General features: G+C 46.7%; 8 protein-coding genes and 3 non-coding genes across 30 annotated transcripts; 8 read left to right on the top strand and 3 right to left on the bottom strand.

Moving 5' to 3' along the window:
* The first annotated feature begins 4401 nt into the window (after positions 1-4401).
* CETP (cholesteryl ester transfer protein) lies at positions 4402-22293 on the top strand. The gene is made up of 16 exons (XM_073307455.1): positions 4402-4618; positions 6354-6468; positions 8074-8208; positions 9129-9199; positions 11161-11248; positions 11381-11450; positions 12012-12072; positions 14947-15038; positions 15895-16074; positions 17369-17419; positions 18020-18187; positions 18888-18955; positions 19084-19126; positions 19223-19292; positions 21258-21343; positions 21441-22293. Exons 1-16 carry the CDS (start codon positions 4495-4497, stop codon positions 21513-21515), a joined length of 1497 nt encoding a protein of 498 aa, XP_073163556.1. The 5' UTR covers positions 4402-4494; the 3' UTR covers positions 21516-22293.
* A 4359-nt stretch (positions 22294-26652) lies between these two features.
* NLRC5 (NLR family CARD domain containing 5) lies at positions 26653-118907 on the top strand. 4 transcript variants are annotated; one of them, XM_073307451.1, is made up of 48 exons: positions 26653-26740; positions 35704-35841; positions 36487-36781; positions 39452-39517; positions 48120-48188; positions 51750-53505; positions 54463-54546; positions 60227-60310; positions 60404-60487; positions 63002-63091; positions 64722-64772; positions 66644-66712; positions 70777-70860; positions 72476-72559; positions 73103-73192; positions 73973-74038; positions 75359-75430; positions 76934-77017; positions 79540-79623; positions 80289-80378; positions 80514-80561; positions 81037-81108; positions 82433-82516; positions 83618-83701; positions 85376-85465; positions 85601-85663; positions 86490-86573; positions 89908-89991; positions 91204-91293; positions 91999-92064; positions 93949-94032; positions 94144-94227; positions 95160-95246; positions 96410-96490; positions 96968-97051; positions 98026-98109; positions 99621-99704; positions 102098-102181; positions 103470-103553; positions 104157-104240; positions 105366-105449; positions 106523-106606; positions 107731-107814; positions 109007-109090; positions 109713-109796; positions 112671-112754; positions 113887-113970; positions 115380-118907. In XM_073307451.1, exons 2-48 carry the CDS (start codon positions 35734-35736, stop codon positions 115459-115461), a joined length of 5685 nt encoding a protein of 1894 aa, XP_073163552.1. In that variant the 5' UTR covers positions 26653-26740; positions 35704-35733; the 3' UTR covers positions 115462-118907. The 4 variants fall into 4 exon arrangements, with proteins under 4 accessions (XP_073163552.1, XP_073163553.1, XP_073163554.1 ...); XM_073307453.1 differs by lacking the exon at positions 26653-26740 and adding an exon at positions 26778-29581 and having other exon boundaries at positions 35704-35880; positions 75317-75430; XM_073307452.1 differs by lacking the exon at positions 39452-39517 and having other exon boundaries at positions 75317-75430.
* Positions 118908-145849: 26942 nt separating this feature from the next.
* Positions 145850-347811, top strand: CPNE2 (copine 2). 12 transcript variants are annotated; one of them, XM_073307443.1, is made up of 16 exons: positions 145850-145964; positions 184947-185143; positions 209220-209399; positions 213298-213372; positions 225855-225926; positions 228214-228297; positions 232149-232238; positions 235128-235226; positions 241302-241388; positions 242305-242364; positions 247373-247506; positions 249201-249255; positions 261114-261165; positions 266239-266372; positions 296395-296631; positions 297660-298216. In XM_073307443.1, the coding sequence occupies exons 2-16, from the start codon at positions 184976-184978 to the stop codon at positions 297765-297767; spliced, it is 1635 nt and encodes a 544-aa protein (XP_073163544.1). In that variant the 5' UTR covers positions 145850-145964; positions 184947-184975; the 3' UTR covers positions 297768-298216. The 12 variants fall into 12 exon arrangements, with proteins under 12 accessions (XP_073163544.1, XP_073163541.1, XP_073163534.1 ...); XM_073307440.1 differs by lacking the exon at positions 145850-145964 and adding an exon at positions 146029-146484; XM_073307433.1 differs by lacking the exon at positions 145850-145964 and adding an exon at positions 178098-178152.
* Positions 284427-284569, top strand: LOC140896570 (small nucleolar RNA SNORA57). The gene has a single exon (XR_012154580.1). It is a non-coding gene; the product is annotated as a small nucleolar RNA SNORA57 (small nucleolar RNA).
* PSME3IP1 (proteasome activator subunit 3 interacting protein 1) lies at positions 308854-325928 on the bottom strand. Its single transcript, XM_073307450.1, has 6 exons — positions 325788-325928; positions 325476-325574; positions 320705-320826; positions 315208-315341; positions 311988-312049; positions 308854-309625 (listed from the first exon to the last, which is right to left on the bottom strand). The coding sequence occupies exons 1-6, from the start codon at positions 325915-325917 to the stop codon at positions 309408-309410; spliced, it is 765 nt and encodes a 254-aa protein (XP_073163551.1). The 5' UTR covers positions 325918-325928; the 3' UTR covers positions 308854-309407.
* On the top strand, positions 336523-390962 carry RSPRY1 (ring finger and SPRY domain containing 1). Of its 5 annotated transcripts, XM_073307445.1 has the most exons (16): positions 336525-336612; positions 337406-337576; positions 351314-351808; positions 356422-356474; positions 358311-358423; positions 361836-361962; positions 363674-363732; positions 373421-373487; positions 374182-374313; positions 376003-376118; positions 377143-377286; positions 384362-384473; positions 385644-385746; positions 386634-386786; positions 389545-389649; positions 390664-390962. In XM_073307445.1, the coding sequence occupies exons 3-16, from the start codon at positions 351462-351464 to the stop codon at positions 390758-390760; spliced, it is 1728 nt and encodes a 575-aa protein (XP_073163546.1). In that variant the 5' UTR covers positions 336525-336612; positions 337406-337576; positions 351314-351461; the 3' UTR covers positions 390761-390962. The 5 variants fall into 5 exon arrangements, with proteins under 5 accessions (XP_073163545.1, XP_073163547.1, XP_073163549.1 ...); XM_073307444.1 differs by lacking the exon at positions 337406-337576 and having other exon boundaries at positions 336523-336612; XM_073307446.1 differs by lacking the exons at positions 337406-337576; positions 374182-374313 and having other exon boundaries at positions 336523-336612.
* Positions 390963-398349: 7387 nt separating this feature from the next.
* Positions 398350-412779, top strand: ARL2BP (ARF like GTPase 2 binding protein). Of its 2 annotated transcripts, XM_073307428.1 has the most exons (8): positions 398350-398457; positions 400199-400250; positions 403923-403984; positions 405563-405669; positions 406799-406884; positions 408161-408257; positions 408707-408778; positions 409062-412779. In XM_073307428.1, the coding sequence occupies exons 2-8, from the start codon at positions 400210-400212 to the stop codon at positions 409158-409160; spliced, it is 564 nt and encodes a 187-aa protein (XP_073163529.1). In that variant the 5' UTR covers positions 398350-398457; positions 400199-400209; the 3' UTR covers positions 409161-412779. The 2 variants fall into 2 exon arrangements, with proteins under 2 accessions (XP_073163529.1, XP_073163530.1); XM_073307429.1 differs by lacking the exon at positions 408707-408778.
* Positions 412780-413696: 917 nt separating this feature from the next.
* PLLP (plasmolipin) lies at positions 413697-440367 on the bottom strand. The gene is made up of 4 exons (XM_073307430.1): positions 439965-440367; positions 421173-421346; positions 417486-417605; positions 413697-414723 (listed from the first exon to the last, which is right to left on the bottom strand). The coding sequence occupies exons 1-4, from the start codon at positions 440115-440117 to the stop codon at positions 414616-414618; spliced, it is 555 nt and encodes a 184-aa protein (XP_073163531.1). The 5' UTR covers positions 440118-440367; the 3' UTR covers positions 413697-414615.
* A 14784-nt stretch (positions 440368-455151) lies between these two features.
* On the top strand, positions 455152-455234 carry TRNAL-CAG (transfer RNA leucine (anticodon CAG)). Its single transcript has one exon. It is a non-coding gene; the product is annotated as a tRNA-Leu (tRNA).
* A 200-nt stretch (positions 455235-455434) lies between these two features.
* On the bottom strand, positions 455435-455517 carry TRNAL-CAG (transfer RNA leucine (anticodon CAG)). The gene has a single exon. It is a non-coding gene; the product is annotated as a tRNA-Leu (tRNA).
* A 39408-nt stretch (positions 455518-494925) lies between these two features.
* LOC140896156 (uncharacterized) lies at positions 494926-509879 on the top strand. Its single transcript, XM_073307426.1, has 3 exons — positions 494926-495183; positions 503243-503366; positions 505218-509879. Exons 1-3 carry the CDS (start codon positions 495108-495110, stop codon positions 506563-506565), a joined length of 1548 nt encoding a protein of 515 aa, XP_073163527.1. The 5' UTR covers positions 494926-495107; the 3' UTR covers positions 506566-509879.
* The last annotated feature ends 12513 nt before the right edge of the window (positions 509880-522392 follow it).

The following is a 522392-nucleotide window of genomic DNA, read 5'->3' as shown; positions in this document are numbered from 1 at the left end:
GGGTTCATGAGTTAACTAGCAAGGACAGCTCGACTAGGGCCTCGGAATCAGGAGCCAGATATCTTGTGCCCATTGGGGTATTTGGAGCTCCAAACCCCCTCGCTGATAACCCTGTTCTTCTGGCCCATAGCTGGGGTGGATTATGCAAACTCCCACCCACACTAGTATAAGGGTCAAAGCCAGGCATAGGATGCAGGGCAGCATAGATGCTGCTTTGCAAACATTCGCATTCCATGCGGGATGCAGGGGAGATCTCTGCAGCTCGCACTTGAGGGGAGGAAATGGGGCCACGGCCAATGGGGTCGGCACATGTGGGGAACTGTACCTTTAAGGGGCTCTGGCAAGAGTCAGTTGGAAGTGAATATTGTGAGCTTCCCTAGAACATTAAGCAATGCTGGCTGTTTAGGACGCAGAGCCTGACCGAAGTGGAGCGCTTTCCTCTCCCGTGGCTCAGAGCGATCACTGAACACCGCAGCACTCGCTGATCTGCTTTTCCTCGGAGGAGGGAGCAGACCCAGCAGTGGTGGGATGCGTCCAGCTGCCTCAGACGCTGCTCGCGGGTGAGTATTCTGATCGCCCAGCTCCCTTGTGCCTTCCATAAGCAAAACTTGTCTATTCTGGCTTTGCTGGCGGGCTCAGCCATCCTCCACCTTCCCAGCCCCGCAGCAGTGACGAAAGGAGCACTGAGGTGGGGAATGGAGGGTCAGAGAAACCGGAGGTCGGAGAGAGCAGTGGATCATGGAGTCCCTAGTGCTGCCAGCCCCCAGAGCTGAAGACCATCTCAGGAAACAGATGCAGGGTAGCAATGAGAGGATCGCTGTGTTGTACAGAATTTAGATCAATGGAGCCAGCATGGTAGCCAAACCGTCCATGTGTCCATCCATACCGCTGGCTGGCAGGTGACCAAGGCCCAGGCAATGAAGTGTGCATTCACATGCGAATGTCTTTCAGATGAGTCCGTACAAAGCCAATGCTCACCTGCGCCTTTTGCCGTCCCTCTCAACACACTATGGAGACACTCAATGCATTAGCCTCCCCTTCCCCCTCGGAGGAGTGTGATTATCCCTATTTTACAGTCAGGGAAACTGGCACAGGGGGTCACTGACATGCCCAGAGCCAAAATGCAGATGGGTGACAGAGTCCGGGTCAGCATCCCATTCCTAGGCCCTTACACTCACTGGTGAGCAACACGCTTTCGTTGGCTCAGGCGGCATGTAAAAGGGGAAGCATGATCTTGTGGTTAAAGCCCTGGACTGGGACTTGAGAACTAGCTTCAATTCTTGACTCTGCGGCAGTATCCCTGGGTGACCTTGGGCAGTCACTTAGTCTCTCTGTGCCTCAGTTTCCCTTCTGTGAACGGGGATGATATTTCTCTTCTCCCACTTGTCTGTTTAGTTTACAAGACAGTCCCTACCCCCTAGCAGGATGTCTTGTACTATGTGTTTGTACAGCACCTAACACAAGGGAGCCCTGATCTTGGTTAGGACTTCTAAGTTCTACTGTCATATAAACCCCTGCCAGCTGCAGGCTTGCCTATGTCACGATCCCATACCGCCCGCTTGCCCTCTCGTGCCAGTGGCACAGCGAATAAATGCCAGCAAGGCTGGAGGGGCCAAATGCTGCTTTTCATTTCGCTTGTCCGGCCCCACTGGAGCAAAGGCAGTTGGGCGTAGCTGAGAACAGCCCAGGGCCTGGATACGGAGCTCCCATTGTGCGATCTGGCAATGGCCATAGAGCGTGTGCTCGGGCTTATTGCTTGGGGGCAGGGAGAGACGTGTTGTGCAAGCTGAAGCCCTGTGTTCCAGTCTCCTTTTGTTATTGCATTCGGAAAATCTCTGGCCTCCCAGTTCCTGCAGGAGGTCAACGCCTGCGAGTAACCCTGTAGCTGTACAATGTGGTTCCTGAGGCCGCTCACGTTGTCCGCTCAGGATGGCTGTTCGAAAAATCGTCCAAGGGCTAATGCACTAAAGCAGATTTAAAAAGTCAGCAAGGAACAGGCCAAGGCAGCAAGATGTGCACAGACTACTGAGCATTGGCCTGCTAAACCCAGGGTTGTGAGTTCAATCCTTGAGGGGGCCATTTAGGGATCTGGGGCAAAAATTGGGGATTGGTCCATATTCTATGATAGGCAGGTGACTACTCTCTCAAGTCTCGGGCTGGTGCCTTAACCAGCGGATGGTCCTTCCTCTCGAACAATGGCTCCTGACCTTGCTCTTTGAGCTGGGGGATTGGAGACGAGGACGCCATAAAGACCAAGAGTCTGAAATCTGAGCCATTGAAAGGGGTTGTATGAGACGTTTACATTTGTTTTTATTAAAGTCAAGTCAAATCCCCCAGAACGCTGGGGAGAATGATCAGTGTTAAAGATTCAACCCCTTTGTCCTTCTGTGGAAGAGCTGAGAAAGTTCCCTGAGTCTTCCAGAAACTGCTTCAGCAAAACTAGAGTCTTGCTATTCCTGGCATTGCTGAGGTCTGAAACCAGCAGAAGACCTGCCCTTGGCACATACTGAGTTCACACCTGGGCACAAGTCCAGAACAACGTTGCAGTTCCCCTCTCCCCCGCCCAGGCCCGCTGTGCCCTCAGGAAGGGTCAATGACCCTGGGACACAAGACTCAAAAACTGGTGCTGCTCAATGTATTCATTGCAGATGAAATCCACCCCCAGTGTCGAGGGCATGCAGCCTCTGTCTTTCTGGATCTGTGTTTTTTATACCAGGCTTTTGTAATGCTGTGCCCCTGGGTGGGTTGTTGGCAGCAGGGATTAAACCTGGAACTTCTGGTTCTTGCAGCATGAGCCTCTACTACCTGAGCTAAAAGACCCAGCTCTGTTCCAAGGCTTGCCGACCTCTGTAGGTGTCCCAGACGCCCCTAGAGGAGTGGGTGGGGGGTATGGGCTCCCCTCCTCACCCTGGTGCCTCTGCCCTTCCAGCGTCTCACCGCACAGCTCCAGTGGGATGGCTTCACACAACGGTCTGCACATCGCTTCGCTCTGCAGAGGGAGAGTTCTGACTAGCACGCCAGTCATGAGAGCAAGTACAATGCAACCCCATCGTTAGTAAGAATGTGAGCTCCTAGCTAGCCGGTCATTCCAGGAACCCTGCACGACTTTCCTTTTCATTGAATGTTTGCAGTCTTCTCTGACCTTCGTTTCCCTTTGCAGGTCAATGACCGCTAATACCTCCATACCAGAGGCTAGTCACTTTTCCAGCTCAGGATATCTTTACAGAAAAACAATCAGACTAGATTCCCTGCACCACCTTTGACATCAGAACAAAGGAATTCCCCAAAGGAAGTTCTGTCCTATTTACGAACTGCAGCAAGAAAATCCTGACTGATCAAACGGCTCAGGATTCAAAAGGTTAGCACCAGAAGCGTGAGAGCTCTGCCTTTTGGGAAGAGACGTGAAACTGACCCCCTCGTCTCACCAGTAGGCATACTAAATTCTAACCGGGGTAATGACATTGACTCCTGCAGTGTGTCTGGGACACAGCGTCCTTCACTTCACTGCGTGCTACACTGTTGTATGCCAAGTGAAGTTCTATGTGTGTGTGTGTGTGTGTGTTAGACATATGCCATATGGACTTAGATCGCTGGCTTTTGGCACCCAAATCCGAAAACTTTTGGCCTCTGTAACTTGCCCCGAGTCACTGTCCCAGCCAGTTGAATAGAGCTCAGGAGTGCTTGGCTCCCGGACCTGTGCTCAGACCTGTAGATCACCCCTCTGTGTTATTGCTGTGGTTAATCAGAGCTGTTGTGTGAATCCTCCCAACACCGGTCACCGATTATCATCCGCGCTTTACAGATGGGAACACGGAGGCACAAAGAGACGTGCCCAAACCACGCAGCGAGTCGTCGACAGAGCTGGAGTTCGAATTCAGTATCTTATGATGCTCAGATTCAAGGGTTTCGTTCAATCGTCCAGAGAAGGCTGTCTCTATGATGAGTATAAACAAACCGCTTTCCAGAATTAGTGCAACATCTGATGATGAGGGACAGGGGGCACCGGTGGAGGGGAGGCCTTTTGAATCCTGATGGTACCTTTTGAAAAGCGCTTTGGATGGAAGGTGCTACCGGAGGACAAAGCCAGCTCATAACTGTAAAATAAGGATTCTCTCTCTTCTAAGGGCAAACTGTAAAGGGGTGATGGGTAAACCTCTACACTGTCCCCCCTGAATGCTTGTCCATGGGGCTGATCCAGGTCTCAGACCAGCATAAGTCCATTGGCTGCAGTGGTGTTATTCCGGATTTACAGCAATCTTGGGGAAAGAATCAGACCTGTCTAAACCTACTGCCTACTTCGGGCTGAAGGCAGAACAGTGGCTCTGCAAGGGTTAAGGAAGCCATAGGAAGATTAGGAAATGTGTGATGACTTGGATAAGTAAGGGAAGTGGCTCATGTCCTGTCTAGAAAGAGCTCTGTTTGGAATGGGAAAGCAGCTGGTGCTGCAGCAGGGACTTGGTCAGCCAGTCCTTGTGATCTTCCACCTAGAGAACGATGGCCAGGCTCTTCGTGATCTCGCTAGCGCTTATCAGCACGTCAGTGGCTTGTACGTTTGAAGAGTCATCCTTGAACCTCACTGGGATCGTCTGCAGAATGACCAAGCCAGCAGCATTCGTGCGTAAGTCTCTGCTTTATTGGGCTATATTCCCTTCGGGGAAGGCAGGCGGCGGGCAGAGCGGACAGCTACGAGTACATCAGTCCTTCTCCGTCCCTATGTCCCCAGCTAGTTGCATTTATAGTTAAGTCTTTGCAGTCAGCCTGTGGGACCATACTGTTAAGTATCCCATTGAAAGGAGGCGTGCTATGCTGTATCAGACTGCTGGGCCAATGAGGCAGCAGTAGCCTCCCGTGTTAGCCAATGACTGAGGCTTCAGAGTCAATTGTCCAATGCCGTACTTCGGGAGCAAATTCCTTCCTGACCGCTTGGATGACCAATTCATGCCCTGAAGCAACAGATTTACTTGTCATTTTATATCTATACTCACACCATTTAATGACCATTATAAACTTCGCTTTCATAGCTCCAGCTGTTGTTGGGGGTCATGAAATTATCCAGACCCTTTTAAAAAAACCACATCAGCGACAGTCATTGATGTGGGGATGCATGGTCTAGTGGTTAAAGCAGCGGCATGAGAGTCAGGCGACCTGTGTTTGATTCCCAGCTCTGCCACGCACCAAAGGCAAATCACCTAATGGCTCTGTGCTTCGGTTTCTCAGGGGGGGAAACAATGTTTCTCTGCTGCATTAGGGGCTTTTCTAAAGGGGTTTGAGATCCTCCTATGAAAGGTGCTAGTACTTAATTTTAAATACTCCAGCCTTAGTAATGAACGGCGGGGAGGGATAGCTCAGTGGTTTGAGCATTGGCCTGCTAAACCCAGAGTTGTGAGCTCAATCCTTGAGGGGGCCATTTGGGATCTGGGGCAAAAATTGGGGATTGGTCCTGCTTTGAGCAGGGGGTTGGACTAGATGACCTCCTGAGGTCTCTTCCAACCCTGATATTCTGTGATTCTGCAAAGGGGAGAGTGAAAAACTATCAGTCTATTCTTGTTCCCCTGTTCCATAATACAAGCATAAGAAGACAGATGATGAACTTGATGGCTGGTATATTTAGAAGGAAATGATGCTTTATGCCACTTATATTCTGCCTGAGAGACACCATGTGGCTAGAATCTGAAAGGGGATGGATAATGTTATGGCTGTTAATAACATTTTGTAGCTGTGCAGGCCATGATCATGACCCTAGTAATTTCATCTCATTCTCCATGGTATACTGAAATCAACTGCAAGAGTCAAGAGCGATTGTTTATCCTCATGTGCAGAGCTACACACCTGGCTAGGTGCATTAGGCTCTTTGGTTACCTGCCACTGAGGCAGGATCGGATGATCTTGGCCATGCTGTCATGATGGACCAATGGTCTCATCCATTGTGGAAACTCTTCTGCCCTTTTGAGTTGTCTCTGGTGTTTGGGAACGGCCTTAGATCAAAACACTGGAACTCAGTGGTGAGATCTATCGCTCTGAGCTCGGTTGAGCAGACTTGCGCTGTATGAGGATGATCACAGCTCTCGCGAAACTCCCTGCATGATCTGGTCTCATTGTGAAATCTGGGCTGGACGCCCTGTTCCAAAGAACGGATCAGCCATCGGGAGGTGCTGCCCCCTATGACCTTCCCCTGTGCAACACCCTTAAGTCCGTGTTTTACCACGAAGCTAATGGGAGCTTCTCCCTGCTCGGATGGATGCCAGGTGCCAAGCACAAACGTACAGCTTTTAATTCTATTAGCAAGAGGTGCTCATCTGATTTTGAAATGCAACTGCATTGCGTTTTGTCTTGTCCCTTTGTTCCACTTCCAGTGAACCAGCAAACAGCTCAGGTCATTCAAGCAGCATTCAGACATGCAACCTACCCTGATATCAGTGGGGAAAAGTCCTTGGCGTTTCTTGGCAAAGTGACCTATGGGTTAACGAAGTAAGTACGACCGTGCGCTTTCTAAACTCCCTTTTGTACCATGAAATGCAGCAGGCCTATGAATAAGGTCCTGGATGTGCCTGGGAAGAAGGGTTGAAGGGAGATTCAAATTCGCTCAGTCTGAAATCATGGATGGGAGAATGAGGCCCTTTCTGCTCCTTTCCACATGCAAGTATTTCCTGATTAAAATAGAGGCCAGCATAATGTGGCCTCTGCCACTGGATAAGTCACTCACAGCTAGAGATCTAACAACCTACCAAGACTATTTGTGAGCCGCTTCACTTACATTATTGGAAGAGAGTGAAGTGAATGGGGGAAGGTGTCCAAAGGTTCAGGTGACTGAAGTCTCGGGAGGGTGACTGAATTCGTTAGTGATTTACATGCGGCACTGTTTAAACAGCTGTCCAACCCCCACGCAGCGTCCCCTGCCTGCAGAGCTGCATGTAGCAGTTCAGTGTCTGCACCAGGGACTTTGAGAACAGATGGGTTTCGGAGCACTGCCCACATCCCCAGACTCTGAGTCATGCAGTTCACATGAGAATCTGAACTTTCCCAAAGTACGTTGGGCCAGGGCTTCTGATCTGGGCCCATCTCTAGTAGTTAACGGTTGCCCACCTAAATGTCCTCTGCTGTTTGAATTGGTGCAGTATTTTTTGCTACGCGATGGTGCGGTGTTTCTGTGCGCTCTGTCAAACAGCTGCTGCAGAGGGAGCTCCTTTCGTAGCGCTGCGTCCTTGGGTGGGTTGCAGGCGGGGGGATTGCCCCTGCCACCTCTGTGTCTTAAAGCATGGGCCTTTAAAGGTACAGCTACACAGCAAGCAAGCATCAAAAAACAAACAAAACCCACCCACAGCAGCAAGTCTCAGAGTGTGGGTCAACCGATTCGGGCTCACGCTGCAGGGCTGAAAAATAACTGTGTAGACATTCAGGCTTGGGCTGGAGCCAGGGCTCTGAAACCTGGCAGGGATCTCAGGTTCAGGCCCTCGCTTGAACATCTACACTGCTGTTTTCAGCCCCAAGCTGGAGGCAGTTGACCTGGGCTCTGAGATGCATGGCTGCGGCAGGGTGTGTGTGTGTGTGTGTGTGTGTTTTTTTGCTGCGTAGGGCTGGCTGACTGAGCTAAATGAGTCAGCTGGATCAGCCAACAGTGTTTCAGGCTTATCAATCTCTAAATGTGACCCACCAGCCACCGCCAGAGGGTGCCAGAGGGCCACCCATGGGCACCGGTGACGCATTTCAGGGGTGGATAAAGCAACTTCTACTTATAGTGAGGTGTTGAGTGTGTAACCACTCTGGCATGAAAGATGCTGTATTCTATGCTATTCTTATTATTATTGATCATTTATACAATCCAGCAAAAGCAACTGTAAGAATACAAGACTATATTATTATTTATTACTCACACAACCAAGAAGAAATGCAATGCTACAAAACAACTTTATATCGTGTCTCTCCTAGAAATTGTCCCAGAGAATGTACGGAGTTAAGTACAATTACAAGGTTAGCAAGAAACAATAACCGAGAGAGGGCCAATGGAGAAAAGAGATGCATTCAGGTCACGCCGGGCATTCTGAATGTATCCACCCTTTTCATTTTCTTCTTTAGCATACAGATCAACGACTTGTCCATAGAAAACAGTGAGGTAGATTTTAAGGAAGATGATGCCATAGACATTGCAATTCAGAACGTGACAGCATCCTTCAAAGGGACCCTGAGTTATGGCTACACCGGTGCTTGGTTGTAAGTATGTAGGAACACAGGAACTGCCAGATTGGATCAAACCCAGGTCCATTTAATTCAGTAGCATGTCTCTGCCAGAAGTAAGAAACCCACAATGGACAGATGTGGGGTAATCTGCCCCCACATGCTGGTCTCTCATAGTTAGTGATTGTGCTTCAGAATTTAATATCTCTTCCAACATTATTATTATTTATCATTTTTCATTGTAACTGGATATTCTTGACATCCAGATAAATCTCCAATCCCTTTTGGAATTGTGCTAAATTTTAGCCCCCAAAAGTTTCCTGTGGCAGTGAGTTCCACCATCTAATTATGTGTAATGTGCAAAAGTATTTCCTTCTGCTAGTTTTGAATGTCCCCTTGATCTTGTGTTATGAGACAAGAAGAACAAAAATCCCGAATCTACTTTTTCTGTCCCACTCATTATTGTATAGACATGTGCCCTGTCCCCTTTGTCTCCTCTCTAAGGTAAACAATCCCAGACTTTTCCTAAAGGATTCTCAAAACAATCTGTATCCATTTAATCCTGCTTGGCAATGAGATCAAGCAGGTGGAGGGAGGGTGGGGGAGGTGAGAGAGCTTCACAGACAAGGAGGGGCCCGGTCTGAGCTCTGAATAGTGCATCAGTGACCACATCTATTCTTGATGTGACATCAGCTAGCAACTCACAGTGCAAAGGAACCCAGGGAGTGAATACAAGGGAAGGATGCACATTCTGGGTTATGGGTTTTTTTAAACAATTTCTTGCCCTCTTTATTAAGGGGGAAATGGCTAATGAACACAGAAATGGGGCTAGTCATACATAATCCATCTAATGTCTTCAAGGTGTTTAGAAGGCACCTATTGCCATTGGGGTCTATGTGCCAGACTTCTATTTCTAGGACTGATACGGCTGCTGAGTGTTTTCCATTCTCTTACAGTGTGAAACTCACCCACTCCATTGATTTTGAAATTGAATCCTCAATTGATCTCCAGATCAACGCTAAACTGAGTAAGTAGCCTGGAATACAGCATCCTTAGCAACAGCTGGATTAACTTCACTGAGCCCAGGGCACCGTGCGTAACCTCTCCTGCCATGCAGTACGAGGAGGTTTTGCGGTGAGACGCTTATAATGGCCCTTTTGTTGCTTATCTCTGTTAGAATAGCAGCGAGTGGCCCCACCCGAGATCGAGGCCCCATTGCATTGGGTGCTTTACAGACACGCGGCGAGAGGCTGACAATCTAACTAGGCAAGTCAGGCACAACGTAGGAGAAAGGAACCCCGTTTTACAGAGGGGGAACTGAGGTCCAGAGAGATTAAAGGGACAGGTTCTCCGCTGGTGTAAATTGTTGCGATGGAGCGACATGGATTTACATTGGTGGACAGCTGAGAATAGCGCTGGATCTCTTGAGGCCATGCCCGGTGCTCTAGCCACAGACCAGCCCTCTTCTCTATTTTGCAGTTTAGGATAACAAAAAACCCACAAACCCATGCATGCATCCGATGAAGTGGGTTTTAGCTCACGAAAGCTTATGCCCAAATAAATGTGTTAGTCTCGAAGGTGCCACAAGGACTCCTCGTTGTTTTTGCTGATCCAGACTAGCACGGGGGCTGCTGCTTGGAAACAAACCCATGGGTGAGTTGCACAAAGTTGCGTCAGCTGGGGTTTTTGATCCGGGGAAGCGAAACTTCACAAGAGCCACCTTCATTTTCAGTTAGCTCCTGTTCTGTAGCCAGTTTCTGAGTGCCGTGTAATAAATCAAGTGACTTACTTTATGGAAAATGAGTCAATGGCTTATCCCAGGCTGGGCGTTAGATTCCTTGCTGGCTTCCACATTCTCTCACCATTAGGCCATACTGAACCACCTGGAGGGGGTTGGGTTATTTCTTTGGTTTAAGACACCACTTCGCTGCTCCAAAGAGCCTCGGGTGCAATAACAGCGTGAGGCACGTGACAACAGTGTGTCATATTTGCAGAGCCCTGCACAAATGTTAAGCCGATTATCCCTTGCAACACGTCATTTATGAACAGGAAAAGCAAGGCAGAGCGAGGCGAAGGGAACTTGACCAAGGTATTGCAGCTAGTCCGTGCAGAACTAGAACCCAGAAGTTCGTGGTGAAACTTCCTACCAGTCGTCTGTCTCATCAGATGAATGACAGGGGCTTTTTGCATGCAGTTGTTTGCAAGCTACCTGCAATGTAGCCAGCGTTGCTGAGTGCACGGAATGATTTGCAGACCTTTTCCCCACAGTTCAGTGGTTTGGACTGGGAGGCTGCGGGAAGAAGTGTGTTTAAAAATCGCTTTCTGTGAAGAAAACGTCTGGTGGAGGAAACACCTCTTTTGGTTGTGGTGGGGGTCACCATAATATGGGAGTCGCTTTAAAGTCAAAGATGAGCGAGATCCTGGCAGGAAGGGCCAGAGTAGTTGATATTTGCTAGTCCTCTTGGAGAGGAAGCCAGGCGCTCCTGCTCTCAAAACGCTGCCTGGCAATGGGCAAGCGTTCACCCCACAGTACAGAGGGGCAAACAGAGGCCCAGAGAAATGAAGTGACTTTGCCCGCATCACAGAACGAGTTAGTGGGCAGAGTTGAGACACGGGTAACATTTTCAAAAGCATCCAAGTGACTTAGGAGCCTAAGTCCCGTTGACTGTTAATAACACTTCGGGGATCTCTGCTGTGTGAGGCCTACGGCAGTGTAGCCACTTGCTCTGGTGATGGGAGGGGTTCTCCTGCTGTTAATCCACCTGCTGGAGAAGCAGTAGCTTGGCTGACAGAAGAATTCTTCTGCGGATCTCTCAGCGTCTACGCCAGGGCTTCGATCGGCTTAACTACGTCTCTCAGGGGCGTGGACTTTTCACACACTTGAGCAACGTAGCGAGGTCAACCCACGTTTTAGGTGTAGAGCAGACCTCAGACTCCTAAGTGCCTTTGTTCCCTTTCCGATCCATGTTTGGTTTTTGTGTTCTGCAGTGTGTGCAAAGGGCCGGGTGGCGGCCGATACCTCGGATTGCTACCTGACGTTCTATAAACTGACGCTCCATCTCCAGGGAGACAAACAGTGAGTTCCCTCTTCAAGCAATGCATCGTTGTGCACATGGCAGCTTGCACGGCCCATCGCGACCGTCCCCACGGGCTTTCGATCCCATTGGGCACCCCCCCACATTTCTGTAACGATATTTCTTCTCCGCAGGCCAGGGTGGCTAAAACAGCTCTTCACAGACTTCATCTCCTTTACCTTGAAGCTTGTTCTAAAAGGCCAGGTAAGAAACACAAACGACTAGATGACAGAAAAGCAAAGGCTGTGTCTTATGTCCACAAAGTGCCATATAAGCCTCTAACATTGGTACATAATAATAATGAAGGGCCTGATCCTGCAAAGATGTAGCCACCTACTTAACTTTATGCACCATGAGGAGTCCCAGTGATACTTAGAGGCTGGTCTAGTGGCTAAGTGGAATACTCTGGACCGGCGCTGCCAGGAATAGGTTTGATTCCCAATTCTAGACCCTGGTATCCCGGGACAGCAGGGTTTTGGCAACAAGCTGACAGGCATGGAGCATCCTGCCTTGCTTAGCAGCAACCTCTTTGTGCTGGTATCCAAAGAGAGGGTAACGTCAGACACTTGAGGGTCACATTTAAAAAGCAGGAGGCTGATTTTAGTCTCCCAGCAGTGTAAATCAGAAGTGACTCCAGTGCAAAACTGGCATGAGTGAGATCACACCGAGGCCTCGGGGGCTGCAAGACTTGGATTTAGACACATGGCAACACCAGGGGGAGTTTTTTTGGCCCACACCGATACATTCAATATTTTCCCCTTGTAGGTGTGTAAAGAAATTAACCTCCTGGCTCAGCTGCTGGCAGATTTTATACAGGACAGAGCAGGTAAGTGTTCTGCCCATTTTCTCTTCTCTGTCTTCCTCCTTTCTTAGACACAATCTGCTAAGGCTGAGCTAGACCCGACGGAGACAATGACCCTGTCCCTGCGAAACGGGGATCGAGACATGGCCGTGGGAGGGGAAGCAGCACCAAAACGGCACTAATTGGAATTCCTCCCCTGTGTGGTGGGGGGCTTGGGGAAAGAAACGACGCAGGCTGGAGACGGAGGGTCCATGTACCCTGCAGTTATGGGGTGGGACTTCCACTCGTGTGGGGTGGATCTTCTCAAGTGAGCTTTTATCTAGCTAGGGCTCCAGTGTGGGTTGTGCAAGCCAGCCCTGGCCCCTGGGTAACTCCTCAGGGCTAGTCTACACTTGGAATGCTACAGAGGTGCTGTGGCATTTAGGTTTAGACACTTACTACAAGGACAGGAGAGCTTCTCCCCTCGCTGTACTTAATCCACCTCCCTGAGAGCTGGTAGCTGAGTCGATGGAGGAATGATCCCCCCGACCTGGCGTTGTGTATGTCACGGCTTAACTGTGTTGCTCGGGGGGTGTGTGGATTTTTCACCCCCCCGAGCGATGTAGCTGAGTTGACCTCGCGTCTGAGTGTAGACCTGGCCTCGGGCAGGTAGTACCCGAGTTTGCTAGATCAAAGCGAACTTGGGCACGTCTATATGGGCTGCAGTCACACCCGGTGGTTTCAGAGTCGACCTGCTCTGAGTTAAAACAGGAGGAGAGAGTGATTGTTGTGCAGGTTCCAAAGAGACGCTCAAGTCCATCGGGTACGTAAGATTGCATTAGAAGTGCCTGTGTAACACCAACAGACCTCGGTTGTCAGCAGGCAGGATCGAACCGAGGACCTCAGGAGCTGAGTGCGTGAGCCTCTACCCCATGAGCTGAAAGCCAGCTGGCTGTTAGCTAAGGCTGTAGAGCAGACTCATTTGATCTCTCTCTTTAAGTGGTCTCAGTACCACTAGATGGGGCAGAACGCCACACCCAGGAGGTGTGTGAGTTACACCTGCGTGAGACTTGAGGCTGGATTTTTCTAAAGCCTGTAAATGACTTCAGAGCACAAACCCCAGTGGAAGTCAGTAAGGCTCGTTAACCTACGTCACTTACCCAGAAGTGACCTCTCAGACTGCCGGCAGAAGGGCAAACTGCTCCAGGCTGTCTGGTGCTTGGAGATCCCATGAACCTGGGCCCAGCAGGAGCCTCTCTTCCGTTGTCCCTGTTTCCACACGACGGGCCTCAGGCCAACGACACGGTTCTTTAAGAACCAGGATTTGCCCAGCAGACCTTGCTCCTCTTTTCACCAGGGCCGTTTTGCATGAGAAAAGACAGGTTCTCACATGGGTGAATAGGACAGTGGGTCACGTGTGGAGACAAACAGGACTGGTGCCTCTGAAACAAACTCCAGCTTTTGACGGGGTGGGAAACCTGTCTGGAAACACACCAGAGCGTGATTTTTGTGCGTGGGGGGTCAAATGAAAGAAGTCAGGGCGTCGTGAATCAATGATTCGCTGAATGTGAGGTGCCAATGTTTGGTGCCAATGTTGTCAATAGTGTGATTCTTTTCACTCCGTTCTACTAGCCAGTCCTATTACGGGGCCACTTTCGTGCTGCCTCAGATACTGGACCAGGTCCTGCCCCATGGACTTGCTACGTTTTCTTTCAACTGCCAACGTTGCCGTTAAACGCTGGCATTTACGCCATGAGAGCAGCTCTGGAACGGCATCAGCAAAGCCATTAGGACCAGCGAACAGCTGTCTGTACACTGAACTGATGGCGTGTGCGTAGGCATCCCCATCAGAACGTTCCCCCGAGGCCGCCCTTGCTTGAAATCCCTTCTGGGGTTCTGGCACCTGAAAGCACCTTAGACATTTGTCCTTCTGAGAACCAAACAGAAATTGACAAACGAAATGTTCATTGCAGCCATTGAAAACCACATCCCAGTTTGCCGAGGGCTTCTCCCTTAAGATTCATAGATTCATAGATTCATAGATATTTAGGTCAGAAGGGACCATTATGATCATCTAGTCTGACCTCCTGCACAATGCAGGCCACAGAATTTCACCCACCACTCCTAAAAAAGACCTCACACCTATATCTGTGCTATTGAAGTCCTCAAATTGTAGTTTGAAGACCTCAAGGAGCAGAGAATCCTCCAGCAAGTGACCCGTGCCCCATGCTACAGAGGAAGGCGAAAAACCTCCAGGGCCTTCCAATCTGCCCTGGAGGAAAATTCCTTCCCGACCCCAAATATGGCGATCAGCTAAACCCTGAGCATATGGGCAAGATTCATCAGCCAGATACTACAGAAAATTCTTTCCCGGGTAATGAAATATTGACCCCAGTTCTGTGCAGGTTTAAAAGCTTTAGGTGCCATCCTGTAGGAAAATATTTGCCAACGGGGAAAAAATACTTGATAGAACTTGTGCTCCTAAGTCATGTAAAATGTGCTTGAAAATCCCACCCTTCCTGGTTGGCCTACGTGCTCAGACACCACAGGGATGGATAAATAATATTTATTAGATTAGTTAGATAGCAAGTGATCTTAAACTAATGCATGAGGCCTGAGAGACTGAAGCCATTCATGTCCATCTAGCTAAGGTTTTTCTATGGCACCCATCACTTTGGAATGCAAGGATTGAGAATTATTAGCTCTGTTTTAGAGGTGGGGAAACTGAGGCACAGAAGGACCATGGCAGAGATAGTAATAGAATCCAGGTGTCCTGACTCCTAGTACTGTGCTATGTTATCTTCCGATAGTCTGCAGGAGTCAACCTGTTAGTCTTAAAAATGGACTTCATAAATTCTGGCCTCAATCATGTGAAATTGCACAGTTGGTAAAATGAGTGGTTTTTATTTTTTTCTGCAGCAAATTTCCTCCAGGATGGGGCTATAGGAGTAGATATTTCACTGGCATCGTTTCCAGTAATAAAGGCAAACTACATGGAATCGCATCATAAGGTAAAGTAATTTGTGGGGGAGGGGGGCAAATGAGGGACGGGGCATTTCAGACTAATTTCTTCCCAGTTCTCTTCTCTGTCCCACTCCTGGAGTGGAGATGGCTAGAAGGCAGAGATGTCTAACAGTTAGAGCAAGGGCTAAGGAAGGAAGACTCCAGAGTTCTCCTGCTGGTTCTGCTTCTGATTCATTATATAATTGAAGTCACTTAATGACTCTTTGCCTCAGTTTCCCTACCTATGAAATAGGGATAATAAATCCCTACTTCCCAGGGTGCAGTGAGTTGTAAGGCACCCAGATTAAAGGTGTTCTAGAAGGGCAGAGTATTCGTTTTTCTGGGACTAGTCTTCCGGGCCCCCCAGCCAGCACCACCTTAATTGATCTCTTGACGACTCCCCCAGTGTGCAGGTGAATCTATCCCGCCTCCCACATAGGATGGCTAGCTTGTCACAAGGGGGTGTGGCTGAAGCATTACTGGGCTCTCGCCGTCCCTACCTGGCATAACAGTCCCTTGTGGCTTCAACCAGCTGCTGTGATTTAGAATGGTCCTTGAGCTGCTCTCATCTATGCTGGGGATGGGGCCAGCATAGACTCATCCCTAAAATCAGGAAGCTGCAACTGGCTTCTTTGCTCCACCATTCCTCTTTGGGATTAGATATCCATGCTGGCTACACCCTGCACATATTGGGGGTAGCTGATTATTTTGCCCAGGCTGTATAGTGCCCCATCTTCCATCTGTGTCTGCTTAGCTTATCCTGTCAGGCTTTAATAAACACAACTAGCCCTTTGTATGACGTGTCCAGGTGAGGACAGCTGGTTAATTGGTGGTCACCAGCAATGCATTCTCTTTCCTTTTAAGGGTCTGCTTTTGTACAAGAACTATTCAGTCGTCTTCAGTGATTCCATGTTTGCTCCATCTCTGCTCTCCGAGTCCAGGATGCTATATTTCTGGTTTTCAGACCAGGTCCTGAACTCTCTGGCCTTGGCAGCTTTCCTGGATGAACGTCTGGTGTTAACGATCACAGGGGAAGAGTTAAGGGTAACTATTACAGGGTTATTTTAACTTTTTCTCTCACTCAAATAGTATTTTGCAGCCCTTTCCCCCCACCTTACTTTGGGGAGAAGGTAAAAATTCTCAGAGCATTCATTTGCTGTGCAATCTGGTTCCAAAAGAAGAAGGGAACCTACAGTGAGATACAGCCTACAGTGCGATCATAGTCAGAAAAGTGGTACCTTCTTAGACGTCCATACCTGCTCCCTGTGTGTTGGTTGATGAGTCCTATCTACTAATCCCCTGCAGACCCCAAAGAGCTATGGGAAAGCAAAATGGATTCTATTTTGTTTCATGGTAACAATACACTCCTCTTATTTTCTGGATTGCGGAATCTTTGCCATGAGTCCAGCTGGATTTTCAGATCCTGGGGTTAAGTCTATAGTGCAGTTATAACACTGGTCCTATGGGAGGGTTGTCAGCAGTGGGGATTGAAAGTGAGAACTCAGGATCTGAACTCCTGAGCTAAAAGTCTCAGCTGTTAAGCAAGGCTGTATCAGCAGCATCTGCCACTGGCTGTGTGCGACAGAGTGGGTTACGCTGGCAGATAGAAAATTAATCTTTCGACTTGTAAACTAAGCAAAATGTGCGGTGGGATCATTGGGAGAAAAGGAAATCTGCAACCTCACAGTGTCTTACACGGAGTCACTTTACTGGCTATAACCACATCTTAAGACAGAAAAAAGAAATCCTCAGAAAACAAAACGCTGTGGGTCTTGTTTTCCCAGCATAGTGCAGAAGAGAAGGTGTTACAAGACCCGAAATACCAGCTTGCACCACGCTTAGTTCTGAGTAGACAAGAGCACTTGGTTTATTGCAGCTTAGACTTGGTACTGGGTTTGGGCTCTGCTTAGGGGAATGACTGTGATGAAGAGGGAAAATCCAGTGGGTGAAACCTGCAGCGGCCGGAGTGAAAAAGCACAGACAAAGAGACAGGGGTAGGAGAAGAAGCTGACGGAACAATTTGCTGATGTGGGGAACAATGTATTGTAATTTATCCTACTTTTAATGAGAGCAAAACCAGAGCCTGGTTCAGTGGTAGCAAAGATCTCCAGCCACACATTGTTCCTGTGATTGGTTGGTTCAAGATAGACCATTGCCCTGTGGTCTCCAGGGGCTGCCCTTCCTGTTACATATTAATTCAGCCGCATTTTAGAATTCCTTGGGAGTTGCCTTCAACCTACGGGTATTCTTTGGTCCCCCCGCCCCCAGTTCTGGTGACACGTTGGGAACACATTGTGCTCAAGCCAACTCATAATTTCATTGTTGTTGTTCCTTGAAGGAGATGTTTGAAATGGAAGACACGGAGGCTCACCAAGGGATTGTGCAAGAGGTAACCATGGAGCTGGTTCAGAGCTAACTTTATGGACCATGGCACTGTTGTTTATTCACTTTACTGTTTTATATTCCATTAAAAGAAAAACATAAGGAACGCCCTTCCTGAGCTGGAAGGCGATGACCCAGCTGAAGGTCAACGTCTGCCCTGTCCAATTGGACTCAAAAAGTCTAGTACAGAACACAGAGGTCCTGATTCTCCCTTGCCACACGGAACCACTGGGAGGGGAGGGGGGAACAGGCTGGAACAGGTTGGGGCTGGGTGATTTGCTACTATGCAGCATCTTGGTTTCTTCCCCCTCCCCACCATCTCTGGGATGCTGGGGGAAAGGGATGCAGAGGCTACTTCGCCCCTTGGGCTGGAAGAGCAGCTGTAGAGCTGGTAGGGAGGGAGTGGATTTCTCCAACCCCCATCCCTGCGTCGTTCCTCCAGGGTCCCAACTGAATTACTGGGGGTGGGGGTAGCACTGAGAAGAACCTGGGGCTATAAGGGTTACAGTGTGTTGCATGTTTCGCATAACTTAAGAAATCAAGTACCATGTCCCGAAGAAAAGCCTTGAGCACTTAGTCCGTATCCTGTCCCCCTTGTGCCCTGCAGATTTTTCAAGGCACTTCTTATAATGACTCGCTGGCTAAGGTCTGGAGTCTCACCCCTCCCCAGATCACCCTCCAGCCTGAAGGGACCATTGTGAGGTCATCGGTTGCCGTGGAACTCACCCTTTTCTCCCAAGGAGCAGAGCCCACAGTGGTGTTCTATTCTGAGAAGGTCAGTTTCTTATTCAGTTAATCGAGGTTGCAAACTCCTTGGGGCAGGGACCATGTCTCACTCTAGGCTCTGTATTGCATCACAAATACTCTTAGTGCTCCACCAATCAAACCGATAATAGCTTTAACGTTCGGTCATTACGTTGACATTGTTTGGAAAGGAAATGCGTGCTGGGGGGTGCAGACAAATAGCAATCTGAAGTTGTTAGTTTCTCCCCCCCATTCTCTCTGAGGCTTGGGGTTTGTCCTCACCAGCCAGTATAGCTTGGGTGTTCCTTGACCCCCATCCACACATGTAAACCTGGACCATGACATTATTTCTAGAGAGTCCTGTGGGAAAAGTGTTCAGTAGTGCGTTATATTAATGCTGACTCTGTGGGCCGTACACATCTCTGGTCTGGAATTCCATTGGCTTTATCAGAGCTACAGTAGAGCCCAGTGCATGTGCGGATGGGACTGTAAGGGTTTGGTCAGTGCTGTGTGCCTACCCATAAGTACAGGCGGAATAAATAACGCTTGTTAGACACGTACCTCACTGATCAAATCACAGAGTTTCCATTCCCAGAGCTCCTCGTAACGAGGGACTCAACAGGATTTTACCATGCTGAACTGGCAAAAGGGAATGATCTTGATTTTCTTCCTCCAAATGAATCTGGTGATGAAGCCAGACAGACCATGTGACTGTCTCTTTCTCTTCACAGGAAGTCACTGTCACAATCCAGTCTGCGTATGTAGAAAAGAAACTGGTTTTGCATCTCGCTGACTCTGTGTAGGTACTGGTGTCTCTTGTGCATTGCCACCGGTCTCTTACCTCGCCTGTGCTAGCTGCAAGGAAAAAAGGCCTTTTCAGATGCTTCTCACTGACTTTATCTTTTCTTGGTTAATATTTTCCTACAGGATAGAGCCTAAAGTTTTTAAATGTGCTTTGGAGAGAGCTGGGGTAAGTAGAGCATTTAATCTCCAGGGAAGACGACTTGCTAACTCAGGGGTCATTATAGATCTCTGCAGTTGCCCCTGTTTTCTGTTTGATTTTCAGGATGACAAATCTCTAAGCCACTTCCTGCAGAGAATCATCTCCGTTGCGGGAATCCCAGAAGTGATTTCAAGTGAGTTTATGCTCTGGAGAAAATTCTGGCAGAACGTGCGCTGTCAGTTCTGTTCTCGAACAGCCGTTTGAAGTGGCTGCATGTTGTTTCTAATTGTTCCATGGTTGCTGTTCAGAACTGAGTTGTTTTCCATGGAAAATTTTGACTTTTTGGTGAAAAATCAAAATTTGAAATACTTTGATTTGGAAGTGCAGTGTGGGAGTTGTCGTTTGGGTGCTTCCTCTATAGATCAGGCTCCCTGGTTGGATTACACTGACCATGCTGCGCCCTTTCTCTTCTTGGTGCGGAGAAGTGGTGCACCATGGGAGCCCCTGGCTGTAGTGCATCATGGGAGATGCTCTCAACCCTCTTAAAAAGAAAAGGAGGACTTGTGGCACCTTAGAGACTAACCAATTGATTTGAGCATAAGCTTTCGTGAGCTACAGCTCACTTCATTGGATACATTCAGTGGAAAATACAGTGGGGAGATTTATATACACACAGAACATGAAAGAATGGGTTTCAGAATAACAGCCGTGTTAGTCTGTATTCGCAAAAAGAAAAGGAGGACTTGTGGCACCTTAGAGACTAACCAATTGATTTGAGCATAAGCTTTCGTGAGCTACAGCTCACTTCATCGGATGCATACATGCATAATTCCAATTCAGCAGTCTCTCATTGGAGTCTGTTTTTGAAGTCTTTTTGTTCTAATATTGCGATCTTTAGGTCTGATATCGAGTGACCAGAGAGATTGAAGTGTTCTCCGATGTAATATAACATTCATAAACCAGTCGGAGAACACTTCAATCTCTCTGGTCACTCGATTTCAGACCTAAAGGTCACAATATTAGAACAAAAAGACTTCAAAAACAGACTCCAACGAGAGACTGCTGAATTGGAATTAATTTGCAAACTGGATACAATTAACTCAGGCTTGAATAGAGACTGGGAGTGGATGGATCATTACACAAAGTAAAACTATTTCCCCATGTTTATTTCCCCCACCCCCCACTGCTTCTCGGACATTCCTGTTAACTGCTGGAAATGGCCCACCTTGATTATCACTACACAAGGTTTTCTTCCCCCCCACTCTCCTGCTGGTAATAGCTCATCTTAAGTGATCACTCTCGTTGCAGTGTGTATGATAACACCTATTTTTTCATGTTCTGTCTGTATATAAATCTCCCCACTGTATTGTCCACTGAATGCATCCGATGAAGTGAGCTGTAGCTCACGAAAGCTTATGCTCAAATAAATTGGTTAGTCTCTAAGGTGCCACAAGTACTCCTTTTCTTTTTGCGAATACAGACTAACACGGCTGCTACTCTGAAACCTAAACCCCGTTAGTCTCTTTGGAAAATCTTCCATCTAATCACAGTGTACCAAGTACATGGGGCAGTACCTGGTACAGTATCTGAGGCAGCACTAACGTGGTTAAATAATAATAAAGTGGCCAGTAAAGTGGTGTGAAAAAAGTCTCATCATTGGCAAACTTGGCACAAAACTGAGTTTCCCTTAGATTCAGTGTATCACTGATTGATTTATGATGTACTTTTATCAGACTCATGAAAAAAATCACACTCTGGTGTGTTTCATTTGTTCATGTTTTCCAGCATGTTAAAAGCTCCTTGGTGTGTGTGTGTGTTTCGAAGGCACAAACTAATGTTCATCCCCATGTGGGATCCACATTCCTATTCATCAAGATGAAAAACTGTCTTCCCTGTGCAAAGTGACCCTTGTGAAAAGAGGATCAAGGCCTAGTGCACAAATGTTGGCGCTTAAAAGCAATGGCATTGTGGAAACGGGCCCATTGTGTGAAAATAGGGACAACTGAAGTTCACGTGATCTCAGAGGTATCACACCCAGCCTGGGAAGTTTGCCCTTCTACTATGCAGTCAAACCGTCTCACTAAATGTGTTTATTGTCGAGGGAATAGCAAACCACCGTTAATGGACTTATAACGGGATGGTTTTATTGCTTTCGTAGGGATTGAGCCAGCTTTAACTTCTCTGATGAACAGCAAAGGACTCAATCTATTTGAAATTAAAAATCCTGAGATCATCACAAAGGAGGTAAGTAAATTTACATCCACTTCTATGTACAGAGCACGGCAAGCTTTTTGTAAGTGTGGTGTGAGCTAGTATAACTGGTCTCTCTCTTTCTTTATAGGGATACCTAATTATACAGCTGGACTTTGGCTTCCCACATCATTTGCTTGTAGATTTTCTTAAGAAAACATTATAGAAGGAATCCATTCAGAAAGGAGTGCTGGAATTGACTGTACAAATAGAAAGAATGCATGTGACCCAATAAAATTATGTCCTTTTTTGGGGTCAACTTCCCTATAACCCAGCCATTAAAAGTGATATTGTTGCTTTAAAAGTCTTAGGTGATTTTCTGTGCATATGAAAGTGAACAGCTAAGTCAGTGGGTTTGGATCAGGCCCTACTACCTAGTGCCGGGCCCAGTGAAGGATTTAACTGGTCCATTTTCATCCCTGTTGATGTATCTTAGACATGCAGCGTTTTATTGTGCTAGTCCCAGGCTTCTTCTAGCCACCAGTCATATCAAAGGGTGTAGTGTGGTGATATTGACAAACCTGAGAGATGAGACCACCAGACTTGCTTAACTTCCCGGAGAGTAACGTCAGAAGCAGTAATGCCGAAATGTCTAGGCATGGTATTTGTACCAGTAAGTTGGATATGACTTTGAAGTGTAATATGGCAGTCTCAATGACTGATGCTTATATAGAGGCATCACATTCTGGGACATGAGATGATGGGTATAGTCCCTTGCTACACCGTTTGCAACTGGTACAGTGTGTTCAGTTATAGCCATCTCAGTAACAGAGGGATGGTGATGCCAGTGGTGCAAGTTTACAAGCAGCAAAAAGAAGAGACTAGAAAGAGCACAAGGAAAGAGCACAAGATACGAATAGATGGACCCCCCAGAACCATGCATTCTTTTGTATGCTCCTGCAGTGCAATGACATTTTGGTGCCGTTCAATCTCTTTTTTATTTTCTTTTGTACCAATTATATCTTCTTTCCAGCTATTGTGTTTCTATGAAGCTTTCAATATGGGGGAAAAAAGCTCAAAAGCAAAACAGGAGGAACAAATACTAAAATGCAATGCCAAGAATCACAGGGTTATCACAATAATAAAAATAGGAGATTGGAACTCTCTCCTATTGCACGAAATCATATTAAAATCAGGGTTTCTCCAAGAAGTTTGAGACCCCTTCCCTCCCCCCACTAGGGGTCATGAAATGTGAGGTTCCATTTCTGCTTCTGGTGGTATGCTTTCATATTTATGTGGCAAACCCATGTGGAGAGGCCATGTGGTCTAGTGGCTAGCGCAAGAGACTGGGCACTGGCTGGCCTGGGTTCTGCACCCAGTTCAGCTATGGGCTTGTTTGAGTGTGAGCAAGTCACGTCATAGCTCTGTGCCTCAGTTTCCCCATTTGTTGAATCGGGGATTTCTTGAACTCACAGGAGGGGGTTTGAAACTTCACTATCTGCTGCTGAGATGGTCCAAGGAAAGGTGCTATTGAGATAACTCAGCAAGTTCAGAGACGCCAGGTGGTTTTAGTCAGACAATCGCTGGGACTCCTCTTTAGTCACCGCAACGGGGGATTGGGTGAGCTTCTTCCCAGGCAGCCATGTGGACAGGAAATAGCCCTCTCTGAGGCCTTGCTCGTGCTGAGAGAATCCTGCTAGTTCTCACTGGGGTGTTTGTATATTTGAAATAGCTCCTGTAGCACAGACCCAAAGTCATCCCTTTCGCAGCCAGCAGCAAACACTGTGGACATGAAATAACGCCCCCCCCCCCCCCCCCCCCGTGGTTGTGGCTGGGATCCCAGGACTCTCTTTCTCTTTCTCTCTCACCTTGACACAAAAACTGCAAGGCAGTGCCAGGGACTTCCCAGCATGGTCAGAAACAATGTTCATGGTACCAGCCTAAACAGCAGTGGGCTGGTTTCAACCTCCGATTACCTCCCCCTCCCTGCGGCTGGCCACCCCCACTCTGCAAGCACACCACGCTCTGCCACTTCCTGCTGCTCGGGGGCGGGCTCGCCCCGCTGATGGGCCAGGCGATAGGGGCACTGCTGGGTTTGGCTGGGCTAGCTCAAGCAAAGGTAACGAGGCTGTGCCTACATAAACCGCATTCACATTGCTTGCGTTGCAGTGTAGACATAACCTTAGGTGGAGCAGGGTGTAGTTCCCAGCTGGAGGAGACCTCCCTGCACTAGGCCGGATCCAACTAGAGGGTGGAAGTGGGAGGGGCGAGCCCCCCGGCAGGATCCCCTCCCAGACATTAGGTGCCTATAGGTTCGACCACGGCTCAGACTGCCACCCTACGTCCCGTCGCTCGCCTGCTAGCTCCGGCAGAGTGGCGCAGGTCTGTGTGTCCTGGAGCTGGGGATCCTGCTCCAAGCGTAGCTGGGCCCTTTGTTACCAGATTTGCCCGTTACTTGGGGGTACGCTCATTATTGGGGTACGCTTTGGGGTGGTATGTTTCTGTAATTCTATCAATGTACTTCTTGTGTCACGTGTGTTTTCATATGGAGCTCCACTTCTCCCTTCTGCAAGTTCCCTCCCAATGGAGCTATCCTGCAGGACCTAGCTTCCCCAGGGCCGGGTTCCTCCAGCCCCTGAATCAGAGGAACACACACACACATTAACAGAGCGAGTCTGAGCAGACCGGGACAATCAGCACTTCCAAGCTGTCACCCTCATATGCCCCAGGTTCAGCATGTCCCGATCCCCAATTTCACGTTACAATTGTTCTGGTCATAACCCACTTGATGAGCAAACCCCACAGGATTTTTGGGCGCTACAGGGATCTTTAGCTTAGGTAAGAGGAGCGTTGCGGCAGAGCGAATGAGGAAACCAAAATCACAAGAGAGAGTGAGAGAGGGAGGGAAGGAAGCAATCAGCTTAAGCATTCAAGTTATTTATTGCCAGGTAATAACCATTGGGAAACCAACCGGCACTGGGCCCGGCACTAGGTAGTAGGGCCTGATCCAAACCCACTGACTTAAATTTGATTACCAAAGTATAACTGATCGCACAAGTCAGGGTTAGAAAGTGATACCTAGAGTAGGAAAAAAAACAGAGAGAGAGAGAGAGAGAGACAGTTGGGTTCTCACCGCTCCGTGAAGCTTGAACCGGGTGGGGTCCCTGGTGGTGGGGGTAGCTGAGGGTCTGGAGTGCTGGAGACAGGCAGAGCCCCCAGCATGGTCAGTCAGGAGAAGATGAAGTCCCAATGGAGCTGATGCAGATTTTGGATCCAGGCATCAGAACACTTACTGGAGCGTGGGTAGGGGTTTTTGTAGGGAAACAACAATGGTTCAAGGGAGACATTAGATTTGTTTATGGATAAGCTGATGGCTCAAGGGAGGAAAGCAACATTGTTTTGTTCAGGCTAGACAATAGGAGCTGATCATTCCTGGCTATGGGCGGTGTTCCTTGGAGGGAGCTCACAATGCAATTAGGCAGCTTCAGTCTTTTGGATACCAATTTCTTTATTACTAGAACTGGTCTGGTAAGGACTGAGCTGGGTGTGTGCAGGTGTGGGGTCATTAACATCTGGAGCAGAGATCCCCCATCACGCAGGGCTTCCCGGCTTTTCTGGTGCCAGAGTTCAGTGCGGTTCTTGCCTTGGAATCTCTGTTCTCCATTCTGTATGCTTTTTGTAAGTCTTTCTTCTGATCGGTTTTGGTTCAAGAAGAGGCTGGGGGAGGAGGGGGTGCCCTTCCTGAGTCAGACAGGATGGATACTGCAGCTTGGTTCCCCAAGAACACAGAGCTGACAGGTGACACCTTAGAAACCTACTTTGCAGAGCAGGGTCCCCAACAGCTGGTGTTTCTAAGTGTTCCTGCAGATCACGCCCCCTTTCCCCCTTACGATATCTTCTGAACACCCTGCTGAGTGCTGCTCACCATCAATATACTCCGGAGGGGACCCAGGAGCCATGCCCACAGCCAGCCCAGCGAGGTTTCGGATTCGCTTTTAATGGATAAACAAATAAGAGGGGTGTGTGCAGGCGAGAGGGAGAGACGTGCTCTCTCCCCTGGGCATACAGGGTTTCACAAACACTGGCTTTGCCCTCCGCTGCCCAGCATGTAGGATGAGTTTCAGGGCCCGCAGATGAAGAACCACCTGATAAGCCCTCAGAGGGCAGGGTGCATGGCTCCCTGCACTTTTGGTTTCTCTGCTGCTGATCACTGAGGGGATAATCGGTTTGGCCTCGCACCTGGGGCTCTCACAGGCCTTTCCAACCCTACTGAATTAAACCAGCCAGCCCCTGGAGGCAGGATCTTCCAGGGAACACAGGGGGGTGAAAGGACTGGGTCAGAGTATCTGTGTTTCTCTTTGAGCATGACCAGACAGCAAGTGTGAAAAATTGGGACGGGGGGGGGCGGGTAATAAGAGCCTATATAAGAAAAAAACCACAAAATCAGGATTGTCCCTATAAAATCCTGGTACATCTGGTCACCCTATTCCCTCTCCTGTGTCAGCCCTGTGCTGGACACACCACTTCAGGGGCACTGGCTTCTGCAAAAAGAGCGGATTGACAATTTTTCACTGGAATATTTGTTTGACAAACGGCTTTCTTTGACTAAATGGAATTTTTTGCGGGGGGGGAAATCAATTTTGGTCTAAAACATTTGGGGCTCGCCCCCACATCCCGGGCACCCGGGAGAGCCCCTCTGGCTGCTCACACTACCCCTGCTCCGGTCCATCTGTGCAGGGCTGTGTGTCCTGGAGCTGGGGATCCTGCTCCCAGCCTAGCTGGACCCTGACAGACACCTACACTGCAGAGAGCAGCGTCTCCACAGACAAGCAAGCCTACGCCGCAAACCAAAACCCAACCGCAGCCCCACGATTTCCAGCCTCTGACACCTGCAAAACGCCCGTTCCGGCAGCTTTTGGACAACTGGCCGGGGGGGGGGGGGGTTTGCTTTCCAGGGGTCCCAGACCAAATGCCTCTCGTAGCTGGGCACCTTAAGAGTTTGGCCCAGGTCTCCGCCGGGTTGCCTGGGAGGCTGCATGCAGGGTTTCCAACCCCTTTGAGCGCTTGGCATTTACACCTGCGGAGGGAGTATCAGAATTCGGATTAAGCGAGGGTCCCGGGCGGGCCGGAGCCCGGGCCCCGCGCAGCCCTGTCTTTAGCCGCCCTGGCTCGTCCCCTCGACGGGGCGGAGCGCGGCCGCGGGGAGCCCCCGGTTCTCCCCCGGGCTCGCCTGCCCGGGCTGCGGCCCGCGGGCAGAGGGGGATGCCCGGCGTCCCTGGGCAGCGGGCGGCGGCCGGATCACATGGTTTCTCGGAAGCGGCTCCCGCTACAGCACCCGGGCAGTTGTTTTCACTTTCGAAGGGGGCGGCGGCTCCAGGGTGGGGTGGCGGGGCGGCGGCGCCATGAGCACGGAGCGGGGAGCCCGGCGGAAGGGGCGCCCCACGGAGCGGGGTGAGTGTCTCCCCCGAGCCGGTGCCGAGTCTGGTGCAGGTCTGGGCACGAGCGGGCCCGGGGCCGCCTTTGCTGCCACCCGTCCCACCCTGCTCCGGGCTGGGACCCCTTCCCCGCCGCCCTGCAACCCAAGGGGGCCCCTGCCCCGGGGGATGGAGCTGAGGCTAGCCAGTGGGTGCAATACACCCCATCGGGGACTTTCTCCGCCCCCGCTCCGTCTCTGGGGGGCCGCCGGAGCCCCCTGGCACAGAGGGTGCCTTCGAGGCGCCCTTCTCCGCATCAGCACACGGAGCTGGGCCGGCTCCTCGCGGGTGGGGCATGAAATCTGCCCGCAGACGGATGCTGAAGAGCGATTCCTTGCAGGGAGGGGCTCCCCTCTCCAGAATACAGCCTTTAGTTCAGAGCCTGGTTTATGGGATTTCTGAGGTTGGATGGTCCTAGGGTAGGACAGTGGGCGAGGGCTACTGTCACAGGGTGCTTAGCCCATACAGAGCCTTTCCTTGAAACAGCTGGGTGAAAATCGTGCCAGGCTAATTTTCTGTTCTCTGAAGCTTTCAGTGGCTAAATCGGTCAGTGTTGCAGCCAGCAAAATACTCCTCCTGTTGTCCCTGTTATTTTTTCCAGCCGCTCTTTCAAGCTCTCTTCCCCTAGATCTTACTGTATTTTAAATTTAAACATTTACCCTGACTGGATAAAAGTGAATGGTTGAAATAGTCGAGGACCGTTGATTTGAAATGCCTGTCGCTTATCAACCTGGAGAAGTTTTTACATCGAGCCCGGATGTCTTTCTAAAAGATTCAGCCACAAGTTACTGGGCTGAGTATTGTTCATTTGCATAGTAGAAAAGAATAAGTCCTTCCACCGAATAACTTGAAATTCTGTGTTCTGCAGGAGACCACACTAAATGATCAAAATAGCCCTCTCTGGCCTTAACGTCTGTGAATGTACTTAATAAACTGGAACCTGATTAGCTTTCAGATCTGACTTTTTTCTCTCTCTTATGGCTCCATTTGTTTGATAAAAGGAGCATTTGCAAATTTATCAGACCACCCAAATATAATTCAGAGAGATTGGGGGTTTAGTGTTCCTGTCCCATGATTATAGAACCGGCTCCCTCTAGATAGTCAGAAAGGTAGACTTTTTCCCCTTTAGATTTGTATTTATTTATTTTATTGTCAGTATAGAAGCATAAAGACAACTGCCCCAGACTCTGTGCGGCCAACGGAGGTAACACCAGGAGCAAAGCCGTGGCCTTTTTTCTGCGCAGAATCAGCCAGTCAACAAAAGACCCCAAAACTCAGCTACCACCCACATTCAAACCCTGTATCTGTCAGGTCTGCCCAGATAGGTGGGGTGTGCTTGAAAGGTCAGAAAACAAGGGCGATTTCTGGTGGGGTGAGGGCAGAGGTGAGGGAGGGGGGAGAATTTATTTTGAAGTATAGGGGGCTCTCACAGGGACTGCGGCTATGAACAAGTGAGCTCCAGCTCACTACCAGTTCACACTACCCTGGGGGCAGAGTCTGCATTGACCATATTAGAGAATTCTCTCACTGGTTTCCCCACCATGCCCTCTAATCCTGCTCTGAGAGGGTCTGGACAACTCTGGGGTAAAAACACGAGCACCGTGTCTACACCAGTGCTCCCAGTTTTTGCTAACCCCAGAGAAGCTGCTAGCACAATGGTGAGAGATTTGCTCCCCAGATTCCCGCAGACAAGACACAGGCATAAGTATTTCTTCCTGAAACACGAGGATCAGCAGCTCTTGTCCTTTTATCCCAGCTTGGAGTTGTAGCTGCTGAACCTAATTATTATCTGATTATGTTATGTGGTTTCCACCATGTGTGAGTGTGGCCAAGTCGATAAAGCACCAGTGTGGGAACCAGGAGACCTGGTTCTATTCTCAGCAGGGCCACTGGCCTGCTGGGTGACCTTAGGCAAGTCACTGCCCTGCTCCATGTCTCAGTTTCCCCATCTGTAAAATACAGATAATGATACTGGCCTTTGAGATCTACTGGGGAAAATCCTAGGTATTATTAATACATATTGGGCTGGATCTTCGTTCGGTATCAGTCAGCATAGCTTCATTGGATTCAATCAGCACCAGAGGATCTGGCCTGCCATATCTGTGTGTTGGTGAAAGAATAGTAATATCTGATATCCTTTTGGACCTTTACCAAGCTGTTTGTCTGCAGTCATTCTGTGGCTAACTGTTACAGAATAACCTCAGGACCCTCCTATCGACGCATGCAAGCTTCTTTGCATTCCTAGAACATTTCACAAATCGCCCGAGTCTCCAAGGCGCTCGCCTAATCTCATGCCGTATCCAAAGCGAGAACCCTGAGCTCTTAGAACCTTCCCTTTCAATTCCTTCAGGCTGTGTCCATGCTGGGGAATTTTAGGGGGAGATTCCCATCAATGCTTTTAGAGCCACGTGTACATTGAGACTTCCACCAGCATAACCTTCAATTATGGCTGAGCTGGGGTTAGCACCAGTGGAGACTGGCTGGCTGGCTGATTTCCTTGGGGTGAATTCTTTAGGGAGGGATGCCTTTTTTACCTAGTCTCCCATCTGTATGTTTGGAAGGAATTCCTAATGTTTTTAACACAGGAAAGGGCCGTTGCAAAGGGGAATTTCTTATCGTTTTTACTTTCAGTTTTACTTAGGCTTTGTGCCTTACCAGAGCCGGTAAGGGAGGTGTGGGGGTGTAAGTGTGTAGTAGTTTGCAAGTAGTTACCAGGACGTGCAGAGGTCAGAGCTAAAGAGGACACAATTTTGGGACTCGCTTACTTCGGAGTCCTCTGTCCATTTCTGTGGTGGTTTGTGTCTCTTTCTCTCCCTCGGTAAGTATACGTTCTCCGGTGTCTGTGCAGCGTTTAGGCTCATGGTGGCCAGCTTCACGTTTTGGTTTTATGTTTCATGCTGGGGGTGGCAAGCAGCATGAATGCTGGCTTTTTCAACTGATGTTTTGATCGGTTTGCTGCTCAAGCGTTACAAAGGCTGTGATAGAAATCAAAATGTTTCCATTTGGCTGAAAAGGTCCCTCTGCCTAGTTTGGAGCCAGGACGTAGATCTTTGGCCCTCACTACCCGTTGGGTTGCGTTGGGCATTTATTTTGCAGTGGTGTATATGGAGAAGAGGATTAAAATATCTTGTGTACTTTAAGCTGTAGTCACACATTGTTCCCTTCTTCGTGTACAATTTTCCTCCTATTTACAAGAGTTGACATTCTGGACTAATGACCTTCCATTAGTACCCGCACCATGTTCTGTGGTATTATGGTCCAATCCTGCAAGCTCTTATCTGCATGAATAGTCCTTGCTTATGTAAGTAGTCCCTGTATATCAAAGGTGAGGAAAGGTCACTCACTTATATTGTAAAATTAATTTAATTGCTCAGCAGTAGAAAACTTAAATAATTGTGTCCCAAAGATTGATAAGGAGAGCCGGCCAAAACTTAAAATTTCCGTTCCATGGGAATTCATTCCAAATCGGAACTTAAATAAAAATATCAAAGTTTCCTCAAAAATGAAATTTAAAAAAATCATTTGGGTCAATCAAAACATTTTCCTTGTTGATAGCATTAAAATAGTTTGGTCTGATATTTTGTTCCGATGTCTTTTAAAATTGTATGTTACCTCATGATTTATAACATAAAATAAATTCCATAATGAAAAGTAATCTTGAAATGAAACATCAAAGCGTTCCATTCTGATAAGGTCAAAACGTTTTTGATGCTTAGTTTCAAAGTGTTGTTGTTGAAATTGACACATTCCCATGGAAAGGTTCAATTTAGACAAAAAGACATTGGCTGATGGGAAACAATTCCATCGGAAAATTTTTGAGACGCTCTATTGCTAAGGACTATTGGAGAGGCATTGGTGGGTTTATATTTATTTACTCTTTGGCCAGCATGTTTTCATGACACATTTGATGATTCCCTGTTCTGTTCATTCCCTCTGGGGCACTTGGTATTGTTCCACTGTTGGAAGACAGGATACTGGGCTAGATGGACCTTTGGTCTGACCCACTGTGGTCGTTCCTATGTTCTTATTTCAACACAGAACAAAGGTTCATTTCCAAGTTATACACCCTAAAAACTGGATTTAGAATGGGAATGCTGATAGACTCTTAACTACAGCAGCCCTGTGAATGCTGGCATAATGAGTGTGCATAGAAGGTAAGGACTGTTATTAAGAGTTTGCCTACTAAAGTATCCAAAGCAGTTAAGAAAGTTGCGAGAGTTTGGGAGGAATGAAAAAGTTCGGTACAGTTGGGAGGACAAATTAACCAATTAAGCTGTTGCATCAAGATGAATTGTGATGGCGAACCCCACTTGGCCTGGTAACAAGACCTTCAGAGATCAGTCAATTTATCTTGAGATTCAAAGTCTTTACAAATAAATGAATGTTACCGATCAATCCTGTTCCCATCAGTGTACCGGGAAGGGAGGGGTGGAGATTTTGTTCTAAGAGACATTGTGGAGAGGGTGGCAACAAAGGCGACCCCATGCTTGCCGATGGGGAGGGGGGCCGAGTGAGGGCATCCAGCTTCAGCAGTATTATTGAGCATGCTCAGTCCATGTGAGCATGCTCAGTACCAGCCAAGCAGCAAATCGTGTGTGTGTGTGTGTGTGTGTCCGGATTGACCCTCTCGGGGGCAATCTGCAGTGGGGAAGGTTTGTGCCTCTCTGGCTTTAGCTTGACAACAGATTTCCTCAGCTATTTTTCCTCTGGATTCCTGAGGATGGGGCTGCTTCCTTTCTCCCCATATTTGGTGTTGTGGGGTACGCTTTTAATCATAGAGAGAGGGGAAGGGGGAGTGGTCCTTTCCAAGCCAGAGAATTTGGCCTGCAGTAGTAAGCAATGCTCAGCCACCCAGGTTGCCCTGTAGGGTCAGCAAGGGTCCCTCTCAGCCTGCCCAGCCATCAGCCTTCTTTCACTTTTGAGTTTCTGGTTTGGGTTGTTCCCCCAGATCCATGTCAAACCCCGGCCTTCGTCCGTGGCTCGCATGGGAACTGGAGGGCAGCAAACAGGGGGACAAGTTGCTGGGTCTTAGGCTACTCAGCTGGGGTCTAATGGAAACTCAGGAACGAGGGTATAGCCGGTCAGTAATGGCCGGATTGGAAGGTGGTTTTTGCAGAACAGTACCCCCTCTTGCTCTGTCAGATTATTGTTACTGCAGTTGTTTTTTTGTTATAAAAGCACTTCTGATAGTGGGGACAGAGGCTGGGGGGGGAAAGGCTACAAATGCCTGATACTGGCTAGAAGAAGACGACTATTTGAGATCAAGAAAGCAAAAAACGACTCCGAGAAATGGATCCTGTCACCTGACCGTGTCTCACACTATTGGTAGTTCATGGCAACCTAAAATTGACAGATGCTACTTTGCTGTTTTGGTTCATTTCTACACACAAACACGCACTCACATATGCAGAGTCAAATACATCCGTGCTGGAACTCCCTTGATTTCAGGGTCAGTTTGGCTTGTTTTGTTTTGTGTGCGGGGGAGTTAAGGTCTGTGTATTTTCACTTTCGTTTTACTCCAAACTACATCAACAACTCTCATCTGGAGCTTAACACTCCTGACACTTGTACACCTCTAAACTCTGTATCAGTGAGTTAATAGGTTTCAGAGGAGCAGCCGTGTTAGTCTGTATTCGCAAAAAGAAAAGGAGGACTTGTGGCACCTTAGAGACTAACCAATTTATTTGAGCATGAGCTGTCGTGAGCTACAGCTCACTTCATCGGATGCATGCCGTGGAAACTGCAGCAGACTTTATATATACACAGAGAATATGAAAAAATACCTCCTCCCACCCCACTGTCCTGCTGGTAATAGCTTATCTAAAGTGATCATCAGGTGGGCCATTTCCAGCACAAATCCAGGTTTTCTCACCCTCCACCCCCCCACACAAATTCACTCTCCTGCTGGTGATAGCCCATCCAAAGTGACAACTCTTTACACAATGTGCATGATAATAAAGTTGGGCCATTTCCTGCACAAATCCAGGTTCTCTCACCCCCTCACCCCCCTCCCAAAAACCACACACACAAACTCACTATCCTGCTGGTAATAGCTCATCCAAAGTGACCATTCTCCCTACAATGTGCATAATTAAGGTGGGCCATTTCCAGCACAAATCCAGGTTTTCTCACATCCCCCCCCACCCCCATACACACACAAACTCACTCTCCTGCTGGTAATAGCTCATCCAAACTGACCACTCTCCAAGTTTAAATCCAAGTTAAACCAGAACATCTCGGGGGTGGGGGGTAGGAAAAAACAAGAGGAAATAGGCTACCTTGCATAATGACTTAGCCACTCCCAGTCTCTATTTAAGCCTAAATTAATAGTATCCAATTTGCAAATGAATTCCAATTCAGCAGTTTCTCGCTGGAGTCTGGATTTGAAGTTTTTTTGTTTTAAGATAGCGACCTTCATGTCTGTGATTGCGTGACCAGAGAGATTGAAGTGTTCTCCGACTGGTTTATGAATGTTATGATTCTTGACATCTGATTTGTGTCCATTTATTCTTTTACGTAGAGACTGTCCAGTTTGACCAATGTACATGGCAGAGGGGCATTGCTGGCACATGATGGCATATATCACATTGGTGGATGTGCAGGTATACGAGCCTCTGATAGTGTGGCTGATGTTATTAGGCCCTGTGATGGTGTCCCCTGAATAGATATGTGGGCACAATTGGCAACGGGCTTTGTTGCAAGGATAAGTTCCTGGGTTAGTGGTTCTGTAGTGTGGTATGTGGTTGTTGGTGAGTATTTGCTTCAGGTTGCGGGGCTGTCTGTAGGCAAAGACTGGCCTGTCTCCCAAGATTTGTGAGAGTGTTGGGTCATCCTTTAGGATAGGTTGTAGATCCTTAATAATGCGTTGGAGGGGTTTTAGTTGGGGGCTGAAGGTGACGGCTAGTGGCGTTCTGTTATTTTCTTTGTTAGGCCTGTCCTGTAGTAGGTAACTTCTGGGAACTCTTCTGGCTCTATCAATCTGTTTCTTTACTTCAGCAGGTGGGTATTGTAGTTGTAAGAAAGCTTGACAGAGATCTTGTAGGTGTTTGTCTCTGTCTGAGGGGTTGGAGCAAATGCGGTTGTATCGCAGAGCTTGGCTGTAGACGATGGATCGTGTGGTGTGGTCAGGGTGAAAGCTGGAGGCATGCAGGTAGGAATAGCGGTCAGTAGGTTTCCGGTATAGGGTGGTGTTTATGTGACCATTGTTTATTAGCACTGTAGTGTCCAGGAAGTGGATCTCTTGTGTGGACTGGACCAGGCTGAGGTTGGTGGTGGGATGGAAATTGTTGAAATCATGGTGGAATTCCTCAAGGGCTTCTTTTCCATGGGTCCAGATGATGAAGATGTCATCAATATAGCGCAAGTGGAGTAGGGGCTTTAGGGGACGAGAGCTGAGGAAGCGTTGTTCTAAATCAGCCATAAAAATGTTGGCATACTGTGGGGCCATGCGGGTACCCATAGCAGTGCCGCTGATCTGAAGGTATACATTGTCCCCAAATGTGAAATAGTTATGGGTAAGCACAAAGTCACAAAGTTCAGCCACCAGGTTAGCCGTGACATTATCGGGGATAGTGTTCCTGACGGCTTGTAGTCCATCTTTGTGTGGAATGTTGGTGTAGAGGGCTTCTACATCCATAGTGGCCAGGATGGTGTTATCAGGAAGATCACCGATGGATTGAAGTTTCCTTAGGAAGTCAGTGGTGTCTCGAAGGTAGCTGGGAGTGCTGGTAGCGTAGGGCCTGAGGTGCCACAAGTACTCCTTTTCTTTTAGTGAGTTAATAGTAATGCTTTACCCTGCATTTCCACCTGTTGAGATCTGAATCTGATTGTGCCAAAAAATGCACATCATCTGTGAAATAGAGGCAGTGTTGTAAGGCTGATCCCTAAGCCCCCTGATGTTGAGGGGTGTCGTTCCATTGATTTCAATGAGCTTTGGATCAGGCGCTTAGTCTATACCATGATCCACAAACTCACTCACGTCTTCTCCCATCATCTTTATGCTCCCAGAATTGCACAGAACAAATTCTGCAATGGAATATTCCCTGGCTTGCACAAAATGCACACTCAGGCTGTTGCTGGGACTCATCCAGTCTCATCTTTTTAGTTGGCAAGTGAAATGACCGATGGTGAAAGATGTTAGATGAGTAGCCTAGGAGACCAATCCAAAGTATAGGGAGCCTACCTGGGGAAGTCTCAGATCCGACAGAGATGGGGGCCAATATTAAGCCCTAAAATAGATTAAATAATGTTAGTGAAGGGTATCAGAGTAACAGTACAAGTTTCCTCAGTCTGAGCCACCATCAGTATGTTTCAGCCCTGGGCTTGGAGGGACGCCCCCACCCCCAACAGGGGATAGAAGGTAATTCAGTCTCCATGGCCTCTTCCTTTCTTAGCCTCCCTGCCAAAATAACCCACAAGCCAGTTGTGGTGGGCTGGTGGCTTTACTAGAGCTTCGCAGTTCTGTAGCACTGCGCCTCTGAAAGCACCATCCAGGCGTGAACTAGGCCTCAGAGCACCTCGGCTGCTGTGATCTCCACGTGGGAACGGAGGTACAAAAAGACAAAGCGTCTTGCGGAAGGTCACACAGTGACAGAGCTGAAAATAGAATCCAGTGCTGCCCTCTTCTAATCTCGAGATAAAACTGTCTCACGCACACGGACATGAAACCCGATGTGTAAGGAGCTAGACTGAGTCTACCAACTCATTTCTCCCAGCCCAGTCCTCACAGGGCAAAACACTTTGGTCACCACTCACGTGGGCAGGATTTGAACTGTTCACCTGGAGATGAAAGGCCCTGTAGCCCAGTACTAGTCCCAGTCCCCTGCTGCTCTCCTAGACAGAGCTCCTAAATCGAAACGCTGGTAATTGCATATGTCATTTTGTATTTGTTCATGCGTATTTATATCCTGCTCTGTTAACAGTCCGCTTCTTTCTCCGTAGGAGGCTGCACAGGACAAATCATCCACTTACATGCTCAAAACATGCATCCAAGAACCGATGTCTATTGAAAGTGTGATGTCTACGGGGGCCGGTAATTCTACAGGAAATGGAGGAGAATCCACAGTTACATTTGAAAATGTAAATGTCTAGAAAGAAAGTGACCATCTCAGGATGCAGGTAGGAGATCTTCAGTTGGGTAGGGCAGAAAAGATTGTGAGAGTAGAACATGGACATGGCAGGTTTTGTGTTGCCAAATGGGCCATGAACGTGTCACAATTCCCACTGACGTCAATGGCGCGTGACTAAAAGTGGCTGCATCAGTCCCCCAAATAGGCAAATATAACCCCACTCCTGGAGTCCAGAGCCTCCCAGCCGCTCTGTTTTATGACACTGTGTGAACTATGACCCAACTTGCCCTATCAGTGAAGTTATTGATGATGAAGTTGTACATAACTCTGCTTCTGTTATTTATTTCTAGCGCAGAAGCCCCCGAGCCCCCCAAAACGAGGATTGGCTTGCCATTGTGCTAGGCATTGTACAAACACACACTCCAAAAAGCGTCCCTGCCCCAAAGAGCTCCTAGTCTAGGGTTCTGACAATAACAGCAGGTGAATGAAACAGACAATTGGCTGGGGATGGATGGGCAAGGGAACAATAGAGATGGGGTTTTGTATAAGCAGCCTAACCAAACAGTAGGCAGTAGTGATTTGGAAGTCTTAGGGTGAAAGCAGGTTTCCATTATTCCCAATTCCACTGCTAACCAATCCAGTTTCTTCCCTCCAGCCCAAGATGGAGGATATGGATCTCCAGAGGGCCATAGCAAATGCTCAGCCACAGCTGGTGGAGTCCCTGAGTCATACCCCTGAGTGGCTGCTTATGAAAGCCAAACGTTTCCTCCCTCACATGGACCTGAGCCACGTGGATGGAATCACTGACCGCAAAAAAAAGGTCTTGTTGCTCCTTGACACACTTGAGAATGCAGGGCCGATCATTTGGAAGCAGTTTATCCAGTGCGTCTGCATGGAAGGCAACCTCCCCATGGACCTGGAGATACAACTCATGAGTGCCTCAGGAGAAGGTAAAGGAGAAAGAGCTGGGGGGTTGATCAGTAGCAATTCACACTGAAACACAGTCCCCACTGGCTCCTTCCCAAACAAGAAGCCAGAACCTTGATCCCTAGCATCACCACTCCTAGTAGTACAGCTGATGGGTGAACTTTGTCCCTGGTGCAGCCCAGTGGCTTCGACAGGAGTGAATTTTGCATTATGGGAGTGGATGTTTTAGGATGGAAATACAGTAAATGGATCAGTTTGGACCGTGTCCACTTTGCTCGTTCTGGCCCTGATCCTGCAAGATACTGAGCGCTCTCAATTCCTGTTGACCTAACTGGGAGTTGAGGGTGTTCAATACCTTCCAGGATCAGGGCCTGTCTCTGAATGATCAGAACATCCAGTTCCCAAACTGGAAATGTGCACAGAGGCAAAATCGCTTTGGAAGGACTCAGGGCATTGACTAGTCCAAATTGGGACTCTGGTATGACAATGTGTTCTGCCCCATACGGATCCTGAGAGCTTTGGTGAGAGGACAAAGAGTGATTATAATATATACATCAGTCATTTTATTTCACATGCATAATTATATTGATATTGTTGTTTAAATCATTATAATTGAATGTCCCACCCGCTAGAACAATTTATCCCACAATCTTTATGACTTTATAGCCCTCCAAAGGTCTTGAGGTGGTTTTCTCCCTTTGCAAACATCAAAAGAAATGTCTTCCCAGTCTGATACATACAGTGGAATACGGGAGGTGGCTTTCCTCCACGTACGCTGTTGTCATTGACAATGAATTCCACCGCACAGAGTGTTACAGACACCAAACTCTTATTTAATAGTTCCTGACACATTGGGTAAAATCTTGAGCCCCATCGACTTCAGTAGATCGAGGATTTCACCGAGGGTATCTTCTCTATTTAGCAGTTGGATATCCTCAGCCCTCAGCTTCCTGCTTAGCAGGAGGTTATGCAAATAACTGACAGCTTATCTAAGCAGGCTGGTCATGCAGGCAGTCTTGTTATTGCACATTAACCCTGTTTGCCTCCATGAATAGCCAAGTGCACCAGGAGCAACCCACACAGAAAAGGAAAGGGGAACAAGGTTAAATCCAGCCACAAGCTAAAAAGAACTGTCCTGTACTTTCTTTGATCCAGAGTTCAAGCTAAAACAAGGTTTAGCCTCAGAGTTTAGTGGGGGTGTTTTTTTAAAGTTTCTTAGGTTGTAAAATCTCTAGATCAGGAGTTGTGTCTTCATGTGTTTATTTCACATAGGGTGGCCAGATGTCCCGATTTTATAGGGACAGTCCCGATATTCAGGGGTTTGTCTTATATAGGCACCTATGACCTGCCATCCTCTGTCCCCATTTTTCACACTTGCTGTCTGGTCACCCTAATTTCACAGTGTCTAATACAATTATTGTGATGGGCGCCTCTGAGTGCTACTGTAATACAAATATTAAGTAATCATTTAAAATAGTCATTGTTCATGGTTTTTGGTACCAGGCAAGTACAACGCAGGGACTTTCTACATGCATCTCTCTGCTTCCTGCTTTCAGCTGGGCCCTGGAAATGGAAATACCATAATACTGAACTGATCTCATTGTACTTCCAGCTTGAGCAGAAATAACAAATGCTGGAAATGACAGGAGAAAGAGTCTGTTCTTGGGAGTTTAATGTTTTTTAGACCAAAGATTCTCTGATAAATGCTGAGCTTTATTCAGACCAAAGCTCCAGACCATTGGAGGTTCACTTATCACTAATGATACAGTGATCAACATTTACCCTGAACTGGGTCTGTGATTCTGCAGAAGTTTCCCCAGCTCCTTTCCTTGCCACAGAACTTTGCTCCAGAGTCTTTTTCATTTCAAAAGGAAAATGTTTTGTTGTTCTGATTGTGAAGAGAAACTGCCAAATGGAAGCCATGTACAAACCAGTGTAGTGACGTCTGTCTGAATCTGCAGGCAGGCAGCCTAAAGCAACAGCTGTGAAATAAAACACCTGTTTATTTCTTTGGGGTGTTTACTCTGGTACCTAATAAGTTCTGTATTGTTAACTATTTAGCTTAGCAGTTGTGCTTATCTCACAAGCCAAAAACATTTCCCACACATTCCTGGATAACAAAAACCTGAACTATTCTCCACCAGCTGCTGAAACGTCTGCCTTTTCCTTGACAGCTATGATGCATTAATCATTAATGTATCATCAATACAAAAATCCATGGCAAACTGAAAATTTAACATCAGCCCAGAATCTCCAGGCTTCCACTCTGGAGTGATGCAGAAACCAGGTGATGCAGGAGTAATCAGGTTACCTAACAAATGAGAGTGTGGGTCAAATTTAGGCTGAGGCAGGTTTAGTACTGCAAATATTGTGAGTCCCATCAGAGCAAACTGCATTGTGTAAAAGTTGAAGCTTCACACCTCTCTGGGAGCAAAAGATTAACTGTGAGTCAGGGCACATATGAGGAGGGACACAGTGCCCCATGCCTGTTTGCAACACAGCAGACTATTAGACACTAGTCAGACATTGTACCGGGGTTTCCTTTGCAGCACTGTGTGTGTGTGTTTGCATGTTGCATACCTTTGGTTTTGTCAGGCTGGTAATGCCACAAACAGGTGAGCCTAACCCATTTGGAGCACGTTATAGGAAGGCACTGGCAATATCCTAATTTTATTTTAAATTAATAATTGTAGGTAATTTAAACCAGGAACAAGAAGCCTTTGCAGGAGCAAGTACTCAGTCTCCTTCTCAACCTGGAGGTAAGCCTGGTATCTATGGCATGAATGCAAGGGGATAACGTTCTAGGAGCTTCCCAGCTCTCTGAGAGGTAGCTGTCTTGGGGGTAGGGTTGCCAATTTTGGTAGGACGTATTCCTGGAGGTTTCATCACATGACATAATCTTTAATTCCTGGAGACTCCAGGACAACCCTGGAGGGTGGGAACCCCTACTTGGGGGTGGAGCCAAAGACCAGGACATTGCAATAGTCGGAACCACCATAGAGTAGGCCACAAACTGAGCCCAGACAGAAACGCACTGTGAGGGAACCCGCTTGTACCGTGTTCTCTCATTCTCTACACGTTGCAGCTATTTGCCAAGGTTTTGATTTCCCTCTTCGTGTTTCAGAAAAACCCAATAAGCCCTGAATTCACCAGTGGTCTACTGATTTGTTTTTCCAGTCTAGAGAAGCTCCTAGCCCCAGAGCATTATAACATGACCCTCTTTGGCTAATTCACTGCATTTGAATGACTGGCCTCACTGAGGGTTAGTTTGAGGAAACTCATTTGGGTTTTATGCTGATTTAGTGATGCTTAATGCTTGGCTGCCTGGTTTCCTGACTACGGATTGTGGTCCAAAGGTCAGTGCGAGGCCTTTAATCCAACGTATCAGGAAAGGCTCAGACTCCTCCACACACCCCAGTTACACATGACCCCCACCATGCGGTTCGTGGAAGCCATGTAACGGCCATCCGCGTGCCAAGCCTTGTGTATTATTAGATGGCTGTTACACCGCTAAAGAATCTCAGTGGGTGCCTCTCATTCGAATGGTGTTTGGTTTCTAAAAATCAAACCACTGGCACACCTCCCCGCCCACCCGCCTGAAGAGAATTACAGCAGATGGAGAAAGGCTGTGGTAAATATTGCCACAGCACGATCACTTCCTGAGCTGGGAGGCAACTGTCCCACAAGCCAGCAGCGACAGAAGAAGCTTGCTGGGTGTTGGTTAGCTTTTATATAGAAAGCTCTCACCTTACTGCTGCATCCGCCTCAAAGGTGTAGGTAACTAGAAATAAAAACGCTGAAACGAACCCTTTGTATTCTGTGCTCTGCAACGTGAAAAAATCTGCAGACAGAGCACGTATAGCTGAATTTTTGAAACCTGGGGTGTCAATGAGTGTCTGAGAACAGTGCAAGTTGATTGCTGTGTAGGGCTCCGTGCTTGGACAGGGACAGGCTGAAAGTCAGTGGCCAAGTGTGATTTTGCATGGTAGAGAAATAATTGAGCAGAAGGCCGCTGTGCTCTCCAATTGCCTACGAAGTTCCCATTAGTGTTGTTAAGTGCTGAGGAGAGTGGTGAGGGCTGCTAACTTGTTACAGCTACTCCGTGCTCCTGTGCTCGGCACTCCGATGCCAGCTGCACTGGCAGTTAATGCCGCTTACCCCTTCGGGAGACCTCAGTGTTATTTGTCAAGAAAGACCACTGGCTGTGTTCGGTGGCGAAGGCACTTGGCCAGGTTTATTGTCAGCAAAGCACAGGCCTAGTGCCTTGGCTCAATGGTTACATGTACACTCACACATGTGTGCCCACAACAATGGCACCGGGCTAATTGGCACACCAGGATGCTGTCCCCTAGGCAGGACAGCAATGCCCCCCGTAGGACTTCTTTTATACATGGATACAAACAAGTTACGTATTACACTCCGGATGTTAGTTACCGCCCTTGTACCTGCTAGTTAGAACATCCTCATCCATTATCCTGTCATCCCCTCCTTATCTTACGAGGGGTCGATGTGTTCTTGTACCATCCCTTAAGAATGTGTTTACACAGTTACCTGAGAGATCCGTGTGTTTTTGCCCAGTCAGGGATGCGCTGACTTGGTTCGCTGACACCTGGCGCATTGCTGTTCTGCGAAAGCCAGGCCTACTCCCGGTTCAGAGCCTTTGGTTCATACAGTGACTCCTGCTTTGGGCTCCAGCCAGGCGTACGTCGGTCTGTGAATTTAGAGACTGGCTAAGGTACTTAAAAGTTAGGCTGACACAGCTGCATTGGCCGTGCGTGTGAAAAAACCCACACCACTGAGTAGCACAGTTTTGCCGATCTATTCCCCAGTCCAGATGCAGCTACACTGGGGAAGTGGTGTTCCTACACGGATGGGAAAAACCCTTCCATCAACATAGGCTGCATCTGCACTCTGGACTACACTACATTACGCAGCTGTGCTGGGAGAGGCACTGTAGTGGAGACATACCCTAAGGCCTGGAAAATTAGGTCAACCCAGCGACGTAGCTCAGGGGTGTGAACAATTCACATGGAAGAAGTTTTCTGTCGACTTAGCAACCACTTCTCGGAGAGGTGGGTTTACTACAGCGCCGGAAGAGCCCCAGCAACTGTGCCGCTGCAGTGTTTCTAGTGTAGACGTAACCTGAGGTTCAAATTCGTAGGAACACGTAGCTCCTGCAGGGTGCCAGGCAGCATGTGGCTCTGAGTCACTATTGCCAGTGGCCCTGATGTCTTGTCATTTGTGCATGTGCAACGCACACCTATGTTTTGCACTTGAGGGTTTACACACACACAGCTAGATAGCCATGCAGTCCTCGTATCCCCAGAACTGTGCGTGCACGCGGAGCAAGCACCTGCATAAAATTGGCCTGCGTTTGTGTGTGCGCAAACATGACTGCAAATTGGGACCAAGATGCCTAAATTACAGTGTGGTTATGGAAAGGTTAAGGACATTGTGGGCTGTTTTCTGTGGTACAGTGTGCAGCGTTTGGATCTATTACTGCAGTCTTGAATCCGCAAGACTCGCTCTCTTCTACATATTCAAAACCACATCCTACACAACTTACCTCTGACTACTTCCTTATATAATGTACAGTTGAGAGGAATTTTTAAGACTACAATACCTATACCTCTGAATCCACTTCTCCCTACAAAATCTCAGTATGGCAAAGTCCTGGCCCTTTAAAATTTTGTCTGCCCAGCTCAGGTCTCTTTAGACTGTAAGCTGTTGGGGGCAGGGACTGCCTCTTACTATGTATGTGTGCACCACCTTGCATCATGGGGGGCCCTGATCCCAATTGGGGCTCCTATAATATAAATAACTAATAGCAATGAGAGATATCCTTTATCAGTAATGTTAGGAGCTAGGTGAAACCTTGTTATGGAGTGAGTTAAAACCTCATTGAGATTGATAGGTGTGAACACATCTTTCAATTAACATAACTGTAAAGGATAAACCCCAACCTAAACCACCAGGAGTATGTGAACCCACCCAGGAGCGTTTGCTGAGTATTGTTTTGAGTAGGCGTGTGCAGGAACGGAAGGGAGGGAAGGCAGAACACAGAGAAACTGAAAACAGACAAAAATGGTGAGAGAGACAGACAGTTGGAAGAAGCAGCTGGAAGTGCAGAGTCTGACCCTGGAAGAAATCTAAGGAAAGGCTTTTGGGGCGGGGTGCAGATTGAGAGAGAGCTGTAACCATGTTCCATTGTAACAGGCCAGATTTCATAAATTCCGCTACCCGATTCTGTCAGGGACTGGGGAATTGCGCACACACATCCATCACAAGAGGCCAGGCGACATCCCCAGCTGGTGGGTGGACTCATTCTGCCTGATTTTAGACACCCATGAATGTCATCGGTTGGGATGTTTGGCTCAGTCTTCATTAGGTTTCTGTCTTGCTTAGGAAAGAGGGTTTAAAAAAAAAAAGAGCCGGAGGGAGGAAAATTCAGATGCAAAACTGAATCCGGCCCCTGCTGTGCCTGGCCGTACTATGGTGATGGACACTTGAAAACGCTACTGTAACTAGACGGCTCATAAGGGGGACTCCTCTCTCCCTGATCCAGAGCAAGTCTGCCTGTTAAAGGTGAATGGCCTTTGTGGGGAGACTGGAATATGCACTTAGATTGCATGAAAATAATTGCTACCTCTAATGAGCCCAAGAAAGAGCTTAGGAGGCTTTCAAGACCTCCCACTGAATGAGGCTCCCCCATTCCCCATTCCAAGCCACGGCATCCTTGGAACTCTGGTGGGGTACCGATTCATGGCTCCGTGTTACCTGTGCAGTGAGTTCTCCTCTGCCAATGCTCCCATGCTTAGGTAGAAATCCATTCGCATGCCACTGTGTGCGGCAAACTGTCTCTGTCACTCTACTCCAAATTGGACCAGTGTAAGATGATCAAACCCCAGTTAGCCGGGCATCCCTCCAGTTTTTAACCTGGATATAAATTACAGTTAGGAATTTTGAGGCGCTTTAACCAAGCAAATGGTTTTGTTAAGCAGCTGGTGCACTCTGGGTGCTGCTTATGATGCTGACTGGTATTGTCTTCAGTCTAGCTGGCAATGAGAAAATAAGATCCAATGACTGGCAATGGAAGCTAGACAAATTCAGACAGACAATCAATAAGGAACAATGAGGACTATTGGCCATCGCAACACTTGGATTCTCGATCACTGGCAATTCTGAAATCAAGATTGGATGTTTTTCTAAAAGACCTGCTGTAGTGCAAAGAGGAATTAATTCAGGGAAGTTCCTACTACCTGTGTTGTACAGGGGGCCAGACTAGATGCTCACAATGGACCCTTCTGGCCTTGGAGTCTAAGAATGTATATTGGCAGTCTCCGTGCACTTCGTAACAGTCCCTCAGAGAATGGTCTGGTTAATGTGTTGGTGATCAAAGGGTCTTAGCACCGTGCGTCTTAACAAATGGTGAAAGGATCCGTCGAAATCATCAGACAACCCGTTTTCTAAGTCTGAACACTTTTTTTTTATAAATACCCCTTTTAATTTAAAGTGTTGCCAGTGAAGATATTTCAAACCCACAAACAGCCTCTAATGTTACACTGAAATTTTTATGCATCCAGTCAACTGTGGGATCAAAGTGACAGAATTTACACCCTCTCCCTGATACATGAAGCACAAATGAGTGTTACCCCCACAAATCAGGTGATGTTGACGTTCTATTATCCATCCCCATATAGGCATGCTTTTACCTCATGGATGTACCTTTGGGATTTTACCTTTGGGATGTATGGCCATTGGGAGGCATTCATGGATAGAGGACAGTTCTCTCGGGATGGACTTCATCTGAGTAGGGAAGGAAATAGACTTCTAGGATGGAGGCTGGCACAACTGATTAAGAGAGCTTTAAACTAGGAATTTGGGGGAGATGGTTGGGAGATGTCCAGGTAATCTCCACGCCAGAATTTAGCATAGAGTGGAAAGAAAATGAAGTAAGAGTGGATACAGCTGTAGGTAGGAGGAAGGGCAGTGTAGATACAAGTCTAATAGGTTATACTGGTAGTAAAATAACCGTGCCTAATAGGGTACAGAATGTGAGTGAGGCCAAACAGCAAAAATTAAGATGTTTGTACACTAATGCAAGGAGCCTAGGTAACAAAATGGAGGAACTAGAGTTACTGGTGCAGGAAGTGAAACCAGATATTATAGGTATAACAGAGACCTGGTGGAATAGTAGTCATGACTGGGCTACAGGTATTGAAGGGTATGTGCTGTTTAGGAAAGACCGAAATAAAGGTAAAGGTGGTGGAGTAGCACTGTATATCAATGATGAGATAGAATGTAAAGAAATAAGAAGCGATGAAATGGATATGACTGAGTCTGTCTGGGCAATAATTAAATTGGGGAAGAAAACTATTAGAGCCTCCCCTAGGATAGTGCTTGGGGTGTGCTATAGACCACCGGGATCTAATTTGGATATGGATAGAGCCCTTTTTAATGTTTTTAATAAAGTAAATACTAATGGAAACTGTGTGATCATGGGAGACTTTAACTTCCCAGATATAGACTGGAGGATGAGTGCTAGTAATAATAATAGGGCTCAGATTTTCCTAGATGCGATAGCTGATGGATTCCTTCAACAAGTAGTTGCTGAACCGACTAGAGGGGATGCCATTTTAGATCTGGTCTTGGCGAGTAATGAGGATCTCATAGAGGAAATGGTTGTAGGGGATAATCTTGGCTCAAGTGATCATGAGCTAATTCAGTTCAAACTGAATGGAAGGATTAACAAAAATAAATCTGCAACTAGGGTTTTTGATTTCAAAAGGGCTGACTTTCAAAAATTAAGGAAATTAGTTAGGGAAGTGGATTGGAATGAAGAATTTATGGGTTTAAAGGTAGAGGAGGCCTGGGATTATTTTAAATTAAAGCTGCAGAAGCTATCGGAAGCCTGCATCCCAAGAAAGGGGAAAAAATTCATAGGCAGGAGTTGTAGACCAAGCTGGATGAGCAAGCATCTTAGAGAGGTAATTAAGAAAAAGCAGAAAGCATATAGGGAGTGGAAGAAGGGAGGGATCAGTAAGGAAAGCTACCTTATTGAGGTCAGAATATGTAGGGATAAAGTGAGACAGGCTAAAAGTCAAGTAGAGTTGGACCTTGCAAAGGGAATTAAAACCAATAGTAAAAGGTTCTATAGTCATATAAATAGGAAAAAAACAAAGAAAGAAGAAGTGGGACCGCTAAAAACTGAGGATGGAGTGGAGGTCAAGGATAATCTAGGCATGGCCCAATATCTAAACAAATACTTTGCCTCAGTCTTTAATAAGACTAAAGAGGATCTTAGGGATAATGGTAGCATGATAAATGGGAATGAGGATATGGAGGTAGACATCACCATATCTGAGGTAGAAGCGAAACTCAAACAGCTTAATGGGGCTAAATCGGGGGGCCCAGATAATCTTCATCCAAGAATATTAAAAGAATTGGCACACGAAATTGCAAGCCCATTAGCAAGAATTTTTAATGAATCTGTAAATTCAGGGGTTGTACCATATGATTGGAGAATTGCTAACATAGTTCCTATTTTTAAGAAAGGGAAAAAAAGTGATCCAAGTAATTATAGGCCTGTTAGTTTGACATCTGTAGTATGCAAGGTCTTGGAAAAAATTTTGAAGGAGAAGGTAGTTAAGGACATTGAAGTCAATGGTAAATGGGACAAAATACAACATGGTTTTACAAAAGGTAGATCGTGCCAAACCAACCTGATTTCCTTCTTTGAGAGAGTAACAGATTTTTTAGATAAAGGAAACGCAGTGGATCTAATTTATTTAGATTTTAGTAAGGCGTTTGATACTGTGCCACATGGGGAATTATTAGTTAAATTGGATAAGATGGGCATCAATAGGAAAATTGAAAGGTGGATAGGGAATTGGTTAAAGGGGAGACTACAACGGGTCCTACTGAAAGGTGAACTGTCAAGTTGGAGGGAGGTTACCAGTGGAGTTCCTCAAGGATCAGTTTTGGGACCAATCTTATTTAATCTTTTTATTACTGACCTGGGCACAAAAAGTGGGAGTGTGCTAATAAAGTTTGCAGATGATACAAAGCTGGGAGGTATTGCTAATTTAGAGAAGGACAGGGATACCCTACAGGAGGATCTGGATGACCTTGTAAACTGGAGTAATAGGAATAGGATGAAATTTAATAGTGAGAAGTGTAAGGTCATGCATTTAGGGATTAATAACAAGAATTTTAGTTATAAGCTAGGGACGCATCAACTAGAAGTAACGGAGGAGGAAAAGGACCTTGGAGTATTGGTTGATCATAGGTTGACTATGAGCTGCCAGTGTGATATGGCTGTGAAAAAAGCTAATGTCGTCTTGGGATGCATCAGGAGAGGTATTTCCAGTAGGGATAAGGAGGTTTTAGTACCGTTATATAAGGCACTGGTGAGACCTCACCTGGAATACTGTGTGCAGTTCTGGTCTCCCATGTTTAAGAAAGATGAATTCAAACTGGAACAGGTACAGAGAAGGGCTACTAGGATGATCCGAGGAATGGAAAACTTGTCTTATGAAAGGAGACTCAGGGAGCTTGGCTTGTTTAGCCTAACTAAAAGAAGGTTGAGGGGAGATATGATTGCTCTCTATAAATATATCAGAGGGATAAATACCAGAGAGGGAGAGGAATTATTTAAACTCAATACCAATGTGGACACAAGAACAAATGGATATAAACTGGCCACTAGGAAATTTAGATTAGAAATTAGACGAAGGTTTCTAACCATCAGAGGAGTGAAGTTTTGGAATAGCCTTCCGAGGGAAGTAGTGGGGGCAAAAGATCTATCTTGCTTTAAGATTAAACTCGATAAGTTTATGGAGGAGATGGTATGATGGGATAACATGGTTTTGGTAATTAAATATTCATGGTAAATAGGCCCAATGGCCTGTGATGGGTTTTTAGATGGGGTAAGATCCAAGTTACCCGGGAAAGAATTTTCTGTAGTATCTGGCTGATGAATCTTGCCCATATGCTCAGGGTTTAGCTGATCGCCATATTTGGGGTCGGGAAGGAATTTTCCTCCAGGGCAGATTGGAAGGCCCTGGAGGTTTTTCGCCTTCCTCTGTAGCATGGGGCACGGGTCACTTGCTGGAGGATTCTCTGCTCCTTGAGGTCTTCAAACTACAATTTGAGGACTTCAATAGCACAGATATAGGTGTGAGGTCTTTTTTAGGAGTGGTGGGTGAAATTCTGTGGCCTGCATTGTGCAGGAGGTCAGACTAGATGATCATAATGGTCCCTTCTGACCTAAATATCTATGAATCTATGAATCTATGATGTACCATGTGATCTCAAACTCACAATGCTGCATTAAGATGTTTGCTGCTTTTCAACTTTCAGGACTTGAAAGACGTCGTCATGGAAGCAATTCTCATCCCAATGGTAAAGAGTCTAAACAGCAACGATTAGGTAGGTGGATTTCTCAAACAATGCAGGAGCATGTTTGTATTGGTGTATAGTGGTGAGCGTAGCTGCCTTACAAGCAGTTGACCTGGGTTCGATTCCCAGCCAATGCAATAATGGATTTTCTCCTTTGTGGGGAGGGAAAGCTCAGTGGTTTGAGCATTAGCCTGCTAAACCCACGGTTGGGAGTTCAATCCTTGAAGGGGCCATTTAGGGATCTGGGACAAAAATCGGGGATTGGTCCTGCTTTGAGCAGGGAGTGGGACTAGATGACCTCCTGAGGTCCCTTCCAAGCCTGAGATTCTATGCTCATCTGGGGGGAAATGCCAAGTTATTGACTTTGTATGAGTCACATACAGTACTGACCCAAGGGTCCGTTATTTTTCTTGCATGCCAGTAAATAAATCAAAAGCACCACTAAATCATCCTTATGGGAAGCCTGTGTTGAGAAGCTGCATTATCTCATATGCAACTGATCTTAAAAAGAACAAAGACGTTTGCAAAAAACTGGCTCAGAGGTGCAATAAAAACCCTTCTGGAAAAAAATGGATTAAAATAATCTAGAATAAAAACCTTCTGACGGAATTACGTGCCCAGAAGGTATCTCACAACTTGTTATGCATGAAAGATTTTTTTATATTTTTTTAGACTGGGGAACCAGTTCAGGAAATATGCACATTTAATACAAAACTCCAATATGCCTTCAGAGCTAGTGTGGCACATTTGAAAATGCCCTTGTAGGATTTCATAACCCAGAGAAATAGAGGAGGAAATAAATTTCCACAAACTGTAGGTGAGACAGAATAACACCAACATTGTCCATATGGCCTGAGCCAATACCCACAAAACATTAATGGACAAATTATAGCTGACTTACATTGGTGCACAATAGGAAGCAACAAAGGGGCTGGAGAGAGCAGGGGTTGTAGGGAGCTAGCTAGCATTTCCAGTAGGTACTAGTGTGTTCTCAGAGGGGGCATGTCTTAGGAGGTCAAGAACAAGGCCTTGATCCCACCACATTGTGAACTCGGAGAGTTGTGTGGAAACCGAAATGGGTGCAAAGCAAAATGTTGGATTTAGGCAACTCTCAGCTTGGAGGGGGCTGGACTCTGATCCCAGATCAGGATCCAAATTCATGACTGTAATTAAAGACTGTATCATAATGCACATGCACAAGGTGGGTATGAGTTAAGGTTGCACAGGCAACCCTAATTCTGGCATTGCCTAACTTTTGGGTGCTTGACTTTGCAACCTTCATATTCTTTTAACTTAGTTTTTTTTAAATGTAATTTCTAGGGATTTTTAAAAACTTAAAAATTGAAAAAATAAAACCCAGCAAAATTCTATCTTGTGGAACCATACCGATCCTCTATCTTGGTCAGCAGCCTGGCTGGGATATTTAGATCCACAGCACAGTCCTCTACCATTCAAACTAATGGAGTAGCTGGTAGCAGTAGAAGACTTATCTTTTATGTGGACCTTCCCCTAGAGGGGAATGGAGACACACATTTTACCTGTATGTTTCACACCTATTTGCTAGACAGCAAGGCAATGTTGAGACTCAGAACTCATGGATTCAATTCCTCAATTACTGGAGGCAAGTAAACTCTAGTTATGGACTCTTCTGCCCCTTCTCCCTCCCTCCCATTTCTCCCTGTCTCCTTCTGCTCCCTCTCCAGCCCCTCCGCCAACCTGGCTATCAACACCCCAGCTCCTGCCCCCAACTCCTTCCTCTGCCCCCTGCTCCTGCACCTGTTGTCCCACCCCTGCAGCTATCCTGACCCCTCCACAGCTCCTACTCCTACTTCATCTTCTGCCTCTTTCTACTCCTGCCTCTTTCCTCCCCTTCTGGCTCTAGCTCATATCCTTCCCCAACCCCCATTCCTCACCTCTCTGCATTTGAGCCAGGTTGTGTCTTCCTTTTCCTCCATGCTACCTGGGCACGAGCAAGGGTAGCTCTGAGAACACAGGAGAGGCAGAGTCTCCCTGCTCTCAATTCCAGCGCCTGCCGCTACATCAGCTACCAGGAGGAGCAATGTCACAGGAAGTCCAGCTCATCCCTTGCAGCCTTGGCTGGAGCATGCTCAGTTGCTCTGTGCGGATGGCGCATGTGCAGGCTGATCACAGATAGGAGCTGTGAGGGGATGGAGCATCTCAGTGCAGATGTAACTTTCAGAGAATTTAGCTGCCAAACGCTAACAAAGTCCTACTAAGCATGTGGGAACTGAGATTTTTTCAGAGGCTAATAACTTGGCCACATTTGGGCAAATTTTCCACAGGCACAGCAAAAGGCCACCTAAAAGTCAAATGTCAAGTCCCCCTGCTTCAAAGCATGGCTATACTACAGCTGCTCAGTGATGTGGTTATAAGGATTTTTTTAAAACAGAAATGGTTGAGCCATTTTAGCTGACATTTTTTCAAAAGATTCATCCTGAGGCAGACACCCAGCATGGGAAATTTCAGCCTAAAGTTTGGCAAAGTTAGAAGAAACTGAAAATAGGGTCTTATAATGGGAAATGTCAGGCAACCTTAACTATTGGCATCACTACATACAATATCTATAATAAAAAAGAGAAATACATGCAGATGCCATCTGTAAGGGACTCTGCTCTCCTGAGGGAGTGAACACCTATTAGGTTGTAGTCATTGCCCTTTATCTCCTGCGTTCTTGGCAGCCTAACAAAACACCCTAGGATCTTGTTTGAAATAAAAATAGTCTAGTGTCTCTGGGAGGGATCTCAACAGAGAACACCTTTCCTCAGAGTTCATCAGTGTGTTACTGGGCTGAGTTCCATACAGAGAATTGATGAGATTGCTCAGAAGACGACAAGGCTATTTTGTGTATTTCTGAAACAGCCACTGGGGTCCTAATGGGGACATTTTCTAACCCTTGGCTAATTTTATAGATCCATAGATTTTAAGGCCAGATGGAACCTTTATGATCATCTAGTCTGACCTCCTGCACAACACAGGGCAGAGAGCCTCATCCAGTAATTTCTGCATCAAGCCCATAACTTCTGTTTGAGCTGTGAGCTTGTCTTACTCCCCATACTGGGTGAGGGAGAAGTGTGAATCCATAAAACCAGGTCCATGAGGCAGAGGATAGAAGACACGCTACTTTGGCAAATAACGCTATGTAATTGTGCATGCCTGTGGTTTGTTATTGCAAGGTCGCACAAAAGTGCTGCTTTGTTTACTAATTACTTGGTGTACGGTTGCTGGGCTGGATATACTGCTTTGCGATTGCAGGGCTGCTGGTATGGATTTATTGTTTTAAATGCAAGTTTAAGCATGGAGTTTTTTAAAAAATTACATAGGTAAAGAATCACATGGACTTTGCAAATAGATCTGCCGGGCGGGGGGAGAAGTACTTGATACCATGAACCTCCCAATGCAAATCAGGATCTATTTCAGTGGTTAAGCAACAGGTCAGATCCTATATGAACAAGCACAGCTCCACGGTCTCACTGTGTTTAGTACGGTGAAGATCACTTTTCATGAAGCTGATATAGCTGTTTCCCATTACCACTCTCACACACACTCTCTCTGTCATTCTGTGTCTCTCAGATTCAGCTGAAAGGTACCGGCATCTCATCATTACTTCAATGTGCCAAAGGTATGGAAATGAGAGAGCAGCAGGAGCAGCTGTCCTGGGACAAGTACAGACACCAGCTTTCAGCCAAGCCTTCGTCAACGTAGTCATCCGGCAGAGTAAAGCTTCCCGACTAAAGGAGAGAGCAGATAAACCCAGAGAGGACTTGGCAGGCATGCAGGAAGCAGAGGAATGTGTGGACACGGCTGTGAAAGTCTCAGACCTGTTTGAAAGTGTCGTTAGCTTGGGTACCACCAAGGTTATCCTTTTGTTTGGGAAACCGGGGATGGGAAAGACCATGCTGATGCATAGGCTTTGCCAGAAGTGGGCAGAAGGAGCCTTGCATCAATTTCTGTTTACTTTTCTCTTTGAGTTTAGGCAGCTGAATCTGATCAGCAGAAAGCTGACTTTAAAGGAGCTTTTGTTTGACTTGCTCCTTCAGCCAGAAGATTGCCCTGATGCAGTATTTCAGCACCTCCTGGAGAACGCCCAGCGCGTGTTGTTCATCTTCGATGGGCTGGATGAATTTGTGGGGAACATAAGCCAGCCATCCTCACCTTGTTTAAGCCCTGCCCTCCACAGGCCTATGTCCATATCAGAGCTGTTTGCCAATTTCTGCTTTGGAAAACTTCTCCCTGGGTGCACAGTGCTGGTCACCAGTCGGCCTAAGAAATTACCTGACTTTCTGTTAAACAGAGCAGATCTGCTGGCAGAAATTTGGGGATTTGACCGCGAGAAGGTTGAAGAGTATGTCAGCCACTACTTCCACCAACATTCCTTCAAAGAGCAGGCCATTGCTCACCTGAAAAACAACAGCAAGCTTCTGAGCATGTGCTTGATCCCTGCCTTGTGCTGCATCGTCTGCGTCTGTTTGGAATATTTGCTGAGGAAGCGTTTGTCAAAGGTGGAGCTTCCTCAGACCATGACCCAATTTTATATCAAAATGCTCCTCATCTTTATAAGTAAGCAGCAGACAGAGAGCACTGTGAGTGAAGACACGCAGCTGAATAACCACAGGACAGCCATTTTGGGCCTGTGTGACCTTGCACTGAAAGGCCTGGAAGAGAAGAAGCTTGTGTTTTATGTCGATGATATCCCAGAGCATGTTAAAGAGTTTGCTTCCCTACATGGGTTGCTGACTGTCTTTGAGGTCAAGAGGAGTGACAGCCTCCCAGAGGCCGGCCATGCCTTTGTGCACTTGAGTCTTCAAGAATTCTTTGCCGCTCTGAACCTGATGATAAATAACGCAGTTGACGGAAACTACCTGAAGAAAAAGTTCTCTCTGAAGTCAAAGTGGACTTTAAAAAATGAAGCCAGGACCGAATTCATGGAGAATTTTCACACCTTTCTCTCAGGCCTCTCGTCGAAAGAGTGTAGGACGTTCCTTACCCTGCTGGCTGAACGAAATCAGGCGTGGGTGCGGGACAAGCAAGCCGCTATCTTACAGTCATTGAAGAAGCTGGCAGCTACCCATCTAACGGGGCCTAAGATAATTGAGCTGTGCCATTGCGCCTATGAAACACAAGACCTTGAATTAGCCAAGCATGTCGGGAGCCAGTTAAATTTCAAATATGAATTTAGAAACTTTAGATTGACACCTCTAGATGTTTCAGCTTTGGTTTTCATCATTAACTGTGGCCGGGATTTGACTCACTTGGATTTTGCAGGCTGCCCCATGGAATTAGATTGTTTGGAGGTTCTAGCCAGCTGTAAAAATATAGAGCACCTGAGGTAAGTAATGCATGAAAGACATGTGCATTTAGATTGAGATTTTTGAAGGGATTTCTATGCCCATTTACCATTAAAATTAATGGGAAATGGGTATCTAAATTACCTAGCATCGAAGGGCTCAGATATCTAGCCATGAAGTCCCAAGCATTTCACCTCTGGGTTGCTGGGTCACAGCCAGCCAGCACTGATAGCTACTCAAATTTGCTGCCCATCTGATTGCCATTAGATATTGTAGACGAAATGAATCTATTATCTCAGTCCAGTTTCTACTGGACAGGTGCCCCATTGCAGTGGGCCGGTTCAGCGGAGAGCTCAAAGATTAAGAGTGAACTACCATCACATCTCTAAAGCTGGTACTTGACAGCCTCCAGGTCGGGAGCTAGGGGGGCAAAGTAGGCACTTCAATCTCCAGAGCCATCAATTTGATACCTTTTATGAGTGCTCAGTTCACTTTGAAGATTGCGTGCATTCCAGGTCACTGTGTGCTACTAATTTACCATAGTGTAAAGGTATGTTTCTCCAATAACCGCTTTAAAGCATTCAGACAAAATTCATCCCTGGTCTAACTCCATTGACTTCAATAGCTTTACACACAGGAACCATTAGTTGTTTCCAGTTCTTAAGAGTCAGATTTTCACTGCTCACTGATATAACCGTGAGCTGAAAATGTCCTTAAATAAGGAATTACTTATCTTTATCATAGGGCTAGCAGAATGCTCAGTCATACTGTCTCCACAGTTTAGTAACAGCTACTGCATGAAGTGTCTTAGTAAGCAAGTCAATAAAGTCTTTCCCCCTTTGTACATTTGATTATGTTGAAATTGTATTTAAAGAACTAATATGTTTAGAAATAAAAATGATGCAATAAGGTGACTGGATCATAGATAATGTTAGAACAAAACAGAACTCTTTATTTTTTTTCTATCATGTTTTAGCCCACTTTTTTTATTGTTTTAGCTTTAGGAGCAGGAAATATGGTGATGAATTTGCAGCTGCTCTTTCCAAAAGCTTACCGAAGATCAAGAGTCTGAAGAAACTAGAGTAAGCATTTAATATTAGGGTCAACCCATCTTACTTTGCTCTAGTGCTGAATAGGAATAGGGAATGGGTTCCCCTTTGGGTTTTGTACCACCATCTTATGTCATATGTATTTTAAATCTTTTGCTCTGGTTGATGTGGTCTAAAATATAATCTGTTGCATTTTATAGTGCTGCACAAAAATAGAAATCCATGAAAAATGTGATTGTATAGGATACCTTCTGTGCATTGCTATCAAATGCCAGGAGATAGCTTTTTGGTTTTCAGGTTTTCCAAAAAAAAAATCAATTTTTTTGAGGAAAGCAGAGACACTTTCTGCAAAAAAATGAGTTAAGTTGAAAATCCAATTATTTGTCCAACCCCCCCTCCCAACCCCCTCCCTAAAACCATGCTTCTATGGAAAATTTTTGACCAACCCTAATATCTGTACAGCATAGGAAGGATGGTCAATGGAGGTAGGTGTGGTGATCCGTGGGTTACTTGTCTAGGGTTGTCTGTCGGGTTCCACTGTTGAAGCTGACTGTGGTGTCCAAGAGGTTGATGCTAATGTGAGCGTGTTCCAGAGAGTGTTTAATGGATGGGTAGCAGTTGTTGGAGTTGTGGTGGAAATCTATATGACAGTTTAAGCCGTCTGTCCAGAGGACAAAAATATGATCAATATATCTCACGTGTATCACTGATTACATGGTGCATTGTCTCCATGGACCTGTAGTAGTCAAATCCTTGTTACCTATTTATCAATGAATTATTTTAGCCCCAAGATCTGCCTAACACTCCTAACTACCTAAAATAAACCCCTACATTTTTGATAGACTGAGTCCAGTACAAGAAGTTTGCACACTTAGGTCTACACCTAAAATTTAGGTTGACATAGCTACATCACTCAGAAGTGTGAAAAATTCACACCCCCAAGAGACATAGTCAAGCTGACCTTAGCCTCAGTGTAGACTCTGTTAGGTTGACAAAAGAATTCTTCCATCAACTTAGCTACCTTCTCTCAAGGGGATGGATTTATTATGTGATGGAAAACCCCCTTCCATTGTCATACCAAGCGTCTATGCAACAGAGGTCAACCCTGATCTCATTTTATGTCTGTATACACCTAGAACTTCAAAGGCAGTCTACCATTAACTATGGTATATGGTAGACGTGCAGTTCTGAAATCTTTGTTAACAACAGTAACTTGTTCAGTTTTAAAGCTACATTACAACAGTCTTGGTTGGAACCTGGTCCAAAACAAAGACACATGCTGTAATTCTGTGACAACACACACACAAGCATGTATACTTCCTTACTAATTAGGTACTCAATTTCAGGAAGCGACCAATTGACTGATTTGGGTTGTCTCATGTAACAGGGCGGGACTCACCACTATGGTGCCTCCTGCTGGTTGTTCTGGGAATTAGCTCTGTCTTTTTGCAGGGCACCTTCCTCTGGTGGTGTCTCGCCACCGTGACTTCTGCTCCAGACCCGCAGCACCCCAAGGACTGTGGCGTCCTCTTCAGGACACAGGCCTCCAGCCAAGCCCCATTCTATTCTCTTTTCCTTCCTGGGGGGCAGCAGTCCTCTGTCCAGCCACTCACCTCTGTGGCCGACTGCAGCCCAAGCTTCTAGCCACTTGCCCCAGTGGCAAACTGCAGCCCTTCACTGGCCACTTCCCTCAGTGGCAAGCGGGGGCGAGGAAGACCTGGACCCACCCTCTACTCCAGGTCCCAACCCAGGGACCCTCTAGGCGACAGCCACACATTGCGTCTCCTTCAACCCCTGCCATCCCTTTCTGTGGGCCACTTCCCCTAGCCCTAGCCCCTTCTCTGCCCCTCTATCAGGGCTTCAGTCTTCCAGCCAGTCAGGCTGGAGCTCCCTGTCCAGCATTGCTCTGTCCAGGGTGCTGGCAGTTTCCTCAGCTTTTCAGGGACCCAGTCCTTTCTTCCTGGGCTCCCAAGAGGGAACTGCTCCACTACCCTTCAGCTCTCCTTATATATGGGCCTGCTCTGCCCTGGTTGGCTGCTCATTGCAGCCCCTCTCTGGTTGGTTGTCTGCTGCACAGCCTCCCCAAGACTGTTTTTAAACCTTTCTCCACCATTGTGGGGCAGACGCCCCATCACATCTCCCAAAGAAAGTCTCTGTGTTACTTATCACTAGGTCTTTGCTCAGAAAACAGCTTTCAGCTCAGTAATTGTCCACAGCAGGACTTGACATGCAAACACAGATTGAGTAAAGGATAGATACAGCTATAGTCTTTTCCCAGTGTGCTAACAGGCAACCTGAACTGCTGGAAAATAGAAAGAGACGTTAAAGTGGTCTGTCTGAGATAGGTCTTTGGTATCACCAGGAGGACTCCAAGATTGCTGGCCCAGGAACTGTCTTCTCTCTTCCAGGTGTCTTCAGCTTTTGAGAAATTATGTGCTGAAGGACACCAGTCGTTTTATCCTATTTCTCCTGGCTGGTCCAACTTGGTTCCTCTTTTTGGAGGTTCTGGCATGTTGACTTCTTCTGAAGATTCAAAATATCCAACCAAAAGGAGAGTCATCCTCTCTTACCATCCCATCAGGGAACAAGGCATCAGCTTTTGAGTTCTTGCAACTGAGACTGGGATTTTCCTGTAATACATCTTGTCACACCAGCTAGTGTAAGACACGTTAGGCCATAACTATTGGTACACCCATCTTGGGACACACCTTGAACACTGGCTGGCCTGCTCTGTCAGCAGCTTATCTCCACAAGACCCTTTCTGTGGACCCCTTTATGGTGCGTCCGTTGGCCAAGTGTGCAATTAATGCTTGTTTAATTTGCAGTTTCTCCATCAACATCAAGCTAGCTGCTGAAATGTCCAGTCTAAAGTTAATATAATTTATATAAAGTCTCTTTGTAATCTTTGGTGCTCTTTAAACATGTTTTAACAGTCCATTATACAATGCAAAGTCCCTTCAAGAACCGTTGTTCTCCAGAAGGCCGGAACAGCTGTATAAATATTCCATGCCTCTTCTCCTTGTTTTAACAACCACAGTAGGACCTTGGTGTGCATGACTGAGCTGAACAGTTGTGATTATTCCACTCTGTGGCCAAGTGTCCTTATGCACACACTGTGTGGTTTCAGTGCCTCTTCAGCACTAACTTGACCGCATAAGCATGCTTAATTGCAAACATTAGCCTTACTCCTTCACTTGATCACATACAGTAAAAGAAATCAGTGTGAATGCAACCTCGTTCTTTCCTGACAGGATTGCACAACGGGCAAACCCGGGCACTAAAGTTTACAATAAGTAATACAGTTGACTTCCCTTTTACACGTTTTAATTATTCCATCAAGTTCCCCATTTTTTACGACTGGGCTCTCAGCAACATCTCCAGCAGCTTCTTCCGCAGTCACTTGCTTCAGGAATCCTTCTCGGAACTCTGTCATTCTTTCCCTTAGCTCCCTGAGCTGAGGTCTGGGCTACCATCTGAATCAGAGGGGAGAAACTACATGCTAGGCAGATTTTATTTCAAGTTTATTTAGACTTAATAAAGTAGAACCCCAGCAAAGGAATTTGGTTTTTACCTTTTGAATTGTGTGAAGTTCTTGAGGGGCCCTGTGAGAAGGGAAACTGAGGCAAGGCGCTGCAGAGCCATGCTTTGCCTGCAAGGAGTGCTACATTTGCATTCTGGTAGCACCTGGATCAGGGCTAGGCACTGTACAAATACAGAACAAAGAGCTAGCCCTTGCCCCAAAGAGTGTATGTGAGATGACGAGGGCCTGGACGAGAGTTTTAGCTGAGTGGATGGAGAGGAAGGATGGGATCTTAGAGATGTCATGCAGGAAGAAGTGGTGAGATTTAGGCTATGTCTGCACTACCGCTTATGTCACCACAACTTACGTTGCTCAGGGGTGTGACTATTCCACCCCCCCCCCCAAGCGACTTAAGTCACGCTGACATAAGCGTAGTGTGCATAGTGTTGGCGGGAGAACTTCTCCCGCCAATGTAGCTTCTGCCGCTCGCGGGGCTGGTTTTTCTAACTCGATGGAGCTTTCTCCCATCGGCACAGAGCGTCTTCACCACACGCGCTGCAGCGGTGCAGGGGAACCAGCATCGGCGGTGCATGACTCCTCCATGTGGGGAGGCTGTGAGCCCCCGGACGGTGGCCCCGCCCTGAGGCCCGCCCTTGCTCAGCCTCCTCCCCTGAAAGCTCCGCCCAGGCTCCGTCCCCGGCCCTGCGAGGCCCCCCCCCAGCCATTTGTGCCTCTTCGCCCCATCCGCGAGGACCCCCTGCCTGCCGCTTGTGCTAATTTGCTGCCTCCCTCAGGCCCCCACAACCCACCTGCCGGTCAGCCAGCTGAGCCAGCTGGCCGGCCACTCACCCGCCCGTCGGCCAGCCAGCTGCTCGCACATGCCTCTTCACCTCCACCCATGCAGGCGGAGTGGGGACAGGACGAGGCAGGGCCTGGAAGAAAGAGGACGAGTGGGACCAGGGCCTCGGGGCAGAGCACGGGTGGGGCCACAGCCAGGGCGCCCACCCTTTCGGCGGCAGCATGCGCCGAAGGTGGCAGGCAGGCTGATTGGGGCAACTTAGCCTCCCCTGGCCTCTTATACCCGCCGCCTGTGTGTACCCGAGCGCTGTAAGTGTAGACAGGCCCTTCGAGATGGCTGGGCCTGAAGGCCGAGGGAGAGGGCCAAGTAGAAGACCCCATGCGTGCGTTACAGGGAAGGCTGTGATTCTCCCACAGATTCCGTGGCTTTCCACAACCTCCGTGGCTTCCACCGCGGCTGGTGTGGCTGACTGCACAGGCACCCCGTGGCCAGCCGCACCGGCTGCTGTTGGCGCAATCCGGGGCCAGCTGCTCGGCCGGTCCCTAGGGCCAGCCACACTGGCCACTCCTCGGGAGGCCCCGGGCAGCTGGCTCTGGGGATTGCGTGAGCAGCCGCCGGTGCGGCTGGCTCCAGGGAGTGTTCAAGCAGCGGTCCTGGGGCGCCCTGGGGACCGCCCAAGCAACAGCGGTCCCGAGGTGGCCGGAGCAGCATCCCCAGAGGTGCCTGGAAGCTGTCTGGAGAGTGATTCCCCAGGGAACAGCAGCCGGGGGCAGTCAACCCTCAGCACTGAAGGGGGGCCACCCGGAGCAGCAGCTCCCCAGAAATAGAGATTTAATCAGGGGTATTTTTGGTAAAAGTCATGGATAGGTCACAGGCCATGAATCTTTATTTATTGCCAGTGACCTGTCCATGACTTTTACCAAAAATACCTGTGACTAAATCTTAGCCTTAGTTATGGGGCTGAGTGACACTCAGGCTGCTGTCCATGGTGCTGGAGAAAGAAGGGAGTGGACAGGGTTTAGGGTGGGAAAGATGAAGAGCTCCATTTTGGCTCTGTGGAGCTTTTGTTTGGAAGCAGTTTGGGATGTATTTTCCTCTCTACTTCCTGCAGCTTTCCCCTGCATGCTAAGAGCCTGAAAAGCAGGGAAATTGAATGTCAGGGACTCAAATTCCTGCAAGCTGCGATGGATGCGTAGCAAAGTGATGGTGCTGGAGTTGTCCCCAGGGGCATAACTTCCATTGCCTGAGAGCAGAATCAGGCCACACGCCCCTGCATCTTCCTCCTGGTCACCTGTTGGATGTGGAACCCAGGGACATCCCAGACACTGTTTCTGCCACGAGTCCGGCAGATTTGTATTGATCCGACATTTTCGATCTGCTTTGTGTTTTTTCAGGTTAACTGGTGGTAGTATGACTGCCCTGGGGCTAACTGGCCTGGCACAAGTCTTTCCAAACTGCCTTCAGCTGGAAGAAATAGAGTAAGTGACCCGCGTTATTGGGGGCGAGCGATGCTTTTAAAATCAGCTGAGAATTATTCATGGGGGATATTAACCAGGCAAACTGATTTGCAGCTTGCAAGACAATCGACTGAAGGACCAAGACATGGGGAAGATGATTGAAATGCTTTCCAGAGTGGAAAAGTTAAAGATGATTGAGTAAGTAAGAGATTTAATGATGTAAGCCCATTGCAAATATCATCTCTGAAGAAGCAAATCATCCCGTCAAAGGGTCAAGTAGTTTAGGGTCAACATGAGGTCAGGAAGTAATGCTGGCAGTCCCTGGGGTCAGTCAGGGGCACAAATTTTTCACAGGGAGGTGGGCAGTCCAACTTGCAGCCCTTGGGATGATTTTGTCCAGCCCCCAACTGTGTCTGCCCTCACTTGTAGCAGACCTGCTCTGCAAAATGGTGTTCTCTGCACAGTGGGACTTTACCATTACAATACGTTCGAGGTCACACCACATGGAGCACGCCATTTTGTAGAGCACATATTCCTGGGTGTGGCCTGCGGAAGTGCCTCAAACCAGCCTCTGGCCCACATCACTGAAAAGATTGGACCACAGATCTTCAAATTCCACCCAAATACCCCTACATCAAGGAGCCCAATGACTTCAATTAAAGCAAAGCATTTTAGTTCTCAGGAGACTAAACTGTTGTGTGCCACTGGGGAACAGGAAAGGCCGAGACACAGTCAATGCCTGAGGCCCCTTCCATTAACCATTAGAACAAGCTACCAAAGGAAACAGTGAATTCAAGAGGAGTTTTGAAGTCTCTAGATCAAAACTGGTTGCCTTCCAAGAAGATCTGCTTTAGTCAAACACAAGCTACTGGGCTCAGAATGGGAGTAACAGGATGAAATTTGATGGGAATAATCTGATAGTCCCTCCTGGTTTTAATATCTAGGAAGCTATGTACAATTAGATTTCATTAAAAAAGAAAATAATCCCCAGCCTCAAGATTTTACTAAACCTAATATGAATAAAAATGTTTTCTTGGGATGTACTTGTGTATGCAAACATGGTGAGGGGGAAGAAGGATCGGAGTCAAACATGCCTCTGCCAGTCTGGAAAGTGGAAACCCTGATACAACAGCATTGGCCTCATAATGCACAAGTGCCTTCAGTGAAACAAGTTTTCAACTGAAAAAAGAAGAGAGTGAAAATTATCAAATAGACCAAGCTAATTTTAGGGCCTGTTCCTTCAAACTCTTACACGTGTGCATAACTTTACTCATGAGCAATTCCACTGATGTCAGTTGGAGTCATTTTATGCCCATGCAAAAGTGTTTGCAAGATCAGGGTCTTATGTTCTAAGTTGAGTGAAGTCCAAAACTTAAATAAGCAGCATAAATAAAGTAAATGATATTTTAAAAAAATCCTTTGAGTTTTACTAGTTAGGTTTACTAGTTACAGGTTAGATTTTTTTAAGCATAAGATTTTTATCTTGACTGTATTACTTTAAAGTGCTGTACTTACATCTGTTATTTTGCTGCAGCAGACTATGAAAAATGTACTGTATGTATTAAATATTTTATCATAAATTCCTATGATATTGCAGCTGTATCACCTACATTATTAATAAGTGTTTTGTTTAGCAGAAAATGGTGCATAACTATTTTACTATCCTATAGATCTATCAAGTGTCCCTGATTCTGAACTAAGGGGCAGCAGTTGCATTTGAAAGAGTCCATAAAATAGAATTGAATTGCTGTCACGGTGCCTTCCCCATTCTGAACTCTAGGGTACAGATGTGGGGACCTGCATGAAAAACCCCCTAAGCTTATTTTTACCAGCTTAGGTTAAAACTTCCCCAAGGTACAAACTATTTTACCTTTTGCCCTTGGACTTTATTGCTGCCACCACCAAGCGTCTAACAAATATATAACAGGGAAAGAGCCCGCTTGGAAACGTCTTTCCCCCAAAAAATCCTCTCAAACCCTACACCCCCTTTCCTGGGGAAGGCTTGATAAAAATCCTTACCAATTTGCATAGGTGAACACAGACCCAAACCCTTGGATCTTAAGAACAATGAAAAAGCAATCAGGTTCTTAAAAGAAGAATTTTAATTGAAGAAAAAGTAAAAGAATCACCTCTGTAAAATCAGGAGGGTAATCAGATTCAGGGTAATCAGATTCAAAACATAGAGAATCCCTCTCGGCAAAACCTTAAGTTACAAAAAGACACAAAAACAGGAATGTACATTCCATTCAGCACAGCTTATCTAACGAGATTGCTTATTAACCCTTTACAGGAGTTCTGACCTGCATTCCTGCTCTGGTCCTGGCAAAGGCAACACACAGACAGAGAGAGCCTTTGTTTCTCTCCTCCCCTCCAGCTTTGAAAGTCTCTTGTCTCCTCATTGGTCATTTTGGTCAGGTGCCAGTGAGGTTATCCTAGGTTCTTAACCCTTTACAGGTGAAAGGGGTTTTCCTCTGGCCAGGAGGGATTTAAAGGTGTTTACCCTTCCCTTTATATTTATGACAATTGCAAACAGACAGAAATGTCTGTTGGCTGAAAACAAACAGTATAGTTTAAATGGTCAACAAATCCATTAGATGTGCGTGTGTGCATGTGTGTGTGTGTTTGTGTTGAGAAGCAGTGATTGTGTATTAAATAAAAGAGACTTACTATCAAATACAAGCAGCTGATATTGTGATGCTCTATTATCCACAGTTTAAGCCATAATGATATTTCGGTGAAGTCTGTTCTTACTTTGGCGAAGGAAGCCACTACTTGTCCAAATGTTACTGAACTACATATAAGGTATTGGTAATATATGCTATGGAAATATACACTTTATTTCTCTAACTGTTGACTTTAAAAATTGACTTCTCTTTTCAGTAGAATTGCTCCTTAATAAAGATTGGTGCAAATTGAGTTCCAGTCTCTCGTCTTATTGACAAGTTGAAACATGGAGTTTGATTCAGTTACATTATACAATATGGAATTATTAAGGCATTGATTTTTACATGTTCATTTCACACATTGATTTTTCAATGTAAAATGTATATGTAACTGTTGCGGTTTAAATACAAGACAGGACAAGCTTTAAGCAAGCAAGCAGGCTGGTCTGCCGACGGGCTGGTCCGCCTGTCAGCTTTTCCACCCTCTCCTTTATTTCTCTCTCTCCTCCCGCGCATTACATATTTTAATAGATAAAAGGAATATATTGGCTTTGTATAATATTTTTATTTACTAATTTTTATTTATTGTATTTTTTGTTTTTGGGCCTTGAGCCCAGTTTTGGGAGGCTTTTTATGGTTTATGCTATTTGGGCGAGATTTTAAGGTTCATGCCCTTAGGAGGAGCCGTGTGTGCACTGCTCCTACACAACACTCCAGGTGTGCCCTGGATGTTGCCAAGTGCATGAACTTTGCATGAATGCTACATGTAACATAATTTAAACTCTGTTTTTAAAACATGCAATATCTACACGGTGAGATGCCTTGTCTGTGCAAATGAGTTATAAACCAGCGAAAAGCAACTGGAAAAGCAACACTTTGCATTGCTGTGCACTTGATATGTCTTTGAACAATGGTTTTGATATTATCATATGTCCAAGATATTGGGTAAAGTGGAGACTTAAATTACAGATCTTACAACTAGTTCACATCCACGTGTAAACTCCAGGAGCCAGATTAATCCCTAGTATAGCTCTAATGAAGTCATGTTGGACGCAGTTTGCTTTTTTCCAAGTTTCTCCACGCAATACACGTGAGACTGAATCACTGCTGACCCTTCTTATAACATGTCTTGCAGAAAACATTTGTAAAAAGTAAAGGAGTACTTGTGGCACCTTAGAGACTAACCAATTTATTTGAGCATGAGCTTTCGTGAGCTACAGCTCACTTCATCGGATGCATACTGTTCCGATGAAGTGAGCTGTAGCTCACGAAAGCTTATGCTCAAATAAATTGGTTAGTCTCTAAGGTGCCACAAGTACTCCTTTTCTTTTTGCGAATACAGACTAACACGGCTGTTACTCTGAAAACATTTGTGTTATTTTGCTCCATGCCACGGCTGGACAAAGGGCCAAATTGCTGCCGTAAATTGTGGCATTTTGGATCAATCAGTGGAATGATCTCCTATTTTCATGAGAGATGTATCTAGAGAAGGGGAACCCCAAGAAGCAGTCTGCCTAAGCTTCCGGCCAGCTTTGCTGAGACCAGTGATTCTTTTGATTAACATCCACTGCAATATTCCCTTTTGCTTCACAAGCTTAAGAGCTCTGAGAGCAGCACGTTTCTAAGGCTTGATTCAGCCCCACTGAATTGAATGGGAGCTTTGCCGTCCATTTCAAGGAGAGCAGACCCAGGCCCCTATTGAGCATTGCTGCATAAGAAGTTTAATCTTTTAGCATTTAACCTAATAGTGTGTTGTATTTTGCTTGCAGGAAGGACACTATCATGATATATTTTTCTGGCCAGTCCAGAAAAGTCCCAAGGTGAGAAATTGATCTTGGAGTTGTGAGTATTTAAGGGAATTCTGATTCAAATAATAGTCATTTCTACCATGGACACTGGTGACTGCTGGCTCCAGAAATGGCAGGAGCGGATTTACCATTAAACAAACCGTGCGGTGGCACGGGGCCCCCAGTGACAGGGGGGCCCCAAAATGCAGAACAAATATCATAGAATCATAGAATATCAGGGTTGGAAGGGACCTCAGGAGGTCATCTAGTCCAACCCCCTGCTCAAAGCAGGACCAATCCCCAACGAATATCTGACAACCTGCCCCCGAGTCCTGGCCAGCAGTGCAGCAGGGCTTAGGCAGGCAGGCTGCCTGCATGCCGTGGCCGGTGGCCCCACACCGCTCCCAGAAGTGGCTGGCTGCTGGCACGTCTCTGCACGCCCCTGGTGGGGGAGACCCGCTGTTCCCTTCCCCTCAAGGGACATGCAGAGACATGCCAGCAGCAGGGCTAAGGCGGCTCCCTGCCCTCTCTGCCTCCCTCCCTCCCTCTGCACCACTTCGCTCCCAGAAGTGGCCAGCATGTTCCTGTGGCCCCTGGGGGGAGTGTCTCCACACGCTGCCCCCACCCCGAGCACCGACTCTGCAGCTCCCATTGGCCGGAAACTGTGCTTTGGGAGCTGTCCCGCCCAAGGTAAGCGCCACCCCCCTTACCCCTCTCCCGCATCCCAACCCCCTGCCCCAGCCCAGAGCCTGCACCCCACACCCAAACTTCATCCCAGAGCCCACCCCCCGAACCCCTCCTGCACCCCAACCATCTGCCCCAATCAAGGTGCCTCACTTTATTTTCATTTTCTTCCCATTACTTATAATATAGGAGGAGGATGAAGAAAAAAAGAATGAAAAATGGGGGAGAGATCAGAGAGAATGTTCTTTTTCTTGGCTGGGTCCCGAGGGGGGGGACTGAAAATGAAGTTGTGCACAGGGCCACACTACCTCTAAATCCACCACTGAGAAATGGGACATAATTCCCCTGCACCCCGTGCAGTCATTTACACCTGTGAAAAGGGAATGTAAAACTGTTAATCCAGAATGGTAGCATTTTGCATGGGAGTAAATGACAGTAGAGGTTGCAAGGCAATTCTGAATCCTGGCCATGTTGATTTTTTCTTTAGGGGGTGGGGGCATAAATAGGGTGCAACACGTCTTGCACCTTGCTTGGTTGCCTCTTTTCATGCCTCTGTGTATGCGTGGGGACAGCATGGATTTAGCCCTAGGTCAGTAAATACCAAGCGAAATATGAGTCCTTGTTTTTCTCTTAGAGATCAGTCTGAAAATGCCCCAGCTGGAAAGCAACCTTTCATCACATGCTGCGCTCTGTAGTTGAACGTTTTCATTTGCAACGAGCAATCCTTAGCCTCCTAACTCCCATGCAGCCGCACTACGGCAACGCTGGGCCAGAGAACTGAATCCTGGAAAGAGACTCAAGCTACATCTACACTGCAGCTGGGGTAGACATACGTGCATTAGCTTTGATCGCGCTAGCATCCTAAAAATAGCAATGTAGCCACGATGGTGTGGGTGGTGGGAGGCATGGGCTAAGTATAAGCCTATCTGTGACTCTAGGTATGCACTCAGAACGGCTAACCCGTCCTGCTGCCCATGCCACTGCAGCCATACTGCTGTTAGTACATTAACTCGATCAACGCTAGCACAAGTTCGCCTACCCAAGCTGGGAATTACACCCCCCGCTGCAGTGTAAATGTACCCTCAGTGACTTCTTCCAACAAAGCTTTATTCCTTCCCTGTGCATACTGTATCCCACAGTGCAGCTGGAAAATATTCTCAACAGCGCAAATGTCTCATGATGGAGTTTCAAAGGCCGGTAAATATTTTGTTTCTTTGCAGATCACCAAATCTGAGGAGAAGGGAACATAAAAAGGAAAATGCTACTCAAATAAGAACTATGAAGTTACGGTAAAAGAAATATACTTAAAAAGTCTATGGGTGAATAGAGATCTTCCTGTGAGAGGTTGCACAGATGGGCAAAGTAACAGCCACCTTAGTCCTTAAAGGCAGAGGATATTACTATTGAAAAATGGTTTGAAATAGGGCTGGATAAATGGTTAGGAATTAAAAGTATCCCAGCCTGTCCAAATGAGGGCCCCAGCAGACATGGTTTGACAATGTTCCATTGTGACATCACATGTTGTTGTGGGAAAGTTTGCGTCACAATGTCACCGTGCCGTGACACCAGCCCAGCAGAGCCTGCACTTGTGGCAGGAAAGGGCTGTGCGCACTGGGAAGCCACCGACTTTCTTCCCCTCGCCTCCACGTGATGATGGGAGATGGACTCTCAGAGCACTGTGGTCATCATGGCTGGCATAAAAAGATAAAGAGGAGAATGGATGGCATGTGTAAAGAAGGTAGCCTGGGGATTATATCTGCCCTTTCTCACAATACAAGAACTAGGGGACGGACGTTCCATGAAATTGAATGGCAGCAAATTTTAACCTGATGAAAAGAAAGACTCTTTAACACAGCATACAATTAGCCTGTGGAATTCCCTGCCACTATCTATAACTGAGGGGACAAGAGCTTAGTAGGAGTAAAAATGGATTGGATAGTTATAAGGATAATGAGAGCATCCATATTTACAACAGTAAGGATTTTTTTAAACAAGCTTTGCGCAGGGGAGAAAAACCCTCCTGCATCAGAGCAAAAGCCACCTTCTAACTGCAGGGGTTATGAAGAAAATTTCCCTAGGAGTTGGCTATTGCATAAAGACCTACTTCACAGTTTCTTGCTACTTTCTCTGTAGGAGCTGGTGCTGGCCACTATCAGAGACAGGGTACCACATTAGGTGGACCATGGGTCTGACCTGCCATGTTCATTCCTATTAATCCAGCATGTTTCACCAGCACTAAATTCAGGGGGCAGCAGTGTTACAAAAATGACACTGATTGGCCAGCAGATGGCAAGCTCGACCTGGATCAGGAAGCCAAAACTGGAGTCCATGGCAGTAACAGACAGCACTTTATTCCAAGTGTCTTTGCTGGTTCCCTAGCCCAGTTGTGTCCTAGCACCACCCTGCTGTAAGTTAGACGGCTGGAAGTGAGTGTGTCTGTGAATCTGGACTCCTGGGTTCTATATCACCTGCTTGGCAATTAACTCCCTGAGTGACTTTGGCAAAATCATTTACTTCCCTGTGCCTCTTTTTCCCCATTTGTAAACTGGGGATGATAAATCATAGCGGTGGGTGTGAGACAACGATATAATAACATTTTCTCTCCTGTAGCACTTTGCCTTTAAAGATTCCCGAGTACTTTACAGAAGGATTATGACCACTTTATAGGGAGAAAAACAACTGATCTTCTTTCTCCCAGTCCTGTACCCCATCCACTGAGCCCCTCTGCCTGACTACACTATTCCAAATGTGAATTGCCTCTGGGTCGAGAGAGGGCTAATTCCTAGAAGGGCCCATGAAGGGAGTTGAAATCAGTTCCCAGTTCAGTCTGCTATTCTTGTCATTTAATCCAATCTTTCTGTTCTTAGAAATGTATTTAAATGTCCACGGGTTGACTGAGGCCCTCAGCTGAAAGATTGCACACAAGTCATATTAATGATGATGAGTCTGACCTCCTTTGTAAAACACTTTGAGATCTATGGATGAAAAGTGCTTGGTATTCTAATTGTTATTAAACATTAAATGCAGGGGGATTTATTGTTTTATTATTCTTTAAGAACAATTGGAGATAGAGCTGGGTAAGTGGTTCAAATACAAAAATCCCAGCCTGCCTAAACCAATGACCCCAAGTCATTGTGAGCGAGCTCAGCAGACATGGGTTTACGGTGTTCTGTTGTGATGTCACGTTGTCGTGGGGAAGTTTGTATCACGATGTCATCATGCCATGACACTAGCTCAGCAGAGCTGCACTTGTGGCAGGAGAGGGCTAGGCGCGCACTGGGAAGCAGCCAGCCTGCTTCCCCTCACCTCCATATGGCGACGTGAGATGGAGTCGCAGAGCATTAGGGTCAGTGTGGCTGGTGTCGGATGATAAAGGTACACAGAATAATAGACGGCATAGAGAACATAGCTCAGGCACTTATGTTCACCCTCTCGTATTACAAGGACAAGGGGATAGTCAGTGAAGTTGAAAGAGAGAAAATTTAAAACTGATGAAAGGAAGTACTTTTTCTCAAAACTTACACATAGCCTTCTGCTCTGTGCCTCAGTTTCTCCATTTGTAAAATGGGAAGGATAATGATTACCCACATCACAGGGGGAATTGTGTGACTTTGTTATATAATAGTAGTTTGAACTCACGTAGCATTTTTCCTATGAGGATCTCAAAGACTTGTACAAAAGTATTCTCATTATGTAGAGGAACTGAGGCACAGAGAGGTCAAGTGACTTGCCCATGCTCACATAACTGTCAGAGGCAGAGCTAAGAATAAAACTCAACTCTCCTGACTCACAAGCCGGTAGCCGATCCCTCTGCCTGTTTATATTCATTCAAAAGGGGGAATTCTCGATGGATCTAGAGAGGGATGGATGCTAGAAGTGCCTGTTGACAGTTGATATCAGCCCCTTGTTCTGTCTCTGCTCAGCTCATTTAATCTCATCTTCCTGTTCATAGAACTATGTCTGAGTTTCCATGGGTTAATTGAGATCCTCAGAGAACAGGTTCCACACAAAGGCAAAGCAGCCATCGTATTAATCATTACATTCAGAGGGATTGTTTGTTGTTTTATTATTCTTTAAGACCGATTAGAAATGGAGGTGGGTGACTGATTAAAATATAAAAATCCCAGGCTGTCCAAACCCGTCGCCCCCAGTTACTGTGAGCTGGGCTCACCTGATGTGGTTTTACAATGGTCCATTGTGCTGTCATGTTGTCACGGGGAAGTTTGTATCACAATGTTGTCGTGCCATGCACTTGCCCAGCAGACCCTTCACTTGTGGCAGGAGAGGGCTGTGAGCACTGGGAAGCAGCCAGCCTGCTTCCCCTCACCTCCATGGGATGGTGGGCGTTGGAATCACAGAATCGGCTGGTATCAGGTGATAAAGATACACAGGGTAATGAACAGTACAGAGAAGACATATCGGGGCACTTTGTCTATTCAATCCTATCTAGGGTCCTATCACTCATCACCGTAATATCTGAGTGTTGCTATCAGTCACTCTTTCTCATCATCGGTATTATTATAATTAAGTATTTATATTCTGGTAGCCCCCCAAAGCCCCAGTTAGGATCAGGGCCCCATGTGCTGGGCACCATAAACCTCCCTAGAAGAGACTATCCCTGCCAAGAAGGAATCACAGTCTAGAGGCCTAAACTGCTGCTGTGTCTGCTGAAAACAAAGATTATGTTCCAAAAACCATTTTGTTTTGATCAAAGAATCTAATTTGAGTTTTTCTACTGCTCCCTCCCTCTCAACGTGGCTTTTAAAGTAAACAGCTACCTCCTCTTTCCAAGGCCTCCTGCCTAGGATTCAGAAAGAGAAGTCACTTTTCTCCTAATATGGGAACACAGGCACGGAAAATGAAGTTGAAATGAAGCAAATTTAAACCGCATAAAAGCGAAGGCTTTTTCTCACAACCTACAGTTAGTGTTGCTCTGTGCCTCAGTTTCCCCCACTCGTAAAATGGGAATGATAATGCTTCCCTTCGTTGTAGGGAGGATGGTGAAACTTTGCTATGCAATAAAATTTTGCACTCTCATAGCACTTGTAAACAAAGGCTCTCAGAGCTCCTTACAGTCTTATCCTCATTTTACAACTAGAGAAACTGAGGCACAAGAGGAGTGAAGTGGCTTGCCCGAGGTCACCCAGACCCATCACTGGCAGAGCCGGGAACAGAATCCAGATCTGATGACTCCCAGTCTGCTCCCCCATCCACTGGCCCTCTCTGCATTTATCCCAGATGTGAATTCTCCCTAAATCTCGAGAGGGATGCGAGAACTGTCAGCACTCTGATATCAGCCTCCTGCTCTGTCTGTCTCTTCGCCGCTCATTTACTCTAATCTTCCTCTCCGTAGATTACAGAACTGCAGCCTCAATTCACAACATGCAGTGGAGATTGCTGCTCTTCTCAGGGACTGCGCCCACTTCTTGGAAGTGGAGTAAGTACATCAGGAAAGATCCTGTTTCTTTCTAAGGGTCCCTTCTCATGTTGATCTTGCAGCAGGTGGGATGGGAGAGGGAGAAATCATGTCAAATCACCAACCTAGTCTGTGTTCCTCACCCCAGGGGGGGAAGGCTCACCATGTTGAGCTGAGTTTAGGCATGCTGGGATTTTCGAAGAGATTCGGTGGGAGTTGGGTGCCTAAACCCCAGCTTCTGGCTCTGCGGGAATGTAACCAGAGACACCTATTTTAAAATAGCATTGTTGGCCACGCTCTGCTGGGGAGGCAAATGCATGTGCCAGGGCCCCCGGGGAACAGCGCTGCTCTGGAGTAGCTCTGGAAGGCATTTATAGAGTCAGAGAAGGATCCATTGTGATGGTCTGCTCTGACCACCTGTATAACGTAGGCCATAGGATGTCCCTGCCTTAATTCCTGTTTGAACTAGAGCACGTCTGTTAGATGCTTGAGGAGACGCATGTCCCGGGACTCTTGGGCACAGAGGGCAGATATGCCTGTTGCACTGCCCTTATGCCCCTCCAAGGCCATCCACCTCTGCTATATGGTCTGGACAGGTAGGGCCATGGCCGCACTCTTTGCCCTCCCCCATTGCGGGGACTAGCAGCTACTGCCCCCCTCCCCCCTTTTTTTTGCACAGGCAGGGTCTGACTGTACAGATTTCATTGTAACCTGCTTGCAATAGGAAACTCAGGGAAATCTAATGTCTCTGGCAAGGTGATTCTCCAGCCCAGCTCAGCACCACAGATTTAGATTCGCCCCCAACCCCAGCTCTCCCATTGCCTGGCTGGGATTAGGGTTAGAGGGTCTTTCTTACCCTGTGTTTTCCCCCTCCCATCAGGACTGCAGTCACCCGTTGACGTGGTTCTTCTGTGGCTCGCATTCCCTCCCCAAATGCTTTAATGTAGGATTCTTGTTGGGGCTGGAGGACACACGGAAGCAATGTGGAGCAGAGAGTGGACTCACTGAGGGGAGAGCTTCCCCCGTGAGGTCGCTTCATGTAGGAACTAGAGCAAGGAGAACGTTTTTGTCCGAAACAATTTTTTTTGGGGGGGGGGGGGAGGAGGGGGAATGCAGGTTCGGAAACAGTGGGATATTTTGAGAATTCATGTGGTTTTTGCCAAATTGTTTTGGTTAAAAAAACAAACCTACAATTAAAAAAAAATCAAAACATTTTGTTTCAAAGTTTTCAAAACAAAACATTTTGAGTTCTAGGTTTGAAATGACTTGGTGTTTCAAAATGTCCTTTACTTTTATTTTAAAAGAAAACAGTCAAAATGGTTGAAATGAAATGTTTCCTTGAACCCAACCAGAACCGTTTTTTGAACTTTTCAATTTTCTGAAAATTAAAAAAAAAAAAAAGTTTTGGTTCGACCTGAAACCATTTTGTTTTAGGTTTTTGTTTTCGGAATTGCCAGTAAACTGAAAGATCCATTTGCCCAGTTCTACTGGGGCCAAGCAGGGGAGTTAGGTGCAGGAGAGGAAAGAAGGCCAAGAAAGAAAAGCAACAAGAGGAGGAGCGTGGAGTAGGAGGATGAGATTCTGGTGTCATTTACATTGTTCAAAATGAACCTCTTTAATGGGAAAAATCCCTCAGTTTATCAGGTAACCAACTCGGTGATGAAGGCTGCAGAGAGCTGGTGGAGAGTCTCCCCAAAGTACATATTTCCGAACGGTTGAAGTAAGTATTGCCTTACACCCCCCGAATTACCCTGTGATGAAGTTGATGGCTGTTGTACATAGAAGCTGACACCCACATAGGAGTATGGGTGGAATACTGAGTCAGGAGGAAGCCAATCAAGCCTCTCTTGGGGCTTGTCTACCCTTGCAAGTTTTGGTGACAAAACTTGCAAGAGATGTACCCCCAAAACTTGTGAGACGTACCCCCATACAGAGGAGCAGCCAAAGGCCCAGGAACCTCTGAAATCTTAGGTAGCTCACATGCTTCTAACATTGCATTCGGAAGTGGAGTCTCATCCTTTCGGAATACAGAAGTTCAGCATCAAATGCCTTGTCCCCAAGAATACTGGGTCCAGCTGTTTTCATCCCGACCATTTAAAAAAATTAAATGTTAGAATGTGCATGGTGTCCCCCCCCCGTCCCCCTCCCCAGCAGTGAGAGCAATGTTCATCATGTCCCTCTAATGACTTCCTTCGTGGTCTGTTATTGCACACACGCTTTTCAGTCAGTAATCATTTGCTTGTCTGGTTGTTTTCTTTCTCAGTGTCAGTAACAACCAGATATCTGTGGACGGTGTTTGCTGTCTGTTGAATGCCGTGAACACCTGCTTGAATGTGGTGGAGTTTGAAGCCAGGTATGCAAAGTCAGATCAGGAAATTGTGCTCAGCTGATCTATCTCATCTGTCTAACCTGTCTCATCTAAAGGCACTTGTATAGCCCCCTTTAGCCTATCTAGTTTATCTAGCGGTACTTATATGACCCTTGTGAGCACAGTATCTGAGTGCTTCACAATCTGTATTTATCCTTACAAGCACTGAAAATATGTGGCAGGGAATATTCTTGTATTGGCAGGACATGGACTAAATGACCATCCACTTCGAATTTCTGTAGTGCTGTGTATTCCTTCATATCTAAAAGCGGTACCATTTAGCAGGAATAACCCTGCAGAATCAACAGCGGTTTTCAGGGTAAACTCCCATAACCCTTAGCAGAGAATCAGATACAGTAATCAGATTTCAGAGAGTCCGCATAAAACCCCTTTTTTGCCTCTTATACTATCAGTACCAGGGGATTTTAGACTAAACCCTGACTAAAATTCCCTACTGTAGACAAGACTCTGTGTTGTTAAGTGAGGTAACTTCAACAGGACCGTTTCCTTGATAGTGTTCCTGAACTACTCAATTGATATTGCATAATTAGACTCAAGTATAGTCATGTGAGATAGCTGGTTGTCTTGGGTAATATTTGAATTGACCTTGGAACTGCTGTCTTGGGTAATGTTTTAATTGACCTTTGAAGTGATGACTAAGTGATTTTGAGAAAACCCACAATATTATCAAGAGTAAATACAATATAACTTAGTGACAGTCAGTGAACTGGGTGTGACATTGTTTGTCATCTCTTTCTTCCACAGCCTTCATCGTCAGACTGCAATCCTGAAGTTTATAGCAGATAAAGAATTTCCTTCTACCCTTTCCAGGTACATCACATGGAAACAGACCCTTTGTTCTGTGTATCAGTCCGTGCTGATCACAAGTCAGAGCATGGCTGAAATGTTAATCCCCCCCTATCTGTTCCTTAAATGGTCCTGTTATTTACATGTTGGAATGAATCCAAACATATGATTTAGTTGATCATAAGGGTGCACTGTGTACCCTCACAGTGTCTCCCCTCTGCTGCCCAACTCACTGTAAATCTTGGTGCTTTCTCTTAGCATCCTACCCAGTTTACTTGCTCTCGCTCTCTTTCCCCACACCCTGATTATAATGTCTTACATCTCGACAACACTTTTCATCCCACAGGACCCCAAGCATAGCAGACTATGCTAAGATAAAAAGTCATCAATGTAGCAATTGTTTAACACCACACAGCTGTGCTACACAACAGAAGGGCAGGTCGAATAGTTACAAAACCAGATTCCCAGCTCTGTTCACATAGAATGGCACCAAGTTCAGCTTACTGTAAATTCTGGGGTCATCATATGCATAACTCACAAGTCAAGCTGGTCAGAAAATGAGGTGTTTGGTCTCAGAAAGTTTGGGCAAAAAAAAAATTCAAAATATTTTGATTCTGAAATGCTGCCATTTGCCTCATGAGCGTTGTAGTTCGGGTGCCTTATGCTCCTGTTCGCTATAAGTTGGGCTTCCTGGTTGGACTACATCTCCCATGATGCACCAGGGTCTCCCCTTTTTAGTGAGGGGAGACAAGTGCATCATGGCAGTTGCCCATGTTGCATCATGGGAGATACAGTCCAACTGGAGAGCCCAGCTCCTAGAGAAAAATGGGAACAAAAGATACCTGAACTGCAACTCCCATGATGCACCACAGTGGCATTTTAGAATCAAAATATTTCAGTTTTGGGGTGTTCTGTTTTTGACCAAAAAAATGGAAATTTCTCCATGCAAGACCGACATTTTTCACAAAAATCTTTGTTCAATCAAAACCCATATTTCTGCCCAAAACCAGTTTGGATGGAAAAATTTCAAACAGCCCTTCTCACAAGTATTTGGTTAACCACTGGAAGGAAGAATAGGCTAGTGCTAGACAAGTGCAGGGAAATGAGCTGGTCAGAGACAAGCTCTTTGAGGTAGATCATGGTGGCAAATCCGTGGTGGCGTTACAAACAAGGGAAAGGAATGTATATTTCCCATAATTTGTCCTGCTTTTTGCGCTGGCTTCTTGTGGAGGTGAGTGCTCCCCGTGGACTGGTTACCTATGTACGACTCCTGGAGTTCTTCTCTTCGCCTTGTCTTTTCAGAGAACAGTTCACGTTCAGATCTGATCATGTGTATTGTTACAGGGATACCTCTCGTAGTGGGGACCAGTCAGGTGGAGGTGAGAACCAGAAGTCTGTGGTCTCAAGGAAAATAAGGTAGCTTGATGCTTTTCATGGGCGTTCAGAAACCTTTGGTGTCTGCAGCTGAGAAAACTATTTCTGATGCAAGTTCAAATGGTGAATAGCATTGACAAGGCTGTTGAAAGGAAAAGTCACGTCTCATCATTTATCGTTATTATCTTGGTGTGGGGGTAAAGTCTAGGATGCACTGCAGTGGCGGCTCTGTGGTCAGTTCTTGTGCAGTCCTGCCAGAGCCCACTTTGATGTCTAGTTATGAGATCTCATTCACCAAACCAGCCTGTGGTTAGTATTTCAACCAGTGGGTCAGAGGTGGGAACTTGCTTTGCTGAGCTGGTCAGTTACTCTTGTTCTGGGACATGCATTGCAAGAAGATCCTGGACTCAAACCCAAGTCTGGATTTAATTCAGACTATATAAACCTGTATACGTCAGTGTGTGTTCGTATCTCTTGCAGGATGTCAAAAGGAAGGATGAGCATCTGGATATAGGTCTCAAGTAGCACTCATGATAGCTGGGTTCAAATCCCTGCCCTGCCACAGACTCCCTGTGTGACCTTGGACAAGTCACTTAATTTTTCTGTGCCTTGGTTCCTGAGGGGGCCATTTAGGGATCTGGGGCAAAAATTGGGGATTGGTCCTGCTTTGAGCAGGGGGTTGGACTAGATGACCTCCTAAGGTCCCTTCCAACCCTGATATTATATGATCTGTAAGAGGAGGCTAATCATCCTTTATTTATCCCACCCTTTATCTGTTTAAACGTAAAGCTCCTTGGGACAGTGAGGATCTCTTACCATGTGTATGCACTGGAATGTGAACAATGGGGTTCACAGGGGCAGTTTCAGTGAGGACCTCCACGTGCTATTGTAATACAAATAAATAATGATAAAGAAGAGCCAGCCTCATCTCTTAGCAAATGATAACGCTCAGTGTCCATATAGCGCTTTTACCCATAACTTTCATACATGTATTATCCCCATTTTACAGATGGAGAAATGGAGGCACAAAACTGTGGTGTGACTTGGTCAAGGTCACACAGCTCAGAATAGCACCTTAGTCACCTGGCCCCCTGCCATATCCACTGGTCAGTGCTGGGCTGCTATGCAGGGTTGTATTCAGAGGGCTGAGTTGGAATTCAGTGTGGCTCTTGCTGATTTACCTTAATGTTTCCCAAGCAGAGCTCATTTTAAATCTGATTATGAAAGTCTCTTGTAGAACAACTCGCTCTTTCAGTCAGATGCAGTTTAACCCTCTGGGTTATGGCAACATTGCCAACTCTTATGATTTCATCATTAGTTTCATGGGTTTCTTTAAAACCCCCAGCTCCCGGATGTATGAAAAAGTACATTTCTAATCCTCATATTTGCAGAGAAAAGCTGGAAAATGTGACTGAGTATAAACAAAAGGCTCAAACACCAGAAGGCAATGAAAAGAACCTAAAAATTATTATTTTTTAAAATCTCATGATTTTTAAGCCTATCTCATGATTTGGGGTGTGGCGGGGGGGTTGCTTTCTTTCTTAGGCTGACAGACAGTGGTTTCCTGCCCAGCGATCTGGACAAGTTGTGCACTGTGTTGAAGAAATGTAGCAGCATATCAGAGCTCGAGTGAGTCTTCTTATTTTTAGTGCTAAATTGTATTTTTGCGATTTATTGTTTATAATAAATATTTTTAAACGTTGGGCCTTATTTATAGGCCCAGGGTAGTTGTTCAGAGATTCATAATTTTAAGGCCAGAAGAGTGGTGGTCTGCTCTAACCTCCTGCACAACACAGGGGCAGAGAACTTTGCCCAGTAAGCTCTGCATCAAGCCCATTCACGTGTGTTTGAGCTGGAACGTTTCTATTAGAAAGACATCCAGTCTTGATTGAAACATGTGGAGTGATGGAGAATCCACCACATGCCTGGAGCACATTGTTCCGTTGGTTCATTTGCATGCCGGCAAAATGTGCCTCTCTTTTGCACATTCACGATAGGGTGTGGTGCTCACGTATAGATCGTCAACACGGCTTACCTAGGATTTTCAGCATGAAAACACAGATCTCTACCTTGTGAACAAAAGGGGTCATTCCATTTGCTAGCAGCGGGAGGTGGTTCTTGTTTTTGTGGTTGTAGACTTGCACAGATGTAGGATTTCAGAGATTCCTAGAGTTTACAGCCAGAAAGCACCGTTCTGATAATTTAACATGACCTCCTGTATAACACAGGTGAGAGATTTCACCCAGCGGCTCTTGCATTGAACCCAACAATGGGTGGTCAGACTATCTGTTAGTGACCACTTTCCGGAAGCATTCAAGCAATCAAGTTGCTTGGTCAAAAGCATGTACAAAGCCAGTTTGAATCCGGTGTGCTTCCATGCTGATCTTGGAAGTGGAGCGTTTTATCTGATATGGGGCAGTGCTTGATGCAACGTTCCCCAGGCCTCTTGCCAGAGCCCCGAGGAATGAGTCAAGTGAGCATTGGTATGAAGCCTGCATATTTCCAGGGAAATGGCTGTCTGTACCACAGAGACTCCTTTAATTATGTCGCCTGAGGGACAGTGCCTGCATCAGAGGCAGTACATTGTAATGGAGATTTCAACCCCCTCTGCTAGGCCAAATTCAGCATAGCAACAAATTTAAACGGCTTTCCTGGTAGGAGAGAAGATGGGAACTGATGCCTTGCTACTGTTTAATGAAATACATATTTCCATGGGTGGCCTGGAGACTGAAGTCTTCTGTGTACTCACAGAACAGGTATAACGTTAATGGAAGCAGTGCAACCTTCCCAGCTAACTGCCCTGCCAGTGTGCCTCCTGCCTGGCCCAGGAAAGGGGCAAGGGGGGGGGAGGGGTTATTCTCCAGTAGTGTGGCAAAACTTTTTTTTTTTCCTCCAAAAAGTCATTTTGTCAACCCTGAAATGCTTTGTGGAAATGCATCTGTTTGGAGGGAAATTCAGGCCCAGGATGGAGTTGTTTTCTGGTGGCAGGGGGAAGAGAACAAGAGAGATCTAGACTAGCTTGCTGGTTAGGGCACTTGGCTGGGACATGGGAGAGCCAGGTTTGCAAGCCTGTTCCAACATGGGCCTTCCATACCCTAGGCAAGTGCCTTAACTGCCAAGCTGTTCTGGGATGAGTCTCGCTCGCTCTTTTTTTTTTTTGGTCAACATTTCAAAAGGTCTCATTGTTCTTCAGCATCGTAATGAAAACTGATTTTGAAACCTCAACATATGTTTTGCAAAACAGAAAAGTTGCATTGTCTGGGACTCATTCATGGACTCATGCATTGTCTGGGATTCATGCACTGTCTGGGACTCATTCATGGACTCATGCAGTGTCTGGGATTCATGCATTGTCTGGGACTCATTCATGGACTCATGCATTGTCTGGGATTCATGCATTGTCTGGGACTCATTCATGGACTCATGCAGTGTCTAGGATTCATGCATTGTCTGGGATTCATTCATGGACTCATGCAGTGTCTGGGATTAATGCATTGTCTGGGACTCATTCATGGACTCATGCATTGTCTGGGACCTTGGTTCCTCTGCTGAACCTGGTAACACGAGGGCCAGTTTGAGATCCTCCTGATGGATGTGGCTGTCTGACCTCTGGGGATGAGAAGCACCAGCTCATTCCAGAGGCTACTGAACAGGCATCAGACGATGAGGCAGTTCTGAGTACGATTCTCCTCTCGCTCACCCAGGCGTAACTCGGTTGACTTCAGTGGACTTACTCCAGTCAGTGGGAGGAAACTTGACTGGGATTCGAGTTAAAGTTGCAATGCTCCGGATCCCGTCAGTGGCCTTGCGCCCCCCACCCCAGGTTTTAGGCCTGAGGCCTGGGCTATGCTACAAAGTAGGGCTGACTTAAGTCACTGTGCGTCAACTTATTTGACAAAAAAGGCAAGGAGGAGACTGGATGAGCTAGCTGCTGCTTTGATTTGCATCCGAGGACGCCAGTGTTCTGCCCTTTGGGGACTGATATTAAGGGAACAGACCATTAATATTATAAAATCAGAGAATCACAGGACTGGAGGGGAGCTTGAGAGATCATCTAGCTCAGTCCGCTGCACTCATGGCAGGACTAAGTATTATCTAGACCATATTATTTTCTTCTTAATGAAAAAGAAATATCTTCCTTTAAATCCTAGTTTGTCAAATAACTCTCTGGGAGACCAGGGAGTCGGGAAGCTAGTTGGACTCCTTCCGGAGCTGAAGGCAGTGAGTTTCCTAAAGTAAGCGATCACTCGTCATTATGTAGTTTTTTGAAATATTTGGCCTAATTCCCATCCTTGACTTACCCTGTGGATAGTTGTTTAAATCTGTGCAAAATAGGTGTAAAATGCCACCAAACCGGAATTTTCCACTCACACACAAGGGGAGAGGCATGTTTGACACCTAATTTGTGTAACACTCGCTTGGACTGAGTCACATTTGTACAAATGGAAATGTGGACAGGCGGCACGAAGTGGCAGAGCATCAGGCCCTTAGGGTATGCCTACACTGCAGCTGCGAGTGTGTTTTTTTAGCTCACCTAGACACACACACGCTAGCTTGAATGTGCTAAAAATAGCAATGCAGCCAGGGGTAGCGTGGGTGATGGCTTGTGGTAGCCGTCCGAGTATATAGCCAGTGGTCCAGCTGGGCTTGTATTCAAGTGGCTAGCCTGAGCTGCCTCCTGTGTGCTATCCCTGGCTACAGGTCGGTTTTTCTTGTCTGTCTAGCAAGGGTCTGTCTTTGCAAGCTGGGAAGCACGCTCCCAGCTGCAGTGAGTCTGCAAGTTCCTCAGATCAAGGACCATTTCTGTTGTATCTTATGGCACTGTATAAATCATTAATGATAATGAGGATGGGGATTTAATCCTTTGAAAATAATGGTTTTATTCCATCTCTTCCTCTAGGCTGAGTGGCAATCAGATATCCTTGAGTGCTGTGTTTGGCTTAGCTCAGTGCTTATCGGCACTGGAACACATTAAATCAATAGACATCAGGTACGTTCGGGGCTCTTGTTGCTGTGTTTTCCCATCAGTGATGTTGCTTGAGACACGTGACCTTGGTTTGCAGTGCATGAAACGTGAGCACGTCTCTCCCGACTGCGTGTTCATGGTGTTCTCTTTTGGTTACAGCCTGGGAAACGCTCAGTCAGTTCATTTAATCTTCTGGGAAAGTGTCAGGTAAAGATCCTGTCCTCCTGTCTGTCTAAGCATATCCTGTGTGCCATCCCCATAGTATCTAGATGTCCACGTTGCAATAGGGTGGTTTCCACGCGGTGTCAAAATCAGGGGTCCTTTTGGCTCTGAATGCTGGCAGGGAATAGTGGAGGCAGGGAGCAGCTGGGTGGTGTGGATGGGGGTGGGCAGCCAGGAGTGTGCGGGGTGGGGTGGCAGGGTCCGCAGTGGGTGATAGGGATGGGAGTTCACTTTCTCCTGGGCAGCCACCTGACCAAAGGCTAACGGTGCTGGATGGATGTAAGCCATCCTAAAGGTCGGAGGAGTGGGGTGGCATGAGTCTTCGCTCCTGTGCACAATGGGCATGGGGAGGCTGGTGCGTGAGGCCACTGCACTGAGGCACGGACCATCAGCTACCCATAAACAACACAGCATTTCGCACTCGGTGCAGTTGACATGGTATCAAAACCTCTGTCCCCAGGAACAGCCGTACCAGATCTGCAGGAAAGTTCCCGGCTCATCCACAACAGTTAGAGAACGACCATTGCTTTCGGTATGGCATCTTTCCATTCTGGCTCCTTTTCCCATTTAGAAATGTCAGAAGAGCCATGCGTGGGTCACGATCATTTGGGGAGTCCTTCATCTCCAAGTGTTTTTCCTCAGCGGGTCTCTCCGTGCACTGCCTTGTTCTCATCCTAAAGAGAGATAGGGTGCCAGATTCTGCTTCCCATTGAAAGGGCTGCCTTGTACCCCTCTGATTGGCCAGTCACAGCTCTCAGAGCATGGGCAGAGGTGGATAGAAAGGGTGGGGACCTAGCGGGCCCACAGCTGTTCCAAAACTAAGAGCATTCTTGGGGAGATCTTTCTAAATGATTTGCTTTAGGGGCCTCACCTTCCCAGCTCCTCCACCACTGGAATGAAGAGAGATCTGGGTGCCTGAAATACTTGTCTATAGAGCCACATCCTCAGCTGGTGTAAATTGACATGGCTCCACTGAAGTCAATGACAATTAATACCAACTGAGGATCTGGCCCATAGGGTATTATGCTATTCCTCCCCTGTACACACACACACAGAATCATAATTCAAATGGACTAGTCTGCTAAGAAAACAGTATCACGTGTTGTATAGAAAGTGTTTTGGCTTGATTGGAGCTGTTTCCCATGATCATTGAGATATACAGGGCCTGATTCCCCACTGCTTTGCTCTCATGGAGTGATTTATACCTGCCAAAGTGAGAATCAGAATTCTCTACTCACACTAGTGTTCTACCCACACTTTGTACAGGTGTAAATGACTGTTGAGTGTGAGGCAGCAGGGGATAAGGCCAGCTAAGGAGAAGGCCTTGGAAAGGCCCATCTATAGGGAAAAGCAGATACTTTCTCACAACACCATTCCCTCATTATGTAACCCTAACTCTCATTAAGGGAGCCCTGTGCAGCGAGAGAGCAATATACTCAGCCCTATTTCGAGGGAACCGAGAAGGCGTTTGACATTGGGAAAACAAGTTCTGATTCCCAAAGGAATTTTTATTGCCAAGTAGGCAGCTCCATTAAGTCTCTTCACAAAGTGGTATGATCACATGGGGCCAGATGCTCAGCTGTTGTGAATCAGCAGAGCTCCGCCAAAGTCAATTGAGCGACCCGCATTTACACCACCTGGGGATCTGGCCCAGAAGGTTTAGAACAGCAAAACCGTCACTCTGAATGCACTTGTGAAGTGAGCAAGGCAGTAGGTAGAAGGGCTGAGATTGGCTTTGAACCCCAGCCTAGCAGCTCGGCCTGAAACGTGAAGCTTTAAGGTCTAGATGGAGTTTCCCATGTCATTCCTGCTGTATAAGGTAAATCTGAGGATCCTGAGTATGCTGTTTGCTTCAGTCTTAGGGAATGCACCGTGAGTCCCAACGACATGGACAGGCTCTGCCAGATCCTTGAAAAATGCACAGGACTAACAGAACTTGAGTAAGTGCCGAGCATTGTGTAAGTGTGTCTATATGTCAGGCTGTCCTGTGCTCCTAGAAAATGAAATCCCCCAGTATAAAACCAACGGACCAGATCTCCAGCTGGTGTGAATCAGCGTCACTCTATTTGCTTCATTGGAGCTATACCCATTTACAGCAGTTGATGTTCTGGCCCGGAGTAACTAGGCTTTGTGCAGATGGAGCACCTGGGGTGATGAAATCCATCCTCCCAACCCAGGGTCACCGAGCAGGACTGTGGAATGCCCTCCTCCTGCCAGAACTGCTCTTCCAGCCTATGGGCTGGAGTATCGCCTTCAGCCCTCAGTGCTAGTTGTGTGGAGTGTTTGGGGCCTCTGTCTCCATGTAAATGCAAATCTTATGACTCATCCCCATTGCAGCCTTCAGCATGGAATCCCCTCCTAAGGCAGAAAAGAATTGTCTGACTCTCCATCTGTGGTTCTTCCCCCCACCCTCACACACATGATCTCAGTGCCGTGTTAGGTCTTCAACTGGCTCTCTGTACCACAAGTGAATTTCATGCATATATTAATATACAAGTATCTACCCTCTGATATCCTGTACATGACCTCAGTGGAGTTACTCTGGTTTTACCCCAGTATATCTGAGAACAGAATTTGGCTTCCTGGAACTCTATGATTTGTGTGTAAATTCCCCAGGACATATGCAGTGCAGGCATACCCTTCTGTTCCCCTACCTATCCTAGATTCAGAGATGGTTACAGTCATTTAGAACTATTCTGATCTAGTTCTAGATAGTCTGGCCTCCTGTGTAGCACAGGCCAGAGACCCAGTGATCACTGCATCAAACCCATAAAGATATTTGTAAAACTAATGATCTAGCTAGTGGTCTCTTATAACTTGTCCAGCCATTTTCATTTCTAAACAGTTTCCTTTGTTGTTCTTTTCTTGATTGGAAGGGGTAACTCCCATATTCCAGTAAATGAAACTTAAACCTTTGAAGTCAAGGATTTCTGAGCCTAGTGTATATTTTTCAACAGGAATATAATGTTTTAATATCCTCTAACTGTGAAACTTGCAAATCATTTCTAACCTTGCAATGTGTTTTCTCCCTTGCTTTGCAGATTATCTAGAAATGCGCTGAGTGATCAAAGCATTGAAAGGCTGCTAATGTCCCTACCAAGTTTGCACGGTCTGAAGCTACTGAGGTAAAATTTGGGGCGGTTGTTTTGATGGATGTCATGAAATATTCATTTTGAAAGCTGTAATGCTGCGGTATATCCTACCAGCATTAATAAATCATTTACTCATTCTACATTAACATAGGAAGAAGCAAACCATGTCCAGAAATAGTCAGAAACTCACTCACCCCAATTCCTCTCCTATTTCCACACCCAAACACAAACTAAACCTCTTTTAAGATACTGAGATGATTGCCACTCTTGGTTCTGGCTGCCACCAGATCCCCAAATCCCGAAATGCTTCAAGAAAGTTTGTTCTCATGTATTTACATCAGGAAGCAAAAGTGCTGGAGGTTCCACACTTCTTTTTTTCATGATTTCCAGCCCCATTATTGCAGACTCAGGCCATGTTTACACTAAGCCTTGGCTGATATAGCTATGCTGGCAGAGCCCCCTAGTGCAGGGGTTCTCAGAACAACTTTTTTGGTGGCCTAAGAGTGTGGCCACCAACCCTCGCTTGTGGCCGCTCTGAAAATTTTTCCAAACCCAAGCCCCGCCGCCCTGGGCTGAAGCCCAGAGGTGGAGCCCAGGGCCTAAAGCCCAAAGCCTGCTGAGCACACACACTGGCCCCATGTGTCTGCCGAGGTGCTGTCCAGAACCCCCAGGAGGCTGTGTGGTGCAGGCTGCTGATCGCCTGCGGTCGGTGCCAGCAAACACCAAGGCAGCCAGGAGCAACAGCTGGGTGCTGCAGGGAGGGACCACTGCTTCCCCGCCCCAATCTCCACCCAGGAAGCTGTTGTGGACGCAGAAAAATCCCCTGGTGGCCACATGCAGCCAAAATGGCCGCATTTGAGAAACGCTGCCCCAGTGCAGACACAATGAAAGCTGTCAGAAGAAGTTCTTCCCCCAGCATAAGTACACCACCTCCCCGAATGATATTAGGTAAGCTGACAGAAACACTCTTGTGTCGGCAGACTTGTGTTGGGGTTTTGTCGGGATAGCTATGACAGTTTGGGGAGTGCGGGGTATTTTTTTTCACGCTCCAGCAAAACTGTGTAGTGTAGACCGGACCTCATAAGTTTTGGCTTATTTGATAAGCTTTGGGGCTTGATCCAAAACCCATTGAGGTCGCTGGGAGTCTTTCCATTGGCTTTGGAGCAGGCCCCTGGTGCTTATGCAAAAAGAACACAAACTTTGAACCTTTTAGGGTTAGCCTACCACAAAACGTCTAAGAGAAGAAACAAGGGCTATGAACTCCTGAATTCTGACCCAAACTTGGACACTGACTTGTGGTGTAGCATTGGAGATCAGTCACTTAGAAGTCACTTTCCAAGCGTATAGGTCGGCGTATCTGCAACCCATTTGCGCACAGAGCTGCTGCAGTTGTGTAGGTGTAAATGGCCACTCATCCATCTAAGGGATTTGCAAGTGCAATAAAAAAAAATCACACATGCAAACTAGGGAGCTGATTCACCACTGTGTTACTCTAGCTTTTACATCAGTGAAGTTACAGCAGTATAAAACTGGAGCTGACGCAGTGGAGAATCTAGTTGTTCAAAGGCAAGCACAGTTTCATGCCTACAGCTTTGGAAACCAGGCCCTCTTGTGTCTGTGTGTGTTTGTGGAAGTGACCGTCAAGTCCTACATGTATGGAACCAACCTTCCTTGAAGATGAAGACTGATTTATTTTTGTCCTTCCAGTATTAGGAATAACAAGTTTTCACCAAATTGCACTCTCTTACTGGCCAACTCCCTCAACCTGTGTGAGCGAATCAGAGAAGTAGAAGTCAGGTAAGGAACTGAGACCTCCTCTCTCCCAAACAAATCAGCCATCATTGAATTCCAACTAGTGGAATTGAGAGCCTTGTTCTTTTTGAAGAATGTGGCTGTGGATGCAATGACTGGTTTTGCTTGTGTTTGCTACAGGTCAAGCGAAAATGCTTTTGTGCATTTAGCGGGGAGGATAGAAAGCCAAGAAACATCCTGCAGGTCGGGCCTTACATTATTTATTTATAAGTTTGCTTCTTTTGCATGCATTTAAAATGTTAGCATTTGTTGAAATCATGTTGAGTGAATCCACATTTGACTAAATAACAGCATGGATAAAATTTGCACCAGGTATTGTGTAATCCTTACTTATATTTTTAACATCGGGAATAAGAATTATTCTCACTCCTCGCATGGGCAGCACCACGTATCTGTGCATGTTGTGCAAAAGTCCAGGATCCAGTCTCATGAGAAGAAGGGGGTGTTTCTGGAACACCTTGTAATCTATCAGTTGGAGCAGGAGGCTAGTAGTCAGGACTCCTGGGTTCTCTCTGCAGCTCTGCAAGTGACTCATATGACCTTGGACAAGTCATTAGTAGTCAATTTTTCAAAAGTGGCCTCTCATTCTGGGTGCTCAGCTTGAAGAACCCTTGTGTGTGATGTTCAAAAGTGCCCGTAACTCCTGGTGAAATAATTGGAGCAGGAGGTACTTAGTACCTCTGAAAGCCAGGCTCAGGGTGTCTCAGAATGGACACCCAACAACCAGTGACCACTTTTGAAAATGTGGGTCTTCCCCTCGCTGTTTCCTTGCCTGAAAGATGGGGCTAATCATTACAGAGGTCTTGAGGCTTTATGGACATTGCAAAGATCTTTACAATCAATGGCAGGGCAACACAGTCTCGTTAATTAATGCAGGCATTGCCCATAGACTGCTGTACAGGCAAGCGACTGGGAATTTGTAGCTTTCAGTGCGGAGGCTAAGTCAGTGCAAGGCAGTTTCTCGGGATCTATTTCAAATGCTGTTTCTCACACGTCTGTCTTCAAACAGGCTAACTGACTGCAGCATCGGTCAGAACGAGGTTGAGGAACTCTGCCGAATCCTTGAACAATGTGGCCGTCTTGCAGAACTGGAGTAAGTGGGCTTTGAATTTCCACTGTGGCCTTAAAAGGAAGGTGAACAGAGCCAGTGAGAGAAAGCTGGATGGATAGAGATAGGTGTCTCCATACACTCATGAGCCCTGTAGGCTCACTCTGTGTGTATATCCAGTATCTAACAGCATATAAACAAAGAGAGAAGTAAAAGGAACCCATAATGCTTACTGGGGGGAGTTGATCTGTTAGAGAAGAGGTGCCTCCCCCGGTAAGAGTCCATTATGTAACAGAGTCACGGTGGGTCACAACTAAACTGCATGTGTGTGTGGCCGCCAGCAGAAGCTGGCCATTTGGGTTCTAGGTCTGTTGTTCGCATTACAAGAGGCGGGTAAGTGTAAAGAACTAGTAAACGGTCAGCAGCCAGTGTGGGATGTGATGTCCTAAAAACGACACTTTGCGTGAGGATTTTTTTCCCAAAGCGACTGCTGGAGTCTGCCGTGTGTGGAAACGTAGGAGAGTGCGCCCGAGTTCATTGCTGGTGAAAGGTGCTGGGGCAGTCAGCCAGGAGACAGAACTCCTCAATATATTCTCAGAACGGGAATGGCACAGGCAGGAGCCATGCAAGCTTTCCCTGCACTGCCTTCTCAGCGTGGCCTAACCCAGACCCAGAGGGCCCACTTACCTGGTCCAACCCATACTCCCTCCATCTGTGGGGATCTGTGGAGATCCCTGGTACACAGAATCCCCAGGAGACAGCTTGATCCCACCCAGTGGTCCACAACCTTTCTGTGGGAATAGCACATGCACTATAAGGTGGGTAGAAAGTTGGCTAGATTGTCGGGCTCAACGGGGAGTGATCAATGGCTCCATGTCTAGTTGGCAGCCAGTGTCAAGTGGAGTGCCCCAGGGGTCGGTCCTGGGGCCGGTTTTGTTCAATATCTTCATAAATGATCTGGAGGATGGTGTGGATTGCACTCTCAGCAAATTTGCGGATGATACTAAACTAGGAGGAGTGGTAGATACGCTGGAGGGCAGGGATAGGATACAGAGGGACCTAGACAAATTGGAGGATTGGGCCAAAAGAAATCTGATGAGGTTCAATAAGGATAAGTGCAGGGTCCTGCACTTAGGACGGAAGAACCCAATGCACAGCTACAGACTAGGGACCGAATGGCTAGGCAGCAGTTCTGCGGAAAAGGACCTAGGGGTGACAGTGGACGAGAAGCTGGATATGAGTCAGCAGTGTGCCCTTGTTGCCAAGAAGGCCAATGGCATTTTGGGATGTATAAGTAGGGGCATAACGAGCAGATCGAGGGACGTGATCGTTCCCCTCTATTCGACATTGGTGAGGCCTCATCTGGAGTACTGTGTCCAGTTTTGGGCCCCACACTACAAGAAGGATGTGGATAAATTGGAGAGAGTCCAGCGAAGGGCAACAAAAATTATTAGGGGTCTGGAACACATGAGTTATGAGGAGAGGCTGAGGGAACTGGGATTGTTTAGTCTGCAGAAGAGAAGAATGAGGGGGGATTTGATAGCTGCTTTCAACTACCTGAGAGGTGGTTCCAGAGAGGATGGTTCTAGACTATTCTCAGTGGTAGAAGAGGACAGGACAAGGAGCAATGGTCTCAAGTTGCAGTGGGGGAGGTTTAGGTTGGATATTAGGAAAAACTTTTTCACTAGGAGGGTGGTGAAACACTGGAATGCGTTGCCTAGGGAGGTGATGGAATCTCCTTCCTTAGAAGTTTTTAAGGTCAGGCTTGACAAAGCCCTGGCTGGGATGATTTAATTGGGGATTGGTCCTGCTTTGAGCAGGGCGTTGGACTAGATGACCTCCTGAGGTCCCTTCCAACCCTGATATTCTATGATTCTATCCCAGAAGACTGTGGCGGGCGCCAGACACCCCACCGCCGAAATGCAGCCGAGAAATGGCAACGCTTCTCAGCGGCATTTCGGCGGGCAGTTCTCCGGCGGCTGCGTTTGGCAGCGGCATTTCGGCAGCGCGGTGTCCTGTGGGTGCACACAACTGCCCCAGCGGGCACCATTGCCCCAGCAGGCACCGTGCTGGGAACTCCTGATCCCACCAAGGCTTCTGCTCTGGGCTAATATACATCACTGTCTGAGAGCCTGACCCACTGCTCATTGAAGTCACTGGGCGTCCTGCCATTGACTTCACTGGGCTTTGGATCCGGCCCTTACGGCCCAATCCTGCAAGGTGCTGAGCACCCTAAACTCCTACCGAAATCAGTGGGTCTGAGTTAATGGATCAGACCCCAACTGGTAAAAGGACTTGAATAGTTTTGTTATCTCAGGGTTCTCACTGTGAAGCTAAGTTTGTGAGGTAGTTTTCTATGACAGTATCGTGTGTATAAAATCCCTTTGCTTTCCAATGCTCCAGTTGCCCAGAAGAACTGTAAACAAACTCAGCTTTTATTTGTTCAGCTGCACATGGCTAGCCAATGGCTACAGCTCTTGGTCCCTTCAATCGAGAATATACCATGAAATGCCCATTGTAATGAGGGAGAGGAAAGAAGGTGCAGTGTGGGACTTGGGATACCTTCTCAGGGCTGGGTTGTAGGCAGCCAGGCCTAGTGATTAGTGGGGGTTGGGGAAGGGAAGGAGGGTCCCCACACTAGCCAGGGTTCAGAACCAGAAGATCAGGAACCAAGATCTTGACCCACAAGTCAGAGACCAGGAATCAGGCCGAATGAGGAAACCAGGTGTTCGGGATCAGGAGACACAAGCAGGTAGCACTGGATGAGGAGCAAAAGCAGGATGGAGCCCAGCTGTAGGGACAAATTCCAACCCTGTTCCTCCTGCCTTAAATAGAGGAAGCAACCAATCAGGATCTCTGGTGTTGCACCCATCAGGGCCCAGGGTGGAGTCTCCTATGTGAGCTGGGCTTCAAGAAGTCCCAGTCACCAGTGGGTGGAGGGTTGGAGCAAGATGACTCCAAGGAACTCTGCGAACCTAGGTTAAAAACTAGGTATTATTATTGTTTCTAAATCGGCAGCCTGTTTTACGCATTGTAAGAAATGTTTTCCGCCATGTGAGCCTTTAGATTAATACACTGAACAAACTCCTTGTGCTTGCATTGAAGACAATCTGTGTAATGTGTCAAGAGGGTGCCAGATTATTCTGCTCCATTAGCCAGAGACCTGGGTGACAGGACAGGAACTTCCTAGTAGATAATCTAAGTAATGTATTTTGTGGAACACCGACGTTCTAGTTTCCACCATGTGCTGCTGGGCAGGGTGTTGGCCCACGATGTTTGGCTGTGAAGTACCTGGGTACCCCGGCAAGGGAGTGCGCTAGCCTGAATTTCACATGTGAATTTGGTTGGTTGATTTTTACCTTGTTCTCTTCCCTTGCAGTCTCTCTGGGAATCAGCTCGGCAACGAGGGGCTGAGACGCCTCTTGGATCACTTGCTCCAAATGCACGTTTCCCGCTTGCTGAAGTAAGAAAGCGCCCTGGGAACTTGGGGACTCAGAGCACTGGTGCGCCTGCTCTCAAGCTTGTCACCAAAAGCAGCAGAAGACAGGAGGGGCCGAGTGGAGAGACATTCGCCTCCTAAAAAATAGCACCATGTGGTGGGACTAGTGGCCACCCTTGTCCTGTCTCATTGGAGAGGCCAAGGATTCAATGGGCTGTGGGGATTGGACTGCCCCCTGGGACTGTTCCTGGCTGTCCCTCCAGGTCAGGAGTGAGTCATGTAGAATCTGATCAAAAACCCAATGAAGTCTCTCCACTGGTTTCAATGGGAGTCAGTGTCTCTTCCCATCACTTTCACTCCACACTTGTCCCGCTTACCCTCTTTTCTCCTGCCTTCTTCCGCTCACCCTCCTTCCCAGTTCCCTTCCCTTTTCTGTCTATTGGGGTTGGAGCAAACAGCCAGTCAGCACTGGGCAGAGAAAGTCCACAAGACAGGAGGAAGTTCTGTGAATGTCCAGAGATCGCAGCTTTGGCTGCATCTGCCCCTGCGGGCTGGAGTCTCTGGCTGGCGGTTGAGCTGTGCCTGTTCCACAGATAAACAGAGAACTCCAGTCTCCCCCGATTCATTCAGCAGCTTTCTGCAGTGGGTGGAGCTGCTATTTTAGTGGCACTTCCTAGCAGGAAGTTCCATCTCCTAATACAGCTTGAGGTGGCGGGGATGCCGCTCAACCCATGAATGCATGGAAAAGGCAGGAGACTGTCACATAAGTGCAGCTATGCCCAGGCAGTGAAGGAGAGACTTTGCCACAATATGTTAGGCATAAAGGGAGGTACATACAAGCATTAAAGGGGATACAGACCCTTTAGTCTCTCACAGGTTTGAAAACTCTGAGTGTCCCCTTTGCAAATGTTCATTCTCCTCAAATGTCAGCACAAGACTCTTTGGCTATGTCTACACAGCAAAGAAAAACCATAACCGGTCCATGCCAGCTGACTCGGGCTTCGGGGCTGTTTCACTGCTGCATACGGCTTGGGCTAGGACCCTGCGAGGGGGGAGGCTCCCAGAGCTCGGGCTCCAGCTCGTGAGCCCCAGTTGGCTGGCACAGGGCAGCCGCGGGTGTCTATTTGCTGTATAGACACAGCCTTACGCTGACAGCACCAAATTGCATCAAAATATAACAGTAGCTGTAACTGAGATTTCTAATACTATATGAATCATCATGTCCTATTGTTGTAGCCTCAGCCATAACAAAATATCTCAGGATGGAGTTCTGCATCTAATCAACACCTTTTCCACGTGCAGAAATGTAACAGAAGTTCAAGTAAGGTATGGTTTCTCGTCATTAATTCTTGTTTCTCACCTAATTATCCTAAAGTTTATATATTGACTACCAGGGCCACATTTTCACCCAACTTAACTTTTTGTGTGCATGCACCCATTCCTACAAAATGTAAATGTGTGTATGCAAATGAACGTTTGCATATGCAAATGACAGAGTTAACTGTGCAATTACCTTTTTCTGTAGGTGCAAGTCCTTTTTTATGTATGCAAATCTGGGCATTGTGTGTGTGCAAATATAGATGCATGTACATTTTCTGATGGGCACTAGCCCGCCTCCGCTATCTGAAAATCCGAATTTTCATTTTAGAACTCCCTAATTTCTGTGTGACACTGCCAAAAATTATCCTTGATTTACTGAATTTGGGTTTGTTTTTTTCTCTTTTCCATGCCTGACAAAAGTATAGTCCACGGGCAATACTGATTCTGCTCAATGTTAAAATCTGCTAAGCAGGTTCTTGCTTTAGTTCTTTATTGTTCAGTTGCTGTTTAGTTTTCATTTTGGAGGCTTTGAATGCAATGAATCCCTCGGACAGTGGCATGCAAACACAGGCTAAATGCAAACACATATCAGGTACACAGTTGCAGGCATATTTTGCACAGACAGTTGTGCACCTAAACTAAAAGTCTGGCCCCTTGGAGACTTGTCCAAAGCGCAGAGTATCCTAAACTTGTGTGGTCTTGTCTGTGCAGTTTGTGCTCCAAGGCAACGTCACTCATCAAGTTCACAAGAGAAGATGAACCAAGGAAGATTTTGGGGTAATTGTATGAGTATTTTGTGTGTGTTTCAATCTCCTTTAAAAAGCTAGAGTCTTCCCCTCTTTAGAGAGAAGAATGAAAAGCATGTCTTTGCCCTCTAGATCCTAAGGAATTGCATGATATAATATCTGTAACAAATGGCATATTCATTAATTCCAAGGCTAGAAGGAACCATTATGGTAATCTAGTCTGACTTCCTGTATAAAACAAGCCATGGAACGTCCCCCATATAATTCTTAGAACAGAGCTTTTAGAATAACATGCAATCTAGTTTGAAAAATTGTCAGTGATGGAGAATCCACCATGACCCTTGGTAAATTGTTCCAATGGTTCATTACTCTCATCATTAAAAATGTATGCCTTATTTCCAGCCTGAATTTGTATAGTTTCAACTTCCAGCCATTGGATCGTGTTACACCTTTCTCTGCTAGACTGAAGAGCCCGTTATTAAATATTTGTTCCCCATGTAGAAACTTATAGACTGTAATCAAGTCACCCCTTAAACCTTCTCTTTGATAAGCTAAATAGATTGTGCTCTTTGGGTCTATCAATATATGGCATGTTTTCTAATCCTTTTCTCATTCTCATGGCTCTTCTCTGAGCCCTCTCCAATTTATGAACATTCTTCTTGAACTGTGGCCCCCAGAATTGGACACCGTATTCCCACAGTGGTCACATCAGTGCCAAATAAACTCACTACTCCTACTCAAGATTTCCTTGTTTATGCATCCCAGAATTGCATTAGCTCTTGAGCATCCAGTGTGATGATGTGGCCAATGTTCAGCTACTTAGCCACCAGGACACCCAAATCTTCTTCAGTCACTGCTTCCCAGAATGGAGTCCCCCATCCTGTAAGTGTTGCCTACATTCTTTTTTCCCAGATGTATACATTTACATTTAGCCATTTTAGGATGCAGATTGTTTGCTTGTGCATAGTTTACCAAGTGATCCAAGTCTCTCTGAATCCTCTTTGTTTCACTCTCCCAATTTTTGTGTCATCTGCAAACTTTATCAGTGATGATTTTATGGTTTCTTCTAAGTCCTCACTGGAAACACACTCACTCAATGACGATTCCCCATTTACAGTTTCATTTTGAGAACTATCAGTTAGCCAGTTTTTAATCCATTTAATTTGTGCCATGTTAATTTTATACTGTTCTAGTTTTTTAATTAAAATGTCATTCAGTACCAATTCAAACACCTTACAGAAGTCTATATTATGTCAACACTATTACCTTTATCAACCAAACTTGTAATCTCATCAAAAAAAGATATCAAGTTAGTTTGACAGGATCTATTTTCCATAAACCCCATGTTGATTTGCATTAATTACATTTCCGTCTTTTAATTCTTTATTAATCGAGTCCCATATCAGCTGCTCCATTATCTTGCCTGGGATTGATGTCAGGCCTATAATTACCTAGGTCATCCCATTTACCCTTTTTAAAAATTGGTCCATCAGGTATTTCCTCCTGGTTTCCTTGCAATAATAGTCCCTTCATATGAGAGAGAGAGAAAAATCTGCACACACTCGCTCTGTAGCTCTGATCTCTTGTAATTCTTTATCCCACCAGTCTCTGCTAAATGTATCTGGATCCCTTGTTCATCTCTTAACTCTTAATCGTCAGTAGTTATCCATCCCTGTGCTTCAATTACAGAGGAGTATTTTGTGGAAGGTAGAGGGAAAGAACCCTCATAATAGGCTGCATCATAGCATATCAAAGAACTCTTTTAAGATTTTACCAAAAATCTTTTTCACAGAGTTTTAGCACTCAGATGTCCCTCCTCTTTTCTCAGAAGATGCCCTCAATACCTGCGATTTCTGGATCAAAGGGACTAATGACTGAGAAGGAACTAATACAGTTTTCTCCCCCATTCTTTCAGACTAACGGAGTGCAACTTTCAACCAGAACACCTGCCAAAGCTGTTCTCTCTACTGCAAAAGTGCACCAACCTGACGGCGTACATGTGAGTTAGACACTGCTGAGAAATCTGGCATAGACGGAACTTTGCCTAACAATATTTTGTTTGTGTTTTAAATGTTTTGAAACCTTTCTTTGCAATGATCTATGATTCTAGATCAACAAACAACAACATGACAACCAAGGCGGTGGAAGATCTCTTGCGGGCACTGAGGAAAAGTCTGGGAACGCTGCGAATAAGGTACAGAATGGTTCTATTGCTCAGTGTGGCAAACCCACTTTGGTTCTGATAAGCTAAGATCCAATTCTGCTGAAAATAACATCTGGGTATGGAAGGCAGAGGGGCTGGGATTTAGTTGCCATCTGAGTCAGCAGGGATTTAACGTTTGTCTGCGCACGGAAGATATTGTGAAATAAGCGGGGCTGTGAATTTAGAGCACAATAGCTGTTCTACTGTGGAATCGTTATTCTGGGCTATTTCCCACTGTTGACAAACACTTTGTGTCCAGCATGGCGTAAGGGGGCGCTCTGCTGCTGGCAGTACCCAGGATATTAGAGAGACAAGATGGGGGAGGTGATACCTTTTATTGCACCAGCTTCTGTTGGTGAAAGAGACAAACTTCGGAGCTTACACAGAGCTCTTCTTCAGGTCTGGGAACGGTACTCAGGGTGTCACAGGTCAACATAAGGTGGAACTATTTTGCTTAGCATAAATAGTTAACGCATGTCTCAAGGGACCATTCAAGGTGAAGTGACCTGTTAAACACTTCTCCTGACATAGGGGGAAAGGGAAAAAGAACCTGTCCCTGCAACATTTCATTTGAATAATTAATTCTTTACTTCCTGTCCCAAACTGTTTTGCATTGCTACTGTTGCCATCTTCTACCCTGTGGTGGAGAGTAAGCTCTTACAGCATATCCTGTCTTTTCATTACAGCTGGTGGGGAAAAAAGGAGAAATATTGGGGGTAAAAAGAGAAAAAATTGAGGTTAACGTCCCCTTGTTTCCAGTTTGTACTGTGCTTCCTCCCCCGAGGTAGCCCCTCTGTGTATTATGGTGAGCTGAGAACCAAGGGCTGTACAGACACATACGGGACATAGCATCGAGATGGGAGTAGTTTAGATAAACGATGCTTATGAAATAATGCAAAGCTGCCTGTGTTTTGAAATTGCAGCATTGAAGAGCCATGGGTGCGGAATGAAAGTGTGGCTAGCCTTCTGCAGATGGCCGTCCAACCCCACGGGAATGTTACAGAGATCACGTAAGTGGAGCCTGAACAGAGGCTTGTCACAGATCCAGGGCCTGTAATTCCCCCTCAACAGTCTAGGAAAGACACCTGCTCTCAGGCTTCTGGCTCCCCAGCTGTCACCTCGCTTGGGTGGAGACATCTCTCCCTTCTACCCAGGCTCCACAGCTCCCTGGTCATGCTGTGAATTCACCAGCAAAGGCAGGCAGCCGAAGCAGGCCTGCTTGCTTTCTCTTCAGAAACTAATAGCAACACTATAATGGCCTTAGAATCATAGAATATCAGGGTTGGAAGGGACCTCAGGAGGTCATCTAGTCCAACGCCCTTAGCCTTCAGTTAAGCTACAGTTCTTCCTATGGAGGGATAGCTCAGTGGTTTGAGCATTGGTCTGCTAAACCCAGGGTTCTGAGTTCAATCCTTGAGGGGGCCATTTAGGGATCTGGGGCAAAAATTGGGGATTGGTCCTGCTTTGAGCAGGGGTTTGGACTAGAGGACCTTCTGAGGTCCCTTCCAACCATGATATTCTATGATTCTATGCAAGTTAATGTATTCTTAGGGTAAAAGCATGACAAAGAAAATATTAAAACAATAAAAGAGCCTACGTGCATGCTAATAAGCTTAACCGAGATCACCCCAACTCCAACATGGGCTCTGGCAAACCCGACCCAGATGTCTCTTCCATGGTCATAAATTCATAACAGCCTTAGCTCAGACCTAGCACACTCAGGACAAATTTAGTCTATCCACGGGTCTCTGAAGTTCCTAACATTTCCATTAGTCACATCTCTAGAAAAGTTGCATACAAGCCTACAGAACACATAAACAATTGCATTTTTATACAATGGACCCCAAAAACTCAATTCAGTAAGATTTAACTTAATTCAATAAGGTTTCTCTGGGATCTTGCAGGAAATTACCATCTGTCACACTGCTGTTTTCAATCCCTTTTCTAAAAATAAAAGCCTGTATTTGGAAACCAGCCTTGGACGAATGCTGTCAAGTCCTTAGGCATAGATGGTTTCCAGTCATTCAACAAGTAAACTCCGATTGCCTGCGCTCTTCTGCTCTCTCCCATCTTGTGGAAAGTAACCTTTGCTACAGGGCGTTTGAAACAATTTGTATCATGTACCCAGCAAGGTCTGGGCCTGTGATGTATTGTCATCTCCATCTTCTCCTAGGATATCAAAAGACAAAGGTCTCCTTCAAGTGGGCGTGGGGTTCCCCTGTCGAACGGAGAAGATGGAGTCTGTGGTTAGCAGGTGAGGAGGTGCATCTGGTTGTGCTTTTCATTGCAGGTTGCTCCCTCTGACTGATCATCCAATAAAGGAACTCACTAGCTTTCCTATTGTACCCTGAATAAGTAGAAGCCTTGAATACATTAAGACCCAAGCCAGCTTGACACTTCCTTTTGCAAGGGTGTGCATGGAAGGGATAGCACAAGGATCTTTCATGCTCTGGCCAGAGAAATCAGTCCTTGTGCCTGGGAGAATGCAGGGACTTCTAACTATGGGCACCCAGAGGTGGGGAAGGGCCATGTTCTCTTGACTCTACACCAAACTTTGGAATGGGCACGGCACATCAAGGAGGAGCTTGGGTTTGTGCAGCTCTGCTCTCAAGCCCAGCCATATAGCATGGAAAAACCATTGCTGCAGGCTGCAAGGCCCTGTGTAAGCGTGAGCTGGGTTGATTGTCATTGACGTTGATCGATCACATTTGTGTGTATCTGCACCCTGCAGGTTGAACCAGTGCAGGCTGGAAGCAAAGCACATTCACTTTCTCCAGAGGGTTACTGAGAAATGCACGCAGCTTCAGGAACTGAGGTGAGTTCTCAAAGCGGTGTAGCAATTTATCTCAGGAAGGAAATAGTTTCTCTTGTCCTGGTGCACAGAAAGAGTGGATGCATCTCTGAAATTGGGACTGGGGAGTTGGAAAATCATGTAAAGAAGCAACGGTAGTCAATAGTCAATTCTCCTCTGACATATGCACCCTGTCGAACCTCACTGAAGCCAACGGGAGCCCCAGAAGGGTGAACTTCTGAGCAGAATTTAGCCCTAAGTGACCCCAGTGAAGGAGATGGCTAGACACAGCAATACACGTACCATCTAACATGCAGCGCTTGCATGTGGCTTGACCACAGCTCGTTGCTACAGCTCACTCAGACACGCATGCCCTACGGCGAGTGAGCCCCGAGGGCGTGGGAATGTTAGCAAGACGAGCTTGGTTCGGCGCATATGCTGTGCACTTCGTGATACGTGCTCTGCTGGCATTGTAGAGCGTATGAGAATTCCAAACGGCACCCCGGGGACGCAACAGAAGGCCTGTCTCTCCCTGCCAGCCATTTCCCGGTTGGCTGAGCGGACTCATGCAAGAAAACCTGGGGTGGTCAAACCTAGAGAGACTCAGGTTACAGTTGCGCTATTTGACGAACCCAAGCTCCTCCACCTATGTGTGCTACAGGGAGGCCAGACTAGATGATCCGATGGTGCCCTCTGGCTTTAAAATTCCATGAACTGTGAAAGCTTGGAGAACAGAGCCTGGGAATGCAGGGGTCATTTGGCTTGGCATCACAATGCGATGGTGTTGCTCTAACAACAAGGGGGCAAATGTGGCTTATTCCGTATACCTTGAAGTGCTTCTTAATGGACTGTTGACCTGGATGGGGGTCAGCAGCCAGGCTGCCCTTGATCAGTTAACTCACGCAGAACAATTGCAAGCATCATACCACGCCAAGGCAGCTGTGGGCTGTTCAGAGCTTTGTGTGCCGCTGAGAGGATGTGCTTTTTCGTCCTTGCAGCTGGTCTCATATTGATCTCAACGTTGCTGAAGAAGCAATGCTAGCCAGCGCGCTTCTGACTTTTCCAACGCTGAGGAAGTTTGAGTAAGTAATTATCTAAAAAGCTCGTTACTGTTGAATGTTCTACTTCATGAACTATGGCTCATTCTAAGCAGATACCCCTACTGCCCGCACTTGCCCTTTCCCCAGCCCATTACCCCCATGAAACTCTCTCCTTCCCATGCAATCTGTGCAGCTGGCTAAATCCAGACATGTATTTTCATAAAAAGAACAGGAGGACTTGTGGCACCTTAGAGACTAACCCATTTATTTGAGCATGAGCTTTCGTGAGCTACAGCTCACTCACGAAAGCTCATGCTCAAATAAATCGGTTAGTCTCTAAGGTGCCACAAGTCCTCCTGCTCTTTTTGCGAATACAGACTAACACGGCTGCTACTCTGAAACATGTATTTTCATGATTTCTCTGATCTTTGGGTTCTTGGGAGCAGCCTGGATCAAAGCTCTTTTCTGAAGTGCAGAAAAGTTCAGACCTGAATCAGCATCAGAACTCCATAGCTGGCCTAGGACTTTGTAACAGACCAAACCGCAGCCCCATTGGGTGGGAAAATTGGAATTCAGACATGAACGTTGCAACTTTCACACATCTGCGTGTTAACATGTCATATGTTCTAGAATGTTCTTCTGTGAATTGTTGAAAGGGGCACTTGAGCATTTAGTCGTGGTGCAAGATTTCAGAGAAATTATCACTTCCTGCCCCCTTCCTTTAAGTAAAAACATATAAAGACAGAGGGCCTGATTTTCATGTACACTGTGGCCATTTTATCCTGCTCCTGTCATGTAAAAGGGGCTTAAGGGTATAAATATAATCTATTCTCACTTTAAGGCCCCTTTATACTCCCAGAGAGGTGTAAAGTGGCCTTAGCTAAATGAGAATCAGGCCCATAGACTGTATCTTTGCACAATACAATCTTTTGGGACTCATTCTCTGTTGCTGTTGGCAGAACCTGCAGAGAGTCCGAGTCAGTACAGATCAGCACCCAACATTTTGGACTATCCAGTTCTCTTGGGTCTGTAAAACGGAGCTGGAAATCACAAAAACGTACTCTTCTCATGTGTTTTGGCTCCTCACGTTCCAAAAACTTTGCCCTGAGGGGTCCTTACTTTTATGCAGACCCCCAATTCTGAAAAGATTCAAGATTAATGGGGAGAAACTAATGCAGAGCTGTAATGTTTGGGTATAAAGCCAAGATCCCATGTCCATGTATGGTTTCTAAAGACCCTTTGGGATTTTTTGCAAGAGTATGAGTACCAGCCCTAGGACCCTGGCCAAATACTAATTACATTCTGGTGATCTAATTTCCCCTCTACGATTTTATTTGGAAATATCAGGCTCTTAGCGTTTTAGTATGTGGGTACCAATTGGTGTTAACACTTCCCAACTTCCCGGTTGTGTTTTATGCTGATAAAAAGCTTCTGCATTCCACCCCAGAAGCAGCTGCACGTCAATGGTGAGGGAAGTGATTCCTATATCTCTTATCTTGTTGGATTGCCTGAATGTAAGTCATTCTCATTCGGTGCTGTTACTGGTTTTTCAGGCTGATGTCCAGCAGTGTTACGCCAAGCGGAATGGGACACCTGGTTGCAGGGTTGCAGCAATGCCATGCTATTGAAGAGCTTAAGTAAGTTTACTGTCCTGATGCTATCTAGACCCTGTTAGGCCAGTCTATATTTTATGATTAAACTGCAGTTACTTACAAGCTGTGTGTCCTGGAGGAGTGTAACCACACAGATGGCTGGGAGACATCAGCTGGGGGAGAAGTATGAATTCCTTAGTATTTGCAACTAAGGATGGGCAGAACAGGATTAGTAATGTGTGATTAGGGCAGGGAGAGCAGAGTTCTTTGTACAAGCCAAGTGCTTTGGTGTCCTCAGTACCTCTGCAGTGTGTGTGCACACCCATGTCCCACTGCAGAAAGGCAGTAATCTCAGGAACCACACTGCAGTGTTAGAAGATACACCGCATCCAGGAAGGTAGCACCTTCTAGTGGCAGCAGATGGCATTTACAGAAGCACTTTTGCGCGTTGCTGTACAACCTACCCATGATACAGCTTTGATTCCTCCTGTTTTGGAGGGCCAGCCATAGGAAGGCACCCAGACCAAGATCTCGCACTAGACCAAGACACAATGGTCCTGAGAAATGCCAAGAGAAGAACTGAGTTTTTGGTTCTGTGACTGAACTGAAAAATCCAGAAAAAATTGTTTCTGGTCAAACAAAACATCTTTGACCTGAAACTAATTTGTCAAGTTTGTTTTTTTTAATTTTGTTTTTGGGTGTATTTATCCTTTTTTGGTTTTGTTTTTTTAAATAAATCTAGCTAAATTTCTAAATGAAACATGTTTTGAAACGAAAAGTCAGAATGTTTCCTTTTGAAAAAGTAGAAATGAAAAGTTTTGACTTTTTCTGGCTAAAACTCTTTGCCGAATTTGACCCAAAATCATAAATGGTTCAGTTGACCCCAAACTACATTTTTTGAGGAATAAACTATTGCAAAGAATTTTGTTCAGCTCTAGTCACGAGTGTTGCAACCTAAAGATCGGAAAGTAAATTATTTTATCATTCATATCACTGTAGAAGCATCACCCTTAGAAAACAGCATCCTTGCCCCAAAGATCTTACAGGCTAAATGTTGCAGAATTGTTAGTGTCTTGAACCTGCCTGTTTTACCTGGTTCTTGTAAAGAACATTGAAAAATCAACTCCTTTTATAATGAGAGCAGGTAAAAGAAAATTAAAAGAATTTCTAAAACATTTTACTTCCCATGGTTTTTAAAAGGACTGACTTATTTTATTTTCCTAATTTTCCACAGATTTTTCTTTTCTTTTTGATAATTCACTGTTGCTTGTATTCATTTTTCTACACTTAATACATGGATTTTCTAACATCCATGTCACACAATCAGACATAAACCCTAGTGTTGTGACCATCAATGAAATAACAGGATGTGCAATTTAAAAGATGTTCTAGCAATTATTGGAAATCTCACTGGGTTTTTTAAAATTTTATTCTTATTGACATACATTAACTTTCCATACAAGTATTAATAAATCTTATTTATAATCTGGATTTGTTACCTGCAAAAGAGACCTAGTTGTGATTGGGCAACCTTTAATCATTATCAGTGTATTTATTTAGTTCAAATTCCCAAAATAGTAACCACCTGTTACAAAAGCTATGTGATCCCTGATATAAGGAGCTCTGTTATTTTTCCATTATCAAATTTTTATTTGGTTTAAAAACTGGTGATATCCTAAAATGAACATTTTCATTTTGGGCTGGGGGAGGGAGGGGAGGTGGGATCCCAGCATGTGACTAAGCTGTCCAGTCAAAATTGGGAATGCAAAAAACAACCAACCAAACAAAACAACCTATTGAAGAGCAATATACTTTCTCATCATAAATTTCCATTGAGAAGTGAATGTATTGGCAGGTGGGGGAATCTCAAAATGCTTTCATGGTATCTTTGGTTTTGAAGCAAAAGTGAAGAATTCTTACGTCTGAAACATTTCTACCTGTCTCTGTTAATAATGACCCTGCAATTCTCAGCCTTTGTAATTGCTTGAGGTCTCAGAGAGGCAGCTCTTCTTCTCTCCATGTCTCCTGGGGTCAGTTTCAGCTGAAAGGAAATGAAGAATTTGCCTCTCATGTTGTGTATGTGTTTTATGCACCTTTGGCCTCATCCCACGCCCATTGAAGTCAATGGCAAAACTCCCATTGACTTCAGGGGGCAGGGTCTTTGTAACTCCAGAAAAGAGTACTTCCCATTGCAGTCTCCTCAGCAGCCCCACGCTGTGCAGGATACAGAGCTGCAAAACGTTTACACGACAGTTAAGAGGCTTCCCTTTCCTAACCATGCGGGATCAACATAACGACACGGCTTCCATAGAGAGCTAACGCTAGCCTCCGTCAGCCTCCCATTGCTTTGACAGCTCCTGCCTAGCAGACTGGTCACAGTGTATGAACTATTCATTTAGATCTGTGCACACTCATTCCTGTGTCCATTTGCCTCTTAGCCTCAGCTCCCTGGGACTTGATGACACGGCCATTCGCATGCTGGTGCCAGGACTTCACAAAATGCCTTTACTGAAAAGACTCCTGTAAGTATGTCTGTGCAGGCCTTCATGTCCTGTAGTGTTAGCTGGGCCATACACACACTAGTGAGAGAAGGAACTTTTGTGATTCATTCCCTGAGCTTCCCACAGAGATGCCCAGCTTAGCTACTGCGTAGTCTCTGGAGAGCAGATTTAGCCCTCAGGAATCTGCATATGTTCTGTGCACTGTGCTAGAATCAAGAAGGAAAGTTTCCATTGTGAGTATGTCTGACCTCCTTGTAGACAGGCCTGCTATCAAAGCAGCATGATGGAGGTTCATTTTTCCAGTTCCGCCACACACCCTGTGTGACCTTGAGCAGGTCTGTGCCTCAGTTTCACCTCTATGCAATAGGGGTAATAATCCCGTCCCTACTTCACAGGTTTGTTCTGAGGATAAGTTTGTTAATGCCTGAGTCACTCGGGTCCTGCAGTCTAAATCCTTCCCATGATGCCAAACATTGCTTTGGGCCTAACAAGACTCTGCCACCAGTCTATCCTGGGATAATGCAGTGAGGGGGTCAGATAAATACTAACATAAAGAGATAACTATCTTACCAAACAGGTGCTGGACTGTTCTACAATTCTGCAGGGATGCTAGCAGAAGCTGCAGTATTTGCCCCCTTACTCTGCTATTTTTGGTAGTCCCTACTTTTACTGACTAAGTCATGAGAAAGCAGCATTTTTAAAAATATTTAAAATTTTAAAAAGTGTCCACCCTCCTCCTCACAGCAAATACACTGAGAAGAGGAAATATTCAGGGGCAGATATGCAAAGCTGAGCAAAACAGATGCACCCAGAAAAATTCACATGCACCCAGTGAGCCCACAAGAACTCCCCATGTAGGTCCAGCTCATAGACAAACATGTGGCCAAGATGATAATTTCCTGCTTTGCGGGAGCACAGAGGGGTCTTTCACTTGCACAGCCATCAGAATCTCCAGTCGCGATAGCATTACAGTTACGTTCCAGGAGACCACGGAGTTGATCATTTCGCTGTTAAGTATACTGTTCAGTGGTTACTGTGGATACATGCAGCTGTTTCAGAGACGGATGACAGCATATTTGTTTCAAGCAGGGCGATGCAGTGCACAGATTTCTTTTTTCTTTTTGAATTCCAACACCAATGCACCACTTGCATTCCATTTATATCCCTGTCCTGAAGACTTAAGTGGGACTCAGATGGCCCATAGACCTTGCACTGCCCCTCTGCACAGAGGTGAATTTCATCCTCTATCTATAAAGCCATGAACTAAATAACAGCCTAATGTGTGGTATTTTATTAATATTCTCTCCAGCTTGAACAATAACAGTATTGGTAATGAAGGCTGCTCCCGCCTGGCAGAAGCTCTGAAGAATGCTCCTCATATGGAAGAAATCAAGTGGGTTCCTCCTTTCTTGTAATGTCTCTGCTAGTGATGGGGATGGATTATAGAGCTCAAGCCAGGGGGTGTTTTTAGGTGCGGTTATATGAAAGCAGCAAGTTTTACGGAGGCTGCTAATGCTCAAGTGTCTGGGCTGCTTGAATTAGAGATGGGATCAAACCAAAACTTCAGGTGCAAAATCTGAGCAAGTTTTGGTCTGATCTGAGCCGAGCAGCTGGCACGTGTAATGGCATATAATGGGTTCAACCGAAACTCCAAGTTTGAACAGCCTCTGTCAAAATTTGGATCAGGAGCTGTGTATTGTAGCGGTCTCTGAGAACTGGTCCCAGCACTCCCAAGATCTAGAAAAGTTTGAATCTAGATCCAGTCTGCGGCCCTTGTTTTTGGTTAGTTTTCTTCATTGCAACCAAACTCAGTCTCTTTTCTAACACAAGACGCAGTAAGAACAAACACCTTTTTGACTTTTGAAGTTCATTCAGCTGTGAATAGTGAAATGATTTTGGCTCCCTCCAACAGATCAGAGCGATTAAACAAGACATTGCACTCAGTGGGCAACTCGGCATTTTCTTTCATAATGTGGCTTTTTTTTTCCCTTTAAAGTTTAAGCCATAACAAGATTGAACATGTTGGTCTGGAAAAAATAGCCACGCTCCTGCCGGAAATGCAAAATCTAAAGAAAGTCAAGTGAGTCGCTTTATATTTCAGGTTGAATAATGGGATTAATTAGAGTTAGAGCCAAGGTTGGGGGGAATGTTCGTGTCTGATTTTATTTGACCTGCATAAACGTTACTGGGAAGGCTCCCACATCGACTGCAATTGGCTTTGGATCAGGCTCTTTGTGACTGAAACTTGCTGCCATGTCCTGGCCATGCAGTAATCTCAGTACAGTTTTTAGCGGACAAGTGTCCGCGTCGCAAAAAGCAGCACAAGTCTCTCCCGTTATTGGAGACCTAGAGGCCAACGGTTGAATATGCCACAGGGAGTGGATGCCCTGGTGTGTTGGCCTGATGGGATGGTTGTACACTTCCCTACCCCGTGCATTACCTGTTCTGTAGCTACATGGAGGGTTTCAGCCTCTAGGGCTTTCAAAGCACCACATCCCATCGCCACTACATTGATTTCCTAACAAAAGTTGGGGGGGGGAATGGAGAAATTTCTTTCTGGCCAGTTTCAGCTGGTAAGGAAATTCGCCCCAAATCTTAGGCCACGAAGGGGACACCAGCTAAGAGAAAAAGCAGCCATAGGCTCCCCATGCCAGTGCTCGCCAGCCATCAGGAGTGCAATATAATAAGTGGGACTGGAGAAGGAGGGGTCGGGTACTCAGAAGGCTCTAGTTCAGTATGACACCAGGGGCTTGGCAAGATAAGCTGGGGCCAGGTTGCTTGCATATAACTTGTAGCGCCTTGGCCTGTAACACTGCCCACTCAGAATGCTTAATAAAGATCTCTCTCCTACAACTCGGCCTGCCACATCACTTATTGCCATGTGAAGCAAGTGTGGTCCTCGGGGTCAGTCATGGCAAGGTAACATCCTCTCTGATGGTCTAACCTAATGCATTAGAAAGCCTTTCTTTTCCAAGCTATTTGATGGAGAGACCTGTGTGTCTCTTGCCAAGCTTTGGATTGGCATCTCTGGGCCTGCTTCAGTGGTAGCTTGTTATTACGATGCTCTGTGCTCTCTGTCATGCCACTCAGCCACGAAACAATCTGCAGCGAAAGCGCCATTCGTGCCACGGCTTAATTTGTATCTGGTATATCCTGGCTCCTTTCAGCCATTGACAGACTCTGCCTATTTCCATGTGTATTTTAGCCTGTCATCGAACAGTATTGGCCCAGCTGGAGGGGAGACGCTCGCGGAGGCTCTGGCTCACTGCAGGCATGTCGAGGAGTTACTGTGAGTCCCACATTCACACTGGCTGGTACAAAGTTCTGAGGCTTCACGTCTGGTCTTCCCAGGGGAATCAATGGGCTGTACAGACTTTGTTAATGGAGTGGAGCCCGAGCCTTACACAGAATAATAGCTAATATTTCAGAAACACAGGGCCTAGAGTGTGCCACACATCTGCCTGATGTGTTACCTACGAAATAAATATGAAAGCTATCTAATTATTACTATATTAAAAATGGGGGTTGGGGCTGATTTGAGACTTTGTTAGCCGAGGACCATCGCTGAATTTATTACTGTTCATCTAACCCCCTGTTCGTTTGCAGAAGAGAGGTTTCAATATCCTATGAAATAATAAAAATCTTTAACCAGAGTGGGGAAAATTATTTCTGTTGCAGTTAAGATGCATAACCCACCCAGTTAGCCTCCAGACTGCAGGATATTGGACTAGGCTCATGCATCAAAAAATATAATTACAGCATAAGGCCCCAGTCGTACAGTGCCGTCAGCTCACTGCGTATGCGAGTCAGTTGAGTCAACAGGACGCCACATGGGTGCTGGTGGCATAACACACCAGTGTCGCATCCCCATTGAGTGGCTATTGCACATAGAGGAAAGCAGCCTACTACTACTGGGAGCTGATGGCGTTTCTCCTTTAGCTCAAGTAGCAGAGGGCTGTTCTGTCTTGCTGAAGACCCTGACTGAGATTCTACTCTGCAGTCTGGACTGAAGGAATGGGGCCTAATCTCTATGTCGATAAAGGGGAAATAACAAGGATTTGAATTATTTAATTAACCTACTGGTTGAATGAGTTAGTGGTAATCGCAGCGGTATCAGGAAGTATAACCACAGGGTAATTACACCGTGCTTTAACTGACTGTTTAATGCCTGGATTATGAAGCATAACTATTACTCCTGTGTCTAAGTATATTCAGTCTCCAAAGGGGTAAGTAAGGAGATTTATGTTCTACCCTCAGCATGTGCAGCTCCTCTGAATATTAACAGGAGACACACGGACATGGGTGGGAGTGAGGAATTAGGCCTGTTAGTTCATCATAAATAATGTTTCATATTGTTTTCAGATTAGCTAGGAACCATGTGGGAGACAAGACGGCAGCGAGACTCTCCCTCTCTCTGCCGAGCATGGGCCACTTGCAGATCCTTCAGTAAGTGCTTGCTTCCCCTTCTGTACTCACATTCCAAGAGGCAGGGCACCCCGGAAATACTGGGACTGATAAAAAAGAGACTGAACATGGAAGCAGGAGAACAATGAATCGGTGACATGGTTAAACAAATCTAAAATGCATGAAGTGGACAAAGATTTGCCAAGACCAGGTTTCATTACCTACCTGCTTCCTAACATAGTTTGATTACTATTTATTGCCATATGTCTTGACAGTATTGTCATTCCATCATAAAATCTTTTCCTCATTCCCACTAAGCTCTGGGCTTCGGTAATATCTTGTGGCAATCAGTTCCACAGATTAATTAGGAAATGTATAAAAGACAATCTTTAATCAGTTCTGAATATGCTACATGTTAATGCTAATGGGTGTCCTCTTGTTCTCATATGATGAGAGGGTAAATAGGCGCATCCATCTGGCCCTTCATTAATTTGTCACCTCTTATTTGTCTCTGAGTAGTGCTAAGTTTTTAACCCTCACGTGGAAGTCTTGCCAAACCTCTAATTAATAGAACATTGCCCTGCTCTGCCACAGTAGCAAAACAGTTAAACGACCCTAATTTCTCTCTCTACTATCTTAGACCAAACTCCCCCATGCCATGGGTATAGGTCAAATAGGCTGTGCCATGTGGCTTTTAATTTCCTGGGGTCATTGCTTCTTATGGTGACTGGGAGGATCTTGGTCCATCATTTATTCATGCAGAGGTAAATCTCTCTGTTTAACTACAGCGGCTTTGTGAATGAGCATCACATGTGAAAAGCAAGGGGAGGTTACGTGTGAAATTCTAGCCCTGTTAAAGTCAACTGGGAGTTTTGTCCTGACTTTAGTGGGGTCAAGATTTCACGCTCCAGATGCACGAAGGTGAACGAGGGTACATTGGGGTGGCTAGTTAGAGTACAAATTGCTAGCCACATTCCGATCACTGGTTTGTCGCTGTTCTCAAGGTCTCATAAAGAAGGGTGCAAATGTCAAAGATAGTGATTCCGTTTGAATCCTGGGTGTCAGTTCCAGAAAAGCAGCTGTTTCTTTGACAGGAAGTCGCATATCAAAGGAGTTGTTATAGTTTTCTTCTGAAAAGTTTGTGTCTGAATTTCTTCTCTCACCAGTCTGCAGTCAAATAACATTGGTTCACTTGGAGGAACACCGCTGGCCAAAGGCCTGGTTGAATGCCAGCAGCTAGAAGAGATAAAGTAGGTGCAGTTGGGAGTTAATAGGGATGTTTTAAGAAACAGGACTTGGTGTACCTCTGCCTGTCTCTCTGGATTATATATTGGCTTCCATGTAAAACTAAGTGTACAAACAATAGTATGCAGTTACGTGTAGAATTTGTAGAATTTACAACTATGTAGGATGAAACCCTGGCCCCACTGAAATCAATGGCAAAACTCCACTTGCTTTCACTGAGGCCTGGAGTTTAAAGCCCCTGTGCAAATGCACAGAGCCTTTAGGTCTATCCTGCTTCATGAACTGAGTTACAGAGAGTGTCCAGGGAGACCTTCCCTGCATATTCCCTCTTTGCGACACTAGTATCAGGATATTCCTCCCTTAGCATCACCATCTGCCAGCCAGCCTAGGCCCAAATGTGGGATGCCGTGTGTGACAGGAGGTAACACCCAAAATAATCAGACAGCAAATGGAAAATGCTTTGGGATGCCTTTCAATATAAAGGACTCCTTCTGTAACTCTAGATCATGACTCTTTACATCTGAAGTAAATAATTTTCCAAAATAGAACTGACGGGGACATCAAATTAAATTGTCCTGATGCCCTTCACTTGCTTATTTCGTCAGCAGCCTCTTTAAGTTAAATGACAGCAGGGTGCCATCTGCTGGTAAGTGTGAGAATGCACTTGCCTTCTGCCCCAGGATACACTTCAAGCTGTCAGCGATGTCTTCACACTTCCAAAGAGTTGAGCTAACCTTTGGTTCAGCCCCGGAGAGACCAGTTAAAGACGGTCCTTTGACTTATTCTCTCCCACGGCAAACAAGTGGGTAGAGTGAACCGTTGATCCAGGGTGTGTTTTACAAAGCAATGTCTCTCTCTCTTAGGGACTGACATGGCCCATCTCTCAGTCTTTAATGCATTTACCCATACAGCACTCTGTGAGGCAGGGAAGTGCTGTTGTCCCCATTGTACAGATGGGGAACTGAGGCATAGGGAGGTTAAGTGATTTGCCCAAGGTCACACAGGAAGTCTGTGGCAGAGCCAGGACTTGAACCTGGGGTTCCCGAGCCCCAAGCTAGCCACTGACCATCCTTCCTCTCCTCAGCACTGCTGTTTGTTAAGGAATGGGGTTGCTTTTTGCCAGTGTTAGCAGCCCAGTGTCTCTTCTCTGATCACAGCTTCTTACAATCACTCAGTGCATTCTGACTGTCCTTGCAGTTTGTCAGAGAACAGCTTTGGGGAAGGCACCCTCCGCACCCTGTCAGAGGGGCTTCCACGGTTCACCCGGCTCAGGAAGATTGAGTAAGTTGAATTGCGTTAGGCACAGTAGAGCTGTGGTTCTCAGAACAAGATTGTAGTGGTGACCCAGCCGGGGGGGCTTGATTCTCTGCTGGTGTTGACTTCAGTGTACCTATGCCCATTGACGCCAGCTCAGGACCTGGCCCGGGGGTCTGGTCTGCGGCTGCTCCAGTTTACACAGGGCAGGGAGAATTGGCCTCAGGCAGGGCCATGGATTGATGGGGGAGCACATCCAGGCACTTCCCCTGCCTCGATCAGACCCAAAGAGTGGGGCCTTTACGGGTATGTCTCAGAGCCCAGGTCTGCAGACTCGGGCTCGCGCTATGGCACTGAACACAGCTGTGTCGACACTCAGTTGGGCTGGAGTTCGGGCTCCGAAGCCTAGGGGTGGGGTGGGTTTCAAAGCCCTCACCACAGTGTCTACACAGCTGTTCGCAGCAGGAGCCGGAGTCTGTAGAGCCGGGATGTGAGACGCGCTGCCGTGGGTTGTAAAACGCGGCGTGGACGTTCCCAGGGGGATTGCAGACGCGCGAATGGAGTCCCCGAAATTCCCTGGGATAAACTGCCTGCCGGCCGTGGGGGCCAGCGATTCCATTTGTTATTTCCAAATCCTGCTTCCCTTTAGACTGAAATTCTGTGGAATCAGCGATGGCGTTTCCAAACACCTTGCCCTCGGCTTCAGTCGTTGTCCCGTCATTGAAGAGATCATGTGAGTCCAGGGAGTGGGTATATATATCGCCTCGGGGGCCGAATATCCATTTCACACTCTTTAGCAGCTGCCTGTCTTTTGGTTACTGTGCACATTCACTCCTGCCTTGCTATCACGGTCATGGGCGGCGAGTTCTATGGGCCCGTGGTGCCCGGGCACCAGGAATATTCCTGTCCCAGGGGCCCGGCTCCAGCAAAGTTTCCCACCTGCCGTCCCCAGGCGACTTAAAACAGCCCAGGGGCTCCCGCCATCACCCGCAGCGCAGCGGGGCTGAGCGGCTTCCCGCGCGCTCGTTCCACGTGGCTGCCGGCGGGTTCTTGCAGCCCGTGGGAGGGGGCTGTGCACTGCTCCTGCCCCAAACACCCTTGTGGCCAATGGGAAGCTGCAGGGGCGGTGCCTGGAGACAGCAGCGTGAGGAGACCCCCCCCCCCGCCTGCCCCGCCTAGGAGCTGCTGCCGGAGGGGGTGCCCCAGGTAAACATCGAACCCCCCCATCCACTTCCAGAGCCTGCACCCACACCCCCTCCGCAAACACCCCCTTCGGCCCCCAAATCTCCTCCTGCACCCCCACCCCCTCTCGCCCCCAAACTCTCCCAGAGCCTGCACCCCTCACCCCCTCCTGCACCCCCATCCTGCACCCCTCCCCCCTCTCCCCCAACTCCCTCTTGCACTCCCACCCCTCCCCTGCACCTACTTTTGTCCCCAAACTCCCTCCCAGAGCCTGCACACCGACTCCCTCCTGCACCCCTGCCCCCTGCCCAGAGCCTGCACCCAGCACCCAAACTCGTTCCCAGTGCCTGCTGCACCCAAATTCCCTTCCAGAGCCTACAATCCCCTGCCCCAGCCCAGAGCCTGCACCCCAGACCCCGTCCCCCACCAAACTCCCTCCCAGAGCCTGACCTCTCACCCCTTCTGCACCCAAACTCCCTCTCAGAGCCGGCATCCCCACCCCCTTGTGCACCCCAATTGCCTGAACCCCAAACTCCCTCCCAGAGCCTTAGGCAGGTGTGTGTGGGGAGTTTGCAGGCGGGGGAGTCCTGGGGGTTCTGGGCACCACCAAAATTTCTACAGTCCTGCTGCCCCTGATCATGGTATCTTATTGAAATCTGAATGGAAATTGCAGGTCAGTGGAAATGAAACCCAAACCTTCCCCTTTAACGTACGCCCCTTACTGTCAGCATCAGGGCATCTTGTTTGGGAGCGAGAGGAGCAAGTTACTGGTCCTGATTCTCTGCTGCCCTGTCCCATTGTAAAGTGGGTATGAAAAGCGACCAGATCAGAACGGGAGCGTTTTACATCTACTTTGCACAGTGAACATTATGGCAACTTCCAATTTCCTAGCAGTCTAGCAGGGGCTTACAGCTGACTTTCTACATTCACAGTCACTCAGGTTATATGTATTGAACTGGTTAGCGTGTGTGCCTGTCACTGCCTTCCACTGGTTGGAATCAGAACTGCTCAGCTATGTGTCTCAGCTCCTATACTGCTAGTGGGTAAGGAAGAGTCTCCTTTAGCTACGGTGTTATCGGTTTCTGGTTTTGGAGCAGGCAGTCCTGAGTTCTAATCCTTCTGTCACTGGGAAGCTTTGTGGATGGGGTGCAACAGAGTGACACTTGTGAGTTCCCTAAATGGCCAGGAAATTGTTACAATATAAGGCCCCGGTCCTGCAAAATGTCCCTGTTTTATAATACATGGTGTAATCACACCAAAGCCACAGCTCTGCCCCACAGCCAGCCCTGCTTCCTCCCACCCCAGGAGGGAATTGCCATTGCAACCCGGAGCAGGCAGGGGCACTCAGACTGGGCACCCCTGCCCCAGAGGCAGCCGTGGCATACCCAGCCCCTCTCTGCCCCCGCAAGCGCTGCAGCTCCCTGCCACGCCGAGCTGCCGTTGGCTCATTTCAGCACTGCCAGCCCTTGGATGCTGCTGCGGGAGGCAGGAGCCAGCCTCTCTGCAGCAGGCTCCCTGCGCTGCTGCTCCCTGCCACCAAGGTGAACCGCCTGGCTAGAAGCGATGGCTCTGCATTGCGGCAAGGTGCACGGAGCCAGTTGCAGGAGAGCTAGTCTGTGCCGCGGATGGCAGCATCCGAGGGCTGGCGGTGCGGAAACCTGCAGCAATTCTGAAAGGCTGTGATGTCGACTAACAGTTGCGGTTACTGCAACAAACCCGCAGCCCCCCATTTCATGGAGCCTCACCACTGCGCCATTTGGAACGTCCCCCTGCTCAGCAGGTGCGGACAGCTGGAGTCCGAGCCTCTCCCCTTCCAGTCAGGACAAAAACTCACTCGGTAACAAACCAGAAAGCAAAACCTCTCCTCCTCTGAAAGGTCAAATGAAATCCTGTTATACAGGGCTCAGATTAAAGGGCAGGCAGGAAAATTTAACGGGTGCTGTCATGGGCCCCATTAGCTGCAACCTGCTGTGACAGTTTCACACCATGAACAGAGCAAGGAGCTGCCTCGCTGTAATGTTCTGAGCTGATGTACAGGAGACCCGAGTCTTGATTTCTTTGTCTCTCACGCCCTGGGTCAGCAAGCCCACAGAATGAGCAGAATCCCACTCCGTTCTGTGGAGTCCTGTCGTGCGTAGAAAGATATTGCGGCCGTGAGATAGTCCCTCAAGGGGAAGAGTAGAAAGGAAGGGGAAAATAAAGCTTCCTTATGCTGCGACAGGGGCAAGTTTCCCCACATGGTGAGAGCAAAATAAACTCTTTCCCTTGCTAAAATCTCCTGGTTCACTGTATAACTTTGGGTCTCCAAAATCATTGTGCTCGTATGTGATGGAGACTGGACCAAAGCACTGCTGCTGTATCTCGGGGGCTTACGCTTTCCTTTGCTTCAGGTGACCAACTGGCTGATGTTTCTGGTTTTATTTAGATTGTCGTGGAACAGCCTTGGTGATGAAGGTGCCCTGGAGCTGGCCACTGTTCTCCCAAGAATGGCAAGGCTGAGGATGCTAGAGTGAGTGTGATGTGGCAATATCAAGTATTTCCCCGGGGGAATTTCCATATATGGCATCACAGACCTTCTTAAATAGGAGACATTTGTTAAAGGAAATAGCTATGAACTTTAGACACAAGAAAACAGGCTTCCACACAGCTTGAGTGCTTGCTTAGTCTGCTTTGTTTACCAGGGACTGAACCATGCCTGGAACTCTACACAGTGCAGAGAGACCTCTAATAGCTCAATAATGCACTGCAAGTAAACATGCAATTATATTCACTAACGAAATATCAGCTGACTACTAGGTGAGACTCAAAGTTACGATGAAAGGTGAGAGACAGAGAGGATTTGGCTCAATAAGGAATTTTCTTGAGGTTTTTCACCATAAAATGGATGTAGTTAAACTTACTTTTCATTATTAAATGTTTGTTTTATTTTCCCACGTCATTCATTTGGGGCCAAGGAAGCTAGATGTGTCAGTTTCTAAGGCTGTTACATGCTTAGTTTCACTGGCTGTGACTCAGGGGTTGTCTTCACAGCACAGTTAACTTGAGTTATAGCTTGAGTGTAACCCCGAACTCAACTCCCATCCACACACAAAAATCTCTAGCCTGAGTCAAGGGGCGCTTTAAGCTAGCAATGCAACAGCATCAGCTATCAGCAGCTAATCCATTCACTGGGTGCTGGTAATCCAGTCGCTCTGTGTAATTCCCAATGTTTTGATAGGTGGTCACTACCACTCAGGATAGACTAGTTCGAGTCCAGTAACTCCAGCGAGAGCCACCGCACTTCAAAACAGAGTGTACTTCACTCGAGCCAACTGCTGCAGTGGAGACAAGCCCGCAGGCACTAGCAAGAATGCCGTGTTTGCAACAAGGGGGTTCATTCCTGACAGTCCTTGGCACTGATCCTGGAGTGGGATCCACTGAGGTTCTGCTTAAATGCAGGGGTCCATGCTAGCAAATCTGAGGCCATGGTGAACAGCTGCAGTGCACTTTGCTTTTGCAAACAGGGAAAGGAGGAAGGAGAACTTCTGAACCTGACCTGTGTTGCGGAGCATTGCAGGCTGCGGTACATAGCAGAAGCTTAGCCGGTCTTTTCCTAGCCTGTTCTGAAAACCATTTGCACATTCTTTTCCCATTTCTCAAAGTCTGGACAAAAACCGCATTGCAGCCCGGGGTGCCAAAAAGCTAGCGGAGGAGCTCGCCAAGTGCTGTGGAATTCAAGTCATCCGGTGAGCTCGCATCTCTGGTGGTGCCAGGGGTTTGGGGCAGTACCACTTTTGTAAGGGTGATGGCGCCCCACTGACCAATCAGCACTGGGTTCGGTGGAGCGGATTAGGACACTAAATTGGGCCCAGACCTAAAAACGCTGGGGGCTTCCCAGACAGACTCTTCCCCGCAGAGGAGCTCGCCCTTCTCAGAAACAGTCATAGCAAGAAGTGATGGAAAGACTTTGTAGTTCCCATCTACAGAGACATGGTGGGTGAGGTAATATCTTCTGTTGCACCAACTTCTGCTGGGCCAGACCTGAAGAAGAGCTCTGTGTGGCTCAAAAGCTTGTCTCTCTCACCAACAGAAGTCGGTTCAGTAAAAGATATTACCTCACCCACCTTATCTCTAATATCCTGGGACCGAGACAGCTACAACACCACCACATAGGTCCCATCTAGCCCACCCTTTTGCCCAGTGTGAGATTGCTCCTTATTGTGCATTTTCTATTGCTCTGGTTTTCCATGGGACTCCCACCACTCCTTTTGGGAAGCTATTAGACAGCTTCATACATCTCACTGTCAGCAAGCTTATCCTGGTATTGCATTTCCCCTTCCATTTTTCTACATCTTGTTACACCTGGTTGTACTCCCTTGTGTTCTCCCACAAACGATCCATCTTCGCTCTTGGTGACTACATCTTTCCCATGCTTGGAGACTCCTTTGTTTCTCCCAACTTGAGTCATTGCTTAGCCAAGCTCTAGGTATTGAACTCCATTTAACATCTTTCCTAGTCCCTCCAGCCCTGTGATCATTCTTGTGGCTGTTCTTGGAACTCCCTCCAATTTGACAATATCCCCCGGTAACGGGGCCCCCAGAACAGTATTCCAAGTGCAGTCACAGCAGAGCTGGAGAGAGAGAGATGGCCCCCTCCCTGTCTTTGTCTTTGCACAAGCTGGTCCAAACGACATTGGTCTATTTTGCTGCTGTATCATGCTGAGCACTCCTGCATCACTTGCTGTTCCCTGCTACACCGAGGAATGACTGCATCCCACATTTCTCCCTCTCATTACATTTTGGAATATTTTTCTGTGGGTTTATTAGGTCAGCTCTTCCTCCCACTTCTGATACCACAATGAACCCTTGTCTTTTGAATCCGAAATCTCTCCCCCAAGATAGACAACTCATCCCACCCCAGCTAGCAGGTCACAAGCCTCTGTGCTCCCCAACCCCAGCTGCAGCTCTGCCTCTAAAGCCGTGCTACACCCAGGCCCCTCTCACCACTGCGCGTGTGTGCCAGTGGTCCAGACCTCCCTCTCCAATCAGGCCCTGTGGATTAGGGGCAGACAGTTATGAACTGCACCCCAGCAGGAAGGAGGAAGGTTATCTGGGGATATTTCTAACCACGGATAACCATTGCAATGTCGTTTTAGGCTTTGGAGCAATCCAGTACCCAAGAACATGGAAGAAAGTCTTACGAAGCAAGATGCAAGATTGCATTTCTCATTCTTTTGATAAAGGAAGAACAGCAAATGAGTAAGAACTGATTTGGTAGGGCAGGTTACTGTTACCCTGGGGAATTGCACTGAAGAGGAGCCGAGAGAAACTGAAAAAGCAGAGTTCTAAAAATAAACACTGCAAGCATGTAGCGTTCTTGCCCTGCTCTCAGAACACACAGGTTTTCTTTATCTGTAACTCGAATAACTATTATATAAACCGCAAACTCAGCTTCCTCTAAGGAATTCTAAGGTTACTCCCTGCAAGCCCTCTCTGTTCCTCGCCTTAGTTCCCTTCTACCTCAAAGAGAGATTTAATTGTTTATACTCCTGGGTTGAAGCCAATAAGATCCACTGGGTCTGTCAATCGGGGTGAGTCAGATTGGAAGGCCCTGGAGGTTTTTCGCCTTCCTCTGTAGCATGGGGCACGGGTCACTTGCTGGAGGATTCTCTGCTCCTTGAGGTCTTCAAACTACAATTTGAGGACTTCAATAGCACAGATATAGGTGTGAGGTCTTTTTTAGGAGTGGTGGGTGAAATTCTGTGGCCTGCATTGTGCAGGAGGTCAGACTAGATGATCATAATGGTCCCTTCTGGCCTAAATATCTATGAATCTATGAATCTATAAGGATAGCTCTGTATCTTTATACAGGACCATGACACCTGGTACCAGGGTGAGTCAGAAGGACTGTGCATCTCAGTGTAGGGAGCTAGAACCTGACACCCTATTGCAAATATTCTCCCATGTGTTGTTTGAATATGGTGTATGTTTCCCTCAGACCGGTATCACTTCTAAGGCTGGGCAAAATAGTCACAACAAACTGGGGACCGCTTGGGATTTTGTTTTGATTCTGCACACTCCCTGAAAAAGCACAAGAACAAATCCACACAGACACACCCCTGGAACCCCGACCTGGGATATTCTATCTGCTACCCAAGATCCACAAACCTGGAAATCCAGGATGCCCCATCATCTCAGGCATTGGCACCCTGACAGCAGGATTGTCTGGCTATGTAGACTCCCCTCTCAGACCCTACGCTACCAGCACTCCCAGCTATCTTTGAGACACCACTGACTTCCTGAGGAAACTACAATCCATCGGTGATCTTCCTGAAAACACCATCCTAGGCACTATGGATGTAGAAGCCCTCTACACCAACATTCCACACAAAGATGGACTACAAGCCATCAGGAACAGTATCCCCGATAATGTCACAGCAAGCCTGGTAGCTGAACTTTGTGACTTTGTCCTCACCCATAACTATTTCACATTTGGGGACAATGTATACCTTCAAATCAGCGGCACTGCTATGGGTACCCGCATGGCCCCACACTATGCCAACATTTTTATGACTGACTTAGAACAACGGTTCCTCAGCTCTCATCCCCTAATGCCCCTACTCTACTTGCGCTATATTGATGACATCTTCATCATCTGGACACATGGCAAAGAAGCCCTTGAGGAATTCCACCATGATTTCAACAATTTCCTTCCCACAATCAACCTCAGCCTGGACCAGTCCACACAAGAGATCCACTTCCTGGACACTACCGTGCTAATAAGCAATGGTCAAATAAACACCACCCTATACTGGAAACCTACTGACTGCTATGCCTACTTACATGCCTCCAGCTTTCATCCAGACCACACCACACGATCCATTGTTTACAGCCAACCTCTACGATACACCCACATTTGCTCCAACCCCACAGACAGAGACAAACACCTACAAGATCTCTATCAAGCATTCTTACAACGATACCCAGCTGCTGAAGAGAAGAAACAGATTGACAAAGCCAGATTTTCCACTGAATGCATCCAATGAAGTGAGCTGTAGCTCACGAAAGCTTATGCTCAAATAAATTGGTTAGTCTCTAAGGTGGCACAAGTCCTCCTTTTCTTTTTGCGAATACAGACTAACACAGCTGCTACTCTGAAACCTGTCGTTACTGTGTGGACATCAGCCTGCTGTCAAGCAAACAAAGATCAATCTTCACATTTTGATCACGTAAAGATCATGGCTCAATGAGAAAATAGCCCTTTCAGAATGAGCAAAGTCTGGAGGCTGCAAAATGGCGTAAAACAAAATGGTGAATACTGTGTGTGAGGTATTTCAGGGTGGGGCCAGGAGAAAGACGTTCCCTATTTTCATCCTGCTTTCATTGTTTTGTTGGGCTTGGAATGCTACATGGGGCCCTATATTTGAAGTTGCACTAACCTGCTTGACGTGTGGTCTTCGATGCAATGCTGCAGTCGCTCCATGGGCCCAAGCCTGCGATCTGATCTGTGTGAACATGTAGTCAAAGGGTCCAATTGCAGGATTGGAGCCATGCGGAGGACCTTATTTATACCCATTCATTGCAATGTGGGTGACTTGTATGTTTGGTACTGTAAATATTTAACCTCTGAAATGGATTTATTTATCGACTTGTTTACAGCAGTGGTTTGGATTGGGCGCTGCATTCTGTTCTGTTAAAAGAGGCCCTGTTAGCAATAACGAGTGCTGATAAGTGAAGAGCACATGTCCTGCTGGGTCCCACTGTTCTATGAAGTCTGAGCAGTGATTGTTTTTATTGAAAGATCAGTGTTAAGTTTCCCAAGGTGCATATTTGGTTTTAATTTATATGACTCTTTTGGTTGCAAAGTGGTTATGCTCTGAAAAGGGATAGGGCGGGAAGCCCAAAATCACCACTGAGCTTCCATATTTAGGTCCAAATTTAGTAACGTACTTGAGCTTGTGTGATTTGAGCATGCGCTCAAAGTTAAGCACGTACTTTGGTGGATCTGGGTTGTATTTCTTTTCCATATTTCCAGATGTAATTTGCATAGTTTACAAGTGAAAATAGGATTTTTTTAACTGCCAGCCCAGCAAACTGCAAATGGATGGCTCCTGGTGATCTGCTGTGGTCACTGAACCCAAGAAGCATCTGTGAGTTTGAGTTCTGCCCTTAGCAGGTTGCTGAGAACATGTGTGGGACACATTAATTATTCTCTGCCTACACGGTCTCTCCCAGAAGTTTAGGCGATCAGATTAGCTGATTCTAATGGTCCCTTCTGGCCTGAAAATCTATGACACTCGGGCTGGGAACCTAAACGTCAAGTTGGTTTCTTCCTGCATTTTAAACCAGCATTGGCTGCTTTGTGCACTGAATTGTGATCATAGTTTTGTCACCTTCAAAAACAGCTATTGCAGAAGTTCTCTGCTTTTATCACCCACTCAGTAAAACAAAAATTCTAAAAACAAATTATAGCACTTGTAAAAGCAGATTTCTTTGCCTCTTTTATCATCTTATTGATAACACTGTAACTTCTACATTTGGACAGTGGGTCAGATTCTACTCCAGTTTATTTTCCTCTTTCATTGGTTGGAAACATTCACTGTTGCACAAATTTTTATGCCTTTTAATGAGAGCATATGTGTGATTATTGAATAAATAAAAGCACCTGGGATTTTGAAACAGTTTGACTTACTTTCGTGTTCTGTTTCTAGTCAGTTTCACTTTCTGGTGCTTAGGCATTAATGCACAACAGCTGCATAGGGGTCAAAACATTGTAAAGGTAAATGTTGTTATTAATCATGTTTATTATGATAGTGCCTAGAACAGTGGTTCCCAAACTGGGGTTCGCGAACCCCTGGGGGTTCGCAGAACGTTACAGGGGGTTTGCCAGAAACATTTCACTAATGGCAGCCAGAAGACCCCAGGCACTGGAGGCAGCAGAAGGGGGCCCGGTTGCAGGGCAAACAGCCCGAGCCCCAGGGAGAGCGGGCCAGGCAATTGGGGCTGGCACCCCGAGCCCTGCCCCCATCAGCAGGGGAGCCAGCTGCCCGAACCCCAGCGCTCTGCATGGGGCTGGCAGCCCGAGCCCCAGGGAGAGCAGGGCAGGGCAATTGGGGCTGGCAGCCCGAACCCTAGCGGTCAGCGGGACCTGCAGCCCAAGCTCAGTGGAGCGCAGTTGACCGGGGCGGTCAACGGGGTCCAGCAGCAGGAACCCCACGGAGTGCGGAGGAAATTTAAACTTAAATCCCTGGAAATACTCATTTTTAGGAGGGGGTTCACGAGATTTCACAATTTAGCGAAAGGGGTTCGCGGGCTGTTAAAGTTTGGGAACCACTGGGCTAGAGATAAACCACGAATTGGGGTCCCATTGTGCTAGGCTAGTGCTGTACAAACACGGTGCACAGTGAGCAGTCCCTAAAAACACACTGTAAACAGTCTCTGCCCCAGAGAACTTACAATCTAATTAAGCAAATGCGGTATTGCCATATAAGTCATGAGTCAGGTCCACAAACACCAAGAGATTAGCTCAAAAATCATGAGTTTTTTTTAAAATAATGTTGAGGTTTTTATTTACCTTCTGATTTTTAACTTTTAGGGAGCGCTTGGGTCACAGTTTCAATCTTTTTTTCCCCAACAGTGAAAGCGAGAAACAGACAATTTTTTTGTAAACAAAAGCTGAGATTCTCATATATTCACATGATTCCAGGAGCTGGGTTTCTAAGAAACACACCAAATATTGTGAGACTCAGGCTAAACTTGTGAGAGTTGGCAACACTGCCAACGTTTAAAAATTTAAAACAATCAGAGAGTTCGTGGGGAAAAAAATCTGTTCGTGTTAGGGATTATCCTGCTTCCCTCTCTTAAATCTAACTGTGAGATTTAACTAAGCTGAAGAAGAGCTCTGTGTCCGTTCGAAAGCTTGTCTCTCTCACCAACAGAGTCCAATAAACCCATCGTGTCTCGCTAACATCCTGGGACCTACATGGCTACAACAACACTGCATGCTACTTATAGAATCCTTTTCAGAATTGAAGACCAACTTCCAGACACATGCCCATCACGGCCCTTCTTCATACACAAGGTCATTCTAGCAGCAAAAGAAAAAATATCATATGTACACAAAAGCAAATCATATATACATCATGTATACACACAGAGCAGAAACCAAACCCCATTCCTTCCAAACCATGAGGTGTCAGTATAACCTAAGAGATGGGGAAAAATCTGTTCCTATTCTAGAAACCTAGTACAGTATATACAATAGGGCTAGACACTGTACTTTGAACACACACAGTCCGACCTCACCTAAAGTCAAGGCGTGGGTACTCTGCAGTGGGCTGGACCAAGTTGCTGCTCAAGACCTCTCCAGTCTGTGGAGCTCTTGATATTTTCCATGGCAGCATCATCTGAATTTTGAACAGTCAGGTTTGCATTGAATTAAATACGAAAAAAAAACCAATCCAATCAGTCCCTGCTTATTTTTCATATCAAGTTCCATTTATTTTGTGCTGCTCCCCATGTAAATAGGAATTTACACATGGAGAAGATCTCTGGGCTTTTGCATTTGGTTTTTTTTCTTCCAGTTTTACATACCAAGAGTCAATGGCTGGAAGCTGCAGTTCAACAAATTCAGCCTGGAAATACGAGGCGGTTCCCTAGCACTGAGGGTGGTTAAACAGTAGATCAGCTTCCCAGGGGGTGGCCTCGCCATTGCTTGGCGTCTTTAAAATGGGGTTGGGCGTCTTTCTAAAAGAGACGCTTTACTCCAGCTTCTGGGAATTGTTTTACAGCATGTGTGTTGGAGGGGGAGGGGTTGGATGGTTGTGAAGGTCCTTTCTGGCCTCGGACGCTGTGAATCCATGAGTTCCCCCTATTCATTCCCATCCTGTCCCCATGGGAGGACAGGATTGCCTGCATTGCCCTCAATATGCTTATAACCCTGGCAGCTCTGCATTAAAACAATGGCTGTAATCAAATCTCAGGCTTCAGGGCTTCTGCCCATCAGGTGCAGGGGTCAGGAAAGGGTTTCTCTCCCAGTGCACAGTTGATCAGATACATTCTTCTTTTTGGGAGGTTGGGGGGCGGGGGTTTGGTTGGGTTTTTTGTTAGTTTGTGTGGCTTTGAAGCAGCAGAGCTTAGCCACAGCTGGAGACGGGTACAGAGAATTCTCTCTTAGGGCTTGTCTACTCTGGTCCCGGACTACGGGAGGAGGTGAATTGCATCCATCTCAGTGGGGTGCTGTAACTGCCCTGTGTAGACGCTGCAGGTGCGAGCTAAATGTCCTGTTTGAAACAGGACTGCATTAGTGCTTTGATTTCATAGTTCAAATTGCAGGGCCATGTAGATAAGCCCTTAGATGCTTGGCTGGTGAGTCTCACTCACATGCTCAGCTTCATACTGATCACCAGATTTGGGGTCAGGAAAGAACTTTCCCTGAGGTCAGCTTGGCAGGAGGCCTGTGGGCGGGGGTGGTTGCCTTGCTTTGTAGCACGGATCATCGGCGAGGATCATTTGAGCACGTCTCACCAAATCAATTCCCTGCCATCACAGGGAGCCTCCAGCACTGTGGGTGAAATGTAGTGGCCTATGAGATGCCAGCCTATGTCATCCATCTGACAACATGTTGCCACGTCATAGAAGTCTTCAGGGGAAGCTGGAGTTTTGGAAGCTGGCGAGGAGGCCGTTTAGGTCTGTGGCGCTCAGGAAGACATGGGAGGTGGTTTCGGATTGCGGGAGGAGCATGCTAGCTGGATGCGTCTGCTCAAATGTTCAGCAGTGAAATAGTTCACGGGGGTTGCCATTTAGATTGTCACCATTCGTTTTCAGTGTTTTCGCCCCATTGAGAGGGATGTGGGCAGTCCGCTCATCTCAGAGCTATTGTTTCAGGAGTTCTGCCTCTCAGGAAGACAGCACAGAACTTGGTTCACAGTAGGAGGTGTTTTTTCCTGAGATTGGAACATTTAAGAATAAATAACCAGAAGCTGAGAGTGTGGAACACAGCCACATAGCCCTGTGGCAAGGACCAGCATCTGTGGGAAATGCCTTCTCTCTGAAATCAGGAGTGAAAGTAATTTAAAGGACTTACCGGTAGGCCGGAGTCCTGAGCAGGGGTGTGGCCTCAACCAGAAGAGGTGGGGCCTTTAAATACCCAGGGCCCTTTAAATCAAGATTTAAAGGCCCCGGGGATTGGGCTGCGGTAGCGGTGGCTGGGAGCTCCGGGCCCTTTAAATCACTCCCGCAGCTACTAGCTGCAGAGGCGGCTAGGAGCCCTGGGGCTTGGGTGGCGATTGAAAGGGCCCAGGCCTCCAGCCGTTGCCGGGAGCCCTGGGCCCTTTCAGTCACACCGGAGCCCTGCCGCCTCTACCCGAGGGCTCCGTCAGCGGGGCTTGGGCAGTGCTTTAAAGGGCCCAGGGCTCCCCGCGGTGGCGAGAGCCCCTGGCCCTTTAAATCACCGCCAGAGCCCTGCCACCACTACCCCGGGGCTCTGGCAGCTGGGCTCGGGCGGCGATTTAAAGGGCCCAGGGCTCCGGCCACTGCAGGGAGCCCCGGGCCCTTTAAATCACCAGCCAGTCCAGTCCAGCAAACCGGACTGGACCGGACTGGCTTACTTTCACCTCTGTCTGAAATGCACAGAGCCATGACTAGCCAACCTCTTTCATGTGATGGACACAAGGACAGCCACAAGGATCTCTGGGACAAGAATCAGGACAAGGCAAGTACATGGGTGTCAGGACTTTTGTTACTGACCTTTGAGACCTGAATACTCAGGAAAGGGCAAAACATTTGGTTAGGGAAATAGAGGGTTTCAGCTCCCTGGGAAGCAGCGCTGCACTGGAAGCTAGAGGGAACACAGCTGGGATTTTCAAATGGGGTGTGTCACGGGGTGATTGGCTCTGTATGTGGGAAGAGGCCAGTGCACCTGTGACTCCCAACTGGATTAAGAGAAGATACCTGGGCCATAGATGAGGGGAGGCAGGGCAGAAGGAGCAATACGGAGTTGCCCTGGGGGGGAATCAGCTATAGGAGAACTGAAGGAAAGCAGTAAGTGGGAGCTGCTGGTGATGAGCTCCAAGGAAAGTTGTTTGGAGGACTGGCCAGAGCTGGGGAACCCTGTTGAGTCACAGGAGAGCTTGGGCAGAAGCCCCTGGGCAAAGGACAAGACCTAGCTTGGTTGGAGCAAGCCAGGCCCAGAAGCAAGAGGCAGACTCTGAAGGTGGATGCCAGGAACAGAGGTAGGACTCGCAGGCGAGGAAGCCTGAGGAGTGGAACGCTGCAGGGAGCCCTCTGGCAGAGGGCCTGAGGCCAGTGGGGGAGCACAAGAATAAGGGGTTGGTCCTGGAGGGAGGTTCCCTGAACAGGGATAGGACACAAGGATGAGGAGGGCTGGAGAGTGGAATGCTGTGGGGACCCTTGTGGCCCTGGGAGACCTGGTTTGGGGCTACAGGGGAAAGCTTGTGAGACAGAAGCTCCTAGAAATCACAGGCCTGGAGAGTGGGGCCCTGGGACAGGGGTAAGGGAGTGGGACAGGAGTTAATGACTCTCAGGCGGCTGCCCTGGGAACAGTGACTTTACAAGGGGATTGAAGAGCTGCTCTGTTGTAACCTTGTGGGATGTGGGGAGACTGGTTGTGTCCTGTGGTTCTGTGGATTACTGCGCGGGGACAGGAATAAACCATGCCCAGTGCTGGGCCTTGGAACCGGACACTGAGGCCTGGCATTTTAAAGGTGTTTAGATATTGCTGCTCTCAGCATTGCAATGCCTAACTGATTTAGGAGCCTAAGTCTCACTTGCAAGAGGGATTTAGGTATCTCGGATCCTGGTGGTGGGATTTTGGTGCCCAAGCAGGGCTTGAGTTGTGCCAGAATGTCCTGGATTGCCGCTACGGGCAGCCTGCAGGATGTTCTGGTCCTGTCCCTTATGAGCGAGAGCTGTGGACGTGCGTTCAGGGCACTGTTTTCAGGACTCGCACACTGCTTTTATGTGCTTAAATCCTCTTGAAAATGGGATTTAGGATCCTAAATCGGGGGTTGCAATGCTGAGAGCAGCATTACCCTTTTTAAAAAAGTGAGCCAGAGAGACTTTATATGCGACTCCGTGCCTCTGCAGGGGTGAATGACGGGGAAACTGAGACAGGCATGCGGGCTGTGCGGCCGTTTGCCACAAGGGGGTGCTCAAGGCCGAGGCTGCACAGCGACAGGCTCCCACTGAGCCTTCCAGTGCCTTTGACAATCCCAGCCCCCCAGCACGGTTCTGCCCGTCAGCGGCAGGAGTATCCGGCTAGTGGAAGATACAGCGCTGGCTTTTGCCGAGGCAGCAGGAGCTTTGAGACGAGAGAGCGTGTCTGCATTGCAATTCAAACCCGGGCTGGCCTTTGCCAGCTAACTTGGGCTCTGGCTAAGGGGCTGTTTAGTTGTGGTGGAGCCGTTGGGGCTCGGGTTGCGGCCTGGGTTCTAGGACCCTGCAGGGATGGAGGGCCTCGGCGCTTGGGCTGCAGTCACAGCCACAACTAAACAGACCCTTAGTCCAAGCCCCGCAAGCCTGGGTCAGCTGGCAGGGGCCGGCCACGGGCGTCTAATTGCAGTGTAGACATACCTGGAGATTGCCACATTCATTCTGTGCCGTGTCTCCTGGCGCTTCGAGGGTTGGGTCAACGTTTGAAAAGTTTCACTGGACCAATGCGCTGATCCTTTATCAGCAGGGTCAACGCCTGCCAACGGGGTGGTGGGCTTCAGGGCGGAAGGGACCTAAAGAGGGGGGAGGGATAGCTCAGTGGTTTGAGCATTGGGCTGCTAAACCCAGGGTTGTGAGTTCAATCCCTGAGGGGGCCATTTAGGGATCTGGGGCAAAAATTGGGGATTGGTCCTGCTCTGAGCAGGGGGTTGGACTAGATGACTTCCTGAGGTCCCTTCCAACCCTGAGATTCTATGATTCTATTCTAGGAAAGAGGTCATCTAATCCATCCCTCCCCAGGCTGAGGCAGGACCAAGTACACCTAGACGATCTGATGGGTGTTTTGTCCAATCTTTTGTAAACAACTTCTGATGCTGGGGATTCCATGACTCCTAGGTAACCTGTTACAGGTGCTCTTATGCCAAAAGCTCTCATTTATGAAGAGTAGATATTTTCCCATTAAGTATGGCATGTTACTAGAATACCAGATATTTCACGTGTACATGTATTGTGTTTGAATAACTTTAAGGACCCGACACAAACTAACCTGCATTTTGCTGCTTGTGGCATTAACCACCAGCATTAAGGGAACTACTGATGTCTGCTTATCCCCTCTAGGCCACTCACTCAGACAAGATTAGCATCTGCTAACACGGTGATTTAAGAAGCAATCGCTTTCTGCCTCTGTCACATCTGTCCCCCTTATCTCTCGCCACATGTCAAGAATCTTCTCAGGGGATTGTAGTCTTCCGCTGATCACAACCTTGTTAGTCTCAATGGTATCTAAATAGGGTGTGCCACCAGGAGTTTAGACAGGATGGTCTGGTGGTTAAAGCACTAGACTGGGGTGCAGGAAAACTGGGCTCACTTCTCAGCATTGCCACCGACTTCCGGTGTGACCATGGGCAAATCACTAAATCCCATAATTAGAACTGTAAACGCTTTGGGGCGGGGACAGTCCATTGTACAGCACTTGGGACTACAGGGCCCTGGCCGTTTGCTGAGATCTCTACGTTCTGCTGTATCGCATGCAATAATAATTCACACCTTTCACTTGTAGTGTTTCCCCCACCCTCTTCTCTTTGCCGTCCCTTTTGTCACCTACCATCCCCAACCCTGTGCCAATGGGACCTTCGTCACCGACTGCAATACAGCCAGGATTTCAACTTCTGTTTGTTACCCGTAGTGTAGCTGCTTGTACCTGGAGAGTGTAAGCCCCTCGTAATAATGGGGAGGGTGAAATAACATCCCCAGTAGGACCCTAATTGTTGGTTCAGAAATACCCAAAATATCCTTGACTTTCCTGGAATCTTCTGAGCAGTCTCGTCTATTCTCTGTGTACAACTCAGCCTGGAAACCTACTGATTAACTCTGAGGATAGAAGCTCATTGTTGAGATGCCTCCCAGAGACTGTAGAAATGTAGGACTGGCTGTGACCTTGATAGGTCATCTAGGCTATGGCCCTGCACTGAGACTGGACTACGTGTTATCTAGACCTGGGGTCGGCAACCTTTCAGAAGTGGTGTGCCAAGTCTTCGTTTATTCACTCTAATTTAAGGTTTCACATGCCAGTAATACATTTTAATGTTTTTAGATGGTCTCTCTCTGTAATATATAACTAAATTATTGTTGTATGTAAAGTAAATAAGGGTTTTAAAATGTTTAAGAAGCGTCATTTAAAATTAAATTAAAATGCAGATCTTATCAGTTTAGTGTGATCCTTGCCCTTGCTTTTCCTTGCTGAGTTTTCCAATGTCTGGCACGTATTGGGATACTTTAAGCTGCAAACAGACTTCTGAGTGATCAGTTGTTAACCGGCTCCGAGAGGACAGATGTCATGTGTGAAAATACCTGTTCACATAGGTATGTGGATCCAAATGCTGAAAGCATTACAAATGCAATTTTCTTCAAACAGTTAAATTTCACTGGCAGGTCAGAATAGAGGCCCCATGATCTCTCTCAGTAGCTTTAAGTGCCCACAGTTCTGAGCTTTTTAACTCAATGAGCTGCATTTCAAAATCTTCAGCACCCATCCACTGAAATACAGACAAATCCCAGTCGCTGTCATTGAACTTTTCAGAAAGAAAGCATTGGGCCAAATTGCTGAAAATCTTGAAATCTGTCAGAAAATTCTGATTCCAGTTCTTGCATGTACATTCCAATCTCATCGACGCTGACAATGCAACGTGTCGATAGCTCTTTTATGTGTTGGAAGTAGCGGAAAGTCGAAGTTCGAATATCCCCAGAAAAAACCTGCTGGTTTTACAATCAATGCCTTCCAGATTTCATAAAGCTCCAGAACCATTTGCCCTGTACCCTGGAGGCGGAGGTTGAGTTCATTTAGGTGAGCGGTGATGTCAGTTAGAAACATGAGCTTACACAGCCATTTGTCATCATCCAGTTTGGGGTAGTTTTGTCCCTTTTCGGACAAAAAGGCCTGGATTGCATCAAAAGAGTTTACAAAGCGCACCAAAACCTTGCCACGACTTAGCCTCCAACTGTTGCTGTGAAGTGGAATGTCATTATAAGCACTGTCCGTGTCGTCTAGCAGTGCTTGAAACTGTCCATGAGTCAAAGCACATCAAGCAACAAGGACATTCACAATTTGCACCACAGTATCCATCACATTATTTAGCTCTGAATTAGAAATTTTGGCACACAGGTTTTCTTGATGGATGACACAGTGAAATTTGACTGTCGGGCTGCCAATTTGATTTTCAAGTAACTTTACCAATCCCTTCTGTTTTCCGACCATGGCAGAAGCACCATCTGTTGTCACACAAAATATTTTTGTGATGTCAACTCCTCGTTCTTCAAAACGGTTTACAAAAGTTTCCACTATATCTTCCCCCTTTGTTGTGCTATGCAGGCAACAAAGTTCCTCTTGGATTTCATCGGAAGCACAATAACTTGCAACAACTGCCAAACGGGGAACGTCATTTATAGCCACGCTCTCATCGACTGCAACACTTAACACTGCTGTGTCTTTTAACGCAATCGTCTGCTTTTCTTTAATGTTTTCTGCCCTTTCACTTCCGTGTCTCTCAACTGTTCTGGCAGAGACAGGCAGTTCTCTTATTCTAGATACGCAGCTTTATTTGGCAAATCATTGACCAGAACTCTGAAATGCTGAGAAAAACTTCTTTTATATATTCCCCATCTGTAAACAGCTTTCTGTTTTTTGCAATGCACTGTGACTGTGCAATCTTGTAACTTCCTTCTGTAGCTTGATTTTTACTTACACGTAAGCATTTAAAAACACTGCTTTGCTTCTCATATCCTGCTACTGCCTTTTTGATCGGTTCAGTCTTGTCGGCTTCATCAAGAAAGGTTTTTCTCGTGCTTTGTTTGAAAATGTCGTCGAACACTTGATGTGCGACAAACAACACTTTCACAACAGAAAGCACAAACAGCACGGTCCTTTTTTTGAATAAATCCAAATGTGTCTGTCCAAGAAGGCTGAAATGAATGGACATCTAACCTTGCTCTCTTAGGAGCTGACATTTTGTCAAATGTACCCCTCAACTTACAGTGGGGGGGGGGAAATTGCGACAGACGGCCCGCACAATGTCAAACACAATGCGCTGTTCCACGTGATGTGATAGTGATGGAAGCAGCAAATCAGGACTCAAAAATATTCCAGTACAGCAGCCCTGGAACAATCTTTAAGGCGGGAGTGCTGAGCTGCACCCCGTCTTGCTCCTGTCTGTACCCCTCACTGCCCTAAGTTGGGGCCAGTGGGCCACAGCTGGGGGCGGCTGCACAGGCCTGGGCCTAGGCCAGGAGCAGAGCCCCGGGCTGGTGCCCGGGACCCCAGGATGGCAACAGAGCCCCTGGGACCGGTGGCCAGGACCTGGGGCCGGCAGCAGGCTGAGTGGGGCCAGCGGATGGGACCCCAGGTGCCGGGGACTGGCAGTAGGACCCCAGGCCAGCATGCAGAGCCCCCAGGACCGGTGGCCAGGACCCGGGAAGTGTGAGTGCCACTCAAAAGCATCTTGCATGCCGCCTATGGCATGCATGCCATAGGGTGCTGACCCCTGATCTAGACCATCCCTGAGAGGTGTTTGTCCAACCTGCTCTTAAAAATCTCCAATGTAGAGATGCTATAACCTCCCAGGGCAATTTATTCCAGTGCTTAACCACCCTGGCAGGAACTTTCTCATAATGTCCAACCTAAACTGCCCTTACTGCAATTGAAACTCATTACTTCTTATCCTGTCCTCAGTGGTTAAGGAGAACGGTTTACCACGCTCCGCTTTACAACAGCCTTTTACATATGTAACCCTTCTGCCAGGTGGAGCTGGCAGCAAGCAGGGCCGGGTTTAATATCTAGGGGTTCCTTTCCATTGATACAACGCAGAACTGGCTCGAGCCCCCACCCAGAAACCTGGGAAATTTACACCCCTGGGCGCCTCTGAGAGGCAATACTTCCCCGCTGGCAAGCACAGAGTCTGAGTTTATCTTGATTATCTTGATTAGTCTTGATTACCATGCACATTGTAGGGAGAGTGGTCACTTTGGATAAGCTATTACCAGCAGGAGAGTGAGTTTGTGTGTGTGGTTTTTGGAGGGGGGTGAGGGGATGAGAGAACCTGGATTTGTGCAGGAAATGGCCCAACTTGATTATCATACACATTGTGAAGAGAGTGGTCACTTTGGATGGGCTATTATCAGCAGGAGAGTGAGTTTGTGTGTGGGGGGAGTGGAGGGTGAGAGAACCTGGATTTGTGCTGGAAATGGCCCAACTTGATGATCACTTTAGATAAGCTATTACCAGCAGGACAGTGGGGTGGGAGGAGGTATTGTTTCATGATCTCTGTGTGTATATAAAGTCTGCTGCAGTTTCCACGGCATGCATCCGATGAAGTGAGCTGTAGCTCATGAAAGCTCATGCTCAAATAAATTGGTTAGTCTCTAAGGTGCCACAAGTACTCCTTTTCTTTTTGAGTGTAGAAAATAAACTTTTAATGAAAGGAGGGAATTCCCCGGCATTAGTTAAGGAGAATGCCACAAGCAGGATTCATAAGCATAAAACTGTCAGCAGGGCATCCACCCCAGAATGCATGGGGCAGAGTCTTCTGCCTCATGTTCTTGAGTCCTACAACCAAAAGTTCCTTTTCTGTGCCCCTGTCTGCTTCCGCACCACACACCACTCACAGTGGTTGTCCTTGGTCAGAGAGGACCCAGAGTTCAGAGGCACAGCTGTGTGAGTTCACCTCCCGCCCAGGGAAGAAGGCACCTTGCTTGCTCCACCATTTGAGCACTTGCTTTGCCTGGCTGCCCTGCCAACCGCTGCTCCTCGCTGCCTGGCCGCCCCACTAGCCGCTGCTTCTCGCTGCCTCACCAGCCACTCGTTCTGCTCACCGCCTCACCAGCGACTCATTCGCCAGTCAACTGTCAGTCACCGTCTGCTGCCACCTGCTTGTCTGCTGTGACCTCTGCACATCAGTCTCTTAGCGATTTTCAGCTCTTTGCGGGCTGGGCAGAAACACTGCCCCATCCCAAGTGATTTCAGCTTTGACTGAGCATTTAAAATAACAAAAGGCTCCTAATGAAGTCTATTTAGCTCTTTCTTTTAACAGTGGGAAGGAACAGGTTAAACCAGACCAGGGACCTTTGGGGAGAGGCCACATCTCCTGGCTGGGACACCTGTCCCCACACCTTTTACTTTTACACGGGTCTGACATTCAAGCCCCTGGCTTAGCAAGTTCCTTTTGCTGAGGGTGACCCCTCAATCAGAACAAGCTCAGCACAGTTCTGCTCTCCTTTAGTCATACAATGAAGATGATAAAATTTCATTACCCCTGCATTCCATACTAAAGTGATTTGTAGCCCAACACCAGCCAAAGCCAATCACTTGGAGCTACACAACTGCTGTCTGCTAGATACCTATGCAGAGCAGGTGTGTTCATGTAAATACAGTTTGCTCCTGAAGTCTCTCCCACTCCCGAACTAGCTGTCAGGGGAGAGTTCATTCAGATCCTGCTTACACATACTTGAAAACTCATCTTGTCTCCCCTCAGTCTTCTCTTCTCCAGACTAAACAAACCCATTTTTTTTTCAATCATTCCTCCTAGGTTATATTTTCTAAACTGTTAATCATTTTTGTTGCTCTTCTCTCAACTTTCTCTAATTTGTCCACATCTTTCCCGAAGTATTGTGTCCAGTTCTGGGCACAGTGCCCCAGTTGAGGCCTTATTGGTGCTGAATAGAACAGAAGCTGTGTCTCTTGTATCTGGCTTACAACACTACTGCTAATACATCCCTGAATTATGTTCATGAGGTGTGGGGGGTGGGTTGGGTTTTTTGGTGGGTTTTTTTTTTCAACAGTATTACATCGTTGACTCCAGCTTAGTTTGTGATCCACTATGACCCCCAGATCCCTTTCCTCAGTACTCCTTCCTAGGCAGTCATTTCCCATTTTGTATTTGTGCAATGGATTGTTCCTTCCTCAGTGTAATACTTTGCAATTGTCCTTGTTGTCATCCTAGTTATTTCACACCATTTCTCCAGTTTGTCCAGATCATTTTGAATTCCAATCCTGTCCTCCAAAGTGCTCGCCACCCCTCCCAGCTTGATGTTGTCCACAAACTTTATAAGTGTACTCTCTGTGCCACAATCCAAATCATGGATGAAGATATGGAATAGAAGCAGACCTAGAACTGATCCCTGCGGGACCCCACTTGATATGGCCTTCCAGCTTGACTGTGCACCAATGATAACTACTCTGAGTATGCTTTTCCAAACAGTTATGCACCCACCATATAGTAGGTTCATTTTGGCTATATTTCTCTTGTTTGTTTATGAAAAGGTCACGTGAGACATTACCAAAAGCCTTACTAAAGTCGAGATATATCACATCTACTGCTTCCCACCCTGCCTCCCATCCACAAAGCTTGTTACCCTGTCAGAGAAGGATATTAGATTGGTTTGACAAGATTTGTTCTTGACACACCCATGTTGACTGTTACTTATCACCTTAATTTCTTCTAGGTGCTTGCAAATTGATTGTTTGATTACTTGCTCCATTGTCTTTCTGGGTACTGAAATTAAGCTGTCTGGTCTATAATTCCCTGGGTTGTCCTTATTCCCCTTTTTATGGCTAAGTACTATATTTTCCCTCTTCCAGTCCTCTGGGACTCTCCCATTCTCCACGAGTTCTCAAAGATAAGCGCTAATGGCTCAGAGATCTCTTCAGACAGTTCCTTAAGTATTGTATTTAGGATATATTTCTTCAGTCCCTGCCAACTTGAAGACATCTAACTTGTCTGAGTAATTCTTAATTTGTTCCTTTCCTATTTTAGCCTCAGCTCCTACCCCATTTACACGGATGTTCACTTTGTTAGGCCACATCTACACTACCATTTATGTTGGCAAAACTTATGTTGCTCAGAGGTGTGGGGGGAAAAACACCCCCCCCAAGTGACATAAGTTTCGCTGACATAAGCGGTAGTGTGCACAGCACTGTGTCGGTGGGAGAGCTTCTCCTGCTGACATAACTACTGCCGCTCGTTGAGGTGGTTTTCTTGTGTCGACAGAAGAGCTCTCCTATCTGCATAGAGCGGCTACACGAGCAATTTTACAGTGGCCCAGCTGGCCAGTACAGCAGTGCAAGCTCACTAGTGTAGACATAAAAACAATGAGGAGTCTGGTGGCACCTTAAAGACTAACAGATTTATTTGGGCATAAGCTTTCGTGGGTAAAAAGCCCCACTTCTTCAGATGCATGGAGTGAAAATTACAGATGCAAACAAATTTAACAGCATTACTTTGGGCTTGAATAGGGCCTGGGAGTGGCTGGCTCACTACAAAAGGAATTTTCCCTCTCTTGATATTGACACCTCCTACTCAGTTATTGGGAGTGGACCACATCCACCCTGACTGAACTGACCTGTTAACACCAGTTCTCCACTTGCTTCCGATGGGATTTTACCTACCAATTTGCTGCGTTGGCTAAACTCTGCCTTCTTGAAGCTCATTGTCTTTATTCTGATGTTTTCCCTCCTCCCATTCTTCAGTATCATGAGTTCTATCGTTTCGTGATCACTTTTACCCAAGCTGCCTTGCATGTTCACATTCTCAGCCAGCTCCTTGCTGTTTGTCAGAATCAAATTGAGAGTAGCCTCTCCTCTAATTGCTGTCTCCATTTCCTGGAATAAAAAGTTGTGGATTACTTTTTTTTTTTATATTGCAAATGACATCCCGTGGTGTTTTGTTAGACAGGCTGCCAGGAATGCAGAAAACAGAGGGACAGATAACGAGTAATGATTGGAACCCATAGCGTACCCTCCCTCGGGAGGGCAGAGTCCCTTACGGATGGTATTTGAGTGTATCTTTCTCATTATAGCTGTTGAAGGTAGCGATGCCTATAGTTAAGGTTGCCTGACATGTCCCATTATAACACCCTATTTTCAGCATGAATGGTGAAAGTTTGGCAAAATTAAAAGATCTGAAACTTCCTTTGCTCTTTGTCTTCCTCAGTCTGATTTTTTTTGTACCGGGAGCAAAAGTCAGTAAAGCTGTTTGGTGCCATTCTTGATTGGCTAAGCTTCCAAAGCTAAATGACCAACCTAGTGGGTGCTAATTAGCATCTCTGCTTGCTGTCACAGCAGGGAGACCAAGGACCTGGCGCGCCAATGACCCTCTTTTCCTAAGATCTGGTCCCTTCTGCTCAGTAATGAGGCACATTGGTGAGACTGTGTGTGCGGGAGGGTGTGTGGGGAGAGAAACTTGCAGGGATGACTGCCCTTGCTCTGCGAATACAGACAGTTTCGCTCTGCTCTGAGGTTGTCAACCCAGCACCTCCCACTAGCCTTAAATTCCCTTCTGTTTTTTTTTTTAAAGGGGAAAAAGAAAGAGGGGGAAAAAAAGGATTTTAATGCCAAGCAGAAAGATCCAGGTGTTTATCAGATCTGAACTTGAGAGAGCCACGAATTGGCTCTACCTCACTGATGTACAGTACTTCATCTCTTACGACACCTTAGAGACTCATGGGAAAGATAAGGCAGCTGAGTGTTTGTCAGTTTTCCACTTACAGAAATAAGCCCATTACACCAGCTGCATGTATTTGATGTCACTTGGAGTCGGACTTGCTGTTCTGGAAGCATGATCTATTAAGGGTTATTTGTAGAAGTCTGAAGGAAAATGACTACTGCACCCCTTAAATCTTGAAACACTTTCCCAGTTGGAAGTGGAACTTACTGACTTCTTCAACAGCCTTTGTGATATGGAGACATGAGTGGGCATGCCCAATAGAGGGCACTGTCTAATAATATCAAAGCAGATACTAGCCTTTCCAGCCCAGAGGCTGAAACTTTGCTCATGTCTTCGGCAATGTCACAATCTAGATGAAGCACCCCTTGTGTCCTTTCCATGAGCAGCCCCACTCATTCCAGTGGGCAAATGGTGGGGGTGGGGGTGTAAAATTGGACACTAAAGATAACTGAAAAGTGCATTTCACACTAGAGAAAACCTCCGGGAAGAGGGCTGTTAATCATCAAAGTGACGCACTCAAGGGGAGGAAGAGACTATAGCAAAACAAAGTGTCCAATATACTTGAGACATTAATTGTTAGGAGGAAGGTCCCTCCCAGTGGACCCAAACCCTGTCTAATGTCTCTCTCCTGGCGCTTGTGGGTGCTTTGGAGATGGGACACACCTGGCCCCTCCAGTCAACATTGTCTCTTCTGGGCAATTTTTAAGGAGAAGCCCTGGGACAGTGACTACCCTCCTATATTTGTCCTTCAAGACTGATGGTATGTCTTCATTGCAGGCCTCTGCCAACGCAGCTGTGTCAGTCAGGGGTGTGAAGAGGTGTGATCCCTGACTGATGCAGAAGCCCTGTTGTAGATGCAGTTACACTGGCCAAACTGCACTTTTATCAGCAAAGCTTCTTCCTCCAGGTGTGTGTGTGAGAGAGTGTGGGTGTATGTGAGTGGGTGCAGAGGGAGTGGGAATAAATGATCCTGGTAAAAGCATAACTTTATGTCTATACATTGCATCCATGCTAGGCTTGCTTTGCTAGTATAACATACCAGTATTCCCATACTGGTAAAATGCTCCTAGTGTAGACATGGCCTAAACTGTCAGGATGCATCCTGTTTGTGAAGTGTATTGCTCAGTGCTTCCCCAGCTAGTGGCCGATATACACAGAGAACAGGCTACTACTGCTACCAGCTAATAGTTACTTGGTTTAGCTCCAGGGTAGAGGGCTGTGTTGTGCTATGCTGCTGAAGATCCTGGGCGTGACCCGGGAAGGAGGTCATTACAATGATATTTGTAGAAGACCTTTTCTGTGGAGGATCCCCACACGTGTCCACCTTGGGCTTCCACCATCCAGCCTTTGGGTGACTGTCCTCTAGCGCCCATCAACAGCATCTCTACACTGGCGAAAGAGTTGCTGCGGAGCACTCAGATGCACCCTTTCTCCATCAGGGCCTTCCCCCAACTCCTGCCAGAGGAGTGCTGAGTTTCCGTGAAGAACACCAGTGAGCATCCTTGTGTTTGCTGCGTCACTTTATCCAGCCATTGTAGGGCCTGCAGCCTGCTATAGCAGATGGAACTGTTATTCCTGGCAATTGAAATCAGTGTGGAGAGAGAGAGAGAACAGCAATGTTTCTGGCTATGCTGGGAATGAGCAGCTTCTCCTTCAGTTAAGTGCCTGTTAAAGAGGTCTCCAGATCAGGCTAGAAATGCGGAAGCCATTGATGGATGAGGTGGCTCTTCTGAAGGACTGGGAAAAGGGGCTGAGAAGTTGTCTCCTGAACATGAATGGGAAAAGCCACCCGCCTTTCCTCCCAGGGTCAGCACTGATAATAAAGATGGGGAGGGAAGAAGGAAGTCCGGAAGAAGAATGGCTGGTTTGAATGGCAAGCAAAACTTGGTAAACTTGTATCTTTAGAATGAGTTTGGGTTCTAGGAATCTCCTGGATGGGTCCCTTCCAGGTTCTTCACCAGGACTTCGAAGCCTAACTCAAAACCTGGGAACTCAGCCTGCAGCATTGGAGATGATCGACCCAGGAGCTGCCTGTGAAGTTCAGTTCCAGCCTACACACTGGACCAAACCTGAACCCCAGCTCTGAACACTCCTCACACTCTGATCTGGCTCCAGAGGTCTCAGCATGGCCTCATCTCCAAGTCAAAAGAGAGCCAGCCCCTAAAAGGTCCGTCCCAGGAGTTACATGCAGCTAGTGCGAGTGTGGTCCCTTCCAGACGGACATTTAGTCATGCTGAATGTGTCCAATAAACCTGCCTGCTCTTTACCTGAATATTGAGTAGCTATGTGTAACTTAAATGGTCCTTGGAACACATGAATGGCAGTGGTACAGTGCTTCCAGGTAGGGTGACAGAATGTCCAGGAGGGAAGTAATTGCTGTGTAGAGAGGGGGATTATGAGCAGCTGAGTGTCAGAAGAGGAGCACAGAGCTCTGACCACCTCATGAGTGAGGAATCCCACCATGCCAGCGGTTAACTGCATCTCCAGTTTCACCTGTCCTGCGTAATACTGCGGAGCGCTCTGCAAGCCTCCTGTCATCTGAACACGGAGCGAAACCTCCTGTTGGCTGAACATGAAGCAACCTCGGACTGTGGGAATCGCAGGATCAGGCACAACTGATCCTTGGCAATTGCTAAACAAAAGGAGGCAAGGGAATCTTAATGCACTGAGGGCCAAATCCAGATCTGGGTTACACAGGGGCAAATCTGGAGTAAGTACACCAGAGTCAAGGAAGGAAGGACTGAATATGGGTGAAACCACCGAGGAGACTGAATGGGAGGGCAAGCTTTGCTCCCAAAGAGAGCTTCACAGAGAGGATCGGGCCCATTGGGGCAAAGATCCTGAGTCACCCCATAGCACTTAACTGTCAGAGAAGAGAGGTTCTGGAACAGCCTTCCAATAGCAGTAGTGGGGCAAACCACCTCACTAGCTGTAAGCTGGAGCTTGATACATTTATGAATGGGATGATATGGCCGGGTTGCCTGCAATAGCAGGGGGCTGGACTTGATGACTCAGGCCCCTTCCATCCAGTCCTGTGTCTCTGTGTACCCTGCCAACCCCTAAAACATCATCTTTGTTGCCATTGTTCTACACCTGCTGGAGGTCCTGCTTCCCTATGGGGGTAACGCCAGCGACCCTCCGTTAGCATCACGTGGGGAAGGAGAAGTCTGAGATCTATGGAGGGGAGGGACCTCATTGACATGAGAACCCCTCTGAACATCTCCAGACCTGCTCCCACAGAGCCCCTTTCCTCCCTTCCCATACCAGGCCTAACTGACCCCAGGACTCGTCAACTCCAGCTGCAGCGCCCTCTTAAATGGCTGCTGGGGACTTACGTGACCTGGTGACAAAGGTCGCTGAATTCAGTGCTCTGTCCACTTCTCTCTCCTCCTCCACTTTGAAGCATTAAATGACATTGGCAAATTGCACTGCTAAGTCCCCGATGCCCCAGCGAGCCCGCCTAGGCTTGGTTGCGCTACACCGTTGAGTTACGGGCTGCCAGAGTTGTCCATGGGTGGCAAATCCAGGTAAAAGAATTATTTGTATTCCAGCCTGGGAAACGGGATATGCAGCTCACCCCCCACCCAACCCATTTCTAGGCAGACCATTTTGGCTCTCTTTCTCCTATATGATCCAGAGTCAGATTCTTAATACCTCTGCTAGAATGAGCATCCCCAGTTGCCCCAGGGCCTTGGCTCAAGTTGCCAGTTGGCAGCTGTTATTCAAGGCTTTAGTGGCATGTGCCCTTCTTATCACATCGCAATTGCTGACTTTCCTCCACGATCCTTGCAGAAGCAGCCTAAGATTTGGTTTCCTAATCCTCAACTGCCTTTTCGCTGCAGCCTCCGCTCAAATGGTTCCTTTGCCATCTGTTTAATCCCATGTCCCTCCCACTCCTACTGTCTGCCGTACAAGGGGAAGCATCATTAAGGAGCATGGGGGGTGGCATCACGCATCACTTACACTGGTATAAATCTCCATGACGTTACTCTGGATTTACACCAATGCAGCTAGCGCAGAATCTGGCCCTACAACTCCCTTCCCCCATTGCCTCCCTGTCACACACATGAGACAGTTCTCCAGCACCCAGGGAAAACGTGAGGGTATCCTGAGCTGTCTTGCTCACGCTGAAGTCAATGGAAAACATCCCAGTGATGTCAAAGGGAGCAGGACTGGGCCCAGAGGAAGTGAGTGGCTGGGGACAGAGGCCCAGGTCCTCAAAGGCATTTAGGCTCCTAACTCCCATTGAAGTTAGGAGCCTAAACCCCTTCGTGACTCTAGTGCACAAATACTTCTAGCGGCTCCACTGCATGGCCCCATCCCGCATGCCACAAGCCCTGACGGTGGCCACCCACCCACCGTGCATGGGCAGCTGCTGCTCCAAGTCTGGGGGGGGCAGGGGCAGGACCGTGGGGGAGCAGCTGCTCTCCTTGGCATGCTCCCCTCTGAGCCTGGCAAATGTCTGAATGGCGTTAACGTAGCTCCAAGTGGCAATAACCTTCCCTGCCTGCCTGCACCTCCCCACCCCGGGAGAAGGGAGGGATGCCAATGCAGCTGGCCTCTGCAAGCGCCTGCAGGCAGGGGCCAGCTGCCACGTGTGTGCAGGGACAGCCTTTGCCATGGAGGGGCTGGCTCTTGCTGGGCTTTCAGCATCTTTTCGAGGTGGAATCCCTGCTCTGTTCAGGGATCAGAAGCCAAGCCCCTTTGTAGGGGGTTAGGGAGCGGTGTGGGTGGGGGCATACTCTTCTAAGCTCTGCCCCCAATAAGCTCCACCCCCCCAAATAAGCTCCACCCTTGTGAGTCAGCAGAATGAGATGCCACATGCAGTAGATTGGGCTGCTATTTAAAATTGGATCGTGCGTGTTCTCTGAGCTCCTCTAGGCTTATGCCATAAGCTCGGCCCTTTCTTGAATAGGGGGGGAAACAAGTGGTGGAATTGCCCAAATGCATGCCGGAATGAGACGTCTCATACTGCAAGCTGAGCAGATCTGTGACCTTCCCGCTCCTTCCTCGCCTTTATGAGAGAGTTAACAATCCTGGCATTTAACTTCTCACCAGGCATCTGTGTTAACCCCACACTAAGCTGAATGGGATAGTTTATATCGCTGAGCTAGTGTTCCAGCCAGGCTCGTTGCAAGTAGACATTTCTGCATTGGTTCCACTCCATTCACATTTTTGAAGTTTTCTTCACAACCATAACAGGTGGAGACTCTTTTATTTTTTAATGAAAGCTGAGATTCTGGAGAACAAGAGAGCAGGCTCAGAGAGGAGGTGCTGGCTGCTTCCAAGCCCTGCTCTCCAAAACCTCTCCCCCTGGGAAGCACATCCCCAGGATCACCATGTCGTGAATGAATTTCATGGAGTTTCCCGGGGAAGAGTAGGAGAAGCTCCTGATCATGGAGAATATCCTATTACTCTGCAAATTCAGGGCAATCTCACTTCCTGTTTGGCAGAGGAACCAGTTGAGAGCTGGACTTAACTAACTGACCTCATTGTTAAAGCCCTGGACTAGGAATCGGGCGATCAGGGTTCAGTTCCCAGTTCTGCCACTGATTCCCTGTGTGATCTTGGACAAGTCACTTAATCTCTGTGCCTCAGTTTCCTATCTTGTCTAGATATGTTAGATCTTCAGGACAGGGACTGTTTCTTACTGGTTTTGTACAACGTGCCCTTGATCTCAGTTGGGGCCCTGTAGGCATCGCTGGACTATTGACGATGATGAGATGAGAAGCATAATTGGATTCTTCATCACTCAGAAATTGCTTGTGTAACCCAACCAAGTCAGACTTTAAAATGGATAGCCCCTCCCTTTTGCACCTTATCAAAACTAGGAGATGAGGAATGTTGTTAGGCACCCAAACGCAATCAGGGATTCAAATTTGGTTCCAAAGGAACAATTTTAAGTGCAAAATCTAGCGGTTGTTTATTTAAAACAAACACACCCTTCATTTAAAAAAAAATCAATTGACTAGATTTTTCTTTAGGCCTGAAAACATACATTGGCCTAGCGACATCTGTCAGGGATGTGAAAAATCCACGTCCCGGAGCGATGCCGCTTTGCTGACCTAACCCCTGGCGCTGTGCTAGGTCGACAGAAGGATTACGTACGGCAACGAGAGAACCCCTCCTGTCACGGGCGGGAGAGTCTACACTGAACCGGTACAGCAGTAGCTGTGCCGTTATGGCGTTTTAAATGGAGACGTACCCTTAGACTTGTAAGGCCAGGTCTCCGCAACAGACCTACGTTGGTCTCACTACGTCGCTCAGGGGTGTGAAAAACCTACACCACTGAGCGATATAGTGATACCGACCTAACCCGCCATGTAGACAGCGCTATGTTAGTGGGAGAACTTCTCCCGTCAACAGGGCTACCACCACTCGGGCAGGTGGAATAACTACGCCGCCGACGGGAGACGCTCTCCTACCAACGCAGTGGAGTCTTCACTAACACACTACGTGGCTGTACGTGAAGACAAACCCGAAAACTCTTACAGTTGTAACAATTCTAGTGCCAGGAAAAAGGGGAAAGTGCCCCTTTAAAATCTTTTACAAAGCACCTAGCGAAGGGAGTATACAAACGAAGAGGAATAATTTAAATCAGAAACCTCCAAGGAGATTTGGTTCCGATTTTATTACCCCTTCTCTGCATCAAAAAATATCCTTCCAGGGCTGAGAATCTGTAAGCCAAGTTTCAGTCCCAAGGAGATAATTGGTCATAAAATACTGAAAATAGAGATTTAGAATAGTAAGTCTGACAGCTCCTTAAGTCCAGCTGAGTGAGTTATAGGCATAATATTAGAAAGCCAGGTATCCCTAGATAGTCATGATCACTTGCAGATATTCCCAATAGCTTCCACGGGCTGCTAAATCTTGCTTTTAAGGATAATTATTGTCTCTGTGTAGCTTTGGTTCTAGGAGATGCTGGAAGTGAGTTAGAGAATGCAACTATTCTTTAGGTGATCTCTGGTGAGTTCCTATAACATAAACCAATCTAGGCATAAATGCTCTGGCTTTAATCCAGCAAAGCACTGAAGCATGTGGTCCCTTTGACTTCAGTGGGACTACTCCCATGCTCAAGTGCTTTGCTGGATGGTACAAACCACTAATTAGGAGCAAATTCTACCGTCAGATAAGTGCCTGGTACTCTGCATCACTTGTGCACTCAGCTGAGTGAAGTATTAGGCCCTGAGAAAATTAACAGCCAGGGCTGGCTTCCATATACCTTAAGGCCAGAAGGTCATTGTGATCATTTAGTATGATTTCCTGCATAACAAAAGCCCTAGAATTTCCTCCAGGAAATTACCTGGTTATACCTTGAAAGACAGCACTGATCATGCAGAAATTGTTTTAACATGTAGCTAATCTATCCATCAGTTGGATGCCTTCCGAAGGATCTCCTGTATGGAGAATTTACAGATGCTCAAGTTCACTGAGCCCACCTGGGCACAGGTTCAGGGACAGGTTCTGGGCGCAGGTTCAGGGACATTTGCAAGAAGGACCTGCAAGCTGGGACGATGCTGCTAGCAACGGGCCACACTGGAGACCTGCACTGTGCCAGGAGGAGAGCTGATGTAACTGCATCACTCAGGGGTGTGGATTTTTCACACCCCTGCGCCCCTGAGTGATCCAGTGATACCGACCTAACGCCCCATGTAGACAGCACTGTGTTGACCGGAGAGCTTCTTCCACCAACATAGCTACTCTCTCTCGGGGAGGTGGATTAACTACGGGAAGCTCTCCCGTTGGCGTAGGCCTGTCTTCACTTAAGCCTAACAGTGGCGTAGCTACATCAGCGCAGCTTCACCGAGGCGGCGTTTTAAGTGTAGACCTGCCCCTAGGCAGAGCGAACGCAATGTGATATTAAGGATCTGCCTAATAAACCCAGAAAAGCCAGGAAAATCAAAGTCAAGCTGCAACCTTGTACTGCATCCTCCAGTTCCCATTTACTTTTGTGGCTCTCCCTTAACGCATCTTGTCTGCCATTTGACAGCCAGCTCTTCAGCCCCAGGAATGGGGTCTCTCTCTAGTAAGATATGTAAAGTGCCCTGTACACTGTGTGCTCTGAATAATAATGGTCCTTTAAAAACTGTAGACAGCAGAGGAAAAATAAGGACCTACCTTCCTAACCTCATTTGAAATACTCAGGACAAAAAAGGAAAAATGGCAATTTATTTTGCTGAAAGGCAAGGGCTGACCTTCCAAAGTGGGCATGATTGGCCTGTGACTCACTCCATCATGCTAATGTATAGTGTGCAAAGTGATCCATTGTCCTATGATTGATTCCCGGCTAGAGACCCGTGGTGGTGATTGCATTAGATGTTGTCATATGGGAAGACATTTACAGAAGCGCTCACCACCCACAACAAGGGCTGTGGGTTTTCAGAGGAGCACAGTGTATAGGGTGCACACCGGGTGCTGAGTGTGTTTGTTTAATTGGGCCCTTTTTTAGGTGCTTAAAAGGAAGCTGTGCTTCCTTGGAAAATCTCGATCACTTGATGATCACCTGTTCTGTTCATTCCCTCTGAAGCACCTGGCACTGGCCACTGTCAGAAGACAGGATAGTGGGCTAGATGGACCATTGGTCTGACCCAGTAGGGCCATTCTTATGGATGGAAGAATCCAGGGGTAGTTAAGGCTGGTGCTTTCATTGTCCTCCACAGACACAAAATCCCATCTTTCTCCTGTTAAAATTGATGGGAGTTTTGCCATCGACTTCAGTGCAAGCAGGATGTTTGCATATCTGTGGCTATTTGCAGGTGGTGACAATAATTTAAAGAGACAATGGCCCTGCTGGCAATGGAACAGTTCAGACTGTGTTTGTTTTTTTAACTTATGGGAGGAGGCTGCAGGTTCCAAATACCTGGAACCGTAGTTGGGCTATTTGCTGCCTTCCACCCAAGAGGAGGTTGAATTTTAGTGGTGCGCTCTGTGTGTTGTTTGAAAGGTGCTTTTTGATCAAAAGAGCTGCGTGAGCAGGAAGGATTCTTATTACCCAGTATATTGTAATGGCTTCGATGCTGATGTTCTAGTGATCTGGGGACTTCTATATTGACATATAAACCCCGCAGTGAGGGACGTGCTTGAGAGGTGTAGCATGTACTGGAGTCCAGAACCCTTTAGAAAACTGACACTTCATCCTGTACATATGCATTTAGGGTGCAATTAACCCGCTGGCCAAGGGCCTGTGATGCCCCATTGCTGGGCAAAACAGCTACACAAGGAGAGCCTTTGGCCCACCTGGGAGGCTGGCTCCATGTTGACTGTGCACATGCTGGCAAAGAAGGGAGTGTTGGGGGTGGTCTGGAGAATTGGGTCCTTACATTTGATATAGAGCTAATGGCTGGGAAGTTACCTAGGGAGGTGGTGGAGTCTCCTTCCTTAGGTATTTTTAAGGTCAGGCTTGACAAAGCCCTGGCTGGGATGATTTAGTTGGGGATTGGTCCTGTTTTGAGCAGGGGGTGGGACTAGATGACCTCCTGAGGTCCCTTCCAACCCTGAGATTCTATGAGGTGGAACAAAGAGGAAGCAGCTGCTATTCCAGCTCATGTTATGGGTTGGAGTTGAAACCTTGTTCAACCTGATGAGTGAATGTGCCCTTCATTTCCGATAGTTGTAAGAGATTGTCAAGGGGCTACACTTAAAATAAGGCCTGTTACAGTCTTCCCAGAAGCTAGCAGCATGTGGGTGGGGGGGGTCCACAGAGTATTGTAACCCCGGGGGGAACGTAGGTGTGTGTGAGAACAGCCAAGAACAGAGAGGCAGAGGCAAAAAGCTACCAGTGGTAGCTGTTGAGCACAGTGTAATCCTGGGAAAAGCTAGAGAGGCAGCATTTGGGTCTGCTGGTGAAAGTGGCTTGTGGCTGTAAGGTAAGAAACTGCTCCTTTTGTTTGTGGTTCCTGCTGCATTTGAAGAAGTAGGACTTTGCACATTCCTTGTAAATAAACAAGCTTGCCTGAAAGAGAATACTAGGCTCCATGCATTACTGCTTCTAACTGGAACATCCTCGGGGCCCCAAAATTTGAGTAGCCACTCAGGGCAAAAGTACTAATGAGGTCTTTAGCCCGGGGGGAGAGAGGCACAACAAGAACCAGTGGCTGGGAGCTGGAGCTGGACAAATTCAAACTAGTTTTTAACCGTGAGGATGACGAATCTTTGGAACAACTTACCCAGGAAAGTGGTGGATTCCCCATCTCTTGGTACCTTTTAACATCAAGACTGGATGCCTTTCTAGAAGATGCTTTAGTCAAACGCAAATGATGGGGTTAAACCGAGGGGTAACTGGGTGACATGTCCAGGGCTGTGATATACAGGAGGGCAGACTAGGTGTTCTAATGATCTCTCTTATGGCCTTAACCTCTGTGAATCTGGGTAGGGGAGGAAGAAAAGCTGAAGTAGCAATCACAGAAAAGCTGCTTTTCAGCCCCCTGCCCTTCCCTCTCGGGGCAGGGGATGTTTCTGACCACTCCCCAATCCTTCATTTGGTTCTTCTCGCCCAATCAGGTTCGTGCCAGTGTGGGTAAATTTCACCTTTTAAAGATTTTGCGTTTAAAATTCTTTAGGGCCTGATCCTGGCATCCATCAATGCCCCAAAGACTCATTGAGCCCAACAAGGGACCCTGCATATAGGCCACTGGCAGCATTAACCCTCTGTATTGCTGTTCGGAGAAAATTGCTTCCTTGATTTTCAGCTGCCAGGGAATCATCATATGACTAGCCAGCCGAATTCCAGTTATGCTGCGAAAGGTCATGTCAGTACACTGCAACATTTCAAAGACAGTATCTTAATTATAGATGGGTAAACAGTGAGGGAAATTATCCACTAGGATTTCAGCAGTTTCTCAAGAGAGTTGTGCTCTGACCACCTTTGCAAAAAGGAAATCCAAATTTGATTGTCTAATAGGTACGTATCGCACGCTCGTCACCTTCAGTAGTGCAGTAAGCACCATGACGACATCTGTCCCCTTTTGTTTGTTCACCTGGGGGAAGAAGCACGTGCAGTGGAGTGTTTTGTTTTGGAAGGCTTTTTCCAGTGCTTAATTTGTAATGAAAGAGATGCCGGGGCAGGAGCAATTTTATTACTTTCATAACTGATGCAGCAAGCTGGGGCTATGAACTGCCCAAGCCCAGAGGTACTAGGCCTCACTGTCACAAATTAAGCACTGTGGTTGGGCTTTTTAAAATACACAGTAGTAACATTTGGGTTTTAGAGAAGGCCTGGAGGGAGAGGCTGGTGTTTGTCCCTGCTTTCACCAGTCCAGAAGGGGAGGGGGGCGAACCATCCCCTGGGGCAGGTTACTTCCATGGAAGGTGAATTCTGGCTAAGGGGCCACAAGTCCGCCTTTTCTTTTGGCGGATACAGACTAACAGGGTTGCTACTCTGATAGATGAGATCTGTTTGACCCCAAAATGGAATTTGTTTCAAGGCAAAATAACTCATTTTAGGCTGAAGGGGTTTATAAAAGCTTAGATCATCCCAGGGGCACCAATCCCACCTGACCAATCATGTAGCTGGAATAGCAAAGCTTCAAAGGAATCCTCCCAGTTCCCCAAGAATTTGGGAAAGAAGAAACCTTTGGGGGCTAGTTTCAACTCGCGAACGAACCGCAGGCTGGTCAAACACACGCTTTGTGTGACCCAGTAGACGCGAAAGGCCCCGATCCTGCCATCGGATCCACGCAGGGGATCCGATGGCAGGATCGGGCCCTCCATTGGCCCTGTAGTTTGTTTAGAAACCTTTCCCCCGGGTCTCGTTAGGGACCCGGGCCGCTTCGCCCGTCTGCCCCAGCGGAGCGGGCTTCAAAGCCGTTCGCTAGGAGCCGGCTGGTTTTAAAAATACCACTTGCGTGGCATAGTTGAGCGCGTCTCTTGCACGGGTCCTTTGAGGGGTAATTATTTACTTGGGAAGGGCCAGCCCCCTCGACAAAGCTATTTAAAGTATTTCTTGCCCTCCAAGAGCCAGACCGAGACGGGAGCCTAGACTGGAAAGACCCCGCAACCCTGGGAAGCCCAAGCGGGGGGGGGGGACGGACTCTGTGTGGGTTAAAGAAGCAGTTTCTGAAAATCCGCCTCCGGGTGTCGGTACGTTTCAGGGCTTCCGAAGGGGAGGAGGGATTGACACACCGGGGACGCTGCCAGCCAGTCCCGGTGCAGCGTGCAGGGGAAGTGGCTGGAGGGGGGCGCCCCGCTGCCTCTCTCGGAGGCGGAGGGCCGGGGGCCGGCCGGCCGGGCGTGTGTCGCTGCGAGCGGATCCCACCCCTCGCTCCCCCAGTGCCGAGGCGCCGCTGCCGGGCGCAGCTGGTTCCCTGCTCGCTCGCTCGCTGCCGGGGGAGCCGCGGTGCCCGGGCGGCGGCGGCGGCCGCCAGCCAAGCGGAGCCCCGAGAGCGCCCCCCGGGGAACGGGGCACTGCCGTCCCCGCCCAGAGGGGCCGCTGCCTGGCCGGGGAGGAGGCGGCGGCGGCGATGCCCGCCCGCTGATCCCCCCCACCCCACACCCCGAGCCGGCGGGGCTCTCCGGGGATGCCCCAGCAGCTCCCCGCCGCGGCCCCCGCAGCTCGGTGAGGAGCCCGGGGCCCCACCGCCCGGACGGCAGCGGCACGGCGGTAAGTGACCGGCGGGCCGGGGAGCCGCGGTCTGCGCCGGGCCACCCGCCGCTTCCAGGGGCGGGGGGAGGCTGATCGCGGCAAGCCCCGGGGGGGACCCCCTGGGGGGCTACGGCGCCGCAGCGGGCTTGGGGGGGCCCCTCTCCGGGCTGCGGCACGGTAAGTTTCCCGGCAGCGGCGCTGGGCGGTTCACGGGGTGGGGCTGGATCTTGGCCTTACTTCTGCACTTAGTTTCAGTCCAGGAAACAGTTCGCCTCCGAGGGAGCGTTCCCGGCTGAAAGGGCTGGCTCTGCCCGACAGCCTCCCGCCTTGGCCCCGCACCGCCCCTGGGAGGAAGAGCCTTGTTTGAGCTGCACCCCGAAAGGCCGCTGCTGGGAAAGGGCAGGCTGCCAGAGGCGGCTTGCAACACGATCAGCCGCGGTGGGTTACCAGCGGCTGGGTCAGTTAAACTCCCCCTACCCGCTCCTGTCCACTGCCAAATGCAGGACCATGGCCCCTGTTGTTCCAGCCCTCCTTTTTGAAAAATTACCCTGGGTGCTGCCTTTCCCAGAGTCCACCTGATGACAGGTGCCTTGCGCCTGGGGTCCGACCCAGTGTAGCAATAACTGGGGGGGATCCCTCCTGGTGGAGATGATAGTTAGAGCGGTGGGTTTTTTTTTTTTTCCCTTTTAAAGCGACTGAGCTCTCACGCCATCTACAAATATGAAACAAAATCCAAGTCTTTAAGTGCCTTGCAGGGAGAATCCATCACAGCGCATGGACTGTGGGTCTGTCTGCTGTGTGGAAGGGAAAACATTGTCTTTCTCTTGCAGCTTCATCGCTGCCCCTGTGTATATGTGTGCTCTGTCGCTGGAGGGGAGAGAAAGAAAAGGCTCTGTTAATGTTGGTAGGGGCCCACACCCGTCCACCCTTAATGTTTAAAATACCACCCAGACATGAGCACGAACCTTTTCTCCGCAGCAGCTCTGGGACCTTCAGGGAGTTGTTTAGAGTTGAGGGTATAAAGCCCGTTCCTCTCTCTCACCATGTGCCACAAATCCAGCTTGCCTTCCTCAGGCCTGTAACGCAGCTTACTCGGGACTAGTACTTTGCTCCCACTCTGGCTGTCTCCTCTGTTAAGATAGAGCACTCTTCAGGGCACCGTGTGTTCATAACAAGCCCAGTGAGGCCCCGATCTGGCTTGTAGCCTCTTGGCTCTGCCATAGCATGTGGTTATAGCAGCCCTGTTGACGTTGACGGGACTGCTGTTGTGAGTGTGGCCATTTAGGATTGAGCCTGGATTCACGGATGCCCAAAAACTTAGGTTGGAGAAGAGATCAGTGACCCACTTTGCATTCTGATGGTTAACGTCCGGAGGCCCTGGACTTGGTGCTGTGAGGTGTTGGATGTCTTTCTGGTAGCTCAGTGTACAGGGCCCCCCCTCTTTGCTCTGCCCCACTTGCTGTGGGTTGGGAGTCAGAGTGAACGGCAGCCAGCTGGTGAGCTACAGGGCGGAAGGGCAAAAGTGCTTGTTTGCCAGCAGTTTGTGGTGTGCCTTCATTTTTGTACCCTTGGCTGTTGGCTATTCTCCTCAATGCTGTTTGCTTTGTAGCAGCTGGGTCTGCTGGAGCCTTCGTGGGTGAGTCACTATTTTGTATCGGAGGTGGTGGGAAGGGCTCCCTTTCTTAGTGACAGCTCTGATTGCTGGCTGGGTGTAGGAAGTCCATCATTTGAATGTAGGGCAAGTAACTGAGCTACCAACAAGTCGCACACTCCAACGCTCCATCTAGGTTTTGGATACACTGAATGCCATGAACACCTGGTGAATGAATTGAACAAGGAAAATATTTTCCCTTAGCTCCCCCTATTGCCAAACTAAGATCCTGATCCTCTTCCTCATGTGAGTAACCCTTACACACGTAGCCCTGTTGGAGTCCAGGGACTGCATGGAGCAATCCGGATGAATGTCACCAGGGAAACTGCAGTGGTGGGAAACTTTCCTGTCACCAGGGAAACTGCAGTGGTGGGAAATTTGTGGCAAAGAAGGCCCGAGGGCCAGATTCTGATTTTTGCTACACCTCTGTAAGGGTCTGATCCGCTTCCCATTGAAGTCAATGGAAAGATTCATCTCAATGGCCTGTGGATCCAGCCCTAAATCAGGTGTAATTTCACTGACTGTACTGGAGTTGCTCCTGAATGATGCTGGAGGAACTGGGGTGAGAGTCTGGCCTTTAGTGTAGACACGTCCCTAGAGTTCACCACTCTGACCCTCGGTATTACTGCAGAGCTCTGTTGCTCAGCTCCTGCTCTCTGTTAGCTTCCCTTGTAGCCAGGGAGTCAACTTTGCAGTTCTCAGGGTTGTTAATGAAGTTTGTTGGCTGCTGACAGTGCAAGGCCCAGAATGTTGAAAGTCAGGGGAAAAGTTACAAGAAACATCAAATCATGTATTCCTTGACCACAGTGGCAATGTTCAGTCTGTCACAGGACATTGTCTGTGCTCCTTTAGTGGATCAGAAGGCATTTAGGCAAGGAACTACGACAAACAGAGTCACATTAATAGCAGCCGTGAATAGACTGATCTAAGTAAGGATGGCTTAGAGCAAGAGCCTTTGACATCTTAAAGGGACACTGTCAAAATAAAGGGCTAGATCCTTAACTGGTGAGAATCAGTGTAGGGTAGAAACATTGACTTCTGATTTACTAAGCTAAGGGTCTGCCCCAAAATCATAGTTAAGTGTCTTGTTAATTTGCTTAAGTTAGTGCCAACAAGGGTAATTAAAACATAAATTTTAAAATAGAATGTAGCTGCTTCATTTTTGCTCTTCATTCAGTTTGAAGAATGAAACTAGATTCGCCTGTCCCTGCATTGGCATTGTCCTGCTTTTGCTTACACCAGTTTTACACTGCTGTAAATTCACACGCTTCCATGAAGCTGCTCCTGATTTACATCAGTGTGGGTGAGAGAAGTGGGAGGATAATCCAGTGGTTCGGGTGCTAATCTGCCACATGGGAGACTGAAGACCCGTTTCTTGCTCTGAAACAGACTGCCTGTGGGACCGTGGGCAGCTCACTTAGTCTCTCTGTGCCTCAGGTTCTCCGCCTGCCCAGTGGGGATACTAGCATGGCCCTACCTTGCAGGGGTATTGTGTGGATAAATACACATCTGATGGTAATACAGCCACGTGAGTACCTAAGATAGACAGAATCAGGCCTTTAATTCCTAGTTACTTTCACTGTCTGGGTGCCATGTTCTAGGAGAGGGCTATTGGGCTTAGGTTTATATATCTAACTTTCTTTCTTTCTTTATATTGGATTGTATAATGCCATTAAAACAGCCATACAGCTGGCGTCTAAACTATTTACAGTGAGGTGACCCTTTGTTGAACCCTGACGTAGAATTTGCAAAACTATTCCATGGAGTGTATGGATTCAGGAAACTGAGATGCCCTAAACCGTGTACGTACCATACGAGGCTAGATGGACCCCATGGTTATAGTGACCTTCCTTGGGAGTGCCTTTGGGTCTCTGCAAAGGTGAAGTCAGACGCTCCTTCCCCTTAGGGATGAATTCTTTGGTTACTATTCTGACACATCAGGTTTCAAAGTGAGGCCTCTATTCTGAAGGCTGATGCACCCAACAAACTGTTTCTTTGAAGCTGCACGCTTCCTAACCCAGAGTAGCTTCAATTATGGAGCTGAAGATATTGTCACGCTCGTGCATGCATAATTGTCAGTGCACCGTCAGCACACAAGTGTCTCTGCACAGGGTGAGGCTACCTTAGGCCAAGATTTTCAAAAGTGGATGTTTAAAGTTAGACTCGTAAATCCATATTTATGCAGCCCAACAAGTGGGTTGGATTTCAAAAAGCTGAGCACCCAAGCTTGCTGAGGACAAAACAGAGTGGATACAAATGGATGACTTAATTGGATGATTTAGTTGGGGGTTGGTCCTGCTTTGGGCAGGGAGTTGGACTAGGTGACCTCCTGAGGTCTCGTCCAACTCTAATCTTCTATGATTCTATGACACTTTTTTGGAAAAATACAAAATTGGATTTTTTTGTTATTTAAATTATAAGAAGTTTCTCATTTTAAAACAAACCTGTTTAAAATCTGAATTTACTCCAAAATGTTAAGGCCTAAACGTCTTCTAATGTTTTAAAAAAATTAAGTAAAAAATAAATAACTAAATCTCTGAGCCTCTATCACAAACTTTGAGTCAAAGGCTGCTCTTCAGGAATCGGGGGGGAAACATCTAACTTTGGAGGTTGAGCTTTATAAACATGACACAGTAGAAGACTGTCTCATTTTCAAGAGATCTAGGCGAGTAGGAACTTAAGCTCCAGTCACTTTCATTTAGGTGTGTGTGACAGTTTTCCCAGGCTGACCCTGATATAATGAGTTTAATTCATGGACTACAGTTAATCCCTCTGTTTAGTAAATGGTGAAGCATCTTTCGATACGAGAAGTTTGTGTATCGAAAACACCTGAAAGTTGTTTAAAAATAAATTGTATGTGCTGTTTTGTGTTTCATTACATTCCAGTTGCCATCTTAATACAGCTTGATACAAATAATGAGCAAAAAGTTATCTAGTAAATGAGCAATGTATCATTCACCATTTCCTGACATACTGAAAATGTACAATAAGAATACAAAAATATCAAGCTATATAATTGCTTAAAGACATGTATATAGTTATAGGGTACCCTCCTAGATAGCAAGATGTACCAAATCTCATGTAAAGACTCTATTTCACTGTAAATGTTTTAATGGTTATATCAGCTAATGGGAACACATCTTTCTTTAGAAAATAACTCCAGTACGAATGGAAAAGTGGATTAAAATTGATTATTTAAATTGAGGCTTTCCACATGACGATTTAACTCACCCCACCCCATGCTCTTGTTTGCTGAAATCCAGCTAAAGCAGCTATGCTGAGAAAAGCATCAAGTTTAAGTTGGTTTAGCTAGTTCGCATTTGCTAAACCTGAGCTAAACTTGGCCACTTTTCTGGGTCAAAACAAACCCTGAGGTTGTCAGTCTGGCCCTGAGCTTTTTTAATATATGGGGAAACAAATGAATTGAAGCCTCGTTTCCAGACCTTCCTCTCTGCAAACACACACCCCGGTCAAATTATACCTGGGATTTATCCCAGGCCAGGGGACAATTTTGTGGGAGCCTTTTGCTTAAATTATTACCCGCCTATCATTGCCTCTCAGGATTGGATCCTAACCCTGCAGCTGTTAAAGGGTCTGTACCGGCTCAGCATTCCCTAATACTACCCCTGCTAGGTATGGGTTTTTTAGAATGCATTAAAATGACCTTTTCTGGAGTAGAGTGTGTCTAAAAACATTGGTTTGACAAGGAAATTGCGACCTACAGTCTGAATGGCTTTGTTGCAGTGTGGCCTGCATTGTACTGGAGAACAAGCTTCTTATCTGATCCCTCCTGCCTGGTGAAAGGAAAACAAGACAGCTGAATCTCCAGTGATGTTAAATTACATGTGTTGGCTTGGAGACGCAGCTTGTAATTTTAAAGGCCTTCGGATGTGGCTTTTCCTCCTGCCTTGTTCTGCGTCTCTTTTCTCTTCCCAGGTCATGGTGGACAGGTTGTGTCGCCCTCGAGCTATCTGATTGCATGGTATTGTGAACTGACCAGTGCAGGAGCAGCCAGGGTGGATTAACAGTTCTCCCCGTTTGCTGTGATAGCATTGTCCATGGGACTTTGAACCTGGCATTTTTGTTGCTTTTAAGTGCACCGAGAGTGATGATATTAGTCTCCGAGCCAGTAATAACCTAGGGCCGGATCCTGCTCTGGTTAAACTCTGTGGCAGAACTTCCATAGATGTCCGTGGAAGCAGGATCAAGCCCCTGCCCCTGACTTGAAGTGCTAACTTCTGGTTTGAACTGACTGGATTCAGGGCCTAATTCGGCTCTTGCTTGCGGTGTGAATCAGGAGTTATTCCGGTGAAGTCCGTGGAGTTCCATGAGTGGGATACCAGTCTCCGGGAGAGCGGAATGAAGCCTTCAGTCTGTTGTTCTCTTGAGACCAGTGTTGCCAGTTGTCGCAGTTTGTGTGCGATTCCTTGAGGATCTCGGCTTTCATTGAAAAGAAAAAAGAACAGGAGGACTTGTGACACCTTAGGGACTAACAAATTTATTTGGGCATAAGCTCACTTCATCGGCTGCAAGTACGTTTCTAGCCTTTGCCTTGGGTGGCAAAGAAAAGCTTGAAAATGTGCTTCCGAAAGGCTCACAAAACAGAAAGGAAATAGAAAGAACCTACTATTGTTTTAAGCAAATCTCTGTTTATACACATTTTGTAAGGAGAGTGATCACTTTAGATAAGCTATTACCAGCAGGAGAGTGGGGTGGGGGGAGAGAAAACCTTTTGTAGTGGTAAACACCCATTTTTTCATGGTTTTGTATGTATAAGAACATCTTCTGTATTTTCCACAGTATGCATCCGATGAAGTGAGCTGTAGCTCACGAAAGCTGATGCTCAAATAAATTGGTTAGTCTCTGAGGTGCCCCAAGTCCTCCTTTTCTTTTTGCAATGACAAACTAACACGGCTGCTACTCTGAAATCTGTTTGTTCATTCATTCATTTTCATTGAGGAGGGAGGGGGCATGACTCATGATTTTTGAATGCTTTCGATTGGCCATGCTGTTTCTTTGCTGGCCATTCAGCTCTGCTGTGGCTGGTGATATAGGTTTCATCACAGGTGCAGGGTAAAATTTTCAAAAGCACCTAAGTGAAAGGAGCCCAAATTCCACTTTCAAAAGCATCTTAGTCGTTTGGGCTCCTAAACCACTTAAGCCTTTTTGAAAATGGTAGTTAGCTGCCCAAATCACCCTCCGTCTCTGAGATTTGCTTTGCCTCCAGTTTTCTACATTGCCTCCGGGACCCAAATTAAACCCTGGTGTAAGCTCTGACACCACAGACTAATTTGGCCCAAGGTATCTCTCCCTACACACTGAATTTCTGCCCCGTTCTAATTGAGAGCCCACTTCCATTTGACAGGCTTGTTTATGGAATGAATATGCAAAGAAACCCGGTGCTTAGACTTGCTCGTTACGGTGTGTAAGGAGGAGGATGACCGTGACCCTGTAGGAGCTAGACCTGGTTGAAACTTTGGAATCGTAAACCTGTGTGAGACCCTGACATTCTGAAAGAGTTTTTGTTCTGAATGGGAATGACAACCCACATTTCGAAAGGAAATTCTGAAAAAATTCCCAAAGGGAAGAATCAACATGTTTCCATTCCGTTTTCCCAACCCAGAACAGCCGGCTGCCCCAAGTCCCTGGGCACCCCTGACTGCAGGGGCTTCCCAAGGCATCCCCCACCACAGAGTGGGGACCCTAGAAGCCCTGAGCGGCTTCTGGCGCTTCCAGACTCCCAGTGGCACGACAGGAAGCCTAACTCTGAGACGGGTTGACGGGAGCCTGCAACCCTCCTCCCACACCCCAACCCACTGCCCCCATCAAATTATCTCGCTTTATTTTCATTTACTTCCCATTACTTATAATATAGGAGGAAGAAAAAAAGAATGGGGGGGCGGGGAGATAAGAGAGAGTGTTCTTTTTCTTGGCTCAATCCCGGGGGGGGCTGAAAATGAAGATGTGCACAGGGCCCCACTAACCCTAAATCCACCACTGCACAACATGTGTCCTCATGTCATGCTCCCTTCTCCCCGCTCTGTGTACATTTCACTTGAATAAGGAACCAGGTTTTGACTGGCTGTATGTGACAAAATACTTCTCGGGTCACCCCCGTGACGAAGTGAGGCATTTCACCCTGTTATGTTGCATCTGAGTCTTACTGTCCTAAACTAATACTGTGAGTACCTCCGTTTCTCCGTGTACGGCACCAATGCCTAGTTGGTGGGACTTGGGTGTGTGGCTTTTGCTGAGGCCTTCAGGGCAGGTGAGGCTGCCCAGCTGCCTGCATGTAGGTGATGGCCGATGCCCTTTGTAACCTGAGAACCAGGAGGGGGATGCGGCCAGGTGACACTTTGCCTGGGAAGCGAGACAAAGACCGGAGGAGAAGCAACAATGTGTGTTGGAGGCCAGGCAGCGGGGTCCAGAGCAGTCTGCTGTGGGAGACTGGAGTGGGGAGTCCAGGGGGTCCAGCCTAGGATTCCGCCAAGATGGACTTGGCTGAAAGTCACTGATTTCTGTGTTAACAAATTCTGTTCTATCCTGTGTACCTGTCGACTAATAAACCTTCCGTTTTACAATGCTGGTTGAGAGTCACTGTGGAGTTGGGGTGCAGGGCCCTTTGGCTTCCCCAGGAACCCTGCATGGGCAGACTCGCTGAAGGAAGCGCATGGTGAGAACAGGGATGCTGAATGCTCTGAGGTCAGACACAGGAAGGCTGAAGCTGTGTAAGCTTCTTGCCCTGGCGATGGTATGCTCCACCAGCGTCCTGGCTGGCTTCATACGGAGCAGTTCCAGAGCATCGGCCCGGTGACTCCGTGACAGCCCCACGTGACACATCTGGGCTGTTGCGGACTGTTTGGAAGAAGCTGGGTTATGCCACTTCTTCACCCAAAACTTCTTTCTTCCCAAAAGGTTGTGGCCTGTGTCACCAGTCCTCTTCCTTTCCGCAACAAACAAACCATTTAGGGTAAACAGAAGTGGCAAAGGGGAGTTTCAGAGAGCGAAGCTGCAGCTCCTGTGTGTTGAGGTGTTTTCTGTGGGGCTTGTGTGGCTGGGCTGTAAGCCACTGGACGGGTCAGGTGAGGCAGGTCTGTTTGTGTCACTGAGGGCTGTGTGGCTGGGACCCTTGGGTTTTTGAAAAGGATCAATGTTTGAAGTCTGAATGGTTAATCCCTTCCTCTTAACAAGGGAGTAGAGCAGACAAGCAAGTCTTAGTATATAGATTGGTTGCCAGGTGAACAGGAGTGATAAACATTCAAGTTTCAGTGGGAGTTTAGAGAGGGAGTGTGATTCCTGTTTTAGATATGGCTCTATACCACATAAAGAATGTGGATGATGAGAGAACAATTACAGTGGCCTGCCTTGAGTGTGCGATGTTGTCTGTTCTGCTAGAAGACAGAAGTGATTTCAGGTGTATGATGTACAAGCTGGTGATGTACATGATGTACATATTGAAAGAGAAGATATGTGGGCTGGAAGCACAAGATTCAACATTGTGCAGTATCTGAGAAAACAAAGACTTCATGGACAACCAGATTTGGAAACTGCTGTAACAGATGCCACAAGGCGAAGGTTTGGTGAAAAAAGAACCAGAGAGAGAAGAAATCAGAGAGATGGACTGGAGATTTGTGACCAAGAGGGGAAAGAGAGTCAGGAGGCATTGAACCCAGGTAGAAGCATCAAAACATTATCAGATGCTCAGTAAGTTAACTCTGGAAGACCCTGTCTCTGGAGGACTAGAACAGAAAGCGATAGGGGACATATCTGATAGGCATCCTTGCTGTATGAAGCAAGCAGCTATGAAGAGGGTTCTTCAGCCATCCTAAGAAAGCAAGCAATCCTCATCAGCAACTGCATATTAAGAAGAGAAGACAGAGAATTTAGCAAAAGACACAAGGGCAATAGGACAGCATGCTGTCTCCCTCTAGCAAAAATATAAGATGTCTCTGGGATGGGTTCCCCCCAGGGTGCCATTTGGAACTGGGTTACCACTGACCCCACCTGCCTGGGACCCCTATACACTGTACTGCTGAGGCAAGCCAGCCCAACCCTCCCTCAGGCTTCAGACTGCACTTTACCAGCACAAATACAGGTAGGGACACACCCCGCTGCAGCTTTACACACAGATGCTGAGATCAGCTCTGCATGGGAAGGCTCAGCCAAGGAATTGCCCAGTACTCAAGTGCACACCCTCCTCTAGAGGGTAAACCCAAAATTATACCGTCTTCCACTGCACAGAGAACTGTACAGTGTAAGCTCATAAAATTTGCCCCCTCCCTCAGTGTGCAGAAAGATATGCAACAGCTTTCTACCCCAAGTTATAATTTCCATACACTGGTTATAGACAAAACAAAATCAAGTTTATTAACTATGAAAGATAGATTTTTAAGTGATTATACGTGATAGCAAACAGATCAAAGCAAATTACCTTAGTAAGTAAACAAAACCGTAAACTGAACTCAACACACTAGATAAGTAGAATATGAATTAGCAAATTCTCACCCTGAGTGATAAACAGGCTGGCAGATTCTTAAGGCACAAGTTTCCTTGGCTTTCCCAGGTTTTAATAATCAGGCTAAGAATCCTTCTAGCCTGGGACCATCACTTCCCACAGTTCAGTCCTTGCCCCTCAGGTGTTTCCAGGTGTATTGTTGTAGGGAGAGTGAGGTCCCATCATGAAGTTGTTGTCCCCCTTTTATATCTTCTTCCCACTTGCTGGAAAGCTCTTTTGCTGTGACATGGGTCAAACAGTTTCCGTTGTGCAGTGCTATCTCTGAGAGGTTTCTGTTGTACACAGTTACTGGGGTAATCCTTGTGCTCGTGCATTTCCTCAATAAGCCACAAACATTGTTTGACCATTTTACTGTTGTACCTGAAAGGCTGCTTGTGGGTGTGTTCAACCTCATAACATAACTCTTTTCTTTTTTTCAACCATGCAGCTGGTGTAGGGAAACCAACAGCCCTGGTTTCTTCAGAGAAACAGCTGGCTGGCTTGGCTGTTAGCGGAGATGAGCAGAAACCAAGTGCAGTGGAATTCAGAGGTGGTGTTTGTACTTGGTTCTCGTGTCTGGGTCTCTTGCCTGTTGCTTTCTTCATGCCTGCAGATGCTCTCGTCTTTTCTTTTCGCCCCGCCCCTCCAAGGTGATTTTTTTCATCAAACAACCTGCCTTGATTACGCATTTCTATCCAAGGTACTTCGATGACCCCGTTATGGAAGTGTGTGAGCACCTCATGACATTACTGTGCGGGAGGAAGTCCCTGCTTTAGATGTGGGGAACTGAGGCAGAGAGGGTAAGAGACTTGCCCAGGGTCACACAGGAAGTCTGTGGCAGAGCCAGGGATTGAATTCTGGCCTGCTGAGTCCCAGGCTGGGACTGTAACCACTGGACCATCTTTCTTCTCTGACTCATACTGGTGTAAATCAGGAGTAACTTCATCAGAGTCTATGAAGTTACACCAATATGAAACTGAGGTGAGTACAGGAACATACTCAATAAACTGGTGCTGACTTGTGTGGTTTCATTCTCCAGGATGAAGGAAGAGCTGGAAGGACACAAACAGTGCAGGGAAATGAAATGACTATATTATATTTTGAAAATAATGGTTGTTTAATATTCTCATTGAACCGTGGTCTCCTGGAGTCTCAGGCCAGTGCCATAAACTCCAGGACCGTCCTTCCTCTGTGGACCGATGAAGTGTGGTGTAGTGGTCAGAGTGCCAGGCTCCTGAGTTCAAATTCTACCTTGGCCATTGCCTCACCATGGGGCACTAGGACAAGTCTCTTCATCTGTTTGTTTCCGCTTTCTCATCTGTAAAATTAGAAGTGAGTCAGAGCAGCAAGATCTGGGTTTCACACTCCTTAAAGTTCTGGGTCTTTAGATCCAGGGTTTTGGTTTGGCCCATTAGGAGGAGAGAGCAGGGCCAGCTGTGAAATTCTAATCCAGTCACTCCACTGCCAAAAGCAGGGTGTGTTTGGCTCAGACCCATCTCTGAGTACAATAGTAATAACACTTCCCTGCCCCAGGTGCGTGAAGTGGGGGTGTGAGGTTTAATTTATTTGTGCTTGTAAAGCACTGGGATCATTAAAAAGCACTTTATAAGCGCTCAGCAGTGTTTATTGTACTAGCAACAATTCCATGTGTCATAGGAGCTCCGTTAGCATGACTAATAGTAAATAATATATTTTACTTCACACTCCCGTAGCACTAGATCCTTCATTCAAGGATCTGGTGCCTGACAGAATAAACACGATTGTGCTGGCTAAGGATGAGGCACAGACAGATGGTTCCACCGACTTCATGGGAGTTGGATCAGGCCCCAGGAGACTTGCTGAAAGTTGTACAGCAAACAAGGCAGAGTTGGCAACTGAATCCAGAAGTCTTGTCTCTGAGGCCTCTGCTGTATCCATTTGAAAGCGGAGGAGCTGCTCAGCAAATGGGTGGTGAGCACGTGTGTGTCATGCATGTGATTGTGAATGTTCCCCTCCCCCATTTTTCACGGATATTCCATTTTGTCAGCCCCTCTCGCATACGAGCCCCATATGCCCACTCCAGCTGCGTGCCTTCACTTTTTGCCACGTTATGCCCCACAGACAATAACAGGTCAGGACCCTTTCATTGTCCTGCTGAGCAGAGCGAGCCCTGGGTGGCAGAACCCAGTCTGTGGCTCATCGACATCTTGATTCTCCTTTTGCTTTTCCATCCCTTTACCTACAGCTTTTGCCTGGCTTTGCTCTGCAACCTCTGCTGGCTTGGTGCCCTCTGAGACGTACTTTGCTCTCTGCAAGAGGTCTGACATGAGATAGGAACCAGAGAGCAGATTGGAGAGAGGGGATAAGTCATGGCTTAACAGCACCAATTTCCACTCCTCCTCTAGTATTAACATGGGGCAAGCCTTTTGCTTGTCCCACCTGTGACCTCAAGTGACTTGCTGTCTGCTAAATCTCTCCTTGGCACTCTGGCTTTTCCTTTCCTGGTTCCTCACAGACCCTGTATCTACCAAACAAAGGTGGTTTCTTTGATGCTTAGACCTTAGTCAGAGTCATGCCCTCTGAGCAATGTAAGCCAGGGAGAGAGAGTGAAGCAAAGCTGTGCGTGCCACTTTTGGGCCTCTGGGATGTTGGATGTTGCCAGGGCCGGATTGGCCCCTGGGGCAAGCTAGAGCAACCCCATATACAGCTGCTGCCCAAGGTTCCCATGGAGCCGTCCGTCAGCCCAGAATAGCTGCAGTGCCAAGCACTCTGGCCACACCCTTTTCCTTCATAGGCCTGTCCATGGTATCCACCTAAGCCAGGATTTTCAAGTGAGGAGAGTTTAGGGCCCCATAAGCTGTGCAGGAAGCAACCCCCTCTGGGTGGGTGGAGCTACCTGACTTCCAGCCCCTGTATTCTGTCGGTGGTGTAAAGGGGTGAGAATGTGCCCCAGGGCCTGTGGGATTGGGAACGAGAGAGCCACTCGCCTGTTTGTGAAATGCGGTGCAACTGGCAAACCCAGCCATGTCTCCGGGATTGCTCAGGAAGTCCTGTCTCCAGCAGCAATTGTCTGGTGGTGGCAGGAAAATCAACCCCCCCAAGACTGAAAAGTCCTTGCAAAAATAAAAATTCAGATAAATCTGTAGCGTGAGGAGCGAGTGACAGGGATTTGGAGCAGAGAATTTCCCAGGAATGTCAAGCCTTAAACAAATAAACTTACACCCAGTGTAAACGCCCAGCTGGCTAGCACGGCAGAAATGAAGGCTCTCAGGAGCCAGCTGGCTGCCTGCCATCACTTCCAGGAAGGGGAGTAGCTCTGGGATGAGCTGGGAAGCATCCACCCTTCCCTAGGAGGGCGCAGAAAGACAGCAGAGACAACATAGTTTGAGGAGGCCCGCTGAGGTTCCCGTGTGGGTAAAATCAGTTTCCCATATTGAGGAAGCACCCTGGGATCAGCAGTCTGAAGAAGATCAAGGACAAACCACAAGCGTCTGTAGGTATCTAGCCTGTGCCTTCCTAGAACAAGAGAATAATCCCTTCTGGACTCCCCTGTTTGACTGCCTTGAACACCTAGGGGTCTCCCATCTAAGCACTGGCCAGGCACCTCCCCACTTTGTGAGAATTGTGAGATTGTGTGACTGCAGGAGGCTTTATTTCTCCTGAAGCACCTGGCATTGTTCAGCAGCAGAGACTTGTTAGAGGGACCAGCAATCTGTGCTTGTTTGGCAATTCCTATACTCCTGCCTGACTGCAAGAATGGAAAGGCTAGCAAGGGATGGGGCACAGAGTACAGAAAGCTTGATACAGACAAACTCTGGGTCAGTTGAATCCCTGTGTCTGGGGATACATTTCTCCAGGGCAAAAAGGAAAGGTTAGAAGTCACTGAGTAGACCACAGCAGAGAGTCTAAGCAATTGAAATTGCTAAATGTTAACAAGGCACTAAACATGGCTGGATTACACTCAACTGTGCTCACTTAATGAGCAGCTGTTCAGGGTTTCCTTTTATTCTTATCATTCAGTGTGTGGCCTTGGGTGCCGTTTACTGCGCGACATCGAGGCCCTGTGCTAAATATTGAATTTTGGGCTTTTCTAGGGTGCTCGTTGCTAGTACGAGTGCTTCACAAGCGTTAATGAATTATCTTCGCAACACACCTATGAGGTAGGGGTGGTTATACCTGTTTTAGAGAGGGGGAAACTGAGGCATGGGGAAATTAATGCCAAAATTGGCAAACATCCACTAATTTTGTGTGCCTTTGAGACACCTGGGACCTGACTTCTTTTTTTCAGAGTACTTAACATTTTGTTTGGTCATAGCACAACTCCCATTGATGTCCGTTACAGTTGTGAGCTCTTGGCACTTCTGGAAATCAGGCCTCCGCTTGTCTTACCTTGCTCATTTTCTGGATGACCAACGCACAATTATTGGCCAGCTGTGGCCATTTCTATTAACTGACGTGCCTGGAGTCACTCACAAATGCTGAGGCAGGGGTAGAATCTAGTTCTCCAGTGAGGCCACTGAAGTACCTTAACCGTGAGGCCATTCTTTCGTTTCCTGCTGTCCCCTGCCTCATGCACTACACACCTTCTGACGTCTCCATCAAATGGTTCAGGGGTCCCACGGACTACAGACTCCTTTACCGAGCAACCCTGATTCACCTCTAGAGCATCGTCCATCCTGTGCATGCCTCAACATTCTTTTGTGTTTTTTTTTTCATGTAATACGACACTGTGAACGGTGCAGAATTGACTCACTTCTAGACGGTAGCAAAATCTGTGGCATGAGTTACTTTGTAAGCTTATTAATGTATTCATTCTGTGGTATTGGAAACTGTTATGACTCAGCATTATCTGCCTCATGATTACCATTAACAAACATTATTTTGTTGATTATAGTTCCTGTCATGTAGATGCGCGCTTTCTCTCTATCATCTAATCTATAAATAAAACAATTGTTTTATGGAGGTTTTGATGGTAGGTCTGACCTGGCTTCTGCCTCAGTCATTTTTCACTGCTCTGGTAGAAATTCCATAGTTAAGGTTGTGTTGTGATTTTTTTTTTTTCACTCAGATCATGATAAAAGCCCCAAGGACCTAGAATCATAGGACTGGAGGGGACCTCGAGAGGTCATCTAGTCCAGTCCCCTGCACTCATGGCAGGACTAAGTATTCTCTAGACCATTCCTGACGGGTGTTTGTCCAACCTTCTCTTAAAAATCCCCAATGATGGAGATTCCACAACCTCCCTAGGCAATTTATTCCAACGTTTAACTACCCTGACAGTTAGGAAGTTTTTCCTAATGTCCAATCTAAACTGTCCTTGCGGCAACTTAAGCCCATTGCTTCTTGTCCTATCCTCAGAAGTTAAGAAAAACAGTTTTCCGCCCCCCCATGTAACAACCTTTTATGTACTTGAAAACTGTTATCATGTCCCCTCTCAGTCTTCTCTTCTCCAGATTGAACAAACCCAGTTTTTTCAGTCTTCCCTTAAAGGTCATGTTTTCTAGACCTTTAATCATTTTTGTTGCTCTTCTCTGGACTTTCTCCAACTTGTCCACATCTTTCCTGAAATGTGATGCCCAGAACTGGACCCAATACTCCAGTTTAGGCGTAATCAGCACGGAGTAGAGTGGGAGAATTATTTCTCATGTCTTGCTTACAATACTCCTGCTAATACATCCCAGAATGATGTTTGCTTCCCCCCTACAACCCCCGAATAGTGTTACACTGTTAACTCGTATTTAGTTTGTGATCCTCTTTGACCCCCAGATCCCTTTCCGCAGTACTTCTTCCTAGGCAGTCATTTCCCATTTTGTATGTGTGCAACTGATTGTTTCTTCCTAAATGAAGTACTTTGCATTTGTTCTTACTGAATTTCATCCTGTTTACTTCAGACCATTTCTCCAGTTTGTCCAGATCGTTTTGAATTTTAATCCTATTCTCCAAAGCACTTCCAACCCCTCCCAGCTTGGTATCCATCAGCAAACTTTTTAAGTGTACTCTCTATGCCATTATCTAAATCATTGAAGATACTGAACAGAACCGGACCAGAACTGATCCCTGAAGGACCCCACTTGATATGACCTTCCAGCTTGACTATGAACCACTGATAAGTACTCTCTGGGAACGTTTTTCCAACCAGTTATGCACCCACGTTATAGTAGCTCCATCTCGGTTGTATTTCCATCTTTTGTTTATGAAAAGGTCACGCGAGACAGTATCAAAAGCCTTACTGAAGTCAAGATATACCACATCTACCACTTTCCCCCAATCCACAAGGCTTGTTACCCTGTCAAAGAAAGCTATCAGGTTGGTCTGACACAACTTGTTCCCGACAAACCCATGCTGACTGTTACTTATCACTTTATTATTTTTTAGGTATTTTTTTGCAAAATGCTTTAATTATTATTCCGTTATCTTTCCAGGTACTGAAGTTAAGATAACTGTTCTGTAATTCCCCGGATTGTCCTTATTTCCCTTTATATAGGTGGGCACTATATTTTCCCTTTTCCAGTCTTCTGGAATCTCTTCATCTTCCATGACCTTTTTGAAGATCATCTTTAATGGCTCAGATATTTCCTCAGTTAGATCCTTGAGTATTCTGGGATGTATTTCATCAGGCCTTAGTGACTTGAAGACCTCTAACTTGTCCAAGTAGTTTTTAACTTGTTCTTTCCTATTTTAGCCTCAGATCCTACCTCATGTTCACTGGCATTCACTATGTTAGATGCCCAATCGTTACTAACCTTTTTGGTGAAAACTGAAACAAAGTCATTTAGCACTTCTGCCATTTCCACACTTTCTGTTACTGTTTCTCCCCCCCCCCACACACACCCCCATTAAGGTCTACCCTATCCTTGGTTGTCTTCTTGCTTTTGATATATTTGTAGAATGTTTTCTTGTTATCCTTTCTCTCTAGCTAGTTTAATTTTGTTTTGTGCGTTGGCCTTTCTAGTTTTGTCCCTATGTACTTGTGGTGTTTTTCCTTTGTAATTTGACCTAGTTTCCTGGCTCATTGTTATACACAAATGCAAGGAGCTGGACTAGATGACCTAATAGGTCTTTTCCATCTCTACCTTTGCTGATTCACGTATCTAACATGCCTGCTCCCATGACCTTTCCTGGCAGGCAGTCCTGCTGGCTTGCTTTGCCCCAGATCTCCTTCCTATTCAGTATTCAACTTCCACAAAATTACTGGCCAGCCAGTTCTTTTTTGCTTCCTCGCTTTGTGTCCTTCCGCTTCCCTGAATGGAGTGAGCCCCTGAATCGTCACCTGTTAAATTCTTTGTTCTGACATGTCGGTGCTGTGCCTCGCTTCCCACCAACCTCTGCCAGCTCGGGATGTGTGCGGCGGTGGTGCTGGGGGGTTCACCCCGGTTTGCCATTTTCAAAACCCATAGGCCTTGTCTACACTCAAGAGCACCCCTACTCACAACCATTGGTGCTCAGCCCACGTGCAGCGGTACTGGTCCCTAAGTGCAGCCCAGGAACACTACAAGGGCTTGCACTGTTCGGGCTAATTTGGGTTTACTTTGGCTGGCCAGGTGGGCGCAGACCCCTGTGTGCCCTTGCTGTGGGGATCAGTGACACTGCTTGCTGAGCTGGGGCTCATCCCAAGCTCACACGCGGCTTTACTCCCTGTGGCCGGTGCTGCCCACGTCTCTGCAATCCTCCTCCTCTGAGGCCAATTCTGGTTTTAGCTGATGGCTGTGGCTGTAGGTGACCAGAACACCCCGAATCTGATTCATTTTAGAGAGTTAAAAATACTGTCTGGGCAACTGAGCTGCCATGTTAAATGCAAACCAAATGGACATCTGAGTTATGTCATCGATGTGATTTTTTTTTTTTCTTCAAGTGTAGCTACAACCACATGTATCTATGTACTGGCCCTGTGCAAGTAAGCACGGTGGAATAGCTGATGTAGCGATTGTGTGTTCCACTAAGCACAAGAGAAGCCCCTGCCCTCCCTGTTGAGAAGGCCCCAGCAGGTCCACCAGCCTCTCTGCTGGGCTGCCCTGCACCTCCAGTCAATTTTGTACCATCAGGGATGCAGGCACCACCTCCGAGCGCGCACAGCTGGGAAGTGGAGGCGCCGAGGGTCTCGCTGACTCTGCTCTGATGTTACTTCTGGCTTACAGTAAGTGTGGGATCCGGGGGCTTTTGCACGGGGACGATTGCTGGAGCCTGGGGTGAAGATCTGCGTGCAGATGCCTCGCTGTTTAATATGGGTATCCCCAGTGTGAGGTATGCTTTGGGGAAAGAGAGACTTCCCTGGGCAATGGACCCCCTGATCATTACACTCTAGCCTTGCAGCAGTCGTAGCCCCTATAGCTACTCTGCCGCTCAGTGTGGGGTGATCGGGGTGGCAGATCTGTGTGCACTGTCTCTTTCCTTTTCCCTTTGGTACCCCCACCTCATCCCCAGAACTTTCCGCGGACGGGAGCCTCTGCAGGTTTTCAAAAGTGCTCAGCATTGGCCTCGCTCTGCATTGAGGTCACCAGGGGGAGAGTGAGTTTGGCCAACACAGAGCGCTGCTGAAAATCCCATCTCATGCCCTGCAGGAGCCATGACCTCCCTGTGCGGCTTCCCCTCAGCCTGGTCCATAGTGCAACAGAGCCAGATAGGTCCCACTGGAGCCAGGTTCTTTGGGGGTCGCAGAGAAGGGATGGGAATCGCACCTTGGTGCACACAGAAGACCCAGTCCTCCTTTCACCGCAGTGGGTCGCTAAGCTCTCATTGAGGTCAGCAGGAGCAGGGTTGGGCTGCTGAACCGGTAAGAGAACTGGGCAGTGTGCAAGAAGCTATTTGACTGGTTCATAACTTTACAATAACAATAAATTCTTTTGCATGTATGTGGTGCCTTGAACCTGCCCTACTCAACGCTGTTTATGAGGGCTGATTTAAGCCTCAACACCCCAGGTACAGGATTATTGTCCACGTTTTATTTCTAAGCCAATTTCTGTTCCGAGTTGGCACAGCCCACAGGCCCCATCACAGATAAAGTACCTGCCAAGCCCGGCCAGCTAAAGCCAAACGGTTCCCGAGTTATCCAAGCACAGAAGAGCACTCTGAACAGTTTCCCAGGCCATTAAAACACCTTCCCTCCCCGCTCTCCCCCACCCAATCATCTCACTCAGATACTGCCAAATGGAATTGTAACCAGCAAAAACCTCCTTTAAGATGAGAATGACCCTTCAGTCCAAAGAGTAATAGTTTTCTCCAGAACACCTAAGAACTCGGATTGGAGGAAGGATGGTGGTGATGTTAGTGCAATGGACTGGGACTTGTGACAGGGGGGTTCATTTTCTGGCTGTCATAGACTCCCTGTAGGTTCACATAATCTCTCTCTACCTTAGTTCCCCGTCTGGAAAGTGGGAATAATGATGATTAATACTTCCTCGTCTTGCAAAGGTTGGTGAGAGGGTAAATTCATTAATGTCTCTGCTGCACTTGGATTTGAAAGGGAGAGGGACAAATAAGTAAGTGGATAGAGAGAAAGTTCTTCCTGCACCTTAATATAGTGTCACTTCTATGCTACTCGGAGACATGGCTATCGGAGGCTTTTGACCATCTCATTGTCAGCCCCAGAAGGGTTTGTGATGTTCGGGATGTTGCGGTCTGTATCTCCACTTGCCACGTTTCCCCTCCATATTGTGTTCCGCATATTGTGGGTCCAGATCTGGGCATCATTACTCATCCTCTGCTGCCCTGGTTTCTGCTGGGCACAGCCCAAGAGCTGCAAGAGAGCCAGGGGCAGCTCCCTGATTCTGAAAATAGTTCTGTGCCATCCTGGTGCGGGTGTAGACTAGAGCAGCCTGCAGGGTGCTCTAAGCTATGTTGACCCGCCATAAGCTGGGAGCTGTCAGAGTACAGCAAGCCACTCCCCTCCTCCTCCTGGGTGTTGTGAGGAGTGGAATAGATCTCAGCTAGGCAACTCTACAGTGGCTCTGTACCTGGTGGGGAATCTCCAGCTGGGGTGATTCCGTGGCTTTCTGGCTCCTTTACCCCACCAGAGCAGCAGAAAGGGGAAGGATAATTAAGAGAAAATCTGGATTGTATTATCACCTCTATCTCCTCTTTCAGTCTGGATTTAGACTATAAGCCCTTCAGGGCAGGGGCTGCACCTTTGTCTGTTCGTACAGCTTCTGACCTCCACTGAGGTGCTCGTATAATACAGACACTACCCATGGGCTAGGTCGTGGCACAGTGTGCCATCAAACATGGATTGCAGTGTTGCTTTACTTGGTGTTCTGGGCTCTGCTGCTGGCAGGAATTTTCCGTGGGGAGGGTGGAATTTTTGCAAATCCCACGGTGACATCTGTGTGGAAGCTCATTTTCTTTTCCATTGTGTCAGGTTCCCTAGTGATAGGTTCCCTTGTGCTTACTGGGCCGGCTCAGTGAAGGGGCGGGTTGATGGCACAGCGCTGCTGTAGTGAGAGGTATTTCTCCTCCTCTTTCCCTGATGAGGGAGGGGTCTCTGAAACCATAAGAGCCTCCCCGAGGAGGGCTGGGGCTGAGGAAGACCCTTCCATGCCATGAGATACCAGAATAGAGCAGAAAGACAGTCTCTTCCCATCTCCCAAAATAGCTCCAAAGAAGCTATTAAAAGCAGAAAAACAAACCCTTCTAAGGCATTGGAATGAGAAGGCGCGTTGGGTCTTGCAATGGGCCTCATTCGCTAACTGGGGATGCCCCCATGGGTCGTTTAGTTTTGGCTTCACTATCTCCTACAGCACCTCCTCCTACTTGGGTCTCCTGGCTTCAGGGGAGTTGGGAGTTGCTGGGATGGGGCAGCTTTACTGCCCCTTTGCACCACTGCAGCACAAGAAGGTGGGTGGATGAGGGGTTTGGGGTGTCGGTTCAGAAAGATGGCATCATACATTTGAAAGACCGCAGGCCCCGATTCTCTCACTGAGGCCTTATCTTCTCTGGGGATTTGCCCCAGTTCCAGTCATCAGTCTTGCTGCAGCGGTGTGATCTCCCGGCAGTCTGCACCCAATGCCCCTTCCCCGGCAATCTGCACCCAATGCCCCTTCCGCTAGACTCAAGCAAGGGTAAGCTCTGCTGGTGCTGAGTGTAGCTTTGCCAGACGACCATAGAGGTTTGCCCAGGTGCAGCTACATCCCTGGCTGGAATCGGGGCAACTCAGCTGATTAGGCAAGGCCCTGCACTATTGTAAATCAGGAACAACTCTCTTGGCGTCCATGTAGTCACACCTGGTGCAACTGAGAGGAGAATCTCTATAGGCAATTAGCCAACCCAGTTCTAGAATGATGATTCCATCTGGTGCTAAATTCTCCTTTCCAGTTACACTGCCCCAAAACCCTATATTTAATTGAACAGGCTTGCGGTGGGGTAACTGAATGGAGAATCTGTCCTTCCCCCATGTTGAATTTAATGTTGATCATGGATTTCACAGGCTTCAAGGCCAGAAGGTACCTTTATTGTAATCTAGTTTCACCTTCTGCATAACATAGGTCCTAGAATTTCCGCCACTGATTCCTACATCAAGGCCAATCACTTGTGGTTGAGCTCGAGCATAGCTCTTAGAAAAAGCCATCTGGTCTTGATTTAGAGACTCCCAAGTGATGGAGACCCTACCACATCCCTTGGTGAGCTGTTCCAACAGTTAATTACCTTCACTCTCTGAAATGGGTCTTATTTCCACATCCATGCCCATCTTTTGGTGGGATGTGAAATGGTGGCTATGACGGTAGAAGAGAAGGATGGTTTGGTATTTAGGATCCTACGTTAGGCCTTGGGAGATCTGCTCTTCACAGATTTCTGTGGGACCTTGGGCAAGTCACTCAGCTGCTCCATGCCTCAGTTTCCCCTCTGTACAGTGTAGGTAATAGCACTGCCCTGCCTCACAGGGGTGTTGTGAGGAGAAATACGTTAATGATTGTGGGGCACTCGGATGCTCCAGTATTGAGGGACTAGATAAGAACCTTGGATAGATAACTGCAAAACAGTTTCTGGGAAAATATATGGTGTGTTCTGTGACAAAACATCAGGCCTGACGTTGTAAGGTGCTGAGCACGCTCCAATTCCATCACAGGTTCTTACCTTGCAATCCTTTAGCTGAAGGTCATGCCCAAACTAGTCAGAATCCAGAACACCAGTAACGCTCCCCGAATGATGTTTTGTGTTGCGGGCTATCTGTCCACACCACACTTTCATGAACAAACACCTCTTTTCTGTACCTTTGCCTCTGTACTAGATGTTTGCCCAAAGCTGAGATTTTGCTGTGGATGGAACCAGGAAACTTTCAGAGGAACAGTGCAGTGTATATGATTACTACAGAGTGGATTTGGAAGGGTGTTATTAAAACCAGGTGCGGGCTGGTGAGCCTGTCTGAACAGGAATGAATGGAAAACATTTTGTTTTGTAAAATAATTCCAGGATGACAGTATTTGTTTACGCAGTAAATCAAAGCGGCTGATCCAGTGTTGCGGGGGGGGAGGAAGGGAACCTCGGACAGATTTAGCTACGGACTCTAGTGGGCCCTTCCATTGCTAAAAGATTTATTTTTAAAACCTTTTATGATGCAGTTATGAGCACTGGGTATTTATCAGGGCTGGTAGGAAAATGCTATGCATTTTCTGTGAAAAGAAACATTTTCATTTGGTTTGACTTTTTTGGTGGCATTTTTGATTAAACTAAAACTGAAAAATGTTTGTTTTCAACCCCTCTCCCCCCCATGTTTGGTTTTCAGGTTTTGGTTCCCCCCGCCCCCTTTTTTCTTTTTCCCAGAAAGGAGAAAAAAAGGAAGAGAAGAGGTAGAAAAGGGGAAATCCCCTTTTGGGAAAAAAATATCACAACACTTTCACTCAAATGAGAAATTTCTGTGACTATCTGTTTTGGTCAACAAGTTATTTTTCATCAATAAAATATTTCTTGGGGGAAAATAGTCGGCTAGCGCTAGGGTATGAATTTTTTTAAATGTCAAAGTGGCTTGGGAGACTAAATCCCATTTTCAAAAGAGAGGCATGTAGAGCCAGATTTTCAAAAGTATTCAATCATGTAAAAGGCAGGTAGGTGCTTTTGAAAGTCCCCACTGGGCACCTAAGCAGGTGGCAGGTTTCAGAGGGGCAGCCGCGTTAGTCTGTATCAGCAAAAACAACGAGGAGTCCTTGTGGCACCTTAGAGACTAACACATTGATTTGGGCATAAGCTTTTGTGGGCTATGAAGTGGGCTCTAGCCCATGAAAGCATATGCCCAAATAAATGTATTTAGTCTCTAAGGTGCCACAGGGGCTCTTTGTTGTTTAAGCAGGTTAGGTACCTACCTCCCACTGAAATCAATGGGCCTTAGACTTGTAAGTCACTTTAGGCCAAGATTTTCAAAAGTGATTTTGGATACCTTGTTGAGAGGGTGCCCAATTTAAGACCGCTTTTAAAGGGGCCTGATTTTTATAAAATTCTGAGCATCCATCCTCTGAAGGTGTTGTTAAGGTGGGCACCAATAACTTGAGGCACCCAAATCACTAGTCACTTTTTGAAAATCTCAATTTTAGCCACATTTCAAGCTGCTGTGTATGGCTGCATTGAAATTCTACTTTTACCAAATGCTACTTTTACTTTTTGCAGCTGTGTTCAGGGGGTGTCGAGTCTCAAGAGAGGTCACGTACCTTCGTATAGCCATTCACACCAATACAAACTGAGTACAAAATGCTACCATCCTGATCTATTTCAGAGTAACAGCCGTGTTAGTCTGTATTCGCAGAAAGAAAAGGAGGACTTGTGGCACCTTAGAGACTAACCAATTTATTAGAGCATAAGCTTTCGTGAGCTACAGCTCACTTCCTCACATCCTGATCTAGTGGCATTGACGCCCACTGTTCACTGCTGGAAGGGACTACTCAAGACACCAGGCAATGGAGAATCTTGCCCACAGTGAATCCATGGCAGAGACCCTACGCCACCTATCGCAACAGTATATAAAGGGGACTATTTTTGTTTCCTCCAGGAGTGGAATAATATCGTTTTCTGAAAGCTGTGCTAAACGGAGGGGCAGTTGCTTTTTCTCGCAGTGCCATAGTAGATCTTGAACTGAAAAGTTGCTGGGCAAAAAGTGACCTACAATTAGCCACACATGCTAACATATTGTAATTACTTAAGACATGTAGCGCACAGTGGTTGTGTCCACATATAAATACTTGACTACAGTGGCATTTCTCTTGATTTACACCAGTGCCATTGAACTCAGATATGCTTTCGTTCCACCCCGGATGATTGAGATTGATGCGGGAGTCCCTGGATACAATTTTTATGGCCTGTGTTATACAGGAAGTCAGACTAGATGATCACAATGGTCCTGTAGGACTTTAAAATCTTCCTCTGACAAGGCATTGGCTACAAGTTTATGCCCCCAGTTTTACCTCCTTAAAGGAAGACCGATCCCACGTGCGGTTACTGAAGGGCAAATGTACTAAATAGTACATTATGTAATATTTAATTATTTAATAGTAATAGTACGTATTACCTTGCGTAGGAAATAGAAACGATTCTATAGTCCTGGTGGAGGGAAATCTGTCTGTCTCATTTATTAATCCCGTTTTCAGCACACCATTTTCAATTGATAAACAGTAGCTCTTGTAAACAAAGTGATTCGCTTTTTATTGTACTCACTGGGAGGAGGGTGGTAGAGGGGAGACTTGGGGGGGGGGAATATCTTAAAAGACAGACAATTGCTCCCCCTTCAAAACAGAAAATAGCCCAGACTGCATCTTGCCTCCTCTTTTGTACAGAGACAGCTGAAAAAGTCAGTGGCAAGAGAACCAATTTATTAACTTGGGTCTCTTAGCTGATGTGTCGCGCTTTCTTGTTCATTTTCCTCCCCTCTCTCCTCTCTAGTAAGAGATGTGAAATGTCTTCTCTGAGTCATCTTCTGGATTTTTGTTCTGTTTTTTGTTCCATGATGACTGGGGTGCAAAGGGTCATGTTCTTGTGATTTCAGTGAGTGGAGAAGTAGCAGCCACTTCAGTTGAACCAGCCCCTGTTCATAGGATATATTTGGCATAATTCTCCATTGTGTTACTCCAGTTTTATGCTGATATAACTTCACTGATTTCAGAGGCATAAAATGAGGTATGTTGCTGTGAATCAGGCCTTTTGTTTTGGGATAAGATTTTTCTCTTTATTCCTTAACACTGTGGTGGGCAGGGAGTGGTGGAATGGCCATCAGTCGAAACCTAGCATGCCTTGACAATAGGCTGTTGGAGATGGACTTGGGATCCTGCCCCAGTGATCTACTAGAAGTCTCTTTTGGCCTTAGGAAGGCTATGGTGTTTTTCATCCCCTTAGCACAGGGGAGGGAGAGAGTTGAAACGTAGATGCAAAGTGGCATAGGGGAAGGAGGTGTCTTCAGTAATCTTTATTTTACCACAGAGGTGATGGAGGGCTTGTCTACACTACAGGTTATGTCGGTGTAACTTATGTTACTCAGGGGTATGAATAAGCCAATCCCTCTGAGCGACGTAAATTACACTGACCTAAGTGCTGGTGTGGACAGCGCTATGTTGGCGGGAGAGCTTCTGCCTCTTGTGGAGGTGGTCTCATTATACCAACAGGAGAGCTCTCTCCTGTTGGCATCGACGGGCCATGCAGCTGGAGTGTTTCTAGTATAGACTAGCCCTGAGAAGGTTCAGGACCATCTGTCGCTGAGTTCTCCTTGTCTCTCAGAAGGGTGGGTGCCAACTCTTTAACCTCTCTTGAGAGTAAAGCATTTTCTGAGGTTACATTTATAATCCTCTCTTCCTGCCTCTCGTCCAAGCCTTGTAGTGCCTCAGATGTGCAATTTATGAGCTCAAGAATTGCTTAATTGCCTGATGCCTTGTCCAGCTGCTGCTCTTGCCACATGACTGACAACCAGATCCTCAGCTGGTGTAAATCTGCATAGCTCCAGTGAAGTCAATGGATTTATGCCAGTTTACACACAAGGATCTGCCCCCAGGATCATGGAGGGAGAGTGTGTGAAAGTGGGAGGCCGGGACTGGAAGATACCAATGAGAAACAAAGTGAGACAAACTGATTGCTGTTGTAACTCTATTAGACTCAATGGAGTGATGATAGGGATGAAATTGGCCCAGTGATTCAATTTTCCAAGGTTCGTTTACTGACATGGGAGCTATGGCTGTGGAGCTGGAATTGTTACTTACTGTAGGGTAGTGTCTGGAGGACCAGTCTGAGATCAGTGTCCCATGATGCTAGTGTCACAGTTCAGGGAAGCTGCACCTATATTCCCCCGCTATGGTCTAGGGCGGGCACCCACTCTAGGCTCCAGGCTCCCCAGCTATCACCTCTCTTGTGTAGAGACCTGTGACACTCTCCCTCCTAACCAGTGTTTTTCCAGGCTGCACAGTTCCCTACCTGTACTGTCATATCCCCAGCAAGTCAGACTGCATAAGCAGGGCAGTTTTGCCTTCTCTTCAGAGGCTATCCACAGTGTAATTGGCCATAGTTAGTCTGACACACAGCTCTTTCTAAGCAAGCATGTTTATTCTTAAGGTAAAAGCACTACAGAGGTAACATTAAAATAATAAAAGAATGGTAATTAGCTTGCCAGAGATCATCCCAACAAGGGCTCTGGCAGGTGATCAGTCCTTTAAACCCCATCAAAGGTTTTTTCCCTGTGGTTACAAGTTTCATAACAGCTGTTAGCTCAGAACAAGCACCCCCCGGGAATCTGAGTCACTCCTTTATACAGTTTGGGTCTCTGAGCGTCAGAGCCCACAACTAAGTCATCAGCCAGACAATGGTCCCCTCCTCAGGGACAAGGTTCTGAAGGTTGGGTCTTTGCATAACCAGAGTGAGTAATTTGCATTCACCTCCCCCCAGGTATTTCACAGGAGAACCCCACTTAAACTTTGTTTGTCTGGCACATTGTTTAAAAGACTCCTTTGATGCTCATACCACTTCCCAAGGTTTACACGGGCCAGACCTCCCCCCGAGAAAAGTTACCTGCAATCCCACAATAATACATAGACTTTGCATTTCAATGCAGTGAACTGCTGTGACACTTAATCTTAATTCAGTAAGGTTTGTCCAGGTCGTTGCCATCCCTGTCCCAACAAGGTGCTGTACATACACATAGTAAGAGACACTCCCTGCTCCAGAGAACTGATGGGCTAACCAGAGAGAGAGTGAGAGAGAATCGGAGGTAGTAGCCATGTTAGTCTGTATTCACAAAAACAACAAGGAGTCCAGTCCGGTGGCACCTTAAAGACTAACAGATTTATTTGGGCATAAGTTTTCGTGGGTAAAAACCCCCCTTCTTCATATGCATGGAGTGAATATTACAGATGCAGGCATTATTATCCTGACACTTGAAGAGAAGGGAGTTACCTCACAAGTGGAGAACCAGTGCTGACAGGGCCAATTCAATCTGGGTGGATGTGGTCCACTCCCAATAATCGATGAGGAGGTGTCAATTCCAGGAGAGGAAAAGTTGCTTTTGTAGGGAGCCAGCCACTCCCAGTCCCTATTCAAGCCCAAATTAATGGTGTTAAATTTGCAAATGAATTTTAGTTCTGCTGTTTCTCTTTGAAGTCTGTTTTTGAAGTTTTTTTTGTTTGTTTGTTCAAGAATGGCTACTTTTAAATCTGTTCTAAAATGTCCAGGAAGATTGAAGTGTTCTCCTACTGACTTTTGTATGTTACCATTCCTGATGTCCGATTTGTGTCCATTTATTCTTTTACGTAGAGGTTGTCCAGTTTGGCCAACGTACATGGCAGAGGGGCATTGCTGGCCCATGACGGCATATATCACATTACTAGATGTGCAGGTGAATGAGTCCCTGATGGTGTGACTGATGTGGTTGGGTCCTCTGAAGGTGTCACTAGAGTAGATATGGGGACAGAGTTGGCAATGAGGTTTGTTGCAAGGATGGGTTCCTGGGTTAGTGTTTCTGTGGTGTGGTGTGTAGTTGCTGGTGAGTATTTGCTTCAGGTTGGGGGGCTGTCTGTAAGTGAGGACAGGCTTGTCTGCCAAGGTCTGTGAGAGTGAGGGATCATTTTCCAGGATAGGTTGTAGATTGTTAATGTGCTGGAGAGGTTTTAGCTGGGGGCTGTACGTGATGGCCAGTGGTGTTCTGTTATTTTCCTTGTTGGGCCTGTCCTGTAATAGGTGACTTCTGGGTACCCGTCTCACTCTGTCAATCTGTTTCCTCACTTCCCCAGGTGAGTATTGTAGTTGTAAGAAGGCTTCATAAAGATCTTGTAGGTGTTTTATCTCTGTCTGAGGGATTGGAGCAAGAGCGAGGGGATTGCTCTGTCCATTTCACAGGGTGAGAGCTGTGGCCCAGGGGAGTGAAGTGACTTATTTCACAGGCATACAGGGAGCTCTAGGCACAGCTAGGAACTGAACTCTGATTTCTTCAATCTCAGTCAAGAGCTTTACTGGGTCACAAGTCCTCTTGCTCTGGGCAGTGCTCACACCTGGTGCTGCCTTCACATGCCCGTCCTCCTCCTACCCCCCACTCTCCCTGAGGTGGGGAGCAAGCTCAGAATACCACAGTGTAAACTGCTGGAACATGAGGGAGAGTGGGGTTAGTGTGGGGGGCAGACTCAGCGCTCCCCTGCAAGCAGTCATTGTAATGAATGCGTCTCCTTGGGAATCTCCAGAAAAATCGGAGTCAATCAGTTCTCCAGAGGAAAATACTGAACTGGTGAAGTTAACAGCACAATGATAACCGCCTACCTTTGATAGCAGAGTTATAAATCGAGACCAACCCACCTTTCTGGCATCCCCTTGCTACCTTTTGGGGGCTATCTAGGCCAATAAAAATCCCTCCGCGTAACCGATCCAGCTGTTTGAAGGAGCGTACAAACTCCAGTTCTGTCTACATTGCAGTTAAACAGCCAGGGTTGGCCTGCATCCGCCGACGCGGGCTGCGGGGTTGTAAGGTTGCAGAGTAGGTGTGAGGGCTCAGGCTTGATCCCAGAGCTGGGCCTCCATCCTAGGCCCAAACGTCTACACTGCAATTTTTGCTGCCCAAGTCAGCTGACACAGGCCAGCCGCAGCCATTTAATTGCAGCAGAGACATACCTTCGGAGGCCTCGGCCATAATGTTGCTGCTTGAAATCCACCCCAGGGCAGCCAGGATGTCTAAGAATTGTTCCTCTCTCTGGGTAGCTTCTGTGAACTGAGTTGCTCTCAGGTCTGATCCTACGAGGGATTGGCTATAACGCAAAGTTCTGCTCTGCATGCAAAAGCTCAGGGCTTAAATTCTCAAAGTATTTTCTGGACCGCTTCTTCTCCCCCGCATGCTATTAAAATCCCCAGGGGGTTTGAAAATATTTACCGGCGCTCTGCTCCGGACAGCTCCAGCTCAACTTAAGCCCTGCAAACGCCCCTACAGTGCAGAAAGGCTCAGAGCCGGGAGCCCGGACCGAGTCCATCTCCAGGGCACATCTTGTAAACAGCCATTGCCGTCTGCAAGAGAGGCCAGGGATTGAAAGGGCCCGGGGGACTGAACTTCCCCCTCACTCTTAGGTTGAGGGATACTGATGGGGCCATGTGGGGCAAGCTGCTGCTGATGTACCTGTTAAATCCAGCACTTCAGACTCCAGGGCTGTAAACTTGTCACCTCTCCCCGGCACTGAATGCACATGATAAAATGTTAGCACTCGAGGGCCAGATCCTTAGCTGGCGTAGTTCAGTGTGGCCTCCTCGGCTTGGCCTTGAGTGCCTGGTGAAGGAGAAGTGGGAGAGGTTAGTGCCTCTGCTCCTTTGTTCGCTGTCCAGCATCTACCACAAAGAGAAATTTCTGCCTTGCAGCTTGGCAAGCTGTGTGGTTTAGTAGACAGGGCTGCAGGCTAGGACTTGAGAGACCTGGGCTGAGGTTCTGTTCCTGGCTCTGCCCCTGATGTGCCATGCGGCCTTGGGCAAATCACTTCACATCGGCTTCCCCTCCCCCATCTTGTCTGTTTGGCTTGTGAGCTCTTCTGTACAATACACACTAGTTCCTTGAGGCCTCCAGATGCTACCGTAATCGTAATGCTGCTTTTGAAGTGCCTAAGGCCCCTGTTAGAGGCATGACAGGGAGCAAACCCGAGGGATGTGCAAGGGAAAGACAGTTGTTATGATGCCAGTCTGTACTGAGGAAAAGCCCCTCCACAGAGTCATTTACTCCCTCTGCTTTTAGGAGCAATAGCCGAGGTTTGGGCTTCTGCCAGCACTGCGGGACTGTGTTTGCTTTTGGGAGGCAGAGGCAAACAGACACAGTGGTATAAATAGAACGGGTCTGGCTATTTTAAGGCTTTGGTTGCATGATGTGTGTTTAAAAAAAAAAAAAAAAGGAAAAAAGGGGTGGGGCGATCTAATGTGTTAACTGGAAAACCAGGCTTCGGGGGACAGAGGCGGCCAGAAGATCCGACACTCTCAAACGTCAAGCCACCATTTCTTGGGGCAGATACCCCCCCTTCTGGGATGGATGGGGCTAGAAGATTTTCCTCCTTTTGTTCATTTCACGATGTACACCCCTCTCGGAGACTTTCCGCATCCTGGGTCCTTTTTGAAATCCCGCATTTCTCCTTAAAATGGCGGCATGTTACATTCTTGGCAATGTTGGTCTCATTTCAGAGTAAACCAGACCAACCAATTACATGGTTATAAGTGAGATCAGAATCAAGCCCTGGAAAGAGAAATAATGTCTGAGGTTTTAGAGGCCTTGGGATGTGTAAAGGGGAAATTAGGCTGCTCTCCTTTTACTTCCCGACCAGTAATTGGAATCCTCCCATGACCATGCAGGATCTGAAATTATGGCCCCTCCCTTGCTGGTCTGTACCTGTCAGTTAAATAAACGCAATTAATGCCTATCAAAGAGCTCAGATTTTTCCAGCAGGAGTTAAAATTAAGCCTATTGTGAGAGTTGATTTTTAAATGCGAGGCAGAAATCGTGGCAACCTGGACAATGAGGCTAGAGAATTTAGAAAACTTTGGGTTTTTTTCCCAATGTGGAGTGAATTTCAATCACCACCGCTGTGTGGATCTGCTTATGGTGTGAGCAGACGTGTACTGTGTATAAATGTCTGACTTTGGGTGGGCATACGCAATGTACATCCCAAAGCACATGTTTTGTTCTCCTCGGGCGATGTTCCATAAGGTGCTTGGGGGGGATGTTTTCCCCTGCCCTTTGTTCACATGTTAGGCCTCTCACCGCAGCTGGTGTGTTAGTGATCATACGGGGACAGATCTACAGCTGGTGTAAACTGGCACGGCTCCATTTACACCAGAATGGGATGGGCCTGTTGTGAATAATGGCAAGTGTACCTGGGCAGGCCAGAGACAATGGAACAGCTGGTGTGTGTATGTTCTAAGTTCAAATTGTTAGCTACACACCTGTATAGATAACAACTTCAGTGTGCCTTTCCAACCTGCCTCGTTATTGTGTGTCACTGGGGAATCCTGCCAGAGACAAGGTGGTAGGAGAACAATTAGTCATAATACTGAGCTCGTAGATAATGCTTTTTATCCATAGATCTCAGAGTGGACATTATTCCTGCCTTTCAGTTAGGGAAACTGATGCACAGAAGTGACGTGAAGCGGCTCCCTGAAGGTGCAGGTTGGTAGCAGTGCCTGGAGCAGAACCCAGGTGTCCTGCCTTCCAGTCCAGTGTCCTGTGCACTGACCCCCATTGTCTTTGCTGAACCTGGGGCTCAATTTAGCTGGTTTAGACAATGCTGATTGCACATTTCCAGTTGTTGTTTTTTGTTTAACTGACTGTGACTTGTAACCACTGAAGGAGACCCCTATTCCCTCCTCTCCTCCGGAAATGAACAATCAGGATTATCATGCTCCTTGGTACAAAGATTCAACCATTAGCAAATGGAGCTAGGAGCAGGCATAAACCACTGACCCTTAACAGGGTGGGAACAGAGCCGGCACAATTGGAGAGTGAGAGAGAGAGAGAATATTGATCAGTGTTCATGCCTATGCGAGGTAAATAAAAGAAGACGAAAATCACATTTTAATACCCTGCCATATGGAAGCAGAGGCCATTTAGCAGCCTAGAGGAAGATGATGTTTGCAGTTTTGGAGTGGCGTTTCCATGAGCCGGTCTCAAAGAACAGGAGTATGGGAAGGATACTGGCTTAAAGACTTCCTCTTGCCTGAAGCTAAGAGTAGATGCCAGGGGATGGGTCACTTGATGATGACCTGTTCTATTTGTTCCCTTTGAAGCACCTGGCATTGGCCACTGTCAGAAGAAAGGATACCGGGCTAGATGGACCATTGGTCTGACCCAGTATAGCCATTCTTATGTTCTTCCTTTCCTCCTACCCCAGGGATCACTTGTAGGACTAGTCAGAAAAATGTTGTCCCCCCTCTTTCCCCCTCCTTCCCCCCACCTGCCTGAAAAATTTAGACTGTCAAGAAACCGGAAAACCCAAAAGTTTGTAGGGCTTTAAATGTGACCCAAAAGCAGAAGCTTTCTGCAAAAACTTTCATTTAGTTGAAAACCCAATTGTCTGTCAAAAAACCACTGAAGCAGAAGATTTCCGCCCCGTTTTAATCCCGTGCATCTTTATTATCAGCACCTGCAAATCGCTCTATTCTCCAGGTCGTGTGTCCTGCCCACCACTTCCCCCTGTCCCTTCTTTGTGCCCATCTGCTGCTCTTTAACAAGGAAGTAGAGCTGCTCTTGCGTAAAACTGTCTTATTTTTCTTCCCCTCGACGTCGCTAGAGATGGGGCTCAACCAAAACCCTGCACCTGAGCATCCCCGGTTTGGGGGAAGATTTAGATTCCGATCCGCTCTTCAAAGCTGCCCCCCTTTCTCTGGAATGGGTTGTGCCATAACTCCAGCTCGGAACATTCATGCTGAACCTTGAGCGGTTTCAGATCCAGACTTGTGGCTCAGGCCCATCTCTGCTCTAAATGTCTTTGTGCTGTGACGCAAGCTTTGCAGTGTCGTTAACGGGTCCCAGGCATCGGTGAATGGCCTGCGAGAACTGTGTGTGAGCTCAGCCCGAGGAAACAGGACTTATCCCAGATATCACTGGACAGCTGGCACAAGTGATTTCCATTCTCCTCCTGCCCTGGACCCATTTCTCTACGGCGGGAAACACGGTAGTGATCCTGTTCGCTCCCCAGCACAGCAGCGAGTGCCGCTGTGTGATAGACTTCTATGCCTACCCGGTCCCAGCAGTCGTGTCTGGATGCAGGGCTGGTTATACAGGCTACACTGAAACTGCCAAACAGAAGCCCTTTCGCTTTCCACAAACTCCTGGAAAATACACACGGTTTAAATCTGATCTCCACCCTGGTGCCAGAAATCTACTGGAAGCTTAATTTAAAAGGAACTCAGGAGCACTACACTGAAAAGGAAGGGCTGGAAAACTTCTTTCCCTTTCAAACCGAAACAGCGGAGACAGGTGATGCGTGTTTTAATTTGCGTTTTAGGGTTGAATGAACTCTTCTGGGCTGGATCATTAACATAGGTAGTATCATCATCAGGTGTGTTGCTCCTCAATGCCAGCTCTCCCTGAAGGTTAGCTAATAGTGGACCTGGGACCATCCACTCTGACGGTGTGTATTTAAGACGGGGGTATTGCATTCAGGGACTTCCACCTGGAAAAAATACATTTGGCCTGATTCTCGCCAGTTTTGGCTCTTTTGTTAACCTGATGTGAAATGTTGCCATATCAGAGGTAAGTGGCTCTGGGGCGCTTAAACTGGTTTACAACTGAGCCTAATGGGCTGACGTCACCGGAGGGGAGGGAAGCGTTCCTCGGTAAATTAGAATGTTGGCCACGTCTAATCCCGGATGAAACACCAGCCTGTGTTTGCTTTCCGTTGCCCCAGCCAGTAGCCCAGCTCCAGCCAGGTGAGGTGGCTTTAGAGGCAGCGAGGAAGCCCTGCTGTTTAGAAACCCTTTCTCTCAAGGGTGTTTGGAGAGCACAGGAATAGAGCTGGGAGGCTCTCTAGATGTGTCAGCATCTAGTGGCAGGTTTGCTTAAGAATTTGTCCCCCTCGTTGCTCAGGAATGGCACACAGAGGTACTTGAATCCAGCATTTGCTGCTAGAAGAGGCTGGGTGTTCCATCAAGTCTATCTTTGAATTAGGGGCCTGGTTACAAAAGCAGTTCACCATTGTTAGCCCTCTGCTGTCTGAGTGCTCCCTAGGAACGTTGCCTACATTAGCCGTCAGTAGCTGCAGTGATAGTCACTCACTCATGCAGGCTTTTCTCCTGTTGGTCTGAGCCCCCCTTTTTTTCTCTGGGTACATTTCCCACCATTCTGTCCTGCAAGGTGGGGCATGGAAAAGGGGCTGGTAATTTAGAATTAGGCAACGACCCTTTTATACCAGGACAGAAGCCTTAATCTTAAGGCAGGGGAAGGAGTAGAAAGTGGGGAACTTGGGTTCCACCAACGTCCTGGAGTTTCCTTTTCAAAGACCTTAAAACGGCCCTTCCTAAATCAACAGAAAGCTCTTCCTGAGTTTCCCGGAAATGATGCGAGACCCAGACTTTCTATTTCTACCACCACATTAAGATCACAGTACACAGGAAGTTGAGTTATTGCATATGAAGCCTTCCTCCCTCTATGTAGCTGGTTCAACCCCAGCCTGGGTCAGTGCTGACCCAACATCCTTATCAGTAGACAGATGTTCGAGGCTTATGGGCAGTGAAATGTGGCTCTTTGTCTAGTTCTTCTTAGTGTGCAGGTCTCGATGTCACCAAAACCAATGTTACATTTAACACAAATGGGCAGTTGTGTTGGCATTCTCAACAGAGAGGCTAATGGCTGAATGGGCATGAATAGGGCCCTACCGAATTCCTGGTCCATTTTTTCATAGATTTCATGGTTGTAGCATTTTAAAAAGCTTGAATTTCAGGGTTTCAGATATTTAAATGTTCAGTTTCACAGTGTTGTAACAAAACATGAATAAGTATTTAAAAACGGCAAAGTATATGTAAAGCCCAGACTTTGCATGTCTTAAACTGGGGGTCCCGACCCAAATGGGGATCACAAGGGGGCAGCACCGAAGTAAGGGTGGCAATACTGTGACCCCCTCCTCTGATAATAGCCGAGAGTGGTAAAAGTACACAAGACCAGATTTCATGGGGGACACCAGATTTCAGGATCCGTGACACATTGTTCATGGCCACGAGTTTGGTGGGGCCCGAGGCATGAACCATTCATTTTACCCTCAGAGGTGCTCCTGTCTGCTTTGTACCTGCCCTGTGGCTACACAGAGGAATTTCAATTGCCTTGTCCAGGCACAAAAATTGAACCATACTACTGGAGTTTAAGTGATACGACCCACCTAGTATGGATGCAGTTTTATCTACCCTGGTGAACTCATTCCTGTATGGAAAAGGACACCGGCTACACCAGTATAAAGCACCTTTATACTAATATAACCATAGGCACGCTAGGGGTTGTTCCAGTTCAATCTCTGTTTTGGTAACAAGTCACATCCCTGACCAAAATAGCTATACCAACACAAACCCTGTGTGTCGGATGGGCCAAGGGGCCATCCTTTTTCATTGGCAATAAAAATTCTTTCCTAAAAGCATGAACATCTGTACAGTTGTTTGCGGTTTACCGCCCTATTCAATGTTTCTAATTTTTAAAAATCAGATTTTACAGCTTTCAGAAAGCGTCAGCTCCTAGACTCATAGACTTTGTCAGAAGGAACCATTGTGATCATCTCATCTGACTTCCTGCACATCGCAGGCCACAGAACCTCACCCACTCCTGAAATAGACCCCTAACCTCTGGCTGAGTTACTGCAGTCCTCAAATCATGGTTTAAAGACTTCAAGTTACAGAGAAATTCACCATTTACACTAGTTTAAACCTGCAAGTGACCCGTGTCCCACGCTGCATAGGAAGATAGAAAACCCCACAGGGCCTCTGCAAATCTGACCCACAGGAAAATTCCTTCCCAACCCCAAATTTGACGATCAGTTAGACCCTGAGCATGTGGGCAAGACCTGCCAGGCAGATACCTGGGGAAGAATTCTCTGTATTAACCAGTTTTTGGGTTTTTTTTTAGTTTAGATTTTGATGCATCACTGGTTTTCTTTCTTATATTATTGTTACTCCTTGGATTATTAAAATAGAATATTTAAAATCTAGTTTACTGTTCATTTATTGTTGCATTTCTCTCAGCTTGGACAATGAGAATAAACTAATCTGTTTTGCTGGTTAGTCTGTTTTTCAATCATTCACTTCTAGGCTCTCAGAGCTGGTTAAATCTTTTTGTGATCAACCTTTGAATATAGTGGTGGTGGTTGTTGTTAAATTTTAGCAAAAACAACAACATTATCCAAAAAGTGTTGGCCAGGAGAAATCTTTTAAAAATGGTCTAAGTCCCATTTCCAAAAGTGACTTGGGCCCTTGAGGGCCTAAATCCCATTGGCTTTCAATGAGACTTGAGCCCTGATTTTTATAATTAAGTAGAGATTTTTGGCTGCCAAACAAGAGATACTTTAATACAGACTGGTTTTTCAAAGGGTGGAGGTTCAGCCCTTTCTGAAAATCCGGCTCCTTTCAGGCCCTGGGGATTGGGCACCCAAAATCTCTTGTCACTTTTTAAAATCTTGGTTCTTCAGTGCCTACGTCACTTTTGAAAATGTAACATAGGCTCCTAAATAACTGAAGACTAGTCTAAACACAATACTACTTTGGCTAGAGTTTGTTTGCACAGTCCCTAGCGTGGGTGCAATTATACTGGTATAAAGATGCCTTGTACCAGTATAGTTCATTCCCCTTCCCATACTGGAATAGTTACACTGACATAAAGCATCGTTTATGCCTATGTAACTGCATCCACACTGGCAGAAGCTGCACTGGTTTAACTGTAGCAGGAGAGTTAATGCAGTATAACAGCCCCGTCTCCACCACCACTCCAGTGTGGGCAAGGCCTGAGACTCTGGAAAATGTCTCCCCCTCTCCAGTGCTCATGCACAAGACGGCAATGTCTAAATTACAGACGCTGCCAAAGAATGTTTTTCTTTGAAGTCCTTTCAGTCTGATTTTAAAATCGATGTAGTGAAATAGCATCTGTTGGCTTTCAGTGTTGCTCTTCGGTGGTATAAATGTGGTGGGACAGTGTTCCATTGTCAGATACGCAAGGCTACGCGCAGCTTTTCTAGCTCTGTGTTTGCTGGCCTGCCGTGCCAGTTCCTGTCCCACTCGTGGTGGGAGGCCTGCAGTCTCAGTTGGAAATTACCTCCAGTGTTGATATGCCCCCATGAATAGCTTCCTTATTAGGATAAATGTTAGAGCCTGACCTGAGCCTCTGTAGATTTGTGTAAAGGGTGTAGCTGCTGACTCAGATACCGGACTTGCTGTGTGGTTTTTTTTTTGTTTGTTTGTTTGTTTTTTCTAGGGTGTGGCCAAACCATCCTGTTCCAATTTAACTGTTGGGTATTGGACACACATTGACTTATTTTTAAATGCCAGCACACACTTTGCGGCTCTGCAGCATCGTGGCAAGAGCTTAATAGAAGTGGTCAAGAAAGTCTCGTTTCTGTTCACTAGGATCTTCCCAGAATTGCTAGTCTTTCCACCTCCTTCCCTCGATGATGATTGTTGTTGGCGCCTTTCTGCTTCTTATTTCAGATGATGTTGAAGCTAGACAAATGACAGAAACAAGATGCACACTTTTACCAGTGAGGGTAATTAACCGTTGGAATAATTTACCAGGAGTTGTGGTGGATTCTCCATCACTGGAAATATTTCAATCAATCTTGGATGTTTTTCTAAAAGCAATGCTCTAGTCCAAACAGGAATTAATTCAGGGAAGCCCTATGGCCAGTATCCTACATGAGGTCAGACTAGATGATCACAATGGTCTCTTTCAGCCTTATGACCTACAAATTATTTAGTGTGACCTTGTCTATAACACAAGCTATAGAATTTCAACCAATAATTCCTGCAGTGGAGGGAATTCTTTTTCCCTCATGCACGTGAACACTGAGCCCAGAAACACAGAAACTCTTGAGAGCAAGAGTGTCTCTCTTTGAGAAAGGCCTCCAAACTTGATGGAAAAACCACGCCCCATTACATTCACTGTTACAAAAAAGAAAAACCCTCTTTTCAATTTTCTAACTTGGAGCTCTTGGACTTTATTTTTTAATCTGCTGGGTTATAATGTCTTCCGATATCAGGAATCTTCTCTCTGGTCACTTGGGCCTTGATGATGTAAACATGAATAGAAGACACAGACAAAATAATCAGGATGGGAAGTCCTGTGTCAGGATGGAGCTCATGTAAAAGGCTCAGACTTTGGGTATTTTGGGAGCTCTGCTGCTGAAGCCTGAGCTGACGTAGTATTGCTTACGATAAGCCCGCTGTTTGCTTTTCTGCCATGTCTGACGCTTCCCTACATTTCCTTGTCTCCCGCAGATTGCCTGGAGTTTTTCCTACTGGAGTCCATGGCGTATACATTAAGCCCCTCTCCTGCTGGGCCTATCGGGACCCAGTACTGTGTTTGCAAAGTCGAATTATCCGTGTGCGGCCAAAACCTTCTGGACAGGGACGTGACCTCCAAATCTGACCCGTTTTGTGTCTTATTCATAGACGTCAATGGCAAATGGACAGAGGTGAGTCACACATTGTCTACCCTATGCTGTTTGTGTGTTCATGGGAATAGTCCCACTGAAGCCAATGGCGCTACATGCGTGAGTGAAGTTATGCATGTCCTTAAATGTTTGCCTGATCAGGGCCTGAATGGACAGGAAATACAGAGTGGAGAAACTGTGGCACGGAAGGGTCAAGTGACTCCATTTACAAATGTTCTCTAGACTGAATGGCTCGATCAGTTAAACCCCACTATTTTCACAAACTTCTATGTAATACATTCCTACGTGGGGTAGTTTTGATTTCATCTGAATTACTGAATTTACTGAATTCAGTAAAAAGGGGTAATAAAATGAATGCTATTTAAGGAGGGCTGGGTGAACAAGTGCACGTAAAACAAGAAATCACCAGAACCTTCTCCCAATCAGAGCCACAGCTGCTTGTGCCATCGTTGGAACAAGTTAACACTAAAATGTCTTCCGTGTTCCCCTAGGCCTGTCCCTGTAGCCTAGTCAAAATTTGTGGCAGAAGTACTGAAATACACAGACTTTTGTCTTAGTGCTTCCAGCTGGACTGGAAGCAGGAAGTAATGGGAATTGCATGAGAGCTTGTGCCCATGGGATATATATATAGCCCAGTTTTAAAGACAATTGAGGGAGAGATTTTCAAAGCTCTCTAAGCCCAGTTGGACACTTAGTTCCTGTTAAAATTAAGCCAAGTTGTTTGGACAAGTGTCCACGTTTTTGCAGTCCCGTCACCTGAATTGTTTATGGTGTGACATTGCACTCTATATGATCTTATGAAAATATGCTAATGAGTGTGAATATAATGTAACTGGAATATGCTTCATGCAAAAGGTCTCTTTGTAAATTATCATTACAAAGCTTATAATCTACTGAGTGTGGTCATTCAATTTGTATAAATGTAACATTCCTGTATCTGAAACTCGAAATATGAAATATAACTCTGAGGTCCTACTGTAATTATGCAAAGTGTGGGCCATTAATGGTGGCTTGGAATCTTGATGTCTCCCATTAACCAGGACAATTTGGTTGTAAATGGCTCTGTTTACTTGTAAGTCTTCCTGAATACGTGTGCGCAATGAGTGGGTAAGGAAGTCTTACAGTGACATGTGATCATGTCACCTGACCTGGAATCCATCTTTAACCTGGGGCTTTTCCATTTAGAAGGAGGGGTGGGAACCCAGAGGGGGACAAAGGATTCCTGCCTTGTGCAAAAGCTATATAAGGGGGTAGAACAGAACAAAGGGGGCTGCAGTCATGAGAAATCCCCTAGCTACCACCTGAGCTGGAACAAGGACTGTACCGGGGGAAAGGATTGGGCCCAGACTAGAAAGAAGCAAGTCTGTCAAAGACGCTTATTGGAACATTTCTGAGGGTGAGATTTACCTGCATTTAGTTTTCTACTGTATTAGGCTTAGACGTGCATCTTTTGTTTTATTTTGTTTGGTAATTTACTTTGTTCTGTCTGTTATTACTTGGAACCACTTAAATCCTACTTTTTATATGGAGTAGCATCACTTTTTTTACTTAATTATTAACCCAGAGTAAGTATTAATACTGCGGGGGGTGAACAGCTGTGCATATCTCTCTATCAGTGTTTATAGAGGGCGAACAATTTATGGGTTTATCTTGTATAAGCTTTATACGGGGTAAAAAGGATTTATTTGGGGTTTGGATCCCATGGGTAGCTGGGTATCCAAGTACTGGAGACAGGAGCACTTCTTAAGCTGTTTTCAGTTAAGCCTGTAGCTTGTGGGGGACGTGGTTCAGACTTGGATCTGTGTTTGCAGCAGGCAAGCATGTCTGGCTCAAACAAGGGGGGAGGGATAGCTCAGTGGTTTGAGCATTGGCCTGCTAAACCCAGGGTTGTGAGTTCAATCCCTGAGGGGGGCTATTTAGGGATCTGGGCAACTATGGGGGATTGGTCCTGCTTTGAGCAGCGGGTGGGACTAGATGACCTCCTGAGGTCCCTTCCAACCCTGTGATTCTATGATTCTACTGAAGTCCCAAGCTGGCAGGGAAAATGAGCTCAGAGGTAGTCTAGGCACATCAGGTGGCAGTCCCAAAGGGGTTTGTGTGATCCAACCCGTCACGTATGGTCTGTCTGTCTTTTATTTAGACATGGTTGCATGCGTCAGTGCCTTTTCGTGTTTGATCAGTGTTTTTCTTTTAAGAGGAATGATCAGCTAAGCGTGATCATCTCTGGTGGGTATTGGAAACTTCAGAACATTCCCAAGTTTGCCTGAAAGCCTCTGTATTAGGTCGGCACAAGTGATCTTCTCAGACCCGCAAGTGTGGATATGTGAGTTCTCACTGTGATGCGTCTGGTTTCGCTGCTGTTACATTCATCTCGCAGACTTGTCTCATTTATCATTTTGACAAAAATCTTAGAATTGTGATCACAGGGCTCGGAAATGTCAACCTCTGTCATGGCACAGTGAAGGCTTAAAATGATTCCTTAACATTCCAGAGCTGACCGAGTCACGATCCATGGTCCTATGCGACATGTAGAGGCTTGGGGCAATGCTGTCATGATCCCTAATGACTCGAGCCCAATCTGAGCACACTGCAATGCTAATCTAATGCGGTGTCCCGGGTGCCAAGGCCCTCGTTAGAATCCAGAGGTGCCATTCCAAGTTGTATGATGAGCTGTTTGTTTGGAGCCCCAGCCAGGTATGAAACGGCTCTTTTGTTTTGAATTGGCTAGTTATTCGGTCAGTATTGAATGTTACATGATGGTGCAGGTTTGGACTGGTGTATATTGGGTACTGCTGTTGATTTGCATTGTTCAGGGAGACTCTGGAGGTGGGTTGTGTTTGAATACCTAAGGCCTCATCCGAAGCCCATGGAGGTCAATGGACTGGGGTCAGGCCCTTAATGAATTTCAGATTAATAGTTTGGGAACAGCAGGTGGGGGCCCCTGGGCAAGAAAAAGGAGAGGCACTAAAGTGATGAGGTTCAGTTATATGCTGTGTGAACTGCAGTCCAGTCAGTGACTCACTGGGAAAAGCCTTTGAACTGTTCATGAGTCTTGATCGTGCTTGGCTGGATGAGACGTATGCGCCGCACCTGTCACCCTTTATTGGAGGAGACGCTGAGCAGAAGCTACATCTTAACACTGTCGTGGCTTGTTTCTTCGCCATCAGATCCAAACACCCTAGAGCAGGGGTGGGCAAACTTTTTGGCCTGAGGGCCACATCTGTATGGGGAAATTGCATGCAGGGCCAGGAATGTAGGGCTGGGGTGCGGAGCGCAGGAGGGGTGCATCAGGGGATTCAGGGAAGGGGGTTGGAGCGCAGGAGGGGTGCGGAGTGCAGCAGGGGGCTCAAGGCAGGAGGTTGGGGTGCAGGGTGCAGGAGGGGGCTCAGGGCAGGGGGTTGGGGTGCAGGAAGGATTCAGGGTGTGGGCTCCAGGGTGGTAGTGGCACGCAGCAGGGCTAAGGCAGGCTCCCTGTCTGCCCTGGCCCCACGCTGCTCCCAGAAGCGGTCGGCACCATGTTCCTGCGGCCCCTGGGGAAGAGGGGGGGACAGAGGGCTCTGCGTGCTGCCCTCGCCTGTGGGTACCTCCCCCGAAGCTCTCATTGGCTGTGGTTCCCCGTTCCCGGCCAATGGGAGCTGCGGGGGGTGGTGCTTGCAGCCAAGGGCAGCACACGGCGCCCTCTGCTCCCCCTTCCCCCAGGGGCCACAGGGACGTGATGCTGGCTGCTTCTGGCGTGGGGCCAGGGCAGGCAGGGAGCCTGCCTGAGCCCTGCTGGGCCATGGGGCTGGCAATCCTGCGGGCTGGATCCAAAGCCCTGACTGGCCAGATCCGGCCTGCAGGCCGTAGTTTGCTCACCCCTGCCCTATAGCCTTATAGCTCATGTCACCATGTCAAAACTAACATCCTTGGGGAGAACAGAACTAAAACCAAGTTATTTCCCTGCTGTAGTTTGACGGGTCTAGGAAAGTTGAGAGGAAATCTGAGAGTGTGAAATCTTATCCATTTGTGCTGGACGTTGTACAGACCTGAAGTAGGAGGGTTGTGGCAACAAAGAGCCTATCTGCTAAAGAAGGACAAGATCAAAAACTCAAGTGGGAGGAGGGGGAAGATATGGTTAACCATTTTCAGAAGACAAGGTTGCATAGATTAGCGATGTGCGTTATTTGAAGGCTTATCCTGTTATCAAGAAGCCTGTTTCCAAAGGCACACGTGGAGGAGGAGAAAACATAAGCTGTAAACCTAGAGGGAGAGAACTAGAATATCACTTCCACTCCTTTTAGCACATCTGGGAAAATGCTCATAGCAGCTAGGCAGCATACCTTGTAGAGGTTAGCAGCTCTTGGGCAGTTTCTTTTGCAAATAATAATGTTACCCATCAGCAAGGGCCAGCTGAGGTTCCTTAAAGAGAAACACGCTGCCCCGCGCATGTTGAAAATCAGCGTTAGCAGCATGATTCCTCCTGGTGGGTTGATGAGCAGAGAACTGCCTTCATTTACTCCCTTTGCCACCCCTTAAATTGAGGCTGTGTGCCCTCCCCATGGCAGGGCCTGCAAACATGAGTTTGTTCTGGGAGAAAAGGAACTCCAGCATCCACCCAGCCCTGTGACAGTGGAACAAAGATCTCTAATTTGTTCCCCCTTAAAAATGCAAAGCACAGAGAGCCATTGTGTGGTCTTGTTTCAAGCACTCTGCCTCTGCAGTATGAAGCTGCTAATGAAACTAATAGTGTGTGAATTGGATGAATTATTTGATTATTTAAGTCCGTTCTGGCCAGATTCCAAGGATCTACCATCCAAAAAAATAAAAAAAGAAGCCCCAGCCAAACATATACTCTGCTGAAAACAGGCCTCAGACTGGAATGCAGCACTAGGGAACATCGCACACATAGGAATACTTACAATCCCTTTGGGCACTGTTTGTGTTTGATAAGCAGGACGTACCTGGCCCAACTCAAGGGCTGGGGAGGAAGGATCTTGGCAACTTCCTAGGAGCTATGGGACCACTTGCGTAAGAGGGACAATGCTGCAGGTCTCCTCGTCCTTCACATGGAGACTACAGGCCCTAACATGTAAGGGTCCTTCTTGATCTGGACAGTCTTCCTTGTGGATGGAGGCAGACCATTGCATGCTAGGAGTTGTGATCTGCATGGGTCGAACCTTTGCATTTATAGATGAGAGCTACTGCAGGTTGGATTGCAGAATACCATGGACTTCACTGTAGATATGGAGTGTCTTATAGACTTGCCATAGTTAGACAGCTCTCTGTTAAGACCACCAGAAAACCAACCCCAGTTTCTCTCTCTCCTATCCCCTGGGATTGAGGTGGATGTTCCCCTCTTTATAGTAGAGGTTCCTGCAGCTCTTTAGAACCAAGAGTTCACCACTTTCTAAAGGGCAGCCTTTGGTCTTTCTTTGGTGTCTGGTCCCTATTTAGAGAACACGTTGCTCTGAGGAATTATGGGCAGCCTGTCCCCTTGTCACAATGGCGTGGGAGTTTTGCGTTTTTAAATTACAACCCAAGATTGTGCATATGAAACGTGTTGGCTCAGTGTTCAACAAAAGCCGTGAAGAAGGCACGGGGCCAAGATGTTTGTACGAGGAACTGCTGGTTTATTTTTGATTCTGAGGGATGCAGTGTGTTGGAAGACTTTTCCTTATGTAACAAGTCGCTGAATGGAAAAATCATAAACAGCACGGGGAGAATTGTGGAGACATTCGCTTCTAACCTGTAGGTCACTGCTTTGAATTAGGTCCAGGCCAGTAGTGGTAGAAGATAATTAATAGCTATGGACAGGTACCACTCTGTGCCTTAAGTGGAACAAGTAGATTGTCCCTGAGGACAGGAGTCCCCACCAAAAAAACATTGACAATTGGAACGAATTGGACTGACAGCAGGAAGATCTTGGCAAAGAAGCCGATGAATGAACTGGGTTACTGGGTTATAGCCTGAACTATCCTTAGCTCCTAGAGTTGGTCCCTTCAAGTCAGGGTTGAGGAACTTTGATGGGGCACCCTGGGTGGGGTATGGGAATCTTTCACTGCCATGTTGTACCTGTTCTGTGAGGCTAAAGAAGATCTTAAGTCTCCAGGGCTCTGAATTCTCAGCACCCTTCCACAGTACTAAAATTCCATTTAAATCGAAAGCAAAAACCCATCTGTCTTGAATTTTTTTTACTGATGCTAATGCGGTGATCTGGGTTAGATTCACAGGATTTCTAATCTTGTCATGCAGTGTCTCTTTAACCTGCCATAATTCTAAAGTCCTCTTTTGCTGTCGATAAGATTGTGTCAGATGGCTTCAACACCAGCTTCCTTTACGACGTAATCAAATGTGTGTGGTTTATTTTTTGCTTCTGCTTTTTTTAGCTCCTGTTACTTTGCGAAATACACTATAGAGAGTTGTTCTTGAAAGGGCAGTGTCGGGGTTCCTTCCCCACTCTGAACTCTAGGGTACAGATGTGGGGACCTGCATGAAAAACCCCCTAAGCTTATTCTTACCAGCTTAGGTTAAAACTTCCCCAAGGTACAAACTATTTTTCCTTTTGTCCCTGAACTTTATTGCTGCCACCACCAAGCGTCTAATAAAAATATAAGAGGGAAAGAGCCCGCTTGGAAACGTCTTTCCCCCCCAAAATCCTCCCAAACCCTACACCCCCTTTCCTGGGGAAGGCTTGATAAAAATCCTCACCAAATTGCATAGGTGAACACAGACCCAAACTCTTGGATCTTAAGAACAATGAAAAAAGCAATCAGGTTCTTAAAAGAAGAATTTTAATTGAAGAAAAAGTAAAAGAATCACCTCTGTAAAATCAGGAGGGTAAATACCTTACAGGGTAATCAGATTCAAAACATAGAGAATCCCTCTAGGCAAAACCTTAAGTTACAAAAAGACACAAACAGGAATATCGATTCCATTCAGCACAGCTTATTTTATCAGCCATTTAAACAAAACAGAATCTAATGCATATCTAACAAGATTGCTTACTAACTCTTTACAGGAGTTCTGACCTGCATTCTTGCTCTGGTCCTGGCAAAAAAAAAAGAAAAAAAAAAGAAAAAAACCCACACAAACAGAGAGAGCCCTTTGTCCCCCTTCCTCCCCCCCCCCCCATCTTTGAAAGTATCTTGTCTCCTCATTGGTCATTTTGGTCAGGTTCCAGCGAGGTTGTCTTAGCTTCTTAACCTTTTACAGGTGAAAGGGTTTTTCCTCTGGCCAGAAGGGATTTAAAGGTGTTTACCCTTCCTTTTATATTTATGGCAGGCAGTTTCTGAGACACTCTGCTTTTGAGGAGTCAGCGAAGGTCAGCACATTGCTAAACTTTGCTGCTAGTCCCTGGGCTGCCTCCAGCTGGAAAGGGGCAATGGTCACTGCTCCTGAATGCTGAATGTTCGGGTTTAGAGAGCAGCTGGCTGGGATCCACAAATGGGGGTGGGGGGACAGGGACCTGGGACTGGCCAGTGTTACTCCCAGTAAGGCGCTGCTGTGGCAACAAGAAGGTTTTGCCCTAGTATTTTCAGGTTTGTCTGGATACAGGACGGTCACTGGGCTGATGTAGCTTTGGGGACCCTCGGCATATCATCGTGTGATCTTGTGCCCTGATCACGTTGCAGTACCCTATACGATGTAAATGTTCTGTGATTGCAATGGAAGGACGAGTCGAGACTCTGTGTGTGTGTGTGTGTGTGTAATGGGGTTGAAGTGATGAACTCCCTTATAGGAGGAGGCATAGGTGGGAGAAAGCATGAAGTTGAAACGCCTTCAGAATGTAGGTAAAATCCGTCAGTAATCCCCCACTAACGATGAATCCAGATGACGACAATGGCGCTATAGTTAAGCGGAAGAAATATCCCCAGACTTGGTGCCTGCAATGTCTTAACATGCGGTGCCAGAACCAACAAAGATTGCGATTCAGTGTTTCTAGCAGTCAGATTGGTTCCTAGGTGCCATGATTCTGTCTCACTAAGCTTAACAGGCGCTGAAAATTTGCCGTGAATCAGCCTTTGAAAAAACACAAGCCAAGGAGCTACATAAAAATTAGTCATGTCTTAATTAAACTTTCCATTGAACTGATGTCATGTTGCTCTGACCATAAAGGAGCCGCTGCAAGATGCAATGAGGCACGCTGATGAATGCCATTCCTGGTGTGCCCTGGAGAGAACGTCTGGCTGCTTTTGTGCCACTCCTGCACAGGTCACCTCCTATTGATAGAGACCCCGTGACTTGCTTGGAGTCTCATCCTGCAGTTTCTATCCTGTCCCCGCTTTGCATTTCATAGCCTGGACTGTCGGATCATGTGCAGCAGCAGCAACGTGGCCAATCCTTCTTTTGCACTGGAAGTGGCTCACAAAGGGTTCTGCCCCAAGGAGCTAGCGGACCCATGCAGATACGGGGCCAGATTTTCAAACGCCCAGCACCCACACCTGGAGCCAGAGTTTTCAAAAGCACTCACTCGCTGAGCTGTTTTGAAACTCCAGCTGCGTACTTGGGTGCCTAAAATGGCAGCTGAAGCTCTGTTGAAAATCCGGTCTGACATATCCAAGTCAAACACCAGAAGGCATGGAGAGACATAGGACCAAATTTCAGACCTGGTGTAAGCAGGAGCAGCTCCTTGGTCCCTGTTCTGTGTTTCCCTCTCTCGCCTCAGGGTTAGAGATGAGGAGTTCTGGCTCCTCAGCCTCCATTCCTCCCCTTCTCTCTCTTGGGGGTGTTAAAGTGAGGCTCTGCAGACTCTGGACTGGCCCTCCCTTTTAGGTTCATCACCCTGCCAGCTCAAGCTTTCCTTAGACCCCCATAACAACGCTCCCCAGTTGTTGAGGACTATGGAACATCTATCTCCCTTCTGCTGCTATGGAGCTTTAAATTTGTGTTCATCCTGGGCAGGCTCCGTTACTTGGGGAACTTTTCCTCATTTTCTGCTTGTAATTCAAGGTGCTCTACTTGGCCCATGCAGAAATCTTTATTTAGTCTGTTGCTCTTTCTGGGACAGATTAAAAATCTAGAACTTCTCTTCCATGTTTGGACCCAAATGACTCTTTCCATTGGGTTAACTCTTTGCAGGACTAAAATAATTCCATAAAGGTTAAGGAAAGAAAAGGAGAGAGGTGGTTTTCTCCTGTGTCCTGGCTGTGTTATGAGAAGGGGGTTGTACTTGGTAATGGGTCACTGCCAGGTTTGAAGGGTACCTTTGTGATACCAACAATCCAACCGTTTGCCAAAGGACCAGAAGGTGGCCCACCTGCATTTGGGTGCGCATTGCAGCGTAACAGACAGATTATAATATTGTCGGCTCTAGACCTGGTCTAAGGGAAGCTTTCCGCCTGTGAATGCGGTAAAGCCGTCTTTTTCAAAGTGCTTGGAAATACTGTACAGCAGTCGGCCGGGATGAGAGCAGAACTTCTGATCTCATGGCGCCCAGGTCCTTGCAGCAGCCCCTAGGTTAATGGGAAGTCTCTTTAAATTTGTGGAAAGGGGCTGTGATCAGGGTCTCAGGGGAGCCAAGTGAGGTCATAGAATCCTAGAATATCAGGGTTGGAAGGGACCTCAGGAGGTCCTCTAGTCCAACCCCCTGCTCAAAGCAGGACCAATCCCCACTCAATTAGGTCACTTACTTAGGGTGCACTGCAAAGAATGGGGCAAACAATCCCCAAAGCTGATGGAGATTCCAATACTTTGATTTACCAAGCCAGCACAAAACAGGCTCTATAATACCTCATTGGTTACCCAGAAGCCAGCAACACAGTTCCCTTAAAGCAACCCAGCCTTAGGCCTCCACCCAGACACCCAAGTCAAATATGATGAGGATTACTGAAAATCTTATTGATCATATAGAAAAGTTCTACCAATCCCAAAGGATCGGACACATTACCTCCCAGGTTAATGAATACTCCAGATCTTATCCAAATCATAGAATCATAGAATATCAGGGTAGGAAGGGACCTCAGGAGGTCATCTAGTCCAACACCCCGCTCAAAGCAGGACCAATCCCCAACTAAATCATCCCAGCCAGGGCTTTGTCAAGCTGGGCCTTAAAAACCTGGAGATTCCACCACCTCCCTCAGTAACGCATTCCAGTGCTTCACCACCCTTCTAGTGAAAAAGCTTTTCCTAATATCCAACCTAAACCTCCCCCACTGCAACTTGAGACCATTACTCCTTGTTCTGTCATCAGCTACCACTGAGAACAGTCTAGATCCATCCTCTTTGGAACCCCCTTTCAGGTAGTTGAAAGCAGCTATCAAATCCCCCTTCATTCTTCTCTTCCGCAGACTAAACAATCCCAGTTCCCTCAGCCTCTCCTCATAAGTCATGTGTTCCAGTCCTCTAATAATTTTTGTTGCCCTCAGCTGGACTCTTTCCAATTTTTCCACATCCTTGTTGTAGTGTACTCCAGATGAGGCCTCACCAATGTCGAATAGAGGGGAACGATCACGTTCCTCGATCTGCTGGCAATGCCCCTACTTTTACATCCCAAAATGCCATTGGCCTTCTTGGCAACAAGGGCACACTGTTGACTCATATCCAGCTTCTCGTCCACTGTAACCCCTAGGTCCTTTTCTGCAGAACTGCTACCGAGCCATTCGGTCCCTAGTCTGTAGTGGTGCATGGGATTCTTCCGTCCTAAGTGCAGGACTCTGCACTTGTCCTTGTTGAACCTCATCAGATTTCCTTTGGCCCAATCTTCCAATTTGTCTAGGTCCCTCTGTATCCTATCCCTACCTTCCAGCGTATCTACCTCTCCTCCCAGTTTAGTGTCATCTGCAAACTTGCTGAGGGTGCAATCCACGCCATCCTTCAGATCATTTATGAAGATATGGAAGAAAACCGGCCCGAGGACCGACCCTTGGGGCACTCCACTTGATACCGGCTGCCATCTAGACATGGAGCCATTGATCACTACCCGTTGAGCCCGACAATCTAGCCAACTTTCTATCCACCTTATAGTCCATTCATCCAGCCCATACTTCTTTAATTTGCTGACAAGAATACTGTGGGAGACAGTGTCAAAAGCTTTGCTAAAGTCAAGGAACAACACGTCCACCACTTTCCCCTCATCCACAGAGCCAGTTATCTCGTCATAGAAGGCAATTCGATTAGTCAGGCATGACTTGCCATTGGTGAATCCATGCTGACTGTTCCTGATCACTTTCCTCTCCTTTAAGTGCTTCAGAATTGATTCCTTGAGGACCTGCTTCGCGATTTTTCCATGGACTGAGATGAGGCTGACTGGCCTGTAGTTCCCAGGATCCTCCTTCTTCCCTTTTTTAAAGATGGGCACTACATTAGCCTTTTTCCAGCCATCCGGGACTTCCCTGGATCGCCATGAGTTTTCAAAGATAATGGCCAATGGCTCTGCAATCACATCCGCCAACTCCTTTAGCACTCTCGGATGCAGCGCATCTGGCCCCATGAACTTGTGCTTGTCCAGCTTTTCTAAATAGTCCCGAACCACTTCTTTCTCCACAGAGGGCTGGTCACCTCCTCCCCATGCTGTGCTGCCCACTGCAGTAGTCTGGGAGCTGACCTTGTTCATGAAGACAGAGGCAAAAAAAGCATTGAGTACATTAGCTTTTTCCACATCCTCTGTCACTAGGTTGCCTCCCTCATTCAGTAAAGGGCCCACACTTTCCTTGACTTGCTTCTTGTTGCTAACATACCTGAAGAAACCCTTCTTGTTACTCTAACATGTCTTGCTAGCTGCAACTCCAGGTGTGATTTGGCCTTCCTGATTTCACTCCTGCATGCCTGAGCAATATTTTTATTCTCTTCCCTGGTTATTTGTCCAATCTTCTGCTTCTTGTAAGCTTCTTTTTTGTGTTTAAGATCAGCAAGGATTTCACTGTTAAGCCAAGCTGGTCACCTGCCATATTTACTATTCCTTCTACACATCGGGATGGTTTGTCCCTGTAACCTCAATGAGGATTCTTTAAAATACAGCCAACTCTCCTGGACTCCTTTCCCCCTCATATTATTCTCCCAGGGGATCCTGCCCATCAGTTCCCTGAGGGAGTCAAAGTCTGCTTTTCTGAAGTCCAGGGTTCGTATTCTGCTGCTCTCCTTTCTTCCCTGTGTCAGGATCCTGAACTCAACCATCTCATGGTCACTGCCTCCCAGGTTCCCATCCACTTTTGCTTCCCCTACTAATTCTTCCCAGTTTGTGAGCAGCCGGTCAAGAAGAGCTCTGCCCCTAGTTGGTTCCTCCAGCACTTGCACCAGGAAATTGTCCCCTACGCTTTCCAAAAACTTCCTGGATTGTCTGTGCACTGCTGTATTGCTCTCCCAGCAGATATCAGGGTGATTGGAGTCTCCCATGAGAACCAGGGCCTGTGATCTAGTAACTTCTGTGAGTTGCCAGAAGAAAGCCTCGTCCACCTCATCCCCCTGGTCCAGTGGTGTATAGCAGACTCCCACCACGACATCACCCTTGTTGCTCACACTTCTAAACTTAATCCAGAGACACTCAGGTTTTTCTGCAGTTTCATACTTGAGCTCTGAGCAGTCATACTGCTCCCATATATACAGTGCAACTCCCCCACCTTTTCTGCCCTGCCTGTCCTTCCTGAACAGTTTATATCCATCCATGACAGTACTCCAGTCATGTGAGTTATCCCACCAAGTTTCTGTTATTCCAGTCACATCATAATTCCTTGACTGTGCCAGGACTTCCAGTTCTCCCTGCTTGTTTCCCAGGCTTCTTGCATTTGTGTATAGGCACTTGAGATAACTCGCTGATCGTCCCTCCTTCTCAGTATGAGGCAGGAGACCTGCCCTCTCGCGCGCTCCTGCTCGTGCTTCCTCCCGGTATCCCACTTCCCCACTTACCTCAGGGCTCTCCTTCCCCCGGTGAACCTAGTTTAAAGCCCTCCTCACTAGGTTAGCCAGCCTGCTTGCGAAGATGCTCTTCCCTCTCTTCGTTAGGTGGAGCCCGTCTCTGCCTAGCACTCCTCCTTCTTGGAACACCATCCCATGGTCAAAGAATTCAAAGCCTTCTCTCCGACACCACCTGCGTAGCCATTGGTTGACTTCCACGATTCAACGGTCTCTACCCCGGCCTTTTCCTTCCACGGGGAGGATGGACGAGAAGACCACTTGCACCTCAAACTCCTTTATCCTTCTTCCCAGAGCCACGTAGTGTGCAGTGATCTGCTCAAGGTCATTCTGGGCAGTATCATTGGTGCCCACATGGAGAAGCAGGAAGGGGTAGCAATCCAAGGGCTTGATGAGTCTCGGCAGTCTCTCCGTCACATTGTGAATCCTAGCTCCTGGCAAGCAGCAGACTTCTCAGTTTTCCCTGTTGGGGCGGCAGATAGATGACTCAGTCCCCCTGAGGAGAGAGTCCCCGACCACCACCACCCACCTCCTTCTCTTGGGAGCGGTGGTCGTGGAACCCCCAACCCTAGGACAGTGCATCTCCTGCCTTCCAATTGGCGGAGTCTCCTTCTGTTCCCTTCCCTCAGATGTATCATCTAGTCCACTCTCCACATTAGTACCTGTGGAGAGAACATGAAAACGGTTACTTACCTGTATCTGCGTTGCTGGTACGTGGACGCTCCCCTTTCTTCTTCTGGAGGTCACATGCTGCCAAATTTCTTCACCGTCCTCCTGTCCCCACTCCGCAGCCTGCTCTGAATCTTCAGAACGTTGTGCCCGTAGAAGCATGTCCTGACGTCTGTCCAGGAAATCTTCAGTTTCTCTTATGCAACGCTTACAGCCAATTCTCATTAACTAAACTAAAATTTATTAAAGAGAGTGTGTATTGGTTAAAGGATTAGTACAGATACAGACATGAGTACAGTTCTTGAGATTGAATTCATATTAGAGATGGCGAGCATTATAGTTGCAAAGAGTTCTTTCAGAATTAGTTCATAGGTTATAGTCCAATCTTCATATTCAGGGTGTTCCAGCTTATGACTGTGATCTCAGCCTTTGGACTTAAGCTTCTCCTGCCTGAAGCATCAAGCAGGTCTGAGATCGAAAGAATTGGGATCAAAAGGTCTTTTATACAGTACCAGGCCTTCTGTGACCGCTCAGAGTCCTTTGGCAAACAATAAGCAATTATGGGGACTTCTGAAGTAGATCCATTTCCTAAGGATCGCTGGTAATCATCCACACAGATTAACATAAGGCAATTGCCCGTTTTCCATTGTTTTCAGGTGATTTGCTTTACATTTCAAAGAGAGACAAACACAGCTATATCCTATGTTTACAGTTCATTTAAATGTTAAAATTCCCTTTTGATCTCTGAATCAATAGCTATAGTGACAAACAGGAACTGTCTGTTTACATGGCTAACATATGAGTACACACATACAATTAGTATCCCCTCCAATTTCTAACAATATAGGTTTGTATTTCAAAGTTCTAGCCTATCTACCATAGAGTGGCTCTAATTACCACTCACATGCCTCTAATGGTTGACTCTGTCATTTATCCTGCAGGATGCTTAACCCTTTCTGGCCACATATCACACTTTGTATGAGGTTTGTTGCAATGATATAACAGTGGTAGCAACAATGATCTGCATGGTCCTATTTTAATTGGATCACGTTACCTTTGTAGCACAGATGAGTAGGCAGCCTGGTCCAGTTGAGAGATGTTCTTCAAAATCTGGAACAACTGGGAGGTGTGATTAGAGGTGTTTGGAGCCGTAAATAACTTCTATTATTAGAGGGATCAATAACCCTGTACAGTTTGGTATTGGAGCAGTTCCCTAGCCCCCAGAGGGCCCTTCTGTAATATCAAGACTCAAATAACTAACCGTTTGGGATCAGCTTAACCCAATAGCTGATGAGGATCCCCTTCCTTGAGCCCCTGGCTTTTTTTCCCCAGCATTGCTCCCCATTAGAAACACAACGGTATAATGTAAATCAAACCAGAATTAACTTAGGAAAGTTGCATGGCCTATGCTTATGCAAGAAGTCCGACTAAGTGATCACAGTACCTTTATAATCTATTCATCTTGCTGCAGCTTCTCCATAAATGTCACCTTGTTGGTCCCTGCTAACTTTTTTTCTTCCGCACGGTGTATCTCTTTTCCCACCCTGCCAACAACCGGGCTATTTTCTCCGAGCGAGGCTAGCCCCAGGGGCACAGCTCTGTTCCCCGACCCTCTTCCAGAGGTGCTGTAGTGGTGATAATGTAGAGTTTAAATAACAGTGCTTTTGAGGGTAGTCATTTCAGTGGTCTCCCAAACTGAAGCGCTAATCAGGGTCTTTGGCATCCTAATTAAGGCTGTAGCATTTGCTCAGCACAGTCGTAGGAGTGGTTTGTTGTTGGCTGGGTTTTGCAAGTTGGGAGAAATTATCCGTGGCCTGGTACCCTGTGCTGGTCTCCTCCGCTCACTTTAAACCCATGGATCGGGTCCTCCGGCTGCAGACAGGGTTACTCAGCTCTGCTGCTCCGGGTCTATTGCACGGAGCGAAGCAATGAGGGCAAAATGAGCTCTCTGCAATGTGGTCCACGGGGATTCTGTCTAATCTTGTTACTGAGGCGCCAGTGAAGGTCTTATTTAAAACACAATAAATCAGATGCTAGCAGAAAAACAGGCCCCTCTGGCTTCATGGTTTTGTTGATGCAGTTTGGAATAATACAGAATTCACACCCGGAATAGGGGCCAGATTCCCTGTGGTTTTTGGCCCCCTTACACCGCTAAAACAGCCTAATGGGGAAGTGGAATACACCCTATGAATCAGGTGCCCTGGCCAGTATGGAGTAGCTGGAAAGGCTCTTTATCAGCCCTGCTCCCAGCAGAAGGAGCATTTGGGGGCCATGCACAGGGAGATGGGGAGTGTGGCTGGACTGTTCTGTGCTTGGGCTAGTCTCACCTGGCTGATGGGGTCCCTAGGAGGCAATTGCAGCCTGATCATAAATCTCGGTAGCCTTGTGGCTGCTCTGATTTATGCCGGGGTTCTGGTAGATCCCAGCAGCCCGAAAGATTACAAGGAGTACGAAGGAGACTTAAATCTGTTTTTGTGTCACCTACTGCCACGTTCCTGTGCCGGGACAGAGGAACAGAGAATCAGGGCCTCGGTCTTTTAGATAGGAGTTGAAATCAAGTGAGTGTATGTAAAAATAGCAGGAGATCTTTTTTTTAATCAAAGACAGAGTTCTGGCAAGCCCTAGCCCAATACCAAATTGAGTAACTCAATATCCAGCCCCAAGAGATCAAAAACTGTCAGGTCCGAAAAAAAATTTGAGATTGGCTTAAAAATAATAATTTCTGGTTTCTGACCCTTTAGGGAGCTGTCACTTCACATTTTCAAGCCTTTCTCCACAATCACGAAGGCTGGAAACGTACGTTTTTAATTTTAAATGAAAGCTGAGATTCCCGTGCAATCTCCTGATTCCAGCAGCTGGGGGGTCTAAGAAACCCATCTGATATCATGAGATTTGCGATAAAAATCACAGCAGCTGGCATCGCTGTAAATCCTATTTTCTGCAGGATCAGCTGGCTCCATAGCTTCATTTCCTGTCCTGCGCTGTGTAGCGTTGCTCTGAGCTGTTAAAACAGCTGCTGTGTTCCATCCAAGGGGTGACTGCATTTCAGTGGTGGGGGAGAAGGTTTCTGTATGGCTGCATGTGGTTGGTGGAGTGGCCTGTTTTAGGGTTTTGTGCGGCCATCCATCACCATAGTACCTGAGTGCCTTCCTTGTGGGTCAACAGCAGGAGTGAAGTCCCTGGTGTATTTCGTGGGGTCTCTGGCACTCCTCCCTTTTTAGAACAAACCCTCTGCTTGGGTTTTTTAGATTTTATTACTATCCCCTGTGTGTTGGTTGGTAGGGTTTTAATGGGTAGAAATCTGGGGTCCTTCAGTACGGAGCAAAGCTATTAATATTTAGAATTACAGCAGCATCCAGAGTTCTGCATCAGAAACAGGGCCCCATTGTGCTGGATAATACTCCTCACATGTTGCTGATCATTTGATTTTTTCATCTTCCCAGCGGGTGCAGCAGGGAGCTATTTTGAGATAATATTAGTTTACTCCACATGTTTTCCTGGCAATTAAGATGGAATAAGTTACTGCCTCATATAGACCAACTCTGCGTGTATTTTTAGCAAAATTACCATATTTCCATTCTGTCCCTCCAAAAAGGAAAAAAATCTCTCCTACACTGAATACATTTCAGTGGAACTAAAAGGTGTGTCCTTGTTTCCGCTCCTGTCACCTATCTGTTTGTAGCTTTCCAATGTTTGCAGGCCTTCTGTCTACATTCATTACTCCTGATGAAGCCGGTAGTCTTCGTGGTCCGTGTGGATGAGTGTTTGTGGCAGGTGCTCTTTAGCAGAAGGACGTGTTTGTCTAGTGGTTAGAGCAAGGGACTGCGAGTCAGGAGAATGTAGGTGTCCTGGTCAGGTCTGTACTGCTCGCTTGTGGACGGTGGGGGAGTCACTCAACCTCTCTCTGGTGTCTGTTTCCTAACTTGCAGAATGGGGATCATGGTGGTCTAATTAATAGGGAGGCAAAATTCCTTCCTTTTTGTGCAGTTCTTTGGGGCCCTCGGTGGGCAAAGGGTTGGTAAGCACCCTAGAAACGCAGAGGAGGGAGTGGTGAGTGGTAGCGGCTTTCTTAACAACCAAGGAAGCTAAGACAAGTGGTGGGAGATGCTGTAGGTAAAATGAGGAAGGAAACCGCTCCCCTTGTTGGAATAGTATTAAGGGAGGAAGACAGGAGTTTCCCTTGTCAGCTTAAATGGCAATATTCTTTGCCTATTATATGGAAGGATGGTCTAGTGGTTAGGGGGCTAGCCTGGCACTTGGGAGACCTGAGTTCAGTTCCTCGTGTGACCACCTTGGGCTTGTCTATACTTGGAAGTTAGTGCCAACTCAGGTCGGCTGTGACTTGAAAGCACATTAGCTGTCCCTGAATATGTATGTGGACACTCTTATTCTGGAACAAGAGTGCCCCGTTCCTGTTTCGCTTACCCCTCTTTAAACAGGAACAAGGCCCTCTTTTTTTGGAATAAAAGTGTTCACACACAGAGTTGCACAGGGACAGTTAATCAGGAATAACTCTGTAGCTGAGCCCCTCTGTGGCTCGGGTCCTCGTGTGTACACTGGGGCTAATAGCACTGCCCTGCCTCACAGAGGTGTGGTGAGGATACACACAGTAGAGATTGTGAGGTGCTCAGCTACTGTGGTAATGAGGCTGTATACGTACAATTGGGACAGCTGGAACTGGACCTATGAAGCTGTCTTGTTCTTGCCTTCTGGGCCACGACCCCCAGGTGAACATCACCAGTTGCCTTAGGAGAAGGGGACAGTTTAGTTAACCCCATCCTGTTCCCTCTGCCTCAGTAACCCGGAGCATCCCATAAACCCGTGTGCTGTTTCCTAAGCTGCCTCCTTTAGTAGCGCCATGTGACCCAGTGCAAAGAATTATGGGAGGACTGCACTAGAGGTCGGCAGGTGGCTGATGCCTGAATGTTGGGGGTGGCAGTTTAAAGGAAGAGTTCGCCCGTCCTGCTCGTGTTGGGCTGCTGCGAAGTGACACCGGCGAACAGCGAGAGGAAAGGCTCGGTCGGGGCAGTTAACAAGTGGCTGCTGAATTCATCTGACTCTGACCAACTGATGGTATCGTGCCTCAAAAATCCAGGCCCGGAACGCCAGCCCCAGCTGTGCAAATCCAAACAGTGCTCCCTTTCAGAGGCAGCGGCCGTTGCTGTGTGGTGTACGGCTCCAGGGAGAGCACATGGACCAACGCTCAAAGCATCACCATTTTCCAGCACCTGCAGCCAAGAAAAACAAGACTGGGCTGGAGTCTCAGGAGGCAGCGCTTCTCTAGTCCCTTAAAAGTAGCCCAGTTGGATCAAATCACAGCTGTGTGCTTTGTAATAGCTCCAGCAGCCTTGCCTGGAGTAAGAGACGTGAAACAGGAAAAGACCTGTTCCATCATCTTATCCAGCCAGCTGTGTCAGGGCAGGATGGTTCTGTGCACCATGAATTTTGCAGCAATTTATCCAGTTCAGCCTTAAATGCCTTGGTGAGGGTCTGCTTCCCTTGTGATTCTATCCTACAGCCTCATAGATCTGATAAGAAGTCTTTTAAATCAGCCTAGATTCCCCCTTTTGGGATTCATCCCAGTACTCCTCACTGAGCTTCCTTATACCACTCTCATTCCTCTGCTTCCTGTGCGCTCATATCCTGGAGACCTTTGTAGGTGGTTATCATGTTATAGCCTTCACTTCCCACTTAACAGCTGCTGAGCCAAGCTAGACTTAGGTAGCTCTTTGAGTTTTCTCTCATGAATCTCACTCTTTAGCTTCCCGGAAGCATCTTTGAGCCTCTTCTCTGAACTTCCTCTAGTTTGTGTCCATCATCAGAGCTGGTTTTGTAGCTAAGGGGCTAGACAGGGACTTGAGAGATTAGGGTTCAATCCCTGACTTGGCCACAAACTTTCAGGGTGTTCACAGTGTTCAAAAGGGAGCTAGATAGATTCATGGAAGATAGGTCCATCTATGGCTATTAGCCAGGATGGGCAGGAATGGTGTCCTTAGCCTCTGTTTGCCAGAAGGTGGGATTGGGTGACAGAGCATGGATCACTTGATGATAACCTGTCTGTTCATTCCCTTTGGGGCACCTGCCATTGGCCAATGACAGGGGACAGGATACTGGGCTGGATGGACCTTTGGTCTGACCCAGTATGGCCGTTCTTATGTTCTTATGGGCAAGTCGCTTCAATCTCTCTGTGCCTTGTTTCCCCTGCTGTAAAAATTTGTTGTTTTTCTTAGTCCTTGCCTGCTGAGAGTATCAGCTTTTTAGAGCAGGGTCATTCTCACTATGTTTATATTGTGCCTGGCCCAGTGGGGCTGCAGGATCAGTCAGGGTCTCTAGGTCTCATTGCAGCAGAGAGAATGTTTCTGATAATGAAGTTCCAAGATTAGAGTTCGCTATCCCCTGGGGGCTGTGCCCCAGCCATGTCAGATGTGTGCAGAGGGACGTGCACTTTCCTGAGCCATTGGTCACTTTCTGCCATATCACACATGCAAATTCACATCTACTTTGCTGTTGCCTGGCGCTCTCATGCTCCATTACTGCTTCCTGTATTTCTCCCTCCCATTGTCAGTGTGTTCAGGTTATTTTTCTGCGTTGAATCTGGTTTTATTTGCTCGTCAACCCCTAGCTTCCTTAATAGGATTTTTCTGTCCTTCCTGGTGTTTGTAACTCCTCTCAGCTTTGGGCCTTGGCCGTTTTCAGCGTACTCCCTCTTCCAGATCAGAGAGGACCTTGTATAAAACCAGACCCAACATGATCCCCTGCATCTCTCCTTCCCCCAACGCAGTATGTTGTTGTTTGTCTGCAGTCCTTCAACTGGTTGCCAATCCTTGTGACTGGGCTCAAACGCACACTGGCAGGAACTAAGTTCAAATTCACCTCACAACCCCTGTGTGTGGTGTTCTGGGGCACGCACAGGCACAGGAGAACCAGCCGGTGGAGCCAAGATGCTGTCACTCTCTTCATTCTCAGCCTTTCTAGTAAGGTGAGCTCCGTTGCAGCTAAGCTCGTTAATGAAAACAAAACTTACAGGAGCTTTTTCAGCAGCTAGCTGAGTGGATGCCAGGGTTAGTCCGAGCTTCCAAGCAGGAGGGAATGGTTACATGCTGTGACGGGCCAGGGGACAGCCTTGTGATATGGGCACACGTTTCGGGTACTGTGTAAATATATTCTCTTCTCCCCACCGGATCCAGCCCTTTGAGCTCTCCACGGGGAGTGCTCTCCCGAGACTTCAGGCAGAGTTGTTCATCTCCTCCGGTGACTCAAGGCTGGAATACACACGTGACAGAACAAGAAGCAATGGTCTCAAATTGTAGTGGGGGAGGTCTAGGTTGGATATTAGGGAACGCTATTTCACTAGGAGGGTGGTGAAGCACTGGAATGGGTTGCCTAGGGAGGTGATGGAATCTCCTTCCTTAGCGGTTTTTAAGGCCCGGCTTGACAAAGCCCTGGAGGGGATGATTTAGTTGGGGATTGGTCCTGCTTTGAGCAGGGGGTTGGACTAGATGACCACCTGAGGTCTCTTCCAACCCTGATATTCTATGATTCTATGCGTGGCGGGACAACATGGCCTCTTGGCCAACAACAACATCTGGCACTGGTAACCCAGAAAGGGCCCAAGTGATCAGTCGATGCTAATGCTGCTTCCCAGTTACCCTTTTAAAACTGTGGGAACTTGCAAGGGGGGAAGTGGCCAGTCTGTCCAAAAAGAAAAAAATAAAAAGCCCTGCGTTTGAGCCTTAGAGAAGGTGAACTGGGGTCTACGGAGAACTAAGGGGCCCTTTCATATTCCATAAGCCCTGTTCAGTTAGGAGATGGGGAGAAGGGGACTGAAGCCGAGTGGCTAGCGGTTGGGCGTTTGGAAAGAGGGGGAGAGTTTGGCTTCATTGGCAACTTCACAACGAGACAAACATCAGCCGAAGCTTTCTCCCCACACTTGGCTGGTCTAGGGGGTTGTCTGCATGCCCTCTGCTGGCCCCATCCCTAGTTCTCTCTACCTCAGATCATGGACACTCCAGCCACTCGTCCAGCCTGGTTAGAGCTAACCAAATCACCTGTCTCAGCAGTAAGGAGACTACGCAGAAGAACTTTAGCCTGGTTTCTAGAAGCTGCCTCCCTGTTAAGAGATCTAGAATTTGTCCCCTTCTTATCCCATTACTTAAGGCCCTTGGTCATAGCAGCCCTTCTGGCTGCTGGAGAGCAGTGCAGGGTTGTGCTGTGCCTGCCAGTCTCCCCAGTGCACTGAGCCCAGGATGCTCAAGGCTTGGCTTGTGACCAGCTGTTTCCTATGCTCAGGCAGTGCCTTTGGACATCAGATCAGCCCCCCTTTTTTCTGCTGCTGTTATACATGTGCCTTAGTAACAGGCAGATGTAAGAAGCTTGCGTGATGGGAGGGGAATTCTGACTTGGGCGTGCATGTAACCCAGAGCTTAGCACAGAGGTGACAGTAATTCCAGTGCAATGTAATTGCACAGATCAACAAAAAAGATACCATGCTCTTTCCTTTAAAAAGGGACCCGTCTCCCCTCCTTTCTGCTGCAGGAGCAGCCAGCGCACCAGTCTCTGGGTTAGTCATGTGTTGGCTTAGGAGCAAGCTATACGCATTTCTTACACGGCACCTTTGTATCCAGGTGATGAGTGTTAAGGCCAATGTGGTCAAAGTTGGCACCCAAAATAAGTGGCAGCTTCTTAGCGCTTCTGAAGATCAGGCCACTTATTGTCGGTGCCCACATACAGATCTAGGTGCCCTCCTGTAACGCCTAGACCACATCTAGATTTGCTGTGAAAGGCAGGCTTATGTCCCAGTAGGTTGCACTGGGGCTGCTCCCATCCTCAGCCTGCTATGAAGGTAACAACACATTGGAAGCTGTTCTGGGCCAAGCGCTGGCTAGCGCACTGTGTAAGGTGGACCAGGGTGGGTTTCTAGAGGGCTGTTGAGAATGTCCCTTCCAGAATCCAGGGCTGATCTGCTGCAGGCTCTGTGCTGGGCACAGCATTCACCCACAGAAGGAGGTAAAGGCAGCCTCATCTGCCAGGTACATCCTAATGTTCCACTGATTTCTAAGTCATGTGGGGGTGCCCAAGGGCTGCCGCAAAAGAGCAGCTGTGGCAGAGAACCAGCAGCAGGGAGGTGACGGAAAATCTGTTTCCTTTCAAAGATTTTCCATTTGAAAAACGTCAAGGCGTGGACATGAAGTCCAAACAACACCGCACAACGCGCAAGGCGACCGGCTAGAAAGTGACACCTGCTGCTTTAATATGTAGCTACATCTATCCAGTTCCCCCCCCGCCACCTTCGAAAGGATCCCTCGTTCACCCTACCTCAGTCTCTATTGTTAAGAGCGGGATATTTTGGACAGCAAACCTCAGGGGCAGTACTTGAGACTATCAGCCTTGCCAGCCTTCTCCTGCTAGCATATTGTCCTTCATCGTGCTGGGCTAAATCCATGGGCATTGAGTGTAACGTGTTTATTTTGTGGCAGTCCTGGAGAATAGAAGCCAGAGGAAACATGGAGGGCTCTGCGCCTCTGGCTCCGAGTTTGGAAGAACCTGTTGCTTGTTTGCGTTGTCGCTGCTTTTGGCAGAGACTTTCTGGCTCCTAGGTTGGACCTTCAGTAGCTTGGACCCGACTTGAAAACATCTAGGATGTTCAAGAGCATCTCTGGCCACTGACACAGGCTGATGCTCTGTTTCCAGGCACAGCTGAGGTAATCGTCCGCGTGGGTTAAGTACACAACTGTACACCCACTTGGGGTGAAATGCCTCAGGTGAGGGAGCCCAGTGAAAGGCCCTCTGTGCAGCTTAAGCCCTTAGACAAGGGGGCCTGGCTGAGCACATGTGCTATGGAGACCCCTGCATCTGCTGTTATGGAAGGGCTTTCTGTGCCAACCCCTCCTAGGCCAGCGCAAAGGGCATAGGTGGGGGAGGACCAGGTTTCAGGAGGCATGAGATGTACATTGATCCTTTGGCCCTCGTGGAATGTGCAAATCGGGCCTGTCCCAAAGCCCTCGGATGTCAACGCAGAGATTCTTACAGGCGTCAATGAGCTTTGGATCAAGCCCATAGCATGGAGCAGAGGCCCTGTGGAGGGGATGCACTGCAGCCCTGTGCTTTGGCCCCAGGACCAGAGCAGGATTTCACCACCTCCACCCTCTGCACTTCACCCTCATGAACCTCTGTTCTCCAGTTCTGAATCCCATCTCTCATGTGCTGAGTACTCAAGTCCAGGCCCATGGACTTGCGATGTATATCCTGAATGCTGTGTTTATTTTGGACATTGATTCTGTAGCTGGTTAATAATTGCTGCGGGGTTTCTGAATGGCAGGGGAGCATGTGCAAGGGCTCTTCTACACAGAGAAGCTCATTCGGATTAAGGTAGGGTGTGAATTTAAAGTGGAATCGCTATTCCTGATTAACAAAGTGGATTAAGCTTTCAGAGTTAGGCACTTTTATTCCGGAATAACAGCATCCGCACAGAATAAGTTAGTAAGGAATCGTTAGGAATAACTCCCTGTGTAGAAAAGCCCTACCTGAGTGATGGGGTGGATGCAGCATGTACATATCTGGTAGACCTGTTGATCGCTTGCTCAAACTCCTTCTTAAATTGCAGATCGACAGGACAGAGACAGCCGTGAATAACCTCAACCCAGCCTTCTCCAAGAAGTTCATTGTCGATTACCACTTTGAAGAAGTGCAGAAGCTGAAGTTTGCTCTCTTTGACCAGGACAAGTCAAGCATGCAGCTGTATGAGCATGACTTCCTGGGAGAATTCTCCTGCACCCTGGGCATGGTGAGTCTACAGCAACGCTGCGCCCCAGCAGTTAAGAGTCACTTGTGTGGCTCCCTCAGTCAGAAGGATCCCTTACACCAAAAATCACGGCAGTGTTTAGGTTACTCCCAGTCCCAAAGGAGCAGTCACTTACCCCAGGGCCATTGCAGCTTAGATCTCACAAAAGTCAATGCTTGTAGCCAGTCCTATAATAAACTATCTTAAGATTTATTAACTAGGGAAAGGAAATAAGACAGTTATTTACAAGGCTTAAGCAAGTAAACATACACACACAAATGAGTTAGTCTTAAGTTCTAAAAGGTAATAGAAGCTTCTATAATAAGCAAGCTCTGTATGTCCCTTAGGACTAACCCAGGCTAAACACTGGGGATTTTTTGCTTCTGCCTAGAAAACCTTGCCCTCAAGAGCCCAAGCAGCATAGAGATAGTTTCTTCTTATTCGGGATTTTTATTCCCTTTCTCTGACAGGCCTTCTCAGATGATGGAAGGGAATTAACTTGCATGGTTCCTCTTCATGGGGGACAGGAGAGAGCAATCAGCAAAGTCTTTCGTCCCCTTTGATGTTCCACAATAGTTTGCCTGGCATTGATGGACCTTTTCTGTTGGGCAGGAAGTAACACCTTCTCCTCCTGGAAGGTGGCATTTCACACTAGTTAATATCTTTCTTCTGTTTACGGAGGACTGCCATGCAAACACTTAAATATTCCCTTTTTTATATGGGCTACAGATGTTATAAGAGAAATTAATGCATGCGGCAATTTACAAGCATTTCATAAAGTCTAATCACTAAACACAGTTTTATAATTCTAATACCTATCTTAACGATACTAATCCACGGAGGAGCCAGACTGGTTCCCGCTGTGTATTTGTCAGTGTTCAGTTGAGACCTAGCGGCCTTGGCATGAGTTGGCACCTGGTTTGCCAGCGTCACAAGCTTCACATCGACCTGCTGTAGCCTAGATTGTAAGCTCTTTGATGGCAAGACGCCTTTTCAATAAGGCCAGGTTTACACAAGAGCAGGTTTGCTGGTATAACTCTCTAAGCTAGCAGGGCTTGCCAGTAAACAGTTTATACTCGCAAAAAGGGCATGTTCCAGTATATTTTATACCGGTTCGGCAAGTGAAATAAGTTACACGGGCAAAAACACATTGATGCTGGATAAACCTTACAGAAATATTGCAAAAAATTGCACCCTGGCCACGTAGCTATCTCGGCAAGGGTTTCTAAAGTCGGCCTGGTCTACAGATACAGCAATGAGCACAATGGGGCCTTCATCCCTGATTGGGGTTCGTAGGGACTACAACAGTAAATATAATTCCGCTTGAAGGGTGACATCAGACCAGTCGCTTTCCCTTTGTTCATAGTCACTTTCACTTCTTAGTGCTGTTTTTCTGTTCCCCAGCAATGTTTCAAATACCCCCTCCAAAAAAAAAGCCACCCTGTTTTGCTTAGATCCCCATGAAAACTTTTCTCTTCAGTTCTGTCAAAGCCTCTTATAAAGAAAAAACGCCCGACATATTCAACACAAGTGACTCTGAGCTCCAGCTGATGTTCTGATTAACTAAGGTCAGTGATTCTCAACCTCTTTTCCCTAACGGGCCCAATGTTACAATGAAAACGTTTTGGATCACCCTTCCCTCTAGCCATAAAGAGAGGGTTGCAACAAGGCTGTGAGCTCCTGGCTTATGCCGTGCCCAGGTAACTTGGCTGTGTGTGTTCTGCACCTGGTGGATTAATGTTGGAATCGAGCCCCCTGACTGGGGCGTCTTGCTGGAGCACAGTTGCTTTGTGGCTCTTGATGGTCTCGCAGTGGACAGCAGGTTGTTCCTATGCTTCGCTGTGATGATCTGGCAGCCCAGAATAATCTTGAGGACAAATTGGAGTGATGACACTTGCTTTTGTGTAACTGACTAGACAAGGTGCAGTGCAGTGGAGAATCAGGCTAACGGACTCAGCTGAGGGGGGTGGTGGCTTCTTTCACTGGATTTTGATCACTGCTTTTTGCCCTTGTAGGGTTTTATTAAACCTGCCCAGTTTTGAGGTCCAGGTAGCTATTCGAAAGGACAGGAAGCTTCCTTAGGTACAGATAACCTGGCTCTGGAGAGCCACTAGAGAAAGCATTTGACTTCACCTTTTAATTTCACTTTTGCGTCAGAGCTCTGTCAGATTAGTTTGGAGTGTTTTGTTGTACCTCATTAATTCTGCGGCTGGATTTCATTCCATGACCCCTAACCACCTCTGCAGCCATGCGAACTAAAAGTATGAGGCATGATCAAATCTCATGCTTCAGGGCACAAGCAGACAGCCTACCACGGTCAGGAAGGAACTTTTAACCCCCGATGTGCAGTGCTATATAAATGCCTAGTTTCACTGAGGTTTTTTGCCTGTCTCTGAAGCAATGGCTTTTAGCCAATGCTGGAGCGAAGATATCGGACTAGCTGGAATGATGGCCTGGTCCTGAAAGGAAAATCCTGTAGTCCTTGATACGATGAGATCTGGCTGTGACTTAGGCTATGTTTACACTTAAAACTGCATCAGCACAGCTGCAGTGCTTCGGTGTAAACATTCACTACAGTGACGGGAGGGGTTCTTCCATTACAGTAGTGAATCCACCTCCCCAAGAGGCGGTCGCTAGGTTAATGAAAGAATTTTTGCATTAACGTAGTGCTGTCTACTCTGGAGGTCAGGTTGCATAGCTGCATCTCTCAGGGGTGTGGATTTTTCACACCGCTAGGGAATGTAGCTATGCTGAGGTAAATTTTTCGGATAGACCAGCCCTTACTGTTGCCTTTAATGTCTCCTTCCTCAATTAGAGGAGAAGTCTGTCTTCCGGAGGGGGGAAAGCATTTCCTGCGAGCTCTAGTGAGAATCTGTGATAAAATCCAGCTAGACCTCTGCCACCATCTCTTATCTCATCTGGGTGGAAAATGCTCTGGCCTAGGATCAGAGCTGGAAATTGCAGGAAAGCACTTTAACTAAGTGAATTTTTCCCTCTGATGCTGCTGCTAGTGTTCAAATTACATATGATGCCGTATTGCAGCTAAGTAGATTGCAGAAGGTTATTTCGACTTCCGAATGGCTGTTTTCAGGCTTCTTAGGAAGAGAACTGGGAATTATACACTATATATCCACTTCATAGTGGGATCAGCTCTGCTCCTCGTGGGGGAGCCGCTGAGGCAAAATGCAAAGTGCCCCTGAAAACTCCAGGAGTTTGGGAATGTCCAGTATTCTGCAGGATTGGGCCCTTAGGTAGTGAGGCAATCCGTCATTAACAGAAGAGCAAAACTGGCAGAGAAAGGAATTTTACTGTCATGCTTCTGAGAAGTTATTTAAAACACAGAGGGAGAGTTCAAAAAGTAAGTCTGTATCCTAAACTGGTGCAAATCCCTCTAGCTCCATTGACTTCAATAGACCTGTGCCCACTTACGCTGGCTGAGGATATGACCCATAGTTTGAATTGGATACGGTGTTCTTTCACTCGGCCTAAAGTGTTGGGTAGGGTTGCTGTGCACCATTTACCAGCTGACACATTCCACCATAGAGACAGCTGCATTTTGAGTGGGGTGAGCTTTTTCCCTGAATATATAGCTTAAGAACCCAGACTTGTGAGCTGCCAAGCACACTCCATTAGACTTCAGGAGGGGCCAGTGGTGTTTTGGGTAAAACAGGAGCAAGGCCTCTGCTTTTAAATAGCTTTGGGAAGGAGGAACTTGATGCAAATGTGCTTTGGTGAGGATGGTGACATTAATCAAGTACTGTGTCTCTGTGTCCTTTTAAGGTACGTTTTGAAAAGGTGCATCTGTGAACATGTCACCGGAATTAGCTAACTTAGGCAGTGACCAATTCCTCCTCACTTTGCTTTTGATCATTTAGATCTCTGGTTTTTGTGGCTTCCTTAGATTGTCTCAAGCAAGAAGATAACAAGAACGCTACTTCTGGGAAATGGGAAGCCGGCTGGAAAGGGGATGATAACGGTACAGTTACTGATTTATTATATATATTGTGTGTGAATATAGATAATAGACACAGTGTGGTCCGCTTGATAATACACTGGATTGGGACCCCGTAGACCTGAGTTCTATTTTCTGCAAGTCACTTCACCTTTCTGAGCTTCCGTTTCCTCTTCTAGCTTTTGTCTATTTAGATTGTAAGCGTTTTGGGGTAGGGACTGCCTCTTGCCAGGTGTTTGTACAGTGTTTAGTACAATGGGCCCCTTCTCTCAGCTGGGGTCCGGGGGCACTGAAATAACAAAATCTAATCTCTATGTAAGTACCGAAGTAATATGCTTTTCTTGTCAATGCAAATGGTCTCTCCAAACCTCCCTGAAACAGACTGAGATAAAGGGGTTGATTATATTCCGCTGCTGATAATCAGTGGTTTTATTTGTAGTAAGAGGCCAGGACTTACAACTTAGCAACAGGTCTCTTAGCAACAGCATCTCTCGCCTGATGTACAATCCCCCACGTGATGGCTTTCCCATTGTTGGTATATTTAGCAATCTTTTCTTTACATGAAGAGGGTAGATTTAGGTCTGATTTTTTACCTCATCTCTCTTTTCTAATATGAACAGTCCCAGTCCTTTTCATCTCTCCTCGTATGGAACAGCTTCCCTACCCTTAATCAGTTTTGTTGCCCTTCTCTGTACCTTTTTCATTTCTCATGTATCTTTTTTGAGATAGCGTGACCAGAACTGCAGGCAGTATTCAAGGTGTGGGCATACCATGGATTTATAGGGTGGCATTCTCATGTTTACTGTCTTATTATCTATCCCTTTCCTAATGGTTGTTAACGTTGATGGGTTTTTTTTAACTTCTACTGCACATTAAGCTGATGTTTTCCGAGAACAATCCACAAAGACTCCAAGATCGTTCTTGAGTGGTAACAGCTAACTGAGACCCCATCATTTTGTATGTATAATTGAGTTTACGTTTTCAAATGTGTTGCTTTGCATTTATCTACACTGAATTTTATCTGCCATTTTGTTGCCCGGTCACCCAGTTTTGTGAGATCCCTTTGTAACTCTTCACAGCCTGCTTTGGACTTAACTATCTTGAGTACTTTTGTATCATCTGCAAACTTTGCCACCTCACTGTTTTGTCTTTTTCCAGATCATTTGTGAATATGTTGAACAGCACTGATCCCAGTGTAAATCCGTGGGGGACTCCACTATTTACCTCTCTCCAGTCTGAAAACTGACCATTTATTTCTACCCTTTGTTTCCTGTCTTTTAACCAGTTACTGATCCAATAGAAAACCATCCCTCTTATCCCATGACTGCTTAGTTTACTTAAGAGCCTTTGGTGAGGGACCTTGTCAAAGGCTTTCAGAAAGTTTAAGTACACTATATCCACTGGATCGCCCTTGTCAGCATGTTTGTTGACACCCTCAAAAAATTCTGATAAATAGGTGAGGCATGATTTTCCTTTAAGAAAGCCATGTTGACTCTCTCCCAACAAATCATGTTCATCTGTGCATCTGATAATTCTTTTCTTTACTATAGTTTCAACCAGTTTGCCTGGCACTGAAGTTGGCAGGATTGCTTCTGGAGCCTTTTTAAAAAATCTTAAAAAGGCGAAAGAAAATGCAATGGGAAAATTAATGAGCAGTACCTAATTCACATGTCTTTCCTGATTAAATATCTCTCCACCCCTGCGCTTGGCACTTACTTTGGAAGAATTGAGCCAGATTAAAGGGTCACTTGTCAAGTTTAAATAAACACATTTGTTTCAAAAAATAATTCCTTATCTCTTGCTAAGACCTTGGATTACTAAAACTGAAAGGGGTTTAAATTTCTAATTCACTCTGTACAATTTATGTAATTTACTATTTTGCATTTAAATCCGGTTGCGCGGTGAAAATAGACTAATTAAACTTAACTTTGCTTCTAGTCCTTTCTCTTTCTGGTTCTCATACATAATGCTGCAGTGGTTAAACAGTGTTGCAATGTTAGCATGGCAAACACTGGAATGCAATAATCTTCCACATAAACAGTAACATGAAAACACCCTACTGTTTTTGGCTCTTGTAAACGTAAAGTTTGGACCAGTGGTGTCCCTTTAACTTTTTAAAGAAAGTATTGTTTCTGTAAAAGTGGTGACTGCATTAGAAGTGCCTAAGGCCGCTATAAGAGATGTTAATGTCAAATGCTGGTCCTGTCTCTTTGGATTTTCCCTCTGTTAATTTAAACGCCCCCACCACCACGTTTATGGGGATTGAATTTGGGATCTTCGGCACAGGTGTCTTCCACTTAAACTAAAGGCTGCTCGACACTAGACGCTCTACATCCGTGCAGCTGCACTGCTGTAGTGCATCTGGGGAAGACGCTCTGTGCCGACGGGAGAGGCGGCGTAATAAACCCACCCCCACGAGAGATGGTAGCTATGTGTGCGAGAGAAGTTCTCCTGCCAACATAGCACTGTCCACACCAGCGCTTAGGTTGGTGTAATTTACGTCGCTTAGGGGGGTGGCTTATTCACACCCCTGAGCGACGTAAGTTATGCCGAAGTATGTGGTAGTGTAGACCTGGCCTAAAGGATTAACTTTGCTAGCAGTAGTAGGCTCTTATCCTCTGGGCCAACCATGAGGAGGTGACACAGAACCCTGAGCCAGCATGTTATGTGAGCAGTAGGTAGTTGCTTAGAGACTAGGTGCTATCTACCTGGCTTTACCTCATGCTTGAGTAATATCCCGGGTATCTCTGCATATGGGTGTTTCTTCTACCAGGTTCTGAGTCCCATATGTCTGGGTGTTCCTAGGGAGATGGAGAGCAGTTGTCTTTAATGGAAGATAGAGCAGGGATATGTTAGTGTCTGTGCTGAAGCAGCTGGCTGCTCCTTTTATTCTCGGAGCTCTTGGTCGCTGTCTGGGAGCTCTTTCTGTTTCAGTCCTGCCAGCCCTCCCGCTGCTCCTCTGGGTTCTGGGTGCGTCTGTCCGAGGGTCCCCTGCCAAGTCTGAATCTCCACATTCCTTTCTGCCCGGCTAGGCTGGCGGCCCTGCTGGCTGGGTCCTTATGCAAATGAAGCCCATGCGAATGCACTGTGCTGTGGAGGGCTTTCGTCTCTCTTCCTGATCAGCAGCTTGAAAGGAATGGTTGAATATGTCGGAAGAGATCTTCATCTCATAGAATCATAGAATAACAGAGTTGGAAGGGACCTCTGGAGGCCATCTAGTCCAACCCCCTGCCCAGAGCAGGACCAATCCCAACTAAATCATCCCAGCCAGGGCTTTGTCAAGCCGGGCCTTAAAAACCACTAAGGAAGGAGATTCCACCACCTCCCTAGGTAACGCATTCCAGTGTTTCACCACCCTCCTAGTGAAAATTTTTTCCCTAATATCCAACCTAAACCTCCCCCACTGCAACTTGAGACCATTATCTCTGCCCAGATCGCCCGCCGTGTGTGCAGCCAATCGCCAGTCCAGAAGTGGGGGTAGGGGGTGGGTAAGTAAGGTGGCTATAGAAGGTCCACTGGCAGATGGCATCACTTAGTTATCCTGAGTGCTTCAAACATTCAAAGCACTGGCCCAAACGTTAACCAGTCCTTACACATCCCCTGTCCCGTGAGCAGTTATTTACCCCATGTTACCTATGGGGAACTGAGGAACGTGGAGTTTAAAGACGGGGTTTACAGAAGCATCTCAGTGACTGAGGGGCACTGTCCCCGTTAATTCACACACTTCCTGAGCCATTCTCCACTCTTGGGAACACACCAGCATCCTCGTAATACCAGTGCCACTGCAAGGGACGGGAACTTGTGCTCCTAAATCATCACGTAGGTGCTTTTGAAATGTCCACCCCTAGTGACTTGGCCAATGTCCCGAGGCTTGTCAGCATCAGAGCTGGGAACTCTCAGTTTCATGAGTAGAACTGGCTGCAACTTGGGATTTTTGGTTCCTGGGATATTTCAAAATTTGACTTAGTTCTGATGTGGAGCTGCGGATCCTGTAATCCCATGTTCCCCAGGACTCCACCAGTAAGCTGGGCAGGGTTCTCTGCAAAAGTCCATCGAACTTGAACCATTCTCGCAAAACATTTCAGGTTTGACAAACCAGTGTTATCCAATGAAAGTGTTGTTGGAAAATTCCTGGCCAGCTCTGCTCACGAGTGATCTGGTTGGTTGAGTGCAATGCTGCGATCGTTCTGTTTCCGGTGTAGTCGTTCATGGGAATTGTGCTTTTTTAACTTTGCTTTCTGCAAGCAGTTGAGAGTGGGTGCTTCAGGTTTGCTTTCCACGAGCTTTTGGGCCAGCAATACCCAGTGGAGACACTCGGGGAAGGCAGACGCAAAGGGAACGCAAATACGACTGGAGTGACTGATTCCAACGTTCTAACAAATATTCATAGGAAAATGTTCATTCCAGTCCAGTATTCGTGCAGGCCTACTGCTAAGTGTATATCAATTGCGATTACCTTCTAAATAGCTAGACCAAAGGACCACTGAAAAGGATCCGGCCCTTTGAGGTTTTTGTGGAGGGGAAGGAATTTAATGCCTAAATCATGTTTAGAGTAAATCGAGAGATTTAGTTAATTAAAGAAGCTGCTTTAAAAAGTAAATGGCCCTATGCAAAGTGTCCCATGTGTGATAAGGTTGACCTTGGAAACCAAAGATTTAGGTGTCTGTTGCAAATTGTGCGTTGACAAAGCCCCTTCCCTATGTTCAGGGTGTGGAAGAATTTCCAGTGTGTGTGGGTGACGTTGAGAAGCAAAAGGAAGCTAGCGGAGGTATGATGCGTGAATCTGATGGGAAACCTTCTAGCAGTGTGTGTTGGAAGGAGATTTATTTTAATGTTGTGTTTAAGAGGAGAGTGACTGCAGAATGTGTCTGCTGCTCTATTGTTCTGGTAGGTCTAATTAGGAGTAATGGTTCACTTACCCTGAGCACCAGAGCTGGGATTTTTTTAAAAGTATCCAAAGAGAGCCAGCCCCATCCAGCAAGGGTCAGGTTTACACCAAGAGCAGGCATCACAAAAAACACTGCTTCTGGAAAAGTCCAAGACTGACCTGCCATGGAGACTGGAATCCCTTAGAGTTGTGGGCCCCATCTGCTGCCAGTGCTGGGTACCCCTCATGAGCGACCAGAAAACTTGGATCTCTAGGAGAGTCCAGTCTGTGCTTTCGCTAGCTCAAAACTCACATAAATTATTGGTTTTTAAAAGAACCAGAACAAGAGGCCAGTCTGGCATGTGGCAAACAGAACCCCCAGCTGGGGTGAGCACTGTATCGTACAGCAGATCCCTTCTCCCAGATGACTGCAAGCAAGTTGGACTAACACGTCTTACCAGCCCGCGTCACCAGTCCGGTTCGGGCTGGGTTTATTCCCTGTGCTTTTCCTTACTGAATGAGACTCTACAGTTCTTGACTTAGCGTTGATCTGGAATAAGTTCAGTGCACACGCCCGGTAGCTCAGCTCAGAGAATTACAGAGTGGCGTTTGCACGCTGATCTGTCCTTTTGATTTATTCTTGCTGCTTTTGGGAAGAGCATCTCTGGCTGACACATCCCTGTATCTTGTGCCTCATGGATTGTCTCAAACTGGGCCTAATACATTGTAGCATACTGCCAAATATGGGACTGAAATACTCTGACCGGTACCTTTGAATTGTCTCCTCTTGGCTGGAGGCTGGTGTGGCCGGGCCGTCGGCAGTACCGGGGCTGCAGGTATCAGCGTTGCTGCAGCCGAGGCACGTGAAGCCCCAGAACTGAGAGCGAAAGCCACCTACGTGGGTCGTCGCTCCTGGGGGCCAGGATGGGGAGGAGAAACTTTCTGCCCTGCTGTAGCAAGCGGAGTTGGCCGGGGTGCATCGTGGTCTGTTCGGGGCGTCTGCATGGAGCCAGGATCTCCTCCATCACTTACCGCTCATGGGGAGTCCGCCTCCTCCCATTCACAGTGGGATGTGGTGGCTGTTGTGGCTCGGAGTGAGGCCTGAGCAGGGAAAGTGCAGGAAACTCCTGCTCCGGTTTTCCAGCCAAGGCCCCTGAATCACTTGCTTTGCGCCTCTGAGTTATTCACTCCTCTCTGTGCCCCCTTTGCTTGCCCTTCCGTGACACGGCTCACAAGGAAGACCACAGCTACCATCCCTATAACCCCCCTCAGCTAACATGGGCCCTCATGGAAGGGACTTTTTCTAAGTCCTTTGTGACGGCTTTGCAGGTTTTCTGGGTAAGTGAAGGCTCCCCCGTGAGCCTGCTGCTTTGGAGATCCCCAGTGGGATGTGCTGCTGCGCGTGAGTCCTTAGAGCCATTCAGAACGGGGATGAAGCAACCTTCTCTGAGCCTCCCACTCTCTGGAGTGAGTCACTTTGCCAGCGAGAGACTCCCCACAGGTGCTGGGTCACCTACTCTCTCCTCCCACTCCTGTTAATGAGCCAGTGACCTCCCTGTCCCCAACATTTGGCCAATCGCTCTTTCTTGGGGTGCTAAGTCTTTTCAACCAGAGCGTCCCTCCTTTGAATACAGGGGCCAAATTTCCAAGGACCCTTCTTTGAAAAACGTATAGGTGGACCCACGTGTGCCTACAGAATGGGCAGTCATGGGAAAGGGGTAAATTCTCCCCTAAGCTCTGTACAATGCTTGAAGCTTGTGCCAAGGGTTTCGTACCACAATCGGGGCATGGAGCGTACTTCCAGCTGGAAGATCATCTGAATTTGTTTGTAGGTAGGGGGGTTAATTATGTGGGGTTTTCCCCAAGCACGGGCAGGGAAGAGGTGTAAAATAACTTCAGTCCCCAAAGTCACTTATGCAGCTTAACTTCTTAACCAAGGAGATGAGGCTGCCTGGTAACAGAACCTCTCTGCGGCAAAGGTGTGTACTTCCAAAGCAGGAGCAGTGGCTTGTTAGGTTAATAGTTGCAGTGCTTTGAGTCAGACTTGGGATGGGCCCAGAGCGAGCGCAAAATGAAAGGGGAATGTGGAGACGACAAGCGAAAGATACAGCGGGCTCGGGAGCAGCTGCCATTCCCACCCTGCTGCAGCATCTGTGTGCACGGTATCGGGTCCTGCACACTGCCTTCCCAGGTCTTAGCCTTATTAGCAAAGAAATGAATGCTATACAGCCTAAATTCCAGCCCCAGCCTTGGCTTTGTGCCCCTTCTGTAGGGCCTTCTATGCTGGACTCTTTTTAATCTTCTGCCCACCATCATTATCCCCACATTAGAGAGAGGAAGTAACTTACCGAAGATCACACAACACATCTGTCACCGAGCCAGGACTAGAACCCAGGTCTCCTGACTCTCAGCCTGATGGCTTATCCATTAAGGCACGCTGCCTCTTCTTAAAGCACTATCTTTAGCCTTCAGCAGCTTTCCAGGCTCCTTACTCATAGGCGTGACCCATTCTCCTTCTAGCTCTGGCCCTTGGACATTGCATGTAGAGGGCAGATAGTGACGTATTTGGTCCTGAGAAGGGTGAAAGATAATCGTGAGAGAGCAGCCCTGCGCTTAGCATCTCCTCCCTGGAGCTGCAGACAGCCTGTTGTAACGCATTAACCGACAGCGTCTTGGTGCCCCTCTGATGGCCAGACCACCTACAGAGATCAGAGTCTGTTTTCACTTCCAGATATACAGGCCTGGTTCTTGAGCCATTAATGCTTTTAAATCCAGAGGTCCTGGGTTCAGTCCTTGCAACTGACCCATGCACGGGTGTCTTTACCCTGCGAAACACGCCAGCCTTGACCGTTCTGTCCATCCTCCATGAAGCACCCCATCTCCTGTGTGCTTCTGCAGTGAAATCTTCACTTCTGTGCTGGGCCGTGCAGGGGCCGTGTAGTCCGCTTGAACCACACACAATATGTTTTGTTATTAGGAAGTTCAGCATGTACCATAATACAGTCAGCATCGCCCTAGGCATGCATGTTGCCTCTGTCTCCTAGAACAGAGGTCTATACTTCAAGTGCTTTGCTCAAATAGTTATTCAGAGGCCATAAATGATGCTCTAGCCCAGCTGTCTGAAGAGACACGACAGGCTTTAACTCTCTCCTGCCTCTGCATTTTTCTGAAGCAGTGAGTCCTCTGATTGCTCCTTCTGATGAAAATTGTCCCTTGATTTCCCAAGTTTCGTAATGACCTAGATGTGATTATACTTCCTCTTAAACACTCACGCAGGGATCTTGCACCAGGGAACGCTCTGAAATATTATCGTACTAATACAAATCAAAATGTGTGTATTTCTGCCATTCAGAGTTCCCCAGAGCTTGAGTGTCTTCAGCTGCTGTTTCATCCCCCTGTGTTCTGCCATGGCCGCCCGCCGCAACGCCAGGAGTTTGTCGTGCCTGGTAATACCCTCTGCCCCACATTGGCAGTGGCGCTAGGCAGCAGGATGCAGGGGAAGAGGATGGGTTGGGAGGGGGACAGCTCTTAGAGGAGGATGAAACTTTAAAAAAACAAAAAACAAAACCAGCAGTAGTGATTCGGACAATCGCTGGCAACATAAATGACTTTATATTTTTTTGTTATAAAACGTTCCCTTTCTTAAAATACCAAGAAACACATTAGAGCATATTCCAGGCAAAACCAGCCCACTGGTGTTCGGCAGTGAAAGCCATTTTGAAGTTTATAGGAGGGTAAAAAAATGCCTCTTTAACTCCTTGTGTGCTGGGCTACATTCATGCCTGGTATAACTTGAGTAGCAACAATGGATGGTTTTGGCCCTTGGGGCCAGATCCTCAGCTGGTGAAAATTGGTGTCCACTGACTTACAGTCGTGACAGGTCTGTCCCGTCGTATGTGATAGCCTCATAAACTGAAAGCAGGTTAGAAAGTTTGCCTCTGAGGAATCCAATTGATCTAGCTGGGAGCAGGAACTGAACTTTTGCATCAGTTTAGACCTCTCAAATGCTGGGATGATGAATGGAAATGCAGGTTCTACCCAAAGTCATAGATACGGTTGGGTAAACAATTTGCATTTGCAGAGAAGACCCAGTCGGGCTTAACTTTCTAATGTCTAGGATCCTTTTGTATGACATTAATGAAAGACAAGGTGGGTGAGGTAATATCTGTTACTGGACCAAATTCTGTTGGTGAGAGAGACAGGCTTTTGAGCTAACACAGAGCTCTTCTTCAGGTCTCTCTCACCAACAGAAGTTGATCCTGATGTAGAGGCTGGCCCCGGGCTCCCCTACAAGTCACTACTGGAGTGGCACACTAGGGATAGCCCTTTTAGAGGCGACTGGAAGCAGACGTTGATGTTACCCCAGAAGGGGGGAGAACTTCAATGTGACTTAGCCGGAGGGCTAAGCCATGAAGAGAAAAGAGCTGCAGCTCCTGGCTCATGAGAAGCCACAGAGTAAGTGAGGGGAATGATGGGCTGAGTAACTGCAGGAAGTGGCATCAGACCAGATGGCAGAGCTAATTCCCTAGATGAGCCACAAGGAAGCACCGTTCAGCAGTTAGTAGAGGTGATCCCGTCACAATACCCCAAATTAAAAAAAAAAAAAATATTGAGGACCAAAAAAGTGCAAGTATGGTTAAACAGCAGAGCAAAAGAGGCGGTTAGACATCCTTTAAAAATTGAAAGTCAAATTCTACGGAGGAAAACAGAAAGGAACATGAACTCTGGCAGGTCAAAGGTAAGAGTTTAATTAGGCAGGCCAAAAAAGACTTTGACGAGCAACTAGCAAAGGACACAAAAGCTAACAGAAAACTTTTTTTTTAAGTACATCAGAAGCAGGAAGCCGGCCAAATGATCAGTGGGGCCACTGGACAATCAAGGTGCTAAAGGAGCCCTCAAGGAAGATGAGACCATTGCGGAGAAGCTCGACGAATTCTTTGCCTTGGTCTGGAGAGGATGTGGGAGAGATTCCCACGCCTGAGCCATTCTTTTTAGCTGATCAATCTGAGGAACCGTCTCCGATTGAGATGTCAGTGGAGGAGGTTTTGGAACAAATTGATAGATTAAGCAATAGTAAGTCACCAGGACCTGATGGTTGTCACTCAAAAGTTCTGAAGTGACTCAAATATGAAATTACAGAACTACTAACTGTGTTACAGATGACTGGAGGATACCTAATGTAATGATTTTTTAAAAAGGCTGCAGAAGCAATCCTGGTGATTACAGGCCAGTAAACCTAACTTCAGTACCAGGGGAAATGGTTGAAACTATAGTAAAGAAAAGAATTGTGAGACACGTAGACGAACGTGATATGTTGGGGAGGAGTCAACATGGCTTTTGTAAAGGGAAATTAAGCCTCACCAATCTATTAAAATTGGTGGGGGGTGAGGGGGGGGGTCAACAAACATGTGGACTAGGTGATCCAGTTTACACAGTGTATTTGGACTTTCAGAAAGCCTCAGCATATTCATAAATGCTCTGGAAAAAATGATCTTATGTAAACAGTGAGGAGGCAAAGTTTGCAGATGATATAAAATTACTCATGATAGCTAAGTTCAAAGCAGACTGCAGAGAATTACAAAGGAATCTTGCAAAACTGAGTGACTGGGCAACAAAATGGCAGATGAAATTAAATGTTGGTCAATGAAAAGTAATGAACATTGGAAAACATAATCCCAACTACACATACAAAATGATAGGGTCTAAATTAGCTGTTGCCACTCAGAAAAGAGATCTTGGAGTCCTCGTGGATAGTTTTCTGAAAACATCAGCGTAATGAGCAGCAGCAGTCAAAAAAGCGAACAGAATGTTAAGAACCATTAGGAAAGGGATACATAATAAGATAGAAAATGTCATCATGCCACTGTATAAATCCGTGGTACGCTCACACCCTGAATACTGCATGTGGTTCTGGTCGCCCCATCTGAAAAAAGATAGGTTAGAACTGGAAAAGGTACAGAGAAGGGCGACAAAAATGCGTAGGGGTATGGAACAGCTTCCATATGAGGAGAGATTAAAAAGAGTGGGACTGATCAGCTTAGAAAAGAGATGACTAAGGGGAGAGATATGACAGAGGTCTCTAAAATCGTGAACGGTGTGGAGAAAGTGAATAAGGAAGTGTTACTTATCCTTTCACATAACACAAGAACTAGGGGTCACCCAATGAAATTAATAGGCAACAGGTTTAAAACGAACAAAAGGAAGTACTTCTTCACACAACACACAGTCAACCTGTGGAACTTGTCAGGGGATGTTGTGAAGGCCAAAATTATAGCTGGATTCACAAAAGAATCTGATAAATTCATGAAGGATAGGTCCATCGATGGCTATTAGCCAAGATGGTCAGGGACTGAACTCTACGCTCTGGGTGTCCCTAAACCTCTGACTTCCAAAAGCTGGGAGTGGATGACAGGGGTTGATGGATCTGTCAGACGACAGGATACTGGGCTGGATAGACAATTGGTCTGACCCAATATGTCTGTTCTTATGATGATAACCAGCTTCGCTTGGCTCAAGCCCTACAAAAGTTCCATAACTCACTGTTTTTATTCTAATCGTTTTGGGAAGCAAAGGTTGTTGGAGAAAAAGAGCTATTTTCAATGTCACTTTTCTAAGGCTAGGGCAGGAGGCGAATTGAGGGGGGAAATGCAACATATTGCCTTGATGCCAGCGATATTATTCCCGTGGAATTATTTTTCTTTCTACCAGTTTGATTTCACAGAAGCTTTTTGGGTGAAATCTAAATGGGACAAAAGAGAAAATGGCCCAACCTGCATTTGCAAATGGATGCAATGTTTGAGTTATGGATGTTCTACTGAAGCGTGACGTGGGAAGACTAGAGAACAGAGCGAGTTAGCCATCTGGTCAGATCTTCTGTGGAGTGGGAAAGTGGGAGGCAGGGATTCTGGAAATAAGTGTTAGGCGGATGGACTGAAGTAACTCAGCAGCTGTGCAACAAAGAACTGGTTTCTTTAGGCTATAGGGGTAAAGGAGACTAGATTTCAGTTTTAAGTTTCAAAGACAGCAAGCAGTACTAGTGAGGAGTAGTGAAGGGGAAGAAAAGTACCTTGATGGTTCCTTCTGACTCCCCCATATCTCCTTCTGAATCCTAGTAGCAACACTTGGAGGCCCATCCTGCAACTGGGTCTGTCTGAGTTCAGTGGGGCTGCATATGGGTGAATGGATGCAGACATTTGTATCCAATTGCAGGATCAGGGCCATAGATGGTTTTAATTATGGGTCATGTGTATAAATCAACCTTGTAAATTTCTCCGTTGAGTGACGAGTTGATGGTTTTTATAAACTCAATAGTCTTTTTTGTTTTTTGGTTTAACAATTATAGTAAAAGGCTGGAGGGACATAGACGTGTGTCTGGACTGGTAAAATTACCTACCGTTTGACAAGGGTGGTATTAGTCTTAACTCTGGCTGTATTTTTAGACTATGTAATGAGTTTATTTGAGAACAGGTTTTGTACAGCTTGCAGTGATGCAGCTCATGCTAAATAGTAAATGATTAAACAAACAAAACAAGGCCTAACATGCTCTCTCGTAGTTTTGGCTTTGGAATCTCTTGTGCAATTAATCAGTGAATTTAATTTTCATTCTAAAAAATAAATAAAATGTTCTCTTGTCTTTCAGATAGCTGCCCAAGAGCTGTCAGATAACAGAGTGATCACTCTGAGCATGGCTGGCAGAAAACTGGATAAAAAGGTGTGTGGGCATTTTATTCCCAACGTGCAAACGTTAAACCTCTTTATCTGCTATGGGATCCTGAAAATCATTCCTTGTAAAGGTATCAATGACTCACGATACCCTAATGGATAGAGCATTGGACTGGGACTCAATAGACCTGAGGTCCATTTCCATCTCTATTATTGGCCTGCTGGGTACTGGGGCAAGTCATTTTGTCTCCCTGTACCTCAGTTTCCCCATCTGTAAAATGGGGGTACTGATGTCCTTTGAAAATTGCTTTGAGATCTGCTTATGAAAAGGGCTGCAGTGGGGTGGAGCTGTGACCCTGGGATCAGTCGAGGGACTGGACGGGGACAGGGACTGAGGACCTCTCGAGGTCCCTTCCAGTTCTAGGGTTTGCTCATGCATTGTTGCTGTTGCCCCTTTCCTTCCTTTCTCTATCGGCTTTGTTGAGTGTTTTGTCTTTTGAGGGTATTAAGCAGCACACGCATTTCCCTCTAACCATTCCGGGTCAGGTTCTGATCCCTTTACTCACTGAGTAATGCCTTTCTCCACAAGTAATGCCATTGATGGGAAGTAGACTGCTCATGGATTAAATTGTGGGTTTTGGCTGTAACAAACAGTGTCAATATGGTTCTCTATGGCCAGTGTGAGTGTACCTATAAATACTCTCTCTGCATACACACAGAGCATGTGCATCTATAAACTGGCAGGAAACAAGTGGCTCTTTATCGGGGGGTGGGATCTAAAGCTAGAGTGAAAGTTGGTAACAAACAAGCATCGGCTGGAGCGGAGTCAGCGTGTCTCCCAGAGTAATTCATGATCTGTCTGTCAAGGCTGATGTGGTTTGCTCTAGAGAAACCATAAAGGGTTTGCTCTGTTCGCTCCTTATTGCGGTGTATATCTTTTCATTCCTGGATGTTTGTGCATTTTTAAATTTCTTTTTAACACGTTAGATGTTTTTCTAAACCTGAACTCAGCTGCATGGTTTCCCGTTGCATGTGGAATGGAATGCGGCATGCATGCAGGGGGAGGCATAGCTCAGTGGTTTGAGCACTGGCCTGCTGAACCCAGAATTGTAAGTTCAACCCTTGAGGGGGCCATTTAGGGATCTGGGGCAAAAATCTGTCAGGGACAGTACTTGGTCCTGCTAGTGAAGGCAGGGGACTGGACTTGATGACCTTTCAAGGTCCCTTCCAGTTCTGTGAGATGGGTATATCTCCATATAATGCATATTCTCTATAGAATCCACTCGGCATGTTGCTGTTAGGGTTGTGAATGTGAAATTGCACACGGAAACGTGTTTTTTGCATTTGTTGAATTTATGCATTTCTCTGGGCTTCTAGGTAAAAGAGTTACCTGCAGGCTTGTTTGGCTGCAAGAGTTTAATGTAATGCTTCCTAAATATACCTCTGCCGTGCAAGTCTTCAGGATTGCACAGCATTTTAGCTTCACGGCTCCCAATAAAGTTTGTGAGCTCTTTCATAAAGACAGACCCTTTCCCTGTGCTTTTGAAAATGTGGGGCTTGGAGACCTTCTTACGATAGCCAGTGTTACTCTTCGTTTGAGTGGTGTCCCTAACAATGTAAGGGGATACGCTTACAGCACCTGGAGCTTTTCCCGTCTGCGTAGGTACTCCACTTCCTGTACTAGGGTCTGGTCTAAGCAGAGTAGTTGAACTGAAAGTGGGATTTTAAACCGGTGTAATTAAATTGTTGCAACAGGGTGTGTGGACATTCTTAAATTGATTTACACCTGTCTATTGTCAGTTTAGCTGCCTCCCATTAAATATACAGGGACAACCTAACTTGCTAGAAATTTGAAACTGCTACAAATGTGTCCACACTTCTGAAGACAAGTCCTAAGAGTTTAGGTGTGAGTTTCAAGAGGGCTTAGCATTGCTGTAACACTGTGCCCATCACATCAGTGGAGTTTTATCATTGACTTCAAATAGGAGCAGAGCCAGACTAACGCTGAGAGTTTTTGAAAACCACACCCTTAATACTTACAACGTGCAGGTCAAAATAAATACAAGACCAGTCTCTTTTATATCAGTACTCCCATTTTAGGTGCTTATTACCAATCTGATCAGTTAATCTTGTAAAAATTGCTAGGGGATATTTAATAACCATGTATTGTCACTTTAATTCTGTGTTATATTCTTCCCTGCAGAAGATAACTAGGACTATGAAGTCCTCTAACTTGTTGTGGAGAGTGTCATTTTCCTTTTGCAGGGTGTCCCGTGCCTGAGCATCATACAGAGGAATGGAAATAATTGTATAACCCGTATTGCATTTTTCCACAGGACCTGTTTGGAAAGTCAGATCCATTTCTAGAGTTTTATAAACCAGGCGATGACGGGAAATGGATGCTGGTCCACAGAACAGAGGTGAGTTGGACTAGTATTTGAGGTTTTAGGTTAGCCACTTGGTACCTTTTTTGTCCTTAACCTTTTTTTCTGATAGTATCACTGATCAGAGGTGAGAGGGCAGGTGAACCTTGTTGTAAGTCCATTTCTTTGCCTACCCATGTCCAGCTGAGACTGTTTGACTTGGAAAGTGGGAGACTTGGTGGTGGTCAGAGTTGCAGCAAGTAAGCTAAACATATAATTGAGGTTTTTAAGAGCAGGTTAGACAATCACCTGTCAGGGATGGTCTAGATAATACTTAGTCCTGCCATGAGTGCAGGGGACTGGAAACAGTCAGAGGTTTAGGGACACCCAGAGCGTAGAGTTCAGTCCCTGACCATCTTGGCTAATAGCCATCGATGGACCTATCCTTCATGAATTTATCAGATTCTTTTGTGAATCCAGCTATAATTTTGGCCTTCACAACATCCCCTGACAAGTTCCACAGGTTGACTGTGTGTTGTGTGAAGAAGTACTTCCTTTTGTTCGTTTTAAACCTGTTGCCTATTAATTTCATTGGGTGACCCCTAGTTCTTGTGTTATGTGAAAGGATAAGTAACACTTCCTTATTCACTTTCTCCACACCGTTCACGATTTTAGAGACCTCTGTCATATCTCTCCCCTTAGTCATCTCTTTTCTAAGCTGATCAGTCCCACTCTTTTTAATCTCTCCTCATATGGAAGCTGTTCCATACCCCTACGCATTTTTGTCGCCCTTCTCTGTACCTTTTCCAGTTCTAACCTATCTTTTTTCAGATGGGGCGACCAGAACCACATGCAGTATTCAGGGTGTGAGCGTACCACGGATTTATACAGTGGCATGATGACATTTTCTATCTTATTATGTATCCCTTTCCTAATGGTTCTTAACATTCTGTTCGCTTTTTTGACTGCTGCTGCTCATTACGCTGATGTTTTCAGAAAACTATCCACGAGGACTCCAAAATCTCTTTTCTGAGTGGCAACAGCTAATTTAGACCCCATCATTTTGTATGTGTAGTTGGGATTATGTTTTCCAATGTTCATTACTTTTCATTGATCAACATTTAATTTCATCTGCCATTTTGTTGCCCAGTCACTCAGTTTTGCAAGATTCCTTTGTAATTCTCTGCAGTCTGCTTTGAACTTAGCTATCATGAGTAATTTTATATCATCTGCAAACTTTGTGTCCTCACTGTTTACATAAGATCATTTTTTCCAGAGCATTTTTTCCAGAGCCAGTTTGTTGAAATATTATTGTGTATTTGGGTGTAATGGGCCACTTCTTTGTATGATTCCGTAATACAAAATGCATAATTAAAAGGACAAAATGGACTAGTCTGAAAAGCATTAGTTATTCTAGGCTATCAATCACTTTTCAGAACTTGGGTTCACAACTTTTTTCTTCTTCTTCTGGAGGGTGAAATCTAGTTAATAGACTAGATTTGTTGTGAGCAAAAGGGGAGGGAAATACTGTTTATAGGAAAAATTCGTGGTGTGAGTAAGGAAATGGTGGAAGTATCTGAAACAGACCTTGTTCCATACTTTTGCTCTGTGATTTGTGCTGGTCTTTTGAGAGCTGTTTGGATTTATTTATTTTTTTTAATTAAAAAAGGAATACAAACATTTTCCAATTTGTTGACCACTTGTAGTCATTCTCTTACCTTGACTTCAGCCAGAGCAGCAGATACTTGGTGCTTCTCAAAAACGTTTCAAGTTGGGCACTCAAAATCCGAGGCTGCTTTTGAAAATGTTGGCCAAGGCTCTTAAACTAAAGGACAGAATAATCAGTACAGATCCCATGACTGCTGAAGCCCAGGGTAAACAGAGAATTTCAAACCCAGGGACCATCCGTTCAGACCTCAGATGAATGGAAAAATAGAGCTGGCTGGGAATTTTGGAATAATTTTCTGACCCAGTGCACCTCTCTTACAAAACTGAAATTTTCCATGGGAAAACTCGATTTCCGTTTGTTGGCCAGCTCGACTCAAACACATGTTTTTAGTGAGTCCCATTTGACTGGTGGTCGGCCACTTGGCGGTGTGTGTTCATTATCTGCTGCAAACTTCATTGGGAAACTGGAGATGAAATAAAACACATGGGTTGCGAAGCTTAGTCCGTACACGGCAATGGAATCTATTGAAGCTTTATTTCCTTTTAGCAGCTTGGGGGGGGGAAAGGAGGGGGAAAAGGGGAGGGGGGAACTGTGCACGTTTTGAAGGGCTTAAATAACATCCCACTTAACAGCCCGGAAAATAAACGGCTGCTCTCAACGGAATTCCAAATGACTGAAATATCTAGATTCTCTTTTTGGCGGGGGGGAGTACCAGAAATAAAGTGATCGCCGGTTCCTATGGGCTGCAGCTTTTGATATGTTCGTGGCTATTAGTCTGAGCCCATTTAGTAGCAGAGGTGTCTGCTGTGGTAGGGTAATGCCATCGTTAGCGTGTTTTAAAATAAGGTGCGAATCCCCAGCTGGGTGCCATCTGGTGAAATAATCATTGATCCTTTCATAGACACCCACCTCAAAGACCTGGTGTCTGGCGGCATACGGGCACCATACAGTTTGTATTCTTAATGTGCGTGGGTTCCCCCACCCTCCCGATCTTTCCAACCTGATGTAGGAGGTGTTTACAAATCCTTCATTAAACTGTGCTCTTAATGTCAGTTTTTTTTTCCTGTTCCCTAACGAGGGACTGTCTGCATCACCCATCGTTGCAAAATAAAAGCCAGTCCTTGGTTCCCGTCGCTAGTTGCTGACAAAGCTCACCCTATCCTGCAGGAGCAATGCGAATCCTGATTGTAACCAAACCGAAATGCTCTGGTTGCAGTGGAAGCCACTTGATGGCTTTGGAGAAAGCAAAATTTTCATGTATAAACAGGCAATTAACTACCATACATATTTAGCGTTCACCTTTCTGCATGGCTGAAAACCCGCTATGCGTGTATCCTTAAGGAATGGGAGGTGTATTAATCGAAAGACATGTGGAAAAATACAGTCTTAATCTTACCTGCTAGCTTTTCAAAGGTGAGGCTGAAGGCAAGTTTTCTTTGCTTGTGAAGCCTGCTGTTTGGTGTGTGTTACAGCGACTGGTTGTTCTCGAGGTAGGACAAGAAGTAATCAGCATAGTTTGCAGCAAGGGTGATTTAGGTTGCGTATTTAAAACTTTTTAACCCTAAGGACAGTTAAGCATTGGATCAGGTTACCACGGGAGGTTGTGGAATCCCCATCTTTGGAAGTTTTTAAGAACAGGTTAGACAAACACCTGTCCAGGATGGTCTAGGTTTACTTGTTCCTGCCTCAGCACAGGGGGCTGGACTAGATGACCTCCTCCCTACACTTCTGTGATGCACCCCTCAGTGCTGGTTCTATGTGAGTGTCCTACAGCTCCGAGTTGGGAGATTGGTTCTTTAGCTCCTGCTATAGAGGCTTATGCTCTTAACTCTGGAAGTCCCAGCGTCAACCATGGGTGATGACTAAGATGATAGACATTAGATCTGCCTGGGTTTAGACTTTGATGTGAAATGCTACAAAATTGTGTCCTGACCAACAGGAAAGGTTTCCAAGCAAGAAACTGCCATTTTTGAGGCCACTTAAGCTGAATTTCAACAAAGGACTGGCAATGTGGACCAGACCGATGGTTTGGTGTCTGTGATAACCACCATGACTGGGCGAGGCTGCTCCCCAGTAATGCAGTGGAGCGCCTCTGACATCAGCAGAGCTATGCCAACCTTATGCCAGTTATCTGTTGAAAGTTGCTGAAAACATGTCTCCAGCCTTTACTTTGTGTTCAACCCTTCGCTTCCACTGGCTCATTCTAATTGAACCGTTTTCCTTCTTTCCCAAACCGCAGGTGATTAAGTACACGTTGGATCCCGTGTGGAAGCCGTTCACTGTGCCTTTAGTGTCGCTGTGTGATGGAGATGTAGAAAAGCTGATCAAGGTAACTGTCAATATGGGGCTGGTCTCCACTTACCGGAGGATCAATGCGCGGTGATCAATCCATTCTAGTGAAGACCTGATAAATCAACTGCCGATCGCTCTCCCATTGACTCCGGTACTCCACCGGAACAAGAAGCATAAGGTAAGTCAACTGGAGAGTTTCTCCCGTCAACCCAGCACGGCGCAGACACCAGAAGAAGTCAACCTAAGGTATGTCAACTCCAGCTACATTATTCATGTAGCTGGAGTTGCGGAACTTGGGTCGACTTAGCCCCGGAGTGTAGACCTGCCTATAGAGTGACCCTTATGTTGCTCTGGCTTCTTGTTGCATTATGGTACTCAGCCTCTGACACTGTGGCGGGGAAGGAAGGGTGAAGCTGCCTTCGAGGCTGAAACTAACACAGATCCAGAACCGCTGAGGAGGAATTCATATGCTACCAAGAAGCAAGGCCACATTTCTATGATAAACCCAGGGTGACCGGTCTCTTTTCATCCTAAAGTCACATCGGCTGACTGCAGCGGCTGAGCAAACTGCAACAGAAATTCCAGCAAGTGGCATCACATTTGCTACCCTCGTGGGTCATGGGCAGGCCTGGAGCCTTTAGAGCCACCACACACACCTCAGCAAGTGGAGCTCATGGCGTAACTGAAAGCAGGTAGTGGTAGGAGGTTGTGATTCTTAGTGGAGCAGCATTAGAGGGGGATGAGATGCTTTGCCAGGGGGTTTCACAGCTATTTGCTGGCAGCAGAGGATGGTAAGACTCGGGAATCTTGGTTTCCATTCCAGGCTCTGGAGGGGAACGTGCTCCAGTGGGCACAGACGCTTCAGCTCTCCAACCTATCCCTGTCCCAGTCCTGTCTCTTCACCACCCCAGTATCTCATCCCATTCCCGCTCTCCTCACCTAGTCAGTCCCACTCTCCACTCCTTAGGCTTCTTCTCCCAGGCCTAACTTGCCCCCTCCAGATTCCCATTCCCAGTCTAACCTCCCCCCTCCCCGGCTCCCTGTCTGTTCTCTCTCCCCATGTTCTCCTTCCCCAGCGGCTCCCAACCTCCTGCCCCGGACCCCTTGTCCAATCTCAGTGTGTTGTGCTGCCCCTGCCCCAACTCCTTGGCTAGCCAGTCCTAGTTCTCCCCCTACATCCCAGCTCCTCGTCAGATGTCTCCCCACTGATTCCCAGTCTCTTTGCCCAGCCAGTCCTAGTCTTCCCATGGCTCCTTATCTGATCTCAGCTCCCCACTTCCTCCCATCTCCTTTGTTTTCCTCCCAGGATCTCCATACCAATCTCCTTCCCCCAAGGTCTGTCTCCCGTCTCCTCTGCATTCAAATCAGGCAGCTTCCTTCTCATTCTCTGGGCCTCAGTGGGGGGACATTGAGAGAACAGAAAAGACCCGTCGGTCTCCTTGCTTTCAGTTCTGGAGCTCAGCCCAGAGCTGCAATTGCAGGGAAAGTCCTGCTCAGTCCCCAGGCTGGAGCATGCTCAGTTCATACAGAATCCTCAGGGAATTTAACTGTGAAGATCTAGCAAGTCTCTACTGAGCATGTGCAAAGTCTGATTTTTAATTTTTTTTTCAAGGGCTTATAACCCAGCCAACCTATAACTTGGGCAGGAGAGATTTTCACAGGACCAGCTAATGGCATTTCCATGCCACCCAGGCCACCCTCCCTGGTCAATTTCAAGTCCCTGGTCCAAAGCAAAGAAAAGGTCACCAAAATTTAACTGCAGTATGTTCTCCAGTATGTTCATACATGCCTGCAGTATGTTCTCCAGCCTAGTTCCTGGAAACCGTTGAACCATTTTGGCTGACATTTTTTCAGAAAAATTCAGCCGGAGGCAGACAGACACCTAGACTTAAAAGTTTCAGTCTAAGTGGTTAAAGTTTGGCAAAATTTTCAGCAACTGGATATAGGGCTTTATAATGGGAAGTGTAAGATGACCTTAACAACGGGTGACGCTACCAATCCTGCTACACTAAAGAGCCTTTACAATCAGCACAAGGGGTGAGCGACCGTGTCGGACTGTTCCATTACTGCACACTCAGGAGACACTTAGAGCTAGAAAAGCCGATGAGACGTTTCAGTGAGTACTCAGTAGCAACTGCCTGTCATGGTTTTAAAAAAATAGAATATTTTAACTATTCCATCCTATACGCTACGTCAGTCATGGCAGTGCATATAATGCCCTCCTACAATTTGACCTGTCGCGAAAAAACGTAAAATCAATTTAAAAAAAAAAAAACCTTTTACAGCGTTTCTGAAACTGAATTTTTGGAAATTTCAAGTCTGGAGCAGTGCTCGTGGACTGGTTGCCGCTGGTGGTTTCATCATCACGTCATCGAAATCTGCTCTGAGTCGGGTTAGACCACATGCTGATGGTTAAAGCACCGCAGGCTGGCCTACACTAGTGCTCATTCTGTTCCTACTGCCGGTAGGAAATTTCTAGTAATAGGCCCAGCCCACTGCTTAATTTGTAATGGCAGATGTGCCGGGGCTCAAGCAATTTTTTTACTTTCATAGCTGACGCGGCGAGTCCAGAGGTGCCGGGGTTATGAACTGCCAAGTCTGGAGATGCCAGCCCTGGCACAAATTAAGTACTGATCCCGGCCCCAGAGGAGGGAGCATCTAAAGTCATTCTCTGGAGATCCCTGCCTTCATGGTCAAGGCAGTGTTGTTGCTGACAGGATCCAAAGAGCTGTGCTCTGCCCTCATTGGCTGACAGAAAGGCTGTTATGAGCCAGGGCCTTCAGGAGGCAGTATCGGAGTAGTGGGGAAAGCAAAAGAGGATAAATCTGAAGGGTGAAACAACGTGTAAACGTGACTCATCTAACCACAAGCAAGACCCGCACCTCTGCTGTGCATGAGAATGACCGCTTCCCCTCCTCTTCCCCAGGTCATGTGTTATGATTACGACAGTGATGGGGGACATGACTTCATTGGGGAGTTCGAGACCTCAGTAGCCAAGATGTGTGAAGCCCAAGATACCTTGCCGGTAAGTGCGGAAACACCGTCGGGTTTTAGAACAATAGTTTGGGGAGGAGGAACCCAGGGTCCCCTTGGCTAAGGGTTTCAAAAGTGGCTCTTACCCATGAGAGACTTCATGCTTTAAATCAATGTTAAAGCCCCCACTTCCCCTCACTCTGAAAATCAGGCCCCTTTTAAGGAGTCTGGGCACCCAAAATCACTAGTCATTTCTGAAAAGCATGACCCCTGTTGGCTCTTCTTTTACTAACATTCTCCTGTCCTCGTTTCTGAACCTGTTGCTGATGGAAGTGCTCTTTGGCTAACTGAGGGGTCTGCCACATGGGGTTGAGCTTTGTGTCCACCTGGCCAGCCCTGGTGATGTGATGATGCTACTCCATGTCACACGGCAGCTCTCGCAGCATGACATGGCAATTTTTCTCCAGCCCGGCTGAGATTTGGGGTTGTTGTTTTAGATGCCAGCAGGTTCAAGGTAATGAAGGCATATAATAGAGCTCCATTTCCTTCCACGGGTTCTGGGTGGTGGTTATTTATTTGTACTGCAATCACACCAAGATTAGGCCTCATTGTGCGGGGCCATGTCCATACACATTGGGTACATCCACACTTCCAGCTCCAGGAGACAAACCCACGCTAGTGCTGATTGAGTTAAAGCACTAAAAATAGCAGGGGAGCCGTGGCAGTGGGAGCCACCCTGAGTGTGACCCTCGTCGAGATCCTAGGTGTGTAGTCTGCTGGCTAGCCGCTCGCGCCGCTGCGACTATTGTCTACCTGAACGGGAAATCCAGTGCCAGTATCGATATACACACCATGAGAGGCAGTGCCCACCCCAAAGAACTCCCCGTCTAAATAGACCAGACAGGGTGGGAGAAGGTAAGAATTATCCCATATGAGGAACAGAGAGGGACAGTGACCCCACCCAGGAAGTCTGTCAGAGCTTGGAATCGAACCTATTTCCCCTGATTCCCAACCGACTGCATTAGCTACAAAACCCACGTTCAACTTCAGTAACCCTGCTACTAAACACTTCCTTGAGTTCCATCCACCTTCCGAGTACTGTGCAGGCCTTAATTACCTCCCCTACAAATTCCTCTGTGATGTGGGTGAGCGTCATGATCCCTGTCTTACAGACAGGGAAACTGAGGCACAGAGGTGTAATGACTTGTGCAGACCCAGTGAAGGCTTCAGAGTTGGCTGCCCAACAGAGAAGCGCAGGTCTTGGGCCGTGATCTCAGATGAACTGGGCGGGTGTTGGTGCGGTGAGATTCCTCTGCATCCTGCATGTTCCGGTTGGATTGCTCTGCCGGCATTTCCTCGTTTTGATTCTTTCGGGGCTTTTTGAAGGGGTCTGATTCTCTTTCATTTAATTTTGTCCTTGCTTTAATATAACTTAAAACGCCACTTGCACTGTCCCTGGGAGACTGAATCAGAGTGGAGCCTGTAATTCACGTACATCCTAACACCCAGCGAGTGTCCATCTCCTTTGACAGCTAGACCTGAACATACAGAATAGCATGAGCCCAGACCTCCCATTGACCTGCCGGCTACTGCTGTCGAGTTCTCATGGGGGACTATGCCCATAAATGTCATATTTTTGTCCCTCTTCACAGCAGTAGGGAATATCCTGAGAGGGCTGGAAAGAATTGATGCTCAGACCATTCACTTGCACCTGCATCGAATCCCAGAAGATGCTTTGCTGCATAAAGAAATGCATGTTTTAGCGAAGACGCCCCATTCCAGTGCTGCAGGATAATGAGAAGAGTATTTCCACCTGGTGCTAAAAGCTTCTCTCAGACAGGCACCCCTACTCTCCTTTGTCTGGGATCTGGCATCTAAGTACAATTTTAGAGGCCGCCATTAAAGTAGCTCCTAGCCCCACACATGCGTCAAGTGGCTTTGTCCGTACAAAGCCTCCGGCAGCCTGGCCCTGTGGCGGGAATGGAGGGGTAGTGTTAAAGTGTGCTGGCTTGGGCAGACACACCCACCCCAGCTCTGCTCGAGCGATTGCGCTAAGATTAGCAGCGTGGCACAGGCTACCCTCCTGCGTACAACTCCAGCCGCTCCCCTGAGTGCATATTCGGGCAGCTAGCCCAAGTGGCCGCTACCGCCACCCTGCTATTTTTAGGCGCTACCTCGAGCAGAGCTAGTCTGTGTACATCTACCTAAACTGGGAATTACAGCTCCCTGCTATTGTGTAGACGCACCCTAGGTCTGCTCACTGCAGTGCATCTGGGATTGGCGTGGTTCTAACCACCCCCAAATGCTAAGGAATCTCCTGCACCTAAATGTCCAGGCCTCTGCCCCACCCTCTGGCCACATTCTCTCTCCAAACCAAGGCAGCTTTTAAAGTTGTTTCTCATTAAAATAACTGGAAACTATTGAGTGATTCATTTCCTGCCCTGGGATTTCTTCCCAGAAAATGTGCTGGTACTTGACCTACATGATGACACAAGATTTCTGACATACTTGGCCAAATATTCTCAGTGGGAGAGGTTTAGGTTGGATATTAGGAAAAACTTTTTCACTAGGAGGGTGGTGAAACGCTAGAATGCGTTACCTAGGGAGGTGGTGGAATCTCCTTCCTTAGAAGTTTTTAAGGTGAGGCTTGACAAAACCCTGGCTGGGATGATTTAGTTGGGGATTGGTCCTGCTTTGAGCAGGGGGTTGGACTAGGTGACCTCCTGAGGTCCCTTCCAACCCTGATATTCTATGATTCTTTATAAAAGCTGTGAGAGCCACAGTGCTTAGGGCAGCTGAAGTTCGGTCCCACTTGCAGATGACTCAAGGTCTAATTTACTGGCTGTCTGGAATGATGCCTGTCGATAATGTGGATTCTCTGTGATCTAGTCACACTCCTCCTTTCCTCTGTGTCTCTCCCTTTGCTTAGTCCTTCTTCCTGAAGGGTAGCCTCTCACTCCTGTCCATGCCTGTATCTACAGATAGTCCCTGTAAACTTCTACTAGTTGGCTCTGTGGTGCCGCTTGTAGAGATGACGCGATACTGCAGAGAAGGAGGATGGTTAAAGTTGGGCCTCAAGAGATTTGGGTTTGATTCCTGGCTCTGCTACAGATTATCTGCGAGAGCTTGGGCAAGTCATTTACTCTCTCTGTGACTGAAAACCCCACCTGTACAATGGGAATAATAACTCTCCTATCCCGTAGATTGCGAGGCAGATAGGTTAAGAACTGCCTTCTACTTACTTGTATGTACACCGCCTCGGAGAATAACATCTTGATCTTGGCGAGAGCCAAGTTATTGCTACACAATAACTGTTCAAGAAGACAGTGTAAAGGATAGACTGTGACATTCCCAGATCTACTGTGTATGACACACCTTTACTGTACATACGTCTGGGAAGAGGGAAGGTTTATGGAGAAAGGGGGGAAGGGGCTGGGGCATGTCTCTGTAACAGCTTATAAATAGAACAAGTACACACACTGGTTTACCCAGTGACTAATCAACCTCTGCCTTCCTCCAGCTTGGACTCTTGTCTATTTCCTGCTTTCTGCTCTGTCTAGTGCCCAGTGCTCCTAATACAACTACTTGCTGTAAATAACTCAGACAGCCTCTTTATTGCAGACCCCAGGAGCTGAAGCCATCAGCAGTGTGTCTCTGCTCTTTTTGTGTGAATATACAACAGCACTCCCATGGCACCTGTTTGGCAATATTATCCAGACTCAATTTCCCACTAGGTCTTGACTCCCCTTAACATGCCTGTGTTTGCTAACTCCAAGCCAAGGGGCTGGGTTTATACTTTCTCCATTCAGCTTTGCCCTATGTTGGAAATATGTTTATAAAGCTGTGATCTTAAGCATACAAGGGCGTCGCTATGGGCTAGATTTTCAAGGGCTCAGTACCCAGAGCTGGTCAACGTCTCTTTCAAAAGATCTCAGCGGTGGGGTCAGAACCACCTTTTCAAAACCCGGCTTTGCTGAGCTTTTTTCAAAATCTGGCTACTGATTTAGGTGCCCAAAGGGGAGCTGAGCTTTCTCTGAAAATCTGGTCCCGGGGGCGGGAGGACCATTTAGGGGAAAGGTATCTATCCTTTCCCCTAAAGTATCTGGGGACGAAAGTAGGAGAAACTGAAGGACAGTAAAAATTGAGGCAAGGCTGGAGGACAAGACATCTGAAGCCGAGGGAGCTAAATTGATGTAATCTGGGGACGAGAAGGACATGATTGACCCTACAAAGTAACAAGCTCTCTGCTGAAAAGGAATTATTCCATCTCCAAAGAGAGCAGAGATGAGGAGCCAGCAACCCAACACTGAGGAAGGAAACAAATATTGGTCATTAGAGCTAAGTTCTTACCAGTTAGACCCGCTGGGCACTTTAACGGAATCTCTGGGAAGGGGATTGAGGCACCATCTCTGCTGGGACTGAGGCTCGGGTTAGGTTAGGTGGCAGGATTTCCCCCACTCCATTCCCAAACGCAGGCAGTCTCGGTTCAAGCCAAGTGGCCATGTCCAACCCTGGGTCTGATTCTGTGACCAGGTTCTGTGCTCACTCTAGCCAGGGGTTGGTTTGTCAGTTGGGTCACGTGGGCCGCTGGATGAAGGGAGCTGCAGATGAGCAATGGTGGTTAACCGAGATAGCGTGCTACACGGCACCCAGGAGCTGCATGTGCCTGCGGGCCACTGAACTGTCTCCCCATGTGCCTGTCTGGAGGATGAGAAGCCATTCTGGGAATCCCTGGGTGGGTAGCACTATGGCCCTCCTTGGCTCTGCCATTGCATGTGGACCGTTGGTGATGCCACTGAGCCTGCTACATGCTGATACTCAGACTGGACACAACCCCGGCCACTAAAGATTCTCATGATGGGCCTGTACAGCCCTACCTGGGGAAGGACTCTGACTTCTGTCTGGGGTGGAGTTTTATTCTCCTTTAAATGTGGCTTTGGCTTGTCCCTTATTTCTGAAGCACTGATGTTCGCGAAGCCCTCTCAGCCCAACACACAATAGTTGAATATATAGGCAGGAAGCCCCAAGTAGGAGTAGGGTAGTGGTATTACCCCTATATATGGCATCTGGGAGCCCACTTCTGGAATGCCGCATCTGGGTCTGGTGTCCACGCTTCCCCAAAAAAGCTGCGGAAACTGGGGAAAAGGGCTCCGGAAAGACCTATAAGAACGTTTCACGGTCTGGGAACCATGCCTCACAATGCGAGATTTCCGAAGCTCAATCTATCCAAAAAAAGGGTCACAGGTGGCTTAACCATGGTCTACAAATACCTGCACAGGGAAGAGATTTCTGTTTGTAGGCAGCTATTTAGCAAGGGGGAAAAAACACATCCTGAGATTCAGGGGTTGGAGGCTGAAGCAACACAAATTCACACGAGAAACCAGGCACACATTTTTAAGTAAGGGTGACCAATCATTAGAACTACTGAAGGGAAAGCTGGGATGGCATCTCTGCTTCTGAAAGAGGCTCTCCCTATCCAGTTAATGCTGAAAAATTGCTGCTGGATTGAATTGGTTTCTGAAGAGCATATGTGTTCCTTCACACTGGAGCAGATTGTTGAACTCCCAAGGAACGATGCCCCATTCCCCACTTGCAATGGCTTTCTCTCGCCCTCCCATCCCCTTAGATAACCCAAGGTGAGTGCTATGTTGGGGACAGAAATTAGTGGGTGTGAGCACCTCTATAAATCACTCCCAAGGGTTCTCCAGGTGGGTACTCAAAAACTAGAGGTTACCCAAGTGGGCCTCAGCCTCCATACGCCATTATCCCCCCCACTGTCAAATAGAGATAACTCATAAGCTTCATTCGTGCCTGTTAAGCACTCTGAAATCCCTGGGCAGAAGGTGCTACAGTGGGGTAAAATGTTTTTTATTGTTTTAAAGATGAAAAATCATTAAAAATGAAGAATAATATTACCCATTAATTACTCTGAGATGTTTTTGGTTGTTGCAGCAGCTGGCTTACACTGGGAGACTCAGCTGTTGGCTGAGAAGTACTTAGGTGACCGATCAGCTAGCGTGCCCATGAGCTCCAGACTTCCGGGTTGCTATCCTACACTGAATGGGATGGCCAGCCCTTGTCGGAACTTGGCTTTCACATGGGGTGCTGTGTGTCTTGTTTGTTACAGCTCGAATTAGAATGCATTAACCCCAAAAAACAAAAGAAGAAAAAGAATTACAAGAACTCGGGCGTCATCATTGTGAAATCCTGCAAAGTGAGTGCAAAGCTTTTAAAAACCCTGTCTCTTGTTGGGTGGGAGGGGAGGAGGTGCCCAGATCGGAGGAGAGTTCAGGAGCAAAATCCCACTAGAAAAACCGTGATGGACCAACGGATGCAAATCACTAGTAAAGCGACGCTCCTCTGCTTGCCCAGCAAAACGTAAAAAATCATGCCGCTGCATTGGGTCCGGTATGCAGTCATGATGCTGCAGCAGTGCGGTACGAAGGGTTCTGTAGAATTAGGCAGAGCGTGGAGTATCAAAGGTTTCTGTGGAGCAGGACCGCATGAATGGACGTGTTGCTGTGCCCATTGCTTTCACCTCTGGTGGCAAGCCACCCGCTGCTTTATGGCAATAACCTTCCTGAAAAGGATCAGAGGTCTCTGGTCTGTTTAACGACCTTCTGAAATTGTTGGAATCCACCCAGAAGCGGGAGAATAACAAGCTGGTAAGAAGGGGGATGTGGAATGGGGAGTTGTGCAATTACTGGCTTGGCCCTGACTTGTTTTAGGCTGCAAGGCCGTGCGCAATATCCCGAGCGGCCATAAATAAAACGTAATCCTCCCCTGATAATTCTTAAGGGTTGAGGGGGATAAAGCCATGATTTCACACCACATTTTGAGCTCGGGAGGTGCCCAGTTCAAGATGGCGGTCATCCCGCTGACACGGGGGCACCTTTCAACGGCGCTACCTTTGGTTTTGATGTAGAAATGAAAGGCTGCCTCAGGAAATCCAGACATTTCTCCACATTTGCTTCATCCCGCGAGCAAAGAGTTTGAGAGAAGGGGTCAAAATGTCAGCTGCTCAACAGTTACACCATGTTTTTTGTTTTTTCTAAGCCTTCCAGGACTTTACTGATGATGAAGGGTGCTGAAATGCGGCTTTGAAAGTCTTTCTTTCCTCTTTCTTTCAGATAACCAGGGATTACTCCTTCCTGGACTACATCCTTGGGGGCTGCCAGTTAATGTTTACTGTAAGTATTTTTTGCTGCTCTTTGTCCATCAGGTGTAATGAATGAAAAACGTAATTGATCGGGAGCTCTGGGCTGGGGTCTGTGCACTAACATACGCATTGGGCAAACGTTTTTAAAGGTCATTGGAAGCTCTCTGTGTTTAGCCTTCCTACAGCACCTTGTCCTTTATAGTAGCTCAGAAGCCTTTGTCTTCACCCTTAACCTTTGTCAGGACGAGGATTTTAGCCACCAGCAGAGCTACACGGATGTCTCTGCACCGACGGAAACCCCCTAGCAGAAACACAACCTACCCTAGTGCATTGTGATTTTTTTCGCCAGTGCAACTTCTTCCCATTTCTAAGAAGGGTGAGTTGCCCCCGCATAAATAGTGACTGGTTTGTCCCCGTGAGACCACATCAGGAGCTGATTTTGGATTCGAAGGCTTTCAGGCTTCCTCCAGGCTCACTCAGGCGCCACCTATGGCGTGAAGAATGACAGGATTCGCTAAATCGTTTTTGTTGACCACAGTTGGCACAAATTGCGCATAATTATCACGAATGCGCACACCCAGTCATAGTGACTGTACGTGCTTCCTAGGTCAATAGTTACCCAAGCATTTCTGTTGCTGGATCCACGGTCACGTTTTTCTGGGTATGCGACCCAAGCAGTCCTCTCAGAAGGTCTCCCTGGCAGCTGGAATTTCTCCAGCTCTGAGTCCCGTTCGTTTGCAGGCGTGTCTCTGATACTCTCAGGAGTGTATCTGTAGGTCAGAATGTCTCACAGGTATTGTCCATGTTCCAAGAAGCCAGCCGCTTCCCAGTACACCCAGTATGGAGTAGCCTTTTTTCTGCTTCCTCTTCAAGAGGTGCCGCACCTCCTCTCTCCATCTCGTTTTGGGCCTGCGTGTTTGGATGAGCTGAGCTATGTTTTGTTTGGCTCAATTTGTTAACTCTCCAACATGTGACAAACCTTCATTGTTGCCCTGGGCAAATGTACTGTCGTTCAGGTTTGAACAGCTTGGAATCCTGCAGGAAATTAGAATACATATGATCTTTCTTCTGTGTCTGGTCCCTGGAATTCTCCACAGTGCTACTTCATAGGACGTACGGGGGGGAAATGAGGACGGACTTTTTTTTTTTTTTTTTTTATCAGCACCACGGAGCAGTTTTCCAGATCAATGAAGATCAAACTTCCCCCAGATCCCTCACTCAAAACTACCAGCCCTTTTTTTGAGGTTTGAAAAAGATCCATTAACTTCTCCCCACTATTTTTCACACTGGCCTCTGCCTCTGCACTTCCTGGTTCCAGCTTGAAGTGGAAATGCTGTAAAATACTACAAATGACCCTGTTCTTGGAGTCTTGTGTTGCCTGAAGATGAACCAGGAAGCCTTGGGAGTCTCATGTGGGAGAGAGCCATTCTTGGAGACAGCTCCAGCTAACTCCCTACAGACCTGAGAAGTTCAAAGACGGTTCCAAGTTCTTCGGGGCTTTAGTCTAACCCAGCTGAATCTCTAGATCGTCTTCTGAAGTTCGCAGTCATTGGTTGGGGGTTTACATTAATTTTGCCTTGAAAAGCTGATCTGATTTTTGAGTGGAATTCACTCGTTTGGAATGTTGCTGACGTACGCTTTGGATGTAATGGGAGAATTTTGGTGTTTCCCTTTGCATTTCTAGCCCCTCTTGTTTGAGCCAGCGTGCACGTGATTTGTCAGGAGCAACTCGAGAAGAAACGACTGCCCTCGAGTTTAACTGTTCCACCCCCCCACCCCCCAGTTTCTGAAAATTCCGGTTTTTAGTACAGTATCTAGAGATCCGTGTGTGTGTGCAGCATGCCAATTTTTATTTGTTGTCTAAAAAGAGATAGGAGGCGAGGGAGGAGGAGATGGGGGGGGAAAGGAAGAGTTACCATAGAAACAGAAATGAATGCCAGAGCTTTTTATACACAGCTCAACTGTTGTGTTAAGGTCTTAGAGCAAAAGAGGGAACAAAAGGGAAAATGACTAAGTTTACTGGTAACACCAAACTCCTGTGTACATCGGCATGAAAAGCTGAAATCCACCCTATGGTTTAACGATCTACCGGTAATTGGCCATCTTTGTTGTTCGTTTTTTTTTTAAATGGAATGTTTCTGTGATTAGTGTTTCAGTAAGGGAGGGTAGTTCTTCATTTATTATCCTGTAGGCACAATACCAACTTGCGGGGAGGGATAGCTCAGTGGTTTGAGCATTAGCCTGCTAAACCCAGGGTTGTGAGTTCAATCCTTGAGGGGGCCATTTGGGATCTGAGGCAAAAATTGGGGATTGGTCCTGCTTTGAGCAGGGGGTTGGACTGGATGACCTCCTGAGGTCCCTTCCAACCCTGTGATTCTATGATTAAGTTACCAGTAGCAACTGCTGGGTAATGACTTGAGGAGCCGCTGCAGAGAGAGGGCACCCCGAATTATGAAAGGCTGCCTGTCGACAAGGGCCTGGTGCCGCCCTGAAAGTCACGTGGTGTCACGGGAGACCATGAAAAACTGGAAGAAGATGCTGAAAGGAAGCAAGAGAAGATCAGGAAATGGGGTTCTAAAAATGGCACTTCCCAGCCCATCCAGTGGCTTTGTGCTGAGGGGAATTCACAACTTTAGACAAACACTCATCAGCTTTTACCCACTTGGTTCCCATTCATTTTCCACTGGTGATGCTGCAGGTGTTGATGGTGTCTATATATACACAAGAGGAGAGAGAGGACAGGGACTGGGAGCCAGGAGACACAAGTTTCCTTCCCTTGTCCTGGTGTGCGGCCAGGGGAGAATCACTTCACCAACCCGCGACTGTTTCCCCTCCTGCCCTTTGTTTCGATCATGAGCTCTCCTGGGTGTCTCACGGAGTGTCCGTACAGTGCCTAGCGCAACAAGGGCTGACCGCAGCTGGGGCCTCTGCCTGCTAACCTGACACAGATACACGTGTATGTTTCAGGGTGGAACAACAGCTGTGAACGTGACTCCTTAATGTTAACACTGGGATCATTCTGTCTCTGCTAGTGCCCTGACAGGGAATGGAATACTGCACTGAAGGGCTCGGCATTAAAAACCTGCATAGACTAGATTCTGTGTCTAATAAACATCTTTTGCAGGAAAATGAGGGAAGCCAGGGGAACGCAAGGAGCCTTCCCTCCCACCCCCCACTTTCCATTTCTTTGTCTAGAGCATTAATTTGCTTCCGACTTAAGGATCAGCAAACCCTTTTGGATAAAATCTGAGCTGACCGGACTGCAGCTGAAAGATGAGGTTAATGCTGCTGTGCTTATCCATGCGTCCTGCCTTGCCTTGTTTGCATCCCGAACCAAAATACTGGAGTAACAAGAGGCAGTTCCCATAGGCCCACAGCTACCTCTGCTGGGCGTGACCTAGAAACCTTGTTGGGCAGCATTTCCGTCCTATCGGAGACCTGGAAATACTGGTGCCAAGTGCCAACCCTACAAAGAAAAGAGAAGGAGACATGAATTTCCGTGAGCCAAGCTGATCCCTGGTGTAAGCCGGCATCAGTGCAGTTACTCGGGGTGGATTTGCCTCATTAACTGGCCTGGGCCTAACTCAGAGCTGATGTCACAGGTGATGAGGTGCATGCTGGTAAGCGAGCATGATTTTAGTCACCAAGGAAGTGGGAGGGGCTGGGTTTTAGTAGGAATTGCACCTTCCTGGGTTGCTTTTCCTGCTGATGCCCTGCCTTTCTGTCCCCCACTCACCTCTGTAGTCACTTTTTATTAATGCAGAGTGCATTTTAAATGGCATCCTTCCATTTTGTAACGGGTCTTGATGTACTCTGCTCAGATCTGGCCAGAGGGAGAACTATGACCGTACAAGGGGCAGGACAAAGGAGAGTCGGCTCTTGGTGTGTAAGTTACACTCAGGCTCTTACTGATTTGCCAGTTGCGCCATCACTTATGTCACCTCTGGATCTGGCCCAATTGTTTGAGGTTTGCTTGTCCACCGGTGGGATTTCTCCTCTTTCTCTGAACAGGAAGAGTAAAATTCAGCTCTGGGATAACGCCGCTGAATTTGGCTCATGGAGTTTCTTCCTGGGCTTAGCACTTTGGAGCGGACAAGGTGGAAGCACTGAGGACCGCTTCTGGTATTTCAGTCCTTCTGATTCAGACTGTAAATAGGAAGCACACAGGCGCATGGAGAAGCTCAGTCCAAAAATTTTCAAAAGTGGTCTCTGACTTGAGATGCTTTATTTTTGGGCACCCGATTTAATCTGCTTTATCTTGGGTCTGATTTTTAACAGATCTTCTGAGGACCTGAAATGAAAATTATCTTCAGCATGCGCCACTGGTACTCAATACCTCTGGGAATTAGTCTCTTGGTCCTCCAAGGGGACACTCAAAAATGACTGTTACGCCCAAAACAGTGGCCACTTCTGAAAAATGTGGACCCGAGCCGCTGAAGGCGTAAAACCTAGACCAAATAGACTCTGGTTTTAATCAACTAAGCTTTGTAGGAAAGCCTATGCAAAAGAATTGAACTTCTAGAAACTTTCAAAAATTTTGGCATGGGGTGAGGTTGGTTTACATTTTGTCCAAACTGCTATGCTGATCCCAAGTGAAAATGAAGTAAATATGAGTGAACAGTGTAACGCTGTTGCAAAAAAAGTGATCATTCTGGGATGTATTAGCAGGAGTGTTGTAAGCAAGACATAAGAAATTGCCCCAAGGGAGGTTTAGACTGAGCATTAGGAAAACTTCCTAACTGTCAGGGTGGTTAAGCACTGGAATAAATTGGCTAGGGAGGTTGTGGAATCTCCATCATTGGGGATTTTTAAGAGCAGGTTGGACAAACACCTGTCAGGGATGGTCTAGATAATACTTAGTCCTGTCTTGAGTGCAGGGGACTGGACTAGATAAAGGTCCCTTCCAGTCCTTTGGTTCTATGATTCATCATGAAAGGGGTGGTGGGAAGACAGTGAAGTTTTCTGCCTGGTCCATAGACCTGTTAGCTGGATTTATAATGGAGATTTCTACAGGTCTGTGCTTCTGTCTTCCTATTCAGGTCGGAATTGACTTCACAGCATCCAATGGGAATCCGCGGGACCCCTCTTCGTTGCACTATATCAATCCCATGGGAACAAACGAATACTTGTCAGCTATTTGGGCAGTCGGACAGATCATTCAGGACTATGACTCGTAAGTACTGTCTCGTCCATTTGGATCATAGCTGCTTGGCCCAGAGTGTTCTCTTCCCTCGGTAGGATATTGGCAGGTTACGTTCCCTCCGTTGCTAGTGCACATAGGCAGCATGGTTTAGCAGGATGGGGCACTTGACTCTGCACTCGCTTACTGCGATATCTTGGGCAAATCACGTCCCCTCTGTGTGCCTCAGTTTCCCCATCTGTAAAATGGGGTTAAATACCCGCTTAAGTGACGCTCTGAGATCTATGGATGAAAACTGACACAAATTCAAGTTGTTGTTTCAGCCATGAATTGCCAAATAAATACAGAAGTGAATCTCTCTTTTCTTCTTCTTCTGGGGAGAGGAGAATTCAAGCATAAATGGGGTGTTGAAAATAATCCCATCTGCCCTCACACCATCAAAGACCAACCATTCTCTCACTCAGGGGTAGGTCTGCACTGCACTCTTAGCCCAGTTCTGTGGGACCAGGACTTGTGGACTCCATGTTTCCAACCCCATGCTTGACCATTGTAAGCCTGGTCTTATAGTTGCTGGACCTGGGTCTCAGAATGGTGCTAACGTGTCCACACTGCACTATGCAGGCCACCTGACTTCGGTGTGCCCCTTGAGCCATATCCACACTGCAACATGACAGGGCTTGGACCTGAGTCTCAGCAGGACTCAGACTCTGATCCATCCCCTTAGCAGAGTCCTAGCACCCAGCTCCTGAGTGCTTACAGACCCGAGTCAGACTGATTTGTGTGTGGACAGAAGTGGGGCGTGGGCTCAAACCTGAGTCAAACCTGGGCTTCGCGTCCAGTGTAGACATACCCTTATTAGGGCTTGTCTACATGGTGGGGTAATGCTAGCTGTGGGGATATGATTTCTAAAATAGACAACTGTGTTGCATATTAATTGATCCCTGCTGATGCAGTGTTCAAGTGCACTAGGGAACCTTAAGTGAGCACCAGCAGAGTCTCCATGAGCCAGCGTGCAATGCATTAGTGCATCTTCGAAATCACATCCCCATAGCGTGCACTGCTGCTCCATGTAGACAAGCCCTTACAGTGTGCGGGCTGTCCATTTGAAAAGCAGATTCCCTCTGCCCTAGTATCTTTTCCCATAAACAGCTGTGCTAACATGCCTGTGTCCCTCGATTAACCGGTTGTGTGTTCCTCTAGTGTGGCATAAAATCAATAAATCAAACAATCATAGGAACGTCAGCGTTCTAATACTGGATAATATATTAGGGCCTGATCCTGGGAGCAGTGTTGCCAGCTCTCATGATTACAATAGGGAACCTTGCAGTAGAATAGCTGGTGCTTTTCTTCAACCCCAAACTCCGGCAATCCTGCAATGACGTGAGAATCTCAGCCACGACTTAAAAAGAGAAGAAATTTCTGGCTCTTGTGACTGCAGAGCAAAGCTTGAAAGCGTGACCCCTAGAAGGCTGAAAAGCCCAAAGGCTAATAAAGCCCCCACATCTATTGGCCTAAGAACCATGCGATATTAAAAAGATAATCTTGCAATTTGGGGTCTGCTTGGGAATGATTGCCACAGATCTGTATTCAATGACCACTTCAGGTACTGAGTACCTTCCAGCCTCGTCAGACCTTTCATGAGTGAAGAAATGTTGTTGTATGTTTGGAGAGGGGGTGCAAATCCAGTAACACTTCCTGTTTTGTTTTGGTTGTATTTTTTTTTTAAGAGACAAAATGTTTCCTGCTCTGGGATTTGGTGCCCAGTTACCGCCAGACTGGAAGGTAAAGTATTCTGCCTGCCATATGCTCTGCATGTTTAAAATGTATGCGTCCACTTGAGCAGGAATAAAGCTGTCTGTGACTTCCTGAGGGTTCAGAACAGAATGGCTGCCTGTTGTAACTCGAGAGCTTTTTATGCAGGGGATGGGCTGGGGGGGATGGGATAGACGGGCTCTGGTTTTCAAGCTTTGGAGAAGGAAACATGATTGTACGTGTGTGTGAAGGGAGGGAGGCTGGCAGCCAATTTCTCCCTCCCTTTCAAGATGGCATTAGAGCAGCCGCATTGGCATTAATTGGCCTAGTCAGCCACTGAGTCACTCTCCTGGCAGGAGTGATTTGGGGAAAGTGGCAGGGCCCACTTGGTAAGTGTGTCAGACAGACACCGAGGACAAAATTAAAGGGGGCTGAAAAGGGAATGTCCGTTGTGTAACGTTTTACACGTAGTGTGGAAATGGACCCAGAAAGATAGTCATAGGTTTTAAATCTTTACACCTTAAGGACTGTATCTTGTACGGTCCGTGTTCTCAGGTGCGCTGAAAGCCAGTCACTTCCAGGGCTGGCTCTCAGCGAATCTCCCGAAAGCCATGTTGATCTTCGTTGGGAGTAGGCACTCAAATGGTTAAAGTGGACATGGTTCTGCAAATGCACATGCCAAAAAAAGAAATCTCCCCTAACATATGGTGCGGTGCTCAGAGCATCGTTACAAAACCCAGTCCAGTCAGCGTTTCCACAGTAAACACGCATTTCGGTTTGAATCATAGAATCATAGAATATCAGGGTTGGAAGGGACCCCAGAAGGTCATCTAGTCCAACCCCCTGCTCAAAGCAGGAACAATTCCCAGTTAAATCATCCCAGCCAGGGCTTTGTCAAGCCTGACCTTAAAAACCTCTAAGGAAGGAGATTCTACCACCTCCCTAGGTAACGCATTCCAGTGTTTCACCACCCTCTTAGTGAAAAAGTTTTTCCTAATATCCTAATACGTTGTCGTTGTAATGTCCTGCAGAGACTTTGGACCAGCTGGCAGAATTAAGATCCCAAAGAATTCACACCCGTGGCTCACGGAAGAGCCAGTGCATGAATATAGGAGAAGGCATTTTAGAGTGTATGTGATCCTCCTGCTGAGTTTCTGGCTCTGTCTAAATACTGGGCCACGTTTGTCCGTGGTGGAACTCCTCTGGTGTCTATGGATGAATTTAGCCCATGGAATCTTGTTGTGTTAAGACCTGTAGTAAATTAGCACACAGCAAATCTCTCTGTGTTTTTGAACAGCACGGGCTGAACTCTGAACCTGTCTGCGTCTCCCCATCAGTTATTTGTGTTCATTACATTGTCCTGTTCTTGTGTTCATGCAGTATTGGCCTCTGTACACTGACCAAAATCTCACTGGTACCCAGATTGGTTCTGGCGGGGTTCTAGACTAAAGTGGGCTACTACATCTCTGCTTTGGTTAACAGAGGGCACAGGGCACTCAGACTTCGGAACCTGATCTTGTCCATGGGAGAGCGATTTATTGGTAACCTGTTGCGACCCTATTGTGCCTTTCTGAGGCCTTTATAGCAGGAGATTTCAGTATGCATTTCTCCTCCCTTTTTCAGTGGAATTGTTATTTCTCCAGCCCCATAAATGGGCATAGTGCTTCAGACAGGACAATGTGGACCCTGCCATAAAGAAAATAGTCTACAGCCCTGATCCCATGAGTCGCTGGGTGCCTCTGGTGACATCAGTAAGAGTTGAGGATGTTCAGGACCACCGATTGGGTCAGTAGGTGACATGAGTTCAGGCTGTTTAAAAGTGGTTACTCTGGAAGTTCATTATCATGGACAGGCTGTGACCCAAAGCTGGCCTTCTGAGGGGGAATTCTGATGGCACCATTGTTTCCACTCATGGCTTCAGAGGCATGTTTATGTGGGGCGTTACAATGGTCAAACAAACTTCAGCTTGTGTCTCATGAATAGAGCGGTGCTCTCTGTGTCCGCAGTGGGTGGATTGCTGCTGCCCGCTAACTAATCCCCCTCACTTTGAAATGTTCCGCTTCTGAATGGTGGAGACATCCCAGCAGTGCCCATCGTGGCATAGCTAGTGAGCAGGTCATTCCACCAGCCCCGGCACCCTTTGTACTGCAAGGGAGACTCTCCCATTTCTGGACACAGTGCGTGCTTTGGGGCCTTGTAATCTTTCCGTTGACTTCAATGGGCCTTGGATTGATTGAGGCAACAAAACATCGGAGTCGTAGCAAAACTCTCGGCAGTGAGGTTTGTGAGCTGTAGAAGGGAAGATCTGGAGGCTCCATACTGGAGCACTTTGAACTGAATCTTTGGAGAATACATTGTAGGCACGGGCTAGATGGCCTAACAGGTCTTTTTCCATCTCTGATTTTCTGCCCTATTGAGCTGTGCACTTCATAACCAAAGGCCAGGGTGCTAAATGTTGAGTGAGGTCTATGTAACCTGGTTTTTAAGGTGTTGGGTCTTTAAAATGCACCAATCTAGGACATCAATTAACCTCCCATCCAGTCTCTGGGGCTGGCCGGACGTGCCTTCCCACGGGAAAAGAGTTGCTAGCCCGGCAGCCAGAGAGGCTGAGTCAGGCACTCGGCCTTTCTCTCTCCTCCCTCTCTTTGTCAGATTCATGGCAGAGAGTGAGATCGGAGCCATCCTTTCGCTTCTCCGCATGGAAAATCACAATTGTCCCGTGGAAAAGTTTGGCTTTTCAGGAAGGGCGTTTACTGCAAATCATCTGGGCAAAGTCATTACAGTCATTTCTACCCATCTCTTTTCCACTGGCACGCAGGACATGCCCTGGGCTATGTCCCGCAGGGCTTATAAAGAGAGGTTGGTTTAGATGTTTGTTTTTCTGATGCTCGCCTTGTATTGCAATATCAGGAGCAGAGGAAACTGCCTAAAAATGGAGGGGCCATGGGCGCCTGAACCATGGCCCTGCCCGCGCACCACTCCTCCCCCCCAGCCGTCGCCCTCGCGCTGCCTCTTCCCCGAGGCCCCGCCTCCCTACTCGCTCCCCTTCCCCCCCGCATCGCTCACCCTTACAGCTAGTAAAAAGCCCTCCCACTTGTAAAAGTGATGGGGTTGTGGCCCCATGCCCCCCCTCATTCCAGCACCCCTGATTGCAACCTACCTTAGCTTTAAAGACAGGCCTTTACCTGAGTTGATACCTCCGAGTGATTTTCTTCCATCTCTCTGTTTGAAAACTACCAGCTGGGGAGCGTCTGGATTTCTACCCTCAGTACTGATTTGATGGTGCTTTACAGAGGAATAAAAAAGAAAGCCCTGCCCTGCAAAATGTATAGTCCAATGGCCCATTTCTGCCGGCAGTAATTCCTCCACAAGGTGCTATAGAAGTCAGTAGGACTGCATGCTGGAGTCACGGTTTGTAGGATCCCAGAGTTGTCATGGCCTAGTGGCATGAGCACTGGACTGGGACTCCGGAGAAGTAGGGGTTCTGTTCCTGACTCTGCCACTGGTGTGCAGTGTGACCTTGAGCAAGGCACTTCACCCTGCCTGTTCCTCTATTTCCCCTCCTACGCTTGTCTATTTAGATAGGAAACTCTTCAGGGCAATGAGGGTCTCTTGCAATGTATTTGTACAGCACCTAGTGCAATAAGGTCCCAGTCTTAGGTAGGGCCTCTAGGTGCGACTATTTTACAAAATAATAGGGCCCTAAATTAGGCCGTGGTGTCACAGGAGATGGTAATAGAGACCGGAGGGTGGGAGGAATGGGCGGCAAAGCTTCCAGCCATGAGTTCCTGTGATTGCGTTGGCCAGTGATGTGCATGTCCTTCGGGTCTCACGAAAGGTTATCTGATATTGTCGCTTTGAGCATCTGTTGGCTGAAAAATAGCTTTAATTTTCAAAATTACATTTCGCTGCTACTCTGCACTGTGTTTTAAAACCTGTTCTGAAATAGCCCCAGTGTTTTCATTGCTAATTGGCTCCTGGAATGAGATGCAGCAGCTCTGTTAGCTGCTCTTGCCCAGGCTCGCTGCGCACTCTTCCTGCCCGCGTTGTTCTGCCCTAGTCCATCAGGGTTTTATGCATGGGCTTCGTTCATGCAGCCTTGGTATCTTTGAAATACTCACTATGGGGGAAGGGGAGGGTTTTTCCAAAGCAAATGGAGTATGGGCTGAAGGGACCACAGTGCCAGCTCTGAAGATCCAAGTCTTCTGTCCCTGGATTGCAGGGCAGGGGTGTGTAAGTGGAACAGCCGCCATCTTGGCAGACATACCAGGGATTGAACCGGGGACTTCAAGGCATAGACTGAAATAGCTTGCGATAGGGAGCCAGGCTCTGTCGCTGGGGGCTGTACCAGGCTCCCACCTTCGGGGCATTGGGCACAGTGGGATGCATAACACCTGGATTGCACCATTTCCCCCCACACTGGTGGGACAAAGTGCCCCAAGGCTGCCCACTTCTAAAGGTGATAGGTAAGGCCCCACGGTCCATTATGGTCAATTTCACGGCCATAGGATTGGAAAATGGGTAAATTTCACATTTTCAGACGTTTAAATCTGAAATTTCATGGTGTTGTAACCGTGGGGGTCCCAACCCAAAAGGGGATCAGGGGCAGTTGCAAACCTGTTATTAGGGGAGTCACAAGATTGCCACCCTCACTTCTGTGCTGCCTTCAGAGCTGGACTCTGAAAGCAGGAACCGCAGAGCTTCCTGCAGCCGCAGGAGGTTCCCAGAGGTTGAGGTGGGTCTGATCTCCACACACCCCGCCCCCCCCAGAGCAGCTGTGCAGGAGATGGACAAGTCCTGTCCCTCCCCTGCCCAGCCGGAGCTAGGAGCCCCCTTTCCTGGGGTGCCCCCAGGAACAAGGGGACATCAGATTTCATGGGGAAGGGTTTATTTCACGGTCTGTGACATGTTTTTCACAGCTATGAAATTGGTAGGGCCCTATGATAGGGTAATTCTGCCCATTCAGACCCTAGCCTCTCTTCTGAGTGTCAGCGAAGGGGCAATTCTGATGGTTATACAGCATAGACAGGTGTCTACTAGGACCTAGAGTGAGACCATTAACCCGTTTGCCATACACCATCAAACAGCCATCAGTGGGCCACTGGCGGTTTGTCTACACTGCAATTAAAAACCCAGGGCTGGCCCGAGCCAGCTGACAGGTTCGTGGGGCTCAGGCAAACAGGTGTTTAATTGTGGTGTAGATATTTGGGCTCGGGCCCAGGCTCTAGGACCCTGCAAGGCAGGAGGGTCCCAGAGCTCAGGGTTGCAGCCTGAACATCTACACCACAATTAAACAGCCCCTTAGCCTGAGCCCGTTGTCACAGGCCAGCCGTGGGGGTCTAATCAGAGTGTAGACATTCCCTTAAAATCAGTACCCATGTAGCCTGGACTTGAACCTGCAGGCCAAAGGTGAACGGCTCTGTAGCCAATTGGCCAAGCCCTTGGACTTTTCTCCCTTACGCTTTTTTCAGTATGAGATAAACTCAATGCAGTTTCTCTGCTGTTGATTATTCATCCACAAAGTCCCATGGAGATAAAGTGGTTGGTCGCATCAGTGACTTAGTTACTTACAAAAATGCACCTACCATGTTCTCTAGGAGCAAGTGCAAAAAAATACTACCACGCTATTCGCCCATCACAAGAAACTCAGGGCACTTTCCTGTCAAATCTTCCCCTCTGGAAAAAAGCCTGAGTACTATAGCGAGGCCTTGCAACTTGCCCTAACTGGCCTTGTCTTCCCTAGGGAAAAAAAGAGTGTTTGTAGAGAGTCAGACACTGTGCTGAAATGCAAGTGTGGACAAGGCTGGTGGAGTTCTAACCTGTGTTAGCTGGTCGAGGACCCTCTACGACACACTGGCGTTTCACAGAATCATAGAACGTCAGGGTTGGAAGGGACCTCAGGAGGTATCTAGTCCAACCCCCTGCTCAAAGCAGGACCAATCCCCAATTTTTGGCCCAGATCCCTAAATGGCCCCCTCAAGGATTGAACTCACAACCCTGGGTTTAGCAGGCCAATGCTCAAACCACTGAGCTATTCCCTCCCCCCCTTTCAACACTCTGTCTAAACATGTTTCCCTAGTGGAGACGTGGCCGATGTCGGTCAGCTCTGGTTGGGGGACAAAGGGAGAAGCAAATTCCAGTGTGGGCATGTCTACACTACAAAATGAAGTCAACGTACAGCCACTGCAGCCATTAAAGCGGTGCTGCTTCTGTGGGCGGTGCGTGTCCTCACCAGAAGCGCTTCCGCCAACTTAACTGTGTGGGGCATGGTGGGGCATTGACAGATGGCCTGCCTACCCTGCCCTGGGCTGAGAGCTGGAGCCATTTGCCCCCATATAAGTCAGTTGCTACAGCCACCCTCTCCCCCACCAAAACCAGTTCGTACTCTCCTCACCTTGGTGTGGGCCCCGCTGCTGTCCCTGATCCTCGTGGTCTGCTGCAGGAAGTCCTTAGTCGGCTCGGGCTGTCAGCTGTGAACAAGTGATGTAAGTAACACAGTGTCTACACAGACACTGTGTCACCCTAACATCGACCTAAGCGCTACGCCTCTCATGGAGATGGAGTTATTAAGTCGATGTAGTGGGCGACTTCCATTGGTGGGACGGGAGCTACATTTTAGTGTGGACACTTACAGAGTTACCTAACTGTAGTATAGACCAGGCCATTGCTAGACTCCGTTCCCCTTCTCTTCCCCCTCCCTGCCCCTTCCAGCCATACAGCTCAAGCAACTCAGCTGAGATGCACAGGGCCCAAACCATAAACAGCTTCTGGATCAACATCAACAGCTGGTGTTCAATCTGACAGCAAATGGGGAGCTTGAGCTATGGAGAGCACCGGGGTGCCCTGCTCCATGCATGCTCTGGCTGGCTTCTGCTCTAGCTGAAGTTACCAAATAATCTTCAGCTGCAAAACTGGAATCTGCCATTCTCCACAGAGAACACAGCTCCTCCCGTAAGGACAACGGTGGGAGTGGTAGGGTAGGCAGGGTGGAGGTGTGCTGTCCAATATTGGTCTGTGGCCAGTGGAGCCAAGAGAAGAAGGCTTGATAACAAAATGCTTGGGTATGTCGGAAGTGTTTGAGTGACATGACATTGACTGACCATATGCGCCAGCCTTCTTTGTGCCTCTTCTTTCTCCGTCACCTCTTTGTGTGAGGTTTTTAAACAGGGAGCTGGGTCTGATTCTGTGGTCTGCATGCAGGCAGAATGCCACTTGACTGCCTGTAGATCAGGGTCCCAGTGTACACCTTGGAGATGATTCATCTGCCCCCCTAACCAGTACATGGCACTCCTGTCTGTCATGTTACCTGTTTCAATGGGACAAATCTCCGTAAACAACTTGCAGTGAATAATTCTCCCACTGGTTGTTATGACTGACAGAAGCCAGAAATTGAAAACTTAACGGGACTGAAGAGAATATGGAAACTCCAGATGCATCCTGTGCTCGTTTCTCGCTGCATATTGCCACGCTGCTCAGACTGCTGAGATGTAATCTGGGCAGGGGCCGAGTCTTCATAGCTGCTTATAAAACCCCTAGCCCAGCACGGGCACGGTCTTAATAATAATTTCACACTCCGGATTCCATTCCTGTTCACATTCAGAAAGGAGAATTCCAGAAGATCAAGCGTTTAATGAATATATGGAAACGAAGGGCCCTTAATTCCCACTGGCTCGGCTGTGGCCATGTTGATAATGATGCTATGGGTATCGAACCCTGGACCTTCGACACCAGAAAATAGAGGACTCAGTCCTGGTCTGCAGTCTTTGTGCTGTTTTATTGCTGGACCTTTGCACATAGCTCTGGCAAATGAGCCTTCTTCCTCTCTTCCAGTGCTCCTTGCTTATTTCAGTCTTGGGTCTGCAGCCCTCTGCCAGTTCAGGGGTGGACTCCCACATGTAACTTGCTCTTCTAGTCCTGGGTCCTCAGCACTGCCCAGATTTTCCTGATATTCAAAACCAAAATGGCCATTACTCACTGAGACCACGGTCCTGTTTTAAGACAGGGTCTCTTATAGGAGTTCCACCCCCCCAACTGTTGCTCTTTTAATTTTTAAATAAGACCCCTCCCATGTGTAATAAAATGTACATGCAGCAGGTTAAAACTTGACCACAGAGGAGTGTGGCTCTCGTAGCGTGAGGACCAGAATAGAAATGGGGAAGATCATTAAAGATAAGAGTCATATAAATCATGCTTTGTTCTCGTGATGCGCTCGTTGCCATGGCACTGCCAAATGCTTTCAAAAAACCGATATGAATACGATATTTTGCACACAAATGGAAATGTCAAAAAACATCTTGAAATCCTAGCATCTCCAGAAGGAGAACCTCAAGCCGTCTCACTGTCGAAGATGGGAAAAGGAAGCAGATGGGTTTAGACTTCAGTGGGAAGATACAGAGGGTATATGGCATTGGATGGATTTTTGCTCAAAATCCCATCCCCCAACCCCATGCTGCTTAATGCCTTGCGTGAGATCTGGGTTCAAGCGTAGACTCTGGAATCCAACCTAATTTAATTTCTGAGCTGGTAGATGAAGGTACCCAAAGCAAATGTTGTTGTTTGTTTTATTATTCTTTGTCTTCCAGTAGCTCCGAGGGCCTCCATCAGAGTTTGGAGGCTTTGTACTAATAGACGGTGCCTTAAAAAGCAGTGTACCTAGACCAGACAACAGAAGTATGATCCCCATTTTACAGATGGGGAAATTGAGACACACAGGCCAGGGACTTGCCCAAGGTCCCAGTCTGTAGTTGAGCTAGAAATTGAAACCAGGTCTCCTGAGTCCCAGTCCTGGGCCTTATCCGCCAGCCATCTTTCCTGGCTGTATGACTCGGTCTCTGCTCTCAAAGCAGCACTTTTAGGCACAATCTGGCTGAAGACCGTGCTTTTGCAGGAGATGTCCGGAATTAACTGGGATGTCCGCGTCCACCTTTAGCCATGAGTTGTGAGAAGGAGGGTTTCTAGTCGTGTGGGGAGGGAGAGGGTTATAGGAGCACCTTGACGGCTTCTCTTCCAACCCTGCTGCCAGGGGAGCCAACCCAGTGGTTTGGGAGCAATGCCCTGTGCAGCTCGCCAGGAGAGACCGGTTCTATTTCTGAGCTTACTCGTCATCTGGGAGAGCTGCAGCATACGGGGCTGGGAAGAGGGGGCAGGGCCTTCTAGCCAGCTAAGGAGTCTGATCCAAAGCCCACTGAAGTCAATGGGATGCTTTACACTCACTTCAGCCAGCATTGAATGAGCCCTAAGGAACTGTTGTTGATTGGCTCTGCAAAGGGCTACGCCCTCCGTTCTCCTCAGCTGGGAAGCCTGACGGCCTTAAAGATAGAAGGAGGGTTACACTGGGAAATATCAGGGGGCTGGAGGAGCGGAAAGGGGCTTGAGTGCACAATGCTGCAATTGTAACGTGGTCATCTTGCAGTCTGCTCTCTGGTACACAGGCCTGATGTGTAAACTCTGCGGAATGCTGCCGGCCAAGGGAAAGCTGCATTACAGAGCCCAGTCACTGAAGATTTGGCACAGGCTTCGGTCGCCAGGTCAGGGCTTGTGCATATGAATGGCAGCATTATTGATTGCCCTAAACCAGCATGAAGATACCCAGAGAGGAAATGGTAACGTTACCTTGTGCAACGGCTAATTGGCTTTAAACGCAGAAAAGAGTTTTAGGAGTTTTTTCCACTGCCTCTTACGAAAAGATAAAGTCGTCATCTTCTCTAGATAGCATGTATTTTGAACGGAGATGGGGGACATGCTGAAGAGGAGAGATCTGTATTTCCCTGACAGTCTGGAAGGTTTTTGTGTCCTATGCAGGGATGGTTAATGCTAACTTCCCTTGAAACCAAAGGTTCATTTCACTAGCTTTATTAATATTCATGGACTGTGGTACCCTCTGTCTGAGGATATCCAGGCACTTTACATACATTAATCAAAACCCATAAGAGATGGGAGATTTATTATCCCCAGTGTCACTGGGAAACTGAGGCTGCATCTTCACATTCGGGCACCTGAGATGAGTGGCCTAAATAACCAGCCGAATTGTCGGAAGTGTTGAAAAAGGGAGTTGGGGGTGCTCAGCACTACTGCTAGTCAGACTAGTTATTTAGGTGCCTACGTGGTCAGTTTAGGTGCCTACATTTACTCCTCTGAGTTTGACAGTTAAGCCCTAAGTGAATTGCTCACTCACCTCAAATCCCTGGCAGAGCTAGTATTAGAATCCAAGTTCTAGCCAAATGCCAGTTCCAAGCCCGCCCCTTGTGCTTGAACCAGCGCATCCCACTCTCTGGTAGCAGAGTTAGGCTAAAGAAAGTGGTGCATCTCTCTGCTGCTGATCTGTCTCGTCTGAGATTCTCCGTAGTGCCTGTATCCATCGTCTCCAGTCTGCACAGCGAGATCGCTAGTGGGTCTCAAGGAGTCATTCCTCTCTTCTAATTTCTTTGGGCCTCGTCAGAGAACAGTGTGTGCTGATTAATTCAAAGCATCTGCTTCTGCAGGGGTTCCCAGGCTCTTTCATAGCATCACTTCCCACTCAGTCCCTCACCCTGGTCTTTCCCTGCTGGGCCTGAGAATCCTTTGCACATAACACCAGGGCATTTCAGTGGTGTTATTCCAGGAAACAGCGCAGTGATTTCTGGCAATTACCAGTCCAGAGCTGCTGAGCAAATCTTCCACACTGGAATGGCAGAGATGGGCAGTGAGACCTGGCTCTGTCTGAGTTTCATCGACTCTTCTTATCACTCTGGGATACATCGTGTCTCACTTACACTTGTGCACTCCCCTGGCAACCTGACTGGCACAGCGTTTCCTGAGTAATTCATTCATATGGCATGAGCAGAATTATTAGGAGCAGTAAAAGCAAGTGCCTCTTAATGTAATTGATGCTGGGAATAGCTTCCTGAGGAGAGCTTTGCAATTAGCATCGCTATTAATTTTGCAAATGGCCATGCTGAGCCGCCACATAACTGATAGGAAACGCCAGGCACTCTTCATTTGCTAGCGTCCCAAGGAATCCCCTTTTGGAAGCATCTCCCCATTTCTGGAGAGGTGGATAATTCCTCCCATATGGTGTCAGTTGCCTGAAGACCTTGAGTGTCTTGCTACTGCCTAGCAAGGTGGGCTTCCTTAAGCATTTTCCTTGATGGTTGGGAAAGCCAGTCCAAGCAGTTCCAGGGGTTTACCTCTCACCTGCTCTGCAATGCCAGCTTGCAAAGGGATGGGGAACAGGGACTGTGTCTACAACTAGGACTCCGTGTAATGTGGTTAATGTTGTTTGAGCCTTTTGTGAGCTTACATGGAATGAAAGTCACTTCTAGCGAGTGTGATTCTTGATGGGGTATGTGAGAGAAGTGCCTACAATTGGCCCATCTCCACGGCTCCGCCCACATCCTCAAAGGTATGTAGGTGTCTAGGTCCCACTGAGATCAATAGGAGCTAGGTGCCTAAATACCTTTTGAGGATCTGGTCCCTTCTCCCTGTGCTCTTCCTCCAGGTAGACAAAGGGAAGCAACATGGACAAACCCAGTTTCTTACTGTTCACTAAAGAACTAGTGATGGGAATCCCAATTTCAGAGGAAGCTGAGTGGAGATTTAATCAAAAGGCTTTAAGGCAAAAGGAACTATCCCAGCCCCCCAAAGCTTCTTAAGTCTGAGTGTGTTAATTTTTACTTTTCCTATGCTTGGCATAACTGGGGGTATAGGAAATGTTGCAGACCCAGCATGGGGAATTAATAAATCGGTGGCACTACCAAAACAAAGCTAGAATCCCTTTGGGGAGTGCAGGGGAGTTCTGCCCATCAGACCCAAAAACCGCCTTACGTTCTTTTGCCAAGCCTATTGCCAGAAACCCCATTCTGTGCTTAGTTTTCATGTCAATTTCAGTTATTGTTTCTTTTCCCCATCAGGTATCTCACGAATTTGCTATTAACTTCAACCCCACCAACCCATTCTGTTCCGGTAAGTACATACGCGGGCCCAGACCTTTCCAGCGTGGGGACCCGTATTTGCTAACTATTAGTCTGCTTAGGACTTGTTACCTCCCCTGTGATATCTTCCAAAGACCTGTTAACTTCATGCCCTGGACAGAGCAGTGTAGCAGGTCCTGACTAAGTCTTCAGTACAGCCTGTGTTCGAGCAGCGCAGCGTCCTGGAGGCTTATAGGACAAAGAGCACTGTATACCTCCTGTACTTTTACAAGCCCTCTTGAAGTTGAAATTCACAGAGCAGGGGCACAATATCCTAGGCACTTGTGCCAACATATGGAGTGTACGATCTAGGTAATATAGACCAAGGGCAGGTCTACTCTTAAAAGGCTGCGTCGGCACACCGGCAGCACTTATGTGAAGATGCTCTTACCCTGATGGGAGAGCGTCTCCTGCCAGCGTAATTAATCCACCTCCCTGAGAGGCGGTAGCTCTGTTGACGGGAGAAGCTCTTCCATCAAGGTAGCGCTGTCTACCTGTGGGGTTAGGTCGGTGTAACTACATCGCTCGTGGGTGTGGATTTTTCACACCCCTGTGTAGTGTTGTTATACCGATACAGATCTGCAGTGTAGACCTGGTCTACTAAATTGAATTAAAGTAATCTAATATCCAGGGTCCGCTTAACCCTTTGTGGGGTTAACCCATGTGTCTCCATGGTGCACTTGTCATCATGGGTCAGTATTACTTCTGTTGTTATAGATGGGGGAAACCAAGGGTCCGTCTAAACTACCTGCCGGATCGGTGGGTAGTGATCGATCTATCGGGGATCAATTTATCGCGTCTAGTGTAGACGCGATAAATTGATCCTCAATCGCTCTGCCATCGACTCCTGTACTTCACTGTGGCGAGAGGCGGAAGTGCAGTTGACGCCGCACCGTGAGGACACAAGGTAAGTCGACCTAAGATTCGTCGACTTCAGCTATGCTATTCTCATAGCTGAGGTTGTGTATCTTAGGTCGATTTCCCCCCCCCACACTCCCCCCAGTGTAGATCAGGAACAAGGCAAAGAGAGGCAAAGTGACTTGGCCCACGGTCGCCTGGAACTCGAACTCTGCCTCCTCCCTGAGGCCTTGCCGACAGGCGGGCATACTGGCAGGGATGGGAGGATGGAGATAACGACCTAACAAGACTGACAGTCCTGATTCTGTAGGCTGGAGAGAGGAAAGATGGTCCAGTGATTAGGGCACCAGTCTGGTACTCAAGGGACCCAGGTTCAATTCCTGAGTCTGCCACAGACTGCCCTGGGCAAGTCACTTAATCTTTTGGTTTCCTCAGGTTTCAGAGTAGCAGCTGTGTTAGTCTGTATCCGTAAAAAGAAAAGGAGGACTTGTGGCACCTTAGAGACTAACAAATTTATTTGAGCATAAGCTTTCGTGAGCTACAGCTCACGAAAGCTTATGCTCAAATAAATTTGTTAGTCTCTAAGGTGCCACAAGTCCTCCTTTTCTTTTTTTGTTTCCCCAGTTTCCCATCTGATAATGAGATAATCTGATAACAGCACCGCCCTCCCTCCTGGGGATACATAATGAGACTGTGGTGGTCAGATAAGTAATGGGGGACAGATAAGTACCTTCAACAGATGTTGCTGGACAGTGACATTAATAATTGTAACTCTGCAGAACCACGGTGCCAGGGTCCTCCATAAACCTCCTGCTCTAGTGTAGCCTTTTATCAGACTGTTAAACCAGTACTAAACGTTTAGTTTAAATAGGAATACACTTCTCTGATTGGTAAACAGAGCAATGCAAGATACTATGCGCTAGTTGCATGTCTGTGCAGATGCACAGAATAATGGTTGAAATACTATTTGACACACATGCTTGGGTGGCACACGTCCTTTTTTACCTCTTGGTAATGACATAATAAATCTTAAGTTGCCATATCATGCCCTATCTTCTATTCATGATAAATTATCTTAAATCAAACCGGGGAGGGGATGAATATCCCTGGAAATGAAGCATCTGAAGATAGCACAGATCTGATTAGGCATGGGTGATGGTGATTGCATTCTACAGGAGTTCCATTCACAGATGAACGTTCCTATCTGCAAGAAAAAGCTGGCTGGGAATGTTTCAGCAGGAACCATGAAATAGTTTAAATTGTCATCAGTAGGCTTCAGATTCAACACCTATCTGAGAGGAATCTCTGGACCTAAGGTCCTTGCTATACGCCGGGTTATATGTGCAGACTCAGACAGCACGGTACTGGGTCATGTTCAGACAGTTCTCTTTCTATTCGGAAGTGGATATCAAATTTGTTCTGTGGAAAGAGCCAAATTATGTCAAATTATGCCGTTACATTACCCTTGAAGCACAGCGGAGTTAACAGTGGGATGCTTTCACAAACATCAAAGTGAAGAATAGGATGCTCAACCTTTCATTCGTAAAATGAGAGAAAATGGTGCAGGGCCCCTTAGAACTAATGTTGTATTTCTCCTCTTTGGTCATTTTTGCATGGAATTACCCAGTTTACACATACAATCACAGTAATTCTGTGCATAAATTAGGTGCACAATTGAATATCAAAGTTTTATATTTTAAAAAGGGGGTTAGTGTCACCATTGGGGTTAAGTGTTAACACCTCCATTGAAATGAACAGGGCAATTCAGACCTCTCAGAGCTACTATTGCAGACTCAGGCAGGTACCGCAGCATCCATTCTGCTCCGTGCACCCTTTGAAGGTTTCCTTGGCAGTCATAGCAACATATTTGGTAAAATGAAAGCTTGCCAAAACTTACTTAGAACTGCAGAGGGCTCGGGGGTCTCCCCCCACTGTATTACAGGTGGGATTTTCAAGAGCGTCTAAGTGACTCAGAAGCACAAGTTCCATTGACTTTGATGAGAGTTGAGAGCCTGAGTCACTTAGGCGCTCTTGAAAATCCCATCCTAAAATAGACACTTAGACCCAGATCCTGCAACTTCTTGCATGCAGGCAGATTGCTGTGCTTAAGGGGGAGCCCTGTCGACTCCAATAATTCTCCAGGAAAGTCACAGCGGCCCTCATGCACGCAAGTGGTTGCAGAGTAGGGGTTTTACTGGTAGCTGAAATTATGCATACAGAAGCTGGGACCACCGTGACTGTACTGCAATACTTTACCCCTTGGAATCAGCTATATTCAAACACAAGAACGGCCAGACTGGGTCAGACCAAAGGTCCATCTAGCCCAGTATCCTGTCTTCTGACAGCAGCCAATGCCAGGTGTCCCAGAGGGAATGAACAGAACAGGGAATCACTAAGTGATCCAACCCCTGCCACCCCACCCCATTCTTTAGAGCCGAAGCCTTAACCCGTCAGTAAGAAGGGGAGAGAAAATTATTAGTTCCAGTTGATATTTATTCTGTCTTCAAAATCTCTGTGTGTGTGTGTGTGTGTGTGTGTGTGTGTGTGTGTGTGTGTGTTCAGAGGCAGATAGATATAACTTTTGCATGAGTGTACTTTAAAAGAGAGATGAAGGGATGGGAAAGAATGGAGCTGAGAGTTCAGGACACAGCTGGAAATTGAACCTCTCAGTGCAGCCACATTCAAATCTTGCATCTGTGCAAAGACTTTGGCGGAGGCTGGTCTCCTAGGTGATCAGAGCACAGATGACCCTCCAGGGAATCGGCGTCATGCTGTTCCGGTCAGGCTGGAAGGCATTGCCATCAGCTAGTGGTCTGAGGCTGCAGGCATGCAATAGCCTGTGTGTTTCCTTTTTGTGTGTCTTTACTCCTAGATATTTCCATTTGAGCAATGTGACGTTCGCTTGTCCAAGCAGCTTGGATTCCTGCTTCCCGCCCCGGCCACAGAGTTGGGCATTGCACGTTAGCAGAGCATTGAGTTTAAAGCCACATTCTGTCCTCTGATGTGTGTGGGTGGCTCCCTTTTGAAATGCCAGCTCCCTTTGCTCCCACGTTGCAGAGCAGAATTTGGCCTTGTTATTTCAGAAGTGAGGAACTTATTTAAAAAAAAACATTTTTCTCGGCTACATAAGCCAACAAGAGAGAATGCAGTAACTTCAGAGCCAGCCACCCCCAAGCCACTTGCATAACCCAAGCTTGTAAATCTGCTGCCAACAATAGAAGTCCCCTGCAAGCTGGTGGGAGAGTTCAGACAATGGACGTGGTAGGGATAGACCAATGTAATCCTTATCAGATGATCACCCATGGCAAACAGTCAATAAGGCGTCTGCTCCAGGGATGGATTATTTCCTTGTGTAGCCTGAGCTGAGACAGTCCTGTATCCCTAGTCTAACTTGCTGACCGGCATGTACATACCTGAGCAGGGCTATCAGTAACGAAAGCAAAAGAGCCTCCTCTAACACTTTCAGAACTTCAGTGAAACTTCTTGGTTCAAGTTTCCATTCAGACTGTTCCTCTGAGTGTGGCTTCTCTCCACTCCTTTCCCTGCTTTATGGCTGCCTCAGTTTTTTCTTGGCATGGTGAGATTCTTTAAGGGCATTTATTTGTGCTCCTGCTCAGGCAGGTTCTTCACATGGCTTGGTATATTTCCAAAAAACAAAAGGAAGCCCTATCTGAATTCAGGCATTAGAAACTCTTTCTCTCTTAACCACAAGGGCTCAGGTGTCTGCTGGAAAAGGTTTGTCGAAGCCAAAGGCATTTGAAGCCTTGTTTTCTGAAGTTCTGAGCATCCACAACTCCAGAGGAAGCCAGCAGGTGGTTTCAAGAAACACTGGTGGTAGACTGTATGGCCCAGTGGTTAGGGCACTGGACTAGAACCCAGGAGACCTAGTGTCTACTCCTGATTCAGCCACTGACCTCGACTAACTTCACCTCTCTGTGTCTGTTTCCGTTACCACTTCTTGCCTGTCTGTTTGACTGGTCGGGTATAGTGCTGTTTGTATGGTCTCTCGCAGAAGTGGGCTCAGATCTCTGGTGGGGCTACAAGATGCTACTGTAAGATAAGTAGCAAAGTGAAATTTTGCTTTAGTGATCTCAAGCTTCTGCCCATTGTATCTGAAATTCATTTTGATGTGTATGTAGAAGGTTACTGCAAGGAGCCGGCCTGGAGGCTGTCTAGTTAATGTCTGGTTTGTCTGGTTCTCTTGAAGGAGTGGAAGGCATTGTCCAAGCATACTCAGCCTGTCTGCCTCACATACGCTTCTACGGACCAACCAACTTCTCTCCCATTGTCAATCACGTGGCTCGGTTTGCTGCCCAGGCTACCCATCAGGAGTTTGCAGCGGTAAGTTAACAAGCGTCTGTCGTTTTATCTGTATCCCTGCCTTGGCTTGGAATTTCAAAGCAAGACTCATTAAGCTTACCATCTTTTTATCTCCTCGAGGGCACAGGATCATAGAAGTGCAAGATAAAAAAGACCTATTTGATAACTTAATCCGTCCCTTGCAGGCACAGGCTGTGGTCCCTTGGTAGAGGATGTATCAGATGTCAGTGATATGTACCATGCTTGATCTAAGCCAACAGGCCAGTCACTAGCTCTGTTTAAAAGCTGAGGGGATGTCTCACTGGTAAAGGCATGGAACAGCTATATCTAGGGAAGAAGTAATTTCAGATACCGTATGTTTAAACACTGTTGGTTTTAGTAAGACCCGCTGCTGCAGGTTCATGACAAAGGCAGATACAATGACAAAGGCATTGATATCATGGAATTCGGAGTTTGAGGTTCTGTTCGGGGACCTATAGCCTCTGTCACTGCAACCGTGGAGCATCTTGTAGGCACCATGGAATTAACCTCCATGCCCCTGGGTGGTAAGGAAGTGGTGTTCTCTCCATAATACAGATGGGGAACTGAGGCACAAGGACATTAAGCAACTCGCCCAAACGCACAGGAAATCAGTGGCTGAGCCAAGAATTGAACCCAGGTCTCCCGAGCCCCAGTTTAGTAACCCCAGGGGCCATCCTTCTTCCTCTTGTGCCACGTGTGTTTTCAGGCGAGTGAAGAGATGCGGTTTATCCTAGGTACTTATCTCACTATTATAGTGTCTGAGAACCTCTGAACACCCCTGTGAGGCAGTGCTTTTATCCCCATTGCCAGCGGGGGACCTGAGACACAGAGAGGCCCAGTGTCTTGGCCAAGGTCTGTACCAGAGCAAGGAGCTCGGCCTGGGTCTCCAAAACCCCAGGCTGGGCACTGCAACCACTGGACCAGGCCTCTGATCGACTTTTTTTTTTTTTTCCGATGCCCTTACCACACTGGCAAACAACTGTGTGATTTATTTCTTGACATAATACAGTTTGAGTCATTTCCTAGGTTAAACTCCGTGGGCGAGGTTTGGGAAAGCAGTCAGTGTCAGTGTTAATTTTTGCTCCCGTTAAAAGTTAGTGGGAGTCGGTGGGACATGCGTTAATTGCTACAGCTTACGGACGATGAGTATGTATGGCCCACGGATAGGATACGCCGAAAGAATGATTCATCTAAAATAAGGAACTCTACTATTTCCCCGTGCCCCTCGTTTTAATAGGTGTCTTTCAAACACAAGTGCTCCAGCTACACTGTGATGAGCATAACAGGCAGGAGAGGAGGAGACGATAGAATGCAGGGTGGGAGGGCTAATGCTGTTTGATACAAAGCCCGTCTTTGCAGGTGTAGAACAGTGTTTCGTGTCTGGGAGCTTGGCTTTCGGGCTCCTGTGTTGTGTTCAGTGGTTTTGGAAACACAAGCAAGCAGACTGGCAAATGGGTTGCGACTGAGGGCTCGTCTTCACTGGACATCTTTACCATGAGTTAATGGGCTGCTGCGCATTTGGTCAAGGCTGCAAACATTTCTTCTTTACTCTGGGGATCAGCCATATAGGACAACCCTAGGATCCCAACTTGAGGCTGACCGCCATTAATTACATCAAGGCAAAAGCCTCGTCTACACTAGGATTTTGCCGTGAGGTAGCAATCTTGATGTCTTCACTGCAGAAAAGGCCTGAGTCACAATCTGTGTCCCAGTTCCCCTTGCTCCAAGGGGGGGTGTGTGTGTTGGGGTTCTGGGGGGTAAAGTACCCAGTGCCTGCTTTATACCTGGTACATTCCCTGGAGCACTGGCCGCATGCATGCAGAGTCAGATTAATTTAGCAGCCCCACCAGGGCTGCTCTCCTTTCCACTGCTACCCCCAGCATGGGTAGCCAGCCCTGGGGAGTAAGGGGCTCCTTATGTCTCCTGACTACTATTTCAGTGCACAGGATGGGCTACAACCTGGCCCATGATGAGTTAAAGCCACTCAGTTTGATTGTTGCGAAGCTTACAACAACTTGCCTGGCAAATCGGGTGGCCTGCAGGGAGGGTAGATTATTTTATTGATTTGGCATTTGGGGGTGGAATGGGGAGGATATCTGAACTTTTCATGGCTCCTGGGGTACCTGGAAAATGTAGGTTGAAGGAGCTATGACTCTCGGGGGGGGTGAATAATCCACACCTCTGAGCATGGTAGCTATGCCACCGCATAGTGCAGATACAGCTAAGTCAACAGAAGAATGCTTCCATGGACCTAGCTGCCATTGCTCAGGGAGGGGGTGTTCCTACAGTGATGGAAAAACCCCTTCCATTGGTATAGGATGTAACTACGCTATGGGGTTAATCGGCATAGCTACAGCACCATAGCTATAGTCCCCCGAGTGTAGACATGACATCAGCTTCCTTTCCAGGCCATGTACAATTTAAGCTGACTTGAGAAATGGGGAAGAAAAGATCTGTACAATTAATAACATAAGACCTGCAAGGCGTCTTGTTGTTGCTTTTAAAACAAAAATGTCTCCTGCATCTGTCTTACACTGGTCTTACCTCTGCTGTCCTGTAGATGGCTGGAGTATTAGTAAGATCATGATGTAACAATTGGAACCTGAGCAATTGGAGAGAGAGGAAATTCTTATTCAGATGGGTTTTTAAACTCTTTGGTTTATTTAGCTCCAACACACAACTAACAGTTAGGAGGAAAATCTTTGTTAAAGATTCAGCATCCTCACTCTTCCAGTTAAGGGCAGAAAAGGCTCCCACTCCAGTTCTCTGGGTCTTCCAGGGAAGACTTGATATACCAAAGGTGAAAAGCAATCAACAAAGAAAACTTTAGTTTTATAACACAGTTCAGGTCTTCAGATGTCCTAAAGAAGCCACAAAGAGGGAACAACCTGTTTATTTCCTTTGCAAGGAAATTCCACTTAACAGTACACTCAATATGTACAGATCGCTGCTCAATAGCCAAGACGTTTGTGTCTCAAAGGGTATGTCTACGCTACGAAATTAGGTCGATTTTATAGAAGTCTATTTTTAGAAAGCAATTTTATACAGTTGATCGTGTGTTTCCCCACTAAACGCATTAAGTCAGCGGAGTGCGTCCACAGTACCATGGCAAGCGTTGACTTTTGGAGCGGTACACTGCGGGTAGCTAACCCACAGTTCCCGCAGTTTCCGCTGCCCATTGGAATTCTGGGTTCAGCTCCCAATGCCTGATGGGGCAAAAACATTGCGGGTGGTTCTGGGTACATGTCGTCAGTCACCCCTCCCTCCCTCCATGAAAGCAATGGCAGACAATCATTTTGCGCCCTTTTTCCCGGATTGCCCGCTCAGACGCCATAGCACGGCAAGCATGGAGCCCACTCAGCTCACCGCTGCAGTTCTGAGCATTGTAAACACCTCGCGTGTTATCCTGCAGTTTGTGCAGAACCTGCAAAAGCAAGCGAGCAGAGCAGGATCTAAGCCTGCAGTAGGGGGCAGGAATCCCAGTCTCCAATCTCAGGGGCTTCAGAAAGAGTTGTCTTTCCTGACTAGGTCTCAAAGAGCTGGACATTGTTCTAGCAAGTTCTAGACCAAGGATTCAGCAGGGGCAGGTTGAGAGCCCTCCACTCCTGGGGAAGTTTCACTCTGAGCCCCTAGGGCTAGACAAGAAGCGGCAGGTGTTTTCCCACTCCTTTTCCCCCTCTGTCCCTTCCCCCAGTTTCTTTACTTCCCTTCTCCCCACCTCTCTCTTACTCGCTGTAAGAATCATACAAGGACCACGGTTAAAAAGTGAAAGGAAAAGTCAGCGAAACCAATATTCCCATTGTTATTGCGGCTTGCTGTGTGCTCCACCATATCTGTGAGAGTAAGGGGGAGACGTTTAAGGCTGGGTGGGAGGTTGAGGAAAATCGCCCGGCGGCCAACTACGCACAGCCAGACACCAGGGCGGTTAGAAAAGCACAGCTGGGCGCCCTGCGCATCAGAGATGCTTTGAAAACCAGTTTCATGACTGGCCAGGGTATGGTGTGACAGTTCTGTTTGTTTCTCCTTGATGAAAACCCACCCCCTTGGTTGACTCTGCTTCCCTGTAAGCCAACCGCCCTCCCCTCTTCGATCACCGCTTTCAGAGGCAATAAAGTCGTTATTGTTTCAAAATCCTGCATTCTTTATTAATTCGTCACACAAATAGCGGGAAAACTCGCAAGGTAGTCCAGGGGGGGTGGGGGGGAGGAGGGAAGCACCAGGTGGGGTGGTGGATGATGGGAGGAGGGAAGGACAAGGCCACACAACTGTTCAAAACTTATTGAATGCCAGCCTTCTGTTGTTTGGGCAATCCTCTGGGGTGGAGTGGCTGGGTGCCCATAGCCTCCCTCCCCGCGTTCTTGGGCGTCTGGGTGAGGAGGCTGTGGAACTTGGGGAGGAGGGCGGTTGGTTACACAGGGGCTGCAGCGGCGGTCTGTGCTCCTGCTGCCTTTCCTGCCGCTCCACCAGACCCCTGAGCATGTCAGTCTGCTCCCCCATTAGCCTCAGCATTGCATCCTGCCTCCTCTCATCACGCTCCTTTAACGCAACCTGCGGCATGCATGCCGATTTTTGTTCCGTTCGCCTGGCCGCCGGCCCCGCTCAGCCCAGCCCGGGGTTCCGTCCATGCCTTTGGAGATTTTGGCATATATATTGGCATTTCGTCTTTTGGAACGGAGTTCTGCCTGCATGGATTCTTCTCCCCAGATAGCGATCGGATCCAATACCTCCCGTTCTGTCCATGCTGATGAGCTCGCCACGCTGGCCAAACAGGAAATGAAATTCAAAAGTTCCCGGGGCTTTTCCTGACTAGCTGGCTAGTGCATCTAAGTTTACAGTGTTGTCCAGAGCAGTCACAATGGAGCATTCTGGGATAGCTCCCAGAGGCCAATACCGTCAAATTGCATCCACAGTACCTCAAATCCAGAACACCGATGTCGATTTTAGTGCTACCCCCCTTGCCAAGGTGGAGTACAGAAACCGGTTTTAAGAGCCCTTTACATCAACAAAACCGGGTTGGTTGTGTGGACGGATTTAGTTTTAATTCGACCTAATGCAGCTAAATTTGACATAATCGCATACTGTAGACCAGGCCTAACTCTGCTGATTTTGACGTGGTCTGTGATCAAAAGTGAACCTTGAGCTGAGGGACAAGTTTTTTAAAAAATCCCTGTAAAGTCAGAAAAATATTTGACATCTTTATTTACAGTTTTTTAAGTCATGTGGGCAAACTGCCGATTCTGTGCCAGCAACCCAGTTCCAAAATGATGCTTCAAGCCACTCTACAATCCCGGAAGTCCTGGTTAATTAGCCCATCAGACTGTTTACACAACGTGCCAAAAAGCTGCTTGTTATCTCTAAGGATGGCCCTTGTGACTCCGCTCTGTTTCATTAACCGGTGAGGTTCTGTCTCGTTCTGGAGAGACTGTACCAGGATGTTAGCAGTGGTTTATGAGGCCAGGTTTTGCAGGTTACTTTCTGTTTAAGCAGGTAGGAAGGAAGGGCTCAGAGGAACATGGTAATTTAAAGAGACTCATGCAGCTGAAATAAAATAATGGCCTAAAAGGGAGGGAATCGCAGGACTGCAAGCGGATGGGTGTGAACCAGTTTCTAATGCACTGGAATCCCACGCTTGTTCTCAGACTGAACTATCCTGTGCACCAAGAAGAACTTCGGGGCTCCTAGGTGCTTCAGGTCAATCTAGTCTGATATCCAGTAGTGGTCCTGTCCCAGGGTGCCTGTGCCACAAGGGAAGTTGAGCCCAGCCCCATCTGACACTAATCAGCTGATGCTATGAGGCCAGGGACCAGGTGAGGGCTGAAGATGACCCAGTCCTCATAAGACTCCAGTGAGATGGAAATCTGCATGGGGCAGGGGAGCTTCAGGAGAACAGACCCATAAAGGGGGCTCGCCCCACCGGCTAGGCGAACGACCTGGCTGGGATACCTGCTACTGTGTAGGCACCAGCAGAAGCTTCTGGGGAAGAGACCTTAGGAGAGGCGAGGTAGCAGGGCCTGGTTCACCTGTTTCGATTAACTTTTTGAACTGTTTTGTTGGAGCAATAAATGCATCCCTGTGGCAAGGGACTCAACAACTGACATGGGTGGGAACTTCACTGGATGCGCTGGCTGGTGAGTGGGCCCGCCCCTTACATAGGAGTGGGGAGACAGTGCTATACATTGTCACTGGGTACGATCCCCACTAGAGCATCTCCTCCTAGCTGCTCTGGGGATTAGCTCCTTCCTCGTCCAACACATCCTTCTGCCGCCCGTTTGGGCACTCAGCTGCCTCTCTCACTCTGTGTTACTCAGGGAGCTCTGTCTTCATAGCTTGGCCCTCCAGCCAGGTCAATGTGCTTTTTCAATTCCAGGTGTTGTTCGTCTTTCCATCCAAAATGGCTGACTTCTCCCTCACTGCCCTGTTTGTGCCACTTCCCCAGTGTTTGGTAGGGGAACCCAGGCCCACCCTCTACTCTGGGTTCCAGCTCAGGAACCCTCTAATAAGGGCCAAAGTCTGCAATGTCCCACTTTGCTGTCGTTTCCCTGAGCCTTTTCCTACACCACCGGTCTCAGGCTTTTGCTCCACCACCCTTCTCGATATACCCTTCCTTCAGGGCCTGGAACCCTGGGGGTTTCTACACTCCCCCTGGGTTTCCTTCCTTCCCTGTCTAGCATCCAGAGCGTGGCTGCAGGCTCTTTCACTGCAGCCCCCATTTCCGCTGCTGACTTCCTGGCTTTCTACAACATAGGAACGGCCAGACTGGGTCACACCAAAGGTCCATCCAGCCCCGGATCCTGTCTTCCAACAGTGGCCAATGCCAGGTAATTCAGAAGGAATGAACAGAACAGGGAATCATTAAGTGATCCATCCCCTGTCGCCCATTCCCAGTGTCTGGCAAACAGAGGCTGGGGACACCATCCCTGCCCATCCTGGCTAATAGCCATTGATGGACCTATCCTCCATGAACTTATCTAGTTCTTTTTTGAACCCTGTTATAGTCTTGGCCTTCACAACATCCTCTGGCAAGGAGTTCCACAAGTTGGCTGCGCGTTGTGTGAAGAAATACTTCCTTTTCTTTGTTTAAAACCAGCTGTCTATTAATGTCATTTGTTGACCCCTAGTTCTCCTGTTAGAAGAAGGAGTAAATAACACTTCCTTATTTACTTTCTCCACACCAGTCATGATTTTATAGACCTCTATCATATGCCCCCCCCTTAGTCATCTCTTTTCCAAGCTGAACAGTCCCAGTCTTCTTAATCTCTCCTCCTATGGAAGCAGTTCCATACCCCTAATCATTTTTGTTGCCCTTTTCTGTACCTTTTCCAGTTTCAATATTTCTTAAATAGTCCCATGTGTTCCTTCTCAGCTGGGCTCCATCATCAGTCCAGGGTTACTGAGCCCACTTAATTCCCCTAAGGTGTAGCCTATCCACTTAATTGGCCCCTTCTCAGCCTTGTTAACCGTTCCTACGCTAGGGTTGGGGGGGGGCACACCCCATCACACATGCGCATATCAACATGCATTACAGCTGTCAAACACAGGCCCCATGGGCTGTGCTGGGGCCAGCCTGTGTGGTGTGTTGATGTAGCCTGTATGACCTGTTCTGTACAGAGCCTCGGCTTTCGTTTGCAAATATCATTTGTAGCCTTCCTGACCGCAAAGTGAACTTTCAAGATGTGAAGTGAGTGCAAACCAATGTCATGTCTGCTTGAGTCTGCAGACAGCCTGAAACAGTGACTTGGGCATGAGCTCCCATTAATCGCATTGGCTTGTCAGCTCTAGAGTCCAGGAAACGTATTGTCCATGCTGACTGTTCCGTGGCTGGTCTAGTGATCCGAAAAGGGGTGGGAATGGAGCCCTCGAATGGTGGGGAGGGAGTTCCTGGCAGGGAAGGAAATGCCCAGCTTGGAAAGAGGGAGGGGGAAGAGTCAGGGAGAGAAGCAAAAGGCGGGAGCAGCAGTAACCGAAAGGAGAGCAGGTCTTCTCACCGAGTGATACCGAATGGGACGATGAGGTCCTGGATAAATAATCAATGCCAACTTATTCATGACGCGAAGGCTACGTTCTCCCCTTAATCTCTGTGAAATCCTCCCCTTGACATCCGTGGGGAAGCATGAAGGCCTGAGTCTGTATTCTGGCCCCCAGACTGTAATCAAACCTGGAATCTGGCCCCTGCCACCAAATGAGTTGACACCCCTGCTTGAGAGGGAGGAAAACCCCACTGTGCCACCAAGGTTCTTACAATTCATGAGCGTCTTAGGTGCCCGAAGGGAGTTGGGGGGTGAATCAGCCCATGTGTTGTGGTGTTGGAAGACTACAGTAGTTACCACAGAGTCCCTCCCCTACAGCCCCCATGCTAAGGACAAGGGCCTGGGGTGCAAAGCCCCACTTGAATGTGAGGCTCCTAAAAGGGCCAGGTCCAAAACAGCTGTTTGCCTTGCTGGTACTTAGGCCAGCTCTGAAAGCACCAGGACAGCTATACGACATTGCACCCTGGAGCCACAAGTGTGTACGTTCGCCTCCCCGGAGCCTTGTTTGGCAACTTCTGCATTAAAAGGCAGGAGTTTAGAGTTTCACACCTCCTTAACGCCCTCCTGAGCATCTCTTATCCCTGGCCAAATGTTCCCACTCCCAGACTGAGCAGAACTTATTCCAAGGCCTTGTCTAAAGTGGGGTTACTCCTGATTACAGCATTCAGTGGCCAGCAACCAGCCTAGCCCCACAGCGAACCTATAGTGTAGACAGAGTTAGCAGTTATCAGCTGGTGGTTGCTTTGGTGCAGCTTCCATGAAGGGTGAGCTCAGCCAATGCAAATTGTGGCTTTGCCCATCTCCCATAGGGGTTTGCATTGATGCTCTGCACTAGTCACCAGTGACGGATTCCCGTCCTAGACAAGGCTGAGTTCTTTCCTGCTTACGCGGCAGGGATTACGTTTGCTACCCTAAGTGAGAGCAGGATACTGCACTAGTGGTGACAGATCTGCCGTCCATTTTGGTCTCCCGGGTCAGAGCCAGTGGCCAGCCTGAGTGATGTTGTCTTTCTGCCTGGGCCCATGGAAACAGCTCTGTTCCCTCCACACTATGCCCCAGTCCCGAATGCCAACTGGCTGCATAATTATCCTGCCTCCCCATTACCTGTCTCCAGCAATTTTTCAAACTGTCTGCGGTGATAACTCTGCTGTTCTTCCTTTTAAACCCGGTCCCTTGGTTTCAAGCTTGTGAGAGACCAACTCGCACGTTCGCCCGGGCAGAGCCGAGAGAGAGCTGGAGCTGCAGCATCTCCTAGTGGGACGCGGGGACATCTCGGCAGTGGGCCCGTACTCACTCTGAACCCCACGTAGTGCAGCTGGTTGGGGGCGGGGGGGGGGGGGCGGCTCTTGACAGCGTATGGCTGCGAGTGTGAATGTGGAAAGGAAATGGCCTTTTGCGCTTCATTGGCTGAGTGCGGCCATTTGGGGCAGTTGCAGGCATGTCAACAACCAGACGAGTCTAATTTGCTTAACAATAATGAAGATATTTCCAGGTCACTTTGCTTAGAGAGCAGAATCCATGATCCCTGAGCCCAGCAACCTCTAGGGGGTGGGGTCTGGGCCCCAGAGACGGTTAAAGGGCCAGCGCAGCAGGGCCACGAGGCATTTTCAGTTGCCTGCCCTCTCAAGTCGAGAGAAGCGGGCAGCAAGCATAGGTTCTTCACTACCCCCTTCCACACAAAGCAACGGGATGGGGCAGTGGGCGTGACCAGCTGCCCTTGCAAGACTCGGAAGGGGCTAGAGAGCTGAAAGAGGGAAGCTGAGCCACTGGCGGAAGGGCAGGGAGGGTTGTCTGAAGTCCTGGGATCTTCCCATTTTGGGCCCAAGGACTGGAATTGCTGGGAGCTGGGGATCTTCACCCCCTCCCCCAGCTGAGACAAGGGCAGCATGAGATCGATGGCCTTTCCTAGCTGGGGGTGGATTGTAGTGTGCGTGGGTCGGCTTGCTGTGTGCCGCCCCTTTAAATGTAAGAAGTCGGCTTGCCTGTTGGCTGGGGTCGTACCTCGCTGCAAAATCCTGGGGTTTGAGAGCTGCCTGGGGTTGCCCGGGTCCGTCGGGAGCCCAGGGCAGAGGAGGGGAGGAGCTGCTTTCCTCACAGCCCTCCAACCCCATTGCTGATTCCACCTCTGCTGTGCCCCCTCCCATCCCAGAGCAGTTCTTCGCCCCACAGGCCCACGTACATCTTGGCTCTGGGGCTGGGGAGCCGGCTTCCCTATCCCTGGAGCTGGGAGGCAGGACAAGCAGTCCCCCTTTTGTCCAGCCCCCCAGCACCTTTGTTTTGCCATCACCCCCCAACCCATAGAGAGACCAAAAACTCTTCCTGTGGGACATGGTGGTTGGAAGGACGATTTTGGTAGTGGTTGGTTTTGTCATCCTGGGCCAAATAAAGCTGAGCCGAACCACACGGGGGGACAGTGCCATGATGCGGGGACTCAAGATGGCGGGTCTGAGAGTGAGATACAAGCACTCTGCTTTCTCTCTCCTGGAGAGTGCCCGGGTGGTGGTGTTTTGGCTGGAAGCATCATGCTCGGTTACGTTTCCTCCTGCATAGACACACGCGATCAGCCGTGTTCCATATGTAAAGATCCCTATGTAAGAATACTTGACTATCCCTCTGTTCACCTCCCTCCTGTGAGAGAGGCCCTATTGGGAGATTGATACATAAGACAAAGTTTTCAGAAGTGGCCACTGATCTTGTGTGCCCAACTTGAGACAAAGGTGTCTTGAGCTGGACGTGCAAAACTGGAGGAACACAAGGTCAGCGGCTACTTTGGAGAATGTTAGCCGTCATTTATATGCTGTATAATCTGGAGCTGGAGTGGAAGGACCAGCCCAGTGATTGGGACACTGGCCTGGGATGTGGGAGCCCCAGTTTCAAGTCGCTGCTCCGCCATGGGCTTCCTGTGTGACCTTGGGCAAGGCACTTAGCCGCTGTGCCTCAGTTCCCCCTCTGTCAAATGGGGTCCTAGAGAGGAGTGGGGCACCTCTGGGATAAAACCACGCATTGAAACATTAGGAAAATGATGCCCTATGACCAAGCTGGTCACAGGACACACACATACGTAATCTGAAATTGTTGGCCAGGGAACATGGAGGAGGCAGCTGCTGCAGCACTGATGAAGACCGTGTATGATAAGAAATGCTACACACATTTGCAATGTACTATTCCATTGCTAGGTATCTGTGCAGCAGAGTTCCAGACTCTGTGTGATCTCTGGTGAACAAAGGGGACAAAGCTGAAAGTCAAGCTGAACGGAAGCCAGTTTGTAGCTGAAGCTGATTTAACAGGAAGCATTTACTGAGAAAGACTGTGATGCCACAGATCACAGCACAACCCCTGTTCCTTGTCTTTAATTAATATACACAATTTCACTTGTTTCCTTTCCAAAGGAGCAGTAACAGCTTGCCCCCATCCGCTTTCCGATCGTAATATCTTTCTGCACTTCCGTTTCAGTCTTCCATCCCTTTTAAAAACTTCAGCAGTAAATTGCTTTTCGAGGAGACGTCTCTTGTGTCTGTGGCAGTTATATGCTTACTTTGTTGTTGGCAAGTCTGGGTTTGGTTTAATTCCCTATGAATTCTGATCACTCTTTATTTTCAATTTTTGTTTTATGTGTCAGAATTCAGGGGGGTGGGGAGGAGGCTCCAGACCTAGGAATGAAAAGAGAAGCGTTAATCATATGTAAATTGCACCCCTTGGTGGCACGAATATTTTAAGCAAAGGAGCTTTTTAAATAGTACTAAGGTAATAGGCCTATAGTAGGCAAGTTTGAACTGGATTTTTCTTCTTTAAGATGCACAAAGAATAATTGATAAGAGTTTTATTCCCCCGTGACCTGCCCTCTTTCATCCCATCTTGAATGGATGGAGCAAATGTCAGTAATGGCATCTTTAATAATAGCCTTCTGACAAAGAGGCATCCGCTGAGACGATGACAGCAGCTTCTTTCCAGGGAGAGAGGCACATTTTGTTTTTAGGAATGAAAGAGGCAATAGGGGTGGGTGGATGAGGTGTGTGTGTGTGTTGCAAAAGCACAAGGGGCCCCGTGAGCCAACAAGAGGTAAATAGCTGGGGCCCAAACCTATTTGGAGACCCTGGGCTCTGAGGTTCTGCTGGAGAAAACCAAACCCTAGATCTCGGTGTTCCCAAGCATGGGAAGATTTTTGGCTCCAGATCTCGAATTTCCTGACCAGGAATGGAACATTGCAGCTCAGGGCCACCCCTCTGATCTTCACCATCGGCTGCTGGCCACCCCAAAGGGGTTGGAGCTCGATGTGCGGCTCTCCATGGCAGCTTTAGGCCCACCACAGAGACCCGTGGAGGGTACTTCTACACCGCAGATTAAGGTGTGATTGCAGTGTGGGAAGATATACCCGTTTCAGCTGGCGCAGGTAGTGAAGACATGACGGTGCAGAATCCAGCTTAGGCTGCCTGCCCCAAGTGGCCCCAAGTGCTGGGGACACTTAGTACCTAGTTTTGTTGCCAACTCCGACCAAGTTTTCACTGCTATCCTTACCTGCAGCGACTAGATGCAAGCAAGCCCAGGTCTGCCTACCCACGCGGCAGTCACACCTTAATTTGCAGTTACGACCTACTCAGAGTGGTCTAAATTGGTTTAGATGAAGCCAGAGGGGCAACGTCAGCTTGCACCAGAGAACTTGGCCCTCTGGTTGCAAATGGCTCCTGATGAGGATGGAGATTTGAGGAAGTCACGTGCTCAGCTGTGAACATTGAAAAGAATGCTGCTCATGTGTCTTTGATCCACCTCCCCCCGCCATTGTCGTTGTTCAGTCGCTAAGGCTAATATCCAACTGCAGTTATGGCCACGCGGACTTGAACAGAGAAAAGGAGTTCTAAGAAACGAGGCAACGTTAGTAAGTGGGGTGATTTATTTGGTTGGGACTCTATGGCTAGAGAAAATTGATTTGCACATGAGGAGGGGATCTGGAATGTAGTTCTGCCGTCAATTTGAGTGCTAGGGATTGGGGGGCGGAGGGGGTTACACAGATAACTTCCATCCCGGCCATAACTCCTGGCCATATCGGGGTGCAGATGGGGAATAGACTTTTACTTAGGATAATTCACAAATGAACAGAAAGCAGCCGTCTAACTCTGCCTCTGGTTTTATCAGCATGGTTTGCTTAGCTCAAACCTTTCCTTCTCAGGCCCTGGGCCTTAAGAACCATGAGCTGCTTGCAGGTGTGGGGTCATGAGCCGGCATCCATTTCTCATCTCAGGTTTTCAGCTGGAAGGGGTTTGCCTGGTCACTTTCCAGCCACGGAGCCTGCCCTGGGGAAGCACCCCAGCACCCTTGTGTCAGTTCAAGTTACATCTCCTTTGAGGTGCCATGGAAACCAGAATAAATTATACAAGTTTAGGGTAGCGGCCGTTGGCAAGCAGCCAGGGGTCACTGTGTGAAATAAGCGGTGGCAAATGGCAAAAGAAGTATGAGTTGAAAACATTAATGCAGATATTCTAGGCATGCTTGTAAATATCCAGCCTTGGGGGTAGGTGGATGCGGATCTATTGCTCTCTATCTGCCCAGCTATCTGGTTGGATGTCGTAATTCTAGGCATTTATGTTTTGTGAACATCGCCATGGTATCTGGGAACCTGCACTGTCACCGGGTCTGAATCGGCCCCATTCTCATTCAGCTTCCCTCCAAGAGTGTGACATTTCCTAAGACTAAAAAACCCCCCTGCTTATACCTTTTCCATGGCAACCCATATCACAAACAATGGAGCCCACCGGCTTTTAAGAGGTGGAAGCAGAAAACCGTGTGTGTGAGAGAGAGAGAGAGAGATTGCATGCACCTGACTTGACACGAAAAGGATTAATAAGCATTGGGAAATGAAAATTACCTTTCAAAGAGAATCTTCAGTTTCCAGATAGGCTCCTTTTTCACTAGCATGCTGGATATGTTGGATAATCCCTAGCAGTCTTGAATCTAATTCCTGACTTAACTAGCAGAAATAATTGGTGGTCACATTTTATAGGCAATACAGCCCATACGTGACTTAAATATCAAGTATCTTAAAAAATGGATGGAAAGAATGAATGATATTGGAAGAGCAGCCCGATTGTGTGCTAACAATCCATGCTGAATACTAAAAAAGGAGGCATAAGCCCCTAGAAGGCACCTTAGTATGGAGTCCTCTGACCTTTCTTCCTCACCCGAAGATTTGCCCAGAAGCCTGCAAGTCGTGAGTTGCTATCACTCCACATGCCATCCGATTATTAAAAGACAACCTGGTTCTGAAGTTGCATCTGCCCAGCACATGGAAAAGCCCAGTCTGTCCCCAGCACCCAGGATCTGCTTCCCTGTAGTTAAGTTTTCCCCTCTTTAAGAAGCCCCCCCCCCCCCCGTCTTCCTTTGTAAATCCCCAAAGATAGTGGAGGGAAAGAGAAGTGAAACTGAAAAACTGGTCCTGTTCATTGGTCTCTAAGGCCCCAGAATCTGTACCTCTGTGCATCCCTGCTTCTCCAGCTTGCTCCGAATCCCTTGTGAAAAGGTATTTCCATGCCTGTGCTTCTGAAGTTCTTTGTCTCTCTCTCTTATTGGCTTTCTGACAGGGTGGTTCCTTCAGCAGGTGATCGCTTTGCACCCCTGACTCCAGGAGTTTATGCTGTGTTCATGGTCCTGCCTTATTTATCCCTGCAAAGCAGCTTGGCGGACGCTTTGTATGTACGACATTCTCCAGAGTGAAACCACTCGTGGTCACCTGTATTTGTGGCCATCCTGTGCCTCAACCCAGCTGCAGCCACACCAGGGAACATCTCCAGTATCATGAGCTTTCCCCTCTCGATGTGAACTCTCTGTGTATTACACAGCCAGCTGAGAAGATCTCCTAGCCACATGCATGAACCATTTGGCTGCTTCATGCTGTAATGTAACTGGAAGGGAAGCTGTTCCTCCTGCAGCCAAAGGCTGAGCTCCAGTGCTGAAGGCCTTCTGGGGCAGCCAGCCCTATGTTACACGGTCGCCTAGTATCCTGGGTGGGGAGGGGGGAGGAAGGAAGTTCCAGTGGTAGCTGTTAGTGAGTTTCTTCACTTCTGGGAAGTGGCAGAGCAGAGAAACATGCCCATTCTCATCCTTGGGTGGAATTAGATGGTCTTGGTCAATATTCTAGTGAACGGGGTCCCCATCACCACCATAGCTGGCACTAACTGACCCCTTTCGTGGCAGACTCGAGGGCTGAATGAAGCATGGAGACAGGCCTAGTGACTGGAGCTCTAGACAGGGACACTGGAGAGTTGGGGGTCTATTCCTGGCTCTGCCACTGACCTCGGGCAAGTCACGTTCCTGCTCCTTGCCTCAGTTTTCCTATCTATAAGATGGGGGAAATGATACTGGCCTCCTTTGTAAAGTGCTTTGAGATCGACAAAGACAAGGCACTATGTAAGGGCGAGGTGAGGCTCTTATTTTGGAGATGAGAATGGTTTTGCATCAGAAGGCTGAAGTGCATTGCGAAGACCGTTTGGTGACGCGTGTCCTGCCACCGCCCCGTACTGCACCTGTGCTCTGGGCGAAGAGAGGACAGTTGTTTGCAGGGCTGAGAATCCAGCACATTTCGCCAGCCCTCACTTCACTCTTGCTGAAAGTCATTGCTTCATTGTATTTCACCACTGCCTCATTAGAGGGCTTGATATTGTTAAACCCTGGATTTTTAAGCACACTCGTAATTGGAGCTTATCCATGCTTGCCTGCATTCAGTACAAGGCTAAGTAAATAACTTAGGGCTCAAGGCAGCAGAAGCCACACTGTGGGGCCTGGACTAGCTGTAACCCTTGGCAGCTCATTTCTTAGAGAGCCTAATTCCGATGCACTGGTTCTTCGCTCCCTCCCTCCCCCCTCAGTTATCTGATTCTAAGTTCCAGCCCTGGCCTCCCTTAATCTCTCTGCCCCAGGTGCTTGCAATTTCCGCTAGGTACTTCCAGTGGGAGAATCCCTGATCCCACAGGGGTTGTGCTGTTTGTGAGGGACCATTTAAAAACAGGGGATATGTTTCCCCCACACATACTCATCCCTTTGAGGTTCAGCTACTGACCAGGGAGAAAATCGTTGGCAACTTTATGGTGAAACCGAGGCAGGGCCAGCTGGGTAAAGGCTGAACATAAGATAGCCCATAGGCGAAAAAAGTGAGGAAGAGACCAGATGAAAAGAAGAGATGTGAGAAGACCAGTTGCTATGAAAAGCAGTTTGGATCGCAGAGCTCTTTTCAAGAGGTGACACAAGGAAATTGCTTTAGGAATAGTTGTAATCACAGAAAATCAAGAATTGTTCTGTGGTGGCCTTATTATCTTCAATCCCCGGGGAATGGGGCAACACTTCCGAGTGTTGTACAAGCACCTAGGAAGACACAGCCTCTGCCCCAAAGCGCTTAGGCATGAGCGACAGACAATGTGTGCGCAGCAGGAGGAGGGAATACAACACCAAGGTAGAGTAAGCAGGAAGATGGCCAGCACCCAATGGGTTAATTCCATATCTCTTTCCCCGTCCTCTGTTGCCAGCTTGTGATTTCTTTTTTATTATCAGGGATCTTGTGATATTTGGTGTATTTTTAATTGAGTCCACAGCGCCCAGAGTTAGGTGATTATTGGAGACTATCAGCTTTCATTTAAAGAAAAAAAAAGTCTCTGGCTGTCATTCTTCTGGAGAAAAGGTTGAAAACATGACCCCCTAAAGGTTCGATAATCAGAGGGAAAATAACTGGAATCTCAGATGCATTATTTTAAAAACCACTTGTGATTTTTAAGCCGGTCTCCTGATTGTGGGGCCATGTCTTGTGGTTTTGGAGTGCTTGGGCCTGGCAAAGGTGGGCTTGTTTCCCAAATGTTAGTTTGGGGGGGTCGGTGTTTGTGAGAGAGAGGGGGGGAAAGGTGCTTGGAGTGAGAGGGAAGTGGGGAAAGGGAAACTGAAGCGAAGTCTTCACTGCAGAGTTACCACGTTCGTAGATAACGCGGGTTCAGTCCTCTCGGGTTAGCCTAGCTCACGTGAGCTGTGCAGAGGGACTGGATTATACTACGCAGTGGTCATGTTAGCAGCTGACTCAAGCTGTAGCCTGTGCCCCTGACGGGCCAGCCGACTTGAGGTAAAAGCATCACCGCACTTGAGTGAAGGGGGTTTGTGTGTGGACGGGACTCCAAGTTGGGGGCAAGGCTGGAGGTATGACTCAAGTTAACTCAGCAGTGTAGACGAACCCTGAAGGGGAGGAGACTGTGAACTCTTCTGGCTGTCTCTCACTATATGTCTGTGCAGCACCCAGCTGTCTCTCGGCCCTACAGTAATATAAGTAAATAATCTGACGAGGAGAGGGGTGAGAGCCAGGCTGAGACGCGTGGTGGGCTGAGGGGCGGCTGCTTTTCGGGTGCTCCAGCCTGTTTGGCGTGGGGGAGAACAGGCTGTTTAGTCTTTCTCCCACTCAGTGAAGCAAGCTTCTGTAGCTATGCTCAGCCTCTAACCCGGCTGCCTCACTGCGTCCCTCTTGTTCTTAGTAGCCAGCCTCGGAGTCCCTCTCATGAGCTGTTGGGTGAAAAGAAGCCTTCAGGTTGCTTACTCCCCTGTGTAATAAAAACACGTGAGATCCCAATGGGGTGGGCACATGGTGCTACAAACTACACACATTGCACTGGAAAACAGGCTGGGGATTGCGCGCTAAGGGCCAGGTCTTGTCCCTGCTAAGTGATCGCATGGCATGTCCCGAGTGATCAGTCAAGGGTGTGTCCAATGGGTGGCATGAGGGAAGGAGAAAGGGCACAGGACGAGCTCTCTTCCCCCTCGGCAGAGACGACTTAGTTCAGTGGTGTCTCCCCAGGGCTGTCTGTGGAGCATAGCTCTGAGGGAGATTTCTACAGTACACCTGGGGGTCCTGGTCTGATGTAGGGCGGATGTGAAGTGCCCCAGCTGGCGATATCGCTACTAGATAAAGTGCTGGCCCTCTGTTTTGTGATGTTCTCAGCTGGGGGTTCTGGTTCTGATCTCCGTCCACCTCTGGGCGCAGAGTGGGGGGTTCTGGGCTGGGCTGGCTCCTCCAGTTATTGGCATGCATGCAGTAGCTCGTTCCTCCTGCGTGTGATGTACGGAGGGATAGGAAATGCAAAACTCCAACGTTGTGTCTGCAGAGCTGGCAGCTCCCGTCTGCTGGACCTACCCTCATTCGCTGGCACATATTGCATGGGAGGGTGACAAGGGGCATCTGAGGCTGTTGGGACAGTTTTCAGGGTGGGGCGACAGGAGGAAAACGAGTCACGAGTGTGATTTGGGGTAGGGTTCAAACACCATAGTGACGGTGTGTCTGGGCAAGGAGAGAGAGGGCCTGTCCTGGTCCGCAAAGGAGTGGGGTCGCTGAAGTTCTGTGCTGGGAGTGGGAGGAGCTGTGGGGAGAGCTGCTCCCCCAGAGGTTGATCTAAACCTGATGTAGCGAGTGGGTTCCAATGGAGCCTACAAGGGTGTGTATAAAACTTACTTGATTTGTGCAGTGACTGGAGTGTGAGGGAGCCCGGGCTGCTCCCCCGACACCTCCCCCATGTGCGCACGCAAGTGGCATGTTGCCCCAGACGCTTCACCCCGCTGCTCTGGCGTTGGCAGCCAAAATTGGGTCTGTTCGGGCCACAGCGGGCTTTGCAGGATTTGCTAGAAGCCCAGGCCCTTGTGCTGACAGGAGGCAGGGAGTCCTGGGAGTTTGCAATGGGAACCCAGAGCCTCAGATAGTGGGAGAAGTGGGTCACTTGGACCCTCAAACAGTAGAAGCAAATGTGCCATCAGGACGGGCATTGAATGCCACCAAGCGACATTTCATCAGGTTGCTGTATGGGTGTAAGGGTCGTCAGACAGCATTGGTCCAATTAGTCCAGCAGGCAGCCATTGGCAGTGGCCAGTTCCTGTTGCTTCAGAATGCGATGGAAATAATGTATCTGGCCAGATATGCAGTGCTGGGGAAAAATACCCTCCCAACCCTGGTTGAATGGCTGTTCTTTGTGTCTATTCATGTGGATACCAGTCACGGGGCCAGATTCCCACAGGTGCTGATCGGCACCTATTGAGGTTTACAGAACCATCTAAGCAGGTTAGGTGCTTAATTCCTATTGATTTTGACATGAGTTAGGTACCTAACCTGCTTTAGATGGTATTATAGACACCTATCTGCATCTGGTAGGCCACTAAACGCCTTTGGAAATTTGGCCCCCAGTCACACTGATGAAATTGCTGATGCCTTTTCATCTGGGGCAATTGCTTTTGTAAGACTGTTCTCAGGAAAATAATCCTGCGAATTTTCATTTGATTGCACATTAGGGGAAGGTTTGTGTGGCCATCCTGAAATCTCCGAGTTCCTGTTTATCACAGTTGCCCATCGGATCAGGATTTGGAAACAGCATGGTGACTCAGGTGGCCTGCGTTGCAGTCCTCGATGAGACTGGGGCCAGGGGCTTTCAACAAGACCTCTGGGAGTTAGGCACCCATTTCCATTGAATTTCAGTGGGAATTGTATGCCCTGCTCCTTAAAGCCCCTTTGAAAACCACAGCCTGAGTGCCTAAGTAATCCTTGTCTAATAACAGCTCCTCTAATGACTCTGCGGCACTGGGGTATGTCATGGTAGAGTGACACAATAAAATATAGACTCTTGGGGAAATGTTCCTGGTTAATGGAATGTCAAAAAAATAGAAGCATATTTACAGCTGGATTTTTGTAGCCTCAGGGCCTGATTCTCTCTTGATGGTATAAATCAGGAATAACAGGCACAGGAATAACTTCGAATAACACTGAGGTCGGTGGAGTTATGCTCCTGTGAAAGGAGACGGAGACCCATGGTCTCCTGTTAGGTGTGGAGCTTGAGAAGAAGATATGAGTATTAAGCAATTTCCATTGACCCAGGCTCAAAAGTTAAAGGGATAAATGCAGTGAGGAGATGAGAATTTCATTTCAGTCCAACAAGGAGATAGATAGCTACGACATCCCAGGATCTGCTGCTCTCCACCAGCTCTGATCGTGTGTCCTTGCCAGATTGCTCTGCCGTAATCCCAAGGATGATCTTATCAGATGTCACTTAACCTTTGAAATATCCTGTTGATATAACAGTTGTTGAGCTTTACTCCCTCCTTCTCTCTTGCATGCCTTTTAGTGCTTGTCTCTGATGCCATTGCCAATTTCACAGAGAGAAAGAACAAAGGGAAACCGACTTTTTTTAACATGCATTGAGGCAAATTCTGCACTGTTTTATGTCTGAAGCTGGTAGAGTTGTATGGGGAGGAAATCAGCACCAAGTTCAGCCCATGGTGTTTTTTACATTTACTCCTTGCTCATAGGAATTGCCAGGCCAGATCAAACCCAGTGTCCCATCTCTGACAGTGGCCAGTGTCAGCAGCTGCAGAGGAAGGTGTAAAAACCCCATGTTAGAAATTGTCTCAAGCCCAGAAGCACGAGGTTAATATCCCTTCCAAAATTTTTGTTGCCATGGATTCTGATAACTCTGTATATTCTTGATATCCAGACAAAAATCCCTTGTTACGTTCTCTGCAGCTGTGTCCATGTGTGTATTTATAACTACACAGCTGTCAGATTCATGGTTCCCTTGGTTTAGCTAGAGCCCTCTGATCCCTAATCATGTAGCAAAATCCACACTGGAAACTGGATCTTTTCAGTAGAGTGTAAAATAATCCAGTCTTTTTCCATTGCCAGATTGGCTTTATTTTAAGTGTTTGGAGGCTGAGGGTCGGCTCCCTAAATCTCTCTGATAATACAGCATTACCAACCTCAAGGATTCAGAAATCACAAGTGATTTAAATAATCATGCGGTTGCAGAAAACTGAGGTTCTTTTTCATTGTTTCAGTTTTCTGAGCCTTTAGGGGTCATCTTTTCAAGCTCTTCTCAACAGCCAGGTGGGCTAGAAACATCCTTTATTCTTTTGTAGATGAAAGGTGAGATTCCTCACAAAATTCCCTGACTTCAGAAGCTGTGGCTTTAAGGAAAACATTAGGTATAACAGAACGCATGAAGAATGCGGTTTTGGGAGTCCTGGAACTATTCACGAATTTGGATCGAATCTGGTGAATCATTTCAGCCAAAATAAAGAAGAAAAACCTGAAAACAAACATTTCAAAAGGGTTGAAATGGTTGGTTTAGAGTCAGACTTTTGTTTCGAATGACATTTTCAGAACAAAATGTTGGCTTGAAATGACATTGTTAGAACAAAATGTCGATTTGAATATGTATTGAAAATGTGATGTTCGACCCCAATGAAGATTTCTATTTATTTATTTATTTAAATTTCTGTTCAAAAGAAAAGAGATTTTTCTGGTTTGGCTGAAAATCAGTGATTCGCTCAGCTCTGGTGGCCAGCAGCAGCTGCTCCAGAGGAAGGAGTAAGAGCCACACAGTAGGCACATGTGGGGCAATCGGCTCATAATGAAATATGCTTCCTAGCCCCCATTGGGTAGGCGTTAGTTTATGCCTTGAAGCATGAGGGTTTATATCCATTTCAAAACGCTTGTTATGAAAAAAACAGCATTATTATAAGTCTGAATTTTCTTGTTATTTACATAAACTTCGAGACCTTTTTTGGATCCTGTTAAACTCTTAAGCTACGTCTACACTGCAATAAAAAAAAAAACACAGTACCGAGTCTCAGAGCCCAGGTCAATTGACTGGGACTCGCAGAACTCGGGCTGCAGGGCTAAAATTAGTAGTGTCAATGCTCGGGCTGGAGCCCAATCCCTGGGACCCGCCCCCCACGCAGGGTTTCCGAGCCCAGGCTCCTGCCCACGCCCGAATATCTGCATCGTAAGTTTGAGCCCTGTGAGCCTGAGTCAGCTGATCTGGGCCAACTGCGGCTGTGGGGTCTTTTATTGCCGCGTAGACATATCCTTAGCATCAGTGATATTTTGTTAGCAAAGAGTTTGCGGCTGATCAGTGGTTTTCTTAAACTGGGGCTGGAACCATGGGACCCATTTTTAATAAGTCAGGGTGGGTCACTTATTCACCTAATACATGTACTTCCTTTCATCTTAGCTGTTCTGAGTGCCCATGAGCCCCACGCCATTTTTCCTAAGACCCCGCCCCCCTCCAAAGTTCCCCCAGGCTGGGAGGTGCTCAGATCTGGGTGGCTTGATCCAAGCCCATGTCTGATCAACATAGAGCAAGTGAGCTATGAATATCACACACTGGTGCATTGTATTAATTTTCGATGGCCTAGATGAGCCAAGGGTGTAAACATAGCCCAGTCACTGGCCAGCGTTAAATAAAGTCTGGGGTTGGGTATACAGAGACCTCAGCCAGCTGAGAACCATGGCAAAAACAACATTAAACATCCTTTTAGCCTTTTATTAAAGATACAGAAAAGAAGGGGAAACCAGTTAAAGCATTTGAAATGTAAAGTAGTGAGTCAGGCTTCCCTTTTAACAGCATTTCTTGTTCCCTTTCCCTGTAGCTAGAGAGAGTTTGAAAAGGAACCCCCACCCCCTTTTTGACACTCTCTTAGATGGTATCAAAGATGGTAACAACTGTCCTTTTGGGGAAAGAGAAATTGCTTGAGATGGGCTGGAGCTGCTGTTAAAGTCAGTTTTCGAAGGAAAACCTCCCTTGTTTGACAGTGTCTGGATGGTAAGGGCGGTCATCCCAGGTGGTGGTTGGAATTCAGCTGGAGCTGGTAGGGGGAAGCAGTGTCTGGCTCCCTCTCTCTGGAGTACACCTCTCAGGATCAGGGTGAAGAAGGTCCGAGGTGCCAAGAAACGATGGGGGTGGAGCCATGATGCTGCAGTAGTCTCTTGTCTTTTCTTCCAAAGAGTTCTTCCCCCCCCCCTGAAAAGTCTCTTTCCCACAAAGGGAATGGTGGGTGGAAAGCCCATCCCCCCATAATTTTGTCCACCAATTAGGCCTAATATCCAACCCACCAGTTTTGGGTTCATTATCTTCCGCTCCATGTCATCTGTTTTTAAGAAGCATCGTTTCAACAGTCCTTGGATTATACTGATGTGGCCTTTTTGGTTTCGACTAAAATAGTTTCTGTCTCTGTTCTCTTGCATCTGTTTAGACCATGCTTTATTATATGTTACCGTGACAAATTTTTACAGCTGAACTCACAATTAGGCTGGATTGGTAGGCCCAGTTATCACAACAGACCCTTCTTGGAGCCCCCATTACAGGAAAGGGCACCAATGCCCAGCCAGCTAATGACCGGATGTTTCTGTAGAAGAGGATGGAAGAACAAAAGCAAGATTTCAATGGTGCTTACAAATAACTTCAGACAAAACCATTAACTTTTCACACCAGCTTAGGATCGTCAAAGGGCATGAGATAAAAGCCTGTGAGCAGAGTGTGTGGAGTTCTTTGTAATTAAGGGCATGTTTGAATCTGTGTGGTTATAATCGGTGGTGCTTTTTCATGGAGTTAAATCTTTTGATATTAAATGTTCTCTGTTAACTAGCACGCAAGACATGTCAGCTGTGAGAAGCATCAGCTTGAGTGATTCAGGCTCTGAATAGGACAGCTGGTTCTTTGGTGATTAGGGTGACCTCTGAGCATTTACTGTTGACCCTCAAAACATCTCACTCCCCCCTCAGATATGTTTCCTCCAGATCTTGCAGTGTTGGTGGAGAAGAGACCATCCTTGGTTGTAAAAAATGTAAAAAGGGTGCTGTATCAAGGCTGCTGGACACAGTCAGATCTTTTGGTTCTCTCTGGCTCTCATACTTCCAAGGGGACTAACGCAACCAAGGCTGACTTTTGTCACCAGCGGGGCCTCCCGAAGTCCAGGCCTGGAGTAAGTCCTGGTGGAAGGGACTGCTGACTGCACTCTAGGACCTGCATGTCCTTTTGTTGCATACAGATCCGTGCAGGCCATCCAATAGGTGTTATGGAGTTGTGACCCCTGAAAAATACTTCAAAAACGGTGGCACTTCTCTTTGACCAGCCCTCTGTAGCATTGGATCAGAGTTCTGAGAGATTTTTCTCTCAGACTGTGACCTTGCACAGCTGCTGTGTTGCTGAGGAACAATGAAACTAGCATCCACAAGGGCGAGATTCACAAACACTGGGAGACGAAGCTTTCTGGGCACCTGGCCTGGATCTGCAGAGCTCACGTCTCCAAGAGCTTGGAATGAGCATGGACCTTACTGCTTTCCCAGCAAAGAGCTAAAGCTCACTGCTTCAATTCCGCTTTCCCGTGATAGGGGAGTGATGGTAGGGGAAGGCAAATAGGGAGAGACATGTTCCAAATCCAACTGAAGGTGACACAGAAGTTTTTTCACCCTACCTGTAGTTGTGGGGGACGTCAGAGATTTTGCGTCTCCACCATGACAACTGCAAAGTTTTGACTAGTGGATCACCTCTTGGTGATGGACAGTATGACTGAATTCAAGCTTCCTCCTGTTGGAGAGTGGTGGGTATCTCTCACTCCATCTTCATGAATAGGACTGCTCAGATCCATGGCAGTACCAAGTTCCAGGGATACAGTATCAAAGAGGATCTGGGGATCTTTTGGCTAAGTCTGACTAGGTTTTGTTGATGGCGTTTTGGGATGTACCTGTCAGATGGACCTTTGTAAAAGCCATTGAGGAGAGCTTGGTTCTGATACTAATGAGGCTGTTTAATGCTTCTCTTTTTTAAGGCAGGGTGCCACTTATCCCATAAGCGGTTAGTCTTGACACGAATCAATATCCACCATATCTTGAACCTCCCTCTCTGGGGAAGGTTATTGAGAAGATCAATATTAGCAGGTCTACACTAGCATCCTCGAAATTCTCCCTGTTTCCTTGTAAACCTAGTCTCACTCTAGCATGGAGACCGCACCGGACTTTTGGTTCCCCTGTCAGTGAACAAAGATCAGCCATCTATGTTCCCAGACTGTTCAGTAGTTCTAGATGTGCTTGACCATAAGGACATAAGTGGATGGGATTGCTTTGGAGTAGAATCTGCTCATCCCTCTCAGGGGTGCTGAGAGGCAATCACTGATCTCCTCTGAGGGCTCTCTTGTGGGGTTCCGTCACCCATCCTGTCTGATGGGTGCCAGGCTGCTGGGGAAGACTGATGGTTAGATATGTGGGCTGCAGCAGCATCCATTTGCTGATGATCCTCAGCTCCCTTTGTCATAGAACCTGGATTCTACACTCTACTTACTTTACCCAGAGCCCCTTGATGCAAGTTGGGTGAATTGAGCTTTATCCAGACAACAGAGGTGATGCTGGAAGGAAGGGGACAAATGTCTGGAGGTATTGAGAGGCTGGGACTGATCGCTCTGTAAAGAAGGGCATAGCAGGCCTTAGTCTTAGCAGATTGCAATCTTGAGGTCTTATTGGGTCCATTAGTGCTCTTGGTCTCCAAAGCTGGCTCATAATACTACTGCCATCTTCAGCTGATCCAGAAGCTGCTTGGCCCTTCCTCCCTGAATTGGACCATACCACAATTATCCACTTCCAGGCTGGCCTGCTGTAATGAGCCTTCTTGGGGCTACCTTTGAAAGCCTATTTCACCTAAAGGTCCAGTTCAGCAAGGTGCCAAGTCCCTTCAAATCCCATCAATTTCAGTAAGCGCCATGGGTGCTCAGCGCCTTGCAGGATCAAGTCCCTGGTGGAGAATGCAGCTGCCTGGTTATTAAATGAGCCAGGACAATGCAAGCATTCTGCACTGGCTTCCTAGTGACCTTCAGGGGCAATGGAAGTGGTCCTGTCTACACAGTGGCTCTGGTCCCTGATAGCTGCCAGACTCCTTTATACCCCACTGAGGCAGTAACGGACTACTAGAAAGCTCTTGCTATCTTCCCAGAAAGCTGAACCCCAGAAGGCAGGCCATAGGGCCTTCTCAGAGGGGAACCCTTACTTGGAACTCTCCAAAGTAGAAGAAGCAGTGCAAGATACATCAGGAAGTGTCATTGCAGTTGACAAGGAATGGTAGCTGGAGTGAGGCTCAGCCTTGTTTTGTAGCTGTATCAGTTAAGCAGTTTGAAGCTTGTCTCTTTAATGTTCATAACCAAAAATGATTCGGTAGGGCAGTTTGTGCATGAGTAGATACATACATATGCGCAAAGCTAGCACCAGGAATTATACCAAGAAACACAGGTGCTACCAACCCTCACGCTTCAGGGCATAATCCAATCACCAGGTGGGGTCAGGAAAAAATTTCCCCTTCCTGGGAAAGCATTGCACAATTAAGCATATCATTGTGAGTTTGTGCCTTCCACCTAAACACATGGATTTGGGTGTTACTAATAAACTAGACTCTATGGGTCCCATTGGTCTGATCTAATCGTAGGTCTGTGTTAGTAAGCCTTTTCCAAGCTCAGGTGAACTGTGTTTTTTACTTATATGGCGTTTGTTTCTCATGAAGAGAGTGAGTGTGGTCTGAAATGCAGTCAAACCCTGGCACACGGGCTCAGTCATAGAATCATAGAATATCAGGGTTGGAAGGGACCCCAGAAGGTCATCTAGTCCAACCCCCTGCTTGAAGCAGGACCAATTCCCAGTTAAACCAGTCCTCTGTGTTTTACTGGCAATTTAGGGAGTACCAGAAGCAGCCGAATGATAACTGACTTGACTGGGATTTCCACATTTCTGCACCAAAGTTTTGCCTTAACTAGAAGTGACCTGGAGAGCAGGGCCTCTGTCTCAAGCTGTTACATCTCCACTGGCAGCACTGGAGGTTGATGGGAGAGAAATCACAGCTCTTGCTCTGTCAGGTAATCTCTTCCGGCCTGCTTACCTCCGGTGTAGGAAGTGGGGAAGAGCTCAAATGCTTGTGCATCACTGAGTCATCTTGCACCCCTTGGAATGACGTTGTCATGGAAATGTCATAAGCAAATGCACATCCGCCTTGAGGGCGTCCGACCTCTTTGCAATTGCACAGCCATTTTCACCGGGGGGGTGCGTGTGTGTGTTTGTGTGTGTTTGTGCGCACAATCTCACTCACCACAGAACTGCATGGAATCATTCCGGTGCTGGGTAGGACTCACCCTAGACCTGCATGGAATAGTTCTGGTGCTGAATATAGCGAGCAATGTCTGTAAGTCCAGAGGAGTCCTCACCAAGGACATGGGGCTAGGTTTATTTCCAATATAGCTGACTTCATGGTGTTTAAATGGAGGATGATGTTGGCCCAAGGAGTTGTCGCCTCGACAGTGCAGCTATAAAGCTCTCTCATCTTTAGAGCATAACACAATGAAGGGTGCCGTAAGCTGTGTGGCAGCTAAAAATCTTAGCTGAAAACCAAGGGAGATGTACCTGAGCTCTGCACTACTTTGCTCCCAGGGGAGAGGCAGGCTCTGTGCCGGAGTTTAGCTCTACAGCAGCCAGGGTTAAAACTGCAAGAGCAGGGGCTAGAAGAGTAAAACCCCTTCACACGCCCTTCTCCTGCCCGCACTTCCAAACTGGCTGCACCCCTGGAGTTTTGCACCTTCAGAACGAGCAGCTTTGGCCAGCTGCAGGTTTTGCACATGTAAAGCCAAGCTCTGGGGGTGCCCTTTGGATGGGCTCACTTGGAAATTTTGGCCCGAACAGTCGATAATCCGGTGATTTTAAAAGTTAAGATGGTTGGAAATGTTTGAAGCAGGTTAAAATTCAGGGGAGCCAAAGCATGGCTGGTGACCCCTTTAACTCTTAAAATGCTGGGCTCTGAGTCGAAGGGACAGGTGGTACTCGTTGAGGCAGTTTCATTAGCCAGTAGGATGAGTGTCTTGGCGGTGCATGGGAAGACCCATGACAGACATCGTTACACCTGCATCTGAGCAGGGATTGGGTGCATCCCTAGGCTGCTTAATAGTAGTGTATTTGGAGGCAAAACCCCCACTTGGGTTTGACTCAGTAACGTTGCAGGGAGCATTCTCGCTCCACAATTGTAGATGTTTCCCCAAATCTGACACACAGTCCATGTATTTCTTATCCCTTCCCCGTCTTCCCGGTGAGCTGCACTAGTTAATCTACAACCTTTCTATCAGTGGTCAGCAGGGACTGAACGGGAATTTAGATCTCACTTCCCTCTTCTGTTTTACTTCCTGCCAAATAAGCAGCACTCCTGTAGCCACAGCCCTGGGGACACACCTGTGTTGTTTTGAATAGAATTAGAACCGTTTTGTTCTTTTTCTTTTAGAAACAATGTAATGACCCAGTGGGAGTGGGGAAAGTTGACCGTAAACAGTTGAGTTGGAACCATTGCTCGCTGCTGAAGCATCAGGACCTGGCTGTTACTGGGTGACGTTCACCCCCGGGCAGAGGGTCAGCACACAGCCCGTGGACTCCTGGTGGCATCCCAGAGTTTGGGCTCCTGCCCAAGCCTGCTCATTTACATTGCAATTTTACAGCCCCATAAGCCAGAGTCAGCTGACATGGGCCAGCTGCGTCTGTTTAATTGCAGTGTAGACATACACCTCAGGCCATTGTAAGCCCTTTATTGAGAGCTGAAGTGATATTTGGCCCATTTGTTGATACTTAGGCCGTTTGTTGGCTTTCTGCTCAGAGTGATTTTGCCCTTGGTGACTAGAATGGATGGAATTTACGTAGTCCAGTCAATAGCATAGAAGGCTGAGGGAGATGTGGACTGTCTAGCACAGTGAATCGGTAATGGGCTATGGAGAAGAGCAGTGTAAATTACCAGGTTTGGTTTGTCTGGGTTTTGGCTCACGTTGCTTCTCACACCCCTTGAGCAAACTTGAATCTTGGACTCCCTGTGATGGAAGCAAAACTCATACTGAAATGGGGCAAGTTTTGTTAATAATAATCTCTAGCTCTTCTCATCAGTACAGCTCAAAGCGCTTTATACAGGAGGCCAGGATCACTGTCCCCATTTTACAAATGGGAAAACTGAGGCTTAGAGACTTGCCCAAGGTCACTCCTCAGGCCAGTGTCAGAGCTGGGACTAGAACTCAAGTATCCTGAGTCTCAGTCTAGTGCACTATCCACTTCGCCACACTGCCTCCCCAAAGCAGTTGAACACTGTGCATCGTATACTGGATCCCAGGGGCTCACAAGAGTTGGTTTCACCCAGGGGATCCCCTAATGGTTCTGCTACAGGTATCTAATATTTATCAAATGTCCACTTAACAAAGATTAAATGGCCACAGCTCTCACCTGTTTGTCTTAATGGGACAAACACAGGCAATAAGCAATACAAGAGGAAGAGAAGAGGGTGAGAGTGAGTAAAGATCACGAGAATTGTACTAAGTTTCATTGGAGACTCAGAACCAGTTGTGCCAAGGTGCATTTGGAATGCTTGGAAAACCAACCAGCTTCTAGGCAGGTGACACCTGGGAACTAGATAGTTCTTAGAAGACGGGAGATGGGTGCGGTAGAGGGTGCTAACCCATGGGTGGCTTCAGTCTCAGGGCTTTCCTCCGGGTGAGTCAGCCATTGCTAGTGGAGATGTGGGAAGGCTGGGAGCAAACGTCCAGAGGGTCAGTGAGGAAAACCATAAGGGAGGTGGCTGGGTGTGTGACCAGTGACCAGGAGGGATCTTGGCTTGAGCCTCTTCCTGATGGAAGGGTGGTTGCAGGAATGTAAGGCAACAAGGAGGAGACCAAGTCTCCTGGCGAATGATGAGGAGAGAGGTCTGAGGAGGTGAGTAAGGGGCCTACAGGGCTTCAGAGCAGCGGGTTGATGGAGGATGGATATAGCTGGATGGGATGGTGGACCATGAGGAGACACTGGCCCAAATTTTCTGAAATAGGAGCCCAAAGTTAGGTTGCAAAGTTCATGTTCAGGCACCTACGGGTGGGGTTTTCAACATGATGTAGGCGCGCAAGTCCCATTGAAAGTGAATCTCATTGAGAGTCAGTGGCGCTTATGCTCCTAAATCACTTAGGCTCTTGACTTGCCCATATCATATGGGAAAGGCATCTGCAATCTCTCAGCACTGCAATCGCCCAGACACATGGACTGGGGCTGTGTCCGTGTTAACTCTTTCCTCTCCCCCTCGAACAAGTCTTTGTGGGGGCGTGCACGGGGCTGGGAGAAGCCTGGAGTCGATAACCTACCGGCAGCGCCGCGGCTGATTTCACTCTCGGCTCTATCTCCCCAGCAATACTTCATCCTCCTGATCATCACGGACGGTGTCATCAGCGACATGGACGAGACGAGACACGCCGTGGTGCAGGCCTCCAAGCTGCCCATGTCCATCATCATCGTGGGGGTGGGCAACGCGGACTTTGCAGCCATGGAGTTCCTGGATGGGGATAACCGCGTGCTCCGGTCTTATACCGGCGAGGAAGCCATGCGGGACATTGTGCAGTTCGTGCCCTTCCGCGAGTTCCGCAGCGTAAGTGCAGGCGGCTTTGCTGTGCCCGCCAGACCCGGTCCATTTCCAGCAGGGTGTCAGTCAGCCACAGAGACCCGTCCCATGGGGGAAATGCCCCAGAACTGGCGTGCTCTGTTCATTTCCCTAGTTAAAGAAGAGGGGACAGGCTCATACGTTTCATGCTGTACAGAATTCTAGGTACGCACTCCCGGCTCAGAGTCAGAGTTCAAGCCCTCTTGCTAGACTGGGAGTCCTACCCAGTTCTCATGTGGTGCATTGCTGCAGAGGAGACGTGAACCCAGGGGACGTTACTGGCATTTTCCAGACTGCCAGCAAAACCAAAGCGCAGATAAGCGTGAGTCTGGGCAGCAAGGCTTGGCACTTGCATCTGTTTTGCAGGCCGGAGCAAAGAGAGCATAAGTGATGCTGCCCAAGCTCACGAAGCAGGTTGGTGGCAGCGGTGGGGTTATAACCTGGAATCCCTGACTCTCAGTCCTGGGCCATAACCACTGGGCAATTCTGCCTCCTCTGCATAGAAGCTTTTCAGACTCCATCGGGGCTAAGGTGAAGTTCCTGCTATGCAGCGAGCAATCCCATGCAATAGCGCTGGGAGGATAGTCCCGGTGTCCGGGCCATCATCCCGTCTCCCTGCAGAGCAGCTGCTGTTGCCCAAGGCTGTGTGAGAGCGATTAGCGAGTGCGTAATGCATGCTGCACAGTCGCTGCAGGGTAACTGCCTGACTCAACGCTCTAAGTGCTTTGGGATGCCGGGAGAAAGAGAGGCAGGATACCAAGGCACATTCTCTAGTATCAGCCCTGCTGGCTTCCATTGTAGTGGTGAGTGGGCGTGATCTAAAGCCACCGTGGCAACTGTTACCTTCTCTACCAGCACCTGGGCTTGCATGAAAACCTGGTAACCGCAGGTGGGCCTACACCCACCCTGGTAATTGTACATGGGCCTTAATACCAGTCCAGTGACCCGCCGGGGCAGCTGCTGGGCACAAGTGACGACAATAAATCATTTGGCCTGTTTGTTCTTTTTTTATACAGGCACCTAAAGAAACTTTGGCCAAAGCGGTGTTGGCAGAACTCCCCCAGCAAGTCGTTCAGTATTTCAAGCATCAAAATCTGCCTCCCCTCAGCTCGGAGCCAGTGTAGGGCTGAGAGCATCGGTGTTGTCTGCATGCTGCCGATTTCCGGAGGGTGCATGTCTCACATGCTTTTAAACCTTTGTACTCTTTTAATTTAATTCGTTTATTTTATTAAAAGCTCTCCAACCCGGAGAAGCCGCTAGATTGGCGTTGTACGTTCCTGGGCCAGGGTAACGGTCGCGGGCTGAACGGAGACCTCTCCTGCCTCCCTCCCGTCACTTTTAAGTATTGAAGGCACTTTGTATAATTTTAGTGGAATGGGATTAAAATTTTTACAGATCAGAACTTGCTTTTTTCCGAACGACAAAATGTTTAATATATTATCACCCACTCCTGTGTATAGATCACGTATCTGTGTTGTACCCATAACCCTCTCATGCTCTATGGTCATTTTTATACTGTGTACATGTTATATTTGTTATACTCAGGTTAATAAAGAAACTCAGATATTTAAAAGCCAGGCCTGGGTCTGTTGTTTGGGTCCAGTGCAGAACGGCCTCTTAGCGCCCTGTACAGCATTTAATGCTGGCTGCCTTGCTCTGTCGGGGTAATCGTGCGAATATCTTACTCCTCCTTTGGCAAGAACGTTCCCTGGTTGGGTCTCACCTTTGCTTCTATCTTAAATGGTTGACTGGGGCCCTGATTCAGCAAAGCATTGAAGCAAGCGCTTAAGTCCCTTTGACTTCAGTGGCTCTGAAGCATGTGATTAAAGCGAAGCACAAGTGTGGAAGTGTTTTGCAGAATTCAGATGGACTTAAGCAGATGCTTAATTTTAATTACGTGATTAACTTCGTGACTGGGTCTTCTGTCTGACCAAGATCGATGTTTAAGGGGGCCCCATCTTTTGTTTGTGCAGCACCTAGCACAATGGGGTCCCTGACTAGAACAATAATAGTGATAGTGTTGGAGCATCTTGTACACATTTCATGTATCAACCCTCACAACACCCCTGCAAGGTAAGACAGCAGTGTAAAGAGGGGAAACTGAGGCACATCAAGGCGAAGTGATTTGCCCCATGGTCACCCAGGGAGTCTGTGGAAGAGCCAGGAAGTTGCCCCTAGATCTTTTGAGTGTCAATCCAGTGCCTTAGCCAGATGGCCGTCCTACCTATGTCTAGCATGTAGACATTGAAGTAGAGGAAGAAAGAGGAGCCTAAATACTCTAAACAAAAGTGACCTCCGCTCTTGCCTTCTAAGGGTGCATTGTTGGCCTTGCATTATTTTTCCCTTCAGGTCTTTTGCCCCTGAGCGCAGGATGTGCGTGGCTGTGGAATGGCTTCCGGCCAGACCCAAGGATGTGTCCGACCGCTTTCAGAGCGCAGTGCAAAACCCGTCGGTTATGCAGGTCCCCCCTGAGTGACTCCAGCAGCAGAACGCCCCCTCCTCCCCTTTTCTCATGGAGCAATGCAGAATTCCTCGCCGGCAGTACCAGCAGCTGAAACCCACAACGGCTGTGCAAGGTGGCCTTTATGTAATGCCCCAGTCTCCCTGCCATGGGTATGGCAGCGACACACAGATCTGTCCTGCCAGGTGTGCGTCTTGCACTTGGTCTAGCTAGAAGTCCGACCTGGGGAAAGGGTGAGTCACTGCACGTCTCCTCGCTCCGCGGCACGCTGCTGTTTCGACAGGGACGTCTCTTCTGACTCGCGTGGCTCTGGTTCTCGTTGTGCTGTAAAACCTTGATTCCATGCAGTAACCTCGGAGCCTGTCGTTAGAGTAACTGGAGAGGCCCTGCGCCCTTCCCCCAGATCCAGGCCGCTCCATGGGGAGGCATCTGATATTAAACCAATGACTCTACGTGAGCTAGGCCGAAAGGCCTCTCAGAGGCAATAACGCCGCTGATGTTGCAACGCGAAGGGTCGCCCTGGCTTATTTGGCAGCTTTTTCACGTCTGGGGCCAAAAGTGTGTCGGTCTCCCCCAGGAGCCGTTCTTCATTCCCAGCTCAGTGATGCTGGTGGAGCAGTGGGTGGGCCTGTTGGGGGACGCTGGTAAACCTTGCTGCCTCTCAGGGAATGTCTGTACGGAAGCTTTCAGACTGCTCAGGAACTGAGCCATGAGCCAGGCCGCCCCCCAGATAAAACCGTCCCGAATGGCACAGCTTGTGGGCTGAGCGCATGCAGCTACCGTCCGCCTACCCCCTCATTGCACTCTTGGGATCTGCCCTATTGCTCTTGCTGAGTCCCTCGGGGGGGAATGGCCTTTCCTGCGCAGTGCACTGGAGAAAGCCAGGCTCTATTTTTACTCTAGCCAGGCAGTTGGCTTCGAGCGGAGTAAATCGTCACCCAGCCTGCAACAGCCGGAGATGCGCTCTTAAGACCAAAGCGTAGCGTCAGCTCAAACAAGGGAGCCCAGTGAGTGGCAGCCCTCGCTCCCTTGCAGAATCCCCTCCCAAACACGCGCCCCTCGCTTTACTGGCCCGCCAGCGCTCCCTGACTGGCGGGTTCTTTGCCCTATTGTCAGCTGCCTCGCCCCGCCCTCAGGAACCTAAGGAACTGGAGGGGTGGAGGCAGCTTCCTTTGGGCAAAGCAGCAGCCAGACCTGAGACAGGGTCTATGCAGTGCCAGGCCCGGCAGTGAAGAAGGCTGTCAGTGGCAGGGGAGACAGGCGTGCCGGGGGTCCACTTGGCTCCTTCCCTTCATGCTCTGCTTTGTTTCGTTGTGCCCAGGTTCCTGGTGCCAAGCCCTGGATTCTGCTCTGGTGAGTCTCATTCACAGTTAATTGCAGATGGTTAGCTGGCTGATGATACCAACACCTGTAGCATTTCTATCCAGCGTGTCCCTTGGCAAGAACCTTTCATTGCCTGCTCCTGTGGGGTGGCTACCGAGGTTTCCTTGTGCTAAGGAGCAGGCACTTACTGTATGCAGTTGGATAGAGAGGAAGGATGGTCCAGTGGGTAAGATGCTAGACTAGGATTTGGAAGACTTGCTCTGCCACAGACTTCCTGTGTGACCCTGGGCAAGTCACTTAGTCTCTCAGTGCCTCAGTTCCCATCTGTACAATGGGGATGATAGCACTGCCCTGCCTCACAGGGGTGTGAGGAGAAATGCATTGTAGCTGGAGAGGTGCTCAGATGGTACGGTAATGGGAGACATTAGGTGTGTTCTCCTGTGTTCCTATCTGTGTACTATGCCATGATGCTATGGGGAATGACCTGGCTTTACCATTTGGCTGTTAAATTGATTTAGCAAGGTGCAACCTTGGGACCTTCACAACTCTCTGCCCATCCCTTGCTGAAGGGGGAAGCACCTATGCGTAACTCCCTCTTTTGTACTCCCTCCTGTATTTTGTTTTCTTGGACTTCTGTGCTTATCAGGAAGTGTCTCTAAGGTGGGGGGCTTGAGCTAGATTTGTATTTATTCTGTAATCAAAGACACTTGATTGACACCACAATTTACCCTTTACTGGGGTCCAAAAGGCTAGATAGAAGGATTACCCAGATCTGCAATTCCCTTTGCAAGTGATCTTTGCAGGGCAGAAGGCCTAGTGGGTAGAACACTGGACTGGGACTGAGGAGACCTGCAAAATGGGGATATGATGCTGCCATCCTTTGTCAGGTGCTTTGAGATCTACTGACAGAAACACTGCAGAAGAGCTATGTGGTGGCAGTATTTATTTATTTATGTGTACATACCAGATGCACCTAGAGCTCCAGCTGAGATCAGGGTCCCACTGTGCTATGCTTTGTACCCACATATCCTGTCCTAGAGAACTTACAATCTAAATAGCCACTGTAACACCATTTCTGCTCCATGTTTTCCTTGAAGATGATGCCTTGGAAGAGCGATCTGGTGTGCTGGGTCACACTATCTGACTCTTTCTATGCCATGGAAACAACCATGCCAGTCCTATCATATTTTATACGTTATCTAAACTCTCTGACTGCTTTCCCAGTAAATACCTTGCATGCCAGAGCATGCAGTTACTCCCATGGCCACTTCTCCTGTAGTGACTAAGGCCCCATTCCTCAAAGGTATTTAGGCTCCTTATTTCCATTGATGTCAATGGAAATTCAAAATGTAACTACCTTTGCGGGATCTGGCCTAGGGAGCTTACTTCATGAGGCCTTTCATCCGTGAATACAATGCTAGATCTCCCCCGCTGCAGCCCCTGAATTAGTAAGTGGCTGGTGCGTTGTGGCTGGTTACGGAAATCCTGTGGCGGTCTGCCGTTTTCTTTTGTGTTTCAACAAGTCCTCCACGTTCAGCTCTGCTCTGAACGGCGACGGTGTCGAAAGGCTGCTGTCGTAGGCAACAGATCTGCTTCTTGTGCCTATTCAGTCACAGCTGCTGCTTTCTGTGCATAAAATCGGGGGTTTGCTGCTTTTTTACGTCTCTCCGCCCTGCAGAGCCAACACAGCCGCTGCGGCGTGAGCTGGACTCTGCCTTCTTGTGCCTCAGCAGAACTGTTTAAGTTCCAATCAGTTGTACTGTACTTCCCTACTGAAGGGGGTGGGGTGGGGAGGTCACTCAGGTGTAAATGAAGACCTAATGTGGCCTGCAAAGACTTGATTGCTGCTGCTCATGCACAGGAAGGAAGGAGTCCAGCTTGATTCTGGGATCCCAAGTCAAGCCGTCAGTTTGCCAGTTGGGGGGGGAACGCCCTTTGTAACTTGTGAATGCATCTTGGTGCTGAAATCATTGACCCGCATTGAAGAGGCAACCGCTCACGGGGCCACCTACAAGCGGGTGTCCCTTGTAGAGCTGCACACTTGAACTCCTCTAGGTTCCAAGGATGGCTAGACAGGCTCCTCCCAAGAGTCTGGACTTGGCTTCAGCCAGAGAGCTCTTCACTCCTCCCCATGCTAGGAGCCCCTACTGTACCCCTGAAACCTAGCCCAAAGTCACAACCTGCAGCCAGTGGAATTATGGGGCTGAACTGGGCCCCTACAGGGTTATTTTTGTTCTGGCTTTGGAAGCTGTGACCGGGGTCCTAGTGGGGGCCAGCTGTGGTACTCAATTAGGTTGAATTGCAAAGAATGGGGCAGACAATCCCCCCAAAAGCTGGTGGATATTCCAATACTTAGATTTACCAAGCCAGCATAAACCAGCTTCTTTATTACCTCACTGGTTACTCAGAAGTCCGAACAACACAGTTCTCTTAAAGTGATCCAGCCTCAGGCCTCCATCCAGGTACCCACTCAAATATGATGATTTCTGAAAATCTTATTTTATCATATAAAAGAAAAGGGTCTACCAATGCCCAAGGATCGGATGCATCACCTCCCAGGTTAACGAATGTTTCAGATCTTACCCAAATGCACGCTACAGCCAATTCTTATTAACTAAACTAGAAGACAAGAGAGCGAGTATGATTAAAAGATCAATATGCAGACAGGCATGATTTCAATCCATTGAGGTTCAGAGTCATAACCGAGATGGTGAGCTTTGTAGTTGCAAAGAGTTCCTTTAGAATTCAGTTAATAGGTTATAGTCCAATGTCCATATCTCATATTCAGGGCGTACCAGCATAACTGGGACCTCAGTCTTGCAACTCCAACTTCCCTGATGAAGCTTACTCAGACCTGAAATGACAGAATCAGGACCCACGGATCTTTTATACAGTTTTCTAGCATCCACTTGACCACACAGTCCTGGTTAAACAATAGGCTTTTGATATAAACTTCTGCTTTCTAAACACCACCAGTAATTAGTTACACAAATTAACATAGGGCAATTTACCCATTAGGCAGTCTATTACAAACTTCAAAGAGACATACAAACAATGACATTATTTTACCCTAACCAATTTATTTGAGCATAAGCTTTCGTGAGCTACAGCATCCGATGAAGTGAGCTGTAGCTCACGAAAGCTTATGCTCAAATAAATTGGTTAGTCTCTAAGGTGCCGCAAGTCCTCCTGTTCTTTTTGCAAATACAGACTAACACGGCTGTTACTCTGAAACCTGTCATTATTTTACCCAAGAGTCATCGAAAATGTTAATATTCCCTTTTGATCTCTGAATCAATAGTTAGACAGGAACTGTCTGTTTACAAAAAGAAAAGGAGGACTTGTGGCACCTTAGAGACGAACCAATTTATTTGAGCATGAGCTTTCATGACGAAAGCTCATGCTCAAATCAATTGGTTCGTCTCTCAGGTGCCGCAAGTCCTCCTTTTCTTTTTGCGAATACAGACTAACACGGCTGCTCCTCTGGAACCTGTCTGTTTACAGGTAGCATCTAATCTAATCGAGATACCCGCAATCAGTATTACTTCTAATACAGGTTTGCATTTCAAAGTTCTAGCCTATTTAGCACGAATGGCCCTCATTACCATTCACATACCTTGTCACATGACTTCAAAGGTGGGTTTTGGGTCATTCAGCCTGCAGGCTGGTTAACCCTTTCTGGCCATGTGTCACAGATCCCTTTTATTTCCTTTCTCCAGTTAGTCTGTGCACATGACTCCTTCCTGCATGTGCTACTGAGGGTCCCCAAGGCAAATGACACCCACCCACCCAGACACACTCCTCCTCCCTGCCTGGGATCCTGAAGTGGTGGTGTCATATGGATGGGGAGAATAAGGAGACTAGGCGTGGGTGGGTGAGATTCTGTGGCCTGCATTGTGCAGGAGGTCAGACTAGATGATCATAATGGTCCCTTCTGACCTTAATATCTATGAGTCTAGAGGACCCCACTGTTCAGACCATGCTGCCTTATTGAATAAGGCAGATGAATGAAGCATTGGTCCCTTCAGCTTGGATAAGGAAGTGGGAGATGGCTGCAGGCTAATTTAGAACACATGCCCAGACAGACTCTTTTGCTGCCCATGGGAGTGAAGATGTGGAGTGCCGTCCCCCTCTCCTGGGCTTCTCTCTGATGAGTAACAAGAAATGGGTGGGATTCTGGCCTTAGATCTGTGTCAGGTGCAGAGCAGGGAGAAGAGAGGACATTACTGCCAGCTCTCAAAGTTTACCCAAGTCCCTTTCAAAAGGACACAGGCAACCAGATTCATCATCTCTTCTGCACTCCCCCGATCAGCTGCGGGGGTCACCACACTGCACCCCCCCCCCGTTTCCTCTAGCAAAGACCTTGGGGTTGCCTAATGACTGTGTGTGTTTGTCCTGTGATGATGTACACATTCTTATACACTTGATAAGAATGTGTTTATCACATGGGCAAATTATGATGGGGCCTTCCTTAAACGACTCATTTTTTAGCTTTTAAGTTCCTGGTTGTTTGTTTTTCCCCTGAATGGTGCAGTCTATGCTGTCACGTAGTAACCTTAACATTTTGATTAGCGAGGACACGCCTATTATGAGATGGTTTTATTGCATCTGCAGGGAACTTAAATGTGAAGATATGGCTCGTTATACATCACAATAAGGGTAGCAAAGGCCCTGAGTCAGCAAAGCACTTAAGGTTTGGGCCGTGCACCCAGCAGGATCTGGCTCTAAAGCCAGCTTAACCAGACCAGAGATGAGAGACCACTCCCCGTGTCTGGGTGAGCCTCAGGTAGCCCAGACCCACTTCCCCTCGATGTTGGCATAGCATGGAAATGGGGGCATGACCAAAGAAAAGGGGGTTTAGCTGGGCTGTCGCTAGGCCACATATGTGTTGCCTGACATAAATTCGAGCCATTTTCAGAGCTCCTGCAGTGCTGGGGAATTGGCCTGTATTGAGCAGCATTAACTAAGTGCTAAGGTGAGCTGTGATACCCTCCCGCTCCAGCTAGCTTGTGCTCTGCACAGTGTAGCAACTCCTCAGGATCAGGCCCATAATGGGTTTAACTGTGTAGGGGGATTTCACTTTCTATGTGCTTTTTGGAGCATCAACCCCACTTCTTTCCCCCAGCCATTAGCCAGTTGGCTTTAGGAATCATCCTGTTCATTTAGATTTTAAAAACAAAAAACCTGAATGCACTTCTCTAGTGATGTCTGACAAGGTTTAATCAATTTCACAGATTAACTCTTAAATTACTTTGCATGCATGTGTTTGAAGCATTGCACTTGCTTCTCAGTTATGCTTTGGCAAGGACTGTGGCTAAACTAAGCCTGCCTCACAGTGGGAAGAGCGTTTGGGGTTTCCTTGTCTTTGTGGTTTTTTAGCTATTATAAACTTCTAAGTGATGAAAGATCTGTGCCAGTTGGGAAAAATTGGGCATCTAGCTAATTAGAACCACGTTCTCCAAGAGTTTGCGTGAGCTGTTGATCAGTAAAATGATCTCTTCAGCGCTAATTACTGCTTTGTTCGGTCACTAACTAGATTAACAACTTTTAAAGATAAAATGTAAAACCTGAATTATATTATGAGAACCATTGACAAGCAATCCTCATATCAAACTCTATTAGGCTTGATTTCTTTTCTCCTTAGGCTAAACTGTAGTGGAAGCTTCCTGTGTCTCCTTGCTGCCCGCAGGAGTAAATACAGTAACAAGCTGGAATGACCATTATTTCTAGCTTGCCTAGTCATCTCTCAACTTGACTGGCGTACTAGCCTTGTTGCCAGCATTTCAGCTGCTTCTTTGGAATGCTGCCATTTTAATGCAAAACTGCTGCTCTTCTCTGCGCATCATGGGCTACTTCGTGCAATCTATTGGCTATTACTTGAGGTAAAAGTCAGAATTGATTTTTAAATGCAGCTCTTAGTTAAGTGCAGGACTTGGTCTAGCTACATAATCCTTGTATGTTATATTGGTCTTTGCAAAAGATGGATCTTAATGAACCATTCAACTCTTACCCTCCAAACTTTGGAAGAAGGGTGGGAAAGAGGTTTCCAAATAGCTCTAAATCTTGTAAATGGCTATTTTTTACAATAGATTGAAACAACTCAAAAGTACCGCCACCCAGACTTTGGGGTGTTCAACTTCCAGGCTGGAATCTACAGCTCAGAATCTCAGTTGGTTCTTACAAAGGAAATTATACACATGTTGGCTGCATGCCTCTACTCTGGAAAGGTGTCTTCACTTCTCAAGTCTTAAAATGAACACGGACAAATATTTTTAATTTTACTATTGCAGAGTCTTTTGATAGATTAGTCATATGCTCTGTAAAGTTATGGCAATGAGAAATTGGCATTTAAAAATAAATGCAGCAACTCGATTACTGAACTGCTACCATGATGTCAAACTTCTCCTGCAGAAGCCTTGAACCCAAGGCAATGCATGTCTATTTCCGTTCTTTCTGCTCCACCCTGAAGAGCCACCACTCACTGTCAGATTAGCCAGCTGATTTTCTGCATGTTCTGATTTACTTCCCCCCACCCATACTGTTCCTCCAGCAAATCACTGGGTGCGCTTGGAATACACTGCTTTGAAGCACAGGAAGGTAAACAGACAGCTTTCCCCTTAGGAGTAAATAACCTTCCCCTCTAGGAAAGCACCGACACCAGTTCTTCTGAAGATTATCCCCCTCAGAGGCTCTAGCAAGCGTTTCACATAATGAAGGGAGCAGACTATTTTGTCAACTCCCAGTTGTGGGTGGAGCGTCACCAATCAAAAAGCAAGCCCAGCACATTTGAGGTTAGGCCCAACAAATCTGCCTGTAGGGCTGATGTAAAGCGATGTGCACAGTTCTGGCTAACTGTGCAGAAATAGATGGATCACTGGCACCTGCAGCCTCATTATTGCATGCATAATTCATTATGCTTTAAAAAGAGTCAGGTCTCTCATGCAACTTCTGTCCCTTAGTAGCTGAGCACTCAGGAACCAGTAACTAAGTGCTATGCAGGGACGTCCACTTAGAGCCCGTGGCGTGCAAGGTCTTGAGTTGATGCAACATAAGCACGTCAGCCAAAGACAATGCCTGAGGAAACATGGCAGATAGCTGGACCTAGAACAATGGGCACTTCTACAGGTTAGGGGGATGTTGAATCCATGTAACCCAAGAGCCACACCCATGAAACGTGAATGGAGTCAAGGGACCTGTTCGGTTCCCTAGGCATTGCTGTCGGAGATGGTGGGGGTAGAGAGGCAGCTGAGGTACTGCCCGTTTCAGGGAATACGCTTCACGTACAAATAAAAGGTGTGGGAGAAGAGGTCATTGCACAGTTAGGGTTTGTGCCTTAAGAAGAAATACCTGGTTTCCTTTGGCCTTCATCAGATCTATTCCCTTGTGGGTTCATCTGGCTTGCTCCATAAGACATCACTTATTCTTTTAGCCTCAGTGTAGACCAAGCTTTGGTCCCATACCATATCATCTTATGCTGGTATAACTACATCGCTCAGGCGTGTGGAAAATCTACACCAATGAGCCAAGCAGATATGCTGACCTAACTCCCAGTGTAACTAGTGCTAGGTCAATGGGAGGGCTTTTGTTGCCATAGCTACTGCCTCGCGGGGAGGTGGAGTACCTAGGCTGACCGAAGCACTCCCATCAACATAGGTAGCGTCTTTACTGAGCTGTGCCGCGAGTGTCGTCCCCCATCCTCACGCACCCTGGGCCTGGTGGCAGTAGCCGCAGGGCCCAGTGGAGATCAGAGTTTTAGTGACGTTGAACCTCCCCCCTCATCTGCCTGGTGGAGGCAAGACTTGTAGCTACTTTAAGACATCCTTCTCGTGGAGGAAAGCTACTAGTCACCACATTTACCAGTATCAGTATATATAGAGAGAGGATACACACACAGCCTTGAGCAGAAGGAGGTGAACATTAGATCCATGGCCCATGGGAGTCTTTAACAATTGAAGTTTGGCTTGTTCTGATACAGACAATGCCAAACTTTGTCATCCTCCATCTGAGAAATACAGATGAAGTGTCTACAAAGGGTTTGTCTGTGTACCTGAATTCCTCCTCCTCCTGTATGTTTATATACCTTTGAAGGACAGCAGCATTTATCTGCACCCAAAAAGTTAAGCCTTATCCTACCATTGACGGGGCAGAGGTTTGAAAAGCTGAATACTTTTGCTTTGGTAAAGCCAGTCAGGTGGGAGAACCATCGGTTGGCACTAACCAGAAAAACTTGATTTTTCTGTTATCTACTCTCTGGGAAGAGCTCCATTCAGAGTGAGGGTCTTGTGTTGCTGCTTCTTCTTAATTTGTAGGGAGCTGGCATGTGCTGCTCTTTGATCTCATTGATGGGAAGGGGCTGGGCACAGTAGAAAATGCTTAATGGAACAGACTTACCAATGAATTATGAATGGCGAAAGCCAAGATAAAAATGCATTCAGAATTTCTTTAATCATGTCACACAAACTTCTTTACAGTGTCATGGCAAGCTACATTTCCACCATCTGCTTGATTTTATTCTGCCCCCGCTTCTCAAATACAGAATAAAAAGTGACATTTTAAAACCGAACACATGGCCATTTTTACAAGACTTTGGTGCTGCAAGTGAATGCTTTCGCCTTTAGTCATGGAGAAAAAACAGAACAAAACAAAAACAATCTTCCTACACCAGGAAAATCTTTCTTTCCATAAGAACTTTAAAAGAGAAGGCTTTCTCCTGCATTCTCCCCACCCCGCATCTTGGTTACAATAGCAGTATTTTCCCTCAATGTTTTAGAGTAGAAACCTATCAAACAGGCTCAGTATGCACCTCAGAAATGGAAGAAGCTTTGGGTGAAAGATAATTTTGGTATTATGTGAGGGTACCCAGAAGGTTAATCTTGAGAGGTTAGCTAGGAAGGGTATCCTGGGGGAGAAAGGATGCATCTTTCACCCTCCAGGGCATAGGCTATCTTTCCAAGCTACACTGACATGGAGGGATTTTAGGTTATGGCCCATCAAAGAAACTGTTGCTACGAAAGACCGAGGAGACAATCTTCCCAGTGGAGTTAATAGTGCCTTCGCTATCTGAACTGGACTCGGAATCGCTGCTCCCCGAGTAGGCGCCCAGGCCTGGGAGAATACCAATGCACACAGCTGCTGAGGGACAGTGGACTGCAGAGCCACCCACTGAGCTGCTCCCGAGAGGAACGCAAGATGGCATTTCTGAAAGACATTAACAAACCATTACACTCTTCAAAGCACATGAGACACATGTAGCTTTTAATCAGCGAGCATACCCAGATGCTATACATATGCTATTGCCACTTGAATACCGTACTTCCCTAATACAGCTAAAGTAGCTTTGCTACCCTAAAACTTCCTCCAGGCGGAAGGACTGACGACCTCAGGGATGGGCCGTGGAGCTTTTCAACACTAGTCAGTCCTGTCCTGTGAAGGCAGTATTTCCTTCTAAGACCATCAATTTGATACATTCCATGAACACTAAATGATTCTGCTCTGTATATTTGACAAACTTTGCCATGTAATGACTTGACTGGGAGAAGGACTACTAGAGCAGTGGAATAAAGCAACGTCTCCAACACTTCGCAGCTGGTTAGCTTTTAGAAGGTTGGAAACACAGTTAATTGAACAGATGGAGTTTCAGAATGTGCCTTGGATTGTAGTTGTACAGCTTACTTCCATGCTGGTTGGGGTGTCTAGGTAGTAAAAGCTATTCTCTTGGCAGTAGCAGTCACAACAATTAAGACTGGAATCCAGCTGGATTCAACTTCCTTTTTTCTAGTTGCCCACAACTTTCTCAAACGTATTTGTCTCAGGCTGAAACTTCCTAGGCCCGTCCATTGCCTAGAAGGGGAGTAGTTCTGATTTGGTCAAACCTGCTGATGACCTGAATACAGGAGTCATAGAATCTCAGGGTTGGAAGGGACCTCAGGAGGTCATCTAGTCCAACCCCCTGGCTCAAAGCAGGACCAATCCTGAATTTTTGCCGCAGATCCCAAATGGCCCCCTCAAGGATTGAACTCACAACCCCGGGTTTAGCAGGCCAATGGTCAAACCACTGAGCTAAACCGGTTTGGATGACAAAACTACTTCCCAGCTAGCTCAAGAACAGCTGAAGAAAGACATGTCTAACTTGGCTTCCTTTGTACATCTTGCTAAGATTTGAAAAGCAGGGAAATCAGTCATTTAAAAGTTTAAATTGGACAATTTTAGGCATGAACTTTTGCCCCTTTCCCCCCCCAACTCCTCCTTAACACATATTCCTGCTGTGAGCATCTCTTTCTATGGGTGAGGCCAGTGGAGCCTGTAAGCTCCAAAAAGCAAAGTGTTCACAAGTTCGCATAAGGATTAGTCTGTTAACTGCTTCTCAGCCTACATTCTGCACAGGAAGAGCTGCCAGGTCTAGTAGCCTTTAGCATAGGCCCAGGATCAAGGGACTTTTAAGTCTTGTTGTTCAAACTTGTAAGTTCCAACACCAAACAGATTTGGATTTCCCTTTAAGAAAAACAGAAGCCAAAAGCGAGCAGTAACGAAACACTGAGCACTCAGGGAAGGGGGAGGGATAGCTCAGTGGTTTGAGCCTGCTAAACCCAGGGTTGAGAGCTCAATCCTTGAGGGGGCCATTTAGGGATGGGGGCAAAAATTGGGGATTGGCCCTGCTTTGAGCAGGGGGTTGGACTAGATGACCTCCTGAGGTCCCTTCCAACCCTGTTATTCTATGAAGGCAATCCCAAGCATTAAGCTATATTCATAAAGTTCACACTGCACATACTTTGTCAGGATATTATTTATTTGGACATGTAATGTGGTTGAATTATCTTAACTCCTGGGATTGCCCAGCTCCTTGAGTAGTTAGAATTTCTGCTACCTCATTTTGCCCCAATGCTACCTTTTGTTGGCAGTTGTGTTTACACAGGCATTACAGATTGTAGAATAGCTAATCTGCTTGTGTGATAGTATTTTATGTAGCTTTATTTAAAAAAAATCTGAAGTGAATGGGAACTAAACTGCTAGGGATCCTTTGTTCATCCCCCTGAAAACTGGAGCTGCTATCCAACTCTGTCCATGGCTTGCCATTTTCCATACAAAAGCAAAATATCCTTTGGCTGTTTGCGGAGAACTCCATGACCCAGACCAATGGCCCTCTACAGTCAAATAGTAGACCTCTGTGGCGGAGCCTTGTCTTAATCATGGTTGCACTGTTGTAAGTTCCTAAATGGCTGCCAAGTTTGTCCTGTCTAGAACAAAGGTATTTAGGTACCTATCTCTGGGAGTTAGGTGCCTAAATATCTCTGAGGCTTTGGGCTTCTGTAGCCGCAATGACCATCTATTGCTTTGCAAAGCACTTGGAAATACTTGGGAGTATGAGAAGCTATGAACACAACACAGTCTACATCAGCAACAACTGTTGATCACACATGATACTGATGATGTATACAACACAGTCCAATTAGTTTCCATCTTGGAGAAAGATAAGAGCCCTTAGAAATAACATTGGCAAATAAGTTATAGCTCCCAAAATAATAAACCACTCTACATATCGAACTCCAAGGCCAGAACACACCTTGATTCTTGTCATTGTCAGTGTCTAGTTTCAGTCTCTTCACACTGTTACCGCCTTCTGAACTGTAAGAGAAAGTGGAGTCACCTGGTTAGTCAGAAGACAGTCACTTGACAGCTGCAAAATCATAAAACTAGATTTGCCTGGAGTGCCTAAGAGAATTCCAGCCAACCACCTTCCTGAGCACCGCCAGGACTAACTGTGCGGCTAGTTGGGAAGGATCACTATTATCCAGACATTCAGCAAACTGCCTACACTGTATTCCCATCCCTTGCCAAGCTAAGTCATAGAAATCCAGATCTAGGAATCAAAGCCAGGTCTTTTGCATGGGAACACAGCACTAGTCGCAGGGCTGCCCACCTAGCTGAGACTATTAATCTTGAAATATTTAAGAGTTTGTGTGCAAGAAAACCCCCAAATAAGTTTGCATCTCTTTATACTGAGGGACAGCATTCATGTCACCAAGAGAATACAAGCCTGCTTACAAAGGATGGGCTCTTCCTTCAGATCTGTGACTTCTGTACTCCTCCAAATGCTTCTGTTTAGAAAAATCATTCCAGTCATCCCTTCACTAGTCAACTAGGTGTTGCGCATCCTCTCCTGTATAGCAGTGCCTGCTATCCCTGAGGGGGGATATACGGTTCCGCTGCCCATGTGCTAAGTGGGAATTGTTCAGCAAGGTTATGTAGCACACCAAAAGTAAATGTGAAGATGCTTCCCCTTCATCTGAAGGGACAGTGAATCATAGAAGGTTAGGGTTGGGAAGGGACCTCAGGAGGTCATCTAGTCCAACCCCCTGCTTGAAGCAGGACCATTCCCCAATTTTTGCCCCAGATCCCTAAATGGCCCCCTCAAGGGTTGAACTCACAACCCTGGATTTAGCAGGCCAATGCTCAAACCACTGAGCTATCCCTCCCCCCAGAAAGCAATTAATGAGTCTGCTCTACACCCTTAGCTAATAGCCAGTTGGCTTTTTAGCTCATGCAGCAAAGGCTAATGCACTAAGCTCCAGAGGTCCCCGGTTCAATCCTGCCCACCAACAACCGGGGGTCTGCTTTAAAGGTCTTAAGCTCTGTTTCTTTGTCTGGTGACAGTGGGTGCTCTCAAGACAGGAGCGTCTCATAGATTCATAGATACTAAGGTCAGAAGGGACCATTATGATCATCAAGTCTGACCTCCTGCACAACACAGGCCATGGAATTTCACCCACCCAGTCCTGAGAAAACCTCCTCTCACCTATGTCTGAGCTATTGAAGTCCTCAAATTGTGGTTTAAAGACTTCAAGGAGCAGAGAATCCTCCAGCAAGTGACCCGTGCCCCATATTGCAGAGGAAGGCAAAAACCTCCAGGGCCTCTTCCAATCTGCCCTGGTGGAAAATTCCTTCCCGACCCCAAATATGGCGATCAGCTAAACCCTGAGCATATGTGCAAGATTCACCTGCCAGATACTACAGAAAATTCTTTCCTGGGTAACTCAGATCCCACCCCATCTAACATCTGATCACAGGCCATTAGGCCTATTTACCATGAAATCCTCTCCCTGCATCGAAAAGTTAGTCACAGAATAAACCTGCAATAATACATGTCCATTTATGGGCAAGGATAATCTATAATGCCCAGACAGATGTTAAATTGAGGTGTCACTAAATCTCAGCTAGCTTGAAATAGAAGAAAAAGTGACTGACTTCAGAAATGTCTTCATGTCAAGGCACTGACATGTCAATTTTGAAACACTCTTTTCAAATAGATGCCATCTGCAGCCATCAGATGTGTCATCAAGCAACATGCCAGAACCTGCTGCTTAGATGCCAACGGTTAGGGAGAAAAATAGCTCTTTGGATCCTAGCGACCATCCAAGTTTTGTTCCCTTTTAAAAACCAGTCCAGGTGGTACATCATGGATTGGAAGAGGAGTTTTGAGCTATTCCTGTACTAAATTTACCAAAGCCAGCTTCCTAGATTAGGAGTTACTATTTCACTGGGGATGAAATACTCACCACAAATCAGAAGCATCTGAAGGAATCTCCTATACCTTCAACTAAAACCAGATTCAAACACCAACTTACTTCTAGATGCCAAACAACAACAGTCATCGTTAGCAGATGACTGGTGATTGTCTATGGGAAGTGAGGCTAGGTCTGCTGCCATGAGCGGTGTAATCTGCAGCTCATGTAAACACACCTGTGCTAGATTCAGTCTAGATAGCGCGCTACACAATAGCCTTCAGGATGCAGCAGAGCCAGCTAGCCACGTGAAGACATACCCAGGGGGCTTGCACAGCCCACAGTGCCATATCCTCTCTGTTAATTTTAGCAAGCTAGCCAGAGTGGGTGTGTCTAAATGAGCTGCAGGTTACACTTCTGGTTGCACTTCCATAGCCTGAACGCATGGTCATAGTCCAGTTCCTGCTGGACTGTTGTTCCCATTACACGATATTGTAACGGGTAGCTAAAATGGGAGTCTCAAAGAGGCGAAACAGCGAATGGGCCACTGACATAAAACTGCCCTATCCCTTGAGAAGTGAGGGTTTTGCAATACTACTGTCAAGCCAAAGTGGTGGAGAAGAGAAGCTTGCACATTACCCTCAGGAGCAGATTGTCACAATGAGTTGTCTTCTATAAACCAGAATAAAAACACCAACAGTCAAAATTATGCAATTAGGTATCAATAAAACAAGCTGGCGTGGGATGCAAATCATTTGACTCAATGTGCAGGGGTGGCTTGTTATCTGGGAGCACGGTGGCACCTTTACCTGAGGTGAGTCCCTGATTTTGGCGGGAGGGATAGTTCAGTGGTTTGAACATTAGCCTGCTAAACCCAGGGTTGTGAGTCCAATCCTTGAGGGGGCCATTTAGGGATCTGGGGCAAAAATTGGGGATTGGTCCTGCCCTGAGCAGGGGGTTGGACTAGATGACCTCCTGAGGTCCCTTCCAACCCTGATATTCTATGATTCAAAGTGGCATGAGTAAGATCGAAAATAGGCCATTTTCAGATCCAAATATAGGATTTAATGACACAGACAAGGCTTCAATCATCTCAGACGGTGTCAGTTTGAATCATCATAGTTTCCCCACAGTCTGGGAGACACAAAAACATGCTAGTCCCTCTCTCTTTGCTAAGGTTCACACCTCTGACAACCTCCCAGAGGCAGCTTTTGGCCTGCCTCACTGCATACTGCTAACTCTGTTCCTTTCCTTATGAATTTATAGAGGTGTGAAACTAACCTCCTGTGTTTCACAGCTCCTGCCAACAGCTTTGCCTGAGAGAACTTGTTCTTGTTTTCTACTGATTTCACAGTGAGTTTCTTCTCTGCTTCCTTCTTTGGGTCCGTGCTGACCCCCACTTTGGCGAGAGTGCTGTGAATTAACAGTTAAGGATCAACCGGGATGTGAGAGATGACATTTCCTCTGCATTACATTCAGTCTGGCCTGCTAACGCTGATGGGGGTTCAGTCACAGCTTGAGGGTCTCATAGTCCTGTGCAAGCCTGTTGAATGGCATTTAGCAGGCACCTCATGCCAGCAGCGTGAGAACCTTACTCTTAGGAGCTGTCGTTCCGATGCCAGGCCTGTTCCTGGAGGACTCGCAGGCAGAGTGGGCTGCAGACTATAGTAGCTGATGCATAGTGGGAACTCTCCTCATCAGATACTTCAGGATAGCAAAGAAAGGACTTTGTACCGGACCAACAAGCAGTGCTCTCGGCACCAGAGGAGCTACCCTATAGGCCCGTGTCCTCTCTCGTTTTTAAAAAGTTTGGGAAAAGTGGAGGGTGCAAGGAAGGGAAAAAAGTGCAAGCATAAGATGACACGGGACCACCTGCCACCCCCTGGGCCCAGACACTTTTGTTACAGACCAGTTGTTTCCCAACCCAACTTTTCTGAAGGAGAAAGAATTCATACGTGGGCCAAATTCTGCTCCCCACTTTGCAACCATGCAGCACCAGAATTCATCCCACTCGGTCTACCATAAAGCAGAACAAATTAGGCTCGCATATCACAAGGCCTTCTTAAAAATTCTCCCCTCCCTTTATGCTGGCCTCATTACTGGTCACGCAGCAGGCTCCTTCCTTCACAGACAGCCTGAAAATTAACCCTGCCAGGCTGGAATGTGGTTGGACTAAGATTCAACCAGACCTTTGAAAGACCAAAAACCTGTAGCGAGGGAATCTTCTTTCTTACAGAGAATTTTGTAGCAGTTTGTCCTCAACATGTGGACAAGCCAGCCAATGATTTGTTTAAATTAGGTTGTAAACTCTTTGGAGTAAGGATTGTGTGTACCTGTGCCTGGTGAGCACCCAGTATAATGGGGACCCTGAACACAATTAAGGCCTCTGAGAACCACTAATGCAAAAGATCGAGGGCCCAGAAGTTCCCTTCCTCAATGAAATACAATCTTATTGGCTGGTCAAGTAAGAGTAGCTTAAATCTGTCTGTGCTCATGTACAAAAACAACTGCCTAATTTCTCTTCTTTATGCTGCTCCCACTGTTAACGAGCAGCATCATTTACCAGTTCCAGCAATGCCCACAGAGGAAATGAGTAGCCTAAAACAGAACATTTGAAAGGTGGGATGCAGGTGCAACCCATAATGAAGCAAACAAATCCGGATAGGCCTCAAAGGCTGGCTTTCTGATGTTAAGCCACACCCAAGAGTCTGCAGAAACACTAACTGGTTCTCATCCTATGGAGAAGTCCAGTTTGACCCCAGATGGGTTGATACAGGACCCATCGGACTACCTCCCCCTATTTCCTTGCTGCTACTTCTGTATTACTCTGGTATTTATGGGGACCTGAAAAATCTTCTGGAAAGTTTTATATTTGCACCTACAAAACCAATGTAACCTAAAAGGTTACAAACAAACAAACAAAAAAAATTACCCTTACCTCCAGTATCAGTTCCTTCTATGACTGCAATTCCCTGAAACAGCTGACAACACAAATGTCTTTTAATTATTTGTGCAACTCAGCTATCAGCTGTTGCAGGGAAGACTCAGGACACAGTAAACTTCAAACTTGGCAGGTCATGCCAGTAAAGTGGCAGCAACTGTGCAAATACTGGTTTAAAGTGTAGTTACACGCATACTTTGGAGACTTTGAACATCTATTTTAAAGCTTTGTTTCAGTCTTTCCAGTTCATGTTTTAACAGGGGTCATTCCTTGTTTGATTCTTCCAGGGACACAGTTATTATCAATAGCCCCGTCGGTCGTGTCTGTGATTTTCTTCCCTACCTCAACAACTAAACAGCTTAATAATTGCAGCTGCTAAGTGGCTTTAAAAAAACAAAACAAACATTTTTAAAGACATGGAACAATGGTGCCATCCTGTGGCCACTTGCAGTAATAAATGCTCCCTCTCTAGACAGGCAGTACCTCTTTAAAACAGTTTCATGTTGCAACGTGTGGTTCTTTTCACTTATGTTAGCAGGGTAGGTTCTTATGGTCATATTTCTGTTGTTCTATTATACTTCAATACTAGGCTAACTAGAGCCATTATGAGCAAGCTGAAGTGTCACTTGTATCAACAGATTCCATGGCTATTACACTTTTGTCAAAGGATGCTATTTTGCAAACACGGCAACCCTACCTCCAAAATGCTCAGCAACTAACCAAACATCCATTTGCAGAGACTGATGTGCTCATTACATCTAAATTAGCTCTATGGGCAGAAGTTCCCATTGCTGGATTCATATTACAAGCAAAGTTACTTTTTCCTCCCATAAAGCTATGTAAAAAATATGTACAGAGCATTGTGTTAATCCTGGATACAAGCATCAAAATTGTTGTCCTACAATATAGTTTAATGCTAGCATTTTGGGAGAGATGACAGGCACGACTTCCTTTTCAGAGAGCTCTAAGATTATATGGATATTTCCTCTCTCATACTTTTCATTTGTCTTATGTAAATAGATAGCAAGCACTCCTTGAAGGATCTCTCTCTCAGTATGTTTGTACGGCGTCTAGCACAATGGGTCTTGATTTGAGTTGGGGCCGCTAAGGCTACTGTAATACAAATTAGTAATGCAAATTTAGAGAGCTAGTGTTTAAAAAACTATTTCTAAGAAGGTTAAAAATAATACAGGCAATTAAAAGTTCTTTATCCGGGAAAAATTGAGTAGTCAGTCACTTCTGCAGTACCGAAGCAGCAATTTTTAATATACACACCCCTACAAGCATCACATACCCTTAAGTTTTGCTTATGTGTTGAACAGAACAGAGCACTAAAATACAGACCTGAATTTTACTTTTAAAAAGTAAGAAATGGTTGAGAATTTTAAAGCAATGTAGGAGATTTAGACATCTTCCGTTAAAAGTAAGCATCTAAATCTCTTAAAATGCTTTGAAATTCTCAACCATTGTCTGCAGCCAATAAGCATCCATGATTATCAAGTTGTGAGCTATCAGCCAATGCAATTAGTTATTTCAGAATTTCAATTAGCAATATCCTAGTTTTCCTAATACATTCCTTGAGTAGCCTGCTGCAATCTGCACGCTTTGGGTTAGTACAGCCAGGCAACCCTCAGTTTAAGTCAAGCTTAATTTTAGAGAAACCTAGAACGTTCACAACATACCAAGAGATAGAATTAGTTAAAGCAGCACCCATAACTGGAACCCTTTCCCAATGTTAACCGTGGGCTTTAGGGGTTATGAATTGGCCATTTCAGTTCCCAGTTCATGCAACTTTTTATCTGACAAACTACAACTGGAATACAATTTTTCTTTTAAAATGACTTTCAAGGACTAAGCATGCTAAATCATTCTGAGACAATTTCACAGGGTGGTGTCACATTTTTCACCTATTATAGTGCATAAATGGAAGGAGAATATTTGATCCACCTCTTGATCTTGGTCTGTGCTGTGGGCTGGTACCTCTACGTAGCTTAAACTGAATGTTATGCTGGCGAAGTCTGATGGAATGACAAAAGCAACATTTTTGATCCACTTCTTTTTAGACTGGAAGGACTTTAGGGCAGGGACAATGGCATCCTACCACATTTTGAGCTCTATAGTCACACAATTACTAATAATCCATTTACATCTCATACTGCAGAAACTAGCCTCAGTTTAAAAATGCATGCCAGCATCTAAAAGTAGTTTAGCTTGAACTTTAAGATGGGCCACTTTGAGTTACTCAATCTGACCCCATGTGGATGTGGAGCCAGGAAACTGAAACAAGATACTGAACACTGCATTTGCAATTTTCATGCCAAATATAGGGTGAAAGGCTAAAAGTTCTCATTGACAGTATCAATGAGCTTATGACATGGATTCTACAATTTGTAATATATAGCAAGGCCTATGGATGCAAAAACAGATGATACTTTAAGGATGTGAAGACTGAGTTCACTGATATCTAAAACTCTGGAAGATACACTGCCCAATAGCTTCAGGGGTCAATTACTACACTGCCCAATAGCTTCAGGGGTCAATTAGCTAACAGAGGGCACATAAGACTCCTTCTAGGCTCGCATGATTCACTATTGGACTTGTTTAACCTGACTAGTGCAGTCAGATCTATGCTGTGGAAGCAGCTGCCATGCACATCCCAATATTCAGCACACCCTGAAGCAACAGTGGTAGAAACTAAACATATTCCATGAATGATCAGTCTGAATAAATCTAAGGAAACTTCTACATGCAAATGTGCCCACTATGTCCCACATTAAGTTTTGTCATTTCTAACTGTACTAGCATCATTTACAAAAAGAGCTGGGCCGGACTTGCACATCCTACCAAGTTAGAAGTTGGCGGTTCCTGTCCCATGGATAAGCGATGAATTTCCAATACTATTACCTTAGGACATCTTTATACAAAACCGGTATCAACCTGATTCTCTTCCCAGTTCATTTTCCTGTAGAGTTTGATCCTCCTTGTTCTGCCTCAAGCCCCCTTTACTCCCACTGCTAACTTGCACCGAAGTGTCAGAGTTTGCACATCACCTACTGATTACTTACACATAATGGGCTTGATCATGACCAAACAGAAGGGGAGGAACCATCAGCATCTTGGTAGATGAAAGGAAACAATTCTCTTCTTTCAACCTTAAAGACGGTCGTAACTAGCTCAATGCTTTGCCATATGTGCAAGCCCAGTCTGAGGTCCTGAACTTGTCCCCAGCGTGTTGGTCTGGCAAGGGATAGAAACACAGTGGAGCTGACAGGCTTAACCCTCAGGCTGGGAGAGAAAGAGCATCCTAAGTTGTTCTCTAGCACTTCTCCATGAATATAAATATTAAATATTGCAAAAGCAATAGAAAGACAATAGTTCAATAGCTACTTCAAACAGTTTGGCTATTTTAAAGCGGTCAATGTACATCTGAAAAAACAGCTTGGCGAAAGCAGATCTGCTTTTTAAAATAGGCGAAAGATAAAGCAGAGGTTGCAAAAAGGAAAAGCCCTATCCTTCCTTTATACATCCTCCCTTTCTATCCTTGTATCAGTGTAAAATAGAAGAAGAAGAAAACAGCAATTAGAAGGAAACAGGAACACACATAAAATTTTTGAAGACTTGACCAAAAAACCCCCTGAGATTCGGATAGATCCAAAATAAGAACAAAACATGAAGAACTTTAGAGGCAGCTAATCATATACACTTCTGTGTAGAAAACTACTCTGCAGGGAAAAAGTGTGTGGACATCAAAGTGATTGCTGCAGAATCCAATTGTAGCTCACTATCTTATAACCTTCTACTCAGAACAGTGGCGAGTCATTTCAATGCAAAGGATATTCTGTATTCATTTAGTTCTTTCAGATCATCTTCTCTTCGTTGCTTTTCTATTAGCGCTTGTTGCCGAGAAACCTCATCAAGGAACTTTGTCTCATCTTCATCTAAGCCTCTTACCATATTTTCTGAATAAAGCAAAGCAAAAATTAAAAGCCATTAAAGAAGCTGGTAGAGTGGAGGACTATACAACAGTACTTCCCACTTTCACAGTACTTTTCATCCAAGGATTTCAAAGGGCTTTACAAAAGGTAGATAATCATCCACAGATATTTTACAGATAGCATCTATAGCACCACTAAAGCAGAGAGGGGAAGCGATCTACACAAGGTCACTGCTAGGGTAGGAAGTAGTATCCATGGTTACTATCAATCCTCTCTTCTAACCAGTAAATCATGCTGCCAGTTTAAAAAAAAAAAAAAAAAAAGACAGTCTTCTGAAGGGTCTGATATATACTAACCACCCACGGATCAGCTTGTTTTCCTAACTAATGAGAGACAACAAACTTCTCAGGCTAAAGATTGTCTAATCAGTGGGATTCCAGATTAGCACAGCTGAGCTCCCAAACATCCAAGCATATTCAAATTAAGGGCTTGTCTACATTCAAAATGCTCCAGGTGCACTGCTGTAGGACTTCAGAGTACTACCTATGCCAACGGGAGGGGTTCTCCCATCAGCATAGGTAATCCATCTCCTCAAGAGGTGGTAGTTGGACAAATTCTTCTATCAACCTTGCGCTGTGTACAGGGGAACTTAGGTCAGTTTAATTACATGGCTCAAGGATGTGGATTTTTCACACCCCTGAGCGACGTAGTTGTACTGACCTAAATTTCTAGTGTAGACCAGGCCTCAGAGACATGTTTTGGAACAAAGAAAACATAGCATGGTATTTTACTGAATACATACTTAACCACATTTATAAACATGGTAAAAGCTAAATTAGTCATTTTTAGCTACCAATGTATTTATGCTCTAAATTTCCAGTCTGGTATCCTATCTCCTCTTCCAAGTAGGGTACAGATAGCTTATTAGGAGGTTCTTTGAATCTCTTGTTATGCAAAGGATAATCACGCCATCAAAGCCACATATTTTCAGAGAGCTAATGAAAGACTTAAAGCAAAGTCCGCGGTGTCTGTGGCCAGACCAAAAATTCTAAGAATCATAGAATATCAGGGTTGGAAGGGACCTCAGGAGGTCATCTAGTCCAACCCCCTGCTCAAAGCAGGACCAATCCCCAGTTTTTGCCCCAGATCCCTAAATGGCCCCTCAAGGATTGAACTCCCAACTGTGGGTTTAGCAGGCCAATGCTCAAACCCCTGAGCTATCCCTCCCCCCAAAAAATGACGTTCCCTGCAACTCTTCAGTTACAGCAACTGGCCGAATTTCACTGGTTTTAGCTTCATGAAGGTTTAATTCCTAAAGAGGATTTTTAGGACTCTACATATTTAAGGGCCATATTTTGCCCTCAGATAAAAGTCCCATACAACTTCAAAAGGCAGGGCCTGAAAAATCCACTTGCCCTGATCGGTGGCAAGCTTCAGGAAGGGTGGGGCCTAAAAGTAGTCTTTTGTGGAATTTAAGGCTTTAATTTTAGAAGTACCAGTTCTTAAAGTTGTGAAGAATATAGTACCGCTCCCTGAGTCTCCAGACCGATAGTTTCCCATGTGTCTAGGACTGCTCAGAGCTTTCCTCAGAGGCAACAAGTGATAAGACACTAGTCCGTTTCATGCAGTCATCAGAATGGGACCAGTGAAACTGACAAGAACCTTAGTTTTACTCATAAGGTGCTCGGTATATAAAGCTATAAGCAGCAGCTGCCAAGGCAGTAGTGGTTGTTCCTAGGTCTTACTGATAACACTCTCCTATGGATCAACTTTTGCCTGGTATACGAGTCTTCTGGCTTGCAGGTGTTGTATAAACTTTTTAAAGCCCAATCAAGGGCAGCATTTAGCCCCAATATAACTGTCTACCAAAAAAAAAATATTAAAATCACAAACAAGAAAGAATATTTTGTTTTAAAGCTTACCAATGAGCATGTTCAAAAGAATGGGTACTTTCCCTAGCATTATCAATCAACAAAGTATGTATGTTAACAGCACATTCCTTCCTAGTCAGCTTACTCCTGCTGCCCAGTGCAGTGATGCACCTCAGTCCAATATTTAAGCTATATTGATTTTTTTCTGAAATGAAATTGAGCTGTCACAAATACTGCATAATTGGGCAAGAGAAACAAGCTGATTTAGATAGGAGACAGCTACAAGGAGCCTTTCACCCCTAGGTCACTGCTGACAAACGGATAGCTATTTGGTGGCCAATATGAAATGATCTGGTTGTCAGTTCCCAGTAGAACTGTCATTTGTCACAACTGGCATCCTTGATAGCAGTGTCAGAGGTACCCAGCGCTGAATCTGAATGGAAACTGAATTCTTCTCTTCCGTGTAAAGACTGTCCCACTGGTATTGGGTTTGAGGGATGTCCATGGGGCAGAATGAGGAAGCTTGCATCGCTGCTGCCCATACCATATCTGTTCTATGCCTTATACAACTTTCACCAGCACTGCATTCATTCAAGATCCCAGAAAGGAGATTGCTTCCATGCACACACACACCTCTGTTTTCAGCACTGTTCAGAAGGGAAACAGAGTACAACAGTTCAGTAGAGTTGTAGTAAAGCATCTTTCTTTTTAAAAGCACCAGAGTCTGGCAATGAGGGGTTGGGGTTTTTCTGGTTGTTTTAAAAGCAGCAAACCCTGCAAAGAAGTCTGGTTCTGTGCAATCCTAATAGATTACCTATATGCTGTCATTTACGATAGGACGTTTCCTGAAAAATCTGAGAGAAGCAAGATACTGGCCCTATGTTTATTTGTTCTATCTGCTTCATATATTATATACACAAACATATAAAGTACACTGTGTATTTAAGAAACCACATGTTTGTTTACATTATAACTAGAACTGCTCACATTAAATTAAAATTACAGAATTTTGTTAGATTTCATTGGGTTATGCAATGGCCCAATTTTCATTTTCTAGGTTTTCCCATAGATTTTTAAAATGTTTTTAAAACAAGCATTAACTAGATTTGAAGAAAAATCCCACCATGTGACTCTGCCAACCAATCAAAATTGACAATGCAGAAAAATGAAAACCCCAAACGTCTTTTTGAAGGACAGGCTACATTTTCTTGTTAAGATTTCTGTTCAAGATTTTATTTAAATGGAAAGTGGTTTTGTTTTTTGTTTTTTTTTTAAAAAACACTTGGCCAAATTTTGATCGATCGGTTTGTTTCAAAAATGTTCAAACCTGCTCATTATATCTAAGAATGAGTCAACATATCTGTATCACTCTTAGGGCCAAATTCTGCCCTCTTATGTACACACAATTCCTATGAAGTCAATACAAGTTGGGCACACATATGGTGGAATTTGTGCCTTAATGTTACACATTTCCCCCCCTCTACCCCACAATCTGTGTCAGGCCAACAGTCCCCCATACGGAGGTAAACTGGTCATAACTCTCTGGAGCCACCAACACTGATTTTAAACTAATCAAGCCTTCCCATACTTCCCCCTAAAAAGCAATTTCATTATGGACATGATCCTAACAATCCCTAGAGATCAATTATGCTATTCATGGCAGTGAGCACTATGCATGGCAGGTTTTGGTCTAACACAGCACTGTAACACTATGCATCTATTAAAGATGGAAAAAGAAGAATTGCATTTGATGTGGCAACAGCAGGGTAGAGATTTAGGCAGAATGGAATTATCCAAACTTGAGTTTGGCCAAAGCCTGACCCTTGCAGAGTACCATATGCTCTTTAAAGCACCACAAGCGGTCAGGGCCTCTGTTTTAAGTGTCTTCACTCTGGAGCACTGGTTCAAAAGAACTATCTAGAACTGACTCAAACATCATTCCTGTAGCACCTGACTTCAAGGTCTCTTACCCAACTTCTCACTTTTCCTTAGAAGAAGATCACTCCCCCAAAGGTGGTACCCAAAAGTAGAGCAGGGAACAATTTGTTCTCTAGTAATCATTATCCTTTTTCCATATTCACAGACAATTGGCATAGACACAGATGGAGATGACAACTTGATGTGTGAAAGGCAGTGTTTCTCTAACGACAAACTCAGTAATCACCATGACAATTTTTGGTGAAAATTCAAAATTAAAATCTCTGCCTCGAAGTACCTACTCCTTGTACATTGGCTTTATTAAAAAAAAAAAAGCGCGGATTCACGACTCAAAACTATTGAGGAGAGTGTGTACATAACTGTAAGATTGGAAAGAAATGGTCTGTTGGAAACTTTAAATCTTTTCCTTAATTCACACTAATGAGTGGGGGGAAGTGGTCTTATGTTTAAAGCACAGGATGGGGAGTCAGGAAAACTGGCTTCCATTTCTAGCTCCATTACTAATTCCAACATCCTTCAGCCTCAGCTTCTTGATCTGCATGATCGAATTCCATACTTCACAGGAATGTGAGTTTCGATGGACATTTTTAAGTAACTTTTAATTCCTTATATGCAAAACTCTCTCTTTATGCAAATAATTACTATACATATTTTATGATGACAGCAGCGGTACGATCCCCCCATTCAATTATTTTCCAAGGAAATTTCAGAGTGACCATGATGTAACAAACCAGTGCTTTGAAAAAAAGACAAATAAGGCATCCGACAGGAAAGAGCTATCCATCTGGCCAGGTATCTCAAAGTTACCAAAGATGGGGCACTTCTCTGGGCTTCAGCTCAGAACAACAACTTGCTGGTGCTTACTGAATTTAAACTGCTCCTCAAACTCCTGCTGTTTCTTGTCTTTCTGTTCCTGGAGTCTTTCATATAGTGACCGTGGGTCATACACCTCCTCTGGGCATTCTGAGAGATGGGAAGACAGCAAGAGACACGAACATACCTTAGACTATTTCTTTTTTATTATTTTTTAACAAGCAAGCATGGCTTTTAATCTCCCCCCACTTAAAGCTTTTAAATATTCTCACAAGCACAGCGGCTGGTTCCTTTGATTTTTGTAGAGACAGTTAAATATTCTTTGGCTCTCTTTCCTGCAATTACCAAACTATATCCTAGTACCTTCTGGGTCCTCGGGTTTTCGAACCTTCTCCCATTCTTCCTGTCTTCTCTTCCGCCGCTCATCTAGCTCCGATTCAGACACAAATCTTTTGTTAATTACGTGGTCAGCAGTGCCATCTCCTCCATCCATTGTGGAGCAGCCTGTCCAAAAAATATACATGGAAGAGAATACTGATACTCTTACTGATACAGATTCCAGTTTCAGTTGCACAAGGAATACTAGAAATAGAACGTTGCACTTATGAGCAATACAGATCCTTCAAGATACATCGGGTAGAGGAGATAAGAGTCTGACCCCACAAGCTGAAAAACATAACATTAAATATCAACTCAACATAAAAATGAACACAATTCACCTTGATTGCAAAGCACCACTTGTAGGACATCTTTAGTAAGAGCTAGAGATCTATCAGAGTCCATCACAGAACCAACTCAGAAACAGCAGATAGATACTAAACAAATACTATACTTGCTCTTGGTCAAAAGGCTCAGAAGAGGGGTACATTTTGCATGTAGCAACAAAATTGAAACGTGAGGGATTAAATAAACTTGTTAAAACAAACCTGTTTGTAGAGAACCTCAAAAACATTTAAGTAAGATACAGAAACATTTGCCTATTACAGGTAGGCAAGGCTGTCCAACAGTGCCCGTTATAAACCCTACTTCTAGTTGCTTATAAAGCTTTGTCACGCTTCAACCGTTTGGGCTGAAATTTTCCATGGCAAGTGTCTGTCTCGTGTGAATTTTTTTTTTTTTTTGGAAAGTTTCAGCCAAAATGGTTCATCTGTTTCCAAGGATGAGGTGATCTGATAATGTTTTTTTCAGTTTGATTTTCCCTTCCTAAATCTAGGAAACTGCACACCAAAACCTGCGTTGAAAGAACGTTAAGGTTGCTATTGTCAAGCACTCAAAAGTTAGGAAATGCCACAATTAAGATTGCCTGTGGGTTAACAACACTGCAGACAGGAGTTTAAAGTACATTTTACAAAAAGACATTTTAAAATGTCAAACTATTATTTCTGTTCATATTCAGGGTTTTAAAATCCATTTATGGGAAGAAAAAAAAAAGTTTTGGACCAAAGATAACCTTGCTAACCCAGACCCTAAAACTGACACTTGAAAGTAGTCTCTTCCTACTTCTCAGCAAAAATTTAATAGCAATAGACAACACTGAAATGAGGCTGCCTACTACTCAAACATCATTTACTCTACAAAAATACTGTTCAGAACATTATGAATGTAACAACAAATGAATTAAAGTTGTCAAAGAAATTAAGTCTATTTTATAGTGCATTATATATGCTCTTAGTTCATGTCTTACTAAATCTTGTACTTTAACAAGTAATTCGCAATCTGATTTCCTACTCATTAGCACTAATTGAGGTTCTACTATAGTTATCAGTGCCACTGTAAGACTGATGTCTGTAAGGAATTTCCTGTAATTAGGACTTAGTTGGTTTCATTTTGAAAAGAGGCTTCCCCAGTGACCCGCAGCAGTATTCAGTGACAAGGGACAGACACCTCCCTTTCCCCCCCCCACACCTCCAGTCTTCATACACACGAAAGTCACAATGCTTGGCCATCATGAAGGTGAAGCAAGTGACATGCTTTACAAGTGTGAGTGATCCTCCTCTAAGAGAATTAACTAACTTGACACCTAAAGTCCTACTCCCAGTTTAAACCCATGTAATCAATATATTACAAGCCTCGAAGTTCAAGATTTATTCTGCCAATATAAAGTTATGCCTCTAATCCAGATATTTATAGCTCTGTATTCTAGAATGATACATAAAATTGATGCAAGTGTAAGATTGTTCATAGAATAAATCTGTTGCTATTACTTAGATCATGCCAGCAACATGCTGGGTTTAACCTCTGTGCCTCAATCTCCCCATCTGTAAAATTGATATAGTCATGCTTTTCCTCCTTTTTAACATACTTAAGTATCGACAGACACAAGCCACCATGTCAGTGCTAAGTATTCTCCATTTGGAGCCCAATCCTGCTTGCATTTAAACCCCTGGAAACAGGACTGAGCCCTCCTGAGTTCCTTTGCGGAGAAGTCAGCCTTTCAAGATTATAGGAAGGATCAGTTTAATACACCCTTCTGCTATCACTATGGTTTCAGTCTTTTGAAGAGCCGAGCCCGATAACTCCTGCTGATGTTGATGGCAGTTGTCGATTTATTTATTATTTGTATTATACCAGCAAACAGAGGCCACAGCAGAAATCCAGCGCCAATGTGTTAGGTGCTGTACAAACAAATGGTAAAAGGTAGTCCCTGCCCTAAAGAATTTACAATCTAAATAGACAAGACAAACAAAGGCTCATCATCCCCATATTTCAAATGGCAACATGAGGCACAGAGAGATTAAGTAAGCATTTAAGAGAAACTGCTGATTTGGGGTATCGCATTTTTGGGTATACGACTAAAGATACCTTAAAATAGGCCTGATTTTCAGAAAAGGCTGAGCATATGCCTTCTGAAAATAAGGCTCTTTTAAGCTGTCTCAAGATGGGCACACAAAAATTACAAGTCACATAGGAAAGTTTAAGCTTAAATAAGTTGCCCAAAGACACACAGGAAACCAGTAAGGGGGGTTGGAAGTTGAACCTATGTCCCACGGGTCTGAGTCCAGGGCCTCCACCATAAGAGCATGTTTCCTTCCCTCCTACGTGAACGCCACTAGCCATCACCTTCAGCCCACAACCAAAACCTCTCCAACGCATCATCAAGGATCTACAACCTATCCTGAAGGACGACCCATCACTCTCACAGATCTTGGGAGACAGGACAGTCCTTGCTTACAGACGCAAATACTCACCAGCAACCACACACCACACAACAGAACCACTAACCCAGGAACCTATCCTTGCAACAAAGCCCGTTGCCAACTGTGTCCACATATCTATTCAGGGGACACCATCACAGGGCCTAATCACATCAGCCACACTATCAGAGGCTCGTTCACCTGCACATCCACCAATGTGATATATGCCATCATGTGCCAGCAATGCCCCTCTGCCATGTACATTGGTCAAACTGGACAGTCTCTATGTAAAAGAATAAATGGACACAAATCAGACGTCAAGAATTATAACATTCAAAAACCAGTCGGAGAATACTTCAATCTCTTTGCTCACTCGATTACAGACCTAAAAGTGGCAATTCTTCAACAAAAAAACTCCAACGAGAGACTGCTGAATTGGAATTAATTTGCAAACTGGATACAATTAACTTAGGCTTGAATAGAGACTGGGAGTGGATGGGTCATTACACAAAGTAAAACTATTTCCCCATGTTTATCCCCCCCCCCCCCCAGCTGTTCCTCAGACTTTCTTGTCAACTGCTAGAAATGGCCCACCTTTATTATCACTACAAAAGGTTTTCCCACCCCCACCCCCCCCACCCCGCTCTCCTGCTGGTATTAGCTCATCTTAAGTGATCACTCTTGTCACAGTGTGTATGGTAACACCCCTTGTTTCATGTTCTCTGTGTATACTAATCTTCCCACTGTATTTTCCACTGTATGCATCCGATGAAGTGAGCTGTAGCTCACAAAAGCTTATGCTCCAATAAATTGGTTAGTCTCTAAGCTGCCACAAGTCCTCCTTTTCTTTTTGCGAATACAGACTAACACGGCTGCTACTCTGAAACCATTCTTTTTATGACATCTGTCCCATCTCATAAACACCTTTTGGAAAGGGATGAAAGGTTCAGATATGTTGGTGATGGTAGGGCATATAAGAACATAGATAGGGTGAAGGGGCAGAGACTCAGGCTACGCCTACATTTACAGCCATGTGTAGAGTACAGACACTGCACGCCCAGCTGGCATGGGTATAAACAGCAGTATAGATGGTGAGACACTATTTAGACAAGCAGAGTAGAGTTCCCTACACATCTGAACCGCCAGCGTATAGACCTTACACAGTTCTCCACATGCCCAAGCAATGCCCCTCACCCCTTTGCTGCTATTTTCAGCAGTGCACTGTCCCGCTGCCAGAGTCTGTCATTGTGGTGTGTAACTACACACTGCAGCGACAAGAGTTGAGGTGCAGACTGCCTTTCACTGCCACATGCAGCTATATGCCATGCGTTACTCTATATGCTACTGTACGTGTAGAGACAGCCCTGGAAAGGGTCCAGCAATTTCATTAGGACTACAGTCTTTTGCATGCAAAATTGTCCAATCTAAGCTCACCACAATCCTAACAGAATCAGTACGCTCAGAGGATCCCTCTACTTGAGGGAAATGATCTATGTACAACACTTATCAAAAACAGGTTCTCCCCTCAACTGGTGCCACAGCTTAACTGTGACTTTATAGAGGACAAAAGTGTTTTCAGCATCATTATGGAAAGCATGATGAAAACATGCTCCTGGTAGCCACATCCTGGAGCACAAAGATGAAACTGCAAAATGCCATTTCAAAATGAAAAACTGGATCATTTTCGATGGTACTTCAATTTTTCAGCAAGATAAGTCAGCATTTTTACCGTCAGAATGGCTGGGTATTTAGATGTCAACTTATAATGAGGTTCACTCTTTCCCCTCGCTCTCAAAAACCAGTGGAAATACAATTAACCTGCATTTGTAATGCTGATGATGAAAGGCTGCTTTTTACTTCTATTTCTTGCTACTTAGTGGCCTGTGTATACTCAGCAGTTCTGAACAGCTAGGAATGTGTACTAGTTTCTCTGCTTCCTCCTGTAAAGCAACGTACTGAGAGGCTCACTCAGTGATGTCAATGGATGAGCTGCTGAACAACAAGTAAAGGAGATTCTTATGACAGGGCTGATGCTTACACAGTATTTATACTGATGGTTACTATTAACTCTTCAGAACAAACAGCTTTCAGAGATTTTTTTCCTCACCACTGAATCCAAAGTATTTCCTCCACTTGGTTAAAAAGGAACTGTAGTCACAAAATTTACTCTGGCCCAAGGCATCCCCACTGCTCTGTAAGCAGGGGACTCTTATCTGGCTAGGACAGCACCAAGTTGGGTGCCATCATTCCTCTTTAACTCTTCAGAAGTCCCGCCAGGGTGTACAGTAGGGATCTACTTCTGAGGTAGTGGGGGGTCCTACCCATTCTCTACGGCATTCTCTCTGCACTCTCAACACCAGAAATGGGACATACTTTACTGGTGAGATCGCATTTGGTAACAAGAGATGAAAAGCAGGTACGAGAAATAAGTGAAGATTTAGCGTCTCTCCAGCTACCACACTTTAAACAATTTAAAGATTCTTTTAGTTCTAATTACCTCCCTCACAACTTTCCCATATAAACAGTATATCAACTTCTAAACCCTTTTCTTTTCTAAACCTTTCAACAGATCTGAAACCTATAAGGTTTTTTAGAAATGCCTAGTTAAAAAACTTTATTTTAACCCTCCCACACACAATTTCTTCAAGATTTAGAGCATTGTCAGGGGGATTTCTTGGACCTTATCTACTGATGTGGATTATTGATATGGAATATATTTAAGGAACAGACCTTCCTCATGCTCCCCATTTAGCGTTCGACTGACAGCATAAAACAAAGCCATCAGTAATGAAGAGATAAGAGAACTGCTCTTCAAAAGCCTTGTAAATATATACACCAGGAAAAAAGTCTCTAATAGTCCCTCACCATCCCATGGCTGGGTTTATTTTATACTCTCAGTCTGACTGGATGCTTGATTGTTAAGCATCTAACATCATTCACAATGCTTACATCAGAACAGAAAAGACCTGCAAGACTTGGAGTCTAAACCTTGCACACTCAAGGCTCCTATTAAGTAGAAAAGTTAAGCACATGCATAAACATCTTCAGGATCAGGACTCGGTCTGCAGGAATTGACAGCGAAGGGCTCCCCACTGGCTACAGGATTTAATAACTTCCAAAAGATGAAGTTTTAAATATCATAATACTACACTGTAAAATTCTGAAGCAAAAAAAGAAAAAAACAGATCAAAATATGTCTGTTTAGGACAGCAGTCTAAATCCACCTCCCTCCCCCAGTATAAATTTTGTTCGTATCTTATGGGTGGATTGAAAATTAAAAGCATCAGGGATTAGTCAATGGCAGTATGAGCTGCAAATTTCCATCCTTCAGCGCATCTTGATAGAAACCTATGACATGGCATATGTCATCTCAGATAGTGGCTAATACCAGATGTTTCAGAGACAGGTGCAAAAAACCATTGGGAAAGCTTCTTCCTGATTGGCTTATGCCCTGACGCATGAGTTTCTCACTTCCAAACTCTTTGGTTTTTTGGTTTTTTTTTAAAAATCCTTATTAATGTAACAACTATACCAAAGTCCATTTTTTAAACTCTGCTAAGCTGTTGGCCTCAGTGATATACTGAGGGAATGTGTTCCATAGGCTGAAAACAGTTCCTTGTATTCATTTTAAATTTTCAACCTTTGTTTCGCTGAATGTCATTTGTTCTTGTTTTGTGAGAGGATAAACAAAAGTTATTTTTATTTTTAACTCATGATGAATAAATTGAGACATATGATGTGTCAGAGAAAGTCTGGCAAGATTTTCAAAGCTGGTTGCTGTTACTAAGCCTTTTAGTTTTAGCCCAGTTTACTTAGCTAATAACTATTCTGATGTAACGAAACGGACATTGTGATTCCAAGGCAGACACCAGTTTGATTTCCAGCTACTCAGTTAAATGCGAACTTTGTAAAGAGAATCCCAAACTAGGGAAATTTTAAAAATCTCTCCCATGGTTGATAATACTGGTTCAGCGGGTGTATGAAATGCTGGGAGAGCCTTAGTGTGGAAAGCCTGATGGGTGTCACCACCATTTTCATCATCATGCTACCCAAACCTGAAAGGTGTGAGTGCTAAAAACAGCATCAGGCACTTAAAATAGGGCTCCTAAGATTACAAAACACTGGTATTTGTATCCATGGGACATTTTTCAAGGATTTCCATAGTGCAGACAGGGCTAGCTTGTTCAAAACTAACTTACATATGGTCATCACTAGCTTTCTCATCTCAATCACAAAAGAAAAATAATTAGAACCAATACTTTGTTCTGATACAGCACCTTTCATCTGATGATCTCAGAGCAATTTAACAACAATAAAGGGACACCTTCAATTTGAAATCTTATCAATTTATGAAAAGGTGAGACATACTTCCCTGTGCCAGATTGTGCAGTCTGAATCACATTTGCCTATTTTTTCCTCGAAAAACCAAACAAACCACCCATTTCTCCGCACTGTTTCCATGTAAAAGATCCACATAAATAGGAGACACTGAATGACAACAGAGTCAACCAGTGAAAGTATCCTCCCATGTAGTGTTATCAAAGATTCCAAAAGAAAAAAAAACTTTTTTAAAAAGTCAATTATAGTGTTTTGGGGGTGTTATTTGTAACAAGAGATAACATGCTCAAGTCCACACAACAAATTGAAGGCAGAGCTCGACACTGAACTGTGGAGTACTACTCCAAACCCTTGACTATCTTTCCTTCATAATGTGACTTATTTCATCAAGGTACTGACTTTCAACTGATTGCACAGTCAAGCAGATAGGGCCGAAGGCATCAACTTCTGCAGAATTTAAGTATTCGTTTAAAAGAGTTTCTAGCCCTTGCATAAAGAAAGCCTTCCAAATGTGAACTGAATGCAACCCAAAAAAAGTGTTCTCTTCCCCAGTTTGCAGGCAGACAGCTTAAGAATCTCTGAAGCTTCTCAGACCTTTTCCCAAGTTCCAGTGCAAGTAAAATGACTAGACTTTGATTACAAAAAAAACCAAACAAAAAACGAGGAGTACTTGTGGCACCTTAGAGACTAACAAATTTATCTGGCCATAAGCTTTCGTGGACTAAAACCCACTTGCCCCAATAAATTTGTTAGTCTCTAAGGTGCCACAAGTACTCCTCGGGTTTTTTTGCCGATACAGACTAACACGGCTACCACTCTGAAACCTGTAGACTTTGATAAGTATTTCTGTTTCCTTTCAGAACCATTTGGGCAGCACTGAAACCTACAAGAATTACATCCATTTCACTCTATAGGTATTAGGAAAAGCTATGAGTGGCAGAGGACGCATTTTGCTGAAGCCCCAAAGAACTTTATCAGCTTAAAGCTATTATATATCCAAACTGTCAGTGGTTGAGTTCCTACAGCATTCTACCACCATACTTCCAAGGGTGCTTTGTTTTAGTATGCAAGCAGGAAGAGCTCTCAGATCACAGGAATCTTACACATAAACACGAGCTGTAGCTCACGAAAGCTCATGCTCAAATAAATTGGTTAGTCTCTAAGGTGCCACAAGTACTCCTTTTCTTTTTGCGAATACAGACTAACACGGCTGTTACTCTGAAACCTATCTCCTCACAGTACCACAGTCGTCAGAGGACCAAATACTCAGACTTTAAGGTCAAAAGGGACCACCACCCTGATCATCTAGTCTGACTTTCTGCACATTGTAGGCCACAGAACCTTGACTACCCACTCAGTCCTGTAATAGATGCATAACCTCTGGCTGAATTACTGAAGGAATCACCTCTGCAGGGACGTACTACTAATTTTGTCTTCATGCTAGCTCTGTTTATCAGCAATCTAGAGAAGAAACGATCAGTTGTGACTATGGTACATTGCTGTATGATTAGTTATGAACTACATACACTAAATTTAAAGGTTTTTCCATCTAGATTACTAAAGAAAAAGCATGCAGAATGAAATACTTTCTGACTGAAATGCAACATCTCTTCTCTTCAAAGTGCCCTTAACTCTATAGAGCACAGCTTAATGGGTACCAGTCTAGGAACAACACCTGAAACAGGCTACTGCTATCATGGGGCAACTTGAGGAAGAAAGGTAAATGTATTTACAGAACTCCACTTGTGACAGCTCTTGGTGGCTTCAGGAACCATTACTTTTTTTTCTTGGAGGCTGCCATCAGATGCTGCAGAATGAACACTTTCATTTTTTTTTAAATGTAATCCTATAGTCCTCATCATTACTTCCATTGCTAGCTTTCTGGAGTAGCGACAGCATATCCACTATACGTGTGTCTAGTACCTAGTACAATAAATGCATAATCATCAACCTCTAGCTGCTAATGTAACACAAACAAGTAATAGTCAACCTCACAGAAAACCTTCAAAATATCCTCAAGTGTATCAAAGTGACATCTGCCCAAGCCTGAAGTGGCCTGATATCTGAAAAAGCTGTGAACTGTCCAGCTTATCTCAAAGTGGGGTTAATGCTGAAGCCCAGCAATGCTCATTTAAACATCAACTTTCCATTGTAGATCAGTGAGCCCAAGAAAAGAGGAGGATATTAGAAAGAACTGCACCACCTACAGCAAGAGGCATCTCTTCTTGACTAGCCATACTGTGCCCTGTAACAACACCTTTACCTAGCTCACGCGCTATTGAATCCAAAGGGGAGCTGGATTCCAAGGCAGAGTGGCTCGGCTAGGGAGATACAAGCTAACCCACATCACCACACAAGAATCTGTAACCTTATTCTCACCACCCCCTACCTGTATCCCCACATTACAGCCACCTGCCCCCAGCCCTAACCCATGCCCCCCAGCCTCCCCCAAACCCCCTCAGCCCTAACCCCCCCCAGCCTAACCCATCCCCCTAACCTCCCAGCAACCCGATCGCCGTCCCGCCAGCCCTAACCCATCCCCCCAAACCCCCCTCAGCCCTAATCCATCCCCCCAGCCTGCCCCAAACCCCCCTCAGCCCTAATCCATCCCCCCCAGCCTCCCCCAAACCCCCCTCAGCCCTAACCCCCCCAGCCCTAACCCATCCCCCCAGCCTCCCCCAAACCCCCCTCAGCCCTAACCCATCACCCAACCCCCCCAGCCCTAACCCATCCCCCCAGCCTCCCCCAAACCCCCCTCAGCCCTAACCCATCCCCCAACCCCCCCAGCCCTAACCCATCCCCCCAGCCTCCCCCAACCCCAACCCATCACTCCCCAGCCCTAACCCATCACCCCCCAGCCTCCCCCAACCCCCCCTCAGCCCTAACCCATCACCCCTCAGCTTCCCCCAACCCCCCCTCAGCCCTAACCCATCACCCCCCAGCCTCCCCCAACCCCCCCTCAGCCCTAACCCATCACCCCCCAGCCTCCCCCAAACCCCCCCAGCCCTAACCCATCCCCCCAGCCTCCCCCAACCCCCCCTCAGCCCTAACCCATCCCCCCAGCCATCCTTTTGTTCTCCTCCGATCGCCCTCCCCCCCAGCCCTAACCCATCCCCCCAGCAACCCGGCCTCGCCCCCAGCAGCCCGGCCTCGTCCCCTCCGCGCATCCGCCTCCCAGGAGCCAGTTCGCCCTCAGCCCCTCCCCCAAGGCTGCCCTCACCTCGCCCCCCGCTCCCCACCCGCCTTTCTCCCGGCCGGGCCCCTCAACAGAGCAGGGCCTCTACAGCGATGCGCACACCATACCCCACTGCAGCCACCATTGACCCCGCGGGGCCTCGGTCAGCTAGGAGCCACACCCCCTTTCCGCCCCAACCAGCCAATCACTTGCCTCCTTCCTCTCACACGGCCACTACTAGCCAACCCCGACTCTCGTCTTTCTGGGCCGTCCCAACAACACGGCGACGGTTGGCTGGGCTCGTGACGGGGCGGCGTGATTGGATGCAGTGTCGCCGGCTCGGGGGCCCCGCGCCCGGATTGGTGGGTTTGGCGAGGGAAGGGGCGGGGCGAGTCGCCTGGGACACGGGGCTGGGGGCGGGGTCGGCTCCCGGAATGGTCGGTCGGGCGCCTCCATCTTTCCGCCCCGCGCCCAGATGGCACAAAGGGGCAGCGCCGACCGGCCGCCGGCCTGAGCGGGGGACGAGCCCGGCACCGCCCCGGTAGGTCCCGCGACCGCAGGCGCCGAGTGGGAGCCGCTCAGGGCCGGGAGCGGGGGCTGGCGACCCCCCCACCCCCACCCCGGGGGGAGATGCTGAGGGGAGAGGGGCACTGCGAGCCCCCCTCAGGCGTGGGGCTGGGCGGCTCCGCGGGGCCGGCCCGGGCTGGGCGCTCCCCTGAGGAGGGGCCTTTCCGGGGGGGGGCTCCTCGGGGACTCCTGGGAGGAGGGGTGGGGGGCCCAGGGGGCGGGGCTGAGGGATCCCGGGGTGGGGGCTGGGCCCGGGGGGGGGTCTCCCGGCCCCGGGGGGGATCCCAGGCACGAGGAGGGGGCTGGCCCGGCTGGAGGCGGCCGAGAGTTACGGGGCCGGCTGGGGTAGCGGGGGGTTCTGGGGGCAGGCTCGCCCCGCCTCGGCGGGAGGGGGGGGTCTCGTTAGCAAAGGGCCCGGCCCCTGTGGCCTGGGGGGGCACCGGGCTGTGGAGCGGAGCGAGGGTCGGGGGCCGGTTGCCCCCTCCCGGCAGGCGAAGGGGCTGCGGGCGGGGCAGTCGGCGCCGACCGCCTGGCCGTGGTGCCGGGCTCCCGGTTCGCCCCCGGCGGGGCGCGCTGCAGGTGCCTGGTTTGACTCGGGACGGCGGGGCGGGGGGGAGACCAGAGCTGCGTCCTGGGCAACCCTGATCTGCTTCTGCTCTGGGGAAGTCACGGTTGTGAATGCGGAGGCTGTACCACTGCCTTAGTAAGCGCGGGGAGTAAGGGAAGGTGGATTGTTGCAGTGAAGTTGGGCGTCCTCTTGTTTGCAGACCCCGCTTCCTGTCTCTCCCATACTTGGCAGTGGACTTTGGTGTGGCTCTGTCTAACGTGCGAGGGTTGCTGTGTCCTTCTGGATTTCTGGTCCTGCTCGATAGATGCATCCTTGGCAGTATTTGTAAAAGGCCGCTCTGAAGTAGAGTAGAGGGTAGACCGGCCTAAAGGTAATGACAGGTGTCAGAGGAGCAGCCGTGTGAGTCTGTATTCGCAAAAAGAAAAGGAGGACTTGTGTAAAGACTCAAATAAATGCTCAGATAAATGTGTTAGTCTCTGAGGTGCCACAAGTCCTCCTTTTCTTTGTGCATAAAGGTAATGGAGTGCCAGACATGGCCAGAGGGTCTCCGTATTATACATGCAGTTGTATCTAAATCAAGGTAGATCTTGCTGTCCTCTCCCAGGTAGAAGTCAGAGAGACTGCTTGTGTGAGGAAAACGAGCAGGAGCAATGTCTATATTAAAAAAAATAAGAAGTGAGACCAACAATATTTGGGGCTGTATCCGTACTCCCATGAGTAATCCTTACTCATGCAAGTAGTCTTGTTGCTTCCAGTGGAGCAACGTGCATGACTAAAGTTATTTGTGTATTAAAACAAATGAAAAAAGGACCCTTTACTTTTCTGTTTTTTAGTAGCATATGATGTCAAGGCCCTGACTCTGCAAGCACTCAAAACATATTTAACCTTATTCACACCAGCTGTGCTTAAGCACAAAAGCGTGCTGTAGTGCTTTGGTGAATTGGATGCCAAAGTGAATCGGCTGCTATTTTTTTAAAGTAATTCAGCCAAAAAGGTGAATTTAAAAATGAAAATAGAACTTGCTAAAAAAATCCACAAACCAGGCTGCAGGTGACATCGAGCACAAGAATAAATGTTAACTTATTAACAGCATCATAGACTTACTTCCTAGTTCACAAAAAAAGCCCTAATATATTGGGTTGCAATGAGTTCTCTGTTATGTATAATATGACAGAATGATTGATTGTTTTAATCCAGGATTCCTTCTGGGAGCTGGAAAAACCCAGAAGGCTTTCAGAGTCTCTACTTTTTTTTAAAATCAATGGGAGAATCTCCTGAAGTTAGACGCTTTTTAAACAGTGTGTGGCCCACTCTCTGGCTAAATATAAAACAAATTTTCTTGCTTATGTTACAGCAAACATCTTCATAAACCGACTAAAAAATTCAAGATAAAATTTATTTTTACTACTATTTTACTTTGTAATTTTCCAAGCTAAGAGAAAAACAATGAACTAGTCCGTTTAATCTTTTCTGTTAACATGCTACCACCATTCTATATTAATTGCAAATGTTACATACAAAAGGTCATTTCTTAAGACTTTTGTTAATCATGGAAACATTTCAAATTGGGCTTGAGGGTTTTTAAATTTTTTTTTAGTCTTTTTTTGTTAAGGTGTTTCGTTTTTTTAACAAAGCTTATTATCTTGAGCCATATTTCAATTGATGTATATATTCTGTACCTATTATAGCCTTATTAGTTGGTACACACACAGATCAGTTGTTTTTATTTTGCTTTTTAAGATTTTTTTTTTTTCTTAGCAGCTTCACCAGATGCTGCATTTTGTGTGTGGATAGGTGGTAGTAAATAGAATGGGACACATTGAAAAGTAACCTGGAAAGAAGAAATTAAGTGTGCACTCTTCCCTCCCCCCCTCCCACTGCTTTGGGATGTTTGGAGAAGACTAGAAATATTTTGGGTATTTTTTTTTAAATCTATGGTGTTTTATTTACATCAGCTATTCAGTTCTTGTCTTCTTCACCCTGGAAGACTCTCTTCACTGGAGAAGTAGTGACTTATAAGGGACTGAAAAGTGAGCAATAGAGGACAGGGAAGGGACTCTTAGTCTCAGTTCAAAACTCTGATTTTTAATACCTAACTCCAGTGTTGAATAAACACTTGGGAAATAATATCCTTGTTAGATCTTGAATGCTCCCACTGCTGCCTCTCTTAAATGTTGAGAGAGAGAGAGCTCATGAGATGGGACATCTTCTGAGATCCCCAAGAAGTCTTCCAGGAAAAACCAGAAGACTATGTTGCATGTACACACCCTGAAATACTGGTACAGGCCACTGCTGGAGACAGTATACTGGGCCAGATGGACCAGGGTCTCACCCAGTATGGCAACTGTTAAGTCCTTATGTTGAAACTTCTTGGGTTGGGGGAGAAACTCGTTCAGTCCTTCTTGTTTTCTTCATACATCATATTAAATTAAATGGACAGAAGTGTAGTGGGTTTTTTGTAAATAATTTGCAGGCCACCTTTCATACAGCAGGAGTTTTTTATTATTTGTATTACAGTAGTATGTAGAGGTCCGAGCCAAGATGAGAACTCCCAACTGCGGTAGCTTCTATATATAGCCATAGCAAGAGAGTCTGAGAGGGTCCCTGGCCTGAAGAGCTTACAGTCTATATGGACAAACACAGGCACTGGGTGGGAGAAAAGACATCGTCATTGCCATTTTACAGATCAGGCACAAAGAGTTCAAGTGTCTTGCCCAAGGCCGCACAGGTAGTCTGTGGCAGAGCCCACTCCTTAACAACAAGACCATCCTTCCTCTTGAGACATTTTAAGATATTCCCCTTGAATTAACAGGAGATTGAAATTCTTCTGATGTCCTCCTTCTGAGCCAGTAGTCAGTTTTCCTATTCTTTAAGAATGTAATTGGTAATTATGCTCTACCCCATCCCCCCATGTTGTCACTTCAGTGTTTGTTTTGCAGGACTAAGATTGGAGGTTCTAGACATTACCTACATTCTGTGTTTAGGCAATTGTCTGACAACTTACAGTTCAAACTTCTAACTGAGCCAGCTCTGAATTTCTTTCAACAGTGTTATCAAAATCTTTCACACATCCAAAACTGTTTCAGCATATTTTATGCATCCATAATACATTAGTCATACTACCTAACTGGAGAATTACCATTGTAATACTGTATATCCTAGCGTGATTCACAGGGGTATGGCATTTATTTTTGTTGGTACAAATTATTTTAATTCTCATTTTAAGTAGATTTCCTTGTAATAAATGTAAAAGCTACATCAATAAGATATTGTTTTATTATTTTAAAATGTTACTACAGTACTAGTAGAAAAACTTCTCCTCTGGGCTTTAATACATGGACAGAATGTTGAGTGAAGAATTTAGTTTTTTCAGCTAGACAAGTTTTAAAAATAGTCCATTTAGAAAGAATAAATATTTAATCCCCCCTCTTACTCAAATTTCCAGCCTCTAATATTTGCTGCCTGAGGGAAAGATTATCCCAAACCCTGAATTGTTTTTCCTTCTTCAATTGAATGTCATCTGCAACTGATCACAATCTTTTTTCTGAGTCCTCTTTCTATGAACTTTCTTCTCACTCACAGGAGTAAGTTCCTCTATTGCTGGCCAACTCGGAAACTTTCACATTTCTGTTTTAGTGTGCCTGCATCTCTCTTGCTCACAGGACTGGGGTTTGCTGTATTTCCTGTCACTGTTATGCATTTCTGAAACATAGGTGTGTCCTTCTCTCTGCACCTCTTCAGGCAAGGGCTGAGCCAAAACACTTTCTGACTGCCCCATCGTGCTGGATGTGATTCATCCTTGCAGCTGCCATGAAACCTTCATGTTCCCGTAATCCTTCCCACTTGCTAAAGGAACCTGATTCTAAAAATGTGTTGGTCATTTCAGCTTAACTCAAACATTTACTTAAAAGAGAAGCCAGCTTTTACCCCTTTGCTGTATCTGAAAGTTGGTTTTTGGAAGCAGTGTCCTGTTTTATCAGGATTCATGTTGAATAGCTTGGTAATGCTGGAGTGTGTCAACAGGAGAACTAAGTTAGCCTTTTAAACATTCTGTCACACAGAGAGGACAATACTATCCAAATATTAAGTTACACTAGCACGAGAAGAGAAGCAATCCCTTCCTCCCAAGATAATGAGAGCCGTGAGGCCTAAATATTTAGTAAAACGTTTGGGAGAGAACAGTGACAGAAGAATCTCACGCTTTTTTAAAGTTACATTTTGGTAGCCCTGGGGATTGATATCCTTCATTTATCTGCACACGAGATACAGCATGGGCATGAAAGACACAGAAGGCAATTGTCCTGCAGTGGTGAGACCTTGTCTGGAGTACATAATCCAGTTCTGGGCGCTACACTTTAAGAAAGCTGTGGGCAAACTGAAGAATGTCCAGCGGAGGGCAACAAAAATGATAAGGTTTGCAAAACCTGACCTATGAGGAAAGGTTGAAAAAACCGGGCATGTTTAGTCTTGAGAAAAGAAGACTGCAAGGGTCCCTGTTAAGTCTTCAAATATGTTCAGGGTTGCTCTAAAGAGGATGGAGTTTACTTCTTGTCCTACCTTCAGTGGACATGGAGAACATCAGATTAATATATAGTAAGGGAAATTTAGGTTAGATGGTAGGAAAAGTGTTCTAACTCTAAGGATAGGTAAGCATTGGAATAGGCTTCCAAGGGACATTGTTGAATCTCCATTGTTGGATGTTTTTAAGACCTGGTTAGACTAAAACACCTGTCAGGGATGGTCTAGGTATAGTAGGTCCTACCTCCGCGCAGGAGGGTGACGTAGATGTCATCTTGAGTTCCCTTCCAGCCCTACATGTTAATGATTTATCCACACAGGATATACACAGTCAGCGGTGACAGGACAAGATTTCCTCACACTGCCCCACCAATGAGTGTCAACCCTGATCTGGCATAATATCAGTAAAACCAACTTAAAACAAGAAATAGGAATGACCGCCATATGCACAAAACATTAGTCTCATACCCCCACTTCCTCCTTTTACTTCTCTCGACTGCTGTCTTCTCTCCCTATCATGTCTAACACGAGACCGGATCCCTCAGCTCCTACTCACTCCTGACTTCAATGGGATTACTCATGAGAAAGGTTTGAAGGATTTTAAACCCCAATACTCCAGTGAGCTCTGCATAACTAGATGCCTGAACCCATGTGGAGCTCCACTGGTGGGATCGAGGTCCAAAATTGTAAGCACTATGAGCAGGGTCTAAGTCTCTTCTCTTTCTGTAAAGCACTAATGATACTGCTAACCAGGGATCCAGATGTGATGAATCCAATTGTGATATGGAAACTAAACCCTGACTTGCAGTGTTGGGACTTTTGAATGTTGAGGCCATGTCCTTGTAGAATCGGGGCCTAGGAATGAATGAATGGATGAATTTTTTTTTTAAGAAATGAAACATAAGAATTTGAGCCAGTTGTTATGGAATCTCTGAAACACGTCACTCGGTTAGATAGAACATGTACATGGTTCAGCATAAAATTTGGTAATCGCTCTTTTTCAGTCTACACTCTGAACACAGCTGAGCATCTATAATGGAAGCCAAACTACTTTGTTCCTCTGTCAGCCAAGATGTTTCTCTGCCCCTGTTTTTTCTCCTCTGAAGACTCCACTGAAATTGAAGAAATGTGAACTTCAATCAGTTTTTCTTGTATTCTTATTTTTATATAAAGAGAATTTTCATTTTTAATGAGACCTAGCTCTCTCTCCCTGGTGCAAGGTCTTAAACGTAAGCAAACTAACGACTGTCTGTGGAGACTTGCAATTTAGTCTGGTCGATCTCCCACCGGTAGCTTGACTTTCACTTTTGCTTAGGATTCCCCAGTGTTCCAGCACCCTTCTTAGAAAACTAAGTTCTCTAGCAGGAATTTAAAATATTTTACCTTCTCAGTAGAACACCATGTTAATGCAAATCCCTTAACTTCTTGTATTCATTCAACATCCTTATGACAGCTCAGACAGCAGTGACATGAAAGCTGTTTTACTCTACTGTTTGGGAGGGGGAAATATTGGCAATACTTAACACCATTTCTGAGTGATGAGTGGGAACTGAAACAAAAAGTGGTTTAGTGTCTGAAACTGCTTTTTCTTACTTATGTATCAGTTTCTCATTTGCCTGGAGTATTCTCAGCTTCATAAAGAGGGGAGGCTATCTTTCCACCATGAGGCAATATTGTGGTTGGCTGTAACCAAATGTCTGAGGAGGTAAATCATTAATCCCTGGGCTGTATATTACAGAAAACTAGATTGATGCCATTTCCAGCTAAGACCTTCACTAACATTCTCTCTAAGATCTTTTGGGACCAGGCCTCTTGGTAGGTTTGATATTATCAATAGTGTCAGACAGGCAGTGTAAATATACCTGTATGGAACTGCTACTGTAGCACTTGCTTATTTTAGGCCCCCCAGCTGGGGATCTTGTGACAGCATAAAGGAGCCAATAAACTCCTGTCCAACAAGAGACCAGCACAACTTGGAAGCTGCACTGAGCAGGCCAAGATAGGAATAGGTAGGAGTAGTCATGAAATCTCCATCACTGGAGGTTTTTAAGAATGTGCTAGGCAAACACCTATCGGGGTAGTCTAGATTATACTCAGTCTTGCCTCACTGCAGGGGACTGGACTAGATGACCTGTTGAGGTCCTACATTTCTATGATGGCAGGTGGATGTGCTTTTTCAATCCAGCTTTTGAATGGCCTCTGCCAACTAGATGCCACAGCTGTGGCTAAAAGCTCCTTCTCTCTCAGCTAAGTGAATTATTCTTTCACTCAAATGATATTTTAAGATAGTCATTTGTTTAGTGATGGAGGTCCCAGGAGGTTTGATTCCTTCTGCTGTTTGCAGTTCCTATATGTGCATGACCACAGTTCATCAAGTAGGCATGCAGCAGGTTCTGTTTTTTTTCTTTCTGCTGTAAAAAGGAAAGTATCAATGTGATGACAAAAGCATTAAAAGAATTTTCCAAATGTGACTCATTCTTAACTTTCAAATTATTGCATTTCTAACTGCTTCTGATTCTCTCCTTTCCCCCTCCAAAATTTCTAGAACCTTTCCCAAATTTGGCCTTAAAAATTCTCTCGTTCTCAGGTCACAGTTGAAATTTGAACCAAAGAGACCATCTCTCTTTCGTTTCAGAGCATGTGAGTGAAAGAGAAATGAAGCTTGTAATGGGAAACTGGTTACTACTTTAACTATACACAGGCAACTGCCTCTTCATAGTATAGCCTAATTAATCTACTCTGGTATTTCCAAACATAAAGTCTATTTTGGCCTTTTAAAGGCTTCAGTTTTGTTCTGATTTGGACACCTTCTGTTTTGTTAAACCATATTCTTTTTGATACCAGTGCAATCCCACTGAGCACTGGTGGGATTCCCGAACTCTGCTAAAAATGGCCTCAGAGGGGAATTTGGTCTACAGTCTTGGGGTTGCCTTGAATGTAGGCTAGTGGGTTTTGGCATGATTTTCAAGCACTGCAGTTTAAGTGCAGTAATTGTTGTTAAATGTTTAATTATTGCAGTCTAATGTTTATCTGTGGCACTTGGAAAGTATACCACTTCTCCCTTTTTTGTTTATTTTCAGTGAAACTGAGCAACATTGCAAGGATCACTAAATTTTACTTAAAGCTAGTCTTCCCCAGAAAGCTTTACTGGTTTAACTATGCCAGTATAATTAAACTGGCAAGCCTTCCTAGTTTCGAGACCGTTTTATTTATAAAAATGCTTATATTGGTATCCTTATGCTGGCTCTCTGACAAGCATGAGCAATTCCAGTATATTCCCTTATATAAAACAAAACTGCATCTACACTTCTTATTAACACTTATTGTATTGTGGTAGTTCCTAGGATCAGGACCCCGTTGCGCTAGGTGCTATCCAAACACAAACAGCAAGACTGTCCCTTCCGCAGTGAGTTTACAGTCCAAGTATATGACGAGAAACAGCAGACGCAGACACAGTATTGGTCAGCATGATGGGCAGTGGTCTCTGCATGCCAACAGCCTACCTGTTAAGTGTTTTTTGTAAGCATCACAGGAAATGAGAATTTTGAGGCGGGATTTGAAGGTGAAATGAGATAGCTTTGCAGATGTTTATGGGGCGTGCCTCCCAAGTGTGTAGGGAAGCATGGGGGAAAGTACAAAGGTATTTGAAAATGTAACAAGTGGGCAATAGACTGGCATCATTAGCTGATTGCAGGCAAGCATGGAAAGCCTGATAACGAATGAGAGATGATAGGGTGGGGAATTGGCTGTGTGGAGCCTTGAAAGTGATGCAATAGAGAAGGGGGAGCCAGTGGTGGGATTTAAAGAAAGGGGTGACCTAGTCGAAGCAACAGGTTATGAAATTGACCCTTTGCAGCAGCATTCTGAGCACTATAGCCTGATCCAACAAAGTATTTAAGCATGTGTGCTCAGCATCTTGCAGGATCAAAAGCCTAATTGCACAAATTTGGGTATGGCTTTAGGGAACCTAAAGATAATGGATTTAGGGATTTTCTTTCCCCTCTCTATCCTTAATTAAATATACCAGAGCTGAATATAATCCATTAAGAAACTCCACTGACTTCATTGAGTTTAAGATTGCATTTAAATTGTTTTTAAAAACTTTCAACATGTACAGTTTAAAGAGATAAGGTGGGTGAGGTAATATCTTTTATTGGTGAGGGGGGAGACAAACTTGAAAGCTTTCTAATATCCTGGGACCAACATGGGTACAGCTATGCTACATGCATCATGTATAATTGACATTCCTGTTCTGTTAGGGTTAAAATCCTTTTTGAAACTGATGAGCATCTGCTCCTTAAAACCAGTAGTCCGGTTTTCGGAAGAGAGAGGGGATTGAGAAGGGAAGTTGGCATGTTAATGACCATAAAAACAGATCTGTGCTCAGTTCTGGGCTTATTAACCTTTTTAGTATCCATTGGTAATGGTTGAATTTTAGTTTTTGTATTGTAAAGTGATTACAGTAGAACCTCCAGAGTTACGAACACCTTGGGAATAGAGATGGTTCGTAACACTGAACAAAACGTCGTGGTGGTTCTTTCAAAAGTTGTTCCTTTAGCTTACAACTGAACATTGACTTAATACAACTTTGAAACTTTACTATGCAGAAGAAAAATGCTGCTTTTAACCATCTTAATTTAAATGAAACCAGCACAAAAACAGTTTCCTTATTGTGTCAAATCTTTTTAAAACTTTATTTTTTAGTAATTTACATTTAACACAGTACTGTGCTATACTGTATTTGCTTTTTTTTGTCGCTGCTGCTGCCTGACTGTGTACTTCTGGTTCCAAATGAGGTGTGTGGTTGACTGGGCAGTTTGTAACTCTGGTGTTCGTAACGCCGAGGTTCTATTGTTTAAATCATCCTGTAAAGCTGATAGTATAAAGTGCTATTCATCACTGCCCTGCTAGTTTCCAACCGGGAAGACGGTCTTGAGATTAGAGGAATAGGCCAAAAATTTAATAGTTATTTGCAAGGGTCTAAACTCAAGTAGGTTTTTAAAAAAAGTGTCTAATATTTATAAGATTTTTTTATATATTACATGAAGAAATATAAAATTTATACTCAGATTTAAACATTGTGCTATTATGAGACACTTAGCATGATTGTCACATTTACTTTTCATGTCTGCAGAAATTACTTTCTCAGACATATATTGGGATGTTGATAATTTTAGTCAAGGTATTTTAATTAATGGGACATATTCATCTGAAAAACATGTTATAAAGAAATTTCTCCTTACAAATATCTTAAACTAAAGAGAATTTTTAAAATCCATTTTTGTTTTTTGATTTCTCCTATACAGTGGAAAATCAGTGAAGTCATTTTTACTTCAGGTTCTTAGTGCTGCAAAGTTTGGGTTGTAAACAGTGTAGGTAGGAGTCTTTAAGTATGTTTGTTTGGGTTTTTTTGTTTTAATTGTGGAAACATTTCTGTTGGCTTCCGGTCTCATAAAGAGTGTTTGCGTGTTTAACAAAGCTTACGTTTTGGGCCAAATTTGACAATGACCCTTTAGTTTTAGTTCTCACTTTCTTTAGCCTTATATCTGGGATTTTTCCTTTTTAGGGTAATAATTCAACTGTTGCTTAAATATGAGTTTTCAGTTCTAAGGGGATGTGTTCTATTTTCATAGGAACTCTCAGTTGGTGAGTTGTCCAAATTTGGACAAAAACAAAACCAATAGTTTTTTCTAATTGCAACCTTTTTTTCTATTTTCTATGGCAGAACTGCACTCAACTGGGTTTGGGGAAAACCAGTGAAGTCCTCTTTACTACAGTGCTGTCGTTTGGTATCTGCTCTAGACAGCCCTTGTCCACCTTCCCTTTCTGACTCGATGGTCTGTACGGCATTCCCTCTCGCATGAATTCCTGTCTGTACTTCCTTTATGTTAAATTTCTTGACACTTTTCTCCTTCATGGCCAAATGCACTTAAGAATGTGTATACTTCCTTGTATGCAGGGGAGACAGTGTTCTATTATCTCCCCAGGATAGATGATACTCTTGTATGCCATTCCCGTCATTTGATTCCTTGTCTCCATTGCCAAATGACTCCGTTGTATTTATGTAATAAAACTGCTTGTGCCTTCTGTTGGTTTCCCATTTTTGTCTCTACCGCTCTGAGATATTTTTAATTGTTCTTTTGTCCCTTTGTTCCACCCTGTGTTTGTCCCTAAAGTTCCAATTTAATACTCTATGTTCAGTCCTCCTTTTTATTTTCAGCAGTGAAATTGACTTAGTTGGAATGGCCACCCTCAGCTTGATACTGAAGTCATTGTTCATAGCAGCCTTGCAAAACTTCTAATGAAAATCTATTAGACCAGGCACAAAGTCTACTCCATTACCCATTACTATGACAAAGGCTAAAAAACAAACAAACAGTCTTTCATGCCCTTTAAAACAAAGACTTTATTTACTTGTCCATTTACTCTCCCTGGGAAAGTGGAGTTTTACAAGGCTGGTTTATAGACTGCTCATTTACAATTACATATATAACTGTTTGTCATTTTGGTTTGATTCTGCTCATGGCTTGAAATTGCACTTCGTAATTGTAAGTGATCTTGATACATAGATTAGCGCAGCCCTGCACAGCAACACTGTTACAGGAAGTAGAACAACATTTGCAGAAGTTTCATTCTGGCTGGCCAACTTATATTGGGCAGAGTGAGGCCTTGTTGTCAATGATACTCTTATGTGTCATGTTTAGCTATTTCATGCAGAGATTGATGCTTCCCTTCCCCTCTCGGCAACCAGTAATTTGGGGAGGGGAAAGTTCCCCGCCCCATGTTTTCTTTCAGATTCCCAAGGTTGTGAAAGCAGAGAGAGTTCCCTGTTGGGGTATGCTTAGACTCCTTAGAGGCCCTTAAGGGGATCAGCTTTTGCTGATAGGTTTAGTCCTAAGGCTATTAGGTGGTGGGTCCATTTTGGAGCTCTTAGTGGCATGTCTACCCCCCCAAATAAGCACAGCACAGTCTCTTGCCCAAAGCTGGGAATTCTGTATTCTCTCAGCCATCAGGAAAACCATCTCCTTTCTTGGAAATGTATTTTCCAAGTGAATCATTCTTTCCAAACCACAGATGTGCAATGTGGCTCAAACCATATCTGAAGTCGCGCTTACTAAGTGCAGCTATTGAAATCAATGGCGCAGCATAATTCACTGAGTAAGATAAAAGCCCATATGGTGCTACTTTTCTGTGTATAACTGCTCTAGTGCCCTAAGGAGGTACCGTGTTCTATTAGGGAGCCTAAGTGTTCTGGAAACCATTTGCTGGAGCTGTATCCAAAACAGTGAAGTAATGTCCTTGCAGCTTCTCTATCCCATGCAACTGTTTGCCAGATTGTGCATAAATAATGACTCTGCAGTAATACATATGCTATATTTAACAGGTCTGTGGTGGTGGGGTTTAAATATCCTTCTCTCACTCACCCCATTCATTAGCTCCCCAGCACAAAGTTTATTGGTCTTAATTCATCGGTTAGCATCACTCCAGCGCTATAATTTTTGTCTTGTTATATAAATGAAACCACTTGGATTAAGACTCAATAAAGCTGTCTGATCTCAAAATTCCCACCCAAGACGGATTGCATGGTCACCTCGAGACCCAAGCAGGTACCAAAAAATGTTAGGGCCTGATCCTAAGAGATGCTAAATACCTGCAATTTCTGTTCTCTTGGGTGGCGATTGCCGATTCTCAGCGACTCTTGGGGTCAGGCCCTTATTAAGTAAATATCATTTATGTAAAATAAGAACTCATATAAAAATATTTATATATAGGAAGACGAAACAGCTAGTTCACTGAAGTCTGTTGTCTGTCTATATAGGCAGCTTATATGGAACTTAATATTTGTGTTCCCACAGCCTCTTTTGAAGAGTAAATAATACAGGGTCTGATCTGCAGTGGTGCTAAATACTCAACTTCTGCTGAGGATCTGTTCCCAAAGTGCACCTGGCCTTGGTTTTTATTGATTGTCCTAAACAGTGTGTCTGTGAGGGGGGAGATGCTTTTTGTCATCACCTTTTTATTTAAAAACAATGGGGTGGGATGGATGTATATTAAAATAAATAAATAAATGAAGCAATGTTTATATATAAAGGCCCAGGCTGCACCTTCTTCATCGTAAAGCCTGCAAGAAGAGGAAAGAACCCTTGGAGTGGATGTAGGGAGAACTGCAATAGGCTTATCTCATAGTTGCCCCCACATGGTGCTTATAGGAGAGGGTTTGTGTGGCTCCCGCAGTGTCTGTTTTCCTCATATCTCCTATCTCCAATCCTGAAGATCTGTAATTCAGCCCCCTTGTGTATGTGCGTTATGATACAGTCTTCAATTACATTACTAACTTGATTGCCATTGGCTGCCCTTTCCCAAGGGAAGTAGGCACAATGCAATAAGACTTAATGTTTCTCACAGCTGTGTTACTATTTTCCTAGCAGAAATGCACTCTGTATTGGAGTGAAGCTGGGCATGTAGAGCACATCACACAGTGTATGCAGCGTGAGGGAGGGAAGGGAGTGTGATGTTGACTGAATTAAGCAACTTTTTATATCCACTTTAATGTGGCTCCTCTAAATCCTGTAGGGAAAGTCTCCTAAAAAAAATAGACAGGGCTTGGTTTTTAAAGGTTTCATCTGGAAGACCCACAACATCAAACCACTTGGTACTCAATGTTGGCTGAGCAAAGTGAGACCTTACTCTCCCTCGATGGCATTTCTATGTCTGTAGCACAGTGCATTTTGAATGCCACATCCAATTCCAAATTTTTAAGGAATCTTCTAGACGTCAGTGGGCAAATCCCTGGAGGGAGGATGGGGAAATGAAGGACACACAGAGCCCCTTGCATCTCTTAGTAGTCCCAGCAGCTTCACATCCATAATGGTCTCTGGAGTAAAGAACCAGTTGATAACGGCCATTAACACCTTGCAGCACAACAATACCCCTATCTCAGTTCTGTCTACTCTCCCAGTACAGTTCAGATGGTTGACTCTCTGCTTGGCCTATCTCCCAGCCTGAAAGACCAGAAATAAGGGGCTGGCACACAACTCCAGGCATATGGGGGTTGGCGGAGGTGGAGAATGACGGAGCTCTTGCCTTGGGGTGAAGGGGGCACACTGAGCCCTTGACACCAGGGTGTGAGCCCCTGATATCAGGGAGGAGGTGTCTGGGGGCAGGGAGTCCCTGAAATAGAGGGGGGTAGGAGGGTGGGCACACATGGAGCTTGTTGGGGGAGGTGGAGGGATGCAGGGAGTCCCTGGGGTGTGCAATATGTTTGACCTCCAGAAGCAACACATTGTGTGACACTCTAGCCTAAAAAATTATGGGCTGTTTCTGCCAGAATTTCAACATGTGTTTCCACATGTTTCAAATTACCCAGTTTGCACACCAGCATTCCCAGGCATTTCAGTGGGAGTTCTGGGTATACAAAAACATCAAAATGGGCCCCAGATACAAACTAACGCCATCGAGGCATCAGGTATCTTCAAACTAATTGTTTACTTCGCTACTGAAGGAGGAAGTTTAAGACTTGCTTATTACTCAACAAATTTATTAAAACATGATTGACTTCCATTTTTCTTTCTTTTTTTTTTCCCCCCAGATATGCTTCTGGATGACAATGCATATTTTAATTGATGACGTCAGAAGCTAAACCTACAATTCCCCATTCGTTCCAGCTTGTTAGCAATACATAAAATGCGAAGACCACAATTCACGATCTCAAAAACATTACTCTTAAATCTTTCTAGATGATTGTAGTTGCTCTGATTGTGTTCTATGCTAGCAGAAGCCTTCTCCAAGGTTTACTGCTGACTCTAGAGCAGCACATCCCCTGCATACTGGGAACTTTGGGTGCTAGCAACATGGGCAACTCCTGTATTTGTCGAGATGATAGTGGTGTGGAAGACAACGTAGAATCCCAGAATCAGCAAACACAGAATAGTAGAGTACCAGTACCTGAAGCAAGAAGCCATCCCAGGGACCCTGTAAGGCCACCAAGGAGGGGGCGAGGGCCACATGAACCAAGAAGGAAAAAACAGAATGTGGATGGACTAGTGCTTGACACACTGGCAGTAATACGGACACTGGTAGATAAGTAAGTACCTCCAAAAGGATCACTCAATATTAATGAAAACTGTTCCATTGAAAATTTCAGTGCTAAAGATTAAAGAGATCTCTTATTCAACACCACCAAGAGCATGCATGAGATTAATATTTTCAAAATAAGAGGGAAGGTTGTTTGTCTCCAAAGACCAATTGCATTGGAAGAATTTTGTTTACTTCTCTCTGGAAATAGCAAAACAAAACTATAGAGAGACGGCTTTCATCTTCATTAGATGTGTACTCTTCCAGGTTGCAAATCTAATTTCTTATCCTTAAAGGCAACACACTAATTCATCATATGATGAGCCAAGTGCTGCACTTGTTGCATGCTCAAAGCACTCATTGTGGTAGTTTACGATACACAACGATCACAGGATCTGTCCCTGTTTTTGATGGTTATGCTGTTGCTTTTCATAGGTATTTAAAAGGGCCTCGAAAGTGTTTATCATTATGTGGTTTGGAGAGACCAAAACAGGAGGAAACTATTACCTCTGTCAATTGTACTTTATGCTAAATAGCTTCGGTTTGAGCTTAAACTGGATAAATCTCAAGTTAATGAGCTTTGATTCTGGAATGTGCCTGCTGGAGGAGTCTCCCTTTCTCCTGTAGGGTGCTGTAAATGGGCATGTGAGGTCAGATTTGCCTTGAAATTTGTGTAAAAACTATTTTGTTCTAAAAACATTAAAAGAACACCTTCAGCTGGAATTTTACTGACTAGCGTTACAAGCAACACCTATGATGTGTTATAAATGAAAGCTGTTGAAAGTATGTATTTTTCTCATCTCCTCCCCCTGCCCCCCCTTCAGTTTATTTAGTTTATGAATTTGACAGCATCTTATGACTACTTAACTCTGAGTGTCTTTCCCTCCGCAACATGGGAAAGAAGAACATTTACAAAAACAGAAAAATATTCTGTGGTTTACAGAAGGACTCTGGGGTAGGTGTAGTACCTGAAAATATTGGGGGTAATGGTGGTGTGTTGTTGTGTTAAGGGTGTGATCAGTTCCCTGCCCATGATCTCCTGGAGTGCTGACTCACTTCCTTGTTTTCTGTTGCTAAATTTTGTTGATAGCTAAGAAATACATGACTTTCTTAATGTTGTTTTCCGTATAATTAATTGCTGTCGTTGCCTCAAAGATGTCATGTAATCATGAATGATGGGGAACTGTCCATAAGAAAATCATTTATGTACCAGATCTGTGGAAAAGTTGGAGAACTTCAGGACTAGACTTCAAGCTGATAGTGTCCCTTTAAGACCAAAAGAAACATTTTCCATTGGACTAAAAAAAATTTCAATGGAAAGGAAAGTTGTTTTTTTTGTATAACAGTGAGACTGCAGAAATGTAACTTTCCCCTGTGGTGTCTCCAACTGAGAACCTAAAAATGAAATTTAGAGGAAACAGTGAAGCTGGCTAATCTCTGTCCAAGTTGAGAAAAGAGGAACAAGTGTAAGCTAAACATCATAAACAGTAGAGGTGGATCTGAACCGTGCCCACCTGGGAACCAGTTGCAAGCTTCCTTTGTTCAGAAATATTCAGATGCTATCTCAGAGTACAGTAACGCCTCACTTAAAGTCATCCTGGTTAACATTGTTTCGTTGCTGATCAATTCGGGAACATGCTCGTTTAATGTTGCGCAATGCTCCCTTACAACGTGTGTGGCAGCCGCTTGCTTTGTCCACTGCTTGCAGGAAGAGCAGCCTGTTGCAGTGAGTGGCGGGGGGCCTTGGAACCAGAGTGGACCGGCAGCCCCCCCATCAGCTCCCCTAAGTTCCCTGTGCAGCAGCTGCCCAGCAGACCATCAACTGCCAGCAGTTCAACTGTCCACGCCCCCCCCCCCCCCCCCCCGTTGTGCAGTGGTGGAAGATGGTGTTGCGCAAATGAAGTAGTGAACAAAAATGTTGATTTTTCCTTTTCATCCCAAATATGGGAAAAGATGTAGGTGGAGGGAACAATGTTTGGAAAATTAAAGTGCTGATGTATACTACAGACCAGGAAAAGAAAAACCAAAATGCTAGAAATGTGGTTTTACTGTTAATGTAAATGGAAAGAACATCGTGGACGGAAAGGCCCACTTCCTCTGCCGGCTGCTCTGAGCATCTCCACTGTGTGAAAACAACACAGTCACAGACGTCTGGAGAATCTATACGTACTCCTAAAAAAGCATTGTGCTGCAGGGAGGATAGAAATGGAAAAGTGTCTGTGGAGCCCTCGTACGAAGAACGAAGTATAAAGGAATGGAATAAAAAGATAATGAGCAAGCAGTTGCACATAGTGAGAAAACTAATGGCACTAAAATGACTTGCTTTATGTTTTTCTGAAGCTTACACATTGAGTAAGTATCTTCTTGCACATTGTAAACTAGCCAGAACACTGAATCAGAACACCTGCAGAGCCAAATACCCTCTATTTTTTCATCCTTCTGCATTTTATTTCTCTGAGCCGTCTCTTTTCATCTCTCTTCTCTTGAGGTTAATTCAGTTTTCAACAGAGTTCCACCTTTTCCGTTAGTGATTATTACTGTCTTTCTTTTCAAGCTGGTTTTGAGGTTTTATGTGGTCAGATTTGCTTCAAAATACTTTTTAAAATACCATCATGTTACTATTTTTGTGGCAACACCGATTTTAAACTTAAAAACATTCAACACGAAGTACAGCCTTTTCTTGGAAGAAAAGGACCGATTTCACCACTCAGTTTTTTTTTAAGAAACCTAATACTGTTAAATTTTATGCTGCAGTTCTTCATAGGTAATTGAAACCGCCTTCTGTGATTTTTAAGGTATGCTAGCGGCACATTTATTAATCAGTCTTCTTTTATTATTTTTAATCCAACTGTATTTAATGTCAGTTCACGCAAACATGGTAGATGAGACTATATTAAATTACAGAGATTGCTCAAGCCCAGGACTGGGAGTAAGGAATCCCTTAGTTCTAAAACTGGCATTGCCACGGATTCCCTCTTTAGCCTAGAATGAGTAACATCTGTGAAGCACTCAGGAGATGAGAATTGTTAGAGCTGCAGTTTTACTCTGTTACATGGGTACAGCCCCATTGTGTGGGGAGTACAGATAGATGAGTAAAATTTGCCATGGGACATAACTCTGTGTGTAGTATAAAGTTGGGATCTCAACATCAATCCCTCTGATGCCTCATTAATGACATTTTGTACTTGAGTCCTCATTTTTATCTAATCTTCGTTTTTAGGGCATTGAAAGTGTGTCTTGTTGTTTTATTTTCTTGTGCTAAACTCCCTTTGTAGGACACTTAATTCCATCCTTAACCTCTAATGTTGAAACTTTGTTTAATGCTGCCTGAGATCAAGCACGTGATACTCTCAGAATCCTGATGTGATAGTGACTTGTCTAAAAATTCTTAACTTCTTAGTGGAAAAACAATTCTCATTTAATACTATGCTGCCTTTTGCTATATTTGCTGTATCTCAGGCTGTTGTTTCCTTCCAGTTTATCTAGACTTCTGTCTTATCTTCTGAAGTGCCCTTTCACCCTTTCATAACTCTTTTCACTATTGCACAAACACCTCATTCTTCACCTGCCAGTTCTAAATCTCTCTGATAAATTTATAAATCCTGTGCTGCTTCTCTGGAACAGATGAATCCAAGGCCTCTATGACTTCCTTTGAGCTTTCCCTCAGCTTTCATTGCCTCACTTTCTTTCCCGCAAGTCCCAAGTTTTCTTTTACCATTTGTTTACAATATTTCAATATCTTGTATTGTTAGACTTTCTGTCTCGCTTCCATTTCTACTCTTAAGTTGTTCTTCTGTATTTCTTACAGTTTCACTAGCTGAACACTGGCTAGGTTTTGTGGGAGGAGGGGGAAGGGAAGGTGGGGTTAAATATTTTTTGTTCTTACCAAATCCCTCTAACAGGCCTATTTTCTGCTGCCCTGGATAAAACACTGAAGTTTGTAGAGACGCTGTGGATTGTTTGTCTTTCAGACTTACCCCCCTTTTTTCTTAGTAGAGATTTTCTGGGGGGGAAATCATTTAATAGTCTTCAGTATCTTTTTTTTCCCCCCTCAGTCTATTCTTCATTGAATTTGTGCCCTCTGAAGTACAGTATTTCTTACTACATGATTTCAGGAACACTTTACAATGTATAATATTAAACTTTAGGGGCTCTAGATCTTAAACATGCAGATGTAGAGCACTGTATATCTTGTTCATCAGCTATTCTGGAGATGCAAAAGTGAACTTTTGAGCCAGAGTACAAGGCAATACACATTTCTACTTCAGATCCAAATAGAGCAGGGGTCCCCAACACAGTGCCTATGAGGGCAATGGCGCCCGCCAGGGCAGTTGTGTGCGCCCGCAGGACACTGTGCCGCCGAAAAGCGTTGCTGTTTCTCGGCGGCATTTCGGCAGCGGGGTGTCTGGCGCCCGCCACAGTCTTCTGGGAATAGGCATATGCTATTCCCACGGAAAGGTTGGGGACCACTGAAATAGAGCATTAGAGGTTTGCAGTCTGTGTAACTTTTTTCTTTTTTCTTAGAGATGAGTCCAGCACATATCTGTTCACTGAATTTTATGCTAAGTATGTGGTGTTGGTTGTGGTACAGCAACTTTGACCAATGTAATATTTGTCTTTCAGTGACCAGGAACCTCCTTATTCAATGATAACATTACATGAAATGGCAGAAACAGGTATTAACGCATTTTGTTCAGTATTTTGGGTGCAACTGCCAGAGGCAGAAAAATATCTTCCTTCTAAAGAGGAAACATATGGCTGCATTACGTGTTGTTATACCCAGTAATTCTAGCAATTTGTGTTCATTATTGAAATACTGTCTGTACTTCATAATTTCACTGAGCTCATCATATTAGTGTAAGATGCACTTTCTAATTGTTAAATTTAAGTGAACTGTGCAAAATCAGCCAGCTGACAGCTATAAACTCAATTAACAGGCTTTTATACAATGAGGTACACAGGACTTTTGTGAAGGGATGGAATTTATCCATGTACGGAAAGTGGGTAGCCACACTTCCAGCCCCTCTGTTTGAATAGGGGCTGCAACCCTTCTCTTCCACATAGGAGTTAGTGCAGGTTTAGCAGCAGCAATCACAGATCTAGTGGCTGTGCCCTCACCCCGTCCCTAAACACACTCTAGATGCAGAGCTGCGCTGGCATAGTCTGTTCCTGTCACTTAGTATGCAAAATTCCCCTGCAAGATTGCACCACAGTAGACCTGGTACAACTTTCCTTGTGGATCCAAAACACCCATCAACTTGGATGGAGGCTAGTGTGCACAAAGAGCTGAGGATTGGGCCCAGCATACCTGAGGGCATGTCTACACACACAAGCTTGCCATGCAGCAAGTGTGTGTAAATCTGCATATCTCAAAGCCTTCCGGGGAACTTTTTGTGTGCATCAGCAGGGTCTACGTGAACAGTTACTATGTGGCACATTGGTTTACGCCTAGCGTGCGGTGCAGTAAGTCTGTGTGAGCATGCCCTTAGACTGTATACAAGTAATTAAGAAAATACTTAACCTGTTTAGATAGTAGTAATTAAACTTTGATGAGCAAAATATGTCCTCAAGGCAACATGCAAATACCACTAAAACTTTACCAAGGCGCTGACTGGAACTCCTGCATGGTCCATACACACTTGCCCTTAATTTTTTCAAAGCCTCTCTTATCTCCTCTTGGTCATTTGGTCATTTTCAAATGAAACCCATAATCTTCTATATTTTCTTTGCTTCTGGGAAAAATTATGGGTCCAACCCTTATTTCTTGCATATCCAAATCTTCAATTGACAATATTCCTGCTACTTTGTCTTTTAACACCTAGATTGATTCATTTTTGTAAATTCTTTTAATTTATGTAGTACTTACCTTTGCTTATCTGTAAATGGAAATCTTGTTTCGTATATATGAATTGGTGAGAATTTCTGAAAATGCTTTTCATAAGCAACAATGAAAAGTCAAAATCAGAATTGACTTATGCTCCCTGCAATCCCATTGATGTCAATGTGATTTCACAGGGAGTAAGCAGTGCTGAATCTGGTCTGAAGCATGGCAGTAAGTGTAAAATCTTGTTTAACAGCAAGAATGGGCATTGCTCACTTAACTCCCAGAGCACAGGACCAAAAATATACACACAGTGCTTGTTCGTTACTTATTCTGAAGCCAATTCATATGTAACAAATCAAGAGCCAGGTGCTCACGACTGGCAGAATTGTTTCCCTGAACATCTTAAAATGTTCTGTCTAGTATTACTCTGGCAATTGTTGAAATTTATATTCTCTCCAGAATAAAAGCCTTCAGCATATTACAGATTAAAATTCCATAGGTCTACAACATGCATGATAAACTGCTCCTTTAAGACCCATTAAAATATGATATTCAAATGAGTTCAGTAGGGTAACTTTTTTTAATGCCACTGAAGTGACTTTTTTTTTTAATATTGACCAGCATGTTTTGAACACTTCTAAATAGCAGCACCATTTTCTGAGAGTTGCTTCTGTTTTGTGGTTGACAGATGAAGGCTGGCTGGAAGTTGTCCAATCTTTAATTAGAGTTATTCCATTAGAAGATCCATTGGGGCCAGCTGTTATAACATTACTACTGGATGAGTGTCCACTGCCAACAAAAGTAAGTTAAATAATGCATGTGTTCTGTGGCCGAGCTTCAGCCTGGTGTGGTTGCCACTCCCAGGGAAGTCTCTGGGCTGCTTTCACCACTGATGTAAACTTGTGTCCTGGGTGTCAGTTGGCTAAAAACGGATGTTACTTATAAAGTAGGGTAACTTGCAAGGATCTAGGATTCAGTGGGCTATTTGATGGTGAAAGTGTTTCAGGAAAAAATGGTGAGAAGAGAGTGAAAAAGCCCTGGCTGGAATGATTTAATTGGGGATTGGTCCTCCTTTGAGCAGGGGGTTGAACTAGATGACCTCCTGAGGTCCCTTCTGACCCTGATATTCTATGAGTCTATGAAAAATAGTTTGTGCTTGGCGGGAGAGTAGGGAAGTTTCTTTTGTTAGTTGCTTTTGCCAGTATGCTCACCTTCGGCCCTCGTGGTGTGTGTTACTCATTGTACATGCCCAGTGAATGCCAAATCAGTGCAAATTCAGCTGCTTTACCACCTACTCTCCATGTTTTAAACCGGCACTTCTTTGTGTCAGTGTTGAGTTCCTCATAATTTATCTATGTATAAGACAAAATGCTTTTTTTTCCTCTTTAGCTTACGCATTTTAGCCACAAATGGATCAATACTGTAACTTTTTTAAAAAGCTTTTGTTAGCTGGGTACCGACTGTTGGCTCTCTTTACTTAAAGTAAGATTAAAATAAATGGCCAGGTGTGTGTGTTCATAACTGGATAAATTGTATTTTACTACAAATAGAAGTCAATCATTTAGCTTTTGGCATTTTAAAAACTGAAATGAAGTGGTGGTATTGGGTCCCAATCCTTTGAGGTACTCAGCATCCACAGATCCCATTGAATTTAGTGGGAGTACTGGGCCTACAGCACCTCACATGATTTGGTGTATGTTATTTTAGAGGCCTTTTAAATCTCTGTTTTGCCAGGAACTCTTTCTGACACTGGCATTGCTGCAACTTCCATTAGTACTACACTTGTTACTGTGCCAACTTTAATTTTTAATGTACATTGTCATAGGGTGAGAGATTGGGAAGTTTCTAATTCATTGGCTCTTAAATAAAATTATAAACTGAGTAGCTGATTGCTCAGGAGTTGATCAAATACTATAACTGGGTAAGGAGCCTCTTTCTTCCTTGGTTAGTGGTTCCAGTCCACCCGAGTTAGTAGTGAGAAAGTCAACACCATACAATCTGGCAGGTAGACTGAAATGAGACGTGATCTCGGCCAGTTCCAGATTTAAAAACAAACCTACCATTACAGTTGGCACTAAATGGCCCTTTTGTTGGCATCCTCAAAGGAGAAGCCAAGTGTTAACACCAAATCTTTCAAATGTGGGTGCTTGATGTTAAGCACCTAAATTAATGGCTCGATTTTTTCAGAGGTATAAAATGCCCCAGTTTCCAGTGACTTGTTCAGTACTTCTAAATGGTGTGATTTTCAAGTGCATTAGTTTTAGGCATCCAATTTTGAAAAGGCTGGTCTAAGTGGGACATAGCTTATTCTCTATCTTCTCACCCTTGAGAAACAACTCAGGCTCCTACGTTCAGGTTTGTGTGCACTTGGAGGGAAGCTTGCAGTGCTGTTGTCCAGCCTTTACCTGTTCTGGATAAACTGAAGACTTTTGCAGGGTTGTCAAGTCAGTATTCCCAACTTTTGGAAAGCTGCAGTTTTCCACAGAGAGTCAACCTAAAGCCACATTAGCTTTTTGATGTTTAACTTCAATCTTCCTTTATTTGTTTATACTTATATTGGCAACTTTGTAAACTCTGGAGTAGAGTCTTAGAGGGGGGGGGAAAAAAAAGTCAAAACAATTAATGTCAGTACGGTTACAAGCAACTTCCATTCCCGAGGTGTTTGTAACTCAGAAAAAAATTTTATGGTTGTTCTTTCAAAAGTTTACAACTGAACATTGGCTTAATACAGCTTTGAAACTTTACTATGCAGAAGAAAAATGCTACTTCAACCATCTTAATTTGAATGAAACAAACACAGAATCAGTTTACTTACCTTGTCAAATCTTTTTTTAAACTTTCCCTTTATTTTTTTAACAGTTTACGTTTAACACAGTACTGTACTGTTCTTGCTTTCTTTTCTTCTATTCTTCTTTTCCTCTTTTTGTCACTTCCGTCACTTTTGTCACTCTGCTGCCTGATTGCGCACTTCCGGTCTCAAATGAGCTATGTGGTTGACTGGTCAGTTTGTAACTTTGAGGTTCTACTGTAGTTTCACTAAGATTGACTAAGGGCCGTGTCTGAGAATGTCATCCTCATTCTAATTTTAGTTGTACTTTTTCACCTCAAGTCCCTTCCTCAATCATTGCTGGTTATTCTTTTTCTTTCTTCTCTATGTTCTTTGCATTTTGTCAGCCTTATCTATTAGTTCTGTTTGTGGCTGTTCTTTTGGGAACACAATTACATTTCCCTGTAACCTCCATTCAAAGATCAGATTTTTTCCATGTTGCCGTGGTTTAAATCTGGATCAGAATCTGACCCAAAGAGCGTAAAACTTCATAAACTCAGTTACACTAATCTTTTCCAAATGCCCTGCTGATAACTTCAGTGTGGAGAGTTGTTTTTGTTTTAATTAAATGTTGGGCTTAGTTGTGAAACTGGGGTCTGAATCAGCTCAACTGAACTTTCCTAAAAGTTTGGGTTTGGAGGGGTTGAGATGAATCAGGAGTTGCAGTTTGGACCCATCTGTGGAGCAATTTCTGTTCTGAATTTGGATTTACACTGGTGTAACTCCAGTGAAATTGGTGGGAGTTACTCTAGATTTGTTCTGCATTTAATCCTACATTAATAGCCAGAAGAAACGAAGGCTCAGCATAGGTTTCTGTTAGTCTTTTTTTCTTGTTTAAAAGACTAGCACAGTGAGTATAGGCAGCGTATGCCAAGGGAGAAGGAGGTTTTAGAGTAAGCAACAGCGTAGTTTTGTAAAGTGGACTCAGGGGCTATCTCCATTTTTGTTATGCGCAATTCATTTTTTTTACTGTCTTTTCAATTTTAAAACAAGATAAACTTTTTTTAAAAATAGCATCAGGATATTTGGAACCGATTAAGCCACTTTGGTGGCAGTCCTCCCTGGTTTCTGCATTCTCTTTCTTTCTGATCCATTAAGGTTAAGGAAAGGTTAATATTTCTGATACAGTTGGCAGCACATCATTTTTGAGCAATCAGACATCCTTTGGCTCATTTGGCAGTAACCAATGAATTAATGTAACTCTTTAAGATAAATTAAACTTCTGGTCTCTCTTTAAAACAGATAAACTATCACTTGGCATCTGTAATATTCTCCTGTTAGCATTGATATTGAAGCAGAATCATTGAGTTATATTGAATGACTGCGTGGAAAACAATGTGTTCCATAATTCCTATACTGTTAAATAGCATTCTGACTCTGTTTTAGGATGCATTGCAGAAATTAACTGAAATATTAAATTTAAATGGAGCTGTTGCCTGCCAGGATTCCTGTCACCCTGCCAAACATCGTAACACAACTGCAGTACTGGGCTGTTTGGCTGAGAAACTAGCAGGTAAGCAGAAGGAGCAATCTGAAAGCTTATTTTTGAGTTTTCTATAGTGTCACAGCATAGCAACGTTCAGAGCTGACTTTGTCGAACTGAGGTCACGTTTTGGAACAAGGAGAGATCTTGTCTTCCAGCGCGGACCAAATCTACTGCATGATCAAAATATTGATAAGGCTTAATTTCAGTCACCAGCAAACAGCTTGGCTCTGAACTTGGATTTTACTGCACCAAACTCCCTCAATATTTGATTTACCAAATAAAACCTCAATCCACACATGTATATATTTCAAGCATCTGCTAAGTAAGATTTCCTGACACACAGCCTTGATGATGCAATTACCCGTGCTAACATTTTTACAGGCCTAACCTGGGTGGATGAGAGAATTTCTGGGAACACATTATCATCATCTTGCCTACTGGCTAAAGGACAAATTATTCTTATTAAAGAGAATGCGTGGAAAGATGACGGATGTTCTTTCCACCACAGACAGATGTTCTGTTGTAGTTTCCTGAAGCAAATGTTCTTCAGCTACATTATTTAAAAGGACACAGAGTATTTCCTTTTTAAAAAGTGATTTTTGTTTTTATAGGTCTCTTTATTCTCCATTTATTTTTAATGCCCTACCTGAAACTGAAAGTGAAGTTTCCATTCCCTTCTGATTGTTGCCCCATTTGGCAACTTTTCTTTTTTTTTTTTTTTTCTTTCTAGGGGTGCTTGAAATTAACATGTCTTTTTAAAATTCCTAGTTTGTGCCCCACTGTTGATATCAGCACAGTTTTAGAAGTAGCATTTAATTATTGGTTCAGAGCCAGCACTAAAGAGCATAAAACATTTTTGTGTAGGTCCTACATGAACAGTGACTTCTGATGTTGATATCTGAAATAAAAGCAACAATTCCTCCTCCTTGCCACGCTCTTGATACCATAGGTCAAAATAAGATCCTATGTTAGTTGACCATTTCCATTTGGTTAGGTGAGAGCAGATGCTTCTCTAGAAATCCAGGCTGCGATGGGGTCAATGCTGTTTTATAATAGTGCTTTTGTGTGTACACAAATTTGTCACAGTTCATGGATTTTATGAAGCTGAATGCCCTCCCTTCTACCACACTACCTTAAGCAGATAATGTTTTCTGGGCATTTTTATTGGTCTGTTGCCACAATGCCAATCGCAGATTGGGTGACTAGGCATCAAGCTGGCAGTATCTTGTGGGCATTACTCATTTTGTGCCAGTGATTGAGGGAGCTGATCTTTTTAACCTTGATTTATTAATACAAAATGAGAGAAACTACCGGCTTTACATAAATATACATTGGGGCCTGATATTTTTTCAAAAATATGTAGGCATAAGTGTTATCAGATACCAAGGTCACAGGTGTCTTTCTAGGAATACTGAAGATAATTAGAACAATACGCAGTTACAGCTATGGCACATGAGTATTTGTGCATAGAAATGGAAGGTAGATCCAAGACTCTGCATTCAGATACCTGATTTATGCGCACATTCATAGTAACTCCATGCATAAATTAAGCATACAGGAGAGTGTCCATTTTTTGCTTGTGTGCAAAACCATAGCCCTGGGTACTAGTTTAATTTCTTTTTGTGAATGCAAGGTCTTTGTCAGGGACAAAATGCCCCCCCCTTGGTTAACTTTAATTGACGTGGAAAGATAATGCAGCAGTTCCCATACATGCATTTCATTTTTAGTGTTCTTGCAGGTCCTGCAAGTATAGGCTTACTCAGCCCAGGAATACTGGAATATTTACTGCAAAGCTTGGTAAGTATCTAAGCACAGTAGCATTCTTAGCTGCTCCAGCTTCTTAATTGCATCTGTATGCATAAGTGGTAAATGTTAGTGTTTTCAGCAAGTGTTACTGTTAATTTTTTTTGTAAGAGTGCAGTAAGATCAGTTTTTGTAATTTTATCTATCTTTGTCTGTACATACAGCATTTTTCACTTAAATCAATGACAGGCTCAACATACAAAACCAAATAATACAAATTAAAAATAATCAAAATAAAGGACAGGCTTATTAACTGTGAACACTTTAGGCTGATGTTGGAAAATCTAACATCAGACTATAGAAATAATAGAAACTATTTAATAAGGCAGGAGTCAAAAAGGCTTAATGAGAGAATGAAAAAGAAAGGAAGGAATATCTATGAAAATAAAGACCACAAGTATTTTGTTTTGTTTAATTTGTGAAGCGCAGAGTATATGCTTGGCACTATACAGAACCTAGAGAAAACGAGTCCCTGCTCCTAAATTCTTAGTGCCGTTCAGACCCTGGCATTGACATGAATGTGCTATGGAAGTTGCGGTATACACAATTGTACTTGTAGATAACAAGTTCATCCATTCACTGTGGTCAAAGTGAAGAACAGATTTGAACTAAGAAGTCGCTGTCTTGTGAATTCAAAGGTCAGGGATATAGTTGAACATTAGTTTGGAGTAAAGGAAAGGATATCCCTTATCTTGTACTTTAATGCCCTGTGATACCTTGCAGTGATCCTTATTCCTTCTAAAATTTCTGTTGTGCTCTTACTTCTGCAAACAGTTCACCAAAAATGACTCTACTGCTAAAATTATCTAAATTTCAGATAAACACATTCAGAATAACCCATAATTAAGCCTTCTATCTGAACCTAGGCTTCTTTGGCTTGTAGTCTGGCTTATGCACCTTACTGCCAGTTCATATTGGTAACTGGTGATCATGGTTGCAGAACACTATGACTTAAGATGGGTGTCTCTGGAGTATAGGAGGAATATTTCCTGCTAGGAGCAATCCTAGGGATTTTGGACTTGGTACCCAGAAATGAACAGATCATAAACCCAGAAGCAACATTAACATAACATCAAGGGCCTGGCCAAACCACTCCAGAAAATGTGAGGTTAAGATTGAAAGTCTGTCCTTCACCATTGCATCAGATGGAGGTACAGAGAGCAATCTGGCACACCAACCAGCTTGCATTACCAGTGCAGTGAGTTAAAAGGGAGGCATTTTAAGCCTGACCTTTGAATTTACTGGCATTGGGTAGTTTAAGCCCCTTAAAGCAAAACTAACCTTCAAATAGTTTAGAAGATCAGAGTTTTAGAATTGTTGTGGATGCCCGATTATAGGAGAGGCTTCCAGCACGTGATTAACTTAGGATCTTATGCAAGCCTTCCACACGGAGAACTCCAGTGCTTTAGTCCTCTTAAATCAGAGCAGTGGAAAGCAGCTGTTCTCAAACTGTCGGTTGGGATCCCAAAGTGGGTTGTGACTCCATTTTAATGGGGTCGTCAGGGCCATCATTAGATTTGCTGGGCTCTGGGGCTGAAGTTGAAGCCTGAGCTCCATCCCCCACCCAAGGTGGCAGGGCTCGGGCTCCGGGGGCCCCCCCCAACTCAAGGCGTCGGGGCTCAAGCACCAGACCTCCTTCCCCCGGGGTCCAGGCTGGATTAAGACCTTTAGAGGCCCTAAGCACTAAAAAGATTATGGTGCCCCCCATATGTAATTCAAAATAAAAATATTATACCGTAAAATAAAATTTTATTTTTCGAAATGACACAAAGCTTACATGTATGCTGAAATTAAAATAGCTTCTTTCTAGATTTTCTGACTGCAAAATTCTGGATTAAGTTAATTGAAGCTGACTCGACAAAGCATGTCCGCTTCCATACACAATAGGGAAAGTGAATCAAGTCTGTCCTGACACATTGTTGCTCTCTGAGGGTTTTTATTGTTTTCAGCTGAGAAAGAGCGTTCTGCAGAGCAGTTAGTTATCATCAAGGTTAGAAAAATACGTAGTGCGATCTCTACATTGTATTCCATCTTTCAGTATTGTGTCATGAAGATCAATGTGACTGAATTTCATTTTTCCTGTTTCATTAAACTTTGCATGCATATAACAGTGGAACTGCCGTACTTCTCCACAGAGATTCATGTTCAAGTCAACAGGGTATGAGTCAACTAGCTTTTGGGAACCTTGTGAAATATTGTTTGTCAGATAAGTCCATATCATTTAGAAAAGAATCTACTTGATACTACTTTGTACACTTCACCTCTCCTCTTCATATGAGCTTCAAGCGTATCAGTTATAGTGTAGTAAGTAGATATGCAAAATTTGTCTCTAGGATTCAATGCTGTTTCAGTTGCACTGCTATCATTTGCTTGTTTTTTCCTGATTCACTTGCGGGACTGGGCTTCTTTGTAGTTAGTATCAGGCAAGATATCTTTTGATATGTCTTCAGATCTTCTGAAATCATTCCTCACTGTGTAAGTGGTCTGCTAATGATGGACAGAGGTCTGCACATGTTTTCAAATCAAATTATTTTTCTTGGAGAGCTTGACTTGTGTGGTAAGTGTTGTAAAATTTCATTCCACATGGTCAACATGAATACAAACTCTAGTTCTTGCATCTTGTTTGCAATGTTTCCTGCCTCTCCTATAGTTTCTCCCTTTTGTGATTGGCTATAGCTATACTTTCTAATGCATCCACAATCTTTGAGTAGGACTCCAGAATTGCACTTGTTGCCACTGCATGTGCCTCCCAGCGAGTATTAGAAAGAGATTTCAACACACGATCATTGCCCAAATGTGTTTTAAGAACTGCCCATCGGTGTGTTGAGGCAGAGAAAAATGTATAAAGTAACTGTTGAGAAAAAACTTACTGCCATCAGACAACAGTCAACAGCACTGCAGCCAGCAGCATTGAGAGAGTGTGCAGCACACCGTGTGAATATGGCGCATTTGTTCTGTTCTATAAAGCTGCTTCTGCATTCCTTGATAACGCCCTAACATGCTGGCAGCATTGTCATAAGATTGACCTCTGCACTTTTGAGATCTGTTTTGCAAACTTGGCACAGATAATGCAGTACTTGATTTGCAATTTCTTCACCAGTGTGGCTTTTCAAATTGAGGGATGTTATAAATCGTTCAACTGGTTTTCCATCTGTGGGGGAGACACATCTTCGTACAATACTCAATTCTTCAATATGTGGAAGATCAGGTGTAGCCAACAGATAAACTGAAGTACCCAGCAGTACTTATTTCATCCACAATAGCTGAATGAACTTTGTCACTCATTAGACCAATGAGTTCATCACATATTGTCTTGGATAAGTATGACGGGTTACCTTTGCCAGCATTCCCATATTTTGAGATGTGGCCTGCTAAAAATGTGTCAAACTGAGCCACAAGCTCCAACAATCCCCAAAAATTTCCATTCTGCAATGATCCAAATGTGTCATTTGATCCCCGGAAAGGCAGACTACGTTCAGCTAATGTTTGAATAACCGCTATAACACGCTGCAAGACATGTTGCCAGTATTCACGCTCCCCTTTAATTTGGTCTTCCAATTTTTGTGTCAATCCAAAGCCCTGTCTCTGATTTAAATATGTCAACATTGAATCTGTGAGTAGTGCTATTTTCATGTTGTTCAATTAAGAGTATTCTGCCAGTCACTAAATCCATCTGCAGCAAACCGGGATGTTGAAGGTTTACATGCAAAGAGTTTGCAAACAAAACGGTATACAGACCCTGTTGATGGTGAATACAGTAGTCATTCTCAAGCGTATTTCTCACCAATCACTTTCATGCTGAAATTTTTTGTGGACAATATCTTGTTTGCCATTGGTAAAAGTCCGATGTGATTTCTCAAATGGCCTAGTGTGGTGTTGAGTCATTCGGTCCACGATCTATCCAGGAAGCTACATTATCGGTACGAAGAAAAGGAGTACTTGTGGCACCTTAGAGACTAACCAATTTATTTGAGCATAAGCTTTCGTGAGCTACAGCTCACTTCATCGGATGCATACTGTGGAAAGTACAGAGGATCTTTTATACACACAAAGCATGAAAAAAATGGGTGTTTACTACAAAAGGTTTTCTCTCCCCCACCCCAAAACCTTTTGTCGTGGTAAAGAATGAAAAAATGGGTGTTTACCACGACAAAAGGTTTTGGGGTGGGGGAGAGAAAACCTTTTGTAGTAAACACCCATTTTTTTCATGCTTTGTGTGTATAAAAGATCCTCTGTACTTTCCACAGTATGCATCCGATGAAGTGAGCTGTAGCTCACGAAAGCTTATGCTCAAATAAATTGGTTAGTCTCTAAGGTGCTACAAGTACTCCTTTTCTTTTTGCGAATACAGACTAACATGGCTGCTACTCTGAAACCTGTCATTATCGGTACTGAAATCAACCCACATACCAGAATCGTTTCTCCTATTTACAACGTGAGCAGGTTCAGTCTCTGACACATCCACACCTTCTAGAACAATGTCTGTTACCACCAGGAGTAGGATGATCAGTTAGTCTCTGACACATCCACAGGTTCTGGAATGGTGGTTGTTTCACCCATGGAAAAGGGGTCAGTCTCTGAAACACGTACAGGCTTTGGAACGATGTCTGTGCTGCTGAGAGAAGATGTTGCTTCTGGTGGATTCGCTTTTAAAAATGTCAGCTTTGGAAGATTTTGGAAAATTTCACTAGTTTTTTGTTTCGTTTCTTCCACCGGTTTACGTTTCTGTGCTCCACTCAGTTGGTTACGTTTCATCCTGCCCCTACTCGGTTTTCTGAACTTTAAATAGAAAAAAAAGTACACAATGTACGTGTGTGTGCTTGTTTATATATATTTTTCCATTTCTTTCATTTATTTTATATATGAATGAAAAGGGGGGGAAAAAACGAATCAAGCATGTATAACTCAGAAGAATATATCAGTAATAAAACATTAATTTATTGCAATACATGACAAGATCTCATTTCCTCGCATTATTTCAATCTGTTAGTAGGACGCCCCCTGCTTTAGGTGGGGATAAGTAATAAAAAGAGAACAGAAAAACGGGGGAAGTGTGTGTAGTGGAGTGTAAGGAAGTTTAGCAAAGTTCTGATTTTTCCCATGATGACTATTTCGATACTTTTTTGAAATCATATCAAATTTTTTTTAAAAAACTTTTTTTCCTTAGGGCACCAGCAAAGCAGGGGGCACAAAGCACGTGCTTAGTCTGCCTATTGGGTAATCCAGCCCTGCCCAGGGTCATGTAGTAACTTTGTTGTCGGGGGGGTCACAGTGCAATGAAGTTTGAGAACCCCTCGTGTTAAGGGAATGGTGCATTGGACCGAATCAGGGTCACAGATTATGTATAGTGGAAAATCTTTACAAAAGTTGTTAAACTCAATAGCCATTTTTTCCCAAGAACAAAAGCATTATTAGACATGCATGAACTACAGTAGGAAAGTTTACAGTAGTTATTTGACTCTGTTGTGGGAAATGCTGACTATAATAGGTATAAAAGATAAGTGCAGAAAATCTTTTGAAATAACTTACAAAGATTACAAATAATTGGCATAATATTAAGGAAGACTTAATGGTGGAAGTTTCTTGTCAAATGTCTTTGGAAACTGTACAACTTGCTAGACCATTTAATCCTTTCTAGGTATCATGGAACCAAAGACGTGTTTTTTGTTTGTTTAAGCAAAGGCACAATATAACCATAGCTCCTTTTTAACTGAACGTAACTTTTTATCAGAGCATTGCAGTGGATCACTTCTTATTTTTTCTGTAATAACACCTGCCATTTAGCAGGCAGTTACGGGTTGGATGAAGCATCTCTTGTGTTAGCTGCCGTTTCACAGGGAGACTCACAACGCAAGTCTCTTGTTCTGCACATGTTACTTGCAGGTGTCACCACTGCATGTGATGAACTTGTGCAGAGTCCTGGAGTTCAGTTGTGTCTCTGTGAAAGTTCCTAGTAAATGTCTCTGCAGTTCTGTAGAAACCCAGCAAAATTCTACCAAGCCCCACCGAGTCGGTGATCGCACTACAGGCATCCAATACCACTGTGCTAGCTGTTATGCTGGCATTATACTGTTCACATTGCGCAGAAACTGGTTTGCTAGTGTGCAATTTTTCTTCCTTTGCTTATGATCAAAACTAGGTTAACAATCCCCTGGGAGCCCGAGATGGAAAATGTAATTAACTAATTCCATATGGGGAAAAAAATAAACATTTAGTGTATATGCTAAAGGGACATATGCTGCAACACACTGACCACAGAGTGAATTTGAAGCTGGGGTGGAACTATCATTAAGGTCCAAATCCTGTCCATCTTACTCACAAGCATAGTGTCAGAACATCAGCTCACACAGTAATCACATAAGCAAGATGAGCAGTATTTGGCCTTTCAGTGTTAATCTGTTGTAGAGCTGCAAAAACATTGTGAATAAAGGCCCATATACAAATATTCCTGTGGTAAAATCAGTTGCTCTTTGGATTTATGCTGGTATAAAGAGCAGGAGTTTGGTGTGAGGCGGTATTGTTCAAGTGATCTTTGTTCTGTTACTGCATCTTTGGACACGTTTGTTAATCTTTTCACTTACTAATTTTAGCCTTTAGGGACTATAGACTTATTTTCTATTTTTCCATTTTAATACGAACTTAAATAACCAGGCTTTGCTCTATGAATTGAAACCCTACTGTGCCCTGGCAGTTTTGAACCTCTTTCCCCTCCATTTATCACCAGCATGTGTTCTGGTTAATTTCAGACTTCATTTACATGTTAATGGAAAAGTTGACCAAATTGTATTTGAATTTAGCTGGAGAATAAGTGTAGTGTCACCTTACTAACTCCCACGGGCATTAGTGGAGGTTATGCAGGTACATTTAAGTGGGAGGGGGATATGCCCTGCAATGTGTAATTGCATGTTCTTCTTTGGACTTCGATACCAAGAGGTACTAGAACAGCTAGTTATAACTGAGAACGCTCCTGAAAAATACATCCTGTGGAGTAAACTATAGGAGCAGGCTAGTGAGGTCATACGGATTGAACATCATTTAATTCAGCCACTCTCAGCATAAATGTTTTGGGATGTTCTACATTGAGTGATATGAAAGTTAGTGCAGTATTAGATCTTCTTTCTGCTCCCCCATGCAAACTTTTAGTCAAATTATGCTGTCACTTACACTAGTGTAAATGTACCTAAAAGTGCAGATGTTGGGCTAGTTCTGTTGATTTTAATAATCTGCATTTCCTATGATTTTTCTTGTTCTGGCAGAATTCTGGAAGGGTAGAGCAGAATTGCCATAGGTTTTATTTGTTTAGATTTTTATTCTGAAGCTGGTATAGGTATGTGTATGTGTTTTGGGGGTGGGGTGTCTGGGGTGAGACTGAATTTTCACTCTTAGGGTATGTCTCCACTGTAGCGGGGAGTGAGCCTCCCAGCTCAAGTAGATAGACTCGTACCAGTGGTCTCAAGCTAGCATGCTAAAAGTAGGAGCACGGACGTTGTGGCTCAGATTCTCAAGCCTAGGAGGTTGGGTGGGCTTGAGAGCCCACACCACAGCATCCACACTATTTTTTGAGCACTAGCTTGAGCCCCTCCGGGGAGTGAGTCTGCCCACTTTGGGAGGCTCACTGCCAGCTGCAGGGTAGACATCCTTGAGGGGTGTTCCCTTCCTTCCCCCCCGGTTCAGCTAAATTGCCCCATTAATCTGGGGGATCTTGCCCATACCGTGTCTGTTTTCTGGATGAATAGAAGGTACTGATTGATCTTTCACAAACACTAAATTAACTTTTTAAAAAAATCACTGTTCTAAGACCATCCCACAAAGGATTCTAACAAATTTTCAGCTTCCTGACTCTCCCCTCTGGGAGCGGTCACTTCTTTCCTCATGGCAGAATGGCCTGCAGTTGGCCCCAGGCAGAGATTCAGGAGACCTAAGAGCTTTTCAGCTCTTTCATTGATGGACTGCGTGACCCTGGAGCAAAACTTCTGTACCTCAGTTTCCGCATCTGTGAATGAGAGTAATTATACCCTTTTTTTTAAAGCACTTGAGCTTTACAAATGAGAAGCACCTATAAAAGTGCCAAGTCTTTCTTACTACTACAATTTACCAAATGCTAAAGAAATCACATGGCTAACTAAGAAGAAACTTTCACTTGCTAATAAAGTGCTTGTTTGATTAAGAAATAAACTACTTTGTCTTCCAAACTTTCTCTTGGAATAGTGCCAAATTGCTTGTTAACCATTATTAGCATCTCCTTCATTTATGTTAATTACTATAAGGACAAACTGAGAACTCTACATAATGCCTGATAAGGACATTTAAAATTATATATCAAATATATAATGTATGTATCAAAACTTTCTGTTTATATTATGGAGCATATTGAAGGCTAGCCTTCCTTTTTATTAACCCTACACTTTAGTTATTTCAAATAACTGCTTTCCATCTGAAATGTCTTTTGCATGAATTCTATTTAAAGGGGGAAAAAAACTTGCGAAATTTTGCGGTTACTAGAACGAGGCATCTTGAAGGTATAAGTCAGAAAAATAATCTTAGCATTTGGGGCTAGAAACTTTATTATCATTTTATTTTATATTTTTTAATTCAGTGGTCCTCAATGAGAGCTAGTGACCCATTGAGGTAAATCGGGAGCAACTCCATTGAAGTACAGTAGAACCCCAAAGTTACGAACGCCTTGGAAATGGAGGTTGTTCCTAACTGTGAACAAAACATTATAGTGGTTCTTTCAGAAATTTACCACTGAACAGTGACTTAATACAGCTTTGAAATTTTATTATGTAGAAGAAAAATGCTGCTTTGCCTTTATTTTTTTTTTGTAGTAGTTTAATACAGTAGTGCACTGTGTTTGCTTCTCTCCCCCTCCCTCCCCCCACCCCTTGTGTTGCCTGATTGTGTACTTCTGGTTCCAAATGAGGTATGTGATTGACTGATCAGTTCGTAACTCTGAGGTTCTACTGTAGATAGACTACGCTGGTTTAAAAACTGTTGTGACGTGAGAAATAGGTCCTGTGAGTACTTGTAGTATGGCCCACTTCCCTCCTCCTACTGTGCCCATTGCTCATGATTAAGGCTGCGAATCATTCACGGAGGTCATGGAAGTCATGGCTTCCGTGACCTCCATGAATTTTGCTGCACTGGTGCGGCTGGCCCCAGATCCACCCCAGCAGCTGGGGAAGCCCTGGGGCCAGCCACACCGGCCGCTGCTTTGGCAGCCCCAGGCAGCTGGTCCCCGGCATTGCCCTGGAGCAGTGGTCCAACGGCGGGGCCCCTGCCTGGACCGGCCCCCACTCCCTCCCTCACCCCCCCCCCCCCAGCAGAAGTGTCGCCCTGCGCTTTCCTTCCCTCCCCCACCACCACACACAGAGCAGTCTTCAGGAGTGCCCACCTCCCAGCGGGTAAGATTTAGTCACGGGTATTTTTAGTAAAAGTCATGGACGGGTCAGCGGGCTGTGACTTTTTGTTTAATGCCCGTGACCTGTCCATGACTTTTACTAAAAATACCCCATGACTAAAACGTAGCCTTACTCATAACATCTCTGCCTTTCTCTTGTGAAGAATCTTGAAAATGTAATCTGACTGTTAGTTTTAAGAAACTGTTTTCATTGTATTAGACAAGTCAACAGAAACATCTTGCACAGCTATGGCATGTGTTTAATACTCTTGTTTTCTTTAGAATTTCCAGTCCCATCCTACGGTAATGCTTTTTGCACTAATAGCACTGGAAAAGTTTGCACAAACAAGTAAGTATTAGCCTAGTACTTCTTACGGCAAAAACAGAACTAATGTTACCCCAGAATGGTTATTTCCTTCATCTGATCACATCAGCTGTCCCCGGTGCATGCACTTGAAATAACCATGTTGAAGTTCCCAACTTGTAGCTTAAGCCTAGTGCACCGTAAGGATCAGTGATAGCTGGGCTGACAGGGAATGGGATCGCTGTAGGGGAAAGTATGCTCAGGCCCTCAGGGGCAGGAGGAGACTCATGCTGTTCTAGTGACCCAACTTCCTTGGAAAGAGAATGGGTGGAACACAATTCCGTCACTCTATTGTGTACTGTCCTCAAATATAGCTCAGATTATTGCCACATAGGGTCTTCTATCCATCAAATGTAGCTTTGGGGATGGGAAGAGGAATAAGAGCCCTTTGAAGGCCTCGCCATGGCTGGAAAAAAATTGTCCTGTTAATAGACTATAATTATTATTTTCCTAGCTAATAGCCATGCTCTCAGATGACTTAGTACAGTAAAATGCAGAATATTTAATATTGCATTTCTTCCTGTTAATGTGTCAGGAGAAGGTACGTGAACTCCTAAATTTTTTGTTTAATGTTGAGACTTAGAATATTTCTACATTGTACTGGTAAAATATTTACCTTTGTCTTTTAAATCACTGTTTCTTGTTTACATCTATTACTTTTTTCACTTTTAAATTACAGGTGAAAATAAAATGACAATTTCTGAATCCTGTATTAGTGACCAGCTTGTTTTGTTAGAGAAATGGACAGATAATCTGGACTTCTTAAAACGCCAAGTGGGATTCTGTGCCCAGTGGAGTTTAGACAATCTATGTAGGTATAGTGTGAGCAGGATTCATTTTTGTTACTGGCGTGTGTGTGTGAGAGAGAGAGGTTTTTTTTAAATGTCTGGTCATATTTGTATCTGCAAATATCCGGTGTCCACCCAGAAATAAGGTTTATAAATCCATGTGCATTTGCATGCCTGCATTTTTGAAAAGCAAACCTTATGTAATTGTTAAAATTCTTTAACTTTATTTGCTCTGTACCTGCTGTGACACTTCAGCAAAGAAGCAATAGCTAGATTGCACTTGTAGGCTGACTTTTTGAGGGAAAGCAGGGTTGTCCCAAAGAAAGCCATTGTAATATTCTTGGATATACTGATACCACATCTGCACAAGGACTAATTACGACCTGTGACTTATTAAGCAAACTAGATTTTCATGATTTAAGAAACCAAGAAAGAGTAGCTCTCTGATAAAGTCTCTTTTATTTAACGAACCAATCCGGGCATCACTAATGGGGCCCAAAGCTTTGACACACTAAAGGACTCCACATTCTTGCCAGTCTTATTTAAAGCGTGCCCCTCTTGTTCACTGCCACTGGTAGAAGAGAGAATGAAATTACTTGGTTGGCCCCAGGCAGCAGCTTGTCTTGCTTATGCTGAAACCCAGCATCAACTTGTGCTTTGTTACCAATGGCAATAAATATATAGTAATGAGTCTGTGATGTACATTTCACTCCCTGAAATACTTCTGTCTGAATTACTACTTTTTAGTGGTGTTGGTATGATTCTCAGCCTGTAGAGCTAAATGCTTCTCCATTCCTCCCCAGTGTGAAAGAGAATGATTCGGAGGAAAATGTACAGAGCAGTTTCCATGGCATAGCATAACAGTTATTCTTCAACTTGCCCTCCTGGTTCTGTGCAATCCCAGCATCCTGTGTCTTCCCTGCCCTGATTCTGGGTGATTTCCAGGGTGGAATCTCTAACAAAACCCGGTGTACAGTATAACTTATAATAGCTCAGGGTTGGAGAAAATGCCACCCTGGGTTAAAGCAAATATGAGGAGGCCATGTCGATCAGCATGCTAGGGAATCCCACAGTTGGGCTTCTCTTCTCTTCCCTGATCATGAGCTGTTACAAAGATTCCACCAGGGGCTGCTTTCTTTTGCTTGAAATATTTTTCTTGCCATGAAACTCGAGCATTTGATCAGCCAGTGTGGGAGGGTCTAGCAGTCACAGAAGTGACGGGGAAAGGACTGAAAGTGGAGGGGGAAGACCACCTTAATTGGCTCAGTTCAGCTGCATAAACCCAGCCCAATAGCTGAAAGCAGCAAGTTTCGAGTTTTCACTATTGCTCTGGCACCATTCCTCCCACAGTAAAATTCCACTCACGTTAACCTTCAGAGTGGTGTCTTGTGTGTCCTTCAGGACACACATCTTGATATGTATTCTGATGCCCTTAATGCTTACTCATGGTTCCTTGAGAGGCACAATTAGCCCTTAGGTGCTTTTCAAATACTCAGGCAGGATATGCCCTGCTCCTGGATATAGTTCTAACAAACATTGGGTGCCACTGTAAGTAAGTATTGACATTCAAGTATGCATAATGCCTGTGTTGCTTTAAAGTATACCAAGACTGAATTGGATCCTTTGTGTGTGTAGATTTGTATTTATTGAAATACTCTGGTTGGACTTGTTCCTGCAGTAGCACTTTATTTATTTAATTTTTTTTTCTGCAGTTTTGAAAGAAGGCAGACAGTTTACCTATGAGAAAGTTGACTTGACCAATATTAAGGCCATGCTGAATAGTAACGATGTCAGCGAATACCTTAAGATCTCACCACGTGGACTGGAGGTAGGTGTCATTTGATTATTTCAGCATAGAATTTGTTTTGAAGAAAGCTACAAGATATCACCGTTTCAGTTCACTTTTTGTTCCCATTTTTTTTTTACCCTTCAAAGACTCAACAAGTCTGTATTTCTGAGTTCCCTACAAAACTAGTGAAGGAATTCTGTTTTGGCAGTAGACTGTAATGACTCTAACCTTGCTTTTATTACCAGAAATAACCACTGTAAAACATCACTCCTCTGTGAATCTCAGATCTTTAAAAACAGAGAAACCTATTTAGATCTATCTGGTCCTTCTCCCATGTGATGCAGAACTGTTCCCTACAGTAGATTTTTCTTTTGTTCTAGTGTTTTTTCTATTGTCCTGTCTAGTCTTAAAAGCCCAAAGCAATAGGGATTCCATTTCCTCAGAGAAAGTACCTCTCACCATCAGGAAATTCAGCCTAAATGTTCCTTTTCTTAATTTTGTTCCATGACTGCTAATGATATATTCCTAGAGCACTAAATTCCTGTCCCTCCTTGATGTTTATACCTATCGGATAGTTCTAGATTGTTCCCCACTTGGTCATTTTTTTTAGCCTGTAATCTTTAAATCAGTTCCACTAGCCCTTTGATCACTTCTTTCAGAGTAGCAGCTGTATCCGCAAAAAGAAAAGGAGGACTTGTGGCACCTTAGAGACTAACAAATTTATTTGAGCATAAGCTTTCATGGGCTTCAGCATCCGATGAAGTGAGCTGTAGCCCATGAAAGCTTATGCTCAAATAAAATTTAGTCTCTAAGGTGCCACAAGTACTCCTGTTCTTTTTGCTGATCACTTCTGTTGCTCTTCTCAGAGCTACTTTCAACTTGGTTCAGTTTTACTAAGATCCTGTCCGGTATATGGCCCTTGCTGTTGTGAAAGGGGTGCATTGTGTTTGGAAATTTAAGTGCTTTTACAATTTTACTTGTATGGCATTTCTCAAATCTATCAGACAGGATTCTTCATGACTGCCAGCTAATTCCAAATCTATTTTCCACTTCTGTTTTTCAGGCTCGATGCGATGCCTCCTCTTTTGAAAGTGTTCGATGTACGTTCTGTGTTGATTCTGGGGTTTGGTACTATGAAGTCACAGTAATTACTTCAGGAGTGATGCAGATTGGATGGGCCACCAAAGACAGCAAGTTTCTCAATCATGTGAGTACATGTGAAGTCACACAGTTGATACTCTAAATATTATGGTTTATTTTCCTTACAGTGCCTATACAAATGGCTTTTTATAGCCTATTGAAATAATTGTCCATGTTTTATATGGATTGCCTCTTACGTTTTTTTTCATACATTTGACACTGTTACAGTTCGTGAATTTAGTACTCATGAAAGGTGCTGGAGTGACATTTATCTCCAGAAGTACAGCACGGTCATCAGTAGCGAGGACTTTTCTTAACCACAGGTGCATGCCTCAACCCTGATCTGGAGCAGTAGGAAGGTAGTTCAGTTTTTATGACCCATTCCACTCTTGGCCTCTGCCCCAACTGCAAATAAGGGTGTCCGGTTACTGCCAGCTGTGTTTTTGTGAAGTGATCGCCTGCCTCTAAGAGCTGATATGCTAGTCATTCATTTGATGCATCCGATGAAGTGAGCTGTAGCTCACGAAAGCTCATGCTCAAATAAATTTGTTAGTCTCTAAGGTGCCACAAGTACTCCTTTTCTTCATTTGACTTAGGTCATCAAAGAGCCATGAGGTGGTTTTTCTTACTTTTTTTCTTCTATTTCACAAACTTGGTGACTAGAGATTAAAGGGCCTCTAATCTACATGAAACCGTCTGCTTGGGATAGTTTAATAGCTTTGAATGTGGGGGTGGTAATCATACTATTGTATTTTTAGTCTAGAAAGCAAGGATTAAACTGGATGTATATTAAACTGTTTTGCCAACCTAACTTTGTCCTTCTCTAGACTCCTTCCATAAGCTCCCTCCGATGTGTTCTGTTTGCTCACACTTGCTCTGTTCAGTCAGTATTTGACACCGCAAATTCCTACTGCTTGTACGTATGTCGCTTTTTAAAAAATACTCTGCAATTGCATGCATTAATTGGCCAAAGTCTGTGATCATGGGATAGTTCAAATGATAACAGAAATGTGAGTAGGATATTTATTTTTTCCATTTCCCTACCTGGATGAATCCTGGTGGAAGATACCAATATAAAGAATTTGCCTATTCTTTTACTAGAGAGGAGCAAATAGCACTTCAGAACAGGCTAGGTGCTAACACTTCATTTTCCAGTCTGGCAAGGAATTGGAAGCTCTCCCTGTTTGTCAGGAAAGACTAATTTCTGATGGGAAAAGTACATATGTGGAAATAGCATGCCAAATGTTCTCTTCCCATGCCCTCCAAAAATAAATGAATAAATTCATACAGACATGAAAACTACCTGAGGCACAGATTGAGAATAGCACAAAACAGGCATAAATGTCACTTGGTGACATCATTTGCATTAGGTACTGGTAGTTTCATTCTTCATTTCAAGCAGTCACATCTAGTTACTCACCTGCCTTGCAAAGTTCTATTTACCTGTGACAAGTTTTATGGGGGAATAAAAGAGCTTCAGTTTTTTTCATAATCTTCACAGCAAAGGCCACTGTGCCTTCACAGTAAAGGCAAATACCTTTGTGATGTGGCTTTTTTGTTTTTTGTTAGTTTTGTGTGTGTGTTGTGTGTATACCTTGGTTTGTAAATTTTTAGGCTGTTGTAAACTCAGGGGTACTCAGACAAGATGGGGATAGTGTAAAGGTTACCATGGCAGCCTTGTTTTCAGAATTGCCAAGTTTGTATTCTCCATCTGAAAACTACTGTTAAAGTTCCTTCTATTCTGCTTTTTTTTAATGGAATCTGTTAATGCTTTCATAGCAAGTGTGTTCAGCTTACAAATAAGGATGGCTTTTCTAATTGTTACCTTTGCAACCTCACCCAGCATCTGAAAATCAAACTTTCTGGTTCACCCATAATCACTATTAATAGTTCTGCAATAGAAATTTATAGGCCTATCCTGCTGCCTCCAAGGTCAGTTAGCATTTTACCATTGACTTGAGTGGGAACAGGGTAGGGTCCTTAGTTAACAATTCCATCTGTGCACAAGCCAGAAGAAAATCCAGGTCTCCTCTATTGCGTTGGCTCTGCAGAGCTAACAGGCGCATCAAGTAGTAGAAGCTCATTCCTTGGTAAAGTCAGCAGGCAACAGATCTGCTTGCTATCCAGTCAGAATCCTGAAATTTGTTAAAATCTTCATATTACCATAGTCATTTTTTGGTCATCATAACACTTTAAGATAAGGAAGCAGATTATATAGAGTTCTGTTTTGGGTTATTTTATGTTCTAAAACAAGAATGACCCGAGTTAAAACTGCTCAGAAAACTTGTAGAAAAAAATCGTTCTAAAACCTGATATACATCATAGACCAAATACTGTGATGTAGATGTTGGTGTTGATGAATGTAAGTTGGTATGGGCCAAGGAAATGGAAGAGAAGGATATAGCGAGAAAAGCAGCTAACAGGACGGTGTAAGAGGGAATAAGATAAAGTAGATTCCCTGCCCCCATTAGTTACTCTTCCCGCTATCCTCTCCCTTACATTCATTCATGTAAGTTACTTTCCCGTGCTGACATATAATTTACACATCCGATTACATTATCTCTAAATATGGCCCCTTGCCTACTGCACAGTATTGCAAAAGAAATGTAAAAAACTGCAAGCCTGTCTTGAATACCAGAAGTTGCCAACACTGACTGTTATGGAAACTGTTTGTGAAATGAAGCAGCAACCCACCAGCCCTTAAACTAGAAGAGGCTTAAAAGATTTTCCCCACTCACCCTAAGTAGCTTGACAGTTTGTTTGGGGTGGTTGTTTTTTCTGTCTGATGTGCTTCCTGTGAGGAATTTCTAAGTAGGAAGAATTGAGATAATGTCTCTATTTAAGGGCTAGAAGCTTGCTTTACTATTTATTGTTCCCTTGATTGGATGTTTCTGGTATTCTTTCTGCCCAGAATCTTTTGTAGGCACTTATTTTTGAATGCATCTAGTTTTCTAACATTTTAGCAGATCTCCAGCTCTTGCAGCCCTATGTTAGCACCGAGATTACGTTTGAATTGAAAATTGTCAGTTTTGTTGATAACCATGCATTGTTAAGTTCACTAAATACTGTGGATACCTTTCCTATCCTTGATGTCACTTCCTTCTTGAGGCATCCATTAACTAATATGGAATTACCCACGTAGATGAGTTGCTCTTCTTGATATTTTTGACCAGGGTGGATTTGATTAAAATCAAATTGATTTAAATTACTAGTCAGGAAGACTCAATTTAATCATGGATTTCTACATAAAAGTGCATTCTTGTTGGTAGTTATAACCGTAATACATATTCTTCACAACTCAGATGTAGGTTTCATTTTTAGAAGGTACACACGATACATTTTTAAAGTGATTTATTTTGAAAACTTTTCAGATTAGTTTTACAGCTATATCAGAAAATGAATGATTGGTTATTTCATTTACCAAAGGTAATTGAAGCAGATAGTTCACCTCCCGATGACTTCATAAATATCTCCAATTCAACAGGTTAATCATTAATATTTGGAGGATTTTCTTGGCATGCTATATTAGGAGGAGAACATCATGAGACAGACATTAATATTGTTTTATTTAACTAAAAGGACAACGTTATGTATTCTGGATTGTTTTCTTCAACAGCAAACATAAATATTTTAACAAAACAAGCATCTGAATGTTTGAATTTAGTTAAACATTCAAGTTTTTTAAAATCAGGTTTGTTTTTGTTAATTGTTCTGAACTAAAATAGTTAAATGAAATATTAAAAAAAAACAAAAAACAACCAAACATTAAATCAACCATGTCAGCCAGGTCAACACAAGAAACTTAAAATATTGATTTCTGCAGCTAACTCCCTCCTCTTCACCTTCATTTTCCTGTTTGTTCATAATCTGGAAAAGAAAAACAAACTTTCCTGCTTTTTCAGGTCCCAAACAATTTCTCAGTTTGGAATGAATGAGTCCAAAGGAAGATAATATTCTTTCTACACCAGCAGAAGAAGCTACTGTTGTTAAAAGTGAGATTATCACTTCAACAGTCTCTGAATCCAAGTGCTTACGTGACCCACCAGTTCACTGGTGTGACTTTCTTTAAATAATCATCAGCAAACATATATTTCTTGAATGGTTCTCATTCCCAAACTGGGTCTCTCTTACGGCCTGCTGCCATTATAGGTTTTTCTTTCTAGTGAGAGAATGGTATGGTAGATCTCAAATCAATAAAGGCTACGCTCAGAAAGACCTCAAGACTTCTGGAATATGCTGCTCAAACAGTTTCACTTTTGTTTCAGTTGCCTGTCCCTCTCTTCTCACATTTATCTCCAGACTTCCTCTCCTTGTCCAGATCCATTCCACCCGCAACAATCTTTTTTATTCATTGAACTTTTCGAAACTTTGCACTTTTAGAGAGAGGTAAGGGATTTGCTCTGCGTACACAAATTTGCAGAGGGACAATAGGGTTGAGGTTTGTTGTTTTTTCACCTGTAGGTAGGTTGGTTGGTTAGGCAGGCAGACACATTTTTGCTGTTAACATGCATGTTATCTCAGTAGACATAAATCCATAGTCTGAGAACTGCAAAACTAAGCATCTCTGATGGTATCTTCTAGACTGACTACTGAGTCCCATTGGGTTGATAGAAAGATTAACCTAAATAATCTATACAGAAGCCCCTGGAACCCCATAATATTCAGTCCCTAATCCATGAACTATTGGAACTAATTTACAAAACTTTTCTTAAATGTTACATGAATATATTGTCTCATACTATAGAATTAGAATTTATAATCCCTATTCCATGATGAGATACATTATAGTTCAAAAAGTTATCTTAATTAAAACTATCTTTAGATAGGTTTTTTCCTCAAAAAGCATTTTAGCAAAAAAATCTGATTTAAATAAAAAAAATTGAATTTTTTTTATCATGGATTTTTATCCACCCTGTTTTTGACTTCTGTTATGTTACCACTTGACATCTGGCTTTAAGGGATATTTGTTTTAACATAATTAATTTTGAGCTATGCTTGGCCTTTTATTTTTGCCAAAATGTCTGTCTGTCTTTGTAACTTTTGGGGGTGCTGCTCACTACCACAATATCATCAAGGTCGTCTAGACATTAGCCATCTAGCCATGCTGTACCATTGTTTGTGTTGCTAATACACTTCTTTGTTATCCAGTCTACGGCAAACAGTAGATATACAATGCAGTCCTGTTTCACTCATGTCAGTGAACCACTGTCTGATTGTTCACCTTTATAGAGCACTTCACATCTCTACGTGGCCTTGATGACTTTAGCTGGGATTCTGTAGAACTGAAGAATGTTCCACAATGTATGTTTGTGCAGGCTATCAAATGCTTCTTGAAAATCCATTAAATTGATGAAGAAGGGAGCTTCCCCTTCTAGACATTCTTCTATGGTCCTTGGTGTGAATATCTGACCTGCACAGGATCTCTTGGGCTTGAATCCAGCCTATTCTTCTCTAAGCTTTGCATCCACTGCCTCTTTCATCCAATTTAGTATCACACTGCACAAGGCTTTCCCTACAACAGAGAGGAATGTAACTTCTCTCCAGTTGTTAGTAAGATTAACCCTTTTGGAATATTCTGACAATTATTCCATGCTCCTCTTGGTGAGGAGGGTGTCTCTTTTTCCCAAACTTCATTAAACAGCTCTCTGTTCCATTAGGATGGTGGTAGCAAGTATTTTAAGCATTTTTGCTGTAATTTGATCATCTCTCGCTGCTTTGTTATTTTTAATCTTTTTGATTGCGGCCTGTACTTCTGACATCTCAATTGGACTAATGTTTGTCAAGTTAAACAAGTTCATTTGTAATGTATTTGGGGCCATTTATCTCGTTAACACTTGAAAATTGACTGAATTTAGCTATTATTTGGGACCTGTGAGACTCACGTTGGAGGAGTACGGGCATCTCTGCCCTTATCAAATCCCACAGAGCAAGCAGAAACTAGTCTCTTCTTCCATATTGCTAATTGGTTCCTCCTCGTCAACGAAGAGAGGTGGCTTTCTGATGAAGGATATTGTTTTCAGTTACTGCTTGCCCCCAAATGGGTTTAGTGAGGAGTCTCAAAAGCTTTTTATAGTACAGCCTTTGGATTCTTTTTGGGGGAACACAACAGAGGGCGCTGTTTTTCCCACAGTCTTCTTGCTGGCAGCCACTTCCTTATTTGAAAATAACTAATATAACTTGTCATTGTCTCAAGTTTTGTCAGCTCTTGAGTTTGAAAGTAGCTTCGGTTAGACTAGAGGTGGCATTGTGGAGAAAACAAGTAAAATGTTGCTGTTTAGATACCTAGCTATGTTGTAAAGATAATATATCCGATATTAATCAACATATAAAATGTATAGTCCCTTTCATTCAGGGAGCTCGAAGCACTTTGCAGACACTAATCCTTACAACATCCCTAGGAGGTAGGCAAGCTTTATCCCTATTTTATAAGTATGGAAGTCGTGAGGCCCAGAGGTTCAGTGACTTGCCCAGTGTCTCCCAACCAGTTGCTGGCAGAGTCCCAAATAAACCCCATAACTCCTGACTTGGTCTGGTGGATAGTGCACAAGACTATATTCCCCCTCTGACCCGTGGAAAACGTTGTAACACCTGGGTAAACAATAGTACAAAAATTGTGTGGAACATTGCAAACACCACCTTGGTCGTGCTCTGTTACCCAGCAAATGCCCTGATTCGTAATACTGAGTCATTCTGTCTGCTGAACATAGATCAGAAATGAGGTGTGTGGTCAGAGCTGCCTGAGAGGAAGCTCACTTGGTACCTCTGCTCTTGCTAAGCCTGGTTCAGGTAATGCTATTAGACCGTCCTCTTTCGTTACATTCACTCCTAATTTTTTATTTATTTATTTTTTTAAAGGAGTAAAATCCATTTGACCTTGAAAGTACCCCTCCCAAAGGAGGGGAAAAAGTAAATATGCCTTCCTAACAAGAGCTGTGTAGTTCTGATGCATTTTTAGGTGGAAAGAGTAAGGAAGTGATACTGAATGAGGGGTGTGTGGGTGTAAGTGAGAGAGAGAAAATAGAATAGAATAAAATTAAACTTCTTAGAATGAATGGTTTGGTTATGTAAAAATAGACCTCCAGCCCTTTCCCACAAAACAGGAGTGACTGCAGATTAAAATGCTGTGCTTTGTTTCGCTAAAGGAAGGTTACGGTATTGGGGACGACGAGTACTCCTGTGCATATGATGGCTGCCGGCAGCTGATTTGGTATAATGCCAGAAGTAAACCACATTCCCATCCCTGCTGGAAAGAAGGTATTTTCTTCATCTTGTGGCAGTTATCCTAGCCTGCTATCACCAAAGAGCTTTTCTAGAATACTCACGGGAGGAATAGCCTGTAGTTGGAGTTTATTAGCAGTTTCAGAGAATCTGAAGATGAGATCTAGCCAACTTCTTGCCATTTCAGGATTGTTAATTACTGTACGCTTACTGGTGTTCTGTCTGGTTTCTTAAATGTGTCCTGTGAAACTGTCCACCACTTCTCATGGAGACCTTCCACAGCCTAACAGATCTCACTTTGGGGAACCTCTACCACCACCACCAGTTATTACAGGTGGTGCTGATAGCACCACCTTAGCTTAATGTTGTCTGATACTTCCTTTTAGAAGACCCTGTTTTCAGTTGCTTATAACTTGGCCAGACTTAAATCATTTGGGGAGAAATTTTCCATGCAAGGTGTTTTGCCTCGGGCTCATCTGTCTGTCTTCAGCAAAAATGGTTTGGCTGTTTCTTAGAACAAGATTTGGGAAATACATTGTTTTGCCCCTGTATGTTTATAAAAAAAAAAAAAAAAAGGAAATTCTGGCAATCTTTGCTTTGAGAAGCTATAGTGACCCCTTTTCTTTGGAGTAGGAACTTGAAATTTGGGAGGAGGGTGGCCTTTTTCTTTTCTTTTCTTCAGGGATGTGCCTGTAATCCTCATGAAAATCAGCCCAAATTTGCCCAAGTTATAAAATCTTTGAAATACCTGAGTTTGAACATGCGCTGCAGAGACTTCTTTAGATTTTTAGCAGCTAAATTCCCTGAAGATGGTCTGCATTGGGCATGCTCCAGCCTGGGGAGGGAATGGAAAGAGGCAATCCTAAAGCCTGCATTTGCTAACTTTTGAATATTTAGCTTAGCAATGTTAATGTTCCTTAAATGTAGCTGTCTGTGTGCAAATAAACCTAAATCTTCCTTTCCTTAATTTCATCCAATTTCCTCCTAATTATACCCTTTTTACTATGGTAAATAACTCTTCTCCCTCTTTAGTGCTTATTCAAATAATGGTAGGTTGTTCCCTATTAATCACTCCTTAGCCCAGCTATTCAATCAGCTTCTTTAACCTTTCCTCAACAATCAGCACCTCCAACTCCCAATCATATTTGTTGAATGCCATAAATACCTGAACCTTAATCCTAAAATATTTTTGTTTTTGTACATAAGGAGACACAATAGGATTTTTACTAGATTTGCAAGAAAAGCAAATGATCTTCTATTTAAATGGAAACCAGCTTCCTGCTGAGAAGCAAGTGTTTTCATCTGCAGTGTAAGTAATATTTTCATTTTGACAGACAAGTATTAAAATGCAATATGGATAATGGTTCATTGGTTAAAAGAAAAAATTCAAATTCTGGGTTTAGTTTGACAGTAAACTAATATTTACCGGTCATAGATGCTATTGCTCTTAAGCAGAGCTCCCTGTTGAAAGGTACTGATAACAGCTAAAAATCTGAAACCAGCTAAAAAGTGTGAATTTACAAATGGATTTAAGGGCCAGAGGAAATACATTCTTTAGCCTAAGTTTAATGCAGCTTTCTGTCGTGCAATGTTAGCAATTTACGGAACACTTTCTATATAATATTGTGGATTTTGGTTCTCTGGGAGATAAAATAACAAAACCTTGTTCTTGTTGCTTCAGATGTGTCAACTTTTTGCACACTCCTAATTTGCTCAGTGTTCTCCAAGTTTTGTGCCTTCCCAAATAAGAGAGATTGAGGGGGTGGCGGTGGCGGTGATGTGAATCCTTTGCACTTGAACCTGTTCCCCAAACAGCAACACACAGCCCCATTTTGGACAAAACAGTTATTCCTGCTGAGGTGGATGGAGAATAGTGTTGTCACGCACTCAGATGCATGCGTTTGCCTCCACATAGATGCAACTTATCCTGTTTGTAGCCAGTAGAGGCTCTGGCAGACAGTGGCAATGGACTTGGTTCACATATCTTAATTAAATTGAGAAATAATGAATCAAGTAAGAAAAATACATGCTGCTAAAATCAGGTTCCCTGGAGTTTCTCTCCCAAATAACAGTGGCTGGATTACAGTACTGGAAGTCTTGTTCCAGCGTGAGATAGCGTTTGGTCCAATAGGTATGTCCAGCATGCTCTGTCTGTACTATTGCTTTCTGATGTTCATGCTGTCCTTCAAATTGCAGATCTGGCTTTTTTGCTGCAGCTAGTTTCATGTCCTATCAACAATGTGAGTTCAATTTTGGAGCAAAACCTTTCAAGTATTCACCTTCAATCAAATTTAGCACCTTTAATGACTATGCCTTCCTGACAACAGAGGAGAAAATAATTTTACCAAGGTAATCTCTTTCTGCTGGTTATGCCACATTCATACAATATACAAATATGTAGGTTTGAACAGGATGTCAAATTTCTGGTGTAAATGGTCTAACGTAGTCTCCGAACATAAATAACTTTGTGATCAATTCAGGATGTGATTAGTCCTTACGTGAAAGGGACATGCTAGACTTCAGGCTCCACTTCAGCAAAGCATAAAAACATAAGAATGGCCATACTGGGTCAGACCAAAGGTCCATCCAGCCCAGTATCCTGTCTACCGACAGTGGCCAATGCCAGGTGCCCCAGAGGGAGTGAACCTAACAGGTAATGATCTAGTGATCTCTCTCCTGCCATCCATCTCCACCCTCTGGCCAACAGAGGCTAGGGACACCATTCCTTACCCACCCTGGCTAATAGCCATTAATGGACTTAACCTCCATGAATTTACCCAGTTCTCTTTTAAACCCTGTTATAGCCTTCACAACCCCCTCAGGCAAGGAGTTCCACAGGTTGACTGTGTGCTGAGTGAAGAAGAACTTCCTTTTATTTGTTTTAAACCTGCTGCCCATTAATTTCATTTGGTGGCCCCTAGTTCTTGTATTATGGGAACAAGTAAATAACTTTTCCTTATTCACTTTCTCCACCCCACTCATGATTTTATAGACCTCGATCATATCCCCCCTTAGTCTCCTCTCTTCCAAACTGAAAGGTCCCAGCCTCTTTAATCTCTCCTCATATGAGACCCGTTCCAAACCCCTGATCATTTTATTTGCCCTTTTCTGAACCTTTTCTAGTGCCAGCATATCTTAAGCACTTAAGCATGTGCTTAAATGCTCTGCTAGATTTTTGTCCTATCTTCCTTCTGTACTCATTAATTTACACTGGCTGTGCAGTTTTACCTCGCACAGTGTTTAAAATACACATAGTAAAAATCACTTCCTGCTATGTATAAACTGTGAAGTTAATTGAAGAAAAATGATCTTAATTAAAATTGGTGTCTTGGCACAAATGAGGTCACTTTTAAACATTGGCTGTGTAGAAGCACTTTGCAAGCAATTGTAAAGCCTGAAGTGATTGCTCTTCTCTTAATCTCAGTAAAAATACTTCCTTACTATGAAGGATGCTGCCAAGGAGAGATGTTGGAGTAGACTGGCAATTCCCTGATTTCTGAACAGCTTAAGACCTCTTTTGGCTTAGTTTATGCTCAGAACTTCTACTTGGATAAAATCAGCATAAATTTTGCATTTCTGCAAAAAGGAAAAAAAAATTCAATTCTAACTTTAGGTAATCAGTAAAAGTGTGATGCAGTGCACGAGAGCACAGCGCTGGGAACCAGTGGCCCTGCTTTGCCACTAACTCTCCATGTAATCTGGGGCAAAACCCAAATTTTTAAACTTCGGTGCCTAAAGATAGTTAGTGTGATGGGGCCACTCGCCTCTCATGAGCACTCCCTAGCTGGTGTGCCGGTACCTGCACTTTTTCCAGCTTTGCGCCTGCTACCAGCCTCGCCAGGTGGATCTTGGGAGACGCAGCCCTCCAGCCGAATCCCACAGTCTGCATGTGTACAACCAAACCCCTTCTGGGGTACACAATTCAACAGGGCCTATCACAGTGCCCTGAAGACCCTTCGCCTCCCGGCGAGTCCCAACTGATCCCCGCTCGCTAGCTGAGCTGCGCTCTCAGTTCAGTTCACTCCCCTTCTGGGGGGGTATCAAAAGTCCCACCCCTGAGAGTGGGTGAATAAAATCATCAAGGGACTGAACCTCCATTGGTACCATCTATCCCAGATCCACACAGAGCTCCACTGAATGCACGGGAGTGCAGAGTGCTAGTAGCCCCATTGCAGAAGCAGGGCTGACATTTTATCATTTCTTGGATATTGAAAGGAATTCTTTGCTTTCATCAGTGAAGGTTCTGATGCTTTTTCTCAGGCACCTTTCTAAACACTAACGGTCACCAACGTTAATATGGAGACGTTGCTGCACTGTTTACCCTACACTTTTTGACTGTTTACTTATTTCAACCTCCCCCCGTGTTCATTCAAAACTTATCAAGAAAATTACATACTAAATCACCTCTTATTTTTAATCATATGTAGAGGGACCCTCCAACTACTTAGCATTAGTTGCTCTTTAGAAGAATTGCACTGTCACTTTTTTCATCGATTTTTCTCAACTCAAATACCTTGGTATTGGGGTCACTTGAGAAGACAGCTCTAATTCCATTGTTAGAATCCAAACATATGGAGTAAAGTTTTGGTTAACTCGGTTCCTTGGACGTTTCCTTTATACTAACACACCATACATTCCCTTCTCCGTCCTGGCCTTTGCTCCTGTTCCTGTGTTGGTTGATAAGTTGGATTGTTGTCCCTCTTGTGTCTGTTCTTGTAAACAGTTTTACAGTATTGTATGGTTTCTGAGACTTTGCATATTGAGAATTTTTTTTAAAAACATTCCTATTATACAAGTGTATATATCAAACTAAATCATAAGAGGTTTGTTTGTTTGTTTAAAAGTGTTCCACTTTGGAAGTCCTAGGAACTGGAGATGGGGGAAAAAGATGTATTGAGTCATCTAGTCTAGCCACCTCTTCCAGCCATCCCCACGGCATAGCCAGAATAGGGTTGTTAGACTGTCCCAAATAATTGTACGTTTGTTTAGGAATATTTTTACTGTTTTTAATTGTCAATTAAAAACAAAAGAATTTGTGTATTGGCCTGGATCCATCACTCAGGAGTGTAGTTTAGTGATAAATGTTTTTCTCGTACATCTATTTCAGACATCGACGTCTGGCATTGTTGAAGCAAGTGAGTATCCGAGAGAACTGCTGCACGCTGTGCTGTGATGAGGTAGCAGACACAGAACTCAGACCCTGTGGACACAGGTAAATTAAACACACAGACCTTGTCTGTTTGCACCGCGTTGTGTGAAAATGCAGTCAAAGTAGGACTTCTGCTCATCTCTAGTGACTACCCAACCTGCACGAAAAGATCTGTCCCTTTAAAGATTTGAAAAGGAGTACAGGATAAACAAACACTAGTCATCTGACCATCTCCCTCAACAAAACAGATGTAATATCCAAGGTGCTGGGTGTGTGCAGTTGCTAAGCGTAGACCTGCTTGTGTGTCTCTTCACAGTGCCTGCTCTACCAAATTTAACTCCTTGATCTGGAAAGTGTCTTGAGATAAGTATAGTATAAAAGCTCTACATAAAATGCAATACAGTTTAGAGAAAATCAAGAATGGGACTGGATTTTTAATGCAATCTGGATCCTTTTACCAAGTTACCAGTTCAAATACAGTTAAGTACTGATAATGTCATTGCCATGATGGTTTTTGAATTGCCTTTATGAAATGAGTTTGCAGCTAAGTGTCCAGCTCTTAGTGACCTGTGGGCACCACTATAATATGCCTGTTGGAATTGACATTCTTGTTGGCAGTTAGCAGAAAGACAAAGGATTGAGTGGGTGTGCAGAATATACCCCCCATGGCCTCTAGTGATTGGCATTCTAGGTCAAGAGTCAGGCAAATCAGTGTGGGGAGACTTGCACTGCCATTGTCCAAACCATAGCTGGTCTGTGGGTTAATGAAAGGGTGACTGCACTAGAAATTGCTCAGCAGCATTAAGGACCTAAATCCTGCAAGATTCTGATTGCCTCCTGCAAGGAAGGGCTTGAGACTCATGAGCTTCCATTGACTCTAGTGAGAGCTGAGGACACAGAACCGAACCTTCACATTGAGGAAAATCAATCTTGCTGACCCTTTTTCCACAGTCGTTGAATGAAATTTTTGTATGGAGTGAATTTATTAGCATCTGGATTCTACTCCTTTTTTGTTTTGTTTTTCGTTTTTTTAATCAGCATAAATTCAGATTTGTAACTGAATCTTCTCTTCTTTAGTGACCTGTGCATGGAGTGTGCCTTGCAACTGGAGACCTGCCCATTGTGTCGACAGGAAATACAGACTAGAGTCAGACAGATCTCCCACATTTCATGACACGTGGAGAATATCATGGACTTATTTCTAATCAATTCCAGCCAATACTGCAAGGGACAAGCATCTCTTATCAAACTGTACGCACATCAAAACCATAGCCGTGACCAGATTTCATGCTACGCCATAGTCTGTTTATCTTAGAAATGAAATCTTTAATAAACTAACCCAACTTGCCAGTGCTGGGGAACTGGCTTCAACAATAGCTAATAGTTCGACATTTTATGGCTGTTGGTTATCTCCAAGCAAGACCACAGGAGAGTGTCTCTCTGTCTCTCTGTCTCTCTGTCTCTCTGTCTCTCTGTCTCTCTGTCTCTCTGTCTCTCTGTCTCTCTGTCTCTCTGTCTCTCTGTCTCTCTGTCTCTCTGTCTCTCTGTCTCTCTGTCTCTCTGTCTCTCTGTCTCTCTGTCTCTCTGTCACTTATCACAAGTGCTGAAAAAGAATTTGCACTGGAAATATACACATGAAGTACATAAAATCTCCTAAAACAGGGACATTCTGTCTCATGCTCTAAAGTCCTTATTTTTGGCAGAAGTCGTCATGAATAAAGTATGCCAATATTTCTTTAATGTAGCCTCCTGCTGGTCAGAGACTGTTTTCCAACAGTGGATATTAAACTGCTCAAAGACTTGAAATCTGTACACAAACAGACTGGTTTGAAAAGAAGGTGCAGAGACTGTAGAAAAATCCAAATTTTTGATAACTCAGTGATTCCAAAGAACATTCTGATTTTTTTTTTAAACTGCGGAAAGTTGGTGGTATTTTCACATTCGTAGTGTTTCTAATTACTTCAATTTCAGTACCCATGTTTAGTGAAAAGAATAATTTTCAGGAGGAATTATTACAGTAATTGTAATGCTGGACAGGAGATGGTTTGAAATTTTGGGTATTTTTTTTAGGTACCATCAATCATCTTTTTTTAATCAGTATTGTTTTTTGAAAGTTATGTACATTTTGAAAATACTGAGCTGTGTTCTCAAAAGGTCTAGAAAGAATTCTGAGCAAATGTATTAATATTGTTTTAAACGAATACATGTTATTTGAATAGCACATTCAGTCCTGTTCTGTTTAACTCTTTAACCAAAAATGCACATCACCTACACTTAGAGCCTCACACACGGTCCCCTGCACCAGGTGCAGGATTTGGGTCACATTTTCTTTTTGGTTGCGATCGTCAAGTGGTGATTCCTTTTTACTCCCTGTTATCATAAATTTGTGAAACTTAGTTGATAAGGATGCACTTCAGCAGGCAACTGTGGATGGATGGGTTGTTTCGAGATCAAGTATAAATTTAGTAAAACAGAGCCAGATCCTCAGTTGGTGCAAACTGGTGTAATGCCATGGAAGTCAATGGTACTTTACCAGCTCGTGCCAGTTTGAGAACCTGACCCAGAATCTCCAAGTTTTTCCACTTTTCTTTGAAAGTACAATAGCCTTGCTAATCCACACACAATAACTTAGACCAAAAAAATCCCCACTTCTTGCAAAGATTTAATAGCAGAGATTGCTGTAGTGAGCTCTTGTGCTGCAAGATTTATTTTATTTAAATAAAAATTAGATATAATTTACTAGTACAGTAAATTTTTATAAATACTAAGTATAGTTGGGGCCTGACTGTATGGGCTGAGCACCTTCAACTCCTGTTTGTCAACGGGAACAGAGAGCCATGAGCCCCTCACAGATTCAGACCCTTGAACTTATTCTTTCACTTGTTGGCGTGAGTAATTCAAAAGGTGGTGAAAGTAGTCACCCCTGTGCAGATGTCCAGCAAATGGCCTATTCACCACTTGAGGGCTTGGACTTAAGTGCTACGTAGCTCTTTGTGCTCGTCCTGTGCCCAAGGGTGACTTTCACCCCCAAAATGCAGATATTCAACGAGTCTCTCAATCACTTGCACAAATTCAGAAATGTGTTTGTAAACCCTTCTTCCTCCTGAATTTTCCAAATAGTTACTACTTACACTAATCTGTATTCAGTCTAGTAACTTAGTCATTTATTAAAGTTAGTGATGTGACTTCTCTTCCACCTCAAAGCTAGTTCCTTCAGAGCCCTGTATCCTGATTTATAGGTTGGAACAGTCACATGTATTCTGAGGATTTACATTCTTCCCCATGGATTTTCTTGTATCTTCCAAAATTTGTTTTTATTATGATAGTACTGAGGTCCCAGCCAGAGCTGAGTCTCCTTGTGCTGAGTGCTCTACAAACATAGAAGTAGACCCAATCGTTGCCCCCCAAAGAGCCTAGAATTTAAGACATAATTTTGAAACTAAGCTTCTAATGCTTCTGATTGCAAAAATAGTTTTTACAGCAAAAACAGAGGTTCTATAAGTCCAAGACACTGTGGATGCTACAAGGAACGTGTGTGAGCCAGAACCATATAGATCTGCCTTTATGGAAAGGTGCTGATAGTTTCCATGGTTTTTTCCCTGTTCAGGGTAGATTAGGGGTAGAATTTTCAAAAACACCTAAGTGACTTAGGCTCCTAACTCCCATTGACTTTCAAGGAGACTTAGGCTCCCAAGTGCCTAAGTTGCTTTTGAAAATAGATGTGTTTGGAAACTTTTACCCGTGACATTTTATCTTTTTATCAGCAGTATTTTATTGGCTTCCTCCTCTTTCTGCACAGCACACGAGCTTAAGAGTAGGAACCACTGTTTACCTTAAGGTAGCCTGTGCAATTTTCTTCCATATTAAACTTCATGATGTGTATGTAAAGAGAGGCTGAATATATAGGTTTTTTTTTTTTTTTAAGTTTTGGGTGGTGCAGTTCAGCTTGACTCTTACACTACACATTCAGCTCTGTCTACTGTTTAGTCTTTGAAGACCTGTAGGGTATCTACACTGCAACGTAAGCCCACGTTTGAGCCTAACCCCCCCATTGCATCTACGCTGCAATTGTGCTAGCCCAGGGCTCAAACCCAGGGTCCCAGGACTCTGTAGGGTCCGAGCTCGAGTCAAGCTGGGACCCAGAGTCCAAGCCCTATTGCTTTCTAGTGCAGCTGACTCCTGTGACCCCAGTCAAGCAGGACTGCATCTGGAAGTATTCCACAGTTCCATGGGACAACTTCCTTAGTCCTCTATCTCCCAACAATCTGCAATCCACTCTATTGAAACGCTTGCCAAATGACAGCAGCTCAGGTCCGCGTTAACCTCTTCTGTTCCAATCGCTGATCTGCAAGCACGCTTACAACAGAGCCTCCTGTGTTTGCAATGGCAAGCAAACTGATCAAGCCTTTTGCAAAGTGAGCTGTTTCCTGGTATTTTGCAGGGTGGGCAGTAAAGTTTTCCCACTGCACCATAAGCTAGAGAAGACACATTGGTGGGCAGGGGGCAGCACTGAGAGGGACTCTGGGTTATGGTTACTTTGACTCAGGTCTGTGCACTATAGTGTGGACACCAGAGCCCGAGGTTTGAACATGGGTCAGAAAATTCTTTACCTAAAGTTACAATAGAGTGTAGATGCTGAAGCCCAGGGTTCCCTAACATGGGTCAGCTAGCTGACTTGAGTCCCACTAACCCTGGACTTATGTTGAAGTGTAGACATACCCTTAAGGACAAGCTAGGAAAGGTTGTGGCTTCACAGGTACCAAGGAAGTGAAACCTGTGAGGAAAGCGATTTTGTAGTGAAATTGTTTCAAAGCTTTGGAGGTTGGTTTTGTTTGTTAAGGAGTTAAACAGCTGAGATAAGAGCTCAAAGGTTTAATGCTCCCCTCCCCATCAAGTGCTGAGAGAGCCTCCCCCCCTTCCCCCACCCCCTCCTTCCCATTTCTCTAGTCCTCCAAGGAAACCTTTAACCAAAACTGGGAAGGTCAGCCTGGCAGCTGTGATATTTCTAAGATGAAAAATGAGCAGAAAACCAAAGAAAAGCTTTCACACCTGTATATATGTTACAAAGAAGCAAGAAGGACAAAAACATTTTTGCCACCCATAAAGGTGGGGAATCATGAGTGCGTCTCTAAATCCAAATAATAATGTCCTTTTGCTAAGTTAATTATTTCCCTGCTCATCTTAACCAGACTTATCCCACTAATGAGCTGGTTCAGTCTGGCTTGGACAGTTGTTCTGAACCTATCCTCTACCCATCACTATGATATTCATGGGTCTTCAGTGATCGACAGAGCCGTTTCTCTTGTCTGTAGATGAAATATTTGAGTATTAAGGCAGTGAGATGATTGGGGTGAAAGATCGTTCTCTTACAGGCGGAAAGTGGAGAGAATCAGAACCAATTACTGGATAGGTCTATCAGTGCGGTGTTGCATCAAGTAAAATGGAAGTTCCATGGTGAGGAAGGTGGTTAAGCTTTGAATATACAAAAAATAGAATGGCCTTTGAGTTATTTGGATAATCTAGGATGTGCTATTGTCTTTTTTTTAACAATTATGAAAAGATGTTTACAGGGCCGTTCACTCAAGTGTTGCACAATGCTGTAAGGTTTCTATGAAATTTGATCCAGCAGCAAAGATTGTTCAGTTAATAGTGTTTTTGAACAGCTGACCTTGTGTATTTTGCCTTCCAAGTGGTATGGAGCAGCTTTTGGCTGAATCCCTGCTGGTTTTCATCTGGAGGGATGAGGAAAAGGCAGCTCCAAGAGGAACTTTGCCCCAGTCTGTAGAAGGCTTTGAAGAGCAGGACCAAGATTTTGAATTCAATCCAGAATTCTCTAGGAAGTTTGTCCAGTACCAGCATGCTGCATTTGCATCATCTGGTTATATAGCAGGTAGGCTGCCCTGTTCTGTACCATCACAACCTTAAGTGGTTTTGTTCATTTCTAGGTAAATGTCAGTAAGTGAGGCCGGAGACAGCATGGCCAGGCTTGGAGTCCAATAGCCAAAATAAATGGAAGAGGATTTAATTTCAGAAGACCACCAAGTTTATACCATGAAACAACTACAGACAAATTGAGCAGTTTTGGTTAATCTTAATTGGTTAATTAGACCATGTCTATTGAAAATCAGATTTGACATTGTTACTTCATAGTTAAGGAGTACTTGTGGCACCTTAGAGACTAACCAATTTATTTGAGCATAAGCTTTCATGAGCTACAGCTCACTTCATCGGATGCATACCGTGGAAAGTGTAGAAGATCTTTTTATACATACAAAGCATGAAAAAATACCTCCCCCCACCCCACTCTCCTGCTGGTAATCACTTATCTAAAGTGATCACTCTCCTTACAATGTGTATGATAATCAAGGTGGGCCATTTCCAGCACAAATCCAGGGTTTAACAAGAACGTCTGGGGCGGGGGGTAGGAAAAAACAAGGGAAAATAGGCTACCTTGCATAATGACTTAGCCACTCCGTCTCTATTTAAGCCTAAATTAATAGTATCCAATTTGCAAATGAATTCCAATTCAGCAGTTTCTCGCTGGAGTCTGGATTTGAAGTTTTTTTTGTTTTAAGATAGCGACCTTCATGTCTGTGATTGCGTGACCAGAGAGATTGAAGTGTTCTCCGACTGGTTTATGAATGTTATAATTCTTGACATCTGATTTGTGTCCATTTATTCTTTTACGTAGAGACTGTCCAGTTTGACCAATGTACATGGCAGAGGGGCATTGCTGGCACATGATGGCATATATCACATTGGTGGATGTGCAGGTGAACGAGCCTCTGATAGTGTGGCTGATGTTATTAGGCCCTGTGATGGTGTCCCCTGAATAGATATGTGGGCACAGTTGGCATCGGACTTTGTTGCAAGGATAGGTTCCTGGGTTAGTGGTTCTGTTGTATGGTATGTGGTTGCTGGTGAGTATTTGCTTCAGGTTGGGGGGCTGTCTGTAGGCAAGGACTGGCCTGTCTCCCAAGATTTGTGAGAGTGATGGGTCATCCTTCAGGATAGGTTGTAGATCCTTAATAATGCGTTTGGAGGGGTTTTAGTTGGGGGCTGAAGGTGACGGCTAGTGGCGTTCTGTTATTTTCTTTGTTAGGCCTGTCCTGTAGTAGGTGACTTCTGGGAACTCTTCTGGCTCTCTCAATCTGTTTCTTCACTTCCGCAGGTGGGTATTGTACCCTTCTGTGATCACTGTAGCGGTAAGAAAATAGATTTTTTTTTCTCATTCATGTTGTGCATCTGACAGCACTTTGTGCAGTTAGTTTCATTATTTCCCCATAGTTAATGTTTATAAAGGTCTTCACAAGAAAAATTAACAGGGGAACAGAATTTGTATTTTTAAAAACAATTGGGATATACTATTGAAAGGATTCTCTCTCAGAAAATGGATTTTTTTTAAAATTATTCAACTTAATGTATTCTACTAACTGCTGGCAACATGCAGCATTATCTGTTTATCTACAAGTTTCACAGCCTTGAATGTGAGACATTGACAGAGTGGGAGTGTCATCCAGTGCACCAGTTCTATTGCCTATTTCCTCCTGAAAGCATCCTGGCAGTATGTTAATGGAATTGCAGCTCCGGCCTTTATTAAAACTTGGGGAGAGTTAGAATGCATTCCATTTTTGAACAGGAGCCAACCCTCTCGTGTCTCCTCTGTACAAGAGGAATTTCAAGTGGCAGTTGACATTATCTGCTAATTAAAATACTGATTAGAATTCTGGGACCCACTTGGCAGAACTAGTAGGAAAGATTCATTTGAAAATGATTACACCCAACTTTGTGACACTTCTTCTGTTCAATTTGTTTACTGTAGTGAACTAGTACTAAATAAGCACATGTAAAAGGTAATTAAAGTTACTTAAACTGCTTCTTAATGATGGCTGAAACTGTGCTCCATTAAAAAAAGGGGCATCTTGAGACTTGTATCTTATGGGAAATCATGCCAAAAGCAAGCTACTTGGTGTTCTGCTTAAAATGTTATTTTGAAAAATATCTATTTTGATATTCCTTCTTATCCTGCTAGGGCATGCTGCTTGCCTTGGGGCTGCAAAAAACTTGCTCCCATAATATGTGCCTGTCATCGCCAGTGTTGCTAAGGGCTAGTCTGCACCAGAAGTGCTACATCAGGGCAGCTCTCCTGGCAGCATAATAAATCCACCTCCCAGGGAAGAAGTAGCTATGGTGCCAGCAGAAGTTATACCAAAGTAAGTGGCAGTGGAGACCTAATCTCACCTTGGTGATTTTACTGAGTCTTGTGTGTTTTTTTTCCCTGAAGCCTGAGCTCCTGGAGTCGTGGGATTAGGTGACTATCTGATTTCCCTCCCCCCCACCCACCCCAGAAAGTATGAGCAGCACCTTCCTTATTCTTATCCGGGCGAGGGGTGTAGGAGGGGGAAGAGCTGACTCAGGAGCGTGGAAAGGCTGGGCTCAGCGACCCTAGCTCCGCGGGACCCCTCGGCAGCCCTGGGGCCACCCGCTCCCTGGTCGTGGTCTTTGCCTGGGGGTTGGCGCAGCAGCGGGGGACCCTGCGTGGGCCCGGGGGGGCAGGAAAGGGGGGGGAAGGGTGGCGCTGGGGGCCCGGCCCCGCACGTGACCCTCTCCCCGAGCTCCGGCTCCCCGGGTCCGCGCGCTGCAGCGACACGCGCGCGCGCGCGCCCTCCCCGGCCGGGTCGGGCGTCTCGCGCCGCGCAGCCCCAGCCTCGCGCTCTCATTGGCTCCGCTTCTCCGGCGGCCGCATTGGCTCCGGGCTGGCGCGTGGCGGAAGGGAGTGTTGCCGAGGCGACGGGAGGGCGGGGCGTGGGTAACGGACTCTATGGGGAGGCCTCGCCAGCCCCAGCGAGCGCGGCGGCCCTCGGCAGCCAGGTACGGGGCGGGGGTGGTGGACTGCGCGGCGCCCGCGGCGGGAGGGGCTGATACCCCGGGCCTGGGCCTCCCCCAGGACTGATAGCAGCGGGAGCGTCTCTAACCGGGCGGCAGCCAGTCTGGTTCGTGCAGCGCCGAGCCCACGCCGAGCCCGGGCTCGGCTGGGTGCCCCCGGCCCGCACAGCTCGGAGAGACCCTAGCCCAGCGAGCCCGGGCTCGGCCCCTGCCCCGCACAACCCCGGGACCCCCAGCCCAGCGAGCCCGGGCTCGGCCCCTGCCCCGCACAACCCCGGGACCCCCAGCCCAGCGAGCCCGGGCTCGGCCCCTGCCCCGCACAACCCCGGGACCCCCCAGCCCAGCGAGCCCGGGCTCGGCCCCTGCCCCGCACAACCCCGGGACCCCCCAGCCCAGCGAGCCCGGGCTCGGCCCCTGCCCCGCACAACCCCGGGACCCCCCAGCCCAGCGAGCCCGGGCTCGGCCCCTGCCCCGCACAACCCCGGGACCCCCCAGCCCAGCGAGCCCGGGCTCGGCCCCTGCCCCGCACAACCCCGGGACCCCCCAGCCCAGCGAGCCCGGGCTCGGCCCCTGCCCCGCACAACCCCGGGACCCCCAGCCCAGCGAGCCCGGGCTCAGCTGGGTCCCCCCTGCGCTTGCCAGGCCCGCCAGGGACAGGAATTGGGTTTGAAAAGACCTCGTCCATTCAGCACCCAGGTATGGCCTGGGGTAGGGCTCGCTGTGTGCTTTGGGGTTCACCAGGCCTGGGGCATCTGCCCAGACCTCAACGCCCTGGATGTATTGAACAGTAAACACGTAAAAAACAAGGAGCGTTCCTTATGGCACCTTAGAGACTAACAGACTTATTTGGGCCTGAGCTTTCGTGGGCTGAAAACCCACTTCTTCAGATGCATGGAAAATACAGGAGCAGGTATAAATACATGAAAAGATCGGCGTTGCCTTACCAAGTGGGGGTCAGTGCTAACGAGACAATTCAATTAAAGGGGGCTATTCTCGCTGTCCCCCCCACCCCCAACTTGGTAAGGCAACGCCTATCTTTTCATGTATTTATACCTGCTCCTATATTTTCTATTCCATGCATCTGATGAAGTGGATTTTAGCCCATGAAAGCTAATGCCAAAACAAATATGTTCGTTTCTAAGGTGCCCCAAGGACTCCTCGTTGTTTTTGCTGATACAGCCTAACACGGATACCACTCTGAAACCTGTCAGAATACATGTAGGTACTATCACGGGCTTCTGCTGATATTGTGAGACTTGGCCCTCGGCTGATCTCTGGTGGAATCTACATGAGAACATTGAAATTTCCCGACTGGATCATACCGAAGATCCATCGAGTTCCCATATCCTGGCTTTGACAGTGGCCAGTGGTATATGCTTTGGGTGGAGGTGCCAGGTATCAACTGAAACCATTTTCCTGGGTTAAGCAAATTTCTGTAGGCCTGTTCTCCTATGGTCAGCGAAGGTTACTACAGGATTCAGAGTATTAGAGGAGAAGCAGAGAAGTCAGTAGTCGTGGAAGAATGCCTAAATGAGATCACAAAATCCTACAAGATGCAGGTCTTGTATTTAATGATTGTCTTATGGCTAACTAGTCAATGTTCATAGACAACTTTGAAGATTTACGCTGTATATGTGCTAAAAGTAATCTATTGTTTAAAAAATAAACACATTGCTGATATAGGAAACATTTTAATTCTTATCTAAAAGTTTGTTTGGTGCAACAGGTGATGCAGAAATGATGGAGACTTTAGAAGAGGAAAACTTTGGTGTGTCTATGTAAGTATAATCCAGATTACACATCAGCATTTGAATAACATTTTTACTAGTTAAAAATAGCTCCACTGTAGCCTCTTTTTGGAAAAAGAATAACAGCCCAACTTTAGAGGAATGGTTCAAAAAAATATGGGAGGTTGTGGTTATCAAAAAATTAACATGCCAATTATATGCCTGGCAAAATAGACAGAAGACAGATACATGCTTATATATTTGGTTACCTTTTATTCAAAATTCAAAGTGTATTCACCTGCAAAAAAACCTCAGCATACCTGTTCAGTTTTTTTAATATTCAAATTTGATGGACCAGCCTGGTGTGTACATAAAGATTTCATTCAGTTTAATAAAATCATTAGAAATGACAGAGCGGTTGTAAAGATTCTCACTTTGTAATCTTGTATCACCTTATTAAATAGAAAGATCTGATGACTAAATTCCTGTATAAAGTTTCTTGAAACAAAAGCTAACTGTTTAATGATTGTTTTGTTTCTGATATTTACATGGTAAGGATTTGTAAACTTGTTAAATCTTCCTAAATAAATTAAATAAAAATAGAAAAGGGGGAAAAAACCAAAATGATGTTAGATGATATTGATGAGAAGATAGAGACTCATGTAAGAACAATATGGACTTCAGAACAATACGATGTACTAGAGAGGGAAGAACAACAGGTGAGAGTTTAAGCAATATTGAACTCAAAATTGCTTGAACCTTCCCTTGATACCCAGAAAGCTAACCCCTCCTTGATCATGCTGTTCTCCCAGACATTCCCCTCACTGAAGGACCAAAATAAGCATTGTGGCCCAGATCCACAAAGGCATTTAGGTACCTAACTCCCCATGGATTTCAATGGAAGTTAGAAGCCTAATAACTTTGAGGATCCCTTTAATTGTAGGGATGTCTGTATCTTCAAAATTTCTCTTCCTGACCTTCCCACCATATGTCTCACTTTCTCTACTACCCAGTTTACCGTTGTTAGAAGTTGTATTTGAATGTGTTCCTTGAAAAGCGTGATGTATGTAGAGATGTATTCTTACACAGCACTTCGGGCCCTGGTATTATTAATTGTTGTGTGCTGTGGGTGGAATGAGTAGAAAATACAGCTATTATTTTTCTGGACAAAATATTAGAATTCCCCTACTCACTACCACACCAAATCTAAAACTAATGTTTAAACTGTTAGTTTAAATTCAACAATGTTAGAACAAGCTATAAAAAAAAGACAAAGATGTTTCTTCTTTCATCAGTGTAGCCATCACTCGCGTTAAAGAAAAGAATGGGAGTTAGGTCTGAACTGCTCCTGCTTTTGTGCATAAGTGAGAAACAATTACCCCATTGTCTTGAACCATAAATATGATGCTAATGCTTTAGCTACTCTTGTTGTGGCACTCTGCCCTCTGGTGTTGTTTCATGTATTCTGCCATTCATTTGTGTTATCTTTGTCTGGGCTGCAAAGGCATAATAATGGCCACTTTTGATCAGTAAATGAGGATGGTAGTATTCTAAATTTTCCTAAAAGAAGATGAATCCCAATGCCCAAATAGTGGAATTACTGGTGGATAAAGTTACTGAACTGTTGCTAAGAGCAATATCATTTTAAAGGCTTTTTTGTAAATAGACAGTCTAAAGCAGAGGTGGGCAAACTACAGCCCACGGGCCAACTCCGGCCCACGGGACTGTCCTGCCCAGCCCTTGAGCTCCTGGCCGGGGAGGCTAGCCCCCGGTCCTTCCCCTGCTGTCCCCCCTGTCCCGCAGCTATGCTGCCGTGCGGGCAGCAGGGCTGCAAGCTCCTGCTGCTCTGAGCAGTATGGTAAGAGGGGATGGGGGGTGTTGGATAAGGGGCAGAGGGTCCCGGGGGGCAGTCAGGGAGCAGGGTGGTTGGATGGGATGGAGGTTTGCGGGGTGGCAGTCAGGGAGCATTGGGGGTTGGATAGGGGGTGGGGTCCCGGGGGGGGCGGTTTGGAGCAGGGGATCCTGGGAGAGGGCGGTCAGGGGACAAGGAGCGGGGGGCTTGGATGGGTTGGAGGTTCTGAGGGGAACAGTCAGGGAGTGGGAAGTGGGAGGGGGCAAATAGGGGGCAGAGGCTAAGCTGTTTGGGGAGGCATAGCCTTCCCTATCCAGCCCTCCATACAGTTTCACACCCCAGTGTGGCCCTGGGGCCAAAAAGTTTGCCCACCCCTGGTCTAAAGCAATATCCTTCTTCACATGAGACACACAGAGGGGAATTTGTATATTAATTAAGTGGGGCCTTCATTGAATGGGTGAAGATAAATATGTTGAAGAAAAATGTGCAGCAAGGCTTGCATTCCTGATATTGGAGAAAAGCCTGTTGGGCACTTAATACCCTAGAGAATTTATTTAAGAAAAGTTCATCCCTAAAATGCCAAGGTCAGGGAGACTTCGGTATCTATGAACAAATTGTACAATATAACATTGCCAGAGGGACCCAGATTTTGAAGTGCTGCTAATGTGCTTCTCCATTTAAAGGAGTCCATTTGAAAGAGAGCATATGTTTTTGTTATAAAACAGAAGCACCATGTTTTTTAGATTAAGGGATTACAAAATTTAGTTCTAAACCCCCAGTGTGGTACACTGCATTAGAGAAATATTTAACAATTCCTATAAATTACATCATTTACCTTTGCTACACTATATACTCAGCAGGGCCGGTGCAACCACTAGGTGAACTAGGCGCTCGCCTAGGGTGCCAAGTGGTTGGGGGCGGTCAAACGTGCGCTCCGGGGAGGCGGAGGTGAGCTGGGGCAGAGGGGCGCAGGGAGGGCCACCTGCAGCAAGTAACGGGGGTGGGGAGGGTCACACAGGGGAACCACTCCCCGCCCCAGCTCATCTCTGCTCCGCCGCCGCCTCCTCTGAGCGAGCTGCCCTGCTCTGCTTCTTTCCCTCCCAGGCTTGCAGCGCTAAATAGCTGATTGGCGCCGCAAGCCTGGGAGGCGGGGGTGGCATGCTTGGGGAGGAGGCGGAGCAGAGGTGAGCTGGGCCGAGGGGAGCTGCTGCACGGCTCCCCGGGCCGAGGGGAGCTGCTGCACGGCTCCCCGGGCCGAGGGGAGCTGCTGCACGGCTCCCCGGGCCGAGGGGAGCTGCTGCATGGCTCCCCGGGCCGAGGGGGGGCGCTTCAGGGCGGCGGGGGGGTGCAAGGTGGAAGTTTCGCCTAGGGCGCAAAACATCCTTGCAGTGCCCTGATACTCAGTCTGGTAATATATGACTGGGTACTCCAAATGGTCCTCTACAGATGGGTCTTGAACAGTTCCAGTAGAGTTACAACCACCTTTTATGGCTAGATGAGAGGTGGGTACTGAAACTTCGTTGTGACATCGGGTCACGGTATGGAAAAGGTGGAGAACCGTCGCTCTGAACAAACCTTTTAAACATCTTCTGCACCAAGAGGTTAATTACACTATCAAAGATACCCAATAAAACAGTTCTTTCCAATAAGTAACTACCCCCTTTAGTATACAGTGGAGACCGAGTGAGATTAATGTCTGTTACAGGAATAAACTTTTTATTATTAAGTAAAGTTTTCTGTGTGATGACCTTTTTTTTTTATAATGTGAAGTTGGAAGATAATTCCCTTCTCTGATGTGCAGGCTGGGTTATTGTGCTAATTTGTCTTTCGGCTTTCATTAAAAAATTAATCTTTCCTTTCTTTGTTATCAGCTCCTCTCCTTCAGATGCAGAATTTGATGCGGTTGTTGGGTATTTAGAAGATATTATAATGGGTAAGCTCCTGAATTTAGATGTGCCTAAAAATGAGCAGTAAAAATATTGATAGGCAAAATAAGGATTGAACGTCACTGACAGAAGTGTGTGGAGAAACCAGTGCCTCTGCCTTCTCCGTGTGTCCTATGAGTTGGAATTTTTAATTCCTTGCTTTCATTAGTACAAAACTTGCATTACAGTATAAAATCTCCAGCAAACCCTTTTGGTTTCTGTTCTCCCAACAGTGTATTCATGGGTTCGAAACATGTGTCTTTTCCCCTGTGCACTACTGGGAGACTAGAAACCCTCTCTTCATTGATAAAGTTGTGGTAAATAAAGATCCTGATAAATTCTCTCGTGAAAACCAAGGTTTTCCATCCTCTCTGCTGTCTGTCCCTCCATGTCATATGACATCCCACTTATCCTCTGGGTAAACGAATTGGTTTTCCTTTTTGTTGCAAGTAACTTACACACATACACCTAAGGTGACAGGATCTATTGGAAGAAAGAATGCCACAAGCAGTCAACCATTTTTCCCTGTGGGCTTGGGAGGATAAAAGATTCCAAATCGTCAAGTGAGAAATTTGAAGTAAGAGGTCAGGGTTGAATAAAGAGGATTTACAAGATGCCAAGAGAAAGAGAACTCATTGTGTTAACTTGAAGAGGTTGATGACTGGTTAACATCTTCCTCCTTATTCACACACCTTTCTAAGGGATCATAAAGTTTTTTATTCTTTTCACTCTCAGCTGCTCACCTTGTGATATGTATAGCTGAATCTGGAGAAATGGTCACAAGTTCACCAGTTTTGAGTGGGTTAATTAATAAAAGATTAGATTTGTGCAGATTTATTTTAACACTGTCAGTGTGTAATTTATATTTGTACCTGTTATGATACGTTAAGTTCCACTTCCTGCCCTTTTGCCTTCCTCCAATTTCACTCATTGATGACTCAAAAATTGTCCTTTAAGGGTTATAGCTTTCTGCACTCATTTTCAGAGATAAGAAAAATCCATTGTCTTTTAACTAATGGAGGGAAGAAAAATATACTTCTAAAAAAAAAAAAAAAGTTCACTGATAACTCACATACCTGAACAAAAAACCCGATTGTTTGAAAACTAACAGCCTCTTTATTAAAAGTTAATTTTAAAGAACTGCCTTAATATTGAGAACATGTGAAAATCTTTACTTGAAAATAGAAAAGTAGATTGTTTGAGTATGTGCCCTAGCAGTTTTGCTGCCTTTTGCAAATTCTGTCCTTTTCCATCATTAAATGTACAGCACTCGCAACATAGATCAACATGCTGCTATCCTGGTAATCCCAGCTGACTTGGCTGAAGCAGAATTTGAATCTGTAGCACTCTTTGCTTCACCACCACCTACTCTGCTAGCAGCCTCCATATATTCTCATAGATTGGTCAGAAATTAAAGCTAGCCCAACGAACAGCTTTGCTGTTATTGTGACCAAGTGTGTGTGTGCGGGGTTCCATGCTCCAGCAGTAGGAGCTATTAGAACAGGCCATTAGTGAATGTGATTACTGTCTTACAATGAGTGGATAAATTGAATGTAACTGTATGCAATTTACTTATTGTGGCTCAGATGACGATTTCCAGTTAATACAAAGAAGCTTTATGGATAAACACTACCAGGAATTTGAAGATACAGAAGAAAACAAGCTCATCTACACTTCTATTTTTAATGAATATGTAAGATTTTTTTTTGGTGGTTTTTCTCATAGAGTGCTTAGCTTTTCTTTTAAGGTCATTGTTAGGTTCTTTTCTCCCCTCTGTTTTTAAAATACAAGTTTGATCAGAATCAAATACATGTAAAATATTATCTATGGTGTCTTTGAAGTATAGCAATAGCCTGCAAGCAACCAAAAATATTCTGGAGTTCCAAAATACTTTTTTCTGTTTCGCCAAGGAATCTTCTACAAGTGTTTGAGAACAGTTTAAGCCTTTTGGATGGAAGGTTGGTTTAGGCAGCCACTGTGTGGGATATAGTTGTATTTAGATTAGTACAATAGGAACATAGGAATTGTCGTAATGGATTCAACATCTAGTCCTGTCTCATGTCTCTGGCAGTGCCAAGCCATAGATGCTTCAGAGGAAGGTGCAAGAAGCCCACCAGTAGGCAGATTTGGGAATATCTGTCCCCCATGAAGGTCTCCTCCTAATCTCTATTAGTGACTCTGAAGCATGACACTTTATATCCCCCTCATTTGGGGTCTGGTTGTAGTTTGACTGATACGTTAGCTAGCAATTAAGGGAAAAATTATTTGATACATTCTGCATTCTTCCCTAGTGAATTGGTAGAAGTTCCATTGCATAGAGGTCAGTAAAGGAAGTGGGACAAAACACTATGAAAATTAAGACTTGTGTAGTATTTGTTTCTGCTACTATACAGTATAATCCGAACCAATCATCATTAAAGGGATGCTGTCAAGTTGAAAATCACTTCAGTCTATAATTTTTTGTACCCACTATTGTAAATAACACACAAGATTACTATAACTGAGCTTAAAGGAAAATAATAGCTTCTGGGTTTTTTTTTTCTGTTTGTTTGCTTAATGTATTTGACAGCACCATGTAAAATCAGTTTCACGATTTCCTCTGTATAGTTAGTTTTCTTTGTTGTATGGTTTCTGTACAAACTGGAGAAACAAAATATCTTTAAAAGGGTCAGAAAAAAGTGGTTGAAGGCCACAAATGGGATTTGTGATGCATTTTACCTAATGAAGACAAGCCTATGGAGAATAATATGTAGGAATGTGAGAACACCACACTCCTTTATCAAGTCAGCATGTGGAATTTATGATGATGTCCTCTCTTTTAGATCTGCTTAGTAGAGAAATACATAGAAGAAAAACTACTTGACAGGATTCCTGGTTTTAGTATGGCTGCTTTCACCATGTCATTACAGTAAGTCTTTGGTTTGGGGTATTTTTCTTGTGCTTTTCTCTGTATTAACCATTTTGTACCTGGGACCAAACTAGGATTTGATTTTTTTTATTATTTTTTTCCCCTTTGTGGAAGGGATTCTTGTTTAAAAAAGGAAATGTGAGTTTGTCTATACAATTCTGCTAATTCACCTCCATCCTCACCTCCACCATCCCCTGCTATTCTAGGCCTCTGACTTGAAATGTTGTGCCAAAATGTATGGAAGGTTTGTGATATGCAGAAATGGGGACCAGAACGAGACCATTAAACTTGATTTCTCTTATTCCCCAATTCAGGACTCGAAGCCAGTTCCCTGGGGGTTAAAAGGCCACTTGCATTAAGCCCACTAGGTTTTCTGTACTTAGGCTTTCAGAAACAGCCTCAGTAAATGGCTTTACCCCAATCCCTATTTTATAAAAGAATGCAAAGAGTAATTCAGTTTTGGTGAAAAGTTTCTGTTGACATTGTTGGAGGGTTACTCTCAATTTAAAGTAATTGCTGCTGTTCAGCTTTAGCTTAATTATGTGGAGAATGAAGTTGTTAAAGGAACATATTTTCTTCTGCTGAATAAGAAAATCAAATGCTATTAGAAATGGACTCCTAAAAAGGACTAAAACTGCTTCAAATATTTGAATAAAGCATCAAGAAATTTGCATGAAAGTACAGTAGTATGGTTAGACCATCCATCAAAGTAAGGAACAGGGCTTTTCAATAATATTAGGAGAATCTTAATTGCTTAGAATAAGTCCTATGAAAGTGGATGTGTACTGACAATCTACTTAAAGTTCAGTTAAAGTGAATAACTCCTTTGTTACTTGCAATGCCTGAAATAATTAAAAGGACTAAAACTCTAAGATTTTTCACTTGTTTTTTTTTTTTTTAGCATTTCTCTTATTTCAGGCAATGAAAATGTGGACGAATCAAGTTTTACTCCTTTTAAATTACCAATCTTTCACTGTCTGGTTTCTTTCGACTGGTGCAATACTCAGGTCTCTCTGGATTTAGGGGATAAACTTAACTGTATGAAAACCTTAGGTAGATAAAACGTTGCGATGTTTGTATTGCAGACACTACAGGGGATTGGTTTTGTTTAATAAAGCTGTTTTACATTAGAATTTTAAATACCTTCCTATTGGTCTTGTTTAAATCTTGATTTTGCACTACTTACATTGTGTACTAAATTTGACCTCCAAGTGCCTTTAAAATCTGATGTCATGTCTCACAACTATGTTAAACCTACAAATCTCCCACTTTACAGACAGCACAAAGACGAGATGGCAGGTGATATATTTGACATGCTTCTCACATTTACTGATTTTCTGGCATTCAAAGAAATGTTCTTGGATTACAGAGCTGTAAGTATTTTGGGTTGTTCTATTTTAACTAGCACAGTGGTAACTGCTTTTGTATGGCTCCTGCATTACAGCATTAAAGGCAGTGTTAGCTCGTCGGGTGACCACATGCGTTCAAGAGATAAAGGATCAAAAGGCAAATGGCCCTCATGGTGTAGCTGTTTAATAGGCTTGAAAAGCCGATCTGATAACTCTTGCAGAAAACCTGCATGAAGCGGCTATCTGGTGAAATTCCTCTGATGTACATTTCTGCATTGTTGAATACAGAATCTTTCTAGTACCCTTTCATTGTTTGGGGTTTTTAAAGTCCCATCCATTGGCTCTTGCAGTGGTTGTACTGCAGTTTCCCTTTTTCTCCGTGCTGGTTGCGTCTGGGGGTTTTCTACCCACCTTCCCACCCCCAAAGTGGTAAGTAGGAGAGAGAAGGCATCCTGACTGGGTTTCTTTCCTAGGCCAGACCAGCAGAGAGCACACTGATTTTAGCTGTGCCAAGTCTACCCACAGCTGGGAAAACATCAGCCAAGGTACTTACACAGCAGCAGCCCCCATATTCCCTTGTTAGTTTCTGGATTCATCCACAAATAAGAGTGGGAGAAAAGGGAGGCTCAGCTGTAGATTTTACAGATCCCAGAAGCCAGTTATGTGCACTTGTGGAATTATGCCGCAAGGTGCGGTACTATATTTGGTATGGTAAGCAGAATGCTAATAATACCAATTATAATGTGCCTACTTAATCTGTTAAGATTGAAAGCCTGCTTGTTTTGAAACTTTACTGAGCTGAGGGTTGTTTTTCCCCCCACTTTTTAGGAAAAAGAAGGTCGAGGTCTGGATTTAAGCAGCGGGTTTGTGGTAACATCTTTAAGCAAGTCCTCAATGTCGTCTTCTCAGAACAGTTTACGACACTAGTTCACAGCTGCAGATGAGGGCTGCTTCTTTCATTTGGACATTCCAAACACTACAGGCAGTGAAGGATTACAGTGGTAATGGAAGCTGATTGCCTCACTACATTTCACTAGGCCTGATCCTCTAAACTGCTCTTGTGAATTACTGTTAGTATTGAAACCTGTTAGTATTGAGTGATCATAAAAGAAAATAACTCCAGCCATTCCAGAATAATGGATTTCAATACACCGATAATATATACACATCGACCAATTTGGATTCTGTACCAAGGAGTTCAGTAAATGGGACTATATATGTGTTTCCTATTGGTTAAAATTACAACCCAGATATGTCACTCTCCAGAAATGTAAACTTAAAGAGAAAACCCACAAGACTGTAATAACATGGATGATCATTTAACTTTCTTTTGGGTAGGATGGTTACAGCTCCACCACCTCTGATTTCCCACGCTCACAATACCTTTCATTTTTTGAAAAATAACTTTTCAGTATGCTTGGAAGGTCGTCTATAGGGAAGAATAAGTTGTGACATATGCAGAATATATTTTGCACACATTTTAGCTTGAATTTCTCGGTTCTGTGGTAATTGTTGGGGGAGCAAGGAGAGGATCAACCAATGGGCAGATACCCAGTCTCACTCTGATGAACTTGCAGAGCTCTGATGTTCAGCTTGGCATGTAGGCGCCAACTAAATTAGAGAACTAACCAGGTTAAATATGTCTGTAAAACATAAGCTTTGCCTACATTAGGAACTTTCTTACCTTGTTTTTCCACAGCGGTGCAGCATGGGTGCTACCAAGGTACAAGGTGTCTTGTAGATCAAGCACAGGAATTTTTACTACCACATCATATAACTCCCCAGATGACATGCTGGTTAAAGTGCTTGTGCCCAGTCATACTGGAGCTTTCACCACTGGTAGCAGCTGAGTAGCTGCTCTGACAACTGAAAAACACATTAGAAATTTGCTAGTAGAGATGTACTCGTTAACTGTCTACAATAGACTTCTTTACGAAACCTCCCACTGTTGCACCACTGTGGATGCTGCCACGCTAGCCAGTAGTGTCAAAGGGAGCGCTAATGTAGACAGAGCTCAGGTCCTGATGTTCTTAGCACCATGTCATCTATCTTCTGTGAGCAGTAGGAGAAATCCCATCGTTGGTACCAGTGCAGCCATACCACTAGGAGGCTTCTAAGAAGAGCCTAGTAGACAGACCAAAGCTATGGCAGATCAATGTTGTTATAATGTGCTGGTGTTTCGGCTGTGCCGATGGAAAACTTGTTAATCTCTTTATGTGTTAAATCCTGGCTGTATTACAGTGAATGGGAGTTTTGCCATTAATTACAAAAGGGCTGGGATTTCACCCTGAAGTTAAAACACAGTTTTCTGACATGGTTACAAAAAAATGCCTATCCACACAGGCAAGCATAAACCATGTTTATATGATAATGTGGTCTGGCCACAAACCTTTTCAAACTCCTCTACTTTTGTAGAGTAGACACTTTCAGTACTATGGAACCACTGTAGTGTCTTAGCCTGTTCAAACTCTAAAAATACAGTAGTAAATAACTTCATTGAGCTTAAATTTCCAGTGTGGTGTTATAAGACTGCAGTTCAGCTGTTGGAGGTTGTCCTAGTATTTCTGTTAAAAACCTCCCACACATTCACTTTTTAAAAGCCTTCCCCTTCAGGGTTTTGTAACTCTTCCAATAAACTATTTACTGATCTCAGATTTGATTTGGAAAATCCGCACCCTGAAGCAATCTTAAAATCACAAAAGGAATCCTTTGTTGTTTTCACAGTAGTTTTTACGTAGAAATCTCTGTGATTGTGCCGTAGAGAAGGAACTGCATTAGCCCAAATGCTTCTTTTGAATGCTTTTTTGATTAAAAGTAATTGTATTCGCTTTCTACTTTATTGAACATCAAACAAGCTAAACTTAATTCTCTTTGCAATGAAAGGCTAAATTGAATCACTTTTTAATACTATGCTAGTGTAATGTGTGGACATTTGTTAAAGATATTAGTTGCAGTATAATAGTTTTAAAGATAAATTCCTAATCCTGCAGACAGAGCCCTGTGGTGAAGCTCAATATAATGAAGTCAGTGGGACTGCGTGTAGGCTTGGTGTTTGCCCACGTAGATCCAATTGCAGGATCAAAGTAAAGATGTGAGGGCAGAGCATCATCTGGTGTAAATTGTCATAGCTCCATTGATAACAATGACAGCTTACACCAGCCTACGCTCTGTCTTCAAAAGATGTCTGCGTTTCCCATTTTGTTACAAGGTGTTGCCTTGTACCATCTCTGCCATAAAGATCAGTGTTTTCCCAGCGGTACATAATCCACCACTGAAGACCACACAGGTACTTTGGGAAGAGATGAGAGAGGTTCTTTTAGGTTAAATGTTTGGTCCAGGCTGAATGCAGTTCTCCCAGCTATCCTAAAAATCTATTGGACCAACTGCTGGGAAAGCTTGTTCAGTCTCTAAAGAAAATACTTATCGTCTAAAGACAGTGCTTGTAGAAGATTTGAATCGGACTATTCTTTTCATTTCAGTGTATGGGCTAGAATTCTTTTGTCACTATCCTCTTTTTACACATGTATTATATTGAAATTGTTTTTGTACTGGGAGTAGATTTTGTCAAATTTTAAAAGAATCATACTGAAACATTTTTAACAATTCATTGTTCAGTGTTGAATTGAAATAATTGATTAAAGTTACAAATGTGAATGCTCTTGAAGTTGAACTTGGGATGAGGGGGAAAGTATTTATTCCTTTATTGTTACCACTGCTCAGATTATTCGTCATTTGCAATGATGGAAATGAGCATCTCAAAACAATTCTCCAAATATAGTGATTTTATAGCTCGGTAACTTGTAATGTCAGAGTCTATAAGTTACAGCTTAAGGTAGTTATCTGGATATGGAATTTTATAGTGTTCACTGTATGCCAGAGTAGCTAAATTCATTGTCTGTAACGCAACTTGTGTGGGCTTCCTTTCCCTCCTCCTTTCTGGTATATCTGTATTGTGAACTTTACACTCGAATCTCACCCAATCCATTTTTTAGCTAGCCTTTATAATTAGTGCATTGGGTAAAAGGGCAATAGAAAACTAACTAGTGTTTATATCTGCAGTTTTGCTGGTTTAGTTGTATGCAGAGAACTATGGTTGTAGTCATGAGCGTTGATTAGTCTATATGTATTACTTGTGTGCGTATTAGTCTATACGTATTACTTCTGTTGATTTAAACAGTCTTCATGTGGTACTTATATATAAATGCTGAGCTAAACCTATGTTAAAGTTTAGCATGTTTGTGATCCAAGCCTTTTTTATAGTTTTAGCTGTTAAATTCCCAATCCTGTTGTCACATTTTTTAAGGAGAAAACCCCACAGACTTCAGTGGGGGCACCACTGGGATCTAATACTTCTTATTTTTACTCCCTGTTCCCATGAGTACAATTTCTGCCCAGTGTGTTTGCCTGTTTCTGCCCTGCATGTTTCCTACACTCTAGCATCTTCATTATTGTCCATCTCTACAACATGCATGTAACTAGACTTTCTGATTTTATCTCGCATGCAGAGCTTTTTAAAAACAAATTAAATTTTTACATACAAATGCAATATTTCTATGCAAGCCTGATTTACTTTTCAGAGTTTAGAATTTCTTTCCTCAAACAAATGCATAGTTATTTGTCTCTAAAGAGTTTTTATCTTTTTTGAGGGGTTATTTGGTATTTTTATCCTGAAACTTGGAATTAGTTTAGAGCCGGAGTCAACTGCATAAAGAAGAACGACAAGAGCTTGGTCTAAACAAGTAGGAAAAGAACGTTTAGCTATTTTCCCTGTAAGTGAGAAAGTAGCCCAAACTATATTTAGGCTTTGAACAAGCGAAGTATATCAAAGGAAAGCCAGGATGATGTTTCTATCTGATTGGGTACCAATGCCATTTTCTGGATTTTCTTCTCCCCACCTCCACAAGTCCCTTAAAGATCATAAATTGGACTTGACTGGCCACATCCCCTGCTGGTGTGAATTTTAGCATCAGATCACCCACAATGTTATCTTTTTGGAGATCTCCTGCAGCTGGCGGGGGGACTTAATGATTTGACTCTTCTCCCCCGTTCCGTGGGACCAGGATTTCACCCAAAATATTGAAATCAATGGCAAAACTCCCACTGACTTCATTGGGGCCAGGATTTCATCATCTCTGTCTAAGGTAGGAAGCATGATAAACCTGTGACTTAACTCTAAATATTAAAGCAGCATTGGGCAAACCCAATACATTTGATAGCTATACCTGTGGGACCAGATTCTGTGCGGGTGCGGGGTGGTCTTAGTGGCCTGTCACATACAGGAGGTCAACAAGCTGATCTAGGGGGCCCCTCTGGACTTAAACTCTATGATGTCATTACTCCTGGTGAGTACTACTTTACTGTGCAAGTGAATCTCTCTGCTTTCTATATGGCATGAAGTTTTACCTTACAATGGCTTTTTCAGGAGGGAAGAAAGTTTCTACTAAAAACTTCCTTGATCAACTGTTGGATTTAGAAAGATTTTTATTTATAACATACAACTTGTACTTCAGATTTTAGAAATCAATAAAATAATGGTTGCAATCTCGTACCATCGCCTAGCTTCCATTCCCACAACTCCGCCATTGCTTCAACCAAAGAGTTAATGTTTCATTATTTACATTAGAGCTGCAAGTGGCTGTGGGAGGAGTCTTGGTTTGATTTTAGTGAATTTAGTGCCAGTGAAATGTGCTGGATTGACCAGTCCTGGTGACTGAAGTCTTGCGCCATAGGCAGGGCACGGATACATTTCCCCTAAGCCAGTGGTTCTCAGCCAGGGGTCTGGAGCCCCATGGGGGGGCTGCGAGCGGATTTCAGGTGGTCTGCCAAGCAGGACTAATGTTACTCACTGGGGTCCAGGGCAGAAAACCAAAGCCCTGCTGTGCAGGGCTGAAGCCCGGGGCCCACCTGGGGCTGAAGCCAAAGCCTGAGCAGCTTAGGGGCCCTGGGCAATTGCCTGGCATGGGGACCTGGGCAATTGCTGTTTGCTGCCTTCTAATGCCGGCCTGGGCTTTTATATGCAGAAAAACAGTTATTGGGGCACTGGTGGGCCGTGACATTGGTGAGAACCCCTGCCCTAAGCTACTGTGACATGAAGACACCAATTCCAGAGACTTCAGTCTCCCAAGTCAGTCTTTCACCATACAAGGATGCCAGTTGTGGTGGGTTTTGTGCTGTGGACACTTATCCACTGTAAGCTGCATTAAAAGACCACGTGTCAGCCCTCACGTAGGCCACCAAACAGCTATTGGCCAGTAATGATTTTCAGCCACTACTGATTTGAATGAGAGGCTCCCTTGCTCAATGCAAATCCAGCAAGCCCTCCCGCCCCTACCCCGTCAACGGTAAACTGCCTTCAAGAGACCCAGCGCGGCGGGAGGGGGGGTTAGTTAGTCACTTGACTGGTTGCTGCATTGCTGCCAAATCCTTTCCATTCCTGGAAGCTGAAGAAAGTGCTGGCCCCATAGGCTATCATCACAATGCAGGCGAAGAACTGAAAGAGAGAGCAACACAGCAAAGCTCGGTTAGTTTCTCTGCAGCAGAGTGTTGTTAACACTGATGCTAATGCTGCCCAGCACGGTGCTTAGAATCCGTGGCACTCAGTCAGCTAGCAGAGCAGCAGCTGCCCTACTAAATGCCTGGTCTGACGGATGCCTGATTTAGTGCATCTTGCCTCGGCACAAAAGGCAAGGCTGGGCTCTATCAATGGGTCCTATTCCTGCCTCTGCCACTGACTCACTGTAGGAGCCCAGGCAAGTTACTTAACGCTGTGCCAACTCCCCCCTCCCTTCCCCCTCCGCTGTGAAAGGGGGGATCGTGTGTGTCAAATGTCACCTAAAGGAGTCGGTGAGGCTCCATCCATTCCTGTCTGTAAAGTGCAGGGATGCCGTCTAGTTTAAACATGCAAAGAATTTTTAAAAGTCAATCTTATGATTCAAGATCCTTTTAAAGAGCAGGAACCTGTGTCCCTCTACCTGACTTCATCTAGTGGCACCGCCTACGTGCATGGCACAAGTAAGAAACAGGAGCCACTGAGCGTGACTGAAAGCTGCTTATTTTGATACTGGATCCACATGGGGCCCATCAATGAGAATTAGGCACCTAAATACCTTTGTTGTTCTGGGCCAAAGTTCTCAAACACAAGTGAGACCCCCTTGAGAAATGGCCATTCCTGGAGCTGAGATTTCTAGATGGGTGGGGCTAAAAAGCCCTTCTGAAGAGTGCCTCAGGATGCCCATCTAACCGGCTATAACAGCATGGTTTAAAGCCTTTCATAATATCATGCATGATGGCCAAGCAGGGTCTACCAGCGTTTTGGCTGGCCATGGCAATGAGACCTATCAGTTAGGAGCAGGATGGTCTTTCCCAAGGTGGGGACCTAAACTAGACAGTAGTGTTGCCTAGGCTCTTAACTAGGCTAAAGCCTGATTTTCGATCATGTTTTGGCCCCCTGCATGCTGAGTAACCCCATTTTTTCCTCAAGAGTAAAACGGGGAAGGAGAAAGAGTGGCAGCTGTGGGAGAAGCAGGAGGTCATGAGGCTGAGCCTGGTACAGGAGGACCCAGAGGAGTGACGGGCCAGTTGTGCTGCCTGGCTGCAGCTGGGTGACCCAGCCAAAGAGGTGAGGGCCTGGCAGGCGGGCCTCATTGTTATTATGTAGCAGTAAGTGCCTGCCTGGTGAGCTAGGCATGGTCCAAACACGAGACAACCTGGTCACTGCCCTGAAGAGCTTAGTCTTTAAGACAACAGATGAAGGGTGGGGGAAAGGAAAACCCATAGCAGCATGATGGGGAAGGTGTGTGTTGGGGGGGCTTTGTTTGGATTTATTTTATCGTATTTTTTGCATGAACTCTTCCCCAGCTGCTCTCCTAGTGAACCAACATTAGCTGACTAATTTCTTGTAGGTATCACAGCAGAAGTTGGGCTTGAGCAGGAATTTGCAGGAGAGGCTGGCGACCTGGTGTATCAGCCCAAGGAGATGGGCAGCAGAATGCAGGACAGCCCAGAGACAGCCATGGGAGAATCGGACAAACAGGGCACGAAGGCTGGCATTTTGCAGGGGAGTGGGTGGGGAACAGCATTGTATGAGGAAGCTGTGTTTTCCTAGCAGAGTAGAGGATTGACCAGCAGGAGGAGATGCTGCAGAGCTGGGGTAGAGGGTCATCTCTGTGCTCGGGGGAAACTGAGAGCCTTTGTTCTTTGAGCTGATTCTGAGACCCCACTAAAATGGAACAAAAGGTTTCACCTGGTTCATTAACTCATTGGTGACACCAGCAGCATGGGTGGGGCCTCACGTCCCCACCTGCACCGCACAGATCCTGTGTTGATACTAAAATCGCTCTGAGGAAGCATGTCTTGCTAGAAAAGTGCTAACAGTTTCCCTGGCTTGCCTAGAGGGGATTTTACATGGACTGCTCTCCTTTGCCTTGGCTCTGTACCTTGAAAACAGAGCCTCTCAGTGGGAGAGCCAAGCGTGCTGGCAACAGACTGTGGAGGGAACACACCAGCCAGGTAACACATCACTGAACCGACAGTCCTGTCCACCTGGGTCACTTTCACTCATCTTCCTAAAAGCCTCGCTCCTTTTTCCTGCTTGGTTTGGATCTCGGGTAGGTACAAGTCATTTAGTCTCAAGGGCAGGTCGACACTCCAGAGTTAGGCCTATGTAAGGCAGCCTACGTCCACCTAACTCTGTGTCTACATTAGGAGTGTTGTTCCTGTCAATGTCAGTCGCACACTACACCGACCTAATAACTCCACCTTCATGAGAGGCGTACATAAGAACGACCCTACTGGGTCAGACCAAGGGTCCATCTAGCCCAGTGTCCTGTCCTCTGCCAGTGCCAGGTACCCCAGAGAGAATGAACAGAACAGGGAATTATCAAGTGATCCATCCCCTGTCTCCCATTCCCAGCTTCTGGCAAACAGAGGCTAGGGACACCTATCGCTTAGGTCAATGTAGTTAGGGCAACACGGTGTCCCCAGCACCAGGCAGTCAGGCTCCCAGGTGGGAGCTCCCCCCAATGCCCCTCTTCAGTCGGTGTGAGTGCTCCGGGTGAGGACGCACTCCAGCGGCAGAAGAAAGGCAGTGTGGACATGAGAAAACACAGTAATTACTGCGGTGGCTGCAAGTTGACCTAATGTAGGACGACTTAACTGTGTAGCGCAGACAAGGCCTAGGTGAACACAGCACAGTCCAGAAGGGTCCCATAGCAGAGAGAAATAGGAAAAGCAAGGGCCGCATTTGATACTTACTGATGCAGCTGCTCTTTTATTGTAGTCCCCGGGTAGCCGGATGTGATCCTGAACGGCAGCGGAGCACGTAATAAACGCAGTCACGTACAGGACAGTCGCAGCCGTGTTGAATATCACTAACTAGGGAAAGAAAAGGATGTTTTCTGTCAAAGGGACCACTCTGTTTCCTTTTCTTCCTGTTACTTGTTGATCTATCACGCTGATTTGCCCAGACCTGTCTGAAAACCAGGCCCCTTTCAGATGTCTTAAATGGGGCACCCACCATGACTGGTCACTTCTGAAAATGTAAAACACACACACACAAAAAAAAATATTAATTCACCTGGCTCCACCCCAGCAGTATCCCTTGGCCGAGAGGAGTTTAGCAAAGATCTCTGGTTGGAAAAACCCGCTCTCATGAAGAGGGGCAAGGCCAGGTTTCCCCACCTCTCGCCCCTGTGAATTTGCAAATGGTATCAGAAAACCCATGTCTAGCGCAAGGAGCACTGCGTTATAGCACAGGTAAGTGAGCACTGCTAACGGCTTCACTTCTGATTGCCATACCAGAAACATCCTGTGCATGCTTGAAAGGTGAGGAAGAAGCATTACGTTTTGAATAGGCCCATAGAATAGGCATTAGATAAGTATATCTCCATATTATTATATATTTATTATCTCATAGAACTGTGAGGGACCTTGAAAGGTCAGCGAGTCCAGTCCCCTACCTTCACAGCAGGACCAAGTACTGTCCCTTATTTTTGCCCCAGATCCCTAAATGGCCCCCTCAAGGATTGAACTCACAACCCTGGGTGTAGCAGGCCAATGCACATAAACATCTGAAGTGTGCTGTTTTCTTTGAACAGTAGGTGTCAGGTTGGCTGTATGCACGTGTCAGGTTGGCTGTATGCAACTGCATCCAGCACTTGTGTTCACCCTGCTGATTTGCAACAGCAAATAAAGCATGCACTAAATCCGCCGTTCTCAACCAGGGGTCCGAGGCCCCCTGGGGGCAGGCCGCCAAGCAGGGCCGGCATTAGACTCACTGGGGCCTAGGGCAGCAAGCCCAAGCCCTGCCCAGCCCGAGCGCCGTCACCTGGAGCTGAAGCCAAAGCCTGAGCAACTTAGCTTCATGGGGGCCCCTGTGGCACGTAGCCCCGGGCAATTGCCCTGCTTGCTACCCCCAATACAGGCCCTGACTTTTATATGCAGAAAAACAAGGTGTGGCCCAGGTGGGCCGTGGAGTTTCTGTAGCACGTTGGAGGGGGCTCAGAAAGAAGAAGGTTGAGAACCCCGGCACTAAATCATGCCGAAAGTGTTTGAAAAATCTGCTTGGAGGGTTAAAGTAATATTTACAATCGCGGCTGGACTTTCGCAGTGTGATCTGTGGAATCCCGTAGACGTATTGCAGCTTCGGGGGAGTTCTGAAAAGCCCCGTGGCTCAGTGACCCAGACAGAGGAAAACTAAACAGCTAGTGAAGAGAGAAGGTGTGCAGTGACGAATATGCTGCCTCGCTGGTACTAACAGCACCCTTTTGGAGTAAGTAGCGACTATGCAGGTAGTTAACAGGACAGCGTATCTTTCCCACTTCGCTTAGGGACTGGGTGCACTAAAATGGGGGGTTTGTTAAAGAGCAGGAATTGCACTGGACATAAAACCCCCTAGCATTGCCCAGGGAACCAACCTGGCATTCTGAAGAGAGGAGCACTCACTCCATGCAGCCTTATATGGGCCAGTCCAATTCGCTCCCGGGCCTTGAGCCAAAGGGCTCTGCAGCCCTTTGTTTTACTATTGCAAGGCCTTGTTGTTTTGCCTTTGTTATTTCTGGGGCCCAATCCTGCATTCCTTGCAGCATCAAACCTCCCACTCCAACTCAAGGGCGATTTCATTACGCCAGGAATGTAGACGCAAACTGTTAGTGGGTTACTTCCTTCCTTTAAAAAGCCTGTCCACATGGACTAAATGCTGTGGAGTCAGGCCCTTCCTGTGTCAGGGCACCACCACCTGTGCCTCCACGCTGGGGTCTAGTTCCCTGGTATACCTGCCTTCAACTCCTGCAACCATAGGCGCCAACTTAGCTCCTTCCATGAGGCCCTGCCTCTTCCAACCCCTTCCCCAAATCCCTGCCCCAACTCCGCCCCCTCCCTGCCCCTATTCCAACTCCTTCCCCAAATCCCTGTGCCGGCCCCGCTTCTTCCCCACCTCCTCCCCTGAGCGCGCCACATTCCCACTCCTCCCCCGACCCTTCCAGAGTGTGCTAATGCTGCCAAACAGCTGTTTGGCGGCAGCCAGGCGGGAAGCGCTGGGAGGTAGGCGGAGGGCGGGGGGTGAGGGGAGCGTGGGTGCAGAGTACCCACTAATTTTTCCCCTCCAGCCCCAGAGCACCCACAGAGTCGGCACCTATGCCTACAACTAAGAGGGCTGCAACACTGAAACAGTCAGGTCCCCTGCTCTCGCCTAGATTCTATAGGTACTGCGACTAGGGGTGCTGGCTTGAAGTGGTTTCCATCATATACAGGGTTTACAGTTTGGGTCAGTGACTCTCAGCCCCCCCCCCCCACTGTACAAATACTTCCAGTATGCCGACTAGATTGAAAGCTGGATGCAGTGTTGGTTGAAGGTTAATCCCTAATATTGCTCTGAGGCCTAAATAAGTACCTATTTAGGCCAAAATTCAAAGAACTGCGGTAACGCTGGTGTAAACCCAGAATCGTCCCCTTAAAACCAGCTGAGTTATTTAATGTTCATTGAAGCATCACCCATCACATCGTGCCCTTTACTTTCAACCGTCAAAGGCTTTTTAGAAGCATAGAGAAATGTGTCTATTCCCTGCAAAATGTTATCCTTTCCTAGGCCTGGTTTACATCTAGAAAATTTGCACTGGTGTAACTGAATTTTCTATAGTTTCACCAGCACAAACCATTAAAGATGCATTTATGTGAGTTGAGCTTAAGCTAAACTGCTACACGTGTGACTTAAACCTCTTTAAGTGCAGCTCCATTTGCGGGTGGAGTGGGGTGACTAAATTGATTTAATTGCACTTGTGTAAGTTTTCTAATATACCCAAGCCCCTGTTTGATAACTTGGTGCCAGATCCCCCTCCGTGGTATAAAGGGATATAAAGCAGGTGTGACTTCAGCACAGTTGCCCCTGATTTCTATTAATGGCATTACACAAGTGTGAAACTGGCATATGAGAGGACAGGGAAGCCTATTGTGTTTTGAAGGAAGCTGAATGTCGCGTTCATTTCAATGCAAGTTAGAGTGCACAGAGGCCAGGTTTATACTCAAAATTTAAGTCAACCCAGCAGTGTCGCTCAGGGGTGTGAAAAATCCACATGGTGAGCGATGTAGTTAAGCTGACCCTCGGTGTAGGCAGCCACAGGTGGACGGGACAATTCTTCCATCAACCTAGCTACCAACTTTTGGGGAGGTGGATTATTGATTACACAGATGGGAGAACTCCTCTCATCTCTGCAGTGAATGGCTAGAGTGGCACTTTTCAGATGGCTTTTTAAAAACAATGTCTCGGTAACTGATGGGTTGAGTTAAAATCAAATAACAGGACAAGATACAGGTATGTTGGATGCAGATGACGTTCTGTCGGAATCAATCTTAGGGTACATCTAATCATCAGCCCCATAAAACCATTTAACGTGGAATGATTTCCCCTGTGAAATACACCATTTATCTGCAGCTCCAGGGGCTTACCACAACAGGCCAGGGGATCATGTAGAGCTTCATCTGAAGCTGCAGTAGATACATCGCAAACAGAATGATTGTTACCAGCCAGAAAAAGATGGCTACAAACATCACCCAGCCGTATGCTGGAATGGGTTGGTAAAACGTACTGGCAATGAGAGCCCACACCAGCAAGCCGAGCACCTGTGGAACGGAAAGGAAAAAGTGGTTAAAAGGAAGGAATCAAATAAATCTTTACAATTCTTCTTTCGGGGAGATTTGCCATTGATGTCAATGGGAGCAGGATCCAGCTCTCAGTTAGTGAGCTCTGTCATTCATTGTTTGCAAGTGCTTCCTGCTTAAGTTTTGTAGATATATATATCTGGAATGTCAAGCCTCCACTTTCCCTGGCTTTGCTGGAAAACTCTTTCGAGACCTCAGATGTGGCTTGTGAGCTTTCTTAAGGCTTATTTGATAGGGTGGGGATGTTGACTCTTTAACAAAGAGATCTTTTCTCCCAACTGTTTAAGCATTTGAGTTAAATGACATGTTAACAAAAAACAAACTAGACCAATGGCTTTCAGCAGTCTGAATGTAAATCCCTTCTTTTCTCAATTAATCAGGTTTAATTGCCTGGTAACTGTGATATCATAATCCTACAAGTTGTCCATAGAGTTTTTCAGGAAGACCTCAATTTCTAATGTAAAAATCAAGCACGAAAGAAAACCATTTGAGCCCTTATTCAAATATCACAATGAAGCTAAAATGGCACAAAACTCACAATTTATCCCCCTTTCCAGGTTACTGTTAACATTTCTTTCAGGGGGATGGAATCTGTTGTCAGTCCTGTGGCTTGTTTTAGAGAGGATGGAATCTCCGGTGACGTGCATTGGGTTGATCTGACCCCAGGGAAGGTAGGTGGCACGATCAGGGTGTGAAATCAAGCCCTGTAATCGGCATGGCACTTTCCCATACTGTCTTCCCCACTTGGGTTTCTCATAACTATTTATAAACAGTGACCGTGATTACTTTAAACCTGCAGGCGTTGGCTGGTTCTTTAATGAAACGAGTTCCCTCCACCCCTGTAGGGCTGGCCTCTCTGGTTTTTTTTCTGTCAATGACCTTGAGATTCCCTGGTGTGTGTTACTGATCACTGTTAATCAGCAGAATAATGACTAGGTCAATATCAGCCCTTATGATTAACACTTCATAGCCAGTGATCTCAACCTACCCTCACCAAGCTGGTCCCACGTAATCATGCCTCACCTGCTCTCATTTTCCCCTCTCAATCCCTCTGCTCTTCCCAATCCTGTCCTGGCTCTTTCCCCCAGTCTCAGCTTCACGCTGTCCCATGAGGCCTAGAACAGTCCCTCTCCCCTCAACAACCCTCTCTCCCCTCCTCCAAATTCCTCCTTAACACCAGCTTCTCCTCCATATCCTTCTTTTGTCTCATCATGAGGAATCCCCACCTCCTCCCTCTCCTTGTCCGGCTGTCTTGTAGCTTGTCTGACTTGGCTTGGAAGCTCCTTGGGGCAGGGGGTGTATCTTACACTATCGCACCATGTAAACACAGGACGCACCGGCACTGGGGCGGGGAAGGGTGAGCCAAAGGCACTGTAGGAATCCCCTCTGAAGTGCCAGGAGGCAGGCCGGATCTTGTCTGAGAGCCTTGCACAGTAAACGGTGTGGACGTCGTTAAATGGGGGAAAGGGCTCGGAAGACTATGAAAACGCTGGCTGTATAAGGAAAGGGCCCTGAGGTGGGGTGAGCTCCTCCCACTAGCCCTGCAAGGGCTGGGTGGGGCCAAACAGCTAAATAGGCCGCAAACAGGGGAGCGTTAGACCAGAGGCAGCTGGTTGGAGAGAGGCTCACCTGTGCAGGAAGAGGCCGGACCTATAAAGCCAAGGAATAGGCCCCAGCCAGGGCTGCTGAGAAAGGGCAGTTGCTCCCTGGGAAGAGGGAGGATGTTTGAATGCTGCAAGGCGCTAGTCTACAGTTCCTCCTAGGAGGAGGATTTGGAGCTGGAGTATCCAGACAGAGCAGGGGAACCAGAGTGTAGGACACAGTCCAGAGAAGGGGCCCGTGAAGGCAGAGAGAGGAAAGCTCAGAACTGCTGAGCTGAGGGTCTCTGGACTGGAACCCGGAAAAGGGGGCAGACCCGGTTTCCCCTACCAGCTACCGAGGAGGTGGCATAGCCTGGAGGCAGCGAATGGCAAGACTGCCTAGGACTGCTGATGGACTGTACCCTGGAAGGGGGCACGCTGAGTGACCTGGCTGGAGGGCTACGTCATGGAGGAGACGCTGAGGGTCCTGGAGTCAGAGAGGCGCTGCAGACCAGAGGATGAGACAGAGGGATGGCGTGCAAATCGCAGAAGGGGATGTCTACCTTGAGAGCTACTCCCCCGAGTGACCAGGAGGAGGCGCCAGACCAGCAGTGAGCGGAGCACCCCGTGACAGGCCCTCAAACAAATCACTCTTTACATGGGCCTTCCCCACATCCTGCCTCCCCACAGTAAGAGAGCAGGCCAGGATCCTGCCCCTGGGAGCGGAGAGGGATGAGACCGTACCTGTGTGAGGCAGTAATTTACTGGCTGAATCTGCATTGTTTATAAGCAAAGGGTGAACTGGCTTAAACGCGTCTCTGGCCGGGGGCTACACCTGTCCAACTAGAGCTGATGTTGAAGTCAATTTTAGTTAAAATTGGTGCAAATTTTTCTGAGACTGGCTCTGCTGGGGAAGTGGCCTCATACGAGGAAGGGGCCGGGAGATCTCCGCTCAGCCTTTATGCCCAGAGCGATGTCTCCTGCCTCCCCGCCACAGTGAAAGGCGCGTTAGAAATGCAGAAGGGAAGGAATCGTGGGTCTTTGGCAGAAAGCTGGGGGTGGGGTGAGGGGCTGAGGGGGACGCTGGCTGAGAAAACACCCCCGGCTGCAGTTTCCCACATCTTGGGAGAAACCGACTCTTTCCTTACCTAGCGATGCTGCAGCCCGTGGCAGGAGCCATTGGCACAGCATCGCTGTGTTCAGCCAGCGGGGCCCTAGGGGTTTCCATCACACCCCCGGGAACGTTGTATTTGTCATTTTGTCTGTGCCTGCAGCCGTCGCTTATTGCAGCCCGGTTCCCTTCTAGATCTTTTCTCTCCTCATGGCTGCTGCTTTCCCTTGGCCGGGGTCCCACGGTCCCTGCAGACCCTTTGCCACCCTTTGGTTGTGGTGGGTGGGGGGTGTGGGGGAGGAGCTGGAAAGATGTACCAAAATCAGGTTACAGACACATTTAGAAGGGGGATGAAAGGATGAATCTGCCGGGCCTTTGCAAACGCATCTCTCAACCCCAAAGGTGCAACCCCATGGGGAAGGTTGGGGAGAGGGGTCAGGGGAGGGACCACAGACAAAAATGCATCTGTCCTGTAGCTGGGCTGGTGGAAAGATCAACAAGAGGGTAAAATGCACGGGTGGGGGGGAGGCAGGGGGGATGTTCTCTTAACCCCCAAATGCCTGGTGATTAGTTACCATTAATAGTCACTCCAGGCCCCAGTGAAACCGTAGGAAGGGGCAGCCAAAATTTTGTGTCGCTGGGCACTAAGCGATCGATTTGCCAGAAGCCTGAGGGCCTCCCCTCTCTTACTGACTTCAGCAAGACACGGGGTTGGCCCAGTGTGCAGCTAAGATGACACCGGTTTAGCCCAAATAACGAATACCCGAGAGTCTGCCTAATGGAAATCACTGCTTGGCCGAGAGTGTCAGCACTCGACATCCTGCAGGGGCATGGAAGACGGGCGTGGGCCATGTAACTTGAGTTGCCAACTTTCTAATCGCACAAAAATGAACACCCTAGCTCCGCCCCTTCCCCGAGGCCATGCCCCCCTGCTCCGCCCCTTCCCCGAGGCCATGCCCCCCTGCTCCGCCCCTTCCCCGAGGCCATGCCCCCTGCTCGCTACATTCCCCCACCCACACTCCCTTTCCCAGGGCTGGGGCAAGGGTGCGGGACGGGGTGCAGGCTCCAGCTGGGGGTGAGTCCAGAAATGAGGGGTTCAGGGTGCAGGAGGGGGCTCCAGGCTGGGGGATGGGGCAGAGGGAATCAAGGTGTGGGAGGGGGCTTTGGGCTGGGGTAAGGGGGTAGGGTGCAGGGAGGGTGAGGGCTCTCTCTGGGGGTGCAGGCTCTGGGGATGAGGGGTTTGGGATGCAGGAGGGGGCTCCAGGCTGGGGGGGGCAGAGGGGTTCAGGGTGTAGGAGGGGTCTTTGGGCTGGGGCAGGGGGTTGGGGTGTGGAAGGTATGAGGGCTCTGGGGTGGGGCTGGGGATGAGGGGTTTGGGGGGGGCTTAGGGTTGGGGCACGGGTTTACCTCCGGTCGCTCCCGGTCAGCGGCGCAGTGGGGGGGCTAAGGCAGGCTCCCCGCCTGTCCTGACTCCGTGCTGTACCCCGGAAGCGGCCAGCAGCAGGTCCAGCTCCTGGGTGGAGGCGTGGCAGGCAGCTCTGTGCGCTGCTCTCAGCCACAGGCACCGCCCCTGCAGCTCCCATTGGCCGCAGTTCCCTGCCAATGGGAGTGCGGAGCCGGTGCTCAGGGCAGGGCAGCGCATGGACCCGTGGGGGCCTCCCACCCTCAGCCTAGGAACCGGACCTGCTGGCCCCTTCCGGGGCGCAGCGCGGAGCCAGGACAGGTAGGAACTAGCCTGGCTTAGCTCCACAGCACTGCCGATCGGACTTCTAACGGCCCGGCCCGTGGTGCTGACCGGAGCCGCCGAGGTCCCTTTTCGACCGGGTGTTCCAGTCGAAAACCGGACACCTGGTCCCCCTCCATGTACTCAGACCTGCCTTGGTGAGTAACCAGAGCAGGAATGAGCAATACAGACAGCAAAGCCCATGACAATAAAACAGCCTGTTGGAAGCCAGAGGTACAACAGAGCGGGGGGCTGGAGAGTGTGCCCAGGATAGGGAGATCGTGTTGTCTAGCGGTGAGGGCATCAGCCTAGGCCTCAGGAGACTAGGGTTCTTCTCCCATCTCTGCCACTGACTCAAAGGGACCCTAACAAGTCAGTCACTTCACTTCTCTGTGCCTCAATTTCCCCCTCCCCGTAAAATGGAGCTAGTCGGGCTGGGTCACCCTGAGATCTATGGGTGCCGAGTGCTCAGAATTGTTTTGATTTCATTGGAGCCATGGGGACCTGCCTTCCCACCAACTTCGCTCTTCTATCTCGGGGAAGGCAGCCGCTCTGCTCCAGCTGAGCTCAGTGACAGGACACAGGGCAGAAGCTGTTTCCCCCCCACACACTTTTATTTTGGGCTTTATACACTAAACTGCACTACACCTTGCAACATATTTTGTTTAAATGACACTCTTGAGACCCCCGTAAATCTAGTCATGAAGCAATGAACGGCAGGTAGGACACAAAGGAGCTATCATCGTCAGTCAAATATTAGTCATGCTCGTTGCCCCCTGAACAATAAAGCAAATAAAGAAGGAGGAACAGAAGGGGGGGAGAATAAGAGCTGGGTTGAAGAAGAGGTGAGTAAAACATACATGGTAGAGGACCAGCCCTCCGTGCAGAATTAAAAGCTCTTCATTAGCTTATAGCCTAGACACACCTGCCTGAGAGGCTGTTTCACTGACAGGCCTGATCCAAGCTTTCATGCGAGACTGTGAATCTACTTGCCAGTGAGTTATGATTCTGTCTGCAGTCACCATACTTCCTGGGTTCTATTCCTGGCTCTGCCACCGACCTGCTGAGGGACCTTGGGTGAGTCATGTTGCAGCTTAGTGCCTCAGTTTCCCCTTCCACTTTTTTTTTAATTTAGATGGCAACCTCTGTGGGACAGGGACTGTCTCTTATGTATGTACAGCACCTTGCACTATTATGATGATCTGTATTACCACAGTGCTTAAGAGCCCTAATCATGGACCAAGAGCCCATTGTGCAAGGTGCTGTACAAATAGAACAAAAACCAATGGATTCTCTAGGCATTACCATAAAACAAATAATAGCTTCTACTTATCCACCTTTGCCATGCCTTGGCGAGCCCTCATTTACCTCCCTCCCGTAACATACAGGGCTGAGCACCTCTACCTGTTGGTCAGTGTGCTGACAGCCTCCTAATTGTTTAATTGATCACGGCCTCTCTGTGCACTGCCTTCCTCTGCGAAGCTGTAAGTTGTACTCACTCACTCTGCTCGCAGCCCCCTCTGTAGTGTGGGCAACCCCAGCTCTCAAGGATGAAAGTAAGTTACTCAGGACATTTGCTTTCTGGCCTTACTGAGCAACTCAGTCGAAATCGAAGTAGTAAGAGAATTAGAGCCCTGATTCTCTTCTCACACCAGTTTTACACCGTTCAGCTTCAGTGGAGTTACTCTCGGTTTACACCAGCGTGGGAGACAGGAGAATCAGGCTTTGTGTTGGCAGAGGAAATCCTGGTTGATTTTACTCAATTTCTGAATTAAAACTCCAAATTTGTAAAACAAAGCAGAATTGTACCAGCCCAGTGCTTGGCCAGGAGACCTCCTTGGGGGGTGGGTGGAGACAGTCCTAGAGATGGCATGCTTCCCTCTGCACCAGGACTGAACCAATGCCCCAGCATGGGGCGGTAGGGCTCTGCTTCTGGAGTGCCCTACTGCCCCATGCTGGGGTACTGGTTCCGTACCAACCAGTCTTCAGGGGAAATGCCAAACCAAGGTCCTGGATCTTCAATGAGCACAAGCAGGCCACAGCACTCTTTCTGCAAGAGTAGGGGGTGCCAATCATGGTGCCCTAGCTAAGTCACAGTGTGAAGAAATCAATGATGTTCCCTCTTTCTAAATTCCAACGCTCCCCTATCTCTGCTGTTTCACACAGAGAAATTATTTAGCCCTTCTCCTTCCTCTAAACTTATAAAATCCACTGTCCTGACTCAAACCGGTTGCTGTGTTTCCACCCCAGAAGTAGCTGCCTTTCTTACTTGCACCATCTGTAAAGCTCATGGGATTCCTCCAGGAGGATGGGCAATATGGAGATCTAAGGAATATGTTTGAAGGAAATGCTGTTGATAATCTAATGACCCAGCAGGTCCCCGACAGGATGGTGAGCTATTCTACACCCTTGATGTCACTGGGAGCGTTGCAGCTGGGAGCCAAATCAGGCCCTATAGCTCTTTGCTGTGAGACCTGACACTTGACAGATGAGCCCAAACTGCAGATCTGAACTCTCCTAAACTCTAGGATGGCTCTGCCCTTCCCTGGGAGGCTCGCCGTTAAGACATTATGCCTAATAGTCAGCCTAAAATTTCCTTTTCACAGTTTCATCCCATGGCTTGCCCTAATTACAGCCCCAGACATCAGCCTGAAGAATCCCCCCTCCCCCTCCCGCAGCAGGCCTGTGACTCTGTTACGATGGTGAAGTTGCGGTTGCCATGCCCCAGTATCTGCCTCGTCACTGGGGAACATCTCAGTGCATCAGCCCCAGCTGCAGTGATTTCTGTCCTTATTTCCCTGCAAGGCTCTGGCCTGTGCACCGGACTGAGCAATACCCCACCAGCCACCTTGGGACCCGCAGCCTGGGCCCTGCAGCCTGGGCCCAGCTGTTTCCAGGGTTATCCCTGCGCCAGCTGGCTCTGCCCCTCCCCTGCCAAACCCTCCCCGGGGACTCAGGTCCCATTGTCTTCCCCCCACCCTGGAGAAGCAGCAGGAGCTGCCTGGGAGCTGCCTGTCTCCTGCTCCTTCGTCCAAGTCCCATTGTGCCTTCCTCCAGCTTTCTAAAGAGCGAGTGAGCGAGCAAGAGAGAGCTCCCAACCCCCCCTGCCTTACTGGAGAACCCCACCGCTTATCCTCACACCCAGCTCTTGCATGCATGTCCACGTCCCTCCAGGTGTGTTCATGCACAGACAGGAACTCATACATATGTTCACTTGCACCCACACTCACTCGCAGCTCGGCAGGTGCTGGAGCTATTTATGAGGGCGGAGGACCCCAAAAGCGGAGGCTCGGGAGCAGTAAAGTAGCGGGCCCCTCTTTTCTCCTTCCCCTCTTCTTTGCAGAAGGCTCTCAGGGAGATGTAGCGTCGCAGAGACCAGGAGGTGGTAGGGGGGAGAAGAGACCAGCAGCTTCGCCTCCCTTCCAGCGGCTAGAGGTGGGAGCGGAGCTCCCTGCTTATCTGACCTCTGCTAGCCAGGAGCTAATCCTGAAGATGGTGCCCCAAAGCAAAGCGGTGGAATTTCCAGCACGCTCCCTGCTCTCCGCTCCAGGCACTGGTTGGGCCATTGGGCATCCAACCTGGCCATTGTTCCCGGGTCTCCCTGATGGCAGCTAGGGTTGCCAGTCCTCCAGGATTGTCCGGGAGACTCCAGGAATTAAAGATTAATTTTAAAGATTGCATCATGGGATGAAACCTCCAGGAATATGTCCAACCAAAACCTTCCCAGCATTAGGCCCGGCAGGGTCCTGATTCAGGCTCGTCTCTGGTTCGGAGATAAATGGGTCTGACGGACAACTCTACGTCCATTAAGCCTCCATTGACATAGAGGAGAATGAGCCTTTGAAAGCAGCTGGCTGGGGCCTTGATTTGCCACCACGGACTTTACGTAAGTCTTCATTGCTTATTGTCAGCAAAGAAACACTAGAACACACAAGTCATTGTCCTTCTGGAGTACAAAGGCCCTGGTTCCCAGAGGCCTTGCTCTCGCCTCAGTCTAGACAATGCCTTCTTTTTTTCACATCAATTTCCAACCCTCGTGATTGCAAAATACGCATTAGAAAAAATTCCTAACAAGGAGTTCAGCGAGCAGGAGACGCTACAGAACAGTTGCCTTGATTCATCTAACCTACCTTCTTCACAACGGCTCAGTGCCATGGCCCCTGTGGCTGCTGCCTTCTAAACACTGGCCGCTGGAACCAAGCCGCAATTGGCACATTTGTGTTGCAGCATCTTGGCACAGTGCCGATGTGATGTCACTGCAGGATGACGTTCCATGGGCACCAAGATGGGTTTGGGGACCTGACGTTCTAAAGCATGTCTGTGCAATTGGCATGGAAAAAGAACGGCATGAAGCAAGCGCCTGATTTAACAGAGGAGCACCAGGACTGGGCCTGCACGCTGAATGTTGGCATATACAGTTTCTGGGATTGCACACATTAGACCTGGGAGTAACCTGCGGTTTGTGTGTGATCCTTCTTCCTGATTTTGTCCGAGCTTCACTTTGAGATCAGGGGTGAGGAGAACAAATCCCCCATGGATACAATACAAATAAAATACTCCTGAATATAAGCCTTGTGGTACTTACGGCCCAGTCATGCTCCCGCTGACTTCACTGGGGCAGGATCTGACCTTTGTTTCTTAATCACATGCTGGTCGGGGTGTTGGTGCTTAGTACAATCTTTGTATCTCGGTTCTGGTTTTGTTTGGGTCTCCCTTGAATGTTTTCCATGGCTAAAGGGCTTGTATCCTACACTGGTCACTCCTCCACCTTGGGCTGGGATCATAAACTAAGCAGCATGGGACACGGTGAGTGGTTTGATAGGAGACTGACAAGGAAAGCAGGGAGAGGTGTTAATAGGTTGGCAAATCTCTTCCCCTCTAATACAGCACTGAAGCAATGCCTCTAACTGGTGCGAAGGGCTGGGTGCTTCTGAAGGTGGTGTTTTGTGACGTAGCCCTGGTCCACACTACGGGGTTAGGTCGAATTTAGCCACGTTAGGTCAATTTTAAAATTAATGCGTCTACACAACCAACCCCGTTCCGTCGACCTAAAGGGCTCTTAAAATCGACTTCTGTACTCCTCCCCGGTGAGGCGAGTAGCGCTAAAATCAACCTTGCTGGGTCGAATTTGGGGTCGTGCAGATGCAATTCGACAGTATTGGCCTCTGGGAGCTAACCCAGAGTGCTCCAATGTGACCTCTCTGGACAGCACTTTGAACTCCGATGCACTAGCCAGGTACACAGGAAAAGCCCCGGGAAATTCTGAATTTCATTTCCTGTTTGGTCAGCGTGGCGAACTCGGCAGCACAGGTGACCATGCAGCCCCCCCAGAATCACAAACGAGCCCCAGCATGGAGCGAACGGGAGACGCTGGATCCGATTGCTGTATGGGGAGAAGCCTCTGTGCAGGCCGAACGCCGATCAAAAAGAAGAAATGCTAATATATATGCCAAAATCGCCCAGGGCATGGTGGAGAGAGGCTACAACAGGGACACACAGCAGTGCTGTGTGAAAGGTAAGGAGCTCAGGCAAGCCGACCAAAAGACAGAGGCGGCAAACAGTCACTCCGGGTCAGAGCCCCATACATGCCGCTTCTATGATCAGCTGCATGCCATTCTAGGGAAGGGACCCTACCACTACCCCACCACTGTCCGTGGACGCCTGCAAGGGGGGAATCTCACACAACAGGGAGGAGGATTTTGTAGATGAGGAAGAGAAGAAGAATGCACAGCAGGAAAGCCGTGAATCCATTCTCCCCGGCAGCCAGACCTTTTCATCACCCTGGAGCCAATACCCTCCCAAGGCGGGATCCCCGACCCTGAAGCCGGAGAAGGCAGCTCTGGTGAGTGCACATTTGTAACTACTGTACAGGGTTTAAAAGCAATAGTGTTTAATGTTTGATTTGCCCTGACGAATTGGGGTGCATTCACGGCCAGTACAGCTACTGGAAAAGTCTGTTAACGTGTCCGGGGATGGAACGAGAATCCTCCAGAGATATCTCATGAAGCTCTCCTGGGGGTACTCTTTGCAGAAGGTTTCTGGGGAGGGCTGCCTTATTTCATCCTCCACAGTAGGACACTTTACCATGCCAAACCAGTAGCAAGTAGTCTGGAATCATTGCAGCACAAAGCATGGCAGCGAATGGTCCTAGGTTTTGGTTGCATTCAAGCAACATTTGGTCTATATCTTTCTGTGTTAGCCTCAGGAGAGTGATATCGTTCATGGTCACCTGGTTGAAATAGGGGAATTTCTGTAAGGGACCAGTAAAAGGACCCCATTCGTGCTGGGTTGTTTGTGCTTGGCTAAAAGGGATTATACCGGAGAATAGCCACGCAGTGGGGCGAGGGGTGGTGTGTGCTGCACATCCACCCAAAAACCACAGCCCCTCCTTCTAAATGTGAAACCCAACCGGCATTGCTTGCTATGGGAAAGGATGGTGCTGCAGTTTGAAACCATTCTCACGTGTTATGAAGGTGTAAGAGGCCAACCCCGCATACCAAAAGGCTTACTATGACTGCCTGGAAACTTAATTCTGTTGTCCAGCCGTTTGTGATGTGTCACCATACCGGCAGGCGCTCAATATAAAAGGCAAAACGCGACCTTGTACCTAAAGCACATGTGCTGTCTGCTGTGAATTGCTTGATTCACTGTGAAAGAGTCTCCCTTTTGTTCTCAGAAATGTATCATCTTAAATTTTACTCTTCCTTTTTATCTCTCTCCAGGTGCAAATGTTTCTATGCTCCCCCTATCATCTCCGTCCCCGAGATTATCGCAGATTAGAAGGTGAAAAAACGCACTCGCGATGACATGTTTTCCGAGCTCATGCAGTCCTCTCACGCTGATAGGGCACAGCTGAATGCATGGAGGCATTCAGTGGCAGAGGCCAGGAAAGCATTAAGTGAGCGCGAAGAGCAGAGGCAGGAGGCAATGCTGAGGCTAATGTGGGAGCAAACGGACATGATGAAGCGTCTGTTGGAGCCGCAGGAAAGCCAACAAGAGCACAGACCCCCGCTACATCCATTGTATAACCGCCTGCCCTCCTCCCCAAGTTCCATATCCTCCTCACCCAGATGCCCAAGAACGTGGGTGGGGAGGCTCCGGCCACCCAGCCACTCCACTCCAGAGGATGGCCCAAGCAACGGAAGGCTGGCATTCAAACAGTTTTGATTTGTAGTGTGGCTACAATAAGCAATGTGGCCTTGTCCTTCCCTCCTCCTGCACTCCACCCCACCCGGGCTACCTTGTCAGTTATCTCACTTTTTTTTTTAATTAATAAAGAAAGATTGCATGGTTTCAAAACAATAGTGACTTTATTTCCTTTGCCAGCAGTGATCGAAGGGGGGAGGGTGGTTGGCTTAGAGGGAACTAACATCAACAAAGGGGGTGGGTTTGCAGCAAGGAGAAATACACACAACTGTCACACTGTAGCCTGGCCAGTGATGAAACTGGTTTTCAAAGCCTCTTTGATGTGCAGTGCACCTAGCTGTGCTCTTCTAATTGCCCTGGCATCTGGCTGCTCAAAATCAGCCAGCAGGCAATTTGCCTTAACCTTCCACCCTGCCATAAATGTCTCCCCCTTACTCTCACAGATATTATGGAGCACACAGCAAGCAGCGATAACAATGGGAATGTTGGTTGTGCTGAGGTCTAACCTAGTCAGCAAACAGCACCAGCGAGCTTTTAAATGTCCAAAGGCACATTCCACCACCATTCTGCACTTGCTCACCTATAGTTGAACTGCTCCTTACTACTATCCAGGCTGCTGGTGTATGGCTTCATGAGCCGTGGGAGCAAGGGGTAGGCTGGGTCCCCAAGGCTAACTATTGGCATTTCAACATCCCCAACAGTAATTTTTTGGTCTTGGAAGCAAGTCCCTTCTTGCAACTGCTCGAACAGCCGGAGTTCCTAAAGATGCGAGCGTCATGCACCTTTCCCGGCCATCCCACGTTGATGTCAGTGAAACGTCCCTTGTGATCCACCAGTGCTTGCAGCACCATTGAGAAGTACCCCTTATGGTTTACGTACTGGTTGGCAAGGTGGTCCGGTGCCAACATAGGGATATGTGTTCCGTCTATCCCCCCACCACAGTTAGGGAAACCCATTGCAGCAAAGCCATCCACTATGACCTGCACATTTCCCAGAGTCACTACCCTTGATAACAGAACGTCAGTGATTGTATTGGCTACTTGGATCAGAGCAGTCCCCATAGTAGACTTGCCCACTCCAAACTGATTCCTGACTGACCGGTAGCAGTCAGGCGTTGCAAGCTTCCACAGGGCTATCGCCACTTGCTTCTCAACTGTCAGAGCAGCTCTCATCTTGGTATTTCTGAGCTTCAGGGCGGGGGAAAGCAATTCACAACGTTCAAGGAAAGTGGCCATACACATGCGAAAGTTTCGCAGCCACTGGGAATCATCCCATACCTGCAACACTATGCAGTCCCACAAGCCTGTGCTTGTTTGCCAGGCCCAGAATTGGCGTTCCACTGTATCAACCAGCCCCACTGCCGCCATGATGTCCCAATTGCCACAGCCCGTGCTTTCAGGAACGTCTGTGTCCTTGTCCTCATCAAAATCATCTTCGTGCCGGCATCTCTTAGTCTGGTTCTGCACATACCCCAGGATAATGCGCGAGGTGTTTACAATGCTCACAACAGCAGTGGTGAGCTGAGCGGGCTCCATGCTTGCCATGGTACGGCGTCTGCACAGGTAACCCAGGAAAAAGGGCGCGAAATGATTGTCTGCCGTTGCTTTCATGGCGGGAAGGAAGGAGGGAGGGGCGACTGACAACATGTACCCAAAACCACCTGCAACAATGTTTTTGCCCCATCAGGCACTGGGAGCTTAACCCAGAATTCCAATGGGCAGCAGAGACTGCAGGAACTGTGGGATAGCTACCTACAGTGCAACGCTCCGTAAGTCGATGCTAGCCACGGTATTGAGGACACACTCCGCCGACTTAATGAGCTTATTGGGGACATACACAATCGACAGTATAAAATTGATTTCTAAAAATCAAATTCTATAAAATTGACCTAATTTCCTAGTGTAGACATACCCTGAGATAGAAGACTGAGACCCTGACCGCTTGTGCTGATTAAAGATCACGTGGCATTTTTGTTACTCTAATGGGGCTATGTGACGATGTGACGCAGCAGGGAGGGGGGAGTGTTGACCTGGGAATGTGCCCTGGGGATGGGAGACCGGAGAACCTGTAACCTGAGCCAGGAGGGGGAGGGGGAGGTAACACCTCTGCCAAGGAATGTGAAGACAGGCTGGAGGAGAGAGCCTGCTGGGGGGAGTTTAGTTTCAGTTTGGGGCTGGGTGGAGGAACACAGGGAACCCCAGGGCTGGTGTCTAAGCTCCCTGCTCCCCCAGAAGGACTTGACTGAGGGGTCCTGGGTGTATCCACAGGCTCTGTTTTGGACTGTGTTCCTGTTGTCCAATAAACCTTCTGTTTTACTGGCTGGCTGAGAGTCTCAGTGAATCCCAGGAAGAGGGGTGCAGGGCGTGGACTCCCCCACACTCCGTGACAGGCTAATGACAGAAACACCTAGATTTGATTAAAGTCCGAGCCAACTTCCAGTTTACCTAATTTCATTTTGCCTACTTAAAATTCCCCTTCTCCTATCAATTGGATAACCACTGCTTCTTTACTTCCTATCCCATACTACTGTGTAGAGTTCCTGCAGGCTATTACACAGCTGCCACATTCCGTTGCAGAGGTGGTTGCATTTTGTTGGTGAGCAAATAGTTCCTGGCTGGGGACTGCAAAGCACTTTGGAATCCTCCTGTCTGAAAAGTTCTGAGGAAGCAGGGCAGCTTCAGTTTGCTCTGTATTCCAGACACCCCTCTGAGTTTTCAGAGTAACAGCTGTGTTAGTCTGTATTCGCAAAAAGAAAAGGAGTACTTGTGGCACCTTAGAGACTAACCAATTTATTTGAGCATGAGCTTTCGTGAGCTACACTTCCGATGAAGTGAGCTGTAGCTCACGAAAGCTTATGCTCAAATAAATTGGTTAGTCTCTAAGGTGCCACAAGTATCCCTCTTAGTTTGGTTTCATTGGTACCACTCAAGAAGGAGATCTTGGCGTCATTGTGGACAGTTCTCTGAAAACATCCACTCAACGTGCAGCAGTCGTAGAAAAAGCGAACAGAATGTTGGGAATCATTAGGGACGGGATAGCTAAAAAGAGAGAAAATATCATATTGCTCCTCTATAAATCCATGGCACACCCACATCTTGAATACTGCGTGCAGATGTGTTCTCCCCATCTCAAAAAAGATATATTCGAATTGGAAAAGGGCAACAAAAATGATGAGGGGGCTAGAACAGCTTTCATATGAGGAGAGATTAATAAGACTGGGACTTTTCAGCTTGGAAAAGAGAACAAAGGGGGGAGAGAATAGAGGTCTATAAAATCATGACTGGAGAAAGTAAATAAGGAAGTGTTATTTACTCCTCATAACACAAGAACTAGGGGTTATCAAATGAAATTGACAGGCAGCAGGTTTAAAACAAACAAAAGGAAATATTTATTCACACAACGCACAGTTGACCTGTGGACTTGTTTGCCACAGGATGTTGTGAAGGCCAAGACTATAACAGAGTTCAAAAAAGAAATAAGTTCATGGAGGACAGATCCATCAATGGCTGTTAGCCAGGATGGGCAGGGATGGTGTCCCTCGCCTCTGTTTGCTGGGAGGGATCACTTGATAATTACCTGTTCTGTTCATTCCCTCTGGGGCACCTGGCATTGGCCACTGTTGGAAGACAGGATAGTGGGCTAGATGGACCTTTGGGCTGACCCCGGATGGCTGTTTTATGTTCTTATGGGGATATGGCACAGACAGTCTGGCTATGGCTGACTGTGAGAGATGATCTCCTAGCTATGGAGACAGGTAAGGAGTCCAGGCTTGTTATCGCAATCTATCAGTACCCTGCAATGGCCTGGACCATGACATTTTGTTGCCTCCCCTCTGGCACCAGGGTGGTCTGAGAGCAATGGCTTTACAACGGGTTTGCACTGCCCTCTCGGTGGGAACTCTCACTCCATGCTGGCCCCAGTCCCGTTCCATGTGTATGTATGTATGTACACCCCCTGGGAGCCGTACTGTTTGGCAGGGCATGGGTGATCCCTTTTCACTGAATCCCAGCACTGCGGGCTCTGTTTTCCCCAGCATGGGGATGAGGATGAGAGCAAAGTGGCTGCAGCTCAATCCACTCAGGATGAAAGTGATGCTGATAGGCATGGGCAAGCGCTTCAGGGAACGTGGGTGGGCTGAGCCCGCACCCGCTTTTGGCAGTCTACAGCCTTCCCTTTTCCAATACAGCCCACAGCCTAAGGCACTTACTCAGTCCATCATTGCTCAGACACTCCCAGGCATTGGCAAGGAATGATCTAAGGTTGGTTAGGAATCTGCGGACCCTCCTCTGGGCGACGGACCTTGTCCCAGAAGCCCTCGCCCCTATCCCTCCTCACGAGAGTCTTGACACTCCCTCTACTTGGTGTTGCCTTTGAAGACCATTCAGAAGTTGCTGCTGAAGGTATATATGGGTACTTCGTTACACTGTACTCAGCTCAACATTCCACACTGGCTACCCACTCACTCCTGGGTGCCAATCAAGGTGCTGGTTTTGATCTTCCAAGCCCTGAATGGCCAGGATCCAGCTTAGTAAAATAAAAACCAGCAGCATCTGCTAATGCCAGGGAACTGGGAAGTAAAAGGGACCAATGTAGTTACCTTTGGGGCTGGGGTGTGCGTGGTGGAATAGACCCCCGTAGATGAGCAAGTAATAAAAGGAATCATCTGATCCAATAAAAGGAATCATTTTAATAGATGGGTTTTTATCCTGACAATTTCCCCTGGCATTTAAAGAGTCCTAGGCTACCAGATCCCAGGAAAGGGAACCGATTCACACATCTGAGTGGGTAGAAAGACAGGGAGGAAGGGGCATTGGCAGAGGTATTAGAATGAATGGGGGTGTGATGTGACCTCTAAACATTACAGCCCTCTTTCAAATTAAGAGAAGCTCATACTTCCTCTCACAAAGATCTTCCAAAGGTGTTTCTTGATCTAACTCCATGTCAGATTGTCAAGGGACTGAGTGTAATTTCGCACCTGTTTTAGGGAGTTTCTTATGCCATTTAGAATGATCTTCATGGCTATAGGAGGTGAATATTATCCGCATGAAATCTCTTTAAAGCTTTACCTTTTATTCCTCATGATATGCTTTTCTTCCGCCTGCTGATCTTTCAGTACAAAATGCACAAATGATTTGGTGATGATGTAGGGAGCAAACACGCTCTTTTGTCTTATCATATTATGAGATTGTACACTTCTTTAAAAGCGTCCTTCTTGTTTGTCTCTAATTTGGTCACAGTGGCTGGTACTTTATAAAGACTCCAGTGTCTATTTTCCATGGGAAGCCAACCGGAGCAATTCTCTGTTCCAAGGTTCTCCAACTACCACCATATTCTGGCTACAGCTCTCCCCATGAAGAGACTCTGAACACTGAAATGTGCTTTGAAGCACGGGGCAGTTGAAAGTCCGATTGGAGGTGCTGTTACCCTTTCCCCCTCCTCCACGACAAAGGTTGCAGAGTGTGTTACTAGGGTAACTGTTCCACTGCTTTGCAACAGGCCATGTGTGGTTAATTTTGGCCAATCAAGTGACCTGATTGACTAAACAACCCTTCATGCTTTACAATCAGAATGCAAACCAGAGGCGGTGCATGAAAATAACCAGTTCATAGCACAGTGGATCACTACGTAACACAATGATAATATGCGGCCAAGTTTTCCTCCGTTACACTGTTGCAACTCTGGCCTGGAGCAGTGGAATCTTGGTTCCGTTTCACTTGCACTGGGTGTAAACCAGCTGTAACTTGCTGAAGTCAGTGGAGTTACGTTAGGGTAAAACAAGCAGGGATTAGATCTGCATCAGGCCCACAATTTTTCTGTGGCATTCAGATGTCCTCACTTTGGTTTTGCTACAGTGCAATGCCACTGACTTCGCTGGACTTACTCCGGATTCACACCATGAGCTGAGAATCAAGCCATTAATACGTTTATAGACTTTTCTCCCGTAATTACGTGTCAAACCATACATCTAATTCTGTCAAGCTTTAAAAATATCCTTATTACACTGCCCTCTAACTAGTTATTACCTATTTAAAAAACAGGATAATGGCCCAGCCTGTGCACTGACCTTGCTGTAACTCAGGGGTTCTCAAACGGGGGGTCAGGACCCCTCAGGGGGTCACAAGGTTCTTACATGGGGGGTTGCAAGCTGCCATCCTCCACCCCAAACCCCCCTTTGCCTCCAGCTTTTATAATGGTGTTAAATATATAAAAAGGGTTTTTAATTTATAAGGAGGGGTGTCACTCAGAGGCTTTCTATGTGAAAGGGGTCACCAGTACAAAAGTTTGAGAACCACTCCTGGAACTGGTAGTGGCTGGGGCCATTATTGTGGACTAGGCAGGGAAACCTGCCTTGGATCATTTCCCTAATGCAACCATGGAGCGCTGTAAAATTCTCCAGTGCTCAGAATTTGTGCCCTCACCTCCAGGCGTTTGTTCCAACTTTGTTGTGAAATTAGGGCACCGGCAGAAAAGGTCAATTTTTAGAATGCTCGCCAGAAAAGGGGAATCTGTGTAAAGTGACACCCCGGGGGGTTGGTGCCCCCTGGGACCCCCCGAGTCACAAAGGCTGCAGCCCGGAGAGGGGCAGAGGCTCTCTGGTGAACTTCACCACCGAAACCCTGGCTGCGGGCAAAGGGGGAGGACGCGGTGAAAGTGTCCCAGGGGGGCTGAGAGAGACGCCTGGGCCAGGCGCCCGTGTGCGCCGCGTCTCTTCCAGCGGGGAGGGGGAGGCCCCGGTTATAATCGGAGCCCCCCAGCCACGGTAACCACCCGCAGGTGCCTGGGATCTGTTTACAGCCCCGGCTCCCTGCACACCACTCGAGCTGGAAGGGGGGCGCTCCGGGCGTTTGCACAAAGGTTGGAGGGAAAGAGGTGGGGTTTGGCCCCCAAACACCAGGTGCCTCTTACCTGTGTCTGGCGGGGGGGGCGGCTCAGAGCCGCTGAGCGAGCCTGCTGCAGCCCCTACCTGTCCCCCTCCTTGCCAGCCCCTGCCCAGCCCGGTGCCGGGAGCTTGTACTCACCAGCTCCGCGATCATGAGCAGCCCGAGGAAGGAGCGGAGGAAGCCGAGATCCAGGCCGAGGGAGCGCAGCACCGGGAACGAGCCCCCGGCCGGGCCGTGCGCCCCAGCCGGGGTGCTGGTCTGGGTGCGGACTTTGGCCGGGAACTCGGACATGGCGCTGGGGGCAGGAGGGGCGGCCCCGATCCGCGGAGAGCCGCCGGCTCAGGCTCGCTCCATGGTGCCGGGCGGGCAGGGCGCCCCCTCGCCGGCCGCGGGCAGACACCCGGGGACAGGAGCCAAGCAGCCGGCTCGCTGCGGGCCCAAAGGTCCCGGCGCTCCAGGCAATGAGCCTCCCTCCCGCCGGCAGGGCGACGAACCCCTTCGCTGCCGCCGGAGACGGGACTGCCCGGAGGCTTCGCAACCGCAACCCGCGTGTCCGGGCCGGGCTTGTAGGGCGGGCCCCAGCCGTCCCTTCGGGCGGGGTTGTGCTGGAAATAAGGTAGCAGCTCTAGCTAGCCAAGCTTATCCCTTCAGGTACCTAGTTGCCTGCTCCAGAGGGGTAGCCCTCTTAAACAAGGAGGAGTCCTTGTGGCACCTTCCAGACTAACACATTTATTTGGGCATAAGCTTTCCTGGGCTAAAACCCACTTCATCAGATGCATGCAGTGGAATATACAGTAGGAAGATCTCTCTCTATATATATATGCACATACAGAGAGAGAGGGAGAGAGAGAGTACATGAAAAGATGGGGGTTGCCTTACCAATCCTGAGACAATTCAATGAAAGTGGGCTATTATCAGCAGGAAGAAAAACCACTTTGTAGTGGTGATCAGGGTGGCCCATTTCAAACAGTTGACAAGAAGGGGTGAGTAACGCTAGGGGGGAAAATTAGCATGGGGAAATAGTTTTTAGTTTGTGTAATGACCATTCCACTCCTAGTCTTAACTCAGGCCTAATTTCATTGAATATCAGGGTTGGAAGGGACCTCAGGAGGTCATCTAGTCCAACCCCCTGCTCAAAGCAGGATTAATCCCCAGTTTTTGCCCCAGATCCCTAAATGGTCAAGGATTGAACTCTCAACCCTGGGTTTAGCTGGCCAATGCTCAAACCACTGAGCATCCCTCCTGTCCAATTTGCAAATTAATTCCAGTTCTGTAGTTTCTCCTTGCAATCTGTTTTTGAAGTTCTTTTGTTGAAGAATTGCCACTTTTAAGTCTGTAATTGAGTGTCCAGGGAGGCTGAAGTGTTCTCCGACTGGTTTTTGAATGTTATAATTCTTGACATCTGATTTGTGTCCATTTATTCTTTTGCATAGCGACTGTCCGGTTTGGCCAGTGTACATGGCAGAGGGGCATTGCTGGCACATGACGGCATATATCACATTGGTAGATGTGCAGGTGAATAAGCCCCTGATGGTGTGGCTGATGTGGTTGGTTCCTATGATGATGCCCCTTGAATAGATATGTGGACAGAGTTGGCAACGGGCTTTGTTGCAAGGATAGGTTCCTGGGTTAGTGTTTTTGTTGTGTGGTGTGTAGTTGCTGGTGAGTATTTGCTTCAGGTTCGGGGGCTGTCTGTAAGCAAGGACTGGCTTGTCTCCCAAGGTCTGTGAGAGTGAGGGATCATCCTTCAGGAGGGGTTGTAGATCCTTGATGATGTGCTGGAGAGGTTTTAGTTGGGGGTTGAAGGCGATGGCTAGTGGCGTTCTGTTACTTTCTTTGTTGGGCCTGTCCTGTAGTAAGTGACTTCTGGGTACTCTTCTGGCTCTATCAATCTGGTTCTGCCTCTCTAAATGGATCCAGTAGGCTTGTCTATCTAATCTATCTATCTCTCTATCCCCATCCACCCTATCTCTCTATCTATCCCTCCATCTCTCTACCCCTCCCTTCCAGCCATTCTCTCCTGTTGCACTCTAATCCCCTGTTTTATTCCAATCCCTGTTCATGGTGATTGTTTTTGTCAGTGTCACAAGTTCCTGTTCTGTCTGGAGTGACTTAGAGCAGCGGCTCTCAACCTTTCCAGACAGCTGTACCCCTTTCAGGAGTCTGATTTGTCTTGCGTACCCCCAAGTTTCACCTCACTTCAAAACTACTTGCTTACAAAATCAGACCTAAAAATACAGAAGTGTCATAACACACGATTAGTGACAAATTGCTGACTTTCCCATTGTTGCCATATAATGGTAACATAAATCAATTGGAATATAACTATTGTACTTACATCTCAGTGTATTGCGTATAGCTCAGTATAAACAAGTCATCGTCTTTATGAAATTTTTAGTTTGTACTGTCTTTGCTGGTGCTTTTTATGTAGCCTGTTGTAAAGCTAGGCAAATTTCTAGATGAACTGATGTACCCCCGGAAGAGTTCTGCGTACCCCCAGGGGTATGTGTGCTCCTGGTTGAGAACCACTGTCTGACTTAGAGGAGGAGTAAAGGGCCTGTGAGAAAGCAGGAATCCTTATTAAAGCCCAGAGCTGCTGACACTGAAGTGGCTGGCAGTTTTTTCATTGACTTCAATGGGCGCAGGATCAGGCCCATCAATACTTGGCATGATAGTGTAATTAACAAGTAGCATGAAGAACTTTTGGGAGGGGAGAAGCATATGCAAGGCAGTTGCAGTTTACACCATATTTACAAAGTTTTCCTGGGTATCAGAATCCTTCTCTGGTCAATGTGAAATGACAATTTTCAGATATGGGGGTCTGCTTCTGATTTCAGGCATGCTGGTGTAAATCGGGAGTCACTGGGGTAAATCAGTGGAGTCACACCAGTCTTCAATTGGCTTAAGCAAGAGCAGAATAAGGGTGTTTGTATAAAGCCCACTGGCACCATATCTAAGCAGGGTTTGCAAGAGAGCTGCGCACTGCAAGAGAGATGGATAGTACTGATAAGAGAGGAAGAAATCGTTTTGCCTTCTGTTCCGAAGGCACAGGTACATTTAAACATCTCATTCCAAACGTTTTCCTGGGAGCACTGGGAAGTCAAAGCATGTACGGGGACGGTGTCATCGAGATGTTCTTGAAGGGCCCCATGCTGCTTCCACTAAAGTCAATGGAAGAATTCCCACTGGCCTCCCTTGACTGCTATAAAACTGTGAAAAGGTTTGCTCCAAATTAGCAGTTTGCTGGTGCCAGCTACAAACGGCAACATTGACAGGCAATCGCTGCAAAATTACAGAGCACATGGTGTTAGTTAATTAGTTATATGGTGTCCAAAGTGTGCTACAAAGAATAGAACAATCCACCAGTTACCAGTTGTTTGTTTCCAGTTGAAATCATCATACCTCATGCTTACTTGGTGTAAAACTATGTAGTTCCCTGTAAATCAATTATAACAATATGTACCAGCTGGCACAGTGGGACTTCAGAGTGGCAAGGTCATTGCAAGTCTTCACGTTGCTTCTATATGGAAATATTTGAATTGCTTACCTATTGCTAGCCAGTTAGCTGTCTCTGTCTCTAATGTACGCAATCCTAGTATCTGTGTACAACATATCACCATCTGTCATTTCTGCAGAGATACAGATATGATTGCAGCTGACAGTGTCTTTGGTGCCAGGCTGTGCCACCGACTCACAACAGAAAGGCCAGTGGGTTGGGGTTATCACTGTTTGCAGTATCCTTCTGTCCTTCCACTTGCTTAACTCAACAGGGTAGGAGTCCATAAGGCACCCTTAGGCCTTACAGCCTTTTTAACGACTGTGGCCGGAAGGGTGCTATATGTTATAGACTTGCAAAATAATATTATTATTATTATTACTTTGTTAATTATTTTGTTAATAATTATTGGGACCCAAATCCAGCTCTCTTTACACAACCCTGTAGGCAATCAATGCTCCTACTAACTCCTACAGGAGTAGTGTTTAATTAAGAACAGAATCAATACAATGGGGTTTGGTCATAGAATCATAGAATATCAGAGTTGGACGGGACCTCAGGAGGTCATCTAGTCCAAACCCCTGCTCAAAGCAGGACCAATTGTTGGTCCATTGTTATCCGGGGCACTCCTTAGGAGGACATACCTGCATCTCCAACTCCGGCTTCAAGCCCCGCTGCCCACGGTCTCTATTTTCCCTTGGCAAGCTCGCCCTGGAGAGCCAGCTCCCGAAGTCTTTACTCAGCCAGAACTCCTGTTGAAGTCAGCCTCAAGAAACCTACAGGAACTATATTGTTAGTGAAGACGCTTCTGTGCTGATGGGAGAGTGCGAGAAGCTCTCCTGCCGACATGGTGCCGTCAGCACTGGGGGTAAAACACAACAGGTGCAGGGCCGCTGTAGCGTTGTATGTGAAAACAAGCCCTTACAAATCCAGGGTAGCAGAAGTCTTTGCTGCATGGGGAAGGCCAGAAAGAAGACAAGGTGCCCTTTGATGTGGCATTCTCCTCACGGGCCTGACCCCAACCTCTCCCTCCCCAGGGCTCTTCTTCCCTTCCCCTCCCCATGGAGGATTCTTAGATCCTAATCTAGAAAAGAGAAAACTTCTCTAAAGCCAAATGCTCAGGACACTGTAGGCCAAGGTGTGGCTTGTATCATCAAGCTTCCTGATGGCTCTGTTGTTTCTCTTGCTGATGAGCTCCCAGGAGGCGAGAGGTAATGGATTCCTCTGCCTTTCTGTCCATTAAGGGGTTTGATGATTAATGGTTCTCAGTTCTCTGCTTAATAAAGTCACTGGGTCTGATTCTGCTTTGACACCAGTTGTAATTCCATGGGATTCAGTGGCATTACTCCTTAACACCCAGTGACAGCACAATCCGGTCCATTGTCTTTCTGTGTCCGTGCCCGGGGATCTGATAGGGTAAATCTAACATGGCAATGGTAGGCCTGCTCACAGGTAGAAACACGGAGACTGGTCCCCCTGCTACTTACAAGTTGGCAAAACAGGAATAATTCCATTGAAGTCACTGATGGAGAAGTGCAAGTGAATTCAGAGTCATACCCATGCATTCCAATCACAGAGACTTGAACCCTCGCTGCAAAGTTCAGATCTGTATCCAAGTTGGAGGGATTTTGATCTGGGGTTCTTGTCCAAACCTATCACTATTTATACCCGTTAGCACAGCCCAGTGACGAGTGCAAAGGCAGAAAGCATTTAGCCCAAAGGTTGTTTGACCTGAGCACCTGTCTGTTCTCCGCACTGCTCACTGCTCTGTGGGCTCAGGCCCTCCAGCCCCTGGGATCCTGGACTCGATGGAAGCCATTTCAGCCCTGGATGGAATTTACAACAGCTTCAGAGGCTGCAAAGGTCAAGAATCTGGTGGTGCACTCTGCCCACCCCCCTCCTGAGGGAGGGCGTGGGAAACTGGTGTCGTAGAGCCAGTTATGCTGGTTTTGCACCACTTGAGGATTCCCCTGAGTGAGGGGGAGTCCTTGGCTGCCCCTTTAGGGCAGCTTTCCTGCTCCTGGTGATGCTGCCGTGGTGCAAAGCAGATAACACAATGGCTGAGGATTGGACCCTGTGGGCTCAAATCTCTTCTGATTTACACCAGTGTGACTCGGGAGTAACTCCACTGCAGCCCGTGGAGTGACATCACAGTGTTAATCCTGTGTGAATGAGGCCTGAACCAAGTACCAGGGGCCAGCACTTTATCCCACTGGGAGCAGGCTGGGGATGTGTAAGAGCAGAAAACCCATTTCCCAGAGAAGTGAGTTCAGTCAAGTGTGTCAGTTACCAAGCATTCGTTACCAAGGCTGAACAATCCCAGCAAGTAAGGGAGGTAAAGGCAGAACGAAATATTGGTTATGGGCTCGAGTCTCTAAATGCTGCTCCTGTGGAAACAAACAGGCATTTAGCCCTTGATTCAAAGGGAGCAAGATTGGACCCTTTCACTGGGGTCAAGCTGCTGTGACTCCATCCATGGCAGGTCACACTGGGGTCAAGTTGCAGTGACTCCATTGATCTCAGGGGGAGGTCACACTGGGGTCAAGCTGCAGTGACTCCATTGATCTCAGGGGGAGGTCACACTGGGGTCAAGCTGCAGTGACTCCATTGATCTCAGGGGGAGGTCACACTGGGGTCAAGCTGCAGTGTCTCCATTGACCTCAGGGGGAGGTCACACTGGGATCTAGCTGCAGTGACTCCATTGATCTGAATGGCAGGTCACACTGGGGTCAAGTGGGAGTAAGTGGCAGGGGAATTAGGCCCAACGGTGACTATAGGGCCAAAGTAAGATTTTTTTTAAAAGTGGTTGGGAGAAATGTTGATCCACAGGATGCAGGCTCTCTTCCTGCCTTGTATTCTAGCCATGCCCTCCCAAACAGGCTCCATTAGAACAGAAATGTGTTTAAAAGCAAAATACGCATCATTTTTGATATCCGTAACTTCCTGTAGCCCCTTCCACTTTCCTCGATCTGATTTTTTTAAAGCCTTTACATCCAGTATTGTTACTCTCCACCATTTCTTGTTGGCTGTCGCTGCGAAGGTAGCTCTTACTTGGCAGCTTGACGGGCTAGCATGAGCAAGGAAATTGCTTGTTCTGAGCCTGGCTTTATTGGGTGAGGTTCCTTCCCCATCCCCCCCGCTGAGAGATTGATATTGGCTCCCTGGTATTCATGTGTTTACATTCCTAACTCAGTTCTTTTCTCACGGAAGGGCGAGGCGAGTGGCCCCGGGGTTCTGCATTGTTCATATCACCGTGACAGAGAGCTTGCTGTAGTGCACAGGTCCATGAGGTTGCTGCAGGAAGACTGCACATCTGAGTGAAGTTAATTAATCTGTTTCTGTTGAGGGGATTACTGATACCTGGATGACCGGTTTCAGAGGGGCAGCCGTGTTAGTCTGTGTCAGCAAAAACAACGAGGCGTCCTCGTGGCACCTTAGAGACTAACATGTTTATTTGGGCATAAGCTTTCGTGGGCTAAAACCCACTTCATCAGATGCAGTGGGTTTTAGCCCACAGAAGCTTATGCCCAAATACATTTGTTATTCTCAAAGGTGCCACAAGGACTCCTTGTTGTTTTTGCTGATACCTGGATGGTAATTGCTGGGTTCATGAGACAACTGGCTCAGTAACTGGGAGGGTATGTCATTGGGACTAGGAACAGGAAGCAAAGGGAGGAGAGAAATCTGAGGAAGGCTCCTCCTCCTGCTGTGTGCCTGTATTGTGTCCTGCCCTGCTTGGATACCGAGGGATTAAAGGTACCTGTGGTGAAAAAGAAACAGACTGTGTGTGTTTGTGAGTAGGAGACCACGTAAACAGGCTAGGCAGTGCTGCTTAGTGGGTAGCTGCAGATGCACCCATGTGACAAGCACCAACGACGGGAAATTGGAAGGGGTCTTTAATAGTGATTGTGCAAATAGAGAGGCTTCTTTGTTCACAGAAATAAAATGGCAAGACACACTCCTGAAGTCCTTTTTTAGGTAAACATCCCAATGACTTCAAGGGGAGTTTTGCCTGAAGAAGGACTAAGTAAAGTCTAAAGAAGGACCTTAGGATTGGGTCCTCAGGCCTCAAGGCAACTGTAGCTATGGTTGTTTTCTTATTTGATTACACATTTTCAGATGAAGATAATGAATATCCACACCCACAAAACTCCTAGACTATAGGGTGTAACTGCCCAAAGAGCAACTAAGTCTGCTTCAGTCTGGCAACTTGTTAATAAAGGATCTTATCTTGCAAATGTTACTCACATGAGTAGGATTGTTCATGCCACAAAACCAGCCAAATTAAAATGAGGAATTAGATGCGCATTTTTAACCGGGAGTGTGATTTAATCATTGGAACACACTGCCTCGGGAAGTGGTGGATTCTCCAGCACTTGATGTCCTCAGAGATAGAATGGTGTCTTTCTGGAAGAACTGCTTTAGCTAAAGACAAGTTACTGAGCTCAATGCAGGGGTAAGTGGGTGAAAGTTAATGGTCGGTGATAGGAGCTCAGACTAGGTGGTCTAAAAGTTGCTTCTGGCCTTAAATCCAATCAATCTGTGACAGTATCTCCTGGCTGGCTCTCCATTAAGTATTAAGCCCAGTTCAAGGTCTCTGTCCTGATATTCAAAACCTTCCATTGGATTGACCCCAGAAGCCTGTGAGATCACCTCCCCCTCCACAGCCATGACCTCCCTCAGGAGCTCCATTCTACTAGAACAATGAAAGTATCAGCCAGTAGCTGAAAGCTCATGAGTATGTCAGACTGTGGAAATTCCTTCCTGTGAGAGAGGAGTACGATCACGGGCTTGACCATTTTCAGAACAAATTGCAACCCCTTTCCCCACCTTCAACATAGCTTTCCCTAAGTAGCTCTTCACACGCTTAGGGCTTGGTCTGAACCATACTGAAGTCAATGGAAAGACTCCCAGAGATACCAGTGGGCTTTGGATCAATCTTTTACTCACGCCTGGTTTATGGCTTAAAAGTTCAGTCGATGTAGCTACGGTGCAGTATCCCCTCACCCTCTTCCCCCTCCACCTCACCCAGGCAGCACATGGGATTGCACCCTAAAATTCACCTTGGGGTGCTGGTGGCTTGCGTGTCACTCTGGAGGGGACATGCTGGCCATGGGACCCCTCAGTGGAATTGCAGCCCTTTAACGGACTGACGGATGACATGTTCTGGATATTTTGGATCACGCTTTTCCCTCCTCTTTAGAATTGTCTTGGAATCATCGAGCACCCCAAAAGGTTCCTTCCACCCTTTGGAGAGAGGTGTTTACTTGTAAAATCCCTAAAGGAAGAGAGAAGCCACACAAAGGTCTTGCTGCTGTAGCTAAAGAGCATACGGTATAGAGTTAGCAAATACCATATTGCAAAGCACAGGAACATATCCTAGAGGAGAGGGGGAAATACCCCTTGGCTGGGGTGTTGCTGAATGTTTAGAGTTGGGGATCAGACAGTGAAGAGTGGGATGGATGGGATTTTCCCTGCTAACTTCGCCAAAACAAATAAATGACTGCTTGGGGACGAGTGATGTGTCATAATCCAGAGCCAATTGGCTTGTGTTCAGAGTGGGTAGCCTGGCTCTCTCGTTTCTACAGTCTCCACTTTCTGATCCTGCCAGCCTTCTGTGCACACGTCGCCATGGAGTTACTCCTGGTTTAACTCACTGGCCCTGATGAGGTCCCATCAGCATGAAGCGGGAGTAAGTGAGCTAAGAACCAGGCTCACTGTTTGTACAGCACTCCGTGAGCCAGGTCCTGCTGAACCTCAGACCACAAAGCCAGCCTGTTGGTGACCTAGTTGTGGCATTATGCCTCCATATTCTTCATAGAGGTATGATTATGGCAGAACAATGATGTATTTTATGCAAGATAAGGCATGTGAGAGGTCATTGGAAAGGTTAAAAGAATGAGGAGTCCTTGTGGCACTTTAGAGACTAACAAATTTATTTTGGCATAAGCTTTTGTGGGCTAAACCCACTTACTCAGATGCATGGAGTGGAAAATACAGTAGGAAGATTATATATACACAGAGAACAAGAAAAAAATGGGGGTTGCCATACCAACTCTAATGAGACTAATCAATTAAGGTGGGCTATTATCAGCAGGAGAAAAATATTGGAAAGGTTATGATTTATGGAATATGATTATCCTATTTGTATGCTTGTATCATTTTTGTATCTGAAGTTAGGAATATTGTCTATGCATCTATTACAAATGGGTTTACACCTGGGGAATGCCCACTAGAAGAATGCAATTAGTTTAGACGGCTCACTGGGAAGGGTCATTAAGGAGAACAATAGACCTTAGATTAGAAGATGCTAATCTCCCACCAGGAAGCCTTCCTGGGGACTCTGCAAACAGGCTTTGTGGTATGGCTGCAGAGACATGTGACCAAGACACGTGGTACGGGACTCCATGATAATACTGGTGTTTTCCCACTTACCGGGGTGGGAATCACACTGGGAGACAAAGGATTCCCACCATATGCAAAGACTATTTAAGGCAGGGGAGTGACATCATCGTGGTTCGTTCTTTATTGACTCCCCGCCCAAGAAAGAGGAAACACCTTAGAACAAAAAAGACTGGACTAGCGGAGAAGGGCTGAGCCCAGGCTAGAAGGTTGTCTGGCCTCTGAAAGGAATATCTGGAGTTTTAAGCTGCAAGTAAGTGCAGTTTGCCTTCAAGAATCTCTGCAATTTGCCTAAACCAACATTTAGGGTGAGAATTTGCTACTTATAGCCAGTTTCTTTAGTATATTAAGTTCAGCTTGCATTTTTGTTTATTTGCTAGGTAATCTGCTTTGATCTGTTTGCTATCCCTTATAATCACTTAAAATCAATCTTTTGTAGTTAATACATTTGTTTTGTCTAAAACCAGCGTGTGTGAAAATCGTAACTTGGGGCAGAAAGCTGTGTATATCCCTCTCCACATTGATGGAGGGGGCGAATTTCATGAGCTTACGCTGTACCATTCTCTGTGCAGTGCAAGATGGTACAATTTGGGGTTTACCCTCTAGAGGGTGGTGTGCACTTGTGTGCTAGGCAATTCCTTAGCTGAGCCTTCCCATGCAGAGCTGATCTCAGTGTCTGTGTGTCCCTACCTGTGTGCTGGTGAAAGTGTGAGACTGGGAGCATGTCTACAGCTTGTCATAGCATTACAGGTTGAAAAGAACCCAGGCTGGTGGGTCAGGCGGGCTCAGTGGTACCCTAGTTCCAGGCGGCTCTCCAAAGTGTGTGGGGAACCTAGTCTAATAGGATTCACTGGTGGTTTGGCTCCTGTGCCATCCACAATACTGGCTGCTGGTGCCGGGCAGGTGGCTGGGAATAAGCAGTGTGGCTGGGACTCCCTTATGCCCATTGATCTTGCGGCATTAGGATGGCTGCTGGGGGCTGTTGGCAGCTGGCAAAGATTAGAGCAGCTGTCGGGTGTCCCACAATTAGGGGCTTGCAAAGGTGTCAGAGAAAAAGGCATGCAGTCCCTTTCTTTGCAGCTCCGCATGCTCCCCAGCCGCAAGCTGGGGGTCTGGGCCACACTGAGCATGGCAAGAGAATCCAAGATGAGGAGTTCCTTCCCAAATCAGCTCTGACACAGGTCAAACTCTGACCCTGAGCGGGGAGGAATTCCCTCCCCCTTGCTCATGTTCCCAGAATTATCACCTCCAAGCATCCAGACATCTGGGAACGGTTAACAATGGCCCACTGTGACCCAGCACCCCAGAGCCTGGCAATCCTGTGAACTGCCTCCAGTCTACTAACTCACTGAGGAACAATATCCCTGAGTGTAGTGTGAGTATCATGCAAGTTCTTTGCCTCACACGTCTTTAAGTTCAGAAGGCCAGATCCTCAGCCGGTGTAACTTGATTGACTTCAGTGGGGCTGACTGATGCCAGCTGAGGGTGTGGCCCAGGGTCTTTTCAATGCTTAGATCATGTGCTGGGCTAGGGGCTGTGCCAGGCTTGTGTCTGTGAGTAGAAACACCTTTGTCTGCGTTTTATCCCTCACAAGTGCATGTTTCCAGCTCCGTGTTCCATTGTCTGAGTCAGTCGACGCCTTTGACTACAGACACCTAGGCATTTGCTGCAGCCTCTCCGCTTCCCAGTACTCCATGAATTTTATGATCAGTGCTGGAATTATTATTAGCATTGTGGTAACTCATAAGAGTGCTGGTTACGGGCCAGGACCCCAGGGCGCTAGGCATGGTACAAACACAGGACAACAGGCCAGTTCCTGCTCTAAGGAGCTTGCAGTCTAAGGCCAGGTCTACCCTACAGACCTATATTGGTATTGCCAAGTCGCTCAAGGGTGTGAAAAATCCACACGCCTGAGCAACCTAACCCCCACGTAGACAGCACCAGGGCTGGATGAACCTTTTGTAGGCCCTAGTGCCCGGACCATGGCCCTACACTCCACCGCAAGGTCCCGCCCATGCCTCTTTCCCCCTCAACCCCCCGAGGCCCCACCTGGTGCTTGCATGTGGGAGGGAGGGGGTGGATAGCAGGGGGCGGAGAGGAGTGAGTGGCAGGTGGGGCCTCAGGGGGTGCAGGCCGAGCAGGGGCAGAGCCTCGGGAGGGGGTGGGGGGACGGTCTGGGCGCCATGGCCCCTCCTGAGCATGGGCCCAGGGCCACGGTGCCATTGTAAACTCAGTACTGAACGGCACTATATTGGTGGGAGAGCTTCTCCTGTCAACATAGCTATGGCCTCTCGGGGAGGTGGAGTAACTAGGCCGAAGGGAGAAACTCTGCCGTTGGTGTAGGAGTGTGTTCGCTAAAGTGCTAAGTATGAAACAAAAGACCGCAGGTGGATATAGACAGCTGGGGGAAAGCCAAGGAAACAATGAGGGAATACTGGTCAGCATGACAGCACACTGGCTGCCCAACATGGATCAGGTGTTTTGTATGCTTCCCAGCAGGGAAGGTTTTAAGGAGGGATGTGAAGGAAGTTGGGGAGTTTTGCAGATGTTTATGGGGAGCTCCGCCCAAGGGACAGCCCAGGAAAAAGCACAAAGGTACTTGTTTGAAAGTTAACAAGCGGGCGACGAAGGCTGGCATCACTGTCAGGGAGGAGGCAGGCGTCATCCATACACCGAGGCATTGCTGAAACATACGCACATCTCTTATCCGTTCCAGACACGCTGCAGAAGAACTGAATGGTGACGGCTTCTTTCATTTGCTTTCCCGCTCGGAGACAAAAGGGAAGTTCAGAGGATTGCTAAAATCTGAGGTGCTGGGCTAAGTTCCCTGTAAGCTGCATGGCCAAGCAGCAGGCTATCAAGGGCCATGCAGGCGGGGAGAGGCGACCCAGCCCAGCCCCGCTGGAGCTGTCATGGCCTGGGAGAGGCAGCTCTCACCCAGCCCTGAGATGCTGCGGTGAGAGAGAGCTGGGGGGAGTCCTCTCTCCCCACCATAGCTCCAGGGCAGCCTGCACCCAAAACCTCTCATCCCTGGCCCCACTGAGAGCCTGCAACCCCCTCCACCCCAACTCTCTTCCCCAGCCCTGAACCCCCTCCTACATCCCACACCCCAAACTGCTCATCCTCAGCCCCTGCTCAGAGCCCTCACCCCCCTGCACCCCAACCCTCTGCCCCAGCCATGAGCCCCCCTCCCACATTCCGAACCCCTTGGCCCCACCCCCACCATACATCACCTCCATATTGGTGCACATAGCAAAATTCATTCCACCTGTGGATGTGAAAAAAGAGAGGGGACACTGGGCTGTTGGGTCACAGATGGCCTATTTCTAAGTGCTCATCAACACAGTCCAAAAGGTGAGGCAAAACCTAATTGTCAACAAACTCTTTCCCACCATTTGTTCTTTCAACCACAGTGGGTGCGGGTCTGCTCCAGGGGAAACCCCCAGTCTCAAACTGCAAACTCTTTAGGGCAGGAACTGTCTTTTTATCCTTTGTTTGCACAGTGCCTGGTCTGTGACTAGTGCTCCTATGAATTAGCATAATACTGCTATCCACAGCCCGCTGCTCCTTATAAGCAAAGTCCTGTACACATAAATGATTGTCAGCTGGTTTGGATTTGCTGAAATTGCGCATTATGGCCCTGGTGCAACAAAATACTTTAGCAAGTACATAATGTTAAGCAGATGAGTAGTCCCTTTAACTTTAGTAGGATCACTCAGTCCCGCACTTGTTTAAGTACCTTCCTGAATCAGGGCCTCATTACATTGAAGTGGTACTAGATGGCCATAGCTCTCCATCCCATCCCAAATGTCTGTGCTCTTCCATACAGCATATGCACATCTGACCCTCTCCCATATAGTCTTTGTTGTCTGATCTTTGTCTTCTCCGACACATAGATAGCCAACATGTTCCACATACGCTCTGTGCAGCCTTGTATATTAAGATCATTGTTATTAAAAATATTTAAAGGTGCCCATGATGCAGTGGCAGGGAAAATATTCTTTTAATACCAAATACATGACCAGGCTGTACCACTAATCAGGTCAATGGGAATATCCACAACAGTAAACGCTACATCTGGGAGAACATGTCCATAAGCCTGTATGCCACAAACAATAGCTAACGAGCACCCACATATGGATAAGTCAGGTATGTGCATGTTTGGGCCAGGGCCTTAAAGAACAAGAATCAATACTAAATAAAAGTCACTGCCAAACAAATGAATTAATAAAAATCAATGTTGATTGAAGAGAACTATTAAATACTGAATAAATAAGTGAACACTCCATGCAACGCACAACCCGTGCAACTTGTTGCCAGGGGATGTGAAGGCCAAAAGTATAACTGGGTTCAAAAAAGAATTAGATAAGTTTATGGAGGATAGGTCCATTAATGGCTATTAGCCAAGATGGCTCAAGACCATCCAGCCAAGATGGCCCGAGACCCTCCACCCTATGCTCCAGATGTTCCTAAAGCTCCTCCTGGCAGAAGCTGGGACTGGACGACAGGAGATGGATCATTTGATAATTACCCTGTTCTATTTGGTCCCTCTGAAGCATCTAGCACTGGCCACTGTTGGAAGAGAGGACATTGAACAAGGATGGTTAGTCTGTCCCAGTATGGCAGTTCTTATGTTTAATAAAAAGGGCAGCCCCTGGGCCAGCAGCAGAAGTTTGGGTGTGTGGGAGGTAGCTCAGGGTTAGGGGCAGAGGGGTTGAGGGGTGCAGGAAGGCCTCTTACCTCAGGGTGGGGGGCTCCCACTGGCATGGCCCTGCAGCTCCTAGGCGGAGTGACCAGCGGGCTCCGCGCGCTGCCCGCGCCCACAGGCCCCACCCCTGCAGCTCCCATTAGCTGCGGTTTCCGGCCAATGGGAGCTGCACAGCCTGTGCTTGGGGCGGGAGCAGCGCGCAGAGCCCCCTGGCCCCTCCGCCGCCTAGGAGCTGCAGAGACACGCGGAGCTGGGTAGGGAGCCCCTGTCAGCCCCGCCAACCCTCCCCCCCCAGCACCCGCAGGGGTCCCAGGCTGTGCACCGCTGCCCCCAGCCCACACACCTGCGGGGGCCCGGGCCGCATCCCCCAGAACACCTGCGGCCCCTGCCCAAGGGTCAGTTAGGGGTACAGAGTAAAAGTCAGGGACGGGGCACAGGCCGTGAATTTTTGTTTACTGCCCGTGACTTTTACCAGAAAAGACCCGCGACTGGACCGTAGCCTTAGCGATAAGCCCCCAGACACCGGGGTGACATACAAAGGATGTCAGCGCCCACAGGAATACAGACTAAAGAGGAAGGCTGGGGAGGGTCTCCTCCGGCCTCCTCAGCCCCAGGCTCAGAGGAGAAGGAAGTTGCTGGCTCCCAGGAGCCGTGGGAAAGACCCCAGACGCCTGTTGCGTGTGAATGTGGCAGAAGGCGGAGTGCCCCTGCGCAGCGGAGTCAGGATGGCCGAGCGGTCTAAGGCGCTGCGTTCAGGTCGCAGTCTCCCCTGGAGGCGTGGGTTCGAATCCCACTTCTGACAGAGCTTTTTCCTCTTTTCTCCCCCCCCCCCCGTCTTTGAAAAGCCCTCTGTATTTCAGAGCGCTGCCTGTCCCCGCCTCGGCTGCCGGTAACCGGGCAGCGCGGAGCACAAGCAAAACAGCAGCCGTCTCAGCCCCCGGCTCTCTGCTGCGCCCTGGGAGCCGGGAGCACCCGCAGCGTCAAAACAAAAGGAGCGCGGTTTGTCAGAAGTGGGATTCGAACCCACGCCTCCAGGGGAGACTGCGACCTGAACGCAGCGCCTTAGACCGCTCGGCCATCCTGACAGCTGTGATTGTCGGCGCCCACCCGTGAGTAGGAAAGCGCCTGAGCCTCCGCGCAGCCGCACTTTGGCTCTTCAGCCCCCAGGGAAAGTGTGCGCAGCCGCGCTACGCTCGGGCCCGGACTCCGCGCAGCCGCAGTCCGGAACTCTCCCCGCGAGCGGGGGCGGGGTCGCCCGAGGCCCCGGATCCTCGCAGGCCCCCTGGGGGTGAGGCCGGTGGGGTCTGACCGTGTGACCGGCCCGGCCACGGGCTCCCCCTTCCCCGGGCCGGCCCCGCCCCGCCCCGCCCCGCCCCTCCGGCCGGACCCCCGGCTCGGACACCCCCCCGGCTCCCTTCGTCCCCCCCCCGCCTCCCATCGCCCCCACCCGGCCCCCCTCCCGGCTCCCTTCACCCCTCCCCCCGCCCCGGACAGCCCCCCCGGCTCCCTTCGCCCCCTCCGTCCTGGACACCCCCCCCCGGCTCCCTTCGCCCCCCCCGGTTCGGACACCCCCCCCCCGGCTCCCTTTGCCCCCCCCCGGACATCCCCTCCCGGCTCCCTTTGCCCCCCCCCGGACATCCCCTCCCGGCTCCCTTCGTCCCCCCCCCGCCTCCCATCGCCCCCACCCGGCCCCCCTCCCGGCTCCCTTCACCCCTCCCCCCGCCCCGGACAGCCCCCCCGGCTCCCTTCGCCCCCCCCGTCCTGGACACCCCCCCCCGGCTCCCTTCGCCCCCCCCGGTTCGGACACCCCCCCCGGCTCCCTTCGCCCCCCCCCCGGTTCGGACACCCCCCCCCGGCTCCCTTCGCCCCCCCCCGCCCCGGACACCCCCCCGGCTCCCTTCGCCCCCCCCCCCCGGTTCGGACACCCACCCCCAGCTCCCTTCGCCCCCTTTTGTCTCCCTCCGTCCGGGCCCCCTCCGATTCTCTTCGCCCCCCCTCCCCCGGCTCCCTTCGCCCCCTCTGGCCGGCCCCCCCCCGGCTCCCTTTGCCTCCCCCTGTCTCCCTTCGCCCCCCCCCCCCCGGCCCGGACACCCCCTGTCTCCCTTCGCCCTCCCCCCACTGGCCCGGACACCCCCTGGGCTCCCTTTGCCCCACCCCGGCCAGGCTGCCCCCCCCCCAGCTCTGTTCACACACCCACCCACTCCCACGGGCTTCAGCATGGCCTGGACCCATTTCCCCCCTCCCGCCTGTCTGCATGAGCCGGCTGCAGCGTGGGGGTAGGGTGGGGTCTAGCCCAGGTGTGGACACGCTTTGCAGGTGTCGCTGCGTTATTAGCGCGTGGCTGCCCCTGCCCGGCTGATGAACTGTGTGAGGCCTGGGCTGAACGGCGGTGAAAAATCCCCCTGACCTCGCCCCCTGGGCGGGCCCAGCTGGTTGGGGGATGAGTGGGTCCATCGGCCTAGCGCCTGGCTGCGGGGAGGTGGGTTTCCTACAGCAATGGACAAACCCCTTCCGCCGCTGTAGTCTGCACCGCAGTTACTGCTGCGTAGCTATGGCTAGCTTTGCAGCTCTTGGCCGCGTAGTGTAGACGTGGCCTAAGGCACCTTTATCCCAATATGACTGTGTTCATGCCAGGTGCTCTGTCGGTATCACTAGATCGGTAAAAATCACCCCCCTAACGAACATAGTCGTATTGGTACCAAATCTGTGTGCTGAGCAGGCCTCACTGCATTGCCCCTCACCACCTGCCTCACTGCAAAGTGATGAAAACGCCAAACCAGGTCTACACTAGGCAGCGATTTGTCAGGGGTGTGAAAAAACCACACCCCTCCAGCCAATGTTGCTATGCCAGTATCACCCCGAATGTAGACGCAGCTATGCCAGCAGAAGAGAAGCAGCTTCTGTGGGCAGAGTTAAAGTGATTTGGGGAGGTGGTGGTGTTGTACCAACACAGGAACCCCCTCTGTGGGCACAGGCTGTGTCTACACTAGGTGGCTATGTCTGTGTAGGGGTCCTGGTATAGCTGTAGCAGCAGAGCATGTGTACTGTAAACTAGCCCACGGTCTTTAAAGCTATCCTTTTCTGTTTCAGGTGGCTGTTTTCCAGGCCAGGCATCCATTTCCCTTTACAGATCAGTTGATCTTTCCTTGTTGAAGGTATTATTTGTTGCATGAACACTTTGGATCTATAGTTTTATTGTTTAATCTGTCCGTCCCCTTTCAAAAGTTTGTCTTCCTGCTTCTTCCCTCACATTCCACTGATGATAATATGGCTGGCCTAGTTGAGCTACACTGTCACTAGCCTCATAACCACTTGTGCAAGTACTTTTTTATCTGCTGTTTATTTTAAGGCATTTTTGTATTCAAACACAAGAGCAACGTGCTGGAACAAGACTAAGGAGAGTGTTACATTTCTGTGCTGCAGTGGGACTAATGTACCCAGTGGGAACATGATATACAGCACAATCAGTTTTCTTGTTTGGCAGTTTTGGGCCAAAGAGACATGTAAAATTCTAAGAGAGACAACGAGAGCTCTGTGAAGCTCGAAAGCTTGTCTGTTCCCCCAACAGAAGTTTGTTCAATAAAATATATTGCCTTGGACACCTTGTGTCTCATATCCTGACACCAACACAGCTACAACAACACTGCAGATGTATTACACTTCACATCAGACATGCTGTAGAAATATTAATTACTTAATTATGATTATCCCTATTTTTATAGCTGGGGAAAATGAAGAATAGAGAAGTTGACTTGCGTAAAAAACCACACAGAGAGTCAGTATCAGAACTGAGAAAGGAACCCGGATCTGTTAACTGTGCCAGCCTTTTGATTATTCTTACGCTGTCTCTGTTGTTCACGGCCTCTGGAATATTTGTTAGCAGTTGTATAGTGTGTCAAGCTTCCAGAGATTTATGGGAGCATCTAAATGTTCTGTATTTTTGTGGGCAACCTTCCTGTGGTCTGGTCTACATTTAAAAGTTTTGCTGGCATAGCTATGTCGGTTAGTAATGTGGAAGAAATCACACCTGTAACGGACATAGCTATGCTGGCAAGAGACCTAGTGTAGTTATAGTGGGGGGAGGAAAAGTCCTTTTGCCAGTACAGTATAGCTTATTTCTTTTGGGGAGCTGGTATAAGCTTTAAGCTATAATGGCAAACCCTGTCTATTGTGAAGACAAGGCCTCAGTGTCCCTCTGTGGCACAAATTATTCTGTCTCTGTTCCCCCTTAGGAGTCAAAATCAGAATGGAGGTGCTTGGGCTTGATCGCTGGTGATGAGTGGTCTCTGTCTGCAGCTCAGGAAAGAGCAGCTGTACAGTAAGGGCTTTGTCTGCCTTTTGTTTGCACTGCGGGACCAGATTTTGTTGTGTTGACCTTCCCAGGACAACTAAGTTCCAGATGTTACTGAATCATGAAGCTTGTGTGGGGAGGTTGCCAGCAGCTCTGCGATAAGGGTGTCATGTGAACTGATGTGCTAAGTGGGGAAATCATCCACTGGGAAATCACCCAGCTGTAGGACCAAGGCATTGCCTCTCCAGCAACTTGGGAGCACGTCTTGGCTCAGAATTCTCATACGGTTGGGCATGTCCACTGAATCTGATGACTTCATAGTTGCTCTAGCACAGGGGGTCCCGGATTTGGCTTCTCGTCTTTGTGATTGCAAAAACCTACATTTGCACACACAGTTGGAGTAATTGCAAGCATTAATGAGTGTCAGGGTTCCTTCCTTCTGAAGTCTAGGGTTCAGATGTGGGGACCCCCATGAAAGACCCCCCCTCAAGCTTATTTCTACAATCTTAGGTTAAAACTTCCCCAAGGCACAAAGTCTTTGCCCTTGGATTAGGTAAACGCTGCCACCACCAAGTGATTTAACAAAATATTCAGGACCACTTGGAGTTCCTATTTCCCCAAAATATCCCCCCAAGCCCTTACACCCCCTTTCCTGGGAGGCTTGAGAATAAACAAGATGAGCACAGACCAGCCTTGGATTTTTAAGACCCAAAAAACCCAATCAGATTCTTAAAAAACAGAACTTTATTTGAAGAGCAAAAAAAAAAAAAAAAGAGAGCAACTCTGTAAGAGCAGAATGGAAGATAATCTTCCAGGCAGTCAGATTCAAAACATAGAGAATCCCTCTAGGCAAAACCTTAAGTTACAAAAAGACACAAAAATGGGAATACACATTTCCTCCAGCACAACAAATTTCACAAACCAAAACAAAGAAAACCTAATGCGTTGTCTAGCTAGGTTACTAGAGGCTTGTGCGTACAAATGCTCTGCATATATAACTTTGCAGTTTTGAGGCTGCATCTTTTGCCCCTGCTTTTGAACATTTAACCTAGAGCGTATAGGGTGAAAAAGGTAAAGGATCCAATTCTGAAGCTCTTGCTCGCATAAGTAACCCTGCTGAAGTCATCAAGGATGTTGAGGGGAGCAAGGAGCACTAGATCAGGTCCCAAGGTTTGAGTTTTAGGGAGCGGGTGGCTATGAAAGTGCCTTAGATTGTGATGTACAGGGAGGAAGAGATGCTGGAGTCATTTAGGCTGTAATGATGAACCAAGCAGAAGTATAAACTGTATTGTGCCAGTTGCCACTCACTATAATACTTAATTAGCTTTAGGAAACCAAATAAACTCCCCTGAGCAGAAGGTGCTTGAGTCTCATTTAGATTCCCTGAGAACTCCGAGCCTCCGAAGGAGTCTCCTCGGACTCATTCTGAGCAGGGTGGAGCTGGGATTGGCATACATTTGACCATGTAGCCTGGTAATTGCTGAGCTGAGCCCATTGTCCGGTTTTCCCTTGGAGCCTCATACAATGCACATGGGGCTCAGTGAAGTTCTGTTGTTGCAAAAACTGAAGCCATCGTATTTCGGCTCAACATTCAAGCAAAAGGTCCATTGTGATGAGTCAGGTTGGCCCCGCGACTCCCTGTCACAGCCCACCGGTAGTGGAGAGGGCACGGATGCTGCTCTGCAGGCTAGAGACAAAACAGCGAGGCACAACACAGAGCAGCCAGCAAGTATCAAGGAGTAGCGCTTGTTCCCCTCTCCTGAGAGCGGGGCCAGGATTGTACTGCTGGTAGACAAGGAATTGCAGTGGAGCTCCGGTGGCCAGCAAGAAACAGGCCATAGAGCTCAGGTTGGGAGCAGGAAGGCTGATTGGCAATCCTTGAGTAGCTTCTTGGCTAGGTTCATACCTGGAGCCCACCCATCCCCTGCCCTTCCCAGTGATTTAAAGAGTTTGATAGGTAACAATGCAGAAGTGGCCGCAGCCTTTGAAAGGGGACCCTGAGACAAAAAGGGTTTCAAAGTGCCCCAGGCCCTCTCTGAGTATCTCAGCCTCATCAGGAGGGTGTCCCGTGTGGGAGCAGCTCAAAGTATTTCAGAGGACAAAGATTGAAACATTTTAGGACACGCCCTTGTCAGGTTCTCAGGGCTGAGAGATGAGTAACAGCCTCGCTGGAATTTCCCCTCCCTGGGCTGTGTTTTCCTAGCTGTCAGGTGAACAGATCCATTGTCACGCCTATCTCCATGCTAATGCGGCAAGCTGGCAGCTCACCCATTTAGGTAGCACAGGTGGGGCAGGCAGAGGTCAGAATTCATTTTAAGAGCTGATTATTTTTCTTACAGGACAGGAATTGACATATTACTGGAATTGGGGGTCAATCCAATTTGTCTGGAGCAGGTAAAGCTCAGATCATCAGAGCCGAGATATGTGTTCCCTCCCCGCTCCAGCAGGTGTTACCCTCAGCCGCCTAACCAGGATGTGCTCCCCTCTGCAGCTGGCCTAGTCGTCCACAGCTCTGCCTCTGGGGTACCACTCCCCTCCACAGCTGTCATAACAGCCTGCTCCCGTCTTTAGTAGCAGAAGCACTAGCAAGGCATATGGGGTCACTTTCTTGGCCCCAGCATGACTAGTCTACACTGGCTTGCCTGGCTAGTGCTGGGATCCCCAGGCGGCATAGAGCCAGGATAGCAGGGCGGGGCAGTGGCCAAAGAACATGACGCCAGCTCTGTGCTACAAAGGGATCACCGTACCCTGGGGTAAACCTCTCAGCTGGTTCTAAGGCCAGATCCTGCTGGAAGTGTGGGGAAAGCAGCTCCACTACACCTGCAAATCTGGTGCTATATGTTTAGAGCAGAGGTTCCCAAATGGCTTTTGCTGTGCCCCTGTGACATACCCAGGGAAGAACCCAGACTTATGAGTAGCTGCCCTCTAACCTGGGGAGCCCTTTACACTGCTTTGAGGTTGTAGCCTCCACTCTGGGCTATTCACAAACAGCATCCAGCCTGCGAGTCCCAGCCAGCCACACCTTGTTCTCTTACCAGCATTGGATATACTGCAGGGTGACCCCAACACACTCCCAGTCCTAGATTTCCCCCCAGAAATGTGTGTCTTGTGCTGCCCAGCCCTCTCCTGGACAATACAGATTCATCTAACGTCTGTGTTTCTTTCATGGAAATAATATCTGCATTTTGTAACCCAAATGGCGTTTCCCAGACACTTCCATTTAAACACGCTGGATTAGATAAAACAGTAAACCAAGTTTTTTAACTACAATTAAGTAAGTACAAGTAATGAGGCATAAAAGTCAGAAATGGTACAGGAAAGATAAAGATGAAATGCAACTAGTGCCTAACTTAAACTTAAACTCTTAAATTCAAAGCAAAGTTTTTCTCACCACATGCTCTGAACAGTCTTCCCAAACTTCTTAGCTCAGGACCCCTTCTTCCGTTTAGTGGCTGCTTCCTTTGTCCCTTCTCGTGCAATGAATTGATGGGCAGACAGAGAGAAGGGAGTTCCTGGGGGTGTCCCCCTTTTTATAGTGTCGTCATTTCCCCCCTGGGAAAACATTTCCAGCTGAGATTCAGGAGACAGAGAGTCTCCTGCTGCTCTTCCTCATTTGTAGGCCTTTTGTTTCCCTTCCTGCTTGATGACCTTGTTTGCTGCTTACATGCAAATTAAGCAGAGCCCACCATGGGTGGCTGGTATCATAGGCTGGGGGAGGCTGTGCCTCCCCAAATAGCCAGGTGTGGCCCCGCCCATGCTCCTCCCCCAGGCCCTCCTCCATGGTTCCCCCTGTGTGGTGGCCAAGGCTCGGGCTGGGGCTGCGCCGCCCACCCTCCCGGTGCTCCGGGCCTGGGGCCACGCAGCCCACCCTCCCGGCACTCTGGGGGGTGGGGCTAGCCTGGGGCAGGGGCTGGTGGGCGCGATGCGTGGCCTCTGGGCTCTGGCGGGGGGGCTGGGGCCTCGGGCGGAAGGGGCAGGGTTGGGGCTAGCCTCCCCCAGATGGCGGTTCACGCACTGTCCATGGAGCCCACGTTCCTTTGGTTGAGCCAGACGTGTTTGCCAAGCTCCGTTTGGAGTGTGTGTTAAGAGCACTTGACAGTGGAATCCTATTGCCTCTCATACTATGTTGCTACACATATTTTATCAGGACAAAGTGGACCAGCTGAATGATGACTTTTCAGCTGATACCTTACAAGGCATACTCTGTACAAAGATTATTACAACCGGATCGGGTGTGGACACGGGTACAGTCTATCATAGCCCCCTCCTCCATGGGAGTCACATAGGAGGGCTGCCCCTCGCCCATCCAGCCAGAAAGTGACTCTCTGAGGGGAGTGGGCAGCTCACGTCCATGGTGGTGGCAGGACCTGGCTGGCTCCATCCCCACAGTGTGGCGTGAGTGGACCAGGCCTTCTCGCCCTCTCCCCCTGAGCCTCTCGCTTACATAGGCTCTAGGGCTTTAAAATACGTTGAACTGTGGCCAGCTGTGTGTTTGGGCCAGGGCAGGGCAGCAGCCAGGAGTGTGCACAAGGAGTCCCCAGCAGCCATTGGGGGGGGGGGGGGTGCACACACGCGCGTCTCTCCACAGTTTGAAAGCCGATGGTTTAGAAGAGAAATGTTCTTCCTTTGTTGTTAACACTCTTTGACATCAGCAAAGTTTTCCAACCTAATTTATTTTGCACTAGTCACTTGTAGCTTGGATGATGCCACAAAATGAATCAGTTTCGCTTTTGGGGGTAGTCCCGTTCCCTGTCTGCTTTTCAGGCACTGGTACAATGGGGCGTCTGCGTTGCCAGCATTTCAGAGAAATGTGTAGAACCAAAGGAAAAATCCCCCAGCTTCCACCAGTATTCAGGCAGCGGTGGTGGTTAAATCCTACACTCATTTCTATAGCTGTTAAGTTCTGTAGATCAGGGGTGGCCAAACTTACTGACCCTCCAAGCCACATACAATAATCTTCAGAAGTTTGAGAGCCGCAGGACACTCCCAGGGTTCCCTGAGCCGCTTCCCTCCTTGCAGGGCAGAAGCCCCTAACCCCATCAGCCTGCTGCAGGGCAGAAGCCCCAAGCTCCCTCCCCCACTCTGGTAGGTGGAGAATGGAGGGAGAGTGTGGGGGAGGGTGGGCTCCGTGAGCTGCACTTTAACTGTAAAAGAGCCTCATGCGAGCCGCGGTTGGCCTGCTATAGATGCTTGTTTTTGGCAAGTCTGAATTTGGGACCTACTTTGACCTGATGGTGTCCCCTTAACTAGTCATGCAAAATACTCTTTGGAAACACTGGACGTCTTGGGAAGTTCCAGAACTTGTGCTTTCCTCTTTGAGGGGGCCGATGGGGGTAAAACAAGCCTTGCAATGCCTGACATCAGTATCCTGAGAGAGGAAATGAGTGCAATAGGATCTGTTCCAAAGCACGCCATGGATGGAAATAGGAGTCACCTCGCTCCAGAGTCCAGTGCACATTCACAATGCACCTTAGAAGGGATTCTGTTACTTCCCACCCCTGCCACCTGACCTGATGTACAGTCTCAACCCCAGTGGGTCTATTCTAAAGGTCCCCGTGAGGCCCAAGTGGATAGGATATAAAATGTTTTGGTGATGCAAAATTGAGACAGGAGGGGATCGAGGAGCGGCTCAGGGATGATGTTATAAGGCTGAAAGATTTGATGGTGCTTCGTATAAAAGTTGAGTGGTAGTGTGCAAACTGATGTGAGATGACAGTGGTAGACGGTTCAAATAGTTTGGAAACTCAGCTTGTTAATAATTAGACTCCTCGCTGCCAGGGGTGATTTAGACGTGATTTGAGTCCGTGACTGCTCCTGCTCTTTTCAGTGCCCTCATCCCCTTTGAAAGTGAGACATTTGGATTCGGGAAGGGAATTGCTTCCTATTATTCTTGTTCAGCATAATTAAAGGGTGGCCCTGGGAAGGAAGTTTCTTCATCTGTCTGCTCCTTGCACTTTGTTATCTGGCACCTCATTGTCACTCCAGAGCTTGCATGCAATGTGGCGTGTGTTGTTTTTAAGAGACCTTAGAAATAGAAAGTCTCATGTTTGGTAAGGGCGGAAAAATGGCCCTACTGATAAACTGTAGATGATTGAAACTGAGGAGGAAATGAAAACCCTAAGTGGAACTTTCCTCCTATTGATGCAGTTTGTTTACCTATTTCACTTTCTAACCTATTGTTACACTCAGTTTCACTTTCTCTTTCTGCTCAGATTCACTTCCTGGTTCCCATGCAGGTTGTGGGCTCTGCAGTATTTGCAAATCAAACACTGGGGGGGGGCAGCGGGGGGGGGCAGTATTAAATCCACAAATTTACTTGCATCCCTTGAATTTTTTTTCCCAAAAAACATCAGGGAAATGTTCCTAGGAATATTACTTTGTAAAGTTAATTTTTGCAGAACAACATTTGGGCCAGAAATACTCAGTGCTGCCCCCTGAAGGCTGTGGTGGAAGCTGATTCAGCATGTGGCATGGTTGTGTTACAGTCATGCAGTAACATGGAGCTCTTGGTCAAGCTGGTGTGCAATCGTGAGCTAGTTAATTCTCCCAACACCAGTGAGGTCAGTCAACACTGTCACCTTTTTAACGGGTGGAGAAGCAGAGGCCTATGGACATTGCTTGAGCTGTGCAGCAAGTCACTGTGGCTGAGTTGGGATACAAACTTGGGATCATTTTGTTTGTAATCCCATGCGCCGTCCACTAGATCCGTTGCCTTCTAAGGCTATTGTTACCGCGGATGAAGATAGTAATGCATACCATGCAGGGGATCCAGTTTTGTCCTTTAGGGTGACCGTCTGTCCCTTATTTTAATGTGTCGTGAAATATATTAAAAGTGATCATAAGTACCATTTTAAGCAGTACAATTAAGTTGATGATAATTGCACTGTATCCTTGAGGGCAGTAGAAATGTACAGGTGAGAGAAAAATGCCTGATATGCTAAAGGAAATGGGATCTCCCCAAAATGTCCCTTAAAATGAGACATTGCTCCTTATTTTCCTTGTGGTTTTCCCCCTTATTTCCATCCAGCAAAGATGGTCACTCAGGGGTCCCCCTGAACCCATTTTCACTCTCTGGAAGGGATGAAAGGCAGAGCATGGCTTTCTCTCTCACCTTGTCAGTTTCACAGCATTCCAGGTCCTCTGGGGATATGGAGGGCGCAGGGCAAGATTTTCCCGTTAGCTGTTGGAATGGCTGTATTCCTTAGAAAGGCAGCTTTGTTAGGTTCTTCCATTTACTACTTCATTAGTTCCTCCCCACACACACACACACACACACAGCCTTTGTTCCTAATCAGAGGAGTCACTCAGTGCTCTGTGAAGGGTGGCCATGCTCATTCAGAGATCTCCTCTGGACAGACTGGCTCCCTTCTTCAGAAGTGACATGGTTAATAGAAATGCTCCTGGAGTGATGTACATTTCAGTGGACGTACTATCAGCACATCAGACTTTCCCAGCACATGGAAAGAGCATTGGGGGTCCATTTCTTTGCAAACCACTGAAGCTCAGTGTTTATATATAAGTTCCAGCCGAAAATATAAGTAAGCAAAACCCTTTCCCTTTGCCTTCCATTCTGTGACCATCCGGTGTCATAGTCAAGCTGTTAGGGAATGGGTCATTTGGTAAGAGGGCCCAGGACCGGAACGTCTTACCTGATATGCCACCATCCTCACACACTTTGGGGGTTCAGATAAAATGGGACCTGGATCCAAATCCGTCCTGGATCTGGTTTTATAAAATCCATGATGGGGATTTTTGCAAACCCAAGCCCACTTTTGGCTGTTGCTGATCAGTTCCTTGGGTGTAGTAATATGTGTATGCTCCCAATAGCAAGGCTGAGAGGGGAAGTCAGCACATGGTTAACTTATTCTACCAGCCAGATTTAAAGAGGAGGCCTATTCATGAGGTAGCACCAGCCACCATCAACTATTATTGACCTCATGATGCTTCTACCGATAGCGTGCACTGATACTGCCAAGTGGGGAACTGTCCGATCAGCTGCTGAACATTATCCTTGGACTAAAATGTCAATACACTTCTCTTGCTGGTGGCAATTATGCAAATGAAGAAGCAACCAGATCTGGTGAGAAAGAGGTGAGAGGGAATGCCCCACTGTAAGAAGTTTGAAATCCCACTGCGTTAACACCATTACCAAAGCAATGCTTGGAGATGATAGCAAATGCAAACAATAGATCTAACATTGTTAATCTAATCTAATAAATCTAACACCAGGGCCTGATGAAATGCATCCTAAAATACTCAAGGAGCTGACTGAGGAGCTATATGAACCATTAGCGATTATCTTTGAAAAGTCATGGAAGACCCGAGAGATTCCAGAGGATGGGAAGAGAGCAAATATAGTGCCCATCTATAAAAAGGGAAATAAGGTCAACCCAGAGAATTACAGACCAGTCATCTACAGTATTGGCCAAAGCTTTGCCCAGATCTCTGCTACTGAGGAATGGACCCCAAACACGCTCAGCCTCAGACATCCCTAAAATCCCCTACCCGGTTTGTGGGAATTTCCCGAAGATTTTTGTCGGCGGGAATCTCTCACAGTCCTCCTGGGTGTCCCCATGTGAGCAATTCAAACACGCTTCTCAGCTGGTGTACATATCCAATTATTTTACCTGAACTATGTCAGTTCATGAGAGATGAGGGTCTGGCTGCAATTTTCAAGGAACAATGCTTAACAAGGAACAACGCCTTCTAAAAAAAAGACAGAGTTTGAAAGCATGAGTGCAACTGGGACTTTCCTCTCATAAAAGCGGGGGGATAACCAGACTCAGTGACTCTCCATGGCCACCCCCTTATTTCCGCAGAGCATGGAACCCATTCTCATGTCCACACCCTGTCTTCCTTCCTTTCCAGCCAACTAAGCTGCTCACATCCCCCCAGTGCTACTAACGGGAGCCGAATGCCCCTTGTGACGCTGGCAGACCAGGTGCCAGTTCGTGCCAAGGTCCTCATGACTTAACGGAACATTGACCAACGCTCAGCTGGAACCAGTCCAGTTCCCCTGTGTGCTAGTATCTTTAAAATGGGTATTAGAGTTAGAAGAACGTATTTAGGGTTTAGACTCTGTTGAAGGGATTTGAGCATTTGTACTGTGAGCCCCTGTGACCATGTAAATCACCAGACAGGAGAGAGACACTGACTAGTGTGAAGTGCTGGTCTCCAGCCGAAGGTGTTAGGTCCCTGCCCCACAGGAAATGTCTTTCAACACCAGACGGGCTATTTGTGGGACATAAAAGAGGACAAAAGACCGTTGTTCTGCTGTTCCCCCCTCTCCCTCATGAAGATGAGTCGTGCAAGTGGATTCCTCCTGTCAGCTGAATTTGCAGCTCTGGGGATGGGGTGGGGATTAAAAAACCCCTAACAAGAAGAAACTGTCTCTCTATGGTGCTTGGACTCAGGGGGGAGGGGAGGGGAGAGCAGACAAGGTTTTCTAGGCAGAAGCAAGAGTCCTCAGCTATTTAGCCTGGGGTAGCCCTAAAGGACATACAGAACTTGCTTATTAAGCTTCTATTACCTTTTGAAACTGAAGATCAGAACTCATTTGTGTGTGTATGTTTACTTCCTTCAGCTCTCTTGTTTCCTTTACATAGTATTTAATAAATCTGTACACAGTTTACTGTAGGTTTGGCTACAAGCATTCTCTTTGGTGTGACATTTGATGTGCAATTGACCTGGCGTAGGTGGCTGGTCCTTTGGGACTGGGAGTAAGCTGAATATTGCTGTGATTCTTGGTTTAACCAACCATCTATCACAAAGGCAGGCTCACTGGGTGGAGAGACAGATTGGAGCACCCAAGGAGACTGACTGTGACTCCATGTTATGGCTGTTATGGTGCCGGAAGAACTTACACTTGCTAATTGGTGGGTGAAATCTAAGCATAGATCTCACAGCCATTTGGGGTAGGTGCCCTGCTTCCTAACAGTGTGCTCTGAGGTTGCTTCTCATGCTCGAGTCACGGCAAACAGCTTGACAGCCTCGCAGCTAGCCTCGGGGGAATTCAGCGTGGGCCCAAACCAAAACTGAAATGAGGACTGACCCCCTCAAACTCAATACTCAGATCCAAACATCCCTCAACTCCAGAGAGGCTCAGTCCTAGATCTGATCATTGTAGCTTGCTTCTGTATGTATCTATAATGGTCCGAACCAAATCCCTTGTTCTGAACACTCCTGAATATATAGGAGAAGGTTGAATCTGCCCTGGGCTCATCTCTAGAATAGAGTACCAGCCCCAACCCATTCTGGGCACTAAGGGGAAACCGATCAGCTAGAAAAATGTCATTGATCTCACATGTTAGGCACATATCTGGTGGATGGAGATGCTGGAAGCCCTTTTTCTGTATCACGTAGTGTTTAAACATCAGGCATCCAATCTGAAAAAAATCATAACAATTACAAAAATGACCATAACTCCTAAACACATAATTTAATTTGGACCAAAACTGGCAAAAAGCTTCTAAATACTATTGATAATGCAACTATGTACTCAAAAGAGTAGTGTTTGGGGAAATATTTAGCCCCAGGTGATATATTTTATGCATTTTCGTTTACCTTTTTGTCTTCGGTTAAAGCAAAAGTCTGCAGTCACACGACAGTATGAACTTGTTTGTACTATGTAATCCATCCAGATATTGGTCATTATCTGTAGAAAGGACTGATATGAGAAAAGTTTTTCCGTCTGCTCTTTGACATTTTATTAATATTGGCTACTCTCCAGAGATTCCCTCACTGACAACTGATGTTAATACTGTGTAGACCAGGGTGAAATATTTTCAGGATATGTTCCACTTTCTGGGCCAAGACTGGTCCGATGTTGTGTATGATGAAGCAATTTACTGAAAAGCACAGTTGATGAAATGGAGGAATCAAAATGAATTTAACAATGACCACCTTGAGATGGGAGGCATGTATTGTGCAGCAAATGCCATGGGTGATAGAGGCAGTGTGATGCAGGAAAGTGGGTTGGAAGACATCTGTGTGGAAGCCAACATCTATGGTGCTTCTGTCATCAGCCGTGCTCTAAGAGGAAAAGCATGTATCTGTGGTGTTAGAATCCACAAACTGATGAATGAGGCAATGAATCACTTGAAGTGGATGGCACTTGGCAATTCCATGAACAAGGATGTTCTCCCAGATGTGACGAGAAGCATCTTGGAGAAAGCTTGACCATGCATTGAAGCATGTGAAGATGCGGAAAAGGCAAACAGAGAAAACAGACTGGAAGCACAGAATGCACTGAATGGCAGTCACGCCACCAGCTCCTGGATGCCTTCGTTACCCAAGGAAAAACCTGTTCAGATACATTTCTGTTCTGGGAAAACTCTGTCACTGACTTCTCCCAACTCCTGGTGGATGACATAGCAAAAAGAGGTAAGTCCATGGAGCTTGAGACATTTGCAGAGATGACTCCACTTGACTTCCAGTGTGGTCATGTGAATTATGCTGGATGGAGTAAATGTAGATGTGTAAATGTAGCAGAAGCCAGACCTCTGGAGGAGGAGAAGCCAGCTATATATCATGCCCTAGCTCAGGGATCAGCAACCTGCGGCACGCATACCAAAGGCAGCAAGCGAGCTGATTTTTACTGACACCCTGCTGCCAGCTGGGGTCCCGGCCGCCAGCCCCACTCAGCCCGCCGCTGGTCTAGGGTTCTGTCCGCCAGCCCCGCTCAGCCCGCTGATGGTCTGGAGTTCCGGCCACTGGCCCTTGCCAGCCAGGGTCCTGGCCATTGGCCCTGCTCAGCCTGCTGCCAGCCTGGGATACCAGCCGCCGGCCCCGCTCACCTCACTGCTGGTCTGGGGTTCCAGCCGCTCAGCCCCCTGCCAGCTGGGGTCCTGGCCACCAGCCCGCTCAGCCTGCTGCCTGTCTGAGGTTCCGTCAGGGAGCCCCTGTAAATGTAAAATTTATTACTGGCATGCGAAACCTTAAATTAATGAAGACTTGGCACACCACTTCTCCAAGGTTGCCGAGCCCTGCCTTGGCTGATAGTCAGGGAGCAGTCCACCAGACTGCCAGACCTTTGCTGGTGTATGGATAACAAAACAGATGTGTGGCCGTCAGCCACAAAGCTCCGGAAAGCAGCTACCACAAAGTGCATGGCTGCAGATGAAACTGGAATTATAAAAATGGTGACTGAAGGAATGACGAATCCTTTTAGCACGGCAACTGGAACAAGGCCAGAGAACAGCCAGCTGTTTATGAACATTGCAGTGTCTACTGGGGCCTCACCTGAAACTGAGGCAACTTTGTGCATGATAAGAAAGAATGGAACACAAGAAATCAAGCACTTTGGAACCGGCAGGCTGCAAAGGGGTGAGATAGACCGCTTTGATCCCATGAAAGGCATAATGTCAAATCCATAGGCACCATCTCCATGGGTGCTCCAGGGCTGGGGTTCGTGAAATGTTACAGGAGGTTCTCGGGGGGAAAAAATTCTCTAATGGTGGACAGAGCTGTCCCTCGGGACCCCAGGCAGCACGGGCCAGCAGCCCAGAGCCTCTGGACTTCCAAGAGCTAAGCAGATCAAAGCAAGCATATCTATCACACTGAGGAGATTTAAACTTCAAGACTCCGTATAAGAAATGGAAAGGGAGGTGGTTTTTTTTTGCTGTTTTTAAAATTAAATAGGCAGCTAGTGTTGTTTTCAAAATTATTATGAAGAACAAGTTTAAGCTTTGTTGTAACATGCATTGTTTGCTTGGACTGCTCAAGACCTGAATGCTTGTGCAGGAGGATCTTTTTGAGTTGGCTTCTTAAATACCTTCATGCTGTTTCACATCTGATATTCCTTGAGGAAACATAGGAGCCTTGTCTTATAACAGGCTTATTCAAAGTGATACAAGCTACGAAAGTGAGATCTTGGAAGAGTGTTGCCGGTTTCATAATGTAATAAAAATACTGTAATGATAAATAATAATAATAAATAGTGTGTAATAAGCATGTCATAAAAACAAATTTTATATTTCCAAGATCACTGCTTTTATTTTATGTTCAGGTAAAGGAGAAAATCCTGGAAATATTCCTTCATTTTTAGGAGGGGGTTCGTGAGACTTGACATTTTAGTGAAAGGGGTTCACAGGTTGTTAAAGTTTGGGAACCACTGAGTTAGGGTAACCCGCAAGCTAGAAAAATTTCATTGCATAACTGGATGGATGTAGCTGCTGGAATTGGTGCAGTTTTTTTCATATCAAGTAATGTTTAAATGTTATCTGGCATCCAAGCTGGAAAAACAAATAAACTTCCCCAAAGGGACATGACTCATAGAAGCACAATTTAATGTTGACCAAAACTGGCAGAAAGCTTCTAAATACAGCTGATAATGCAACTATGTACTCAAAATAGCAGTGTTTTGTTAAGTTTGAGAAATACTGATTGGGTTTTGATTTGACTGGAGTAGAAACATGGGCCTGATTGTCTGGGGAAAAACCGTGTACTTAGTTTTGGTCAGTTGTTTATTTTGCGTTAAATAGTCTGTGTGTTGTTTTGTTTTCTTTGCATGTGAAAATGACTAATTTAAAAATATAATACTGTACAGTCTCTGATTTAAAGTAATTAGCTATTGATATTATTTAACTAGTAATTTTTGCCCAGAAGTTTGCATTTGCTTTTTGGTATGTATGTATGAATTGGCTTAGCTTTTTTCCCTATTGATTTTCTGTGAATAAATGTTGCCCCAGTGACCTGCAAGAGACGGAGTTTAAAACCGATCTGTCTGTATATATTTTCATTGTCCTTTTGAGGATAACAGAGATAAAACACACGTTTAAGTGCGTATTGTTAAAAAAATAACTCCGTATGTGTACCCACAAGATGGCTAGCGCAGCCCCCACCCTCAATTTTGTGTCTGCCCACTTCAGCCCCGACACCGGGAAGAAGCTGGAGCTGTCTCTGCCCTAAGGTGAGTGCCCATGCCACTCAACAATGGGCTGTTCTGTGAGGGGCTATTGCACTTTTAATTAAATATGGATCGGGGCCAAAGAAAACATGAATCGGTATTGTGTCCCCACTGGTTCAGATGCTCACCCAGGTGGTGGGATACCCCAGTTCAAACCCCTCCTTTGTAAAGGGGCTTGAACAGGAGTCTCCCTGCTCCCAGGGAGGGTCAGAGGTGGGTGATTCCTCTCCAAATCCCCCCTCTATCTCAAGAAGGCAACGGCCTCCGGAGAGCAAGAGGGGATGTCCCATCTCGGAGGACAGCCACCTGGGAGAGAAGAAATCCCTGTTCACACCGCTTCCTAACAGGCAGGGGGGAGATTTGAACAAGGCCCAAATAATATTTAATTCAGGTGGAACAGCTTCAGGAGGCACAGCTGAGGGATGCCCATGCCCAAGGAGTAGGGCACTCACCTGGGCATCGGGAGAGCCCTATTCAAATCCCTTCTCATCAGGGTGTGTGTGGGGGGTGAAGCACAGTGAGTGGGTACCCCAACCACTGGGTAAACGTAACACAGGACAGAGGCCTCTGCCTCCTTCCCCCTCTCCCCTAGGCTGTTCTGCAGACATTAGGCAGGTACCTGACAATTGCACAATAAACGATTTCGGGGTTCCTGGCTGTGGATCACAATCCGAGACAGGCACCGAAATCCGTGAAAGGGGCAGGGCTTAGCACAACCCCTCTTGTTGGCATCTCCCAGTGGTTGGCACAGGTGGTTCCCTGCTGGCTCTCGTGGATCCCATTCTCTGGTGCCTCTCTCTCCCTGTGCCTTGACAAAGGAGCCTCAGTGCCTGATGCAGGCTTGGGGAACCCCCAGTGGGGTGTTTAGATGTCTCGAGGCAGCTGAAAGTTAGGGATGGCGCCGCTGAGTATTGTCATCCCTTTGTGGACCTGTGCCACGCTGCTGAGACAAGGGATGCCCGGTCCATATTACAGGCGAATAGCCCAGTGACTGTGAGGGAGCTGAGAATGGGCTTGCTTTGTGAACGTCACAGGTAGTGAGGTCAAGGTGGGGAATGCAACAGACCGCATTAATGCAGGCCACAGCCTCACACCCAAGCCCGGGGTGGGGAGTTGAGAACAAGCAGTCTCAGTGCATGCCCTAGACACAGAGCCTTGGGATTGGGCATTGCGGTGGGGTGTGAGAGGCATTCCGGAGCTCTCCTTCCCGCCCCCCACTCCTGCTGCTCGGGGGGAGCAGTGTTTTAAACTCTTCCACCCACTGCTCTGGTGCTCAGCTGCTGTCTTCAGCCATCTCTTTTCCCCCATGCCACTGCAAGCGGAAGTAGAGTCACACCCACCGAGAGCATGAATGTTTGGCAGCATAAGACAACTGTCTGTTCCCAGCTCCATAGCCCCTCTGTGCATGGGACTGACTCTCTTCTTTTGGCCAACACCTGGTTTGAAATAGCATTGATCTACCCCACAGATAGAGCAGTGTCTTGGGCACCTTGATGCAGCAGCTGAGTCCAAAGTCCATGTGAGCACCCTGTTTACACTAAGGGCTTGCTTTGCATGAGCAACATGCAAGAACATGTGTGAATCTGCTTCCTTGTGATCTGCTGCCTTGCTATTGCAGAATGGCTGCCAAGTGCTACTTTGACTGATCGTGTGATGTCGTGAAACCTGCCAGCACAGTGCACTTCACAACCAGGGGACAATCTCTGTTCACACTTCACAATCCAGTCACTGAGGAGCATCTGTGCAATCATAGGACTGGAAGGGACCTTGAGAGGTCATCTAGCCCAGTCCTGTCATAAATATAAAGGGGAAGGGTAAACACCTTTAAAATCCCTCCTGGCCAGAGGAAAAACACTTTCACCTGTAAAGGGTTAAAATACTTTCAAAAGCTGGGGGGAGGGAGAAACAAAGTCTCTCTCTCTGTCTGTGTGATGCTTTTGCTGGGAACAGAACAGGAATGGAGTCTTAGAACTTAGTAAGTAATCTAGCTAGAGATGCGTGAGATTCTGTTTTCTTTAAATGGCTGATAAAATAAGCTGTGCTGAATGGAATGTAGATTCCTGTTTTTGTGTCTTTTTATAACTTAAGGTTTTGCCTAGAGGGATTCTCTATGTTTTGAATCTAATTACCCTGTAAGGTATTTACCATCCTGATTTTACAGAGGTGATTCTTTTACTTTTTCTTTTCTTTTAAGAATCTGATTGTTTTTTCATTGTTCTTAAGATCCAAGGGTTTGGTTCTGTGTTCACCTATGCAGATTGGTGAGGATTTTTATCAAACCTTCCCCAGGAAAGGGGGTATAGGGTTTGAGAGGATTTTTGGGGGAAAGACGTTTCCAAACAGGCTCTTTCCCGGTTGTATATCTGTTAGACGTTTGGTGGTGGCAGCAATAAAGTCCAAGGGCAAAAGGTAAAATAGTTTGTATCTTGGGGAAGTTTTAACCTAAGCTGGTAAAAATAAGCTTAGGAGGTTTTCATGCAGGTCCCCACATCTGTACCCTAGAGTTCAGAAGGAAGGAAGGAACCTTGACAAGTCCTCTGCACTCATGGCAGGACTAAGTATTCTCTAGATCATTGCTGACATGTGTTTGTTTAACCTGCTCTTAAAGACCTCCAGTGATGGAGAATCCACAACCTCCCTAGGCAATTCATTCCAGTGCTTAACCACCCTGACAGTTAGGAAGTTTTTTCTAATGTCCAACCTAAACCTCCCTTGCTGCAATTTAAGCCCATTGCTTCCTGTCCTATCCTCAGAGGTTAAGAATTTTTTTCTCCCTCCTCCTCGTAACAACCTTTTACGTAATTGAAAACTGTTATCATGTCCCCCCTCAGTCTTCTCTTTTCCAGACTAAACAACCCCAATTTTTCACTCTTCCCTCATAGGTCATGTTTTCTGGACCTTTATTCATTTTTGTTGCTCTTTTCTGGACTCTCCAATTTGTCCACATCTTTCCTGAAATGTGGCACCCAGAACTGGACAGAGCACTTGCAACCCCTCCCAGCTTGGTATCATCCGCAGTGTACTTTCTATACCATTACCGAAATCATTGATGAAGATATTGAACAGAACTGGACCCAGAACCGATCCCTGCGGGACCCCACTCGTTATGCCCTTCCAGCATGATTGTGAGCCACTGATAACTACTCCCTGGGAACGGTTTTCTGACCAGTTCTGCATCCACCTTATTGTAGCTCCATCTAGATTGCATTTCCCTAGTTTGTTTATGAGAAGGTCATGCAAGACAGTATCAAAAGCCTTACTAAAGTCAAGATATACCACGTCTACCATTTCCCCCCTATCCACAAGACTTGTTACCCTGTCAAAGAAAGCTATCCGGTTGGTTTGACACAATTTGTTCTTGACAAGTCCCTTTTTATAGATGGGCACTATATTCGCTCTCTTCCCGTCCTCTGGAATCTCTCGCATCTTCCCTGCTCCGCCCCCACCCTGCCTCTTCCCGTCCCCACCCCACCTCTTCCTTCCCCCAATACTCCCCCTCGCCCCCAGTGCCTCCTGCACACTGCTGAACATCTGATTGTGGTGGGCGGGAGGGGCTGGGGGAAAGGAGAAGGAGCTGATCCATGGGGGTGCTGAGCACCCACTATTTTTTTCGCATGGGTGCCCCAGCCCTGGAGCACCCATGGAGATGGTGCTTATGGATTTGAGATTATGCCTTTCATGGGATCAAAGCGGTCTATCTCACCCCTTTGCAGCCTACCGGTTCCAAACTGCTTGATTTCTTGTGTTCCATTCTTTCTTATCATGCACAAAGTTGCCTCAGTTTCAGGTGAGGCCCCAGTAGACACTGCAATGTTCATAAACGGCTGGCTGTTGTCTGGCCTTGTTCCAGTTGCCATGCAAAAAGCATTTGTCATTCCTTCAGTCACCATTTTTATAATCCCAGTTTCATCTGGAGCCATGCACTTTGTGGTAGCTGCTTTGTGACTGACGGCTGTATGCCACACATCTGTTTTGTCATCCGTATACCATGAAAGGTCTGGCAGTCTGGTAGACTGCTCCCTGACTATCAGCTAGGGCATGATATATTGCTGGCTGCTCCTCCTCCTCCAGAGGTCTGGCTTCTGCTATATCTACACATCTACAATTATTCCATCCAGCATAATTCACATGACCACACTGGAAGTCAAGTGGAGTCATCTCTGCAAATGTCTCAAGCTCCATGGACTTGTTATCATCTCTTTTTGCTATGTCATCCATCAGGAGTTGGGAGAAATCAGTGACAGTTTTCCCAGAACAGAAATGTATATGAACAGGTGTTTCCTTGTGTAACGAAGGCATCTAGGAGTTGGCAGAGTGACTGGGAATTCCCACACTCGGTAGAGGATTTTAGAGATGTCTGAGGCTGATTTGGGTAGCTTGGAATTTAGGATTTCTGTGCCAGCGACATTGTTGCCAGTTTTCCAGTTTCAGCTTAACAGAGTGTGTTTGGGGTCCATTCCTCAGTAGCAAAGATCTGGGCAAAGCTTTGGCTAATACTGTAGCAAAGCGAGGAAGGGTGAATTACACAGAAAAAATGTTTAATGTATGGAAGCTTTCCATTAGTAAACAGAACTGGCCACATGATGGCACCATTAGCCAGAGCAGCAAAGAGGATCTGCTGTCCAGCCTTATGAAACAGGAATCTGTTTTCACAGCGTCAGTCTCTAGTTTCATTTTCCCAAGGAATAGAATGGTGTCTGCTCATTTATTGAGATCATCAGCAGCGTAGGGACTATTCCATGAATGAAATGTAATTTTAATTCATGGGATACATTGTGCGTGTGTGTGTATGTCTGCCCGTCCATACCCCCGTCCCAAGAGGGACTGTATGCTGGGATCAGAGAGGGGGCTTAGCAGAATGTGGGCTGCATGGAGAGAGTGGAGATTTCTGGCACTGAAAAGGGTAGTTTTGTGGGGAGTGCTGAGCTTCCAGTCCCACAGGGGTTTTCCCATAATCCCTCCACGAATCTACATGGAAAACCCCTTATCTAGGGAGGCAGTCCTCTTCTGACTAGGGGCCTTCCCAATTCACTGGCCATCTGGAGAAGGGCAAAAGGTGCTGCATACAAAGGGCTGCCTGAGGTCTCAGTGAAGTCAATGGAAATATGTCAATTTATGCCAGCTGAGATTCTGGCCCAATATGAAGTAATCAGTGAGTGTAGTTCGTTTTGGTTGCTCTGGGGGGCTCTGATGCTGCTTTGAGTTGGTGTGTCTTGGTCTGTGGGGAGCTTGCTTCTGATGATGAACTCAGAGAGCTTGGGTGCTTGTTTGAAGGCCAGAAGTGGGGTCAGGAAAGATTTCTTTCAGGATGGGGTCCCCATCGAGTATGGGTCATAGTTGTTTGATGATACCCCAGATGGGTTCCAGTGTGGGATGGTAGGTGACTGTGACAGGTTCGGTCACAAATACCCCTTGGTACTGTCACCTGACATGCTGAAATTACCTCTGAGCCCATTTTCCCTGCCAGCTTGGGACTGAGCCCATTTTCCCTGCCTTGTTGAGCCAGACATGCTAGCCACCTACAAACACAGACCCAGGTCTGGTCCACGCCCCCAAAGCTGCAGACTTAACTGAAAACAGCTCAGCAAGTACCTATCTCCAGCACCCAGACACCCAGCTCCCAATGGGAGCCAAACCCCAAATAAATCCGTTAGACTCATAAATTGTCTGCCCTCTATAACACTGATAGATATGCACAGCTGTTTCCCCCCCCCCCCACCGAGTATTAATCACTTACTCTGGGTTCATTAATAAACAAAAGTGATTTTATTAAATATAAAAAGTAGGATTTAAGTGGTTTCAAGTAATAGACATAACAAAGTAAGTCACGAAGCAAAATAAAACAAAACGTGCAAGTCTGAGCCTAATACTGTACATTAAGAAACTGATTACTAGTAATATCACCCACAGAGATGTTCCAATAAGTTTCTTTCACAGACTAGACTCCTTCCTAGTCTGGGCCCAATCCTTTCCCCTGGTACAGCCCTTGTTAGTTCCAGCTGACATCTTAGGTGTTAAACAGGAGCTTTCTCATGACTGGCCCCCTTTGTCCTGTTCCACCTCCTTTTATCTCTTTGACACAAGGCGGGAATCCTTTGTTTCTCTGGGTCCCCACCCCTCCTTCTGAATGGAAAAGCACCAGGTTTAAGATAGATTCCAGTATCAGGTGACATGGTCACATGTCACTGTAAGACCTCCTTCTTCATTACCCACTGGCTGGGCTACACTACACGGGAAGGCTTGCAAGTAAACAGAGCCATTTACAACCAATTGTCCTTGCAAGTAAACAGAGCCATCAGGATTCTAAACCACCATTAATGGCTCACACTTTGCATAATTACAATAGGACCTCAGAGTTACACTTCATATTTCTAGTTTCAGATACATGAATGATACATTCATACAAATAGGATATATTCAGTAGATTATAAGCTTTGTAATGATACCTTACAAGAGACCTTTTGCACAAAGCATATTCCAGTTACATCATATTCACCCCTATAAACCTATTTCCATAAAACATATGGAGTGCAACGTCACAGTGACAACTCGGGCTGTGCGGTCAGAGTGGGGTTTATTTCTGTATTGAAGCAAGTTCTCTTGGGGTGTTTGGGTAGCCCATTCCATGATGGGATCTACTTCTCTGGTAGAGCATCCTTGTTTGGTGAAGGTGATTTTGAGTGTGTTAAGGTGTGTATCCAGGACTTTCTCCTCAGAGCATATTCCATGGTATCTGTTTGCCTGGCTGTAGATAACAATTTTCTTGGTGTGGTTGGGGTGGTTACTGGATCTATGAAGGTAGGACCAGCCTGGGAGTTTAAATTTGTAACTTTGCAAACCACTGAAAACCATGGACTGAACAAAGACACTGGATTTATGGTTTATTACAACAATCTATAACCCACTAACCCCCTCTTTTATCCTATGACTGCAGAGGTATTAACTGGCCACTCTACCTTGATTGGTCCGTTACCATACGTGCTAACTACTCACGCCAAACAATCTGTTCCACCTTTAGCTGTGACACTCAAAGTACCTTTCCCAGACCTGAGGAAGAGCTCTGGGTGGCTCGAAAGCCTGTCTCTCTCACCAGCAGAATCGCTCCAAGAAAAGATATTACCTCACCCAATTGTTTCTCTAAGGATTTGAAGGGTCATAGAGATGAAGGCCTTGTTTACACTGTGGATTTGCCTCGATTCCAGCCACTGGTGTAGCTGCAAAGCTGCAAACTTGTAGCTCTGGAAAACTATGATTTGCCTGGGTGCAGCTTACCTCTGCTTGGAACCGGGAGTAGCTGCACTGTTGGGATCGGCCACTTTGCTTGTCTGCTCTAAGGGTTTGCATTAGAGCAGCTGCAGCAGTTGCTGGCCACCGACGGCTGAAGCATGTCCTCAACATAGACAAGGAATTGAGCTTCTGCCCTTCAGCTGTGAGGTGGCCTCTTTGATGGACATTGGCTGGGAAGCATGTGGGGGAATCTTGCGCTGTTGCTGCCCGCGGAGTCCTCATTTTGTGGGAAAACAGAGGATCTCAGTATTTAGCACTGTCTGTCTGGCACCTTTCACCAGCTCAAGATTAATTATAATTCATTAAAGGCAGTAACTCTGCACAGAAACTACAATTACACTGCACATCTGTGATGTTTTTCAGGCATTTATGGCTAAATGAAATAATTTCCTTTTGAAAAAAAGGATCCCACTTTTAGAAAACCTTTTAGAAGAGGCCTTGCACAATACTTAGAGGAGAGACTGATCTCAGCTGTAGCTCATTTCCTGCCTCTTTCTCAGATTGAGGTGTTGCAACTGTGCTGAATTAAAGAAGACAGTTCTGTTTCTGTGGGATCCTTCACAGAATTTCTTCCCTCCTTTTCCCTCGAAAAGTCAATTGGTTTAAATCAAATAGAAATGGGGGGTAAGGGGGAGTTTGCCGAATGATGAGCTCGTGCACTGTTGTTCCACATTTCTAAAATTCATCTCTAGAAGCAGCTGCAGAAAAGTGCTGAGATGAGTGCTTGCTGATTTTGCAATAAAGGGGCCTCTGATTTTCAGGGTAATTTAGTGGTTTAAGTACAAATACACAAAATGGAACATGTACAAACAAGCAAGTATCCTAAGAAGCAAATGACATGAATTGTTTCGATATTTTTGTAGAAGGGACATGTGCTATCTTGCTAATTTGATACACCTGGAGTACAATTCAGCATTCATCTCTTATGAAATCAAATCCAACAGGAGATTATTCTCCTGGTGGAAGATATTGGACCCATCGAACCCTCCCCATCCCCTGATCTCTGACCGCTTTGTGTGTGGCAGACCCATCACGCCTAGCTCCTGAGTTCAAGTCAAGAATTCCCAGATAAAACGCTCGCTGCTCCCAGATGCTGATGCCCTGGTCATTCTAACACCGACGCAAGTGGTTTCCAAAGGAATTTCTGCCTATTAAAACATACTTCAGGGCCAGGGCTCGACATGTCGGCTTGGATTCAAACAAGAATCATGCTATTTCAGAAACAAGCTAACGTTTGTCACAGGCTTCTAGAAACGGAACATACTCTAAGTTGTATGTAGCAGAGTCTCGTAACGAATGCACTCTGGTGCTTTAGGCTGACTTTGGGGACATTACAAGAAAAGGCTACGTAGCTCTCCTAGCTTTGTAAATTATTATTTATATTGCAGTAGCACCCAGAGGTGCCACTCAAAGATCAAGGCCCCGTTTTGCGAAGTGCGTTACACACATATAACAAACGAAGGCTCCCGTGTGTTCCTGGCAGGCCAGGTGCCAGCTCTTGCTCAGGCTGCAGGCATTAGTTAGGAACTGACAAACTCATAGCTGGCAATCCGACCAGTTCACTTATGTGGTGGTGTTGCTCAAAACAGGTATTAGTCTTATAAGAATGTATTTAGGGTTTAGAGTCTCTGAAATGCTGGCATGTTGCTGCTTGGATTAATCTCACCTGTAATGTCTGTATTCCATGCTATAAGGCAATATGTAAGGTTTGCTTTATAACTTTGAAAATGTTTGCTCTGAACTTGTGAACTCAGATGGGAAGAGTGTTTCCCCCTGCCCATCCAGAAGGACTATCAAAATCAGATTGGCCATCAAGGAATATCGCACTACAAAGGATTGGTTATAGGCCCTGTTGCACCTTGGAAATGCTACCTGCAAGGAAGTTGTCCTTGGGACTGGGAGGCTGAAAGAAGGAAATAAAAGACACAGGAAAATTTTCCATCTCTTTGCTGTTTGAACTCTCCCAGGGCCAGAGATACCAAACTGAAGCCAGCGATCTCCAGTGATTACCTTCTGGATCTGCCCTGACACTTTGAATTGACAGATCGCTACAACTCTGTCTCTCTTAGGATTCAGAGTGAAATTCTTGTGTGTGTGTACATGTCTGCTTGCTTTAACCCGTAAATAATTCTCAGGTCTTTTTCCTAGTTTATTACAGCATTGGCTACAGGCATTGTCTTTGCTGTGAGATCTAAGGTACACATTGATCTGGGGTAAGTGACTGGTCTCTTGGGACTGGAAACAACCTGAATATTGTGCAACTTTTGTTGTGTGTCACCATTTATTACTCAGTCCAGCTTGCCTGGGTGGTAGGACAGACTGGACAGTCTTAGGGTATGTCTACACAGCAATGGAAGCCCGGGCTCAAGCCTAACTCCCTTCCCCCCTTGCGTCCACACACCAATTGTGCTAACCTAGGCATTGGACCTAGGGTCCCAGGACCCTGCAGGGCTGGCAGGTCTGAGCCCATGTTAAGCTGGGACCTGGGGTCCAAGCCCTATTGCTTTTCTGTGTGCACATGGCCCCGGCTTGACTCTGGTCCCGGAAGTCCTCTGGATGCGTCCCAGAGATCCTGGCGACAGAGGAGCAGCACTGAAGGCAGTGGCTGGAGGTGCCATTACGGCGTGGCTGAGCGCACTCCCTATTCCTGTTCCTCTGGTGGGGCTGGCAGCTCCTGCTCCAGCTCTTCCTTGCTGCTGAGTGGAGCTGGCCCAGAGCAGGGAGCATAGCTGACAGGTGGGAGGAGGCGGGATCCCACTGAACCCCAAGCCCTGGGGATGCACGTCACTGCTCCACAGCCGGCAGCAGCCAGGCAAGGGTGTGTGTGTTCGTATGAGGGTCTTGACACAAAAGGCCTTGAGAAATTATGCAAAAATAGGGGAACATCCCATAAAAAAGAGAGCCTTCAATCAAGAGCCGAGAGCTTTGCTCACAGACTTTGCCCCAGGAGCAGGCCGCAAAACAGCTGATTGCGGTGGGCGGGAGGGAGGGGGAGGCGCTGATCTGTGGGGCCCACTGGCGGGCAGGAGATGATGGGGGAGAGCTGACGGGGGGCTGCCGGTGGGTGCGCCGGCTCCGGAGCACCCACGGAGTCGGCACCTATGGTACTGAAAAGGTTTAAGTTTACCCCTGAGTCCCGTCCGCTGAAGTACAGAAATCTTAAAATGTTTGACAGCGTCACTCATGTCAAATATGTGCATGACGTGTAATGTTATGGAAAAATGGATAAGGGGGCAGGTGCTGAAGGTAACGATGAAAACCTGTTCCATCTGTTGGCACACACACAGTTGTTGTGGACAGGCACTGATGAGGGAAAAGTGGCCATCCGTGACCAAAAGCCTTCCCCAGTTTCGGAGGCAGCAGACATTGCTGATGAGTCAAGGGCTCATGGGGGCACAAACCCTAGGGGAAGGGAAATCCTCTTGTTCCCCAGGTAAAGAAGAAGGAGGGTCTAGGAATAAACCTAATCCCAACTTTCTTAAACAACCTTAAGGGAGCCTGGATTTTAAAACCCCTTGCCCTAAGGGGAGGCAGGCAGCCTGCCCTCACTGTCGGGCTCCTGGCCATATCAAACCAAATTGCCCCAAACTTAAGGTCGCCCCACAATCTGCACCCACAGCTTCCCCCCCATGAGTCCCAAGGCTACCACTGTGATCCCAGAGGAAATTGTAAAGGAGGAGAATGGCCTCATAAACTATATTAGGACTGAGTCTTGGGAAGGTAGTGAAGAATTTAAGAGTGCTGGAGTGAATAGCACTGAATGTTCAGGCTGGAGCGATGTGGCATCGCAAGTCACTTTGGTTAAGGAAAGTTTGGTAGGGGAAAAGGACAGACTTCCTGGCGAAAGTTGAAATATTCCAGCTTTGGATGAATTTTCTGTGATTGTGCCCCTGGCTAACGTTCGCCCTGAGTGGGCAGATTTTAAGGGGCTGTTAATCGTAGGCATCAGAAATTTGCTGCCCGCTGATGTTTTAATCGGTAATAACATTTCAGCCAGGTCTAAGCAGCCTAATATCATAACGCAACCAGAGAGAGTATGGCTCTGATTCTCCTGCTTTGGCTGTGGACAGCAGGGAAAGCGGCAAAGGGGGGAGAGGAGCGGGAGGGCGATGGCTTCAACCCTATGTCTGTTGAGAGTGGTAGCTTGGCTTCTGAGGAGGAATTTGAGGATTTTTGTGCAGTGCCAGAGTCTGCTCTAACCCTAGGTGAGGCTCAAAAGGAGTTTGTGATTGCAGCAAGATAGACCTAGTGTCTAGGGGGACTATCTGGGACTCCGTTATAAGACTATTGTAGTACTTTGGTACTGTGCGGTCATGGTCGTGGTCATGACTCACTCCAGACAAAGGGGAAACAAGGTTGGGTTCTAAGAATGACCAGATTCAGCTTTCTGCAGAAATTCAGTCAGAGTTCTCCAAACTCCGGGAAAAGGGTGAATTGCACATCTTCACGGGCAGGTTTAAATTCCGCAGCTCTGTCCAAGGCTGTCAGTTCATCCCAGCCATCCAGGGAAACAGTCCAGGGCCAGAGCTCTCCAGCCGAGGAGAAACCTCCCAGAATCATGAACAGCCTGACCACAGCTCTTCTGGTGATTTTCCTTCTAGGGCTTTCCCTTCAGCGCACCCATGCAGGTCAGTGGACATTGCCAGGCCTTTTCAGCAAAGAGCTGTGGGGAGTGCGGGGAGGTGCTGTTGGGGTCGTGGTGAGAGAGGGCCTCATCATACTTCCAGGGCCAGATTCGATAGCCCATTCTGTGTGCTTTGTGATGCAAAGAGCCTGGAAAATGGCCAGATCTCCCCAGTAGGTGTTGTAATGGCCTACAGGGCTCTTATGCCACCCTTCCTGCAGCCCCCAGGGTAGGGACGAAGGAGGAGCGTGTTCAGCATCATGGGTAGCAAAGCATGCTGGGTAAACACCTTCTACCAGGGAAGTTGAATTTGGCACTCCCTCACCAGCTGTTTTGGGGCTCCTTCTGTCTAGGAAGATGCTATGTAGTTGCAAGTCATCATTATTGTCTTTGAACGGAATTCGTAGTACGGGCTCTTTTCCGTCTACACCAAGGTGGGGACACTAGAGAGATGTAACGTGTGTGAAATTGTTTCTCATTTGGTTTCCTTTCCCCCAAAAGCTCCACGAGGTATCCCGGAAGACACAACCTGCTGCGCAAGCGTCACGAAGGGACCTATTCGTTTTGTTAACCTGAGGAGTTTCTACAGGACCTCTCCGGGGTGTAGGAGACCTGCTGTGGTGTAAGTAGCCTTCAGTCAGTCAGGCCTTGCTTTGTGGTGAACAGAGGATAGAATAGGTGTGTGTCAGGGACATGCAGCTTGTGCAAGTGTGAGGGGGAAGGATCACATACTGTGGTCACTTAGCCAGGAAACTGCCCTCTTCACTAAGTAATGAGGAGCCTGATTCCGATCTCACACTGGTTTTGCAGCCGTATGACTCCAATGGAGTTGCTTCTCATTTACACTGATTAATTTCAGCAGAGTCGTTCCGACTTGACACTGGTGTGACTGAGAGGCGAATCAGGCCCCAAGTGTAAATCAAATAATTATTTTATTAATTGTACTGTAAAAAGGCAAATGTATGGAACATATTTCAAGGGCCGGTATTGATTAATTCTTACCCTGCAGAGGAAAAGAGGGCTCTGATTGGCTGATGACCATTCTGCCCATGTGGCTAAGCAGTGGAACTGCTCAGGTCAAGACTCACTAGTTACCCGAATGAAACGGGACTTTATGGGAATGACATGACTTTCCAGGCAGTGCCACGCTGGATGCCTCATGCATTGTGCTACACACTGAGCCCTGGAGGCATCTGCTATAACCACACCTTGCCTTATCTTCCCTTCCTCTACCGTAAAGACACTGTTTAAGTAGCAGCGCACTAATTACAGCTACATGAAAGCTTTACATAAAGCAGAGCAGGGAATTCAAGCCAGGCTGACTTCCTAATCGCCCCCTCCCCCCCATCCTCCTTGTCTATTTTTAAGGCACCGTCCCAGTACATAGGGCTGTGCAATAGGGGGTGTGACAAAGACGCCAGAGGCTCTTCAGAGGTGTTAAAGGCACAGCGGCTACACTCCTGACCCAGCCAGCGCAGAGTAAACGAAAAGGGCGCACGCTCATTAGAGCTGGGCCCAATTCAGCAGCAGCAGCCTTGTCATAAGTAGCCATAGATTCTTCTTTATTCTGGCTTCCTGATAAGGGGGACATTTCAGATCAGACGGAAGGGCTTGAGGAGTAAAACCGAGGTGCGGACCCCTTGTGGTCATTGGAGATCTCGTGGCACTTTGGCAAGATAAGGGTGTTAACCACTGGACCCCAGGCAGACTTCAATCTGAGTTACTCCGTTCAGCCTGCCTAAACCAACTGGGTAATTTCACTCAGCCACAAAGGACCCGATTCTCCTTTCACATACACAGGACTCCACGGACGTCAATGGAGTTACTCTCGATTGACACCAGTGTCTGTGAGAGGAGACTCAGCCCCTAAGACCATGCTTTTCTTCCTTTCCTGAACCGCTGTGTGCTGAACTCAGCTGTTGCAATCCAGTGGTGGGAGCGTATGTGTATGGGGTGAAGCGTGTTGGGATAGGAGGTGCTGCATGAGCTAGAGACTGTTATAACTAGAAGTTGTCAAAGCATTGCCTATTGGTTTGGGATGAAGAAACACTGCACTAGCTGTGGGCAGGTCCCCTAACCTTTCCCTGCCTCAGTTTACCCATCTGTAACTACAGTACTTCACAGGGGAAGCATGAAATCTGCTTTGAGATCCTCGGGTAAAAGGAACCATAGAAATGCAAAGTATTTTAATGTTACCGCCTGGCAGCCAGGGAAATTCTCCTCCTTCAGTCCTCTGCAGATGCTAGCCAGCTGACAGCTGGTGAGTGCACCAGGTACATGAGGCAAAAGACCTCTCCCGGGCTGCCTTATAGCAGTATGCCACGAGCAGCACAAATACGACAGCAGAGGCTGGCAGCGAAGCAGTAAAACCGATGTATTCAGACCCTGGTTTCCTTTCTGGGGTATTCATTGTATTTCTTGGGAGTCACACCCCTGACATCTGCACAACCCTTTGTAAAGTTGACTCCAGGGTAGGACACTGCCTGATCTCGCTCACCAGTTAATAACTGAGCTCCCTAATGTTTCCCCATTGCAGGTTTGTGACTCTCCACAACAGGGAAGTCTGTGCTGATCCAGAGGCCAAGTGGGTACAAACTGCAATCCAGCGCCTGAGGAAAAAGAAGTAACTTCGAACAGCTGCCCCTGTACTCCCAGGGGCCCGCTGGCCCTGCTCTATTTATGTAAAATACCCGTGACTGTTATATATATTAAATCTTTAGTTTTTTGGAACCAGTTGTGTCGTGTGTCATTGTGGCCCTCTGCGTACAGAGAGTGCTGACCAATCGTTTTAAGCCCCGGGTTTGTCCTCACTGATGGATTGTTACAATTGGGTGGGTCATGTGGCCTCAGGGGCCTGTAAGACATTGAGAGGAACTGTTCCGCTGCCCCTCAGTGCTGGGGCCACAGCCCTGGGGACACGGGGCCCAGGGGTCCGGTTTTGAGGGCCCCCTTCTCCTCACGCTCCTCCCGTGGCTGGGCTCCAGCTGGGACGCGTGCCACATGGCCAACTGCCACCTGTCACCCCATCGCCGGCCCCCAGGCCTTGGAGGTGTCTGTATCCCCGTCTCCCGGTGCTGGGAATGGGGCTGCGCCCCCATCCCCCTCACTGCATCCTTTCTGCCCCATCCCCCTCACTGCATCCCTCCCCACCCCAACTCCCCCACCCCATTCCCCTCACTGCGTCCTTTCCCATCCCAACCCCCCCGCACCTCCATTCCCCTCACTGCATCCCTCCCCGTCCCAACCCCCCCACCCCACCCCCTCACTGCATCCCTCCCCGTCCCATCCCTCTCACTGCATTCCTCCCCGTTCCAACCCCCTGCACCCCATCCCTCCCCGTCCCATCCCTCCCACACCCCCATCCCCCTCACTGCATCCCCCCGTGCCCACATCCCCCTCACTGCATTCCTTCTTGTCCCAATCCCCCTGCACCCCATCCCTCATCACTGCATCTCTCCCCGCCCCAACCCCCCCCCCGCACCTCCATCCCCCTCACTGCATTCCTCCCCATCCCAACCCCCCTGCACCTGCATCCCCGTCATTGCCTCCCTCCCCGTCCCGTCCCCCTCACTGGATCCCTCCCCATCCCAACTCCCCTGCATCACCATTCCCGCATCCCTCCCCATCCCAATCCCCTCACACCCTCATCCCCCTCACTGCATCCCTTCCCGTCCCATCCTGTCCTGCCTCCCACACCTACCCTTGCCCTGCCCCTGCCCACCTCTGCCCCGAGGCCCCACCCTCGCTCACTCCATCGCCCCTGCCTTCGTTAGGACCACACATTATCACAGCTGTAGTGGGTCCATTAAAGGCCCACTCCTGAAGGCCAAAAACAAATCCATAGAACACAACCTCAGAAATGCACACCTGTCCAGATACCTATATCAATAAATCTGTAGTAACATAGAATCATAGAATCATAGAATATCAGGGTTGGAAGGGACCCCAGAGGGTCATCTAGTCCAACCCCCTGCTCGAAGCAGGACCAATTCCCAATTAAATCATCCCAGCCAGGGCTTTGTCAAGCCTGACCTTAAAAACCTCTAAGGAAGGAGATGCTACCACCTCCCTAGGTAACGCATTCCAGTGTTTCACCACCCTCTTAGTGAAAAAGTTTTTCCGAATATCCAATCTAAACCTCCCCCACTGACTCCCACACCTACATGCAGATACACACGGGTGTTCATGTGTACACATCTAGCTTACACTAACACATAGACTTCCACATTATTTATTATTGCAATTGTTGAGGAGTGCCTAGAGACCCCAACTAAGATCAGGGCTCCAGGGTAGTGAGCGCTGGACATACACATAAAAAGCGAGAGTCTGCAACAGAGAGTTTATAACGTAGCTAGACAAAGGCGGGGAGAAATGTATGATACTTTGACTCTGACTGCGATTACTAGGCAACTAGTTCAATTTTCTGGTATTAGAAAGTTGGCAACCCTACAGGTACAGCATGCCTGGCAGCAAGCCAAGCTCCAGCATGGCCGATCTGGAAGGCCTATCGCTAGGGGGCAGAAAGGTTTGTTTAGTCCTCTTGCATCAGTAGATCCATGGCTTTTCCGCTGAGGCTGCCAGTCGGGAGGATAACTGGTTCCAGCTGTGCAGTGACATGGACACTGCTTCACATGACCCGGATCTGGATCTGGTCTTCCTGGCTCTTAGAACGCTGGATCTGAACGCTCCCGAATGCTGGTGCCTGAAATCAGGCGCCAAGCCAAATTTACCCATAATTCATGGTGTTTGGCAGGGGTGTTCAGCTGAGACTGAGCGTAGGAATAAAGCAGCAAACTCACATCTGAACCCTGGGTTCAGATCCAGGGGTTTGGTTAAGACCCAGCTTCTCGCTTGAATAGAGCACATCCCATTGCTGAATGGGTCATGGGGGCCTCATAACACCCAGGTTCTAAGAGTCTAAATTAGGACAACAAGATAGACCCAAGGGGATGTACGCCACCAGGCTGTGCTGTAGGGAGAGCTGATAGAGTAGGCAGCTGGCAGATGGGGGTTTCACTGGAGCCCAGGGATACCTCCTGGCATGCATGGCCTGGTCTGTTGAGTTCCTGGTCACTGGGCTGGTACTAGGGCCCTGTGAGATGTTGATTTCTATCGTCTTCTTTGGCTATCCCTCAATGCAAGGACGATGTCTGCCAAGGGGGTTCATTGGTGTGTTTTTAAGTGGCTGAAAAGCCCAATTCGTGCCCTGCAAATTTCCCCACAGAAGCGGCAGGTGTAATCTTGGAGGAGACATAGTTGTTGGCTGGAGTGTTGTGCCCTTTCTTTCCTCCTTTGTCGCTTCTCTGTCTCATGAGCACGTCTGTTCTCCTCAAAGTGAGCTGTGGCTTGGGGTATGGTGTAGCGCCACCGTGTTCTGTTCCATGCCGAGTCCTCCCCGTGTGTTGGGTTCATGCCTTCCTTTTTAAGATGTACTTTCAGTATGGCTTTGAAACGCTTCCGCTGCCCTCCGTGAGCCCTTCTTCCCTGACTTAACTCAGAGAAGAGCACGTGCTTCAGGAGGTGAGTGTCGGGCACATGTACCCAGTGGCCAGCCCAGCAGAGTTGGTATTTCATGATCTGCGCTTCTTTATACTGCTGATGTTGCGTGCAGCGAGAACGCTGATGTTAGTGCGTCGGTCTTCCCAGCTGATCCTGAGAATCCTCCTGAGGCAGCACTGCTGGATCCACGCCAGTCGCTTGAGATGTCGTCTGCAGGTTACCCAGGTCTCACACCCATTGACAACTGCCTTGTCAACCAAGATCTTGGTGCCTGTTTGCAGATCCCGATCACTGAAGACTCACTTAAGTAGTCTTCCAAAAGAGGTGTTGGCACAGAGGATCCTGTATTCAATTTCTGTGTCAATGCTGGCTGTTTGGGAGAAGTAGGTGCCAAGGTACAGAAAATGGTCCACATTTTCCAGGGGTTCTCCACTGATGGCGATTTGTAGAGTATGAAGAGTAGTTTGTGCAAGTGAGGGCTGGTAGAGTACCTTGGTTTTCCCGATGTTGAGAGAGAGACCAGGCTGCAATAGGCATCTGCAAAAAGATTTAGGGTGCTTTGCAGGTTGACCTCTGTGTGTGCAAGAATGACCCAGTCATCTGCATATTGAAGGACGCAGTGATGCCAATTCTCATGATCTAATATTTTGTTTGGAGATGTCGAAGATTGAGGAGTTGGCCATGCATACGATATTCAATCCCAATTCTGTCAGGAAGGTGGTCACGGACGAGAATCAGGATTACGGCAAGGTAAATGGAGAAGAGTGTTGGAGCAATGACACAGCCCTGCTTGACACTGGTACGAATGATGAGTGGTTTGGCCTCTGAGCCGTTGCACAGAATGGTGTCAATCATCCCATCATGGAGCAGTCTGATGATGGAAATGAATATCTGGGGACAGTCAAACCTACACAGCACCTTTCATAGGGCATCACGATTGACGGAGTCAAAGGCCTTGATTAGGTCGATGAATGCCATGAACAGTTCCTGGTGTTGCTCTCTGCACTTCCCTTGAATCTGTCTTGCCACGAAGATCATGTCCGTTGTGCCTCAGGATGGCCTGAAGCCACACTGTGATTTGGGGAGGAGTTCCTCGGCAAGGTGGAAGAGTTGGTTTAGTAGGATCTGGGCAGGAATCTTCCCTGCGAAGGAAAGGAAAGCAATACCTCTGTAATTTCTGCACAAAGATTTGTCCCCTTTCTTGAATATTGTAACAATGTTGGTGTTCTTAAAGTCAGGTGGAATTTCTTCGTAGGTCCAGATTTTGTCGAGGAATTGGCAAAGTTTGTGCTGGAGCATTGTTCCACCAGCTTTAAAAACCTCAGCTGGGATGCCGTCTGGGCCTGGAGCCTTGTGATTTTTTGTCTGAGTGATGGCATGCTGGACTTCCTCAGAAGGTGGGGGGGATCAGCAAGGTGTTCCATTACTGAGCGTTGTGGAATAAACTCGATGGTGTCTTCAGAAACCGCGGATTCGTGGTTTAGTAGGCTCTCAAAAAGCTCCTTCCAGCGTTGTTTAATGGTTGCATTGTCCTTGAGGAGGGTGGAGCCATCCTGAGAACGTAAGGGGGTTGCGCCTTTGGAGCTTGGCCCATATATAGTTTTTGTGGTTTGAAAGAAGCTTCTTGTGTCATCCTGGTCTATGAAACCCTGGACCTCAGAGGCCTTCTCTTGCCACCACTTGTTTTTGATGTCACATAGCCTCCTTTGGACATTGGCTTTAAGCAGGTGATCGGCCTCATGTTTTCATTGGTTAGTAGAATCATTTTGCCAGATACAGAATGCATTTCTTTTCTGTTGAATTAATGCTAGGATTTCCTCGTTGTTTTCATCAAACCAGTCTTGGTGCCGATGCATGGAATACCCTATGGTTTCAGCACATGCATTGTGAATGGTGTTTTTAAGTTGATCCCAGTGCTCTCAAATGTCAATGATGTTGTCAGGCAGGTTAGAGAGTTTCTCAGACAGATGGTGGTGGACTGTCTCGCAGCTGGCTTGGTCTTGAAGTTGTACCGCTTTCACTTAGTCTTTGGGTATTTGCGGTGTGGTGGAGTGAGCTGCAGGTACATGACTAAATTTACGAATCGACGGTCTGTCCAACAGAGATCAGTAACTCTCATAGCTTGTGTTATATGGATGTCGGTATAGTCTCAGGCTCTGACTACAACAATGTCAAGGAGGTGCCAGTGTTTGGACCAAGGATGTTTCCAGGTGGTCTTAAATTTGTGACTTTGCCTAAAGATGGAATTTGTGATGAGCAGGTCATGCTCCACACATTTGCTGAGGAGGAGAATATCATTGGGGTTTACATTTCCCACCCCTTCTTTGCCTATTGTGCCTCTCCAGAGTTGGGAATCCTGTCCGTCTCTAGCACTGAAATCTCCCAGGAGGATGAGTTTGTCTGTCTTAGGTGTGGCTGTGAGGACTGCACTGAGAGTTCTGTAAAACTGCTCCTGATTGTCTTCCTCATCATCGAGTGTTGGGGCGGATGCGCTGATGACTGTGGCATATTGGTTGTTGCTAAGCTTGAGCCGAAGAGTCATGAGACGCTCGTTGATCCCCATGGGAAGCTCCATAAACTGACTGGCGATCTCATTTTTGATGGCAAAGCCAGTCCCGTGACTGCTTCTCTCTTCGGTGGCTTTCCTTTCCAAAAGAAGGTGTAGCCACCTCCATCCTCTTTGAATTGGCCCTCATCAGCCTGGTGGGTCTCACTAAGAGCTGCAATGTCAATGTTGAGTCTTGCCAGTTCTCTGGCAATTATGGCAGTTTTTCTTTCTGGGCATTCACCGTACTGAGAGTCCATAAGGGTGCGGACATTCCAGGTGATGAAACTGGTTGTCTTCTCTCTCTTGTTTCCGCCGCGGAGTTGAGCGATCCCACTGGATACGGCCATCCAGTCGGAAGAGTGTGAGACAGCCTATGTTTGGGGCACCTTTTCTAGCCCCATCCCCATTTTGGACCACGGTTAGTCAGGAGCCTTGCCTCAGGCCTGCTCGCCAAGTGGGACCCTACCAGGAGTATAAATGCTCCGGACGACGTAGCTCTGAGGGTCTTTGGCCCACGCAAGCCTCTCCACCACCACAAGGTTGCGGTGCATCAGAGAGGGTTGATTTCTATGGCAGATATTAGAGGGCAATTGAGCTTTTGTAAAACTAAAGTGCTCCACTTCCCCACCATCCCCAGTGGTAACCACGTGCGAGTGGGTTAGTCAACCCCACACCAGACGTTAAAGTTTGCGGCTTGCCAGAGTAACAAACCACAGCAGCAGCGTTGCTGCGGTTTCCACTGCCATGTGGTGAGACTTCAGTGCACAGGTCTCAGTCTGACACCACAACTGTCCAGCAAGTCTGACAACCCCCCCGCCCCCTTCAGAATCTGCATCAAAGCTGCCCTTTCTTTTGGCCTGCAGGGAGGGAGGGAATAAGCACATGGGAACTGGAACTGGGAATTCGCATGGGGGAAGGTGATCGGGAAGAATCATGGAGAGAGAACTGGGAGAGGAGAACGTAAGAGCCACCGCTGATGTAAATCAGCTTCGGTCCATTGGCTTCAGTGCAGCTAGGCTGCCTTACACCCCCTGAGGATGTGGGCCAATGGTTCACCTTAAAAGCTAACAACCTGTGTATCCAATAAGCCAGGCCTCTAATCTTTTTCATCCTGTGGGTGGTATGTTCTATCCTTTTCCCCTGCCTTTGTGCCCTTAGGCTGTGAGCTCCCTGGCCGGGATTCTCAACCTTTCCCTTTCTGAGCCCCCGCCAACATGCTACAAAAACTCCACGGCCCACCTGTGCCGCAACAATTGGTTTTCTGCATATAAAACCCAGGGCCGGCATTAGGCGGGTAGCAAGCAGGGCAGTTGCCTGGTGCCCCACACCGCAGGGCCCCCCACAAAGCTCCATTGCTCAGATTTCAGCTTCAGCCCCGGGTGGCGGGGCTCAGGGCCCCAGGCTTCAGCCCCATGCGGTGGGGCTTTGGCTTTCTGCCCTGGGCCCCAGCGAGTCTAATGCTGGCCCTGCTTGGAGGACCCCCTGAAACCTGCTCACAGGCCCCCAGAGGGCCCCAGGCCCCTGCTCTGTGGGGCAGGGACTGCCTCTTCTTCAGTGTAACAATACAGCTGGTTGGAAATTTTTCAGTGGAACATTTGTTCATTGGAAAATACCCTTTCCTTGAAATCAAAATTGTTTACAGGACCGCGTCCATTTCAGCGAATTTTCATTTTCGGAATGAGCAGGGGGGGGAAAAAAAGCATTTTGCTTCAATCTAAACATTCCATTTAAGCCTCATTGGAACGATGCGATTCAGTTTGTGTTTCAAAATGACTTTGGTTTGCAATTTATTTGACGTGACCATGGAATCGTGGCAGTGTAGGGCTGGGCAGGGCCCTGGAGAGATCAGCAAATCCATCCCCCCAGGCTGAGGCAGGACCAGGTCAACCTGACCTAGCTCATCCCTGACAGGTGTTTGTCCAACGTCCAGTGATGGGGCTTCCACCCGCAACCTGCCTTGCAGAAAAAGGGGGAAGAGGGAGAAACACTCTGCTTTCTGCTGAAATTTGAAATGAGGATACCGAGCAGAGAGCCAGGAAGAGCCGCCCGGCTTCACATTAAGGACACTGGGCCACAGGGTGGGTGGTTATAAATTAACTCGTCTCCTTCAGCTCCCTGTCAGTTTATACCAGCTATTTCTACTGCCCTCGGTCACCAGCTCCCGATTTGATAGTGCCCTGCTATAAGGAAAAGGGTTTACAGTTTATGTCATTGACACACTGGGAAATTCCCGGAGCCATCTGTTCTGCCAAAGACCCACATTCCCAACCCTGGTTTTCCCCTCCTCACTTTGTCACGGGACAGGAGCGGGGAGGTGGTAAAATCCAGCCTACACACCCACGCAGAACCAAAATTGAAACCATATGTTCAATAAAGGCCGGGCGCTGCACCCTGCCTCTCGTCCTTGGAGGTCTGCTGTTGCTGTGTCCAGATCTAAGAGGGAGCCGAGCGAAACGCTGTGAAAGCACGACCTGCTTAACAGCCTCCCTCTTGCTGCCGCTGGCCCCTGCTTGCCGGAAGATGAAGGGCACGTCTATCGCTTCTTTCTTGCTGCTTGCACTGGTGGTGACCTGGACCGTGGAAAACCGAGTCGAAGGTGAGCTGCTTTGAAGTAGAAAGTGCTGAAGGAAAGGCCGGGTTTCCTGGGATGGGGGGAAAGAGCTGCGGTTGAAGCTGATTAATGGTCCTGCTCTGTGGTGTTGTTGCAGAAAGCACAGATTCCTTTAAGGAAGGAACAGGCCCGGTGTTCTGGGCGTGAGGCATAGCCAGCCCAGCAAAGAAATCCAAACAAGCCTGGGCTACAGTTCCTTTTCTGAGTCAGGCGAGGGAAAGAGAAAGTTTCAGGATTCGTCGGACGCACACACACTGAGTGTCAGGGCTGCTACACGGCGAGTCAGACACACAGCGTATCAGATCTACACCCAGAGACAGACAAAAAAGAAAGTTTAGACAAGGCTTGTAATGTTAAACAGAAATTTTTTAAAAAGTAGCTGAAAGATTTCCTAGATCCGTGCTTTTTACGCTTTTTTTCTGGGGACCCAGTTGAAGAAACTTGTGGACGCCCGCGACCCAGCGGAGCTGGGGATGGGAGGTTTGGGGCGTGGGAGGGGCTCAGGGCTGGGGCAGAGGGTTGGGGTGCGGGGGTGAGAGCTGCAGGGTGGGGTTGGGGTTGAGGGGTTTTGGGGTGCAGGAGGGGGCTGTGGGTTTGGGGTGGGCTCAGGGCTGGGGCAGAGGGTTGGTGTGCGGGAGGGGGTCAGGGCTCTGGGCTGGGGGTGCAGCTCTGGGGTGGGGCCAGGAATGAGGGGTTTGGGGTGCAGGAAGGGGCCAGTGGCAGCAAGAGGGAGGCTGTTAAGCAGTGGGGCTCAGGGCTGGGGCAGGGGGTTGGGGTGCGGAAGGGGGTCAGGGCTCTGGGCTGGGGGTGCAGCTCTGGGGTGGGGCCAGGAATGAGGGGTTTGGGGTGCAGGAAGGGGCCAGTGGCAGGAAGAGGGAGGCTGTTAAGCAGTGGGGCTCAGGGCTGGGGCAGGGGGTTGGGGTGCGGAAGGGGGTCAGGGCTCTGGGCTGGGGGTGCAGCTCTGGGGTGGGGCCAGGAATGAGGGGTTTGGGGTGCAGGAAGGGGCCAGTGGCAGCAAGAGGGAGGCTGTTAAGCAGTGGGGCTCAGGGCTGGGGCAGGGGGTTGGGGTGCGGACTTACTTCGGGCGACTCCTGGTCAGCGGCACAGCCGGGGTTGAAGGCAGGCTTCCCGCCTGTCCTGGCACCACAGACCGCTCTGCGCCCCGGGAGCGGCCAGCAGCCGATCCAGCTCCTCGGCAGAGGCGCGCGAGTGGCTCTGTGCAGCTCTCGCCCGCAGACACTGCCCCCCCCTCCCAGGTCCCAATGGCCCCCCCGCCTAGGAGCCGGACCGGCTGCTGGCCGCTTCCAGGGTGCAGCGCAGTGTCAGAACAGGCAGGGACTAGCCCACCTTCGCCGGGCAGCACCCCTGCCGGGACTTTTAACGGCCCGGTCGGTGTTGCTGACCAGACCCGCCACGACCCAGTGCCTTCCATTCCGACCCCCAGAATTGGGTCGTGACCCACAGTTTGAAAACCACTGGGCTGGATAGTCAGATCTACCCTCGGCAAGAACGGGTGTGCATCTGGGTGCCTAAAGATCATGCACCTTGGCCCACACGTAATTAGGGATAACTGGTCCTCTGGGCATTCAGTTAGCACAGTGGTGTTCACAGGCTCATGGTAAAGGCTTGTATTTGTGCATCCCAGGGCCAGAAAATGTGGCCAATTATCTGCATAAGAATATTGCAGGACAGTAAGGTGATATGTGACAGGGAGGCTGGTGACATCTGAATGTGGGTATGAGTTGAATCTATCAAACATACAAAAATTAACATGGACTGAGTGTGCATACACAGCCGTATAACTGCCTGCCCCCCTTCCGTGGTGGGAAACTCGGATAGAAGTGAATCAGGCTGAAGCCAATAGGGATCTAAAGAAATGTAACTGGGTTTGAAGAGGCAGCATCGTCTGCTGGGTTCAAGGCTGGTTTCCTTGAGGAACCTTCTTGAAGAAGTGCGTTGCTGCGTATTGCATGACAAGGGTGTCACCGAGTCCTTGGGCGATGCCCTGGAGCTGCTCCCTATGATGCCAGTCAGGACTCTGGGGAAGTCTCCTCTCTGGGAGCAGCCTGTCTGCAGGATACACAGCTCATACGGCTTCCACATTCCTGAGTCTGACCTCAGAGCATTCAGCATCCTCTGGCCCTCCGTGCGCTTCCCACAGCGAGTCCGCCCAGGCAGGGTCTTGGGAAAGCCAGAGGGTCCTGCCCCCCCTGACTCTGCAGTCAGAGGTGACTCTTAGCCAACCAGTAAAACAGAAGGTTTATTAGATGACAGGAACATGGTCTAACACAGAGCTTGTAGGTGCAGAGAACAGGACCCCTCAGCTGGGTCTATTTTGGGGGGCAGTGAGCCAGACAACCACGTCTGCACTTCACTCCATGTCCCCAGCCAGCCCCAAACTGAAACTCTCTCCAGCCCCCCCTCCTCTGGGCTTTGTCCCTTTCCCGGGCCAGGAGGTCACCTGATTCCTTTGTTCTCCAACCCTTTAGCTCTCACCTTGCAGGGGGGAAGGGCCAGGCCATCAGTTGCCAGGAAACAGGGTGTCGGCCATTCTCTGTGTCCAGACCCCTGCACACACCTGCCCTCTAGGGCTCTGCAATGATCATACACCCTTATCCCACCACCTAGATACTTAAGAACTGCATTGGGGAAACTGAGGCACCCCCACACTATTCAGAGGAAACACTATGAACAGTCCCGCTTTGTCACAAATGGTAATCAGAGACAGTCCTAGCTCAACAGGAATGGAGCCTAAACTTTTACCGGGGGCCCCCACAGAAGAGCTGGTATAGAGACTGAGAAATAACAGGACCTTCAGAATCCTTGGCTGCATATAATGGTACATACCAGACTATTACTTTCGCTGTTCTTCTTAGGATTGCAAAAGCTGTGTCCTGCTAGAAGTAGCAGGGATCTCTGTGATATTCCTCATAGAGGCATTTCAATAAAGAGTCATTTTGTGGGCTCTATCTAGGATTTAACAGGGAGGTTTATCTAAACCAGTGATTCTGAGCTATTCTCTTTTCCATCCCAAGACCCCTCCACCCAACTAACTGGGACCCCGTCTAGCAATAGGGCCTGGGCAAGGCAGGGTGGTCATGACCTCCAGGTTGGGAATCTTATAGTTTGAACCATTCTACAGAGTTCTAGAGCAGGGGTAGATTTCTCTATTCAATCAATAAGATATTTCAAAACCCCTGTAGAAGGGTTCTCATGTTCTATTAAATTCTGCAGGACTGTCCCATAGGGCTTTATCCAGTTCATGTGGGTGTGCATTTGATTTTGTTTTGCTTTAATTATTTTTAAACCTTCCATCATCTTGATCTCCTCCTTTTCTCACGATGCGACTTCTGCCCTTCTTGCTTCCTTCTTGGTCATAATTACGCTGCCCAGGGCCAGCAGGCAGCTGCAGAAGACTGTAGTGTGTCTGACTTCCCTTGTGATGTCTCCAGTCAAGATGTTTATAAACAGAAAGAGGAGCAAGCTGCCAAGTTGCACTGTGGGCCAGAGTAAGAACTTGTCCAAAGCTGGGGGATGTCAGAGCCAGGGTTTTTTGCTTTGCAGCGACAGGGGCCAGTATAGAATCAGATCCGCACTTTCCCCAAAGTTCATGGAAGGGGAAGGTTCAGATCTGGGGCTTGGGTCAGGCCTGTTTCTACTTATGATAAAAAGAATGGCTCAGATTCTGGTCCCCCACTGCTCAGGGGGTGCATAAGGGCCACGAAAGGCTGCAATGGCCCCAGAGAGGATTCCACTGGCACAGGATTGGCATACCACCCTACACTGCCCCCTTGCAGCCCTCAGGAGGAGTTGGGAAGGGGTGGGGCTGTAGCACTTGGAATTGTGGGGGTCCTGGAGCAGCCCACTGGCTACTAACCCCTGGAGTAGGCACTATCCAGGCAGTTTAGCTTAAAGCTGCGTTTCCTTCTCTTCTGTCGGCACAGCAGCTCCTGAGGGGCCAGCACAGACCCTAGCTCAGTGGGAGTAATTGTGAGTATCCCCACAAGTTTCAGAACATCCCCGGTAATGCTGGCTGGGAAGAGGGGGGACAGATTAATCTATACTCAGTGGGGCACAGCTGAGAATACTAGATTCAGGACAGACTGCTGAGCAATAGGACAGACTCACCCCAAACTGGTGGTTATTCTAGCATTAGATTACACCAAGCCGGTAGCAAAAGTGGACTTCTGTCTTATTGAATGGTTAAAGGAAACATATACATGCAAGTGATTGCAAAGGTCTTATATCAGGTTTGTAGCCATGATGGAATAAACTACTAGTCTGCAAAAGTCTCTCTGGAATCATTCACCTCAGTCCTAGTTAGACATCCAGTCCAGAGAAATGAAGCATAAAATGAAAACAAAACAGCGATGTCTCAGGTGTCTTTTCATATCCTCTGCCATGTGCATGGAAAAATTACTGTCCCAAACAAAGCCGCACAGCCCCCTGTTTGTGGAAAGTTACTGGCCCAAGATGGAGTCCAGGGTCACATGAACATATCACATGTCCTTGCGTGGTTGGCTGACTCACAGGGCTTGGCCATTGGCCCCTTTGGTGTCTGAGGCATCCTCAGGGAGAGCTATCTGGACAGGATGAGTTTCTTTTATGGCCCATTGTGAGAGCTGAGTGTCCTTGATGGCCCACCGACACAGAGCTGTCTAGCCTTGATGTATATCTATTCGAGAGGTGTCACCCAGGAACAAACACATCTGAGATGCAAATACATTCCTAACTTCAGATATAAAGACGACACATGGATTTAAGCAGGATCGTCATACTTAGCAGATAATAACTTTTCCACTGACACCTTACATGACATACTTTGCACAAGATTTGTCGCAATTGTGTAACAGTAGTAGCACTAATGGTACAAATGGTCACCTTTACTCATCCACTGTCACACCGAGAGCTAAACACTGGGGTGTATAGGCTGCAGAGTGCTTACAGAGCCAGGCTCAGCCAGCCAGATACACCCTGTGGAGAGCAAACAGCCCAACCCCTTAGAGTCGCGTCCCAATTCGAACCACCTCTCCCCCGGCAAGCCATACTTTACTCTCTGGGCGTGCACGCAGGGGATGTATGCACAGCAATAAGAGAGCTGGCTGAGGTTGCAGAATTGCTGCGCAGATGTTCAGGCACAGGCTGGAGTCCGAGCTCTGGGACCCCACAAGGGGGGAGGGTCCAAGAACCCCGGCTCCAGTCCAAGCCAATTTTTAGCCCTGCAGCCCGAGCCTGAGTTGGCTGACACCTGGCCAGCCGCAGAGTCTTTCATTCCACCGCAGACGTACCTCAGTGGCTAAGGGTCAGACCCTGCCCTCCCCCCGACCTTGCTCCTGTGGAGTAGCACGTTACTCTGTGAGCAATCCTCTCGCTTGCCAAAGGGTCCCTCCCTGCCGTCGCAGAATGTGGTCCTTGATGTTGAATGTTTGATGACTCTGTTGCACTTACTACAGGAGATATTTGTTTAACTTCCTTGAAATGGAATAAAACCAGACACCCCAGCCTAGTCCTCCAGTAGGGCTGATTGTGAAGGAAGACCCTTTGACTATTTGGCCTCGGCTGAACTAATTCACAGGAACGCACAAACAACTCAGGAACAAAAATGACCAAGAGAAAGTTACTGGGCTGAAGCAATGATTTTTAATTTACCTCAAGGGAGCGCGGAAGACATGCCAATCCAAACAAGCTCTAAGGCCAAGGCACACACAATGCTTCATTGTGCAACCGCTGCTTCCGTTGCACGGCAAGTAGCCTCAGTGAAGTCACTGGGCCCGCTTGCAGGAGTAAAGTCTCCCCGGTGGGAGGAGGGACTGCACCGTTTGGCCCGTATTGAGCAAGCTGCTCTTTGTGCAGCGTTATGTTTTCAGGAGCCGCGTCTTAGAAAGGCGACGCGTGTGGTTTCTACGGCTAGCATGTTAATACCTCAGCACGGGCGATCGTTATGGGAAACCTCAGAGAAGGTCGCCAAAGGTGTGTTCTTTGCACCTTTCCCCAGATCCTAGGGAGTGCGCAGGGACTGAGCGTGTGCCTACAGAGCAGGCGGGAGGGGCCTTGGCTCGAGCTAGAGTGCGAAAAATCACCGCGTAGTCGGCGCGGCACGAACACCTTCTCAGGCGAGCCCCCCCGAGTACCAGGCTGCCCAACCCCGGGGGCATGGACTCAGCCGCTGCCGTCACGCAGCTATTTTTAGCACGCTACCTGGCGCGACCCCGTCTGGGCGGCACCCTTCCAGCTGCTTGGCAGACATACGCGCTATGGCGATAGGTGCCTGTGTGAAAACCCTACGTTAAGAGACGAGGTGGGTGGAGTTTGTCTGTAGGGGAGCCATTGCCGGGGAAAAGGCGATGGACAGGTTTGGCAGCAGTGGAGCACGTGTACCTCATGCTGCCCCGTCAATGATCCGGCCTCAGCCCTGCCCTGTAGAGCCCCTCATCCTCCGCCACCTTTGTCCCGAGGGGGCCAACAAAGGGGCCACCCAACGGCCGCTGGAGCAGTTGCTTTCGTGACTAAGGCACGAGCCACTAGGAACTGGACTGAGACCCTTTAATTTGTTTCACAAATGCCACCAAGAGAGACGAGGTGGGGGAGGTGATATCTTTTATTGGACCAGCTTCTGTCGGTGCGAGAGACCAGCTTTGGAGCTACCCAGAGCTCTTCTGCAGGGCTGGGAAAGGGACGTGTCACCCCTAAATACAAGGGGGAACAGAGTGTTTAGCGTAAGTAGTTACCGCTTATCTCAAGGGACCATTCACGGTGAAGTGGCCCGTTAACATCCCTCCAGTCAGAGGGAGGAAAGGGGGAGAGGCTTGTTAGTGAGCTATAGATGGTTGTAATAATCCATAAATCCAGTGTCTCTATTCCAGGGGTGGGCAAACTACTGCCCGCGTCCAGCCCGTCAGACCTTTTAATCCGGCCCCTCAAGCTCCACTGTCCCGCTCCGGTGCTCCAGCCAGGGAGTGGGGTCAGGGGCTTGCTTCGCTCTGCCCGCCCAGTGCTCCTGCGTGATGGGCGTGAGGACACACATGTTACTCCAGCAACCCAACACAAACATGCCTCATGCACCATCAGAGCCTGGAAGGTGCAAGCCCAGGTGCCTGCTACTTGTTGGCTTAGGTGACTTTCCCAGCACCCAGAGGCGACTCAGTTGTGGGCTATCGGGATCTACCTGGGAGGCAATTTCTGAGAGCAGGGGGGCTGGTGAATTTCAGTGAGTTCCTATGACTGGACGCTGACGCCCGACAAATCCAGGCTAGAGAGAGGGCCCAGTTTTTTCACAGTGAGTCCAATCTTGTAAAACGGCAGTTTGATTTTGAAACAAACTTATGTTGTCTCCGTTTGAACCTGGATTGTTAATTCCGTGAGCATTCATGGCCCGCCATACAATTTCCATACCCAGATGTGGCCCTCAGGGCAAAACATTTGCCCAGCCCTGCTCTATTCGGTCCAAGATTTTTAGTGTCTCATGTAGTTATGAATTTAAGCTCCCAGGCTAATCTTTTGACAGTGATGTGCAGGTTTCCTTTGAGGCTGAGGACACGCTAGGTCTGACCTCTTTGTGAGAAGTATTCACACCCAGGTGATGCAGTGTGTTTGTCTTTTATCATTTTCCTGTGTGAGTTCATTTGGGAGTGTGGTGATTGTCTGGTTTTACCCACATAGTTGCTATTGGGGCATTTAGCGACGATGCCGTTCAGATTTGAACTGCAGACCTGCAAGCAAGCGTCTCTGTGCGTTCCCCATCCATCCAGAGCCCACTGGGGGCTTTTATTTAATGATGGCTCAAGAATCTTTTGTTTTCACATGCTTTTGCTAGGGTCTTCCCCTCCATTCTTACAGCACTCACTTAGCCCTGACGAGAACGTTCTTGCTAGGATTTGTTTTCACTGATGCAGCACACGTCATTTTAAGATTGCAAAATTTGATAGCAGGCTTTGGAATCCCTTCTCCAGGCAGGAGGAGAAAGGGGATGATTTGCAGCTTTCGTTACATCCAGAGCATGAGCTGACACTAACCTTGATTTTTTTTCTTCTTTTTTTTGCCTTAGGACAACCCAAAGCACCTGTGAAGTGCAAAAAATTATGCACCAAATTTTCAAGCACAGAAATACCCCAGAAACGGTTGAAGACCTATAGGAAGACAGAACCATCATGTCCTAAAGCCGCTATCATGTAAGTACTTTTCTACCATGTGGTCCTCTTTTAATATTAAATTCAGAATCGATTAATTTAATTTGCAACTCTGAAAATAAATGGGCCGAAATCCTGCAAAGGGCCTCGTTTTGGTGCAAAACACATTCTGGAAACTGCCCACAGGCCCCAGCTGAACTCAGGGCCCCATCATGCTAGCTGTTGTACACACACATAGTGAGGCAGGAGCGCTTATTGAAGACGCTCCCTACGTCGACAGGAGAGCTTCTCCCCCTCCCGGCCAGGTGGTAGCTATGTCGGCGGGAGAAGTCCTCCCGTCGACAGTGCTGTCTACACCAGGAGTTAGGTCGGTATCACTGCGTTGCTCTGGGGTGTGGATTTTCCCTGAGTAATGTAGTTATACTGACATGAATGGGTAGTGTGTAGACCAAGCCTAAGTGTTTTGGTCAAGGTTATACAGGAAGCCTGTGGCAGAATCAGGACCTGAAGAGTAGGCCTCTGCCTTAAGCACAAGTCCAGCCTTCCACTCTGGGAGCCCCTGGGAACTCATTAATTTGTTTTAAAAGCCTACAGAATTATAGGTAGGTCGTATGGGACTCTCAACCCTTTGATGACAGGGGTGGGATCTGAAGGAGGTCTTGGAACCTGACAATTGCTACATGTGGTTTTAATTTATAAACCTTTCAGCTGAAAATATGAAAGTCTTGATTTAAAAATGATACCTTGGTGCCTCATGGTAACTGTAGTTTGGGTGCTTCAAGCTCCCATTTTCCTCAATGGCCTGGGCTCCCTGGATGGACTACATCTCCCATGTTGCACTGTTCTCCCCTCTTGATGCAACACATCATAGAAGTCCCTGGTTGCAGTGCCTCATGGGAGATGTCGTCTAGCTGGGGAATCCAGCCCCAGGGGGTGGAGGGAGGGGGAATGAGGCAGTCAGGATACAACTCCCATGAGGCACCATGGCAGAATTTCCAAATCACAGCTTTTCCATTTCGGTTTCCAGCTGAAAGCTCTTCAGGTTTGGGGCATTCGGTTTTTTTGTTTGTTTGTTTGTTTGGTTTTTTTTTTGGGGGGGGGGGGGGGGTTCTGCACAAAAAGTCAAACATTTCCCAGGAAAGGGGAAATTTCTGAAAAATTGCATTGAGCCAAAAACCCACCAGCTCTAGTCAGGAAAGCTGAGTTCTGTTCCCTGCCTGGCGAGTGACCTGCCTCTTTCCCCTCCCACTGTTTATCTGCTCTATTTAGATGGTAAATGTTTTGGGCCAGGGACTGTCTCTAGTTCTGTACATGTTGTACAACAGAGCCCTGATCTCAGTAGGGGCCTGTAGGTGCTAAATAATAAATAACAATCTGGCGTCAGTGAGGCACAAACATGGAACCCCATGATGCCATATTTGCAGCCACTTTACAGAGCAGAATTGTACTTTAATGTTACAGTCTGGCCATGCTCCCATTGCAGCGGGTGGCAAAATTCCCTTCGGTTTCAGTGGGAACAGGATCCGACCCTATATGTGATTACACAGTCAGCCCCTTTTAACTTCATTACAGCATCCTCAGGTGAAAATCGGGTCAACTGCCCCATTTCAAAATAGTTACTTTAACAACGAAAAGGAAAAAGAAAGTCTATCCTCAGGAAATTATTCATCACATCAAATCATGACTCAAATGCCAACTGATTAGATCTCTATCTCCTGTACACCAGAACATGGCTATATTTAACTTTCAGAAGGCATTGGGAAAATGGAATGTCTCTAGCTTCTGCCAAGGTAGCCTGAGCTTCCTCATGGCTGTTTTTATCCAGGCTTTGCATATTTATCAGCTCTTCCTTTCTGTTTCTTGTGATTGTTGCTGTTTCTGGTCTCTCTTCAGATTTGTCACTCAGAAGAATAAAGAGTTCTGTGTAGATCCAGAGGCGAGCTGGGTGAAGGAAGCAGTCCGACAGCTAAACCAAGCAAGTGCCCCTCTGAATCCGCCACTTTCAAGCACCGTCAAATCTGCCGTGGTGCAAGAAGGGGCAGGCGTTTTTCACAGATTAGTGGGCGATGCCGTCTCTAAACCAACACCGCCCAGTATTCCGGCCAGGCTCACTCATGGGGCTGGCATACCCGTTTCACAAGCAATACATGTTCCTGTTGTGAGGACGGAGGAGCCCAACATAGCCATATTGTCTAGGCAAGAGGCCAAGAGGTCTTCTTCAAAATCCTCCTCTGCATTACAAGCGACTGTTACTCCATCTACTATCCACCCTGAGCCGGTTGCCAATGGCAGCAAAGTTTCCATAAGATCTATTACAACGCCAGCAGCTGACGTACCAGACAGCACTTCCAGCAGATTTCATTCAGATCCCACCCCTGTCATGAAAAGCTCTGAGAGTTTCGTAGGATCTAGAAACAAGTCCACAGGATCTACTATCAGTCCAACAACTGATATACCTGGCACAGCTCCCAGCAGATTTCATTCAGATCCCACCCCTGTCATCAAAGGGTTTGAGAGTCCCATACGACCGACATATAATTCTGTAGGCTCTACTAGAAATCAAACAGCTGATGGACTTGCCAGTGCTCCCAGTAGACTTATTTCAGATGCTCCATCCATTGTAAATGGCCCTGAGATTGCTGAGTTATCACCTACGTTCCTGACAATACCGTCTCCACTAGAATCTGTTCCCAGCAAGCCTGTTATAGGCCTCGCATCTATGGGGCAAGTGACTGAGAACTCTACCATGAAACCCACAGCTGTTCTAAAAGGAAGTGATACCACCAACGGATCCACTCCACACCCCACATCTCCTGGAGGAGAAAGTAGTTCTGTCAGTCCAAACAGTGGTGATGAAAGAGATGCTGTCAGTGACTCTACGGCTGATGCTCACACAGGTAGCTACTTATCTCCTTTAGGAGAGAGAGATCCTTCTCGCGCTTTTCCTGAATCCATTTCACCTGCAGAAACGTCAGAGCTTTCCTTCAAAAGCTTCACACTTCAGAACAGAGCAGAGGGGCCTTCAGATGGTCCCTTGGCGTCCAGCATTTTGCCTGCATCCCAAACCCACATCCTCAAACTTGCTTTGCTGGTGAGCATTCTGGGTATTTGCAGTGCCGCTGTATGGATGTATGTAAAGCCCAAAGACTGCCCTGAAGAGTCAGCTAAAGAAATGGTACAAGGCTTGCTCTTTAATAAGCAGCGCTCTCGAACTAGTGAATATGCTATGGAAGCCGTCTGAATCCTTCATGGCGTGGACTTGGGTTTCTACTGTTAGAAGGTGGACTCTAGGACATTACTGTAAGCGGGAGCAGGGAGGCTAAACCTGGCACTAATCAGGTTTATACTGAACTAAGCCAAAAAACAATGCAAGGCAAATGGGCTGAGGTAGAGAGACGCTAAGGAAACTTGAGTCACTTGTCTTTTATCTTGCGTCATTATATGCAAAGGTGACAGCCGTTGTAGAGAACTCAGCCGCTGCTTGCCAGTCGGTGTCAAAGGCATGGTTCTGAGCCGGTATTGGAATAGCTCCATTCTGGCACGATCCAGCTAAAATCCCAACCAAGCTGCTGTCAAGCCGAATGTTACACCCCCTCGATCCTCTCCCTGCCTTAAGAGTGTGGCCCCAAACGTTGCTCTTGTCACCTCTCTGCTGCTTCGCTCCTTGCACTTTGGGTCCCCATGTGGTGCCACTCTGCTTCGCTTCTGTTTGAGTGATACCTGAGTTGTCACTCAACTGGTTGCTGGCTGTTCCGGTCTTCAAGGGCCAGCCATGCCAATAACTGTTACCGGATCTGACCGCTTTGAGTCCAGTTTTCCAATGTGGCTGCCTACAGTTAGGCCTCTGGATCCAGATGTAGGCAGCTAAACACCCACCTTAGGCAACTAAGAATCAGCACGTAGTAGGGTGACCAGATGTCCTGATTTTATAGGGACAGTCCCAATGTTTGGGACTTTATCTTATATAGGGTGCCCATTACCCCCCACTCCCTGTCCCGATTTTTCACACTTGCTGTCTGGTCACTCTAGCACTTAGTGACCTAATTTTCACAGAATGCTGAGCACCTGCAAGTTGGCACCTGTGAAAAATTGGCTAAAACAAGAATTAAGGTATCTAACTATGGATTCAGGGGATTAACTTTAAGCACCCACATTGAAAAACTGGACTCATTGCGAATCAAATCTCTCCTCCAGCTGTGGTCCCTGGACCTAACCAGTTCCTAGCACGGATGTGATCTTACAGAACAAAGACACGCTGTTGTATATATAAAAAAGAGCCATTGTGATACTTGGGAACCAAAGAAGCCACCAGACACCAAGCATCTAATGATTTTTTTTTTTCATGTGGAACCAGTGCGGAGTCTGCTTGGTGAGCCGTTCTCTTTGACAGTTACAAAAGACAATGAATGGGTAGTTTACTTTCAGAGCACCCAGTAATACATTTGGACTTAGGAGCACAGAAACGAGTCTGCTGGAACAGACCACCATCTATTTAGTCTAGTATTTTGTCTCTGGCAGTGGCCAACGCTGGCTGATCCAGAGGAAGGTGTAAAACTCCTACACTAATGCACCTCTGTATCTATCTGTCGCAGGCTTATATATAGCATCTATCACCATGGTATTAAAGCACTGTAAAGCTACTATAGAACAGATTTTTATGCAAACGGTTATTGATTTTCATACACCTAGACATTACAGAATCTAAGTCCGGTGGGCCAAATCCTGAAGGTCCCTGACTCAATTTTTATTGTCCTCACTCAGGACAAATTTCCATTGACCTCATAGACAAGATAGACAAGGCATAGGTACTGAGGTTACCCCAATTAGGAACCAGCAGACACACTTGTCAGGGAACTCTGACCCAGAAGCTGGGCTGATGGGATTCATCCCAACAATATTTGTTTTTGATTGTAATCCAGTTCCCTTCCCCTTGGTTGTTAGTTTTGTAGTGGGGGCTGGAGGTAACTTGGTACAAGGGATTCAGAGTGTGATCAGATATGGTTTATACTTGAGTTTTATGTGTGAAATTCAACCCTGTGCAGAGGGCCAGTACCCAGTGACTAATGCATTACTTTAGCCCTATTTCGAAGTACATAGGCCTTCATGCACGGGGGGTGAATTTAGCCCTATGGGAAGAGGAACCCATCGGTTGTCAGAATGATGTACAAAGGATAGTCCTTTAAATACAAAATCTAGCCTATTGTTTTTATTGTCCATATTTTTAGAAATGTAATGCAAATGCAGAGTGCAGGCTACTGATCTCCAAACCCGCCCCTTTTTAGTGAACGTAAGCGAGGTCTGGGACTGATAGATGCTTTCAGTTCAAAACTGTGTCCTCTAGGTGTTCTAGCAAGGAGGGGCTTAACGCAATGATCACGGACTTCATCACAGAAGTCACTTGTATAAATACCTGATGAGGCTTGTATTGGTTTTTTTTTCCCTTCAGCATCCAGTCTTATGACCTAAGGGGGCTTGAGTCAGCAATGAGACTAGCTGGAGTTAGATACTGCAGGAAGGAGGACTGGTGACTGAGCAGCTATTGTCTTCCCTCTTCCCACTAAGCCAGTACTGGACTAATGACCCAGGAGGCTGTTAAGGGGCACTTTGATGTGAGACGTGCAGACCTAAAACTGAGGTCTGGGCCACTGAAAGATCCCATGACACTTCTTGTGAGAGAAGGGGCTTTAGTTCCAGTGTCCTGGCCCAATGTTGTCTCAGATAGTTAGATTCTGCCCCCTACATGCCTCCTGCAGCTGTTTGTATAGGGCATTCATCTGCTGCAATGGCTAGTCCTCCTTTCTTGATCGAAACTGTTACGGTGCCTTGCGGTGTGTGGCGAAACAGCTGGCTCCTTCCATTGCAGGGGTGGGTGCAGTGACCCTTAGGTGTGGTCTGCACCGGGCAGGAGCAAGCCTAATGCCTCTAGAAGTAGGGTAGTTGTCGAGCAGGTGTTGCTAGCACGTTTGCCCTCCCCCATGGTGCTCTAGCCTCTTGGCCATGCCCCCTTATCCAGTCCACACTCACCCAGGCAGAGTTGATTGCCCCTAGCTGTGCTAAGTGTCATTTTTACGCGCAGGGCTGCAAGCATCCATGTTGTGCAGGATAAGGCAGCCCGGGAGTTCTTGGGACAGCTAACTGGCCAGCATGTTGGCGGAACTTTTCAATTACTTTCAGCTAATAACAGGCTAGTAATTTTTTTAAACAGTTGCAGTTTCTTAGCAAATGCAAGCTCACATTGGGCCCAATCCGCCACCACTGAAATCAGAGGGGAATTTTGCTGTTGACTTTTACTGGTGCAGGCTCGGGCTTATTATTTCTTTAAAAAATCCTGCACAATGGTCATCTTGGCAGGGTGCGGGTGGACCTTTGTTCTATTGGGGTGATGGAAACAATGGATTTCAATTGCATTCTCTGTAGTGTTTAAAGTGTTATTTAATTTAAAGCACAAGGTGAAAAGGATTGGCGTGTGCTAAGATGTAGTCATGTGCCCGGTAAATGTATCCTATTCTGTTTTGTATTTTCATAAGAAAAAAACAATAAAATTCTATGACAAAAGTCAATGTCTTCATCAAAGGATGTAGTCAGGCTGTTGCCGGCACCCAGTGCCAGAGGCAAACAACAGCAGGGGTTCATTGCCCGGTATGCGTCACCCAATAATCACAACGGGGTGGAGAAGCTGAAAAGTTTATTTGCAGCTGCAAAGAAGGTACAGGGAGAACAGAATCTCAAATCCTGTACACAGAGCAGGAAGTTACACAGGCTTTTATACATCCTTTCTTCAGCGTACTTATCCCATAGCAAGCTGCCCTAAGTAGCCATATATCCAGCCAATCCAGTTACCAGCTAGTTCCCTTGTTTTCTGTATCATCTGTTAAACCATACATAAAGCTGCTTTATTCAGCATTGTTCTTCCATATCTGCCCTTTGTTTGGCCTTGTTTAGTTTCAGGCAGTCTGACTCTGCAACATATTGTTGCAGATCCTCAGCAGAACTGCTTTGAGTGCCTCCAAGAAGGGGGGCCAAGGACACTTGGGCCTAGCACACATAACTGCTGCGAGTGCCTCCAGGTGGGAGGGGGGCCAAGGACACTTGGGCCTAGTGCGAGGGGGCTTCATCGACACTCGTGGTCTTCCATCCCCTTGAGTTACCTAGTGGCCATGCCCCAGTGTCCCCAACAACTACTCCCTCCTTTGAGAACACTCAACAGCCTTGGCTCTGAGTTTTCTCACTTGGGCTACTTATTTCTTTACAATAGGACTTTGCATAAGCACTTTGTGATAGCCCTGAAGAGAATGACTTATTAACTTTTGCAAAAGGGCCCTGACACATGATACTGCACAGCATAATACCAGTAATAGAAGCAATACAGGAAAGAGAAGTTTCAATAACAGGCTAAATAAACCACCAAGTCAAGACGACAAACCCCAGCCTGAAAACAAGGTTTGTAACCAATCACTCTCAGGGTCAGTATAGGCAACCTGTGCTCCGGCTCGGGCATGGGCCTCAGCCTGTACCACCTTTTCATAGATCTCATAACTGCTATCATTTACATATACACAACATCGGGGCCTGACGAGGGCACAAACCCCTCCTTGGGATGCCCAGAGATAGTCCAAAGCCAGCCTGTTTTGGAGGGAAAACATCCTGAGCTGCTGTACCTTTTTATTTAATGTTTTTACTGCTGACCCTAAATCACTAACCGAGTCCTCTAACTCTAAGGCCACTTTCTCAAGTACCATTTGCAGCCTTACAGTATAGCGGCCTATGCCTGCCATGGCTGGCCCGGTAAACAGTGGCGCTATTCCCAGTACAGAGCACCCTACAAGCTTCTCGGTTGTGAGGGGATTCTTCATATTGCCCGCCAATGCCGTAGTCAGTGGCCACAGGGTCTTGTCTCAGGACTTAACAGAGGTATTTCGGGCATTTCTAATCTTTCCTTTGGGCAGTGTGGCAGTTATTGACAGAGGAGGAACTCCATGAGCTATATAACAGCTACCTGTCCAGTTGGCTGGCAGCACCTTGTAAGCCTTTCGGCCACATACAAAATAGTGACCCTGTAGGGCTCAGTAAGGACTGTTTCTTAAGGGGATTCCTGGGATATTTAAGGCTGTTTTTCTAAACAGTTCATATGCCCCTAAGGGGGCATCCCATCCTCCTGATTGGGTACAAGTGGGGGCGTTTCTAATTGTGCCGTTCAAATTACACTCGCCATAGGGACCGCAAACCCACCATTGGCTTGCTACATTGGAGATATTAACTGGACGGCAAGTTATATTTCCAAACCCCTCTTTTGTGGTAAGATTATTCATAAGAGTTTCCCTAAAAGGGGAGAAACCATTACACCCACACTGCTGGCCTCCCCTTTTGGTCTTTATCCAATACCCATCAGCCCACTGTGTAATAACACAGGAGCTGTTTCCCACAGGACGCCCATAGTGATCAGATTGGTTTTGGGTAAAACATAACACTCCCTCAGTGAGTACTGCAACTGAATACTCCTGGTCCTGATAGGTGGCTTGCTATAAAGAGGTCTTGTTCCAGAACGGCGAGTCTGTTCTTTCCTGCTCTTTGGTGGCGGCTAATTCTGCTAGGGTCAAGGACAGCATGTCAAGGGGCATTCCCGTTTTGCGGGACAGTGGAGTCGGAGCACATACCCAGCAATCAGTCTGGTTTGTTAAAGTAGCAACATGGTGCGCAAGCGAAACAAAGGAGTTATGCTCCCGATATGCACAGTTTGGAAATACCAATACAGAGAATAACAATGTTACCCAATTAATTATCACCAGAGTCTTCCCAACCCAGGGTCTCCAGGACCTGGGTGGGCCCATTTTGGCGTTAAGGGGTCCGCTATTTGTGTCTCTTAAACAGTAGCTTTAGCCCGAGATCGTCACTAGATGAGGAGTCAGCAGGTTGGACGGTTCACTGTCCTGCTGACGAGGGGGCGGTTACTGCCTTCAGACGAGAGGGATGGATCCAGTTCTTGTGTCCCTCGATCTTTGCCGCTGTATGGGAGATCAGCAGGACGGTATAGGGTCCTTTCCACTTTTCCTGGAGAGGCTCGTCTTTCCAGGTACGAACAAGCACGGAGTTGCTGGGCTGTAAGGAGTGGACGGGAGAGTCCAAGGGGAGAGGCTGGAAATCCTTGGTATACCTGTGAAGAGACAAGAGAACAGCAGACGGGGAACACATATACTGAGACAAAAAAACATTACCCAACTCCCATTCCCCTGACAGAACCGGGGTGCCATTCATAGGCCATGCCCTTCCAAACATAATTTCAAAGGGACTAAGCCCTAATCTACCCTTTGGGAGAACGCGGATACGGAGTAGGACGAGGGGCAAAATATCAGGCCATCACAGTGAGGCTTCTTGGCACACTTTTGAGAGATGCCGTTTAAGGGTCTGATTGGTCCGCTCCACTACCCCACTGGCTTGCGGTCTCCAGGGCGTATGGAGTTTCCAGGGGATCTGTAAGGCATGAGAGATGCTTTGAATGATTTTTGACGTGAAGTGTGTCCCGTTGTCAGATTCCATCCACCGGGGGAGTCCAAAGCGAGGAATGATCTCCTTAACAAACTTGAGGGCCACTGTTCTGGCAGTGCAGTTATGGCATGGGAAGGCTTCTGGCCATCCGCTGAACCGATCCACTATAACAAGGAGATATTTGAACGCTTGGGTCCGGGGAAACTCAGTAAAGTCTATTTGCCACACTTGTCCGGGGCCCGGAGTGGGTTCTAGGGCAGCTGGTGGCACAGGATGTCCCGGTCGGGGGTTATTCTTTTGGCAGACTAAGCAGTCCGCTTGTACCTGGGCAGCCAGGGGTCGGAGTCCGGAAGTGATAAAGTATTTTCCCATTAGCTGGATAAGTGCTTCCCTGCCAGCATGAGTGGTTTGATGTAGTTTCTGCAGCACCGGCCGGATTAGGCCCTTTGGTAGGAGGACCTTCCCTTCCGGGGAATGGAGCCATCCCTCCTTTTCCCGGAGACTGAGTTTGTCAGTTAGCTGTCTCTCCTCCCCAGAGTACTGAGGGGTTGGAAGCTCCCCTACTGATGGGATAAGGGCATGCATATGGGCGTTCTCAGTCTGAGGGGATGGCAGGGTGGCAGCATGCTTAGCCTCTCTAGCTGCCCGGGCGTTACCTCTGGCCACATCTTGATCCTCCCTTTGATGGGCTTTACAGGGTACCACCGCCACTTCCGAGCGGAGTTGTACGGCTTCTAGGAGCTGGAGGATTTGGGGCCCGTACTTGACTGGGGAGCCTTGGGCTGTCAGCATTCCCCTTTGCTTCCATAGGCCAGCATGAGCATGCAGCACACCAAAAGCATACTTTGAATCAGTAAAAATGTTGACCCGCTTTCCTTTTGACAGTTCAAGTGCACGGGTCAGGGCTATTAGTTCGGCCAGCTGGACAGAGGTCCCAGCAGGCAAACCTTCAGCTTCCACAGTGTCATGGAGGGTCACAACAGCATAACCCGCCCTCCTTTGTCCATCTATTACAGTACTGCTACCATCAGTGTACCACTCATAATCTGCATTTGGGAGGGGTACATCCTTTAAATCCGGACGGCTGGAGTACTGGACATCTATGATCTCTAAACAGTCATGTTCCTGTTCCTCTGTTTCTGGCAAGAGGGTGGCTGGGTTAAGGGAGGGGCAAGGCTGTAAGGTGACTTCAGAGTTCTCTAACAGCTTAGCCTGGTACCGAGCAATCTGAGCCTGGGTGAGCCAAAGCCCTCCCTTTGCATCCAATAAGGCTCGGATCATATGGGGAGTATAGATTTGCATAACCCCTCCCAATGTTAGCTTCTGAGCTTCCTCAAGCACTAGGGCAGTAGCTGCGACCGCCCGTAAACATGCCGGCCAACCCTTTGCAACCTGATCCAGTTGCTTAGAAAAATAAGCCACGGGACATCTCCATGCTCCTAACAGCTGTGTGAGCACTCCTAGGGCCACACCCTTTCGTTCATGTACATACAACTGAAACGGCTTAGAGAGATCCGGCAGGCCCAGAGCCGGGGCTTCCATCAACTTCCTTTTCAAGATTTTAAATGCCCTGTCAGCCTCTGGGGTCCAGTGAAAGGGGACATGATCTGCTCCTTTTACGCAGTCATACAGGGGTTCAGCCCATAGTCCAAACTCTGGGATTCACAGCTGCTTCTCCACTATTTGAATGCGTTGCACCGTTGTGCCCTCCGGGGTCGATCAAATCGCGTCTCCTCCGAGGCCCCCAATGAACTCACCAGTGCGTGCTGGGCGTCGGTTCTCGCCGCAATCCTCGACCTCCAGGAGGGGTCCGGGCAAGGCTAAATAGCAGCCTTGTCGCCCACCCAGGGACGCCAAAAGCTGTTGCCGGCACCCAGTGCCAGAGGCGAACAACAGCAAGGTTCGTTGCCCGGTGTGTGTCACCCAATAATCACAAAGGGGTGGAGAAGCAGAAAAGTTTATTTGCAGCTGCAAAAAAGATACAGGGAGAACAGAATCTCAAATCCTGCACACAGAGCAGGAAGTTACACAGGCTTTTATACATCCTTTCTTCAGCATACTTATCCCATAGCAAGCTGCCCTAAGTATCCATATAGCCAGACAATCCAGTTACCAGCTAGTTCCCCTGTTCTCTGTACCATCTGTTAAACCATCCATAAAGCTGCTTTATTCAGCATTGTTCTTCCATATCTGCCCTGTTCGGCCTTGTTTAGTTTCAGGCAGTCTGACTCTGCAACATATTGTTGCAGATCCTCAGTAGAACTGCTGCGAGTGCCTCCAGGCGGGGGGGCCAAGGACACTTGGGCCTAGTGCGAGGGGGCTTCATCGACACTGGTGGTCTTCCATCCCCTCGAGTTACCTAGTGGCCATGCCCCAGTGTCCCCAACAAGATGAATAATTAATATCAAGGTCTCGAGGCAAATGCCAGAACTAAGGAGAAGTGAAGTTGGGACTTAAATAACATGGGTGAAATGGTTGCCCCATTGCGGTTAATGGCACAGCGCCCATTGATTTCAATGGGGCTATGGTTGCACCCCATGTGTTTGCACTTTGTGGACCACATGCTGCCCAAAATCTTTGCACAGAACATGCTTTCTTGTGAGACACCAGCATTTCTGCTTCTGGCAAGGCAGAACTGAAGGTCGATAAACCATTTCTTCCCTCAGAAAAAGGTTCTGGCCCCATTCAGTTCCAGAAATGGATAACAGTCCAAGGAAATGTTCATTTACCCAAACTGGTTGCCCAGTCCCTATTCTGCAACCAGCCAGGCCCTGGACCTCTACTTGGGAGTCACGTTAATATCACCAAGGGCTCATTTAGCATGAGGTTGCACCTGCCTGAAGTTTGGATCATGCTGCAAAGCTTCAGAGTCCAGAAGGGTGGGTGCTCATCTGAACCTTTTGAGGTTCACTTCTCCTTCAGAAGAATGTGGTGCTAGGATAGTGTAGACAAGCATTCCCCTGCCTCGCCAGTGATTGTAATTCCTGGGCAAGGACTACAAACATGGCCGGCACCTTTGAGCTCATGCAGAGGGCTCATGGCCTCGGGGAGGGCTGCACAGCTTCCTGCAGGGGTGTGTGTGTGTGTGGGGGGGAAGGGTCACATGCCCCTCCCCAGTCGCCTGGGGCGGGGGGGGGGGCGCAAGGGCGCTGCTAACAACTCCGCCCCGCGGTGCAGGGAGTTTGTTTATAAACAGAGCTAGGGTGATTACGATAACAAAAGGCTTGTCATTAAATTCAATTAAGGATCGTTAGCATTCCCAGGCACTCCAGTTAAAAGACAGGAAACAAAGGGTAGGAATAAATGGCCCATTTTGAGAATGGAGAGAAGTAAATAGAGGTGTCCCCCAGGGGTCTGTACTGGGATCAGGGCTGTTCAACATATTCATAAATGATCTGCAAAAAGGGGTAAACAGGGAGGTGGCAAAGTTTGCAGATGATACAAAATTACTCAAGATGGTTTAGCTAAGTCAAAACCAGACTGCAAAGGGTTACAAAGGGATCCCACAAAATTGGGTGACTTGGCAAGAAAATGGCTTGTGACATTCAATGTTGCTGCCGACACAGAGTGCCTAAGGCAAGCAACAGTAGGGGTTTGTTGCCCGGTGTGCGTTATTCAATAATTATAACGGGGTGGAGAAGCAGAGAGTTTATTTGCAGCTGCAAACAGGCCCAGGGAGACACAGCTGGTTTAGATTTTGCAGCTTTGCCTGCAGATTATATTATATAATTTATATATATATATATTTTAATTTAGTTATAGAAGCATATATAATTAATTATTTATGGTTTTGTATAATAATATAGCGAAAGCGGCTAATGAGATGGTTTATTATTAGTATTATGTAAGTTTTGGTTTATTTGGTTGCATTTGTTTTTGTGTTGCAGAAAGCTAGTGCAAAATGTTTTTTTTTATTTATATGTTTATTTTGGCCGGAGCTGTTTGAAGGTTGTTTTTGAGAGCAGGCTGTTTGTTTTAAACTGGTTTTGCAGGTTTTTGTTTTTATATTCGTTTTTTTATAGTTTGGCAGGATTATAGAGAGTTTATGGAGTGGAGAGGCTTTGGTTTGTTTGGGCCTAGCGTGGGGGAGCTTCCTGGGCATTATGTGGCTTTTCATTTTTTTGAGTTATTTCGTACAATGTTTAGTGTTATTAATGGGTTTTTTTTGAGAATATTTAATAAGTTTGTGACTGAGTTTTTTTATATTTTGAGGATAATAATTGGTTAAGCGCTGAGGAATTAGAAACATTGATAAGAGGATATAATGGGGCTTTTGTGGAGCGGGAGGTACAAATTTTCTGCAGTAGCATTCTGCAACAAGCAAGCAGGAAAAGAGTAATAATACACAACACTGCACCTACGAACAGGAGACGAACGGTGCTTTTTTTTTAGGGTAGGCATCCATCCCCAAAGTGAGTCAAAACAGTGGGCTTTTTTTTTTTTTTGGGCGGGGGAGTGGTTTATTGGTTAAAAGCCTGTTTGGCTGACAGGATGTGCTTGTTAATGGTTTGTGCATTTTTTGGGACATAAGTACAATATTCATTTTTAATAAGGGCACACATTTTGTCCTGAGAAGCCAGAAGATAGTTTAAGGCCTGACGGTTTTGCAGGGACAGCAATTGGAGTTGATAAAGCTTTGAGTTAAGATTTTTTTTTTATGGCTAAGGTATGATTGGCAAACTTGGTGAGGAATACAGAGAGCTGATGCTAGAGTTTGGTTAATTAATTTATTTTATATGCTGGGAGAAGGATTATATGAAATTTATTTTTTTTATTAATGGGCACGGGGGTGGCATACAGAGACTGCCGATGCCGGGGACGGCCAGACGGGAGTCGGGCCATGGCCTGAAGGGGAGGGGTAAGGTATTTTAGGCAACAGCCTTTATGCTAATGGTGGGGTAGCCATTTGTAGGCTGAGTTACTATAGATCTAAAAGGACTGTTTATTCGCGATTATTTTATTGTGGCCCAATTTGTCACCTGCGGCTACCGAGGGGGGATAATATTGAAGCTGTTTGCTTGTGTTTTGGCTAGAATTATTATACAGAGGAATAGTGGCATTTGCAGAAGGGGACAAATAGCATTGTTGCTGCTTAACTTTCTTTTTCTAGTACAGTTGGCCACTAGGGTGGGCCGCTCTAACCGAGTGGCGTTTGATTTTAACCACTGGTTGCAGAGATTAGACCTGTTGTGGGGGGGTTGCTTTTTAAGGAAAGCTGCTTGCATGGTAGGCGATTTGGGAACATATTTAGCAGTTTGAAAGATTAAATTTTGGGGCAAAGGCTATTTTTGGAGCCCTATAGGTATTTATATTTTGGTTAACAGTTTTTATTTATTTTTTTTTTAAGAGAGAGAGAGATGGGGAACACCAGGCAAATGACACTCACTATGAGGGCCTTTATGGTGTATACGCTTTTTTAGATAGGGCCCCCCCCCCCTTTGTTTATGTTTTTTTAAATAATAACTTGAGTTTAAGATTGTTGGAGGGTAAAGTGGTGATGGGCTGGACGGTTCACCTGATAGGGAAAAAAACCCAGAAAGCGACCCTATAATCATGTAAAGCTACGCTGCTGTCTTTTTTCTATGCTTATCTGTCCTTTCTACTTTGTTTATGGATAGAAAGAATGTGAACTGTGTGTAACCTGCACTCCCTGCTTTTGGGGAGAGAATTCCTTATACAGATAAGCCTCCATGCTCTTACCTACCCCAGAACTTCAAACAGACTGGGTTAACCGGTTCGAACTGGAAGAGATATCACAATGTATGTTGAACCAAGCTATAAAAGCTCATCCCTGTTCTTTGTTCGGGGCTTCACCATTTTCCTCTGAAAAGGAATTGGTGAGCCCTTCAGCTGTCGTATTTGCTAGCAATAAAGTGCCTCACTTTATCAAAGAGCCAAGACTCTGTGTTTTGTTTGGCTAATACAGAAGTCCAGGGAAGGCTACCCTCCTAACCCTAGACGGGAGGGGAACCCTTTTTCCCTAACACACCGTTCCGCTGACGAGGGAGTAGGCACTGCCTTCGGGCGAGAGTGATGGATTTAGTTTTTGTAATTTTTTATTTTTACTGCTGTGTGGGAAACCAGCAGGACGGTGTGGGGTTTTTTTTTAAATTTTTTTTGGAGAGGCTCGTCTTTCCAGATGTGAACAAGCACAGAGTCGCCTGGCTGCAAAGAGTGGATAGGGACATTTAATGGAAGAGGCTGGAAGTTTTTGGTGTACCTGTGGAGAGAAAAAAAACATCAGACAGAGAGCACATATATTGAGACAAAAAGCCACACCCCATTTTTTTATTTTTTTGCCAGAACCGGTGTTTTATTTATAGGCCATGCTTTTTTAAACATAATTTTAAAAGGACTAAGTTTTAATTTACTCCTTGGGAGAGCGCGGATGCGGAGCAGAACAAGGGGCAGAGCATCGGGCCATCCACTGAAGCGATCCACCAAGACGAGGAGATATTTGAACCCTTGGGTCCAGGGAAACTTAGTAAAGTTTATTTGCCAAACCAGTTTGGGGCCTGGAGCGGGTTCCAGTGTAGCTGGTGGTACTGGATGTTTTGGTTGAGGGTTATTTTTTTGGCAGACTACACAGTTACCTGGGTAGCCTGGGTCGGAGTCCAGAGGTCAAAAAGTATTTTTTTATTAGCAGGATAAGAGCTTTTTTGCCAGCATGAGTGGTCTGGTGCAGTTTTTGCAGCACTGGCCGGATTAGGCCCTTTGGTAGAAGGATCTTCCCTTCCGGAGAACAGAGCCATTCCTTCTTTTCCGGAAGACCAAGTTTGTCAGCTAGTTTTTTTTTTTGTTTTTGTTTTTTATTAGAGTACTGAGGAGTTGGAAGCTCCCCCACTGATGGGATAAGGGCATGCATATAAGCATTTTTAGTTTGTAGGGATTTCAGGGCGGCATGCTTAGCTTCCCTATCTGCCCTGGCGTTACCTCTGGCCACATCCTGATCTTCCCTTTGATGGGCTCCACAGTATACCACCACCACTTCTGAGGGGAGTTGTACGGCTTCTAGAAGCCGGAGAATTTGGGGCCCATACTTTACTGGGGAGCCTTGGGCTGTCAGCATTCCCCTTTGCTTCCACAGGCCAGCATGAGCACGCAGAACTCCAAAAGCATATTTTGAATCAGTAAAAATGTTGACCCGTTTTCCTTTTGACAGTTCGAGTGCACGGGTCAGGGCTACTAGTTCGGCCAGCTGGGCAGAGGTCCCAGCAGGCAACCTCTCGGCCTCCACGGTATCATGGAGGGTCACGACAGCATAACCCGCCCTTTTTTGCCCATTTATTACAGTCCTGCTACTATTAGTGTACCACTTATGATTTGCATTTGGGAGGGGTACATTTTTTAAGTTTGGGAACTTTTTACCCAAATCTTTACTTGGGGTTCCGGTGGAAGGACGGTCTGTCTTTTTTGACACCCCTATTCCTGTTTTTTTGCCACCATCACAGGGGCACACTTCTTCTCTGGGCATTCATTTTTCCAGTGTTTTTTTTTTTTTTTTTTTTTGCAAAAGGCACACTGATTGCGGCCTAGCCGTTTTTTTTGCGAGCCCGAACGTCTACGTCTACGGCCCCTTCCTTTCCGGCCACTTTTTTTTGTGCCAGCCTGTATGGCTGCTACTATTATCTTGCATTGTTTTTTTTTTTTACGGTTATAAACTTGGTTTGTAGTTTTTAAGATTTCTTTCGTTTCTTTCGTTTATCATTTTTACAGTGCAAATATTTGTAATAAAATAATAATATAAAGTGAGCACTGTGCACTTTGTAGTCTGCATTGTAAATTGAAATCAAATATTTGAAAATGTAGACAAACATCCAAAATATTTAACACATCTCAATTGGTGTTCGATTGTTTAACAGTGCGATTAGAACGGCGATTAATGCTTTTTGAGTTAATCGCGTGAGTTAACTGCGATGAATCGACAAGCCCTAATAAAAGTCCTTCTCACTGTGCCTGTATCATCCGGAACTTCAGAAGACTTAAAAATTATCTCCCATCATCAATGGGACAGATGCAACTGAATAATGTAATTGTCCTTAACGTGCAGGCCACGTGGGGGGGGGGGCGCACGTGCCCCCCTGTTTAGTTGGTGCCCCCCTTTGTGTCCCTCCAATGTGTCCTCCTGCCTTGCCTTGTGAGAGTATGAGGAAGCGAGAGCTGTTGATTACGTACTTCAACATTCTCTGAGGAAGCTAATACAGAGCCGAGCCTAGCCAAGGCTGTGTGTGGCTCAGGTTTTGCTTCCCCATCTGTTTAACACACTTCTGGGTAGCACAACCCGGCCTAGAGGGATGGAAGTCAGAAAGAGGACTTGACCCGTGCAAATCCTTTCTGCACTGGCCTTCTTGCCTCCTGACTGCAAGTCTGAGGTGCAGCCGGGCTGCCTCTCACACCACTGGCCCTTGGGATCGCTCGTGGGGGTTACACTGGGAAGAATGGGAGGCCTAAGCAGGCTCTCTTGGTATCCCTCGGCGGACAAGCCAGGTTATTCTGTGGAGAAGAGTCTGGCTTGGAAGAGGAAGTCGCTTGCATACTGTACCCGCAGGTGCTATTAGGGAAGGGGCAGAGGAGGGAGGGGAGAGCTCCATAAAAAGGAAATAATCCAATTCATAACCGTTAGCCCTTCTATCGTGCTTTACATTGGGAATGGCAATGCATTTTGCTTAGTGACTGCAATGGCTTTGTTTGCGGTGTGCTGCCCCTTTAAATCTCTGTGGACTCGGCTGTTTCCAGAGAGGGGCAGCGATTTTGCGTGCAGCTCAGTGCAGGTGGCTAGGGGACGCACTGTTCTTTACAATGTCTCGCTCATCTAAGACAAAGATCGGCCTGTCTGAGATGACCTTGTTGCGTGCGGCATAGGGCAGCATAAAGCACTTTGCAAACCCTGGCTCCTTTCCTTTGGAGTTAGCAGGATTGCACCAGGGGCACTGAAAGACTTGGGTCCAGCAGCTAAGTCCTGCATGTGTCCAAGCCTGTCAGCAGATGTAACAAACACTCCGTGGTCCTGCAGAAACAGGTGCCTGCCTTACCCTGCAAGCAGGACACATGTTCCAACCTGGCAATCCACTAGCCCCTCTGTCTCACTTGTCTAGCCCGGCTCTGCCCACTTCCCCGACCAGGCCCCAACATTTGCAAGGCATTCAGAATAAACGCCCCGTGGATCAGGTTTCAATGGGGTGTTTCAATATCGCCAGTGTGTCCAATAGCAACTCCGCTTGCCAGACACTGTCTGCAATTCGGCGTGAAGGATGGGGTGAGTGTTCCCCACCTGACGAGGACGCTATTGTTAAGCCACAAGGCTGTGGAAATAAGGAACTCTGTGGCACAATGGATAATGCATTGGACTTCTAGATTGGAGGAGGGATAGCTCAGTGGTTTGAGCTTTGGCCTGCTAAATCCAGGGTTGTGAGTTCAATCCTTGATGGGGCCATTTAGGGATTCAGGCCAAAAATTGGGGATTGGTCCTGCTTTGAGCAGGGGGTTGGACTAGATGACCTCCTGAGGTCCCTTCCAACCCTGATATTCTAACCAGCATTTTTACTGAGCACTTCACATTGGGCTGGCTGCCCCTGTAGAACTGAC

The sequence above is a fragment of the Lepidochelys kempii genome, chromosome 12, assembly GCF_965140265.1.
Source record: "Lepidochelys kempii isolate rLepKem1 chromosome 12, rLepKem1.hap2, whole genome shotgun sequence".
Taxonomy (NCBI): domain Eukaryota; kingdom Metazoa; phylum Chordata; order Testudines; family Cheloniidae; genus Lepidochelys; species Lepidochelys kempii.
The sequence above is the reverse complement of the archived record's forward strand: the minus strand, read 5'-3'. Positions and strand labels throughout refer to the sequence as shown.

Excerpts from the sequence above, each read along its gene's own strand:
- RSPRY1 (XM_073307444.1), top strand. The coding sequence starts at position 351,462 with ATGATTGTAGTTGCTCTGATTGTGTTCTATGCTAGCAGAAGCCTTCTC. Across the intron at positions 374,314-376,002 it reads GTGGAGTTTAGACAATCTAT|TTTTGAAAGAAGGCAGACAG; the intron begins GTAGGTATAGTG and ends TTTTTTCTGCAG. Across the intron at positions 376,119-377,142 it reads TCTCACCACGTGGACTGGAG|GCTCGATGCGATGCCTCCTC; the intron begins GTAGGTGTCATT and ends TCTGTTTTTCAG.
- PLLP (XM_073307430.1), bottom strand. The coding sequence starts at position 440,117 with ATGTCCGAGTTCCCGGCCAAAGTCCGCACCCAGACCAGCACCCCGGCT. Across the intron at positions 421,347-439,964 it reads TGCTCATGATCGCGGAGCTG|GTGCTCGGCTTGCTGGTGTG; the intron begins GTGAGTACAAGC and ends TCCGTTCCACAG. Across the intron at positions 414,724-417,485 it reads ATAAAAGAGCAGCTGCATCA|TTCTTCGCCTGCATTGTGAT; the intron begins GTAAGTATCAAA and ends TCTCTCTTTCAG.
- CETP (XM_073307455.1), top strand. The coding sequence starts at position 4,495 with ATGGCCAGGCTCTTCGTGATCTCGCTAGCGCTTATCAGCACGTCAGTG. Across the intron at positions 16,075-17,368 it reads TCACAGGGGAAGAGTTAAGG|GAGATGTTTGAAATGGAAGA; the intron begins GTAACTATTACA and ends TGTTCCTTGAAG. Across the intron at positions 18,188-18,887 it reads TGGTGTTCTATTCTGAGAAG|GAAGTCACTGTCACAATCCA; the intron begins GTCAGTTTCTTA and ends TTCTCTTCACAG.
- PSME3IP1 (XM_073307450.1), bottom strand. The coding sequence starts at position 325,917 with ATGGATGGAGGAGATGGCACTGCTGACCACGTAATTAACAAAAGATTT. Across the intron at positions 315,342-320,704 it reads AAGAACTAAATGAATACAGA|AGCACTCTCGCCAAAGTGGG; the intron begins ATATCCTTTGCA and ends CTGTTAATTCAC. Across the intron at positions 309,626-311,987 it reads TGACAATGACAAGAATCAAG|AAATGCCATCTTGCGTTCCT; the intron begins GTGTGTTCTGGC and ends AATGTCTTTCAG.
- CPNE2 (XM_073307431.1), top strand. The coding sequence starts at position 179,715 with ATGCCTACCCGGTCCCAGCAGTCGTGTCTGGATGCAGGGCTGGTTATA. Across the intron at positions 185,144-209,219 it reads TCAATGGCAAATGGACAGAG|ATCGACAGGACAGAGACAGC; the intron begins GTGAGTCACACA and ends CTTAAATTGCAG. Across the intron at positions 232,239-235,127 it reads ATGTAGAAAAGCTGATCAAG|GTCATGTGTTATGATTACGA; the intron begins GTAACTGTCAAT and ends CCTCTTCCCCAG.
- LOC140896156 (XM_073307426.1), top strand. The coding sequence starts at position 495,108 with ATGAAGGGCACGTCTATCGCTTCTTTCTTGCTGCTTGCACTGGTGGTG. Across the intron at positions 495,184-503,242 it reads CGTGGAAAACCGAGTCGAAG|GACAACCCAAAGCACCTGTG; the intron begins GTGAGCTGCTTT and ends TTTTTGCCTTAG. Across the intron at positions 503,367-505,217 it reads TGTCCTAAAGCCGCTATCAT|ATTTGTCACTCAGAAGAATA; the intron begins GTAAGTACTTTT and ends GTCTCTCTTCAG.
- ARL2BP (XM_073307428.1), top strand. The coding sequence starts at position 400,210 with ATGATGGAGACTTTAGAAGAGGAAAACTTTGGTGTGTCTAT. Across the intron at positions 403,985-405,562 it reads TTTAGAAGATATTATAATGG|ATGACGATTTCCAGTTAATA; the intron begins GTAAGCTCCTGA and ends ATTGTGGCTCAG. Across the intron at positions 408,258-408,706 it reads TGTTCTTGGATTACAGAGCT|GCCAGACCAGCAGAGAGCAC; the intron begins GTAAGTATTTTG and ends TTTCTTTCCTAG.
- NLRC5 (XM_073307451.1), top strand. The coding sequence starts at position 35,734 with ATGCTCAAAACATGCATCCAAGAACCGATGTCTATTGAAAGTGTGATG. Across the intron at positions 36,782-39,451 it reads CATGAGTGCCTCAGGAGAAG|GTAATTTAAACCAGGAACAA; the intron begins GTAAAGGAGAAA and ends TAATAATTGTAG. Across the intron at positions 94,228-95,159 it reads CTGGGAACGCTGCGAATAAG|CATTGAAGAGCCATGGGTGC; the intron begins GTACAGAATGGT and ends TTGAAATTGCAG.